General features: G+C 43.5%; 2 protein-coding genes and 1 non-coding gene across 6 annotated transcripts; 1 reads left to right on the top strand and 2 right to left on the bottom strand.

Moving 5' to 3' along the window:
• Nucleotides 1–66,656: 66,656 nt before the first annotated feature.
• On the top strand, nt 66,657–79,630 carry KCNV2 (potassium voltage-gated channel modifier subfamily V member 2). Its single transcript, XM_019463686.2, has 2 exons — nt 66,657–68,224; nt 78,750–79,630. The coding sequence occupies exons 1-2, from the start codon at nt 66,824–66,826 to the stop codon at nt 79,029–79,031; spliced, it is 1,683 nt and encodes a 560-aa protein (XP_019319231.2). The 5' UTR covers nt 66,657–66,823; the 3' UTR covers nt 79,032–79,630.
• A 45,591-nt stretch (nt 79,631–125,221) lies between these two features.
• On the bottom strand, nt 125,222–460,875 carry PUM3 (pumilio RNA binding family member 3). 4 transcript variants are annotated; one of them, XM_053907767.1, is made up of 29 exons: nt 460,630–460,875; nt 366,057–366,182; nt 318,376–318,482; nt 317,727–317,831; nt 297,103–297,213; nt 260,177–260,354; nt 255,131–255,221; nt 240,415–240,496; nt 239,159–239,244; nt 235,798–235,887; nt 233,475–233,612; nt 224,577–224,666; nt 163,235–163,326; nt 161,703–161,921; nt 158,835–158,970; nt 158,157–158,232; nt 156,819–156,912; nt 156,489–156,555; nt 155,095–155,269; nt 154,099–154,202; nt 153,005–153,083; nt 150,990–151,088; nt 150,055–150,108; nt 146,006–146,086; nt 140,761–140,903; nt 133,581–133,803; nt 131,992–132,079; nt 129,131–129,221; nt 125,222–125,510 (listed from the first exon to the last, which is right to left on the bottom strand). In XM_053907767.1, exons 1-29 carry the CDS (start codon nt 460,787–460,789, stop codon nt 125,378–125,380), a joined length of 3,318 nt encoding a protein of 1,105 aa, XP_053763742.1. In that variant the 5' UTR covers nt 460,790–460,875; the 3' UTR covers nt 125,222–125,377. The 4 variants fall into 4 exon arrangements, with proteins under 4 accessions (XP_053763742.1, XP_053763743.1, XP_019319232.2 ...); XM_053907768.1 differs by lacking the exons at nt 366,057–366,182; nt 460,630–460,875 and adding an exon at nt 323,723–323,840; XM_019463687.2 differs by lacking the exons at nt 224,577–224,666; nt 233,475–233,612; nt 235,798–235,887; ... (7 more) ...; nt 366,057–366,182; nt 460,630–460,875 and adding an exon at nt 169,162–169,267.
• LOC128778771 (U6 spliceosomal RNA) lies at nt 364,635–364,741 on the bottom strand. The gene has a single exon (XR_008424483.1). It is a non-coding gene; the product is annotated as a U6 spliceosomal RNA (small nuclear RNA).
• Nucleotides 460,876–467,928: the final 7,053 nt, after the last annotated feature.

The following is a 467,928-nucleotide window of genomic DNA, read 5'->3' as shown; positions in this document are numbered from 1 at the left end:
CTAAGTATGTTCTGCTTTTATACGTGTACACAGTCTTCCATGAAGAGGGCTGGAGAGGTAACATTCAGTGCCATTCTTGAACTCTAAGGTAGTGGTTCTCAGTGGGGTTAACATCTCCATCCTCTGAGAACATGTTAAAAATGCAAGTTCTCAGGTCCCTTCCCAGACCTGCCGAATGAGAAACTCTGGGGGTGGGGTCCAGGAATATGTTTCCACAAGCCCTTCAGGTGATTGTGATGTAAGCTAACATTTGAAAAACCACTGTTCCAATGTGACTTCATGGTGACCTGCAGTACCTTCTAATTTTTGAGTCTGGCTGGCATGGATTCCTTCTATGGAAAATGTCTGACATTTTTAGTATGAAGGGCAAATAAGGAATTTGGGTAGAAGAAAAAGCACAGGGCTTTAATAAGTTTTCCATCAGGTTGGCCATTGCCTTGTTTCTCTCAAGTCTCAGGATGTGGGCAAGCAAGGGAAGATAGGAGGCGTGAATTCCTGGGAAGATGCTCTAATTCCAAAATGAGGTGCGGAGTCTGCTGCAGAAGGCAGGATTCCTTTTGGGATTAAATGACCAATGCGGGAGCAAGAGGATGAAGAGGTATTTTGAGATAAGTGGATGACAGATTGGTGGGTGACTCCCATTCCACTTGCACGTGGAATATAAGTGAGGCAGCTGACACCTTGGTTGTGGCTTAGGCAGAGATCAACAATCCAACATGAAGTTGCTTCTGCCATATTGTTTAACAGATACCTGTTGTGATTTTGGTCAGATAGATCAAGGTGAAAGGCATGGGCTTTTGTTGGGGGGTGTGCAATTCCGGAATATAGAAGGAAGAGGCTGTAGCCGTGAAGGCAGGATTCTTCAGCTGTCCACCTGTTACTTCCTCTTCAAATAGTCACTACACTAAACAGGATGTGGCCTGCCGACATAGGGTATCTGAAGTGCCCATGTGATAAGTAGGTTAGCATTCATCGTATCTGAACTCTGAAGGCCCTTTGGTTGCCTGGTACTTTGACCCTATGCTACAAAACCCACTGATTTATTTTTTTTAATTGGAGCAACACAAAGTTCCCTCCTGGGAAGCTTGAAGATACCAGTGTTTTCCCCCATTACGAGGGCTGTGTAGTGCTCATCAACTTTAAGGCCCAAAGCCATAGTTTTTAAGAATAAAATCAAGCATTATTCTCCATCATCTCCTCTTACATTCCAGTCCCACCTGTATTCTTTTAGGTTCAAGGTCCCAGTCTCCAACCTTCTAAGAGTCTCCAACCTCCATCTTTTACCTTGCCCTACCCCCTGTAAGTAGCCAAGGACAGAAACTCTAACTCAAGTGCTGAAGATATGAAGTAATTATGTATTAAGAATAGTTAATATGGCTTGTCAATTCAGCACGCAATGACACTTTATGAAGAACGAGAGCCTTGGGCTTCAGTATCCAAAAAGAGCTATAAAAGTCCTACATGAAACATATTGGCCTAAGTTTGCTATGTCCAGAGAGTTTACTAGACAAGGCAAGAATTAGTTAAGAGGTAAAATATGAAACTTATCAAACAATGATGGAAGATGCTTGGAATCAAGTGAGTCATACACAGTCACTGAAAGTGGGTCCTCCGGAGACTTTAGGACTTGCTGCAAAGACGGGTAAACAATGAGTAAATACATTTGTGGCCCCTGGTAAAGAAATCCAGCTGCGTCCCTGAGTCCAAATTTTTAAGTGGCCTTTGTAAGCTGTCTGTTTGGCAAGCAAGTACCCCCAGTTGTTCAAACAACCCCCTTAAGACATTCTTACAGCTATTTTAAAGCCATGGCATCATCTTCAAGCCTCCAGTGTTCTATTCTTGATGAACACAAGGCAAAAAAAAAAAAAAAAGAGAGAGAGAGACTTCGACTTTGGCACTTACTTCTGTTCCTTGTATCTTTGGAAGTCAGATAGCCCTTCTCAAAAAATGAGAAGACGGGCTTTAAATAGCAAAACTATAGGGCATTGAAAAGGACTAACTCTTCAGTTTAATGCTTAGAAATGGGAGACCTCACTGAAGTATACCTTTTAACTCTCTTCACCCCCCAAAGCAAAATATCCTGGTGGAGTGTTCCATCTCATTAGTCTAACTAGAGGAATTTTCTAAAATTCTTACCTAGTGAAGAGGTTTATTCTTTTGAACCCAAATGGAAGCTAGAATCCCTGATTTTAGTGGGAGGGAAACTTGCAAATGGCTTATTCACTTTTGCTGTGATAACTTACGTTCGAGAATTTAGAACACAACCTGCTCGTCCTGATCATGGAGTTTGAGCTCCACGGTTTCACAATTAAGCAACCAGCCTGACTCTTTGGAAAAACTGGGAATTATATGATCAATGTCTCAGCCACATCATGGGCCTAAACTGTGGAGGTTCAGGAATATGTAGAAGTAGAAACAGTCTCCAAAGATACCTTGTTTCCAAATATAGGAGACATGAATCTCAAGATTCTACAATGGCATTTTGGGGACTTATTTCTCTCAAGTCAAGCATGGAACTTTTCCAAGTCAAAACGGTTTCATGCGAGGGGGAGTAAAGCCTTCTATGTACATCATCCTTGTCTGCTTTCACAGATCAAAAGCTGAACACGAGTTAGCAGTGAGGTCCTATGCATGAATCCTGGGGGGTCTGCAGATAAGCTATTAAAGAACAGATGACAGGAGTGTCTCATCTCTACTGTGTCTCCCAAATCCATTGAGCATTTCTGAGCCTGGCTTATTCAAGAAACAGGAACCAAGGGGGACCACCGACTGACAGTCTCCCTGTAAACCTACTAGCGATGATCTCAGAAGGAAGCCCAAGATAGGGTGTAGGTGGGTCATGGGCTCTGCAGGGGAGCAGAGCGTCCAGAGTTTGCTCTTCACTTTGCTTAAGGAGAAAGTCACAGATTGGCAGCAAGGAGGTTCACAAGCACTGATGGTGGTGTCGGTCTTGATGTGGTCGTTTGGGCAAGCTGCTAAGCCCTTCTCGAGGTGGACATGGTGCGGACTGTGTTGCTGTGCCATGGTGAGGGTCAAGTGAGAGTCCACAGAAGGGCTCAGCACAGTGCCTGGCACGTAGCGGGTGTAAGGCGAGCGTTCCCGCTGGAGATCGCTCTCGATGCTATGCCTCCATTTATTCGTTGTGGCACCATCTAGAAAGTGCTAAGTGACTTTACCGGTGAGAGTGACAGTAACTTGACTCATTACTGAGCCTAACATGCATGAGACCTTGTCCCAACTGTTTCCCACGACACTTGTCTGATGAGACACAGGTGGTGGTATCACCTTTATACAGTTACAAAGTCTTCAAGGCTTACGTGATTTGAATCCTAGAAACGGAGCTGGCATATCTCTGCCTCGACCTTTTGGCTTTACTGCCTGGGACATGGAAACGAGTTTTTGGTGGCCTGCACAGTGTTTGGATGGCAGCTCACACACTTTGAATCTCCCTTCACTTCTTACCGTATGCTTAAGAATATGCTAGATCGATGCTGGCATGTATTTTATGTGATCTTTATGTATTTTATGTGATTTTATGGGACCTGGGTAGGTCAATGTCTGCATTTTATAGATGGGAAAACTGGGGCCACTGATAACAGCAGATTCCAAACTCTACATGCTTACTGCCATTCCCCTCTCAGAAAAGGAGGCAGAGCTGTGTCAAGGTTAAGATGGATGTCACTCCACACGGTTGCAGAGTCCCCTTAACTACCGATGTTAGGGGTCCTTGAGCAGTTTCCTAGGTGTCTCAGATGCCCTTTGTGGCTGGCGTCCAATATGGGGGCATGCCGGAAGTAGAAAACTAGCGGTCCCTCAGGTCAGTACAGAAGAATATTGTCAGTTACATGCTGTGAGCCAAGATGCCAGAAGTCCCAGCGTTATTTTCCTTGGCTGTCTATATCAAGTAGCAGCAGGTTACTGGATTGCAACGTGAAAGGTAAAGATTCTCTGAAGGAAACGCTGGGCATGCAACATCCCTCCTGTGTAGACAGATACTGGAGCCAACAAGCTGTACTACCCCCTGTCATACACTGTAAGGTTCTCCTAAGGAAAGACATGCCCAAGCAGAGAGGAAGGACAATAACTTGGGTCAACTCAACTGACTGATGGGTCTTAGGTATTCTGGAATCCACCCGACACCTGGGTTTTATCTCAGTTTATACACACGCACTGGGGGAAAGAATTCTTTGGGGGGAAAAATAAAATGACTGGCTTTGAAAAAACGGTCTTGCCCCTTCAAAAATGTCACTCGATACCAAAATGCGATTTAAGAGCATGTAATGCCTCAGGAGTCCAGAGCGTATGATGACGTTCTAACGCTCAGGATCCTCAACTCCTAGAGTCTCGTGTTGGGAACACATCCAGTCCTGCTGACCTGTAGATAAACATCTTTCTTTTATTAATAAACTGTACATGTAACTTAAATAAAAGTTTATTTTTTGAAATAACTGTCATAAGCCTTTCCTTTTTTCCTACAGAACTTAAAACAAACAAAAAAAAAGCTTTTCCTCGCGTCTTTCTCCTTTTTTGCAACTCAATCACTGAAGATGGCTTAGTCGCCCCTTTCTGGAAAACGTCCTCAAAGGATGGAAGATGTCACCTTCCTTGCCATACTTAGAAGTACAGTTAGTGTCTCACCACAAGAAGCAAAAGCCTCACCCTCTCCAACTCCCCCTTCCCACTCCTCCCATGAAAGAAATGAAAATCAAAGCTACTCTTACCAGGGAATATTAGGCCTCCCTGTGCGTGACAGAACAGATGCTTTGTGGCCTAAAGGAGGAAGCCCCCTGGGGTGGCAGGACAAGACTGGTCTTGACAGACAAGTAAAAATCATTTTGATACCTTACCCCCATCATCTCCTAAGTGGTTTGTGTTGAAACTCACCTAGGATTCTCCTGTGGTTTCCTTATCTCTTTTCTTCCCCCTTCCTGTATGTTCATCTGTTTTGTTTCTTAAATTCCACCACAAGAGACTCTTAAAGATAGAGAACAGGGATGCCTGGGTGGCTCAGTTCATTGAGCATCCGACTTTAGCTCAGGTCATGATCTCATGGTTCCTGAGTTTGAGTCCCACATCAGGCCCTCTGCTGTGAGCACAGAGACCACTTTGGGTCCTCTGTCTCCCTTTCTCTCTGCCTCCCTCTCTCTCTGTGTCTCACTCTCTCTCTCAAAAATAAATTAACATTAAAAAAAAGAGAACCAACTGAGGGCTGATGGAGGGAAGTGGGTAGGAGATGGTATAGATGGGGGAAGGGTACTAAGGAGGGCACTGTTGGGATGAGCACTGGGTGTTGCATGCAATGACAGAATTCTCTTGAAACCAATATTGCACTGTGTGTTAACTAAAATTCGAATTAGAAAAGTAAAAGAAATTCACATATGACGAACCTAAATGCTTACAAGTCTTAGAGATATTCCATCTGAAATTTTTCCAAGCAGTAGCTCCTGTTGAAATCCTACTGTGTGCTAAACCTTGATATTGGCTCAAGGAATCAGAAACAGTAGTGGGGGGGGGGAGGAGAAAAGTAAGTTGAGGGAAAAAGAAATTGCTCCCCCCACCAAAAAAATCTTTAAAAGCTCCAGAATAAGTCCTTAATGAATAAAAGGATTCACTTCATCAGTGAAAGGTTGAGTGAATACCAGCTGTGCAGTGAGAAGGAAGCAGTGAGTTTGGACCTTTCTTCCACTACTTAATTTGCTACGCCCGCAGGTCAACTGCTTGCCATCCAAGCCCTGGCCTCCCATGGAAGTAACACCCACTCGCATTGGCTTCTCATAAGAGAAGCAACCAATATCAAGTGCTTCACTCAAATAACTAATGTTTTCCTCACTCATGCCAAAAAGCCAGGGTTCATTTTAAAAAGAAGGTAAGTCAGGGGCACCAGAGTGGCTCAGCTGGTTAAGCAGCGGACTCTCGATTTTGGCTCGGGTCATGATCTCGTGGTCATGAGTTGGAGCCCTGCATCAGGCTCTGTGCTTACAGCTCAGAGCCGGCTTCAGATCCCTTTTCTCCTTTTTTCTGCCCCTCCCCCACTCGCTCAGCCATGCTCTCTCTCGCCCTCTCTCTCAAAAATCAATACACATTAAAAAAAATAAAATAAAAAGAACAGAAGTTAAAATGTTTCACTTGTGCCCTCTTGGAGATCTGATTGTGGTCTGCGCGTTCACATTCAATCCCATTTGCAATGGTGTCCCCTTGAAATGCTAGCATTTGGCCGTTGGTTTTTACCCCCAAGAGAGAAAGATGAATCCTCCTGCCTCTGGAGGCTTTGCAGAAAGTCTTGTGTGCACGGCCCTCTGCTGATTAGAGGGCACAGGCTACTGGTTCAATTATACAGAGAGGTCTGTTTCATCAGTGGGAAGGGACAATGCGAAACTCTGCACTGCTCCAGAAGGTCAAGTTAGCATGCTCTTTCGATCCATCAGGCTCCATCATGTGATGGGCCCATAATCTAGGACATGTCGGAGAATGCTAAATTTGGGTTCTGAACATTTAACTAAAGCTGTAGTCTCTCCTTTGGAGACATTTTTGCCTACCTGTTGATTGAAGACAGACCAGATTTTTACACCCATGGTTGCTTATGTTTTCTTACATTCACCCATTTACATGTGAACTTTGCTGAGGATGAGGACTTTTGAAGCCAAAAGCCCATTTGCCTTTTGGGCCGACCCAAAAGAATAGCCCTGTGATTTCCCGAGGAGGGCTTATCAACACTGGACGATGGTTTTAGGTATAACTAAGTTACCAACTGGCCTCTGGGGGGCCTACGGTGACGGTTACTAAAGTATCATAGATGGTTTTATACTTCATATGTCCTAGTATGAATGTGCATTATGGGTTAATGCAAAACATTCTTGGATTTTTAATGAAACTGAGGAAGGATGTATGTGGACCAACCCTCCAGAAGGTGCATATGTATGTGCGCACACACACACACACACACACACACACTCCCCACATTCTCTGTCCTCGCTTCACTCATTTGGTCAACACCTCCCATGTACCAGGCTTTGTTCTGGATTCTGGGGAACTAGTGATAGGCCCAAGCCCCAAACTTCCCGGGACTCATTCTAGCAGGGAGTCAGGCACAGAACAGACATTTAATATGCCAGATAGTGATAAGAGCTACAAAGGAAAACCAAACAGAGGGACCGAGAATGACAGAATGTGCTGTTTTAGGTACAGTGGTCAAGGAAGCCCTCCAAGGAAGTGACCTGAGCAGAGATGCTGGACCAGGATGTATGGGAATGAGCCACTGAGGACACAGCAGAGGTGGGAGGTCCTGAGGCAGGAACCTGCTTGATCCTTGTATGACAAAGCAAGGCAGCCACGTAGCTGGAACTGGCCATGGTAGAGAGGGAGGAGAGAAAAGCAAAGACCTAGTGGTGTAGGTTTCAAGGGCTATGACTGGGATTTAAGACTTTTGGGGGGTGGGTAGGTGGCTCAGTCGGTTAAGTGTCCGGCTTCGGCTCAGGTCATGATCTCACAGTTCGTGAGTACAAGCCCCGTGTCAGGCTCTGTGCTGACAGCTTGGAGCCTGGAGCCTGCTTCAGATTCTGTGTCTCCCTCCCTGGTCTCCCTCTCTCTCTGCTCCTCTCCTGCTCATGGTCTGTCTCTCAAAAATAAATGTTAAGGGGCACCTGGGTGGCTCAGTTGGTTGAGCAGCCGACTTCGGCTCAGGTCATGATCTCACGGTGCGTGAGTTTGGGCCCCACGATGGGCTCTGTGCTGACAGCTCGGAGCCTGGAGCCTGTTTCGGATTCTGTGTCTCCCTCTCTCTGACCCTCTCCCATTCATGCTCTGTCTCTGTCTCAAAAATAAATAAACGTTAAAAAAATTTAAAAAAAAATTTAAAAAAATGTTAAAAAATTTTTAGAAGTCTTTTTTTTAGAGCAAGCAAAAGAGAGACAGAGAAAGTGAGCAAGCAAGCAGGGGAGAGGGGCAGCAGAGAGAGAGAGAGAGAGAGAGAGAGAGAGAGAGAGAATCCCAAGCAAGCTCCACACTCAGTGCAGAGCTCTTACATGGGGCTCAATCTCACAACCCTGGGATCATGACCTGAACCCAAATCAAGAGTCTGACACTTAGCCAATTGAGCCTCAGGCTCAGGCACCCCAGAATTTAGCATTTTAAGTGACAGGACATCGTTAGAGGGTTTGGGGGCAGGAGAGTGACTTCCCATCTTAAAGGGATCACGTTGACTGATCTGCTGACATAGATTGCAGGGACATAATGGCAAAAACAGGGAAATCAATTAGCAGGCTACAGCAGGAAGGCAGGTAGAAGGCCATGGCTTGGGCTGGACTGGTGTGGGTGCGAGAAACCTCTACTCCGCATCTGGCCTGCAGGGATGTGCACAGGCTTTCTCCCGGAGTGGCCAACCTGTCATGACAGGTGGTCCCTCCTTCAGGAGAACCTAGCTGGTTCCTAGCTCAGCTGTGCTATCTGCACGGTATCAGTTTGGCTGCCCCCCAAATGGGCAGGGGTGACAGGCACCATCCCTGCATCAGTGGACAAACTCAACAAGGCTGCATGGAAGCTGGGAAGCAAGCCTGAATCGAGAAGAAAAGAGCCTGGAGCGTAAATTCCCAATTCACCCAAGTACAAGGGTTTCACCTGTTCAAAGGGAGTTCTTTCCTACCTTCAAGGCAGAGCCCTCCCCGGGGTCACAGCTTGGCAGGGTCATTCTGGTACAGAGCTCTGTGCAGGCTCTTAAGTAATGTCCTCTAGAGGCAGGTTTTCTGCAGGCGGCACCATTGACATCTATGTAATGGCTTTAGACGGGATCGAGCAGTTTCCATCTATTCAACTGCTGTCTATTTTCCATATTAACTGCCTTATCCTTAGAGGCACTGGAGAATTCTCCAAACCACTTTCCCTAAGAAACTTCAGGGTCCTGGGTCAAAAGACACCCTAAGGTCACGGAGGCTGGTACTCGTCTGACACAGTTGGTACCAGGCCCCAGGCGGAGAAGAAGAAAAGGTCTATCTCAAGTGACCCAGCAAGGAGACCCCCATCCACCAGACAGCACCCTAAGTCACCCACAGCGTAATGTTCGCTCTCGTAAGAAGGCTAGAAACTCAGCAACAGCCTGTGAACCTTGAGCATAAAAAACAAAAGAGAACACTGTTTTGGAAAATCAAAAGCATCCTAGGATCCTGGTTTTTTCCTTTATGTAGGAAGAAGCAAGGTCAGGCTCTGAAGGGCACCCGTGCATGTCACAGACTAGAAGCCAAATATTAACAAACAGTTCTGAGACCGAAAAAGCAGCCTCTTCTCAGACGTCAGCCCCAGTACCTGCTTCCACTCAGAAAAGAAAACCAAGCTTCTTTATCTCAGGATCTGGGATCCTCCCACAAGGAGGCGGCTGAGCATAGAGGCTACGTGCTCTTCTCCTCGCTTCTCCCTCCCGGCAGCGGGCACTGTGTTCCAGGCCTCTGTGAACGCTCTCCATTAGGGGGCAGATAAGATTTCAAGGGGCCTAATTTATAGTGCCAATTTGCCTACAGTGGCACACCAGTGAGTTCTCTCAGAAACCCAGGGAAGTTGGGCTGGGAAAATGTTACTTTCAACCCAAACTGACTGTAGCTCCTTTTGTCCTGGGAGAGGGCTGGCAACATCCTTGGAAAGGGAAATTTCTATATTGTGAATAGAGGAGGAAAACCCTTGGATTCACCAAGAGAGTCCCCAGCTGAGGGTGGGGGACCTCCCTCCCCTCTCTAAAGATGGCTGAATGGCACTGTACCCTGAGAGGGCTTGGACCAGGGGTGGGGAAGGGATGGGAAGGACCAAGGCGGTACACCGTGGATGTTGGGGCTCAAGCTGGCGGCCCACAGGAACATGTCACCTACAACTGTGGACAGGTCACATTCTCTGTGCCCCCAACCCAACGCTCTCACATCTCCTGCCCTCTGGTCAAGTTTATGGCACCGTGATGGCTGGTGGGACTGGCTTTCGATGAAAGTCCTAGAAAGGAGCCCAGGCCTAGGTCTGGGCTGACACGGCAGAACAAGGAATGGACCTTCAGAACAATCCAGTAACTCAAATGAACTTAGGAGTTGTGAGAGCTCAGATCCACAGAGTGTAAAGCTTCCAGAAGTCTCTGGTGAAGAAAGTGGACTTTCCACGGGATGGAGAATGGAAGTTCCAGCCCACACTATCTGGTGCTTAGGGGGCAGAGTGACTCCATCTGATGTCATGAATTATTAACTTTATAAGGTGAGATCAGGTGGCTTTTTGGATGCTGTACTGCTTGCAACCCCCCGTTAAACACCACCCCTCCCCCAAACTCACACACAGGGTTGCTTCATACACAAAACTGTCCCTTTTCTCTGCTCTCAGTGTCTTCTTGTCTTTATCACTTGGCTCTTACTCTCCAAGATTTTGTTCAGGTATCACCTCCTCCAGGAAGGCTTCCCTGTTGCCCCAGTTTGAGTCACAGGTCTCGTGCCTAACCAGCATTCTATAATAACATGCACACCATTAGACTGAGATTGCCTATTTTTACGGGTGGCTTCCTGAGTGAAATACAACTGCTTTAAGAATGGAGCATTGGTGGGGCGCCTGGGTGGCTCAGTCGGTTGAGCGTCTGACTTCGGCTCAGGTTATGATCTCATGGTCTGTGAGTTCGAGCCCTGCTTCGGGCTCTGTGCTGACAGCTCAGAGCCTGGAGCCTGCTTTGGATTCTGTGTCTCCCCCTCTGCCCCATCCCCACTCACACTCTGTTTCTCTCTGTGTTAAAAATAAATAAAACATTTTTAAAAATTAAAAAAAAAAAGAACGGAGCATTGGTAAACTTTGTGGCCCCTCCCACAGCACATATACTGCAAAGTTAAGCACTTTTTAAGTGCCCCAATACTATTTGTTAAGCTACATTGATCCCACGAATACAAGCAATATTTTGTTAGCAAGCATACCAAAGTTTAGGCCTTCAATTGCACCTTTTCTCTCACAAGAAGTTCCCTTAAGAAATCATTTATCTATGGGAATGAAATCCCATACCCCACACAAATTGGAGGTCCTTCTGTGAACATACATTCAGGGAGCACAAAGCTCCTTGGCACACATATCATTGTAGCAAACCTTCCATCCTTGAGGGTAGACTTAATATTTTGGAACAGGAAAAATCACTGCGTGTTCCGTCAGGGAACACGGTAACTTAACACGCCAGTTAAGAGCATTTGGAGACCCTCCATGGCGGTCCCAACAAGAAAACCTTACAGAACACCCTTAGAGCCAAAGGCGCCATCTTTGAAACGAACGCACAAGCAGCCAAGGGGATTACGCCAAATGCAGTAACACTCACCTCAGTTTCTATATCCCTCGGAGACCATTGAAAACCTATCCTGATACTTGAAAATCACACCGGTTACTTCATTTTTGTCTTCAGACTTGATTTGCCAACTAAATACCTTATACAGCATGGCTACAAAAATTCTTGATCCCACAAGCCTCCGCGTGCTCTAGGACAGGAATTTAAAAGATCCACCCTCCCATCTTCATTTTGCCACTTACCCACCTTATAATCCCAGTAAATTCTCTTTCATCTCCAGGCCTTGATGTCTTCATCTGCAAAATGAGTTAATGATAAAATCTGCCTTAGTGATCAGAGTGCTGAAAGTTGACATTTTTCAATCTGTGATGGTTTTTCAATCTGTGTGTATTTGTTTGTTTTGGGGGGGGGGGCAAGTGTGAGCAGGGGAAGGGCAGAGAAAGAGGAACGAAGAGAATCTCAAGCAGGCTCCACACTGTCAGTGCAAAGCCTGAAGCAGGGCTCGAACTCACAGACTATGAAATCATGACCTGAGCTGAAATCAAGAGTCTGATGCTTAACTGACTGAGCCACCCAGGTGCCCCCTGCCCCTGTAAACAACTACTCCATACACAGCAGTGTTCCGGGTACTCTGAAAAAACACATAGATAATAGAGACACAGCCCCTCTTTCTTACACATGCAGTTAAGTAACAAGACAAAGAAAGCCATGTTTAATGGGCACCAGATCAATATGGCAGGCAGACAACATGCTCTCAGGGAGCTCAAGAAATGGAAAAATCTTTGGGGACTGCAGTGGTAGCAGAAAGAAGGAACTATGTCTACACCCATCAGAGTAATGGTTCTTCAAGAAACACACTCCTCTTTAAAAGTATAACCGAACAGGGGTGCCTGGGTGGCTCAGTCGGTTGGGCATCTGACTCTTGATTTCAGTTCAGGTCATGATCTCACAGTTTGCAAGTTCAAACCCCGCGTGGGGCTCCACACTGACAGTGCAGGGCCTGCTGGAGATTCTCTGTCTCCTTCTCTCTCTGCCCCTCCCCCACCGGTTCTCTCCCTCAAAATAAATAAACAAACTTTAAAAAAAATGTCTACCAAAACCAAAAACCACTCCCAGAAAGGAACATACGTACTCACAAATTTTTATTTTTCATTTCATTTAAAAATGCCCTCACCCCAAGTTAGGAATTTCTAATTTATACATTTAAGTAAACTCACATTTTCTATGACTATCTCCTTTTTCCCTAAGATTCTATTCATCAGGTCTCTGAAACATCATCCAAACAGTGTATTAAATGGACCGAAATAATATCTTACTTACCAGCAAAACACAATGGTTCTTTCTCAATGGAAACGTAACGTTTGGGAATTTCTTTCTAAAATGTTCAAATCCAGGGGAGTAATACTGGCTTGCCCTGTGTTATGATGTACCAGGTATGTGTGTTTTGAGTACCGCAAGCTGGTAAGCTCTTAATCACCATATCCGTATTTTCATTCCGGAGAAGCAAGGTGCCATAAAGGGAAAAGCACAGAAGCCAGACTTCAGAGGTTTGAATTCCAATCTTTGCTTTGCCACTTATCTCCTTTATAATCCTAGGAAATTCTCTTCATCTCCAAGCCTCCATTGCTGCAACTGTAAAATAAGTCAATGAAAAAATCTGACTTAGTCCCTTCCACATACATGTTCTAAGGACCAGATGGGATAACAGATGTGTACTACCCATATGTGAGTTTGTTCCCCACCCCCCACCCCCCCAGGGCTGTTTGGAAGAAAAGACATTTTCCTTGCACACAATTTGCAGGTTGACTTCCCAGAAAGAGAGTTTATGGAAGTTTGACATCACGGATGTGTAGTTTACAATGAAAATCACTGTGCAGGATTTTCTGTTTAAAGTAACACCACCCATGTTGACAATGCTAAGTCACTCACACGGATGCCAAGTGAAAGCCGTTCCCCAATCCACCGAATTTTCCATTGATGTCACCTGCGCCTCCCTCCCAATGGCACATTATATTAGAAAGGTGTGTGCCAGCTTTTCTAATATGTAGGCATCTTTTGAGTTGCAGGGCAGAAAAGTGCTTCAAGCTATTCACATACGACTGATAGGTGGGGAAAGATGTTCCCTCCTGCGCTGAAAAGAGCTGGTAGAATACAATAGCTTCAGTCTTCAATTCATTCACGTTGTTAGTTTTGCAGTTTTAGTTACTAAGCTCTTTGGCTGGCACTGGCCTGGCCTCACCTATCCTGAGCACTGATGCAATACAATGAAACTCTCCGAGTGTGGCTACTGCCATCAGATGATCAAATTGCAGTATTGTTCTTCACTACTCGTCAACAGGGCAGAAGGGGATTTGGAGGCTATCATGCCCAGAACAGGTGGCTGGGCTTGTTCAAAACAACAAACCTCCAGTGTTGGGGGAAAGTGGCAAAGTCCTTAAGATTTGTGTTTCTTTTCTGACTCTCTCAACCTGTAAGGGAAATCTGAAATAATCCCTTTCCTAAAACAAATAACAAACAAAAAAAAAACAGTCACTTAAAAACGCTGCCATCTGACTGTGGTCTTGGCAGTTCATGAAGCAAGTGTCCAACCGGGCTGGATTTATTTAGCTGAACGAGAAACCCTGGCCACCAAGGGTCATTTTTAAGTGACATGGCTGGAGCCCCCTCATTGCCCCTCCATCAAGACAAAGCATCTTCCAGCCGATTTTCGGTTTTCAGCAAATGGAGTCCCCTTTCTTTCTGTGTGGAGAATTTCCTACAGCCTGTGAAAGAGTGAGCTGAGCTTTATCATGCAGGAATTTGGGAAGTAATAATATAATGTTGCTCCTAGTACTTAGAGCTGCCAGCCTCTTTCCTGCCCAAGGCTGCCAGATTCAACTTCCCCAAACACACTTTGTGGACCTCATCTTTTTAACATTGGAGCCTGTGAAGGTTTCAGAGCAAAGGCCAAGCTCTTGAGTCTGTCATTCAAGGCCTTCCGAGTGGCTTTACTAGTGAATTCTACCCAACACTTATGAAAGAGAGAATACCATTCTACCCAATCTCTTCCAGAAAGCTGAAAAAGAGAGGATCTTTCCTAACTCATCCCAAGGGACTCTGATACCAAAATAAGACAAGGACATTACAAGAAAACAGATTAATATCCCTGATGAACATCAGTGTAAAAATTCTTGACAAAATGTTGGCCAATCAAACCCAACAACACATAAAAAGGATAATACATCATGGTTACATGGGGTTCACTGTAAAATGCAGGGCTGGTTTAACATTTAAAAATAAATCAATGTAATTTATAACATTGGTAGATTAAAAGAAGAAAAACTCTATGATTGTCCTAATAGATGCAGAAGTAGAACTTGACAAAATGTATCTACTCCTGATAAAAACTTTCAGCAAACTAGAAAAAGAACTTCCTCAACCTCACAAAGAGCATTTTCCAAATGCTTAGAGCTAATAACACACTTAATAATGACAGACTGAATGCTTTCCTCCTAAATCAGGAACAAGACATTTTCTCTCACCCTTTCTATTCACCATTGTATTGGAGAGTCTAGACAGTGCAATAAGGCATGAAAAAAAATGAATAAAATGCATCCATACTAGAAAGAAAAAAGTAAACTTTCTTTGTTGACAGACAACATGATGATCTGTATAGAAAATCCTATGAAATTTTCCCATAAAAAACCCACTAACATTAACAAGTGTATTTACCAAGTTGCAGGATACAATTGCAATATAAAAATATTGTCTTTCTATATTTAACAGCAACAATTGGAAATTGAAATTTAAAATAAAAGTACTTTTTAGATCATTAAAATATGAAATACTTATAGGGATAAATCTGAAATATATGAAGATCTAAACACAAGAATATAGGGGTGCCTGGGTGGATCAGTTGGTTAAGCGCCCAACTTCAGCTTGGGTCATGATCTCATGGTTTGTGAATTTGAGCCTCATGTCAGACTCTATGCTGACAGCGCAGAGCCTGGAGCCTGCTTCAGATTCTGTGTCTCCCTCTCTCTCTGCCCCTCCCCCACTCACTCTCTCTCTCAAAAAAAAAAAAAAACAACACTAAAAAACCCACAAAAATAAAATCTATCTTGATAAATGTCACATGTGCACTTAGACCGTATTCTGCTCTTATCAGGTGGAGTGTTCAATTTATGTCAAATCAAATTGGTTGATAGCGTTGTTCAAATTTTCCACATCCTTGCAGGCTTTCTGTCTTATCAATGATTGAGAGAAAAATGTATTGAAATCTCTAATTACAAGTGTATACTTCTCTTTTGCTTCTTGTATTTCTATCAGTTTTGGCTCATGTATTTGATGCTCTGCTTTTAAGTAAAATAATCCTGTTCTACAACTGACAATGATGATTTGTGTACCTGCATACACAATCACATACATGCCCCTGTAGATTGGTGTCACTTATGAAAGCAGATGAAAAAAATCCCAAACCAAATGCTACCACATCAACTTCAATGATATAAAGGACATAACTCACCATGACCAAATCCTAATTCTCAAACTATGTTAGGATAATTTAATATAACTAATCTAATGTGGCACATCAATGGATCAAATGAGACAAGTCTTACAATGGAAAAAAAAAAAATGTCCCGAAGGCACTTTGTAAAATTTATTAAGCATTTTTAAATAAAAATTATTTGAAAGTCAGGATTACAAGGACATTTCTTAAAAATGATAAAAATATATAGAAATGTTAAGCCAATAGCCATTTCATATTCAATCATGATATAAACTAGAAGCATTCCCTTTAAGGTCAGAAATAAAACAAAAAAAAAAAAGCTGGGTTTTTTTCCAAAGATGTTTCCAACTTGCTCACATTCACTCTTCATTTTATATGCCTCATGGCACCAGAGTCCTTCGGTTCCCTGAGTTCATGCCAGAGATACTTGCTACAGGCTATTAGATTACTATTAGATTAGATTATTATTGGTGTCATAGGGCTTGCACCATACACTTCCTAATTTGGCCAAATAATCGTGCAAAACCATCTGTGAGCCATACAGATGACAATATTAGAAGTAGAAAATAAAGAGCCAAAATGACTGGGAAAACTATTTCCTTATAGCTGTATCACATGGGAAAACATTTTTTTTTCAAAAAGATAACTTTTTAGTCTTTATTTCTGAAGAGCTCTGTCCCCTGGAGTAGCGTATCAACAAATCCCTTGTCTTACTCCTGAAATGTTTATGGAGACAGAAACTATACAGTGAGGAAGTTCTTGGTTGTTTTAAATAAAAAACACTATCCTAGGGGCGCCCGGGTGGCTCAGTCAGTTAAGCATCTGACTTTGGCTCAGGTCATGATCTCATGGGTTTGAGCCCTGCGTCAGGCTCTGTGCTGATAGCTCAGAGCCTGGAGCCTGCTTTGGATTCTGCGTCTCCTTCTCTCTCTGCCCCTCCCCCTTTCATGCTCCTCTCTCTCTCGAAAATAAAACATTTTTTTTTTTAAAAGAAAAGACACTATCCTATTACACATATCTTAGAGGCTACATATTTTGCCATATGTAATGACCATTTTCCTAGTAATGTATGCTGGTATACATTATGGCTTTTATAGGCTTCATAATATGTCATGATGTGGCTGCACCACAGGTTACTTAACCTTGTCCCTATTAGTGGGAATTCATTTGGCAGCCAATTTTTTAAAATTTAGCATTTTAAAGAATATTTCCACCTCCTCCCACCCATACAACAAGTAAGAGACCCCTTAGATTTTTCCTTTGAATCCAGATGATTTTTTCCCATAATCCTGATAGTTGTCCACACGTTTACACTCTGGAAGTAATCAATGAGAAAGACTGGATAAAAATATAGCAAACAAGTTGGGAACCCACTTCGTCCATTTCAAAGGCTCCAATCCTTCTTAGTTTCCAGAATGATTCAACCAGATTTATATTCCTATCTTCATACACACCAGACCAGAATTTGGAGATTTTGATTCGACCAAGAAAAAGGATCTGCAGTTACCAATGATTGGAATTCCCACTCAAAATGGCCAAACCCTGGACTCTGTCATGGGTAGGGAAAACCACCTGTCACCAAGCCCTGCTCACGCACAGTTTTACTCATCATTTCAGTCCATTATTAGGTAAGAAAAAGCCAAGGATCACTCAAAGCCAAGGATCACTCAAATTTTTAGAAAAACATTCCACAAAGAGACTAAATTAAACAAAGAGAAAACAAAAACTTAAGAAAGAATGTCAATGGAAAAAACAAGAACTTGTCCAAAAAACCCTTGTAAATCATAGCTTGGAGACAAACGATATTGCAATGTATAAAGTAAGTACAAGATGCTCTTAAAAGGAACACTCAGAGACTAAGAAAAGCTCTTAGAAGTTAAATACTGTAAGTAAAATATTGATCCGTATGTACCTATTGCCATCGTATTATTTTTTCTAGCTGTTTTTATGGTTATTCTCTGTTCCTTTCTTCTCTTGCTCTCTTCCTCTATGGTATGATGGCTTTCTTCAGTGGTATGTTTCTGTTACTTTCTCTTATTATACCCTTGTGTATTTACTGTAGGTTTTTCTTTTGTGGTTACCATGAGGTTTACATGTAACAGCTGGCATGTGTAAGTCTAGTTAACATTCTAAGCCTCAACATCTTTACTCTCCCCACCACGTTTTTGATGTCACATTCTTTTATCTTGTGTATCCCTTAATTATTATAATTATAGTTATCTTACTACTTTTATCTTTTAACCTCACACTAGCTTTCTAGGTGATTAATCCACTACCTTTACTGTATGTTTACTTTTCCACTAAGATTTAGTCTTTCATGTGTTTTCTTGTTACTAATCAATGCCCTTTCTTTTAGGCTTAAAGTCCTTTTAATATTTCTTGTAAGGTTGGTTTGGTGGTGATGAACTCCTATAAACTTTGCTGCTCTGGTTGGGTGTATTCCACCACTTTGTCTTTGACTTGACTGATCCTTTCTTCTGCTTCATCTAGTCTGCTGTTGTACCCCACCCTACCAGTGTATATTTCATTATTGAACTATTTCAATAATTTCAGTTATGGTATCATTCAGCTATGAGACTTCTTCTATTCAGTACTTTCTTGTATTTTCCTTCTCTTTGTTGAGGTTCTTGCTTTCTCCATCCGTTTTTCTCCCTAGTTCAGTGAGCATCTTTATGACCATTACTTCAGACGCATTGGGTAAATTACTTATCTACATTTCATTAATGTTTTATTTTCTGAGGTTTTATCTTCTTCTTTCATTTGGAACCTATTCCAAATATGTTTCCTCATTTTGCTTGACTCTTCTGTGTTGATTTGTATCCAAGGGAGGAAGCAACTATCTCTGCCAGTCTTGAAGGAGTGCTCCTGTGTAATATATGAATGTTGTCATTCAACCTTGCCTCAGCTCTTTGTTTTCTAACCTTTGTACTTGCCCAAGCACCCTGTTATATTTTAATAGCTCACAGGAATTGAGGATGTACCAAGAACTTTCAGTACCACAAAGGGGAGGATCTCAGCAGCTAGATTTAGGCTGAATGGAAGCCAAAACCCCAGCAGGAGCTTTTAAAAGTATGCAAATATAGACAGTCTTGTGGGCCCACAAACATAAATCCTCATGGTCACCAGAGCCAGGCAATATGGGAGCGTCCTCTGGGTAGGAGGCACAAAGACTGGGGCTTCAGGTAAGTATATAAGTTCTTTTCTGGGAAATACTAGTTAACTGGAGCAAGGCAAAAGGAGAGCACTAAGATGGTGCCCACAGTCTATGTTCCTTAAAAGCAGTACATACCTTCAATAATTATTGTAAATGTAAATGGGATAAATTCTCCAATCAAAAAACAGACAATGGCTGAAGGGATTTAAAAAAAAAGAAAAAGAAAACCCATCTTTAGGCTGCCTACAAGAGACTTATTTTAAACTCGAGGACATACACAGGCTGAAAGTGAAGATACGGTAAAAGATATGCTATGCAAATGAAAACCAAAAGCTATAGCAGCTATAATTATATCAGACAAAATAGACTTTAAAGCAGACTGTAGTAAGAGACAAAGATGGGTGTCACATAATGATAAAGGGTCAACCCAACAAGAGGATGTAACATTTATAAATATGTACACACCCAACAATATTAACAGATCTAAAGAGAAACAGAAGAATAGATTGCAATATAGTAAAAGTAGGAGACTTTAGTATGCCACTTACATCAGTGGATCATCCAGACAGAAAATCAATAAGGAAACATCAGCCATAAATTATATACTAGACCAGATGGACTTGACAGGTTGATACAGAATAGTCTATCCAGAAGCAACAGAATACTTTTTCTTCTCAAGGGCACATAAAACATTTTCTAGGCTATATCATATATTATGCAGAAAACAAATAAATTAAAAGAATATTAAATAACAAATAAATTAAAAGAATATTCTTTATTCTTAAAAGAATAAATTTAAGAGGATTGAAATTATATCAAGCATCTTTTTCTATTAAGTTTTTCATTTTAATTCCAGTATAGTTAACATACAGTGGTATATTAGTTTCAGGTGTACAATATAGTGATTTAACAATTCTATATGTTACTCATATAGTGCTCACCATGATATATGTACTCTTTAATCCCCATCACCTATTTCATTCTTCTCCCCATCTACGTCCCCCTCTGGTAACCATCAGTTTGCTCTCTATAGTTAAGAGTCTGTTTCTTGGTTCGTGATTTTTTTCCCTTGCTCATTTGTTTGGTCTCTTAAATTCTAGGTATGAGTGAAATCACACAGTATTTGTCTTTTTCTCACTTATTTTGTTTAGCTTTATACTCTCTAGATCCACCCATGTTGTTGCAAATGGCAAGATTTCATTATTTTTTATGGGTGAGTAATATTCCATTGAATATATATACCACTTCTTTGTCCATTCACCTATCAGTGGACATTTGAGCTGCTTCCATAATTTGGTTATTTTTGCTGCAATCAACATAGGGGTGCATATATTCCTTTGAATTAGTGTTTTTATATATGTGGGGTAAGTACCTAGTAGTGCAATTACTACATCATAAGATAGGTCTACTTTTAGCTTTTGAGGAACTTCTGTACTGTTTTCCACAGTGGCTGCATCAGTTTTCATTCTTACCAATAGCACACCAGGGTTCCTTTTCATCCACATCCTCACCAACATTTGTTTCTTGTGTCTTTGATTTTAGCCATTCTGACAGGGGTGAAACGGTATCTTACTGTGGATTTGATTTGCATATCCCTGATGATGAGCCAATGTTGAACATCTTTTCATGGGTCTGTTGGCTATCTGGATCTCTTCTTTGGAAAAATGTGTTCTCATGTCTTCTGCCCATTTTTTAATTGGATTATTTGATTTTTTGGTGTTGCGTTGTACCCATTCTTCTTAAACTTTGGATACTGATCCTTTTTCAGATATGTCATTTACAAGTATCTTCTTCCATTCAGTAGGTTGCCTTTTAGTTTTGACTGTTTCCTTTGTTGTGCAGACGTGTTTTATTTTGATGTGGTCCCAACAGTTTATTTTTTGCTTTTATTTCCCTTGCCTCAGGAGACATATCTAGAAAAATGTTGTTGTGGCCAATGTCAGAGAAATTACAGCCTGTGTTCTCTCCTAAGATTTTTATGGTTTTAGGGCTCACATTTAGGTCTTTAATTCATTTTGAGCTTATTTTTGTGTATGGTGTAAAAAAGTGGTCCTGTTTCATTCTTTTATATATTGCTGTCCAGTTTTCCCAAAACTTTTGGTGAAGAGGCTTTTTCCCCACTGTATATTAAATATGGGCTTATTTCTGGGTTTTATATTCTGTTCCTTTGACCTATCTACTTTTGTGCCATTACTATACTGTTTTTGTTTACCACAGCTTTGTAATGTAACTTGAGGTCTGTAAATCTGATACTGCCATATCACATGCATCTTTTCTGACCACAATAGTATGAAACTAGAAATTAATCACCTGGAGAATACTGGAAAATTCACAAATATGTGAGATTAAACAACATGTCACTGAACAATCAATAGGTCAAAGAAGAAATCTAAAGACAAGTAAAAACTACTTTTGGACAAATGAAAATGGAAATATACCAAAATTTGTGGGATGTGATGAAAGCAGTTCTAAGAGGGAAGGTCATAGTGATAAATTCCTTCTGCAACAAAGAAAAAAGGTCCCAAATAAACAACCTAATTTTATAACTCAAGGAACTAGAAAAAGAACAAATGAAGTCCAAAGTTAGTAGAAGGAAAAAAAAAATAACAAAGGTTAAAATAGAAATAGAGACTAAAAAAAACATAGAGATCAATAAAACAGTTGATTTTTTGAAAAATTAAACAAATCGGCAAGCCTTTAGCTAGACTCACCATGAAAAAAGGCCAGAGGACTCAAATAAATAAAATCAGGAATGTAAGAGATGTTACAACTCTTACCACAGAAATCCAAAGAATCATAAGAGACTGCTAGGAACATTTATACTCCAGCAAGTTGGACTACTTAGGAGAAATAGATAAATTCTTAGAAACATACGACCTACTAAGACTGAAACACAATGAAAGATAAAATCTAAACAGACCAATCACTAGTAGGGAAATTAAATCAATAGTCAAAAATCTCCCAACAAATGACAGTCTAGGACAAGATTGGATTCACTGGTGAATTCTACCAAACACACAAAGAAGAATTAATACCAGGCCTCAAACTCTTCCAAAAAAAATAAAAGGAGTGAACTCTCCTCAACTCATTTTATGAGGCCAGCATCATCCTGATACCAAAACCAGACAAGGACACCATAAGCAAAGAAAATCACAGGTCAATATCCCTGTTAAACACAGGTGCAAAAATCCTCAATAAAATATTAGCAAACCACATTCACAATACATTAAGAGAGTCATGAGATTGTAGGAAGATGGCGGTGTAGGAGGACGCTGGGCTCACTGCATCCTGATTGCTTAGATTTCACCCACATCTGCCTAATTTACCCAGAAAACCGCCAGAAGACTAGCAGATTGGACTCTCCAGAGCCAAGTGTAGACGAGAGGCCCAGCGAAGAGGGTAGGAAGGGCAGAGAGGCGGTGCGTGCTACACGGACTGGCGGGAGGGAGCCAGAGTGGTGGAGGGGCAGCCAGCCCACCCGGCAAGGCAGAGCCCCCTAGTCTGGCTTGCAAAAGTGGAGGGGCCAGATGGAGTGTGTTCTGACAGCCAGCGGGACTTAACATCTGGAATGCTACAAGTCAACAGCTCTGCTCAGAGAGCAAGAGGGAGAGTTGTTGACCCCAGAGGACAGAGCTCAGCTTGGCAGGGAACAACTGCTCTGGGAAGCGCCATCTCCCTCGCCCATCCCCCAGCCAAAATCCCAAAGGGAACCAGTTTCTGGCATGGAACTTGCTTGCACCGTGCAAACACCCAACACTGTGCTTCTCTGAATCCATCCTTCCGATGGGTCTGCCTCCCTCCTGGTGCCACAGGGCCCCTCCCAAAGTGGACCACCGAAGGCAAAGCGAGCAGAGCCTGCCCCCCCCCCACCCTGCCACCCGTGCACCTTGCGGATCCACTGCAGCTAATATGTGAGATCCCATCGAAGCAGCACAAGCCTGGCAGTGTGCAAGTAGCCCAGACAGAGGCCACACCACCCCACAGTGAGTCCTACCCCTGGGAGAGGGGAAGATAAGGTACACACCAGTCTGACTGTGGCCCCAGCGGTGGGCTGGGGGCAGACTTCAGGTCTGACTGCGGCCCCGCCCACCAATGCAAATTACTCCAGACAGGACAGGGGAAGTGCCCTGCAGTTCCACGCCACCCCAGGGACTATCCAAAATGACAAAACGTGAGAATTCTCCTCAAAAGAAACTCCAGGAATTAGCGACAGCTAACGAACTGATCAAAACAATTTAAGCAATATAGCAGAAAATGAATTTAAAATAATAGTCATAAGATTAATCGCTGGGCTTGAAAACAGTATAGAGGACAGCCAAGAATCTATTGCTACAGAGATCAAGGGTCTAAGAAACAGCAAGGAGGAGCTAAAAAACGCTATAAATGACCTGCAAAATAAAATGGAGGTGACCACAGGTCGGATTGAAGAGGCAGAGGAGAGAACAGGTGAATTAGAAGATATAATTATGGAAAAAGAAGAAGCTGAGAAAAAGAGAGATAAAAAAAATCCAGGAGTATGAGGAGAGACTTAGAGAACAAACTGACACAATTAAACGAAATAATATACGCATAATTGGGATTCCAGAGGAGGAAGAGAGAGGGAAAGGTGCTGAAGGTATACTTGAAGAAATCATAGCTGAGAACTTCCCTGATCTGGGGAAGGAAAAAGGCATTGAAATCCAAGAGGCACAGAGAACTCCCTTCAGACATAACTTGAATCGATCTTCTGCACAACATATCATAGTGAAACTGGCAAAATACAAGGATAAAGAGAGAATCTGAAAGCAGCTAGGGATAAACATGCTCTAACATATAAAGGGAGATCTATAAGACTCGTGACGGATCTGTCTACTGAAACTTGGCAGGCCAGAAAGGAATGGTAGGAAATCTTCAATGTGATGAACAGAAAAAAAAAAAAAATGCAGCCAAGAACCTTTTATCCAGCAAGTCTGTCATTTAGAATAGAAGGAGAAATTAAAGTCTTCCCAAACAAAAACTGAAGGAATTCATCACCACCAAACCAGCCCTACAAGAGATCCTAAGGGGGATCCTGTGAGACAAAGTACCAGAGACATCGCTACAAGCATTATATAATAATTACACGGTCTATCCATCAGGAAGAGCTAACAATTATAAATGTCTATGTGCCAAATATGGGAGCCCCCAAATATATAAAACAATCACAAGCATAAGCAACCTTATTGAAAAGAACATGGTAATTGCAGGGGACTTTAATACTCCACTTAAAACATTGGATAGATCATCTAGACACAGGATCAATAACCAAACAAGGGCCCTGACTGATACACTGGATCAGATGGACTTGACAGATATATTTAGAACTCTGCATCCCAAAGCAACAGAATATAATTTCTTCTCAAGTGCACATGGAACATTCTCCAAGATAGATCACTTACTGGGTCACAAAACAGCCCTTCATAAGTATAAAAGAACTGAGATCATATCATGCATACTTTCAGATCACAATGCAATGAAGCTTGAAATCAACCACAAGAAAAAGTCTGGAAAACCTCCAAAAGCATGGGGTTTAAAGAACACCCTACTAAAGAATGAATGGGTCAACCAGGCAATTAGAGAAGAAATTAAAAAATACAGGGAGACAAATGAAAATGAAAATACAACAATCCAAATGCTTTGGGATGCATCAAAGGCAGTCCTGAGAGGAAAATACATTGCAATCCAGGCCTATCTCAAGAAACAAGAAAAATCCCAAATACAAAATCTAACAGCACACCTAAAGGAAATAGAAGCAGAACAGCAAAGACACCCCAAACCCAGCAGAAGAAAAGAAATAATAAAGATCAGAGCAGAAACAAACAATATAGAATCTAAAAAAACTGTAGAGGGGTGCCTGGGTGGCTCAGTCAGTTGAGCGTCCGACTTCAGCTCAGGTCATGATCTCACGGTCTGTGGGTTTGAGCCCTGCATCGGGCTCTGTGCTGACAGCTCAGAGCCTGGAGCCTGCTTTGGATTCTGTGTCTCACTCTCTCTCTGCTCCTCCCCCACTCATGAGCGTGCTCTCGCTCTCTCTCTCTCTCTCCCTCTGTCAAAAATAAACATTACAAAATTAAAAAAAAAAAAACTGTAGAGCAGATCAATAAAACCAAGAGTCGGTTTTTTGAAAAAATAAACAAAATTGATAAATCTCTAGCCAGGCTTCTTAAAAAGAAAAGGGAGGTGCCCCAAATAGATAAAATCATGAATGAAAATGGAATTATTATAACCAATCTCTCAGAAATACAAGCAATTATCAGGGAATACTATGGAAAATTATATGCCAACAAACTGGACAGCCTGGAAGAAATGGACAAATTCCTAAACACCCACACATTTCCAAAACTCAAACAGGAAGAAATAGAAGGCTTGAACAGACCCATAACCAGCCAATAAATTCAATCAGTTATCAAAAATCTCCCAGCAAATAAGAGTCCAGGACCAGATGGCTTCCCAGAGGAATTCTACCAGACATTTAAAGCAGAGATAATACCTATCCTTCTCAAGCTATTCCAAAAAATAGAAATGGATGGAAAACTTCCAGACTCATTCTATGAAGCCAGCATTACTTTGATTCCTAAACCAGGCAGAGACCGAGTAAAAAAAGAGAACTACAGGCCAATATCCCTGATGAATATGGATGCAAAATTTCTCAATAAGATACTAGCAAATCGAATTCAACAGCTTATAAAAAGAATTATTCACCATGATCCAGTGGGATTCATTCCTGGAATGCAGGGCTGGTTCAACATTCGCAAATCAATCAATGTGATACATCACATTAATGAAAGAAAAGATAAGAACCATATGATCCTGTCAATCGATGCAGAAAAAGCATTGGACAAAATTCAGCATCCTTTCTTAATAAAAACCCTCAAGAAAGTCGGGATACAAGGAACATACTTAAACATCACAAAAGCCATTTATGAAAAGCCCACAGCTAATATCATCCTCAATGGGGAAAAACTGAGAGCTTTCTCCCTGAGATCAGGAACACGACAGGGATGTCCACTCTCACCGCTGTTGTTTAACATAGTGTTGGAAGTTCTAGCATCAGCAATCAGACAACAAAAGGAAATCAAAGTCATCAAAATTGGCAAAGATGAAGTTTTCACTTTTTGCAGATGACATGATATTATACATGGAAAATCCGATAGACTCCACCAAAAGTCTGCTAGAACTGATACATGAATTCAGCAAAGTTGCAGGATACAAAATCAATGTACAGAAATCAGTTGCATTCTTATACACTAATAAGGAAGCAAAAGAAAGACAAATAAAGAAACCGATCCCATTCACAACTGCACCAAGAAGCATAAAATACCTAGGAGTAAACCTAACCAAAGATGTAAAAGATCTGTATGCTCAAAACTATAGAAAGCTTATGAAGGAAATTGAAGAAGATATAAAGAAATGGAAAAACATTCCATGCTCATGGATTGGAAGAATAAATATTGTTAAAATGTCAACACTACCCAAAGCTCTCTATACATTCAATGCAATCCCAATCAAAATTGCACCAGCACTCTTCTCGAAGCTAGAACAAGCAATCCTAAAATTTGTATGGAACCACAAAAGGCTCCGAATAGCCAAAGTAATTTTGAAGAAGACCAAAGCAGGAGGCATCACAATCCCAGACTTTAGCCTCTACTACAAAGCTGTCATCATCAAGACAGCATGGTATTGGCACAAAAACAGACACATGGACCAGTGGAATAGAATAGAAACCCCAGAACTAGATCCACAAAAGTATGGCCAACTCATCTTTGACAAAGCAGGCAAGAATATCCAATGGAAAAAAGACAGTCTCTTTAACAAATGGTGCTGGGAGAACTGGACAGCAACATGCAGAAGGATGAAACTAGACCACTTTCTTACACCATTCACAAAAACAAACTCAAAATGGATAAAGGACCTAAATGTGAGACAGGAAACCATCAAAACCCTAGAGGAGAAAGCAGGGAAAAACCTCTCTGACCTCAGCCACAACAATTTCTTACTTGACACATCCCCAAAGGCAAGGGAATTAAAAGCAAAAATGAACTATTGGGACCTCATGAAGATAAAAAGCTTCTGCACAGCAAAGGAAACAATCAACAAAACTAAAAGGCAACCAACGGAATGAGAAAAGGTATTTGCAAATGACATATCGGACAAAGGCTAGTATCCAAAATCTATAAAGAGCTCACCAAACTCCACACCCAAAAAACAAATAATCCAGTGAAGAAATGGGCAGAAGACATGAATAGACACTTCTCTAAAGAAGACATAGGGATGGCCAACAGGCACATGAAAAGATGCTCAATGTCTCTCCTCATCAGGGAAATACAAATCAAAACCACAGTCAGATATTACCTCACGCCAGTCAGAGTGGCTAAAATGAACAAAACAGGAGACTATAGATGCTAGAGAGGATATGGAGAAACGGGAACCCTCTTGCACTATTGGTGGGAATGCAAACTGGTGCAGCCTCTCTGGAAAACAGCATGGAGGTTCCTCAAAAAATTAAAAATAGACCTACCCTATGACCCAGCAGTAGCACTGCTAGGAATTTACCCAAAGGATATAGGAGTACTGATGCATAGGGGCACTTGTACCCCAATGTTTATAGCAGCACTCTCAATAATAGCCAAATTATGGAAAGAGCCTAAATGTCTATCAACTGACGAATGGATAAAGAAATTGTGGTTTATATACACAATGGAATACTATGTGGCAATGAGAAAGAATGAAATATGGCCTTTTGTAGAAACATGAATGGAACTGGAGAGTGTTATGCTAAGTGAAATAAGTCATACAGAGAAGGACAGATTCCATATGTTTTCACTCCTATGTGGATCCTAGAAACTTAACAGAAACCCATGGGGGAGGGGAAGGAAAAAAAAAGTTAGAGAGGGAGGGAGCCAAAACATAAGAGACTCCTAAAAACTGAGAACAAACTGAGGGTTTATTGGGGGGGGGGGGAGGTTGGGGTGGGTGGGTGATGGGTATTGAGGAGGGCACCTATTGGGATGAGCACTGGGTGTTGTATGGAAACCAATTTGACAATAAATTTCATATTAAAAAAAAAAAAGTCATACACCATGATCAAGTGAGATTTAATCCAGGGATGCAAGAAGGATTCAACATCCACAAATCAATGTGATATACCACATTTAAGAAATGGGTGAAAATCATATAATCATCTCCATAGATGCAGAAAACACATTTGACAAAATTCAACATCCATTTATGATAAAAAACCCTCAACAAAGCAAGTACAGAAGAAACATACTTCAACATAATGAAGGCCATGTACGACCAGTCCACAGCTGACATTATACTGCCTGGTGAAAGACTGAAAGCTTTTCCTCTAAAATCACAAACAAGACAAGGATTCCCACTCTTGCCATTTATATTCAACATAATATGCTAAATCCTAGCCACAATTAGGCAAGAAAAAGAAATACAAGTTATCCACATAGCACGAAGAAGAAAAAAGGAAGAAGAGGAAGGGTCACTATTTGCAGATGACATTATTCTATTTTAAAAACCCTAAAGACTCCATCAAAAAACTATTAGAACTAATAAACAGATTAAGGATGCAAATTCAGGACACAAAAGTTGCAGGATGCAGAATCAAAAATCTGATGCATTTCTCTACACTAATAAAGAACTATGACAAAGAGAAATTAACAAAGCAAACTCATTTACAATTGCACCAAAAAGAATAAAATACCTAGAAATACATTTAACCAAGGAGGTGAAAGACTTATATGTTGATAACTAAAATATATTAATGAAAGAAATTGAAGATGACACAAACAAATGGAAAGACCTAACCCCAGTAAAAATGTTCACAGAAGAACTCGAAATTAAAGTTGAAAAAGAATTTCCAAAATATAGAACATAAAACAAAGAAGAAAATAGAGTACAAAATACATGACAACTATAATATCAGTATAGGAGATCCAGCATTCAAAAAGAGTTCCAGAAAGACAGTTCAGAGAAAATGAAGAATATCAAGTAAATAACAGGAGTATTTACTCGAAGAGAAAAACAAGAGATTCTAGGCTTGAAAAAGCTCAGAGAAGGTCCAACACAGTAAACGCACACACACGTGCGCGAAGGTCCAACACAGTAAACGCACACACACGTGTGCGCGCGCACACACACACACACACACACACACACACACACACACACACCACCACTTCAGAAACTTGACAAAGTACAGATCATAAATACTTTCAGGAAAAAAATAATCACCAATAAACTATCAGACATCAGAATGTCATCAGACTTCTCAACAACAATGCTAGACACTAAAAGAAAATGTAATAATGGCTTCAAAATTCTGGAGAAAGGTTAACCTAGAACTTTATACTCAAGCTACTCATCAAATGTGAAGGTGGAGTAAACCTGTTTTCAGATATACAAGATCTTAAAAAGATTAACCAAAAAAATACAAACTTAAGTGATTATTATTTCCAAGGAAACAAAAGGTAACCGTACAAGAGAAATACTACAAGTATCTGTATGAGAAAACAAAAATATTATAGTTGGGGATGAGATTTACATCATTCTAAAAAGTAAACACCAACTGTTAATATAATCCAAAAGTGTGTAATGGAAGCCTATAGGGAGGGAAAATGTGGAGGAACCAAGTAGGGAAAGACTGTTAAGGAAATTTTTCATCTTTTATCCTAAAAAGTCAGTCGGTAATATCTAACTCAAGAAAAAACAAGGTATAGCCATCAAGTCTTATCATGTAGAAAGTGGAGTGGAAGATTAGCACTAAGGACAGTAACAACAGTACCTGTCTCCAGGTGGCCAGGGTCAGGGACCAGCGGGGAGACTACTGTTTTACAGTAAAGTCACTGTAGAACTCTTTCACTTTTAAAACTATGCCTACATAATTGCTTAATAAAAATAACTACGAAATGGAGAGTGAAGCAAGTGCCTTAATGCCATCCACTCATAGGGTCAAGGAAGGTCCTTTACGCTTTGGTGTAAGGAATAGAAGATGTTGTTCCAATAAACAGGTTGGACTCTGAATTCCATGATGCAGTGCGCCATTTGTAGGCTGGGCTGGCAACGCAGAGGCACAATGAAAGGAATATGTGCTCCAGTTGAAGTGGTGGTTCACAAAGTTTTCAACACACACACACACACACACACACACACACACACACACACACACCTGGATTAGGAAGTGTTTCTCTCTGGGAATGCTTCCCTGAGCCCAGCCCAGGGAGAATACCATCTGATAGAAATCTAGGCCCCAGGTCAGGGAACCCGATTTTGCAAAATGGAAGAAATGAAAGTGATGGAGAATGATGCCGGGCAGGCTGGTAAGGATATAGGAATAGGGGAGAGAGTGGGAGAGAGATGAATTGACCATTTGTTGCCTGCCTACCTTGTGTCAGCTACTGTGCTAAAGCATTTTATACACGTGATGTTTATTCTCACATCATAATTCCGTATTTCTATGATCTCCATTTTACCAATGAGAAGGCTGGGATTCTGTGAGGTCAACTAGTTTGACCAAAGCCCCCCGTCCTTAAATGGTGGGGTTTAGATTTGAGCCGATTCTGTCTGATGTCAAAGTCCTTGGTACCAGAAAGAGGAACAGAGAAAAAAAAAAAAAGGAGTTTCCTTTGTTTCCTGGGTATATCAAAATACCAGTTTTTGTGACTGATTGATTTTTAAATGTTTATCTACTTTTGAGAAAGAGGGAGAGGGAGAGGGAGAGAGAGACAATCCCAAGCAGGCTCCACAATTTCAACCAGAGCCAACTGGCGACTCAAACCCATGAACCATGAGATTATGACCTGAGCCAAAATCAAGAGTCAGTCACTCAACGGACTGAGCCACCCAGGTGCCCCTGTGATTTATTTTTTTAATCAAGCCAAAATATACATAAAACTTACTTTGTTAACCATCTCTAAGTATACAACTTAGTGGCATTAAGCATCTTCACACTAATATCTATTTCCAGAACTTTTTCATCATCCCCAACACAAACTGTGTACTCATTCAACACCACTACCCTCTTTCCCCTTCCCTAGCAACCTCGAGTTTTGTTGTGTCTATGAATTTGTCTGCTTTACCTCATCAAAGTGAAATCATACAATACATTCCTTTGTTTATAGCTTATTTCACTCAGCATAATGCTTTCAAGGTTCATACATGTTTGGAATATATCAGAAATTCATTTTTTAAAGGCTTAATAATTGTTCACTGTATGCATAGGACATATTTTGTTTATCCATCACCTGTTGGTGAACATTTGAGTTGCATCCATCATTTGGCTATTGTAAAAATGCTATTATGAACACTGATGTACTAATTTCTGCTCACATCTGTGTTTTCAATTCTTTAGGGTATAACTCTTTGCTCATTTTTAAGCCTTTTCTTCTCCTTTGACTTTTTTCTCTAAAAGTTACAAATTTTCTTGAACTTCCCCTAAAATCATTCTCCACTCCTACCCCATGCTTCAAACCTCTTCAGCCCATGAAGAAAGAATAAAGGAACGTCGGCTTTTCTGATAGCTCCTAGTACTCTCTGGACCTGCTGAATTAATGACCGACATACCTGCACCCTTATTCATTCGTTCTTTTACTATTCAACAAATATTTTGAGCACTTATTCCATGCTTGACACTGTTCTAAGTGCTTGGGATATTTCAATTAACAAAACAAAGCTCTCTGCCCACTGTGAAACTTTCATTCTACTTGTTGGTTTTCTGACCCAAGTTTATCAGACCATTTCCAAATCACAGGAATGGATTTCATAGGACAGGAGAAGATAGGGAGTATTGGTCATTCAAGAACGCAACTCTCAAATATGAGTGAATTGATGCAAGACATGGTCCTTCTGAAAAGCTTCGGACCTGTTCAGGAGGAAAATGATTACTTCACCAACACCACCCCCCATCCCCCTTTCACCATCCTAAGGCATTGACAAAAGCAGAAAAGCAGGAGAAGGAAAAAGAAGATGATGAATCAAGAGTCTTTATTCTATATCTTACTTTGATAAGTCCCATTTCCAAGAGCAAGCTATGAGTGTGTTTGTATCCATTAACCATGACATTTGGAAGTTTAAAGTTTATTTGTTTATATACGTGTGTATGTATGTATGTAATCTCTACACCCAATGTGGAGCTGAAACTCCTGACACCGCGATCAAGAGTCACATCCTTTTCCAAATGAGCCAGCCAGGCACCCCAGCCCTTGAAAGTTTAGAGACCCCAGTGGTTTTACTGGATCATCTAGTAGATGACAGGCAGTATTTTTAATTCAGGACTCCTAGCCCATGAGGATTCTAAAAGAAGTTTCCAGTCTCCAACAAATTAGAAAAGATAACTTTTGCAACTCTGTTCCATATAAAGGCATAGCCTTGTACATTTATTTTAGATTTTTAAAAAATTTCTGGTGCCCTTGTCTGTAGTCCACTGCTGAATTCATAAACTATTTTAGAAAGAGCTGTGTCTCTTCCTAGCTCTCAACTAACTTCAAAATCATCAGCACCATTGCCAACTGGAGCATTAGGTTTTTCTCGAGAGGGCATGGGTTTAAGGTTCAGTAACTGTCATCAACCCAAAATCAAGTCTTGGATGAGTGCAGCCCTATTTGGTCTGTGGGCAATGCAGGGCAGTGGTTCCTTGATCGTTTTAGGGCACCAGCGAGAATTCAGTGTGCATTAGCATCTACAGGTTGAAATGAAGACGTACTGTCACTGAAAAAGGACATTGAAGAAATAAGCTTCTCTAGGTTGGGCAAGGGGAGCCGGACGAATAACGAACTGTTCAGTGACACATACTAACACTAATCCCTCTACTAAAAGCAAGCCAAGGTTATCAAAGTCTGAGCACTCTAATACCCAGACAACTTGACTGGAAATTAATCCTAGCACAGCACACAGAAACAGGTTTACCAGTATGACCTGCTTGAAAACATGCAACGGATTTGCTTTTGAGCCCAGGAAGGACCTGGAGTGGGGTTTTCACAGGTCATTCTATCTCCTTCCTTCTGCCATCTTTCTTGTCTCTAAATGCAAATTCTCTCTGGCCTGATTTTTCTGGGACAATGATGTTCCTTAAGATACCACAGTGGTACGATGTTCTCAGGGACATTTCAACAAATGAGTATTTAAATTGATTTTAAAGCCTGAGTTATCCTCAAGTGAATGTTTAGCAGGTAAATATTCAGTGGCACCCTCCCTGTGGAGGGCCTAAGGACATTATAACAAAAAACACATGCTAAGATACCAAGAGAAGGAGGTAGGAAGTACCCTCACTGGGGCATTAAAATTATATACTGTAAATGTGATCTCAGTTACAACGGATGGGCTCAATTACAACTCACTCTGTGCCAATTCTGTGCATTTCACAAGAGTGACTATCTCCTCCACACTCTCTGGAGCCAGAGGTTTAAAAAACCTAACATACAACAAAGGGCTGTGAGCCTCCCAGCTCAAAATGAAGAGAGAGTCCTGAACCCTCTTCCCTCCTTGCAATCTTTACCCCTATTTTCCTACTCTGTACCTATGTTCACCTGTTGCTTGACCCATGGGGATCATCCTCAATTCCCAGCACTTATTTTGGATGAGCTTCACACCTTCTATTGTTCTTGTCTGGCAACTAACCTTAGACTCCCTCTGCTTTAGAAGCCATAGACTACCTACCTTGTCCAAGCCTGCCATTGACCCTTCAGCCAACACCCTCAGTGGATCTGCCTATGCCTCACCAACCCAAGGAAGGACTTGGGCTATTATACCTTCCACCTTCTCAAATCCAGACTATTCCAATATGGATGACCCCTGCAGGCACTGAGGTTAAGGTCATGTGTTGAGGTCACACACTGAAGGAGAGAACAAGCCACAATGGAGAACATCCTAGCCCTGGGTTTAGGTAATCTGGCTTCCACCCTACATCTACCCAACACTCAAGGGTACGCGACCAAGTGACTTGAGTAAGCCCAAACTTTACATCTTAGCACACAAAGCCCTTTTCCACGGGATTCCTGACAAATTCCCTGGCTTCATCTCCTATGACTCCCACCATCACTCACTTCCATCCAGCCCCAGTGGTAATTCCTCACACCTTCTATCTGTGGAAAGCTGAGAGACTACTTTTGTGCTCTCGGAAGGTGAAATTTTCGCCCCATCAACACTACAAGAAAGAATAAGTGTGGGTAACTGAGTGGGGTTAGAAGACATGGTGAGGGGGCAGGGGGCAGAAAGCAAAACAAAGCAAGTAATAGTGGGTATAAGGTCATGAAAGTTAAGACAGCTCATGACTAAGAATCTCATGATCACGTAACTTAATGGAAAGGCTCCTTTGCTGGAACTGGTAAAACCTGTCAATCAAGGTTTCAAGGTTTCTTTTAGCACAATCATCCAGTTGCTGATTTTCTGTAACAACTTCATTTGTGTGGCTTTGGAAGTCTATGCTTAGAGCTCTATGGTACCTTCTGTAAGTAAAGTGATCTCCGGAATAAGAGCATAAGAACAGGGTTTTGGACACTTATCACCAGAATCTTAGAAAAATGCATTTTAACCAAAAGTTAAACAGTCTTTAAGGGCAGTGTACAATCAACTGTTGTGGTTCAAAGTATATGTGTGGGGGGTGGGGTGTATGCTCAAAAGAAGGAGAGATTCTGTGTTGAGGAAGAGAGGAGATGTATATATCATCCAGCAATTAACAAATATTGACAGGTCTAATAATAGTTTATCCTCAGCTAATCCTATGATTTGCTCCCATAATACTATAGCTAATCACGTAGAGGCTTGAACTTCTACCAAGCTTGCCTCAGCACCCAATTCCCTGCTAGGCTGGGACCCCAAGTAAACACTGAACTGACATTTCTCTATTTTAAAGATACTGACACAGCTGTGGGTGCTTTGCCTGTGTTTTATCAATTGGGTTATTAATGCCAGCATCTTGTTCTTGCCATGAATTTCACATAAAATATGGAACAGATTGCTTTTGCGTACAACCTTAAAAAAAAAAAAATCAAAGCCCTCCCCCCACAAAAAATCTGTGTAAATGTGAAACCATTTTAAATTGGAAATATTCTACTACATCTTTCCCAACAAATAATTGTGAAAACTGCTCATTTCTGTAATATATTTACAAGGTTTATAAAATTTGCAATGGGTATTTTTTTTAACAGGACTAGACTTTTCTCTATTTTAACAGTTTTTGCTTCCTACAATTTTCTATAGCAGAAGAAACAATGAGAAAAACCTACCTTTATGTTCTTCCTATTAAACTGTGATTTATGAGCAATGAAGACTCTAATTTTCACCCAAGTTATCTGCATAATAACTAGCAAAGTGACATGATTTGGGTGATGTTGGCCTCAAGTGATAAAAATACTTGACTGCCCAAATTACCAAGACTTCATCATTCCACTTAATAAAAAATCCAGAAACAGGGATCCTCCACAGTTGGTCTCTTCAAGGTTTCAACACCATCATCACAAACTCAAAATCTTTCCATATTCCTGCGCTGTCACTCTGGGCTTCTCACCCATCCTCAGCAGGCCCACCCTTGATTATAAGCTGACTGCAATAGTTCCAGGAGTCAAGTAGACATGGCAATAACTAGGAGGGTGTCTTATCCAAGGAATCTCTTCTCATCATTGAGGAAACTGTCCTAGAGTCCTACACTGATTTTCCCCTGACTTACCATTGGCCACAATACTTACTCACATGAACATGCTTAACCCAATCACAGGCAAAATAAATGAAATCACTATTTTCCTGAAACTTATGGCAATGTGGAGGAGGGTAGATATTTAAACCACAGCAGATGTCTAGAGGTACCTGGGTGGCTCAGTGGATTGGGCGTCTGACTTTGGCTCAGGCCATGATCTCATGCATTGGACTCTGTGAGTTGATGGTGTAGAGCTTGCTTGGGATTCTCTCTCCTTCTCTCTGCCCCTCCCCCACTCACTCCTACTCTCTCTCTCTCTCTCTCAAAATAAATAAACTTTAAAAAAAAGAAAGGAAGAAAAAGAATAGGGACACCTAGGTGGCTCAGTCAGTTAAGCATCTGACCTTGGCTCAGATCATCTCACGGTTTATAGGTTTGAGCCCCATGTTAGACTCTGTGCTGACAGTTCAGAGCATGAAGCCTGCTTCAGATTCTGTGTCTCCCTCTCTCTCTGCCCCGAGCATGAAGCCTGCTTCAGATTCTATGTCTCCCTCTCTCTCTCTGCCCCTCCCCTGCTCATACTTTCTTTCTCAAAATTAAACATTAAAAACAAATTTAAAAATAAAATTAAAAAAAGAATTAAAAAAAATAAACAACAAAAGATTTCTATCACAGAGCTGGAAAGAGGAATGGCAGTTAGGGAAGACAATAAGAATCATCTACAAATGCAAAAGCACAAGTTTCTGCAATATGGGCATTTAGTATATTCATTTTTCATTCATTTAACAAATGTTTCCAGGGGCTCGCTATACGCCATGCCCTATCCTAAGTAGCAGGAGGGCACCATAGTAAGAAAAAAAATACACACAAGTCCCTGCTTTCCTGGACCAAATGATCTACTGGGCATTTCTTGATTGTCCCCGATTTGTATAGTCATGAAGCTAGAAGGAACCACAGAGAACAAATATCCCAACCTTCTTGTTTTAGAGGTGAAAGAAGAGAAGTCATTTGCTGGACCAAGGATGCATCTGACTTTGGATTACAGGCTACTTGTATTTTCTAAGGTACCAATTATCTTGGGTGCAAAAGCTTTTTGTATGGGTAAATACCACTTGCCATGTTAATCCAAAATAGGATTTATGATAAATTAAATCACTTCAGAGGAAACAGTTTCCTTTGTGAAATGATTCCCACAGGATTCATTTAGAGGATGTCTATGTGCCATTAAAATAAAATTTAACTTATAAAATTAGTTCATAATCTTTTCTGGAGATGACCTCTTTGCAAAATTCAAATTTCTTCCTCTTGTATCCTACCCCAAACCCCATCATACCATCCTCTCCAGCTCTGGGAAATGCTAGTCAGCCCCTGTGGGTGGTAAAGGACCCTCTAACCTATACCCCTCAAAGGTCATTTGGAGCCTTCCAGGTACACTGAGGGGCGGGTCCTCTGTGTACCACTTCCTCCTCTATTCTGCACAGTGGCAGTTAAGACACACCTACAAACTCAGGCCACATTCTCTGGGACCCATATTAAAAAAGGTCTCCTGCAAAGATTCAGAACCACCCAGGGTCTTGGCCTGGTCTGGACATGACCTGTAATGAACTCTAATGAAAGTGGCCAAGACTCTGCTCAGAAACCGTGCTTCTGTTATTTATGTTGAATCGTTAGCTCTGATTCCCCCTTTGTGTATTTATTGAGACAGAATCCCACAGGGACACAAGTGTGCAAGGATATTCACTGCCACATTACTTGTCGAAGACAAAGATCAAAAAGAATCTTAATGCCCCTCAAACCACCATAGCATAGGCCTGAACATCCTTGACAGATAAAAGGAGGTTTTGACTGATAAAATGGAGGTATCTCTATGAATGGATATGGAATGGCCACCAGGAAACCTTAACAGGAAACGGTGAGTGCAGGAAATTCCGTATAGCATGGAGCCTGTTGTTAAGTAAATATTCAAAGAAACAGAAAGAGTATGTAATTGAATATGCATGGAATGCCTCTAGAACAAGGATGATTTTGGACTGTGGCCCAAAGGCCAAATCCAGCCCACCATCTGTTTCAGTATGTCGTGCATTGGTTTATATACCTTTTAGTAGTGAAAAAAACCAAAACAAGAGAATATAAGTTCATGAAAATGACATGAAATTCAAATTTCAGTGTCCACAAACAAGCCTTATTGGAACACAGACACACCCTCTGTATTGTCTGTGGCTGATCGTAGACTACAGCAATATGTTTGAATAGTTGTGGTAGAAAGCAATCGCCCACAAAGAGTACGGTATTCATGAATTAGCCCTTAACTCCTGCTTCGAAGAATAATTCTAGTTTCCTCTTGGGAAAGGTACTGGGATGTAAAGACAAGGACAGGAAGAAATGGTTTTACTCTCTGCAATTCCGTACATTTTTTAATTTTATGTAATGAACAAGCATGACCTAATTCAAGAAAATAAATGATTTTATTAATCATTTTCCTAAGCTATTTAACCAATAACCCAGTAAGTTTTTGAAATTGTCTGTTCTTGATCAACATCATCTCTTCAGTGAGGCATTCTGTCACTGGCCCAATGACTTCCCAGGATGGTCCATGTGAGTGTCAGGGAGACCAGGGAACTGGAGATAAACAGTTTTATTACTGGCTATGCGCGAGATGTGTCCTGTACTATTTTACCACTCTATTTAAAATAACCACTTCGGGGTGCCCGGGTGACTCAGTTGGTTAAGCATCTGACTTCAGCTCAGGTCATGATCTCACGGTGAGTTCAAGCCCCTTATCAGGCTCTGTGCTGACGGTTCGGAGCCTGGAGCCTGCTTCAGATTCTGTGTCTGCCTCTCTTTCTGCCCCTCCCCCACTCATGCTCTCTCTGCCTCTCTTTCTCTCTCAAAAATAAACATACATTAAAAGAATTTTTAAAAATCAAACTCTGCTATGAGGGGGAAAAAAAGGAAGAAATGTTCAATTTCCTTTTTTCTCATGGAGTATACGGAAAGCAGTTTTCTGATTCATGCAATGTCACAGTACATGATCCCTTTCTCTGGAGCTACATTGAAAAAAGTAAATTAAAATCTTGCTAGTGATTGGCCAGACCAGGCTACACAGGCACAGAGGTAACTCCCATCTCCACTGACACAGGAAGAGAAGGTATTCAAGAACCCAGAAATGACCCATCTGGGCATCTCTGAACTTTAAGTGGGTCTGGAAATTCAGAAGAAACCCCAGGAAGGTCCCCTGTAGAGTGTCGATAGAAGAAATAGTGAGGACTGTGAATATGCCCTATATTGTTTCTCAGGTGAGCTTTTGTTCTCTTGTTCAAGAATATTCCAGGGGTGCTGGGTGGCTTAGTCCGGTAAGCCACCAACTCTTGATCTCAGCTCAGGTCATGATGTCACTGTTCATGAGATTGAGCCCTGCATAGGGCTCTGCCCTGACAGCACAGAGCCTGCTTGGGATTCTCCCTCTCTGTCTCTGTCCCTTCCCACTCAAGCTGTCTCTGTTTCTCAAAATAAGTAAATTTTAAAAACAAGAATATTCTAAAATAAAGGTTTGAACTTGACTATGAATGCTGGGGATAGCGCTCCTCAAATGAGTCTAGGCTACATCCAGGGTTAGGAACTCTTACTGTGAAAGCGCATCTTGAAAATTAATATTAGTATAATTCCAAAAAAATTACAATGAGAAAATTATCATAATCAAGTATCTGAAAGCAACTTTCATGAGAAAAGTATGTGACTTCATACCGAGAAAATAATGAAGCTTAAGGAAGGCTTGAATGAGTATAGAGCCCTAGCTTCCATGACTCAGTATTTAAAAGATGCCAATTTGTTTCTTCAAACAAAAACCCACAGAATGTTTTCAACTTGACTAAGTGATTCTATATTAATAGGAAAGAATAACTGGGCTGAAATACCAAAAGTAATTGTGGAAGATATGACATCAGAAGATTCTGGAAAGACAGCCCATGAACGCATCCTGCCTTCCCTACATACACTACTGCACACCCAGCTTCACCTCACTTTTCCAGGGTCTTGCACCAGTCCAGGCAGCAGATAGGTAAACTGACTCTAGTGGTGTGCTTTAAACCTCTGAGCCAGATGGGAGCCTGGGGGGCAAGGAGCAGTGGAACGTAATCCTAGGGCAAGGATCCAAAGGAGTCAGCTTTTGGGGAAAGCTTGACCCACAGAGATCCCTGGACCCCATGGGGGAAACTGACACTGGCCAACCTGAGTGTTCCAGACACTGGCCAGTCTCCAAAGGCTACAGAGACCTGAGGAGGAGCTCAATAGGTAGGCCAACGGTTCCCTGCACCTGTCCCTGAGACAGCCAGCGGAAAGACTCTCCTCCACCCCTCCCCCCACCCTCCATGCCTTGATAGGGAGCTGATAGCTTCCTGCTGCAGCCTTGCCAGCTTTCGGGGTGAGATTGGCACACCCTCCATCGCCCCCACCACCCCGTCCATCTCCAGTCAGGCGTCCCAGCAGCTGAACCCCACTAAGCAGCACAGACAAAAATAACAACACTAAAAAAGCACAGCAGCCTGAAAGACAAAAAAATAAACAAGTCCCTGGTGGAATAAAGCTGATTGGAGACAGAGGGCAACCTTTTAAAAAAACTTCAAAGAGTAAGGACAACGCTAACCAGACGACTTAAAGAGATTCGTGTTCAGCACGTGATAGAAGACTTCCCAGGAACACAGGCTTTCATTTCTTAAAATATCAGCAGATGAGTTTAAGGAGATCATCAACTGTGGATACTCACCTCCAGGGGCCAGGAAGATCAAAAGGATAAAGTGAGTAGAACCAGAAGCAAAAATACGAAGATCTAGTAATCCTGTGGGAAAAGGAAAGAGGCTTGTACAAGAGATCCAGCAAACTCACATGTGGATAGTAGAGTTCTGGAAGAAAAAGAAGGAAAAAGAAACAGGAAGCAAAAAAGCTTCCCTGAAAACAAAAAGTTTCAGATTGAGAGAATCTAATGAATTGAGGCAAAATCACTGGAAGAAGAGAAGCATGTATCCATAGTCTGGGAAAACTCCCAAACTCCCAGGGCAACGAGAAAATCTTACAGACATCCAGGTAGAAAGGACAGTTTTTTTTCAAAGTACAGAAAATACCTACGTGCTTGAAAAATCTTTATCCCAGCACTGTTTAAAATGGAAAAAGCAAAGAAAAAGCAAAAAAGGAAGAAAAAAATTACACATTTCCAGGAAGAGAGGTAGAACTAAGAAAGTGATCATGTTATGTGAAATTTGATACAGCCATTAACAACAATCATTAAAGTGGCTGAAGGAGGTCACAGGCCTCCAATTATATACTAAGTAAGCCCCGGGGATGTAATAGACAGCATGCTGACTACAGTGAATGATACTGTATTATAGATTTCAAAGTTGCTCAGGGAATAGATCTTAAAATTTCTCATAAGAAAAAAACTTTGTGACTGTATGTGGTAATGGACAATAGACATACCACGACAATCTCACAATCGATACAAAGATCGAGTTAACAGTATTATGTTAATTCTCTCCCCGTTGGGAAAAAAAAATGTCAAACAGATTCTATAGTCACATGGCAAAGTACAGATAAAACGCAAGGTGGCCCATTATAAAATAGAGGATTCTGGTAGTCTGTGTGTCATGTGATTAAAAACTTCTTAAATGCACAGGAAGAGATAGAAGGAATTAAAAGAGGATGATTGGTGGGTTGAAGTAATTAATAGGAGGATGGGTTCTTTCTCTGTTTCATAAACTTTTTACAACAGCTTCTGAAGCAATAGTTCTGTGAAATTGTTTTTTTTTTTTTTCAAGGAGTTACATTTTTAGTAAGTAACATGAAAAAAATCATGGTCATCACCCATAGATGCTGAAGCAAATTTCACAAACAGCACAAGCCTGGCAGCCAGACCAGATGATTTAGGGCTCCAGGATCGATATGCCAGTATTAATCTTTAAGACTGTTAGTTCCAGGGGCAAGAGTTTTCCCTACAACTTGTGGGGGGTTAAAATAATTTTCGTGTTATATGGAATAGAAGAGGCCTTGATGCCCTGATTTGCCTTGATTGAAGCAGAAGTACACCCAAGTCTGAAGGAAACCTCCCGTCCCTCTTTGAAGGCATTCCCTCCGCCTGCTTGTCCCGCACCAATCCCGATCAGGCTCCTCCAACTATCTGGGGTGACAAAGACAAAGGCAGCCTGACAGCTGGGAGCTGGCCGGGAAGTAGCGCACTTTATCGTTGCCAGAAGGCAATGTCAGACAAAGTCATTCCATTACTGTGATAAAGCGAGACAAAAATAAACCCACTCTGTAACCATGTCTGAGCACAAAAACAAGGTGTGAACACCACCAAAATAACCAATTATCTCTCCCTCTCGGCTGGGAAGGGGGACTGTCCCTGCTTGCCAAGGCTGGTTTTAGCCATGTTCTGTTTCCCCTGCATTCCAGATAAAAACGAAGACACCCCTAGACTGGCTCCCAAACTCCCGATGAGCACACGACCCAGAGCGAAACCCCTGCTTCCTTGGCCACTCCCCAAAATCACCTCACATAAGCTCACATCCTGAAACGTCAACCTTCTGGTATCTTCCAGACGAGACGCTCAACAGTTGTCGTGAAGAAGACGATGGCCTCCCTCGATCAAACAAATCAAAAACCCCAACTCAGTTCCACTCCAGGTACGTTCCTGGTACTGTTTGGCTTTAGGGCACTGACAAATGGGGTAGCATCTTTTTTCCAGGGTTGGGTCAACTTTAGGGCAAGCGATCAAAATTGAGCGGGCAACCCAGAAGGTGCACAAAAAGTGAATTCCACGCTCATTGTTACCTGCCATTTGGCAAAGGTCACTTGAAAGAAACAATACCGTTGTAGTGCCTGAGGCATACCTAACTCCCCTCTTTCTCGAAAGCCTGGGACAGGACATCTTTCTCTCAGCTCCAGGAACCTGGCAAAGAGCTCTGTGCCTGAATCCCACTGCTCAGCATCCCTAGAACCGACTTAACTTCAGCTTTGATGGAACACCGTGGGGGCATTCGTGAAGCTTCCCTTGGCCACCGTCTGGATGTCGAAGACACCAGCCACCACATAAGACAGTTGGATAATTCTGTGGAGAAACGCACTGCTTTTGGGAAGAGCAGGAACAGGTTTACACGTCCCAAGCGATCTGTTTCCACATGGCATACAGTGTGAGTGGTAGAATTGCACCTTTCCATTTGCACGTTGGTTTCTCGAAAAGCGAGCCAAGCCTGTATCAAGTCTGCTTTCTGATGGTGGCCCCATTCCTGGCTCCTTCATTGGAGGCTAGAGGTCCAAGACCACAGTGTTGGCAAGATTGATTTCTTTCTTAGTAATATTCATTTATTTTTGAAAGAGAGTGGAGGGGCAGAGAGATAGAGAGAGAGAGAGAGAGAGAGAGAGAGAGAGAAAGAGAGAGAAAGAGAGAGAGAGAGAGAGAGAGAGAGAGAGAGAGAGAGGAACAGAATTGGAAGCAGGATCCAGGCTCTGAGCTGTCAGCACAGAGCCTGATGTGGGTCTTGAACCCATGAACCGTGAGATCATGACCTGAGCCAAAGTCAGATGCTTAACCGACTGAGCCACCCAGCCACCCTAAGACTGGCCATTTTCTGGTCCTGCTGACACTGTGTTCCACAGACACCACACTGTCTGCCTGAGTGGGCCAACTCTCTCTTCTCCGTTCTCATCTCTGAGCAGAGGAAGTTTGAGGTTGTGCTAACACACCCTCTCAAGGTCTGTTATTGAGAATGCATTGATTGAGTTCTGGGAGAGTAAGGCTTTGGTTAGTCTATTCCTGCAAGAAAACCAACAAGCTTTCTGCTTGATCCCAACAACCCCTGGCTGGCCTGTGTGACGCGGGGCCTCCCTGCTGCTCTAGTCTGAGCTGGAGGTTGTGTCTAGCACCTGAATAGACGTCACAGAAAACAGCAGGCTCTCTGTGGAAACACCATCATTTCTGGCAACATCGCCAAACCCCCGCCCGCTATGCGAATGGGGAGGAAATGTCGCATCCTTTTAAAAAGGTTGAATTACTTCCAGTGTGGTCTTGTTCAAACACCAAATCCTCCATTAGGAAAAAACAAACAAACAAACATAGAGCCCATGACATTTTCTCTGCTACCTACTGAATACCCTCTTTCCAATAACAACTCCTGACATTATAATTTAATCACTTCAATAACGGGTCTGTTAGATGAGCAAGAAAATTCTCTTCTTGCCTCGATTATAATCCCTTTGGGTTGGTTTCTACCTTCTGTGCAACCCCAGCGACACGAGGCTGCACAAACGAGCAGACGGCCATCCCTGAAGATTATACCCATTCTCTGCGTGGTTGACTGAGGTCGCCCTCAATTTTCATTCCGTAGATCTTTTTGAGATATAATCATTAAATGGGTGAAGATGGGCCTCAGATGCAACTTGAAAAGGCTTAAGCTGGAAACATGGAGACTAATTAGAAGTTTTTGAATAAGAGGTGGACAATAAGAAAATTCTGAAGGTTAGAATTCAAGGTTAGAATTCTGCAGCATTCAAGGCAGAAAAGCCTAGAGAAGGGCCAAGGAGGAGGAGTCCGGGCTATGTGGCACTTACAGCACCCCAAACCTGAGGTGAGACTTCAAGTTCTTGACCTCCCCAAAGCTGTGTGAAAACAGAGGACCACAGGAATGAGGAGGAATCTTCAGAAATACCCAGAGTTAAAGAAAAAAAAAAAAAAAGCCAGTCTATGAGGGTAGTATGACAAGGATGTTAGGACAAGGGATCAGATGAGCACCAGGGCTTTGAAGGTGGACTCTGTGTCCCAACATCGTGCCAGACCCTGTCCACATGTCCTGCTAGAAGGAACAGCAGCACACACGACAGGGGAATGTACAAACAACTCGTGGGCGAGAAGACGCCCCCAAGAGAAGCCCGGGGCCTCCCAGCCCCTCTGTCATCTACTCTCTGCCCGACTAGCCTGCCAGCCTGTCCTCGTTTGGATACTGATGGGGGTGAACAACTGTGATTGATGCTGGGGTGCAGACTACTCAGCATCACCACCTGGCTCCCTCCCCCGGTGGGGTGGTGCTGATTTAGTGAGATTATCCCTGTTGGTGGGAACAAACTGCCCAAGTCTGAAGAAATCAAAGTCAAAGGCCTCGCCCGTCCAGAGAAGAATGGATGAGGTCAGGACATACAAGTCCCTTGGCCTACGTTCTCCTCCACCCCTAACAAATCACTATCTTGCCTTTGGGAAGATGGTGCTTTTTTTAAGGTCCACAGCGTGAGGCCAGAACTGGCATCAGAGGAGGGAAAGGCAAAGGGAGGTGGGAGGGTGGGCACAGGAAGGGTGTGCTCAAATTCTAGTCCTGTCGTTTACCGGCTGCGACCGTGGCTGTCCCTGAACTTCTGAGATTCAGTTTCCTCCTCCGTGATAAATCAGGGTCATGATGCTTCCTTTGCACATTGTAGAGAAGAAAACGTCTGACAATTATCTCAACACGAGGAATGCTTAAAAAAGGAAGGGGGCACCTGGGTGGCTCAGTTGGTTAAACGTCAGACTCTTGATTCAGCTCAGGTCAAGATCTCACAGTTCGTGGGTTCAAGTCCCGCAACGGACTCTGCTGACAGTGTGGAGCCTGCTTGGGATTCTCTCTCCCTTTCTCTCTACCCCTCCCCTGCTCTCTTTCTTGCTCTCAAAAAAGAAACTAATTTTTTTTTTAATTGTAGCTTAAAAAACAAAAAAAGCTATTTCTGTCATTAAGAGAGTGACATTTCCTGACTGTATTCTTTGCACCAAGCAGTGGCCCTGTATTGTTGACATAAATTACCTCACTTAATCCACATATTTGCCTTATGCAGGAGTTACTGCTATCCTGGTTCTGAGAGGTATGATTATTAGCCCAAGGTCACTTGGCTGGTAAGGAGTGGCCCCAGCTGTCACCCCCAGATCAACTTCTCTCCGGGGGTGCTTCCAGTGGACCACAGGTTTAGCCAGGTTTCAATGGGCTGGGCCAGGACATTTGGTAGGAATATTGCTATTTCCCTGGACTCTCACAGCCTCCTGTTAACTAGCTGGTCCTGGAGCTGTCACTCTGGAGACGCCTGGGTCACCGTACCCCTTCAGTGGCACCTTGAAGAGGCTTGGACACACATGCGCATGAGGTTCTGTTCTCCTTACCTCCTGTCCACCAAAATTCTACTTTTAAGTCATTCCACGGACCAAAGCTCCTTCCCCTTGGACTGGTGCACGATCAGTCCTGATACCTCAAGCTTTGCCTTTGGCACAGACACACACACCCACACACACGTGTGCGCACACAGGGAAGGAGCAGATCGAGTTCTGTGTGCGTATGTGAATGTCCGCAGCTTAACTTGCTCCCTTTAGACACCAGATTCGTGACCTACATTTCGGGATCCTTTCCCAGAAAGGATATACATATATCCTTATATATATATGTATATATAATATGTATATTATATATAATATACATATATATATTATATATAATATTGCATATATATTGCATAATATATATTTATGTAGTTATATTTGTACTTATTTATATTTCTAAATATTTATGTTTGTGTGTATATATATATGTGCATGTATTTTAAAACTTAGATACTCAATTTACAAGGAGTATCCAACTCTTGATTTTAGCTCAGGTGGTGATCTCACAGTTCGTGAGACTGAGCCCCACACTGGGCTCTGTGCTGACGGTGTGGAGCCTACTTGGGATTCTCTCTCTGCCCCTCCACCACTCGCACACTCCCAATGCTCTCTCCCTCAAAATAAACTTAAAAAAAAAATAGTGCTTAAGACAGTCAGTTTTATGTCCTATGTATCTTTCCATAATGAAAAAAAAAAAAAAGTCAAACAAAACAAAACAAATGGTGAGGATGAGTTTTATCGCAACTCAACTATTCCAAGCCTCAGTTTCCCCCACAGTTTCATGGGGACAGTAACACCTTCCTCAGAATATTGCTGTGATAATGAAGCTCTGTCACCGAGAATGCACCCAGCCCCACGTGTGGCACATGGTGAAATTCAGCCCATGTCATTCCCTTCCCTTTGTCCACCACCGATATCTTTCTTCATTTACTCCTCAGGCCCAGCTCAAGGGGTCAGAGACTGTGGGCCCTAAATGCGAAGCGTGCCTGCTATTTAAAAGTGGTAGGACACTGCAAATCTCCGGCACTGCATAGGTGCCAATCAATATTTATCCAACTAAATTAGATTGAATAGGTAAACCACAAGGGAACGGTAGAAGACAGCTGGTGTCCTATTCTGAGGTGGTTCCATGGGTCATGGACTCAATCCACAGGAGACATGAACAATATTTGTTGTTGGTGAGGCAACTCTGTGGTTCCCTTGATTTCATTCCCGATTTAGACTATTTTTTTAAAAGCTGCCTTTTTATGTGCAGTTTTACTATCTCGAACAACTGGAACCCATGGAAATGAGCGTTTGGGGAACCATCTATAATAAAGGAAATGACAGTAATAGGTGCAAGAAGCAAATTCACAGGGCATCAGCTACTTAATCCCCAGTTGGGGATGTACACCGAAATCTGACAAACGAAAATAGGCATTAATTGCATCCACCTTTCATTTTTAAGGTTGCAAAGCGTCTATATGGGAATGATCATCATAATTAGGTCATTTTGGTTATACCGCTTTTAAATTCAGAGCAAGGAGCATAAAATGTTATGCCACAAGTTTACAACTTCTCACCGTATACAGGCATTGCATTTCCCACTCTGTTCGGTTAAGGGAAGATGAGAGTGAGTGGAAACAGGAGAGGAAGGAATAGAGCCGAGGAGGGGAGAGGAAGCACAGAGGATTCCCAGGCTTTGAGCTTAGGACTCGTGGCCCCATCCATCTCACCTAGTTCCCAGCTTGGGGATTTAAAGGAAAAGCCCGATCAACTGCCAGTAAATAAAAAGCTACTTTTTCTTGGTCATTGTTCTTTGTCGCAAGGGCCACGCACCTACCCCATCCGGAGGGTAGAAGTCAGTACTCTGGATCTCCTGGACTCCGTCCCATCACCATATTAGCCAAATCTAACCCCCATTCCTTACAGGGCACATCTCAGAGCCTGGTGGAAAAGCTGGGGCCCAGGGTCCAGTAGTCAAGGGTCTCCTCCTGGCCCAGTCTTCTAATGGCTCTGTGCCTTCTTTTTTCCATGGGGACTTCAAGCACGCCTCACCGGGTGCTTGAGAGGCTCAAGTGAGAAAAACTTTCCAAGTGTTTTGACAAGTATGAGACCTCAGTCACCTGTGCTTAGAGTCCCTTCTTTTCAAGAAGCACCGAGTCTAAGCGCTTACCACAAAGCACACAGTCCAGGGGCTCCTTCTGGGTCAAGCATCTATCCTGATCCTGACGTCCTTCTTCCAAGGGTAGAATGTCACATCTGGAACCCAGTGATTTCAGTCTGTGTTCAGATTATTTGGCTCACAGCAAAATATTAGCTGTTTGTTTTATCTTCAACCACAAACATAAAACAGGACTGGTCTGTGCCTGCTTAGTCCAAAATGTATGAACCAAGGATCCCTGCCTTCTGGACTCTTACGTGGCAAGGATTCACCCATGATGGTATCATGTTCCCAACTATGTAACGAGACCTCCGACAGCTGACTCGTCAGCATTAACTATACCCTGGGGTGGACCAGTAGTCATACCACTGAAACATTTTCTTAGATTCACAGCTATTTCAACAACCTATGTTGCCTCGTCTTTTCTGGTAATGCCTAAACTGCTACCTTCTGTGTTGTTGCACAGTACTTTATGGGGTTACATGCACAGACACACATCCTACTTTTCTACAAAGGGACATTGATACACATCGGTTCAGCTGAACATAGTTTCCTAACAGGATGGACCCAGCTTGCAGCAGCCTCCACAAAGAACTCCTGTACGAGGTGAAAAGGCGGAACAGTGGGCTCCGAATTGGACAGAAACTAGCTTTTGTTCTATACTGGACACTGACGGGCTGTGTCTTATCTCTATTTCCAAACCACCATCCAATTTGGGCAATGTTAGCTCTTTTTATCAGATGAGGAAATACAAGACATCGAGGTTAGGCAACTTCAAGCCAGTTGGTCACAGGGTCGGAAAGTGGAAGTCAAATAGAAAGATTTGATCGATCACAAAGCCATTTGTCAAGATAGGAGTACAGAGGCATCCTTTGTTGTGTGTTTAACCACAACAACAAAAACAGCCAACACACCTACCTGCATCTCTAAGTCACAGGTTTGCCTGTCCGCCCCATCTGCCAGCTTCCGCAGAAACAGTGAATTCTAAGACTTCACACCTTCCCTTATGTCCTACCACCTCCAAAGTTCTTGAAAATAGAACACATTGAACATCTCGTCATCTACTCTTTCTTTCTTGGAAACGGGCAGGGATTCCTCCTTGGGCGCAATGACCCAGCAGTATGTGCCATTCATAGCATTCAAAAAGTGGAGGAGTAGACAAGTGAGCATTGAGATTTTATCATGAAACAGTGTTACTGAACATCATTTAAGGAGCCGTGGCTGGGAGATGGAGGCAGGGAGTGGGGGGGGGTGGGGGGGTGGGCATGAGTTGAAAGGATAATGCATATAAGCTTTTAAAAATGATTCATCCATATTGTCATGAAATAGCTTTAAAACAGCGTGGACGGGGGATGGGGTAAATGCGTGATGGGCATTAAGGAGGACACTTGTGATGAGCACTGGGTGTTCTATGCAAGTGATGAATCACTAAACTCTATTCCTGAAACTAACACTACACTCCATGTGTTTTTTATAAGGGCATAAACAAAATAAATATTTATTTTGAGGGAGGGGAAGGACAGAAAGAGGGGAAAGAGAATCCCAAGCAGCCTCCATGCTGTGTGTGTGTGTTTTTTTTTTAATCAAGGCATAAACAAAATAAGTGTTTATTTATTTATTTTGAGAGAGAGTTGGGGAAGCGCACAGGGTGAGGGAAAGGGATAACCTCAAGCAGGCTCCACACTGTCAGCACAGAGCCCGATGTGGGGCTTGATCTCATCAACTGCAAAATCATGACCTGAGCCAAAATTAAGAGTTGGACGCTTAACAGACTGAGCCACCCAGGTGCCATGTTATACTATATGTTAACTTACTTGAATTTAGGTAAAATCTTGAAGAAATAATGTAAAATGACTTAAAACTGGGAGGCTGCCAGTGTCCAGAAAACTATTCGAAAAACGTGAAAAGAAAAAGGTCATGGATGATGGGAGTGAACAGAGCATTCCCAACACCAGCTTAGTCCCGGAAACTCCTCCGTCCCACTGCTGGGCACACCCTCATCTTCCAGCCATGCTTCCCCTATCTAGTTATGAATGAGCATCTACCCCAGAGCTCTTAAAAATGCAGATTCTCAGGTCTGGGTTCAGATCTAAAGAATCCTTGCAAAGCAAGGGTAGAAAGTGGTATTTATTGGACTTTCACACATGTATTATTAGTTGAGTGTAATTCAGATAGTCACTCCAGGAACCAGCTGTTTGGACAGACACTGGCAAACGAAACAACTTTCTGGATGAAGAAAGAAGTCCTCTGCAACTGACATCAGGCTTCCTTGCTGTTTGAAATGGTTCTGGGAGATGTGAAGACGTGTTCTGTGGTGACAGCATGAGCTCCTTGGTACAGTTCACCTCTGCTACCAAGTCCCATGAGCCACTTGAGTATTTTTTAACAGCTTTTCTGTGTAAGGAAATGCTAATGGTTTTGTAGCGTAATATTTCAATTTGTATTCTGGACCGCAAAGGATGCCACGCTCTGCTGACAAACCTATCACATTCCCATGGAGATACTTATATGAAGGCAAAGTGGGATCCCTGCGCCAGCTTTCCTCAAAGCTTCTCTCGTCACATACAGGTGCCACAGCTAAAGCTTAAGCCCTGGCTAAGATCAGCAATCAAAGGACAGTGAGCAATTTAATGCACTTCCTATTCCCAAAGCCAAGTTTTTGCTTAAGTAAGCAAAGGCTTCTGACTGGCTCCTCTTTGTGGGATAGTTCTATCAAATAATATTTGCATAGCGCTTTAGTTTCCAAATCACTTTCCCTTTCAACACGATCTTAGCTAATGAAAGGAATAACCCAGAGAAGTGGGTATTATTGCCTCCATTTAAGCTAAAGGGGCAGAGGCTCAGATGAGCCTACTCAAGGTCACAGAGCTCGGAAATCGACAAACAGGATGTGGAACTAGTCTTGTGCTTTCAAGGGTGATCGTGCATTTGTCCCGCCCTCCAGGCCTAAGAAATATTGTTGAATGAGGAAATGAAATGATGGGATGGGCCAGTGGATGGACGATCCTCTGTGAGGTAAACAAAATAGCAGAGATTCAACTTAACCTTAGCAAACGTTGTTAAGGTTGCACCAAAGCAACCTTAAATAATAACTGCACCAGAAATGGATTGCCAAGAAGAAACCTAAGGTGTGAATGTGTTAGTAGGTCTTCTCTCCCTAAGAGGTTTGTCAGGAATTTCTCTTCAGAGCTGTCACAGAGATAGAATGACATGGTGATTAAGACTGCAACCAGGAGCACCTGGGTGGCTCAGTTGGTTAAGCGTCCAACTCTGGATGTTCTTAATGTTGGCTCGGGTCACCATCTCACAGCTCATGGGTTCGAGCCCCACATTGGACTCCGTGCCGACAGTGCAGAGCCTTCTTAGGATTCTCTCCCCACCCCCCGGCTCCTTCCCCACCTGTGCTTTTTCTCACTTTCAAAATAAACTTCAAAAAAAAAAAAAAAAAAAAAAAAGACTGCAACCAGATAAGCCTGAGTGCGAATCCCAGCTCTGCTATTTGCTAGCTGTGTGACCAAGGGTAAGTGCCTTCTTCGTAACTCAGTTTCTTTATCCACAAAATGGGAATCATCATCATACATACCCTATGGGTTTTGTTGAGGATTTTAAAAATTAGATCTATATAATATATTGTGAATTATACCTGGCTCACAGGAAGTTTTCATGTACTTCTTCTACATTAGTAAAACTATCTGCTCACATGTTATCAAGTCTCAGCTGTCTGGGTGTGAATGGATTACTCCCTAAATTTCAGGTCTCGGTTTGGGGCTAGTTTTATACCCTCACACGTCGAGATGTGTGACCCTGACACACAGCTGCCCTCGGGGAGGAAGAAGGGACTTTGCACTTGTAGAGCGAGTACTGCATACCAGGTACCAACCACACACTCTACACACGTCATCTTACTTAATTCTCTTACCACCACCACAAAGCAACTACCCTTGTCCGTGTTTCACAGATGAGAAAATCCAAGGCTCTGAGATTTCAATAAACCCTACCTGGTAAGCGGAACAGAAAAGGAGACCCCAGTCCTTCTCATTCCCGAGCCCTTACTTTTTCAGACCGTCTCTTGCTCAATACAGATATGAATGCTCAAACCACAACCACATGCCTTCTCCCAAATCATGCAATAAATCTCAGTTTAGCTCTAGTCCCGGGGCAGCTCTCCATGGCCTGGAGGAGCCACCAGCTAGGAGATCAAATTGCATAGGGACATCAACCATCCAGTCAAGACACCATCGAATCAATACTTTCAGTCAACAGTGAAGGGGTGTCATGTGTTATGACAGGCAACCTACTGAGGATGATAAGAGTTCTTGCTGAGATGGTGACGACGGAGTTACCACAGCTCTGACCACAGGGCAAACACTCACTAACTGCCAGCTGTAAAAGGCCGTGTCGCATAACGTTTAAGAGCATGAACTCGAGGGCTGGTTGTTTGGGTTCAAATCTTGGCCGTGCCACTCACTAGCGGTGGGACTTTGGGCAAGTTATCGAAACTCTCTGTGCCACAGATGTTCACCTGTGAACTGGGGTTAATGAAAGCACCTTTTTAACAGTGAGCTAATATAAAGGAAGCCAGAGAACAGTGCCTAGAACACAGTAACTGCTCTACAACTGGACGTTTTCATTATTACTTGAAGAGAATGGGGAGGTTATCACTGGAGACGAAAACGGTTGAGGACACATGGAGAATGTGCACATACTATGTAATAGTAAATGTACATGCACATATACTATCAGTGGAGTTTTCTCATGATGCAACATGGTGGGAGGTGATTTGGCAATATCCAACAGCATTTTAAGTGTTTGTGTCTTTGTGTCTTCTCATTTATCATTTCCGCGCAAAGAATGTGAACTGCGTCTGTAACTACAGATATACTAGCACAAGTTCGCGTGTATTCGTGTGTTGAGGGCGTCAACTGAGAGTGAGCAAGAACTCTCTTACCCAATAAGGATATTCTAGCAGTGCAAAAATATCAGAAAACTCCCTTAAAAACAGGAACAGAACAAGGACACCCACTATCAATGTTTCTAGTCATCGTCACACTGAACACCAAGCCACCTGCATTAAGGGGGGAAAAAATAAGGAATGGAAGGAAAGAAAGCTGCCGGAAGTGCATATGAAATGTCTACACACATCTCACCATCTACAGACAACTTATTAATGAAATTAGTAAGAGAGCTTAGCAAGGTAGTCGGCTAAAAAAGAAGTAACGTAAAAAAACAATGTGGTTTCCATACAGCAGCCAACAAAAAGAGCGTTTTTAACAAGGCGTATTCGTTATATATTATTCTGTAATGAAGTATTCTAAAACCTAGTGGCTTAAAACAATAAACCTTTTTTTGCCTCTTACCTCTCATGGTATTGAGGGTTAGGCATGTAGGAGTGGCTCAGCTGGATGGTTCTGGCTCAAGGTCTCTAATGAGGTTGCCGTCACATGGTAGAAGGCATGTCGTCACCTGAATGGCCTGACTGCAGCTAGACGATTCGGTTCCAAGATGGCCACTCATGTGGTTGGAGGCGGCGGGGCTCCACCAGGTCTCAGTTCTCTGCGTTTGGACCTCTCTCTACGACTGCAGGAGTATTCTCATGACATTACAGCTGCATTCCTGCACAGAGAACGATCTGAAAAAGAGCAAGGAGGAAGCCTTTATGTTGTCGTTTCTGAATTTCTTCTGCTTTATTTTTTTTCTTAGTCCGAAGTCTCTCAATCTGTCTCGCACCTAACAGGAGGAGAATTAAGCTTCACCGTTTAAAGGGAGGCATTTCAAAGAAGGCGTGAACCTATTTTAAAATCACCAGAGGCGGCATACATAATTGCAGAAAAAATTCAAGTCAGGAGTAAATCCAGTGAACAATGTTCAAAACCTTAAGGAGAAAATTTTAAAACTCATTTTATGTTTTTATTTAAATTCCGGTTAGTTAACATAGAGCTCAATATTAGTTTTAGGTGTATAATATAGTGACTCAACACTTCCCTCCAATACCCGGTGCTCATCACCAGTGCCCTCCTTAATCCCCATCACCTGTTTCACCCCTACCCGCCCCCCCATCCACCTCCCCTCTGGTAACCATCAGTTTGTTCTCTATAGTTAAGAGTCAGTTTCTTGGTTTGCCTACTTCCCCTTTGCTCCTTTGTTTCCCAAATACCACATATGAGTGAAATCATATAGTATTTGTCTTTCTCTGATTTATTTTACTTAGCATTATACTCTAGCTCCATCCATGCTGTTGCAAATGGCAAATTCCATTCTTTCCTATAGTGGAGTAATATTCCATTGTATAGATCTATACCACGTCTTCTTTATCCATTCATCAGTCGATGGACACTTGGGCCATTTCCATAGTTTGGCCGCTATAATGCTGCTATAAACATCGGGGTGCACATATCCCTCTAAGCTTGTATTTTTGTATTCTTTGGGTAAGGAGCGCAATTGCTGAACAAGAGGGTGGTTCTATTTTTAATTTTTTGAGGATCCTTCATACTGTTTTCCAGAGTGGCTGCACCAGTTTGCATCCTCACCAACAGTACAAGAGGATTCCCTTTTTTCTTACCTCCTCACCAACACCTTTTGTTTCTTGGGTTAATTTTAGCCATTCTGACAGGTGTGAGGTGATAGGTCACTGTAGTTTTGATTTGCATCTCCCTGATAAGTGATGTTGAGGTGAAAGACATTTTTAAAAACCTGAATCAATGCAGAGATATAGATTAGCTATTCAAAATAGCAACTCTTTCACAATGACATATCAAATGAATTCATTTCTAATCCAAGCCCCCAACGTTTTTTTTGTTTGTTTGTTTGTTTTTTTGAACTTGAAAAGTAGATTCTGAAACTCATATGGAAATTCCAAGGCCCAAGAATAGCAAACATGCTCTAGAAAAAGAAAAGTTCAGATTGAGGAACATACCCCACATATATAACAACTATTTATAAAGCTTGATATCAATACCAATTAAAACAGGGGGTCTAGGTGGCTCAGTCAGTTAACTGGCCGACTTTAGCTCAGGTCATGATCTTACAGTTTGTGAGTTCAAGCCCCACATCGGGCTCTGTGCTGGCAGCTCAGAGCCTGGAGCCTGCTTCAGATTCTGTGTCTCCCGCTCTCTCTGCCCCTCCCAGCTTGCATGCTCTCTTTAAATAAACTTTACAATCGTCCTAAACAAAAACAACAACAAAGGATTTGCCCCACCAACAATAACTGTTATAGTTCTTTTTATTTTTTTGTCACTTTAATATGTAACAATGAAACTGAGTATTTTTTATTCATTATGGTATGTTTTAGCTTACTAGAGTGGGAGTTGGCATCCTTTTCATGTGCTTGGTTCAACCGAGGTATCTGCAGCATGTATTAATTGGGTATTTCTCATGCTACTTTGTAAATTTTCAATTCCTATTCTTTTCTGTAACTTTTCAATATTGCCTTGGAGCTATGAGCAAATTCAAAGAATATATTTTGGATACGTGTTAAAAAGCAGAGGGAACTCTCTTGATTTATTGATACAATTTTGTTTCTAGAAACACTAGTTTTTTTTTTTTACAAAATTGCTAGAATAAGATCATTTGGTAAGATGGCTCAATGTAACATAAATATACAAAGTTCAATAACTTTTTTTCTCTACTAGCAATGAGTACCTAGAAATGGCAACATAGACAATATCTCATTGACAACGGCTGGTCAAGTGAATAAAGCATTCAGGAAAAATTGAACAAGGTGGGCTTGGAATTTTTGTAAATAAATCTACAAAACCGTACCAAGAATCATAAAACAAGATATATCCAAATGGAAAGACAACCTACTGCAGACAATTCCTCTACATTCATGTTTGGCTAAAAGCAAGATGGCGAGGGGGTGGGGCGGGGAAACGGGTCCTGGTGTAATCGAATAATTCAGAATGCAGCTAAGACTGCACTTCCAGTCACTTGGCAAATTTTTACACAATCCCGTATATAGATAATTATTTCTAAAAATAGGAGTGGGAAATAACACAATATGTGTATACAATTACATATGTGTGGCTATATATGCATGTGTACACATACATATGTATATAGACATACAGAAATGTAACAATTTCTGGATGAAGGCTCATCATGATGTTAGTAGTTATTTGGGGCTATAAAATATGAGGTGGATTTTATTTTCTTCTTTGTACCTTTCTCTGATTTTTTTTGACATGATCTGGGATCTTTTTGAAGCAATACAATTCACAAGGTAGATTGTTCTGAGTAACTCCAGGTATCAGGATCATGACCAGAGGTTTGGAACACAAGTTCATGTTAGAACATGGACACTGGATAGAAAGATCACAGCAGAACCTACTCATCCAGAAAAAAAAAAAGAATGACAAAACCAGTGTGTATTTGGGACCAAATGATGCACCTTTCTACAGTTTACAAATAATCATGAGGACTCTTCATCCTTGGTGACACCCTTACCTTCCACCAACCCTGGACTGCCAATCTTGGTCACAGGGGCAAAGTAATGTCTACGTGTAAATTCTTAAGTTAGCTTTCTGTTCCATGAAACTGAATATAATCATAACCTATGCAAGAAACACAGCCCCTTAAAATGATTTCATTTAGTCATAGTTTGTGATGTTCTCACATAACAGAAGCTAAAATTGACTTTTGCCAAAATAATTTTAAATCAAGAGTGAAATTACTGGGCCAAGGAAAATCATTACCCTTCTTGAAAGAATAAGCTACTTATTAATCACCAGCCTTTTAGCAGCACCATGCACAGGGTTACATACAAATAGTTGCTCTGTCGATTCAAGTAATTTTTATCTCTTCTCTAACTCTTTTTCGCAATGCCTTGCTAATCAAGTTCCAAACTGACGTTCAGTCCAGAATACTGACTTTTCTCATGGAGTTCACTAAGGTCAGTTGCACTGCCTTAGAATTTCTTCTACGTCAATAGAAGAACAATACAGCTGCAAATATATTCACTTAAATCTATTGTTTATGCTTTTCAGTGAGTCTAACTCCCACACACTCATTCATGACCCAAGGTCTAACTCTTCTGTTCTGATTTTGTGAATAACCTTTGCAATGTGGAGACATGATATTCTAGAAAGCTGGGTGGAAAGTACTTACCTGCACTATGTAATTTGGCCTGACTGGTAACTTTGATCTGTACCCAAAAAACCAAACCAACAACAAAAACCAGAAACGAAAACAGTCTTTGGAGTGCAACTACGTAGGCAATTTTAACAATATAACAGAGTCATTATTAATCATATATAATCCCTTCCCCTGGCCACATTTATTCATCTTTAAGGGTTCCCCGAGAATTGTTCTAGTCCAGAATTCTTCACGTACCATCTGTTCAGGCACATTCTTTGTATTTTTACTAGGTTTTCACAGATGCCACGTTTCAAATGGGCAAATCACCTCAGGACCATCCACTGGCTCATCTTCACCCCGACTCCAGGCAGCCCCAATCATCACAGTAATACCAGCATGGAGCAGATGTTCCATGGTCTCTGGTGTATTTCCCTCCCTTGGCAGAATTCTCAAACACAAATTTCTCTCTAAATCAAATGCAGGGCTCAGTAGCCTCATTTCTGGTCTTCTGGAGACTTGGTCAGAGAGAGTTTCTCCTCTCAGAGTACGTGGAGGAGAAAGAGACACCCAGAGGCAGAGACCAGGGGACAACACTGGAAACCAGAAGAACGGAGATGCGAAGCTGTGTCAAATTATACAAGGCTCAACTTTTTAAAGATCAATGGACTCTACTCTACCACAGAAAATAGGCAAGGTTCTGGTCTGAGCCAAAGAGAGGATGTTGGTTTTGGAAGTTATGCGAAGTCCAACTGTGACTACACCTCGTCCAACACACAATGAAGGACTGAGACATTTGCTGTGGAATCAGACCAGCCAAAGCAATTCGTCTGCGGTCACGGACCTTAGCTCTCTATTAAATGTCAGGATCTGATATTTAAGTTACTCAAAAGCACGCTTTCCAGATGTCTAATTTTCTTGTTTCACATGGACACAAGTCCAAAGTGAAAAACGAGATGCAGTGATGCCAGAGCAATGTCAAGTTAGGGGGAATGAGAACAGGGTTCCAAGGTCAGGCAGGTACCAGCTCAACTGTCTACGGGACGCTGGGTAAGTCACCTGATTTATCGGACACTTCAGTTTCCTTATCTCTAAAGTGAATGGTGGGAGCAGACGACCACTGGGTCCCTCCCAGCTCAGAAGTGGCACAGGGTCTTAGACACAGCATGTTTACACTTTACATTGAATTGGATGGCATCCACTTCCAAAATGGCGTAATAAGTGGCAAGATCAGCCGTGGCAGTGGGGGCAAAGCGAACAAAAAAGAACCATGTTGGGGTGCCTGGGTGGCTCAGTCAGTTAAGAGGCTGACTTAGGCTCAGGTCATGACCTCACAGTTCATGAGTTTGAGCCCCGTGGGGGGCTCTGTGCTGGCAGCTCAGAGTCTGGAGCCTGCTTCGGATTCTGTGTCTCCTCCTCTTTCTCTGCTCCTCCCATGCTCATGTCTCTCAATAATAAACGTTAAAAATAAAATTAAAAACAAAAAAGAACCATGTTGGAAGACTGTCTATATATGTTTAGAGGAAATGAAAAATGAAGATCAGAAATCAAAGGGGAGGTTTTCTAAGGAAGGGACACACCATTAGAGGTCGCACAGAGGACCTGAAGGTGCCCAAGTGGCAGACAGAGTCGTCCCAGATTCAGGATCCGGTTCTACCAGCCACTTTCAGAGCAACATCAGGCAAGAAACCACACTTCTCAATCACAGGCTCTTCATCTTTAAAAGAGGTAATTAAGAAGGACAGATGAGGGATGCCTGGGTGGCTCAGTCACTTAAGTGGCCGAATTCAGCTCAGGTTATGATCTCATGGTTTGTGAGTTCGAGCCCCATATTGGTCTCCATGTGGACAGCTCAGAGCCTGGAGTCTGCTTCTGATTCTGTGTCTCCCTCTCTCTCTGCCCCTCCCATGCTTGCATGTGCAAGCACTTTCTCTCTCTCTCTCTCTCTCAAAAATGAACAAACATCAAAAAAAAAATTTAAAAGGATGGATGGGCTTACAGAAGGGGGAGCACCCCCCACCACCAGATGAAGCCTGATTACAGGACATTGGCAACAAAAGTGTTTTGTTACAAGCAGCCGCCCACATCCCTCACTCTTTTTTCCCAAACCCACAGACAATTTTCACTGGGTCAGTGACGATTCCAAACAACTGAGAAACTGCAATCTTTTGCTGTTTCCATTCATTGCACACTTTACCTAGGACGACACAGGCAAATTTCAGGAGAAGGAGGTGAGCAAATACTTAAATAATTCAGTTAGTGGAAGAAATTCACCAGGCTTAACAGATACTTTTCCTCTCAAAAAGCTACTCTTTTTCCTTTATTGAAAGTTGGGAAGATTGTTGGGTTTTGTTTTGTTTTTTGATAATTTCTTTGTTCTGGCCTGAGTTTTAATCATCCAGCTCTTCATCTGAATGTCCCAGTTTACAATTACAACCCTAATCATTTACTGATGGGGACGTCAAAGATCTTAAAGGAAATACAGTTTCTCTAGTGAATACTAAATCTCTCTCTCTGCCTTTCTCAGGACTAGGTCTGGGCAAAATTGCAAAGGTGTTTGCATTCAGCAACCGTGGTCTTCTTACAACTTGCCTTAGTTACTCCCTTTGCACTCTAGGCTCTTCCTGAGCCACCGCCACCCACCCCCATCCCGCCCAGGATCTGAATCTGTTCTGAAATGCCCCACCCCCAAGCCTACCCCCCCCCCATTCAGACTTCTCTGCCCCATCCCGCAGCTCTATTCATTGTCATATCCAAATTACTTTTCCTCTGTCTCACTCCCTTTTAGTCCTAGAAGTAGTAGGCCAGTTTATGCTGGCAACCTCATGTGACTGAGGGGTCAATGTCTTAAAAGGGCATTGCTCCTGGGGGCCAGTGCCTATTTTAAAAGGGACAATCCAGGCACAAGTCATCTTAATACTGTCCTGTACAACATGGTAGCCACTAGCCACACAGGACTATTAAATATAAATTAATTAAGATTAAATACAATTTTAAGTTCTGTTCCTCAGTGGCACTACTCACGTTTTAAGCCATAAAAATATGTCTACCAACATATGAAGTTCTATTAGTCAACACTGCATTAACATAAAGGAATTCATTTTAATGGTGCACTGCAAATGGGACGGTTATTTGTCTGCCGAGAAACACTCCAGGAGCTAAAAATGAAATCTATTTGTGTCGTAGGTATATAATCAGGAATTGGGATTGGACTTGGCCGGATGTAGAAGAGATGCCTATCTTTCCTATGTGCTAGGATTTGGCATAGGGAAGCCAACTGAAGATAAAGTAGAGGGGCGTTCTCTTTTTATATTAACAAGAAATCCCCCAGTGCCCCCTTTCACAGATGAGGAAACAGAGATGATAAAGGTCGAGGCAATTTTCCCAAAGCTTTGAACCAGAAAGCAGAAAGCAAAATCCCACGTGCTTTAGTTTCAATGTCCTTCGTATTGTACCACGCTGCCTATCAATCTGTGTCACCAAAGACGAGCAGGTAGGACCCCCACCACTTTCTTTCCTCAGAGCTCGCTAGTTTTCTTCCCCTCCCCAGTGGGGCTTCGGGCTACATCAGTGCAGAGCAGTCAATCCGTTGTTGTTGTTTCTAACATTTTTAAGGTGATTACAGATTTACATGCCGTTGTAAGAACTAATACAGAGAGGTCTTCAACCGCACTTGGTGTTGGGGCCAAAGAGACAAGACGGCCTTCATCCTTGAAGACGTGAGAGGCTAGTGGGGAACCTTGAAGTGAATCAACAGTATAGACTTGGGTAAAACAAAAGGGTCATGTCATTTTCACTTCTCATTGAGCAAATAACAAGGAGCAAAGCTGTTCTGACTAAGCCGCTGTGCAAGACACTCCCTCTCTTAGGGGCTAAGAGTGGACCGTGAGGCAAACTGCAAAACAAGCTGGCCATAGACATCAAATACTTCACTCTCTCAGCTAGCAGTTCTGACTGCCAGCTATCGGCCAAGCACTGGACTGGAACCTGGGGATCAAACGGTGAACAAAGCAGCCACTGTCCGGCCCTTCTGGAACTCGCAGTCCTGTCTTGTTTGCACGCAGATAGCATTTGTGCTGAGGGCTCTGCTAGGCCAAATGAAGCTGTTGGGGCAGAACAGGTAGGGGGAGGGGGCTGAATGCTGCCGGAGGCCGGGAGGCCGGGAGGCCATCCTGGAGGACAGGCTAGAAGGGTTAGCCTTCCGCCTACCCAAGGCAAACAGGAGTTGGCCGGAGGAAAAGAAAACAGGCTGGAGTGGAGAAAGGCTGTCCTCAGAAGAACAAATGTCAGGACCAGCAGCACATGGGAAGCCTCCATATTGAAAGAGAATGGTGTAAAAAAAAAATCTAGCCAAACGGTCTCAAAGAATTACTCAGAATACAAAAAACAAAAACAAAAACAAAACCCTTAAGAACAACAACAACAAAAAGCTCTCAAACCTATTTTTATCGTTACTTATAAATAGAATACTAAAACATATTTATTTCCATAAGAGAGATTTGGTTTAGTTACAGATGACACAGCCAAAATACAGAGCATTTTGTAGCCTTTAAAATAATGCTTACAAAGGCTTTTTTTTTTTTTTTCATCAAAAATGCTTCTGGGGCGCCTGGCTGGCTCAGCTGGTGAAGCATCCGACTTCGGCTCTGGTCATGATCTCAGCCCCGCGTCTGGGTCTGTGCTAACAGCTCAGAGCCTGGAGCCTGCTTCGGATTCTGTCTCCCTCGCTCCTGCCCCTCCCCCGCTCGTCTGCTGTCTGTCTCTCAAATATAAATAAAACATTTTAAAAATTGCTTAAAATTGCTCCTGTGAAAATGCTGAATACAGTAGGATATATAATTTTATGTTCAATATGACCACGACCAGGTTAAATATATATATCCGTGTGTGTGTGTGTGTGTGTGTGTGTGTGTGTGTAATTGAATGGAAAGACACAGGTTAAAATATTAACAGTAATTGTCTTTGGTTGATGACACTGTAGGTGGTGTTTATGTATATGCTATTTTGCAACCTGTTGGTTAGCCTGGTTAGTCCGGAACAAAACCCAGCTCTACCATTTACTTGCTGTGCACTCACAAGTTAGTCATTTAACTTCCCTGTTTCCTTACCTATAAAACAGGAATAGCACAACAGGTTGTTGTAAGCATTACTACAGTTCAGAATCTGGGCATGCTATTATTGTTGTACTGGTGATTAGCGCTCTACTCGATTTTTAAAATTTTTCTCTAATGCACTTCTAAAACTTCCTAATGGGAAAATGTTTAAGTCTCTCTTCATTAAAGTAAGTGCCTCACATTCTATGTTAGTGATGTGTGTTACCTTAAATGGAAACACCGAAAAGGAGCAGCTAACCTACCTTGAGGAAACAGAGAGCGGTGTCAGAGAAGGACTGCTCCAAGAGGAGGGTGATGTCTGAGCTCACTTCTGAAGGGCAAGGATTGTAGGAGAAGAAAGGCAGAAGGGAATTCAGAGCAAATGAATCCTCGAGGAAAGAGTTGGAATATGAGTCATTTCAAGGCAGAAGCCAGCCTGAAGATCATACAGGTTTTCCCTCTGCCCTGCAGCTTCTTGAACGCATTCAAGGAGGAGGAACTCATCACTTTAGGAACACACACGTTCTTTTTTTGGACAGTTCTCTTTGGTAGAAAGCATTTCCAGGTATGGTGACCGTCCCCCTTGCAAAGGTAAAATCCAAGGGTGAAGTCCAAGCGACACGCCCACACCGAGAGACGCATTTGGGGGGTAAGAGACCATTCCGGGGGGCCCAACAAGGGTATCCACCTCCGTCCACGACATGGTTATGTTGTGTTTAGCTTTGAGAGGTCCTACAAACATGACCACCTCTCTTGCTTTTCAGTACTAAAGCCATGACGATGTTGAGAGCTCAGGTAAGAAGCGGTCGATGACCACAATGGAAAGAGAGGAAATGAGAACTATGAAAACAGTGGTAATTTTTTCCAGTAGTACGATCGATTCGGAAGAGAAAAGGTACTTGTTGACAGAACGGAGCACAATATAAAGAAGAGATAAAACCGGAAAGCAGTTCATGGTGCAAATGGAGAGACAACACTAATACTCTATGTCAGAAAGGGGTGCCTGGGAGGCTCGGGCGGTTAAGTGTCTGACTTCGGCTCAGGTCATGAGCTCAGAGTTCCTGAGTTTGAGCCCCATGGTGGGCTTTGTGCTGACAGCTCAGAGCCTGGATCCTGCTTTGGATTCTGTGTCTCCCTCTCTCTCTGCCCCTCCCCCACAAGTGCTTTGTCTCTTAAAAATAAATACTAAAAAAAATTTACCTTAAAAAAATATATCGTATGCTAGTAAGAGAACACTAGAAGTGCATTTATGAACTTAAAGGCTAGGACTGCTTAGGTGTTATCTTAAGCTTGTAGATTTGAGGCCTATTGAAAGGTTAACAGTGACAGCAGGTGCAGACCCTGTAGAAACTGCTACCTGGCCCAACAACCATAAGGCATAATCAAAACTGAACTACATGATGAAGATAGCATTATACACCAGTGAGGAAAAGAGAAATCATTCAGTTAATGTGTTGGGACATGTGGATAAAATCTGGAAAACAGAGTTGGGTCCGTATCTCACTCTTTACATCAAAATTAATTCTTGACGGATCAAATCCTTAATTGTGAGAAGTAAAACCCTAAGAAGAAAATTCTTAGAAATTACAGAGTGGCAAAGACTTTCCTAATAGGACACAACACTGAGAAGTCTTCAAATAAACAATTTACATGGGGGAAAAAACCCACCGAAGGATAAAATTGCAAACCATAAAGCCCCCACCAAAGGGTCTATTCTCAGAATGTAGAAAGCTCTCCCACAAATCAGTAAGAAACACAGCAAAAAAATATGGCTAATGACATGAAGAGGTGCCAAACTGCATTCACAGTAAGAGAAATACAAATTAAAATTATCCCACGTGTCAGGGGTGCTTGGGTGGCTCAGTCGGTTAAGCGGCCGACTTTGACGCAAGTCACAATTAGGTTCGTGGGTTCCAGCCCCATGTTGGGCTCCTTGCTATCAGTGCAGAGGCTCCTTTGGATCCTCTCATCCCCTCTCTTTCTGCCCCTCCCCGGCTCTGTATCTCAAAAATAAACAAACATTTACAAATTAAAAAAAAATGATCCCACATGTCATTTTTCACCTATAAAATGGGCAGAGCTGAAGAAGTGTGATGATGAGTTTTAAATTAGTAATATTGTTAGCAGGGACATTGGCATCATTGATCAGAATTGCAAACATGGGGTCTTGGACCTGCCAATTCCACCTCTAACAATGTATCCTTTATGTGTCTTTTTAAAACCTGATTATGAAGAAATTCAAACACATACAAAAGGAGAGCAGTATAACAAAACTCTATATTCCCATCACTCAGCAGTTACTGACTCACAGCCAGTTTTTTGTTAAGTTTTGAGAGTGCGAGCAAGCACATACACATGTAGGGAAGGGGGAGAGAAGGGGAGGGGGAGAGAGAGAGGGGGAGAGAGAGGGGGGGGAGGGGGAGAGAGAGAGAGAGAGAGAGAGAATATGAATCCCAAGCAGGCTCTCTGCTGTCAGTGCAAAGCCCCATGTGGGGCTCGAACTCACTAACCCGTGAGATCATGACCAGAACTGAAATCAAGAGTTGGACACTTAACCAACTAAACCACCCAGGTGCCCCGACTCAACGCAATGCCCACCCACTTTCTCTCTCCTATATTATCTTGAAGCAAATCTCAGGTATCCAATCACTCCATCCATACATACCTCAGTATGTTTGTATAAAAGATACACAGCCTTTCGCTTCTACATGACAAGACCATTATCATAAAAGCATTCCTTATTCTTTTTTTTAATGTTTATTTATTTTTGAGACAGAGCACCACCAGGCGAGGGACAGACACAGAGGGAGATACAGAATCTGAAGCAGGCTCTAGGCTCTGAGCTCCCAGCAGGGAGCCTAATGCAAGGCTCGAACTTACCAGCAGTGAGATCATGCCCTCAGCCAAAGTCAGACACTCAAATGACTGAGCCACCCAGGTGCACCCGCATAAAGCATTCTAACAGTTCCTAAATATCATCAAATCAAATTTCCAGTGGTCTCAAAAATGTTTTAAGCTTTTTGTTTGAATCAGAATTCCAAATAAGGCCCACACATTCCTATTGGACAGAATATTATTTTAAATAACCCTGATCGTTCCATGTATGTATAAGATGATGTCATTTTCAATCTTTCCCCAAGGTATCTGTCCAATTTGTTCTGCCCCCATCTGATCAGATTTCTTTGTGATCCTTCCTACACATCGTAAACACATATAAAGTAACGCCCATGACAGGGTTATTTGCTGCGCCATTGTTCATAAGAGCAAATATATAAAACCATCTGAATGTTTATCACTGTCAGACTATTTTCAAAATTAGGCAGACATCTATGTTCACACATAAAAACACCTCTGAGACACATGGTTAATTGGAAAAAGCAATGTGTAGAGAGTACTACGATTTGTGTTGATAATATAGAGATTTTCAGATGGCAGATGGAGATAGGATTTAGCTTGCATTTGTTTAGAATAGTTCTGAAAGAACAACCAAAAAGTATTCTGGATGAGTAACAGTGGTGGCTTCTTCAGTGGCACATGTGGTAACTAGAAGTTTGGTTTGGGAAAGAGAAACTGTCCACTGTAATGCACCTTTGTATCTTTTGAATTTATTTTTGTAGGTACGCTTCATACCCAGTGTGGAGCCCCCCAGGGAGCTTGAACTCAGAACCCTGAGATCAACAACCAAGCTGAGATCAAGAGATGCTCAACTGACTGAGCCACCCAGGTACCCTGTGCCTTTTGATTTTTTTTTTTTAAACCATAACCATGAGCTAGTCAACATAAATTGAATTTAAAAACAAATTCCCTGCTCAAAACCAGTCTCTTCCTTTTCTCTGCCACCCACTCTTTAGCTGGGCTCGCCTGTTTCCATCACCTACAAAACCGTGAATAACTGTGTCTCCATCGAGTTTCCATCCCCAGCCTTTAGCACGTTACTTGATCCATGGAAAGAAACCTAAAAAAATTTTTTAACTGAGGTTTGGGAAAACGATCAAGACCTTTTCCTCGGAATAAAGTCTGGCCACCTTTACATATGGCCTAACACAGCAGCTAAGCAGGGCTGCAAGAACATGTACCCACCAGTCCTGGATTCTTTCTGGAAATATGTTCTTACCATTCAAGAGAAGGAAGGGAAAGAGGCAGAGAAACAGGCCAACGGAAATCCAGTAGGGCAAGGCTGCTAGGCGGAACCCATTGGGAAACACGACTGTGATCGTGTGACAGAAAGAGCCTGGGAAACATTCGAGGTCTTAGGTGATCTAAACAAGGGGCTACGCGGAGTAGAAGACAGACTTGTGACCAACTCGCTTTGAGCATTCTGCTGCCGTCTCTTTCCTTGATCACAGGGGCTCCAATTCCATCAGTTAGACCAAAACACAGCCATCCGTGCAACTACAGCTAATTCACGGATTCCCCCGGGGTCCAAACTCGCTGAGCACTTCCTGAGGGCGGGCCTGAGGATTGGCGACATTTTTATTGGCAATAACCTCTGCCGCCTTCTGATTATCTACAGATTTAAGACCACGTAGTCAACCCCTACGTCAGGCAGGGCAGGGAGAGGGGGGAGGAAAGTGGCTAAGAGGCTCTAAATCCCTCCTAACACTTGCTGCTTCCCTATCAGCAAGATTAGAGCAGCAGTCATCAGCCATCTGCCTGCGTCTGGTGAGTTCCCCCAGGGCTGGGCTGGGCACGTTGGTCGTCTGGTGCAGGCCCCTCTCAGACAGAGCAGGGGTTAGGATCCATCCTCCCGGTGGCAGTCCCCAGGCAGAGCAGGGGGTGCACCTGCCGCAGCCATGCTGAAGCAGAGCGAGAGGCGGCGGTCGTGGGGCTACAGGCCCTGGAATACTACAGAGAGCGGGGACGCGCCCCAGGCCGGGAGCAGCCAGCACCGCAGGAGCGTCTGCTCGGTGGGGGCCCGCTCCGGCTCCCTGGCCAGCATCCCACCGTGGACGGAGGGCAACTATAACTACTACATCGAGGAGGATGACGATGGGGGGGAGGAGGACGAGCTGAAGGACGACCCAGGCGAGGAGGACGCGCGGCCGGAGGCCGCCCCCGGCGCGCAGCCCGACGGCCGCGCCGCCCCTCCCGCCGCGTCGTCCACCCTGAACGTGAACGTGGGCGGCCAGAGCTACCGGCTGGACTGCTGCGAGCTGGCCTGCTACCCCAAGACGCGCCTGGGCCGCCTGGCCACGTCCACCAGCCGCAGCCGCCAGCTCGGCCTGTGCGACGACTACGAGGAGCAGACGGACGAGTACTTCTTCGACCGCGACCCGGCCGTCTTCCAGCTCGTCTACAACTTCTACGCGTCGGGCGTGCTGCTGGTGCGCGACGAGCTGTGCCCGCGCTGCTTCCTGGAGGAGCTGGGCTACTGGGGCGTGCGGCTCAAGTACACGCCGCGCTGCTGCCGCATCTGCTTCGAGGAGCGGCGCGACGAGCTCAGCGACCAGCTCAAGATCCAGCGCGAGCTGCGCGCGCAGGCGCAGGCCGAGGAGGCCGAGGAGCTCTTCCGCGACATGCGCTTCTACGGGCCGCAGCGCCGCCGCCTCTGGAACCTTCTGGAGAAGCCCTTCTCGTCCGTGGCCGCCAAGGCCATCGGGGTGGCCTCCAGCCTCTTCGTGCTCGTGTCCGTCGTGGCGCTGGCGCTCAACACCGTGGAGGAGATGCAGCACCGGGCGGCGCAGGGCGCGGGCGGCGGCGACCCGCGGCCCATCCTGGAGCACGTGGAGATGCTGTGCATCGCCTTCTTCACGCTCGAGTTCCTGCTGCGCCTCGCCTCCACGCCCGACCTGCGGCGCTTCGCGCGCAGCGCCCTCAACCTGGTAGACCTGGTGGCCATCCTGCCGCTCTACCTGCAGCTGCTGCTCGAGTGCCTCACGGGCGAGGACCAGGCGCGCAGCAAGGGCGCGCCGCGGGAGCACGAGCTGGAGACGGTGGGCCGCGTGGGCAAGGTGGGCCAGGTGCTGCGCGTCATGCGCCTGATGCGCGTCCTGCGCATCCTCAAGCTGGCCCGCCACTCCACGGGCCTGCGCGCCTTCGGCTTCACGCTGCGCCAGTGCTACCAGCAGGTGGGCTGCCTCATGCTTTTCATCACCATGGGCATCTTCACCTTCTCGGCGGCCGTCTACTCCGTGGAGCACGACGTGCCCAACACCAACTTCACCAGCATCCCGCACGCCTGGTGGTGGGCCGCGGTGAGTAGCGGGCCCCCGCCCCCCTCCCGGGTCATCAGCCGCCTGCCTGCCTTCAGCCTCGTGCCCTGACCTGTCCCCTGCCTTGCTTAAGCGCCGCTGCTCCCCTCCCCACCCCCATCCGTGCCTTCGCCGCCTCCAACTAACGAAAACCGGGGTGGCTGTGGCGGAGTTGGAAAGGCACAGTCTTTGAGTAAGTCACGGAATTTGACTTTCGTCCCGGGCACCTCCAAATCTAGGTTTCATCTTGAGTCCCTGGACAGGCTGATTTTACGAAGGTTTCCTTGTTGCCCCCCTAAGGGGGACCATTCGTCATCGTCATTCTTGTTACTCGCCACTTACAGAACACCTGTGGTCCTAAGCGGTTTGCAAAGTTTATCTTATTTCAGTATTGCAACCCTGTCAAGTGGCTACGATCGCTGGGTTTTTTGTTTGTTTAAGAGGACATGTTGGAAATGGCTTCAGATTTGAAGCAAAAAGCAAACTGTACGTTTATGCCAGGGAAAGGGGAGACCCAGCCGGCCAGCGTCCACCCTAACTAACTGAAATCCCCCTGGTTTTGGCCCAATCAGAATGTGGAAAGAAGCACCTACAACTGAAATTTGCTCCAGTAGCACTCAAGTTCCTTTAGGATCTAGCATTCTTGCCCCGCTCTACAGCTAGAGGAACTGAGAGGGTTTGGGTGTAGACGTACAGCTGAACTAGCAGAGTGAGGACTGAAACCCACGCCCCTCCCACAATAAACCCATTCCTTTCCTGCACCCAGCATTCTCCCTTTCAACCGTCACATCTGCCCCAGGCCTGGCCTAATTAGTAGTCTTTTATTTTTGCTGTTTCCTTTAGTATTTGCCTTTTGGTAGTCTCTTAGGCCATTTACTCAAGCATCTGTGTTTCTGGTGTGCTAGGCTAAATCCCCAGAAAATCCCTAAATCACTGGAAATGCTGATTGACAAGTTGACATTTGTACAGAGAGGGAAGAACTGGGTGTGTGATTTCCTTTTTTTTTTAAGAGTAGGTGGTTTGTAATGCCCTTAAAAACATTAGGCAAATGTCACCAGGTTTTTCCATGTGAGGAACTAGGTATTTTCAACACTAATATTGGGTATGGCAGAACCCACAGTCTGGGGCGGATTTCTGAGATGAACCAGCCCAGGGCTGCTAGTATTATAGTTCAGCAAGATGGGAGATTTGGATCCTAGTCCCCGATCTGCTAGTAATAAACTGTGTCCCTAAGTAATTATGAAACCTCACTCCCTTACTCTCCGTCCTCAGTTTTCTGGTCTCTAAAACGGGGTGGCTACCGAGCTCTACAACTCAGTGAGTCTTCTGTCACTGAAAAACAGAGCACTCACGTGTCCAACAGGATTTGGGGGGCTTCTTTTGTAACGGGGATGGCGTGAGGCTCTTCCCCATGAGCTAGCCCACTGCCACACCTGTGATGACATTCCAAGTGACAAAAGGTCGTCGCCATAAACCATGTGTACAGATAGAGCTGATGGAGGATGATTGGTCCCCAGTAAATGACATTTACTTTGGAGCTGAGAAAAGCAGGAAGAGGAAAGGGCAAATCCACATGCTGATGATATGCTACTAAGTCTGAGAGTCTAGGTCTCCATCCATCCAAGTATCTTAGAAGACTCCCGTATATACAGGCGAGGCCTGGGGGACGCTTTGATACTTTACCTTTAACCCACAAAACTTTTTAGGACTTTGTATATTAATCTAAAAACTCATAAAAATTCAATTGCTTATGATTTCTCTTTCTAAAAAATTCCCCGGAGTGCATGCCTATTGATTGCATCTAATTTCTTGATCTGTTTAATGTACAATGACACTCAAACCCTTCAAATTATCCCTTTTATGTTAACTCAAATTATGTTAGTCAAAATTAGTGTTTTCCCTTAATTTTACAGTAAAAATTGAATCATCATTTGGTTTTTATCTGTAACACATTTTACCAATTATTGCTTTGGCCAATGTGAGTTTTATTTGTGGCCATTATCTCCATCCGGCACTGTTTTCACAGGCCAGAATTTGCACATTTTCCCAATGGCCTTTGTGCATTTCTTCTCTGAGAATTTGGTAGACTAGTAAAAATCCTTATGACTAATGCATTTGTTTGCACACTAACCTATGAAAACATTAAGAACAATCCCCCTTGAACATTTAAAGACTGCTCTGTGCCCCCGGACAATACAGATCAAGCAGATGCTTCCCTATACTTGTGGTGACATTTCGTATCGTGTATCAAGGGCCCATATTCTCCGTAGAGCAAAGAGAAAAGAATGCTGTCAAAATTATGTAGACAAAACCTCTTGTTTCCTGATGTAAATGCCCAGTAGAGAGAGAGACAACATGTAGATGAATTCTTTGTGAGATTCACAAAATCCATCTTATTCATTCACTGAACCAACTAGTAATGAAAACACTGGAGATCTTGAGTGACAGAACAACATTAACACAATAGGAACTTCTTTCCCTCATGGAGTTTACATTCCAAAGGAGAAAGAGAATGTATCATTTCAGATACTGATGTGTCTTGCATAATAGGATAGAGAGAGACCTGGCGGGTGGGGGGGGGGGGGGGGCGGCGGCGTGCGCAGCAGAATCTACCTTTGATAGAGAAGCCCCCACTGGAGAAGAATGACATTCAGCTGAAATTTGAACAATGAGAAGAAACCCGTCTCTATAGACATGACTCAACAGAGAAGAGAGTAAGAAATGGAATCCTCAAAGTAGCTCTGATCCAGTTGTCTCCAAGCCTCTTACTGATCATACATCTCATGATTTAAAATTTTTTCAGCACATGCCCATGATAAATGTGTATTCCAGCTATGCCCAAATTAGGTTATTTATGCTATGCACAAATTAGGTTACTCATGGCTATAATAATGATGCATCACAAACTACCCAAAACTTAATGGTCTCAAATGTCAGACATCTATTTGGCTAGGAGTTTGCCTGTCAGCAATTTACGCTGGATTCAACTAGAAGGTTTTTCTCATTTGGGCTGGTGCCAGTCACTCATAGGTCTTATGATCAACTGGCTGACAGCTGAGATCAAAGAGGAGAGGAGACCATATCTCCTCGATCCTCCAGCAGGCATGGACTCATGGCCATGGCCCTGTGCAAGAGGGAGAATGTAGACTCAATCATGTGAGCACTGTCCTTTGCTCAACCCACTGGTCAAGGCCAGTCACAAAGCCAAACTCAGAGTCCAAGAGCAGACCAGGTTAGCCCACCCAGTGTAGGGAAGCATTGATAAGTTCTGTGGCCAAGAGCTTAGACACAGGAAGCTATGAAGAATTAGGCCCACTGAATGGACATTTTTCCAAAGGAGACATCCAGATGGCCAACAGACACATGAAAAAATACTCAATATCACTTATCATCAGGGAAATGCAAATGAAAACCACCATGTGATATCACCTCACACCTGTTCAGAATGGCTAGAATCGAAAAGACAAGAAATAACAAGAGTTGGCAAAGAGAAGAAAAAAGCCTCATGCACTGTTGGTAGGAATGTAAATTGGTACAGTCATTGTGGAAAACAGTATGGAGGTTACTAATGAAATGTAAGAATATTGTATAACCCAGGAAATTCACTATCCAAAAAAAATGAAAACACTGGGGTGCCTGGGTGCTCAGTTAGTTGAGCATCCAACTTTGACTCAGGTCATGATCTCATAGTTTGTGGGTTTGAACCCCTGTGTCAGGCTCTGTGCTGATAGCTCAGAGCCTGGAGCGTGCTTCAGATTCTGTGCCTCCCTCTCTCTTTCACCCTGTCCCCCACCCTTTCTCTCTCAAAAATAAACATTAAATTTTTTTTTTTTAATTTTAGAGAAAGATAGCATGCTTGCATGCAATCAGGGGAAGGAGAGAGAGAGAGAGAGAGAGAGAGAGAAAGAGAGAGAGAAAGAGAACGAACCTTAAGCAGCCTCCAAGCTCAGCATAGAGCCTGATGTGGGGCTCAATACCACAACCCTGGGATCATGACCTGAGCCGAAATCAAGAGTCAGACGCTCAACCAACTGAGGCTCCCAAGCGCCCCCAGGTTCTCCAAAAACACTAATTTGTGAAGATCTATGAACACCTTTGTTCATCACTGCATTATTTACAATAGCCAAATTACGGAAGCAGCACCAGTGTCCATCAATAGATGAATGGATAAAGAAGATGTGTGTGTCTACATACACATGCATACACACTCACACACAATGGGAATATTACTCATTCATAAAAAAAACCAATGAGATCTTGCCATTTGCAACAACACCAACGGACTTAGAGGGCAATATGCTAAGGGAAATAAATCAGACGCAGACCACAAATGCCACCTGATTTCACTTATATGTGGGATCCTAAAAACTGAAACGAATGAACAAACAGAAAAAGCAGCAACAGATCCTTCAATAGAACAAACTAATGGTTGCCAGAGGGCAGGGTGGTAGGGGAAGGGGTAAAATGGGTGAAAGGGAGTAGGAGACCCAGGTTTCCAGTTACGGAATCCTTAAATGACAAGGATGAAGGGCACAGCACAGGGAGGGACTGTCATCAGTAGTATTGTAATTGGGTTGTATGCTGACAGATGGTGAGCAGGGCATAACGTATAGACTTATCGAATTGCTGTGTTGTTTACCTGAAAGTAATGTAACATTATGCATCAGCTATACTGTAATTAAAAACAAATTAGGTCAGTAATACAATCATTCTCCTGTAGGAAGATTGTACTGCTCAGATATATTATTACACATTGGAAAATATGCACTCACACGTGGAAGATTTAAAGATGAAGAAAAACATAATTGAGATTTTCTTCCAGAATGCAGTGCTGTGTTCCACGTATATTCAACCACACTGGAGACAGATTCTCTAAGCCATTCATCCATGTGTTTTTAGTACTTTCAGACAGCCCCAGAATCTGACTTGCTGTTCATAATCTTCCCTCTCTCTATGCCAAGGATCCTACAACCTTCCTTTGTAATTCAACTCAAGGTTTTAAGAGGAATACAATAGTTTTCATGATTGTGAATACTTCTACAGCTGCAAAACAAATCCCTCATGGCCATTCATGTCTGCAAATGCTCGTGCATTAGGATACAAGATAGTCCCCTCCCACTCGTCTGTCAAATGAAGATTATTTGTAAGCACTCATGTAATAAGAAACATATGTAAAATGCTAACCCATAGCAAATCCACAAGAAATACAAGCTACCACATCTGTCTAGTTGATAGTCTTTATCATGTAGAAGCCATAACCTTTGCTTGCAGATCCTTTGGGGGGAAAATAGAAGTGATTCCCTCTCTACTGAAGAGAAGAGAAACCCCACGACATACGTAGGGGTCAACTGTTCTCTCCCAGGAGAGCTTCCACATCTCAAGATAAAGGGATGCCCACCTTGAGCAGTTCCAGCCATGTCGGGGGCTCTCTGGGCTGCCTGGGTGTGGGAGATGCATGGCACACTCAGCAAGAACAGTCAGCTCTCTGATGAAGCGGTCATCATTGGTCTCCGATGTGGCCATGTTTTAAAGCAGAAGAGGGCACTGGACTGTTCAACAGGCCATTTCCTTCTGGGCTTCAAGAGTGAGTTAAAGCTAGAGATACCCAACAGGAAACCATGTCATGAACTCACTCCTTCATAAGCTAACAAAAACTCTTCAAAAAGAAAACGTATGTCTAGCTGAGGGAACAGATAATGGTGCCACAGAGACCTTGCTCCTATCTTTGTTTTCCCAAAGTACACTATCATTTCCTTGCAAATAGGTGGCCCTTACAAGGTCACTGAGATTTCCTTTTTTTTTTTTTTTTTTTTTCTTACGGAGTGATGGCTGGCTTTTAAGAAGACCCCTTTGGAAGGTGCATCAGTCAAGTTACAATCAGGAAAACCAAGAAACCAAGAAAAGTAGATATTTTAAACAGAGGCAATTTGATACACGGCTATAGATACACAGGTGTTTAGAAGTCTGGAAGAGCAACACGGGCAAACAAAGATAACCCAAAAAGTGGTCACTCCATCAACTAGCTGTCAGCCCTAGGACTGGGGGGCCAAATAGAAGGAACTGGAAGTACAGAGAAGGAGCTACTGAGGAACTCCTAGGATGACACCATGAGGTTTGTGTCCCATGTGCTAAAAGATGCATGAGCTACATCTGTCTGCTGTATTGAAGGATGAGGACAAAAACCAGAAGCAGCAGCGGAGACCCTTACTTACCTCCTCATCCGCCTCCAGTGTGCCAACAGCCTCTCACTAGCAGAGCACAACCAGAAAACAGCGAGCAAGGGAGTCTGGGAAATGCAGTTTGTGGACTCCCAAGCAGCAAGACTACAGGAAAGAGTACAGAGGGGTGTCGCGCTTGGGACTGAGAGACGGTGGGTACACGTCTGGCACAGGCAGCAGTAAAAGGAGGCGGCATTGTTGTAGCTGCTTCAGAAATGGCACAGGAGGGGCCATAGTCACTGGGGCCAAGGCTGTGAGGCACTTTTAGGACTTCTGCTCCTGTAGACTCCTGACTCTGGGGTGACCCCCTCCTTAGAAGGTCTTTGACTTAGGATCCTCCTGAGGGCCAATAGGACTTGAGTGGGACACGATGGAGTTGTAGAGGGCAAAGTAGCAAGTAAACAGAAGATGTGGAGGACGCCAGCATCACTGTGTACCTTTCTATCGCGACATGCATAGATCCCACATTTGCCTTAGCTTTTTGCATACTTCCTCCTTACTGTGCAATTGACATACATGTCAGGACCTCAGTGGACAGATGAGGCTGGCTGTTCTCTCCAAGGTCCTCTCCTCACCCATGACCTCATTCTAACAATGCTTCCACCCATCAAAACATTCTTTGAATTCCACGGAGCCATTATCTCCGGAGACTGAGACATGTCCGTTTACTTCTTTGTAATGGTGCCAGCTCTTCACCTTTGGTATTTTAAAAGAGAGTTGAGACCCCTGAGTCTAAGATTGGCACCTAGCGTTAACCCTCCAGGTGGCTAAGACCACTTATTTCAAGGTCATGCCACTGAATCCTCTGTGCAGATTATAATCCAAAGAGGAATTCCTAAGGTATTTGTGGCAACAGCAGCATGGATAGGCTTCGTATGGCCTTTGAACTAAATCCTTTCAAGGACAACAAGCATTGAGGTATGTACCATTTTTAGCCAGGAACCATTAGTCCTTACTACCTCAGATTGCCTGGGAACGCTGAAAGGGGTGCTCATTATTTTGAAAAATCAGTTATGTTTCCTGGGATCATAATTCCTAGATGGATGGATTACCAGGTGCTGAGATTTCATCTATGCCTCCTTCGTTATGAAGGAAACAAACATTCCTTGTTGGAGGAGAAATTCCCATGTAGCTGTTCTAAAGTTTCAGAGAAAAACTGGATGCTTGTCTTCCTTGTCGTGTTTAGGAGGCCAGTATTTGCTGATTAATAGGGGGCATTTCTGGAGGAAGGTCACGTTCTGGCTTTTGGGACCCAAAGGCTAGGGAAAATATGTAAGCCTTCCACTGCTAAGTTTCCAGTTTACAGAGGGCTGAGCCAGCCAATGTTTTCAGGAATCTCAGATGGATTGCAGGAATGTCGGTCACATTTCCAAACCCAACTCATGCTAATGTGAGAACTCACTGTGAGGTGTTATGTATCAGTCTAGGGCCTTCAATTTTTAATATTCAGGGAGAAACGGGTTTGGTCTGAGGAACAGGGAGACAAGTCCCCCAAAGCCAAGGAATTCTGCATTCCTCTTGGAGCCAAGGAGCACGAACCAGGTCACTGGTTGAGTCAAAGTATCCACAAAACAGACAATATAAAGATACGCTATCCATTTTGAACAAATTCTTCGGGACCAGTCATACAGAGCCTCCTAGCAGAAGATATCTTTTCTCTAAACATAGAGATCCAAGATATACAAAAATATTTTTACCATATTCACATCAAATATTTAATCTTCCTTAAGCCAATTCTCTTTGCTTTTGACTCTTCACTCAAAGTTCAGCCAAAACAAAAAACTGAAGTTGAGGTTGGGAGTGCAAGAAAGCCAGGGTAGGGATTGATCAGAAGTTTAAAATAGGTGCCTGGGTGGCTCAGTCAGGCATCCAACTCTCGATCTCGGCTCAGGTCTTGATCTTAGGGTTCATGAGTTTGAGCCCTGCATTGGGCTCCATACTGACAGCACACAGCCTGCTTGGGATTCTCTCTCACCCTCTTTCTCTACCCCTCCCCTGCTCACACACGCTCTCAAACTTTAAAAATATATAAATGAAAAAAAAAAATAGGCACTTTGTCTCAATTATCTCCCTCGGTATGCTCCTAGCCCTTTGCCCCCTGTCTTGCACCCTTGAGGAACCAGTTCACCTCAAAGCCTGTGCTCTCACCTTTCAAGGATGCTTCCTGTCCTGAGCTACCCCTTAGTGTCACTCAGCCCTGCCCCCAGACTCCCTGTCAGCCTCCTCCAGGGCAAGTAGACTGAGTGACTCAACATTCTTACAGAGGTAGGAGCGCTGCGGTTAACGACATATGAAAGCCAGGGTTCAGTTCATGTATCTGGACAGAGACCTGACTCAGATTCTTTTCCTTAGGGTGTGGCCAGTGACCGGACACACACATGTAGACACACACACACACACGCACCCACACACACTTCGAGATTCACCCACGCTATCACTCTACCACTGCCTCTCATCACCCTTTGCTGCACAAAGCTGACAAAGGAGATTCTCTCCTGGAGCCAGAGTGCCCTCCACCCTTAGGCAGGTGTCAAGCAGGAGCCTGTTTCCACAGCCCATTGGTCTACACTCCGCTGGGAGGTGGATTCAGAGCCACATAGCCTCATGCCGTCTCTATTTCCTTAAGGTAACCCACACCAGCCTGCCTCTCTTAGATGCTTGCTTGCATTCCACCCCCATGGGAAGGGGGGGCCCACCCTCAGCAGGTCTCCCACTGGAGATAGAGCAGTGAGAGGTTGTCTATCACCTACCCCAGAGAGGAAGTCAAGCTTTCACTTTGTATGGTCTGGAGGATGCTGTAGCTATCATTAATGCCACCAGATTTTCCCAGCTGGCCCACTTCTTCATTCCCTTCTAACTAATCAGTCACACTTGTCCTAAGTTCAGGCCAACCCTTATATCATCAAAACAAAAATGCTTACATTTCTAAGCTAAACACTGTGCAAGCATGGGTCCATGGGCTGACTATGTCTTACTACCGTCTGCTAGAAAATCATGGCAACACCACAAATTGATGAAGCAAACAGTGCCCCCTGCAGTTGTGCAATGCACAGTTTTTTTTGCAAGGACTCAACAGCCCTGCCTAAAAGGCTTCTAGTAATTTAGCCATCAGTCTGGGGACCAGAAAGAGACTCAGTACATGAGGCTTAAAACACAGGCCCCCAAGAGATTTTCCCAGGTTTTCTCTGGCTACACTGAATGATAACTAGTCCCACGGGTATCTGCATTTTAAAACAGAAGCTTGTTAACCTAAATAAATCTCTAATTAGTGGAATTTAAAGCAGTGTGCAAGAGTGATGGGAAAGATTTCATGCAGGGTGAACATATTTTTGGTCTGTGATGTCTTACAAAAGCCCTTTTGCAAAATAATGAGAGTGTTTCTCCAGACATTTGCAATTAAAGCACCTTCATCTATAATATCTCATTTGAACGACATAATAACTCTGAGAAGTATTATAATTGTCTCCAGAGAAGGTTGGCAAATGCCTTTTGTGTGCCTGACACTGTGTTAAGTGCTCTGTATTCCTCTTCTTTAGTCTTCAGGAGAATCCTTAGTGTTAGGGATTATCCTATTTTATTTTTTTTTAGTATTAGTTTTTGAGAGAGCGCAAGCAGGGTAGAGGCAGAAAGAGACAAATACAGAGGATCCTATGCAGGCTCTACACTGGTAGCAGCGAGCCCGATGTGGGGCTCAAACTCAGGAACCACAAGATCATGACTTGAGCTGAAGTCCGACGCTCAACCAACCGAGCCATCCAGGTGTCTCTATCCTCCTGTTTTAGATGAAGAAACCAAGGCTTAGAGACTGAATGTTTTACCCACCGGTACTCAGTGGTAAAGGGTCAAAGTTAGGACTTGCACCCACGTCTGACAGGCTCTAAGCCTGAGCTCTTCCCGAACTGCCTATCACATAGGCAAACCCAGGGCCCCCAGTCCCCAAGTTGGCCCCTCTGAGGGGAGGCAGAGACCAACATTTATTGAGCCCATGCTACACCAGGAACTTTACACAAAGTATCCTACATGCTCTTTACAACCCTATAAAGCAGCTGTGATCTCCTCTATATTGTGTATAAGAATATTTATAGTAGCCAGAATTTAAGCCCAAGACTTCCAGCTCCACAGGTGGTCTTCTTTCCATGATTCAGGTCCTACAGGCAGACCTACTGGTACCTCCTAAAGCTGGCTCTGCAGGAGCTGTTACATGACCCACATGTACCTTCAGGGAGACAGAGGACATTTTCCTGCCCCGTTCTCGGTCTTCTCCTCCATCACAGTGCTAACCATTCTCTCCCACTTTCCTTCCTATACAGGTGAGCATCTCCACTGTGGGCTATGGAGACATGTACCCAGAGACCATCCTGGGCAGGTTTTTTGCCTTCCTCTGCATTGCATTTGGGATTATCCTCAATGGGATGCCAATTTCCATCCTCTACAACAAATTCTCTGATTACTACAGTAAGCTCAAAGCCTATGAGTACACTGCCATGAGAAGGGAAAGGGGAAAAGTAGAGTTCCTGCAGAGAGCCAAAAAGAAGATGGCAGAGTGTCTGGCTCGAACCCACCCACAGCCCACCCCAAGGCAAGAGAGTTGATGTTTCCTAGGATGCGTGGCTGGTAGGCCCTATGAACCTCAAGGCTTCAATTCTCCTTCTTTATATTGTCAGAGTTGGCAGTGCAAGGACACGTTTAACAGCCATACACGAAAGGCATCCAGTTCAGAGTTCTGGCTCTAGAAGTATTCATTTTGGCCCCAAGTGGGACCCTGTCATTTTTTTTCTTTCACTGTGGTGTAGGAACCATGACCACCCCCCTCCAGTGACATCGGTCCTCAACACTCCTAGACAGGAGCACCATCTTGGGTTTCTCTTGCAAATTCTCATGGTGTCTCAATAAATATTTTCGGATTTGAGTTGATGTGAGAAGAGTTTCCTTGAAGAAAAGAAATCCTTCATTTTCTAGTCAGAGAGAATGTCGCAGCCATGAACTAGGTAAGCTTTGGAGTTAGACCAACGTCAATCACAAGCCCTGAACTACTGGCTGTGGGGTTTAGGGCCATAGCTTTAAATATCTGAGCCTCAAAATGTCTGAGCCTCAGTTTCATCAACTGTAAAATGTAGGTAGTAAGACCTACCTTGTAATATCAGCATGGGGGTTGGAAATAATAAATGCTCAATAAATGGTAGCTGTTAAATTGTTTGCGTGAGTGTTCTTAAATATATTCTCTAGACTGGTGGTTCTCAGCCCAGGGACATCTATCACCCCAAGTCCCTTTTGCCCCTAGGACATTTGGCAAAGTCTGGACACACTTTTGACTGTCACCACTGTGAGGGAGTGTGAGAGTGGCTGCTGGCATCTCATAGGTAGAGGTTTGGGGATGCTTTTCCACATGCATAAGAGAGCCCCACAACAAAGCAATATCTGATGCAAAAAGTCAGTAGAGCCAAAGCAGAGAAACCCTGGTCTAGACTGATCATGGGAGGCCCCAGACTTGCCCTTTGAAACATACTCAAATGTGCTAAAGGTCCTTCCTCTGTAGCTCTCCCCATGTGTCATCCCCTCAGGACCTCCTCGCCCTTACCTTTCTACACAAAATTCAAAAAAATTTTTGTAAAAACCCTGCCTTTTGGACAACTGTCCTCGACCGAGCACTGAAAGGGGAATTAAGTGAATGTGACCCTCCACGCTGGGTCTGTCCGTGGGTCAGGAAACCAATCCCCACTGGATGCTGGTCCTCCTGCTCTGCTCCCTGCCTTTCCTCCTAACTCCTTCCTCCCTCCACAGGACTCATGGAAACTGAATTCCTGAAAATGAAAGCCTTGTTTGAACTGAGCAAACAGAGACCTTCCCTGTAATGAGGGCTTGCCATACTGACCACTGAACTTATCTCAGGGCACGACTGGACCTCCATTTGTAGGGTAAAACCAAGAGTAATCATTTCGTGCGTTCTTACAGTGACAGGCACCATGGGTCATCTTTCTTAATATATAATTTAATCCTTAATATATCCCTTAATAAGGTATTCTAGTTCTATTTTGTTTCAGAAGAAACAGAGGCTCAGAGAGGTTGAGTAATTATGCCAGGTTGACCCAGCCAATAAATGGTGGGACTGGATTTCAAGCCCAGGCCTGCCTGATTGCTAAGGCTCTTGCTCAGGGGCTACACTTGTGGATCTCAAGCTGTGTCAGCACCACCCGGAGGGCTTGTCAGACAACACTGCTGACCCCACCACTGAGCGTCTGATTCCGAGGTCTGGGGCAAGACATGCAATTTGCATTTGCATTTCTACCAAGTACCAGGTGATGCTGACAATGCTGGTCCAGGGACCATGTTTTGAGAACCTGGAGTCTAAATCACTTCACAGGGAGCTACGACTATGACTCCAGGGAGCAGCTGGCAAAACTCGACACAGGTCTTCTCCCCACCCCACCCCACCCCCGCCCCCTTATTCCCAAGTGTCCTTAACATCATCATAAGTGATCTAGCAGCCGAAGGGTAGACGGAAACCCAACTATTCTAAGGTTGCAAGATAACGCGCGGGATGTCCAGGTCGATTTGATTTCAGATAAACAGCAAAAATTTTTTACTGGAAATGTGTCCCCAATATTGTATCCTATATACCCATCCTGAACAATTATCTATTGCTTACCTGCAATTCAAATCTAACCAGGCACCTCCTATTTTCATTATCCAGCCAACACTATACTACTGCTTTTGAGACACAAAATTTCCTCCTATGGAGGGAAATTACTCCCAAGCCCTAAAGCCCCACCCAAAGAGCAGGGCACTCAGCCGGGGGGGCACTTCGCCCCCCTCTTGCCAAATAAAATCGGGAGGAGTTTTGCACCTGGCTTCTTGCCAGAAACAATCATGAGAACAGAGTTCCAGCAGGCAGGAGGTTAGGCAGAGCTTAGGTAACCACCTGACATACTCAGAGCAGCAGCAAGCCCTCGGGTCCACCTCCAGCCATCCAGTGACTTCTGAGGTCTCTAGGGGACGGGTCTGTTGATGAAGTGTATCTGCTAGGCTGCTAAGGGCATAGGGAACAGGAAGAGCCCATGTCCATCACCCTCCCCTGGGATCGAGGCAGGAGAGATCCCCTGATTCAGACACGTGGGAAGAGGCGGGCATGGGTGGGCTTGGTGAGGAAGAGAAGCGGTTCCAGGTCCCTGGGAAGAGATCTGGTAAATGGCAATGTGCCATCCCTTCCCCATCACACTGGTCACATCTGCTCAGACAGCTGCGTTCTACCTTCCTAGAGACTGAGACTAACAGAACGAAGTTAAAACCAAAAACAACAAACTTTCCATGAGCCCCACTGGGTATCAGGCACAGAACCAATATTATTTCACTGAATCCTTTAGAGCCTGATGACGTAGGTCTCAAGGTGGTCCCGTACAGAGGCTCAGCCACACCGAACTTGCATAGTCTTTGGATCTCGATTTGAACCCTGGCTCTGCCATTCACTAGGAGGTTGAATCAAAAATGGCTGAAGGTTGGCAATTTCGTATGATAGGCTAGTAGTTGTACGGTCAATTTCTCTGGACCTCAGTTTCTGCACCGTTAAAGTGAAGATAATAATAGTGTCTTTGTCAGGGCTGTGTGGCAATTAAATGACAATGTATTATGAACCCTTAGCACACTGTTTTACACATGTCAAGGACTAAATAAACACAGGCTATAATTATCACTCTCTTGCTGGCTGCACAAGAAAACTGTACAAGCCCAGACAGGGTCACCTGTTATCAAGGAGAGGATTCCACTGGTGAAGATAGCTTTTGAATCCTGTTGGCCATCCCTGCCCATCCAGGGCCATGACAAGCAATGTATCTAGTGTGCTTCAGAAGTTAAATTTTTAATTTTCTTAATGTTTATTTTTGAGAGGGAGAGACAGCACAAGCCAGGGAGGGGCAGAGAGAGAGAGAGAGAGAGAGAGAGAGAGAGAGAGAGAGAGAGAATCCGAAGCAGATTCCAGGCTCTGAGCTATCAGCACAGAGCCCAATGCAGGGCTTGAACTCACCAACTATGAAGATCATAACCTGAGCTGAAGTTGGACGCTTCCCCGACTGAGCCACCCAGGCACCCTAAGACCTCAATTTTTTAATTTAATTTCATTTAAAATTTAAACGACCACGTGTGGCTCTAGTCTGCCCTACTGGGCAATGCAGTTGTAAGGCTTCTCTTCTGCCCTCATGGGGGCATCTAATCTGAGGTTGGAGGGGGCGTTTGGCTTTTGGGAGGGGAGTGGGTTCTGAGCAAAGAAGAAAACCTGACTGTCCCCGGTTCTGGCCCAGAAGCTGGGATGGGTTTCCATGACAACAACAACAGCATTAGAAGCAGAGGCTATCTATCTGATTGGTGGCCTGGAAGAGTCTCCTTTGTTAAAGAGCAGAGAAGATAAATCTTCCAAGGCATGGACAACAGAAAGAACTCTCAGAGGATTATCGCTGTCATTTATGCGGGTCCCAGGCTTCCCCTTGAGGGATTTTGGGGAGACTTTTGGGCTCCCTCACTTGGGCCAGTCCGAGACCACGTATCATCTCTCCTTCAACTTCTAACCCAAACTGGATCAAAAACACTTCTCTTCTTTTGCCTCAGCCTCAAGGATAGAGGCAGACATGTTCACAAGAAACCTTTCCTAAAATAAGGCAAAGTATTGGGGCAGCCTGGGTGTCTCAGCTGGTTAAGCATCAGACCTCGGCTTGGGTAATGATCTCACGGTTCTTGGGTTCAAGCCCCATGTTGGTCTCTGTGCTGACAGCTCAGAGCTTGCGGCCTGCTTCAGATTCTCTGTCTCCCTATCTCTCTCTCTGCCCCTCCCTGGCTTGCACGGTCTCTCCCTCTCAAAAACAAACATTAAAAAAAAAAAAAAAAGTAAGGGAAAACATTAAGTTATCACCTAAAAACAAACAGCCATTTTCCCCAAGAGTTTAGGCCCAGGAAAATAGGTTTAAGTTTTGCTGCGCTTCAAAATTGCTTCTCTCGGGCTGGTGCCCTAGCCCTGCAAACGAAGATAGAGGTGGTTCCCTACATCTCAGGGCTCCCCATGCCTCCCTGGTCAACTCTGACATGACTCTCAGACTCTGGAGTATTCTAGCTCGTGTGTCTGTTCTTGTGTGCTGGGCCTTCTCCGTTGGTCCTTTTCAAGCCATAATTCACCCCTCTCTGCCCTGCTGCAGGGTCCAAGGGGTCTGTACCACCCTGGCTCCCTTGCCCTCTAACAGGATGTCAGCAGATGAGAGAACATTCTGGGCATTACCCCCACCCTCTCTCTGCCTGTGGGGCAGTCATCTGGGCAGCAGCCGAGTTACAAGAGCCACGGAGAGTTGAACCGCCCTTCTGTTTGGCCTCGGCACTCACAGACTCCAGGAACGCCTTCCCTTCTAGTTGTGGCTTCAGACCTGCCAGGGGCTGCTAATCACTGATGGTCTCCCTAGTCCCTGTTGGTCCCCTTAATCCTAAGGACGTCTCTGTAAATAGAATCTTCATTACAAGCTCTTTGAAAAAAACCCTTGGAGTGTGCTAGCAATTTCCCACTGGGACCCTCATTAGTATATCCTGTCTACCTTGAGAAAAATTATTGCTGTATTCTTCCCATCACTGCTGAAAAGATGAGGCATTTCTGTCTGAGGATTCAGGCCTCCCCAGCCTATCACTCCCAGACAGAGAAATACAGCCCTTGCAATTATAGACCAGGAGCATATATCCAGCTCACGGATGTTTGGTAGGGCAGTGATGATTGGCATCCTTAAGTGCCAATAAATGATTCATCCTTCCTACCAGAGGCCTCCAGCTCTGCTCTCCTTCGTTTTCAATGACAATCTGTTGCGTTCCCTTCCCCAACCCCGGCCCATACATACTAATGGATTTTCGTGACTACAGGAGGAAACACTATGCATAAAGCAAGTGGGAATATATGCACCAGCAAGAGAAGCTTTGGTGCCTTCTCAAGACATCAAGAAATTATCTTGGCCAGGCTCATATCTTTATTCCGATATGGTTTTATTAACCTTGTTTCATAAGTGAACGTAGCAGAAACCCAAAGACAAGAAAAATGCCCAGAGATGACAAACATCTGTTTGCCATGCTGCCACCCCCACTCCTGTGCCCAGAGAAGACATTCTTCATCAATCACATCACTCCTTCCCATTAGAGAGTCTTCTGATGACAGTTCTCTAGCAGCCAACTCGAATCTGTCAGAGCTGACCCTCAAACCCATTTGCCATTCTGGTACGTGCTCAGATTTCAAAAATTAAGAAACAGAGCTAGAAATCAGTTCCATAGTGTCCTAGTGCAGTCCTCTTTTTGAAAGCTTTCCCTACAAATCGAGTACTTAATACTATTAAGTCTTTGTAAGTCAAACTCCCTGAGCCCTAGTTTCTACATTATAATATGGAGATTATTAAGACCTTCTTGGGAGGATTAACAGATACATGAATGGAAAGTACCTGGCACGGTAACTATCACGTAATAGGCACTCAGCTCATGGTGGCTCTTATTATCCCTTTTGTGTAAAGAGAACGTTGATGATGTTCACCATCCAGAGCATGCCCTTCTGTGGTGATCATTAGGGTCCATGGCCATTGGGCTATCCACAAGTATTTTGGTTCTCCTTGAATATACGCATGGTAGATGGCATTCCTCCACCACATTCGACTTATATATGGCCAAATGGCTTGCTTTGGCCAAACAAATGTGAGCCAAAGAGATATGGGTTACTTCTGCATAGTATTTAGTTACTGCTTCTCTATACCAGCCCCCCTTTTTCCTATATTGGTAATTGTGGAAACAGAGGTCAAGATGGAACGTTCATCTGCCAAGGGCTGTGAGTGACAATGATGAACAGAACCCCAGGTAGACCCTGTTAGGCTTGTAGGGTAAATGAGAAATATAACTTTGTTGGGTAAAGCCACTGAGATTTTGGAGTTGTTTCTTTATGCAGCCATAAACTAAACCATTTGATGAATACTTCTTTTTCTATCGAGGTTCCAGGGAAGCTGAAACTTTTCCATTGCACAGTAGAGAAGGGACATGAAATATTCATATGTCTTCAAAGTTCATATCCCCTGTCATTTTCTTAGCCCTAGGCAGTGCTGGATAAAAATCAACTTAAAATGTATCAAATGCCCATTATGTGCCAAGCATCGTTCTGGGCACTTTTGTGAGCCAACGTGTACACTTAGCACAATGTCTGTCATCTAGTAAATACCCAAATTCATGCTAATCATCATGGTCATAATTACTATGCATCATCTCCAGTCCTTATGCAACCCAGTCAAGTAGGGACTGGGATCTCCATTTGACAGAAGAGGAAACTAAACCACAAAGCAGTCAAGCCCTATTTGCCAAGGTTTCCAAGATAGAAAGTAGTCCAGCAAGGATTTGAACTCAAGTACAGTACACCTGAAACCAAAGTTCCTTGTTCTTTCCACACTGTTCCATACATCTCCCACCAAAGACTGCCAGATTGTCTGCAGTGTCCTATCCTGACACGTCTGCTTCCCACTGGTGGGGTGGGGGGTACTCTACCATCAGACCTGTCCCCTGGTTCTACCATTTGCAACTATTCTAGGTTAATTCATTGAGGAGAGAGAGAGAAACCGGGCTCCCCCCTAAGCCAATGCACACATCGAAATTAAAACTTGGCGTTCAGAAGAGAAGTGTTTCTCTACCAGCTTCAGGATTCACTATCAAGAGGGGTTTCTTCCTCCCTCTTCCTTCAAATTTCTTCAGAATCTCTAGGCTGTCATTTATTTCTATTTCAGAAGTAGCACAGGACAAGGGACCAGTGAGAAGTTTGCCCTGCTCTGCCCATCCCCCTAGAACTGCTGAGGCCAAATCGGGAGGAAGAGAGGGAACCCAAGCACGGACAGCCCCACCAACCGACCTCTACTCACTACGTCTTCCTTCAGGCCATTTATTTCATTAAAGCACAGGATGCTCAAGGGAACCTCAGGAAAGGGGACAATTTCATTTTTCCCACACCTTGGAAATTAAAATTCTTTCCAAAAAATAATTTGCTTTGTTCTTTGAGAAAGCTAAGGAGAGGAGAAAAGGGGTCAAGGAGTAAGACGTAAGAAAATGAGAGGCAAGGCAGGATGGAGGGAGGGAAAGTGGGAAGGAAAATAGGTACATAGAACAAGGGAAGAGAAGGGGATTACAATCGGAAGGAAGAGAAAGGAAAGAATAGCAATGAGCAAGAGTTTTGTGGTTTCAGGAGATCAGCAACCCATCTGATTTTTCATCTGTTTTCAAATTTTTAATTGGTACTATATTGCCAGTTACTCATATCTGGGGTGTTTGGTCAGGTTCCTTTCCTGAGATCTCCCCCACACCCTCATAAAAGCCACTAACTCAACAGGTCTCACAACTGTGGTTTATCTTGAAAGGACACAGAATAATGGGAAGGAGGAACTTTCTAGTCTATCTGACCTGTGTCTAAAATGCAGCCCTAGCCTATTTTTTTTTTTTCAACCAACCAACGTTGATAACCATGCATGTGCCAAGCCCGGTTGGAGACAGTGGGTTTTAGTGAAGAAGATTCCCTGCCCACATACAGCTTCCATCCCAGAGGAATGAATAAAAAGGAAAATATGTACTATTTTAGTGATAAGTACCTTGAGACAAGTAATCCACAAGGAACAATGTCGGAGGAAGGGCACTTTTACATAATAGACCATGGCAAAGGATGATGCTAGGGCAAAGCTTTGAGGAAACAGAGGAGTGAACCCTGTAGGTATTGGGTGGGGGAGAGCAAACCCCAAGTACAAATAGCCTGTGGCAAGAGCATACTTAGTGTGGGCACAAGGATCAGTGGATTGTAGGTCCCGGGGCTGTGGAAAAGTTTTTGTTCAGATGCCACAGTGAACTGGAAAAATAGGAAGTCATGAATCAAAAATAGGACATTTGAAATAGACTTGAAGGACTTTAGTTCCCTTAGTGACATCTTCTACAGTAGTAATATGTAAGTGAGGGTCTTAAGTAGAAGACAAAGCTATTAAAGGAACCAGGAGACCAGGACATTGGAAGTGTTACCTGTGTAGGTGTTAACGTTACCAAGAACTGGAGGAGAGTAGTGTTGCAGACAGTGATGAGGAGCCGGGTCCTACTCTTCAGTCAATTAGAGGGAAGGCCTAGAGATCACTAGAGGATTGCAATAAGAAGGGAGAGGGGTCTGATGATTAGCAATTCAAATTTGGTTTAGAGCAGAATGATCTGGAAGCAGCCATAATGATCAAGGAGGACACCCATCTTATGCTAGCCTAGTAGGTAAGGGCTATTGGAATGGAAACCACCACCACTTGAGAGAAATGCCAAGAACAGGGTCCTCCAAAGAGAGTCAATTACCTAGAAGTATCATCATTTCACTGGAGAACACAACAGGAACTTACTGTGCTGGTAGACCAAGTTATGTGGTTCAGTTACACGTATCTGAGTTGAGATCTGCCTGTCACTAAGGGTATGACCTGGGGCTAGTTACTTAACCAAACAAGCAACATGGCATAGAAGAGTCCCATAGCTGATCGGCCCACCCAATGGTGCTGCCATTACAAAACATGTAATAGAGTTAGGGAGTACAATCAAAATGCAAAGGAGAGGCGAAGGGTATAAGGAGAATTATTGATGATTGATGCTAGTTCCAAAGCCCCCAGTAGAAGAGTTGTAGAAATTAGCAAAGGTAAGAGTTGGGGTTAGAATAGGGGGTGTCCAAATACAAATCCAGGTGCTGATCCTGGACATCCAGGCTTCATACAGTAACTCTCAAACACAGACGAAGAGGTGGTGAGAGAGTCCTGCTGGTCTCAGGGCAGGTGGTGGTGGTGGTGAAGCTGTGGGCATGGAAGGTGGGAGGGACACAGACTCCTGGATCCACCATGCATACGTTCTGATGGAAGCACAGAGTGGGGGCAAAACAGCATGTAATCTGGGGCACCCGGTGCTTAGAATTCCCTCTTGGCCCTGGAGACTGGGGGAAGGCAGGACTGACATTCCAAACTCATCTTGATTTCTGCCATGTCTAAACTCTGTGTCCCTGGGCAAGTTATTTAACCTTACTGAGCCAGTTTTATAATGCATCAAGTGGCCCAGTAATACCTATCTCACATGGTCGTTGCAGAGCTTAAAATTAGATAACATCCAGAAAGCATCTAGAAGATAGAGCCCAACATGTGATGGGTGCTTCCTGCTAGCAGGCCTATGGCCTGTGGCTCAGTTACACACATCTGAGTTGAGATCTGCCTGTCACTAAGGGTATGACCTGGGGCTAGTTATTTAACCTACCTGAACTTCAGTGTCTTACATGGGACATTGGGAGAACACTACCAAGTGCACTGGTCTCCTAGAAAGAATAAATGGAAGCATAATGTGATGAGCTGAGAAGTTTTGCCTTCTCTTGGCTGGAAGAGGGGCCAAAGCATAAGAAATCAAATTCCTCCTTCCTTCCCCTAACAACTTCTTAGGTCAATCAGAAGGCCTCTGTATTCTAGACTCCCCTGTACCAGGGAGAATTAAGAAAAAAATTTTTAATGTTTATCTTTGAGAGAGAGGGGAGGGGGAGGGGGAGGGGGAGGGGGAGGGGGAGGGGGAGAGGGAGAGGGAGAGGGAGAGGGAGAGGGAGAGGGAGAGGGAGAGGGAGAGGGAGAGGGAGAGGGAGAGGGAGAGGGAGAGGGAGAGGGAGAGGGAGAGGGAGAGGGAGAGGGAGAGGGAGAGGGAGAGGGAGAGGGAGAGGGAGAGGGAGAGGGAGAGGGAGAGGGAGAGGGAGAGGGAGAGGGAGAGGGAGAGGCAGGCAGAGTGTGAGTGGGGGAGGGACAGAGAGACAGAGTGAGACACAGCATGTGAAACAAGCTCTAGACTCTGAGCTGTCAGCACAGAGCCCGACATGGGACTCAAACCCACAAAGTGCAAGATCATGACCTGAGCTGAAGTCAGACGCTTCCCAGGTACCACCCAAGGTGCCTTAGGAAATCCTTAAGGTACGATCAGAGATGCTACTCAGGCCTTTGGGAGGCTAGAGCCCACAAATGGGTAAGGTGGCATCATGCTGAACTGGATGGCTACAGAGACTGGAGTTTGGTGTTGACATTGGGCTAGGAGTAGCCCCAACCCAGGAAAAGAGAGGTTGAATTCCCTGAGATGGGAGACAGAGGCGGCCCAGGGTCTGAAAGGAGAGGGCAGAGGCCCAGGTGGCTGCTAAGGCAGACCTAGGGACGTGAAAGAATGCCCCTGGGACAAAGCCTTCAGTCTTCATTTCTGTTTCCAGTCCTGCCAACTGGTGGCCCTTTCTGCAGCCTGCAAGTCCAGGATACCCTGTCATATGTAGCACAAGCAGGGTACATTTCCCCCCCATCTTGTTCTTGGCTCAGAGTTTAGCAACCCACCTGTTCCTGACGCTAGTAGATAGCTAGGACATCAAGGTCATTTTGCACACAGGTGTCCCTGGAGGTTGCTTCACCCTTTCCGCCTGGGGTGGTGCAGCTGCCTGGCCAAACACTGTGGGTGGCTGTAATGAAGTCACCCTGCACCTGAGGTGTCGTAATTCACTTTGCCTTCATCCCAGCCTCCAAACCTTCAACTCTTGCCTTCGACTCATTCCTTGGTGCCTTAGAATCAACCATTCAGCTAGAACTGAATTTGTTTTAGGATTAGTTTTTTTTCCCCTGTATAATGGGAATAGTTTCCATGGCATAGGATTGTTGTAACTCACAGGGATAACACAGAGCTTTGAAATGGTCATGGCAATTAGCGGATGCTAAATGAATGGCAGAGGTGGTTGTGGATAGAACTGGTAAAACTATTATTAATGGGAACACTACTACAACAGATAAAGCTGTGGCTGGCCCAGATTTAACCAGTCCTACAGTCCTAAAAATGGTATTATGCCCCCGGCTTTGTCACAGTGAGTTAATGCCACCACTCTCTTTGTTTCCCTGTCTCTCAAATGGGGAGAGTTCCACCCATTTCAGAAAATGCCCTTGCATCTCTAAAGGTCCTTAGAGAACATCTGGTCCACTCTTTTCTCCTCTGTACCCCACTTTACAGAGGCAAAATCTGAGGCCCAGAATGTAAAGCAGCCTACTAATTCATACAATGAATACTATTTCTAAATCCACATAGGCTTGGTTTAATCTTTGCTTTGTTTCCTGGTGTGGGTTGGGAGGACTGGGGTTGGGGAAAGGGCAAGTGATCTAGAAATGTAACACTCTCTTTACTGGAGAGGCTTTTGATTTACTAGGAAAACAAGATAAATTCATGTAAAAACACAACAAAAAACCAAAGTTTAAAAATGAGAGAATGTATAACAAGTTCTCTGAAAAATATAAGATACTTGTACAGACAAATTGTGGTAGCCTGCCTCCAAGATGGCCCCCAATGATCACACCTTTGCATAGCTTCCTCCCACGTGGTACCAGGACTCATCTGCATGATCGATAGACTACACTGGAAGTAATGGTAGGTTGCACCAGACCTTTAGGTAACAGAAGACTGCAGCTTCCATCCTGGGATCTTTCTGTACCACTTGCTCTCAAGAAAGCCAAATGCTGTGTCACGAGGACATTCATGAAGTGATAGAGAAGCCTATATGGTGAGGTACCCAGTCAATAGCCAGAGAAGAACTGAGTTCTAATAATAACCACATCCTAGGAGTGAGCAGGTACACCAGCTCTGGACACAGGCCCAGGTGACAGCTTGAGAGCAACCTCATGAGAGATCCTGAGCCAGAATGCTAATCTTGCCTGGATTCTTGTCCCAACAGAAACAGTGAGATATTATGTATGTGTTGTTGCAAGGGGCTCAATTTGGGGTAATTTGTTACGCAGCAATAGATTGCTAACACATAAACACAGATCATCATCATTCTCCATAGAGTACTTACTGTGTGCCAGCCCTGTGCTCCCCAAAGAATAGGTAGCAAAAACACAAGACAGAAGCTCCAGCTAGGAATTTTGACAGCACTGGGCTGAGATTGGTACCTTGGGGAAAGGTAAGCCATACTGATGGCAAAAACACAGAACCCTCAAGAGAGCTGACCAAAGTCAAGCCACGATTTCTTACCCAAAGTGAGATCACAAGGCTCATCTGTGTGCCTATATGGGTGTATGTGAGAGAAAACTCGCACGCTCACACGAATATCGTGAAGGGGGTAGGGTTCTAAGTCGTGGCTGCCTTCCACGTGGCCTTTCGAGGGAGGCAGATTCTTAAAGGTTGCCAACAACTGGTAGGAATGAAATGCCTTCTGTGGAGTAGGACCTTCAGCTACTCCTATTTGGAAAAGTCTGGCTGCTTCTGTGAACCAGGTTTGAGTCCTACATCCTACCTACATCAATACGGTGTGAAGTCAAGTCAGTCTCTTATCCATTTCCAAAATGGGCAAGGCAGCTTTTCTACATTCCCAAAAGGATGCAGTAAAGGTAAGACGAGAAAATGCTTTGCCAACTATAAAACAGTACGATAATGAGCAAAGTGAGATCTTGTATATGTGGGCCCAAGAGCCGGCCTGGCTCAGCACATCAAGTTAACAAATGGTAGTGTTCTTTTCCTATGGACAGGCTGACCTCTGGAAACAAGAGGAAGAAGTAAAATCATGGCGGCAGGTGTTTCCGGACTTTTGGCTTGTGCCCACTTGTCACTTTCCTCCCAGGGAGCCATCTGTGCCCTGAAGCATCCCCACGTCCCCCACTCCTCCTCCACCCAGGACTCACCAAGTGGATAGAGGAGACCTCTCTGCAGCTCTGCTTTGTTCAGAACAGGCAGGATATGGATCCCAAGGCAGGGGGCAACAGGGAGGGAAGGGTTTGACCTTGCTCTCACTAGGATCTGAGGAAGCTCAACTGCCTGAGGGCTGGGAATGGAGTGATAACAACCAGCAACACTGAAGGGGTAGGGAAAACACATGCCTAGTTTCCTTTTATCCATCTGCCTAGGGCCTGGGCATTGATTTCCATTTCCAACTCTAGGATTAATGGGACAAGGCAATACACATCTGCACACAGGCATGATTGTCCCCAAGAAAAGGAGAGGAGGTCTGTTCCAGGCTGAATTGTGTCCCCCGCAAAAGATGTTGAAGTCTTTACCTCCAGAATCTGTCAGTGTGGGAGAGAGAACAGAGTCTTCTGCTTGTATTTCAAGTCTTCCAAGAACGGACTCGATCGGGCGGAGGTCAAGTGTCCCTTTTAGCACCAGACATCCCTACAGGTCACACAATTTCAGTTTTGTACACTTGCTTATGGTGTCCCTGGGTGTGAGCCGAGGATGCAAGTTAGTAGGTTCATTTCTACAGGGGCCAAAATACTGTGTTCCAGACACACAGCTCTCTTTGGGTAAGCGTGTCTAGCTCCAAAGCCCAAGTCTAGACTATCTGTCTGCAAGAAAAATGAAAGGAATGCATTTCTGTGTGTGTGTAAATAGGCCCCTGTACGTATATGGGGAGGGGGGAATTTCCCCTCATTTGCTAATTGGACAGTGGGCAGCTGATGAGGACTGTATTCTCTGCCAAGGTCTTGGTGTACATAATTTTGCCTTGCAGGTTTTAAATCCATACAACTTAAATAGGTCAGGAAAAATAGTGAAAAAGTTTGTAATGGGCAAAAGGATGATTAAGTGTCCTTAGGAAAGAATGTTAGCTATTTAGATGAATTCTCCAGGGCTATCTGATTCTGAGGCCGTCCTACCTTTCATTGTTTCTGACTATTTTGCAATTCTGTAGAGCTAGAAGCTAACTCCTGCACGTCTAACAGGATGCAAATGACGCTTGCTTATAGAAATGCAAAGATTGGGGAATGAAGATACAATGGATACTCAACACTTGTAACTTTTAGCATATTCTGGTAACACTTCATTCTAGAAAGAAAAAAATAAGTCCCCCTTCCTTTTCTTTGAGAGAAAAGAAATTTAATTCCCTTCAAGGAATGGGAGGGGGTCCTTGAGATAGCCAGCTAAGCAAGAGTCATAGTCATTGAGGAAGGGTGGAGGGGAGTCATATTTCAGAGTGAGGTGAAGGTGGTCCTTTTGGTAGCCTTCTCCAGGAACACTGGGTTCATATAAATGTCAACACGGCCAATTTACAGCAGAATGAAACACTAAGGAAAACCTCTATCTCTTGTATTTAAATTACAATAAATCCAGACTTTGGACCTAACATAGCTGGAATAGCATCCACCATAATACAAACTTACCATTGTTGGAAGACAGGTAAAAGATTGAAAAATATCTACATCATGAATTTAGAGTCACTCATTGCTATTTTCCCATAAATTTGGAAGTCCTTTGATATAAAAGGTACCCAAAGTGTTAATTGACCAATAGCTTTAAAGCACATGACTTCTATAAAGCTTGGAATGTTTCAAATTTTGAATTGATTTTCCATGTTGATAGAAAAGCCTTGTGTTTTATGGGCAATTTTTGCTTAATTCAAGATCTTTTACCTTTTGTAAAATATTTTTCAGCTTCTCCTAATTTATTTAGAGAGAAAGAGAGACAGAAGCAGACAGAGAATCCCAGGAAGGCTCCACATTGTCAGCACAGAGCCCAATGTGGGGGTCCATCTCGGGAACGATGAGATCGTGACCTGAGCCCAGATCAAGAGTTGGATGTTTTAGCTGACTGAGCCCCCCAGGCAGACTTCATCCTCCCAATTTTTAAACAAAGTTTCCATAACTGAATTTTTTTTTTTTTTACCATTTCTCCATGTAAAAATATTTGTATAGAAAACCCTAAATACTCTACCAAAAAACTATTAGAATAAATGAATTTGGTGACGTTACAGGATACAAAATTAATATACAGAAATTTGTTGCATTCTTTACACTAGTAACAAACTAGCAGAAGGAGCAATTAAGAAAAAAAATCCTGGGGCGCAGGGGTGGCTCAGTTCATTAAACATCCAACTTGGCTCAGGGCATGATCTCCTTGTTTTGTAAATTCAGGCCCCTCATCGGGCTCTGCACTGCCATCACACCGCCTGCTTGGGATTCTCATATCTGCTCCTTCCCCATTTGTGCACTTAGGTGCAAGCCCTCTCTCTCAATAAATAAACTTAAAAAAAAAAAAAAGAGAGAGAGAACACCGTTTACAATTGCATCAAAAAGAACAAAATACTTATGAATAAATTTAACCAAGAAAGTAAAAGATCTACATTCTGGAAACTATAAAGCACCGATGAACAATAATTGAAGATGACACACACAAATGGAGAGATACTCTGTGCTCCTGGATTGGAAGGATTAATATTGTCAGAATAGGCATACTACCCACGGCAGTCTATGGATTCAATATAATCCCTATCAAAATACCAACAGTATTTTTCACAGAACTAGAGTGATACTAAAATGTGTATAAAACCACAAAAGATAAAGAAACTTAAATTTTAAAAAAGGGGTAGGCGCCTGGATGGCTTAAGTCAGTTAAGACTCTGACTCCTGGTTTCAGCTCAGGTCATGATCTCAGGGTTTGTGAGTTTGAGTTCTATGTCAGGCTCTGTGCTGACAGTGTTGAGCCTGGTTGGGATTCTTTCTTTCTCTCTCCCTCTCTCTGCCCCTCCCCTGCTAGGGCTCTCAAAATCAAAACATAAGCTTAAACACACACACACACACACACACACACACACACACACACACCACACACACAAATAGCCAAAGCCATCTTGTAAAAAAAAAAATAAAAAAAAAAAAAACAAGCTGAAGCATGTTCTCTGATTTCAAATTATACTATAAAGTTGTAGAAATCCAAACAGTATGGTCCTGGCAGAAAAATATATCCATGGAACAGAACAGAGAGCCCAGAAACAAACCGAGGCTACATGGGCAATTCATCTACAACAGAGGAGGCAAGAATAAAGAGTGCGGGAAAATGGTCTCTGCAATAAATGGTTGTGCTGGGAAAACTGAACAGCTACGTGCAAAAGAAGGAAACCTGGCCAGTTACCACAGAGTAACTGAGCTCAGCCTGGACAGGGGCACACACACAGTGCATTTGGGCCACAGTTTGAGGAAGTCACATGTTTTATCATGGGCTACAAGGAAACCTGCTTGACTCTTACCCTCAAAGTAGATACTATTTCTATTATGCTACGTGATTAAAACATTTTCCTTGGAATTAGAGATGCTCTATTTTATAAGGCTGTCTGCTCGGCAAACATTAAGTTTGTTTGAAAAGTGGTTGATGTCAGGATGCCTGGGTGGCTTAGTTGGTTAAGCATCTGACTTCAGGTCAGGTCAGATCTCATAGTTCCTGAGTTCAAGCCCTCTGTCAGGCTCTGTGCGGACAGCTCAGAGCCTGGAGCCTGCTTCGGATTCTTTGTCTCTCTCTCTCTCTCTGCCCCTCCCCTGCTTGTGTTCTGTCTCTCTCTCAAAAATAAACACAAAAAAATTTTAAAAAGAAAATAAAGGGACACCAGGGTGGCTCAGTTGGTTAAGCATCCCACTTTGGCTCAGGTCATGATCTCATGGTTTGTAGGTTCAGGCCCCACATCAGGCTCCATGCTGACAGCTCTGAGCCTGGAGCCTGCGTCAGACTCTGTATCTCCCTCTCTCTCTGCCCCTTGCCCACTCATGCTCTTTCTCTCTCAAAAATTAATAAACATTAAAAAAAAAAAAAAAGAAAAAAAAGAAAAGTGGTTGATGTCCCTGCTCATATGATGTGCAGAAATCCAAGAGACCCAAAGAATCGTCCCCGTAGACATGACCCCTTTAAATATTCTAGCACACGTACTCTCATGTACAGTTACCCTATCCTCCTCACAAGAAATTTGACACTGATTTCCTAATTTCTTAATTCCAACAATCCATTAATATCAAGTCCATGTTAAAATTTCTCCCATTACCCCAACCATCTATTTTGTGGATTAGAGAAAAAGCCAACCAGAATCATTTCAAGTTTAACAACTATATTTGGTTGTTTTGTCTCTTTAGTATCTCTGTCCAGTACAGCCCCTTCTCTTAAAAAAAAAAAAAAAAAAAGCCTCACATTCTGAATTTGTCTGATTGCCTCCCTCTAAGATCATTTAACCTGCCCCTCTCTCCTACATGTTTCTGGTAAGTTAGAAATTGAATCAATGGGCACCTGTCTGGCTCAGTAGGTAAAGCACATGACTCTTGATCTCAGGATTTTAAGTTTGAGCCCCACTTCGGGTGGAGATATTACTTAAAAAAAAATTAAATCTTAAAAAAAAAGAAATTGAGACTAAATAATATTCAGATTAATCCATCTTGGCAAAAGTACTTCCTCGGTGACATTTATTTTAAATGCAGTGAGAGTGCATCAGATCAATAGGTATATACTCTCAGGGGGTTTTGCTACTAGTAATATTAAGTTTGACTACTTGGGGGGCACCTGGGTGGCTCCAGTAGGTTAAGCGTCCAACTTCAGCTAAGGTCATGACCTCGTGGTCTGTGGGCTGGAGCCCTGCATTGGGCTCTGTGCTAACAGCATGGAGCCCACTTTGGATCTTCTGTCTCCCTCTTGGTCTTTGCCTCTCTTGTGTTCTTCTCTCAAAAATAACCATTAAAAAAAAAAAAAGTTTGCCTACTTGGATAAACATGACAACTGCATGACCTCTCCTTCCAAGAGACCATCTTCCCTAAGAAGCTTGTAAGAAATCTGGGATGTAATCCTTTTGGCATCAAGAAAATCGGGGGCACCTGCGTGGCTCACTCAGTCAAGTGTCTGACTTTGGCTCAGGTCATGGTCTCTTGGTCTGTGGGTTCGAACACTGTGTTGGGTCTGTGCTGACAGTTGAGAGCCTGAAGCCCGTTTCAGATTCCGCGTGTGTGCGTGTGTGTGTGTGTGTGTGTGTGTGTGTGTGCGCGCATGCACGCCCCTCCCCAGTTCACACTCATCTCTCTCAAACATTTCAAAAAATTAAAAAAACAAAACACCCATTCCTGTAATAGGTTGGACATCTATTAATGATTCTTCCCTGAATGAATTATTACACTGGGGCTAGGCTTCCCTACTAATCATCAAAGCCAAGCTTTTAAAATTAAAAAAAAAAGGGGGGGGGGAGGGGGGAGAATGAGAAGAAGGGATTTAAGAATCAACAACAAGTCTCTTCCTATAAAAATGCCAGCCTCTTAAAATTGATCATGGTGGCTCTCAAGATTGCCTTTAGGAACACCAATCAAGAATTTTATTCTGTAATTAAAGGTCTCCAGGATCCATCCTTGGACACTAATGGAAAGATGACAGAACAAAGAGGAAGAAAAGGAAGGAAAAGAAGGAAAAGCACATCAGGGAATGTTTCAAATTTGAACAAGCTATATACTTCAAGAGCTACCCTTTTGTATGGTGGAGGTAAAAAATAATCAGCAGATACTCCAACTACTAAGCAAATGTTTGAGGACAAAGTATTTATATAGTCTCAGCGTGCATTCCAAGTTACTTATCAATTTAATATGAAAAGTCTAACTTTGAAGTTGAGCACACAGACCATCCTTAACCAAGCCATCAAAGTTAACATGGCCAATAGGACAAAACAACAGCAGGTGTCTCCTGCTGTGACCTCACCTCCCTGATATTCCTACCCAAAATGCCAACTCTGGATTTAATTGGGCAAAGCCAAGTTCAGAGGCATGCTGGGCTAACTCTCCTGTGCTCTTAAACATTCAGGTTGGGGCACCTGGGGAGCTCAGCAGGTTAGACATCCAACTCTTAATTTTGGCTCCTGTCATGATCTCACGGTTCATGAGACTGAGCCCCACATAGGGCTCTGTGCTCACAGTGTGGAGCCTGCTTGGGATTCTCTCTTGCTCCCTCTCTCACTCTCTCTGCCCCTGCCCCATTCATTCTCCCTCTGTCTCAAAATAAACATTTCTTTAAAAAATGTTAAGGTCGAGAGGCACCTAGGTGACTCAGTCAGTTGAGCGTCCAACTTCGACTCAGGTCATGATCTTACAGTTCGGGAGTTCAAGCCCCATGTCAGGCAAGTCAGGCTGTGTGCTGACAGCTCAGAGCCTGGAGCCTGTTTTGTATTTTGTGTCTTCCTCTCTCTCTGCCCCTCCCCTGCTAGCTAGCACTCTCTCAAAAAAAATAAGAATTAAAAAAAAAAAAAGTTGAAAAAATTTTTTTTAAAGATAAGGTCAAGAATGGCAAAGAAATGGTGAAAAACTATTCTAGATAAAGGATACTAAAGAGGTAAAACAACAAAATGCAACAGGGGATTCTGGACTAGACCTTGAGCCAGAAAAAAGAGTCATCAAAAATGTTACAGGGACAATTGACAAAATTGGAGTATGAATGGTAGATTACAAAATATTATATCCATGCTTTATTTCCTGATGTTGAGAATTGTATTTTTTTAACATGAAATTTATTGTCAAATTGGATTCCATACAACACCCAGTGCTCATCCCAACAGGTGCCCTGAGAATTGTACTTTGATTGTGTGAGAAAATGTCCTTGTCTAAAAAAAGACGCATCTAAGTATTTAGGGACAAAAGGTCCTATGTCCAACTTGCCCTCAGATAGTTCTCCAATATATATACCATGCACATGCATTAATCTATTTAGACAAAAAAAAAAAAAAGAGAACATGGGGCAAATATAAATAACTGGTGAATCTGGATGAGGTGTATATATATAGTTTCTTGCAACTTTCCTGTGAGTTTTCAAATTTCATTCCCTCCATCAAAATAAAGCAACCCTTGTTTCTCTCATTTCCCCTGCTCTCTGCTCTAAAATTGACCGAAGATAGGAGACCTGGTTATATTCAGCACGTTCAACCAGACCTTGCTGGGATACACTGGCCTAGACCCTTTGTCTCCCTAGGTTTCTGATTGTGCATCGGCATAAAGGTGAAGTTGGCCTGTAAGGTTCAAGGATTCCAGGACAAATGGCATCTTTTGCCAAAATGGAAAACCTTGCATGTTTTGTTCACTTTGTGGGATTTTGCTATGCTTACTTCCAGATACAGCCTTTCTCTCCAATTCCCAACTGTTTTTCCAGCTACCTCTGAAGCTCCCAGAGTAGGTCGAGTTTGCTGTTATTCAGTTTCTCATCTCAAGTTGGATCAGGTAGAGGGAGGCTGTTTGTCTCAAGGGATGTTGACACCAAGATGACAATGTCGTGTCTTGACTGTCCAATATAGGTCAGAAAGCCCAGGACTTCTATTGCTCTTTGGTGCAGCGGGGTGGGGGGTTGGGGCAGGGGGCGGGGGAGTTGGTCAAGCAAAGGCAGGAGGTAGTGGTTATTTGCTCAGGGGAGAAATGTACTTCAAAGCATCCCTCAAACAGGGAAGGGGGAGGAACTAGTGTTCCCATCTCAGAGTATCCACGTAAATGCCACCCATACATCTTTCTTCAAAATGCCAGGCAGAGCGTGTCTGAATATAAATAAGTGACCAATTAAACTTCCCAAGTTTAACATCACTAACCATGGCTCTAATAATGTTGTGTTAGGGGAGAAAAAAAAAGTATTATCTCTAATTGTTCTCTCCCCTTTCCCATTCTGAGTTTTTTGTTTAAGAAAATAGTCAATGTATGGAGTCTGGAAATTTAGCATAGTTAGAAATTAAATACCAAGAGTTTAAAATGATAGTTAAAAATCTATTTGAGTAGGGGTGGAAACGGCCCAAACCAAATCACCAAGCCGTGAAAACTTCCAGCCCTGTGCATGTCACTTCTTGAGGACCCTCATGCTCAATTTCAAGTTGTTAAATCTTCACTTAATAGAAGGTCCACATTTTGATGACTCAAGATCAGAGAAAAAAAAAAGTCTCCTATATTTGGGAGAGTTAAAGATTTGGAGAAAAGAACCCCACAGTTGACTTCACAGACTAGAAAGTCAAGGGCTGTAGTCTAGACTCTGATATCAAGGTATGTGAATCCTGTTTGTGAGGGGAACTTGGGGTTCAGAGAACAGACCTGAACAGCATTGTAAATATTCCCTCCCCAAGGAAACTTAATAAGCAAAAGAGTGGGCTACCCAACCCCAAACAAATCATCAGCCATCTAAAAAGTAAAGCGTCTTAACATAATGTACTGAAAGTTGTACACCAGGAGCCGAGAATGTAAAAACAGTCCCGTGGAATTCAGAAGGGTTCAACCTACTCCATGCTACTCCAAAAGCTTTGCCAGTGAGTTCACAAAATCCAAAACACCATCGCAAACACCCCAAAATCTAGAAAGAAACACATGAGGGGCATATTAATTTTCTCAACACAGCTGATAAGTTACCACAAATTTAATGGCTTGGAACAACACAAATTTATCATCTGACACCGCTCAAGGTCACCAGTCCAAACAAGGTTTCATTGGGCCAAGAGTAAGGTGTTCACAGTGTTGTGTCTCTAGAGGAAAACCCATTTCCTCACCTTTATGTAGGAGAATAAATCTTCACAATGTTACTTATTTATTAAGCTATCCAAGAGTCCCAAGTGGGATTCTAAAAATTACATCAAGGAAATGAAAGGGGAGATTATAACAATTAGGAACAAGACAATAAACACATTAGGATTTATTTGTACAAACCAACTAGAGAACTAGGAATGAAACTCTCAAACTATTCTAGAGAACTAGAATGAAAAAAGGAGTACCAAGCTCTTGAATGGACCACACCACAATAAAATAAAGACTGGAGATAAGCATAATGAATACATAATACAAAGAGAAAGAAATTAAACCAATGAGCAGAAGCTATTGATCACAAGATACACGAAGGTGATCCACCATTAAGGTGACTGGTTCTCTGAAATGGAAAATCCAATACATGGGAAAGAAAACAGGTTAAAAAATAAGAAACAATAATCTTCAGATCCATGGGCATGCTGTAATTAAAGAAATTCTGGATACAGTCCCCTTAAGCCATTGAACATAAAAAAGAACACAAGCATAAAGCTAGAAAACAAACCACCTGCAAGGATTGAAATTCAACCTGTCTCCAGTTTCCTCTGCAGCTAAAGACAGCAAAGCAGCTTTTACAAAGTCTGGGGGAAAAGAAGGTGTGACACAATGATATTATATCCAGCCCGGATATTCCACAAATACAAAGGCAAAAGACAAAGTATCTGAATGAATGAAAGACATCAAGAAATGCAATACCAGTATCCAGCTAATTAAGAAAGAATCCAAGGCTGGGGCACCTGGATGGCTTAGTCTCTTAAGCAACCAACTTCAGTGCAGGTCACGATCTCATAGTTTGTGGCTTAGAGCCCCGTGTCAGGCTTTGTGCTGGCAGCTCAGAGCCTGGAGCCTGCTTCGATTTCTGTGTCTCCCTTGTTGTCTGCCCCTCCCCTGCTCATGCTTTGTATTTCTCTCAAAAATAAACCTTTAAGAAAGGGAAAAAAAAAAGAATCAATCCAAGGATATCTGGATGTCTCAGTCTCTCGATTTTGGCTCAGGTCATGATCTTACTGTTTGTGAGATTGAGCCCCACATAGGGCGTCTGCGCTGGTGGTGTGGAGCATGCTTGGGATTCTCTTTCTCCGTCCCTCCCCTCTGGTGTACTTTCTCAAAATAAATAAACGTTAAAAAAAAAAAATCAAGAACAATGAGGATGCAAAGACAAAAGGTCTAAACACTCAACCACATTAAATATGCAGCCAATACCAGATGGCATGGGAGAGGCAATGACAGATCATGTGAGCTATGAAGCCAGGCACAAAATGCATCCATACATTCAAACAGAAACCAACGAAGGTAACAGAAGTCAGAAGTTTAGAGAAGGGGCAGCAGAAGGAAGAATGGATGTTCTCATGTTAGGTTTCCAACAGGGACACCATCAACACTGTTCCCAATTGGCCCTTGAACTTAAAAAATACCTTGGAATTCTCAACGTTTCTCATAACTGCTTTTTAAAAAAAGTATATGATCTTTCAAGAAATACTATCTCTTGTAGTTAAAAAATAAACTTTGCTTATGTCTTTCTATTCTGTTAATTCAAGTAAACTTCCATTTAACCATTTTCATCCAAAGATAACATGTATAGCAGGACATTTTTAAATAAGTGTTCCTCTCAGTCTATCCATATATTCCTCAAACTGTGTGTATTCATAGGAAATTGTTCAAGTAATGTCAGCGATGGCTATTTCTGGGTGACATATTTAGGGTGGCTGTTCATTTAGTATCTATGCACTTGTCTGCATCATTGAGCATATTCAAAAAAATTGTTTTCTTTTAAAAAATTTTTAATATTTTTGAGAGAGACAGAGACAGAGCACAAGTGGGGAGGGGCAGAGAGACAGGGAGATACAGAATCCAAAGCAGGCTCCAGGCTTTAAGATGTCAGCACATAGCCTGACTCGGGGCTCAAACCCACGAGCCGTGAGATCATGACCTGAGCTGAAGTTGGACACTTAACCAACTGAGCCACCCAGGCATCCCTACAATGGTTTTCTTTTAAAGAAGATTGAATGTTGGGATGAGCACTGGGTATTGTATGGAAACCAATTTGACAATTATATAAAAAGAAAATAAAGGAAGATTGAAAATAAATGGTACAAGTGGTTAACCTCAGTATGGATGATTATCATTTTATCTTTTGACTTTTAAAATATATGTATATATTTTTAATGAGAAGTCTGGATAGAGTTAATAAAGCTTGGGGACCCCAAATTAGACATTGTTTCTATCATCTTCCAGAAGAATGGGTCTGGACCCATAGACCCACATTTGGACAGGTGTACTCTCAGACTATCAGCAGGAGTATCAACATACCACTGGCTGTTCAAGGTCAGGTGCTTCACCACCTTTAATTTCAGGCTCACAAAGCAGCTTTCTGATCACAAATTGGCCTTTGGTGTAGCTTTCCTACAGAGAGAGTACGAACGACCAACAGATTCTAACCAGGCAAGGCCAGAGACCCTGTTTGTCATGGTCACAGTTATATTCTAACACTTGGTGCACAGCAGACACTTGATGAATCTTCATTAATTGACCTTACACAAGCTTTGATCTGCCTGACAATTACATGTTTGTGATACAAATCAGTAGGTTGACATTCTGGCTTATGCACTGGGCTCTGTGTGCTGGTTGAACAGTCCGAGATCAACCGTCCGCTGGAGAAGGACAGAATTATGATGTAGAATTTACAAAGCTGACCACCTGTAAATGTTCATGACATCACCAAGACCAGGCCTCCCGAGGGCTCAGCGCTGGCCACAAGCTGGCTTCCCTCTACAGCTTTCTCACCTTGCCTCATTTCTCAAACCATTAGGCAGGACATCAAATGTTAGGTTCACATTTTTACATTTATGTGTCTATGACAGATTTATTTTGGTAATTTTTGCCACTAAAACTGATTTTTGCTAACATAGAAGCCTCTTAGAATGAAAAAGTCATCTGTACCACTCCTTCCTTCTTCCTAAGTACTATAACCAAATATTTGTTGATTTTTTGTTGTTGTTGTTGTTGCTGTTGTTTTGTTTTTGGTAGTTTTGATGCTCTGGACTCTGAGTTTTTTGTGACTTTGGTATTTCAGGATCAAAATCAAGAATGATCAGAAGTCTCCATTATATGGCTTTTTATTTGGAAGTTGAGGGAGTAAGATTATGCAAAAAAAACCAAAAAACAAAAACAAACAAACAAAAATACAAGAAGTAGCAGATAAAGGGGGTGCCTTGAGTGAACCAGCAGAATTGGGTAGGTCTTATTTACCCAAGGGATACAGGAGTACTGACGCATAGGGGCACTTGTACCCCAATGTTTAGAGCAGCACTCTCAACAATAGCCAAATTATGGAAAGAGCCTAAATGTCCAGCAACTGATGAATGGATAAAGAAACTGTGGTTTATATACACAATGGAATACTACGTGGCAATGAGAAAAAATGAAATATGGCCCTTTGTAGCAACGTGGATGGAACTGGAGAGTGTTATGCTAAGTGAAACAAGCCATACAGAGAAAGACAGATACCGTATGTTTTCACTCTTATGTGGATCCTGACAAATTTAACAGGAACCCATGGGGGAGGGGAAGGAAAAAAAAAAAAAAAAAAGAGGTTAGAGTGGGAGAGAGCCAAAGCATAAGAGACTCTTAAAAACAGAACAAACTGAGGGCTGATGGGGGGTGGGAGGGAGGGGAGGGTGGGTGATGGGTATTGAGGAGGGCACCTTTTGGGATGAGCACTGGGTGTTGTATGGAAACCAATTTGACAATAAATTTCATATATTGAAAAAAAAAATTGGGTAGGTCTTCACAATCATTTTTCGTTCTGAGTATTATTCACAAAATCATATTCACATGTAATCCATGACTTTTAAGTTACTTTGCTTTAACTTATAAGTCCCTTGCCTGATTCCAAGTCTTCATGTCAAATCGGTAAGGAATTCTGTACAGGCCAGACCCCAACCTGGCACCTCTCCCTTCCTTGAGACTTTAGGAGTCACCAGTGGATTTTAAACAAACCTTCTAGACAACCCACGGGAAGCGGCAGCAATACATTTTTATCGGTTATAAATTACCAACATTAAGTTACCACAAAGAACACAAGCCAGTATTTTTCTCTCTTCCCCTCCTTCTCTCCCCAGGGGCTGGGGAAGGCCAGAAGCTTTATTTAAAGTGATAAGCATTGCAGTTAACTGCTACCTATCAGTGGGCACCGTTTCATTGAGGCTTGTAAGTGACGACAATCCTGCTGGTCCCAAAACTGCCTTGCTCTGTTCAGCAGAGTGCTTTCCTAGTAGAGATGCCAACTAAAGGTCAAATGAAGATTCAGGAGTTGAGCTAATTGGTAAGTCTTACTTCTCCTTCCATTGTGATGTTCCATTAGGGACTTAAGACTTTCTGATCCCAAGTGGAGGAAATGTTGAAATTCCGCAAATCTGGTTCAAGTTTACAACTTGCATTTCCCAAGAAGCCTCAATAATGTTGCCTGTCCCCTGTGTATAATGCTCAACTCACAAACTCTTTCATCACTTCATGTGAAACTTAACCTTCTGAGATAAGGGCAGAGCAGACTTTACTTCCACCCCCACCCCCATCAGATGAGAAAAGTAAAGCCCATGCTTGTCCAAGATCACAGAGTCAGCAAGTAGCCAGGGTGCAACAAGAACCCCAAGATAACGAAGGATTCCCTTTGGAATGTTACAGCCATCGTGCCCTACTGCTTCCTGGTTTGGTGACCAAGGAACTTGGTTCCAGAGGCCTTCCTTTCATGCCCTTTTCCCCTGCCGAAGGATAACTAGAGTGAAGAGGCCTTAGCAAGTAAAGAGCCAGCCGTATGGATGATGTCCAGGAACAGTATTTTGACTATAAAGGCTGTAACAAAGCCATGAGAAAACTGCGGGCCGGGCCAGGCCAGGGGTGTGGGGATACCACCACCACCAGGGAATCAGGAAAAATGCGTTTGCCAGTTGGTGATTTCTAACATGAGAAAGAGTTCCCTAAACTGAAAGATGAAAATACAAAATTAAAAGGGCCAGATAAAATGGCAATAATGCTCACTAGGAAGCCTTAGAGCATGGGTTTAGCCACAGTGATGGTGGCCTCAGAAGTCTTTACATCAATGCACACACACACACAAAAATATGTAGGAATGATCACAGATTTTCAATCCAAGATGGAAACCAGTCTTCTAGGTATTAAGAACATTTGGTGGGTTTAGATTCTCATCTAATGATGAGAGCCAATGGAAACTTGAATCTTTCAAAAGAAATCTCTAGCAGAAGGGAAAAGGCAATCACATGAAATGCCTGGAGGGTATAGTCTTATTTGGAAATCATAACCTGAAATAGACCATCAAGAGGATACAGGTAAAGCACAAGGAGAGAGAAACCAAAATTCTACCAGTACGAGTATGCTTCTAATCAACCTGTCTATACGTTGTTGAGAGACACATGCATCTCAAGATTGGAGAACAGATTAGAAAAGACCTCCAGTCCCTTTCCATAACGCAGTCCTCTTGGCCCCTAAGAGTTAACCAATCAGTTAGAAGGAAAAGAGATGTTGGCAAAATTACAAAAATGAAAATGACCAACGTTAGAAAAATTCTGACCTTAATCATTTCTGATTTCTCCCATGGCGTATACCCAAAATAATCTGTAAAAGTGAGGGAAGACACAGGCAGTGTCCAAGTTTTCCAAGTGGGAAGAAGGACAGATTCCAAAAACAATAAACCACTGGCAAGCAATAAAAATCCTACCAGAGCATTTAGCAGGTGCTTTGCCATTTAGAAAGGAAAGCGGCAATCTTCAGGAGGCAGCATGGGTCATTAAGAGCAAGTCATGGCCTGGTGACTTTATTTCTCCTGGCAAATGAACGGACAGAGCTGAGAGATTTAAGGATGCAGAAGACTTGCCATTAGCAAAATGTCTGACATTTTCTCATGGTAACGGACAAAGTGGAAACATGGGCTGGATGTTGGGAAAAAGAGCTAAATTTGTAGCTTGTTGGACTTGCCCAAGGAAAGTTGATTGCTGTGTCCACATCCAGTTGGGCCACAGAGGAAAGTTCTCTAGTTGGCTTTGGAGCTTAATCCTTTGTTTAGTCTTGGCCAATGTTTCTATTAATAACTTGAGTACAGACATAGAAGCATAGTGTGAAGCTACCTTATGAGAACTGATAGCTAAGTTCTCAGAAAATTTATGATGTTGACATCATGCTGTTAGCTTGTAATTGTTCATGGTGGGTATTTCGACTACAGAAATTAGTAAGCACTATAAATCAGGGCCTTTCCTTTCTCCTCCCTGCAAGAATTGGCTGTTAAACATTTACCACCAAACCACTGAATAGAAAACAGGTGGATTACTTAGGACTCGCCTAAAAATAAGATTGTTGGGGATTTTTTTGCCCGTTTGCTTAAACAAATCTCAAGTCACTGTTAAGTCCAGGTTAGATCTGGTTTCAGGCAGAGTTGGAGGCTGGGCACCTGACATCCCAAGACTCAGTTTCTCTTCCTCTCTTGCTCTCCCCCTCCTCTGCTCCCTACCACGCTGGCTTCATCCAGTAGTAATTCAAGGGTCTTCTATCAGTATGGCAGCCCCAGTGGAAGGAGAAGTCCTCTTTCTCAATACTTTAAGCAAAAGATCCTTTCACTTTGGTAAGGGGAAGACAACACTGATTGTTTAGTCTGGGTTACGTTTTCATCTCTGGGTAGAGACACTGAGAATGGGGAAGTGAGTGGCCAAAGGAAAATGATGATGCAGTGACCAGGAGGAAGGGAGATGGATGCTGGACGTCCAAGGAGCACGTGGCAACCCAGTACATTTGCTTCCTCTGTGAGAAGGCAGAGAAATGATAATTCAGCTAAAAATGTATAATCATAGGATGATTGAATCAATGGGCCTAGAAGGGCAGAACAGGAAATGTAAGAGCTATGCTCCAAGTGTTCAGCCACTCTTAAGAGTATTGTATTCAGTTCTTGGCACTGTTTTTTACAAGGGACATTAGATATTTACAGGAATATCCATGAGTTTGTCCTACAGCGATGTATGTAGAAAAACAGACGAAAAATGGTTGAGGAAACTAGCGAATGTTTGCTTAGGGGAAAAGGACCCAATTTCTGGAAAGCTATAGAAGAAGTGGATATTGTATAGTAGAATGGCAATTTACTCGGAAGTTAGGTTCTCAAGTCAGTGGGTAAGGCAAAAATCACATCTAGCCAAAGTCTCCTTGAAAATTACCTATGAAGCATGGTAATACAGACAATGTGCTGGTACATGTGACATAGATGTATAAATGTATCATGTACTTAATAATGCACAATATAATACAGATGTCTGGGTGGCTCAATCGGTTAGGTATCTGACTCCTGATTTCGACTTGGGTCATCATCTCACGGTTCGTGAGCTCAAGCCTTGCATCAGGCTCTGTGCTACCAGTGAGGACCTCACTTGGGATTCTCGCTCTCCCTCTCTCTCTGCCCTCCTCTGCGCACTCTCTCACTGTCCAACAAACATTAATAACGTACAACCTAATGAAGAGTACAGTCATTTAAACACCAGTATCACAAAACCCTATAAAAATGTATGGTGAGCAAATAAAACCATTCTCCTATTTCACATCCACTTTGGGGCACATGGCAATGGAGTGGAATAGTGGGTGTGTTGTCGACAGCACCCCACTCACCCCTCCCTCTAAAGCACATTTAGCAGACTCGGTCAGTTGTATAAAAATTTTAACCAGCGTTTGTTCCTGGGAGAATTGAAATCTTGGCATTTCCCCAAGTAATACAAGCGTCTTTGTTATTTATAAACACCCGAGTTTATGCTAAGAGATGCCACAGCCTGGATGGTGCTGGTCACCAATAAGAGATGGGATTTGAGCGTTGGGACTTTGAGCCAGCCCAACCTCGAAGGAGGGAAGAGGGACGGAGATCAAGTTGCATCACGCAGCCAATGATCCAACCAGGTACGCCCATGTAACAAAACCCCAGTAAGAACTCTAGACATGGAAATGAGTGGAACTTCCTGATTGGTGAACATGAGAATGTATATGGACAGGGTGGAGCTGTCAGAAGCACAGTGGCCTGGGGACTCCTCACACATGGCTGTCATCTGAAGAAAGGGCAATCTTGTTGGGAACCATGCCCTTGAACCCATGGTGCCTGACACTAACACCACGTAATTGGCATCTAAGTTGTATACCAGTTGGTGTGCGAGCTATCAGAAGTTCGAGAAACATGGAATGTGAGGGCACAGTACTTCTGGGGTCATAACTCCAGAAACACTACCGTTTCAAAGTAGGGACCAGACAAAATTAATACCCTGACCTTTGCCCCTAGAAAAGCCATTAGGTAATGGTCTTCTGCTATCTCACTTTAGAAACTCTACATTTAAAAGATGCCACACAACTGTCATTTAGGAGTCTCGTGCTCATGCAATGTCATGTTACTGTAAACCAACGCCAGCCTAGTGACAGAACCGATCACCTACAGGAAGGTCTGGCCAATTAGAGAAAGGCGGCAGAACTCCTCTTTTTTGTATCAAAGAGCATTTTAATATTTTTGAGAGGGAGAGAGCACGAGCCAGGAGGGGCAGAGAAAGGGAGACACAGAATCTGAAGCAGGTTCCAGGCTCTGGGCTGTCAGCACAGAGCCCGATGCGGGGCTCAAACCCACCAACCAACCTGAGATCATGACCTGAGCCGAAGTCGAACGCTTAAATGACTGAGCATCCAGGTGCCCCCAGCCCCTCTTTCTAAATCACAACAGAACCTGAGAGACACTAATAACTGTAATAACGAGGTAGGTACATCGATGACCCAATGGCTTCAAGGTTGGCAAGGTTGTGCTTTTCCCTTATTGTTTCAGAGAAATGGGCATCACAAATACCCACAGTCAATTTCACAGACATTTAAGGTGAGGGGGAGCCCCCTCGCAGTCTCTCTCGGGGCCACAAGGACAAGGCAGGCTTTTCCCAGTCCCTCCAGTCAAAACCTAACAGCAGCAACACACATCCCAAACACGGTGTCTATTCCTATCCCTTAGGACACTCAGGGCTCCTGCCTGCACACCTGACACTCGAGGGCAGGGAACCCATTCCTAAGGAGAATTAGGGTCAAAGGCACGGTGACAGGGGTACGGTCTCATCTGACCTAAGGAAGGACTTTCCAAGGGGAAGAGCCTCCTCAGGAGATGGAGAATGAACTCCCTGTGACCAGCATGGTGTAAGCAGAGGGTCACAGCCACATCACGAGGACAGGCGGACAAGGATAGACACGTGATGGGGGAGGGGGCAGTAAGGACACCAATCCTTTGCAGCTCGGGCAGCTTCCGGGCTCACCGGACTGTTGGTACAAGGGAAAACCAGGGACAATCATCCCACGTAAGGAAACCCTCCAGCTGGGTCCCCACCACCCGTTTCTCTACAATCAATCCTTCCAGAATTCCTCCTGCAGGATGTTATTTAGGGCAGTTAAGGGAGATTTTGGAATTACTTCAATGCCATTTAAATTCATTATCTAATGCTAATTAAAATGATTTGTTTCGCTGTCACCAAGGAAAATCTTGTTAGGGAAACAGACGAACTGCAGTAAACTGTGTCACCGAGCTGGGAGCTGATACGTGCTTACAGCTCCCCACGTCCCAGGTCAGTGCCAATTACGGGTGGGGGTGGGGGGGGGTGGGGGGTGGGAATTAGCCTGGAGGCATACCCGGCCTCCAGCAGGTTCCACGGCCCAGCCAGGCATCTGAGGAGTGCTCCGAGGGATAGCAGGAGTCCTGCCTCTGACCCTCCGTCACTTTGGGGCAGTCACCACACCTTTCTGAAGGGGTTTCTATCAGCGGTTTGCAACTGAGAATCACCAAGGGCACTTTTCAACAATCCACATACCCAGGCCCCGCCAAACACCAATGCCAACAGAATTCAGGGAGACAGGGTCCAGGCGTCAAGATGTTTAAGCTCCTGAGGTGAGGCCAGTGTGCAGGTGAGGCTGTTTACCACTGCCTCTGACGGTCTTGAAGGACCCCCCCCCCCCAGCCCTGTGCCTGGGTCTCCCCCCCCATTTCCAGCCTAATTGAGTCACAGGCAATCACTGGCTTAGCTCACCACTCTACGGCAGACACTGGTTATGATGAATCGGACTCCACTGAATTCCACCGGAGTGATCAGTGAGGAGGGAGCTGTGGTTGAATCATGGCCCACGTCTTCACGTTGGGTTGGTACATGCCAAGCACATTAACTAGGTTCTCGGTCCCCATTTCACGAATGGTCCACAAGACAAAAATTCAATTGGCCATGCACCACCCGCCTCCTTCACTTTGAGTAGCATTTTCATCATTTTGCTGCTCTTTGTAACTTACCAGAGCAAGGAGAGTTTGTTACTAAAGTTAAATTAGACACCTCTTCAATAACAGAATACCCCCAAAATAGTAGTGCTTTCAACCGCGAAGAGTTTATTTCCCTAGCCTATAAATAAAACCCTGGCTTTCCAAACATGGTCCTGGGACTAGCACGATCCCAATCACCTGGAAACTTGTTGAAAACGCAGATGCTTAGGCTCCAAACCATACCTACTGAATCAGAAATTTGGTGAACAGAGCCCAGAAACTCACTTTAACAACCCTTACGGGTGATTTGGGAACCCTGCCTTCATCAAAGAATTTGAGATTTGGCAGACCAAGAATAGAATAGTGACCCCATGAAGTCGTCAGGGACTCAGGCTCTCTTCTGCTCACCATTTTCATCCCAAGGGTACCAACCTTGTCCACAGGCTTCAGACATGGCTGCTGGAGTCCCAGCCATCACATCTAAGTCGAAAGGAGTAGCACGGAGAAGAGACCAGAGACAGGCACTCACCTTAAGCAGGAATTCCTCTCCCTGGCAAAAATCTTTTCTGTGGCGGAGCTTAGAAATACCGTCTTTGAATTGGGCACAGACCATCCACCTAAGACTTGGGGTTCTGTTTCTGAGGTATTGAGTCAACTAGTCGTTCTGCCTTAATTAAGCACTCAACAAGGATACTAGGGAAAACCCAAACTTAGGGGTGCTCTCCCTGTGTCCAAGCGCTGCATTAGATGTATGCTAGGACAGTATCTTGTTTAACATCCTGATTCCATGAGGCATTGTTACTCTTTTTGTAGATGCGGTAACTGGGATTTGAAGGGGCGGGTTCCTGTGCCTGAGGTCACCGAACTAGGAAGTGGGTGGAGAATTTCAACCGAGGCAGTTCATCAGCAGCCGGTTCTTAGCCCCAAAGCTATGCTGCTGATACAAGTGTTGGTGGAGGAGAGGAGTTGTAACTTACCTCCTATCCATTCCTCATTGGCATCAACAACCTAGCTGTGGTGTTGCCATTCCTGAAGGAGGTTGAGCTTGTATAGCAACCCTCCCCTTATTCTATATGCTGGTTTCTTCTTTTTCAGACTCACTTTTCAATTGACTAGGACAGGTGAACAGGGTGCCTGCACATTAAGAAGCTCAAGCCTGGGGTGCCTGGGTGGCTCGGTCAGTTGAGTATCCAACTTTGGCTCAAGTCATGATCTCGTGGTTTGTGGGTTCGAGCCCCGCGTCGGGCCCTGTGCTGACAGCTCAGAGCCTGGAGCCTGCTTCGGATTCTGTCTCCCTCTCTCTCTGCCCCACCCCTGCTCACATGCTCTCTCAAAAATAAACCTAAAACTTTTTTTAATAAAAAGCAGCTCAGGCCTAATAGGAAGGAGAATCCAGGTTTTGTGGGGCCTGAAGCCTGACAAGTTAGCATCTCCCCTGAAGATTATGAATACAAATTTAGAAGCAGGCTTGAGAATGTCCAACGGTCAAGGGCTCTGATACATAAGCCCCACTGGCTTCACAAGAAATCGGCTTCCAGCCTAATGCTTCCCTTCTGGCACTGCTGGCTGACCCCGTGTGGCACTGGGGACACACAGCAGGGGGGGTGGCCAGCAGGCAATCGCCAACTGTTTCACTTCGAAGGGCCGTTGGAGAGGACATCGGCCAACGGTTTTCTAACTCAGTGTTTTGTTAACAGCTGAACCCAGTTCGAAGCGGCAATCTTGCTCCACATCTGAGCACATTACACAGATCTAAGTGCTGCTGCTCTGACTGGAGCCCAGGCGGGTGATCAGGACCCCCATGTGCTCTGTCCCTACCTCCCACTTCATCCCGGCTCCCAAGGCATCTCAGGGCTCCCCGGGATTTTTGTTTGTTCTTAATGTTTTATTTTTCAGGGAGAGAGAGAGAGAGAGAGAGAGAGAGAGAACACCCCGAGACACGTCTGCACACAGACACACACACACACACACACACACACACACACACACACACAGAGGGGGAAGGGCAGGGGAGGGAGACTTTCCAAGCCCCTCTTCTTACAGGAGACAGAGTTAAGATACAGAGCTCAGCCTGTCAGTCACACGACTTTGTGGTTGGCAAGCTGGGGACTTGAACTCCTCCCTGCTCACAGATCTTTTCCTTCTCCCATGACAATTCTTCAATTCCTAGGCCAACCCTTGAAAACCGTGTACCGAGTGCTCTCGCACCTTGTCCCCAGTGCAGGATTTGTTGTACCGTAGAATCAAAGCACAAGGTGTTGCCTTGGTGTTTCAATGGTGACTCAGGACACCCAGCTCCCCGCCCCGCAGTCCTGGACGGGGAAGGCCAGGTACTTCTGCTCAGGTCCCAGGAGGCCATTCCCCCCAGACTGCTGGGCCTTTCTCCCCCTGGCACACACGGGGGAAGGCAAGAGGCAGGGAATGGCCTTAGCTGGCATTTTTACCAGGCAGGGGAAAGAAGAGTAGGCACCCTGGGGTCACACAAATATCCAGGGTGCTTATAAACGAGCAGAGAGAGAAGCTATCTTAATACCGTGAAAAAAGAAAGGATTTAAGACATACTGCACATAGGCACCATAGAGATTTTCTCTTCTGTCTGGGATTTTTATTGCTGATGGACTCACATACAGACTGCACACGGATTACGCCCTACTCACTGGGATTTCAAGTCTTTGACTGCGCTTCGGGTCTGGGCAGAACTCCGAGAAACTTCTCTCGAAAGTTAACTTGAAGTAGCTCCTTCCCATTCAAGGATGGCTGTACGTTTTGCCCACTTCAGTCTCGGGGTACACACTTGCCCATCAAGTGGCCTGCTCTGTCCTTCACCACTTTTCTTGGTTCATCCACATCTCCAGGAGTTCTCTGTGGCTACGACTTACGTCTTCTCATCACAAAGGGGAAATTCTCTTATCGGGCCCTTTTCTCAGTGATTAAATCGCCCTGAAAATTCGCAAGCTGGTGGGAACCTGGGTGGCTCAGTCGGTTGAGCATCGGACTTCAGCGCAGGTCATGATTTCACGGTGTGGGAGTTCGAGGCCCACATTGGGCTCTGTCCAGACCCGCTTCAGATCCTCTGTCCCCCGCCCCGCCCCGCCCCTGCCACCGCCCCTCCCCAGCTCTTGGAACTGCAATCTCTCTCAAAAATACGTTTCAAAAAATGTTTAAAAAAATTAAAAAGTAAAATGCCATCTGAATATAACAGGGTCTTCTACAGAATGGCCGTATCCTAACTGCAGTGGACAAAATTCAAGCAGAAATGCAAGGATCTCTGCTATCCTCAACTTTCTCACGCTACGTTGCTCTCACAGAAGACCTGCGTTAGTACCTGTTTTTCGCTAACTGAAAGAAATACAAGAGGGATTTCGCTCTTAGGGAAGCGGAAAGCTACAGAAGGCTGCGGCGTTCAGGGTGTTTGTGCCGAGCCTCTGTGGAAGGGGGGCACCCCGGCAGCGGGCAGTGCCCCCACCAAGTTCCGGCCCAGGGCAGCAGCACCCAGCCTTTCCCACGGGCGGGCCGCCCTAGTATTTATTAAACTGTGTCCGCGAGCAGGTGTGCTTAGCCTCGATTTATTTCACTCACCCCTGAGCAGAAGTCCTAACCTAACAAAAAAGCCTCAGGCCGGTTATTTCCAGGGATCTGGAAACACTCAGAAAGCCTTCCGGATTGATTAATGGTAATTGCTTCCTCCACTTGATCCCATTTTTCTTCCACAAGGGCTCACGGGATCGCATTACTTTCAGAGAGTGGGAAATCCTGTACTCGTTTCTCCTCTTTGGAAATGGGCATCCCCTGACGGCTACCTTCTAGAAAGGGGGAATCCATCTCCCAGGGTTTTTTGTCCTGCAAGGTTGCAGACAAACGGATCATTACCTCAGAGGTGCAAGGCAGAAACGAGAAGCCAAGGGGTCAGGTCAGAAGTATTTTCAGAACAGGAAAAACATGGTTCTCCTACAAGTATGGAAGGAGGAAAAAAGCAGGACGGTCAAGCTCTGTATGTTGATGGGGCTCAGGCCACATGCACTGGAGGAGTCTGGCGAGCAGCAGGGGTAGGACGACTTTCTGACCTTCTCCAAGCAGGTCCTAAGACCCGCACGGGAGACGTTCCCTCCCTCCACCTGCTGGAAAACGATCACCCTGGTGTCCCAAATGGAGGGACGCCAAGAGAAATCCTAAGGAGCGGGACTTGTTTCCCCCAGTTGACTACGCTCCTACCCTTTTTGTTTTATTACATCTTCCCGTGACTTTCCTCTCAAAACGCCCAGGTTTACTACTTCTTTGGGTCTGAATTTTCTCACCAAGGCTCTTGTGTCATGGAGAGCTTACATCAATTTGTGCACTTTTCCCCTGCTCCTCTTTTGCTACCGGAGCTCCAGCTTAGAAAGGGTAGTTTGGAAGGACTCAGAAGAATACAGAAAAAGATTATTTTTCCCTCCTCTAACACAGACGCATTTGTGTTCAATGAAAGACTACTAGAATAAAATGACAAAGTTGCATCAACATTTACAGGGCAATAGAAGTCCTCTCTTGAGTTGTCTCCACTTTGGACAGAAAGTATTTGTGGCATATTGATCTCGACATTTTACGACCCACCTTTCCCGAATCTGAGCTCTAATGAACAGTGTGTCAAGCAACATTATATCCCCCTAGAAAAATCAAAGAACCTTGTGGTTTTGTAGATAACGCTCTAGCAGGCCTTTAAACGGGGCACATCTTTTTGGCCCTATTTCTAGACTTTTGATAATTTTACCTAACATAGTTTTGTATACTGCAGCCCTGTGACTTGGTAAGTAAACAAGGCAAGGTGTTATCCAGAGGAATCATAAACATACACTGTGACAGGCTCCACTCACATGCAAATCTCACGGGCTTCTGACCCCAACCCCCTCCTATCTTCAGATATCATCTTGAATCTGACACATAAGCAAACAAAGGTTCACAAAGATTGTGATTTACTTACATTCCTGGTCGGAGACGGGGCCCAGCCTCAAAGCCAGATCTTCCGCAAACACCAAGCCGTTTCTCCGTGATACGACCCTCCACATCCCCTCACATTTGTAGGGAATCTTGTTTGCAAAAGCCTTTGTAAATTGAGGGAATAGGAGGCAGGTGGCCTGTATAGTAGATGAGACACTGAAGAGTGAGATCACCTCCCCAGCAAAGGCAGAACTCAAGCAGGGCCCATGTGCCCTCCAGAAACCCCCCTGGAGTCAGCCGTGTTGTCTCTGGGCCAGACCCACACTCCACCCCTGGAGGCCAAGGCTACTGTACGAGCTGAAATCCCCCCACTTCTTTGCTCTTGCCTACCCTGAGCAAACAAACAGCCCTTCCCAACCTGTCTAGCTCTTTGCCTCCTACTGGAGCTGGCTGATAGACTCTGCAGGAAGGTGGGGGTCACAGGCCGCAGCTGAAGGTGCTGTTCCCATCCAGGTCATTTGCATCTTAACAGGAGCTGAGTTGAGCTCAAGTGTTTTCCCTCTCAGCCCACCCTGTGGGGAGAAGAGATGAACTAAGGGGCCTGCAAACCCGATCTTACTACCCTCCTACCCTGGGCACCAGCTACAAATAAAACCATGACTTACACCTGTGACTACTTGCCTAAGGAACCTCGCTGATGTTTTAAACTGTAAAATATGTACCTGAAAGTGGTAACGAGTTCATGGAAGTTTCTAGGTGATTTCTTAGCCAATATATACCCAAACGAACAAGTATATTTTGCCTTCTAGGGCAAGGATTGCTGAAATGTTTTGATTGTTGTTGTTTTTTTTAATGTTTATTTATTTTTGAGACACAGAGAGACAGTGCGTGAGCTGGGGAGGGGCAGAGAGGGAGAGAGGGAGACAGAATCTGACGCAGGCTCCAGGCTTTGAGCTGTCAGCACAGAGCCTGACACAGGGCTCAATCCCAGGAACTGCGAGATCATGACCTGAGCCAAAGTCGGAAGCTTAACTGACTGACCACCCCCCCCCCCGCCGGGGTCCCCTGAAATGTTTGATGTTGATGGAAGGTTCCAGAGCCGTCACAAAGGCCTTTCTGGCCATCCCCAAAGCCTGGCCCTGAGGGAGCCCCTCCTGGGCTGTGTCAGGCCCAGCTGAAGGTCCTTTACATATTTCATTTTCAGGACTTACCCACTGGTTTGGAGTTTGTATATTTAAACGACCTCTGACCTATTTTCCTCCTCCCCCAGCCTGGTAACCACCATGTTCGCTCGGTTTCTTTACAAGTTTGGCTTTTTTAGACTTTACATATAAGTGGTAGCATAACAGTATTTGTTCTTTGCTGTCGGACAGCTCTCATTTGGCATGAATGCCTTCAAGATCCATCCGTGTTGTTGCAAATGGTGGGATTTTCTTTCTCATGGCTGAATAATGCCACACCATGTGTATCTATATATAGATATCGATATATAGATATAGATTAGATATAGATAGATGTATGTATGCATACACACCTACCATATTTTCCTTATATATTCTTCCATTGACGGACACTTAGTTGGTTTCCATCTTGGCTATTGTAAATAAACCTGAAATGAACTAAAATACGGTATGGTGATTTCGGGCGGCAATCTCGTATTATAAACATCCAACTTGCAGAGACTAGATCTTGCTATTTCTCACCACAAAGAAAAGTAATTGTGTGACTGATGGAGGTGTTAGCTAATGCTACAATAGCACTCCCGTGGAAATATATAAATTTACCCATCAACCTGTTTATACAATGCCACACATCAGTTATCTCAATGTAACATCTAAAAAAAAATTTTTTAAGCCAAAAAAAAAACCAAAACCCAACCCCACATATATAAGCTCATGTAATTCTCACAGTGACAATGACCTGTGCATTATGTTTTTATAAATGAGGAAGCTGAAGCAGAGGTTATGTGACTTTTCCAAGGAAGCCCAGCTACGAGCCAGGCTTCAAATCACAATGGGGCTCTGGGCGGATGCTCCTAGCCACTATGCTACACTGCTTCTAACTTGACTGGATTTTCCTTTTCCAAAGGGGTGTGTTTTGTGTGCAAATATATAGAAGATACCTCACCCTAACCCTGTTCACCTCTAGGAGTCCAGCAATAAACAAAAGTTTTGAAGGCAGTGGAAAGCTATTATGGAAAACCAAAGCAGGCTAAGGTCCAGAGGAAAAGATGGGACGTTGTATTTTCCCATCTGTAATCAGCCTGGATTCTAAGACCCATGATTTTACGTGTCACTAACAAACACAGCTGCCTGTTAAAAGTGGCCAGGCCAAGATGCCATCAACTCTAAGATGCATCCTTTCAGATTTGTCCGACTAGGAAGAAAACAGATGTGCACTTTTTAATATTTACTTTTGAGAGAGACAGAGCATGAGTGGGGGACAGGCAGAGAGGGGGAGACACAGAATCTGAAGAGGCTCCGGGCTCCGAGCTGTCAGTGCAGAGCCCGACGCGGGGCTCCAACTCAGGGACCGTGAGATCATGACCTGAGCCGAAGTCAGACGCTTAACTGACGGAGCCTCCCAGGCGCCCCCAAAAGATGTGCGTTTTTAGCACTGATGAAATACAGTAAGATCCAGGCAGGCAGACCCAAGAGCTTGAGACCCAGGGGAAGGAGCTTCCGCAGCATCTCCTGCAAAGGCCCGCCACACTCCCACGTCCTGGTTTTAACGTTCTCCCACATTCTAACCAGATGCTAGTTCAGAAGAGTATCAACACCCGCTAGCTGGGGCCAAGGGAAAGAAAGGTGGTGTGATTTGCAACACCTGGGTCATCTGCGCCAGGTGGAGGCAGGTCACGATGGTTCACCTTCCCCAAAGAAAGTGACTGAAATGTGGGAGGGGAGCCCTGTATCTGCTGGGTTATTGACACAAGCAGACACAACAGTTCTCTATTCGGAACTAGACTTAGGTATTAAGCAATAAAGATAGAGCAGAGGAGTCCATTTGGCAACAGAAATGAGCCCGGACTTGTCCTTTTCCCCCATGTGGCTTTCTTGCTGTCTCTCTCTCTCTCTCACACACACACACACACACACACGTCTTTAAGAATCATGATCTTTCTTGGGGCGCCTGGGTGGCCCAGTCCGTTAAGCATCTGACTCCGGATTTTGGCTCCGGTCGTGATCTCACGGTTCACGAGTTGGAGCCCTGCATTGGGCTCTGCACTGACAGCGTGGAGCCTGCTTGGGATTCTCTGTCTCCCTCTCTCTGCCCCTCCCCTGCCAGTGTTCTCTCTCTCTCTCTCTCAAAAAAAAAACACGGTCTTTCTTGTGTCCACTGCAAACGGCTGAAGGTAACAGCAAGTCCAGCACATGTCTTTACTGGTAGGTTTAAGAATAAAAATATGAGTTCTAAATGCACGAGGGTTTTTAAAAGGAAAGTCTGTTTTCAAACATCTGGAAGTCATGTAAAATATCTGAATTATTCATTATGCTTAATTACAGCCATCAAGAGCACAGTCAGATGATTCTCATAACCTCACCGGGTTCCCATCAGCTCCATTCAAGCGGTCATCACACAACAGGCACAACTAAGCGCTAATCATTTTCCCTCAAGACATAATTAATTCCCCTCAGAACAACAAGAGAGCACGGACCAAAATTTCTCACTGCCACATTTCTGCAGCTTTGTCCACTTAGATTCAGCAGCGGGCACGAACCCATGTTTAAAAGTTGGATAAAACGTTTTGATCGAAGAGTCCAAACATCATTCCTTTATAGGGATGGGAGTGGGAACAGCAGCGTATCCTGCAAGGCACTCTCTGGGGTACAAACACGGACACGGCGGGCAGCGTGTGTGCACACTTGGGAATGCACACAGAGGAGCCCTTTAGTTACCGTGCAGGAAAGTCATGGGGTCCAAGGAGCATGCTGTGTCTCCTGCTTAAGAATGTTCATTTAAAAGACTTAAGAATTCGCAAGGGAGCAGGTTAGGGAATTCGGGTTAGGTCCCTTTAGTGGTGGTGTTTTAAAATTTAAGGAAAGACGTGAGGCGCCTGGGTGGCTCGACTGGTTAAACGTCCAACTTCGGCTCAGGTCATGATCTCACGGTCCGTGGGCTCGACCCCTCGTGGGGGGGTCTGCGCTGACAGCTCAGATTTTAGGTTGGGTGGCTCCCTCTCTCTCTGTCCCTCCCCTGTTCACACCCTGTCTCTCTCTCTCTCAAAAATAAATAAACATTAAAAAAAATTTTTTTAAACAGAAAAGATGAATTAGTTTGCTAGGGTGGCCATAACAAATACCACAGACTGGGTGCATTAAACAACAGAGATTTATCTCCTCCCAGGACTGGAGGCCAGAAGTTCAAGATCAAGGTGTCAGCAAGGTTGATTTCACGGAGTGGCTTCCCTCCTTGGCTGTCTTCACGTGGTCTTCTTCTCTTACGTGAGTGGGGTCTCATCTCCTTCTAAGGACGACAGCCGTATTGGATTGGGGTACACCCGTATGACTTCATTTCACCTATGTTACCTCTTTAAAGGCTCTGTCTCCAAATACAGTACATTCTGACTTCTGGGGGGGTTAGGATTTCACCTCACCAACTCAAAGGGGCTTAATTGAACATGTATCAGGTAGAGATTATTATAAATTTAGTTTCCTTAGGTTAAGCAAGATCAGAAGTGAGAAAAGAGCTCAAGCAGCAGATTTTTATGTTTGTTTAGTTCATCAGTTCTGGCGTAGAAAGTTTATGGTTAGTGGCTCAGTATTAACTGCTGTTTTTGAGACCTTGTGCTCTCTTAGTCTAAAAATACGCACACACCCTCATCTTTCTCAGACTTAAGAGTGATTAACCTGCTATAATTAAGATGTAATCTTTTCAAAATTTCTTTGAACGTAGTAACAGAAGCGCCATGTCCTAGAAGAGCCAATCCTCTGAGATCAAGCATGCAGGAAGTTTCCTGTAAGGGTCCTTATTCCATTACACAAAGGCATGGCACCCCAGGCTTAAAAGGAAAACAGGGTTCTTCCTTCTTTGTAGGCAGAGTCTGATCCCTGGGGAAAGCGTGGGGTTGGTGCAATCTGAAAACTGCAAAAAGCTGAATCTTGCAATGAAAGACATTCTCAAATCAAGCTCTTCCATGGAAAATAACCTCCCCCGCCACAGCCAGCCAGGTTCTTTTCAGTTTGGTTGAAACCATGTGTAGATTTCTGCTAAGAACAAAAACGGTACACGCTCACTGGAACAAAGTGCCTGGGAGAGAAGCCACCGGTGAGTGTGCACTTGCAACAAATATCTGGAGGGACAGAGAGCAGTGAAGGAGGAGGCAGGGCTGAGAAAGGTGAATGCAGAAGAGCAGGTGAATTCTCCGCGTGGTATAAACGACATGTCAGCAGTTCGAGGTTCTAGGTACTGGGGAGAGACGTGGGATGGAAAACGGGGGACTGCTTCAAACTGGTTTACTACCACTCCAAACTTTGGGAGAAGTCCTCGTCTGGACTTGCATTGGTTCCATTCCACTAGGCTAGGGCCCCGGGGAGAAGACAGCACGACGGAGAGGCACTGTCCTTACGGTAAGTATATGGATTAATTCAGATCTGCACAATGAGTGCTGAGCAACTAGAAAACTGGCAGGCAGGTGGATTTCTCTCCAGAGGCAGTTAAGGGCCCCAGACAAAAGGTCTAGACATCCTGAGGTCTGGAGGACTTCAGTGAAACAGCAGCCCCTACACCTGTGCTATAATAACAGGCTAGGCCTGCCCGCTTCTAATCAGGTTTCAGGGTCTTAAATATACAGAGAACCAAAGATCTCTCCAGCAAAGCCTCAAACGAAAGAGACCAAAGTAAACCAAAGAGCAGACAATAGAAAAGAGACAAAGCAAAGTAAAACAAAACAAAGCAAAATGAACATAAAATACAACATCCCGAGAAGTAAGAGAGAGTTCATCCAAGGCACAAAAAAAAATGGACACTTGAGTGGAAAGGCTGGCAGAAGACGGAGAGGAAATAGGTCTCTCATTTCTGGGCAAAACAAAAAGCCAAAGAAATGAAAATAGAAAACTAGAGGATCAAACCAGCATTCAAAATGGTAGTTAACAGCGGGGCGCCTGGGTGGCTCAGTCGGTTAAGTGGCCGACTTCGGCTCAGGTCACAATCTCACGGTCCGTGAGTTCGAGCCCCGCGTCGGGCTCTGTGCTGACAGCTCAGAGCCTGGAGCCTGTTTCAGATTCTGTGTCTCCCTCTCTCTGACCCTCCCCCGTTCATGCTCTGTCTCTCTCTGTCTCAAAAATAAATAAATGTTAAAAAAAAAAAAAAATTCAAAATGGTAGTTAACAGCAATTCCAAAGAATAAAGAAAACAGGAAAAAAAAAAAGAGAGAGAGACAGAGACGGAAATGATACAAATGCAACTCTCAGAAGGGAAGAACTGAAATTTTCTAAAACATCTCCAAATGCCCAGCATGAAGGATGGAAAACAGACACACTTCATACACCAATGCACAATGACCTGCAAGATAAGGCAGCTGGGGATTAAAAAGTGTCCTGTCACCTTCCGGAGAAGCACTGCCCCTGCAAAAGGGCACATATAAAAAAGGGTGGGAACGAGGGTGGTGTAAGGGTTCCATAGCAACCCTAAATCAAAGAAAATATTGACCCACATCCTTAAAATTTTGAGGCAAAATTAATTTCCAACCAAAATTCTATATCCAGCTCAACTAGTCACCCAGGTGTGAAAGGGTGTGTAATGAAGACGTTCACTCTCACCTGCGTTCTTTCATAGCAAGTTACTAGAGATTATGCCCCATTCAAGAGGGGCTTAAACAAGAAAAAAATGCATGGGATCCTGGAAATGGACTTTCCGTAGGAGAAACAAAGAGACGGCCAGGATGATGATGGTGGTTGTATAGCAGGTCCTCAGGACATCCAGAAAGCCAGCTGCCTCCAGGAGGGGTGTCTCTAAGGGAAAATGGGAATGCTAGTCGGCTCAATGTGTTATAGTGTGGAAACTAATATTGGGAGTCAGGTTAGCACACTCTTGGCAGCAGGTGTCTAAGGACCCAATTCAAAATGGCCTGATGAGTGGGCTTATTGCCTCACGGAACCAGGAGTCCAGTAGCAGGGCATCTCCCAAGGGTTGATCTCTCCCGAAGATCGACTTTCCATCTTTGGCTGAGCCATGGTCAGCATGCTGTCTTCTACGGCTGCGATAGCACGCCTGCTCTGAGCGTCCAGTGAGCACGCCCAAGGTTGGCTGGCAGGAGAGGGACCCTTCCTGGGGCGGGGGGCCTGTGATCTAAGAAACCTTCCCCAGGAACCCCACTTCCAAGGTTCACTGGCCAGCCGCCTTCAATCCACCGGTGACTCAAGGAATAGGCCCCTGGGATTAGTTCACACCAGAGTTCTTTTGGACAAGCCACACCACGAAGTGTTTGCGTGGCCCCGCGGAGTGACGGAGGAGGCTGCTAAAACCTCGGCACTTCTAGGACCCACGTGTGGCACAGTGGCACCAAAGCACACCAGTTAGGACACCGGAGCCACGGGGAAAAGTGGGGACACCTGAGTAACATGGGAGCCTTTCCAGGCTGAAGAAAGGAGGAAAATGGTACCTACTAGAAACGTTGAAGCAATTCTGATGAGAAGGTTGGGAAAAACTAGGAAGGATGTAGAAAAATAAGCAAATGAAAATGAAGGAAGCAAGTTGATTAACACCAGGAAAACTGAAATGGTATGGGCCACGTAAGGGCAGTTCACTGCTTAATTGTTTACCAACCTAGGGCAGCATCACCACGTAAGACCTGAACACGGACTTCTCCAAAATGATGCCGTTCTCCTGGGACGACAGAGAGAAGATGGGGACCAGGGCTGGGGAAAGGTCTCCATCTGTAATGCCCACAACCAACATTTGAAAGGGAACAAATAAAACCCGCAATAAAAACCAAAGCGTTTCAAAACGCAGTGGAGCTGTAAAGAAGGGGAAGTAGTTCCTTCCCAGCTGGGCAAAAGCAGGGGTGTGGAGGAGCGGGCAGAGGAACACAGGCTGCGTTGGCCCCACTCTACTCTAATTTTATGTTTGTTTAGTCTCGTAGACAGAACAGTAGGGATTTTTTCCTCCTCTTGGTGAACACGCGCCCTTTCCGTGGACAACACAAGCTCCCAGTGTGTTCGTCAAACAGAAGCAAGCTCTGCTGTTGGCTTTTCTGTATTTACCTCCTCACCTCAATCCCCCACCACCCTGGGACCCGGTGGGGGTTGGGGAGAGGACCCCCAAGTTACAGGCATGGGCTCTCGGGCTCCAGGGCCAGGTCTCCCTGTCCCTGGCAGGTGGGATGCTGGTATCCTGTGAGGGTGCGGTGGGGGGCAGTGCTGGACCGCCACAGTCCGGCCAGGTAAGGCACAGCAACTCCGCAGCAGGTGTCCTGCGGTGACAGACCCCAGGGCGTGTCCGGACAGGCTACTGAGAGGAAGCTTTGGGGCTCGGTGTCCATGGTGACGATGAGTCTACCAACCCTTCAACTTTGTTGCTAAACGCCAAGCACAGTTTTAAAATTCAAACAACCTACCCGCGCCTAAATTTAAATTTCTGCACTGTTCACAAATTCACATCGCCTTTCTTCTAACTCGAACCCTGTCAAGTCTTCAGCTGCTTAAGGCAAAGTCCTAAGGAAAAACGCCTGATCACAGGGAGATATTTACTGGGAAGGCGCGGCTCCCAAGATAGGGAGACTTTCCCGGTGACCTTGACCTTCACCCAGCCCCCACTGTGACCCCCTCATTCTTATAGCACATTTCCTCTCAGGAGCCTGAACTTACCTGAAGGCCTGGCCAACAAAATCTAACCCGAAACCCAATCCCCAAACCCAATCCCCAAAGCAGCAGGGAATGTGGCGGCTGCTGTCGCCTCAGGCCATCCTGTCTCTGGGTCATAAGGCTTCCTAAGTGCCTGCAAAACGCTTAATTTTCACCTCACTGCTCCCAACAGACTCCCCAGGGCTCCCTTTTTCTACACCCTGACTTCCTTCAAGGTCCCCAAGTGCCACCCCCTCCCTGAAGCCCTCTCAGACCACTGCTCAAGGAGACCTCTTCTCCCTTGAATCAACTCTTGCTTCTACTTGGGATGTATCTGGTTGGTCCCCCTGTATACGATGGTTAAGCCTTTTATGTTACAGCCTCGTGTGATTTGCTCAGCACTCCAAAGACAGAAGACTTGGCTAGGATTAAAAAAAAAAAAAAAAAAAAGACCATTTTTAGAAAACTGTTTTATAAATAGACTCTTATACAAACAAGTAGCACATATACAGAGCACCCAGACTCCCAGGAAGGCAGCCCCTGGCCCTTCTTTCCCACTCTGGGAAAAGAGAACAGGAAAGAAGATTCCATCTTGTTCTTAACTATCTCCACTATGCGGCCAGTTTTTCAAGCAGCGTTTCTATTCCTTTGCTGGCATTTTTGTTTTTCTCCAATGTGGGAATGAGGCCTTTGAGTCCAGCCTTGACTTTGTTTGCAACTTCTTGATCGGAGCTCTGGAGAAGGCTGAGGAGACAACAATCAACCAATAAAAAAATGACACTTCATAAAAACCCCTAACCATCTGCCAATACTATCTCCACCCAAGGTAGAAAAAGTTCACTGATTTGTGAGACAAGCCTGACAATCATAAATACCTCTTTTTAATTCACCAGATGAATGAGGGGGGCTGGGAGCCTATATTCTTAGAGCACGTAAATAGAAAACGTTTTATAATCTTGCTGGCAGATCACACGGAACTCCGTGCCGTACAGAATGGGTCCTACATTCGCTGGTTATCTTAGGACTAACACCCGGTCTTAAATGTGTTTACTGCATGGATTCTAGCCCCTCTTTCCTACCCAGATGAAACTCAAGAACAGAAACCTTGTGTTTTACTTCTCTATTTCACGGTACCATGGGGCACACAGACGACCGAGAAGACTTCCCTGAGCGACCGCGTAGCACCAGTGACCAGGGGCCACGCAGGAAAGGTGGAGGGCCCGAGAGGGAAGCAGCTAAGAGCCTTCCTTCTAAACTCCGTGGCTAAAACATCCAAAAGGGTGAGGAGCTTAAGGGCCTAGATTTGAAACCTCCCTCAGCCACTCGGTAACTGTACCCACCAGAGCGTGCTATTTAAAATGTCTGTTTCCTGACCTAGAGACGGGATCAACAACATGAGCCACCCCCTACTGGAGAGATTTCTTGAGGCTCAAATGACCACATATGGGAGGTTCCTCGCCAGGGCACGGCACTTAGCGAGTACTTCATGAACGGGAGCCACTAAAACAAACCAGTCAGCTCTGCTTTCTGGAAGCCCGCCGGAGCCCTATCCCCACAAGGGAACGGAGTCCCGGAGGCTGCTACCAAGAGCCCGCGAGACCCCTTTCTCTTTAAATAGGGGCTGGGGCACAGGCACCCGACTGTAGAAGACCAGGGCTCCCCGCTTCTGTACGACCACATTTAATGCTGACCTCAGAAACACATCCTAGAAACAAACCACTTGGCATTTCCCCAAGTCCCTGGTCCTGATAACTTGCGGCATGTCCACAAAGAGGACGGTTAGGTCAGCAGCACCGAGCAGCACTCTGCCGTTGGCGGGGGACAAGGCCCAGCTTGCCACTTGCAAAGGTACGAAATGAAGTGCCCTTTTAACAGAGTCGTGACTCACCGGGTAGTTTCTGGCTAAGCACGCACTCACATAACGCGTGGACGTAATAAAAGTATTTCCTGAACACACGCGCTGGACGTAAAGCTAAGAATTTTACATACGCCATCTCCTATAGTTTGCATAACAGCCTATGATTATTACTAATCTAATTTTACAACCAAGAAAATGAAGGTCCACAGAAGCTGAGTGATTTGCCCAAGACCGCACAGTGAGCTGGGATCGAAACCCAGGCAGGGTGTCTAGAACCCACGATGACCTAAATGCTAGAGGATTCTGCTGCCCCGAGTCGTTTTTCAGATAGCCGACCAGGCTGATACTCTTTCTCACCAAGGATGCCTTTTCACTTACTGTAAAAAAGATCTAGGGAATACTGCACAAGTTTGAAGTAAAATACACAAGCAGAGAATTTTGCCAAACAAGTCAAGCACATGACTGTTCTAAAACCATTAAAACTGATTATTGTATTAATTATTAGGTTATATGTAGTTCAGCATCCCTTCACAACCTCAAACATCTTACATGCTAGTGTTCCAGAATAAATCTGTAGTATCCTTCTAATGTTTGAGATCCACCCAAGAGCAGCTTCGATTGATGAGCAATCTTTACAAATTAATTTCACGGCACGGTTGAAATTTTTAGTTAATTGAGGGCTAATGAAAGAATATGTCAGTAGGTGTTAACACTCCAAACGCCTGGTAAAGAAACTCATATTAAAAAAGTTCATGTTTCGGCTAATGGATTCTGGCTGTTCAACTTCAACTGGAAAATGAACTAATTTTCATAAGAAATGAACAAAATGAACCGCACCACCCATATATTTGGAGATCCTTCCTGATCTACCTGAAGTAACGGATGTCTGTATGGACCGTGTTTATGGGTATATGTGCACCACAATCAAACTGTAGACCGAAGAAAGACTTCTAACTTTTACAAACAAAACAGATCAAATTACACAGCATGCTGCATGTGACATACTGTGGGAAATTCAAACGTATCCCCTTTTCCAAACCTCGGTAACACAGCAGGGGAAAAAAAAAATCAGCAGTGATTACTTCACAACAAACCAATCTATTTTAAATGAATGCTCTTAATAGAAGGGTTTCACATCCAGGAACAGAACGTACGTAAGTTTCAATGACCTGTTAATTATAAACTCCAAGTAACTCTGGAGAACAACAGACAAGTTGAGCACATGCCTCAATTCACAAATCATCAGTATTCTATCATTCTAATTAGAAATAAACAATTAGCATGCAGACTTCAGTAGCAAATGCTCCCAGAATCCTTTTAAGAATACTGGAAAGTAAGAAAAATTACACGTAAAGTCAGGCATGATTTAAAAAGCAAGTTTGTCAGTTTTCACAGGGACAAGACTAATTCATTAAAAAGAATGCAATTACAATTTTGGTCAAAACCATAAATGTGATGAAACAATCAAATGATACACTGTGTGATCTCTTATTTACACGTGGAGTCTAATTTAAAACAAAAACAGGGGCGCCTGGGTGGCGCAGTCGGTTAAGCGTCCGACTTCAGCCAGGTCACGATCTCGCGGTCCGTGAGTTCGAGCCCCGCATCAGGCTCTGGGCTGATGGCTCAGAGCCTGGAGCCTGTTTCTGATTCTGTGTCTCCCTCTCTCTCTGCCCCTCCCCAGTTCATGCTCTGTCTCTCTCTGTCCCAAAAATAAAATAAAAAACGTTGAAAAAAAAAAAAAAATTTAAAAAAAAATTTAAAAAAAAAATTTAAATTTAAAACAAAAACAAAAACAGAACAAAACAAAACCCAGCTCATAAATACAGAGAGCAGACAGGTTGCTGCCAGAGGCAGGAAGGGTGTGTGCGAGGGGGAGACCGTGCATATGCACGAGGAGGGTCAAAAGGCAAAATGTACAGGGGTTGCCAACACAGCCTTCCAGGAACAAGGACCAGGTGAGGAGATGTGACACTGGCTGGACTGATGGCTTATTACTTCGGGACGTACAGTTTAAGCCCAACCAACGCGAAATGCCAAAGGTGAACTAGTTGCTACAGATCCCTTTTTTTTTTTTGAGATCTATAATTCCCAATGGCCGTAATAATGTTCCAGAAAACGTATATACTTGGCAAATCCTATGAATTACATAATTTATAATAATCGGGTGTCGGAGGGCTCCATAATCTGGGGAGAAAAGGAGGTCGTGAAAGTGACCCCTACACATTAATCAGACGTAAAGCGCTTTCCTGAGTAGAGTGAGGGAGCAAGAGAGAGAATCCAATTCTATTTTGGTCAAAGCCATAAAATAAACTTTTAAGAACCGACTGAAAAAGTTACGTCTGGCCTCTGCTATTTGCTGTGCCCGTCTGCACTCTGAGGGACCGGGAGCGATGGCCAGCGATCAGACACCAAGAACAGACCCAAGGAAGAATGTGGAGGAAGGGGCTTCTGCGCCAACGGGCAGGAGGAGGGGCCTGTGCGGCCAAGGCACACACGTACGTACCTAGCGAGAATAATGGCACCTCGGTTTACACTGGCCCAGGACCTCAGGTTCTTCACACCAACATGCTCTACAAGCGTTTTTGCGAAACAACCTGAAAAATTGAAAAATACACTGAAGCTTAGTGAACATCACACCAAGATTTAAACTCCCAATCTACTTCTCTACTGCCCTTAAATCTACAAATATTCTAATAAAAAAGTGAATAGAGTTCTGACTCAATCTTCCTTAATACTAAAAATTCCAGCTCTGATTTATTTGATGTATGTTTTTAAATTTTTTTATTTCTCGGAGAGAGAGAGAGTGAGTCAGAGTGCGAGTTGGGGAGGGGCAGACAGAGAGGGAGACACAGAATCGGAAGCAGGCTCCAGGCTCTGAGCTGTCAGCACAGAGCGCGATGTGGGCGGGGCTCAAACCCACAAACTGTGAGATCATGACTTGAGCTGAAGTCTGGCGCTTAACCAACTGAGCCACCCAGGTGCCCCTCATTTTTATTTTAAAAAGCCACTAATGTCCTACAATTCTCTTCTTTTTTACAAAATGTTTTATTTATTTTTGAGAGAGACAGAGTGCAGGGGTGGTGGAGAGAGGGGGAGACACAGAATGGGAAGCAGGCTCCAGGCTCCGAGCTGTCCGCACAGAGCCTGACTCCGGGCTTGAACTCTCGAGCCGCGAGATCACGACCTGAGCCGAAGTCGGACGCTCAACCGACGGAGCCACCCAGGCGCCCCTGTTTAACGTGTTTCCAATACAGCCGTTTCCTTCTACTCCGATCCAGGTTTTAGACTGTGTTTAGAAATAATTACTCAGGACAAACAATGAATTCCTATAAAATGAGCACCTGGTCGTGCTTGCATCTCTTTGTACTATTTAATGATTTAACCCTGACCTGAAAGGCATTCAGGAAGTGAACGTTTGACAGCAACACCTCGTGCTTGGAGGAGAGCAAGTTCTCCCTCATGAAAAATGCTCACTCAGGAGGTGACTAGCGGTCACGTGACTATTGTGATTGACACCTGGTAATTTCTGTCTACAAAGCTAGCCATTCACCCGTCAAAAATGTTACTCATCTTGTGTTATTAGCTTGCTTGTCATTATCAGATTCCCAAGGGCTTGCTATCTTATCTTATTCACCGTGCGATGGAAGTGTATGTAACTAATTCTTGGACAAAGCAGAAATTCTGAAGGCTAGGGTTGGGTACAGATGGAAGTGAAGGCAAACCTATCTTGAAGGTAAGTATCTTGGGTGGCTGCATATATAATTCACTCAGAAGATACTCAAATGTGAGGACCCTTTAAAAGCCAAGAGGCCTAGGATTATTTAGCTCTTCACGGCACAGGCCGAAGGACAGCAATCGGCCAGTGAGGCAGATGGTGTTTTCCAAAGGTGACTGACCACGACAGTATCCCTGTCCTGTGTGCTCTTCTAGAATGTTGCACACGCCCACCCCCACCCGGAGCTGAAATCAATGTCTTCTTTTGAACTCTGGTGGGCCTGTGACGGGCTTAACCAAGAGAGAAGGGAAAGAGTGATGTTAAGTAACTTCTATGGCTAAATCATAAAAGCACCACGTACCTGCTTTCTTCTCTTAGAGCCCACCCACCATGTTGTGAGGAAGCCCAAGCAGCCTGGCGGGATGGCACGAGGCTGCTGGACTTGGCCACCGCCAGCCATCGTCCAAGTGCAGAGATACTCCGACCCTAAGCCGAGCTGCCCCAGGTGATAGTGAGGAGAACAAAACCAAACCCCGATCAGATGTTGTTTGCGAACTACCAAGTTTTGGGGTGGCTTGTTACACGGTGACAGAGGACCAAGACAGCCAGCCACGCCCATTCGGAGCTCCGTGGAACACGACAGGTCCACACAAGCATGTTATAAGGCTGCCAGTGTAACCTAATTAGGGACAAAAGTCACTTGAAAATTCTTTGGATTTTAAAAGTAAACCAGACAACTTTTCTGACATAAACTCAGCTCAACAGAGCACTGAATTCTTAATAATGAAAAAGATGATTCAATACATTATTTTCCCTTCAAACTGTGTTACAAGCTGTTTCCTTTATGGGAAGCGTGCAATGAAAAACAGCCCCAAGTCTGATCTTCAAGGGAGAGTGAGAAGTGACAACTGTACTACTGTACTGATCGCCCCACTAGCCATCAGGACTGCAACTTGCCTCAAGACAGAAATTCATGATCTGTCGCTTTGTCCACACACAATGAGGGGGGAAAGCCCTTCAGTGGCTACAATACTGGATGGAGCTCGAACTTAGTAACAGAAGGTCTGGTCAAAGACAGGACCGAGACAGGAATGGGATGCCACTGTTCAGGTGGATAAAAGATGCTGTCCTTCTCTTGAAAGCTGACTTTCTGCAGAGCAGCAAGTGGCCAAGCACTGGCTTGCTCTTTGGTCATATGTATTTTCAATGCCAAACAGGCATTAGCTCAAAATTCTGAGGAGGATGGTTTTCTTCTGCTTATCCTTTCCTCCAAAGTAGAGATAAATACACTTTTCAGCTGGGGGTAGTGATACTCACAAACCTTCCCCCCCTTCCCCCCACCCCCTCAAGGAACAGAATGGCATTTTAGGGCTCTGGCCAGCCAGATCCAAAGCCTGAAGTAGCGAGGGAGGTGAGACAGTGAGGGAGGGTGGACAGAGAAAGGAAATTAAAGGATTATGGGACATAAATTTCCAACATCTACTAGAGCATTATTTGCAACCCCTAAATTACTTCTCATTCACAGACATCATTTGTAAACACTCAGCAAGTTTCACTTGAACATAAACGACCGGCATACAGTTCAGGGACGTCAGGAATTACTGAAATTCCACATGAGATACAGGAAAAGGTCAAGTTTCACAGCCTACCTCCTCTTCCGCTTTCCTTCATCTTCTTATCTTGTTCTATTAACCACTTCAGAACGAGATGTCCCGCAGGATGCTCTGCGACATGAAGCTGTTAAGGGGGCAAGAAGGCAGGGACTTAAACAACAGTCTTCAGCCACGCCTTGGCCGATAATCCATTCTCTATCACCACACACAGGTGAGGACTCAGACAAGTTGGAAGTTCGACAACACTCAGGAGGGAGGTCATGATCAGGAGTGGCCCTGAACGCCTGGAGGGACCAGAGATGTAGCCCAATCCCCAGACTGAGAGGAAGAGGGACACCGCGGCCAGAGCCACGAAAAGGCACTTCAGGCGTGGCCTCATGACCTCCACGCTGAATAGCACCACACGGCGCTCGTCCCAACGTCCTGCCAACCACGGTTCAGGCTGCAATAGGCAGTTCTGAGTGCAAATGAACCTGTGGGACGAAGCGTGACAGCAGAAACACTGACACTTGGTCTCCACGGGTCCCACAGCACCTAGGATCTCTCCTTATCAAGCACGGGAGACAACGGGCTCCATCCCTTGCAGAGAAAACTCATCACGCCTGCATCCTCCTGGCTGGTTTCTATGCTCTGCCCTGCGAGGGGAGGGTCCAGACCCAGGGCCCGCAGCAGGAAATAGACTCCCCAACACACAGGCCCTGCCCGGTCTGACCTCTGCCTCTTCTTCCCTCTGCCGGCTGACCTCCCCTGAGCCCTCTGTCCCCAAATGAGCCGAGACCCTTCCCTCCTTCCAACTGCGGCCCATGTTCCTCCCTCTGCCTTTCTTCACTGAGCTACGATCCTCCGGCCTCAGTGTAACCTTCACTGCCTCGGGAAGCCTTCCTGGGGACAGGCTGGCTCCCATTCTTATACGGCTCCAGAGAACACGTACGTGTCCTTTACAGCAGGTATCTCCATCCTCTAGTGGGTAATTATCTGGGTACGTATTCGTCTCTATGTTGTGTTCAGCAAAACGGTAAGCTTTGGGGGATGGGGGAACAGGGCTGACCTCTGCCCAGCACAGATGAGGCGCGTGGATCAAGGAACTTAAGAGGTAAGGCAGAAGGAGTCCCGGGCCAAGGCAGGCAGGCAGGGGAGCTATCAGGAAGAGCGGACTTTTTTAATGGGAGGGAACTTGGGAAGACTTCAAGGAGAGGGACTCTGGGGAACTTCTAGGATGAGTGAGGCTTTCTACAGGGACAGCACGGCAAAATGGGGACACAGGTAGCATCCAGGGTGAGCAAAGAGGCGCGTGCGAATGCAGAGAGGTGCAAAAATCCACAGTGAATTCAAAACAGAGTGAAGAACACAGCAAAAGCTAGGAAGGCAGCCTGGTGCCAATCACGGGCCGCAGAGAGCCGCGTTAAGACGACGGTCTCGACTCTGTGGGTAAGAGGAAGTCACGGGAAGCTCTGAGAAGGACAGCCCTGCAGCGGCACCGTGTTCCAAATCCGCAGGATCAGACGTGCTGCGGGTTCGGGCTGAGGGGAGGCAGTCAGCATCGGAATTCTCTTCGAGCCCTGATCTCGGTGGCCGGCGTCTGTGCGACGCTGCAGCTTTCCGCCCGTCTCGCGACAGCACGTTACCTCTCCGTCCTGGCCGCCCGGGTGCAACTCTGCGGCCGCCAAGCCGGCGATGGCGCTCATGGCGGGCTGGAGGTCTCCCATGGCAGCTCCCAGAATGCCGGGCACCAACACGCACGCAGACTTATCCAGCACCACTTCGCGGGCGTGTCCTTGCAGGTGGCTTAACAAAGCCGGAGAGACGGCCTCCAGGAGCTCTCGCCGGCGGATGGCGGTGTCCTTCTTACTGTAGGAGCGTGGCGAACGAGGCACTCAGGTGAGATGAGTGGCGAAGGAAAGAGTGATCTTATCACCACAAAAACCTCTACGGGCTTTAAACAATCTGCGTCAGGGGCGCCTGGGTGGCTCAGTCGGTTAAGCATCCGACTTCGGCCCAGATCATGATCTCACGGTTCGTGGGCTCGACCCCCACGTCGGGCGGCCTGGACCCTGCCCTAGATTCTGCATGTCTCTCTCTGCCCCACCCCTGCTCATACACACACTCTCTCTCTCTCAAAAATACACACTAAACATTTTTAAGAAACAGTCTTGGTCCAACTTGGCGTAATCGTTGCTCTCTCTGTGGTGTGCAGGTAGTAAGCAACTTAAGGGTGGGATACCTCGCTTTCATCTTTGTGTCTCCAGGATCTGAACAGTGCCTGTCACAGAATTAGCACTTAATAAGTGAACCTTGCCCGATGTAATACCCAAACAACAACAGTTAGAAGACAGGATTAGACTACTTTATGGACTCTACTCTCTACAATATCGAATTATGTGATACCAATAGCTTTAAAAATAAAGCAAAACTGATCTCCGGGGAGGACGGCAGAAGAGGACCCTAAGCCCACCTCCTCCTCCCGTGGATACACTCGATAACACCCACATCAGGGTGAACAACCCAGAGAACGACCAGAGGACTGGCAGAACAGCGTCTAAACCGCTAAATCTAGAGATGAGGCCATACTGGTGAGGACAGGAAGGGAGGAGACGCGGGTCGGAAGCTGAAAGGATGCCCAGGACTGTCTGCAGTGGGGGTGGAGGAGGGAGAGAAACAGCCCCTCACGCGAGGCGGGCCCTACACGGGGTGTCTGCCTGGGGAAGACGAATCCCTGTAACATGTGGGATTGAAACATGTGGCTTTGACAATCAGCGGGGCATAATCTCATGGGTTCTTACAATCAGTGGGGCTTAACACCCGGAACTTTCAGCATGCTTGGCTCTGGGAGAGCAGGGAGGGTGACAGAAAACGGAGTCCCCACCTTAGAGACAGCACGACAAAAAGGCCTGTGGAGATACACAACATAGAAGCAGCAGTTCGAAAAGCACCCGGGATATGCGGGAGGGAAATCCGCTTACTAAGCTCACAGCCTGGGATGGAGGGGCAGGGATCTTCGGGAGACTTCTACAGGAAAGAAGAAGCTGGAGGGCGCCACTTCCCTCCCCCGTCCCCTGGCCGAGGCACACGGACCCCTGTGGGAACGGTGCCCACGCAACACCGTCTACCTGACTTGCTAACAGCGCCCCCCATCTCTGAGCACTTCTGCAGACACAGCCCTCCGCCGTGTCCTCTTGCAGACCTCCCTCCTCCAACACGCTCTTGGCCCAGAGACCATCTGAGGCAGGGCCACAAGCTGAGGCTGTGTGTGAGCAGCTCCGACAGGGGCCGGCACCACTCCGCAGCGACTCCCGCCCTGGGGAGAGGGGAAGTTAACCACACGGGGTCCAAGGCAGCGCCAGCAGGGTCTTGGTGAAGACCTCTGGTCTGACAGTGGGTCCCGCCCCAGGGAAAGCTTCTCAGGGGACAACACAGGGAAGGCACCGCTGCAGGTCGGGGCTACTACACCCTGGCAGACACCTGGTCTGACTCAAATCGAGCCCGAGGCGGCCCCACACTGGCCCACTAACACAGGGGCCAAACAACAAGAGAAATGAAAAGAGATTAAGGGAATCAGCAACATCACCAAGTGTAATAATATTTGCATTATAAAGATCCTGGAAAAAGAGACAGAAAAAGGGGCAGAAAACTTACTTACAGAGGTTAACAGCTCAAAACTTCCCAAATCTCCCAAAGGAAACAGATCCCCAGATCCAGGAGGCAGAGTGAACCTCAACAAAATCAGCCCAAGGAGGTCCACACCAAGACGCACAGTAATTAAAATGGCAAAACGTGCAGGAGACTTTTTTAAAGAAACAAGAGAAAAGAAAACATTTACATACAAGGGAAGCCCCCTCAGGCTATCAGTTGATTTTTCAGCAGAAACTCTGCATGCCAGAAGGGAGAGGCATGATATATTCAAAGTTCTGAAAGAAAAAAACATGCTACCAACAATACTCGAACCAGCAAGGATATCATTCAGAATAGAGAGATTAAGAGTTTCCCAGACAAACAAAAGTTAAAGGAATTCATCACCACTAAACCAGCCCTGCAAGAAATGCAAAAGGAGACACACCCTGAGTGAAAAGGAAAGACCGTAAGCAGGAGTAAGAAAAGTAGGAAACATAAAGGCAGCAAAATTAAGTATATTTATACCAATCAGTTGAGGGAGTCACAAAATAAAAGGATGTAAAGTATGACACCATGCCTAAAACGAGGAAGGGAAAGAGGAGAAAAGAAACAATTTGGTGCTTTTAGAATGGGTTTAACCTCAAGTGACCATCAACTTAACAGATTCCTAGATGCATAAGATGTCATATATAAACCTAATGATAACCCCGATTTAAAAACCGGTAATAGATATGACTAAAATAAAGAAAAAGGAATCCAAGTATATCACACTACAGAAAGCCAGCAAACTGTGAGAGAAAAGAGCAATGGGAAGGAACAGAACTACAAAACAATCATAAAGCAAGTAACAAAATGGCAATAAGTACGTGCCTATCAATATTTACTTTGGACGCAAATGGATGAAACACTCCAATCAAAAGACACAGGGTGACAGAACGGATAAAAAAAGATTCATCTATATGCTGCCTACAAGACTCATTTCAGACCTAAAGACACATGCACAATGAAAATAAAGGGATGGAACAGCATTTATCAACGAAATGGAAATAAAAAGAGAGCTGGGGTGGCAATACCTGTATTGGACAAAACAGACTTTAAAACTTACAAGACTGTAACAAGAGACACACAAGGATACTGCAAAATTATAAAGGGGACAATCCAACAAGAAGAGATAGCAATTGTAAATATCCATGCACCCAATGTGGAAGCACTCAAATACATAAAGCAGCTAATAACAGACATAAAGGAAATTGATAATACATTAACAATAGAGGACTTTGAGAATCCATTTACATTAACAGACAGATGATTTAAATAGCAAATCAACAAGGAAACAGTGGCTTTGAATAACAGTTTAGACCAGATGGATTTAACATATACTCAGAACATTCCATCCTAAAACAATACACATTCTTTTCAAATTTATATGGAATAGTCTCCCTAATACATCATATTAGGCCACAAAACAGGTCTCAACAAATTCAAAAAGACTGATGTCATAATACCACGTATCTTTTCTGACCACAATGCTATGAAACAGCAATCAACCACACGAAAAAATCAGGAAAGAACACAAACAGATGGACGCTGAATTAACATGCTACTAAAGAATGAATGAGTCAACTAAGAAATCAAAGAGGAAGTAAAAAAATTCATGGAGACAAATGAAAATGAAGACACAACAATCCAAAATCTTCGAGATGCAGCAAAGGTGGTTCTAACAATCCAAAATCTTCGAGATGCAGCAAAGGTGGTTCTAAGAGGGAAGTATACAGCAATACAGGCATACCTCAAAAAGCAAGAAAAATCTCAAAACAACAATTTAATTTTACACCTAAAAGAGCTAGATAAGAACAACAAACAAAACCCAAAACCAGTATAAAGAAGGAAATAATAAACAGAGCAGAAATAAACACAACAGAAACTAAAAAAACCCAATAAAACAGATGAAACCAGGAGCTTGTTCTTTGAAAAGATGAACAAAATTGATAAACCTTTAGGCAGCCTCAAATAAACAAAATCAGAAATGAAAAAGGAGAAATAACTGACACCACAGAAATACACAGGGTTACAATATAATAGTATAAAAACTTGTGTGCCCACAAATTGGACAAGTTAGAAGAAATGCATGAATTCCCAGAAACATAGAACCTTCCAAAACTAAATCTGGAAGAAACGGAAAATTTGAACAGGCTGATTACCAGCAATGAAACTGAAGCCGTGATCAAAAGACTTCCAGCAAACACAAGTTCAGGACCAGAGGACTTCACAGGTGAATTCTACCAAACATTTAATGAAGAGTTAATACTACCTATTCTTTTCAAACTACTCCAAAAAATAGAAGAAGGAACGCTTCTAAATTCATTGTATGAGGCCAGCATTACTCTGATACCAAACCAGATAAAGGCACTACAGAAAAATACAGAGAATCACAGGCCAATTATTTCTGATGAACACAGATGCAAAAACACTCCACAAAATAGCAAATCAAATCCAATAATACACTAAAAAAACATTCACCACAATCAAGTGGGATTTATTCTTGGGATGCAAGGGTGGTTCAATATTCACAAATCAATCAAAATAATGCATCAACAAGAGAAAAGATGTTTCAATAGATGCAGAAAAAAGATGTGACAAAATACAACATCCGTTCATGATAGAAACCCTCAACAAAGCAGGTTTAGAGGGAACATACCTCAAGATAATAAAGGCCATATATAACAAAAACCCACAGCTAACCTCATCATCAATGATGAAAAACAGCTTTTCCCTAAGATCAGGAATAAGACAAGGATGTCCACGCTCAGCACTTTTATTCAAGAGTACTGGAAGTCCTAGCCACAGCAATGAGACAACACTAAAGAAATAAAAGGAATCTAAATTGGTAAGGAAGACGTGTAACTGTCACTGTTCACAGAGGACATGATACGATACAGAGTAAACCCTAAAGACTCTAGCAAAGAACTACCAAAACGGATAAATGAGTTACGGTCACAGGATACAAAATTAACAATCAGAAATCCACTGCATTTCTATACACTAATAATGAAGTAGCAGAAAGAGAAATTAAGGAAAAAAACTCCACTTACAATTGTACCAAAAAGAATATGTAGGAATAAACTTGAGCAAGGTGGTGAAAGACCTATACTCTGAAAACTATAAAACACTGCTGAAAGAAACTGAAGACACAAACAAATGGAAAACCATTTCATGCTCATGGATTAGAAGAACAAAAATTGTTAAAATGGCCAGGCTACCCAAAGCAATCTACAGATTTAATGTAATCCCTACCAAAATACCAATAGCATTTTCCCCAAAACTTGAAGAAATAATCCTAAAATTTGTATGGAACTACAAAAGACCCTGAATAACCAAAGCAATCTTGAAACAGAACACAACTGGAGGTATCACAATCCCAGATTTCAAAATATACTATAAAGCTGTAGAATCAAAACAGTATGGCACAGGCACAGAAAACAGATACATAGAACAACGGAACAGAAGAGAGAGCCTAGAAATGAACCCACAATTATACGGTCAATTAATCTTCAACAAAGGATTGCAAGGCAAGAATATGCAATGGGACAATGACAGTCTCTTCAACAAAGATATTGCGAAACTGGACAGCTATACGCAAAAGAATGAAACTGGACCACTTTCTCATATCATACACAAAAATAAACTAAAAATAGGTTAAGAACCTAAACTGGACACCTGAAACCATAAAAATCCTAGAAGAGAGCACAGGCAGTAGTTTCTCTGACATCGGCCAGAGCAACATCTTTCTAGATATGTCTCTTGAGGCAAGGGAAATGCAAACAAAAATAAACTACCGGGGCTACATGAAAAGAAAAAGCTTCTGCACAGCAAAGGAAACAATCAACAAAACTAAAAGACAGTCTACGGAATGGAAGGAGTTATTTGCCAGTGACATATCTGATAAGGGGTTAGTATCCAAAACATATAAAGAACTTGCACAACTCAACACCAGAGAAACAAAGAATCAAATTAAAAAAGGGCAAAAGACATGAACAGACATTTCTCCAAAGAAGACCTACAGAAAGACAACAGGCACATGAAATGATGCTCAACATCACTAATCATTAGGGAAACGCAAATCTAAAACGACGATATCACCTCACACCTGTCAGAATGGCTAAAATCAGAAACACAAGAAACAGTAAGTGCTGGTGAGGATGTCGAGAAAAAGGAACCCTTTTGGTGGGAATGCAAACTGGTGCAGCCACTGTGGAAAAGAGTACAGAGGTTCCTCAAAAAATTACAAACAGAGTTATCGTATGATCCAGTGATTCCACTAATGGGTATATACCCAACGAGTACGAAAACACTAATTTGAAAAGATAAATACACCCCTATGTTTATTGCAGCGTTATTTATAATAGCCAAACTATGGAAGCAGCTCAAGTATCCATCAATAGATGAATGGACAAAGAAGATGTGGTGTATAGAGACAATGGAATGTTGCCCAGCCATAAAAAGAATAAAATCTTGCCATGTGCACCAACATGGAGTCACAGAGTATAATGCTAAGTGAAATAAGTCCGAGAAAGACAAATAAAATAACAAATGATGGCACTCATATGCAGAATTTAAGAAATAAATCAAATCAACTAAGAAAAAACAAGAGAGAGAGACAAACCAAAAAACAGACTCTCACCTATAGGAAACAAACTGATGGTTACCTACCCAGAGGGGAGGCGGGGACGGGAGTGGATGAAATAGGTGAAGAACACACTTACGATGATGAGCACTGAAGAATGTATAGAATTGCTGAATCACTGTATTGTACCCCTGAAACTAAAATAACACTGTATGATAGCCATACCAGAGCTAAAAAAAATAAGTAAAATTAAAAAAACAAAAACAAAAAAAACTGCTCCAGTTTAAAACAAATAAATGCAGCAAAACCAAAACGGACCACACAATGAATGCCTACTCTGTGCCAGGCACTCAGAGGCATTCTTTTGGCACAATACATTTATCTCCTTTTCTAGATAAAAACTTTAAAGACTCTGCCAAAATCACAGGCTTAAAAATGGGATTCACCTTCCAAGTTTTAGAGAAGCACAATAGAGGATATGCATGTGTGAGGAGATTTCTGGAAATGTAAGCTACTCAAAATAAGCAACCACACCAGAAAACAAAGGGCTCAAGCCACTGTACTATTCTTACCTGTGTGCGTTCCCATCTCCTCTCTGCAGAACCTCAATAATTTCCCGCACTGTGTGTGCAGGATCTCTGGGGCTCAGTAAATACAAGAGGACCTTCCTTCCGTATTTGTCATTTATTATGTTAGGCAAGGAACTAATAATTTCCTGTGAAATCAAAGACACAAAAAATGAATCTAGGTGCTTAAAATAATGTGCACTTGAAATCCAAGCGGTACAGAAGGGTACATTCTCCACTATTTTTCCCAATGGACGTAAAAGAAAATGTGGAGCTAAGTTTGAAATCATGTCATTAAAGCACAAGGATTTACACTCAGAACACAGACTGGAATCTGCACTGTGACTAGCATTACTGAACAAATCCATTTATATAAGTGACCGAGCTCAAGGACTTAAAAAAAATATTTAACGGACTTCTCTTCATTCACCATGACCAATAGTTCTTAGGCCACTATTACTAGGGACACCGCTTGCTGGGGTCACTGAGCAGATACAGTCAATTTGCAGCTGCTTTAAATGCAGCATCAGCATCGATGAAGAACATTCTTATTAGAATTTCCCCACTGAGATGTATGTGAAGACAGATAAAGGAACTCTGTTAAATCGCACAAGTGAATAAAGGCTTTTAAAGTTAGCTGCTTATTCATGGCAAACGAAGGCTGTTTAAGGATTGCATTGAAAACAAAAATGGGCGGGGAAGGAAATAAATGCAGAAGGACTCCACGGAGCAGTTACAAATAATTACACTCTATGACATTTCCAATCAACTAACCAAGAACAATAATCTCCTTTTCTAGTTGTCTGAATTTAAGTAACAAAGGCAATGTCATCCCCACCCCAACTAAGCTCCTGTATAAATGCCCTGATGTTTTCAGACAGGAAAGTCACTGTGAAAAAATTCCTGTATTCTTAAGAGAGAATCTGCAACAGAAAAAAATCGTTCCCCCCCTACCCCAACATTCCTATTTCTTGCAACAAGCCCTAATAGATATTCAAAGCCATACGTGTTTGAGCAGCAGGGATTTCTGCAGAAGTGGCTGGGGCCACAGAAAGAATTCAGTCCAACACTTGAGATTTTCAGATGAGGAACCCATAAACGGGACAGGTGACCTGCCCGAGGACAGTGGCAGGGCTCTGACTCCATGGAAAGGAATTCTCCGTGAGATAATTTATTCTTAGATGTTCTGATCTCTTAAGTAACTACTGATTACAGTGAGGTTAGTAATTTAATGCAAGGAACCGAGCCAAAGATGAAGTTGGTCATCGAGGAGATCACAACGCTACCAAATCTGTGACCCAGCCATTGGCAATGCCAGCTCCAGATTCCACGCAAGAGCCACGGTTCTCTTTTTAAGATCCCAAGCTTCCCTCATTATCTGCGCAAAAGTGTATGGTGCTTCCTGTGATCACCAACAGAAGCTAACACTTGCTTACCAGGAACCGGAGCCAGTGCTGTGAGCAGAACACCCTTCATCTTAAATACTCTTCACAGCACCTTGATAGAGGTACTAGGGCTCCTTCCATTTCACTAATAAGAAGCCCAAGGTTTACACGAGTGAAGTGACTTGCAGGAGAAGTATAAAGGTCACTCATCACCAGTTTGTTCTTTGTATTTGAGTATATTTCTGATGTTTATTTTGTGTTTTATAATGAGTAAGTCACAGGGCTGTAAAGTACAGCATAGGGTACAGAGTCAACAATATTGTCATGACCTTGTTGGGGACCAATGGGGACGCATCACCATGAGGAGCACTGAGGAATGTAAATAACTGTGGAATCATTATGCTATACACCTGAAACTAATATAATATTGTATGCCAACTTTACTTCAATAAAAAAAAAAAAACTATGCAAAAACACAGGGAAAGGTTAAGATGGTTAAGTTTGATATTATATGTATTGTACTGCAATTAAATAGAAAAAAAAGAAAGAAAAAGAACACGAAACCAGGAGCCTCTATCCCTATGGAGCTCAAGTTCCTAGAAGCTGGCAGCTACCTCCTCCTTTCCCCATAGCCCACCCCCCCACACCCGGCCGGGCTCCTCATGTGCCCTCCTGGTCTGTGAACGCGTCTGACTCTGTGAGCCCCGGGTCACATCATGATTAACCGCTGAATGAATGGATGGAGAGCAAGGACAAACTGCAAGGATGTGGAGAGCAGAGAGCGCTGTCTAGAGACTGAACTGGGGCTTGGTCATAAAAAAGGAGAGCGTAGGCTGTGACTTCCACCTGACATTTCAGGAAAGCCAGTTACTGTGAACAGAATGCTTAGTAACACTAAGCTGTCTTGGCTATTTTTAAAAGCACTGCATAATGCAACAGGTTTTGTGGTGTCTGGGTGGCAAATACCACACGTGACTCTTTGTAAACATCTGTGCAGGGTATCTGGCAACCCATCCATTCTGCTACGTAAACGCCTTAGAAAAACATGGAGACCTACACGAATGCTCATAAAATCACGTGGGATAGCAAAATCTAAAGAGAACTGAAGTATTTTTAAAATGATAAACAATCTAAGTCTCCAACAGAAAACTGGAAAAATTATTCTACTCATAGTACAATACTATTTGGCACTGAAAATCAGGGATTTAGAACAGGGCGGGCAAGCCATGGCCCGTGGGTCAAATCCAACCTGCAGCTTGCTTTCACATATCCAAGGAGATAAGAGTGGTTTTCATATTTTGAAGGGTCGTTAAAGACAAAGACAAAACAAAACACACAAAAAAACCAAGACTAGGGAAGAGAGATCATAAAGTGGGTCACAAATCCTAAAATAATTACAATCTGGCCCTTTATGAAAAACTTGCCGACCCCTCCTGAATCGCACAAAGGCAATGCCAAAAGAAAAAAGCAAGGTGCAGAAAAAAACAGACAAGGCATCGTTTATGGAGAATCTGTAAACATGCAAACCAGTACCATATAGATTTACATACAGTGAAAGGGCAAGGCTCCCAAACAACAGAGAATTCATCCCAGTGGGTATGGGGGAGGGTGGGATACACAGGACAGGTCCACAAAAGGCTCGAACTTCAGTGTGCCTGTCAGGCTTTACTTCTGGTCAGATGCTGGGAGGCTGGGTGTCTGCTGCGTCATCCTTTGTACCTTTGTGTACATTTAGAAGATAATATATTTTAAAGTACGCATCAATACTTCTTCACTTTCAAACAGCAACTGGCCGGTTTGCCCACGTCCTTTTCAGAGGAACGTGCCGTCAAAGCAGCCGCACCACACCCACGATTCCAGGGTAAAAACGGATCAATTTTAGAAGCGTGTTTATTTTGGAAAGTGAAGCAGGTGGAGAAAGAGGAAGGCTCAGATGACCGGGCTGTGGTTTCAACCTGACGTTTCAGGAAGTCTGGTTACCCCTGAACAGAAGAATGCTTAGTGGCCACGCTACGCTTTCTTGGGTATTTGTGAAAAGCACTGAACGCCACACCAGGTTTCGTGGTGGTATCGGCATTCCCGAGTTCCGTCGCCAGCTATAACAGAGCGTAAGGATACACAGTTTCGTCAGTTAGAAGCAAGAGTTCAGCACATGAGGCCACGCTCAGGGAAAGCTGCCCCAAGTATGAGCAAGTCATCAGGAATGTAGCTTAAGTAGTTGTGGGAATCAAACCGGTAAGCACAAGGAATCAACACTGTTTCACAAGCAACTTCTAAGTGGGATGAATGCTTGGGCAAAAATTAATCTAGCAGACAACGGAGGCAAATCCTGAAGGGAGTCTGGCCTCTCTTGAAATCCATTTGGAACACTTATGCAAATTGCAGTTGTTGTGAAAATATTAAAACAAAAGCGAACTTTCAATAGCCCAGCCTGTTTCCATTTTCGTGAAACAGCTTTATTCATTTTGCCAATTTATGGCCTCACATCTCTGTCACCGGAATGAAAAACAATCATTATTGATTGGAGTCAAAAGGGTAATAAAGTCACAAGGAACGTGCCAAAATACTCAGTTTGTGACATGAAAGTCTTGCCAACTTGTTTCTTCCCACAATCCTACCCCAAAGAAAGTCATCGCAATCTTAAAACAGTCAAGGGGAAAGTCGCGACGTGACAGCGAGGGCATGAGAAATTCACACACACTGGGACCGACAGCTGGCATCTACCCCCGGACCAGCTGGTCCCTTTTTTCTACTACACCAGCTCTACCGGTCCAGACCGGCTGCACAGAGAGGCCACAGCACCACCGCATGCCAACAGGTGAAGTCTCTTTCTGAACGTCCACAAGGGAGAAGCTGCTTTTGTCACTAAGATTGGCCGAAGGGCCCCACCTGTATTTATGAAACAAAGGTTCGTGTGATCCAAGTCTATACTGCTTATCCCTACCCCCGTGACCTCTGTCATGTACCCCACACCGTTTATGCACTAGAAAGAAAGGAAGGGAAGGGAAGAAAGGATCACATAGTCAGAAGTCAGAAAAAGAGGCAGGCATCGCGGAATGCCAAAAGGACGACTTCGTTTTCCTGAAGGCAAACTTAGGGTTAAATGAACTGCATTTCTTTATTACCACTTCGTGGCTGCTGGACCAGGCTACAAGGAACTGCTGAAACGAAAAGGAATTTTCGGAGAATTTTTAATAGGACTCCGACAAAGCTTTCACGGAAGCTCTGAGGAGTATCGCAATTGAGGGAGTTTTATCAGCTCCATCCGGGAAGGGGCACTGATAAGTTGGGTAATTGTGCACAGGTCATTCCTCCAAAGGAAGGAGAGAAAGGTCATGGGCATCCGCTCCCTGTGGGTTCCTGACTAACTGCACAATTACTATGGCAATGAATTTCTGAGCAAACCTGAGCACTGCGTTGCTCATTTTTCATTTAGCATGTCCTGTCGTCTGACAGCCATGTTATCCTAATTTAACCAGTCTTTTGCAAATTTAAAATAATATTATTGATATCAAGTTACAATATTGTTGTTTCATACAGGAAAGAAGCAAGTGTCCAAAACAGACTTAACTGAGTCAACTAAAAAAATAAATAAAAACTTGGTGGTAATCATTTTGCAATAAATGAGTATCTCAAATCAACACAATGTATTCCTTAAATTTACATAATGTTATGCGTCAACTATACCTTATTAAAATCAGAAAAACAAATGAAATACTAAACAAACAAACAAATTAATAAATAAAACGAACAAAATACTGGCAGAAAGCACACTTCTAGGTCTTTACACTTATAGGTATGAAGTGAAACTTTGACACAGCCACAAATTTAAGTTCTATCCAAGACCATCAGAATTAATTACTCACTGATATGATTATCTGCTTCACAAGCTTGGTATCATCAATACAATCAAATGCCGCCAATAAGACCAAATGGGAGTACTGGCCCTGTAAGAAAGGGAAGCCAGGAAAGGTTAGAAACATGTATGGCCTCTCCCCTTTAGTATACTTGGAGTCACTTTATAAAGATTATCAACCCAACGACTATCTAAAGTGATAGAAACAAGACAGATAAAAGTCATTCAAAGGAACTTCCTCTCTTATCAGGACCTAGTTAATGATATTCTAGGTTGATTACAAGAAACAAAGAAAAGCAAAAGCACATTCTTCAGTATCAAATAGGCAAGACTCACTTGTTTTTTAACCAGGATGTAACACCTCTCAAAAATAAGTATCCTGTTAATAAATTACTACTTGAAATTAAACTCAAAAAGTTCAAGTGGAAGTGGGAAAAAACCCCAAGAATGTAGAACTACGTATATATAATTTCAATCATGAAAAAGAAAGTATATAAACTCAGACATAATCACATATAAGATACAAAATACACATGTGTACACAGAAAATCCTGGAAGGAAGGACACTGTAATAGTTTCGTTTTCTTTTGTATATTGTCTAATTTCTTTCTTTTTTTTTAACGTTTATTTATTTTTGAGACAGAGAGACAGAGCATGAGGAGAGGGAGACACAGAATCCAAAGCAGGCTCCAGGCTCCGAGCTGTCAGCACAGAGCCCGACAGAGGGCTCGAACTCACAAACTGCGAGATCATGACCTGAGCCGAAGTCCGATGCTCAACCCACTGAGCCACGGCGGTGCCCCTATTGTCTAATTTCTTTAAAATAATCCTGTTTAATTAGAATAGAAACACTAAAAAAAATATTTATATAATGAATATGAGAATTAGGTAAAAATAACCCCTTTTAATATAGCAGCACAAGATCAAAACATGTCCGTGGTGACTTAAAGGTCACCTCTTGGAATAAGAGAATTACTTCCGCGATGCTGACACTGTTCCAAAGTTTAAGAACTTCTACTTTATGAAAAAAAGCGTTTTCACAGCTTGTGGCATATTCTTTTTGTGTCCTAGGTAATGATATCAATCATTTTTACTTGGAGAGGGTATGTGACTTCTGAAAATACTCATTCAGAGCCACATATAAAGAACATGGCAGGTAATAATGTTTCAGTTAGAAACTAACCAGAGAGGGACGCCTGGGTGACCCCATGGGTTAAGCTTCTGACTCTTAATTTTAGCTCAGGGTCACGATCTCACAGCCATGAGATCGAGCCCCATATAGGGCTCCATGCTGAGCGTGAAGCCTGATTAAGATTCTCTCTCCCTCTCTTTCTACCCCTCTCCCTTGCTCACACACACACTCTTTCTCAAAATAACTAAACATTAAAAAAGAAAAAAACTGGAGAAAACTGACAAAGTCTAACATCGTTACCATAAAGACCAACACTACTAAAAATGGGCAAAGAACATAGTTCACAGAAAACACGGGACAGCTGGCTTTAAGCATAGGAAATAATACTCATTAATTAAGGACAATAATTAAAACAACGAAATACCATTTTCCACCTATCACATATAGGCAAAAGTGAAAACTCTTGCTAATATACTAACTTGACAAAGGTTTGAGAAAAACAGGCGTGCTGGTCACTGATGAGAACGTGCAGTCATTCGACTTCTTTGAAAAGCCAAGTGACAACATTCATAAAAACTTTAAATGCACATACTTTCAGATCTAGCAATTCTATCTCCAGGCATTTATCTTCCGCAAAGGCACAAAGGGCATGTTCTTTAGCACTACTAGAAATAACAAAAAACTAGAAACTACCCAAGTATCCCACAGTAGGGCCTGGTTAACTGAGTTACGGAAGTCCTATAATGAAACACTAACCGGTCATTAAAAAGAACGAGGGAGGTAAAAAGTGTGTGTGTGTGTGTGTGTGTGTAGAAATAAAAGGACCGTGGGGCGCCTGGGTGACTCAGTCGGTTGAGCGTCCGACTTCAGCTCAGGTCACGATCTCACGGTTCGTGAGTTTGAGCCCTGCGTCAGGCTCTGGGCTGATGGCTCAGAGCCTGGAGCCTGCTTCCAATTCTGTGTGTGTGTCTCTCTCTCTCTCTCTCTCTCTCTCTCTCTGCCCCTCCCCCATTCATGCTCTGTCTCTGTCTCAAAAATAAATAAACATTAAAAAAAAAAAAAAAAAAAAGAAATAAAAGGACCCTGAGGTGAATTAAGAGAAGCAAACAAAGCATAACAATGTGTACACAGCACACAACCACCAGTCTCTGATTTTTTAAGTCCCACACACAGAAGCATGCCCACATACACAGTATCTCTGGGTGAATACAAAAGAAACTGGAACAGAACTTCAGTGACAAAAAGACACCTCTACAATTACAGCTGGAGATTTTTAATACACTTTTCTCAGCACCTGATGGAAGCAGCCAAGGAGAAACAGATCAGTAAAAACACTGATGATATGAACAACGCTATCAACCACCCTGATCTGACATTTATGGAATACCACACTCACCAATTCCACAAAACAAACTCTCCTCAAGATCCTGTGACAGACCACAGGCCAGGCCACAAGATGGTAAGTCTTTATACATGTAAAAGGACTGAAATAATCGAGTATGTCAAGAATCCCCCCATACGTGGAAAATTAAGCATGTCTAAATAACCATAAATTAAATCCATGGGTAGTTACTAGTTTATCTCCTCTCTTTAGAAGCAACTCCGTGAGATAAAAAAGGCACTGCACTGTCCATTTCTTGTTACCATCATAATGCCTTGCTGGGATCAGGTTCTCCAAAACAAAACAAAAACAAAAACCCCAAAGCTGTTTATGCAACTGTAAAATTAAAACAAATCTAATTTTATTATTTAAGAATGTGTTTTACTTTTGGGGCTACCTGGGTGGCTCAGTCGGGTAAGCATTAGACTCTAGATTTCAGCTCAGGTCATGAACTCATGGTCTGTGGGTTCGAGCCCTGCATCGGGTTCTACACTGACAGGACAGAGCCTGCTTAGGATTCTCTCTCTGTCCCTCCCTCCCCTCACTCTCTCTCTCAAAAAGAAAAGAAAAGAAAAGAAAAGAAAAGAAAAGAAAAGAAAAGAAAAAAGAAAAGAAAAGAAAAGAAATGTCTTTTACTATTAATACCTTTCAGAATTTTCTACTAACATTTGGTTTTTACTCATTTCTAATTTAAAATATTCAAATTAAAATGTTAGAAGATTTACTTCACGATGAAAAACAAATAGTAAAATCTCCTATGTTGGAAACAACTCACTAGAGAATCTTTTCTTTCATTTTGTTACAGAAAAGTTAGCTGCCTTACATGGCCTTATACTCCCTCCCCGGTCTCCAGCTGCGATCGTCCATAGGCACAGAGTGCCAATTTATCGGTGTCCAAAGTGGCCACCAGCTGCTAGGAGTTCTCTTTGCATTTTTCATAGGATACAGTTGTTGTGGCCAATTTTAGTTCCCCAGTAAATCAGAAGCTTTAACATATGTTTGCTACTATGTATATTCTAGAAATACTATGGAAAACTAGTAAGTATTTAAATACATGGAAATACTATCGTTCGAGGCGATTAATCTCTCTGGAAAAAACTTTTCATACCCTCTATGATTTCATGAGGAGAGCTTTTATAGCATCTCCAAAGGGTTCCAAAGAACTACAAAACTTAACAACTGGAATTTTCTCTGCTGACTTTACAAATTTATTCTAGACAGTAATTTCCACGTTTAATAACATAAATGGACAGATTCATTAAAGAAGTTAAATATCAGGTCTTCAAAAATATCTAATAAAAATGGAAAGTTGTCACAGTATGAAATTAAATGCAAAAAGGAGAAATCTCATTTAGTATAAACTTAATGCCATAAAAAGGCAGATGCACAGAAAGAGATTGTACTAAAATAATGAATAGTTTTCTTGTTGGCAATTTTCTGATGTTTTCAAATTTTCTACAATAGACGTGATTTCATTTCATTAAAAATAACAAAAAGATAAAAAGCAAAAAAAAAATAACAGAAATTGTACTTTTCTTATACTTACATTAGCCACCTTTTCAACGTAAGTCTTCATTGTTTTCACAATCACTTTCCTGTCCTTAAAAGAGAAAAGTTAATTTGTCTTACAACTTGTAGTTATGGATTAAAAACTACATGGCCAAAAATGTCTAGAATGCTAAATTTCCACCAGTCTGGTACACTTTTCTCATGAGTGAAAACAGGTATGTGGCCAGAACCAAAAAAATGGCAGTATACCTAAGTCCTTCCAGAGCTATTCCAATCCTATTAGACCTGTACGTGACAATCCATCGTGACCCAAGTACGGAACCCTAAAGTTATTAGCTGTGAGGCAAACCCAGTGGAAATACCTTCTTTTACAGGGAGAACGGAGAGATCTCTTTCAGCGTGTGAACTGACTGGAAATGCGTAAGGGTGCAGCATACAGACGGTATTCAACACTTATTGGTTCACCAGAAACTCAAGTGGTATTCATTTAAAAAGTGGGCAAAGCACAACACTTTTACAAGACAAAATTATACTGATCAAGGAAATGTGGATCATTTCGTGTTAAACTCCTGCAACTAACACGGATCTTTACCTCATCCCTCAAAGTACCGAACACCCACGAGAGCATCATCTCGCGTGTTCATCACCTCCTCCTGCCTCTCCCTCCCCCACTAAGATCACTGAATGAGGAATCAAAGAACCTGACAGGTACCAAAACTTCTACACGGGTAAGCCTGATATATATATTGTTTCTACTTGCTTGACAGGTCCCTTCCCAAATAAAGACAACTCAAGCTTTTTGTACTTTGATGAAAACTCCAACAGAGAAACACTAGGCCCTAAGAAAATCCAATTCCTGGGAGGCCCTGAGGCTCAACTTTGCAGAGATAATGTTGATACACATCAGGGCAAAGACCAAAGGAGCGGGAAAGTGGAGGGGAAGGCAGTTCAAACCACGAGCGACACACTCACCTTGGGCGTGCCGTGCCACAGGCAGTGCATGGCCACTCTGGCGCCATCGTGTGTGTGTGCCAGGTATATTACCGCCTCGCGGATGGCTTCGATCATTTCCTGGGGAACAAACGCCACCACGGCTTTATTTTGTCCTTTCCTCCTGCCTTTTTAAAATCTTCTACTGAGAACCAGTTATACACAGAGAATCACAGAGAGTAGAGGTGGAGAACAATTTCATTTTTAATTGTATAGAGATGCGTGCAGAAAACACAACCTTTTCAAACTACACCTCTTTTTCGCCATCGAGGGCAGTGAATACCGGTGGTACGCGATTTCTATTAAAATACCCGAGGAGTTTTACCAATATCTATTCAGATAAGTATGTATGTGTGTTGTATATTCTAAAAGATTTTTCAAGAGAAATAAAGCTACGAAGTGGCTGTAGAAGGAGGGAGTTTTTAATAGTAAAGCCAGATAAAAAAGATACAATATTCTTCCCTAAAACGGTCGTGTGTGTAATGAGCAGAAAACAAAACACTAATTTGGGCTGAAAAAGTTTCTCTTTTTCAGTCTGTCACTGGATTACTTCTAGAAATCATTTTCGTAATTCACCGTAAAGACACTCAACTGATATTTCCCTAAGGATAATGAGTCTGTTAGACTAGGTCCTCATTTATCAATGACCCCTTTAGTAAAATCCCAATTATTAATGTCTTACAAGGTAATTTAGTGTATTTTTAATCTTTCTGTATGGTCAATGTACCTAATTTCTTAATTGTATCTGGGAAGCCTAGCACATAGAGGTAAGTGAGTTCCGACAGTTCTGCTAGGCCCCACGTTAGTCTGTTCCCGACTTAAAAATTCATATTAAATAAATAAAACATATACAAAGTCTCCAACCAGGAAAGAGACTATTTTCTTCAATAAGAAATACGTGATTTCATCCGTAATGATTTTGTAATCTTATCCCAGGATGGGTCCCAGAAATACAGCGCTCAGCTTACATATCTAAACTTATGAATCTATTCAAAGCTATCCAGTTAGAGAGTTAATGCCCCCAGGGCCAGGGAAGATTTGTCCCATTACTGTACATTCACACCAAGTTCCTAATGATGTTCTGTGATTAATACATTCAACACTAAAAAATAAATAATAATGACAAAGATTTCCCACCACTGACTATATTCCAGTGCTCATATTCTCATATCTCAAAGTACTGTCCCGCCTTAAAATATCCAGGACTGTGAGATACTGTGCCCTGCAGAAAAGAGAGAAATCCCCAAAAGCGAAGCAGCACCTGCTACAGTCGTTGAACCACAAGCTGAGGTGAACAGCTTACTCTTGGAAAATTCTCTTCTCTATGCCAACTTGTGAGAGGGTCAAAATTCCTATGAATGTTTAATCTGGCGTATTTGTTAAAAAGCAGTCAGGGTTATTATTTTAGTTACCCCTTACTAATAAAATGAGGACGAGTGGGCAATGTGGTCACGGTTTGATGAGGCAAGCAAAGTTCAGGGAAGTAAATGATGAATTCTCATTTGTATTCCCATCGCTGACCTGAAGGGCAGTACAAATTACCTTCCCTCTCTGTTCCTTACCTTCTATCATATGAGGTCCAGTCTCTCATGGTCCATTTAGTTTTACATGAATGTCCTCCCCTAACCTTTTCACATCGACGTGAATTTTGTATCAGCACGGTGAATTTCAAACTACTTGAATGCCGAGTATCTATCCGTTAATTTTCAGTGTGGTTAGCTGGAGGACCGGCTTATAATTAAAGTAAGTATCTGGCTTATAATTAAAATATAAAAACCCAACAAAATTCATAAAACTACAGTCAATTCCACAGTCTTCTGGCAAATATCTAAAGGGAATTGGTAGACTCGTTCAAAGGGAGTTTAGTGCCTTATCTTCTCTAAATAAGGAAACAACTCTTTAAAATTTCCAAAAGACAATGTCCATTAAAGCAGTGTTTTACATTTTAATGTGGCTCTTCCTCTATGTTTGGTAAAAAACTAAAGGCAAGAACTTACTGATCTTAGCTTGGCAGGTGCGTAGGTAAAGAAGTCCAAGAATACTTTATGCACCAATGAGTGCTTAATCACAGCTTCCCTGAAAGACAGACAAGGAGAAGAGAATATGTCAGATCTGGCACTACAATAATAGGGACACAGATAACCTCAGTCGTCCTAAAATAATCAAAGCAAGTAAAATGGTTTTAGAAAATGTTGTCTGTCACAAGACAGAGTGCATCTTTTCAGTAATACACTAAGAATTAAAAACGACGACAACAACAACAACAAACAACAAACTTTTAGATGATAAAAATCTTTTAGTGTCGTCCACTAGAACCAAAACCAGAGCACAAATGTCTAGTATCTCTAGAGGAAATCATCATTCCAAATAACTTTCTCCCATCTTCAACAAGGACATCTACATTTTCTTACCCAACAATGGACTTGTGATTAGGAATCCCTATGTGCATCTATTTTTTTATAGCTATTTTCTTTCTGTCAAGCGCCCTTCACAACGCTTAGTTCCATAAAATAATCCTAGCACAATTAAAACGTGAATAGAAGGGAACAGTATCAGTGACCTCAACAACACCGCATCGATCTAAGCTTCTTAGCGAGACACGTCTGAATTCAGACGTACGGTGGAGGCTCACGGTCAAGGCACCAAAGACCTGGAGCTGATAAGAAGTATCTACGCAGCTGGCAAACACGTGCGGCCTTTATGGGCAAAGCACTGCTTCTGAGTGTTTTGGAAATATTAACCCATTTAATCTTCATAATCCTCCTCAGAACATGTACTACTATTATCCCAAATCTTGTAGATGTGGAAAGTGAGGCACACAGAGGTTAAGTTATTCAACGTCACAGCTAATAATTGAGAGGGGCACCAGGATTCACAACCAGGCAGTTTGGGTCGCAAAGGATACCCCTTAACCACTCCACTATGGTACAAACTCCAGGGAGGCCATATGCCCGCGCATTTAAGTTTTATGATCCAATTCAAATAATTGAATCTATTTGGGTAACTATCTACCTTTCCTCTGCAAGGGTTATAGAACAATTTCTTCCTTCGAATGCCATCTGTTAAGAAAAGACAAAAATAGCTTTCTTACTTTTGGGCCATTGGAGTTAGAATCTGCTTCATTTCATCCATGATAAGCTCTAGCTTTTCGGGCTGTACCTCTAATACTTTGTCCAGAGTTGGGTGATCCGTAGACTGCAATGAGAAAAAAAAAAAAAATCAAACTCCTTTAAATTTAATCGAGTTTCTTCAACATCACAGCAAAGACAAATCAATTATAGTTATTTTAAATAAACTCAATATAAATTTCCGATTTCCCATATTCACATAACGAACGCCCCGCTGTAGATACCCTCACAGAGTAACCTGATTTTCTGGTTCCCACTCTATACACCCATCAACGTATTTAAACAACCGTCCAACTCAGCCAGTCAACAGGCACCTTACCTAGCACGTACTTCATCGTAAGATCAGGTAGTCAGCTCACAAATTCTTGCCACCATGGATATTCCCAGAGTGACAGTTACAAAAGAAACGAGCTAGGAGCTGGACCTGACTGGGGGAAGCAATCTCTGGAGAGAGATGGGCGCATTTAGGTCCCAAGGTCTGAAATAGACCCTTTCATCGTCCTAGTCCCCTTATTGGCCTCTAATGGATTCAACCCTGTACCGTGCCCAAGGCTGGTTCTCTCTACTCCCTTTCCTCCCTGGATTCCACCTAGAGAAGGACAGTCCACACACAGGAAGAAACACAGAAGGCAGCTACAGGGAGCCCGATACACGTGAGCCCGAGCTGGTTAGGGGGTGGTTACAAAACTCTGCTAGCTATGAAAGAGACCTCTACCTCAGTCCAGCAGAAACGGATGTCCTGAAGCATTACGCAGGGAACTCGGGAGAGAGGAACAGTGCAGTCTAATTTAAAGGGGATTCAGACATCGTGCCCCGGAAGAAAGGGAAATGGAAGTCTGATCATTTGCTCATTGCACCAGAGACAAAATAATCCAAGAGAACGAAGGGTAGGAGAGTCTCTTAATGGACCAGACAAAGCAAAAATAGAACATTCTGAGACCAGGGCACTGGAAGGTCACCTTGTAGAGCTGAAACGTGTTCCCGTAGAGCTCCTCCGTCAGCATGTTCCTCTGCTCCAAGACGGCCCTGTCATTGTACGCGTACTCCACGATGGAGGATGCCTCCGTGTGCCGCAGCATCTTCCTCACGTGCCCTTTGAAACTTCTCATGATCTCTGCAATCTGCGGCTTACTCCTAAAGCCGGGGATGGCGGGAGAACATCGGCGACAGGAGGAGGAAGTGGGGCGGCCACAAAACCCAACTTCTCCTGAAACCGGCCCATTAGAACGCGGGGCGGCCCACCTGGGGCAGGAGAGCCACCCGCCTCGTCCAACCCCCCCCCCCCCCCCCCCCGCCATTATCCCTTATTGGCCTTGTCCTCTCCCCCCTCCCCCAGCTCCCAGCCTGCTCAGGAGCCAACTTGCTCCTGGCCACTGAGACCTGACTTTGCCAGGCAGCTGAAAGATCCTGAGCAAGTTACTTGAATTCTGTGACTCAGCTTCTTTGGTCACGTCACAGACAGAACATGGTCGAGGTGAGAGGTGAATGACTTAAATGCACAGAGAACTGTGGCCAGCACTCTGTTCCTAGCGCCAGGAGCCCGTATTAAACTGTTCGGCATGAAAAAGTAGGGGAGACGGACAGAAAGGGAAGGTGAAAGACCAAGAGGCCAGGAAACAGGATTGTCTAATTGAAACAGGACTTCAGGGCGCCTGGGTGGCTCAGTCAGTTAAGCGTCTGACTCTTAATTTTAGCTCAGGTCATGATCTCGAAGCTTCATGGGTTCAAGCCCCACACAGGGCTCCATGCCAATGCTATGGAGCCTGCTTGGGATTCTCTCTCTCCCTCTCTCTGCCCCTCCCCACTTGTGCTGTCTCTGTCTCTCTCAAAATAAACAAACTAAAAAAAAAAAAAAGGACATCATTATAAGTATTTACGTTACATTCTAACATGATCAAGCAGCTGATAATTATAGGCAGAAACACATTTTTTGAAAATTCTGTCAACTGAACTTTTCTATGGTTAGCACATCTGGGCACATGGTGCTCAAACAGAGAAGTCAGGGCAAGCTGCAATTCCAGCTACTTTAGGAAGTGTTCCCATCTGGACGTTCCCTAACCTACTGACCCCGCCGGGCCTCCTCCCCTTCCCCTCCCAGCCCTGCACCTTCTAAATGCGGGTAATGAATTCTAAGCTAATCATTCAATTTCTCTTCTTCCAGGACGTCAAAATAAGAGTGGAGAAGGCAGTATCATCATTCACATTACTTGGATAATTGTTTTTCACACCATGCTCCCCAGCAACACGACAAGCATCTGCCCCGGGCTGGTGATTATGATCCCAGACCAAGTGCCCAAGTGTTGTCCACGCCTTTAAAAGACTAACGACAATATATGTTATAAACAAAACTCACCCGTACATGAGAAATTTCTTAACAATATTTCTGGAATACTTAGCTTTACTCAATTGGACAAAATCATCTGAAAAACAAAATACATTATCATGAGCTGACAAGCTCACGTCAGCCCTCCAGTATCAGAGAACTGTGTAAACACACAATCCTGGGAACAAACAACTCTCTTACTCACCCCACGCAAAGAACCCATAGAAACAAAAAGAAGTCCTGCAGAGAACACATTGCTTCCCCTCAACAAGGATGATTTTCCAGGGCAGTCCCAGGTATCTCCAGAGAAAGTGACTTACTGTAAAGCATCACGATTAATCTCTAACAGAAGAAACCTACCTCGCAGCTCCTCAAAAGCCTGTTTTCGCTGTTCTTCGTTACCATACTGAATGTAACACTGGATCACACGAGTGGAGTCATGAGCAAATGCCATCTGCAGGGAAGACAGTTCGGGCTGTTAGAAGGATCTCTCCGAAGAGTTCTATCCAGCACTTCTGTTTTGCTACTTTCCTTCCCCGGAACGAGGGAGGGTCTTCATGGACAAAATCAAACCTAGGTTACTCGGGAGCAGAAATGCTCGTTTTAATTGTACAAAATGACATTCCTTGGTTCTGCCGCTTACCGTCCAACACTGGGACAGATTTAACCATCTTGCAAGATTCCTATCATTATAATTAAAAACAAAGCAAATCAAACCAAACCTCTTTAATGGTTATACATACTATTATTTCTCACGGCTCTGAAAGTTACTTTGCCTAAAGGAAATTTTCCAATTCAAAAATTTTATTATTCTGTGATTTTTCTGTTTACGTAAGTGATCTAAGAATGTCTGGCCTTGGCAACATAAGGTATAGATAGAAGACTGATCTAAAAGCCTTGCTACACGAGTAGCAAGTCATTTTTTGACTTGTTGGAACTAAAAAATTTTAAAGCCAGAATGAGCAACAAATAAAAAGCACTATTAAAGTAGACTGGTGGGGCGCCCAGGTGGCTCAGTTGGTTAAGCATCTGACTTCAGCTCAGATCATGATCTTGCGATTCCTGGGTTCGAGCCCCGCCAACGGGCTCTGCGCTGATAGCTCAGAGCCTAGAGCCTGCTTCAGATTCAGTGTCTCCCTCTCTCTCTGCCCCTCCCCTGCTCACACTGTCTCTCTTTCTCTCTCTCTCTCTAGAAAGTAAACATTAAAATAAGCAAATAACATGGCACAGGAAAGAATCATTTTGCATAACTGATTATTTATGCTTATTGATCCACGAGTCCTGCAGTGAGGATCTGATTTATCCAGTAGTTTTGAGGGGGGCGGAGGTGGTATATGAAATACAACAACTTTTCAGGGTGCCTGGATGGCTCAGTTAAGTGTCTGACTCTTGGTTTCGGCTCAGGTCATGAACTCATGGTTTGTGAGTTCGAGACCCATGCCAGGCTCGTTGATTTACTTTAAGTAAAATTTTTGAAAATGAATTTTTAAAAGATCATTGATATTTTACTAACTCCCCAGGAGTAAGGTCCCTCACTACGAAAGGTTTTATTTACTCGGTATCATAAAAGGTATTTGAAATTTGGGGCCAAATACATTTAAAACCATATCGCGCCTATCGTGAACGGTCACCCAGCCTTTACTGAGAGCGGGCTGGTTTCAGTTGTTACAAATGCCATTACCAGCCTGCCCTACTTACTGTTTTAATCTTCCCTTGAATCAGCTTCTGCAAATCACCCATCAACTTGACTCTCTTTTCTTTGTCACAGTCTTTTCTACAAACGAGAATAAAGGAGGAGGAATCACGGCTGAAGTAAAGACGTTATTTCCAACACAAGAAACTAAAAACCACACCAGGGTACATTCGCCCAGTTAGAGGGATTTTTCTCTCCGGAGGCAGCAGACCTCCGAGGTGAAAATTACTATTCCAGAGCAACCGGAGAAAGGTGATTTTCTCAAAGACAAGAACTCATGTCACAAGGTATAATTTTATGATCAGCTTACATCTTCACGGCCCAAACCTCAAATGTCAAGAAAACAATAAAACAAGTCCAAGAGACCAAAGACTTAAGTATCTCAAAACCTAGCTGGTAGGAAATTGTCCTTCATTTTCTCAGAACTCTCCCAGGAAGAAATTTCCAACCCATTCTAATTCTCATATGTTTTCATAAACATATGTGACATCATCCTATGGATCCCACATGTGTGTGCCGTTGGGCAGACATCTGATACCAAGGTCTCTCCTGGAGCGCTGGGTTCTCCGCGAATACCCCAAGCGCCACGCAGTTACCTTAGGACATCTCGCTATGAACAAGGGGTGCCCACACCCCTCCACCCTCTCAGAAGGACTAACGAAGAGGCCGTCAGGTGGCACTACCGTCGTAAGGTCTCCCAAATCTGCTTCGCACGAACAACGATGTCATAGTTGGTTTTATCACTGAGTTGTCTGCTCTGTTTCAGTTCCTTCTTCTTCTTTTTGAAGTCATCCCACTTCGGTTTCTTGGACGCTGATTCTGGTCAGTAAAGAAATTATTTTCAATTACATTAGTTCCAAGTGCCACAAACCACTACCAGTCAGGTAGACGGGGCAATCACTTATCGGGATCAACACTCCTTGTAAAAACTAAAAGGGGAAAAACGTCGTTCCCTGTAAACTTATACTTTCCTTCACTTTCGGACCAGTTTATACATTGTAAATTTAGTTGAAACCAATCAACCATTCGGTCACCAGCTTTGTACCGATTCTTAACAAGACACCTATTAAGAAAAAAACAAAACCAAAAGGACTATAAAAGGAACTGAAAAGGGTTAAGCTTCTTTTTCAATTATAAAATAAAAATTCTACTTTAAAACACTACAATCATTGGACTTCAGGTATAATCAATTCTTAATGTAAACAAAATTCAGTCCAAACTAAGGGGGGAAAAATTATTAACATTCTCAGTACTCTGAGGGTTGTTATGTACCTTTGAACTTTTACAACAATGCTGTGAGGAGAACACTATTAATATGCCCTTTTTCCCATCAGGGAAACAAAGGCACTAAATAGTTCCGTTCCTTGTCCAAGGTCAGGCACATCCTAAGTGGTAGAACCAGTGGGAACCCGAGAGACCGCTCTCAAACTTCCTGCCCTGCTCCCTCTTACTCAGACCTATGCATAATCAAAATTTCTAAGTCTTCTCCAGAGTAATGCTCTGTAAATCTTGTATCTTCCAATGAGTATTTCGTTTCCTTCAAAATCTAAGGAACTTATCAACTGAATCAAAAAACCCCATAAGGCCTAACAAAGAACAATTTAATAAAACGGGTATTATTTACGCGAGTGTCCTGCAAAGAACCCTTTGGAGAATTACTGACTTCTAAACCTCTCCCCTTCTCGGATTGGAAAATGCACTCATTTATAAAACACCTAGAAAATGCAACAACATCCTATCACCTCAAAACCTACACATTGGCCGGCAACTTCTATTTTCTTCTTGCCATTTCCCTATGCCTGTTTTATATTCATCTTTAAAAATTCCAGATCTTACTGCTTCATTTCAACATTATTATACTGTAAGCATTCTTCCATGAAACGAAATTATTTCTCAAGAACGTAATTTGTAGTAATTTTTAACGGCCCGTACAATTTACGACAATGTATTTAATTATTTCCTTTACTGTTTACTTATTTGTTCCCTGCCTGGTAATCAGAGATGACAGGAAAGAGCGGGCGCGTTTCCCATTCATACTAGGTGCACTGTTCGTGGTGCACTGTATAGAAGAAGGCAAGGGCTGCTCCGGAGCTCGTGTAATTCCACAAAGCTCTGGGCGCCCTTGACACCTGCCACACTAGGTTGCAACACACGTTCACAACTTCCGGGATCTCTGGCACCCAACCTCCCTCAGTTGCCGATATAAAAACATGAGAAAACCCAATCAGAGTCAGGAGCCGATCTCCCACAGCAGAAGGCACCAGGGACACAGGTCTTCACGTGAGCAGGCACGTGTTCAAAATGCGGTGGCGAGAACTCTAGCAGGGAAACAGACTTAGCACCTGCTAGAGAGGCTACGAGAAACAGCAGCTGGGGGGGGGGGGGGCAGGGTGGAGAGAAGGATGAAGAGACAGGGATGGAGAGAAAACATGCGTGCTGGAGCATAAAGGGATCCTGCCAGCCGAATGAGAAACAATGGGATTTCCCTTCCTTCTTCCGTCCCCACCTCCCCGTCCCCCTCGTGGGCGGTCCTCCACATCTGTCCCCACCTCCCGTCCCCCGGTGAGCAGTGCTCCACAGAGCAGAGCCAGGACCCGGGCTGGGACACCAGACTCAGAAGGCTCCCCGCAGTGGTCTCAGCTGGCAGCAAAGGAGCTGTATTAGGAGCTGCCATGGTGAAGAGAATGAGGACACTGGAGATCCTCGTGATGCTGCAGAGAAGGGTGCACATCTGTCAGCACATGACATCCGGGAACAGCTTGTCTGAGGCCAGGACCAAACCACGCACAAGTGGAGGAAGGTGGGGGGGGGGGGGGGTTCGCCCTGAACAACAGCCAGCAGAGCTCTGGGTGAGGAACCATCCCTCGAACATAACGACGAAGAGAACGATTTGTTTCAAGGGGCACAGGAGCCCTGCCAACGCTTTCAGCAGTCAGCAGCTGGTCCTGAGTCTCAACCTGCCATGTGTCCACTACGATGGCCGTGCCCCGTCTCCAGAACCGTGCACCAGATCCAAGCCACCAGGTGGGCGGACTCTGTTAGACGGGCCCAAGCTCCCAGAGGGCAGGCTCTACACGCCTCCTGTTGACCAAGGCATCCTTAGCCAAGGGAGATACTGAGCTGAAACACACTGGTTCTTTAAGCTTCTATGTTGCTTATTCGGGGCCTATACCCTTACTGATTGTTACACTTTTTCGTCCCCATCTCCTGGCAAGGTGAGTAGAAAACTCACATGTTTCTTGGTTGAACCATTCAATCAATCAGTAAAATCTGGCCTACAGAAAGGGACGTTTCACTGAGGTTCTACTGCAGAAAGCTGTCACAGCTCAGCTGAACTCCATGGCCAGGATAACTGAGCAAGGGCCTAGGAGATTAGGCACTCCAAGCACCAGAAGACAACTGTGCCCAGGGAAGGTGCTTTCTGGTGTTTATCTAACCCCACGTACTCCCCACCCCAAATGCTGCCTATCAAGGAAGAATGGAAGGTCTCTACCAATGGCACAATGGTGTCCACAGTCCACAAAGACGATGCTCAAGGAACCAGTGCTTACCATCACTTTTACCATCCGCCTGGAATTTTCTCTTCCTGTTGAATTTATTTGCCTGCTGGAATTTGTTCTTTGGTATTTTATCCCCTTGCTGCTTATTTTTGAACTGCTTTACACCTTTTTTCCCGGGTTTTGTGGCACATTTCTCGAAGTTCTTAGGTGTGATTTTAGGTCCACCTTCCTTGACAACTTTTCTTGGAAAGGTCTTTGACGAACCAGAATCTAGGGACAATAATAATTATGAGAGTTCAGGGATCTGGAGCCTAGATCTCTTTTATCCACTGGGCTGTGTTTGTTACACAAAAGAACACGCTCTTTAGAGAAATACACTTTGTCTTACTCTTAAATATGGAGAATAGAATTTTTTAAAAAATCAAAACACAATTTTAAAGCTTTTTCTGATTTATAAAATTAGAATACATGTTCACTAAAGAAAATCGACAAAGTAGGGAAATGCATAATAAAAATTATCTACAAACTCTACAGATAAACCACTGTTGTAAGTCACACGTATTTCTGCTTTAAGCATATAATTAAATAATATGACATTTTATTTCTATCTCCTGTATTCTACTTTAACGACACCTTGTCATTCAAATCCTCATACGTTATTTTCAGCGGTTCAATAACATAATAGGGGGTCTAATAAAATGAACACTTAAAATTTAGAAAGTATATATGTTACGGGTACTGGGTGGCTCAGTCCTCAGTTGGTGAAGGGTCCAACTCTTGATTTTGGCTCAGATCATGATTTCACAGTGGTGAGATAGAGTCCTATGTTGGGCTCTGCACTGGGCATAGAGCCTGCTTGGGATTCTCTCTCTTCACCCCCCTCACCCCTCTCTCTCTGCCTCTCCCCAAAGAAATAAATAAACTTCAAAAAAAGGAGAAAGTATGTATTAAATGATGTATCAAATTTAAAGGTTATTTTTTTTTAACTTAAGGACGTTATTATTTTATTAAATATCACATTGAATTAAAGACATTAATTTTTCCAAATTTCTAACTTTGAAAAAAGTTTTTCAAAGCCCATGATACAGGTATTTGATAAAAATCTTTGGCTAACTAAGCTTGCAAACTAAGTACCTCACAAACGAGATGAATCACTTAGGCATGGACAGAGTCCCTGACTATTCCCTTCTGCAACACTGACACCTGATGGCGTAATAGCGACTTCACATCCAGAGATCTGGAAGCCGGAGGTCAGCCGGGTTACCAGTAGCAGGCATTGCTCAGGCACAATTTCTCAAACACGAACATAAAATGTTGCGGTAAATTAATGACAACAATGAGGCAGCAGCATCCGCAGCTGAGATCAGGGGTCTTCCGTGAAGAGAGCACCCCGATTTTACTGGCAATGTCTTAAATGTCTTAGTTTCACGGGGAACTCGCAAACTCGGACACAAGAACTCGTACTTCCCCCTAATCCTAACCCGGGAATACAGACCCACATCTGCTCTAGGCCCCCTCATCCCACCACCCCCTCCCTCCGGTTACAAGGGACACGGCCACATGGTTTGGGAGGACTATCTTACCACTGTTTTTATGAAATATGTTTTTTTCTTGTGAGGTCTTCACATCTTTTCCTGTGATTTTTTTTTTCCCTTTAACTTCCATTGTAGCACTTCTGGAAGACAAAACAAAACCCAAAAGGGATCACTGGATTGCTCTCACCCAGTAAGGGTCATCAATCAAGCCACATTTAGTCCTTGGATTTCATGGATGCAGGACAAATCACCTGGACAGACCATGGGTCAACAAGTCCAGGGACTACGCAGTCACGGTTTCTAAGATTTTAAAAGTAGAAATGACAAGGTACCAACACAAAAATTAAGAACATGTACACCTAGCGTGTGATGTACGTGGAGGCAACACATTAGCAATAATTCTGGGTAAAAACAGACCATGACATTTAATATGACACAAGTGTCAGTGTTTGTGTTTCTTATAACTTAGGAAGACTGTGTGATGAGAAACTGACAGGGATGCCTAGGTGGCTCAGTCAGTCAAGCGTCTGACTTCGGCTCAGGTCATGATCTCACATTCATGAGTTCGAGCCCTGCGTCGGGCTCTGTGCTGACAGCTCGGAGCCTGGAGCCTGCTTTGGATTCTGTGTCTCCCTCTCTCTCTGCCCCTCTAAGCTCATGCACTCTCTAACATTAAACAGATTTTAAATAAATAAACATTAAAAAAAAAATAAACTGACAATATCGTCATGTGGATTTCTTGGTTTCCATCCTAAAAAGTCCAGAACAAAAAATAGATTGCACTCAACCATATATTCAAATTTAACGAAAGAAAATCAAAGTTACCTACAAGTTCCCTATGTATACCACTGTAGCTAAAACAAAGACTAACTTCAAATGCTTAATTTGCTATTCTTTTAGAAGCAACCAGTAATTTTCTCAGTGATCTCCAAAGTAAGTTTATGTTGGGATATTCAATATTTCATTTGGAAGAAATCTAACAGGTCACTTCCGGGTCCAGAGAGCTCACTATACACAGGGCATGCAACAGATAACCCCTTGATTACCCGAGGCTCCTGAAAGCTCAGAGAATATGTCAAGAGCAAATGTCACTTGCCTATTTCTCTACCTTCCAAAGTTGTACATTTATTTCTAAAGTTCTGACGTTGACGCTCTAGAGTAGACGTTAGAAATTCCTAGACAATACCAGATATTCCTAAAACAAGAATTTTCTACTCAAGAAGAACTAATTTTGCAAGATTATTAACGGGTATAAGAAAAAAGAAGCGTTCAGGGGCGCTTGGGTGGCTCATTTGGCTAAGCGTCCGACTTCAGGTCACGATCTCACTGTGGGTTTGAGCCCCCTGTTGGGCTCTGTGCTGACAGCTTGGAGACCAGAGCCTGCTTCAGATTCTGTGTCTCCCTCTCGCTCTCTGCCCCTCCCCTGCTCACTTTCCCTGTCTCTGAAAAATAAATAAACGTTAAAAAAAAAAAAAAAAGGGTTCAAAGATGGCATGTATTTGAGAAATAGTGAATTAAATGAAAATAATTAGGCTTTTTAAAGAAAGGCTTTTCAGATTCTTTTCATTTGCTAATTTAAGCCATCAATCACCAAACACAGGCTAAAGTAGGAAAGATTTTTCCAACCCTAATTGAGTCCCTTTTTCTTGAAACATCTCAAGGGACCAGTAAGGTTGCAAAGAACTCTCTGGAAAGTGCAGCTGACTTCAGTCTTTCCTATTATAATTCTGAAAAATGGAGGGCCCCTGAATTACTCTGTTTCCTTAGGTCATTCATTGGTTAACTGTGGGCTCATTTCAGCACTTGGCTGCTTTATCACGATGACGCTTGTATCCCTTATTCTGTGCTGCTGTTGGTCTAAAAATGCAGACATTTATATATTTTCTCTGTACATTTGTTTTCACCGTTCATTTTGAAATAGTTTTCGTTTTACACAAGAGTTTGGAAAGAGAAACCGAATGTTCTAGTCCACTCCTCCGACGTTAGCATCTTACCACAGCACTTTGTCAAAACTGAGAGAGGATCAGCACAATACTATTAACTTCGGATTCTGCCCGTCCTTCCGGACCAGGATCCACGGTAGTTAGTCATCAGGTCTCCTTAGTTTCCACCAACCTGTGACAGTGTCTCGCTCTTCTTTCTCATGACCGAGATGCTACTCAAGAGTACTGGTCACTGTGCACAATACTCTCCTTTGGGGTTTGCCTGAGATTTGCTGGTGATCGGACTGGTGTGGATCTTTCTGAAGAGTATCACAGAGCTAAGTGCCCTTCTCATCAGGTCACAGTGGTACTGACTGGCATTACGTCTACCAATGATATTTTTAATTCTTCTGCAGGGAGAAGTGTGTCCCTTCTTCATTTACTTATTTAATCACGTATTTACATCAAGATGGCCTCGCACGCATTTTACTCCTTGGGTTCGAACCCAATCCTATAGTTGCTTCGTTGCTCAAACTGCGCCAGCTGTGGCCAGCGGGAAATCTCAGAGGCTGCTTCGGTCTTTGCGACGTGACCCATCCGGTTGGTTTCCCACGCCCTTACCTCCTGGCACTTGTGCCAAGTTCATCCTGCAACTTCCCTGCACTGGCCCTGAAACCAGCCACTTCTCCAAGGAACCCTGGTTCCTTTTATTGAGAATGGCAGGATCTGAGCGCGAGGCGCACTTGACGTCACTGCTTCTAGGGCTTTGCACCAGACGGGGCTGGTGATACCCAGGTCCGTATACCAGCGTCTGTGGACGCGGGAGCCTGCATTTCTTTGTCTATCTGGTAAGTAAGTTCACACTAACGTCTCCAACTCTAATCAAGCGCCACAGGGTTCATTCTGGTCTTCCCCTCTTCCCTTGTCACTTTTTTCTCTTGACAGGGAGAAACTTGCCACCAGTGATCTGCGTAGCACATGTAGTTTCAGAATGCCACACCGTATGCCCATGGGAAACGAACTTCCCAACTCCACCACAGTTTATTGACAACTTTCTCCCCCCCCCCCCAACAGTATCCATTTACAGTACTGTTTTTCAAAATTACTTAGGTCAACTTCCCCCACCACTCCCTTCAGTGAGGTCATTTTATAGGTTTGTACAAGTTAGATTTAGTTTTCGCGGTCTGCATTCCATTTCCAGACACGACGGCTGACTTTCTTGCACCCGCAGTCAAGCTCACTCTTTGGTGGAGGGCGCTGATTCTGACAAATGCAGAGTCCTGTCTCCTCCACCAAAGTGCATTAGGGTACTGTTTTAACTCCAGAAAGTCCCCAGGGGAGCCCCTCTGCCATCGTCCCCTCCTGGCTCTCGTGGCAATCACTGATCTGTTTTCCGTCCCTCTGGTTGCACCTCTTTTCAAACAGGTCGTATAAACAAAGTCAAGCTGCATGTAGATAGCCTTTTGGGTCTTACTTCTTTCACTTGGCAGGATGCATTTGCTTGGGGAGCCTGTACCATCACAGCTAATCAGCACCTTTCTTTGGCTTTCGGAACTGTCTCCTCTTTTTCCCCTTCTGCTATTCCCCATTCAGGCTCTGTATCTCTTGCTCAGCTTGGTTTTTGCTGTTGGATCCCAGCTGCTGTGATCCACTCTCCGCTGCCTGATCTACAAAGTCACCAATTTCGTACCATCTCGCTGCTCCAACAGCTTCAAAAGTTTCCTAACTGACAACACGAAATACTTCAAACCGTCATCCAAAATTTAGTCCTAACATACCCTCATCACAAACAACACACCCAAGCCAAACGTCTTCAAACTTTAAAGCCATTCTATCAAATATTAACCCTACCCACCCTTCAAATCCAGCTTAAATGACAACTTTTTTTTTTTGGTTTATTCATTTTTGAGAGAGAGGGAGAGCAAGAGAGAGAGAGAGAGAGAGAGCACGCACTCGCACAAGAGAAAGAGCAAGCACGGGAGGGATAGAGAAAGGGGGAGAGAAAATCCCAAGCATGCTCAGGGCAGTCAGCGCAGGGCCCAACACAGGTCTCAAACTCACGAACAGGGGGGTTACGACCTCAGCCAAAACTCAAGAGTTGGACGCTTAACTGAATGAGCCACCCATATGTCCTTAAATGAATTTATTATTTCTTCTCCACACGCCTACCTTCTTTCCCAAATGATTCTCATTCTTAATCCTTTCTGGCACATTTTGATGGCCTTCTTACAATTTCACACCTTGGACTTGAAACATACTGCATACCTATACACTCTGTGCTAGAAAGCTACTGCGTTGAATAAAATAGATGAAAAAGAAATTCAAAGTGGTGGAGTAGAAGCAAACAAAATTAAAACACAACATAATCGGGGCGCCTGGGTGGCTCAGTTGGTTAAGCATCGACTTCAGCTCAGGTCATGATCTTGTGGGTTCGTGGGTTTGAGCCCCACGTCCGGCTCAGGGCTGGCAGCTCAGAGCCTGGAGCTTGCTTCGGATTCTGTGTCTCCCTCTCTCTCTGCCCCTCCCCTGCTCACACACTCTCTCTCTCAAAAATAAGTAAAACATTAAAAGGTTTTTTTTTAAAAAAAATAATAAAACACAACATAACTGTTACAACTGAATCACATATAAAGCGTTCAAAAAGCCACAGAGCTAAGAGGCCAATTTTGCCTTGTGGAATGAAACAGCAAAGATTTTCCAGGCACAGAAGGGCAAGTGACTGATCCCACCCTCTCAACAAGCTTAGCAATGAACTATGAAAGAGGTAAACCTTCAATATGCAACCTCCAAATAGGGGTATTTCTCAAGTGTCCCCCTCTCTCTCCACATTCCTCCCTAAGTGATCTCATCCAATCCCATGGCTTTCTATGCTGAGAACTCCCAAATTACTTCCCACTCAGAACTGCTCCTTGGGTTCCAGACTTGTGTATCTAACTGCCTCCCTGACACCTTGGTTTACGTGTCTTACAGGCACTTCAGCCTTAATAAGTCCAAAATAAATTCTTCAACTATAACTCCACTGCAAAACACCCCCAAAGAAAAACATCCTCATCTAATCCACCCCACCCTATTTTTGCCATCTCAGCCAGCCACACATCATCTCAGGAGAACCTAAGAGTTACCCTTGACATTTTGCTCTCCCTGGTTTGCTATGTTCAATCCTTCCATAAATTCTTTTGACACCGCCTTTAAAAATACTTCCAACTCGTCAACTTCCACCTCCACTACCACCCACCTAATGGAAAACACCAATACTTTTCAATGATATACTCAATAATAATCGAAATTGTAGACAATTCCTAAAGAGAACCTAGGTCAACCAGGTGTCTTCCTTACGAGCCTCCAATGTTTTCTGCAAATGAGAACAGAAACGGGTTTCCCCACTGTATAGAAATCGAATCTCAACCACTCATCACGGCCTTTAAAGCCTTACAGAACCGCGGCCACGCTACTCCTCTAACTTTATCTTGTATCGCTGCACTCCGAGTTCACATTGGTCCCCTTTCTCTAGCTGCCACCGCAAGGACTTAGCCCAAGTTACTGCCTCTGCTTAAAGTAGTTTTCCCTGGGCTTCCAGATTTCAGAGTTGCCTCTTACGCTTTAGGTATCAGCTTAGAGACCCCTCCAGACTCCCCTATCCTCCACCACGGCACCAAGCTCGTTTCCTTCCTAGCGCTGATAACGTGCAACTACGTTCAGCCTGTACCCTCGGCCCCCAGCGTGCACAGGGTCGAGTGGATGTTTGCCACACACGACAGAAAGGCTGACCGCCACGGGCACGGGCCGGGATCCTAGAAGGAAGGAAGCTCGGGCCAACCCAGCAGCCCTCTCAGGGCAAAGTAAGAGGAGGACAAGTCGTGAACCCGCCCCGGTCGCCAGTCTCCCGTCTCCCCCGACTCTCCCAGAACAGAAAAGGCCACAGAAGACTAGCCAGCGGGTGACAGGCGCGAGCACCTCTACCCTCTGGCGGCTCGGACAGACCCACCCCCTGCAGCTCGGGGAAGGGGGCGAACGAACCCCTCCAGGGGCGGCCGCCGAGGCCGCCGTACTCACCGCACACGTGGGGCCGAGGCGGGCGGGGGCCACGCTCCGCGGCGCCGCTTCCGCTTCCTCGACTTGCCCCGCCCCCAGGCCCGCCTTTTCCTTCCAGCGCAACGGAGCTGGGGTTAAAGGAGAGGCCTTAGCCAGGAAAACGGAAATTCGGCATTTCTATTGGTCCGCTTCCAGCACTTCCTCTGGAGGCGCCACGGCTGCGCCGTGCGCGGGTATTGGCCCTTGACAGGATCCGTAGGGCGATCGCGTATCGCCGGCGCCTGAAAGTGACGTCGTTAACCCTGTCGTTCCCAGGCCCGAGAAAGGAAGGCACCTTCTCGCCCACGCGTCTGTTGTTGAAACGGAGTCCTGGGGTGGCGACTGAGCTAATACCAAAATAATTGATTTTTTTTATTTTAAGAGTGCTTTCATTTGCACCCTCTCTGGTAGTCTAGCCTGAAGGATAAAAGGGTGTTCTCGGAAGTCGGTTTGAATTTTAATCCCGGGTTTTTTCGCTTTGTGGCTTTGGCAAATTACTGTATGTCTCTGAATGTTTGTTACCAGCTCGATAAAATAGAGATCAATAAATCATACATAGCGCTTAGCACAGTGAATGAACCTGGTAAGCGCTCATTAAATGTCATTTTTAACGCCTCCTCGTGTCTCCAGGCTGCATTATCCCATTTTCCACTCTAGGAAATGAGACTATAGTTAGGATATTATCCCCACTTTTCAGCTGGAGAAACTAACACCACATATTTGGTTATGATACTTGTCATTGGATTTAAGACCCTTTGAGATAATACAGGACGATCTCATCCGAAGGTCCTGACTTAAGTGATACGGCAAAGATCTTCTTTTCCCAAATAAAGTCCCTTTAACAGGTTCTGGGGTTTGGGACATAACACACCTTTTGACGACCCGGAAAGTTGAGGAATTAGGACATGATTCCAAGTGTGTGAAGCGTCAGATTTTACTGTCTTGCAAACGACACCATCTCTTGTCCCTTAAGGCATTAGGCTTAAGACGTAATTTTCTAGACTTCCCGAGGGCAGGACTGTCATTATTCACGCACACATCCCACTACTCAGCACATAGCTGTTTAGGAAGTACTTACTGTTTGCCCTAAGTATTATAAGTGTGTTTGCATTTCAGCTCACTTAAGTCTCATAAGAACAACTGCAGTAAGGCCTCTCCCTTCATTTTACGGAAACAAGGGGAAACACAGTAAAGTTGATCGGGTGAGCCTGACTCCAAACTCAACACGACTGCCCCTGGACGGCTTTCCCTAATCCATTGGTTCTCTAGTAAATGCTCAAAAGCAGAGATACACCCTACCACACAATACCTGGAACGGATACATTTTTCTTTGTAAGGCCACAGACAGTGGCACCGCATATCCTCTCAAACACGTCCATGTAAATACCTTAAACATAGACATCAAAACCCTACTTACTATTCATTTGTATTTTCACTAGGGAGGAAAAATAATGATCGCATACCAAAGTCCTAGATTATTACTAATAATGCTATTTATCAAGTCCTTTGTGCTACCAAAAAATGAATTGACTTGAGTCAATTTTGTTTGGAATGAGTCTAAAGCGTCTCCTGTCTTTGCAGAACAGCAACAACAACAACAAAAAAGCTTGTCTATAACCTTGCAATGAACCAAATTAAGCCCATTAATTCTTCAAATATCTAATAATCTAAATGTCAAGCATTAAGAATATGTGTATTCCTACAAGCATAAAATGCTCTTGTTAAATGATAGAGCATGTAACTTAATCAGAACCATCAGACTTGTACACATCTAAGAGGTTTTATAGCACTGTAATTAAGATGCTTGGTACTGGAATCAAATGAATCTGGCTTAGAATCCAAGGTCCATAGGGCCATGGACAAGACAGTTAATTTGTACGGGCCTCGGTTTCTGCTTACATAAAATGAGAAAAGTAGTATTTATCTTTTGAGGTTGCTTACATGACTCAAGAAATAACTGTAAAGTTATTAGCCAGTAGTAAATGTTGAGTGATTCATACCTTGATTTAGGAGAAAGACACAGAGAGAGAACCAAGCTGTATCCATTAGAAATGCTCTTGAGGGCAAGGAATGAAAATTTCCGCTAATAGTGGCTTAAGCGGTAATTTTCTTCACAACAAAAATTCTAAAGGTAGTTTTCTAGTTCAGTGATACAAGTGTCATCAAAGACCCAAGCTCTTTCAATTTCTGGGCTCCGCCACCCTTAGTGTGTTGACTTCTAATGTTCTCACTTGTTGCTTTTATTTATTTTCTCCCTCCATCCCCGTCCTTTGTTCACCCTCAGCCATTCTCCCCCTGAGTGCCCCCTCCCCCACTCTGGCAGCCACCAATCTGTTCTCTGTTTCTATGACCTTGGATTTTTTAGATTCCACACAAAAGTGAAAGCATACCATATTTGTTTTTCTCTGACTTATTTCACTGTTGCTTTCTGAAGCCAGATGTACTCAGTTTCAGGATATATATTAGAGTTTAGGACTAGGAGAATGGGGAAAGGGATGAAATCTACTTTTCCACCCAAATAGGACTCTGTCTTTCTATCCCAGAAGAAAAAAAAACGAGCAGCATTTACCTTCTATTTCAGAGCCCGGAACTGGGTTACATGGCCACCCTCAGGACTGGAAGACCATCAAACATAATGTTAATCATGGCATTTGGATGTAATTATTTTTCCAGTACTCTAGTAAAATTAAAGGTCACTTGGCAAATATGCTTCCATCCAGCAGTAGAGATTTAATCTACAATGTAAACTAATCTGGTTTAAAACTTAAAATAACTGTAGTAAGCTAAAAATTAAAATAATTGTAGTATTCAAGGTGGTGGATCTCAATCTTGGCCACACATCAGAATCACCTGTGGAGTCAAAAAAGCAAAACAAAACAAACCCGTAATGCTGATTTAATTAGTCCGAAGTAGGACCTAGGCATTGAGGATTTTGAAAATTCCCCAGATCGGGCTACCATGTAGCTAAATTAAGAGCCACTCGTTTAAAGAATGGATTTCTAGTTGTTGATTTGATTTCCTAGTTAACTGAGGATTAAACCCTTTAATCTTCTGGTCCTTCCTTTTGCATCACCAGAATTAAAGAATTAAATGTATAATACATTTGTTTCTGGAAGTAGAATGTCTTGGGCATAACTGTATCCTCCTTGCTGCTTGAGGTCGCCATTAGTTATTTAATATTATTATATGTTGAAAATGGCTTAAATTTGAAATATCTACTGTTAAATGTATTCTGAAAGATGTTTGCTTTTTTTTTTTTCAATTCCTCATGATTTTGTGCAATTTTTCTCTTTTTCATAAAAATAAAGTGTTAGGTGTTAGCTCCCACACATCTCCCCTTTCCTAAAATCAGTTCTTTAGAGTTCTAATTAATGGATTTTTAACTAATTGGTGTTGTTTCTCTGCTTCCCAAATGTGTAAGCAGGGATAAAGGGCATGTTATTGATATAAAGCATAAGTGAGATTTTGGCAAAGATCGAGTTTTATTTTCAGGGCCTATTAGAATCACAAATCCATGGAAACGGAACAGTTGCCAACACATTTTCCTTTAGTAAAAAAGCACTGCTTCTGAGTAGAGTGGATTATGTTTTTCAATACCATAGATTTGCTTAAAAGTACACTAATATAGTCCAAACATTAATCGTGCACTCCTAATGTCCTGGTTGCTATCTTAGAAGCACAAAACCGATTTTGTCCTAATTTACTTTCTTTGGTTACACGCTTAAGGGCAGCACGAAAATGACATGACCAAAATAAAAGTTTATCTGACTGTAGTATAAAGTATCACTTTTCATGAAAGATCCTGTCAGCAGGTGATGGAGACATAAAAACCAAAACTAATTAATATCACATAAAGCCCACGAGTTACCATTTATATGTAGAACACTTACAATGCACTATGGTTTTATAAACCAAAACTCCTCAAGCGATGGGGACCAGTTTCAGGTTTTAGCTAGAATGAGAACACTTCACACATTTTTAAGTTTTTGTTTAACTTTTGTTTAAATTTTCTTTATAGGCTCGATAAGAGGTGTTCCCTTTGGAAAGCAGTGACTGGTTTTAACGTCCGATTTCCTGGATTTGTGAGCAATAAAGACTTGATAACCAAGCATATTAGTAATTCTACATTTTCCCATTATTCTCATTTAACTTTTAATGGGGCACCTGGGTGGCTCAGTCGGTTAAGCGTCCGACTTCGGCTCAGGTCATGATCTCGTGGTCCATAAGTTTAAGTCCCGCGTCGGGCTCTTTGCTGACAGCTCAGAGCCTGGAGCCTGTTTCAGATTCTGTGTCTCCCTCTCTCTCTGACCCTCCCCCGTTCATGCTCTGTCTCTCTCTGTCTCAAAAATAAATAAACGTTAAAAAAAAAAATTTAAAAACAATAGGAAGTACACATCAGGCGTTACCGTGATGCCCTCCTTCTAGCCACCCCGATTTCCTCCTCCCTTGAAAAGAAAGGAAAAAAAAAAAAATGAACCAACTAGCCTCAACCCATTGCGTCTGCTTGAAATCTCCAGGAAGCAGATGCCAAGATAGAATTAGGAGGCCAAGAAACGTATTGGCAGACAAGCCGATGAGGGGCGAGAAGAGAGAGAAGAGCGAGCAATGAGTGGGAGGAGGCTGAGACCATGGTGCTGACCTGATACCTGTGAAGGGAGACACGGAAGGGAGAGGATGTGGTGGACGACGTTCAGACTGTAGTGGAGCTCTGAGGAAGTCCAGGCCAACACGGGGCTCCCGAGCCAAGCCTGCCCATTAAAGGAGACCGAAATGTGTAGGCATGTCCCAGCTCCACTACCCTCTCTGTGCTCAGTCGTTGTTTGGGCAACCCAGGGACAGAATGGCCTCAACATGAATGCTGTGCTGGAGCCTGATGCTGCGGCCTCTGGAGGCCGTCAGCTAGCCCCTCCACCTGATGATCAGAAGTAATAGCCCCTGCCGGGATGGTGACTCCTTTTCTCACCATTGGTCCTGGACACAAGGAATCCATTATATCCAGCTGGCATCCACAGCTCAGTGGAACTCTTGCTCTGTCCCCTGGCAAAAACGCATTCTCTCTGGGGACAAGGACCGCTAACCCTACAGAGCTCAAAGTCTTGGGGGGCAGGAAGCACAAATCGCCCCAAGTTTCATTGAGAAGGAGAAGTGGGGCCATCCTTGCGTCTACCCCTTAGTTCCTAGACCCCTGCATTCTTCTTACAACATCATATAGGGATCTTGGGTTTGGACTTATTCTACATTCTGGAAGAGAGCTCCCCATGTTTGTAGATGATGGCCTCTTAGGGGGTGTTCCAGCTGCCCTGTCAGCAGGCCATTGCAATACTCTATCAGGCTGACTGCCTCTGGATGGTACAGCGTGGAATATGACCTGTGGATCACATGACCTTTTTTGACTTAAATTGTATCCCCCGCTCACATACTGTTATGTAGGGTTCTGTGCCTATCGATCAAGCACTTCATAAGCTTTTAGACGGTGATGCTGACAGAGGCTCCGTGGGCAGGAAAGGCCAGCCCATACTTGGAATAGGACTCCGTTCCTAGGGAGAGAAACTGCTGGTCATTCCGGATTGAAAGGAGCCCAGTGTCATCAACTGTGGGTGGATGGTAGCTGTTGGTCTCTTTGGGAAATAAAGCCATGTCAGGGGCTCAGCACTGGTTCTGTGGCTGGCAGTTTCGACATTCAGAGGAAGTAATTAGGTTGGCGTTGGTAAGTGGAAGTTATGCCGTTGGGCCCATGTGTAGCCTCTATCTCTGACATTATGACCACGCCACTCATGTACCCATCATGCCAGTTCTAGAGTACCCAGGGCTGAGAACTGATGTCAACTGGTTGAGTCATCTTGTCAACCTAGTCGTCCAATGTTCAAGGCGGATGCCTTTTGACTGGTATTAACATGAAATGTTCACATCTTCTGTCCATTTCCGTATGTCTCATCCACACGCCTTTACCCTGTGGATGGTTTTTATTTCCCATCATCCTTTTCCCTCCAGGCTCTGACCAGTTGGTTGGGCCACTGTCCAATGATTAGGAATCTCTATATGTTCTCATTTTGGGCCACTTTCCTTCTCCATAAAGTGGATGACAAGGAGCACCGCCTGCCCTCTAAAAAGATTTTCCCTCTCCACTGTCTTTCGGCCCGTATGAGAATGTAATGCTGTTGTTGGGTTTCAGTTTCTCCCCCACAAACTGAGCCCAGTCATCTGTAATCCATGCTTGGGCTTTCTCCTGCTCCTCCAGCTGTCTGTATGACACATTATTATCAGATCATGGATGAGAGCTTGGGGAAGGGAGCTGGTACCATCATGTGGGTGATATGGAGGTCTGTGCTCCCTGATCACGCAGCTAACTTGTGTCCTCTGGTCTTACTCGGGCCCAGTTCCTGATGCATCATTTCTGTCTTACATGGCCGGGCCCATCTGGCCTTGTGAATTGACAGGCAAGACAGAACTCGGCTCTTAATGAATAGATCTGGACGGATGGTCAATGCTATGCTATAGTCAAGTATTCTATCTCTGTTAGGGCTCAGGAACATGCCAGGAGCTCTCCATTACACATGGCATGATCCCGGGCCAGAACACCAAGGTCCTGTGGTGGGATCTTCCTAATCGGGTTACTATGAATTCTACGCTGCATTTTTTTCTCACCACTGACACCTCCACACCACAGGGTCTGCCAGATGTTCTGGTCTAAGTGGGAAATCTGCCTTCACTACAGCCTGGACCTGCTGTGCAGTTCTTTCCCGATCCAGGCCCCACTTAGGGCTGGCATCCTTCCATGTCCTCTGGGGTACGCACTGGGACAGGATCCCTACATGTGCAAGAGGTGGCATTGTACTTTTTATTTCATAATAGGGAACGCAGGATGTAGCAAAATGCCTTTACTGTGGAGGGGACTGCCTGACATATCCCTGGCCTTAAAAATGTGTACCTCCTTCTTTTCAGCCCTACCTTTTAGGATTCCCGAAAGCTTTACTGAAGTGGTTTGTCCCTGAATCTTTACAGAGTTTGTCTTCCAGCTTCCGGCACACGTGTTTCTTACCAAGGTCTCCAGCCCACTAGCCGTGTCTTCATCTTATCGATGTGACGGATCAATGTGAAGTTCTTCAGGTTGTCCAGATGGTCCAGATCTCTCCGGACTATATTAAGACAGGAGGTGGGCGAGCTAACATGGCCCTGGTACAGAACTGTAAATGAATATTGTTGTTCATTCCAACGAATGCGAACTGCTTCTGATCCTATTTTCCATCTATTTTTTTCCATCCTATTTTGCCATCTGCCACGGCAACTCAGGCGTCTCACCTTTGCTCTCCAGGCTTTAGAAAGCCACATGGCAGTGTGTTCGCCCCCTTCCCCGGGGTCCTCGCCGGGGTGTTAAATCCCATGTCCCAAGAAAGTGACTCCAAGTCAACGTTTCCCTGCCTGTTCACTTTCACCTTCTAACCCCTTGGTCAAACACCCTCACAATCCCCCCCACCCCCGGCTCCTCCTTTGCCCCTGACGGTATATGCTGGCCAATCCTCGCAGGTCTTCGGGGGCATACTCTCTTTTCTCTGTAATCAGGCCCAGCCTGTCCCCGGCTCGGTCATGCTGGGAGGTAACTGCAGTTATTGGCCTGCCAGCCAGGAGGGGCAGCTGAGGGGGGAGCGGGTGTTGCCTTGCAGGGAGAGGCATCTGCAGTATCTTCCTGCACAAGGGAAGTCTAGCTCTTAATTAGAAAGGCGTGGGTCACCTCTGCAAGCTCTGCATGGTACCACCTTTGTAAGTTACCATGGAGGCCTCTGGCTCTCCCGGTGGTCCTTATTCACCTGCTTCCAGTTTCTCATTATCACTCGGCAGGGAACCCTCCAACTTCACTCTCCTTAAATACACCGGACCCCCTTTAACTTTCAAAATGCCTGGGCCACTGTGCTGGCAATTCCCCTCCGCCAGATGTCCCCCGGTCACCCGCGGTGATTTTTTTTATTTTTATTTTTATTTTTTTGTAACCGAGCAACCAACCATCTGATGCCAAGGACTAGCCGTGCCTCACATACCACTTGGATTGTGATCCTCCTCGCCAGCCATGGTGAATAAGCCAGTCTCAAAACCCCATCTGATTGCCAGCTTTCTGGAATCACTGCTGGTACCTTTTGTGTTATTTCAAGCTTTCTGGGAAGTGCAAAGCAAAGACAGAGTTAGAAATGTAAGAGATGTACGCAGGGAATGTAAAGGAAAGTGGAAACACGGTTAAGTGGGAGCGCCTCCAACTGCAACGCAGGAAGGCAGGATTGATGGGAAGAGACCCATTGAAAGGTCCAGAAGTTTTTCGGCCAGGCTGGAGTGTCTCCTCGGAAGAGACCCAGTTGGGACAGGAATGCGGATGGTGCGCCTTGGCCATTGCTCTGTGCCTGGCTTGCAGCCACCCTGGGAGACTGTGGCCTTGGCTTGAATACCGTGGTGGACCCAGAAGGGGTGAGGGCTGGAGGCTCTCAGCCCACCATACCTCTCACCTCTTGCAGCAGGTTCTGACTCGTGGGGGGATGGGAGCGTCTGCTCTTGGCCTGCCAAAGTCACATGACTAGTTCCGTGGCAAGACCAGGATGAAAACCGGAATCATCACTAGGGTTTTAGAAGACTTGGGGTGCCTGGGTGGCTCAGTCAGTTGAGCGTCCGACTTCAGCTCAGGTCACGATCTCGCGGTCCCTGAGTTCGAGCCCCGTGTCAGGCTCTGGGCTGATGGCTCAGAGCCTGGAGCCTGCTTCTGGTTCTGTGGCTCCCTCTCTCTCTGCCCCTCCCCCGTTCATGCTCTGTCTCTCTCTGTCTCAAAAATAAATAAATGTTAAAAAAACATTAAAAAAAAAAAGAAGACTAATCCTCTGCCCTTCTTATATTTGGGGGGGCAAGATTTAATTTCTGTTATATATTCTTCAACATATGATCTAGTATTGAACAACTCAAAGCAATAGGCCCTCAAAAAAGCCACCATCGACAATAAATTATACAAACTATTGAATCAAAATACATCCTAGTATTGAAAGTAGAAGTTCAGTCTTGGGGAGCTACACAATTCGGTGTTTGTTTTGATACATCTTTGTTAAGATTTGGTATATGTAAGGCGGGGTGCCCTTGGTACCTGTCTGTAAGACAGGGACACTAAAATAACAATCTAGAATTTTAAATTTGGTGGCCAAGAACTTTACATATTTTAATATGTTTTTTTTTACTTTTTTATTTTTATTTTTTAATGTTTTTATTTATTTTTGAGACAGAGAGACAGAGCATGAGCAGGGGAGGGGCAGACAGAGAGGGAGACACAGAATCCAAAGCAGGCTCCAGGCTCTGAGCTGTCAGCACAGAGCCTGAGGCAGGGCTCGAACTCATGGACTGTGAGATCATGACCTGAGCTGAAGTCGGACGCTTAACCGACTGAGCTGCCCAGGCACCCCTTGATATGTTTTTTTTTTTTAATTTTTAAAGTTTATTTATTTATTTTGAGAGAGAGAGAGTGAGCATGGAAAGGGCAAAGAGAAAGGAAGAGAGAGAGAATCCCAAGCAGGCTCCACGCTATTAGAGTGGAGCCCAATGCGGGGCTCGAACTCATGAACCAAGAGATCATGACCTGAGTGGAAACCAAAAGCTGGACGCTTAACCAACTGAGCTACCCAGGTGCTCCAATATCTGTTTTTTTTAAACATCATTGTACCATTTCTTTAAAAAAAGTTTTTTATCGTTTATATTTGAAAGAGAGAGAAAGTGAGAGAGAGAGAGACAGCAAGCATGAGCAGGGAAAGGGCAGAGAGAGAGGGAGACACAGAATCTGAAGCAGGCTCCAGGCTCTGAGCTGTCAGCACAGAGCCCGACATGGGGCTCGAAGTCACGAACCCACAAGATCATGACCTGAGCCAAAGTCAGACGCTTAACCCCATCATTGTACCATTTCAGATAAATTTGCCATACAAGAGCTGGGAAATTGTCTTGTTTGCTGTCATATTTCCAGGACTTGCTTCCAAGATTGCTTGGCATGTATTTGGTTGTCAATAGCATCTGTTAAATAAGTGCCACTGCTGAACTAGAAACCCCTAAGAGTAGGGATCATGGTCATTTTCTTCACTGGCACACAGTAAGAACTTACGTCAACAAATCCAGCAACCATCTTTATTCAGTGGCTGGTATGTCCTGGGCACTGTGTTAGGCGCTAGGGACATATTAACCAACAAAAGTAAGACTCCCTGCCAATAAACATCCAACAGTAACAAATGAGAGCTAAGTGCACTGGAGGAGATGTTACGGGTACCACAGTGAAAAGAATAAAGCCGGGTAATGGGAGAGCCAGGTTGGGCGGACAGATTACAATCGTAAATGGGGTGGTCAGAGTGACGTCATTGAGAAGGAGAGATTTCAGAGAAGACTTGGGAGTTGGCCCAACATCTCTGGGGGAGGAGCCTTCCAGGCAGAGGAAAGAGCTAGAACAGGGGATACAAGGCGGGAGTCATCCATCATCACACATGACTGGTGTCCTTGAGGAAGAGGGAGGAGGCCTGTGTCCCTGGTGTCGGCTAAGGGAAGAAACTAGCAGGACACAAGGTGCGTAGGAGTGCTTGGCAAAGCATAAATGGATTTTTAGGCCAGATTGAAGACTTCGGGTTTTACTTGGAGCGAAAAGAGGAACCATCTTAGTGTTCTGAGCAGTGGAGAAAAGGATCTGACCTCAAACAACAAACTTTGTTGGGGCACCTGGGTGGCTCCGTTCATTGAGTATCTGACTTTGGCTCAGGTCATGACCTCATGGTTCACGAGTTTGAGCCTCGCGTCAGGCTCTGTGCTGACAGCTCGGAGCCCGGAGCCTGCTTCGGAGTCTGGGTCTCCCTCTCTCTCTGCCCCTCCCCCACTTGTGCTCTGTCTCTGTCTGTCTCTCTCAAAAAGAAATAAGCATTCAAAAGAAACAGTAAACTTTGTAGAATTAATGCATATTGTGAAGTAGCTATGATCATCTGATTCTGTGGCCCAAGAACGGGTTCTGGCAAACTCCGTGTAAGGATGTGTATTTTCCTGATTTTTCCTGAGCGTCACATTCTTGCTCTCCAGGGAGCCCCTGGTCTTATGCCACCGTATCATTCCCACTTTACAGCTGTAGGGGGAGTTTTCTACCAGTCGTGTCGTCACGACTAACTTCTGGATACCACTTGTTAGTTTCTAGAGCAATTCTATGATTTATTATGCCACTCAAATTATCAGGACAACCACATGTGGTGGGGATTAGATCACACCCATGTCACAAATAGAAACACAGGAGTTGAGAGGTGATATCTATGTTGACCACAGTTACTCCATTAATAAATGGTAGAGTCTGGATTTTGCCTCCTTGTCTAGTGTTTATGGGGCTGCACTATAGGTCTAAAAGAGGTGAAGTTCATCTTCCCCAGGCAGGGCTCACCATCCAGGTGGGAGGCCAGGATAGGAGTCAACAAAGTGCCAAAGTCGTGGTGGGTTTAGCAGAAAAAAGGCCCACAAAGAGGATGCGGGTTGTAATGGGTGGTACCCTTAGATATACCGAAATGGGTGGGGGAGCGTTGAGGTGGTGGGAATTGTGCCCCCAGCAAATTCTCGGGGTCAAGACAAACACTGTGTCCCCTAGGAAAGGGTGAGTAGACACAAACGGTTGCAATCTCCATGTGGAGTGGGGGTTCCAGGAAATAAAATTACCGTAGGTAGAAAAAGGCTGTGTTATACACAGTCCCAGGTCATAGACTAAGAACCATTTGTTCCATTCACTGGAGGTTGACCATAATTTCTGAGGGGAGATAGTGATGTTTGCAAAGTTGGTTTGTTTTTGCTACTCTCTTCGAACTTTATTTTTTTAAGTTTATTTATTTAGTTTGAGACAGACAGAGACAGCACAATGGGGAAGGGGCAGAGAGACAGGGAAAGAGAGAATCCCAAGCAGGCTCCGAGCTGTCAGCACAGAGCCTGATGCAGGGCTTAAGCTCCCAAAACTGTGAGATCACGATGAGAGCTGAAACCAAGAGTGAAATGCTCCACCGACTGAGCCACCCAGATGCCCCAAATCTCTTTGACCTTTTTAAGAACGCTCAATGTAACAAGACTGTGCCAAAACGCTTTAGCGGCATGGCAGGCAGTGTCTTGGAACTGAATTCCTCCAGAAGTCAACCCTAAAACAAAAATCCAAGGGAAAAGGACTGATTTTGGAGGCAGTGCCAGGAAATACCAGTATGGAACTGGGGGAGAGAAGGAAAAGAAGGCTGCCGACAAAGTGTTCACTCTGAAGCTATCTACCATTGCGGGTAACTGGAGATTAACCTTGTTGGGGAACTCTGGGAGCCAGTGTAGAACACACACCCAAGGGGTACAGGAGCTGGGGTGTTGACACACGTAAGCTCCCACCAGTTACGGGTTGAGGGTTGCTTCTGGAGATGGCGGCTGTAGTGAGGTAGCATCGGCAGAAACCCTCAAAGATGCATCTGCTGGCGGGGGAGGGGGGTGGACGGTGCTCAGCGAAGAAGTGACGGTGGCAGATATGGACAGGCCACCGGCAGGAATAACTGAGGATCATTTCAGTCCCCTGAGCACAGAGTGACATGGGTCCAGACCGATGTGCCGAGGGCAGGGGGTGAAAAGAAGGAACAGATTTTAAGAGCTCTTATAAAGAAAGAGTTGCAAGCTTGGTCTTCCAGACTCTTGCCTTACAAGGGACAAGTGACTCTAGCCCTTTAATGACACTGCGGTTAAACTCTGAGAAATGTTGGCCTGGCCCCACATGGCATCTTTTGAATACATCTGAGAACATGAGTATTCGTAAGACTAATTTTAAAATACCTATAAATTACACATATTAGGCAAGGACCGGGGAAAAAGGGTGATAATACTTCTGAACACGCTCAAGGGAGAGTACTGGAACACACGACCCAATTCCAGACTCGCTCATTTAGTTACCCTGCCTTTTTCATGGGAACGAAAGAAAAAATAATGAAGAAATAATGCGAATCAGGAACATTACCTAAGAATAACTGACACCAACAAAACAAATAAATAAGGTTAGTACAACCTCACCGTTGGCTCAAATATTTCAAGCAGGAGCTTTTGAGAAAACTCAGCAAAGTCTGAAAATCAGAGAATAGAAGCATTGGAGAATAAGTTACTAGGGCATGAATGTGGCCTCATTCTCATAGCTAGGACTGAAAGATCGAGAGGCGTTTGTCCTGTCCTCACCCCATGTTCCTCGGCAGGACAGACAAAGGAAGGAAGGAAGGAAGGAAGGAAGGAAGGAAGGAAGGAAGGAAGGGAGGGAGGAAGGAAGGGAGGGAGGAAGGAAGGAAAGAAGAAGGAAAGAAGGAAGGAAAGAAGGAAAGAGAAAGAGAAAGAAAGGAAAGAAAAGGGAAGGGAAAGGAGAAAAGGAGAAGAGGAGAGGAGGGAAGGGGAGGGGAGGGTAAGGAAGAGAAGAAAAATAAAAAAATAAAAAAGAGGAGATCCTGGAAGAATGGAGCCTAAGTGGAGGGGAACTGCTGCAGGGGTTGGGAGGGCTGGGATCGGAAGGGGGTGGAGGTGGAGTCAGGGAAGGTGGGACTCTCGGAAAGTGGGGGGAGGCGGAGCCAAAGGGCCTGCCCTTCAAGGTCATGGGGCTTGGCGAATGGGCGTTTCCTTGGCAGCCATGATGAACTAAAACATTACAGGACCCCTTCCTCAATTTTACAGGCAGCTAAGAGCCTTGGAGGACTCCCTGATCCATGAACAAGGGAGGACTTTCTAAACCAGCTGAAAACATTCACTCCCTCTGGTGAATGGGAGTGTAGGAAAATCAATCTGATTTAAAAAGAAAAAATGCTGATTCTTGCAGCAAATTCGCACCTGCAGTGGAAGGAATAACTAAGACATAACCTTTACTTTTCGTTTTTTCTCCTGTTTGCTCTGTTGAAATTAGGCAGTGGGAGTCCCGTTTTGAGGTTCACATGGGTGGGGGGCCGTGGGTGATATTCTGCCGAATTTGTGGTTGGAACCGCATGACTTTTTGCAGACCCTGTGCGTCGGGAGAGGCTCCTCCCCACTGACATTCCATGGTGACTTCTCAGAATTGGCTTTCCACCCACTTCTGGATCTTTCTCTTCCCTCCATCAGAATTTGATCTGTGAACAAAAAGGGAGGATATATGCCCAAGGGGATGGAAATCTTTGAAAGGTATATGCCTGAGAGGAATAAGGACAGAGGAAGGAGAGCAAAGCAAAGAGAATAGACGAAGCCAGAGAGTGAAGCAGAACACGAGGCTGGGAAGAAAAAGCAAAGGAGAAGAGCAGAGGGGGAGGGGGGAGAAGAAGGAGGGGGATGTTCAATCTCTGGTCCTTCTGTCTTAGCAAGTGCTACCAACGCCTGAGTATTCAGTACTCACTGCGCCTTCCTTTGTCAGTGTTAGCGCCCCCGGAAGTGCCCCCCAAGCCAGCTTGTTAGTAAACGTTTATGGACACAGGGGCACTAGCCAGATGTCTCCTGGGACTATTTCATCTATTTAGTAACATGGACATATTTAGAGCCACACTTAAAATAATAAGCAGGGGCGCCTGGCTGGCTCCATGGGTTAAGCACCTGACTTCAGCTCAGGTCATGATCTCACCATTCCCAAGTTCAAGCTCCACGTCAGGCTCTGTGCTGACAGCTCAGAGCCTGGACCCTGCTTCAGATTCTGTGTCTCCCTCTCTGTCCCTCCCCCCTTCAGATTCTGTCTCTCTCTCTCTCAAAAACAAACATTAAACATTTTTTTAAAATAACATGCAAACGTGGAATATCGTTTGCTCTTACTCTCACATTTTATCAGTAAAGTCTCCCTATTCGTTTTTGGTGGGAGTGCCCTTGTCATCAAGAGAGGCACATTTGAAGTCACTCAATACTGTATTCAGAAAGGACTTACAACATTGAAGTTTTTGCCTTTTTGTAAAACAAATTCTTTCAGGTGCCTCTATTTAGCACCCACAGTACACATTAATGGAGCTAGCAAACAGCTCACCTTCTCCAAGCAATACTGCATTTTTTTAATATAAAGTAACGGAGAGAGAGAGCCCTATAAGTGAGAACATTTGTAAGGACTGGATTCAAAGGTGATTTCCTTTTATTTTTCTTTGAAGTAAAATTCGGGCAGGTAGAATATAGTCTTTCCAGAAGAGAGAATTCAAGGACTCAAGGCGAGGACTGATTAGTTTCAACTTAGGATATTCCAGAGATTACTGAGAACTCCAACCAAATTCTACACAAAGAACACATTCTTGAAGATAGTTCAGCTTCCACTAGGTTCTAGACTATTCTATCCAGGTCAGCCTCTCCAGAAACTAAGCTGTGAGAGAATGCCAGCCTCATCTGGCCCCCCACCCCCACCCCGGGGGTCACTTGGCAATGCCTGGAGACATTTTCAGTTGTTACTACTGGGGCTGTATTAGAGTTGTCCAGAGAAACAGAATCAGTAAGAGCTGTGTATGCATATGCAGAGAGACTGATTTTATTTTTATTTATTTTTTAGTTTTTGCTAAATCATATGGTAAGTTAAAAAAATTTTTGGCGCATGGACTTCAAGCTGTATTACAAAGCTGTAATCATCAAGACAGTATGGTACTGGCACAAGAACAGACACTCAGATCAATGGAACAGAATAGAGAACCCAGAAATGGACCCACAAACATATGGCCAACTAATTTTTGACAAAGCAGGAAAGAATATCCAATGGAATAAAGACAGACTCTTCAGCAAGTGGTGCTGGGAAAACTGGACAGCGACATGCAGAAAAATGAACCTGGACCACTTTCTTACACCATACACAAAAATAAACTCAAAATGGATGAAAGACCTCAATGTAAGACAGGAAGCCATCAAAATCTTTGAGGAGAAAGCAGGCAGAAACCTCTTTGACCTTGGCCACAGAAACTTCTTATTCAACATGTCTCTGGAGGCAAGGGAAACAAAAGCAAAGATGAACAACTGGGACCTCACCAAAATAAAAAGCTTCTGCACAGCGAAGGAAACAATCAGCAAAACTAAAAGGCAACTGACAGAATGGGAGAAGATATTTGCAAATGACATGTCAGATAAAGGGTTAGTATCCAAAGTCTATAAAGAACTTCTCAAACTCAACACCCAAAAAACAAAAAATCCAGTGAAGAAATGGGCAAAAGACGTGAATAGACACTTCTTCAAAGAAGACATCCAGATGGCCAACCGACACGTGAAAAAATGCTCAGCATCACTCAGCATCAGGGAAATACAAATCAAAACTACAATGAGATACCACCTCACCCCTGTCAGAATGGCAAACATTAACAACTCAGGCAACAACAGACGTTGGCGAGGATGCAGAGAAAGAGGATCTCTTTTGCATTGTTGGTGGGAATGCAAACTGGTGCAGCCGCTCTGGAAAACATTATGGAGGTTCCTCAAAAAATTAAAAATACAACTACCCTACAACCCAGCGATTGCACTAGTAGGTATTTATCCAAGGGATACAGATGTGCTGTTTTGAAGGGACACATGTGCCCCCATGTTTATAGCAGCACTATCAATAATAGCCAAAGTAGGGAAAGAACCCAAATGTCCATCGATGGATGAATGGATAAAGAAGATGTGGTATACATATACACAATGGAGTATTACTCGGCAATCAAAAAGAATGAAATCTTGCCATTTGGAACTAGAGGGTATTATGTTAAGCAAAATCAGTCAGTCAGAGAAAGACAAATATCATAAGACTTCACTCATATGAGGACTTTAAGATACAAAACAGATGAACATAAGGGAAGGGAAGCAAAAATAATATAAAAACAGGGAGGGGGACAAAACATTAGAGACTCTTAAATATGGAGAACAGAGGGTTACTGAAGGGGGTTGTGGGAGAGGGGATGGGCTAAATGGGTAAGGGGCACTAAGGAATCTACTCCTGGAATCATTGTTGCACTGTATGATAACTAACTTGAATGTAAATTAAAAAATAATAATAAATTAAAAAAAAAAAGAAAAAATTTTTTGGCGCACCTGGGTGGCTCAGTCGGTTAAGCGTCCGACTTCGGCTCAGGTCATGATCTCAAGGTTTATGGGTTCGAGCCCCGAGTCGGGCTCTGTGCTGGCATCTCGGAGCCTGGAGCCTGCTTTGGATTCTGTGTCTCTCTCTCTCTGTCCCTCCCCTGCTCGCGCTCTGTCTCTCAAAAACAAATAAAAATGTTAAAAAATTTTCTGAATATAATTTATTGTCAAGTTGGCTAACATGCAGCATATACAGTGTGCTCTTGGTTTTGGGGGTAGATTCCCATGATTCATCGCTTACATACAACACCCAGTGCTCATCCCAGCAAGTGTCCTCCTCAATGCCCATCACATATTTCTCCCCTTCCCCGCCCTGCCCCCATCCACCCTCAGTTTGTTCTCTGTATTTAAGAGTCCAGAGAGACTGATTTTAAAGAATTGGCTCACACAATTTCGGGAGCTGGTAAGTTCAAAATTGTTAGTTCAAGTCAAAGGGCCATCAGGCTGCTGACCTGGGGCGGGGTGGGGGTGGGGGGTGGGGGGGGGTGGATACTGCAGTTCAAGGGCAAAGGCTGTTTCCTGGCAGAAATCGTTCTTGCCTCGGGGGATGTCAGTCTTTCATTCTACTCAGGTTTTCGAGCTATCAGCACAGAGCCTGATGCATTAACCAATGATTGGATTGATTAACCAATTGATTGGATGAGGCCCGTCCACATTGTAGAGGGCAATCTGCTTTCCTCAAAATCTACTGATTTAAATGGCAATCTCACCTCCAACCACGCTCACAAAAACACCCAGAATAATGTTTGACAAGAGAGCTGGGCACCGTGCCCCAGCCAAGTTGACACAAAATTAGCCTCATGGGGAGAGTGTGTTCCTGGCATCTGGCAGCCAGGGATGCCTACCACAATCCTACAGTGCACAGGACAGCCCCCACAACAAAGAATTAATTATCCAGCCCCAAACGTCAATAGTGCTGAAGCCGGGAAACCCTGGGACCACAGGCTCCGGTCACGCGCTTGGTCACATGACTATAACATCATTGACTGGAGGTGATGGGTGTTTTTCAGTGTGTGGGGCACCATTAGGTTCATCTGGAAAGAAATTGGCGACAACATCTTAAGTGACAACATCTTAATGAGGATCCTTCTTCCCACTTTGACTTGCTGGGAAAGAGAATTATTCCACTGAGACCCACTTATGACAAGCCTGCTGGTTTGGGATTTCTGAGCAGACACAAATTCAATTCCTTCATGTCAGCTGCAGAAATGTTCTGGAGAAAAGGAAAGGAAAGAGAGGTCCCCTGACCAGGGTAGGATGTGAGCTCCGATGTTACTGGAGTAAAAGCAGCCTGGGTCTAACTTTACCCAGAAGCGTACCCACCAAATCAGGACAGGCACACTCAAACTGACGATGAATTTGCTGAGAACAATACAGCAAATGGGTCAAGGACACAATGGCTCCATTCATTCATTCATTTACTCATTCATTCATTTCTCCATTGATTCATTCATTCATGCATTAATTCATTCATCCATTTACTCATTCATTCATTTTCCCATTCATTTATTCGCTCACTCATCTTGTGGAGGGCCTAGAATGTGCTGGGTGCTGGGCACAAAAGGAGAAGACAAGGAAATGTAATTGGAAGTAGCCTACCGAGGAGAAGTAGAGGTCGTTATGTGTGGCTATTCAGTCTCCCGTAGAGGTGACTTTTGCTCTCCTCTCGTGGGAAAGAGTCCTGGACTCGGGGCCAGAACTGGATTCAGATCCTAGCTCTTACACTTCCTGGCCAGCCCTGCCCAGTCATTCTCTTGGATCTCCTGTAACATGGCAACCAAAACACCTGCGCGCCCCCCCTCCCCCACCGACATGGACCCGTGAGAAACAAGAACAGTAATGCATGGCTGTGCTTGGTCAGAAAGGACTGAACCAGTGTTTCTCAGCCCTGGCTGTACATTAGAGTCCCCTGGTAGCTTTTCAAAACTACCAAAGCCTGGCCATCCCCCCCTCCCACCCCCCAGCTCAGACTAATGGGATCAGAACCCCTTAGCGGAGGCGTCTAACCATTGGCATTTTTTAAAAAAATGTTTATTTTGGTGAGGGGGGCAGAGAGAGAGGGGGAGACACAGAATCCGAAGCAGGCTCCAGGCTCTGAGCTGTCAGCACAGAGCCTGATGCATTAACCAAAGTCGGAGGCTTAACCAACTACGCCACGCAGGTGCCCCTGGCATTGGCATTTTCAAAAAGCTCCCGAGGAGGAACTAAAACGCAACCTTCCTATATAAGCATTGTCAATTTGCATTCTCTTACTGTTCCCGGGTATTCACAGTCAAAACTTGTAATTGGGTGATCCTTGTATCCCAAGATTGGTTTTCATGATTGACATGAAAGGTAGATTTGGGCCACTCTGCTTTTCGGAGTTTTGCTTTGGGTGAGTCTGGGGCTGGCGGCGGGGGACAGATCTCGTGGCCGGCAGTGAAACAAGGTCCATCCACAATGGAGAGTGTGATTTCCTGCTGGCAGGAAATAGGAGCCTTTAATCCAACAGACGTCGGATTCTCTGCTCTGTGGCTGGCACTTGGTAGACAGAGGGGATGCTACAATCAACTGAAGAGATAATAGTCACTGCTCTCATGGAAATCATGTTCTAGCAGGAGGAGGAAGACAATGAAAGTGAGAAATACTATGCAGGAACATTAAATAAAGAAAGCGTATGGGTCTCTGATCCTGTGAGAGCAGTGAGAGAAGGAGCCTTGTTGGTACCTGGAGGTACCCAGTTTTAGGCAGCGGGAACAGCAGGTGCAAATGTCCTGAGGCAGAAGCATCATGCATTTGTTTGGGGAACTACCAGGAGGCCAGCGTTGTTGATGACAGTGAGTGTAATAGGAGATGAGATCAGAGAGTTGTCTGTCCGCCTGGACATTTCCAAAGAGGAGACATAAAAATGTGATTCTGCCGAACCTTGCTCGAGGATTCTCATGCACTGCGTCTGTTAGGCTGGGAACTGGCAAGACTGGACAGATGCAAGGCAAACAGGGTAGAGCTAAGCCCTGACGGTTGGAAATGCCCCTGCGGTTTGCGGGAACGTTCCTAACCTCAAGACGAACACACGTGCGTGGCCCAGGAAGGGCATTTGCCACCAGATGGCGCTCTTCCCCCTGAACCGCCCGCCAGAACCCAGACCCACAGGACGACTTCCTCCCCAGCACTCTCAGCAAGCTAGACAGAAGAGTGGTGATCATTATTACTCTCTCCTAAAGTCGACGGCCTGGCGCCCCAGAGCGAAGGGGTGAATGTAGTCCTGTGTGTTCTCAAGCAATTCTGCGGGCCCCTCTGGCGTGGACCGCCCTGAAGACTGGGATCTTCCCCATCTAGCTCTCAACAGAGTTGAATACAGGGGTTATTACCCCCTTTGGCAGGGCGCTGAGGCTTCTGAACTCCTTCTCAGCATCCTGCTTTTAAATGCATAAAACAGAAGGCAGAGGATTATGAAGGAAACCAATTATATTGAAATGCAGCTATCAGGATATTTGAGAAAATGTGCTTCTTGATGCACTGAAGAATAAGATCCCAGGGCAGGCGTCCTATTCAGTGTACTTCCGAAATTGTAATGAGCCAAAATGATACCTCAAGATATCCGCCACACCTGTAATGTGATGTTTGTAGCCTGCCATCGTGTCTGATGAAACTGCCTAATTTTAGTCAGAATTTAGTGAAAATAAAGATGGATTTTCTTTTTTCTTTTTTTCCTTCCTTTCCTTTTTTTTTTTTTTTTTTAAGCCAGTCCATGAACCTCTTCAATTCCATCCAGGGACCTCTTGGAGATTCCATGACCCTACATGAATAATCCTTGGTTCAACGTCCCTTTAATGGGTCTATCGCACTTTTGACAACTGAAGGGAGCAAAAGGTCACTCAGGCCAGCCAGCCTCAAGTTCAAGAAGGAATGGTTCAGTACAAGATCCCACACTCCTTTTGCCTCCTCACCCTCCCTGCTCTCACCCTGCCCTACGGTTCTTCCTCTCCTCATCCCTTCTTGTCACACTTCGGAAGCTCTAAGATTTCTTTACCATCTTCTCTCCCTGGGGTTTATTCTCTCCTTTAGCAGTTCCAGCCAGAGTCACTTCTGGGGACCTCCTTGCTAACCGCCCCCCCCCCCTTATTTCTTTAGCCAGAGAAAAGATGAGTCGCCCTCTGTCCCAGAAATGACACTCAGTCCTCTGCTTTTCCCTGCCTTTCTTCTCCCTCTCGAGGTGGAGGAGGAAGAGGGAGGACGTAGTAATTGATGAAAGCCAGCAAATCCCAATCATCAGAATAACAGAACATCTGGCAGCTGTACAATCTCTATAGCATTCTACCTCAAGTACCCCTCATTAGTCTCTATCCTCTACCCTGCTTTATTTTCCTCCTAGTTCTGCTCCTTCCCTGAAATTACTTCTTTTGTATTTACTCTGATTGTCCGTTTCCCATGCTAAAATGCAAGCTACATGAGGGAAGGGATGTCTTTGTCACAAGGATCTCTCTAGAGCCTACAGTAGGGCTGGGTGCACAGCACATGATCACTATTTGCAGATGCATGGTATTTGTTAAAGGAATGGACCAGTTTGGAATAGAAGGGGAATACAAAGAACTTTGGCATTTCCACCATTCAGTCCTTCCCCTACCATTCTGTTTTCTTGGCTCTGAAAGTCCAAAAACACCCTGAGGGGGTTCCGCAGGGTGATGTCAATGGAGTCGAGGGGTGCAGAAGGTGACTTCTTAAGAGTTAAAGGAATAAAAGAAAGGATGAGCTTTGGTAACTCTAAGTGATACAAACATAAATACCATATTCCTATTACATAAAATGAAGAGTTTATGTAATGCAAGTATATTTTTGCCTTGTTAAATAGGCTAGAAAATATTTAATGAAAGCACATGTTTTTCTCCTCTTTTTTTGAAATATGAAGAAAGAAATCCCATATTTCATACTCTCTGTCTGTAAAAGGCTTGTGATTTTCTACTGAGTGAATTTCTTTTACATACGAAATTGAAATTGAATATATATATATATATATATATATATATATATATACACACACACATATATATGGAGATACACATATATTGCAAATTATTAGAGGCTGGGATAATATATATGTACACACACACACACACACAAATGCAAGTTGTTACTTAATTATTGATAATTTAATTGCTTTGTAAATTGTCTTACTTTCTCATCAAGCCAAGATAGATGAGGATATTTAATCATTTTACCTTTGTATGTGTGTGTGTTGGCCCAGGTAAATACAGGAGGAGTTTCCTGAGATATTGAACTGCTCCTGGTGGTACTTTTGTAGCCTAATGGGGTAACATGAGTAACAGGAGACTCTGCGTGAAAAATCCACAGCGTTTTAATTTTCTAAGAAGAGAAAAAGTAAGTACTGCAAATCCCAGACTGGGAAGCTGAGTTTCAGTGACAGGAGAGCCGGCCGCCTGGACAAGCTGTAAGAGCCCCTGGGGCCAGTAGGTGGAGCCAGTGCGCAGTCCCCAAGCACAAATGGCCGCTGGGTAACTTCACTCTCTTTTTCCTAAGCACTACCCTGGACTTCCATACTAAAACCAAATGTGAATCCCCTGAAAGACGTTGGAAGACCACACTAATGGTGGTATATTTTCTGACAAGTGAAGAGATGTAGGCTAAGCACAAATTAGGTGAGTTCAAAGCATTTAAAAATAAATAACTGGCCATTCTCAAATCTTCCAAATTTTAAGATAGGTTACCCTAGGCTTCTTTTTATGATCAGCCAGTTTTTAGACCCACACTGGCATATCAACTCTTTTTCAACAAATGGGTTAACAAGAAACAGAAGGTCAATTGGGGCGATTTTAGGCTGCATTGAATAAGGCCTAACATCTAGAATAAGATGTGTTTACCCTGCTCTGGGTGAGGCAGACTCCTGGGAAACTTGCAATTGGTTTGGAACACCATGTTTTTAAAAATACAGACAAATTTGAAACACTATAAGCAGAATGACAAGTATACTGACGACTTGGGATATGCATAGGAACTATGTACAAAAGACCTGGGGATGTCTAAGGATAAGGGGGAGCAGGAGTCATAGGGGATAAAGTATGCTACTCAAATCTTGAGGCTGACAATAAGAGACTGTGCAGTCTGGTCGTATGTGCAGTTGCTGGTCTAGGATCAATAAAGGAAAGAGAAAGAGCTGGAATTCGGTTCAACAAACAGAAGAATATTCAAATAGTCACAGATGTTCAGAGATGAAGACATGTTATTAGGAAGGAGTGAGTTCTCATTCACCAAAGTCTTCAATCATGGATAGGCTGTAGCTACGCTTTCCAGGGATTGGGGGAAGAAGGTTTGAGTATTAGATGAGTGGTAGAGGAGGTCAAGGTTCACCATATGCTAATCTAGGTATGGGTGGCAATCCAGTATAAAATTTTTACCAAGTCCCTAGAAAGATATGGGCAACACGCATCATTAATCTTATTAACTTATTCCATTTAAAGGACTATTATTTATTCTTATACTCTTTGCTTCTTGCTTTGCTTGACTTCGTAAGGATACAATGCCACCTCTTATGAACTAATGTAATGATAAACAGCAGTAGGTTTTAAAATATTCTCTACCTGGTACAATAAAACATTTGGCAACCCTCTATTGAAATCTCTCACCAGTCTTGAAACATAATAAAAACTGAAATAAAAAAAATCAAAGGGCTATTTTGCTTTGTGATCTTTAAGGTTCCTTCCAACCTGGAGATGCTACCATTCTAGAAGGTAACGATGGAGCATTGTTAGGGAATGCGATTCCCTTAGATTTGATTTCTCTCCCAGGCGAGGCGAGAGCGGAGTTAGTGCACGTCAGGCCCTCCCCTCTGTGCTCATCCCTTCCTGGCTTGTCTTTACACTTTGCCCATGTAAGTGTGCACCTCTGAACACTTTTTGTGCTATTCTAAATAATGCTCCTCTAAACATTCTTAGTCATGTCTCCTCCTGCAGAGTAGAGAAGAATTGACGTAAATTGAATATTGTGTACAAAATACAAGTTATGTGCAAATCACATATCTATTCCACGCACAATGACTCAACCCAATCGTTGTTGCCCAGGAGGGATGTATGACAGACCCTGCAGTGTGGGCACCCTGACCTTGCACTGCCAGCTTCCAGACTGTGGGGAATGAATTCTTGTTGTTCATAAGCCACCCAGTCTGCAGTCTTTTGTTACAGCAGCCTGAATGGACTAAGACAACATTCATTTTGTGTCTACTTTCCTTTGCCCAACATTAAAAAAAAGGATTTATTCATACAGTTGTTTGTCACTGTAGCTTATTTTTTTTTAAGTTTTTGTTTCCCAGTCAGTTAACATACAGTTTTACATTAGTTTCAGGTGTACAATATAGGGATTCAACACTTGCACACAACACCCAGTGCTCAGCACAACAAGTGCACTGCTTAATCCCCACTGTGTATCTCATGCCCCAACACCCCCCCCCCCCCCCGCCACCTCACTTCTGGTAACCCATCAGTTTGTTCCATACAGTGAAGAGTCTGTTTCTTGGTTTGCCTCTCTCTTCTTCCTCTTTGACTCTTTGTTTCTTAAATTCCACATAGGAGTGAAACCATATGGTATTTCTTTTTCTCTGACTTATTTTTCTTGGCATAATACTCTCCAGCTCCATCCATGTTGTTGCAAATGGCAAGATTTCATTCTTTTTGAAGGCTGAGTAATATTCCATTGTATATGCATATATATACATATACATATCCATTCATCAGTCAAGGAACACTTGAGCTACCGCCAAAATTTGGCAATTGGAGATAATGCTGCAATAAACATTACGGTGCGTGTATCCCTTTGAGTTAGTATTTTTGTATTCTTTGGGTAAATACCTAATAGTGTGATTGCTGGATCATTGAGCAATTCTATTTTTAACCTTTTGAGGAACATCCAGACTGTTTTCCAGAGTAGCCACGCCAGTTTGCATTCCCACCAGCAGTGCCAGAGGGTTCCCTTTTCACCACATCCTTGCCAACACCTGTTGTTTGATTTTTGTTGCTATATGGAAAACCACTGCATAAAAATTTCACAACTTATCAATGTTACTTTGATGGTCATTTGTTTCTAGTTTTGCCATTATGAATAATGTTGTTCTGGATAGTCTTCTACATGTCTCCCAATGTGATTATGCAGACATCTTCTAGAATTTATATCTAGAAGTGAGATTGTTGGATCAAGAGGAGGCATATTTAAAGCTTTACTGAATACTGTCAAACTATTTTCCAATGTGGAAATGCATATTTATATTCCCATCAACAAAGCATGTGAAATCTCATTCATTGCTCTGTGCTCTTGCCACATTTGACAATGTTAGACTTTTATTTTTATTTTTTTTTAAGTTTGCTTAAAAGAGAGAGGATGTATGCACATGGGGGAAAGGCAGAGAGGGGGAGAGAGAGACTCCCAAGCAGGCTCCATGGGGGCAGCACAGAGCCCAACACGGAGCTCAGTCTTACAACCAAGAGATCATTACCTGAGCTGAAATCAAGAAATCCAGGTGCCCCTAGATTTTTAAAATTTAGTCAGTCTAGAGAATGTGTAGTGACAGCTCATGGTGGCTTTGATTTATGTGGCCCCTGTATTAGAACAGGTGAGTGCATTTTTATTTGGATCCCTCACTTGTTAAGTGCTTAAGTCTTTTGCTCATGTTTTCTACAGAGTTGTTTCATTGCCTGTAGGAATTCTTCATTTACTCTGAATAATGTGTTGCACATATCTTTTCCCATTCTATGGTTTGCATTTTCAGTCTTTAACTAACTGTGAACAATCAATTGAGATAACTCACTACCTTTGGACCAGCCAACATTTTCAGGCTTTAATGGTATCTTTTGATGAACCAAAGTTTTAATTTCAATACAGTCCAATGTATTAATATATTCCCACAATAGAGCTTTCTGTGTTCTGTTTAATATTTTCATACTGTCAGATTGTGAAGATATTCCACTACATTATCTCACAAAAGATTTGTTTTGCCTTTCACATTTAGAGATTTCATCCCCTAGAGCTGGTTCTTGTGTATGGTTTGAAGTAAAAATCAAGACCTCTCCTTCTCTCCTTCCTTCCTTCTCTCCCTCCTCCTTTTCTCACTTAAGGACATTGAATTGTTACCAGCACCATTTATTTAAAAAAGACATTCTTCTTCTATGACTTTTCAGTGGCTCCTTAGTTATAAATTAAGTGTTAATTTATGTATGAATCTATGTCTGGCTTTTCTACTTTGTGCCCGTCTGCTCATCTGTCCCACACGAGCACCTCACTATCTTGTATCTACGGAACCATAATTCCTCTTGATAGATGATAGAGCGCATTCCGCCATCTTGTTCTCCTTCCTCAGGAGCGTCCGGCCTGTTCTTTGTCCTTTGCTTTTGTGCTGAATCTTCAGTAATGAAAATGTACATCTGTTTAGTTCCATTTCTTTCTTCCCTCCCTCTTCCCACTAACTGCCCCTAGGAAGTCTTTTCATCCAAGTCCATCTCACTCATCATGGCCTACTCACTTATGCAATTCTCGTTGCCTTCTTTTAGACTCAGAAGATTGAGCTGTAGGAGAATTGCCCTCGCATACTTTTTCAGTAGAAAATAATTTTTCTACATACCCAACAGCATAGAAATGAGACCAGAGATGAACTCTTCTTAAGGCCTTAACATCTCACTTACAAATGACCTTGATGGATCATTGGGACCCATTTTATATTTCAAGTGAGTTGAGAAACAAGATGACATAAAACGGCCAAGTGCCAGAGTGCCACCATACCGTTACCCTTGTCACTCTTATGCCAGCCTCTCTGGTGGGCCCAGTCACCTCCTTCACTCCTCCCAGACTTTCCTCTCCTCCTTGGTAATTTTGGCTTCATCTTTCCAGGCACCGAGGCCACTCATGTTCTTCCAAGTTTCTATTGAGTCTGTTTCAGGAATTACACTGAGGTTTGTATCGCCAATAAAGCCCCTTTTGTCCCCAGTGATATTTATACCTAAATAATAACCAAAGACATCTAACAGAATTTCACAAGCTCTACGTGTATTTTTATGCTGCCTTCATATAAGAATATTGATAACTCAGCATTAGGAAAACTGGGGTAAAATTTGCAGAAGAGAGGGTCTGGGTCTGTGCTATATTCAGAATCAATCTGTAAGAATGCTACACTGTAATATACAACTTGACCATATGCAGGGAGATCTTGCTAGGTAAAAGGAATATGGAAAGAAAACATCTTATTTTCTCAGACAATGTCCCCAAAGACAAGAGAGGAATCTCTGAGGCCTAAGAGATCCTGCTAGGCCAAGTGGTAAGGAAGCTTTAAATACAAACTACATTAATGAACTTGATTCTGTAAACATTCCTAACAACTAAGAGGTGGGAGTGGGGAGGACCTACCAATGGAAAAGATCTGGTTAATGGTGTATTGATGATGTCAAGAGGCACACATTAGATTAGTAACCGTAAATTTCAGAGCTGCAGCTTTTTGATTAGAAGTACAGTCCTTTCCAAATTCCTCAGACCTCTGGAGTGTGTTCTAATAATGAACTTATTCCCCCTGGCTATTAGCAATTCGATCCTTTTCCTTCTAGTCTCTTCTCAACAAGGATCTAAGTAAAGTGACAAAAATCCATGGAAGGAAGTCTAGGCACCAGACTGAGATGTCTGAGAGGAAGCAAGAGTCTTCCTCGTATCACAGAAGGCACATCACACATGCCCCCCGTCCTCAGCACCACTTGCCTTACGTCTTCTGTTTAGGTAACCAACACATTTGGCCACTGGCGTTAGGCTCATCTTTTACCAGTTCCCTTCACATAAGTTTGGAGGCCACTAAGAGTCATTAGGGGGAGGTTGAGTTACACTTGGAAAACTAGAGGAAATGTATTTTACAGATGTTCTTTCCATTTTAACTGCCCACATCTGCTCACTCCTGTGTATTACTTGGATACGACCTCTCCACGCGTCATCACCCACCTGCTCCAGGGCTGCCACAGAACAACTGGATTTGAAACATTTAAACCAGAAAATAAATGACTTGATGATTAATGTAGGTTTCACAGTATTTCAGGAAATGGATGTCACCCAAATGCCTGCAACCTAACAGAAATTTATGGCACGTGTGCTAGTGAAAAGAGCTAACTAAGCTCAAAAACTTTACTAAATGTTTAATTGTATTTGACTGCTATTAATCAGAGACCTGACCTGAGTGACTTAAACTGAGGAGGGGTGTATCTTTTGATATTAAAAAAAGGTCCAGACCTGATAAATAAATTCAGTAAGGCTGTAGGATACAAAAACCAATATACAGAAATCTGTAGCATTTCTATATGCTAATAATAAAGTAGCAGAGACAGAAATTAAGAAAACAATCCCATTTACAAGTGCCCCCCAAATAATAAAACACCTAGGAATAAATTGAACCAAGAAGGTGAAAACATTGGTGAAAGAAACTGAAAAACACTGCACTGTGCTCTGAAAACATTGATGAAAGAAATGGAAGATGACACAAACAAATGAAAGACATTCCATGCTAATGGACTGGAAGAAAAAATATTGTTAAAATGTCCATACTACACAAAGCAGTCTACAGATTCAATGCGATCTCTATCAAAATACCAACAGTATTTTTTACAGAACCAGAAATTTTTTACAGAACCTAAAATTTGAAGAGAACCACAAAAGACCCTGAATAACCAAAGAAATCTTGAAAGACAACAAAATGGCAAGTATCACAATCCCAGATTTCAAGATACACTACAAAGCTATAGTAATCAAAATAGTATGGTTCTGGCACAAAGACAGATACATTGATTAATAGAACAGAATAGAGAGCCCAGAAATAAACCCATGATTATATGGTTCATTAATCTTTGAAAAAGGAGGCAAGACTATGCAATGGGAGGGGCACCTGGGTGGCTCAGTTGGTTAAGTGTCCAACTTCCTCTCAGGTCATGATCTCATAGTTTGTGGGTTTGAGCCCTGCATCTGGCTCTGTGCTGACACCTCAGAGCCTGGAGCCTGCTTCAGATTTTGTGTTTCCCTCTCTCTCTGCCCCTCTCCTACTCTCTCTCTCTCTCAAAAAATAAACATTAAACAGAAAAGAATATGCAGGGTGCCTGGGTGGCTCAGTTGGTCAAGTGTACGACTTTGGCTCAGGTCATGATCTCACAGTTCATGGGTTCAAGCCCCCCGTCAGGCTCTGTGCTGATAGCTCCGAGCCTGGAGCCTGCTTCAGATTCTGTGTCTCCCTCTCTCTCTGCCCTCCCCCACTCATGCTCTGTCTCTTAAAAATGAATAAATGTTAAAAAAATTTTATGGCAATGGGAAAAAGACAGTCTATACAACAATGGTGTCGGGTAAACTGGACAGCTATATGCAAAAGAATGAAACTGGACCACTTTCTTACATCATGTACAAAACTAAACTCAAAACAGATTAAGGAACTAAGTGTGATACCTGAAATCATAAAAATCCCAGAAGAGAGCATAGGCAGTAATCCCCCTGACATCAGCCATAGCAACATCTTTCTGGATATGTCTCCTGAGGCAAGGGAAACAAAAGCAAGCAAGTAAGCAAACAAAAAACAACTATTGAGGGTATATCAAAACAAAAAGGCTTCTTCACAGCAAAGGAAACAATCAAAAGACAACTTACTGAATGGGAGAAAGATATTTGCAAATGACATATCCAATAAAGGGTTAGTATTCTAAATGTATAAAGAACTGATACAACTCAACTAAGAACAGCTCAACAAAAAACAGCCAATTAAAAATGGGCAGAAGACACGAACAGACATTTCTCCAAAGAAGACATACAGAAGGCCAACAGACACATGAAAAGACACTCAACATCACTAATCATCAGGAATATGCAAATCAAAACCACAGAGAGCTCTTACCTCACATAGTCAGAATAGCTAAAATCAAAACACAAGAAACAACAAGTGTTGGTGAGGATGTGGAGAAAAAGGAGCCCTCATGCACTGTTGGTGGGAATGCAAACTGGTGCAGTCACTGTATGGAAAGCAGCATGGACATTCCTCAAAAAATTACACAAAGAGTTACCATATGATCCAGCAATTTCACAACTAGGTAGTTACTCAAAGAATATGAAAACACTAATTCTAAAAGATATATGAACCCCTATGTTTACTGCAGCATTATTTACCATAGCCAAATTATGAAAGCAACCCAAGTGTCCACTGAAAGATGAATGGATAAAGAAGATGTGGGACACACACACACACACACACACACTTACACAATGGAATATTACTCAGCCATACACAAGAATGAAATCTTGCCATTTGCAAGAGCATGGATAGATCTACAGAATATAATACTAAGTGAAATAAGTCAGGGAAAGACAAATACCATATGATTTAACTCCTATGTGGAATTTAAGAAACAAAACCAATGAACAAAGAAAAAAAAAAGACAGACAAAAAACTAGACTGTAAACTAAAATACAAAGAACAAACTAGTAGTTCCCAGAGGGGAAGTGGGTAGGGGGGATGGATGAAATAGGTGAAGGGGATGAAGAGTATACTAATCATGATGAACACTGAGTAGTGTATAGAATTGTTGAGTCACTATATTGCACACCTAAAACTAATATAACACTCTTCACCATCCTGGAATTACAAAAAAAAAAAAAAAAAAAACCAACAAAACAACCCCAAAAAACAAAAAACAACAAAAAAACAAAGACCCAGAGTAGGCAGACAAGGCAACTCTCTGGCACCAGGAATGCAGACATCTTCCTTCCTTTGCCTCACCACCCTGGGCCAGGGCTGACCCCCGCCTCAAGCTGGCTTCACCATGCAATATGGCGGCCAGAAGGCAACCACTCGTTGTGTAGTTGAGCAAAGCCTGAACGAAGTGAACAGGTCACAGGAAGCCCCAGAACAGGACTTTGCCTTGGAGGGTCAGAACAGACAACAGGGGGAGCAAATTTCCCCTGACAGAGCAGGGGTCAGAAGTCAAAGACCGTCCTAAGCCTTTGCTCGCATCTTCATATAGATCTCGGATTGTAAGTAGGCCAAAAGGATCTTGATTCCGGTTTTAAAATGTTCTCCAGAGAAGCTGTGAGCCGTCTAAGAGCAGAGCATGCCTACCTCACTACCCAACCTGCCCGCATGCCTGGCCTCACCTCCAGCACCCAGTGTGGTCATGCTCTTCTCCAACTTCCTCCCAAGCCCCAGCTTCAGGTAGGACTCGAAGATCTGTATCACCAATGAAGCCCATGATTCTGCCTGTAATTCTTCTATTTAAACACTCATTGGGGCACCTGGGTGGCTCAGTTGATTTAGCGTCCAACTTTTGATTTTGGCTCAGGTCATGATCTCACGGTTCATAGGTTCAAGGCTCGCATCGGGCCCCGCTATGACAACACAAAGCCTGCTTGGGATTCTTTCCCTCTCCCTCTCTCTGCCCCTCCCCCACTCATTCTCTCTCTTTCTCTTCTCTCAAAAAAAAAAAAAAAAAACTCTAAACACTCATCAAAGACAGTGAAAATTGATCATTGTAATTGCTTTACACTTTTTACAATTTGGGATTAAAACAGTATTTTACTGCTTTATCTTCTATGTATTTTATTTCTAGTAAGCTTGGATTTTTTTCATGTTGATTGGCCTTTTTTTTTTCCTTCTGTTTCTGTCAGGAATTTTTGCTCCTTTCCTTTGCATGCTTAAAAACTGGAGTGTTCTGGGGCGCCTGGGTGGCTCAGTCGGTTAAGCCGCTGACTTCGGCTCAGGTCATGATATCGCGGTCCGTGAGTTTGAGCCCTGTGTCGGGCTCTGTGCTGACAGCTCAGAGTCTGGAGCCTGTTTCAGATTCTGTGTCTCCCTCTCTCTGACCCTCCCCTGTTCATGCTCTGTCTCTCTCTGTCTCAAAAAAATAAATAAACGTTAAAAAAAAACCTTAAAAAAAAAACTGGAGTGTTCAGGGGTTCTGCTTTCAATTCGTACAGGTTGCTTGTACACTGAGGTTATCATCCCACGGTCTGTATTTGTTACAAACTGATCGAATCCACTGTTTCATTCTTTAGCTGTATCTGCCCTTTTATTCCATCTATTATATTCGTATTTTAAATATCATAGTTTCCACTTTTTTTTTTCATTTCTTGTTTTCTCGTGTATCTATCGCCCCTTACCACAGGCATTTTTTTGTGTTCATTTTTTTTAACGTTTTAAATATTTATTTTTGAGAGAGAGAGACAAAGTGTGAGCAGGGGAAGGGCAGAGAAAGGGAGACACAGGATCCGAAGCAGGCTCCAGGCTCCGAGCTGTCAGCACAGAGCCCGAGGTGGGGCTTGAACCCACGAACTGTGAGATCACGACCTGAGCCGAAGTTAGATGCTTAACTGACTGAGCCACCCAGGGGGCCCGTGTTCATTTTAAATTCTTGTTCCAGAAATGCTGCTTGGAATGGAATCCGAGGGGCTCGTGTGTGTGAGTTCACCTGAGTTAGAGGAGAGAGCACCATGGCGGAGCTCCGGGCACCACAGAACCACCGCTGGGGTTTGCCACTGGCCGCCATCTTACAGGGCAACTCCTCAGTCAGGAATGCCTCTTTGAAAACTTAGGGGAAGCAGCACGGGGGCAGGGAGTCCCCTCCCTGGGATTCAGGAGGAGGAGCAGAGTGGATGCTCCCAGCTGCTTATTCCCATGCCTCCTTTCATTCCCCATCCACCCCTGCCCGTGTCCCCGTCACATGTTGCCGGAGGAGATGGGATAGGTCAGTCAGTGCTTTCTCCAAGAACCTGGAGGAGAGGCGAGTGCAGAGGCTCACCTCCAGGTTGTCTTGTCGCCATCCTTTTGGCTGTCATACCCACCTGTCTTATCCCCATGCAAGACAACCTTTGGTCTCCTTCCTCAGGGGCAGCTCACATTTTTTATCACTAGTTTCTAGAATCCACGTTTCCTCTTGGTTCTTGAGTTTCTCCAGGGTTGTTGTGGAGGACAGAGCCCGCAGCCTGGGTCATAGTTGGTCATTAGTTTCTTGGGGCCTCCTGAAACAAACTGCCACAGACGTGGTGGCTTAAAGCAACAGAGAGGCATTCTTGTACAGTTCCGGAGGGCAGAAGTCCAAAAGTAAGCTGTTGGCAGGATTGGCTCCATTCAGCACCTCTCGCCTAGTTTCTGGTGACTTTCAGTGACCTTTGGGGCTCGTTGGCTTGCAATGCATCCCTCAATCTCTGCCTTCATCTTCACAGGGCCTTCCCCCCTTGGTGTCTTCTCCTCTTCTTATAAGGACACTTGTTAGTGGATTTAGGGCCCACTCAGCTAATCCAGGATGGTCTCAGCTAGAGATCCTTAACTTAATTACATCTGCAAAGACCCCTTTTCCAAATAAGATCACCTTCACAGTGTCCGGGACCACCACTCAACTCCCTATAGACATCTTGGCAGAAGCTAAGACCTCCAAGGGTAGCTGGTTCACTTCTATCTGTTTTCATGAACTCATTAAGCAGGACTTCTGTGTTCCTGACATCATCTGGCCCTCTTGTGAAACTCTCATTCTTGTGCTCAGAAGCCAAACTCCTCCGATATCCATTAAATGGTTCCTCTCTCTCAAATTTTCAGGAGTTCATTGGAATTTTCACGAAGGAGTTGTTTCTCGTCAGCCTTGGAAGAAAGCCATGCATGTGTCCTCCTAGGTCCTTTGACCTTCTCTCTCCTCTGTCAACCTTAATAGAGACTTCACAGACATGCCTAGTGGGGCCAGACTATATAAAAATCCATAAGCCATTAACCATAGGTATATTACACCAATAAGAATCAATTCCCACACTTGCCTTCAAAGCATGCGAGGCTTCCGAAGTGACCTGACAAGTAACAGTCGACGGCCGGGCTTGTGATCACAAGGGGCCGGCCAGGCACAGACAGCTCCTCAGAGTTTACAAACGGTCCGACCCTCAGGAGAATGTTCTCTGGCTTCATCTCAGGAGGATGATTCCTCAGGAGTTTCGAAGGCCATTCCTTCGTATGGCGAGGGAATGAAGGCCCAGGAAGGATTTAACAGGAAATTAGCAATGGCCAAGCTCCTGAAATAATTGGGCTTTGAAAATCCTGAGGTTTGCTTTTCTAAATGACTCCGGGTTGCATTCTGCTTATTGATCTTCTGAGCTTTTGCAGCCTGTAAATGATGAGCCTTTTACCGCACTCCATGACTGAGGGGCACACAACTGTGAGAAGAGCTCATTTCATTTTTTTCGATTTATACAAAAGTGCTGTGGCCCAAGCCCTCTAGGTACCCATCTCAATACATAAATATGCCAATTAAGCTAAATGGAAATCCTGCAGGTTAAAAGTGCCTCATAAAAGAAGGAGGCTTTTTCCAAAGCCAGGAAGTTTATCCACAGAGGAAATACCAAATCAACACAAGTAGGTTTGTGCCAAACTGGTAAGATGAAAAAAAAAAAAATCAAGAATTCTGGGTTCCAAAAAGGAAGAAAAGACATTTTCCTCCCAAAGCAAACAGAGAAAAGCTACCTCTAAGCGGTGAATATGGAATTGTAATCAACTGAATTTTTATTTATTGCACTTTTCTGGCAGGGGTTGTTGTTGGTGGTGGTGGTGGTGGTGGTGGTTGGGAAGGGGAGGAAGGCAGTTCTAGAGCTGAACTGCCACCGAGAGTGTGTTAGGGTCCCACAGAACGTCACAAAGGGGGGTGTATCAGGTACATTATAGTCCTGCTTCTCAAAATATGGTCCTTCATGCTGGTCCTCAGAACATAAGCACCAGTACTGCCTGGAAGCTTGTTAAAAATAGACTCTCAGCACCCCCGCCCCCACCCCCATCCCCATTAATTTAGGCGGAAACCTCATTTTGGCAAGATCCCCGGTGGGGGGGGGGGGGATTCTCATGCACATTAACGTGTAAAAAGCCCTGATCTGTAGTCATTGGCCAGTTGGATACTCACCACCCACCCCTGCAAAGCTTAGACTATTTCTGCCAGCCAACAGCATTCAAGGAGGGGGGCTCTGGTTCTAGGGAATGAGCTGAGGGGAACAAATAAATAGGTTTTCATCCAGCCTCGGTCGATGTGAGCAAAAGAGTCTCGGGAGACCCTCCTGAATGGATTTAAGTTTAGAGACCCACATTTACACATCTCTGAATGCTTGATGACCAGTTTCCACCCACCCACAAACTAATATTCCCCAGTCTTCTCTGACGGGCACCTTATTTCGGATCTCACGCAACTGGAGGGCACCTCAGAAAAAGCTGGTCAGTTTAGGGAGCCACGGATGGTAGCAGGTGAAAGAATTTTTACCTAATGTTCTGGGTTAAAAAGTGGGCGGGGCAGGGGGAGTGGCTGAAGATACTGTATTATCCTCCCCATTCTGCTCTCACCATTACCAAAAAGGCATAAAGGCGACAGACCTAACCATGTCAACAGTTTCAAAATTATTTAACGAGACCCCAGGCATCTTCACTCACTCATTCATTCATTCACTCACTGCCTCACTCCGAAACTCCCTCGGCCTTTGACTCAGGGGGACTCATCAATCACCTGCTTGATATAACCCACTGGCCTTGGACTGCTGCCCCCCTCCTCCTTCTCTTCCTGCCACCACACCTGATAGTCATCAGTAATTGCCTTTCTTAAGACCTTGCTCTGTTTCCCTGCCCTCTGTCTCCACTGCTCTACAGAAACAAGGCTTGGGAGTCCTGTGCATCTCCTTGTCATAGGAAAGATCGGAATAGGAAGTGAGGCTAACACTCTTTCTGTGGCTTCCATGAAATTGCATTCTATTTGCTTTCTCACACCCGTGACTTTGCTCTCCATATGCTGCCTTTCTTTCTTCTAATCGTTCATCCAGGTAGAAATGATAATTACACATTTTTCAATTTCCCCACCAGGCTCAGAACAGCGGCGACTTTGGAGTAGCTGTGATGTGGGGCACGCGCTGTATTAAATATTTAACTTACGTTCTCAATTACACTTACAACCTACCGTCAGATGCTTCTTCCCTTTTAACAATAAGAAACACGAGGCTCAGAGGAGTTAAGTAACTCACCTAAGGTTACAGAGTGGTTAGTGGGAAGCCAGTGAGGCCCAGTATATAGCCGGCAGGAGTCTGTCGACCCCTGGGGGAATCCGGACCAGAACGATGGGAGCTGTGGCCCCAGTGCACCTCCCAGCAGGGGCCCCATAAGGTTGGAGCACTTCCCGGAGAGGGCTGGAGAAAGGGCGGTGCTGCAGGTGGAGTCAGATCGAGGTCACTGTGGGAACGGCTAAGCAGAAGGAATTAAATCTGAAGGAGAAGCGCTTCCGGATGCTGGCGCTGGGATAAGGAAGAGGCAGTAGGGTCAACAGGGAAGAGATGTGGCTCCAGAGACTAAGTCTTACTTGTTTCAACTATAAGCCCCGTGACCCCCAAATTACCAATTTTCAAGTAGGTGTTATCACAATTCGGTCCAGCCCAGTGGACACCAATGCGTTTTTTTTTTTTTTTTTCCCTATGCCCCATGTTGTCTACGGACAAAACCAGTAGAATCACGTTGATTTAAGTGCCCAAGCTTTGATAATGGACAGATGCGGATTCCAAGCAGGGCTCATCCACACACTTGCCACGCGGCTTTGTGCAAGTTACAAATCTCCTTGAGCCTCCGTTTCGTCATCTGTAAATGGGGATAATGGTGAGGTCTAGCTCACTCGATCGACACCATGTCTAAAGAGATCATGCCCACGAAGCACTTACTTCCTAGAAAGCCTCCCTGAATCGTTTGATAGGCTGGAGGTTGAGAAGGAAGGGGAATAAGACACAGCTTTCAAGGGAGGATAGTGAGGAGTGGGAGGGAATAGACTTCAAATTCGGTAAATTACCCATTTAGCCAGCCTTCTCTCAGGGGATTCTCAGGGGGAAGCATCTGTTGGGTAAACTGTGAGGTGAGAGTCTGGATCACAGAGAATGATAAAAATGATGGAAACATGGGGGAACAGATTCCAGCTCACCGTAAGTGGTAGCTTTCTAACGATAAACATTGTGAAACAATTCTCGACAATGAGGGAGTGAGTTTCCCAACACTGAGATGATACAAGCCAGAGATGGATGGCCCTGCGTAGGAAGTGCCATAAACAACAACAACAACAACAAAAAGCCTTCAGAGGAATGAACAAGTGAATTTATGCAGTTTTGCTCCTACTCATCTGCCTGACCTTGATGTGTGAGAGGTTCAAGGTGAGGGTGTCTCTTTCTCCTCCTCTTGACTTTCATCCTCTCCTCCAGAACAATCTGCTGCTACTCTCATTGTCTGAGGCTTCTCTTCTGAGCTCCAGACATGCATTCTATTGCTGACTTCACTCGGATGGCTCAGTTCCCCAAGTCCCAAGCGGAACCTATGATCTTCCCCCTGGTCCCCTCCAATCTGTGAGCAAAGACTCAAAGGCACCTCGCTTTCAAAGGACGTCCCTGCTGGGTTGCGAGGGGGAAAGACAGAGACCGTACGGTCAGTAGAGGGAGATGTCAGATAAGAAAAGAATCTCATAGGCCCTGTCAATACGATTTTAAATCCTTTTTTTTTTCCCCTTAACTCAAAAAAAGACTTTAAAATTCGGTATTTTATGAGCTCCGAAAAAATTAATGTTGTTTTATAACTTCCAACAACGTATTTTCTTTAGTCAGGCGGGTTCTTTGTGTTAGCGTGCCTTCTGCAAATCAAGTGGTATTTGCATTTGGGGTTTAGCATCCACAACACTCCCAGTCACTCATAGGTAGCTCTGTTTTCTCCCTGCCACTCGTTCTGCAGGGTTCACCCCATGGAACCCAACTGGGTGTGCTGAGTCCAAGCCATACATGACCAGAGAGACAGATCTGAAGAGGAAGACACATGCCTCAGGCCAGAGCCCTGGGTTTAGCAAGATGCTCCCTCTGAGTCTGGGTGTCACTGCCTCTCTTTGTCACAGGCCATCCCTTAGAGAAGCACAGAGATCCAATCCAGCAAGCGTGTGGGGCCAGCCCGACTCTCGGCTCCATTTTGTCCCCATCCTAGTATTTCTGTTATTCTAGCCAATTATAGTTTATATTATATCATCATATACAACTTATCCTTGGAAATTAATGTAAATTCTTTCGGAAAAAGGCAGGGTGGATGGATGGAAGAGTGCATGGGTGGACGGATAGGTAGACAGAAATATAATTTTTTTAATGTTTATTTATTTTTGAGAGAGAGAGAGAGAGAGAGAGAGCAAGGAAAGGGCAGAGAGAAAAGGAGACACAGAATCGGAAGCAGGCTCCAGGCTCTGAACTGTCAGCACAGAGCCTGATGCAGGGCTTGAACTCAAGACCCACGAGACCATGACTTGAGCTGGAGTCGGATGCTTAACCGACTGAGCCACCCAGGTGCCACGGCAGACAGAAATACAAATGGATACACTTCCATCTAGGAAAAGGGCTATTGATAAAACCTTGCCATTTCCACTGATTCCACTTACAGTTCCCCTCTCTTTCTCCCTCTAATTTAACTTCCCTTTGCACTCATTCTCCTCTCCTGCCTCCTGTGTCCCATCCTTGCTCCTGTCCTCATTTCTGGACCAGGGTAGGACTTGGGATAATTACAGCCTACAAGCACTATTAGAACTGTCCATAAAAAAGAAAAGAGAAAAAAAAACAACAAACCCTCAACTGTATACCAGTAATGCTAGGCCAGTCCTGATCTCATTGACAGCTTTCCTACTCTTGTTTTGTGGTCTGCATTTTGGAGAGCTCACCTCCGCCTTGTCTCCTGCCCACGACGGCCTGAATCTAGTTTTCTCCAAGAATTAAGGTCAATTTTTACTGGAGGCATTTGGGTACAACTGCAATAAGATGGATGAGAATTCTGGAGGGAGGGGAGTCTTGAGGAGGGAAATGTCAGAGGAGAAAGAAGTTGTGTTAGCTTCTGGCAAGAAAAGTCTCATGTTGGAAAATTCCTGTAGACCAGGGATAAAGTACTAATGCCTACACACACACACACACACACTCACACACCCCAGACTTGTCACATTCTAGTCATGACACTAACCCTCACACGTGCCCTTATGTTTACCCCCAAGGTGGGGAGAATCAACCCTCAAGTCAGCTCCCACTTTTGCTCATCAGGACAGTGGCTTCATCCGGGAGGGATATACACAAAAACAAAGCCTACTGAGTCCGTTCAACAGTGGAGGCTCATCACACGGCAACTAAGAAGACTCTCATTCAGTAAAGATCTATCGATCACCTGCTGTATGCAAGGGACTCTGATAGGCAAAGGCAGTGAGGGTGGAGAGTAGAAACCCAAAGATGTGTTTGAGCCAGTTCCGTGAGACTCTTTGTGGAAAGTACCGTAAAGAAAATATTTATGCAGAATTGGCAGATCAAAATCACCAGATGTGGTGAATCATGGTTTTGCTTGGCATTCATTGCCATGACATGAATCAAGCAGAATTCTTCCGCCATTTGTATGGACATATTGTGCATTTCAGCCTCTGAAAAGAGAGATAACTATGGCTACCGGTTCTCCTGGAAGTGTAGTTATCATCAATGAAGTCCATTACTGAGTCATCAACAGCTAGGAAAATACTTATTCCCAAACCACTGGAAGAGGGACCAGGTTGGACCGGGAGCTGGTAAGTGCTTTTCCAGGAAATCGGGGAAGCAGCAGCAAAATGGGGGGGGGGGGGTGTCGATGGGAATGGGTATCAGGCATCTCTCTCCAGGAACGTGGCCATAAGACAGGCTAGACAGAGAAGCCTAAATGTCCTACTTATTTTCTGGTTTATCTGCCATCGTGATATTTTAATCAAAGCTATGTATTACCGATGTGATAAATGAAAGAACAAACAACCTTCTCTGGCCAGACAGGTGTCCAACAGCCCTCAGTCTTGAACACTTCGTTACAGGACTTCAGTCTGGCTTGACCCTCCTCCCATGGAGTGTCTCTCTTGAATTGGCAATGTCTTCATTCTTGCCTCCCTGGGTTCGGCACAGGTAATGCGTATTTTGTGCTTTAGCACCATGGTCTGCTTCTGCTATTTCCTTTTGTGAGAGCCTGTCTGTTTCCTTCCTGTTTCTAAGCTCAGGCAGTAAAATCATTCCATTTTGTTCTCTCCTTAAAGCCACCATCACCCCTAACATATTATGACAGTGTACATAAAAGTGCTTTATACACAGGAAAGCAACGTACCAATGTTAATTGATGTGATTATAAGTAGCTGTTCTAAGCATCTCAAGTTGATTTCCAATCACAATTCCTGTTATCAGGTCAAATATGAAATCAAATTGCCCTCCTTGCTTCTGCGATGACTGAGCCATCCAGGCACGAAGCTATTATGACAGCTGGGAATCATTTGAAAATGAGCTTCACTTTGCTTGGCATATCAGATAATAATTTTAAAAACTGGGCCCGATTTTTTTTTCAAGTATTAGAATTGGTTCGCATTCAAGAGGCACAGGCTCCCTGCTAGGAGAAGGGCTCAGACACAGCAGCTGCTGGTGGGACATCAGACCAGGAACATGGGACCTGGTTACACAATAAACCCTGATGGAGGCATCCAAGGATGGTCAGCCAGGAGGGAGACATTTGCAATTCAAGGCCAATTTTGACAGGGGACAGGTGGTGATCTTGGCAGCTGACGGACTTCAGAGAGAGCTGGCCAAGGCACCCCGTGGGTGTGCTGGCAGGAGGGCAGAGCCTTCCCAGAAGTGCTGGAAGGGATGGGATTATGGCGAGCAGGCACATCACATCAGTGATGACTAGGTTCCGTGACAGTCTCTGGGAACTGGCATCGGAATGCTTAGGCACAAATGTCACATTTCCTATTTTGGTTCTCCTGGGAACCTTCCCCCTCCTCACAGGTTCACCCCATTCAACAGATGCTCCCAGACATATGAGAACTCAATTTAGACTCCACGTATCATGCCTACTACCTAATAAAAAACTTTCCCAAAAAATATTTAGCATGAATTCAGTAGCTGTTAGGTGAAACTGTAAAAATCCACTTCCTTCCATGTTGTCAAATTTCTGGCTTTGTAGATGCAGAAGAGTACGCAGGGCATAATAGCACTTGCGTCAAAAGACGGAGAAAGGAAAGGATGCCTGTGTATTTGCAGGTGTGTGTGGAAAGAAGGATGAGATATTGAGGAGGGCACCTTTTGGGATGAGCACTGGGTGTTGTATGGAAACCAATTTGACAGTAAATTTCATATATTAAAAAATAAAAAAAAAAATAAAAAAAAAAAAGAAGGATGAGAAACTTACATTAGTGGACTTTGGAGACGTGAACGGAAGGCTGAGGGACAGGGGTCGGAAGGAGACATCACTGCACCTCCATTATACATTTTTTTTTTTTATTTTTATTTTTGAGACAGAGAGAGACAGAGCATGAACGGGGGAGGGGCAGAGAGAGAGGGAGACACAGAATCGGAAGCAGGCTCCAGGCTCTGAGCCATCAGCCCAGAGCCTGACGCGGGGCTCGAACTCACGGACCGCGAGATCGTGACCTGAGCTGAAGTCGGCCGCTTAACCGACTGAGCCACCCAGGTGCCCCTCCATTATACATTTTGAGTTTGGAACCATGAGGCTATATTGACAATTCAAAAATTAAAAGAATTCCCAGCATTGTGACCATCTGTCATCTTGCTTTTAATTGCTGCTCATGTGAGGTCTCCGACTTTCTTACCATCGCTACTCACCTTCTTGATGGTCAATGCCTTTTGGGGGACGTCATAGCATTGTCAATGACTGCTCTCATGTACGTGGAACTGTTCCGGTTTTGCAAAGAAAAGATGACACTTTTTTCTTTCTCCTTTCGTCCATATCTCTCCAGGGCACGTGGTTTAGTCTTACTTTAAGTGGAGATTTTGGTAGGCAGAAAGTTGTGCTCAGGGTAGTCTGGCAGACAGTTATGTGTTCCCAGACGTGAGGCGAAGATTCAGGAAAAGATTCCAGCCCACACGTAGTCTGTAAAGCTTAAGATGGGGCTCAAGTCTAACCAGAGTTGGAGGACATGAGATTACGCATGTTGTCAAGGCAGATCTGGATACAGGGACTCAGCTCTCACCCCATTTTTTTGCCATTCTGCACATCCAAACTCTGGGGGAGAGCTGTCTAGTTCTACTTTCTCTGCTTCGTCATTCTTCCCTCTTTACTCCCACAAAGCAAGTTGTTCCTTGTTACTTGTTCCAATTGCCAAATCTCCATTTCCATCATATTTGACCTGCCAGCCATATTGGACATAAAGTGCTCCTCTCTCCTCTTTGAAACAAGTTCTTTTGTTCCATGTCACTCCAGCCCTTTGACCTCACTGGGCCAACTGCTCAGTCTCTCCTGATGACCCTTCCTTTTCTAAGTTTTACATGTTAGAGTTCCCAGCTCTTGGTTCTCTTCTCCTATCCATGCTACCTTCCAAGGGACCACAGCCAAGCCAGTGCTTGAATTACCACCCCTAACGCTCCATGACTCTCCAGCCCCTATCTCCAGACTCTCTCCTCCCGAGTCCACATGCACACATCTAACCACCTGCTCGATAACTCCACTTCGCCATCAAGTGGCCACCTCCAACCCCACAAACTCACAACAGAACTCTTGATTTTCTCTCCCAGACCTGCTCCCCACCTTTTCCATCTTCGTAAATAGAAACCAGCGGCTCAGACCAAAAACCAAGGAGTTGATCTTGATTCTCTTTTTCCTCTCCTACTACAGCCAATCTACCAGCAAGTTCTTAAATTTTTTTTTTTAATATTTATTTTTGAGAGAGACAGAGACAGAGCACAAGCAGGGGAGGGGCAAAGAGAGAGGGAGACACAGAATCCGAAGCAGAATCCAGGTTCTGAGCCATCAGCACAGAGCCTGATGCGGGGCTCAAACCCACGAGCTGTGAGATCATGACCTGAGCTGAAGTCAGATCCTTAACCGACTGAACCACCCAGGCGCCTTGTCTACCAGCAAGTTCTATTACTACCATCTCCACACCAGATCCTGAACCTGGTCACGGTCAACCAACCCCAACACCCCCTCTCTCATTTGTTTTACTGCATCTGGATTTTCCTGTTTCCATTCTTACATACACTCTGCTTATCAAAAGCAACCAGAGTGAGCCAGTAGATGGGATAGATTCGGTCCTATCCCCCTCAGCTCCGAATTTCCGAATTGCTGTGAAATGTCTGAATTTGTTCCTCTAAATCTTGAGGTGGCTTCCTCTTCCCCAGCTCAGCACCCAGCACTTTGGTGAGGTTCCTCTGAGCACTGGTGCCCAAGTAGCAACCTCCACGGCCCTCCACATTCCCTTCCCTGCCATTATATTCTTCACGGCACTCTGCATATTGCAATGTTCTACGTATTTCTTTACTTGTGTGTCTGCTACACGTATCCCTCCTGCCACCATGTGCAAGGGAGACTTAGCCTATCTTGTTTATTTGTGTATCCTCTGAGCCCGGAATGATGCTGTATTGGATTGGATGGGCTAAATAACACCGTGATAAGAAATGCTCCCAACGCTCAGTGGTTTAAGACAACAAAGGTTTGTTTTTGCTCTAACTACATGTATAACATAGGTTGACAGGGGAGTTCTGAGGTAGTCAGGGACTCAGGCTGAAGGCAGCTTTATGTGCAGTGGCTTCCACAATTACTGAGGAAGGAGGAGGAACAGGCCTGGAGAATCTCACACCATCTCTTAAATGCTTCCACATGGAGGTGACGTGCATCACTTCTGCTCACATTGTAGAAGCCATAGGAAATCACAAGGCCGTCCTAACTTGAAGGGTCCTAGGAAATGTGATCCTCTTATATGTCTGGAAGCAGAGCACTGGAAATAGTGGTAGGTGGCACTTTAATCCACACACGAGCAAACCTAGTGTGCCTGATTCTGAAACTCGCAGTGGCTCCATGTTTGAGAGACTATGGCCCTAGAGTTTTTGTGTTCATGAACCTATTCTTTCACCCTGATTTCTAGGTATTTCTTAACACCTGGGAAACTGTGCCAGGAGCCTCTGGTGCTTGTGAGGTGTAAGTGCTTTTGTTGTGTCCCCCACATAACTTGGATCCTGGTCAGTTACAGGTAAGTGGGATGTCCATAAATTATTTTACTGATGACATTATTATAACAATGATGGAGTATGTTTTTAATGGGGACAATATACCTTACATATCTAAGTAATGTACTCTTCTTTCTTCCTTAAATCATCATCCTTTGTGATGTGGGGCAAGAGAGGGTGAATAAATGGAAGGATGGATACACGAATGAGGTGATTTCTTTAGCGAGATGATGTGTTTAAAATTAGGCTATTAACACAAGGTGGGTTTTTCTAAATTCCTTTCGTAAATGAGGGACCCTGCCACGAGTTCCTTCTGTAGAAAGGATGCTATGCCATATTGGAGAGCTAGACCTTGAGGCTGCTGCCCAAAGGTAGAGCAGAAGATTACGAAGTAGGAGAAGGAAAAGCAACTCCTTCTGCCCCAAGGAATTATGGGTTGCGGAGGGGAGAGAGTCTCGCTGATGGCGGTGGTCAGGCATGTGGGCGTTTCCTTCTTGTAAGTGACAGCACAGAGCTTTTAGAAAGTATATAAATGTGAGACTACGAGAAACTAGCAAGAATCCATTTCCTATGATAATATACTAAGAGCTACATGTAATGACCCAGGCACTGTCATGTCCCTCATATACAATCATTTCTTTCAACTCTCACAAAGAATCCTCCCGCTATTACTTCAACAGATACAGAAAGTGAAGCTGAGAAGGTGTGTGACTGGCCCATGTCTAGCTAGGAAGGACAACCAGGATTTAAACCCAGGTAGCTCTAACTAAAGAGCCCAGACCTTTAGCTCCTGTGCTAATAATGTCATTTTCATTAACAGTCCTTCTAGAGTTTAGTTGATTTGTATGCCCAGTGTCTCTTCTTCCCTGAATTCCTACTCCACACAGTCACCAGAGATCCATCGATTATGTTACTCCTCCAATCAAAAAAAGGAAAATAGGCTCCCCGTTGCCTATCTGCAGGATAAAGTCCCAAGTGTCCATGGCATACATTTAGGAAAGGAGCTACAGAAAGGGACATGTCGTACAGGGAGGAATTACCCTCTTCACTGCCCAACTTCTTCGCCCATTCCATTAGATAAGTTCATCCATTCAGGAAGGTTTTGTATAATAGCATGTCTTAAAATTGTGTCTACCTTCTCCACGCATGGATGTTCCATTGAAACAAGGTACCACACCTGACCTCTGTGGCCAGGGTGTGTGATCAATGCAGGCTCATGGGGTTCTGTGCTCAGAAGGGTGTGGGGCTTAATGCCCTGTGGCCATCATCTTGAAATCCACAAATACTTTTATCTTTGAATTGGTGTTTTGTAAGTGAAATATGCTGGAACCCTGGAGCCTGCACCCGGGGCTTGAAGCCTTATCTCACAGGTGGTCCCATCTCCCTACTGCCCCTCTGGGATGAGAGCTCATCCATCCACCAAACTTCAGGCTCTGCCTGGCCTCCCATGTCTCTGCTCCTGCCCCTGATTACTGCAGCAACCAGGTGGGGGTGGCCCAAGTTCTGCTACATTCTGCTCTGCCCAGGTACAGGTAGGGTCAACGTCAGGCACACATCCTGCTGCTTCTTGAGGTAGGGCAAGGCAATGCTAGTCTCTGCTGTGGGCTGATTTGATCACAGTAAGTTCAGTGGGCAACTCCATGTGACCTTCTCACCCACTCCCAATCCTGGGAAGTTACAATCTCTTGGGGGTCACCTATCGACTGAAGGTCAGAGCAAGAGGCCCACGAAATGGGAGATTAACTTATCTACCCGGACCGGTGTCTGCATCTTCTGTTTGCATAGGGCTGTGCAAATTATGTAGCCTGCTCTCTTACGATTCTCTGATGTGTTCCTTGAAATATAGTGGAAATGTCAAGTCATAATAAAAGTGTGACATTAATGTTACCTCCAAGGGTGCTGAGTGCAAGACACTAACAATTTAATAATTTGGGCTTTTGCACTGACCTGTGTTAATGTGTGATTTTATGCTATTTTGCATGGCAAGGGAAGCTTCTCAGAATTCATTTGATTGTTAGATCAATGTGAAAATGCATTATCTGCCTGCCTTGAGCATGGCCAACTGTTGACCTCTTCAATTAAGTAGACTTGAGAATGAAAATCCAATTACAATGAACAAACATTTCTTGAACACTTTCTATGTGCAAGGCCCTATGGCCAGGCCTTGTGGGGAATAGGCAGATTTGTAAGATGCGTTATTTTTAGAGTGCTTACAAGCAAGAGAGGAGGTCGAGATATACGTGTGGCTAACGACGGTAACCCACTCTTTTTGCTTTATCAAAGCAGAAGAAATGGAATTAGTCAAGCTGGGCTGTTTTTAGGCAGTACCTGAGAGCAGGAAATGCCAGTTCCTTGATTTATGTCCATCTCCTCTCTTTGGGACTAGCATTCTACTTTTTTTCAGGTTCTGTCCCTTGGGAAAGATGAGCCTATCTCTAGCTCAGTGATAAAGCTTCATTGGCTTCTCTCTCCTTGCAGTAATCTCATGACTCTCTTCGGTGATTGGTTTAGAGATGGCCATGTGACTCGGTTCTGGCCAATCAAGCATGAAAGCAAGGCTCTGGGTTGCTTTTGGAAAGGCTTTCTTAGTAGAGATAACTTTGGGGTTAAGGGCACGGTCCCTGAAGTGGACTGAAGTTACTAGCTGTACGTCACTAGGAAAGTTACTTCACCTTATTTACTGCCATTTCCTCATCTGTTAAATGGGGTTAAGGATAATACACACTTAATGGGGTTGTGATAAGGACAAAATTTAGTTAATATCTGTAAAGCACTTAGAAAAGTATCTGCTACGTACTAAGTGTTGTGTTAACTATCATAATCATTATTTTGAGAGGAGATGCCAGAAGCGATCGTCTCTTTCGTGACTCTGGATGTCCTTGTGTCTGGACGTGACTCCTGTAACTTGCTTCACGTCCTTGTGCCTTTGAGGGGGGCTGGCCTAGGAAGAAGGAAGAGCCTCAGTCTTTGATGAAATCACCGAGATACTGTCATCGGTTCTTGAATCCACTCTCCCTCTGGACTTCTTGTAAGGAGATATGATACATTTATTGTGCAGGGTGTTTTCAGTCAGAGCGCTGTGTTAATGGCATCAAAGTTGACTTCCTGGTATATGTCCTGGAGTTCCTCAAGTAGTGTGACTTCCAGGTCCCACAGGTGTGCTGGCTGTGGGCTATCTCAGAGCAGCTCCTGACACCAGTTCCTGCCAACAATGTGGTTCTGGCCTTATCTTATGATGGGATGGCGTCAGGAAAGACTGAGATTTCCAAGATTTCCCCAGATCCACAATCTACTCTTGATATTCACAGCGGACACACTTTGAGATCACTTTCAAAGCTGCAGACACTATGGCAATGTGATTTCCCCACAGGACACAATACATTGACACTTAAGCAATCTCCTTTGAATCTTAATAACCCTATAGATCGGAGGACAGGAATAAGTAGTAAAGTTACTAAATTTTCCCACTAAAATAAACTCTACCCTACATTACATCATTTTTTAAAAAGCAAAACTAAGAACTTATTTACATTTCCGGATATAAGGTAAAAAGAATGAACAAAATTTTTAATGTTTTAAAAAAAAATTTAATGTGTATTTTTGAGAGAGTGAGTGAGCATGAGTGGGGGAGGGGTGGTAGAGAGAGAGGGAGACACGGAATCTGAAGCAAACTCCAGGCTCTGAGCCATCAGTACAGAGCCTGATGCCAGGCTTGAACTCGCGAACCATGAGATCGTGACCTGAAGTTCGAAGCTTAACGGACCCAGGCACCCCAAGGATGAAAAAAAAATTTAAGGAATACATCAGGAGAGTTATTGATTATAGAAAGATGCATTCTCTAAATGACTAAAGGCACTCGCCCACACCCACAGTTATATATATACTGCATACTGTATATATTTTGTGTATCTGTATCAAATTTGTGCTTCAGCAAAATTACAAGTTCATACAGACTACATATCTTTGGGATCATTGAAAGATTGGGAAATACTATCCATTTTTCTGCATCCTTAAAAGTCATGGTTTTTAGCTCTTGTGCCCTCTTGCAGAGACTGATAATATCTTCCTAGAGTGTGGGCTGAGGAGGACTGTGAGGGCCTGTCTGGTTGGGCGGGCAAGAGTGCTGGGGTCAGTCAGGGATGCCTGCCCTGGGTGTGGGTGGGACAGGTGGCACCAGCAATTTAGTGCTTTCTGTGATGGAGGGTTTACCGGTTTCTGCCTATTCTGCTTGAAAGGCAATTACAAGGTCGTCGGGCCTGACTCCACAATTACAATGACTCTCAACTTCAGGATAAATTTATGTACCTAATCAATGTACATGTATTGAGCACCTTTGATGCATGGGTGTGCCCTTAGGCATCGCAGGAAATTAAAAAGTGAATCAGACTCACTCCAACCCACAAAGAAGTTGGTTAATAGAAGAGAAAGGTGTGTGTGTGTGTGTGTGTGTGTGTGTGTGTGTGTGTGTGTTTAGGGTCCAGGGTCACACAGAGCTGCAAGAAAGGGTTAGACCAAGGGAGGGACAGGAGAGGTGTTGGGGTGGGAAAGCATCCTTTTTGTGAGCGTGGAAGGTGGGCAGTGACACATGCTGGGGAAGGGGCAGTGGAAGGGAGCCCCACAGTGATGTGAGGAAGACTGTTGGGCTGGATAGAAGGGCAAGACTGTTAGAAACAGAGCGGCCAGAAGGAGCCAAAGCGGCCGGGTGGAAGGCTCGCAGCCGTGGGTGACTGGCTGGCTGGGGAGGATACGGGTACTTCCAGTTCATTCCAGCTCCCTGCCCCTCCACAGTGAGCGGGCTGCCGGGGGCTCCATTAGCTCGTGTGCTGACGTGACCTCCATTTTTATAAGAGCTGTCGGGGTCAGGGGAGAACCTGCTCTTCGCAAAGATCATCTTTTTATCACCATTTGACACGTGACATATAACAAAGTCTTCAAGTAAAGGAGAGGCCTCCATGGTATCTCACACTGTACGTTTTTATTGCAAACCTAAGAGAGCTGACAAAGATTCCATCTTTATTTTCTTAACTGCACACAGAGTCATCAGATATTGCCGATGAAGCGCATTCCTGACATCGTATTATTCCACTACATGAATAAGGCAGAAATTCTTTCACGCGTGGCTGAGCTGGAGATGAGCTGCTGATGTGCTGAAAATATTGGCGAGAACAGCTTAAAATGGTCAATCGAAGATCACTCCTCACATGCTCTTAGGTTATGTCATACATACGCATTCATATAAACATGAGGTAGGGGTTTGTTAAATTCCCATTTTTAAATACGTCAAAAACGAAAGCAATGCTGTTGGCTTTACCGAGATAATGATACAGAGAAATCACACATTGAAAACAAAAAAAATATTTGTTCAGCTCACATGCAGAAAGCTGTAAAGAGCCAGTCTAAGAAGCACCAAGAAACCGACTTGTCAATAAAACTAGGAGGCACATTTTAGAGTTAGGGGGCAAAAAAAAAAAAAAAAAAAAAAAAAAAAAAGAATTTAAATAAACCTAATCATCCTTGTAAAATGCAGAGTGCAAGTTTGGAACGTGAAATCTGAACCTGGATGGCGAGGGGCTTCTCAGGCCTTCATTTGACTTAGTGACTGGCTTGGGACTATCTTCTAAGCAAACCTAAAACAGAGAAGGTGATTTCTATGATACAGAGTAAGTCAGTCCCACCTCCATCCAAAGGCACAGGAAAGCTAGTTTTGTGTTCCTGTCCCCTCCCTCCCTCCTGGTCCCCCGCCCCTCCTCCTTTCCACTCCCATGCCCTTCCTGGAGTTTTTATTATGGGCAGCCTTAGATCTATATTTACCCACTATATTTAGTAAGTTTGATTATGCATAGCCTAAATTCAGATCTGAGATGATGATCCAGATTTTTGTTCACTGGAAGAACTTTTTCTTTTTTTATAGGTTGACAGCAAAGGCTAAGCACCGACTTATTTCTCTCTCTTCTTGCTGTTTCAACAGGCTTGTTTCGCCACAGGCCTTTGCCCTTTCCTGGGCTCTTGTCGATGGTGGCTCAGCTCGCACACCTGTCCACGCCACTCCCTTCCTGACCTTAAGTCACCACTCGTCGCCACCTCTTCCGAGAGGCCTCCCAGACTACTCGGTGTAAACACCACCCATCTCCCATCCCTGGCCTTCCCACTGTCTAGCAGAATGTTCTATTTGTTTTCTGCTATCCCTTTATGTAATGTTGGTGGGTTGTTTTTGTTTTTGGTTTTTTTTGGTAAGTTTTCATGTAATTGAGAAAAAAATTACATACAGTAAAATTCACCCCTTTTACTGTAGTTCTGCAAACTTTGACAAACGCATACATACATGTACTACCAGTGCTATAATCAAGATCTAGAAAGTTCCATCGCCCCCAAGTGTTGCCATATCTCTTTACAGCCAAACCTTCCCCAAGGCCAGCTCAGAGCTGTTCTCTGTATCTGGAGTGTTGCTTTTTCCAGAATGTCATAGAAATGGAATCATATATTATGTAGCCTTCGCAGTCTGATTGCTTTCACTTTCTGTAGCTCAATTTATTTGAGACTCATCTGTATTATTGTACATATCAGGAGGTCTTTCCTTGTCCTTACTGAAAATCACGGATCATAGTTTATTCATTCTCCACTTGCAAGGCATTCTTGTTTCCAGTTTTGGTGATTACAAATAAAATTGCCATAAACATTCAGATAGAGTTTTCATCTCTCTCATATAAATACCTTGCAGTGAGATGGCTGGGTCATGTGGTAAGCGGATTTTTTTTAACCATCTAAGGAAGTGTCAAACTATTCTCTAAATTGTCTGTACCATTTTGTATTCCTACCAACCATGAGGGAGAATTCTCAGTCCAGATCTTCACCGGCATTTGGTATTGTCAGAATTTTTATTTTAGCCGTTCAAATAGGTGTATGTATCTAATGGAACTGCCACGATGGTTCTGGTTGTCAGTTCTCTGCTGACTAATGATGCTGAACATCTTCTCATGTGCTTCTTGGCGATTGTATCTTTTTTTTTGATGGAGGGTCCGCGCACATCTTTGGCCCTTACCAAAAATGTTTTCCCATTACTAGGCTTTTTTGAGAGTATTTAGCATACATTCTTTTTATATTCGGCATATGATTTTTTCCCCCAGATAAGTGATTTCCAAATATCTTCACCTAGTTTATAACGCATCTCTTCATCGTCTTTCAAAGATAGGTTTTTCATTTTGATAAAGGACAATTTATCATTTTTCCCTTTTTAGGAACTGTGTCATATGTAAGACACGTCTGTCTAACCCAAGATCATGAAGGTTTCCTTCTATGTTTTATTCTCCAAGTTTCATATTTTTTAGATTTTATGGTTCAGTCCATGATCTCTTTTGAGGTAATTTTTTTAGACGGTGTGAGATATGGGTTGAAGGCCACTAATTTTATTGCATATTGATATCCAATCATTCCTGTGCCACTTCTGGAAGACCATCACCTCTCCGTGTAATTGCTTTTGCAACTACATCAAAAATCACATTGGCTGTATATGTGCGAGTCCGTTTCTGACCTCTATTCATTCCATTCACCTACATGGGTCATTTTTCAGCATACACCGCCTGGATTACCATAGGTTTATCCTGAGTGTTGAGATCAGGTAGCTATTACTCTATTTATCTTTTTTGGGGAAAACTACCGGTATTTGAGATTATCTCACTTGTTTACTTCCTGGATGTCTTTCAGGAGACCCACCAATCGTTGAGACTTTCAGGAACCATGAGACCAGGGAATTCATACCCCCATCATTCTCTGTTATACCCTAGCAATGAGAACATCTCCTGGTGCATGATAATTACTTAATAAATTCAATGGAGAAAAGCAAGAAGGAAAATGATAGTGCAGTTGGGGAAACTGAAGGAATCTGTGTTTGGGAGGAGGAGAGAAGGACCACGTGGTTTGGGAGAGGCTGTGAAGGGGACAGAGCCCTGGCTTATGGCGGCAGCACGAAATAAGACATGGTTTTGGCTCCAGAGCCCCATGGTTAGAAACTCTGGGGCCATTCAGGAGCGCCATGGGGCCATGTTCATCCACCCACCCATCAGACGTTCACCCAGCACCTGCTGTGTCAACACCATGTTACAAACAGCAGAAGGCAAGATGCTGTGCTCAAGGTAGGAGGGGTTGCGGACAAAAAACCCAGTAATTGAGACACATGCCCCCAAAGTGGTGTCTGCAGAGAGCTGAGCGCTCTGGGAGGGACATCTAAGCCAGCCTTGGCCTTGGAAGGCTTCTTGGAGGTGGGCACGTTTGGGGCACCTGAGTGGCACAGTCGGTTAAGTATCCGATTCCTGGGCTCTGCTCAGGTCATGATCTCGCAGTGTGTGAGTTCGAGCCTTACATAGGGCTCCATGCTGATGGGGCGGAACCTGCTTGGGATTCTGTCTCTCCCTCTCTCTGCCCTTCCTCAGCTTGTTCTCTCTCTCTCTCTCTCTCTGTCTCTCTTTCTCTCTCTCTCAAAATAAATAAACTTTGCCACCATGTACGAAGGGTTCTCCAGCTATTGCTGGGTGAGGGGTACCAGTGGTGGGTTTTATGGATTCATTCTGCTCTAGGTCTCCCCATCAATGCTCTCTTGGCACCCTCTACCCCTCCTACTCATCACGCATTGCAAGTATGATGACATAATTATGCAGTTAGCTGTTTAAGGCCCTGCCCTCCCTCCTACTACAACACAAGCTTCCTGGAGGCAGACACTGCCTGGTCGCCCCGCCAGCCAGATCTGGGGACAGACTGTGTGGGACCCGAGTGATGAAGGACTGGCCTCACAGTCCTTGGAGACTCTGCCGGGTTACTGGAGAGCTTTCCCTTGCCGATGAAGCAGTTCTGTCCCTTTGCTCACTTTTAGCAACATTTGTTAGCCCTTCTTTTATTTTCAAATTACTTTAAAATAATAGCTAAAATCAAAGTCTCCCTAGCCTGCCTAAGGAAAGACAGAAACCTGCACATCACATTTAATGGTGGCTATTCAAGGTTTCAGTAATTAACCTGTCGATCCTTAGATGTTTTTGGCATGCCCCATTAGATGTTTTTAGATGGTACCAGGTATCAGCCCAAGCCCAAAAATGAATTTTTTGTTCCTGTGTGTAAATCTATCGTGCCCTAAAAATGGGTAGAATAAAAAAATGGAAAGTTACTCATTTTGATAAAGAAATTACCAATAATTACCTCTAAGTCACCAATAATTTCTCTGGGTAATGCCACTTCCCCAACACACACACACACACACACACACACACACACACGCACACACATGCTCCTGTGCTGCTTCTCAGGTGCTGTGACTGTGGGGGACCCGAAGAAGGGTATCACCACAGCTGAACATTTAACTGTTCATGCACCCGATGCGAAGTGCCCTTCAAAGATTCGGTCGTTTAGCACCCATCGTCACGATTGTGCTAGACATTAGGAAAAGGTTGGTGAAGAAGTGTAAATAAGATGTGAAGTGTCCAGGGGAGTCACATTTTTAAGCAGCCTTATCTGCTTAATTAATTAATTAATTAAATACATCAGTCAGACTTGGTACTGAGAGAAGGGAAAAGGAAAGGCATCCGCTGCCCCCACACCCTCACCCCACAGTGTGTCTGTTTTGACAGTGCTGTGGCCATCTTGCGAGTCGCTCAACCTTGACCGGTCCTCCCTGTGACCTTATGGCCACTGTGTTTGTGTCTTCATACAAAGCAGGGGCTGGCCAAGGCCAAGGCCCAGGCCCTGTCTGTGTCCTGCTTAGAATCTTGTCCTAAGACAAAGTGGAAGCAGGACTCAAGTTACTGGTTTGCATGGTTCTTGCACTCAAAAGGGGGGTTTTCTAAAACCCTACAAAAATTCACTTTCTATCCCCAAATCCAAATGGTTCTCTTTGGAATGAAGTGCAAGACCATCATCTATTTACATACTGAGAGAGGAGGAGCACAGAGACCAGTAAGAAAAGGGAGAAAGACAGCAAACTGGCGATTACTGACCACCAGTAACAGGAACTGCTTAGTGCTTGGACATGTGATGGGCATCCCTGCAATCTCCCAGTGAGGCATGTGTTGTTAATCCCATTTCACAGAGGAGAAGACTGAGGCCTAGGCAGGTCAAATTGTGCTAGTGAATAGTCTGCATGCTCTGAGGCCACAATCTGTGCCCTCGACTTTAGTGACAGGATTTTGTACAGGGATGGGAGGGAGAACTCCCCTTTTCCCTCAAAGTTAAAGACGGCACCCATATCCCTAAATGGCTATCAGTTTAAGATTCATACGATGCGTGGCAACTCACACACAGCATAAACAAGAGAAGCCTTGCCTATGTTTGGCCTCCCGTGCTTCAAGGTCACGATTTCATTTTCTCATCTCTGCCGAAGAACTTTTGGTTTGGTTTCCCGTGTTTATTCTTCTCTTTATGCTTTTCAATACTACAGAGACATGATGCTTTGAATACAAAGCCTTGGGAGACTTTATAGTATGAAGGAAAAGTCTTTTTTTTTGTTTTTTTGGTAGGGAAGTCAAGAGTGACAGTGCCCAGTGGTTTTAATTCTGGGGTGGATTTCATGTGTGGATTAAAAAAATTTTTTAAATGCTTATTCATTTTGTGAGAGAGAGACAGAGCGTGAGCAGGGGAGGGGCAGAGAGAGAGGGAGACACCGAATCGGAAGCAGGCTCCAGGCTCTGAAGTGTCAGCACAGAGCCCGATGTGGGGCTTGAACTCACGAACCATGAGATCATGACCTGAGCTGAAGTCGGACGCTTCACCGACTGAGTCACCCAGGCGCCCCCCACGTGTGGATTTTTAACGGGCTCATATGGATGAGGTGTAAGAGACGAGGGGTTCTTCCAGAAACATCCGTCATATCCCTCTCACTGTGGCAAGTTTTTACATCAGACAAAACCTGCATGGCTTCTAAAGAGGGGTTTGTCCTGACTTACGTGATCTCAAAAATATCTCACAAACTTACTTTAAATGGACTTCATGTTTCAGGTGTAGTGGAATAAATGCGGCACAAAACCATCTGTTAGTGAATGAAGGTCAGAGGAGCCCATATTTAAACTCCACATCGTGCAGATGAGAAAACCAAATACCAGAAGGAAGCGACTTTGCCCAAGGTCACACAGCTCATTATAGCTCAGCTGGAACGAGAATTCACTTTGTAGGACTCTTTGTGGTTTCAAGATCAGGTTGTTACATATTGAATTCCATTTAATGGAACTAGAACACTCAACTCCATCATAGGATCTAAGTCTCCTTAAGGAGGAAGGGTAGATGCCTCTTCTCCTCTTAGGAAAGGTGGAATTATTCTGAACCTCTTTACGCGGTCATATGGTCCACTGAGATTTTATACACATGGCTGGGACACGGCTGAGAGCATTTCTTACCTAAAGAAAGGATTCTTTAGATCGAGGATGTTCCCAGATCTGAAGCCTGTCTGGTTTACCAGCGCCACGATATGAATGTCATAGCTCTGTCTGTATGGCAGAAAACAAAACAAAAAAACAAAACAACTCCATCATTTTACGAGACCGGTCACCTCTTCACACACACTGAAGGCACCTTGTACACATACCTACTTACTTCACGAGGGTTTTAAGAGTGTGGGGTTGGCATCTCGTCTACGGTCGTGTGTGTTTATGGGGATGCTACCAACATTAGCAGAGGCAACAGAAGGCCTTGTTTATTTGTTAGAAGAGTTTGGCAGTTGTAATCTCTTGAGCTAAAAATTACAAAGTTAATGGTATTTCTGGTTTCATCAACAGCCAAGGACAGAAATGGCTTTAATTAATAGAGGCACTTTATGGGTCACCCACCGAAGTAACCAAAATAATCTTACTCGTGCAGAGACTGGACACGTTAAAGTCTTAAACTGACATAAAACAGTCAATAAATGTGACTGATTTTCAGAGGCCCCAGATGAAGGCTTATATAATTCCAGTGGGAATTGGCTGATAAGAACAAGTCATATGACATATCTTTGATGGCTAATCTGAAGGACCTATGTTTGTGGGATTTTTATTAGTCGTATGTATTCAACAACACATGTATTTCTTTGGATTATAAAGTGCTACCTATTCACTGTAGAATAACTGAAAAATAAGGAAAAAGAGAAATTAAATAAAAGAATTCATGATGTCACTAGACAAAGAATCTTCCAGCTAACCCTATAGAGTATTTTCCTGTGTATTTTTTCCTTCTATGGTTTTCATAAATGTGAATTTTTAATACAACGATCTTAAATATTCCTTCATATCTCCTAGTTTGATTTAACATAAACAAGCATTTATCCTATAATTCTTGACAACATATTTTTCAGTGGCACTAACGGGCGTTACACAGAATAATTAATGATGCCCCATGATCAAATATTTACATTTTTATAACGTATTACAAACATGTTATAACATATTATTGCTTTTAGTAACAAAAGCCTAATTTGACGACAGATATTCTGCAGCAGAGGACATTCTTGTAGTACATCTTTATGTCCTATTGGCGATTATTTGCCTGGAATAATTCTCAGTGTTAGACTCGCCAGGCTAAAGCACATAAATATTTAAGGTTCCCAGCACCTATTGCTAAAACATCTTCCAGAAAGTGGACTAAACTACTTCCTCACCTACAAAGTATAAAAGTGCTAATTTCATTACATATCTTCCAATCCTTAATATTTTAAATGTCTGGGGTTAACATATCATTGATTACTTTAACTGGAATTTCCTTGATGGTCTGGCTTCTGTGTCAAATTCCAGAAATTGCTGAGTGTTACAAATGCCTCTCACCCTGTTGTCACCAATAGTGGCCTGGGCAGGCTGATGTATAATGTCACATCCTGTGAAGCCTGTACCTCAAGTTCCAGATTTTTATCAGGGCCAAACAAAGTAAGAGGGAAAGATGGGCATAGATTAAAAAACAAAAAATCAATGTCTTTTGATTGTATTTCAACTCATGTAACTGACTCCGAATTATTTCGTTATAAAATGTTCCCTTCATGATACATCGAGGAGGAGTTCACTGCGTTTGTGATACTTGAAGGGAGACACAAGGAAAGCGAGATACTGAGACAGTGAGCTCCTTAGGAATAAGGGCGGCCCTTGCTGGAATCATAAAAAGGCTGAGAAATCAGGGAGGGACACACTTACTTATTTTCCCAAATGAGAGACACCTTCTTAACAATATTTAAAGCAATGAACGTAAGACTTAACGCAGAAACAGAGTACCCCGAGGTCTGAGCAAATGTGTGTGTCCATGGATGCGCATATGACACAACAGAGAACTGAATGGTTCCAGCTGGGGTCTGGAAGAACAGACAGGAAGTTCCTGCTCTAGGGTGTTGTTCAGCAAGGCTCTTTCCAGAATGCTACATAGGAAGGCGCTTGGGTGGCTCAGTGGGTCAAGTGTCTGTCTCTTGATCTCCGCTCAGGTCATGATCTCACAGTTCGTGGGTTTGAGCCCCACATCGGGCTCTGCGGTGATGGCTCAGAGCCTGGCACCTGCTTCGGATGCTGTGTCTTCCTCTCTCTCTACCCCTCCCCTGCTGGCACTCTGTCTCCTTCTCTCTCTCAAAAAATGAATAAACAAAAAAATTTTTTTAAATCTACAGAGATGGAACAAATGACCTAAGAGGGGACATCCTTTAGTTCAAGAATTGAGTGCAAAACCATCTACCCCAAAAACCAAGAGCACACTTTACACACTGTGTGGTAGCCACTTTGACAATAAATTATATTTAAAAATAACACTAAATAAATTTAAAAAAAAAACAAAAAAACATAAAAAATATCATTGTTTCTCATACCAACATTCCTTTTGGAATAACAGATATTGGAAGCGTAAGAGATTTAACAATAGAGAACAAACTGAGGGTTGATGGAGGGAGGTGGGGGGGGGGCTGGGCTAGATGGGTGACGGGCATTAGGGAAGGTACTTGTGATGAGCACTGCGTGTTGTATGTAAGTGATGAATCACCGACGAATTGTACTCCGGAAACCAATATTGCACTGTATGTTAACTAAAGTTTAAATTAAAAAAAAAAAGTAAAAAAAAGAAAAAAAATGACTCAAGTCACTGAGGGTTTACCGATAGGCGAAGGAAGCAATGAGAACCTCAGTAGAATGGACCCTGGACCAGCGTTCTTCAGAGGGGTTTGAGTGTGCCCCAAGAGAGTACACGGGGGGGTGGAAGAAAATACTTAGCTCCGATTTTTAATTCTTTCTTTTTTGATAGAGAGAAAAGGGCAGAGGAAGAGGGAAAGAGAGACTCTTAAGCAGGCTCCATGACCAGTGCAGAGTCCACTGTGGGGCTCGATATCATGATTGCGAGATCGTGACCTGACCTGAAATCGAGAGTCTGATGCTCAACTGACTGAGCCACCCAGGTGCCCCGATTTTTAAAATTTTCAGCCCTGGGAAACGAATACACGTGTTCACCTAACACATACGGAACACTAGTGAAGTCACTAGGAAAGTGCCGGATTCGTTCTCTATTATGCTCACCTACTTTCTCGGGTTTTGCTAAGGCAGGACGGTTCAGTGAGAATCTGATTACACCGCAGACAATGTGGTACAACATCACTGAGTAAATACCAACTGGGCGGTGGAGACATTGGTCAGAGCCAGAAGAATCTGAGTAACAAAGGACAAAGAAACATCCCTTAAAGCTGAGCCCGCGCATGCTAATGCCTCACTGTTCCCGATCATCGACAAGAGTTTCGCCCCAGAGCTCCTGCCGATGCAGCTGTCCAGACCCGTAGATATTTGGTCTGAGGAAAGTTGAGCGCAAAACAGAGCAGTTTAGAGATGACCTTTGGGAGCGCCACTTGGAGCTGCCAAACCTTTAACTCTTTGGTCAGCATTCCTTCCAGTTTCATAACACAAGGAACGCTCTGAAAACCAAATTCCCTGGCAGACCTGAGTACTGCAGACCTTCATAGGGATCCCCAAATTTTAAAGTATATTCCAAAAAATCTTGGCCCAGGGTGAGTGGCTGAGCTAGACCCCAAGTCAGCCTACGTATATTTGTTTTTTTCCATTCATTCTTTTTATTTCTAATTTTGTGTCCTATGACGTACACACCATGTAAGTTTCTATGTGTGTATATACACAGAGACATGTCTATGCATGTGTGTGTATATATATAAATACTATATAAATAGTATATAGTATATATATCTCTATATTGAGCACTCCACTTTATACTTTCTATTATTACTGTAGTACATTCACAGAATTATAAGATAAATGCTAGTCTATAATCGGGGGACGCATATACAAAATGTCTTTACTCCGAGGTGCACACGATCAGAAAACTTCATGGACACCAGCTTCTGTGCACTTGAGGGGTATACATTTCATAAAGTTCATAAAAAACATAAGTTCTGTTTTACTGTCCACAGCAATAATATGAATGACAGCCGAAGAATGATGGAAGTATGTGGAAAATAAAACGCTAACAATACGATCCCAAGGGGTCCTGGCTGGGAAGAAAAGGGCAGCCATTGTCACGCCAGTGTGGCCTACCCCGGGGGGCGGGGGGGGGGGGCAGTTCTCCCGGGAGGCCAGAGTTTAAAAGAATATTTGACAATAAGGAAGGGGGAGATCCTATCCAAAGGCAGGACAAACCAGCAGCACCTGACTGAAAAGAACATCAAAGCACTGACATTAAGGAAGTGCTGAGTTTGGAGAAAATGCCAAAGAAAGTAATAATTTTAAAGCAAAAATGAGAGTAAGGAAGAGAAGAAGGCGGGAAAAAACGGAACTAAGATTTTCTGTGGACCTACTGTGTGCTGATGACTATACTATGTTCTCTCCTTTAACATTTGCCAAAGCCTGGTCATGTCTCAGGTCATGACCTCAGAGTTTCTGGGTTCAAGCCCTGCATCATGCTTGGCACTGATGATGTGAAGACTGCTTGGGATTCTCTCTCCCTCCTCTCTCTCTGTTCCACTCCCACTAATGCTTTCTCTCTCATAATAAATAAACTTTAAAAAATCACATTTAAAAAATATTAAAGGGGCACCTGGGTGGTTCAGTTGGTTAAGCCTCCGACTTCAGCTCAGGTCACGATCTTGCGGTTCATGAATTCAAGCCCTACGTCGGGCTCCGTGCTGACAACTCCGAGCCTGGAAACTGCTTTGGATTCTGTGTCTCCCTCTCTCTCTGCCCATCCCCTGCTCGTGCTCTGTCTCTCTCAGGAAATGAATACACGTTAAAAAAAATCTTTTTTAATATATTAAAAAAAAAATCTTCCTTCCGCCTTCCTCCCTTTCTTCCTGCTGCTAAGTATCATGTGTCCATAATCTCTTAGCGTCTTCTTTCAACTGAGCCAGACTAAATTCTTACTAAAAGGAGGATCCTGACATGACTTCTTCATTCAGGTGGTCCTTCCACATCACTGCCGAATCTCTGAAATGAATTAAGTCAGGAGGGATACACCATAGAATGAGACTCGGGCCTTCTTTTTGGGAAGTTCACACATAGGCAAATAACGGTGATACAACATTGGTGCTTTAAGAAAGGTATGGAAGGCTGGAGGAACCCGCGACTCATGACACAGGTGTATGAGGTAAATGGTTTGCTTCTTTCTTACCCATCAGGGGAATAAAGGAGAGGAGGGTCAAAAAATATGACTGAGAAGGATGAAACCCAAGATATGTTAGAAAAAAATAATGGAGGGGCGCCTGGGTGGCTCAGTCAGTTGAGTGTCCAACTTCAGCTCAGGTCATGATCTCATGGTTCACAAGTTCAAACCCCGCATCGGGCTCTGTGCTGACAGCTCAGAGCCTGAAGCCTGCTTCAGATTCTGTGTCTCCCCCTCTCTCTGCCCCTCCCCTGCTTCTGCTCTGTCTCTTTCCTCAAAAATAAATAAACATTAAAAAAAAAAGGTTTTGTTTAAAAGAAAGAAAAAAGTAATAGGAAAATAAGATGATTTAAATCCACCCACCTAATGATACCCTAAGATACCTTCAAATATAAATATCTGAAAGCAAAAGAATGTTAAGAAGAAAAGGCAAGTCCCAACTCCAAGCTGATGTTGGCTACTGCTCCTTAGTAATTTTTTTTCTTTAGAACTCGTCATTAAATAGATGGTTTATGAGGATTGAGGAAGAAAGTGGTGACTTCCAGGATGAACGCGGAATAAATCAGCATTTCCCAACTTTGCCTCCTGGAAACCATCCCCTAAACAAGCAGAAGAGAAAGACACTGCAGACCAGGGACCTCATTTTCTGTAAAACTGGGAGAAAGATAGAATCTGCAGTCTCTACCTCATGTATAAGGGCTACAGAAGCACTTGGCATTGGCTGTAAGGCACATGGGAAAAAGCACAGAAGTGCCAAGAGAAGCAAGAGAGCCCAGAGGGGGGCGCATCTCAGAGAGTGCTCCTCAAAACACCCAAGCTGAGAATGAGGAGCATTTTCTGAAATGCAAAAGCTTTATTCCTCATGTGTAATGTCTTGTGCAGGCACTGGGGTGGGCAAGACGTGCCTAAAACTGCAATATGGTAGAACCACAGAAACAAGCAGAAGAGGAGCCATGTTGGCAGGAAGCAGGATGACTCTGCAGCGGCACAGAAGGAGAGAGAATGGGAGTCGAGGAAAACAGACCGCCCGAAGATGGTCATGTCTCTCCCGCCACAGGAACTCCCTTCTTGTAAATTACTTTCCAGAAAAGTCCCACCAACTCTCCAGAGGGGCGGGCTTAGAACCTCCAACAATTTAAAAATCACTCTTACAGGATGTTAGCCTATAGCCAGCCAGGAAGACTGGCAGGATTTTGGTAGAGCTCTCCAAATATTTCAACAACTGCCATTTGGAGCCTGGAACAGACTCAGAAGTGAAAGTAAGGTCAATGAGTAGACTTACTAGGAAGTACTTGTAGGATCAACAGCAAGAATGATTTTTTAATGATCAGAGATGTTTGAAGTACAAGACATCAATAACCAAAGACCATATGAAAAGTTATTTACCCCTATTAGTAATTAAACAAATATAAACCAAAACAACCAGATGCAACTTTTAAAAATTATATTTGGAGGGGTGCCTGGGTGGTTCAGTCAGTTGAGCGACCGGCTTCGGCTCAGGTCATGATCTCACACTTCCTGAGTTCAGGCCCCGTGTCGGGCTCTGCGCTGACAGCTCGGAGCCTGGAGCCTGCTTCGGATTCTGTGTCTCCCTCTCTCTGCCCCTAACCCACCCACATTCTGTCTCTGTCTTTCTCAAAAATAAAAAACATTAAAATAAAATAAAATAAAATAAAATAAAATAAAATAAAATAAAATAAATAAAATAAAATAAAATAAAATAAAAATTGTATTTGTAGGGGCACCTGGGTAGTTGAGCGTCTGACTCTTGACTTTGGCTCAAGTCACGATCCTAGACCTGCGTGTGTGGTCAAGCCCTGCATCAGGCTCTGGGCTGGGTGAGAAGCCTGCTTAACGTTCTCTCTCTCCCTTCCCTCACATGTGCACACACATCACTACTGGCAAAAGCCACAGAGACCAATCACAGGCAGTGTAGGGAAAGAAGTGCAGAAATGAGCCTGGCCGTCCATGGCCGTCCATCACCGTGAGTGGACATTGGTGCAACCATTGAGGTTGCACATAAAGGTACAAATACATAAAATACACAAAAGGTAGTATTTATCAGAGTGTCACAGGTACATACCCTTTGATCTAACATCTCCATTTCTAGGGATCTCATGTAGAAATATTCTTGTCCCTGTGCAAGCTTTATGTTCAAGGGTATTTAGGGCAGAGTTTTTCACAGTGGCCAAAAAAAGGGGGAAACGTGGGAAGCAACCCAAGTATCAACCCATCAGCAGTTTTTTAAAAAAATGTTTTTTTAAGTTTATTTATTTATTTTGAGAGAGAGAGGCAGCATGAGCGAGCAGGGGAGGAGGAGAGAAAGAAAGAGGGAGAGAATCCGAAGCAGGCTCTGTGCTGTCAGCACAGAGCCCAGTGAGGGGCTCAAACCCACGAACGATGAGATCATGACCTGAGCTGAAACCAAGAGTCAGATGCTTACCCAACTGAGCCATGGAGATGCCCCTCTGTCAGTGATTTTTAAAAAGACATGCAATACACCTTTGCCCTCCACTATTATGCATCGATTAAAATAAAAAAGCAGATCTATGTGCACAGATTCAGGACTTAATGCTAAGTGAAAACTTAAGTGGGAGATGGCTAGTTGAATCTTCTTGTAAAACAACAATAAAAACCCCACAATGATGTTATTAGTACATGCACAGAAAAATCACCTGGAAGCATATGGACCAAGGGGTCCATCTGGGGAGTGGGTGAGGGGTGGCAGCGAGTGTGGACTCCAGACACTTTTGTAGTTTTGAATTTAGATGTGAGCGTGTTAGGTTTTTGTAATGAAAGAAATAGAGACTTTGAAAATGGAAGGGTTGGGGCACCTGGCGGCTCAGCTGGTTAAGTGTCCAACCTCGGCTCAGGTCCTGATCTCACGGTTCGTGAGTTCGAGCCTCACACGGGGCTCTGTGCTGACAGCTCGGAGTCTAGAGCCTGCTTGGGATTCTGCGTCTCCCTCTCTCTCTGCCCCTCCTCTGCTCATGCTCTGTCTCTCTCTCAAAAATAAATAAACACTAAAAAAAAATGGAAGGGTTGATTTGTAAGGGGATGAGCTCTCCAAAACAGGAGTGTTCAAGTGCAGGTCCGAGAAGAGGTGGGAGGTAGGGAGAGAAGGAAGTTGAGTGAGATGATCTCTGAGTACCCTTAATATCCTGAGAGTCCTTGAACTGCTCCGCTATTCCTTTCTCCCCTGATTCACTCTGGAGAAACTCCAACAAGGTGAAAGAAAATAGAGCATCTTAAAAATGAGATAAATCAAAGTCATCACTGCAGAGGAGAGGCCTCGTGAAATCCATTACCAGAGGGACACAGCCAGTCCTGCTGTGCCCACACCACACATCGCCCTGCTGTGCCTGTCCCCTGGGGAACAAATCGATGGTATTGTACTAAATTTGAGGGCATGTGGCTGGATGCAAGGAAGGTCAGGAGCTGATGTGGGATTTCAAGCACTTGATAATTCAAGCGTTTGGCAAGCACTCCGACCACCTCCGTGGTCAGGTGGAGAACCCCCGCTGCCCTTGAGTCACCCCAAGCTCCCCATCCCTGTGGCCCTCATCGCAAGGAAGATGTTTGCTGTCTTGGTAGCAGAGTGAGCTGGGCTTTTGTAAAGCCTGCTGCCCATTTCGAGGTGCTGAAAACGCTCCCACCTCTCGCACCCCCGTGCCCAGTAGTCAGTAGTCTACTTCCCAGCTTACCGTCTGTTGGCTACCAACAGCACTTTCCCTGAGAGGGTCTCTCCTTCTTTGGCAAAGAGGGGAGTGTGGAGAAGGCACCGCACCTGATACCAATGAGTCAGAGGCTCAGTTGGGGCTGTCGACAGCCAAACAGTTACCCTGTGGGACGGGAGAAGAGTTAAAAGTCAGTTACGTTCTGGGGCCATATTGCATGGATTGCACTGGGGACTTAGGTTGATAGTTGGTTTGCAGAGTTTTCAACTCATGGAATCCTTTTAAGGTAAGGGTAGCTCAGTTTAGGTCATTGCCATGGCAATGTCCCAAGAGCTTTATATATATTCCCTCACTAAGTCTATACAGTAACTTGATAAAGTCAGCACAGGGAGGTTAAAGGACATGCCCAGCATCACACAGAAGACAGTTGGAGAGCCAGGCTTCAAACCTGTGGATTTGGCCATTCTGTCAATCTGTCTTTTTTGTTAAGTTTATTTATTTTGAGAGAGAGAGACAGAGAGAGAGAGAGAGAGAGAGAGAGAGAGAGAGGAAGAGACAGAGAGAACAAACATGAGCAGGGGAGGGGCAGAGAGAGAGATAGGGAGAGAGAATCCCAAGCAGGGTCTGCGGTGATGGCAGATGTGGGGCTCGAACCCACAAACCGTGAGATCCTGACCTGAGCCGAGATCAAGAGTCGGCCCCTCAACAGACTGCACCATTCGGGTGCCCTTCAATCTGTCTTTCTGAATCAAAGTTCGTTAGAAGCCCAACAAGGAATAGAGTTAAGTTGGGAACTGAGTTGTCTGAAAAGTGTCTCTCAAGATAACAAGTCTGGAGTCTGGCCTCCTACCATCTCATGCCAACCTGTTCAGGGAACCTGAGAGGGCTTCTGGAAGCAAGAAAAGCCCTGGGGCAGATGGTCTCTGCTGTCCTTCCAGTTCAGACGTCCCACACATGTATGTGTGTGTGACAGTGTTTACATGGGCGTTCTTCATTTCATACGAAGATGCGAAAATACCTGGCTGTGCCTCCAAACACCAAGGTCACCTGTCCTGGTGACTCACCCAAACGTGTCGCTGTTTTGGATGGAATAAGGTGTGCGTGGAACACACAGCTGACCCCTACAGGGTCTATTTTGACTTGAAGATGTTGCAGCGAGGGGGGTGGGGGGTGCATTTTACAAAATTTCACCGCTAAGTAATATAAACCACTCTTCTATCAAAATATACTCAGGCACATGCGGGAGCAGGATGCAAGCTGTCTAAAGCTTTATAGGATAAAGCATTTCACTTCAAAGGAACTGTCCCCTTGGAGCAGGCCACTTCAAGCTTCTCTCCCTTAGCTCTGCAGGAACAGATTCACTGGGGGAAAGTCTGAGAAACCAATGTATGGATTCCTTGAACAAATATGCTTCTGCGGTGTAGGGACGACTTGTACAGCATTTTCTTTTTCTCTGATTGTCAGCCCAGATGAGGCTGCCGGGGGTCCCCTCCTCCCCGGAGCATCCCCACCCCCACAAGCTCCCTGAGCATCCCCACCCCACGGGCACTTCTGTTCTCCGCAGATGTCTTGATAAGCCTGGATGTTTTTACGAGGAGAAGAGAGGAGTGTAATGCAAAAGCTTTCCTTTCACCTGGTCATGTGACCCAGAGCTACTGGGTTCACCAGTCAGAGAGCACGAGAAAGCCTGGCAAGAGAGTAGGGGAGTCAGGAGGAGAGTAGACGTTTGGGGGTATGGTAATGGCACAGCCCTTACGAGGAAGACCAAACACGGACAGTCAACTTGTAGGTGGTCTTTCTCCTCTTTCCTCTGAAGCTTTCCAAGCTTTTCAGGAAGGGCAAGGAAGACACGATGAAACGACCTCATGTTGCAATTAGCATTAGTGGTATATGCCTGCCTGATCATTGAGGAAGGACTCTCTAGCATCTTCTGTGAGGCTGAGGGCGTGAACAGAGTCAGGGAAGGTAGGATTCCAGGTATCACTCAGGTACAGGAGGTTCTCTAACCAGGATAACATGCTGGAAGCCAAGGCAGGGGCTGGGGGTCCTTCCCACCCTCTATTCTGGAATAGACCAAGAGGGCTGATGAAGCACAGACCCTTTCCCATCCCTTTAAGTCTCAATCCAGTTGGCTCAAGAGGTTTTACACTACGTTAGCCAAAGCTGAGAGGACACCATGGAAAATTGTCTCATTTTGACTTCGCCCTAAAATCTAAAAGTGCCTTCCTTTCTCGGAACCTAGAGAAACAAGTATTACTGTTGAAATCAACTTCAAAACACTTTCAAGCCACGACTACACAACGCAGAGGATGGCGTAGGACAGAGTAGTCAAGGAAGGGGTGACACTTACACAGATCCAACAAAGGCCACGTCAAACCAGAACGCCAGGCCGTGGATGAGGCCAGACTGTGTCATCTGAAACACAAAGGGGATTTCTACTCTGCAAGGAAAGAAAAAGGAGAGAGCGTAGAAACATTTGGAATTATTTTGTTGTTGTTGACAGGCACACTAGACGCATTTGTGGGATCGGGGAAAATCACGGAATATTTTCCTTCCCTCTTAAGCACAGTTGCCTTGGCAGCAAGATTCTCTCAGTGTGTGATTAATGCCTGGGTGATGCCACACATGGGAGAATTCTGCGTCTTGACAAAACTCTGCACGAGTTTCCCTCCAGGCTATGGCAAGCATCACGCCGAGGCGGCCATGGTTTATACCAAATGCACGATGAGCAGGAACAGGAAGAACAGTGGGGAAGGTGCAACAAAATCTAGGTGCTTACTTGACAAGTCACTTAAATTCCCTGAGCCTCAGTTGCCTCATCCGTTGATGGGCGACGAAGGCTCTCTCCTACTTCCCTTTGCAAGGTCCTCGTGTGCTCAAACGGGGAAAAATGTGTACGGGAGGGCTTTGCAAACTATAAAAGTGTTACACAGCTACAAGATGGTATTATTCGTCCACCGCTAAGGGGAGACATGTTTTAGAGAGTGCTCTAAAGATTTTCAAGGGAGGTGGTACCTTATTTGCATTTATGGTGCCCCCCCAAAGCCCTAACTTCTTTCACCCTGTGGCAGAGCATTTCTAGAGTTTTCCATTGTACTGATCACACTGAATTTTTTGACATTGCATGGCCATTATTTCCTCCTGTTTTTTTGCATTCCCCTAAATAGACTATGAACTCTTCAAGGGTAGACTTTTTTAAAATTAAATTTAATTAAAAAAAATTTTTTTAACGTTTATTATTGAGAGACAGAGAGACACAGAGCATGAGCAGGGGAGGGGCTGAGAGATGGAGAGACACAGAATCCGAAGCAGGCTCCAGGCTCCGAGCTGTCAGCACAGAGCCTGATGTGGGGCCTGAACCCATGAACTGTGATATCATGACCTGAGCTGAAGTTGGACGTTTAACCAACTGAGCCACCCAGGCGCCCCTATTTTTTTAATTTTTTAAAAAATTTTTGTTAATTAATTTATGTATTTATTGTTTTTTCTTTTTTAGAGAGAGAGAGAGAGAGAGAGAATCCTAAACAGACTCCGTGCTCAGTGTGGAGCCTGATGTGGGGCTCGGTCCCACTACCCTAGGATCGTGACCCAAGCTGAAATCAAGAGTCGGATGCATAACTGACTGAGCCACACAGGCACCCCAAGGGTAGACTTTTAAAAATTACCTTTTGCACCTGTGCAAGCCCCAGCACTCTATCTGGCACAGGGTAGGATCTCCATAAACATTTGCTGAATCAACACACAAATAAACTGAATGACAGGTGACATCTCTGGGAAGCCAACACAGATGTAGTTTTCAAAAAATTCCCTGGGACTCAGGAGGGGGCCCGGAACAGCAGATAAAGTCAATAGAAGTCCATTTTGTCTGGGCCTGTGGTACTTACTGGAGTTGTTCCCAAATGCCAGTTCTCTTGAGCTGGGCATAGGGTAGTGTCGCAATTATCCTCTCACCCAGGCTCAGGCCCGGCCACGTGATTTACTTTGGCCAATTAAATGTGAACAGAAGTGATCTGTGTCATTTCCAGGCAGAAGCTCTTATTACCAGTACAGACTTTGCCACGATCGTTCTCTTTCCTCAGTGAGGAGGACTGTTCCAGACAGAGGCTAGTGCACCAGGGTGGGTGATGCTGTACAGAGTGAAAGCTGGGCACGATAGATAAACAGGGTCGGGGAGAGAGACTCCTGTGTTATAAGCCACCGAGGCTTCTTTTTTCTTTCTTTCCAAGATTTTATTTAAATTCAAGCTAGTTAACATACAGTGTAGTCTGGCTTCAGGAACAGAATTTAGTGATTTATCACCTACACAGAACACCCAGGGCTCATCACAAGGGCCCTCCTTAATGCCCATCCCCCATTTAGCCCATCCCCCCCATGCACCTCCCCTCCAGCAGCCGTCAGTGTGTTCTCTATAGTTAAGAGTCTCTTGGGGCACCTGGGGGGCACAGTCAGTTAAACCATCTGTTCCGTTTCAAGGTTTCTTTTTGTTAGTGCTGCAGGTTCTAGCCTGCGCTGATTAGACACAGCACCCTTCGTCCGTTGTGATCTCCAGACAGATGATGGTTTGCGTTGGCCAGCTGCACCTGCTCGAGTCTGGCCCTTGCTTCCTCAGGGGTCCAGGAAAGATGACAACTTGGCTGGGTCTTAAATTTCGTACCCAGAAAAAAATGTGCATAGAGATCTCCTTCCAGAGAGAAAAAGGCAAAATACCAGTGAAAAATCACCCAAAGGGGATTCAGAGCACCATCTGAGGAGTGAGTTCCCATTACAGAGTCCCTTCAAGTGGAGGGAGGAGGGAAAAGCTAACATTTACTGAGTGTCCTCTTTGAAAAGGAGCCAGGGCCTGTGAAACACTTAGCCCAGCACCTAATGTAAAGTAGGCTGTACTCTTCTTGACATTAATGTGGGCACTGGCCTGAGTGAGGGGTCAAACAGCCCAGACTCTGGAGCCTTCTGAATGGTTCAAATCCCAGGTCCAATATACTCATGGGGCACCTGGGTGACTCAGTCGGTTGAGCATCTGACTTCAGCTCAGGTCATGATTTCACGGTTTGTAAGTTCGCGCCCTGCGTCGGGCTCTGTGCTGATGGCTCGGAGCCTGGAGCCTGCTTCGGATTCTGTGTCGCTGTCTCTCTCTGCCCCTCCCCCACTTGTGTACATGCTCTCTCTCTCGGTCTCTCTCTCTCTCAAAAATAAATAAACATTAAGAAAGTTGGGAGCATTCACTTTTGAATGTCCCCTCTCTACTACTATTCTTTCTAATCTTATACATTAATAAACGTTTGCCTGCTGCTGAAAAAAAAAAATTTTTTTTAACATACTAATTCTGTGATCTTTTGAAACCCAGTGTTCCACTCTGCCTCACATCTGTCACCATTAAAATGGAGGTAACAGTAGTTCCATCTGTAGAGCACTGTCGTGAGGACGAAATGAGTCATTGGAGGTGAAGGGCTCAGAACACTGAGTGGTTGCAGAAGTTCAAGCCATTACTACTTAGTTTTTCTCATTCAGCTCTTAAAACAACACACGAAAGAAGCAGCATTATCCATGTTTTGCAATAAAATGGAACGAGTATTGATATACCATCCCTGTGTGTGACTCACACCCGAGATCTCGCCCCTGTGTGAGCGGCAAAACCCTGCACTGAGGTTCTGGGGCTGAGAAAGGCTGAGAAGAGGCTTTAAAGACCAGGAGTGATGCTGATATTTACAAACCTGTGCAGATCTGCTTCTTCTGCATCCATGAAGTTTACCGTGTATTTGACCGTCCGAGCCATCAAAATCCTAACGTCAAACGTGTCCTTGGGGGAAAGGAAGCAGAGGCATTATCTTTCGGTCAGGATAAACCGAACCCAAGCAAGCCTGTAAAGTGGCTTTCCTCTTGAAGTGTTAAGTCAACAAGAGTTAGGATTTAGAAGGCATGAGCTTAATGAGAATGACTGTCAGTCAGAGTAGCTAACAATTATTTCACGTTTTCTACACGCCAAGCACTAAGTGCTTCATGCTTTCCTGAGTGCTAAGGAGCAGCTGTTTGGTGTATCTGAAAATCATCCAGATTTTACCACTTCTGCACATTCCAGGAAGTTCCAGAAAAACTTAGTCTACCTCTGCTCCGGGTGTGGCCTGTGACCCTAGCTTGGCCAATCATTGATCACTTTTTCCCTGAATACAGTTTCAGATGCAGGAGCACGACCCAAGGGAGGGCGGTCAGGCTCTACCCAAACTAATCCTGGGGCTCTGGCTCAAGTTACTGGAAAAAGGCAGGTCCTCCTGTGGGACTTAAAAGAGTTGTAAGAGTCTGAGGCTGGAGTCCCTGAAGCCATCTTGCTACCACAAGGGGAGATCCTGACTGAGAATAGGGTGAAATCAGAGGCAATGGAGACAAATTACAAGGATGGAAAAATCAGACTCGGGTGACATTGTCTGAACCCCTGCAACAGGTCCCTTGCTTCAGGCTTTGCGGTTTTGGAAGCCCAGTAATTAAGCCAGTTTGGGTTAATGCAAACTTATTGTTGTCCAAGGTCGCACAGTTGGATGGGGCCACGACTGAAACCCCAACGTGTTCGACAGCAAAGCTCCTGATCTAAGCTATTTATTTTACAGAGCTTCCTCCTCTATGCCTGAGGCCACCAGAATCAATGGGAAGATATGAATTATTGAACAAGTACCAGGGCTGTGTGTGTACACGGGGTGAGTCAGGGCAGTGGGAGAATTAGAAGTGACTTATTGAAAGGCGGTCAGAAAATCTCCTTGCCTCCGACAGCATCATTCCCTGAGAGTTTTCGTCATTGATTGGAAATGAGAGCTGGAGCACTCGAAAACCCAGGGCTCCAAGGAGCTCTTTTTTCTCTTCTGTGCCGGCTTCACAGAGCCTGGCAACACGGGGCCTCCCAGGTGCGTGAGCGAGCGGGCGAGCGAGCGGATCGATAGACGAACACATGGGGGGAAAGCCTGGAATGAAGCACACTTACCACTATCGGCTGCCTGAAGTACTCGTCCACCGCAGCCCCCCGGAGACTGGACAGGTTGACCCCATAGAAACACTGCTGGTGCCTGAAAGAGGGAACACAGAGAATCGCCGTGCATCTTGCCCCTCCGCAGAGTCCCCGAGCCCCTTACAGCTGTGACGTCCTGGGAGGCCACCTCCCAGGTCCTCAGAGGCAGCCTGGGGCACGTGTGCGAACATGGGAAGGGAAACTGGTCTAGGGGGACAAACAGAGGAAGGAATCTTCTCCAGCGAACATGAAGACCTGTACGTGACCTGCGGCGGGAAAAGACAGAAGGGGGAGGTGGTTGAGGTGAAGGACATTATTTGTGGAAGATTACTGAGGATTTTTAGGAGGATGTTTAGAAGCTCTGGGCTCCCACCTCTGACCTCGGGCCCCAAAGTGGCTGCCTACTCTAGCACCTACTGTCCAAGTCCTGAAACACAGTTCCTTGGCCCCCTCATTATCCAACCCAGAGCATGACTTGAGCTCCCTAAAGCCCCTGTTTCAGGAAACAGATTTCTCTTTTCTATTCTGCTGTAGCCTCAGGCCTGCAACTTTCCAATGGCGCTTGCCAGGGTGGCCGACGGCGGGAGAGTCCCAAGTGAGCGAGGGCCGTGCCTGGTGGGGAGCCTGGAACCTGCTTGTCTCAGTGCACTGCACACAGTTCTTCTCAAATCTGTGGTTGGCGACAAGGACAAACTCGACACATTGTGCTTCCTTCCTTCTGAGAGCCAGAGGCAAAGCGTTTACCTGCACACCCCTGGCTGTCTTACCTTCACGTAAGAGAAGGACCATGCCTCAGACCACACCTGGGACCCAGCAGGCGCTATGGGTCAGCTTGGCTAGTGGTCTAAACTCTTGAGAGTAGAGATCTAGGGTGTCGATTAAGAGTAGCTTTATTTGGCCGGTGGCAGGGCGGGGGGAGGGGGGGCGCCTGGGTGGCTCAGTGAGTTATGCGTCTGACTCTTGACCTCAGCTCAAGTCATGATCTGATGGTTCGTGGGTTCCAGCCCTGAGCTGGGCTCTGGGCTGATGGTGCGGAGTCTGCTTGGGATGCTCTCTCAGCCAGTTCTCATCCGACAAGTGAAAAGCAACCCCACTGAATTGCAGGTGGCTCCTGAGGGGCACGAGCCATTTCTTAGCTCTCAGCCTCTGCTCGGTTTCGCCTCTGCCTCGAAATCCCCTTCCCCTCTTTTGCCCTGTTCATTCCTACTCAGTCTTTGAGACTCAGCTCAAATGGTCCCATTGAAAACATTTTAAGGGCCGCCTGGGTGGCTCAGCCGGTTAAGTGTCCATCGGCTCAGGTCATGATCTCACAGTTCGTGAGTTCGAGCCCCGTGTCAGGCTCTGAGCTGAGTTCAAGCCCCAGGTCGGGCTCTGTGCTGACAGCTTGGAGCTTGGAGCCTACTTCGGGTTCTGTGTCTCCCTCTCTCTGTCCCTCCCCTATTCATGCTCTGTATCTCTCTCTTTCTCTCAAAAATAAACATTTAAAACAATAAAAAATAAAAAAAAATTTAAATCTTGTGTTACAATATGATATTTAAGTTTAGCCCATTTAAAAGTAAAAGTATTTTCTTATTCATCAGTGTATATGTACTTAGCACAGGGCTGGTATATTATTAGGATTAACAGTTACGTAGCTAGCTTTCATCTATCTATCTTGAGGGAATGAACAGAAGACTGGGTGTCCGTAACAGGCCTATGCGTGGGCACAGGTGCCAATGAAGAAAACGGACAAATGGAAGATCATTACCCCAAGATTGTTCAGTTGCATTACGTGTTTCTTAATCTTCTTCCAACAAGGGGCACGGCCAGGCTGGCCCACAATGCAGCCAAAATACGAATGCGTATATTGAACACAAGGCTCCTGTAAGTCTAGAAAATTCTGGAAACACTGCAGTGTTTAGAAGGAGAGTGAAGGTGTTTTAGGGGGAAATAAATAAGTCACTGTCACAAAGTTTTCATTAGAGGGAAGGAAGGGGAGAAGGAAAGTGAGGGAGAGGGGGAAAGAAAGGAAAGGGACGGAGGCAGGACAGAGTTTCCCAGAAAGCCCAGAAGGACTCAAGTCCATCCTTTAGAATCCCTGGGAGGCTTTTAAAAAGCTGACGCCTGGACTGCATCCCTCCAACTGCGATTCATTTGATCCAGGGTGTAAACCTACTGCCTGTTTCCAAAGCTCAACAGGTGATTCTCATGTGCAACCGGGGTTGACTACTCCTAAGTTACCGGTTCTACAATCCTCACCAAGTAGGGGAAGGACAATCCCCAAGGACAAAGGCAGCTTTCCACCCGGCAGTGCCTGAGGCTGCAAACTGCTCTCTATCCCTTGTACCCAGCCTCAGAGGGACCAAGTCTATGCCTTTGCCTTGTGTGGTGCCAATGAAAGCCCAACAGCCACGATCATTGTGGTACACGGAGGTACCACTCCTGGGGTGTGCACTGCGGTGGGCCAACAGCCCACCGCCTGGGTTTTAAAAACTTTCCGGCCAGACCATCTTTCTGATTCTTAGAAATCTTAAATCTTCTTCTGAAATGCATCACAAAATAATTAAAGCAGATGGGAGCTGGCATCTCTCTGGGTCTCCTAAGTGACAATGTGGGGGGATGAATCAGGAAACGAGTCTGTTGACTTGGAAGCTGGGGATAATTTCCATTGTTTTCATCATCTGTGGGTTTTATTTTCCAAGTTAACTTATGGCCTCTTTATGAGCCCATAAGGCGGAGACCACGTGTGTTTTCTTCTCCTGACTTCCCAGTTCTAACTCCCTTCCCCTCCCTCTCCACCATAATACATGCAACGTCTGGAAAGTCCTGCCAAGAGAGCCCAGAAGGAAAATAACAGTCCTATTAGCTAGGCCTAAACAGACCCAGAGCACAGAGAAAGAGGCAACCCGTTTATGCGGACATGAACTTCTCCAGGTTCTACACACAGAGCTCAGCTTGGAGAGCCATGAGGGGGAAGCTACCTCTCTGGCCTCCTTTGTTCTTGGGTCTTCACCAGTTCATCTTGGTTTTTGTCCTTCCTCCTCGTCCACACATCTCTCCCCACCAGCCTCCTGGATCTGTCTTGGAAGGAAAGTGGTACCGCCTTTGTTCTCTTAGAGGAGTCAGCACCGGCCTCTTGCATTCACAGAGGGGAGCTTCTGTGACGTGAGCGCTCTCTTTGACGATATGAACATGCGCTCTCACAGCACAGCTCACACATTTTGCTTTAAAAAATATCTTTACATCTTCACCTCCACTGAGGAGCTTCCTTCCCTTGGAAAAAAAAACAAGAAAGAAAAGAAAGGGAAAAAAGGAAGGAAAGGAAGGAAAGACCCTATTCTGCTGTTGACAATTAAGCAACTCTTTTTAAAAAAATTTTTAATGTTTAATTTTTAGAGAGAGAAGGAGGAGGGGCGGAGAGAGAGGGAGACACAGAATCTGAAGCAGGCTCCAGGCTCCGAGCTGTCAGCACAGAGCCCGACGCGGGGCTCAAACTCAAGGACCGTGAGATCATGACCTGAGCCGAAGTCAGACACCCAGCCGACTGAGCCACCCAGGCACCCCGACAATTAAGCAACTTTTTTGTGTCTTAATGTACTATATACTTTACCAACAGTGACAACCAAGGTTATGCCAACCTGATGAGAGATATATAAACCCTACAAACCAAGGTTATGCCAATGTGAGGAGAGATGTATAAACCCTACGAACTAGAAAACAAACACAGGGATCGAAGAACGTCACCAAAGACACACATGGGGCTCGTGGTACTGTGGATGCAGAATGAGAGGGTGGCTGGGGTGGCCTTGTGGGGATGGCTCACAGGAAAAGGATGCATGTCTAGGAACAAATTATATCTTCTTAGTTTCTTATACATCTCTTATATATACCAACTGCGACAATTTTCCCCATCTGTAGAATGCAGACATACCACTGTGTAAAGTGGTATCTATAAAGATGCTTGGCCCATGATGTCTTTGGTCTTTGGGGTTTAAACTCCAGCAAAGTAATGTGGCTTATATTTGATATGCGATATATGTATATACTCTTTACATTTTTTAAAATATGGGTGTTTTTGTTTTTTTTTTTTGCTATAAAAAAAAAAAAGAGCGGGAAATAAATGCACAGTCCTTAAAAGAAACCAAGCTTCAGACTGTGCATCTTTCGTAAGAAGTCAGGGCAAGCCTGTGATTCCATAAAGGAATCCAAGGGGCATCCCTAGGTGTGCAGGTGTAAGTGTAGACATTACTGGTTTGCCTAACAATTGGACCTATGGAAGCCTGTATCAGAAGGAAGAGTGGGTCCATCAAGACAATTAGGTGGACATCTCTTGTTCGTTCTAAGCAGCAAACAGTTGCTCTTCTTCTGGTAACAGCACCAGATTTTCTTCTGGAAGGCATCCCTCTCTCACACTCAGTCCTTGGGACTTGGGTGGTGTCTTATCTCTGCCCTCGACTCATGTGGTTCAGTCCCAGTCAACCAGAGCATCTTACTGCCCTGGTCTTGGCAATGATCCCAGGATTGGGCATCTGACCCAGTGAGGGTCAAGTCTAAGAGTTTTCCTCCAACAGCTGCAAAGGAGACGTGGGTATGGAGCTATGAGTTCCTAAATGTGCATTTGTTGTCTATGGGCTCAACAGTAGAAATCCTGGAAGAGCTAGGTTACGAAAAAGATGAATATGGAAGTTCAAGCTTCTTCTCTGAACAAAAGCCCGTTTGTAAACACTGAAGAGTTTTTGTTGAGATGCAGCATGAAGGATTCACCGCCCTATTTGTAACAGACACTCCCAAGGCTTGTGCACCTGCCCTTCTAGCTGCAGTCCCGAACACTCTCCATGACTTTAAAAATGGCTTCCCCTCTAGTGCGAAGTGCGCAATGTCTAAAATGCTCCTATTCCCATCACAAATTTTAGTTTCTTCCAAGCCCATAACTTGCTTGCTGGAACTGTAGTGAATGCACAGAAAGAGGAATTCACCATTTTAAAGATCAGATTCCTTCACAAAGGCACTTTGCCCATAGGGAGAGTGTGTATTCAGCCTCATCCTCGACCACACTGGGGTCATCTATTCCATTACTCCAAACCTCCCTGTTAGTTTCCCGAGCCTGGCTTGGACCTTGGCATTGCACTTGAACTCCTTCCACTTGGGACACTTGTACTGTGTCTGCAACACTGAAAGAGACACTACATGGTTAAAGAAAGAAAATAAGGTCTCAATGTGGGTAGCCAAAGGGATGGATACTGTGGAAGAGCTAGGAGTTTGACGTAAGTTACATAAAAGATGAATGTAGAAACTGAGGCTTCTTCTGTGCACAAAAGCCAGGTGGGTGCCAGAACTGTAGCTATACACAGAGAAGCAGAGGGGATATCAAGAAGAAATACCAGTGGCTGAAAGGAGATTACAGTGAAGCAACCGTGAAGGCATAAATGGAACAAGGACACGGGCACATGGGAATTGAAACACGATTACACTGGTCATGGCAGTGTTCCTTCAAAAGTTCCCTCTCTGTGGTATGTGGTGCCATATACTTGGCTTCCCACAAAAATTCGGTTACATCATATTCCAATTTGAAATGTTCTCATTTGGTCCACATGGTGTTTCTGGGTACCGGTGACTATCAAGGCCAAATATATTTTTGGGAAAGACCAGAAGGCACGAAACTCTTGCTAAGCCAAAAGAACCTTCAGTAGAAATTTCTGTTTGGAGGCAGAATTAGCCTGGGAACAAACCATCCAATACCTTCTCAGTGGAAGTGAGCAGTTTGTCCATTCAGATGAATGGATTTCCTTAAAAATAATGTGTTTCTCAGCAGCACTGTGGTCAATAAGACATTTAGCAGTCTCAGCGCCATGGTCAATAAGGCATTTTGTAGACTCAGAGTAGACAGGTGCGAGAAGAGAGCACTCAGGGCCTGTGGAAGATTTCCCGCATTTGTCTTCCCTCATCCTTTGCAAGCACAGACTTCTGATTTTCATAAGTACAAACGACTACAGGACATCCACCACCGGCATCCTGCTATCACTCAACTGGCACTGCCCTTGTCCACCATGATGGATGCATACCACCTGCTCACAATACCCTGGAAAGGAAACTGAGACGTATCTTTTGGTTCCTTAAGTGGTGTACCACCATTTCAGTGCCACCTCAGATCCTCTCAGTCTTACCTGTTCTCTGAAATCCTCAGCCATGTATTCTGACCTGTCGTGCCAAGGTACGAGCTCATTTGACCCGTCAAAGGTGACAGCCCAACGGTGCGTAACCTCAGGCCGGCACTGTGCATCCTTCCACTTCCACCTGAGGGTATTCCTCTTGACTCTGGGGCATGGATGCCGTGAGACCCATCTGGTGTTCACACATTCACAACCCAAAGGTATAGGCTAGCTAATGTTGAGGGGTGAAGAGTTGACCAACGGGGAGATAACAGGCAGTGGACAAATCTCCCCAATCCTCTGTATACACGGTCTGGAGATGTAGTTCATTCAGCCTCTGGAGATGGCCCTGAGGGATCAAGCAGTCTCTTGGTGTTTGATACCATGTGGTGGTCAGATGAGTAATGTGCTTCTGCATTAGCTCTCCCTCCTTCTCCGAATCTCTCTTACTTCTCATTCTTGTTTTGCTGGGATTACATTCTTTAATGAAGTTGTAGCTTATCAACTCTACCTAACACTGAGTTCCTTGGGGAACCCAAGCTGACTTCAAGATAGTAAACCAGCAACAGCAGAAGAGCTGTAAAGGAGATTGGGAATGCAACCTTGATAGGTTTTATGTATCATAGCTAGCACCCTGGGTGGCAAAGAGTAGGACCCTGAGGCCTGGGACTGGGAGAGTTGAGTGAACAAGGGGCAGAATCCTGAAAACATCTTCCCAACTCTCCCTGAATGCTTCAGGTGAACAGAAGCAGAATTCTTATCCTTCTTGTCCAAGCAGTAGCTTCCTGAAGGCTGCACAACCCCATTTCCTGAAGCCTGTGCCTTGCAAGATAATTCTGTTCTCCTCAAGATCAGTTTCACTATTGCCAGCTGCCTTCAGGCTAATGGTCCCTCATGGCTGTCAGGTTGATAACTCAAGCACAGCCTGAGCAGTAAGTCAATTCCTATTCTGGAAGAGTCTAACTTACATACTGAAGACAATGTACAAGCTGACTAATATTTCCTGCCAAGAGCCAGGGAAGTATGTATAGAAGTGAATTTTAAGGATCTTGAACTAGAAAGGGTAGAATGCAAGTCAGGATAGGACACAATTTCATTGACGTGGGCACTCATAGGATTCAGTGTTCTAACAAAATACCAGACCTAACAGTCTGCTGGGATGTCACTTTGAAGCTTGGTCATCATGATGGCCTGCAGTCAATGAAGTGGTGATTCCAGAACTTCTGCAGCATAGTATTAAGGAAGGAGTCAGAAGGCTCAGAAAGGCTAGAAAGATCTACCAAGTAAGACCCAAGAACATTTCCCCCGACTACATTCTCAGGAAAGACCCAGGACACCCTCCTTTCACAAAGGTAATAGAGGATCAACAAGTAAGAGAGCAATGGCATCTTTGGGAAGCTTAGGGTGGCTGTCCTCGGCAGATAAAAAAAGCTGTTGCTGCCATTACACTGTGTTCCTAGTGAGCACAATTTGGAGGGAACTTCAGAGGTCAGAATCAAGGAAGCGGTAATTACCTGTCATAGTCAAGAAGGACATAATTACAGTGTTGGGAAGCAAGGCTACAGTGACAGTGAGGGTACCCTGACCTGTGGTGGTGGTGAACAGACCATCGTGTTCCCAGAGATGTCAGACAGATATAGAGTTAATTAGGATAGTGTTCAAATTATGTAACAACAATGACAACAACACATCTGCCAGCTGGTAAGCAGGATGATGTCGGCTGCCACAATGGAGAGATGAGGTCCCTCACCCAATTTCCAGGTCCAATTTCCAGATACAGCTTATGGGTCTAGAGACCACTGGTCCATGACTGCCGTAGAGGCCCAGCCTCTTAATGAATGACGCTGAAGGACCACCACCGCGCACATGGTAAATGTTCTCCAACCTTTGGGCCAAGTCCATCTCACAGAGACCCAGTGGGCTCCTACCCACCCTGTGGTTATTTTCTGAGTCCCCGAATATACAACTGGGAGACCTTCAGAATCTGGCAGAACCCTCACATCGGCCTGTGAAGAAAGGGCTATCAAAATAGCAAAGTACAAGTAGAGGGCCCATCTCTGAAAGGCCCCCATCCCCAGGTAGGGAGTATTACTACCTTTAATTTATGAATAACGATACTGTGTCTCAGATAGATTAAATTAACTTGGTAAGGTTTTACAGTTAGAAGTTGACAGGGGCACCTGGGTGGCTCAGTCAGTTAAGTGTCTGACTTGGGCTCAGGTCATGCTCTCACAGCTCGTGAGTTCGAGCCCTGCATCGAGCCCTGCGTCGGGCTCTGCACTGACAACTCAGAGCCTGGAGCCTGCTTTGGATTCTGTGTCTCTGTATCTCTCTGTGCCTCCCCTGTTTGTGCTCTCTCTTCTCTCTCAAGAAGAAATAAACATGAAAATAAAAAAAAATTAAGCCCCTGAACCAATTATTTTAAATAATATCAGTAGTAACATCACATAAAGAAGTTTTACAGCTGGGGATGATGATTCTTTATGACTGAGATTATTCTCAGGAGGTAGTTTCTAGAATCTTAATTAATAAGGGGCAAGAAGTCTTGATCAAATAAGGAAGTTGTTAATTTTGTAGGTGACTGCTACTAACATCAGAATGTAGTACGCTTGTCTACTGAGAGAGCCTCATAATTGGTTATTTAGAAAGGATAAAATTCTATGCTTACCACATACTTAAACTACAATGAATTTTAGAGTTAAACATAAAAATTAAAACATGTTAAATGGAAAAAGTGAAAACATGAAAGAAATAGAAGTTAATACTAATCTTACGGTGGGGAAGCCCTTTTCCAAATAAAGGAAGAGAAAGAAACTACCAAAGAATACACTGGTCGATCTAGCTACCCAAAAATATTTTAACTTCTTCTGTGGTGAAAACCATCACAAAGATGGTTACAAGGCAAATTAAAAATTCTGAAGAAAATACAACAAAGTCTTAATACCCTTAATATGTAAGGAATTCTTACGCCAATGCATTTATCTTCCAGTTAATAAATGAATACTGAACAACTACTAGCTAGATTAGATGATGCGGAACAGCGCGAAACAAATAGCCACTATTATGGAACCTGCAGACAATACATTAAATAAATAAGTAAAAACATATAATACAGCAGATGATAATAAGTGAAGTGGGGGAAAACGAAGTGAGAAGTGAGATACGGGCTTCCAGGAGGGAAGAGATTGTAATTTATAATTAAGAGCAGGTCTCCTGGGAAGATGGCGTGTGAGCTAAGACCTGAAGAAGATGAGAGCAAGCCATGGGGCCATCTGCATTTCTGGCAGAGGCCAGTGAGGTGGCGGCAAGCCTGGTATGTCCATGGAGAGGCAAGGGGAGCAGTCACTGAAGACCCAGAGGATAAGAAAGGAGTGGTAAGAAACCACATCACAAGGGGAGCAGGGTGGCACTAGATCCTGGAGGGTCTTATCAACCACAGGGAGAAGTTTGGCTTTTACAGTGCAGAAGGTGGGAAGCCACTGGAGGTTCTGAGCTGAGGAAGACTATGACCTGAATTATGTGTCATCAAGGAAGAAGAGGAAGCAAGTTGGAAGGCTATTGCAAGGCTATATCAGAAGCAGGGTGTTTTGTTTGGCTTGTTGTCTTTTTGTTTTGCAGTGGTGAGCAGGGGGGTGGTGACAAGGGTCAGCAGCTTGCCTTTGGACGTGTTAAATTTAAGATGCCCAAGAGACATCCACACAGACTTGTCACTAGCCAGCTGGACACTTAAAGTCTATGGTTCCAGGGAGAGGTGTGGGCTGGAGTTCCCACTACAGAAGTTTCTGGCATAAAGACCGTATTTACAGCCAGGAGATGGAATGAGATCGGTACGGAGGGGAATAGAGACCGAAAGGAGAAGACGGTAAGAGCCAACTTGGAATCAATCCAACCCTGAAGACTTGGGTCATAAGGAAGAATCAACAAGGAGACCAAGTTGGGGCCAATAATGAAGGAGGAAAACCAGACTTAGGCTCCAGAAGTGAAGACTCAATGGTGCCAAGTACTGATTGATGAGAAAGTCAGGTGAGGACCGATCACTGATTACACCTGATGATCTTATTTATTCGGCCTGCTATTCCTCAGTTTCTCAGCTCCCTTCCCCAGAATATATCTAAATCACTTTTTTTCATTGCTTTTCCTCCTCTCAGCCAGCACTTTCATGGTCATCCCTCTCGTTTTTTAATTTTTTAAAAAAATTTTAAAATGTTTTTATTTATTTTCGAGAGAGAGAGAGAAAGAGAGCGTGTGTGTGTGCACCAGTGAGTGGGGGAGGGACAGAGGGGGAGGGAGACACAGAATCCAAAGCAGGCTCCAGGCGCTGAGCTGTCAGCACTGAGCCCAACGTGGGGCTCAAACTCACGAACCACGAGATCATGACCTGAGCCTAAGTCGGGCGCTCAACCGACGGAGCCACCCCGGTGCCCCTCACTTTTATACCTCTTGTAATGGCAACTGCACACCCTTTCACCACCCATTTCCCTGCACAAGTGCAACCAGAGGGCCTCATCCAAGTCACCCTAATGCAGAAACCTCTTCATAGAGGGAGGGGAATTAGAAGGAGAGTGAAAGCTGGGAATTTTGTTAACTAGATATTTTTTTAAACATTTTTTTCGTGTTTGTTGACTAAAAATAAAACCGTTCAAATGCACTAGCTATCAAAGACATACAGATTAAAAATAAACTGGCCACCATTTTTTTTTTCAAATCAAATTGGCATTTAAAAAAACATAGCCCGTATGGGCAAGACTCAGCAGACATTCTCATATACCCCTGGTGGAAGTGTTAATTGGTAAAACTTTTTCTACAGGGCAATTTGGCAATATATAAGAATAATTTTTTTAAAGATCCTTCTTCACACCTTTTGGTCCAGTAATTCTGCTTCTAGCAATTTATTGTAAGGAAATAATCAGAATGCAAACCAAGATTTCTATAAAAGGATGTTCACTGTAGTATTGTTTCTTATAGAATTTAAGATACAGAATTCTATAAAATTCTATATTCTTGTAGAATATAGAAATAATACCTTAGTGTTGCTTTTTTGTTTTTGTTTGAGAGAGAGAGAGAGAGAGAGAGAGAATTTGTAAGTGGTGAGAGGGGCAGAGAGAGACAGAGAGAGAGAATTTCAAGAAAGCTCCAGGCTTAGCATGGAGCCTGACATGAGACTTGATCCCACCAACTGTGATATCAGGACCCAAGCTGAAATCAAGAGTTGGGACACTCAACCGACTGAGCCATGCAGACAGCCCCCTTAGTGTTGTTTCTTATAAAGTTTATAGGATTAAATTAGCAATTAAAATAGTTTAATATCCAGGGGCACCTGGGTGGCTCAGTTGCTTAAGCATCTGACTTCAGCTCAGGTCATGATCTCACGGTTCATGAGTTTGAAGCCCACATTGGGATCGCTGCTCTCCATGCAGAGCCTGCTTCGGATCCTCTGTCCCCTCTCTTCTTTCTGCCCCTCCCCTGCTCGCTCTCTCTCTCTCTCTCTCTCTCAAAAATAAAGATTAAAAAATAATAATAATTTAATAGCCAACATTGGATAGCTTGAGTTGATAAATTATGATATAGTAACAAAAGAAATACTCTGCAGCAAGAGAATATTGAGAAAATTTGAGAACAAGTCAACAAGGTCCTGAAATCAAAACTAAATAAAAATAAAAAATAAAATTTTAAACAGTAAAAAAGCTGTAAAATGATATTCATGGTATTATTTTTTTTAATAGAGAAATTGAAGAGAGAACTAAAATTTAATAGTAATTATTTGCACACTCACTTGAGATTACTGGAGTTTTTACTCATTCAAAAATATTTATTCAGGACCTACCATGTGACAGGCACTTGACATGTAGGGTGTTTGGGATACAAGAGTGAAAAATGACAGAATTTGGTCTTCTGCAGGGCTTACATTTTATCAGGAAGGATGGAGACAGTAAACAATAACAAATAAAGGAATTATAGTTCTTTTTGGAGGTGATAAGTGCTAGAGGAAAAACAGGAAAAACAAAGCAGGAAGAGTGGGATAGGGAGTGCTGTGGCCGCCATTTTATAGGATGCCCAGGATAGCTGACATTTTGACAGACTTTATGGAGGTGCAGGAATTAGCCACGTGAATAGTGGGGGAAAAGTATTCCACATAAGAGGATAAGCAAATGCAAGGGCTCCAAGGTGGTTGGATGTGTCTGAAAATCAGCAAGGAAGCCTGTGTGGTGGGAGCTGAATGAACGTGGTCCTGGGAAATGAGGAACCTGACTGCACAGAATTTACCAGAAGGCTTTGGAAATGCTGGGAATAGACAGGTTAAGAAGCTGTCACAGTAATGGAGATGAGAGAGGACAGTGTTGGGAACAAAGGGGAAGAGTGAATATAGTTGAGACTGGACAGGATCCTGGGTATAATTCAAAAGTAGAACCAACAGAATTTCTCAATGGTTTAGATATGGTGACAAAGAAAGAGAAGCCTTCAAGGTTTGGGGTCTGAATGATTGGGAGGACAACGTTATCATCGGCTGAGACGGAAAGACCATGACCGGTGCAGATTTTGAGGGGAAGTGGGGGAGACGAGTTGAGTTTGGATGGTACATCTCTGTAAGGGGAGATGCGCAGGGGGCAGCTGGCTATAACAATATGGAGTTTCAAGGACATGTCTGAGCTCAGGAGATACATTTGGGAATCAGGAGTGTACAGATGCTATCTGAAGCTACGGGAATGGGTGAGTTTGCCAAGACAGTAACTGTGGACGAAGAAGAGGTCCAAGACTGTGTCCTGGGGCACTCCAATGTCAGCAGGTGAAGGAGACAGGTAAGAACCAGAGGAGGACTGGTTGAGAAAGCGACCAGTGAGGCAGGAGAGAAATAAAAAGGTGGTTTTGGGCGTTTCAAACGCTGCTCAAATGCTGGCGTGGGTTAAATAAGCTGACAGGTGAGGTCTGATCACTGGATGTAGCCACGTGGAGGTCAGCAGACCGGCGACCTTGGTAAGAGAGGCCATGGAGGAACGTCTTAAGAGAGAAACTGAAGGAAAGAGTTGGAGACTGGAAGGAGAGACGCCGCTTTTTGAGGAATCTGGCTGCAGAGGGACTCAGAGAGATGGGTGGTGGCTAACTGGGGAAGTGAGACAGAAAAAAGTTTCTTTTTTTTCTTTTTAGATGGAATAAATAGCAGTATGTTTGTATGCTGCTGGTGAGCCTGGCCAATCCGCTGTGATCATTACCATTCATTCGCAGGGAGCTAAGCTGGCGGCAGGTGGTAATAGGTGGGAAGGCACACGAGGCTACCAGGACAACGCGCTACCCCGCGGCCCCACCGGGGGCAGGAGTCTGGTCTCTTCTGTTACCTGAAATTCCTGCCTCTCCAACCTCTTCACCCACCCAGGAGGCTTATATTTAAAATATAAACATTGAGGGTCGGCAGGAGCCCAAAGAACAATGATCATAATTAGGGTCTTCCCCGCCATGCTCCAAGAAGCCACTCACCCCCATTGGGAAGTATGTGGCTTGGAGCTTCAAAGGTACAGATTGAGCCAAAACCACGAAGTGCAAGTCTGTGCTAGGAAAGCCTATTTTGCAAGAAAAAAAAATCAGAGAGAAAGGAAGAATTTCAGCCCGTTGACCCTACTCCTCAAAGAGCTGGTAACCTGGGAAACCAAAGTGCCTCCTATCTGCTGCTTCTTCACCAAGAGAGAGGATTGCAAAGAGAAAAAAAAAAAAAACAAAAACCCGGAAATCAACTGTGGATATATCTCTGTGTTGGAAGGCTCTGCGTACATCAGCTGGAACTCAAAGCTTAAATTTTAGCATCCATCCGCTTCCATATGCCAGTACATGCCTGTCCTCCTACACACCCAGCATTCCCACTCGGAGGGTATCTGTTCTGTTTCTCCCTCCCGTGGGTCCGATATCATCATTCTCCTTGTAAAAACCAGTTCTCAAAAAAGAATGCCAGCAAGAACGGCGGTTTAGAACTGGCAGCGGCTTTGTCTTGGTTCTCGTTTTACAAGCAAAGAAACCAGGTCTCAAGAGAGAAAACGAACCGTCCAAAAGCCAATAGCCAACTAGTGCGAAAACTCCAGAAAAAAGTTTTGATCGACTCATGTACATCAAGAGGTACTGATTCCCACGCCCTCTGACCGCGAGGTGCGTTCCAACGGAAGCCACAGCTCTGAGCCCAAGGAGTGGATGGTGTTCAGTGGGGAGAAACGGCCAGCAGGCAGGGGGAGGATGCTGTCATTCCAGCAACAGGTGGTCTTCTGGATGGGTGACAGTGCGTAAGCAGCTCCCTGGTTTGTCTACTCCAGTGATTCTCAACAGGGGATGATTCTGTGCCCCGCTTCCCCTGCCAGGGACATCTGGCAATGTCTGGACAGACATTTTTGGCTTCACAACGGGGGGAAAGGCATTCCTGGCAACTAGTAGGTAGAGGCCAAGGGTGCTGTTAAACATCCTATGCATGCACAGCACCCCTCTCCTTGCCCCCCAATCCCCCCCCCCCCCGCCAACTGGGTAACCCAAAATGCCAAACTCTGGCTTACTCTAAGGGAAAAGGAATGGAAGAGAGAACAGAACATTACCAAAAGTTGGCTCTGGAGTAGTGTTCCATGTAGAGCTGTTCGTCAGAAAAGGGGGCCAAGTGGATGTCGCTGAAGGTCGGGAACATCATTCCTAAAGAGCAAAAGACAAAAGACCCAGACGTTGACTTCCACAGCCTTCTGAGAGAAGGGTACACCCACCTGCCACTTGACCAACATATTCTTTCATTCTATTTCAGTTATTACACAAGAGGCTGAAAACTAATCTTGCCTCGAAGCCAGGATAAAAAAAAAATTAGGCAGAAGACTGGAGGAAATATAAGAAGGGAATACTAATGCAAGTCACAAAGCTATGCTGCAATCAAAGCTTCTGGGGAATTAGGTGAGACATCGAACCTGGCCTACTGCCTTCTCTGCTTTTGGCTTTTTCCTCCCTATACGTCCTGTGCTGCGAATTCCGTGCCCTTCCTTCACTTTAAAAATCTTATTGTTGTAAAAACAGCTTTGAAAATAATTTACATTCCCATCTTTCCATCACATTATTATTTCCATTCTCAGCCTTCGTCCCTGTATAATCGTGCTGATTATCTTTTTAAGTGTTTCTAGAAGCTCGGCTTCTCTGGAGGTTCACCACCCTCCTTGCTGGGACACCCACTCACGTGTTTTGTTCCTGATACGTACAGCCACCTTGGGAAAGGCAGATTCTTTCATGGGCAAACACCTAGAATGCATGCCTGAAGTCGGGCCTTTCTGGACAGGCAGACACAGTGATCAGCATTATTATTCTTGTCATTTTTAGGGAGACCCCTTTTCACAGTCACTTAGGAAACTGCGCACCAAAGAAAGATGAGCGACTAACCCCATTTCAGAAGTGAGGATCGTCTTAGAAATTGGAGATACGGTCACAAAAATAATGCCTAAAATTGCTAGATTATGTCAACTCTGCCATGAATTTTTTTTAATGGGTTTTCCAAGTATTAGTTCATTTAATTCTCCTAACAATAGAAAGTCGGCTCTATTATTAGGCCCATTTTATAAATGAGAAAAGCAAGGAACAGGGAAATTTAAGCGACTCAGCCACAATCACAGAGCTAATAAGTAGAAGGGAAAAATCCCGATATGGAGTCTCATCTTCAGTCAATGGCCCATATTTTAACCACGCTCCCGTCAATGTCTGTGAAAATAGAACAGATTGTTTTATTTAGGGTATTTTCAGAGGTGGCCAGAGAAAAACCTCCATTGTTACATCATCCACATGTCTCCACCTGAATCTCATGCACTGGTGTCAAAACAATAATGACTTCTTAGTGGGTTTTCAATTTCAAGACAAAAGGAGGTTAAACAACCTTAGAAAAGCAATATGTATCCCTACTTGTATAAACCTGGGAAGCTTTAGAGATGCTCTGAGCCTTGAGCCTAACGGGAATTTCAAAGATATACAATGGAGGGGGAGAGATCATCAAAGGTAAAAATATAAGAACAATCCTTAGAGTTGAGGAAAATGAGTCTTCTGATCAAACATCTTCACTCCATGACCAATACGAGAACTGAAAAAGCTAGAAAGGCTAGAGAGAAAGCAAGATACTAAAAGCATCCAGGGGGGAAAACTATGTCCCTCTAAAGGATCAGGAGTCAGAAGGCTATGGGAGCTCTGAGTAGCAATATTGCAAACCAGAAACCAAAAAGAGATGTCTTCAAAATACTGAGTAAAGGGGCACCTGGGTGGCTAAGTCGGTCAAGAATCCGACTCACGGTTTGTGAGTTCAAGCCCCACGCGGGGCTCTGTGCTGACAGCTCGGAGCCTGGAGCCTGCTTCAGATTCTGTGTCTCCCTCTCTCTCTGCCTCTCTCCCACTTGTGCTCTGTCTCTGTCTCTCTCTGTCTCAAAAATAAATAAAATATAAAATACTGAGTAAAAATTGTGCCCAAGTTCACATTCCCTACCCTGCAAAATGATAATCCAAGGGGTTAATGAAAAGTAACTTCTCAAATACCTTTTCTCCAAAAGCTGTTAGAGGATACTCTTTGCTGAAATGACGGTGTACCCCAAGAAAGAAGACAGAAGAATAATGATGGAAAGCACGCAAGAGGACTGGGAACAAGCATGTCCCGTGCAGGAGAGAAAGACAGAGGAGCCACGGAAGGAAGGCCTCTACAGACCGCATATTGAGAGGATCTGTCTGACCTCTTGGAGCATGGAAACAATTAGCCATGAGCTTATAAAAAAAAAAAACCCAAGCTAATGAAAAAATAACTCCAAGAAAAACAGAAGATTTCATGAGAAAATAAAAATGCACCCACTATACCCCTTGACTCAGCGCGGAACGATATTTGCGTTGTCATCATAATATAAACGTCCATTACTGATCTCGCCAAATGATGATCTCGGTCTATATTTCTTTATATTAAATTGTGAAATCCAAAAAAAAGCTCTGTGAAGCAACTGAGCTTCGTACGTTTGCAGCAACATCATCTGACAGCAAACCCTGACTTGAGCCTACGTGAGTTTATTTACAGCCTTCATTTACCACACTTGGTAGCCACATTCCCATGTTTTGTGGCAGAAATGTAACATGTTTCATTATGGAGCCTTGCCTCAGGCCCCACTGGAGATTTAAGTAATCCATGGTAATATGACCGTATTACCAGTCCCGAGTCCTCCAGATTCTGAATTCTGAAACACATCTGGCCTCAAGGGTTTGGAAAAGGGATTCAGGACCTGTATAAATATATTGAGAAGATGGGGGTGGGGGGAGGGAAGCAAGGGGAGTGAACTTCTCAACCAGAGAGTGACAAAAATAGCAATATATACACTTTTACATCGAAATATACTTTTATGTCGAAATATATAGGTACATCATGGAAGAAATAGCGGATGTGGCTGAAAGGAATAGCCTTCGGTGGGGGAAATGTGAGGACAGGAAGAGGTGAGGCAGAGGGTTCCTATCTATTAGAAGTCTTTTTAACATTATTTGATGTTGTAAGTTATGCCTTATTTTCACGGAGAATAGAAATAATTAGGAAAAAACCAATCTTCCTTCAGGAACATATGGGTTAAAAGGAAGATCACGTCGGTATTCATGTTTACTTGTCTAGTTGAAGATATACAGCCTAGTCATATCCATTACAAATATCTGGGGGGAAAAAATACCCCGATATTAGGTCTAGATACTTGGCCTGGAGGGACTCAACAGATGCAGGTGAATTTACCATGTTCACAATCTCCCCAGTGGCAAGTACTCAGCCATGTGAAAAGAAATCCAGAAAAAAAAAATGTAAGAATTCTTTCTGAAGGGCACTGAGTAAGAAATCCAAGCATCCTGTTCCTTTACATGCATTTCCACAATTCAGTTTTGTCACGTAAACATCAGGCTTATGAGACCTTCCTGGGCTGTTTACACAACAAGCATGTTAATGAAGTTTGTGACATCAGGTATACTTTACCCTTTTACTCATTTATTTTTGCAGGAGTTTCTTTTTTAAGTGCCTATCTCAGAGTCCCTACATTTTGAACCACGCAGGAAATTATAGAGGAGCCTCAGGCTTTAACTTAACATAACAGTTGGGGGCACCTGGGTGGCTCAGTCGGTTAAGCGTCTGACCAGCTCAGGGCATGATCTCACGGTTTGTGAGTTCGAGCCCCGCGTCGGGCTCTGTGCTGACAGCTCGGAGCCTGGAGCTTGCTTTGGATTCTGTGTCTCCCTCTCTCTCTGGCCTTCCCCCACTCGTGCTCTGTCTCCCTCTCTCTCTCAAAAAATAAACATTACAAAAAAATTAAAAAAAAAAACATGCATACACTTGGAATGCATGTACTGCCTAACTGGGAGTAAGAACCGTGCTGGTGGCTGTCACTATTTTGTCTTCACTGGATGTCAAGGCAGGGAACCACGGCATCGGTAAGGTGCTCGAAGTGTAACGGGCCACTTTTAAAGTGTAACAGCCACTTTTAAAACTGGCTGGTCACTTCCCATGCTCTATTTGAAAAAAGACATTCTGTGGAAGCGTCTCTACTCTCTCCAGTAGAGAGGAAAGTTAGGGCACATGCAGGAGTCCTGAGTGTGGGCTTCAGGGTCAGACCGACCTGAGTTCGAACCCCGGCTCTGTCATTCAGTAGAGGGTGTCCTTGTCATGTTGTTTGCTCCCACGGAGCTTCCATTTTCTCTTCATAAATGGGGGCCGGTCTCAGTCTTGGTATTGCTGATGTTTGGGGCCGGAGAGCTCTTTATGGGGGGGTAGGCGGTCCTATACTCTGAAGGACATTGAGCAACCCACCTGGCCTGTCCTACCAGATGCCGGTAGCTCCCCTCCCCGAGTTGTTGACAAACCAAAAGGTCTCCAGACGTTGCCAAACACCCCATGGGGGAGGACCGTAAAATCACCAAGAACCTCAGCGCTGACCTTTCAAATAAATTAAAAACCTCCAACCTTCACACTTGGTAAGATCCTCATAAATGAATTTATGCACATTGCTTAGCACATGTAGATACCTGGTAAGCACAAAAAGAATGCGGGATTTTATATTATCATCTCAGTACTGATCACAGGGAAAGAGAGACAGAGTACAAGCCGGGGAGGGAAGAGAGAGTGGGAGTCACAGAATCCAAAGCAGGCTCCAGGCTCTGAGCTGTCAGCACAGAGCCCAACGCAGGGCTTGAATTTATGAACCTGTGAGATCATGACCTGAGCCGAAGACGGACGCCCAACTGACTGAGCCACCCAGGCGCCCATAGAAAGTTTTTTTTAGAGATTATTTTTAATATACAGATGACAAAACCAAAGTCAAAAGGTCAAGTGTCCGGCCAAGTTCCTTAATGAAGAAAGTGATAGAAACAGGACACAAATACATAGCTCGGAACTGGTCCTCTCTACCCCTATTTAATACTGTGTAGCACACTACCCTCTGTGGCTTTATGGCTGGGGACTAGCTGATTTCTTATGGAAGATTAAGATGAGAAAAATTTAAAAACTGCTATCATAGAAATGCCCTCCCCTCCTTTCTGCCCAAAATTAAATATGGGGCGGGGGAGAGGATGGTAAAGTTTTACGGAAGAGTTAGCTTATCTTCTGAATCGGGAATTGGCCAACTCACCATTTGCTTTTAGCCACTTTTTGGAATGAAGGTAACTCTCCAACATCCTTTCATTAAACAGCATGTACCCCATCGGTTCGGACACAATCACATCGATGGCTTCGGGAAGAGAGATGTCTTCGATTTTCCCTGGCAAAACAATGATCTTGTCTGAAAGGTGGTTATTTTTCACCAGCATCTGAAAAAGACAAGACAGGGTGCTAGGTGCCAGTACTGATGTTATACAGGGTCTTACAAAAAAAAAAAAAAAAAAAAAAAAAAAAAAAAGAAGGTCTACAGATTAAGGGTTGACACCGTGATAGGGATGAGAGGGAAGAGACATGTTTGTTTCTATAAACCCTTGAATAAAAACAAACTTGTTTTTCTTAATGTACAAATAGTTCGTGTTTACTGTGAGAAGACACAGATATGACACAAATAAAGACACCTGTAATTGTGCCACATGCAAATACTAACTATGGAGAGTTTGATGTATACCCCTCTCCGGACTCTTTACACACATGTACATGGTGTGTGTGTGCATGAAGGTGTGTGGGGGTGTTGTCTGTGTATGTGTATATTCATATGCGCCTGTACTTTTGAGGGAATTGTTTTTTTGTTCATGGTTTCAGCTTATTTTCCATCATTCTGCCTTCAGTAAAGATGCCAAAGAGCTCTTTACAAGAATCTTGCACAAATTAATGATCCTGACGCTCATTAAATTATCCTTTGGCCTTTGGATTCCAAAAATAAGTAAGAGCACATTCTTGCCCTTTCTGCAGAAGCACATTTTACAGTTATGTACTCATTTTTCTTTGATGTCTTCTGTATTCTGTTTAATAACTTTGAGTTCTCTTCAAAGTGGGATCTTGAAGAGATCTGTATTTATTATATTTCTAATGTATTTCTTCTTAATGCCAAATATGTCAAAGAACTTGCATTATTACATTTATGTCTTTCTACTGCCTGAAAAATACATTTCCTAATAAACGTCTTATATGCACGAGCATAAATGTAGACAGCACATTCTTTTTGGAGTTGTGGCTCTCCGAGACTCTTAGATCTTTGCTCGTTGTGTTTATGCACAACTTCCATTTTGTATTTTCACAACTTGATCCCTTTCTTTGTCATGAGTGTGGCACACCATGTGTTCGTCATGATTCCATTACATTTGTTCCATTTCTGATTACTTCGTCACATAGCTAGGGTAACCTTTACCTCGAGACAGTCCTTCTAGGGTGCTGCTTACCAACACATGCCCCGTGAACTTATTAAAAGTCTTTTCTACTTAAACTTTTTTTTTTAATGTTTATTTATTTTTCAAGGAGATAGAGACAGAGCATGAGCGGGTAAGGAGCAACGAGAGAGGGAGACACAGAATCCAAAGCAGGCTCCAGGCTCTGAGCTGTCAACACACAGCCCGACACGGGGCTCGAACTCACGAACCCGTGAGATCATGACCTGAGCTGAAGTTGGACATTCAACTGCCTGAGCCACCCAGGCACCCCTACTTAAACTTTTTTTTTTTTAAAGATGGAATAAATTAATCTCTGATCTGGAAAAACAATGAAGAAAACTATGAATGTGTCACCCACTGTCGACATTTGTCCATACAAGGACTCTTGGAATTCCATTTTATCATGGATGATACATGTGGAAGTCTAGGTCATGGGGCTCATGGGATTTTTCCCTGTAGAGACAAAGCCTAAAGGTTAAGGCTTTTGGTGCCCTGCTCTTCTCGGTTTCCTCTAGACTTTCTTAAAACTTCTATATAATCTTGTATTTCCTTGATTCTCTTTTGTTCACGAATACAATAATCTTCAACATCCTGGGGGCCTAGCTGCTTCCCACAGACAATTAGTAACTGTGTTCTCTTATGTCTACCTTTCAGAAATATCTCATTTCCACCTTTTCCTTTCTGCCTGCATCAACTTGTTCGGTTCTTAATAGCTTCAAATATGGAATTTAAAAATAGCATTTATATAGTAAAAAGAATAATAGTAGTGCCTATCTCACAGGCCGGCTTGAGGATAAAACAAGATAAAGTATATTAAAGGCTGTGTAAGTTTTAAAATTATTACTGTCACATTATTTTTGTTAAAGAGTACTATGCATTAAAAAAGAGAAACGCAGGTGAGCAAAAACATGAAAATAAAGACTGTTTGTATTGTCATATCCAGATGTAGGCAAAGTATATCCCTCAGCAGACATGTGAGTGTCTCTCTGTTTATGAAAATGTAAAATATTTTGTTTGGCACCTTGAGATATTTGAGCTGAGGGCTCAGGTTGCACTAAAACCTGACTAGCTCCCATGGGGACAAAGGGCATCACTATATCCGTCCTGGCCTACCTGTCAGGAAGTTCTGTTTTAAACACCATTCCATGAAGTTTTCTACAACACCATTTCTACTGGTTGTATAGTATTTCAAAAAATACTCTGATTCATTTAACCAACTCCAAGTTATCAGACATTGAGGTTACGGCACATTTTTCATCGTTATAACAGCGTTTGAACAAATAATAACAAATAATAACAAATACTTCCCACTGCTTCTGGCGCATTTAAAGAACATGGCAATTTCATATTATTATTATTATTATTATTATTATTATTATTATTATTATTTTAATATGAAATTTATTGTCAAATTGGTTTCCATACAACACCCAGTGCTCATCCCAACAGGTGCCCTCCTCAATACCCATCACCCACCCTCCTCCCCTCCCCCCCATCAACCCTCAGTTTGTTCTCAGTTTTTAAGAGTCTCTTATGTTTTGGATCTCTCCCTCTCTAACGTCTTTTTTTTTTTATTCCTTACCCTCCCCCATGGGTTTCTGTTAACTTTCTCAGGATCCACATAAGAGTGAAAACATATGGTATCTGTCTTTCTCTGTATGACTTATTTCACTTAGCCTCACACTCTCCAGTTCCATGCACGTTGCTACAAAAGGCCATATTTCATTCTTTCCCATTGCCACGTAGTATTCCATTGTGTATATAAACCACAGTTTCTTTATCCATTCATCAGTTGATGGACATTTAGGCTCTTTCCATAATTTGGCTATTGTTGAGAGTGCTGCTATAAACATTGGGGTACAAGTGCCCCTATGCATCAGCACTCCTGTATCCCTTGGGTAAATTCCTAGCAGTGCTATTGCTGGGTCATAGGGTAGGTCTATTTTTAATTTTCTGAGGAACCTTCACACTGTTTTCCAGAGAGGCTGCACCAGTGTTCATTCCCACCAGCAGTGCAAGAGGGTTCCCGTTTCTCCACATCCTCTCCAGCATCTATAGTCTCCTGACTTGTTCATTTTAGCCACTCTGACTGGGGTGAGGTGGTATCTCAGTGTGTTTTGATTTGTATTTTCCTGATGAGGAGTGACGTTGAGCATCTTTTCATGCGCCTGTTGGCCATCCGGATGTCTTCTTTAGAGAAGTGTCTATTCATGTTTTCTGCCCATTTCTTCACTGGATTATTTGTTTTTTTGGGTGTGGAGTTTGGTGAGAAGAACATGGCAATTTTAAAGGTTTCTGATACACACTGCCCCTCTGCCTGCCACAAAGGGATTCCACTTCTGGATTTTAAGCCCTTTCTAAATTCTGCCTATGGGGTATGAGACTTTGCACAAGGTAGTGTATAAAACTGCCTCGTCAACTTGGGTCAGAATGCTAGAAGGGGAGCTTTCTAAGTTTTGCTAGAGAGACCAATGTGATAGGATATCCAAGTGAGCATGATATTATTCTCTATGGAGAATTTACAGAGAATAATCCTGGACCATTGACCCCTTAGGAACATCTGAGATATAATAAGGCTTTGGAGGGAGGATTTTATGAGCTGTCAAAAGCGCAATTTGGGATTCATAGGAAATAAGTTTGAGTCTCATTATTCTCACTGGTAAAGAAGGGAATACCGCATTATGAAGTAGGAAAAAAGGCCTGCCGATAGGTCACTGTATCATGTGACTTCATTTAATTTCATTCAATTCAAAGAACACTAGATCAGGAATCTGAAGATATGAATTCTAGCCCTACCTTTACTACCAAAGAGCTGTGTGATCTCGGGCAAGTCACTAAAGCCCATAAATTCTGGTTTCCCTCCTTGCAAAATTAAAATTTAAAACGAGTTGATCTAAGGCTCCTTCTAGTTCTAACATTTTATGATTAGAAGAAAGCCCAATTTCCCCCCAAATATATTCCTGGAGTCCACGAACATAAGAGCTTCATGATCAAATAACTTTGGAGCTTCTTTATAATATATATCCCTCTTACAAAATCAGAGATATCCTTAGCAATATCAATTGCTTTGAAGAATTTTGCAGGAAAGAAAACTGTTTGGCTTGGTTAAATCAAAGACACCCAAACTTATTTGGATGCTTTGCAGTTCTTTTTTCACACTGGACATTTATTTATCTCCTGCAGATCAATAATGAGGAAACAATGAAAATAGTTTATTTGGTAATTCTAAATCTGAATACAATTTGTTGACAAAGGTATTTGAAAACAGGACACAAATCCAACCAATAATAGCTCTAAGACAAGAGAATAGCTAATTCTGGATATTAGTCTTTGAGTCAATGTTGCTGTTTTCCTTCACCTTTGGTTTACAACACTCTCAGTACAGAAAATCTTGTGTTAGCCTGTCTTCTCACACACCCTTCTTCCAAAGCCGAAACTTTGTAGCACTATCCTTTACAGGAAAAAGGAACTTTAATGCATCTCCCCAAGAGCTGGAGAAGGCTACTAATCCAGAGGAAGGCTCCATCATCCACCATGTTCACTGCTGCACAGATTTTCCCTATGGGACCTGGTCCTTCTCTGAGAGTTCAGAATAGAGGGAGGTTCCAATAAGGGCTCTACTCTCCGGACACCATCAAGGTACGAGCAAACCCACATTACATCTTTGTTTGGATCTTGTTTCCTTGCAATTACATTGGGTTTCAAAAACCCTTCAATAGTTCTGTCACTTGTATCGGCTGCTTAAATTGTGCCCACACATGCACACACACACACACATACACACGCACACACTTTAGGTAGTGGCAGCAGTAGAATTCACCCTTTTAGTATCACAGCGATTTCCAAGATAGATCATGGTAATAATTTCACTTGGTGAAGTTCTTATCTCGCTTGGGAGGTTTTTCATTGAGCTACAGGCATTAAAAGGTGTTGTTTATTTATGCCTGTGCAGTTCGGAAGCTTAGTTAGTCTTAGAAGCTATACCACACAATACCATACAGTATTGAATTGTATCCTGTCTCAAAGAGGTGGAAAAATCAAGCGTCTTGGAGGTGAAAGACTTGGGTGCTACTGTCAGATCCTCCACTTAGTAGCTCTAAGACTTTGGCCAAGACACATAGTTTCTTGGAAGTCCTTTCATTCACGTGTAAAATGAGAATAGGAACGCCTGGGTGGCTGAGTCGGTTGAGCAGCCGGCTTCGGCTCAGGTCATGATCTCACTGTTCGTGAGTTTGAGCCTCGCATCGGGCTCTGTGCTGATGGCTCAGAGCCTGGAGCCTGCTTCGGATTCTGTGTCTCCCTCTCTCTTTGCCCCTCCCCCACTCATGCTTTGTCTCACTGTCTCTGAAAAATGAATAAACTTAAAAAAATTTAAAAGAAAATGAGAATATAATAGCACTGATCCCTTCATGTCATCTTAAGGATCAAATCAAATGAGAAAGTAAGAGAAATGTATCAGTCAAAGAGAATAGGGATTAAATCGAACATGATTTTATTTTATTTTTTTTTTATTTTTTTTTTTTAACATTTTATTTATTTTTGAGACAGAGAGAGACAGAGCATGAATGGGGGAGGGGCAGAGAGAGAGGGAGACACAGAATCGGAAGCAGGCTCCAGGCTCTGAGCCATCAGCCCAGAGCCCGACGCGGGGCTTGAACTCACGGACCGCGAGATCGTGACCTGAGCCGAAGTCGGACGCTTAACCGACTGAGCCACCCAGGCGCCCCCGAACACGATTTTAAAGACAAGATGATAAGGCAAAAGAGCGGAGATTAAATGAGACATTTGGGGTCCAAAGAAACAACCAAGAAGCAAAGCAACATAATAAGGGAATAATACTTAACTAATATGCAGGAAGAAAATATATTACATTCCAATTACTTATAACCGTTTTGGAAAAACATTTGGCATCAAAAAAGCTGAAAGAGGTACTCACTGTCCAACTCAGAAATATCACCAGCTAAAAATACACACTCCAGAGGAATATTTGAATGTATATTCAAGATAAGCTGTACTAGAAGTGTCTGGGTGGCTGTGAGTAAAGGGTTCGACTTGGCTCAGGTCATGATCTCATGGGTTCGTGAGTTTGAGCCCCGCGTCAGGCTCTGTGCTGACGGCTCAGAGCCTGGAGCCTGCTTCAGATTCTGTGTGTGTCTCTCTCTCTCTCTCTGCCCCTCCCCACTCCCGCATGCTCTCTTTCTCAAAAATAAATTAATGTTAAAAAAAAAGATAAGCTGTACTAAGGATTTAATTATAATACTGGTAATTATAGGATGTAAATTATAATTTCATTATAATTTGTAAATTATAAATTGTAATTATAAATATGTAAATTATAAAAATTTACAATGAGCCAGAAGTAACTACTGATAGGGAAACAAATGAGTAAATAGCGGTATATCCATATGAGGAATACTCTTCCACAGTCAGAGAGAACCAGAGGTACACGTGTTAAACATAAATTAATTTCACAAACTGAATTTTAGGGGGGAAAATCAGGTTGCTGAAGAATGATTTCTTTTATTAAAAAAAGGTTGAATGTATTCAAAAGTAAACTATGTTGATTAGGATATACTAAATCATATTTTTAAGCTTTTTATGCTAAGCACAAGACTCAAGATGTTATTAACTTTTGAGACTGAAGGGAGGGGAGGGCATGGAATCAAGGCAAGGCAAATAGGAATTTTATTTTTTTTTTTATTTTTTATTTTTTTAACGTTTATTTTTGAGACAGAGAGAGACAGAGCATGAACGGGGGAGGGGCAGAGAGAGAGGGAGACACAGAATCGGAAGCAGGCTCCGAGCCATCAGCCCAGAGCCTGACACGGGGCTCAAACTCACAGACCGCGAGATCGTGACCTGAGCCGAAGTCGGATGCTTAACCGACTGAGCCACCCAGGCGCCCCAAGGAATTTTAATACATGGTTAAGATTCGTCTAGTTCTTACACTGGGTTGTGCGGATATATGGGCTCATTTGGTTAGTACTCTTCATACCTTATATTTATGCTCATCTCTCCTTTTGTATGCATAAAATATTTTATAATAATAAATTTAAAATCAGGCTATCAATAGAGAAGCTCGAGGTAATCATCCTGAATGCAGATTAAGTAAGACAAACTGATTTTGCCATCAGAAAGAAGCTAATAGACATGGAAGACAGATGAAAACAAAGCAGCAATAAAGGAAATTATGTCTCAGAAGTATAGGAAAATAGAATGCAAAAAAATCACTGAAAAATAGAAGAAAATCTCCCTGAAATAAAACCCAATTCTTTTAACAGGAAAAATATACACGGGCCATAGGAAAATTTCATACAGTAATAGTACCATGGAAATACATTCTGCTCAAGACTTTGGATTTAAAGAAAAAAGAATCAATTCCTTGGGCACTCAGGCAGAAAAATAAATCACTTAAAAGGGAAAGAAAATCAGGATGGCATTAGATTCCTCTCGAGTCACGTTCATTTTAAGAAATTTCTACAGGGGCACCTGGGTGGCTCAGTCAGTTAAGCATCTGACTTTGGCTCTGGTCATGATCTCGTGGTTTGTGAGTTTGAGGCCCATGTGGGGCTCTGTGCTGACAGCTCAGATCCTGGAGCCTGTTTCAGATTCCATGTCTCCCCCTCTCTCTGTCCCTCCCATGCTCATGCTGTCTGTCTGTCTCTGTCTCTCAACAATAAATGTTAAAAAAAAATTTCCACAAAATTTAGAAGAAAAAAAAATTATGACCAAAAGAATATTAAATCCAGAAAGTGCTATTCACATTTCCAACATGAAAGAACTCAGACTATGTAGCACACATAAGCCCTTCAAAAATGCTTTGTCAGAAAGAAAAAAAGGAATTCACATAATTGAGAGATGAATTAAATAAAGAATTTGGCCATACGAAGCTATAATAAGACTCATGGTTAGAAATGAGTCCATTTAATTATGGAACAAATAGTAAAAAATAGCAAGAATTTGGTTATATTTCAATGAGAAATATATTACACCTTCACAGTATATAATTAACAAAAGAGGAAGGAGGAATATGAGGGTGTTGATAACTTAATTTTTTTTTTGCAAATTTTCAGAAGCAACCTACAAACAAACATTAAAGACTTAGTGGAGCATTCTAAATCTTGACAATATAGAAATTAAAAAAAAAAAAAGAAGAAGAAGAAGAAAATTGGGAGTTGTACCAGAAGGAGGAAATTTCCTCTTCAATTATGCAGGGAGAGTCAACACTATCTTCAAAGCAGATGATTCAGGAGAGAGAAGTATGAGTATTATGACATAAGGTTATTATGGTAATCAACTCAAGCACAAATGGGGTGCTTGGGTGGCTCAGTCGGTTAAGTGTCCGACTTTGGCTCAGGCCATGATCTCACGATTTGTGAGATCGAGCCCCACATCGGGCTCTCTGCTGTCAGTACAGAGCCTGCTTTGGATCCTCTGTCCCCCTCTCTCTCTGTCCCTCCCCCACTCACACTCCTCTCAAAAATAAATAAACATTAAAATAATGAATGAACGAATGAACCCAGAACCACTCAAGAGTAGTTAACATTGTGAAAAATGAGCAGGCATTAGTAGGGTGGATGGGAGAAGTTTCCTTTTTTTCTTAAGGCCTTCCTATACAGCTTGATTCCTTGTGAACAGGTATTACTTTAATTTAAATTAAAACACACACACACACACACACACACACACACACACACACACACACACACAGAGTCAATGAGCAGTCCTGCAAACAGCAGGATCCCTAATTAGTCTTTCTCTTATTCTCTCCTTTCAGAACCCCGTCCTTCAAATGGGCAATTCTGAACATCTGCTCAAACATTTAAAAAAGCACTATTAACCTTCCTGTTAAAAATTCAACGACTTCAAGTTTACTTAAGTATTCTCTTGAATACTTAAGCTAAAGTTCTTTGCCAACTACCACTTCTGATTCCATCATTTTACCAATCAGAAAACAGAGTCCTATGGGGTTAGTGTTCAACCCAAGAACATGTCACAGGGGAGAGACTTGGAAGAGAGCAATTCTATTTACCCACGTGTTTAAACCAGTTCAGTTCGTAACGTTTACCAGAGACAGCAGCACTGTGGCCTGGCTGGTCTCTAAGAAGAGTCTAGGAGGGAGTACCCACGGTCGCTGTCTCTCTCCCTTGTCCCTTTCCCTCCCTTCTGCCTATAATCAAGGTATACACTGAGCACAGCATAAGACCCCCCCCTCCCCCCGCCTTGAGCCACTGGTGCCCAATTATCAGTGTGCAGAAAACAGGGCCCTCTGAAATCTGCCCCCAGGAAAGAGTAAATGGGCCCCTGGGAGGAACCAGCCAGGGATGTGAGTGCAAAAAACCTTTGCAAACAAGAACTGGTTGGCAGGCAAATGAGGCCAACACACAAAGTGAGAAAGACAGAGAATGACCAAGGAGGGAGACAGACACAGAAGGAAGGTGGCGGGGAGAGAGACAAAGACAGGAACTTGTTTTTGTCTTTGTTTCTCTTTCAGATGACATAAGGGCAGAGCCTGAGGAGTCCAGGAACATCTCTGTGCTGAGCGGGAACGTATCCACCCCCATACAACTGCAGAATCTCCGAAGGGCGCAGAAGTCACATAAAGCTTTTATGAAGGCAGTGTTGCCAACCTTGGAGTTTGGACGCCAATTAAAAAAAAAAAAAGGCACACTGGTGACTTTAAGACACTTAGTTGTTTCCCTCTGATGATGTTCCAGAAAGCTCAATAACTGCGGAAGAAGAGCATCAAGGAGGCAGACAAGCTGTCTAGGCTTGGAAAGGATACTTTGACCAAATTATAAAGTAAGCACTAAGAAATATATAACGTCTACAGAAGCAATTCAGAGTCATCTGTGGATGTGTTGGGGGGGTGGTGCACCACCATACATCCTGTTAGCCAGTTTGCTTACCCTCTACTGGAAAGTGTTTTCCCTTGTAGGCTATAAATATCTGACAGCAGGTACAGGTCTGTTTTGCTCATCTAGCAGAGGGTCTGTACATCAAAGGCATCTGGTAAGTAGTTGTTAATTACCTCACCAAGGGTGATATGGCAGCCTTGGATTCAATGTTTCATCTTGGCTTGGAAAGTTATTACCAACACACTGGGGCAGTTCAAACAGGAGACATCACTCTTTGCCTTTCCTAATCTCTGGCAGCGGGCAAATGGAGGGTACGTGGGTAAGAGAAATTTGGCCAATAGTCTCTAGTCCTCTCTAAATGCTGGCATCTCTGGTAACAGAAGAGGGTGATTTAGGTATGTCAGGACAAGTTTTTCAAATTAGGAGACTTTAACATTGACACAAAGGTTATGGAGTGCCCCGCCCGGCATAACCTTCCTTATAGGTTATGTTTGCCTTTCAGTGTCTCAGAGCTATTTTACAACTCTGTAAGTCAAACCGATGATAATGCAGGCAATTCTCTTATCGTCAAAAACAGAAAGGAGTTGTGTCTGGTGGAATGTAATTGATTATCGCCCTGTGGACAGACTGGTCTTGTGTCTATTTCTAAATCCTTTTCAGTATTCCTCATCCACCTATACACATGTGGTTCTCCGAATTCCCCTTTCAACAGGCTTAACATCTTACTAGCTTACCCATTCGTAAGCTAAGGGAAATATGTGACACATGTTCATTTTATATCTGTGTGAAAGTCATACAGATTTTTAAAAAAATGATCTTATTGGAACGTACCATTTTTCACATTAGTTCTGGGACTGCATTTATTCTGTCCCCTCTTCCTGACTTTCTTCCTGCTCCTTTTTCCTTCCTTTTGTGGGTGATGAAGTATACTGCAATAGTTAAGAGACCACAGGCTTGAGGTCAAGTCTCTGCCTATCTGCTTTCTAGCAAACTCAGTCACATTAACTGATCTCGAGTCTCACTTTCCCTACATGTAGAACTAGGGGTAACATTAGTGCTGACTTCATGGGTTGCTCTGAGACTTAATGAGTAATGCCTATAAAGTGATTATGCATCATTTGGCAAAGAGCAGGTGCACAATACATGCTAGCTATTATTCCCTCTTTTCCTGTGTTGGGTGAGCCAGGCTAGTTATTAGTGACCAGCTCCCAGGTGAAGTGGAGTAGGGATGTAGACAGTTAATCAGGCTGTCAGGAGAACTCCCCTTGACCGTAGGGTTTCACTGTCTACTCTTTCCCCAGAAAGGCCCAAGTAACTTACACTTTGTGTGGCAACTGCTCACTGCCTATCCAATATCCTTTTTTGCTTTTTGTCTAATTAATGAAATGCCTGTGTTACTAGAGGCAACAATGTACTAACTTAAAGGACTCTACTTTCCAGCCTCTCTAGCAGCCAAGCATGGCTAACTGACTAAGTTCCAGTCTAGGAGGTATAAACATGAAGTGTTGAGAGGGACCTCCAGCAGGTCTCCCTAAAAGGGGGAAAGAAACCAAAGGAAAGCCATTTTTGAGCCCTCCCTTTGTCATCTTATTACCTACACACAGATTTGTTGGCTGAAGTTCCAGCAGCCGACCTGGTGTTGACGTGACCTTCAGGTGATAAGCTCTATCAGGAATATGCAGCAGAGAGAGGCAAGGGGTCTAGGTCTCTACAAATCCTTTGGAGCTGCTACCTTGCCTTAGGCTACCTCATCAGACTTTTTTTTTTTTTTTTTTTGCATTTTAGTTAGTTAACATACAGGGTAGTGTTGGTTTCAGGAGTAGAACCCAGTGATTCATCCCTTACAAACTATACCCAAGGCTCATCACAACAGTGCCTTCCCCAAGGCCCAACCCATCTTTTGCATGGAAGAAAAAAAATCTCTTGGGTGTGTAAGCCAAGGTTCCTTGGGTTTTCTGTTACATGCAGGTGAACCAACAGATAAACAGTGGAGGTCTTGTTCAGCCCAAGGGACCTCTCAACCATGACGGTCATAACAGAACCATGAGGTTCAAGGACTTCAATCAATTTTTACTGTTTTGCTACCTAAACTTGGGTTCCATGTGGGCCCTGAGGGAGCGTGCAGGAGAGGGGGGCTGATGCAGAAGAGTGGAGACGCTCCTCCTCTATCTACACCTCCTCTTATATGCATGAGTACATTTCCCCACTAAGGAATTGTTTCCATCCATAAGCAGTCTTCAGGATGTAGAGGTCTGTGAGCCTCCAGCATAATTATGGGCCTTAGAGGAACGCTAAATATTAGTATATAAACACGAGCTAACTTTTCATTTCTTTCCTCTGGGCAGACACACCAACAGTACAAAGTTATGCGATTCTATGTACGTCCAGTTACATTATGTGATTATATATTCACATAGTTATATTTTGGTGGCTTTGCTTTTGGTAAAATCAACGATAATATGGGATCTTTACCCCCCACCTTTGCGTTTTATTTATTATGTCTATTCCACAATTCTGTGGGAGGGGCTTTATTATCTCCTCTCTATAGATAAGAAGACCAAAACTCAAATTGATTTAAGTCTATCAAGAGCACTCTGGTTTTTTGTAGCAACTGGTCATGAAATAACCTCTTGACTGGACTGAAGTTTTTTGTTTTTAATTTTTTTTAACGTTTATTTATTATTGAGAGACAGAGCATGAGTGGGGGAGGGGCAGAGAGAGAGGGGGAGACACAGAATCCCAAGCAGGCTCCAGGCTCTGATCTGTCAGCACAGAGACTGACGCGGGGCTTGAACTCACAAACCACGAGATCATGACCAGAGCCGAAGTCGGACGGTTATGACTGAGCCACCCAGGCACCCCTGGACTGAAGTTTTTAATAGAAAAAGGGATTTTAAAATTTGCACCAAAGGACTATTTGAAGTTAGGGCCTTCCATTTATATACATGACCAACAGATTACATGCTTGATGTAGCTGATGGGATAAAAATAATACAAACAAACTACTTACAGGCCAAAGAAAAGTGGGGAGCTTCGTTGAAAACAAATCTATCTGTCTATAGAATAATTGAGACCAAACAATATTTTGACAAATACGAAGGAATGAAGGTCATTTGGATTTTAATTTCCACCAAATGTTACGAGCCCATAAAAACTGTCTCAGGTTTTACCAGACCTCAAATGTTTCATCTTTGCAAATGGCTTCTCATCAAACGTGATATTCAGATAATTAGCCTATCCTTGGCTTTAAGAGCCACCGGTGACTTGGATATACGAACAGCCTGATGTGCAGCTCACTCCTCGGAGCCTGGAGGAGACAGCAGGTAAGTACAATCGCTCCTCTGTAGTGAGGGCTGATAAAATGCATGTCACAAAAAAATGCAGCAAAGGCATTCTGAATTTCCTTTTCTGTAGGTCCTTCTTCAATTTTTTTTTTTTTTTTATGTTTTAGTTTTTCATTTTGGAGAGAGAGACAGAGTGTGAGTGGGGCAGGGACAGAGAGAGAGACACACACAAAATCTGAAGCGGGCTCCAGGCTCTGACCTGTCAGCACAGAGCCCGACGCGGGGCTTGAACCCCTAAACTGGGAGATCACGACTTGAGCTGATGTCAGATGCTTAACCCACTGAGCCACCCAGGCGCCCCTCTAGGTCCTTCTTAAGAAAAAGAGTATTCAGTCTAAGAAAGCGGCTCATGAAAAAACAAAAGACAAAAAAACAAAACACATTTCTGAAAGGTCAAGCCAGGAGTATTATGAATCACCAGGGATATTTATGATCTAAAGAAAACTGTTACCTTATGCAAAACTCCGTTATGGAATGAAATGTAATTAAGGATTTATAGAAAAAAACACATTGGGGCCTCTACTAAGAAATCAGGGCTGAAAAAAAATATCTATTTTTCCTTTTCCAAATCACAGACTCTCAGAATCTGATCCTTGGTCCGTGTGTCCCTCCTTCTGTTTCCTTGTCACAGGAATTGTTCCATTTCGGAACACCTTCCACAGCCCGTCCCTTCTTGCTTCAGATAAATATCCAGTCACCATTTGAGCGCGGTGACCCAGATCGCTCTACGCTTACAAAACATCTTTCTTCTGAGACAGTCCCGAACCATCCATTGTCTCAGTTAAACTTTCCCCGGCCAGTGGATGCTTTAATTTGTCACCCCTCAAAGTGTTTCAGCAAGCTCCTTCAGCAAGTGACCTGCTGATATACTTCCAGAAGACCCTTCATCTGTTTCTGTCATTTATCGATGACCTCAGTCCGCCTGCTAAGAAGCCCTGAGTTAAAGGTGAGGTCCGGGGATGGTTTTCACTTTTTGTATTTCGTCCTCTCAATCTCAGTTTAATGCTGAGCCTTTACAAAGACAGTGTGATATAATAAGAAGGGTACATATTTGGTCCCTGCCCCACAGTTGCTGACACAGAGCTCCTAAATCCCTTGGAATTTCCTGGGTGAGAGCAGAAATTTTTGTTCTCACGAGAGGGGTCCTGGGGGGCTTCCTGGATAGCTTCCGGATGGGGGCTGCTTACCAGAAAGACAGAGCACTGATTGGAAGCTTGGGACTTTCAGTCTCCCCTCTATCCTCTGGGGAGGGGAGAGGAGCTGGAGATGGAGTTAATCAATGATCATGCCCACATGATGAAGTCTCCATGAAAATCCCTCAACGATGGGTTCGGAGAGCTTCCGTGTTAGTGAATGCATCCGTGTACTGGGAAGAAGCATCCCTACTTCACAGGGACGGGAGCTCCTAAGCTTGGGACCCTTCATTTGGCCGCCCATCTGCACTCTTCATAACATCCTTTACGACAAACGGATACAAATGTAAGTAGATGTTTCCCTAAGTTTTTGACCTGTTCTAGAAAACTATCAAAACGCGGGCAGCCTTGGGGGACTGAGTCCTTGAACCCATGGAATCTGACACTGACTCCAGGTAATTGGTGTCAGAATTGAATTAAATTACTTGACCCCAGATGCTGTCCAGAGAGTTGGGAAATCGGTTGGCGTAGGGAACAAACCCCCACACGTTAGGTGTGCAAAGTATCAGGAGTTAGGAAAACAGTTTTCCTTTTACGTTCACGCGTGATGGCCAAGGAGAGTCTCGACTTACAGGCAGAGCCACTCAGACAGCTTCTCAGTATTAAGAAACAGAGTTGACCTCGTGTGTCCCTTGTTTCATAGGATTCACTTACCAAACAGGCTCAGGATTTCACTCCAGGCTCGCGTTCAGTTTGAGACGAAGCAATTTAGACGCAGATTACTTTTGGGTTCTAGGACCCAATTCTGATGAGTGTGTGTGGAGGGGCTTCCCACAGAGCACCCAGCAATTCTCAGGTGCCAACAGGGTGATGATTCTGCCACCGCTTGGAGACAGCACCAGATTCCACAGGCTAAGGGTTGAAACCTACACAACTGCCCCACTCCCTCCACACGCCAGTGGCAAGCCCAGGCTGTGACCCGTACTTCTGACCCACAGGCTACAGGTAGGAGGTTCCCACGACCCCCTCCTCTAGTTCGTTTACTTTGCTAGCAGCTCACGGCACCCACGCACCCATTTTACTTACTAGGTCGCTGGTTTATTATAAAAGGAGGTAAGGCAGGAAGAGCCAGTTGGGAGAGATGCACGGGGCAAGGTCTGAGGAAAGGGTAACGAACTTCCGGGCTCTCTAGGCAAACTACTCTCTCCAGTGTCCACGTGTTCACCAATCTGAAAGCGCTCAGAACCCTGTTCTTTTGGGTTTTTACAGGGGCTTCATTACTCAGGAGTGGCTGATTGCATCATCGGTCATTGGCAAGCAAACTCAATCTCCAATCCCTGTTCCCTCCCCCAAGGTCAGGGGTGAGAATGAAATTTCTCCTCTTCTAACAACTTGGTTGGCTCCCCGGGCAACCAGCCCCTCTCCTTAGGTGCGGTCCTAAAAGCATCTCATTAACATAACAAAAGACAACTTTATAGCTCTCAACACCTAGAAATTCCAGGGCTTCCGAGGAGTTCTGTGCCAGAAACAAGATGATACATCATCACAGTATCACGCAATTATCACACGCTATTGACACTGAACTCCAAGAGAGCAGTTAAAGCGTGGGTTGTCAGAAACTATAGCGATTGCGACCATTTAGCCCGGACACAGAAGACCAGGGCTCTGTTGGTTTATGGACCACAAGGCAGAAAGGAAAAGCACATAAGGGAACCTCAAAGATCAGTCACGGTTCAACAACCTCATGGTACCTAAGAGGAAACAGAGACCCAGAAAAGTGACGCGACTTGTCGATTTCAAGAAACCAGGGTGCAACCCAATCAAGGCTACAAGCGGGACTCACTGTCCCCCATGCAGACATCTTTCATGCCCGCGTGGAGATGACCCCCACTTTGGCTGGAAGAAGAGGAAGATCCATTGGTCAGGATCCAGACTGTGCCTCATATATCTGCTGCACGACAACTGTGCCTTGTTTCCCTGTCCTTGCTTTGTGCAGAAAAATTGAGCCACCGTTGCCATCATTAGCTGCTCTTCAGACCAGCTGAGGAATTCTCGTGCTGATTTATTAGTCTCTGCTGGGCTGTGTTCCACATAATTCTCAAGCAAAGGAGAGAAAAGATTTCCATCAGCTAGGAAGCGGTGTGCAGCACAGAGGTTAAAACAACATCTCCCTTGAATAATACATTTAAAAAGTCACCCAAAGCATGTTATTCAATCTGGCACCTAGATTTAAAGATTGCCAGATGGCCCACCCAGGCCTCTGAGGAAGAAATATCACATTGTTCTTCCCTTCTTTCTCCTGCCTCGCAGTGATAATATCACAACTGAGTAGAGAACCCCAGAACTGCGGCATTCAATTACGCCAATAACCAAAGGTAAGCGGCTCAGGCAGCGTGAGCTCTCTCCACCTGGAGACAGAACAGCATTTGTATGTGTAAAACCAAATTCCCTAAGCCTCTCGAAGCAAGCAGGAAATCTCAAGAAGAAACCAAGAAAGAAGAGGGGTTTCAAAGTCTTCCCAGGCCAATCTTTTGGGACCCCACTACGCGAATGGCACGATAACGTGTAATCTGCCAAAGGGACTATCTGACAAATGTACGTGGACGTTGAATTCCAGCCCTGCGATCACCCGCATTGTCCCTGCCTTCCATTCGGTTTGGTCAGTTCAGCTCAGAGACTGTCTACCAGGCATACAGGGATCTGCTGTATGTTGCACAGTTTATGATGCGATACCATCGTCAGTGTATAAAAATGACCCAGCGAATCTGCCTCCACACAGCTGGTTCGTGAAGGAGGTAACCATACACACGGCCCAGAATCCTAGCTAATGCTGAGGCAGGGCTTCCTGGTGGCTTGCTCTGTCTGAAGTGCTTTACGTACGTTAATTCATTTAATCACGCGTCCCTAGAAGGTGGGCTATGTGATGATTCCATTTGACTAACACAGAGACTGAAACTAGGTAATCTGCCAGGAGTCGCTGTTACAGGTTGAATGTGCTTCCCCCACCCCATCGCTATGTTGAAGCGGCAATCTCTGGTACCTCAAAATGTGACCTTGTTTGGAAATGGAGTCATTGCAGATGTCGTCACTTCATCAGAGTGTTGAGTTCGACAGAGGCTGGAGTCCTACTGGAGTAGAGTGGGCCCTGAATCCGGTGTGACAGGCCTTCTTTTCTCCCCAAGAGGAGGAAGCTTGGGCATGCGTGCACGTGCACGCCCATGTGAAGATGAAGGTAGAGGTCGGGGCGATGTCGCAGAAGCCAAGGGATACCAGCAAAGCACCAGACACTTGCAGAGAGGACGCTATAGAATCTCCGCCACAGTTCCTGGAAGGGATGAACCCGGCCACACCTCGATCTCTAGCTTCTAAGCCTCCAGAACTAGGAGGCAATGAATTGTGTTCAAGTTCACCCAGTTTAGGGTACTTGGTTAAGGCTGGTTTAGCAAACTAGTACAGTCACCAAACAAAACAAAACAAAACAAAAAACCACTGGGGTCAGAGCTCAACCCAAGCAGTCTGGCAGCAAAGTCTACATTTTTAACCATTTGTGCCTACACTACTTAAGGCACTGAGCTAAACATATGCTTCCCTACATATAAGGAAGAATGAGAGACGCATGAAGGGACATATAAACCAAGTGAGTTCAAAGACAGATTTTGACCGGCCTAATTCAAAACATTTACTGGATAGGCATTTGCTGATATCTTACATCTGTGGGGACTCAAAAAGTGCACAGGTATGTCTCTATTCTCGTGAGACTTGATAACCTAGTTGGATCTCCGAAGAGCTAAAGATGTACTGAGTTGGGGGGGCTTTACATCAGAGGTGGCAGGTTAGGAAAAGGTCATGGGGGAGCTTCCAGGTCAACACTGGGGCAGAAGGGGATTTCGAGCAGAGAGAGCAATGTGTATAATGTCACAGAATCATGAACTAGAAACGGCAAAGCAAGGAAGAGAAAGCCTGGATTTTGAATAAATCATGTAAGGGTGGGTGAATGCCTAATCTATGTCAGATCCCTGTGCCAGAGACTTGTAGAAAGCAGACTTGGGCTAGGCTGTGTTAACTCTGGTGTTGACCCAGAGTGCCGTCTTGCCGCCATTTTGATTTACCATTCCTCCTTTGTGTCCTCGCTGGCTGCCTGACTCCTCAGATCTAAACCCCAGCTTCTGATGACCACCTCAAGCCTGCCGATCTTCTTACTCCTTTTCAAGGGCTTCTTGGTTTTGACTCTTGGCTTTTTTGGGGGAAACCATTTAGTTCTTCTCTCCGGCTCCACACATCTGGCCACTGGGGACTTGGGTCGGCCGAACCTGCCCTGGATTCATCAGTTAAGAGAGGAGAAGAGGCCAGGCCAGGAGTCAGAATAAGGGGAGGAAGATGAGTTGTTATGGGCTAATTGTGTCTGCCCCACATTCATATGTTGTAGTCCTTATCCCCAGTACCTCAGAATGTGCTATATTTGGAGATGCAGTCTTTAAAGAGGTAAAGTACAATGAAGTCATCAGAGTGAGCTTAGCCCAATATGACAAGTCCAGGATGTCCTTAAAGAAAAGATGAGGATGAAGACACACCCAGAAAAAAGACCATGTTAAGACAGAAAGAAAAGAAAGCCATCTACAAGCCAAGGAGACAGACCTTAGAAGAAGCCAACCTTGTGGCCACCTAAATCTTGGACACCTAGCTTCCAGCACTGTGAAAAAATAAATTCCTACTGTGTAAACCACCCAGTCTGTTCTGCTTGGTTACAACAGCCTTAGCCAACTTCTACACGGCGGGGGGGGGGGGGGGGGTCAAGGGAAAGGAAAGAAGGACATTAGTCTGTGAATCCTCACTACCTCCAAAGTGGCTCTGCTTCCTGGAATGGAGTCAAGATGGAGACTGGGCCTTTCCGGATGCCAGCTGGGATAAAGGCCCCAGCCAAGGAAGGATCTGGAAAGCAGGAGGCTCACAAAGCGATGGGCCCCCTAGTGAGTCCCCTACAGAGACTCCATCAGGTTAAGTGTGATTTCAGACACCCACACTCCTCTCCTCAGAAGCTGTCATCTACCCAAGTTACAGTTCAAGGCCCAACATGCAACGCAGCTCTAGAGGGTGAAATTCATTAGCCCGAGAGTAACCCGAGGGATCTGTCAACATGGGACAGTGACAATTATTTCTTCTTCCCTGTTTTGATTGGAAAAGCAGAGGGCCCTGGGTCCTGGAGGCAGGAACAGTGTTCACAACAGACATGGATGCAGTGTGTGTGTGTGTGTGTGTGTGTGTGTGCGCGCGGAGATGACTATAGGAATGGTGCCTGGGGCGGGGGACACAGCAGATTTTTTTTTTTAATTCTGCTTAGTATTGGCCTTCTTTACCTTCAACAGGGTTGTTGAGGAAGTATGCTGGTTGCACTCGCACATACGCGCTGCTGGGCTTCCAAGGATTTATGAAGATTTCTTTTGTGACTTCATTATAAAGGCGCCTCTTTCTCAAGGGACCCATTCATCAAGGTATCACGGCAGTGTGCTTCCTGCCTTTGGCCGTGCCGAGAAAGCCCTTTCAAACGAACTGTGCACCAGCTGCAACACAGAGCATGCTGCCTGGGGCACATGAATTAAATTAAGCATCATCCAGTAAGCATGAGAAACAGGCTGTCAAGGCATCAGGAGGAAAAGTGAAAAATTCAGTCAATTTGTCCTGATCCTTCCTCGACACAATCTGCATATTCGGAGCTATCGGGATGTGGCTGGGGTGAAATGTGACTCCAAGAGAGGGGTTGTGTCTTGTTCTTCCAGAATATTCCCGAGCACCACGCCAGGGACCAGGAGCACTCAGAAAATGCACACTGCAGAACTCTTCAACATTGTCACCGAACAGTTGTCTTGCAGGTACACCCTCATTCCCAAATAACAAGCGTCACTTCTGGGTTTAATACGAAACGGGTTGTCACCGATGTGCTCAATCCACTGGGAACCCCCTGCCTGTTTACGGCAACTCTACCTTCACCTAAGTAAGTGGGTGGAACGACGCTGGCCAGCCACGGGCATTAATTTACCCCAGTAAATAATGGGGCTTTTTTTTAAAACTCAACTCAAAAGGAATAATAATAGCAATTAGCATTTGGACAATGCTTTACAGTTTACAAAAGACTTGCACAAGCTTTATCTTCTTTAGAGAGAGCAAGGCGGTTATGTGTGCGGGCCCTCGGTTGATTTCACCTGCGCAGGACCAGGTCTGTCTGGGAAATTCTTACTCTCCTCTTCTGATGGTGTGATGCTGTAAGGTTGCCAGGTGCAGCCAGCCTCCTCCTCTGCCCCAGCCACAGAAGTTGGCATATGAACCGGGTCCAGGCGATCACAGAACTCCATCCCTCTGGGAATGAGGGTCAGAAGAACAGGTGGCTAGACTGATCAAAATACTTCACTAAGATGTTTTTTCAGTGTAGACCTGGAGAAGATTACTTGTTTCCTGAGTCATGGGTCTGAAAGGGTATTATTCAGGGGCCCCCTGCGTGCCAGTGGTCTTTCCCGTCCACATGAAGACGGACTGTCTACAGTAGGAGAATGAATCCCACATAGAAAGAAGCAGAGCTCTAGTGGGGAAGGAGTGGGTGGAGGAGAAAGAGAGAGGGAGAGAGAGAGAGAGGATGAAACTTATCTGGGTCACTAGCTACTCTCTGGAGGCCGGATGGTATTACTTAGAAGCCCTCTGGACTGCCTGATTATATGAGCCAATAAATAAATTCTCTTTTCTCTTAAGCCAATGTGAGTTATCCTTCTGTGACCCAAGCAATAGGTTTTCCAAAATCAGACTGATTTTTGAAGATGAAGAAACCAAGCTGTTTTCACATTGTCCATGAAAATTTTCTTCCCTTCTCCTTGGTAAAATCATACATTTTTGCCCCATTCACATTAGCCTTGGTCATGTCACTTGCTTCAGTCAATAAAAAAAGCCATAACCATGAACATGTACATGAGCAAAAAAATAAACCTTCTGTTGCTGTTACCCTGAGAAGTTAGTCTTCTGTTAGTTTAGCAGAGCCTCGTTCAAAACCCTTCACTAGCCTGACTGATCTATATCTCTCTCTATATCTATATATAGATATATATAGACAGACTTCTATTAACTAAGTGCTACAGCAGCCCAAATATCAATTTTGTTGGATGCCCATTTCTACAGTTCTTATGGATACCATGCCAGGTTGGTTCTAGCAAACCTAACCTCTCCCCATTTTCCAGAGCCTCTCTCTTTGTGTGTGTGTGTGTGTGTGTGTGTGTGTGTGTGTGTGTGTGTGTGTGTTTATGATTGTTTTTCTTTCTGGAGCATTTCTCAAAAATCAAAACCATATAATCAAATAACAAAACAAAACAAAACAAAACAAAACAAAACATGGTCTCAAACCGTAGGTAGTACCAGGATGACTGATGTAAACACTGATAATAATTAATAAGAACAGCAAATATTAATATCCACTAACAGGCATCACACATCAGCAAGTTCTTAGAGACAAATCTTTGTAGGAAGAAGTCCACATGGGGCTATGGGATTTCATATATATTTAGAAAAAGGCCTTTGTGAGATAACAGACTGTTTATAGTACTTTGTGAGAACATGGGGCTATCCCTGAAAATCTTTCCAGCAATAAGCCTACCCCGGTTATTTCACAGCAAAGTACAGAGAAGAGTCGCTCTACTTATAGACGAGGCATGGAGTTTTCTTGTTAAAGACAAGAGTTGTCATTTGCTGAAATTTTCCGTGATGACAAGTAGTGGTCAGAATTATTTTACTAGCAGACATTTTTGAAAAAATAAAACGTAAGTCGCCCTTCTGAAATAAAGATGACTTTGAGTAATAAATGGAGGAGGAGCTATTTTTGAAAAGAAACTCATGCTATGGAAAGAACATTTTGAAAATGGTTGTTTGGGAATATTTCATTGTTACACGATTTTGTTTCTGAAAATGATAAAAAGTCTCATGGCTGGAAAATTTTAAAGACTTGGGGGGGGGGGCACCTGGGTGGCTCAGTTAGTTAAGAGTCCAGCTTCACTCAGGTGATGATCTCACAGTTTGTGAGTTTGAGCCCCGCATCAGGCTCTCTGCTGTCTCTGATTGACATCAGAGAAAAGAGAAATGTATTAATTGAATTTCAAATACATTGCATAATGGTAGATGGGCTGAAAATGAATCATTGTGATTTACTTTGCTCAATTCATTTTGCCTTCCTTCCATTTGAATTTACACATTTTTGTATGTTTTCTACCCCATAGCCTTCACAAAAAGCATCAAGATAAGTTTAACAAAGAACCAGACCTTTAAATCACATTATTAGCAAATACTACATAGTTTTTTCCAAGTTTATTTTGAGAGAGGGAGAGAGTGCACACACGGGGCAGGGGCAGAGAGAGGGTGACAGAGAGAATCCCAAGCAGGCTCTGTGCCAGGAGGAGCTTCATAGCAGGAACCATGAGATCATGATCTAAGCCACAATCAAAAATCAGATACTTAACTGACGGAACTACCCAGCTGCCTCTATATCAATATTTTAAATCATATTAACTCTATAGGTTCTTGTGTGCCAATAGCGAAATATTATGCATTTAAAAGCCATGCGGATTTTTATCTTTCCTCCTTTTCAATAATTTTATTTCTGGTTCTTATACATATGATTGCATGGGCTAAGATTTCTAGTACTAAAGTGAATAGAAGTTTACCTTTGGTTTTAAACAGTATGTTTACTGAATATTTGTTGAATAATTCATATATAACGCACTTATCTTAAGTGTGCAGTTTAACGTGTTTTAATAAATATGTATACCCATGTAAATACCACCGCCATCAAGATACGGAAAATACCCATCACCGCCAAATTGCCTTCCCGCTTCCTTACAGTCAATCCTGACCCTGCTTCGCCCACTTACCACTGATCTGCTGTCACTGATTAGCTGTATCTTTTCTAGACTTTCACATAAATAGGTGAATATGCTTTCTTGTATCTGTCTTCTTGGCATAATATTTTTGAGATTTGTCCATACTGTTATATGGAAAAGTAGCTTATTCATTTACGTTGCTTAATAGTATTCCATTGTTTGAATATACCACCAATTGGTTTGTCTTTTCATCTACTGATGGACATTTGTGTACAAATATTTGTGCAAACATATATTTTCATTTCTCCTAGGTAAATGCCAAGGGATAAAACAGCTGGATGCTAGGGACAGTGCATGTTTAACCTAAACAGAATTCACCTGATGGTTTTTGAAAGTCCCTATCCCATGTTACATTCTCACACAAAGTGAATGTGGGTCCCACTGGTTTATTGTCAGTCTTTAAAAATTAAAAAAAAATTTTAAATGTTTATTTTTCAGAGAGAGAGAGAGGCAGGGTGTGAGTGGGGAAAGGGCAGAGAGAGAGAGAGAGAGAGAGAGAGAGAGAGAATCTGAAGCAGGCTCCAGGCTCTGAGCTGTCAGCACAGAGCCCTGCACGGTGCTCGAACTCACGGATCTCAAGATTATGACCTGAGCTCAAGTCGGATGCTTAACCGACGGAGCCACCCAGGCGCCCCAGTCTTGTAAAATTTTTAAGTTTATTTATGTGTTTTGATAGACACGGAGAGTGAGGGAGGGGCAGAGAGTCAGGGAGAGAGAGAATCCTAAGCAGGCTCTGCACTGTCAGCGTAGGCCCAAGGCGGGGCTCGAACTCACAAACTGAGATCATGACCTGAGCTGAAACCGAGAGTTGGGACACGCATCCGACTGAGCCACTCGGCTCCTTTATCGTCAGTCTTCTAAATTTTGGCCGTTGGTACGTGTTTAGTGGGTATCTCATCATTTTAACTTTGGAATCATTTATAACATACGTGGTATGTTAGCACAGTAGCACATCCATAGTTTTCAAAACAAATCAATCTGCATACATCACAGGAAAGCTGAAAAAGTATGCCAATCACGAGACACAAACAGGATGCTGCAGACACATTACACGCAGTAATGACCAGGTTCCTGCCTGGAGCGCTGGTCACTCCAAACCTAAGCAGTTAGTTGCTTTTTTAAAGACAACCTTACAGAGGTTTTGAGGTTTCCAATGTTATATCCCGAAAAGAGGTTAGGGAGGAGAGAAAACCATTTTCCTGCTTCCAGTTCTAAGTTTGGGACCTGCCAGCAAAGGCTACTTGTCCACTGGAGCCAGAGGACAGACCGTGGAGTGAGCTTTCTTTCCAGTATCGCACCCCGCTGTGGTGCCGACCTTGGTTTCACTCCTGATTCAAGTTCATGGGCACAGAAGGTAACCCTAAAGAAAAACACGTTTCCCCCTCCAGGGTGGCTCCAGGGGGCGGCTGGGCCCCAGCAGCTTCTTGGGCACTTGACTTACCATTCACACGCAAGTTTAGGGACACTCATCTGTCATTTCACGGCTGGCTGGCGGAAAAGCATCAGTGCAAATACCAAGAAACCTCAGCGGTAAGTCCGTCTCAAGCAAGTCGGATGTCCCGTAATACGCTCAGTGTGATAGTTTAATCAGAGAATCGTGAGGTACCATTGCCTCTGCCCAAGAGGAACAGACTTTTCTTCTTTTCAAGAAAGCTCTTTTCAGATAGCTATTAGGTTGTTGAATGAGGAACTGCACAAAAGAAATGCTGGCTCCTTGTGGTCTTTCAGATCATTAAAAAGTTACCCAGGTGGCAAAGCCAGTTATCATTTCCTAAGCTACGGCGGATGAAAAGAGCAAGGCTGGACACCAATCTGAGGCTGCATGACGGCCAAACCATCAGCCCGGAGCGAATGAGGATTCATCAATTCTGTGGAACAGAAGGAGTCACGGTGATTACTTAGCATTGTGCGGGAAAACCAACCTGTTGATTTGACTGAATATTCTGCTCTTCAGATGCTGGTCTGGCTTCCAAGAGTGTCACACAGCCAACATTGATCGTGTGTGTGTGTGTGTGTGTGTGTGTGTGTGTGTGTGTGTGTGTGTGTTTCTCTTGTGGCACCTGGCACAGGGTGAAACTCTCCAGCTACCGGGAGCTGGCTGGGAAAAGTACAGTTAGGGCGGGGTTGGGAGGAGGGAGGGGGGAGGCGTTGCCATGGGGAGGGTGTGAGTGTGAAACGGGTTCACTGTTAGGGCTGAAGGGAGCTCTAAGACATCAAAACCTTTTTAGCGATGATAAGTAATCAACCATCTGATGCTTTTCAGTTTCATTCCCCGGGAGAGCTCAAAGGGATGCCTTACTTATTTGGCCAAATTTAAATTACAGTCTGTCTTACCTTCCCTGCTCTGCCTGCCAAGAAAACATGTGCCCTAATCGCAACTCCCCCTAAAATGTGTGGGTGCCTTGCAGGAAAATGCTCTAGGTCCACAGGCGTTTTTTCTGCTGCTTCCCTCAAATTGGCCAACAACAGACAGCCGTGAACACTGGGGGCTGCTAGGGGGTAAAGGGAGGAACAATGAGCTGAGTGGCCATGAATTAAGACTGAGGCTTGAGGAAAGAATATTTCAGATGCTGCAAAGTGAGCCAAAGAGTTGTTTGATTTATTGAATTACGGTTTAAAGATCGAGATGACTGACAGTCCCGTGTTGAAATGAGGACACCTTTCCACCACAGAGGACAGACAGCTACGGATTTGGGCGAGCCTCTTACCTTCTCCAGCCCCTCCTCTGTAAATCTGTAAATTGAGGAACCTGGACATCAATTTCAAAGTGTTTTTTTTTTTTTTTTGCCTCCAGACCTCAATTATACCTCAAACAACAACAACAGAAAGAGAGGGGGTATAAAGGGAATGAAAACGCTAACTTGAAAAGATATCTGTATTCCCATGTTCATAGCAGCATTATTTCCAATAGCCAAGGCATGGAAATAATCTAAGTGTCCATCAATGGATGAATGGATAAAGGAGTTGTGGTATATGTATACAATGGATTATTATTCAACCCTAAAGAATGAGGGAATCCCTACCATTTACGACAAGATTAATGTTCCTTGAAGAGATTATGCTAAGTGAAATAAGTTAGAGAAAAACAAATACTGTATGTATGGTCTTACTTATATGTAGTCTTAAAAAAACAAACATGATACAACAAAACCCCCAAATTCCACCAAACTCATAGAAAAAGAGATCAGATTTGTGGTTACCAGAGGTGGGGGCGGGGAATGGAGGTAAATGGTTCAAGGGTACAATCTTTTACTTTTGAAGTAAGTATTGCAGATACAATATATAACGTACTGACTGTAGCTAACACCGTTGTATGATGTCTGAGAAAGTTGTTAAGAAAGTAGATCCTAAGAGTTTTCATGGTAAGGAAAAATTTCTTCTCTTCTTTGTATTTTATCTGTATGAGATGATAGATGTTAACTAAACCTATTGTGGTAATCATTTCACAAAATACCTAAGTCAAACTATCGTGCTGTATACCTGAAACTTAGTGACATCTGTTAATCATTTCTCAATACAACTGGGAAAGAAAGGAAATTGAGGTTAAAAATAAAAGCAAGTTTTCCAAAAGTCAAACAAAAAAATGACAAGTCAATTCTGTTGCTTTTAACCATGTCCCAGTGATGTGCACAATACATTCTGGCTTCCAGCCTTTCTGGCTATTTACTAAATTGGATGTGATAAAATCTATCCATCGCGAAAAGAAGGGGGTGTTCCTGTCACTGTAGGGAGCTTGGGGCAGGAAGGCTCCTCCCACTGTTCCCATCCAGCTCCCTTACTTGCCCAACTCAGACATTGTGGGAAACCCTTTCTGGGGGCTGTTTCGTCTCTGATGTCATACAATCCCAGTAATTCTCAAAGTGTGGTCCCCTGACCAAGCATGAGCAACAGCAGAACTTAGAAGAAATGTGAGTTCTTGGTCCACACCCCTGTATCTACCGAATGGGAACCTGTGGGGGTGGGGCCCAGCAATCTGTGTTAGAGAAGTCCTGCCGGACATGCTCATCTACCTTCATCTGAGAGCCACTGTGTTGTTTATTCCCTGATGCCCAAGTGGTTTGTTTCCTCTCAACAGTCACCAAACCCGAGGCCATCTGACAATTTAGGAGATTTGGGTCAGCAAGCACAGTGTCTACCCGGGAAAGGATTTAGAAACAGCTCTGAATTTCTCCCGAGACCCGGATGTTACAGAGCGGCTTGACACACGGCTCTGGCCAGTCTGCAGAATTGCTGAGAAGGGCAGGGCATAAGTACAGAGGCTCTGCCTCTTGCAACTGTTTGGGTTTTAGAAAGGGGTGCTAAAGGAAATTGCAAAATGCAATTTAAACACACACTGTTAGAAAACGTGCTCTGCCCCATGCCTCCCATTGTTGCCTGGGGATCACCCTTCCATGATCTCTGTTGGGTTGACTTGTACAGAGACAGGGGTGAAATGAGGCCCCATAACAGCATCGTTAATAGCCACAAGGAATAGTGACAAGGATAACAATAGCAAGAGAATGTCAGGCACTGCGCGAATTTCTATATCGATTTTCTCATGTGATTTTTGTATCTTCACAAGGGACTATTATTATTTAAAATTTTATAGGTGAAGAAAATGAGGTAGAGAAAGGCAAACTAACTTATTATAGTAGGCAGAATAACACCGCCCCACAAACAAAAGTATATATCCTGCTCCCCCCAAATTTTTGAGTGTGTTACCTTACATGGCTAAGGGACCTCGCAGATGTGATGAAATTACGGATCTTAAGATGGGGAGAGCATAGTGGATTGTCTTAGTGGGCCCATATAAACACAAAGATCTTTTCATGAGGGAGGTAAGAGGGAGAGAAGAAGATGATAGTGAAGAGCAAAGTTCAGAGAGAGCCTGGGGGGCTCAGCCAGATAAGCATCGGACTCTTGATTTCTGCTTAGGTCACCATCTCACAATTCGTTAGATCGAGCCCTGCCTCGGGCTGTGTGCTGACAGCATGGAGCCTGCTTGGGATTCTGTCTCTCCGTCTGTCCCTGTCCGTCCCCTGCTCACATGCATGCATGTGTACTCTCCCTCTCTCAAGATAAATAAACGTTTAAAACAAAATAAAAACTCCCAAAACAAACAAACAACAACAACAACAACAAAGTCAGAATGATGCAGCCTGTAGGCAAGGAATGTGGGCAGCCTCCAAAGGCTGGAAAAGGCAAAGGATGGACTCTCTGCTAGAGCCTCCAGAAAGAACACGGTTCTGTGACACCTTGATTTTAGCCCCACAAGATCCACTTTGTATTTCTGATGCTCAGAACTGCAAGGCAATGCATATGTGTTGTTTTAAGCCATCAAGCTTGTCTTAATTCATTTCAGCAGCAAGAAGAAACTAATACCTGCCGAGGTCACACGGCCATTAGGCTGTGGATCAAGGATACAACCCCACCCTGGGTGATTCCAGAATCATCAATTCTAATGCGGCAAAGGTGTTTAGAGCCTACGTTATAAGGAACTGAGTGCTGAATGAGACGAAGAGGCAAAGATACTTTCTCTCATGTAGCCTTGCCTCGATCACCAATCCAGCTGTAAGAAGGGTTCTTATTTCCTGAGTAGGGTTTTGTGGCAAATGAGGTGGTGTTCCCCATGGATTTCTTTATGCTGCTCTTGTCCCAAGTGTGTTCCTAGCTGATACGGCCAATGGAGGAAGGTTTCCCTCCTACATGGCAGACCTGTCTGCCCGTTTAAATGCTTCACAATCAGTTCCTTACAAGAAAAAGATGGGTTTTCTCCTGTATCTTGGAAGAACTATCTGAAGGGTAGGTGGTCCAGCTTCTAGCCAACCCATTAACCTCTTCATCTCCAAGGGAACCATGAGCCCCTGGATGTTCAGAGGCTGTGTCCCATCTTCAAGACCTACCACGGCCATCACTTCTCGGCCTTTTGGCTAATATCAAGTGAAGACCTACCATGTCCAAGGCACTGCATTATCTATGATAAGGGGATGATATTACCTGCCCCAAGCCCTTCACGGATTCTTCTGGAAGAACTACATGTTTGTAGATGTAGAAATGCATCCTAAATTCTAAAAGTTCAGCTACGCAAAAATGCTTATTATCGTTTCCTTAACAGATTCCTTGCTGCCACCTTTTAATTTCATTGTCAGTGCAAAAATAAAAAGTGTTGATGGGCTGGATGGAACTTCATGACTCAGGCATTTTGTCTGTGGAGAATGAGAAGGAAGTAGAAGTAAGCTGTAGGAGACACTAAAAATACTGGAGAAAAAAGCTAGCTCAAAGAGTTGAAATCAGGATACACTCAGAAAACTTCAAAGTATATGCTCTTTCAAGTGTTCAAGAATTGGCCTTCAAAGTATTTTGTGAAGAGATTACCAACACACGTAAGATAAGGACTCGAGTAAGAACCAAAAGGCCTTCAGAAATCTCCTTGTCGGCAGTAAGAGGCGAAGCTTGAAAAGACGGCATTTCGTGTCTTTCATCCTTTAGGATTCAATTCAAATCCCATCTCTCCTCCACCAGCCTCCCTGACCCACCCAGCCGACAGGAGCAGTTGCTGGCCCAGGAGCTTCTCATCCCTGCCGTTCACATGTTCTCGCTGTCTTGTGTCAAGAATTTCACTTGTTTGAAATCCACCTGGATTGTAAGCCACTTGAGGGGAGAGATCGTGTCCTAGATGTATGCTGTGTCTTCACAGGGCTTCCGACAGTAGAAGGCGCATCGCGTCAGGTGGTGTAATCCATTTCTAGACAATCTTTGCTCGCACCTAAAGCACATGTGACAAAGTACCCTGTGGCCTCATCTAAGCTTTTAGTATCATCGCGCTTGTTCCATCACCTCCTGGCTTTGCTATTACATCTTCATCTCCATCCTCCCCCAGCTTCCTCTCTATAGTCCCAAGTTAGGATCTGGAATCTTGATCTTGTAGTACCTGCTCTGGCATATGTTACAGATCTTTGCTTTGGGACCATGGGACTCATTCCCCCAGCTGCTGGAACACTGGCAACGATGGTTCTCAGCTGGGTCTTGTCTTACCAAATTCCCTCCACCCACACAGCCATCTGACCCAAAGCCACAGCCCTTCCCAAGGGAGTGCACACCAAAAAGGTGTGGGATGGAAAGCCCTTGCCTCAAGGTGATTCAACTCCCATAGGCAGCCCCAGCTCAGGAACTCCCGTGCAAGTGGACGTTCACTTTATTCCGACCGTAATGCAGCTTAACGCCTCCTTGCATAGTACCACCCTGCCTCCTTCATTTCTCCACACATCAGGTTCCTGAGAGCCCTCCGTGATAAACTTCCTCCATGCAGATCTCTGCACCAGAGTCTGTTTCCTAGGGAACCTGTTCTGTGACGGATCTCACACATAAATCAGAGAAAAATAAACAATGCCCACAGCATGAGGGACTGGGGAGGGCGCCTCACCTAACATCAAGCCAGTCCAATCCGGCCAAGGCTCCCAATGCCTGGCCATGAACACAGACACCAGCCTGGCCATCCGATGCCAGCCAAGTGAAGTCTGGTCACTTGTGTCCTCTCCATCGGTGCTTCCCACTAGAACTTTCTGCGATGATGGACATGTTCCCTGCCTGCCCTGTCCAATACAATAGCCATCAGCCACTTGTGACTGTCGAGCACTTGAAATGCAGCTAGTGTGACTAAGGTATTTCATTCTTAAAAATTAACCTATAGTTAAATACAAACAGTCACATGTGTCTCGTGGCTCCCATGAGGCACAGAACAGCCGTAGATTACGAATCGGGCAGGTCTAGAAAGGCAGTATCTCAATGGCTCCAATTCCACCCGCCTTTACTTCTGCCTCTCCATCATCTAGAAGTACCTGGTCTGACTCCTTCAAAGTCATCCTAATGAGGCAGACAGAGGAACTGTGTACCAGTAAAGTCTAATTATTAAGTGGCCCAACAATGATTATGAATATTGTTAAGTCTCAGTGCCAGAGAGCTCTGTTTCAAGACTAAATTGTTTATAACGCATCAATCTATTCACCATTGCTTACCCTCATAGTCTTGTATTCCCCTGGCCCCCCAAGGAATTAGATGGAGAGAAATGACCTGTGTTTGTGTGCAACTGAAATTAAGGAATACCCCCTTTCTTGACTGTGTATGTGTGTACGTTTGATTAATGCCTTTTTCTTTGCCATTTGGTCTATATGATCCTGGAGCTTCAGCTCTATGTTTTGTACATAAGAAAGCAAAAAGAGAGAAAGACACAGCTGCCATTTTGAGGTGGACAGGCTGGGAACCCAGGGGAGACCTTTAGTCCTGCCCTGTTTCTTGGACAAGGACGATCTCTTATTACTGACCCAGAAATGTCAGAAGGGGCCCAGGATGAGAGCACATGGCTGCACTTGGGTAAGTTCATGACTATCCCGCAAAAACTGACTCTGTGTACATGCCCTCCAAACAAGGAGTCATTCACACCATCCTGCCGTCTGAGGGTCAGCCCGGACACAATCCGTGTGAGCCACTGAAAGCAACTGAAATTGAATCCAGTGCAATTTGAAAATATTCTGTTTACTTAAAGCCCAGAAGCCTAGCATGAGAAGAAGAATCCAGGCCCAGGCGATGGTAGTTAAATTTGTTCATTTTTCTTTCTTGTTGCAATTTTATCTTTTCCGAGCAATTTAATGAAGACTCCAGAGGAAAGAATTAAATGTCTGCTGGTTCAATTACCAAATAATGAAAAGGTCGAAAGGAGCCCCATGCACTGTGTGCTGAGCCGCTATAAAAGCCTGTGCTTACAGTGAAAATCTTTTGTGTGCTGTTCACACTTGCAATCTGCCACCCACAAATTGTACAGATGATTGTCAGTGTAAGAAGCAGAAATCAAGAGCTGGTACAGGTCGCCCTCCACAAGGGTGAAAAGGCCTGGCCCACGGGGGCATCTCACGACACCCAAGGCAGCAGCCAGAGGCACGGTGGGGACCATAGCCTTCATCAGGAGGGACCAGACTGGCATTAAATCCACCCTTTGAGAAGGTTCTAATCACCTTTGGCCCTGAATGCATTGTGACTAGCCTGTCCTTGGGGCCACATGCAGGGTACGTCTCCGGGGCCAAAGAGACCTGGCAGCAAGGATTTCAAGGACTCTGCGCAGCCTCTCTGGCATCTGAAAAGCTACCCCCGCCCCCAACCTGCCCCAACTATATACAGAAAAGAAAGATTACAGAAACACAAAAATCCTCTACAGAAGCCAAAAACAAAGATAAAATAAAACTACGGTTTTTGGAATTCAAGCTTTAAAAATCAAGTCTCTTTGGAAATAATAGGCAAGCAAAAAGGCAGCTCGGTATAGACTCTCCTAGCCCCACGATGACCATCTCTCTGCTCATGCTGCGGCTTCTCTAAAACCTTTGGATCAGTGACATCGAAAGACTCAATGGACAAGTCGTTGTACAGCTTCTTTTTTCACCCTTAAATTAAGCTCTTCTTTGGTTATTTCAGAGAATAGCCTCATTCTTAGGAAACACACACTGAAATGTTTAAGGATAAAGGGTCATAATATATATCGCTGACCCATAGTAAAAAGTGTGTGTGCATGTGTGTGCGTGTGTGTGTGTGTGTGTGTGTGTGCGTGTGTGTGTGTCTTCCTCCTTTATCTCTATTGACATATATGTAAATATTTACATACACGTGTATATACATTTGGGGGAGGGATGAGACGGAAACCAGACTAAACGATAAAGCAAGGGGGGTAAAGTGTAAAGAGAATTTGGGCAGCCTTTGAACTATTTTTATTTTTACAACGTACCTGCAAGTTTGAAATTATTCCAAGTTTTAAATAGTGCAAAAAGTTTTAAATAGTGCAAAAAGTTTTAATTCTTTCTCTTTTCTTCTCCTGTGTATTAGCTCCTTGCTAGATACCCTCATAATTACACAACAGCCACACTCTGGGTAACAGTGTCCGTGAGGGGAGTGCCACTCCATGAGAAGGCAACAGTTCTGCTGATATGTGTAATCAGGATGAAGATTCTCTTGGAGAAACCAATCTCAAAGACAATTCTAGAACGGCCCCTCTTACGGTGCACTGGTGATTACTGAGGGTTTATGCTGGGGTTGGAAAGCGACTATGGATAGGGAATGCAAGAGTATCTCTAGATAATTCCTTCCTCTCTTCTCTTAAAATACTACAGCCAAGGGTATTAGGTTCTCAAGGTTTTAAAAATCATGACTATTCCTCAAATCAAGTTAAAATATACGTGAGGGGCACTGTTAAGCATCAGACTCCTGATCTCAGCTCAGGTCATGGTCTCACGGTTCATGAGTTTGAGCCCCGCTTCAGGCTCCATGCTGACACTGCGGAATCTGCTTAGGATTCTCTCTCTCTCCCTCTCTCTCTCCCCCTCCCCTGCTCATGCTCGCTTTCTCGAAAATGAAAAAAATAAACTTAAAAAAATAAAATATATGTAAACATATGTGAAAACAAACTGTATGAGAAAAAGAAAATCTCTGAATTATTTATGCCACTTTTTTTGGGGGGTGGGGGGAGTGGTGTCCGAAATGAGAGACCATAGGATCATTCTGTTATCAGAAGAGACCCTCTCTGGGGGCACCTGGGTGGCTTAGTCAGCTGAGCGCCCGACTTTGGCTTAGGTCATGATCTCGCAATTCGTGAGTTTGAGCCCCACATCAGGCTCGCTGCTGTCAGTCGGTCAGCGTAGAGCCCACTTAGTATCCTCTGTCCCCCTCTGTCTGCCCCTCCCCCACTTGCGCTCTCCCAAAAATAAATATTAAAAAAAAATAATACAAGAATAGAACCTCTCTGAAGACTGACCTTAATCGGTACTGCTACTCCTATATTCCCAAAAAACACAACTGTGGGATGCACTTGAATTAATATATGATTAAATGATTGAGCAACACCTGAGATAAAGTTCTAGGCTCACTTCCTTATCCTTAGGAATACCCTGTAAGATGTATGAAAATCTAAGCGGAGTCATCTTTAACTATAGGGTTCTCTCTTCATAAGCTTCTATTCTCCTCTTCTCCTTTATTTAGGATTCCATATTTAAATCTACTAGCATCGTAAAGAAAAAGGTGAGATCAACTGGACAAAGCTATTTTTCACACATATAATGGAATAGGATTAATACCGAGAGTACAGAAAGCATTCCTACAGATGAATTAGAATTAAAAAGATAATTCAAAGTAAAACTTGTCCAAAAGAGCCCTTGAACAGCTATTCCACAGAAGAGAAGGCACAAACGGCCAAAACGCTCTGCCCAGGTGCTCAAAGTCATTAATAAGTGGAAAATGCAAATGCAAATGCAAATGCAAACAGCATGTCATAAAAACCAGATGGGCAAAAATTCCAAAGCCTGACAATATCAACTGCTGACGAAGCTGTGGAACAACGGCACTGTCGTTTACTGCTGGAGGGAGGGAAAGGTGGAAGAACCACTGTGGGAAACACCTGGTCATTACAGAGCAGAGTTGAAGGCATGCGTGTCCTGTGACCCAAGAATTCTACTGCTGGGTCTATACCGAGAAGCTCTATCAAAGGCGCAGCGGCGGGCGGGTGTTGTGCAAGAATATTCCTAACAACACTTGTATAACGGAGGCCATCCAAAGTCTGCCAACAGAACAGTAAACTAGCAACTTGAGGCATTTCATACAATAGAACAGTATCCAGCACTGAAGATAAAGAAACAATAGTTGTGTACATCCACAGAATGGTCATCAGGAACATGATGTTGGACGAAAAAAACAAATGATACAAGAATGCATACATTATGATTCTATTTACGAAACAGGGTTTGTTTTTAGGGATAGAAAGAGGGGTAGGGGTGCCTGGGTAGTTCAGTCGGTTGAACACCTAACTTCAGTTCAGGTCATAATCTCACAGCTAGTGAGTTCGAGCCCCACGTCAGGCTCTGTGCTGACAGCTCAGAGCCTGGAGCCTGCTTCAGATTCTGTGTCTCCTTCTCTCTCTGCCCCTCCCCAGCTTGTGCTCTCTCTCTCTCTCTCAAAAATAAAACATTAAAAAAATTAAAAAAAAGAAATATATAAGATAAAACTATACATAACAAGGGAATGAGAAACAAAAAGTCAAGTCTGTGGTTACCTGTGTCTAGAGAAGAAAGGAAAAGCAATCAGGAGGAGCCAGATGGACCTTGAATGGAAACCCTAATGGCCTATTTCTTAAAAGAAGTAGAGGGCACATGTCCATTGCATCATTATCCTTTATACTTACACATCTTACAAATATTCTTTTGCGCGTATCCAATATTCAACAAAAACAACTTTTAAGAACTGGTGAAGAAGGAAATGACCAAAAATATTTTATCAAGACTTGTTGGAAAGGAAAACAACATTCCAGCCAGCAGGCTCTGGCAGTCTTTCCTTCCACACACGCCATACTGGCCTGTCTCTGATTCTTCTTTGTTCACTCGATCCAAAACCAACCACGGCTCTGCGTTACCAGTTGTCCCGGGTTGGGGAAACATTTCACGATATTCATTAGAAGGAACAGCCAAACTTCCTTCTCTGTCCTCCTAACCCTCATTAAAATTCAGGCCTCCTCTAGGTGTGAATGACAAGCACATTACCCCATTCACGCATGTGCACACACCCATCCAATCTCTGCAGCTCAGTCAGGTTATTATTATATCCAACCAACTATTACTGAAAGCCATTATGACCTGACTTCTGCCTTTGACTTATTCTCTAATATTTGTACATATTTAATCATGATAACAGAATACCATATTCAAAACAAAGAATCTATCCTCCAACCTATGCCTGAAATCTGAAAAAGCTCCTTGAAACACAGACATCTGTCTATGCTCCAAATACAACCATGTAGCAACAGCCCTTTAAAGCTAAACTAAAATTTAAAGTGAGTGGTGCAGGGGCGCCTGGGTGGCTCAGTTGGTTAAGCATCTGACTTCGGCTTAGGTCATGATCTCGCGGTTTGTGAGTTCGAGCCCCGCGTTGGGCTCTGTGCTGACAGCTTGGAGCCAGCTTGGGATTCCCTGTCTCCTCTCTCTCTGCCCCTCTCCCTCTCACGCTCTGTCTCTCTCTCTCCCAAAAACATTAAAAAAAATTAGGGATCTAGAATGTTAAAAAAAAAAAAATTAAAAAAATAAGGTGAGTGGTACAGTTGGTCAGTACAGCACTTAAGAACAAGATAAATCTCGCTCCAGAAAGTCTGACTCCTCACCTTGGTAGGTCATTAAAGATAAGAAGACATTCATTTCCCCCTCTGGCCCACCTGCCATCCAGTGGATGGGGAAGAAGAAAGTTTTGTTCTATTTTCAATGTCATGAAATTTTTTAAAAACTTGTTTTCATGTCAGTTACTCCAGTGACGTCTGGCTTCTCTCAGCAGTAAAATGCCAACAGGAACAAAATAATCAGACTGGCAAAAAAAAAAATGCTTCAAAATGACCAACCTGGAAGATTCCATCACTTAGTCCCCTGACGTTTACTGAAGACCTAGTTAGGAGACGCTGTAAAAATACAACCACTTACCTCCGCGTACTGTGCGACAGAACTGGCTTCGACAGCATACACTCTCCTAGCTCCAGCCTGCACGGCAAAAAATGATAGTATTCCTGATCCACAGCCAACATCTAGGACAATCTGGAAGAAAGAGCGAAGACAACAGAGGGGTGAGAAAATGCACAGGTATGTTGGCTCCACCATGGCTTTGAGCAATTGTCTTCAGGCTTAACGCCCCAGCTTTGCTGTTTACAAATGGTCTCACCTTAGTCAAGTTAGGGATCTCCGTGAGACTCCATTTTCTCAGATGTTTAATGGGATAATAATAGCCACTTTTTAAGGTTTGTTGGAGGGATTAAGTAACATGAAGTATCTACAGAGCACCTGGCAGGTAATTGGTGTTTTTCAAATCACTGCTCTTATTACTATGGTGTCTCTGTTTTTTGTTTTTAATTTATTTTTGAGACAGAGAGAGACAGAGCATGAGCAGGGGAGGGGCAGAGAGAGAGAGAGGGAGACACAGAATCTGAACCCGGCTCCAGGCTCTGAGCTGTCAGCAGAGTCCAACGCGGGGCTCGAACTCATGGACTGTGAGACCATGACCTGAGCTGAAGTCAGACGCTGAACTGACTGAGCCACCCAGGCTCCCCTACCATGGTGTCTTTGTAACACAGATCGCTGTTAGGACGTCCAGGGCCAAGAAAAGTAAAGCGTCATGAATAAGCTCGCCTATCAAATCTGTTAGCAGGAACAAAACGAAAAGTGTCACCGATCATTTTATATGTTTTTATACCTTCTGTGTTTTATTTTATATATGTAAAATTTTTATATATAAATTTATTACATATTCATATATGTATATATTCAGAAATAACTGAAGATAAAGTCTTCAAAAATCCAAAAGTGGGGTTTGTGCTTGCTTTTTTTTCTTTTTTGCAGGCCCCCCACCCCACAGTTGGGGAGGTTTACAAATGGAGGGTAGGAGGGTATTAAGGCAGTGGACAGAATTCTCAGAAGCTTTTTTTTTTCTATTCTCTGGGTTCAGACCTTGGACTTAAATCAAGACAATCACCTTTCGCTAGCACAAGGGCCCAACATTTGAGAGGCAGGAGGTACGTGATATGTATTGGGCCTCCTCCCCAAACATGTCTGCAGCCAAGGCCCAAATTTCAATCTGATCACTGGGATTTCAGGTGACTGCTCCTGCCACATCAGTGACTCTTAACTCAGCGTCTTTCAGCACTGGCTTTGAGCAAGACGTTTTGATTGGCTCTAAATCCTGATAATAAACGTCTGAGTAAACAGCATTACTAGGACTACTTTGGAGACGACCACACTGAAATTCGGACACGGACCAACAGGCCCCAGTTCATCTAGCAGCAGAGAGGGGAGTGAAGACTCGCATCTGGGTACATCCGCCTTCCAAGCGCGTGTTCCGTAAAACCTGCTTACTTACGTCCATCCTCATAAATCTGTCATTTTCACACGGCGACGCCGATAGGCAATGTTAGGCGAGGAAACCAAGTATTACTTTTCGTAGGAAATTTAGAAAAGATCTCTTTTTTTTTTTACTTTGATAGCAGGAAAATTTCCCCCCAAAACAGGAAATATCAAGAGGGTGTGTGTGTGCGTGTCTGTGTGTTTTAACCGCAGTATCACACTGTGCTGACACAGATACGGTGCCATTATTCTAAGAGAGCATGCCGTTAGTAACGGGTTCACAGTGCTCACTCATATTAATGCTAGAACTGTGGCTGTATTCCATATGGTTTCCTAGGGTTTGGGTAATTAGGAGCATTACCAATTTAAAATGTCACCCAGGCTCTGGAATTTGCTGTCAGGCTGTCTACACTTTTAGAAATACCAACATTCCCCTCCCCTCGTCCTCCCTAGGAAATACATCATCTTCACATGGCCCTGCTCCGTTGCAAGAACACCTGTGACCACTCTTTAGCGAATGCGGCCATTAGGGTGGGAAGTACAATTCACAGCACCCCCCCCCCCCCCAAATAGATACACCAGATCCAGAAGAATCTTTCCGGAGCCTTATTCAATAAAAATATAAAACTTCACAGTCTACACCCAGTCCAAAACATGGATGCAAAATGAAGACACAATGAGAATTGCACCTGTTTGCTCTGGTGACAGGTGCCCTGAAAACCTGTGAGTGGTGTTCTTTGTCTCTTTTATTAGGGAGCTGTGAAGCACATCTAGGAACAGCGTTTTTCAGCTCTCTTGACCCTGCAGATTAAAAACCAAAGAAATGTTTGCCGCAAAAGAGAGGAAGGAGATAGGTGATGGAAAGAAAAGAGAAAAAGGTCAGAGATGGGAGGGAGCCTGATGGATGTGGTTCAAACTTTGCCCAGATTAGTCCATTTGGTACGCTTTAATAGACCCAGACCCTATCTGATGAAAAATCCCAAATGAAGGCAATTTCCCAGGTACCTTATTTCAATACCTCTTTTCAGGCCCAAATAACCTTATTCATTTGGTTATTTCAAAAACAGTGCATAGGCCTTGGAAAAGAATCTGATCTTTTCTTAGCATTATCCAGATAATGCCATCTGCTTCCCACTTGTGTATATATGTAAAAACTTAATAAGGGAATTTTCAGTCTGGAGCTGATGGGAGAGGGTGGGGAGAGGAAGGAACATTTTGCCTTGTCTACGTAAGCCTTGCAATGTTGCAAACAAAGCTCTGGAGGGCTTAGAATAAATCCTCTGGTGAAAAAACGAAAGGTCAAAGCAAATATTTAGGCTCTAATGGAAATATACTACCCTTTCCAGCTGGGGTTTCCAAATCCGAGAGGAGAGAGGCCACTAACACAGATAACTCTGTTATACGCCTTCCTACATGGCACTTCAGGAAGCCTTGAAGCTACCTCCAATCATATTTTCTTGCCCTCACAGAAGATTACACTGGTCCCAGTTTTTATTCTAGCACTGGTAGGCCACCACAGGACTGGGCACGTGTGAGGACCTTGGCAGATATTAAGTTATCTTTTCTTGCCCTAGGGAAAAAAAATATCCCCCCACATTGGGCAGAGGCAATAAAATCCCCTTGTACCTCCAAAGCCATCCACAGTTTCCCAAGGATGTTCTCCTCACACTATTTGATTGCAATGTCTCCCTGGAAAGGGGAGTTCACAGTTTGTCCCCATTTTATCGATGAGGAAACGAGGCGTGGACAGACTACTTCCAGCTCAAGGTAACATGGCCGGTAAGCGGCAGAGTTGGGCAATGCTCAACCCTCCCCACCATCGTGGCCTTCTCTCTGTGTAGTAAAAGATGAGAAAAAAGGGGTGTGCTGTGAAGAGATGAAAATCTGGGCATATCAGACACCCCCAATGATGCCACGCAGCTAAGCGGAAAGTCCCCATCTCCTCGATGTGCTGTCCTTGGGCCTCAGCCATCCGGCAATGACTGGCTTTCCTGGTCTCTTTTTCTGTAATTCTCTTCTTTCTTCCTCCCCCCACCCCCACCCCCCCGGCTTGCCAACTGCAGGCCTTTTCCTGATTCTAGGCTCCCTCATGTGTGATCCCCTGTGGCAGAGAGAGCCGAGAGCCTGCCAGACGTTCATGCTCTCTCAGAGCCTGGACGACAATCTCTGCTCCCCTGTATCTCCATAGGGCCACGGGACCACTTAGCTCAATGGAGCATGAGGGGAAGTGACGAGTGTCCCTTCTGTGGGGAGGTGGCTGAAGGTGTACCTTGCCTTCCTTCCCCACACCCTCTGCTCCTTATGGAGTCACGCTGGAAACCAGCTGCTGGAGGTGAAAACAGCCTGACTCCCTGGGTCGCCACTTTGGGAAGAGCCACTCAGAACACCCTGGACGTGCCATAAGAAAGAAATTTCCTTACGTGAAACCACTGAGATTTAGGGACTGTTTGCTTTAGTGGTTGGCACACACTGAAACAATACTTTTCTGCTGGGTGAAATTCTTCTCATTTTTCCCCCTGGGGAAGTGACAACCAAGCACAGATACCACATCTCTGGGACACGTTCTCTGACGTCCCCAGTCTAGGCTGCCTGGTACATGGCTCTCCAGAAGAGCTTACCACAGGACACCGCATATACAGTAAAACCTTGGAGTGCGAGTAACTTGTTCTGCAAATGTTCCGCAAGACGAGCAGACATTTCTAATGAATTTTAACTTGATAAACGAGCCATGTCTTGCAATACGAGTCGTCCGTGATGCCAAACGTCACGTGATCACAACTGAGCCAATGGTTCTCTCTCTCTTTCTCTCTTTCACTGTGGGATTGTGGGTAATCATCCCCCATGCTTGGATGTTCAATCTCGGGCTGCAGTGTTTGGCAGAAATCGGTAATTTTTCAGAACATTGGAAGGTGCCCCCCACTGGCAGTAGTGTATTTTTTGTCACTTCAAAGCACCCATGGATGTTCCTCTGGTTTTCCGTACAAGAGTAAGGTTAGGAATGCTTTGCTTCATTCTAGGTCAGGCTGCCAGCAGATTATAGACCCTTTCCTCTGCTGCCTTATTGCCAGTTACATTGCATAGAGTATATGACAAGAGTTTTTTTTTTTAATATTTTAATGTTTTTATTTATTTTTGAGAGAGAGAGAGAACACAAGCAGGGGAGAGGCAGAGAGGGAGACATAGAATCTGAAGCAGGCTCTAGGCTCTGAGCTGTCAGCACAGAGCCCAATGTGGGGCTCGAACTCACAGACCGTGAGATCATGACCTGAGCTGAAGTCAGATGTTCAACGGACTGAGCCACCCAGGCGCCCCTGACAAGAGTTTTTAAGACTGCACTGTAGTCGACATTCGTTAGTGAAACTCGTCCTACTCAATAACTCTCCTCTCTCTTGTTTCCCTCACACCAGCCACAAAGGTTTTCAAAGGTAAATGTAGGTTAATTTGCTTTTTTCTTGTTATCTTGTATTTTCGTTATTATTTTGTATATTGCAATACTGTAATCATTTTTATATGAATATTTTTGGGTTGTGGAACAAATCATCTGAGTTCCCATTATTATGGAGAAATTCGCTTTGATACACAAGTACTTAGGATTACATGTACGTTTCTGGAACGAACTATGCTCGCAAACCAACGTTTTACTGTATTTTTTTTCTTTTAAGGTTTTAAGTAATCTCTATGTCCAATGCAGGGCTCGAACTTACAGCCCTGAGATCAAGAGTCACACGCTCTACCTACTGAGCCAGCCAGGTGCCCCGATGATACCGCAGATATTTCTTTACATGTTTGCCTTCCCTGCCAAGCCTATGAGTTCCCCAAAGATAAGAAGCACATCATTTATCTCTCAGCACCCAGCACAACATGAAAGCAAAAATCGTTAATAAATATTTGTTGGCTAAATGACCAAATGCGATGACTCGTTAGGGCAGTCTTCTAATTCCAACATCACCTTGAAATATTTCTGGAAAAGGCTTATGATGTTCCCCAGCCATTTCAACTCTGGGAGTGTCCTTGCATGCAAAGCTAGCAGCCAGAGGCTAAGCCCAGGATGCCCTTGCCTTATTCAGCACTTACATGCTGAATTTTTTCACTCAACCTAACCTTCTGCTTCTTGGTCTCCAAGCCATCTCACAGACCTGACTCTATACTGTTTCTTTTTGTGATCTCCATCCTTCCTCCTTGACTGTGATCCCAACATGTCTCTTGGGTCACCCTTGTGACTATCTGAGGCAGCCTTCTGCCCTGACCCAGGCCTCTTGGAAGGTTCCATGTTCCTTTCTGCCATAGGGCCTTAGTAAATGCTGCTCCCTTTGGGGTGCTCCCCACTGCATACTCTATGGTATCAGCCTATGGTAATGTTTTTGTTTTTACCTAGTCAATGCCCATTAAGCTAGATCTTTTCTATTTGTTACTCCAGGTCTGTGCTCCACATTCCTCCACCTGCTTTTTGTCACAAGTCTCACCTACGTGGACCGCATCAATGGCTTCCTTGCCCCTGGACCCCATTTGGGAGCAGTCAAGAGAAAATACAACAGAAAGTCAGAGGGGGTGGGGACAGCAAGGTCAGGTGAGTCATTCTCCTGGCTTCTTCCTTCCTGGCTCTCCGGAGACTGGTTGTCCCCTCCACCCAAAGCCACAATTCTCGGTGGGTTTCCATCTTTACGGCTATGACCGTCCCATCCACTTTCCAGGAAGCGCCCACTGCAGCCCACATGTGGTAACAAGTCTCTCTGGCTAGTGCCAGGTTGCTTCAGCATCCTGTGTTGGTTCTCTTAACTCCGCCCACATCTTGGTACACAGTCCTGTGATTTAACTCTCCCAAAACACCCTGTCGAGTGTGTAAACTCTCTCCTGCAGAACCTTTGGCTGACACAACAACTCACCCTTCAGATTCCAAATGGCTCTCCGTGAGAGAAGACATCCCTAATCTCTGTTCCCTTCCCAAGCTAAGTCCTCCTGTTGTATACCCTTCCTTTGTAACACTCCTCCTGGTTATAATTTCCCATTCAATGAGTGATTATTTGATTAACATCTGCTCCCCTGGACTATACACTTGGTTAAGGGAGAGACTTCCACCTGTTCCTCACCCACGACCGAATCCCTGATAAGAGCATACGGTCTGGCACATAGTGGAGACATTCACTACATCTCTGTTGAACAAACTGAATAAGGAAAATGTGTCTCTGGGGAGCCTGGGTGGCTCAGTCAGTTGAGCATGTGACTCTTGATTTTGGCTCAGGTCATGATCCCAGGGTTGTGGGATCGAGCCCCACATCAGGCTCCATGCTGGGAACGGAACCTGCTTGAGATTCTCTCCCTCCCTCTGTCCCTCTCTTCTACTCATACTTGCTATCTCTCTCTCTCTTTAAAAAGAGAAAGAAAATGTGTCTTACTGCCACAAAGAGGGAACCAGTTCATGATCCAGAAAATACTACCTCCTTAAAAAGCATCTTCTACCGGCATAACACAACCTCTCCAATCTAGTGATCGTAAGCAACTTTCAAAGAAGGACTTTATTTTATTTTTTTACATTGCCATATTATATCACACTATGATCCAGTTAGCTCTTGTGTACAATGCTTCTCTAGAGAGAGAATAAATCCTCAGCCGCCCCCGGCTACACAGGCAGTAAGTGAAGATGGTGAATTTGGGGCTCCTATCAGGGAACACAAGAAAATGGTGTGAACTCCCTGCCAGGACTCATGGGGAAAAGTCAACAATTGGTCCATGTAACAGTGGCCAAGAATTCTAAGAATGTATTTATAAATAAAGTAAATTCGAAAAATATTAAACAGATAGGGTCATCCTTCTGTTTATACAGATGATTTTAATTATATGCTCTGGTGGTTTTCCCGGGCAAAGAAATCCTACAAAATGTTTGGATGGGGCTAAAACAGCTCCAAGAAGGTTCAGAGACACTTATTTGGATTTTACTAGGTTAAAATTAATGAGGAACATCTAGGTCTTTATGAAAGTGTGAAACAAAATCACTCTTGAATAACAGAGTAAAAAGAAAGTAAATACGTACCCTTTGTTTTATACTTATTATGTTGTTATGCCTGTAAGAACTTTGTTGGCATTACGTCATTTACTTGTGGTGACAATTCTCTAATGAGAGTACGATTATTTTCTCCATGTTGTAAAGAGGCTGCGAATCTGATAAAGTTACAGCTACGGACTTAATAAATAGCAGAGATGAAATAAAAAAAGCAAACGCGTCTAACTCAAACCCTATGCTCTCAGCCGCTCCCTTCATCTTCCACTTATGTTATTATTATTATTTTTTTTTGAGTTTACTTATTGATTTTGAGTGGGGGAGGGGCAGAGAGAGAGAGAGAGAGAGAGAGAGAGAGAGAGAGAGTCTCAAGCAGGCTCCGCACTGTCAGCCTGGAGCCCAATGTGGGGCTCAAAGCCACAAACCGAGGTCACAACCTGAGCCAAAACCAAGAGTCAGATGCTTAACGGGCTGAGCCACCTGGGTGCTTCCCACTTAGGTCATTCTTTGCACTCTTCAGGCTATACTAATATTGGTCACACTTGGCCTTCTTATTTCACCCCAGCAATTCTATAATTATCTTCCAAGACTGGGGTCCTGATTACCCCACGATCAGCCCCTTGAGTTATGCCAGTTATTATTAATTCCTTCTTTCTTTCGTGGCTTGAGCATATCAATACCTGATCCTGAACTGAATATCCCAACTGTAATTTCTGTACGTCCTATACGCCGAGATCCTGTGTCCAACCCACCTGTCCACTGCCAAGGCCACCAATGTTTCTTCTCGCCATTGTCATCTCACACCTGGAGACACCTCCGCCAAACCACCCAAAGTGACGTGGGCCCCATGCTCTTGCGGTGCTGGGCCTGTTTCCATCACCACCTGCCATGGACTGCCTACCTCCAGAGATTTCACTCGACTCTTTCAGTATCCCAGCTCTTGACTGACAGATGGACTACACAGCGTCTAGACAGTAACAGAATGATGGACCTGCACAGCTTTCTTTGTGGTCAGAGAAGAAAATTCCAAATCATCCCAAGGCCTGCAGAAGACATCCTTTTACGGCCTTTGCAGCTAAGACTTCAATTTTGTTCAGATAATCAGCACTTCCATTATGGCATAAGAATCCTGCAGCGGGAGCTCCTCAGAAGATAGAATTCTATATCTGCTGTGCAGTGAAACTTTTGACCAAAGAGCTGCCTGTATTCGAACAATGCATGTTTAATGCTTAGGAACCTTTGTTTCATCTTGCCTGGTCTTCTGGCAGAAGGTAGATAAATCCATCACCCATCTTTTAAGAGAAGTACCTTTCACCAGCTCTCCCATGATTTTCCTGTTGTTGTGGAAAACACAGAGTATATGGATCACGCTTTGCTTATCTCCCGATGATCAGCCCCCTTCGTAGGCTGCCAGTGGTCTCAGTGGTCTCGGATTAAAGCTCACCTAGCTCTAAAGCTTTAGACACTCAATCATTCATCGGACATCTACTAAATGCCTCACATTACCCACTGCGCCAAGCACTGCTAGGCGCTGGGAATGCAGAGATGAATGAAGCACGATTGTCTGGGACAGAGAGAGAGACAGATGTCAGAAAGAAGTACAATTATGTGTTGCATTATTGTATGACATTAATTATTTGTATGCAATACTGTGTTTCACGATTGTAGGACAGAATTACATATAGGAGTCTGGAAAGACTTCCCTGAGGTACACTGAGCAGTGGACATTGAAAGTTGAGTCAAAGTTGTGCTCTCTGAATCGACAGAGTAGTGGGAGCACCTAGAGCCTGTCACATTTAGGAGGCAATAGATGTCCTCCGAGCGTCATCTGTGTGTTACGGGCAGAAGTAGGGACATGGCTGAGACATTAACATGACAGGAGCCAAAGCTGGAGCAACTGTCAGCCACCTGATCACAGACGGTCTTGTATACAAGACCAAGAGCTTGGACTTGATCTGCAAGTAAAGAAGGACCATAAGACATTTCAACAGGAGAATTATTCTCAATATTACTGAGTACTTATCCTCCTCCATTTAGTAAACCATCCCCACTCCCAGGGAGGGACCCTGGTGGCCTATGTCAATCCTAGCTGGTTCCGTTCCTTTTGCCAGTGATGGCTTTAGGCTCAGGTGTGTGATAAAATGCTATTAATGAGACCGGAGGGCAAGTCCACGAGGGGGTATTGGCAAGTATCTCTTCCTTCTGAGACACACAGGAAAGACACCTCTTCTTTCTTGGACACAGTTAAACTAAGGATGTGATGTTCAGAGTCATTGGGTTAAAACACCTTGGAGTTATACCACCTCTGACAGTTTTAGCCGACGTGAGTGGGGACTTTCTCCCACGTAAAGCCAAAGGTATTTTTCACTCTGGTGCCAGTAGGGAAACTAAGTGGGAAACTTGCAACATTCCAGAAGGACGATATGAATGAGAGCTACGAATGAGCAAGGGGACAGAGGGGAACAGGAGTTGCAAAAGCTAAAGTATTTGGAGCTAAAGTATTTGGAGACTGGACAGGAAAAGGGAAGGTCTAGACTGTCTCCCAGGTCTCTGGCTGGGGTGGTGTTTACGACACGCTCGGGTTTTGCGTGGTGCCGGAATGGGAACAGTTGCGTGGCTGTGTGGCCAGGGTGGCCCTAGAAATTGCTTGTGGTCATCTGCGAACGCTGGAGCTGAGTTTCATTGCTGCTGCCACTGCTACAGCCACTACTGCCCAAGGCTCTGCTGCGGGGGCGCCCCCGGTCCCTCATGGTGGTCATGGGCAGGACAAAACAGCACACGCTCCCCACTCACGCCACCTGTATTTTGTTCCACGCCTGTTCCCGCAATTTCCTTGCTGGTTTTGACGCGTGAGGCAAGCCCAAGAGCACCCGCTTAGCACCGGCACGTGTGTGCCCTTGAAACACAAGGGAGTTGACACCTTGTGGAGGCAAACCTTGGCCAGTCCGAGTGTGGCACCCAGGGGACAAGTCTTTCCCCTTTTCTCCCCTTCAATGAATGGCTTGGGGATAAAGGGGCCTCATGTGGCCTCTTTGAATATATCATGTGACACCAAGCAATCAGTTTTAATAAAGCTGTGGCAAGGTCAGTAATATGCTCTCTTACCCTCCCTGCCCTTGCCGGCCTCACTCTCCTCCTCCTTAAACGTGCTTTCCTAAGATCGGCCTCCCTAATAAAGTACAAGCTCATAAGCCTCTGCCTCAGGATCTGTGATTTAGGGAAGCTAGGTGAGGAAAATGACGGAAGTTACGCGAAATTCAACACGACCACTGAGTCCACAGCTCAGATTAAGCGAAAAGAGGAGTCCAAGTTCTAAGCTCATCAGAGCCCAATTCCCGGTTCAGTGCTAGACAAGATCAGGTTCTAGTAGAGTACTTACAGCTGCCTTTTTCATGGATCGTGTGGTCCTATGTAACTGCTTCTCATTGATTTTATCCTGTTTGCCTACTTACGTTCTTATACTGGAAAGCAGATACTAAAACAAAATCATGTACCTTAGAAATGATGGCTGCACAGAGGGTTCTGCCTAATCCTGGGCACTGCCTCAGAAGTACTGCCTTAGAGGGAACAGGGAGGTTTAGAAATTCAACCCTAGGAACTTTCTAAAATGCCTCGTATCCAGTGGGTAGGCAATCCATCAGGCAGAAGTTAATAGTAAGTTAACCAATAAAACCACAGCAGTGAGATATTAATCCTTCAAACCCTCCCGTTTTTTCCCCTAGTTCCCTCTCACGCACAGCTGATGCATTGACAATATCACCTTAGCAATCTGTCCCTTCTTGAACGATTTTGCAAAAGCAGCATCTGGTATGATGGTCATTAGTGCCATTTACCAACTATTTTTGGTACTCCTTATGTGCACGCGGTAGGATTGCATCTCCTTGCTCTTTCGAATTAGCAGTGACCCCATGACTCGCTATGGCCCACGTGATGTGGTCAGAAGTACCGTGGGTCACTTCCGGTTGGAAGATTGAAGAACTCGGGGCGGGGTCTGCCATTCTCTCCCTCTCCCTGCGTGTTTCACGTGGAGGCCGCTCCTGCAGTCTGGGGCCCGGGGTGAGCCTAAGACAAGGCGGGGCCCTCAGCCAGCCCCTAATGGATTGGCTGGGACGTAAGCTCTGGTGGCTTAAACCACGGAGGCCTGACGGTCGACTGCTATAGTGCCATCACCCTGTTGTGCTGCCGGGTCTGAGTCAGTCTCATCTCCCTGCTATAGTGCCATCACCCTGTTGTGCTGCCGGGTCTGAGTCAGTCTCATCTCCATTCACCATGAACCTCAGAAAGAGTAAGGGCGCTTGTCACCATCTTGAAAGATGCAGAGATGGGCTCTGAGCACAGATATCTTGGCTAGAAATCCATCTAGCGCATGGAAGCCCCCCGCTCCCTCATTCCCAAATGCCCTAAAAAAGAGTCTGAAACCACTGTGTATTCAGTCTCCTTGGCTCTCCCTGAAAGCTGCGCTTTGCTCTCATACCAAACGAAAGCAGTTTCCTCTGCCGGCTCTGGCATCTTTCTCCCTGTGGTCTTCCGGCAGCGGCTTCTATTCAAGCTCAGGAGAATCCTGGCACAGACACGCCATCTGCCTTCACACTCACATTCTACACAGAGAATCATTCTGCGTAGAATCATTCCCTTCACATTCTACGAAGGGAAATCTACGCAGAGGCTCCCTTAAGGCTCAAGGGGCCAAAGAGATCAGTTAAGACCAAAGTCCATTTTTCACGGCACCTGCGTAGCTCAGGCAGTTAAGCTCCTGACTCTTGGTTTTGGCTCAGGCCACGATCTCCTGGTTTGTGGGTTCAAGTCCCGCTATGGGCTCTGTGCTGACAGCAGAGAGCCTGCTTGGGATTCTCTCTCTCCCTTTCTCTCTGCCCCTCCCGTGCTTGCATGCTCAGTCTCTCTCTCTCTCTCAAAAGCAATAAACTTAAAAAAAGAAAAAGAAAAAAAAGGCCAAGTCCCATTTCTCTATCTTTCTGCTCACCCCTACCTCACAGAATCAATCCCTGGGACGAGTTCCTGTGGTATACAATCTAGCATGAATCTTGGCCTCCAGAGTGGGTTGAACAGTGTCTCCCAGAATTCACGTCCACCCAAAACCTATGAATGTGACTTTATTTGGAAATGAGGTTTTTATAGATAATTAAGTTCTGATAACAACATACTGGATTATAATAGGTATCATTAGAGGAAGAGACAGATTAACACACAGAGACACAAAGAGACATTGTCACAGACAATGGAGACAGAGATTGGAACGATGCATCTACAAGTCAAGGACCGCCAAAGATTGCCAACAACCACAAGGAACTACGAAGGGGCCAGGAAGCCCACCCCCTCCCCCAGGGCCTTTAGAAGGAACATGGCCCTGAGACACCTTGATTTTGAACTTCTGGCCTCCAGAACAGGGAGAGAATAAATTTCTGTTGTTCTAAGCTACCGAGCTTATAAGGCAGCCCTAGGAAATGAAAACAGCCTCCAAAGTCCAAGCCATAGGAAAACAAATGCATTACTCAGGTCTTTCGGAGAGGGGGAGAGAGAGAGAGACCTGAGTTTGCCTATAACTCTACCACTCAGTAGCTGTGCACCCTAAAGCAAGTTAGTCAAATGTATGTATCTGGTCCCTTTATCTATACTATTAGACAACAGGTATGATGGTTGTTCGCTGCATGGTACGGTGGGCACTTGCCATTCCTATGCCTCTCAGCATCTGAACCCCTTCCTGTGTTTGGACAACGCTCCACTTCTGAGGCAGCACCAGCCTCCCAGCAGGGAAGCTGAAGGCGTCTGATGGTCCTTTGTCGCACCCTCGAAGCTAAATCAGAGGCAGGCCCGAAGTTCCACCAATAAGATGCGTTTTGCAGGCGAAGCTCGGAATGTGAAGATTCGGGGCTGCCAGAGAATCCGCTCAGGGGAGGTCACAACTGCGTCCGGATTCCAGCTCACCAGAGGGGAGTTCTAAGGACAACACTCAAGGGCACCAGAGGGTGAAGGCTGGGCAGGCATGGTGCCCATGTCTGGCTGCACTGCTGTCTCTCTGAGACCAATTGTACAGTGTGACTTTGGAACTTATTCTTGGTCACGGAGCCTCCACGCCTACTGTCTGATGACCCCGTATCCTTTAAAGAAATTATTTTCTCTCTTTCCTTCCCTCAAGTCGGGACAGCTGGCTTTTGAACTTGCCAGCTAACAAGTTAACACACAAGTACTAAGGGAGATAAGGTATGCCAAGCACCTAGCAGGAATCAGGAGCGATCTCCTTTCTTCCTGCCTCCCTACACAGCACTGAGCAAGGGTTTTGCTGTCACCAGGTCAAAGATGATGCCCAGGGGCGAGAAGCGGAAGACGTAAAGAATGGATTTTTGAAAACGTGGTATATACATACGATGAATATTACTCTTCCTTAAAAGGGGGATTCCGCCATGAGCAACACCATGGATGAGTCTAGAGGGCATTCCGCTCAATCAAATAAGCCAGACACAGAAGGACAAAGGCTACACGATTTCCCTTGAATCAAAGCATCTCAAATAGTCAAATTCATTGAAGCCGAGAGCAAATGCTGGTCGCTAGGGGCTGGGGAGAAGGAGAAATAGGAAAGCATTAGTCAAAGGGTATGAAGTTTCAGCTGCGTGAGATGAGCAACTCAACTCTGAATTCCTGGATGTCCGCTGCACTCTGTTTGCTACTAATGATGCTGCGTCACATACTTAAACATTTGCTAAGGGGATGGATCTGCTGTTGAGTGTTCTTATCACGGAATATTAAGTAAACAGCAGGACGAAACTTTGGAAGTGATGTGATGGATACGTTTATGGCGGAGACTGTGGTGATGGTTTCCCGGATATACGCTGATGCCTCCAATATCAACAAGTTGCACATGTCAAATATGTATCATTTTTTGACCTGATCCATACCTCATTAAAGAGGTTTTGTTTTGTTGTTTTTTTTTAAATATTTTTTTAATGCGCATTTATTTTTGAGAGAGAGACAGAGCGTGAGTGGGCAAGGGGCAGAGAGGGAGACACAGAATTGGAAGTAGGCTCCAGGCTCTGAGTTGTCAGCACAGAGTCTGATGCGGGGCTCGAACCCACCAACCGCAAGATCATGACCTGAGCCAAAGTCGGTCACTTAAACTGGCTGAGCTATTCTGGCGCACCCCCTCCCTTTGTTTTGTTTTGTTTTTAAAATAAGGAGGCAAGAGCTGTTTCATCCCATACAGACAGGACTCCTGGGCGGGCCTGTGCTGCAGCTTTCTTCCTGTCGATGATGAAGGTCAGACCTCATTAGTGTGTGGGCTTAGCCAAGGCTCTGCAGCGTTTCAAAGCGGGAGGAGAACTTCTGAGGAGGATGAGAGGCAGACTCCAGGGCCTTTGACCAAGCTGATGATAAGCCCACAGTGAAGAAAAGTCACCGTGGAGGGGCCAGGAGCTCAGGCTCTGCAAATCAGAGTATCAGCTGACAATCGGGAGTGGGTTGCTTTTGCATGTATGTTGTTGTTATTTACGGTTTTTTTTTTTAAGCTTTCAAATCCCCGAATCCCTTCAGCCTAAGCCAACTGCACATTTGAATGCACCAAGCAGCTGTTGCGGCGGGGGATTCTCTCCTGTGTGAAAAAGCTGATTTAAAAAAAAAAAAAAACAAAAAACAAAGTAATAAGCTCCCGGCTCCCGCTTATTCTCCCAAGGTTCCAGCAACTGGTGCCCTGACAAATGAAGTGTCAAAACATTTCCAAATTAAAACCCTACGGCTCACACAGCCCCACACCCTCAGCAGGATGGACTTTCCCTGCTTGGACCCTGCACACCCTTGAAGAAACTAAAAATAGCCAGATGGCAATTAACAGAAACTCTGAGGAGGGGGAGGGGGTGAGTTCCAGCAGGGGTCAGTTTCCTGGATGGATTCCAAACGGAGTCTTCAGCCAGCAGTGCTCTGGCCAAGAAAGGCTTTTCATTAAAAGTGCACGGGGGAGGCAGCATGGGAAAAAAGAAATCAAGATTTGAAACTATAGCAGAGGCAGAACCCACACCACCATGCCCAACACCATCAGTGACAATAATAATACTTGCTACCAGGTACTGAATTGCTACCATGGGTCACTGAGCCTTCCATATGCAATGTACCATCTTAACCTAGCAAGGACTCCAAGAAGTAGTCGCCACTCTAACAGATAAAGGATATTAAAGCCCAGAGCCGGTAGCAGCCAACTAGCCAAAGACGTCAAAGCAAACAGGATAAAGGCCTACGGCAGGTGCGTGCTGAGTGACCAGGCTGCTGTTCGAACTTGGCTTTCCAGGTCTGGAACTCGACCATAACCATTGCACCATGCTGCCTCCTACATGCACGGGGATATCTAAGTGACCAAATGTTTCCACGCTGTCCTTAAGCTCAGAGAGACAAAATTCTCCCTTGGCAATTTTAGCAGTCCCTTTCCGGGGTTCATATCTGGGTAGGGGGGGTGCTCTAAAGTAAGACTAACTGGGTTCAAATCCTGGCCTTTTCATTTCCTAGTTGTATAAAATCAGGTAAGTTAATAGCATCCGCAGGCCTTAGCTCTTTTGTCTCTAAAGTGGCAGTGATGTAAGCTTTTATCTCACAAAATTATAATCAAGATCAAAGGAACCTGCTCTGTGGACTGAGTATCTGTGTCCCCCTAAAATTCAAATGTTGAAACTCTAATCCCCAGTGGGATGGTATTTGGAGATGGGGCCTTTGGGAAGGAATGCGGTCACAAGGGCAGAGGCATCGTGAAGGGGATTCGGACCCTTATACGGAGAGACATTAAATAACTCGCTTCCTGTTCTTCTGGGTCGTGTGAAGGTACAACAAGACGACCTATGTATGAGCCAGGGCATGACTCCTCCCCAGAAACCGGCTCTACCAACACTCTGACCTTGGACTTCCCAGCCTCCAGGACTATGACAAATAAATATTTGTTGTTTAAACCACCCTGTCTATGGTAGTTTTGGGATAGCAGGGTTTGTCTGGGGAGACTGGCTGTCCAGCATACAAATGGGTGGAAAAGTTCAGTCTGTGGGGGAAAGAAATAGGAAGGCCTTATTTGGCCACAGGTTCAAGCCTTGTTCTCCAAGCAGCACTACTAACCATAAAGCTGATATTATTTCTACCTGACATCTGGGTCTATTTCTAAATTGGTTCAGAACTCAGAAGGGAAAAGAGATATAATTAATTATCAACCATGTGATTAATTTTCACCTTCATAAACCCCAACAGATAGACGTCTATTTTATTTCACTGGCAGACAAACCCATTTCAGGCCGGCAGGAAAAGGATATTTTGCAAAATCAAATGAGGTTACAGCTGTGAGTGACCTTAAAGATGATCCGGGCCAGTATCTTCATTTTTGTGGATGAAAAGATACACAAATGAAAGGGTCAAGTGACATAATCCATGTGAAATTCTGTGGAAGATTAGAATGCAAATTATTCATATGATCAGTCGTTTGGGGAGTGGTCTTAAGAAGCCGTAAACCCCAGAACTAAAAACAGATTATAGATAACACAGAAAATAGATTGTAGATAATAGAAAATAGATCATAGATGAAAACTAAGCAACTCCAGAGGGAGAGAAGTTTTCCTAAGCAAAAGTATTACCTCCAGGAAACATCTTCAAACCACAAAGCAATCAATAGTTTAGAGGTGATTATTTTTTTTTCAATTAGCAAAAAATCCCTATCTTAGGTCAGTAAGATTGCTTGCCCACTCTCTTGAACACGAGATGGAGAGTCAAAAGAAATAAGCTTTCCCCCTCTACCCTAATCCTGTCCACCTGCCATAATCAGGTCCTCTTTGTTAGGGATGTTTACTTCCTATCTGTTAACCAGGCAGGACCCCACTGGCAAAGCAAGGGTGACGGGCACCTCAGGACATATGACAAGACATCTGAGACCCTGTGGCCAAACAGCCATCTCTGGTCTTATCACCCTCAATCATCAGAGTACCCAGTTTTGCCTTTTAGGAAGCAAGTGGTCCTGGGTAAGTTGGAGAGAATTCACTGCACCATGTCTCTTCCACTAAATACAGAATGCATGGGACAGGTACTTGGAAGACTCTGAAATGTGTACAGTAGCAGGCAGACTGGGGAAGACCAGAATTCAAATACTGCCAAACCATATCCTCCATGATCTGAACTCAACACACCAGAAATAGGCACCAGGGCACAGACAAAAGAGCTCCTGGGGACACCTAGTAGTTCTGGCTCCGACATCAAGAAAGGACGCTACAATCTCGAATATGAAAATGCTCCGGTTTTCCCTTCCTCTTCTTTTCTCTTTTCCTCTTCTCTCTCCTCTCCTTCCTTTCTTTCCCTCCCCTTTCCTCCCTTCTGTGTTCCAGCCCCCAGCGATCTAGTGGTAGTGACTGCATCAGGAGCCGAAACGATGAGGGCAGGCAACCTACCTCCGCATTCGATGCTGTCATTCCCAAAGGCTGAGACCACCAACGCCCCGCCAGCTGCCTTTCTTCTTTCTTTGTCTTCTCTCTGCTTGGCCAGCGTAGGCAAAGTCATGGAAGCGCACGAAAAAGCGAGATTTTCAGCCCGAGACTGAGAAGTGGTCTCAGGGAATCAGAAAGCACCGGGAAATCAGGGAGAGGAAGGAGTTTGGCAAAGCAACTCCATAAAGTTTTCTTTCCCTGAATAAATTCCTGGGCTGGGCGCTGGGGTGGCTCAGTCAGTTAAGCACCTGACTCATGATTTTGGCTCAGGTCATGAACTCATGGCTCGTGAGTTTGAGCCCCACGTCGGGCTCTGCATTGACAGTGTGGAGCCTGCTTGGGATTCTCTTCCCCGACCCACAGCCCCTACCCTGCTTGCTCTCTCTCTCTCTCAAAATAAATAAAATTAATTTATAAAAAATTTTTTAAAAAAATTCCTGGGCTCACCCTCAATCTGTACATGCAGGAATCTGATCTTAATTAGCATACCAATACTTTGAGAACTCTCCCCAGGTGTCAGACTGACCATCGGGTGACACACACACATGCAGACCCAAACAGCATTGCCAAAGTCTTTGAAAACCGAACTGATGTGAGAACCAGAGCCCTCGGAAGGCCAACTAGTGGTGTGGAACTCGCAGCCTGAAACTAACCAAGCTGAATGAACACAAAAACACAAACAACATTTTCCCTAGGCATTAAGCAAGAACCTAGAGTCTCTTAACATAATATTCAGAATGCATAGAATACTATCCACAATTCTGTGGCATATGAAGAATCAGGGAAGTTCCAATTCCCTTGGAAAACGCAACCAACTGAAGCCAACCCAGCAATAACACGGATGTTAGAATGATCTGACAGAAACGATGGTAAAGATGTGCCAACCAGCGATCGTGAACACTGCTGAAACCAATGGGTAAGACAGAAAGCCTCAGGCAAGAAACAGATGCCATGAAACAGGAGCCAAATGGAAATTCTGGAATAACCAATGTAACATAAAAAGTACCAAAAACTCTGATGGGCTCAGTAGCAGAATACGACAGAAGAATGAAGGCCAGTGGCAGATCAGCTTTGAGCTGGGTGCCCATTTATCGCTACTTCCTCATGAATTTTCTCTCTGTTTTAATCAACTGGTACTGCAGAAGAAGCCACATCAAAATTTAGTGGATTAAACTGGAGACAATTTATCATTTCTCTCAATTCCATGGGAGGGCCAGGCAGCTTCTCTGCTGATCTTGCCTGGATGCATTCACGTCTCTGCATTCAGCTGTAGGGGTGGCTAGACAGCAGGCCAAGGTGGCCCCACTCACAGGACTGGCAGTCGGTGCTGGCTGTTGACTGGAGGGTCTCAGTCCTCTTATGTGACCTTTCAACCCCCAGTAGGCTAGACCGGGCTTCTTCACTGAGTACGGAAATCTCAGGGTTCCAAGGGGGTAAGGCCAGGAGCCACAAGGCTCCTTAAGCCCTAGGCTCTGAAATCCACATGATGTGACCTCTGTCATCGTCTTTGGTGAAAGCAGATCATACGAACAGCACAGAGATAAAAGTAAAACATTAGACTATCTCTTGATGAAAGGGAAAGCTATAGGACTTTGCAAATAGGCATGGACACGAGGAGCCATGAGTCATTAGGATCATTATTTCAATGTTCTACCATACCCTTCCGGAGGAGCTAATACTGCAGATATCAAAGGCTGTGGTCTACAATTTACTGTGGCAGTAGAATAGATTGCGACGCTCAGAGAAGTTTACTGTTTTGTCTGAGATCACGCAGCTAGTTAGGGAGAAAACGTAAAACTAAATCCTGGGACTGCTGATTCCACTGACCGGTCTTCATGCCTCCGAGATGGGCCATATAGTATTTTGAACACTGGCTTTGTATTTAACAGGTAGGAGAATAATAATGGACAATACTTTCATAACGTGTTAGCAGTCATTCATCATTCAGATGCATTTTGTGAAGGAAATACGTGCAGGCACTTGTGGAGTCTATGAAAAAAAATCGAAGGACAGTGACTTAATAAGAGCTATTCATTAGGTAGTAATAGAGGTCCTAACCCATTCCATGCACCAAGAGATGGTCATTCAGTCTCTTGAGTTCCTGGCACTCGGAACTTAATTTCTTTATTGAGGTAAAACTCACATAACGTCAAACGAACCATTACTCATTTTAAATTGTAAAATTCAGTGCCATCCGGCACATTCCCTATGTTATGTAACTGTTACCTGTCTCAAGTTTCCAGCCATTTCTATCACCGTAAAAAAAACGTTGTACCCATTAAGCACCACTCCCCACTCCTCCCTTCCTCTGCCCCTGGCTCCCACCTGTCTGCCTCCTTTCTGATTTGCCTATTCTGGATGTTTCATGTAAACGGAATCATATTTATGAGCTTCTGTCACTCATTTCACTCGGCAGGTTTTGTGGTTCACCCATGTTGATGCATGTATCAGCACTGCATTATTTTTGTGGACAAGGTAAATATGAACGATGCCCGCAATATTCCATTGTATGGACGTACCACATTTTGTTTTTCCATTCATCAGCTGATAGGCATTTGGGTTCTTTCCACTCTGGCTATTGTGAATCGTGTTGCTATAAACATTCATGTCCAAACAGTTGTTTGAATGCCTGCTTTCAATTCTTTGGCATGTATAATTAGGGGGTGGAATTGCTGGGTCATACGGTGGTTCTACCAAAGCTTAATTTTGATTCTCGTTTTTGACAAGCCTTCTTAAAATGGTCTGAGATAATAACATGCTGCTGGCATTACCTTGTCTCTAAAGTCAATGTGGTTCTGGAGGATGGCTCTGTGGTAAGTGGCTGTCCTTACAAAATCTTGCATCATGTTCTGCTGCTGGGAAATGCAGCCATAAAACTGTGGGGGAAAAGACAAGGACAGGGACAGTCAACAACCCATAAGTCATGGACATATGACGTCCCCTTCATGCACATATGGTTCTGAGAGCCACCTTGGTCAAGGTAGGCTTAACCTAATACACAGGCAAGCTGAGGCTCTGAAGACACAGTGACCTGTCCTTCTTAGCTCTGCTTGTAAGGTCTAGAACTGTAAGTGGACCCCAGACTTTCAGCAGGTGCTTCACGAGATAGATTCAGGCCTCGATGTTGGTCAGACAAGTAAGTGCCCAGGGTCCCTCCTCAGAGCAGAGGCTATGAGGGTCAAGAGTAACAGCGATAAGAGAGAGAAAGGCCAGAGCCAAAAGGGATGTCCCTAATGAGTCTCATGAGCCAGGAGAGAAAAATAGGACTTGGACAGAGGTCTTGAGTGAGAGCGGGAGGAGAGCAGGAGGTAGTGACGATGATAATCCTGATCAGGCAAGCCAGCCCTCTAGCCCGCTCAGGTGTATCCGCAGGTGTGCATCACATGGAAACTCAGTTCCACCCGGAACAACTTTCCTGACCTGGAAATACTGCACAGCTGATGCCTCTTCTGTCCGCTGGCTGAACACCGAGGGCTCCTTTTTCTCATTCCGGCAGCTTTTCAAGGTATTTGAAAATGAGCTGAGATCTGCAGGGACAAAAAGCAGACCCGTTTCTACACGGAGGGAAGCACAGAATTCACCACTACGCTCTTTACAAAATTCTGGGAAAATAGTAGAGGATTCAAAGGGCAGACGGCACCTGGGTGGCTCAGTCAGTCAAGCATTCATCCAAGTCTTGATTTCGCCTCAGGTCGTGATCTCGCAGATCTTGGGTTTGTGCCCTGCATCAGGCTCCACGCTGCAGTGCAGAGCCTGCTTGGGATTCTCTCTCTTTCCCTCTCCACCCTCCCTGGCTCATGCCCTCTCTCTTTCTCTCTCTCTCTCTCTCTCTCTCAAAATAAATAAACTTAAAAAAATAAAAAGAAAGAAAGAAAGGGCGCCTGGGTGGCTCAGTCAATTGAGCACCCAACTTCAGCTCAGGTCATGATCTCACGGTTCATGGGTTCGAGCCCCATGTCGGGCTCTGTGCTGACAGCTCAGAGCCTGGAGCCTGCTTTGGATTCTCTGTTTCCCTCTCTCTCTCTCTCTCTGCCCCTCCCCTGCTCACGCTCTGCCTCTCCCTCTCAGAAAAATAAATAAACATTAAAAAATTAAAAAAAAAAGAAGATTCAAAGGGCATGTTCATCCCCAAACACACACATGATAAGGAACGGCAAGGTGGCTATGGGTGCCACTCTGAGATGTGACACCCTTACGTACACTTGTCACACATATTTGCATTCACCAATATCACATGAGAGAGCTTAATGGAACACATAGAGACTGGGCTCATGGGATCCTCCTGGTCCCACATTCACAAAGCTAAACAGGTTTATTCTAAGTAAGTCCTCTGGGGAAGGTGATTGTTGATGATAAGGAAAAAATATATATGTGAATACAAAATATGCATATAATGGATATATATACATATGTATATCTATATAATCTCATTCTATTGTAACAACAGGGTTCTTTTTCACACTTCTCTAGGTGTACAGAGAAAAAGGAAAATAACTGAAGATATGTGAATACAAGGCAAAGCTTTCTATTATTTGAGGAAAGGAATACATAAGTGAAGGCTCAAAAAAAATCCCCAAAGTGGTATCACTAATAGCTAACACAGCCTACAAGGCTGTCAAGTTTTGTGACTTTTGACTTAGAAATGTCTTTGAGGGGCGCCTGGGTGGCTAAGGTGGTAAAGCGTCTGACTTCAGCTCAGGTCAGGATCTCACGGTTTGTGAGTTCGAGTCCTGCCTCAGGCTCTCTGCTGTCAGCACGCGACCCACTTTGGATCCTCTGTCCCCCCCCACTCTTCCCCTCCCCCACTCTCAGTCTCTCTCAAAAATAAACACAAAATTTTTAAAATAACTTAAAATTTAAAAATTTTTCAAAAATAATGTTTAAAAATGCAAAAAAATTTTTCATAATTACAAAATCAGTATTTGAAAAGTGTAGAAAATTCACAAAATGCAACAAACCCAAATGAAGAAAATAAAAATAATCATCTCATTATGCAAGCTATTAATTACTATTCACGTTTTGGTGTATATTCTCTTGGGGTGTGTGTGTGTGTGTGTGTGTGTGTGTGTGTGTGTAAAAATTCCTCTTTGCACAATTTCATCCCATTATTTTATAAATACATCTTTTAATTTAAGATACTATCGGGGTACCTGGGTGGCTCAATTGGTTAAGTGTCTGACCTGATATTGTCTCAGGTCAGGATCTCACGGTTCGTGGGATCAAGACCCATGTCAGGCTCTGTGCTGACAGTGGAGCCTGCCTGGGATTTTCTCTTTCTCCCTCTCTCTCTGAAAATGAATAAATAAACATTAAAAAAAAAAGAAGAAGAAGAAAAAAGTACATGAATAACTTCCCGCATTTTTAAGTAGTCTCTTGACATGACTGTTAATGGATGTATGTTTCAGATGGACATGCCATTTCCCTATAGTTGGACCCCAAGTCCCTACCCTGGCGTACTATTTTGGGATGACAGAGCCCAGCACCTGTATCTTTAACTCTGTCCCTGGTGACTCTGATGACAAGACATTCTTGAGAACTCCAGTTAACAGAACCTCCGTAAAAAATAAGTATCCTAACTCTATATTACAGTAAAAGAGACTCTAATTCTTTACGATTTCCTCCTACGTGGGCAATCAACAGACGAATCGGTATTTCTGTTCCCCCGTGACATTTACCTTTTGACTGTTTTCTTTTACAATTAAAAAAAAAACTCTGTAAATAATGTGATCATATGAAATTTAACAATTCAGAAAAGAAAGCCCAGAATAAAAAAGGATTCTGAGGTATAACCACTAATAATATTTTGGGATAAAATTTCCCAGTAATTTTTTTTCATATATTTTTATCTCTCTCTGTATTATTTACAATAGTACTGAACTCTCCTGTTTTACAACCTGTTTTTTTCTTTTTTCCTTTTTTTTGAGAGGGTGTGCACGCATGCCTGTGAGTGGGGAAGATACGGGGTAAGGGAGACGGAGAATTTCAAGCAGGCTCCATGCCCAGTGTGAAGCCGGACGCGGGGCTCCATCTCATGGCCCTGAGATCATGACCTGAGCCAAAATCAAGAGTCGGATGCTTAACCAACTGAGCCACCCAGACCTCCCTACAGCCTGCTTTTTCATGAACAATAGTTAGCTTTTTCTGGTCAGTACTTTTCATATAGAATCTCTCGACTACACATAAAGCTATAGAGCCCATTAATTACGGTTTCCTTTTGGTCTTGTTTTTCCGATTTGTTCCCAGAGGCAACAGTTTCACAGACTTAGGAGATCTTAATTTCAACAAGATTTCTAACCATGTTCCTTCAAATTTTGGACCTAATTATTTCCTTGTCAACTTCTACAGGGGGTCAAAAGTACCAACTCTACTCAACTACAATTTTCTATATTTGCATTTTATTCCCTTCAAAAGACATTGGGTACTATTTTGAAACTTCAAAAATGTTTTAAAACTTTGTTAGATAAAAGCTTGCAACAAACTGGGTATAAAAAGGGAACACGCCTCAACACAGCAAAAGCCATACATGACAGTCCTTCAGCTGACAGTGTGCTCAACAGTAAAACATTGAAAGCTTTTCCTCTAAGACTGGGAACGAGACAAGGATGCCCACTGTCGCCATTCCTTTTTAACAAAGTGTTCGAAGTCCTAGCCAGAGCAATTAGGCAATACAAGGAAATAAAAGGCATCCAAATTGGAAAAGGAGAAGCAAAATTGTCTCTATCTGCAGACAAATAGAAAACTCTAAAGACTCCACCAAAAAAACTGTTATAACCAATGAATTCCGTAGAGTTGCAGGATACAATATCAATATACAAAAATCAGCTGTGTTTCTAAACACCAACAACGAACTACTAGAAAGCAATCCCATTTAAACCTGCATCAAAAAGAATAAAATATTTAGGAATAAACGGGATCAAGGAAGTGACGCCAGCATCTACATACTAAAATCTGTAAGACGTTGATGAAAAAAGTTGCAGATGACACAAATAAGGGGAAATATCTCCTGTGCTCATAGTTTGGAAGAATTAATATGATGAAAATGTCCCACACTACCCAAAGCAATCTACTGATTCAGTGCCATCCTATCAAAATTCTGAGGGCATTTTTCACAGAAAACCAATCCTAAAATTTGTATGGAACCACAAAACCCCCAACAGCCAAAGCACTCTTGAGAAAGAAGAACAAGGCTGGAGGCATCACACTTTCCGATTTCAAACTATATTACAAAGGTGTAGTAATTAAAACATTATGGCATTGTCATAAAAACACACAGATGAATGGAACAGAAGAAAGAGCCCAGAGATAAACTCTTGTTTATATACTCAACCAAATTACAACAAAGAAACAAAGAAGGTATAATGGAGAAAGGATAGTCTCTGCAATAAATGAGGCTGGGCAGAGTGGACATCCACACGCACCTCTGGATATCCACTGGACCCCTTACACCATGCCCAATAGTCAACTCAAGATGGATTAAATTGTGGAACGTAAGATCTGAAACCATAACGCTTCTAGAAGAAAATGGGGTAAACACTTCAACATTGGTCTTGGCAATGATGTTTTGAATTTGACACCAAAAGCAAAGGCAACAACAGGAAAAATAAAGAAGCGGGATGACATCAAACTAAAATGCTTCTGTGCCGCAAAGACAATACCAACAAAATGAAAAGGCAACCTACAGGATGGGAGAAAATATTGGCAAATCACACATCTGATAAGGAGTTAATATCTAAAAAATATATAAAGAACTCACAGAGCCCCACAGTAGGAAAAAAACCTAATCAATCTGATTAAAAACTAGGCAACGGAATTGAACAGGCACTCTTCCAAAGGCATGCAGATGGCCATCAGACACATGAAAAGACGCTTCATATCGCCCATCATCAGGTAACGCAAATCGAAACCACAGCGAGACATCACCTCCCACCTGTCAGAATGGCAATCATCAAAAAGCAAAAGATAACAAGTGTTGGTGAGGATGTGGAGAGAAGGGAGCCCTCGTGCACTGTTGGCGGGAATGTAAACCGGTGCAGCCGCCACGGAAAACAGTAAGGAAATTCCTCAAGAAGTTAAAATAGAACTACCATCTGATCCAGCAATCCCGCTCCTGGGTATATAATCCAAAAGGAAGTGAAATCATTATCTCAGCAATGTCTGCACTCCCATGTTCATTACAACGATATTCACAGTAGCTAAGACAGGGAACTAGCTTAAGTGTCTGTCAACAGATGAATGGATAAAGATGCGAGAAATACTTTATGTTAATATATACATGTATATTATATATTATATAATATCTGTTCCCCACAATGAAATATTATTCAGCCATGAGACAGAAGGAAATCCTGCCATTCGTGACCACATGGATAGAACTTGACAGCATTATGCTAAATGAAGTAAGACAGAGGAAGACAAATATAGCACGTTATCGCTTACACGTGGAATCTTCTTGTAAAAAGTCAAGCTCCTAGAAAGAAAGAGAGAGTAGAAAAGTGGTTGCCAGGAGCTGTGGGGCAGAATAGGATAGGGAGAGGCTGGTAAAGGGATATAAATGTTTAGCTACAAGATGCACAGGGTCTGAGGATCTAATGTATAACATGGTGACTACAGTCGCTAACAGTGGATTGTATAATTGAAATCTGCTGAGACTACTGAAATGTTCAAATGTACCAAAAAATGAAATGAAATGAAATGAAATGAAATGAAATGAAATGAAATTTCTCAGACATACTAAAAAAAATACCAGAAGATATTAGATAATATTTACCCAGCTCTGGTCTCTTGGCCCCTGTCCAATTCCCTCTGATCTCACAGGGACAGCCAGCAGTGGTTTGTGTCACCCATGTGTGAGTTCTTTGAATCCTGGGCATCTAAGCTGTTTGGGCTTTCAAAGCCTACAGTAAATTCCTTTGTTCAACGCACAGTCTTTTGAATATTCTCAACCGTCTCCATACTTTGGGGGAAATCCGAGCTCTTAATACAGCCAAAAATAAAGGGTGCCTAGTTTAGCAAACAGGATGCGTGACACGTGGGAAAGTATCATTTTTGGTTAACAAACAAGATTATGACTATCAAGTAACACGGTTAGTCTTGTGTCACTCACCAACTGACTCCAAAGGAGACAACCGTCTCCAAAGGAGACGACGGCAAAAGAGAAGTTCCAACAAAGTTTTAGGTTACAGCAGTATCCATGCGACACATAACCGGCCTTCCAAAATAAACAGTAATTGTATCTATCAGCTCTATTATGTTTGCTATTTGAAAAATCCAATATCGGGGCGCCTGGGTGGCTCAGTCAGTTAAGCGTCCAACTTCGGCTCAGGTCACGATCTCGCGGTCCGTGAGTTCGAGCCCCGCGTCGGGCTCTGGGCTGATGGCTCAGAGCCTGGAGCCTGCTTCCGATTCTGTGTCTCCCTCTCTCTCTGCCCTTCCCCCGTTCATGCTCTGTCTCTCTCTGTCTCAAAAATAAATAAACGTTAAAAAAAAAAATTAAAAAAAAAAAGAAAAATCCAATATTATTACACTACAGACACTACAGTCACAACTCTTTCAGAGTCTCTTGTGTAACAAGTTTACGATGTATTTATGGGATTCAGAAAGTAAGAAGCATCCAGGAAAGTGCAGGAAGCAGCATCAATTAACTCCTGCCTACGATGATTTCTGTCCCAATGGCTGCCAGGAAAATGTTTTCCTTACAAGCCACCCTTACCTTTACTTTAAGTGGTTAAATGAATATGTACAAATAAAGAAAATGTCTGTGTTTCCATGCGAGGTATGAGGATTTTTTAAAAATTTGTTGTAATTATTTTTTTTTAACATTTGTTCAGTTTTGAGAGACATAGAGAGACAGAGCACAAGCAGGGGAGGGGCAAAGAGGGAAGGAGACACAGAGACTGAGACAGAGACACAGACACCGAGCTTCCCAACGCAGGGCTCGAACCCACGAACCGCGAGATCATGACCTGAAGGATTTTTTTTAAACACACTTTTAAAAGGACAAGAAATTTAATTGTTGACTTCTCCCTCCCCTCAGTGTCCAGAAGAAAGGACTCTGGAGGACACTGTGTTAAACGATCCAGGCCCCTCTAACAAAGTGCCGTAGAGCGCGTGATTTATGAACAACAGAAATCCATCTCTCACAGGTCTGGAGGCTGGAATTCTGAGATCAGGGTGCCACGCATGGTCAGGCCCTAGTGTTGCAGACTGCTCGCTTCTGGCGGTGTCCTCACATGGTGAAAGTGGTAAGGGACCTCTCTGGGGTCTCTTTTATAACCACTTCCCAAAGACCCCACCTTCAAATACCACCACATTTGAGGATGAAGTTTCAAAATATGAACTTTGGGGAGACATAAACCTCCCGTCTGTGGCAATTCTCAGTGGAGGACCCAAAATGAGACGCAGCCAGACGCAACTTCTCTTCCTTGATTCTCCAAACTAGGGGGAGGGACTTTCGCCAAGAGGAGTGAAGGAATCTTTAAATCCAGCAGGTACTTTTGCCTTTGGAGAACATTTTGGCAAGAAGAGCCTTTTTTTTTTCTTTTTTTTTTTAATGAAAAAGCTTTTTGATCTGCAGGCATCATTTGTTTACAAGATGCCATTCATTCTGTAGGGCCAGGAAGGCTCCCAGAGGAGAGAAAAGAAACGCCCGCTGTTTAGAACATAATTAAGTCTAAATGGATGTTCACGTTTGCATATTGGCTCCTTCCGGCCGCTCAGGGTAGAAAAGGTGGGAGGAGAGGGGTCAGAGCCAGGGCTCTGGAATAAAGAGGTCCCAGTTGGGTAGATTCCAGAAGCGAAGCACAGGGCGGGGCATATAGGAAGGAGGAAATGCCCTCTATTCCTAACAAAAGCCAAGTCCCTCCGGCAAGGCATGAATCGTGAGTCAAAAGGGGACTTCTTTCAAAGGACACACTTATCCACACTGTTTGTGAAGAGGGCAGCCGCTCTGGCTTAAACCGCCATGTTCTGTCATTTTCACCACAAACAAAAAGATGCAATTTTCTCTACCACGTAGATATTAACCGTGCTACAGCCATGGCTCTCATCATTTTCCTTTGATTCTCGAGCTCGATTTCGGCTTCTTCGTACCAAGCCATTACTTTTCAATTTCAGCATGCAGTCATACTCGCGGATCAATAGACTACGGAGATTCACCGTTTCCTTATTGTTGTTCCTTCCAAAAGACCAGATTGAAGGGATCTGTTTTTGTTTGCTCGCTTCTCTTAAATAGCTGCTATTTACAAGAGATACTGTCTGTAGTGCTTTCCATGCAGAGTTTATTTACCAAGCATCTTTCTTTGCAGGAAAGGGTAATACCTGTCTGACTGCATCACCTGTTCTGGCCACATGTCCCAAAATTGTACCAGAAAATACACAACTGACAATATGATAATCGCAGTGTGGATTTCTTCTTCTTCTTCTTTTTTTTTTTTTTTTAAATAATATGTCAAACTCTAAACACTGTAGCAGACATGCTTTGGGGCTATCGTGACTCATTTACCGACAGCCTCTTTTATTTTTTTCTCTAGCTCATCAGCTCAAGTTTGCCAAATCAAGCTCAGCGTGCTGGGCACCTAAGGAAGCGATCTATTTTCCTGCAGTCAGTACACAAAGGAGACAACGAAGCAACGACTCGCCCCATTCAATTCTCCTTCCCCTAGCTTCACGGTCTGGGTGCCCCCCCTCTCGGGATGGAAATGGGCTAGGGAAGACTGCACTGTTCCTCCTATCTGGGCAGAGCTGGACAAACAGGTGTACCCATGGGGGCATCATTCAAGCAGTATGGGTAGGAGGCCAACAGCTGCAAGCTGGTCTTCTCTCTGAACATACCCCCCACATGTATACTTGCAGGGGACTCTGCTGCTGAGTGAAATTCAACTGAAGGACGGCCCTTCTTACTTCTCATACAAGCAGGTTTTCTTAGTAAAGTAGCAGAAGGATTTAGACATAAAGTAGATTCCTTGAGCGGTCGACAGAGCACTATTACAGGATACTGGCTATTTCTGGGGCGCTTGGGTGACTCAGTCGGTTAAGCGCCCGACTCTTGATTTCGACTCAGGTCATGATCTCACGGCTTGTGAGTTCGAACCCTGCGTCAGGCTGTGCGTTGACAGCGTGGAGCCTGTTGGGATTCTCTGCCTCTCTCTCTAGTCCTCCCCCGCTCGCCCTCTTTCTCTCTCTCTCTCTCAAACCAAATAAATAAACATTTAAAAAAAAGACACTGGATATTTCTATTGTACGCATGGGAAAACTATGGGAAAACTAGACAAACAGACGGCTTCACCAAACGTCCAGCTAATTTCTCTCTCATACCGTTTTTGTCTCCTTTTGGGGGAAAAAAAAAACAAAAAACAAAAACAAAACAAAACTTGTCAGCATTCCTTGAAAGCAACTGCCAAATCAGCCTCTCTCAAAACAAAAGTACTGAGGCACTCTCAGAAACTGAATGTTCGACTCGCTTTGCTTTTCTCTCCGAGCCTTGCAATTTGCAATCCAAACCTGTAATTCATGATCCAAATACCACTTACCTAACACTATTTTTGTCCAACCAAAACATTAGTACAAGGCACTGGGGAGAGCCATTCGGGAGTATTTTCTATACTTGTTACATCTATAAATCTTTAGAGACTTCTGCAAAAAAAAAAAAAAATGGGTCACACATTCTATCAAGTTTCTGAGGCGATTTTCATGCATATCTTAAAAACCAATTAAACACTTACTGAGATGATCGGCATTGACCTAAACATGTAAAATGGCCTCACCATTTGTGAAGGTAGGTTTGGAGGGAGGTTCATTCATTTGTTTGAAGGTTGAGCCAAGTCCCTCATCCCCGTGGGATCCTCATCCTCCCGCCCTGGTGTTCCACCGCCGACAGGAAAAGCCCAGAATCTAAGCACTGTGTGGTCTCCAGTAAGCAGAAGGAACAGGGGTCAGCCTTGGACAGAGGGATAATTGACTGACCCCGCACAGGACCAAGATTCTAAGCAAAGGACATCAGTGAAAACTCGTTGGTTGGCAAGTGGTGGAAATTCAGCTAAGTTGAACTGAAAGAGAAATGCTCCGGCTCACAAAACTGACAAATCAAGGATTAAAATTCCATTTTCAGGAATGGCTGTGTCCAGGATCTCAAAGGATAGTGCTGAGACACCCTCTCTCTACTTCTCCCTCTGTTTCCTAGCTCTGCCTCCCCATCTTTCTATCACTGTCTCTTTCTCTCTTTCTTAATCCCTATTTCTCGCTTCAGGCTTCACGCTCAGGAGGACGAGATGACCCATCACAGAACAAGATTACCACCAGCGTCTCCGGAACGACACCGCAACCACCCCAGCAGAGCCAATCTTTCTAAAACGTTCCAACAAAAGCCCCAGACCGAACCTCATTGAACCCTGTTCAATTAAAGACCCATTCCTGAGTCCGTTGTTCTGGCCAGGGGTCCGTGTCCATTGACCAGACTCGAGTCAGCCCTGTCTGAACCCAAAGGAAAACTGGGCGTCTGTCAGCAGAAGAAAGAAGAGTAAGGACTGACCAAAGCACAGCTGACCAGTGCTGAGAGAGAAGTGGAAACATGACAGAATAAGTGGGAATGGGAAGTACAAGTGAGAAGATCAGTGTGCCTCAAGGGGCCAACTGCGGAAAGGTGAGCCATGGAAAACACACATTCAGCTGTGTGGCTTCTGCAGTGTTTGAGCTGTGGCTAGCCCAAACCCAGGTTTTGCTCCCAGCAGCAGACTGAGTCAACACTTCCGGTCCTGGATCATGTTGCAGCCCTGATGTGGCACATTTTTACCAGCTCCATATTCCTGTCCACACCCGCTGAGAGTATCTGGCCCTGCTCACACCTCCTGGCATTCTGTTTCTACCACTGGATTCCCATATCCCACCCAGCAGAGCATCGGATCCTGTGTCCCACCTTAGTTAAGAATGAGTTGCTGGTGGGGCGCCTGGGTGGCTCAGTCGGTTAAGCGTCCGACTTCGGCTCAGGTCATGATCTCATGGTCCGTGAGTTCGAGCCCCGCGTCGGGCTCTGTGCTGACAGCTCAGAGCCTGGAGCCTGCCTCGGATTCTGTGTCTCCCTCTCTCTCTGACCCTCCTCTGTTCATGCTCTGTCTCTCTCTGTCTCAAAAATAAATAAACGTTAAAAAAATTAAAAAGGAAAAGAATGAGTGGCTGGACAGCAGGGTCACGCAGGCTGAAGGAAGAGACTCAGACGCCGTTATACAGTGGATGGGCTCTGGGGCTCTGAAGGGAGGTTATCCTGCAGAAACTACTGATTGCATTCCTTTTCACACCCAAAAAAGTTCTGGAAATAGATGGTTACCAGACAGGAGGTGGGTGGGGTGGGTGGGTGAAACAGGTGATGGGGACTAAAGAGTATGCTTATCATGACAAGAAGAAAAAGAAAAGGGGGCGCCTGGGTGGCTCAGTCGGTTGAGCATCCAACTTCGGCTCAGGTCATGATCTTGCGTTTGTGGGTTCGAGCCACACGTTGGGCTCTGTGCTGACAGCTCGGAGCCTGGAGACTGCTTTGGATTCTGTAACGCCCTCTCTCTCGGCCACTCCCCTGCTCATGCTCTCTCTGTCTCTGTCTCTCTCTCATAAATAAATAAAGCATTAAAAAAAATTTAATGACATTTAACAACTTTAATCAACGTTTAAAAAATTTTTAATGTTTTATTTATTTTTGAGAGAGAGATAGAGCACGAGCAGGGGAGGGGCCGAGAGAGAGGGAGGCACAGAATCGGAAACAGGCTCCAGGCTCTGAGCTGTCAGCACAGAGCCCGACGCGGGGCTTGAACCCACGAACCGCGAGATCATGACCTGAGCCGAAGTCCAACGCTCAAGCGACTGAGCCACGCAGGCACCCCAATACAACTTTTTTTAAAAGTTTATTTATTTATTTTGAGAGAGAGGTGTGGGGCAGAGAGAGAGAGGAAGACAGAGAATCCCAAACAGGCTCCACATGTCAGCACACAGCCCAACTTGGGGCTTGATCTCATGAATAATGGGCTCGTGACCTAAGTTGAAATCGAGAGTCGGACACTTAACCAACTGAGCCCCCCAGGCGTCCCACAATAGGGGACTTTTATTTTTTTTTTAATTTTTAACGTTTATTCATTTTTGAGAGACAGAGAGAGACAGAGCATGAGTGGGGAAGGGGCAGAGAACGAGGGAGACACAGAATTGGAAGCAGGCTCCAGGCTCCGAGCTGTCAGCACAGAGCCTGACGTGGGGCTTGAACTCACAGACCATGAGATCATGACCTGAGCCGAAGTCGGACGCTCAACCGACTGAGCCACCCAGGTGCCCCAATAGGGGACTTTTAGATCGAGCTTTTAAGATCTCAAAGCTAGCTCTTTTTAAGATCTAGCTCTTTTCCACTCAAACATGGATTTAACAATAATACTACACAGCTGTGCTACCTTACAATGAATTATTCTTGTCTTCCTTTTTTTTTTTTTTTTGAGAGAGAGATAGAAAAACTCACCTACGGTGGTTTTCTCAATGACACGAATCTGTAATTGGCTGGAAGCAGGGATATGCACGTGCCTTCGTAGCTCAATCTCTTTGCTATTCTGTTGTTTTCTCTTTCACATTTATACAGCTGGTTCATTGGGTGCAAAATGACTGAGCACAGGCTAAATCCAGCCCTCAGGCATTTTTAAATTTGGCCATCCTGTGTCTTAAAAACCAGAAAAATTTCACAGGAAATGTGAGTTTCTGGCTAAAAGTGTGCATCAGGATATCCCTGGGTCTGAATTTCTCCGTGGCAACAACCACCACAAGGGAAGGAGCTGCTGTCGTGTTTTGAATGCAAACGGATCTCCAGGTGGCCAAGGGGGAGGACTTCTCATATTTGCAACCGGCCCTCTTCTGGGCACTTCTGTCCCCGGCCTGGGCCCTGCTGGCATTTGAGTCTGTGCTCCCATATCCCCCAGGATCCACTACAAAATTAAGTGGACAGCAAGTCTGCAACTGAAAATATCAACAACCCCCCTTCTATTTCCAAGCATCATGAAGTCAGAAAAGCTACAGAAAATGATAGACGAAATTTTACCATGCTGCCTTTTCAATCACATGTTAGTTTCATTTCGAGCTTATAGAAGAAGCTGTTGATCTTCTTGGCAGTGACTTTACTTGGCTATTTTGTGCAGATGCTCAAGAGAGCACATTCAAACTCTAAGTCTACAGCGCTTAGATAAGCTCTAGGGATGGGTCCGGATCATTCCTGAACAACTCACCTTCCCAGCACTGTGGGGCTGCTGACTGTCCTGAGTGTCATTTCAGCGGTGAAGATGAGTTTCTATCAGGGCATCTACCTCCCCTAACCCTCCCCTACAGCTAGAGATGATCTAGGGACCTCAGGAGTGTGACATCCATAGATGAAGAGCAATCCTGCCCAGCAAGGATGCCCATAGCATGGCCTGCATTATCACCCTCTCCTCACAAACTGGCCCAACCATCTACTTCCATGAGAAACGGGCCCAAGCATCTACCTCTGTGATAAGCAGCCAATGGGTACAGTCGAGTTGAATGAATGCTCCTTGGTCGACATCCATCTGTACTCTCCTCATATGGAATGGTGTATACCATGGACCCAAAGTCAGGAGGATTACACTCAATGATATTGGTTACAGGCAGTGTTTTCATGGCCAAAGCCAGCAGGTGTTGTGTTTTTTTGCTTTGTTTTTGTTTGGTGTGTGTGTGTAGGGGGTGACTTAGCTGAAGCTTTAACTACACGCCAGCTCTCGAATGAGCACTGAGCTTAGAACTCTTGATATTCTCATTTGAAGGATGTTCCACATATGATTAGGGGCCCACGCTGAGAAACTTTCTTCAGATCTAATGCCAAAAGGAGCTTTGCTTGATATAGTCTGCCTGCTGGCCACTGCTCTGCCCCTGTGGGCATTGAGAATCTTGTAAATTGATCACGTTTGCCCTTCTGCTTGGGTGCCAGGATGCTGAGAGCCAAAATCATGGGTCTGCAGTAGTATTTGTGGGTCCTATGCTATGCAGATTGGTGTTTTAATGTCCTCTTGGCCTCAGTTCTCTGTGCTTTCTATATTCTCCCTGATCTTGAAATGTATGGATTTTAATTTTCTTACATAAATATGTGTGGAAACTCCACTTTCATGGTAGAAGAAATTGGGAGCTGGATTCACGGATGGAGGACGGACAAAAAGATCGATCTGTTGATTCCACCGTTACTATATGAAGATTTAACAGACCGGTTAAATCGGTCTGCAACTTTCTGCCTCACTTTCCACACAATAACCACCCTCCCCCTCCCCCGGCTCTGAACAGCAAATACAAGGACTTTGGAAGCAACAGTGTTGGTCCCATATGCTGAAAGCAGATGGGAGCTGCACTGTCTTCATAGTAGCATCTGCCCAGGAACCAAAGCGAAGAGGAGGAGGCTGGGGGAAAGAGCAGGAGGGGAGATAAACACAAAAGAGCAATCAGGAGTGGAGAAGAGAGATACTTCCTGCTACCAGTCTCAGCCACGGTTAAAAAGCAAGCACATATTTATGAACTGCTCCATTTGATATTTTCACATTCATGGTGTTGTTTAATTCAATCCCCACTGCCGGGAGGTGTTATGATCTCTGCTGTACAGATGAAGGTGAGATACAGACACAGTTTCCTCCGAGTCAAATTAGCGAGGCCAATGTTTATTGCCCCTACCAGCATCTGCATTCCAGAAAGTGGGGAATTCTAAAACATAGGACTTTGTCTTTCTTTTTCCTTTTTCTTTTATTTTTGTTTTGAGAGAGAGAGGGAGAGAGAAAACACCAGAGTGAAGGAGGGGCAGAGAGAGAGGGAGAGTAGGACATTCTTGAAGAGCATGTTCTACACTGGAGGGCAAAAGGAACAAAGACAGAATTCAGAGGTACTAGACTGAGGTGACATAACTAACAGAGAAATGGCTTAGCTGCAGCCAGAGAGACTGATTACACAGAGAAATGTTTTTTTTTTTATGCCCAGCACTACAAAATCATGACAGTCATGGCTTTTATGTGTGTAAATGCAGAATTCCCTTCTTTGGAAACTAGTTTTCCATTATTCTAGGTTGGGAAAATTATGCCCAAAACTTTTAAAAAATACTCCAGCTGATCAATAACTGTCCGTATAAACCAGGTAACTATCAATCACACAATGTATGACTTATCACAATAAAGCAACAAGAACACCAAGTTTACAGTGATGTCAGCATCAGACCTGAGTAAGACATCCCTTGTGTCTACCGCCCAACCCATTCCCCAGAAAAAGTTGGCATCCACGCATGGCCTAAAGCACCTTCATGGGAGCTGTGGGATCCAGCCCTGTACACAAAAAGACAGAGGCAGAGTCTCACCCCATCATGTGTCAGGTGCCAGGTACAAAGATCTTGGTTCCAGCAATGGACCCCGCAGGGACCTATGAACTAGCTCCAGCCCTTCTCAACTGTGGTCTGAGAGTCCCCAAGAAAACACTATCTTGGATAATCACCTATGGACGAGAGCACTTTTGTGGAAATCCAGGTTTTCAATGGGTAAGTGTCAACACACTGTCAAAGCAAAAAAATAAAATACGAATTTGGACACACCGGAGGGGGTAAGAGGAACAGTCTGACTTTACCCACATCACTCCTCTTCCAAGAAAGCAGATCTTAAGGCTAGGAGAGATCTTCTTGCCCATGATTTCTACCACGGGGGAAAGTGAGAGTGTGTAAGTTCCCAGCTTCTCCAGCTGTGCGGAATGCTGCCAAAGATGTTCACTTCTTTTTCACCCCATCCAGACTACCGAATCATGAGAAGCATGACTGGGAATGGGAAGAGACTAGGAGAGTGGCAGACAGGACTCACAGAGGGCATTAAAGGGACACGAATCCTACGAAGTTGGGTTATGGACTCCATCAAGAAGCTCACTAACAAGCTGCTGGAGACATCTTGCTCATGGATCTCTGCAGATGGCCCACAGGCATGTTCAATGCTCTGCATGCCTCACTCACACACACCTCCCCACTATGGCCAGCTCTCTGTGTGAGCTCCTGATGGTGGCAGTGAGAGCAATCTCCGGCAGGTGGCTGGTGAGCATGTAGAAAGCCAGCCCCCAATCGTGGGCCAAGAAGAGACCACATGCTTAAGCTTGAGCATCATCTTTTGGGAAACAAAGGAAAACCATCAGTACTTGACCTCGAGCATCGCAAGATTGAAAGAACAGATTAAGGGTTAAGAATTCTCGGGGCGCCTGGGTGGCTCAGTCGGTTGAGCGTCCGACTTCAGCTCAGGTCACGATCTCACGGTTCGTGAGTTCAAGCCCCGCGTCAGGCTCTGGGCTGATGGCTCAGAGCCTGGAGCCTGCTTCTGATTCTGTGTCTCCCTCTCTCTCTGCCCCTCACCCATTCATGCTCTGTCTCTCTCTGTCTCAAAAATAAATAAACATTAAAAAAAAAATTTAAAAAAAAAAGAATTCTGCCACATAAGGGAGCAAGAAATGTAGAGCAGGTATATCCACAGAAGGTCTGAGACAGCCTCAGAATCCCTAGCAGGACTGATGGAAGGTATTTCTCTCCCAGTTAGTAAAGACTGGAGTAGGTGATACTTCTTCAAATGTGAAGACAGCTATGCTGCAAATTTCAAGGAACATGAAAAATCAAGGCCATGTGATATCACTGAAGGGTCACAATAATCTTCTGGTAACCAATGACAAAGACTAGACTATGATTTACCCAGGAAATAATTCAAAATAGCTGTTTTAAAGAAACTTAATGAGCTATTGGAAAACACAGAAAGATAATTCAATGAAATCAGGAAAATAATACATGAACAAAATGAGAAGTTTAACAAAGAGGCAGAAATCATAAAAAAGAATCCAATAGAAATTCTGGGGCTAAAGAATACAATGAGTTGAAAAAAATGCAATGGAGAATATCAACAGCAGACTGGACAAAACAGAGGAAAGAATCTGTAAGTTACAAGACAGAACTTTGAAACTGTCTAGTCAGAGGAGAACAAAGAAAAAAGAATGAAAAAGAGTGAACAAAATAATATACATAAATGGAGGGTACCTACATAAATTTTTATGTTTTATTATTTAAAAAACAAAGAGTGAACACAGCATATGTGACCTATAGGATACCATAAAAAGAAAAAACGTGCAAATTACTGGAGGTCCAGAAGGAAAGAGAGGGAAAAGATGGCAGAAACCTTCTTTAAAGGAGTAAATCTCCTTTCCTCTGAAGAGAGACTTGGTATCCAAGTTGATGACATCCATAGTACCAAATAAACTCAAGGTGAAAGAATCCTCCCCAAATATATTATAATAAAACTGCAAACCAATCAACGAGAATTTTACTTTTTAATTTTATTTATTTTTAGAAAGGCAGAGACAGCATGAATAGGGTAGGGGGAGAGAGAGAGAGTGAGAGAGAGAATCCCAAGAAGGTTGTGCACTGGTAGCACAGAGCCCGATGTGGGGCTCAAATTCATGAAACCATGAGACCTGAGCTGAAACTAAGAGTCTGGTGCTTAACTGACTTAGCCCCCCAGGCACCCCAAAGACAGATTATTTTAAAAGCAGGAAAAGAATAAAAAGCTTGTAACTTGCAAGGGAACCCCAATTAGAATATCAGCAGATTTCTCAGCAGAAACCTTATGGGCCAGAATAGAGTAGGAGGATATATTTAAAGTGCTGAAAGAAAAAACTACCAAGAATACCCTATCCAGCAAAGTTATGCTTCAGAAATAAAGGACAGGAAAACTTTTCCAGACAGAGAAAAACTGAGGAAGTTCACTGCCACTAGACCTACCTTATAAGAAATGCTGGAAGGATTTCTTTATGATGAACTGAAAGAACACTAATTAGTAACATGGAAACATATGAAAATATACAATACACTAATTCAGAAATACCATCATTCTATAATATGGCAGTGTGTTAACCACTTACTACTAGTTTAAGTGTTAAAGGACAAGAATATCAAAAATACCTATAGCAGGGGCACTTGGGTGGCTCGGTCGGTTAATCATCCGACCCTGATTTCAGCTCAGATCATGATCTCATGGTTGGTGAGATTGAGCCCTGACTCGGGTTCTGTGCTGACAGAGCAGAAACTGCTTGGGATTCTCTCTCTCACCCTATCTCTGCCCCTACCCTACTCGCATTGTCTCTGTCTCCCTCTCTCTCTCAAAATAAATACAATTTTAAAAAACTATAAAAAAACTTGGCTAGGATATAATGACATCCAAACCATTTAAAAAATAACTATAGCGATAACAATTTGTTAATGAATACACAATATAAAAATAGGTAAATTGAGACATCAAAACCAAAACATGGGGAAAGGAGGCTATAGAACACAGTTTTTGCGCAATTGAATTGTTGGTGTAAAATTGCCTGTTATAAGATTTTTTTTAAGTTTATTTATTTATTTTGAGAGAGAGAGAGAGAGAGAGAGAGAATGCACATGATCATGGGGGGCAGAGAGAGCGAGCGAGAGGATGCCAAACAGGCTCTAAGATGTCAGTACAGAGCCCAATGTGGGACTCAATCCCATAAACCATGAGATCATGACCTGAGCAGAATTCAAGAGTTGGACGCTTAATCAACCGAGCCACCCAGGTGCCCCATAAGATGTTTTATGTAAGCTTCATGGTAATTATAAAGCCAAAATCTATAGTAGATTCACAAAAGATAAAGAGAAGGGAATCAAAGTATACCAGTACAAAAAAAAAATCATCAATTTACGAAGGAAGACATTAAGAGAAGGAACAAGGAAATACAAAACAGCCAGAAAACCATCAATAAGATGGCATTAGTAAGTCCTTACCTATCAACAATTACCCCGCCAATAATTACTCTAAATGTAAATGGATTGATTTCTTTTTTTTGTTTCTAGTTTTTATTTAAATTCTAGTTAGTTAACATATAGCATAATATTAGTTTCATAAATGGATTAATTTCTAGTTAATTTTCAATCAAAAGGCAGAGAGTGGCTGGTTGGATAAGCATATGCATGTACACACACACACACACACACACGACCCAACTATATGCTGCCTACAAGAGACTTATTTCAGCTTTAAGGAAACACACAGGCTCGGAGTGAAGGGGTATAAAAGGACCTCCCATGAAGGGGAAACCGAAAGAGCACGGTATCTATAGTTAGAGCAGAAAAAGTAGACTTTAAGCCCCAAACCATAAAAACAAAGGAAGTCATTATAAAATGATAAAGGAATCAATTCATCAAGATGATATAACAATCATAAATGTATATGCACCCAACATTGGAACGCCTAAATATATTAAGCAAATATTAGCAGATCTGAGGGGAGAAATAGATAAAGAAATAGATAAAAAAAAAACTAATAATAGGGGACTTCAATTTCCAATTCTCACTTCAATACCCACCCAGATAATCAATAGGGAAACACTGGATTTAAACTATACTTCAGATCAAATGAACATAATAGACATCTATAGAACATCCTATCCAATGGCAGAATATACATGCTCCCCAAATACCCACAGAACATTCTCCAGGATAGATCATACGATATGTTACAAAACAAGTCTTGGCAAATTTAAGAAGACTGAAATCATACCAGTATCTTTTCTGACCACAAAAGTAGGAAACTAATAAAAAATAAGCGGAAAGCTGGAAAAGTCACAAATACATGGAAATGAAACAACACTCTCCTAAACAACCAATAAGTCAAAGAAGAAATAAAATATATTGATACATACAAAAATGGAAATAAAACATACTAAAACCTATTGAATACAGCAGAAGCAATTCTAAGAAGGAAGCTTTAATGATAGCTACATAATGAAAACAAGATCTCAAATAAACAACCTGACTTTACACCTCAAGGAAGAACAAAATAAGTCCAATGTCAGAACAAAAAAAGCAAATATCAGAGTATGAATGAAATAGAGAACAGAAAAAAAAAATTACATCAATGAAACTAAGAGCTGGGTTTTTATTTTACTTATTTATTTATTTATTTGAATTGTAATTTATTTTATTTTATTCTATTGTTTTTATGAAATTTATTGCCAAATTGGTTTCCATACAACACCCAGTGCTCATCCCAAAAAATGCCCTCTTCAATACCCATCACCCACCCCCCATCAACCCTCAGTTTGTTCTCCGTTTTTTAGAGTCTAAGAGCTGGGTTTTTAAACAGACAAACAAAATTGGCAAAACTTTACCTAGATTAGCTGAAAAAAGATGACTCAAATAAGTATAATCAGAAATGAAGGAGGAGACATTGAAACTGATATCACAAGAATATAAAAGGTCATTAAGAGGCTACTATGGGCGATTTTATACATGAACAAGGTGGACAGCCTAGAAGAAATTCCTAGAAACAACCAAAGTACCAAAAGTGAATTATGAGGAATTCGAAATCTGAAAAGACCAATAATGAGTAAGGAGATTGAATCAGTACTAAAAAAAAAACCCTCCCAACTAAAAAAAGCCCGGGGCCAGATGGTTTTTCTAGTGAATTCTACCAAATATTTAAAGAAGAATTAACGCCATCCCTTTCAAACTCTTCTAAAAGTTAAAAAAGAGGAAACACCCCCAAACTCATTCTACAAGGCGAGCATTGCCCTGACACCAAGCCATATAAGAACACTACAAGAAAAGAAAACTACAGGCCATTATCTTCGATAAACATAAATGCAAAAAGTCTCAACACAATATTACCAGGCCAAATTTAACAACACACTATGATAATTTATCCCTGGGACACAAAGATAGCTCAACATATGCAAATCACTAAATGTGATACACCATGTGAACAGAATGAAAGATAACAGTCATTCAATCATCTCCGTAGATGGAGAAAAAGCACTTCATAAAATACAACATCCTTTCCTGATAAAAGCTCTCAACAAAGTAAGCACAGAAGGAACGTATCTCAACTTAATAAAGACTGTATATAACAAAACCAGAGATTACATCATGCTGAATGGTCATCATGCAATGGTCAGGTTGAAAGTTTTCCTCTAAGTTCTATAACAAGACAAGGGTGTCTACTCTCACCCCTCCTATTTAACAGGGTACTGGAAGTCCTAGCCAGAACAATCACAGGGTGGGGGGGGGGGGGGAAGACATTCAAATCAGAAAGGAAAAAGTAAAACTCCTTGTCTGCAGATGATATGATCTCATAGAGAGAAAATCCTCAAGACTTCACTGAAGCACTATTAGAACTAATGAACAAATTCAGGAAAGGTGCAGGATACAAAATTAATCTACAGAAATAAGTTGCATTTTTATATACTAACAATGAATCTAAAAAAGAAAGGGGAAAAATCATTACAATAACATCAGGAACAATAAAATACTTTGGAATAAATTTAACCGAGGAGGCGAAAGATCTGCCCACTGAAAATTGAAGAAGACTTTGATAAAAGAAACTCAAAAACACCAACAAATGGAAATATATCTATATCTATATATATCTATATACCTATATCTATATCTATATATCTATATCTATATATCTATATATATATATAGATATATATACCATGTTCATGGTTTGGAACTAATATTGTTAAAATGTCCATAGCACCCAAAGTCATCTATAGATTTCATGCAATCTCCATCAAAATTCCAATGGCAAAAAAAAAAAAATAATAATAATAACTAAAAATTCCACTGGCATTTTTCAGCAAAATAGAATAAACAATCCTAAAATTTGTACAGGACCATGAAAGACCCCAGAATAGCCAAAGCAATCTTGAGAAAGAACAACAAAAGCTGAAGGCATCACACTTCCTGATTTCAAAAAACACTACAAAGCTATAGTAAGCAAAACAGTATGGTACTGTCATAAAAACAGACACATACACCAATGGAATGGAACTTAGAGCCACAAACAAATCCTCACATATATGGAGAACTAACATTTGACAGGGGAGCCACGAATACTCAACGGGTAAGGGCTAATCTTGTCAACAAATGGTGATAGGACAAACGACGAACCACATGTAGAAATTTGCAATTGGGCCTCCTGAGAAGTAATGTGAAATAGACTATAGACTTCAATGTAAGAACTGAAACCATAAAACTCCTGAAAGAAAACAAGGAGAATCTCCTTGACGATGGTCTTTGCAATGACTTTTTGGATGTGACACCAAAAGCAAAGGCAATGAAAGTAAAAATAAATGAGTGGGATGATACCAAAAATCTGCACAGAAAAAGAAACAACCAACAAAATGAAGGAAGATGGAAGAAAAAATTTGCAAAACACATATCGGATAAGGGGTTGATAGACACACACACACACACACACACACACACACACACATCTCACAACTCAATAGCAAAAAAAAAAAAAAAAAAAAAAGCCAATAAAAAAATGAGCAGAGGGACCTAAATAGACATTTTTCCAAAGGAGGCATACAAATGGTCAACAGGTACATGAAAGGATGCTCAATATCACTAATCAGAAAAGCATAAATCAAAACCATAATGTTGGTGACAATGTGGAGAAAAGGAAGCAAGAGAGCTTGCATGGCCGGTGGGAATGCAAACTGGTGCAGCCACTCTGGAGAACTGTATAGAGGTTTCTCAAAAAAACTAAAAACAGAACGACCCCACAATCCAGCAATTGCACTATTAGGTAGTTGCTCAAAGGATATAAAAATACAGATTTGAATGGGTACATGCACCCCAATGTTTATAGCAGCATTATCAACAATAACCAACATACACATACAATGAAACATTAATTAGGCCTCAAAAAGAATGAAATCTTGCCATTTGCAATGACATGGATGGAGCCAGAAAGTATCATGCTAAGTGAGATAAGTCAGAGAAAGACAAACACCATAGAAATGCATGCATGTGGAATTTAAGAAATAGACAGATGAACATAGGAGAAAGGAGAGAAGGAAACAAACCACAGGACACTCTTAACAACAGACAACAAACTGGGGGTTGCTAGAGGGGAGGTGGGTTGGGGGGTGGGCTAGAGAGGTGATGGGGATTAAGGAGGGTGCTACTTGTGATGAGGACTGGGTGCTGTGTGTGATAAATCAGTGACTCCTACTCCCGAAACCAGTATCGCACCGTATGTTAACTAACTAGAACTTAAATAATAAATAAAGACGAGGGGGAGAAAACCATCATGAGATGTCACCTCACACCTGTTAGGATGGCTATTATCAAAAAGATCAGAGATGACAAGTGTTGGTAAGGATGTGAAGAAGGAACACTTGTGTATTCTTAGTCGGGATGTGAACTGGGGCAGCCACAATGGGAAACAGTATGGCAGTTCCTCAAAGAGTTATAAATAGATTAAAATGAAAAACAGGATCCAGCAGGAATGCCTGGGTGGCTCAGTCAGTTAAGCGTCCGACTTCGGCTCAGGTCATGATCTCACGGCTCATGGATTTGAGCCCCACGTCAGGCTCTGTGCTGCCAGCTCCGAGCCTGGAGCCTGCTTCGGATTCTGGGTCTCCCTCTCTCTCTGCCCTCCCTTGCTTGTGCTCTGCCTCTGTCTCTCTCTCAAAAATAACTACCATTAAAAAAGTAGCACGCAGCAAACCCATTTCTGGGTATATATCCAAATAAAGTCAAATCACTATCTTGAAGAGATATCTGCACCCCCCCAGGTCACTGCAGTATTATTCACAGTAGCCAAACCGACCTAAGTGTCTGTCTATGGATAAATGAATAAAGAAAATAGGGTTCATATATTCAATGGGACATTATTCAGCCACGAGAAAGAAGGAAATTCTGCCATTTGCAACAACATGGATAGAACTTGAGGGCATGAAACCAAGTGAGATAAGCCAGACAGAGAAAGGCAAGTAAGAGATAGTATCATTTACACGTGGAATCTAAAAAGACTGAACCCACAGAAACAGAGAGTAGAATGACGGTTGTCCAGGGCTGGGGGTGCAGGAAATGGGGAGATGTGGAAAAAAGATACAAAGTCCTGGCTATAAAGATGATCCAGGGCTGGCGGTCTGATGCACAGTGTGGTGATTACATTAACAATACAGTAGGGGCGCCTGGGTGGCTCAGTCGGTTAAGCGTCCAAATTCGGCTCAGGTCGCGATCTCGCGGTCCGTGAGTTTGAGCCCTGCGTCGGGCTCTGGGCTGATGGCTCAGAGCCTGGAGCCTGTTTCAGATTCTGTGTCTCCCTCTCTCTGTGCCCCTCCCCTGTTCATGCTCTGTCTCTCTCTGTCTCAAAAATAAATAAACTTAAAATAAAAACAATATAGTATTGCATCCTTAAAGCTGCTAAGACACTGAGACCTTAAATGTTCTCACCACCACAAACAAATGGTATTCGAGGTGATGGAGGTGTGAATGAACCCTACTGAGGTAATCATTTTGCAACCGATAAGGGTATCAAATCACCACACTGTACTCCTTAAACTTACACAGTGTTCTATGTCCATTACACCTTGATAAAGCTGAAGGGGGATATCCCGAAATAATACAAAGCAAAGGAAGCAAACAAAAAAGAATATCAAGTTTACGAAATACTGCGCTTGAAATTTGTTTCCAGCCTCTTGCACACTCAGGTACACACACGCAGGCACACACGTACACATGCCCGCACACAGGTACACACACACGTACACGCACCCAGAGAGGACTCAAATCCCAGGAAGTACAGTCTACAAGTCTACACTGTAGATACCAAGGGTGCAGGCTCACTCTAACCTGTCTGGCATCCAGTGGTGGTTCCTCTCAATCCTGCCTCTTCTGCTCACTAGTCATGTGATTGTGGACAGATTCCTTCAAGATGTGTCTCCATCCCACCCTTTGTATAATGAGAATGCAAAGAATACCCATCCCCCGGGGTTGTGGCTGAGTATGTTTATATTTACTCACACGTGTGCATATGCCGATTTATATTTTATACAATACAAAAGTATGTTCCTACTTGCTTACGTATGTAAGCAATTTACACTTGTAAATGTGTATATTTACATACACGCGTTATCAGGAAGCACTCAGTGTTAGCTCGGGTTGGAAATTATTTTATTCTACAGAAGGAAAATGGGTGGACATAGGTGTGAATTTTATCCAAGTGGCCCCAAGGGCTGTCTTCGCTGGGGAGCTCTTCGTTTCACAATGACTCAAGGGGAGGAGGGCCCTTTCTGAGTGTTTTCACCGAAGGTCCAGCGTGGAAATCACACCGGCACAAGGGAAGGGAGCCAAGAAAGCCAGCTTTGCTCGGTAGGCTGCAAGCCTCTGAACAACCTGAGCCGCGGTGGCCAGAGGGCTGGTGGTGAGGCACCTCCTTATCCAAATGCATTCGCTGATCACCTGTGGTATGCTAGGCACAGGATGAGGGGCTGTAGAGGGGCTATAAACAAAGTTAGAACTGAGGTTCTCACCCTGAGGAATACATGGCTACACACACACACACACACACACACACGCAAGAACGACTACAAAGCAATGCACTTTTACACACAAAGTGTTGCAGGATGATCTGTCTTCACAGATTCCAGAAGGCAGACTGTATTCCTTCCAGGAGGAAAGGCTGCTTAGAGGAGGTGACAGGCGAGCCAAGGTAGGAGGAGGAATGCGAGCAGGTGAAGAGGAAGAAGGAAATGGCTGGAAGCAAAGCTCACGGCAGGGAGGTCTCTGAGCGGGAGTGTAGGTGGGGAAGGTGGCCTGGTTTTCCAGGGTGCAGAGGCCAAGACAGAGAGTTATGGAGAAAACGACAGCTGAACAGAAGGGCCCCCTGGTGATGTAATGCTCAACGTGAGGCTGGACTCGTTAACAGGGGGAGGGTCAGATGCCAATTTTAATGATCTTTGCATTGAGCTTTGGGGCTGCCATGGGTATCACAGGTGACTTCTTGATCGGTTCCATCAAAATGCATTGGACTGCAACCCAGCTTGCGTGAAAGAAAGAACCGCTCTGTCCAGGACAGGGGCTGGCACACTGTGGGAGCCAGGCACGACTTCCGGAATAAAATTCACCTGTTTACGAATTAAATGAGTGAATATACGTCAAGTGCTTACAAGGGTGTCCAGCACAAAAGACGCCCTACAAAAGTACTGCTATTCTCCCCTCCCCCTCTTTCTCTTCGTCCCCCTCCTTCTTCACGAGTACGGCAGTACCATCCAAAGTGTGCATCACAGCCTCAAGGAGTCCGGTCTACTGGGCCAGGGTAGCCAAGTATCACCACACAGGTTGTGCACTGCACAAAACATCCACAGAGGCTATGAAGAGCGCTGTGTGGAATTGTTTTACACAGCAGCCCTGCACAGGCAAGCTTTCCATGTCATACTCAACTTGGAAGTTCCTCTCACACTTCAAAATTCCAGAGTAACCTCAAAAATCCTTCCCACTGTCAGAGCAGAAGGCAGATCAAAGAGTGGACAGAGCAGAAAGGAAGCGTAGCACTGCAGAAATGAGACAAGAAATCCCCAAGGTAACTGGAGCTGTGGCTGGCATTTTTTAAAGTATATCAGAAGAAAAGAGTTTGCAAAAAGGAAAGAATGAGAAGATCCCTGCTTGAAAAGCTTGAACTTAGGTAACTGCACTCAAAGCGTGAGAAAGTTCTGCGATTGGTATAAAATACGTGCATGGAACAGAACAGCACAGGATTCAGGACACAAAAGGACTCATGAGTGATGGAGACTCAGGAAAACTTTAGGAAACAAATGGAAAGGGGCAGGACTGTTGCTAAGTAAGGGGTTTACTCCTTTCTGGAGGGAAGATCGACAATTAGTGCGTTACCCCTACTTACCGTTATGGTCTCAGAAGGGTGCCTATGACACGGATGTTGTCTAAAAGAAAACAATTTAGAAAACTATGCGATCCCAACCATATGGAGGTTTTAATCATTCACGAGTCACTTTGTTATCTTTTGTCTTTACAGGCTGAGTCAAAGGAGTCGATACCTAGGGACAGACAGGTGGTCCCCAAGCCCATTAGGATTCTAGGCGGTGGCCGAGGGGACGGGGGAGCTGGGCCCTACTGCCACGGGGGTGCGGCGGGCTGCAGGGGTTCATAGAGGTGCACGCATGGGCCTTGTCGCAGCAGTCCCAGGTGGGTGGGTCTGTTCTTTCTTGGAGCCAACACCCAGAGCATTCCAAAATCTCCAGCAGCTGTACTGCCTCTGTGGAGATGACAGACGGTCCCCGCTGTGCCTCTGTCACAGCCATGATCACAATGTCACGTTGTGTGACAGGGACTGGGGCACGCAGACCCTTCTTTGCTGGACTCCCAGCTCCTGGAGAGGGCAGCCCTGTCTGCTTCACTCTCGGATCTCCCACAGAGACTAGCCCAGCCCACCATCTCGTGTACTGGGATTATCCCCTCTTCGCAATGAGGAAACCAAGCCTTGGGGGATAAAGTAACCACAATTAAATTACACAGCTGACTGGCGACAGCACCAGGCTTTGCACCAAAACAAATCACGCTCTTAAAAAAAATCTTTTAATATTTATTTATTTTTGAGAGACAGAGAGTGAGCAGGGGAGGGGCACAGAGAGAGGGAGACACAGAATCCGAAGCAGGCTCCAGTCTCTGAGCTGCCAGCACAGAGCCCGACGTGGGGCTCGAACCCACATAGTACGAGATCATGACCTGAGCTGAAGTCGAATGCTTAACCAAAGGAGCCACCCAGGCGCCCTACAAATCCTCCTTTTAGTTACCATGTTACCCTGCCGTTAGATCACTGGTAGGCAAACTATGACCCACAGGTCAAATCCAGCCTCTGGCATGTTTTTGTATAGACTGAAGGCCAAGAATAGTTTTTATATTTTCACATATTTTTTCACTTTTTAAAGTTTCCTTATTTATTTTGAGAGAGAGCGTGCATGAGCAGGAGAGGGGCACAAAGAGAGAGAGAGCAGACTCTGACCTGTCGACGTGGAGCTCGACACGGGGCTCGAACTCACCAACTGCGAGACCACGATCTGAGCCGAAACCGAGAGTCGGATGCTTAGCCAACCGAGCCACCCAGGCGCCAATTTTCACCTATCTTTTTAAAAAAGCAGAACAAGAATACTTCGTGACCAATGAAAATGATATGAAATTCAAACGTCAGCGTCCCTAAGTTAAATTTTATCGGAGTATAGCCACATGCATTCTTTCACGTATTGTCTATGGCTGCTTCTGTGCCTGCAACGCCAGAGTTGGGTACCTGTGACAAAGACCACATGGCCCGTGAAACCTAAAATATTTACTGGCCAGCCCCTCGTCATCCCATCTCTAGATACACAGGTAAGAAGCACACATGCTTCTGTGCCCAGCTGTGCAGGCAGATTGGCAGAAAAGGTCCGAGAAATCAGAGTGAGGCGTGTCGGGTCAGCCGGGAGGCGTCACCACCCAAGGCGAGGCTGACAACCTGGCCACACTGGAACCAGTGAGGCGGGCACAAGGTGCTCGGCAACGGGCACTGGGACCGGAGGGATTGCTAACGGGAGTTCTGGGGACCGGAGGTTTTGCTAACGGGAGTTCTGAAGGTCAGTGAGGATGCTCAATAAACCACTGATTGATTTGGCCACCCTGCAAGTCATAAGGATCTTACGGATGACTGAGCTCTGCGGATGATACGAAAATCACTTTTAGCCTTGAGTCAGCAACCCCCTCTCCCGCTGAGCTCTCTGCAGACATGCCAACAAGTTGCAGAACTGACAGATTTGAGCATCCCCACCCTCTGCTGGGGATGCTAATTGACTAGTGACATAGCCAGGAGGCAAACAGCAGGAAGGGAGAGGGGCAAGCCAGATGCCTGCACAATCTTGTACCGGCAGGACAAGAAGGGCCTGGTTGAGCCTCCTCTCTGCACAGCCAGGAGGACCCAGCAGAAGCGGCTGGGAAGCATTAAAGGCAAGAAATCAACTCTGTGGCAGGAGGCTCAAGAGGAGGGAGAGCCCTACGTTTTATGGGTCTCCTGCCAGATGGTCAAGACAGACGACACCCCTGCCCAAGTAGGAGCTGGAACACAGTGGTCACCGCACGAGTCACCAGTTCCTATGAGCTACCAATACAGGCTGTCACCAGCTGCGACCTGCTACTCTCTAGTCAATCCTCTGCAGGACGGCTACCCCAAAAACGCGCCGCGACAGGAGCCGGAGGGAACAGACAGCACGTCCTTGGACAACAAAGTCTTACAACAGATAAAGCAGAGGCTTTGGAGCCAGAACCCCCAGGCTTCAGTTTTACCTCTGACCCTATAGCTTCCTGCCTGATCCTTACCAGGTCACGGAAGTTTTCAGATCCTTGGCAAGCTCCTTTGCAAAATGAACTTAGAGAGTTAATTGATGGGCTGTGTGTCCTGTGGGACTCAGAGTTGGGTTCATCGGCATACAGCGAAAAACCCAAATAATAATGACTTCAACGAGACTGTGATTTTGATTTATTTTTCTGTCGCATAAAAGAAGTCCAGAATGAGGGAGCTCAGGGCTGGTGGAGTCATTCCACAGTCATACATAGGCAAGTATCATGACCCTTCTCCTGTGATGTGTTTCAAACATACTTTCCAGGGGGCCTGGGAGGCTCAGTCAGTTAAGCGTCTGACTCTTGGTTTCCGCCCAGGTCACGATCTCACGGTTCATGGGTTTGAGGCCCGCAGCAGGCTCTGTGCTGATGGTTTGGAGCCTGCTTGGGATTCTCTCTCTCCCTCTGTCTCTGCCCCTCCCTGCTGGCACACACTCTCTCTCTCACTCGCTCAAAATAAATAAATAAACTTTAAAATAAATAAATTTAAAAAACATACTTTCTATCCTCAGGGTGCCTCACAGCAATCATGTATACATCCCAGGCAGCAAGAAACTGAAAGGGGCAATGGATAAGGGGCAAACAGCCCCTGTTAAGGAGATTTCCCAGAAACCCAATCAAATAACTCCAGCTCCCCTCTTTATCTGCAAGGCTGGCTGGGAGGTGCACGTTAGCTATGCTCATTATCACCCCTAACAGTATATGACTTCTGACAACATGGAAGAAGGTGAGAAGAGAAGAAGGAGACAATTAGCAGTCTGTGGCAATCAGCCACAAATGCTTACTTCGTTCGAGGGCTGATGCCATTCCCAAATGACCTCATGTGTAGGAAAGGACACTGTAAGGCTGCACAGGGTCATGCAAACAAAATCCACTCTTTTGCTTCCATACAAAGCCCTTCCTGACTGTGCCCCATTCTGCCCTAGAAGCCAGTCGGCCTCATTCCCGCTGGCCTCGCACTGGCTTCTCACCAGTGTGGGCAGTTCCTTGCATGGCTTGTCTCTGTGTCGTGGATCTCGTGTCTTTTACTGTTCTTTGCCCATATGAGAAGCCTCCTTAGAGCTCCAGAGTGAGCTAGGTGTCTCTTTGCTGTGCTCCCACAGTGCCCCAGGGATGTTCTATCCCATCTTTTCCCTTATTACCTTGAAATGATCAATCTCTGCCTTTGTGCTTCCCACTGAGCGACACAACAGGTCTAGCCCCATGCAGCAACAGAGCCCTTCCCATGTGGCCAGTCCAAATTCAGATGTGCTGCTAAGGGTAAAACGCAATCTAGGAGATTCCAAAAAGCACGGCACAAGAGAAAAAGAACATGAAACATCGCATTAACAATTTTTCTGCACTGGTTTCGTGTTTAAGTTACGATGTTTTGGGTTTCCTGGGTTAAACCAGATTATTAAAAGTAATTTTACCTGTTTCTTTTGGCTTCAAAGATGTGTTTACTAGGAAGGACACTTACAATTCCAAAAGTGGAAAGAGTCCTGGAGACCGATGTTGGTGATGGTGGCATAGTATGAGTGTACTTAATACCACGGAATTGCACTTAAAAATGGTTAAGATTGTAAATTTTACATTATCATTATTTCTAACAAAATATGGAAAAATATTTTTTTTTTAATTTTTTTTAATGTTTATTTATTTTTGAGACAGAGAGAGACAGAGTATGAACGGGGGAGGGTCAGAGAGAGGGAGACACAGAATCTGAAATGGGCTCCAGGCTCTGAGCTGTCAGCACAGAGCCCGACGCGGGGCTCGAACTCACGGGCCGTGAGATCATGACCTGAGCTGAAGTCGGCCACTTAACCGACTGAGCCACCCAGGCGCCCCGGAAAAATATTTTTTAAAAACTACATGTGTGGCTCACTTTTCTGGCTCACGCCTTACTGCTCTCGGCGGGAGCTGCTCCAACGTATAAAGCCTCTGGAGGGAAGCAACAGCAGCTCATTGACTTTCGTGTCTCGAGCCTGCGCAGTGCCCGTTCGCTCAGCATGGGCTGGACAGACTTCTCATATGGGATAAAATCTTTGATCACATATATGGCAAAGGCGGGTGACAGGAAAAGGTGGGAGGACAAGGGTCTGGAAGAACCAAAATGTGTCCCATGTGGGGCTTTGAGAAAAGTATGGGAAGCAACAATGTGGCCCCTGTCACGTAGGGGCTGGCACACAGCCCCACGGACCTGGGTTCAAATCCTAGTACACCCGTGACTAACCCGTGAATGACCCTGACAAGTGACAATCATCCTGAGCCTCAGTTTCTTCATCTGTAAACCAGGGATGATGACAGCACTGACCTCATCGTGTTGCAAAGGGAAATAAAGGGGTTCTGTTGCCACGGTCCCTGAAGCATAATGAAACAATCAATAAATGTTACTTATTATTATTATTATTATTATTATTATTCACTTTTACGGGCCTGTCATGAAGGAAAAGCAATTTTTACAAAGTTGCCCGAAGCCAACCTGCATTAAGTCATTTCCCTGCTGAATATTAAAACAATTTTTAATCTGAGAGGACAAAAATAATTTGAGCTGGCAGATGGCATAATGTTGTCACCCACTTTGTTGCTCGGAATTGAGTAGATTATACATAAATACCAAACTCTTTCCCTATTTGGGAAAGCATCTGACTCCTGGAGCTGCTACGTGTTCTTTGGTCCCGCGGCAGCCGCACAATGTCGCGGCAGCACAGGCAGGTGGACCGGCTGTGGTGGCTGAATCACACAGAAGAGGCTTGTTTGCCTCTTCACACTCCAAATCGCAGAGGTGTGGGACAGCATCTGCTGCTAATTTAGGCTCTGTGTCCACGTCCGGTCAGCACGGGGTCTCTGTTTCACGTTATTCTCACTCAAGGACCCAGGCAAGAAAGTGCCTCAGGATGGTGGGTGCAAAACACCAGAAAATGACAGTGGCCACACGGGCTTGTAAAACCTTCAGACAGAAAGGACACAGCTATTGGCTAAGGCAAGTCTCACCTCCACGCCTAACTTGAAGGAAGCATAGCAGGGGAACCCTAGCTCGTGGCCGCGAGAGCGACAACAGAGCAAATATCCGTGCACGGCTCGTCTCACTGCCTGAGTAGAGGGTCTTCCAGAGGCAGAGATCTGATCGCACCCAGTGTCCCGAGTTCAAATTCTGGGATTCTAACAAAATCTCCCCCAATTTCGCATCAACAGAAAGCAGTGAAATGCAAATTCTACTGACGCACTATTTTTTAATTGTTTGGTTTTTTTTTAAGTAATCTCTATGCCCAATGTTGGGCTCGAACTCACAACCCTGAGCTCAAGAGTTGTGTGCTCTACTGACTGAACCACCGGGGCACCCCGGATGTATTATTTTTTAGGACAGTTCAATTAGTGGCGCCTGGGTGGCTCAGTTCGTTGAGCATCTGACTTTGGCTCAGGTCACGATCTCATGGTTTGTGAGTTCGAGCCCCGCGTCAGACTCTCTGATGTCAGCACAGAGCCCGCTTTGGATCCTCTGTCTCCCTCTCTCTCTGCCCCTCCCCCACTCATGCTCTGTCTCTCAAAAATAAACATTAAAAAAAAAAAGGACAGCTGAATTAATAAAACCCACAACATCCAATTATGTTAAGGTTTCAATGAAACAATACACAGAAACCCCACTAGAGTCATCATAAACCAGAACATGTGTTCTGGAAAGCAACCCAGCAGTATGTATAGGAGCAAGAAAGAAAACTTCATATCCTCTGGCACATTTGTTCAACGCCTGGGGATTGGGAAGAATGAAACCATCCCAAAGCTATGGACCCAAAAACATTTATTTATTTGTAATATGAAAAATGTCGCTATTACTAATTAGAATCGCAAGATTATTATTTATACTGAAAAATAGAAATAATTTCAATGTCCTACTGTAAAGGATCACATAAGTATTTTATAGGAACTCGTTTGTGGAATATCACTTAAGTATTTTCAATGATGCTTATAACGACTAACAAACATGGAAATATACTGACGACAGAATGTGACATGAAAACAGCAGGGTACGAAATAACACATAAACAACAATCACAACCATTTAGAGACGGATACAAAACGAAAATGCTGAAAATAATGAAGCCAAAATGCTAACAGCAGCTGTATTGATAACATCCTCGCCCCAGATACAATAATACTGAAAAATAAACTTTAAAGTGGAATCTGAACAAACTACAATTATCTTCGATTGAGAGGGGTTCTGTGAAGTGGCTGCTTGGGCTGAAGTCACTTTTGGAAAATGGTCTTTCCACGAGAGCAGGGATCTACGATAGTGCAAGCTCACAGAAGGTGCTCAAAAACATTTATTGTATAAATAAACACAGAGAGTGAATGAAGCAAAGAAAGAAAAATAGCAATAAATTGATGTCAAATTAAGAACATGAAGATGTAGGGATCGTCTCTCTTGAGAACCCTGGCTAGACAACCGTTAATCATTAATCAGAGAAATGGTGTGCAGGCCCAGAAAGAACAGTCTCTTAGGATCAGTTCTGCGTGAGCACAAAGTTCTAGCAGCCATGGAAAGTCTTTATTTCTTCCTGATGGCACCTTTGCTGTTACTTCCTTCTCAGTCACGCCCTCCTTGAGTGATATCCTCACACCCCCAAGATTGGTCCAGGATAGGGTGTCAGTCGGAACATCTGACTGGTATAAAGAGAAGCTATTTTCCTTTAGCCACAAAAAATATATATATAATAGTGATCTTACCTTCACTCCATGATCTGCCCTGTTGTCTCAAAGATCCTCTGTAAACCCTGATTATTTAATGAAATTCCCAGGAAAGCCTAATTCTAGGTTTCCCTATGGAATCCAGACCTTCCTTAACCTAATTATGCAAGACTGCCACGTATGGTTGCACAGGATGTGCACTGCACAACCCAGGAACTAGATTATTTATCAGAAATACTTAGATTGATTAATTTATTACAATTCTTTAGCCAATGACAGTCAATAGTATTTTTTTTCCCTAGCAAAATCATGATTACTTTCTGGCAGATGAAAGACTGTCTTAAGGAAGGAGGTTTTGGGGTTTTTTTTCTTCCCTAGTTTAGACAAAGTGTTATGTGCACCGCAGTGGCTCTGGAGTCTGCTCAATGAGCACATATATTAGTCCCTGCCTTTTCCACCATGGCCTCACCTTACAAAGGTGGCACATTCAAATGCTTCATGAGCCAGACAGGTTCCGTAAGTAGGTGAAGGGCCCCACATGTGTGCATCTCTAGAAAGTAGCTGCGGCTATAAAGAAACAGGGCTGGAGAGTAGAGACCTAGTGTAAGTGCCTTCAAGTTTAATTAAAACACAAAGTCACCCTGGAGGGTAAACGTAACTCATCTGGTAAACGCATCTGCCTGGTCCACAGTTCACAAACTCTGGCTCTTGGTCAGGTAAGTGACGAGAAGAAGGACAGAGAGCAGCTTATTTGTTGAAACTTAATCTTCCTTATTTCCCGCAGTCAAACCCACAGAAACCTCAAAAGGCTTCTGGGTTGGTGGTTCTGAACAAGGGGTGATTTTTCTCCCCCAAGGAACACTGGGCAATGTCTGGAGAGGGGACAATGTCACAACTGGGGACGGCGGTGCTGTTGATTATCTAGTGGGGAGAGGCCGGGGGTGCTGCTCGACTAACCCAACAGGGTGCAGCACAGCACCCCCCCGCCCCAGCCCAACAGAGACATCATCAGCCGGCCTCCAACGTCAATGGTGTCATGGTGGAGAGAAAAAAAGAAACAATTTTTAGCCTGATGTGAAGAGAATCCTTAAACCCTGGGCGGAATCTACAGGTGTGGACAACAGAAGAAAGGGTTAGCCCATTTCTCGACCGGGCACAGCGGAAAGGGGTGACTGAGATGTGGCCAAAGAGCTGTCGGTGTTTCTAGGCCAAGGGCTGTTCCAGCTCCTCCTTCTGGGAACCCCGGGAAGCACCCGTGTGCTTCTTGTTCACACGACAGGAACCATTACCATATGTGCGACTTGTGGGCAAGTGTTTCCTTACCCCCTGAACCATCGCAGAACAGATTTCGGCATCTTCAACTCTCTCCGCAGAGAAACCTTGACTCACGCTCTGTGTTCCTCCTGCTGGAGAGGGACGTTAGACTCTGCAACACTACTTGTTGGTAAAGACGTTGAGTACCGTGATTCAGGTCTCGGGGCCTGAACACTGCCTGCAGATAACTTCAGGAGAGAAATGACTGCTGAATTTCAAACTATCAGAAGCGGATTTTTAACTCCATTCTGATGTAAGAGATTGCCTCTGACTACACATCCCAGTAGATCTGATGTTCCTGAAAACAGGCAAACTGACACATGCTGTCTCAATACGTTCTTTTTTTTTTTTTTGAATGTTTATCTATTTTTGAGAGAGAGAGAGAGAAAGAGCATGAGTGGGGGAGGGGCAGAGAGAGAGGGAGAAACAGAATCCAAAACAGGCTCCAGGCTCTGAGCTGTCAGCACAGAGCCTGACAAGAGGCTCGAACCCACGAGCTGCGAGATCATGACCTGAGCCGAAGTCGGATGCTTAACCGACTGAGCCACCCAGACGCCCCTTCCAAATCATATTTTAACGGACTTTCCCATGTATCATTTTTTAAATTTTTTATCATGATTTTTAAATTCGCAGAGAGTAGTATAAAGATTTCTATCATCAAGATCCAAAGCTGACTGAGATTTCATCAATCTCCATTCATTTCTACTGCCATGTATCTTGTGTTTTCTTGGCTGGACATTTTAAAGCAAATCCAAGACTTAATGTCATTTCATCCACAAATATTTTAGGACTCTTCAGATATTTTGTGTGCATGTTCCACAGGAAATGGGGACCAGAGAGTACGTTCCTATAATAAATCCTGAGAGCAGAGAGGCACGGAAGGGGGCCAGGCGCCAGCTGGGTTCAAGCAAATATGAGTTTTCCCCAAAAGAGAACAAAATTGAAAATCAGCTGCTAAAAGCTTGGAGTCTTGACTTTTTGCTTTCTTGTGTCATTATGTGAAGCATCAGTGCACAAATGCTCAGTGGAATATCAACTTTCCTACAGCAAAGGTGCAGACACAACTATAGGGAAAATCCAGCCATCGTTGCTAATTACGACTCTCCTTTCTCAATAATCGATAGACCAAGAATCACTAAAGATCTTGAACTACCTGACATTTAGAGAAAAATCCAAGCTGACAGTAACATAACACATACTCTTTCCAGAAACACATGGAACATTCCCCAAGATGGACCATACTGTGGGCCCTGAAACAAACTCCAACAAACTTGAAACAAAACATGTTCTCAGACCATAAAAGAATTCAACCAGCACAGTGAAAGATATGTGGTAAGTCTCCCAATGTTTGGAAATTAAACAATTTACTTCCAGATAATCCATGGATCAAAAAGGAAAAACCACAGGCCAAAGAACAACACACATTATTTTGAACTGCATGGCAAGGAAAACACAACATTCCAAAATGTATGGGAGGTACAGAGAAGAGTGTGTAGAAAAAAATTTGTAGCATTCAATGTGTCTATTAGAAAAACAGAAAGCACAGGTTAATGTTTTAAGCATCTACCTTAAGAAGGTAGAGGGAGAAGAGTAATCAGAAAATCAAAGTAATCAGAAGGAAGGAAATCATAAAGACAAGAGAAAGAGTCAAGAAGATGGAAAACGAACAAAATAGAGAAAAATGAGCGACACGGAAAACTCTTTCACGGGAAGGCTGAATAAAGTTGGTAAGTCTCTAGCTAGACTGATCAAGGTGGGGAAATAGCTGTTATTGATATAAGGAGGGAGATCATACCAATACAAAGAATGATTACGCGGAACATAATGGCAGGTAATTTAACAACTTGAATGAAACGGAAAAATTGCACGGAAGACATAAATAAGTAAAATTCATTCAGTTAACAGTACATATATTTACTAGATCTCTATATATTAAATAAATTGCCTTTGTAGTTAAATATCTTCTTACAGAGAAAACTCAAGGTGCATTTGGCTTCCGTTGTTACTTCTGACAAACATCTGAGAAAAAAGCGATGTCAAATTCCACACAAAGAGCTCACAAAACTAGTTTGGGGAACGTGCCCCCATTTTACAAGACCAGCATTAACCTGATACCTACACGAGACAAAGGCATGTTATTTATTTTTTCCAAAATGTTTATTTACTTATTTTGAGAGAGAGCGAGCACGAACAGGGGAGGGGCAGGGAGAGTGGGGAGGGAGAGAATCCCAAGCAGGCTCCACGCTGTCAGCACAGGGCCCAACGCGGGGCCTGAACTCACGACCCGTGAGATCATGACCTGAGCTGAAATCAAGAGTCAGACGCTCAACTTCCTGAGCCACCCCCAAAACCCCCAAAGACATTTTTAAAAACTACAAAGAAACACCTGAAGAACACAGACGCAAAAACTATTTATGAAATTCTAGCACATCTAATTTATAAAAAGAAACACACATCATGACAATGAGCTTTCACTCAAAAATTCAGGGTTGTTTTAACATTCGAAAAATCAAATTCACCCTATTCACAGGCTAAAAATAAAAACGATACTCTCCTCTTCATCTATCGAGAAAGACATTTTGCAAAACACAATTCAAGATGGACATGACTAGCAAATTAGGAACAGAATGGACTTTCCTCAACCCAACGAAGGATGTCTATAAAGATACCTACAGCTAATGGTGAAAACTGAATGTCTTCCTTGAGGTCACGAACAAGGTCAGGATGTCTAGGCTCACTTCTATGCAACACTGGCCTCGAGGTCCTAGCTGGTGCAGTAAGCAAGAAAAAGAAATAAAAAGCGTACAGATTGGAGAGGAAGAAGTACAACTGTTTCTAATCACAGATGACATGATCACTTATATAGAAAACCCTAGGAATCTACAAAAGAAGTCTACAAGAACTAAGTGACTCGGTGGGACTGCAGGATATGAGACTAATGTATCCAAAAATCAACCATGTTCCCAAAGCAATGGATAATCAATGCACACTAAATTCAGGCTACTTGAGGAGGAGCAGACTATTTATGTAATTTCAAAGTACCTTTGCCCCAAATGCTTATTCGTCACGACGAACAGGGAAAGCACGGTAACGTTAACAGTAAAGAAACGGGAAAACAATTTGACCGGGTGCCCGAAATTCCTATTACCAACAAGAGGCAGGGACCTCAGTGCTCCCTAATGGGGTATCTACAGAAGGACACAGCATCAGGCTATACCTGGTAAAGCCCAAAGTACTCAAATAGATCAGAAATAAAGCGATAGCGTGTGTGGGTTTAAGAGATCAAATGTGAGAAAATATGTAAATTAATGAATCTACTTAAAGGGTACTCAGACGTTCTCTGTCACGTTCACGTACCTTCTCTGTAAACTGGAATTTTTTTCAAATAAAAAAAAAAAGGGGAAAGCTTTCCCATGATTCACAAACTCCTGGAAGAAGGTCCACCATTGTCTTTCTTCATTTCCTTTTCTCCGTGAGTGAAATGTTGACACAAGCTGGCTTTGCTGTGTCTGTCGTTAGCATCCCAACTCAAGGTACGAGTTTTCTAGGTTCAGCGTCAACCAGTGAAAAATGATTCCTTAGAAGCTGGGTCCACAGGCCTTGCATTTTCTTTTCGTCACTTGGGCGCCTTCCTTCCTGTCTGTGAGCCTCGGTGTCTTTGCTTAAAAATGGAAACCAAGAGTGATAACAAGCCGGCCTCACAGGAGGGCTGCTGTGAGAATCACAATGAACGGAAGTATGAATACACGCTTGGCAAGTGGACATAAAAATGGCATAATGCTCACAACAAAGCTGGGCCTCCGCTTCAAGGCCTCCGGACGCCCTCATTCTCCCTTGGGATGAAACCAGGATCCCCACCATGCCTCCAACATCTCACCTGATCTGGCCTCTGTTCTCTGACCTCGCCCCTCTGCTTCTCCCTCGTTTCATCTAGGCCCCCCGTTCTTAGTGCCTTTCTTCAGACACACCCTGCCTCACGGTCAATGTAATTCTGCTCCCCAGTCTGGACACCCCCCCCCCCCCGCCTTGTCCAGATCCACACAAGGCTCCCCGTCCTGCATGGCAGGCCTCTACTCAAATGTCACTTATCCATGAAGCTTCCCCCCCAAATTACCTACAAACGGTACACATGCTTAGTCCCCAGCCGTCCTCTGCCTCTTTCCCTGGTTTACTTTTCTTTTCAGCCTTTATCACACACAACTTCACTATAATTCTTCATTTATTTATTGTCTGTGCCCTTCTCTTCAAGTGTCAGCCACGGGGCGCCTGGGTGAGCGTCTGACTTCGTCTCGGGTCATGATCTCGCAGTTGGTGAGTTCGAGCCCCGCGTCGGGCTCTCCGCTGACAGATTCCGTGTCTCCCTCTCTCTCTGTCCCTCCCCCAACTCGTGCTCTGTCTCTCTCTCAAAAACAAATAAACATTGAGATAAATGTCAGCTATATCATTGTAAGGACTTCTATTTATTCGGCACTCTGTCTTCAGCACATAAATGTGTGCTTGGCATGGAAGAGACTCTCAATAAATATTTGCCAGATGCATAAATGACTGAACAGGATGTCAACCTTGCACACGCCTAGTGCAATTCCACTAGCAGTGACTACTGCTTCACAGAATTTACCCCAAGTCCATTTAATTAAACATTTTTTCTCCGTTGGCATCTGTCACTAACTATCTCCACTGCTTCTAAAACGCGGTGAATTTAAATGTACTGGATTTCACAGTGGTCTCTGAGATTCCCGGAGGTCATGGGACATGTGACAAAATCAGCCTTGGAGATCACGGAGTCACAGTTCTGAAGAAGGAGAAAAAGGGCAAAAACATTCCTCACGCAGACATATTTGAATATTTGATCCTTTCTTTCCCAGAGATGCCACCTAATTATCAATACAGGTCAACTCCCCAATAAAGTTGGATTTTTCTCTCTTACTCAAGTTACAGATAATTGGCAGCTGTTGACTCACTTCTAAATCTAAAATAGCAGCCTCACATTTCAAATGCCACATTCTCTCACTCCGGAGAAGCCGAGCGCATCTCAAAAATTCAGCAATTGTGTCTGATGGGCAGTGACACCAGCCGACAGCTCACTGTCAACACCTAGGCTGACAAATGACAATCAAGACCCCCCTGCCAGCAGGGACCCGGGCCATCTGGGACCCTCTGGGTGACAGCCAGCTTGGCCCTCCCTTGCCACCACTTCCTACAGCTGGGGACTCCGGTCTTTTGCTTCATAACGTGCACCGACAGACCCAGAGTGAGGAGACGGCCGTTCTTACTGTGAGTCTCCCAGGCCGGGAAAATCAGACAGGCAAGTAACTCCTCCGGGGGCTTTCACTGATTTTGAAAACTATTATCAGATTAAACCGAGGAAGCCCATCAATCCGTAAACACCTGCATTTGCAATCGGTTTGGTTCAGGGATTCACGGAGAGCAGTCAAGAGACACATAAACCACAGAATGCAAAGGGGTTAGGAGGCATCCGTGGGAAAATTCTCACGTCCAGTCTGAAACTCCTGGTAGCAATTATTTTTTCCTTCTTGGAGAACCAGGGAGACTGAGAGATTAGAGCCAGTGTTCTAAAGCAAGGCGGGGGCGGGGGGCGGTCAAGGCCATTATGCTCATTCCTGAAATGTAAGTGACGCACTGAACTGATGAAAAATTTGTATCAGAATTGGTCCCACTTATGGGCTCCTTACTTAGAAATGTTCCTCTTGCTTTTGTGATGGATGTAAACAGATTAAGGAGAACCTTGATCGTTTGTATTCTATATCAGGCAAAAGCAAATTGAACCTGGATTTCATTACTGAGCCCCAAATCCCTGTCTCAGAGAATGTAATGAAAAAGGTCAGGTGATTCTCCCCCCCCCACCCCCCACTTTGTCTGGTAAGTGACTAGAAATCATGTACAGAGGGCTTCGTGTAGGATCAGGGCAGCCGACTCCCATTATTGGCCTCATCACTATCTAGGCTCTTTAAGATACTTTCTTTCACGAAGAAGCCGGGAAGCAGTACAGGTGGTGGATAGAAGACATTTGGTCATTGGATATCCTAGGGAGTAAAATTCATCCCAATTTCTTAGGACCGTTTCTTCTTTAATTTTTAAAAATATTTTTAATTACTTTGGAGAGAGAGAGAAAGGGAGACAGTGCAAGTGAGGGAGGGGCAAGAGAGAGAGAGGGAGACACAGAATCTGAAGCAGGCTCCAGGCTCCGAGCTGTCAACACAGAGCCCATCGCTGGACTCAAACCCATGAACCGCGAGATCATGACCTGAGCCCAGGAGGGACGCTTAACCCACTGAGCCACCCAGGAACCCTGAGACCTTTTCTATTGGCGTCTCAAAATTTCTACCCCGCCACAACATAAAGACTTAAAGAAAACTTTTTGTCCAGAAAATGAAAGGCAGCCTCAATTTTGAGAGTCCCTGAAACATCAAATCCCCAGGACTGCTCAGACTTTTGTACCGACTCTGAGCAGTACCCTCACGAAACACGGATACCATAGAAACGCGCACTCCATGTGGGCTTTACGAGTATGTTTCCTCGAGGATTAAGTGTTCCAAGTGTGAAGACATTGGACGAAAGGCTTTCCTTGTGTTTTTCTTTTGGCACAAGCTCTTTTCATTGTTTCCCTGGCTTCTTTCTTAAAACTACCCAGGTGTCATCGGCGAGGCTGTGCAAGAACGTGGGAAGAGAGTGTGGGCTTTGGAGTCAGGAAGCTAGGGATTCCAATCCGTGGTAGGTTAATTATTAGTCATATTACCTTGAGAAAGTGACTGATCTTCTCTGAATCTCAGTTTCCTCATCAGTAAGATGATCTGTTTAATCTTCCCTCAAGTAGACGGTGTCTTATGTGACAGGTCAAACGTGTATGGTGTAAAAAGTAAAAATGACATTGTGCCCTTAGCCTCATTATGTCCCATTATATAGGACAGAACAATTTTCCATTGCTTAAAGCCTTGCCTTCCTGAAAGTCATGAACTATGACAAACATTCTAAAACATTTGCATCCTGAGATAAGCCACATCCTGATTCTCATTATCGAACGTAGGAATTACTTGTCTTTATTAAAACTGACAGCTTTTCACGGGACCTGGGTGGCTCAGTCAGTTCAGCATCTGAGCAGCTTAGCTCATGATCTCATGCTTCATGGGTTCGAGCCCCACATCGGGCTCCTTGCTGCTGTCAGCACAGAGCCTGCTTCAGATCCTCTGTCTCCCTCTTTCTCTGCCCTCCCTCCACTCTTTCTCCCTCCCTCTCTCTCTCTATCAAAAATAAACATTTTTTTAAAAGTAAAAAAACAAACAAAAAAAAACAACTGAGTGCAACGCCCATCTGGATGTCTGCTCAAGACGTGGGCGCTTGGCCTGCCACGGAGGACCGGACCACAGCGCCCACTGCTCAGGCTGCTGAGCGGCTGCAAGGACCACTGAGTGGTCTTAAGCTGCTCGGCCAGAAAATGGAAATAAGCTTGACAGAAAATAAAGAGTTTCTAAAAGCTGTGATCGAAAAAACCCAACAAAAACAAAAACAAAAAAACAAACAAAACACAAAAAATACCTTAAAACAAAAACAAAAAAACACCCAACTCAAGTGTAATCCAGCTAGAACTGCAGAATGTTCTATCTGACCCACAAACATAGCCTTCTCTCTTCATCTGGGAGCCAGCTGTTGGGAAAGCCAGACGCCCTCACATATGTTTTATTATTGCAGATATAACTCCGCTCGGTCCTCGAAAAATGTTTATCAAGTTTGGCTTCTTTGTTTGACTTTTAACACGGAGGTCTCACTGAGATGCTCACACAGACTTATCCACCAGACCTTCCAAGCTGCATTACTTGAACCGTGCACTTTATAAGCCGAGCAGGTCCAGCCCCATGTTCTCTGGCTTCTAGGGTGAGTCTAACTGTACTAACGTAGTGATTTCGTACTGACTTAGTCTGTTTCTAAATTATTTTTCATCTCTTGCTGTCTGGATATCTGCTTTTATTTCTGCCCAAAGCCTATCTGAATTATTTCTACCTAATGGATGTCTGGTCCCCTCTAACAAATGAGAAGTGCCAAGAGGTTCATGTTCATTTTCATTTGGTGCTGTTGGTCTACACTTTGGGGGCTACCTTGAATGACAGAAGCATCTGCTTCTCTACATCAGGTGTTTAGTTTACCAAGACCAGGGGCCTGTCTCAGTAGACTTGTGAAGAGAGGTGCCCTGTGGGATGTCCTTCACTATTGATATTTCCTTTTAGCTATAAGAGACATTCTAACCTGCCTTGTCTGTGCCTGTCTTTGCTGCAAAGGTTGTTCACATATGCATTTGTTCAACTCAATGTGACCTATGAATGAAATTTCCAAGACTGTCATTCTCTGAGTGTTTATAAATGAGAAAATCTCCCTCCTCCTCACAGAGAAAAAGTGTTGGGAGTAGTTCCTCTGCAGGCCTCTTTCTGGGACTCCTGTCTTACTTAGTACGCCAAGAGTTCAAGGCCTTGACTACTCTTTGCCTGGGCTGTTTCTCAGGGTTGTGTACGCAACAATCAACCTTCAGGTATGAAATAACATCTTCCTCTGGAGCAAAGAGCTTAGCTTGCTTACTGCTTGCTATAAAACAGCGGGTTCTCCAAGCTTGCTGTTCCTCTCCTGTAATGGCTACCATTCCATGTTCAGACACCCATTGGATCCTCTGCACCTGCCTCTGGGTATCGGGGCTCAGAAAACTAACAGTATGCTGACATTCTGTCTACTGCTCTTTCTCGGAGTCATTAACTCCTTACCTCTGAACCAGAAGTCTTGTGCCTTCTGTTAGCATTCACGAAACAGTGGCAAACTAACTTATTAGCTTGCAAGTCAGATAAAATTTTACCCTTCACCATTCGTGGCAGAAACAAATGGCTTTGTAATAGGGTCTGTAATTGTACCTCTTTGTGTCTATGGCCAACCTTTTGAAAGTACCCTTGAAGATCATAGGAAGATTCGGGAAGATCATAGAAATATGTCATTGGCATACGTCACAGATATATCAAAGTCAAAAAGGCAGATCTACCACTGAAGGGAAGGAAACGTTTGCAAATATTTTGTGAGTTGAAACTCATTTCTCTTGGCTTGCAGGACAGAAGGCTCTGATTTGTGGGTTGTACGGTAATTGTACAAATGAGCTAGAATGTATGCTAAAGTAATGAAAATGTTGATTGCTTCTGGCTTTTCATGAATACCCATTACTACTGCCCAGGAAATGTGAAGTGTTCTGAGTGTGTGAATTTCTTTCTTTTGAAAGAAACAGGGAACACTCCTCTCATAATCATGACAGATTAACTGGTACCATACTTTTCCTTCCACTGAAACAAGAAAACTACACGAAACAAGGAAAATATATGAAACAGTGCCGTCAGACAGCAGAGAACAGACAGGCAATGCAAAATTGTGATCCAGAAGGGAAACCAATGAGGACACTGCTACAATTAGCCTGGTTTTCTGTCTAGAGACATTATCCATACTGCAGCACATGGTCTGGAAAGCAAACCAGGACAGAGAGATCTTGCTGAGTTGAAGATACAGAGATTGGTATTCAGAAAGGCTGAAGCTGCTGGAATTTCTAAGGCCGATTACTCGAAAGCAAGCTCTTTCTATATGAAGAAAAAACTAAAAATATTTGCATAGGGCTCCCCTTGAGTTTCTAGCTGAATAAATCTTAAATAAAATATGTGTAGGGTTGATGCCCAGAAGATGGTCAAAACCACAGTGGGCCAAGAATAACTATGAGAGAGCTCTAAGCTGAACAATTCCCAGAGATAACACAGGGTGGGGAGAGCTTCTAGTTCCAGCCAGAGTGGAGAGACCTTGCTGAACAGTTAAGACGTAACAGCAGAAACCAAGGATCAGACACACCTTAGGAGCATGTCGAAACTAGACCTAGAATAAAGACTCCCCTAAGCCGGCCAAGGCAAAGCTAAAAAGCAAGTCTCAGAAGAATCAAGCTGACCTAAAATTAGCTAATCCATCTGAGCGAACAAACCTTAATACTCCGTAAAGGAAGTCAGCAGAATCCAGACACCCAATAGCACAACACTCAGAATGTCCAGCTTCCATGACGGAAAGAGATCTGCACAACTTCCAAGTACCTGAAAATTAAAATAATTCTCAATATCTCAGAGACCAAATAAGTAATCAGAAGAGAAATCAGAATGTATTTGAACAGGATGACAACGAAGATGCAACATAGGGAAGTCTGGTTATATATCAGGAAAGCCAGAATTAGTGGAAGGTTAACGACTTCAGGAAATTATATTAGGAAAGAATAAAAGGACAAAATACTGACTTAAAGCTTCACTGTAAGAAGTTAAAACACAAGGGCAGAGCAAAATCATGGAATTAAAAAAAAACAAAGAAAATTATAAAGAGAAATCGATGAAATAGAAAAGAGGTGAGCAAAAGAGAAAAAAAATGCAACCCATAGCTGATTTGTTGAAAAGACTTATAAAATTGATAAACCTCTAGCAATGCTGATCAAAAAAAGAAAGATCAGACATTAATAACCAATTATCAGGAAAAAAGAAATTATAATAAATATTATGAAGTAAGAGGATAACGTGGAGGGGCGCCTAGGTGGCTTCTTGGTTAAGTGTCTGACTCTTGGTTTCAGCTCAGGTCTTGACCTCATGTCTTCGTGGGTTCGAGCCCCACAGCCGGCTCTATAATGGCAACACAGAACCTGCTTGGGATTCTCTCTTTCTCCCTTTCTCTCTGCCCCTGTCCCACTCATGCTGTCTCTGTCTCTCTCAAAATACATAAATAAACTTTAAAAACAATGATAAAAAACGAGGATAACACGTAAACTATGAAGAAATTTTAATCTGACATCTCAGATGAAATGCAGTAATTCCATGGAAGAATATAAAACATCAAATCGACACGAGGAAAAAATCTGAAGTGTCCTATATCTACTAAATCAATCTATTGCTAAAACCTTAAGCCCCAGTCACTTCGCAGGTGAATCCTATCAAAAATTTAATGAAGAATTAATACCAGTTCTATGCAGACTATTTCATTCCAGGTAATTCACTACATTTATACAATATGATAGTCTCAACAGATCCAGAAAAATACTTAAAATCTAATGCCTAATTATAATAAAAATTTCCAACAAGCTAGGGAAAGAAGTAAACTTCCCCGATGTGATCACTGGCACCCACAAAAGATAGACCACACACATTATACTTAATGGTGACAAGTGGACTTTCCTTACAATCAGGAGACTGTCAAGGACAACTGCTTTCCCAGATCTATTCAACATTGTACTGGAAGTCACAAGAATTTCAAAAAGTCAAGAAAAAAACATAAAAGGCATAAAGATCAGAAAACAGGGAAAGTCGTCTCTATTTGCAGATGACAGTTTCGTTTTTGTTTTCGTTTTTTTAATTTTATTTTATTTTTAATTTTTTTAAATTTACATCCAACTTAGTTAGTGTATAGTGCAACAAGGATTTCAGGGGTAGATTCCTTAGTGCCCCTTAAAAATATGGAACGCTTCGCAAATTTGCGTGTCATCTTTGCACAGGGGCCACGCGAATCTTCTCTGTATCGTTCCAATTTTAGTATAAGCGCTGCCGAAGCGAGCACGACAGTTGTTTTTTTTAACATAGGAAATTCTAAGGAATCTAAAAGAGAACTACTAGAACTAGTAAGTGACTATAAAAGGTTGTGGTATCCAAGATTAATATTGAAAATTAATTAGAGACTTCCAGGGAGGCTGGCGGAGTAGGAGAATCCTGGGCTTAACTTGTCCCATGGATACAACTCGTTAACACCCACATCAGAGTGACTAACCCAGAAAATGACCCGAAGACTGGCAGAACAGAGTCTCCACAGCTAAATGTAGAGAAGAGGCCACACTGAAGAGGATAGGAAAGGTGGAGACGCGGTCGGGAACCAAACTGACCCACGGGACTGTCTGTAGGAGGGAGGGATAATGTGGGCACAGAGAGGGGAAAGAAACAGATTATCACACCAGGCACCCCAGACACAGGGACCTACACTGGGAAGATGAATCCCCGTAACATGTGGCCTTGAAAACCAGAGGGGCTTAGATGTGGTGGTTATTATCATGTCCTCTGAAATGCATCATAAAAATAAGATGGACAGATGGATGAACAGAGAATGGAGACGGACAGACACGTGATACGTTCCTCACTCTGGCTGACTCCTGCATGAGTGGAATTTCAAAACAAGAAACCAGGTTAACTTCTTTATCCCAAGTAGTTATGAAACAGCTTAGGATATTTTAGCTAACCAGAGGAGACTATTTACCAAACCTAATGGTTTACACTGTCTGGATTAACACCAAGGATCAATTTATATCCAAGTTAAAAAAATGACCATCGACCACCTAAGGTAGACCCGAGGCACTGATAGCCTTCATTTCCTTGATCAGATTCACAATCTTCCAGAGGGCCTTTCCCTCCCTTCTTAAAACGCTTCCGGTTATACTCTACCTCCCTGCCGCTGTTCATTTGTCGTCCGGAGTCTAAAAATGTTCAGCTGATGATTCAAAGACAAAAACAAGGTCGAATCATTCTGAACGGCACTCCACTTGAAACGCCACATTTCTGCAAACAACCTCCTCTTCAAGAACAGTAAGTGACAATAGTAAGTGACAACGACCGGGACAATCCTTCCTGGCCTCTCCCGCAGCTCTGGATGGAGGAGGACCAAAGGGGGGGCCAAGAATAACAGCATTCTCATGGTCTACGAAAAGGCTGGTTGTTCTCTAGCCACGGTGTCAGGTAAGCACTGGTTTCAAAGCCGGGTCTCGGTTGATGACAGCTCACATCAGGAAACACACCGCCAGAGCCAGCCAATCAGTAACAGCAAAGTCACCCAATCAGGAGACTCGGCCTCAGAAAAGCCAGGGAGCCAGGACAGGCGCAAAACTTACCCGCGTGAGATTCAAACTTCAAGAGAGCACTGCTGTATCCCAGAGTGATCAAGACGGATTCCTTCCCCACGCGGCAACATTCCGTGTCTCTGTTGAGTAAGCATTTAAAGACACAGACGCCATCAGCTACAAAGGGTGAAAAAAAAAGAAAGGATTAGGAAAACCCATTTTGAGCATTGTAAAAAGGTTCCGCAACGCCATTCCTCTATTTCTCTCATGTTCTCAAGGCTCTCTATTTCTTTCTACTTAATAGAATGCCTCTTGAGACGTAAGAGGATATGAGGGTCGGAGATAAAAGACGAATTTAACTATGGCCCCATACCAATTTTTTGCAGGTGGGTTAGCACAGAGCTCAAAACTCTTGACTTATGTCCCAGGCCCCATTCCCTATAAACCTTGTACTCCCCAAATCATTTTGTATCCCTTGATGGCATTCCAGGAAAGTCAGGGAATGTCCCTGTGGGTGATTCTTTTTTTTTTTTTTTTTTAAGTTTATTTATTTGAGAGATGGGAGGAGAAGGCAGAGAGAGAGAGGGAGAGGGGGAAGGAGACAGAGAGGGAGGGAGGGAGGGAGGGAGAGAGAGAGAGAGAGAGAGAGAGAGAGAGAGAGAAAGAATCTCAAGCAGGCTCCACGCCGCCAGCACAGAGCCTGATGTGGGCCTCGAACTCACGAACCATGAGATCATGAGCCCAACGGAAATCAAGAGTTGCTGCTTAAGGGACGGAGCCACCCCGGCGCCCCCTGTTGGTGACTCTTGAGGTGGGTAATTCACCTCGTATGTGCCACAGATCTCACATAATCTTCACTGTAAGCATTGTCACCGCCAGCGTCTTGGCACAAAGACAAGGCAGAGACTTTAGGTCCAAATATGCATAGCTAGAAAGTGGCAGAACCAGAATTAAGACCCAAGATCAAATTTGACTCCAAAGCCCACTGTTGCTCCTCCCACATTGTGCAAGGCAGGCTCAGTCAACAGGGAGCTTAGTTTGTGCAAGCGGGGCCATGGTGAGCAGCCAGGCTCTCGTTAGCTTCATACATAGGTAACTGGGAAGCGACCTGCTATTCCTTCTTTTACAAGTTAAACAGGTCTTGGCGTTGGGGCAGCTGTAGGGTGGGGACAATAGTAATCAACTTGGGTTCTGTTCTTATCTCTGAGATTTACTCACCTAGGGACTCCAAGCACCTAACTGCACTGAGTCACATTTTTTTTCACTATGTAAAATGAAAACACTGAGCTTATTTCACGAGCTTTGTGTGAAGACTGAATAATAAAGGTAAAATAATTTCCCAAATCCCATGAAAAGGAATTTTACGTGATGTGATTTAATGTCATTGCTCTCATTATAAAGATCTTCGTTCCCATCCTTAATGTCTTACATTTTCCCTTACAAGATCAAATGCAGTAAGTGCTTTGACTTAAAAACATAATTACATATAAAATTCTACTGTTACGTGAGTATGTGGCACATTCATGCACACCCATTCAACACACACACACACACACACACACACAGAGTTAAGATGACCCAATATTTTCAAGTATTTTCAGCCATTACCTCAACTGAACGATTACCTCCTGACGGAAGCATTCACATATATTTCGCACAAAACATCCCGGCTGGTTAAATAGCGCAGATGTTTTGAAAACATTTTCCTGGCATAAAGCATGATTGCAGGTTTAACTGTTACAGCCCAGTCAGTGTCTCAAAGGTGTCGATGTCTCCTCACAAGAATGCAGCCACTAGTAGATGCAGAAGAGGGAGTCTGGGGCTCTTGTATATATAATACGTTTTCTTTAAATCACAAGAAATGTGGCTTTTTCCCAAGAAGTTAAGATTTTCTGCATTTACCAATTGTTTTCTTATGGTTTTGAAGTAGGATGAGAGAAAATAAAGATGTTGGCCTTCTCCAGGACCTTGCACACACACAACTATTACAGTCTGGGAGCTGGGAGCTCTTTGCAGGCAGGAGTGACTTTAGTTTTTAGAATCACGATCTTTTCTTCCTCTGAATCAAAACCCGGCACAGTACCTCGTACTTAATACCTTTTGAAGCAGTGAAAGCATCTCTCCACATATTGATTACATGCCTCTCAGAATAGAATAAAAGCATCAAAATTTATCTGGTTCAATTCTCCTGAAATAGATATGGTCAGAATTTTTGTTTGTTTTGCTGTTGTTTGTGTGTTCAGTTACGATTTGATATTGCTGTTTTTTCCTACTTTCAGACGTTGCAAAATGCCTGACCATATATCCCCTTTTCTTCATCCTCTCCTATCCTCTGTTTAGATATGGGCGGAGCAGATCTTTTTTAAGTATGCCAAAAAATCCAGGAAGTACTCGTAACTGCTTAATTTTTGTAATCTACCTTTGCAAAAAAAGATTTATAAAGTTTTTTTTTAATGTCTCTTTTTGAGAGAGAGGGACAGAGTGTGAGTGGGGGAGGGGCAGAGAGAGAGAGAGAGAGAGACAGAGAGACAGAATGTGAAGCAGACTCCAGGCTCTGAGCTGTCAGGAGAGATCCCGACACAGGGCTCGAACTCATGAGCCACGAGATCATGACCTGAGCTGAAGTCAGAAGCTTAACCGACTGAGCCACCCAGGTGCCCCGCAAAAAAAACACAAAAATCAAACAAACAAAAAAACCAAAATCAATGCTTTAAACAAAATTGAAAAGTAATTATCAGCTCGGAAAATATTTTCAGCATACCCAGCAAAGATTTAATATCCTCATGATACAATTAACTCAAAAAAATAAGAAGGAACATCCTTATTCATTAGTAAGAGGGATCAGTAGGCAACTGACAACTAGAAAAATGCCAAAAGCAAAACGAATATGAGTAATGAATTTCAGGGAGACTCAAAGAAATGTGTAATAAAAGAATGAGATCTAAATTTTTATGCCTCAAAAAAAAAAAAAAAAAAAAAAGAACATTTTAGGGGCACCTGGGTGGCTCAGTCAGTTAAGCGTCCGACTTCGGCTCAGGTCATGATCTCGCGGTCTGTGAGTTCAAGCCCTGCGTCGGGCTCTGTGCTGACAGCTCAGAGCCTGGAGGCTGTTTCGGATTCTGTGTCTCCCTCTCTCTGACCCTCCCCTGTTCATGCTCTGTCTCTCCCTGTCTCAAAAATAAATAAAACGTTAAAAAAAATTTTTTTATGCCTCAATGTCAAAATTTTTAAAATACATATTAACAACACCAAATACTGGAAAGCGTATGCGAATACGGTGAACAGCAGTTACTGTATAAGTTTGCACGTAAACTTCCTATTTCTGGGGTGTATTCTGCCCACGGGGCTCAAAGTTTAAAGTCAGTGTATTCTTTGCTAAACATTCTGCTCATAATCATTTCTTCCAGGATGTACCTGGTCAAGTGCGGATGAATGTATATTCAAGGACGTTCATCTTGAACGTCTTTCTTATGTTTACTCATAAGAAAATGCAGAGAAGAGGAGTCCACCCTGTACATAGTTGGTTAAATCGAACATGATGCCTTCGTGGCAGGTTGCAAAACAGTACATATGATGTTATTACAGCAATTTAAAGTGTTTATCTTCACAGAAAGCTGTTCAAAAAGGTACACACCAAAATGTCATCAGGGGTTTCCTCTGCATGGAGAGATGTGGGGTCATTTTTATTTTTCCCTTTATAGGGTTCTGCCTTGTTTGAATTTTCCATGTGACTACTTATTTTTAACAATCAGAGAATACAAGCAATCAAATAGAAAACACACTACCCTTACTGGTGTATTTTACCACATTCTCATCTTGGTGGGTATTACCATTCTTTTCATTTTCTCATTTATTAGATATTAATTGGTAGTTTTAGATATATTCAAAAATATATTCGTTCAAAAATACTGACTTCGGGATTAGTGTATCTAATATAAGCATTATTTTAATTCTCATTTTTAAAATCATTCACAGAAGTGAGGAACACCCAGTCGGTTGAGTGTCCAACTCTTGATTTCAGATCAGGTCATGATCCCAGGGTTGTGATATCAAGCCCCATGTCGGGCTCTGCACTGACTGTGCAGAGCCTACTTGGGATCTTCTCTCTCTCTCTCTCTCTCTCTCTCTCTCTCTCTCTCTCTCTCTCTTCCTCTGCCCTTCTCCCCTGCTCATTCTCTAAGAAAATAAAATTTAAAAAAATAAATTAACTCATAGAAATAAATGTTTTCTCATGCTTTCTGTTTGCTAATCTTATAACTTCGACTAATTTCCTTTCCTATCCTTAGACGATGTTCGCACATAAACCAAACATTCTAGTTGCTTTCTGTTAACTAACGTGAGCAGTATAATAGTGCAGCTATCAAGTGTACAATCAAGTCTATTATCCACCAAGAAATGTGTCTTTTTAAGTTTAAAGAATCTGTATCAGAAAAATAAGGAATACAATAAACAACTGTTGGGGGCACATCAAAATCCAAGACCATGAAACACCATTACAACACTGATGAAAAGTGGGGGTGATGGGGAGATCATTTCCACCATACGTTGTACATCTATCTTCCTACCAAGTTATTACTAGTAATAATAATAAAAAGCACATTTCCAGAACATTCTGACTCTACAAACATTTCCTTCATCTTTTCAGTGGCACAGAAGGCTGGGTGCTTCTGTGTCCTTGGCTGTCATTCTGCTTTTGAACTTTGCCTTCATCTGGGACACCTTTGCTTACTTCTTCAAAGGGCAAGTCCTGGATCTGCCAGCCGAGTGACAAGCACCAGAAGTTCATGTGCACAAAACTTGGGCAGCTTTAGAAAAGCCCAGAGCTTTGTTGCTTCCTCCTTGAGGAAAAGTCATTTGTTCTCCCAGAAGATTCTTAAAGAAAACCTTGACAGTGGTAAACCTAGATGCCTGTTCTATCTTCCACCTAGCCTCATCTGACAAGACTCCCAGAGGCATACCAAGAAATCCAGGATCTACCTGTGTTACGAGTACATCCAGCTGTCAGCGCTGAGCCTGATGTGAGGCTCGAACTCACAAACCATGATATCATGACTTGAGCCAAAATTAAGAGTCGGATGCCTAACCAGCTAAGCCACCCTGGCGTCCCTATTAACTAAAATTTTCTACTTCTCCACCTATGTACCTCCTCTTTCAGCCGTTGCAAATGCCAAAGTCAAATCTCCACAAAAAAGCTACAATACTAGTTGACCAAGAACATTAGGTATCAGGCATGGTCTAGAACAGAGGTTCTAAAATAGATTTTTATATATAAAGTCGGGAAAGAAGAGCACTCATGACCTAATAATATGGCATTTATGCCAATTCTTTGCCCAGCGACCCTTTTACTATTTTTCTGTCTAGAAATACAAGTTAGTCTACCTAAGGAATGTGTTTTCTAGAAAGAGATCTAAACAATGATTGTATAAGCAGTGCCTCTATAGATAGAATAAAGTATATAGACAACTGTGCAGTTATTATTTTTGACAAATTTAACCAGAAAAAAGGTATATATTAAAAAAAAAAAGGACAGGGTTATGTCACTCCAGGAAATCTACTATTAGAATTAGCCATACTGATCGTATTAACACCACCATTTCCTATGAGATATGACCCAATACTAATAAATGATACATGACGGCCTCTCCCTTCTCCTCTGGAGAATTTTGTATTTGAAAAATTAGATCCTAGGCTTTCGCTTGCTGGAGTGAAAACGGAAAATGGATTGATTGATTCAGGTCAAAAGGGGCCAAGCGAGCGTTAACAGCAGAAAAGAGAACGGGAAGGTATGTGGGAAATGTAAGACAGGGCTTGGGAGGAGCTTTTGGAATTGAGAACTGGGATAGTATCTGTAGGTGAGAGAGAGAAAGAGAGAGAAAAACACGGAAGTGAGGCTCTTAAGGCATTAGTCTCAGAAGACCAACACTGTCGTCACCGATTATGATTACTCAGTTGTCTGGTTGTTTTGCTGTTGGTTTCGTTTGGGTTTGTTTTTGTTTTGGGGGGGTTTTGGCAAATGTATCATCCCCTTCCTCTACATTTTTTTATAGTTACACTAAACCTGCACTGTCAGATTAGCCATCCATCACGTAGCACAGTGGTTTCCTCCCAGCCACCATTTAGCAATTACTTGCTGCTCACAGCTAGTCCTCTGTAGATGCCTCTCCAGTCGCTGTGCTTGTCCAAAGTCATTGTCTAGCAGAGTCTGAAGAAGGGCTCAGGGAAACACAGTCTTCGGCAGATTCCTTAAGAAGGGTCACGGGAGCAATATTCCCTGAACTCTTGCAGGCCAACAGTCGTCACTGTCCTTTACGTTTTTGAAGGTCGGTTTTTCCAGATATGGAACCATTGGCTCACATTTTCTTTCTCTGCGGACATCTCCGATACAGTCTTCCAGTTTCTTCTAGCACACAGCATTACTGTCAAAAAGACTGATGATAATCCCCTTTTCTTTCACGTATAGGTAATATACGAATGTTACCCAGATATCCAAAGGGTTTCCTCTCTTTCTTTAAACATCAGTAATTTTTACTGGAATGTGGTTTATACTAGCCATTCTAGGTCAATATTTTCAGGTACAAAGGCTTTCTTTCAATAGATATTTTCCATTTTTTTTATGTTGACAAAATTTCTCAATTATAATTTTAGTATTTGTGTTATTTCTTTGCTACCTTCCTCTCATCTATGCATTGGATCTTCTTGGCAGATCATTGATATTTGAAATTTTCTTTTGACCCCTTTTGATCTCTTTTCACATTTAAATATTTTTCCATCTTTTCTCCTTTGATGTATTTCCTGTTCCTTATAGTTTAATCTTCATTTCTAAAATTATTTTCTTTTATTTATAAGTATAATCTTGAATTCTATCATTTCATTTCTGTGTTGGCTAATTCTTCCGTATGTTATTCTTGAATGTCTTGTACGATTTTCTTAATTTCTCTGATTTTTAAAAAAAAAATTTTTAATTTTTTAATTTTTTTAAAATTTACATCCAAGTTAGTTCACATATAGTGCAACGATTTCAGGAGTAGATTCCTTAGTGCCCCTTACCCATTTAGCCCATCCCCCCTCCCACAACCCCTCCAGTAACCCTCAGTTTGTTCTCCATATTTATGAGTCTCTTCTGTTTTGTCCCCCTCCCTGTTTTTATATTATTTTTGTTTCCCTTACCTTATGTTCATCTGTTTTGTATCTTAAAGTCCTCCTGTGAGTGAAGTCATACAATTTTTGTCTTTCTCTAATTTCACTTAGCATAATACCCTCCAGTTCCACCCATGTAGTTGCAAATGGCAAGATGTCATTCTTTTTGATTGCTGAGTAATACTCCATGGTGTATATATATACCACATCTTTTTTATCCGTTCATCCATCGATGGACATTTGGGCTCTTTCCACACTTTGGCTATAAACATGGGGGTGCATGTGTCCCTTCGAAACAGCACACCTGTATCCCGTGGATAAATGACTAGTAGTGCAATTGCTGGGTTGTAGGGTAGTTCTATTTTTAGTTTTTTGAGGAACCTCCATACTGTTTTCCAGAGTGGCTGCACCAGCTTGCGTTCCCACCAACCACGCAAAAGAGATCCTCTTTCTCTGCATCCTCACCAACATCTGTTGTTGCCTGAGTTGTTAACGTTAGCAATTCTGACAGGTGTAAGGTGGTATCTCATTGTGGTTTTGATTTGTATTTCCCTGATGATGAGTGATGTTGAGCATTTTTTCACGTGTTGGTTGGCCATCTGGATGTCTTCTTTGAAGAAGTGTCTATTCATGTCTTTTGCCCATGTCTTTTCTTCACTGGATTGTTTTTTGGGTGTTGAGTTTGAGAAGTTCTTTATAGATTTTGGATACTAACTCTTTATCTGACATGTCATTTGCAAATATCTTCTCCCATTCTGTCGGTTGCCTTTTAGTTTTGCTGATTGTTTCCTTCGCTGTGCAGAAGCTTTTTATTTTGATGAGGTCCCAGCTATTCATCTTTGTTTTTGTTTCCCTTGCCTCCGGAGACGCGGTGAGTAAAAGTTGCTGTGGCCAAGGTCAAAGAGGTTTCTGCCCGCTTTCTCCTCGAGGATTTTGATGGCTTCCTGTCTTACATTGAGGTCTTTCATCCATTTTGAGTTTATTTTTGTGTATGGTGTAAGAAAGTGGTCCAGGTTCATTTTTCTGCATGTCGCTGTCCAGTTTTCCCAGCACCACTTGCTGAAGAGACTGTCTTTATTCCATTGGATATTATTTCCTGCTTTGTCAAAGGTTAGTTGGCCATATGTTTGTGGGTCCATTTGTGGGTTCTCTATTCTGTTCCATTGATCTGAGTTTCTGTTCTTGTGCCAGTACCATACTGTCTTGATGATTACAGCTTTGTAGTATAGCTTGAAGTCTGGGGTTGTGATGCCTCCTGCTTTGGTTTTCTTTTTCAAGATTGCTTTGGCTATTTGGGATAATTTCTCTGAATTTTTAAAAAAAATCTAAACTTACAGACATATTTTGGAGCGTGTATCTTTCTAGCATGCTTTCATGGTTGGTGATGATGTTGTTTTGCCCCTTATTGCCTTTTTTCTCATAGTAACTCTGCATGGCATTTGACCTCAACACTTTTCTGTTGTTCATTTCTTGTGAATACCATTTTACTAAACTTTTAGAAGGATGATAATTGCACATATAGTTTTATAAGACACACCAAATTGCTTTCCAGAGTGATGGTGCCATTTCACATTCCCATCAGCAATGGACAAATAATCCAATTTCTCCACATCCTCAAAGCATCTGGTGTTGTCACTATTTTTTGCTGTAGACATGTTTATAGTCGTGTGGTGTTATCACATCGTGGGTTCAATGTGCACTTCCCTGATGACTAATGATGCTGAATATTTTTTATGTGTTTATTTACCATCTGTATATCCTCTTCTGTTCATGTGTTTTTACCCATTTTTTAAACTATTTTTTTAACTGTTGGGTTTTGAGAGTCCTTATATTCTAGATCCTGGTCCTTTGTTATATACATACATGTGGTGTGCAAATATTTTTCTCCCATTCTGTAGTTTGACTTTTCATCCTTTTAACAGGATATTCCACAAAGTAAAAGCTTCCAATTTTGATGAGATCCAACTGATCGTTTTTTCCTTTTGGTGTCAAGAGGAACCTGACCATCTTTTGGTGCCAAGCCTAAGAACTCTTTGACTCCTTGACTTTGCTCATTCTATGGTTTCATTACATCTTGACAACTGTGACCATCTCTCCACTGCAATCTGCTCTCGTAACTGAAGTGAGTTCACACTGCTTCCAGGTTACAATTAATGAAGCACATGCACAGTCATTGCACAGCTCTGTTCAAACCTTCAAGGATGTCTACCCCCACCCAGGCACCTTCCCAAACCACCCCCCAAACATATACCAGATAGCCAAACTAAGGACCAGCTGATCTCCAAAAAGGGTTTATAATTATGGGGAAGTAGGGATGTGAAATTCAAGAGCGGGACTTCTGAAGTGACACAGCTCCCCTTCCGCCACTCAAAATACGACGTAACTTATAATGTCCATTTCAAACGCCACCACCTCCATGGTACTTTTCCTGATGGCCCCCAACTGGTAGATGTTATCACCCCCACCACCCCAAGAGCACGTTGTGCCTCTCTTACAGCCTTTTGCTTCTTCTCTGATTTGCACCCCCATCTTACTCATTGTGCAAGACATCACACCCATCAGGCGCAAGAACTGTGACCTCTTTGTCTTTGATTCCCGCAGGAGACCTGGTACACAGCAGGGACCAATGCTGGTGACATGACCGCAACCACCAACGGCATCACTCGCGTTCAGACACACATCACTCAAGTTCAGACTCAAGTTCAAACTCAACTACATGGCCTATTTGCCTTACCCACCGTTAAAAACAAAACAAAGTAAACGGACAAACTTCGCTCATGTCTCTAGCCTCTGAATCAGCTTTAAAATGTTTTTAACCATTGCCTCTTTTCTTCCATATCCTTCTTTCCACACATGACCACGGCAGAAAGAATAAACACTGAAACTAACTCCGTAATGAAACTTTAAACACTTCTGTGACCAATATTTTCAAATCAGAAGGAAGTAACTTTTCATCCTGTCTTTAGCAAATTAGCACTCCACCTCCCGAATAGCTCCCCTAGACACCCAATGCTCCCTCAAATTTATTTGAGATGCTTGTCTGAGTAATCCTTCAGCTCCCCCCGCCCCCCGCCATTTCTCAAGGTGGGAAAGTGACCAGGTGCTCAGAGAGCCCTAGGAATTCTAGGAAAATAGGAGCGGATCTTGTTCTGTTTTTAATCCCAACTCTTTCTGATCATACACTCGTCTACTGCTTCTAGCACGGCACTCAGCACATAGGATGGGATTGATACACACTTACTGAATTAAACAAGTGAATCAATACAGTCACAGAGGTAGCTCCCTAAACCACAAAAGAAAGAAAGACTGTGAAACCTCAGAGCATTACAGATATCAAAGTGTCCACTGAACACTTGGTATTTTTAATTGACTTTTTTTTTTCTGCTCTGGCAAACGGTTGGGATCTTTGGGTTTATAAAAGGTTTTCCCAGTTATGGTAGGAGGTCAAAAGAAAAACCTGTCTTCCTCATTTCTCCACAGAGACAGGCAAAATCCTCCTACTCTTCCTCAGGAAGCTGCTTCTCTTAGATTTCAATTTCATTTCACTGTGAATGTATCTTTAGAGTGACTAAAACCTGTAGAGTCTACGTGCTATCTGGGCGGCATTTTCTCCGATCACCAGCTCTCTCCTGGTGGCTTCGAAAGACTATAAACTGTCTTCTTGTAGTTATTCAATTGGGGATAATTGCTCCAATGTGGACAACTGGGGATTCAACTGGGGAGAATTGCTCCAGGGAGCAGCTAGCCATCCTTGTGGCACACTTTCACGACCTTCACCTCGTCTGTTCCTCACCGCTTGTCATGAGGAAGGGCTCCTGATGCCTCTTCTCTCCACAGCGATCCTGACGCTCAGAGTTACCTGGATGTTTGCGTCACCTCACCTCTGTCCCGATCGCTACCCTCTATTTTCATCACGCCGCATCGCACAGCTCCCTACGACAAGTAAAAGCAAAGAGGAAGAAGACAGACAGAGGCATTTCAAAATTTCTCCACACGTGAGCTCTGAGATCCTGTTTTCAAAGCAGTAAGGTGTAAATATTCCCGACTTTTGCAGCTTAACCTTAGTTACTCTTACAAGCCTATTTCGGGGCACCTGGGTGGCTCGGTGGGTTAAGCGTGACTCCTGACTTCGGCTCAGGTCGTGAACTCACTGTTCGTGGGTTCGAACCCCGCGTTGGGCTCTGTGCTGACAGCACGGAGCCTGCTTAGGATTTTCTCTCCTCTCTCTGCCCATCCTCTGCTTTCTGTCTTTCAAAATAAATAAAAATAAACTTAAAAAAAAAGCCTACTTCAAACTCCAGCTGTCATGAATGAATTGACCATGCATGCAAGCGTTTATTTCTGGGCTTTCTATTCTGTTCCAGTGGTCCAGGTACCTGCTTTTATGCCAGAACCATACTGTTTTGATTACTGCAGCTTTATAACACAGCTGAAAGGTTAGGAAGTGTGAGGCATCCAGCTTTGTTCTTCTTTGTCAGGACTACGTCGGCTGTTTGGGGTCTTTTGTGATTCCATAGAAGTTTCAGAATTGTTTTTTCTACTTCTGTAAAAATGCCACTGGAATCTTGATAGGGATTACACTGAATCTATAGATGGTTTGGGGCAGCAGGGACATTTGAACAATATTAATTCTTCCAAGCCATGAACCCAGAATACCTTTCTATTTTTTGCGTGTCTTGTTCAATTTCTTTCATCAGTGTCTTGTGGATTTCAGTGTCGAGATCCTTCCCTTTCTTGGTTAAATTTATTCCTAAGTATTTTATTGTTTTTAATGTTATTGCAAACAGGATCATTTTCTTTATCTCTTTTTCAGATAATTTATTGTTAGTATAATACATGTCTTTAAAATGAAAGAGGTACTGGAATAGAACCAAATAGAAATTTTAGAAATTAAATTAAAAACTACAACCATAGATGAGTTTAAAACAGATTTGTGAGAAAATTTTCAATTGAAAAAAAAAAAAAAAACAGATTACAGAGATACCTGGGTGGCTCAGTCGGTTGAGCATCAGATTGCGGCTCAGGTCACGATCTCCCAGTTCAGGAGTTCGAACCCTGCATTGGGCTTGTTGCTATCAGCACAGAGCCTGCTTCCTGTCCCCCCCTCTCTCTCTGCCCCTCCCCCACTGATGCTCTCTCAAAAATAAAAAAAAAATTTAATAAAAATAAAAAAACAGATTAGATGCAGCTGAAGAAAGAATGAAACAGAAAACACATGCTGGGCAACCTTATAGATTGCCTCTGAGAAAGACGAAGACACAGAAAATGTGAAATCAGTTAAGAGACCGAGGCCATAATAAGATCTAATTTAGCCTTCATAAGAATTGTATGAGAAGGGAATAGAGCAAGAAGGAGAGAAATATAATGGATGACAACATCGGAACTGAAATTACGGAAAATATGCATCTTCATATACAAGAAGCAAGAGTTACCGTCAGGATAAAGGAAAATAAAATTCTGTATTTAGATACACTCTGGTAGAATTGCAATGCCAAAACAAGCCAAAACAAAGACAAATATGCCAAAACAAAGACAAAAAACATGAAAAAAGCCAGAAGAAAAAAACCAAGTCGACTACATGGGAATGAAAAGTACACTGACAATTTCCAAAAGAACGGAGCTTCCTTTTGTGTTCTTATCACAAACAATTGTCAGACTCGGAAATCAAGAAGTGTTTTTTTGTTTGCTGTTTTTTTTAAGCTGACACTCTGGCTCAAAACTAACCTGAGGTTTTAAACCAAACTCTTTTATGAAATTATGGACTTGAAAGACCCTTGAGGTCGTATCACCTAACTACTTACTCAAGGAGGACCTAAAGCCTGGGTTTTAAGTGATTTCTCTAAGACCTGAGAGTTAGTTCAAAGAGCAGGTCTGGCCCTAGACCTTTAGTGTCTTCCATCAATCTCCCCACAAGTGGAAATCTGCAAAATTGGGATTATCTTTAGTTTACTATATTTGCCTTATAACGCTTATTCCAAAAACCTTAAATTATCTGCCAATTCATACACACGCGCATTCATACCGACACGCCTCTTGCACATGCTGATAATATTACCACTGATTAGAAAACATACCAAAAAATGGTCACGGTTTCTGAAACTCTGGGCAAATCAGAAGCAGCTCTTATGGAGCCTGGACGGCTCCCTGCAGATACCGATCGTTTACCACCCGGGGTACGAGATTGCATGAGACTCTCCTGCGCGTAAGCTGTAACAGCGTTTTCCTTGCTCAGCACTACCCAAGTTCTGTTGGCTATTTCCAGCTGGAGAAATCTGAGCACATGCGATCACCTTCCTTATTACCTTCAGGTGGTAAGTAATTTATTTGCGGGTCAAGATTCTGGATGTGTGGATGATTCACACGTTGAAATAGAAATAGACTTGGAAAAATTACACCCAAAGTTATCTCTTTACCAAGTAAACAAAGAATCTCTTCCTGTTAGTTAAGCCAAGAATTGCAGAACTAAAAAGAACCCAAGTTTCTGCATATCATTGCGGCCCAAAGGGTGCTCCATGGACCAGCGCCTTAGCATCACCTGAAGCTTGTCGGAAACATAGACTCTCAGGCCTACGCCCAGAATCTGGATCCGAGTATGTATCTTTGCGAGATTCCAGGACGACTCATGAACAAGAAAGTTTGAGGACTGGTCTAACCATCCTAGCATGAGGGTTCCCTTCCTATTTTTATGTCACACCACATATTCCCTTTTCTCATTCCTTTCTGTTTGTTCATACATTCCTTTATAGCACATGTACCTTTATTCACAGCACTGCCACTATTTGAAAAAGAAAATTCCATAGAGCGCCTGGGCAGCTCAGTCAGTTAAGCATCCAACTTTGGCTCAGGTCATGATCTCACGGTTCATGGGTTCAAGCCCCACCTCTGGCTCTGGGCTGACAGCTCAGAGCCTGGGGCCTGCTTTGGATCCTGTGTCTTCCTCTCTCTCTCTGCCCCTCCCTGTGTCTGTCGCACTCTGTCTGTCTCTCTCAAAAATGAATAAACACTTAAAAGTTAAAAAAAAAAAAAAAGGCAATTCCTAGATGTGAGTAGTAGACCTCAAAATACCATTAAAACCATTAGGCATTTGACTACATCTCTTTCTCATTCAAAAGTAATTTCCAACACCACTTAAATATGCTTATTAATTCAATGAATGCTTCAATTCCCCTTGAGAAAGATATAATTTAATGTTTTTGCTCCTTTGTGTACATAAAGGTACAACAAGAAACACTCTAATCAGTTATTGAGTGAACCCAGCTCTATGTTCCACCAGTTTTCATAAAAATCAATGATTTAGGAAGGATCAGTTAATGTTTTATTTTCCAAAGTGGTAACTCGATAGATACACCATCTAGAATCTTTTTTAAATTTTTTAACATTTATTTATTTTTGAGAGATAGAGAGAGACAGAGCAGAAGCAGGGAAGGAGTAGAGAGAGAGGGAGATACAGAATTCGAAGCAGGCTCCAGGCTCTGAGCTGGCAGCACAGAGCCCGACATGGGGCTCGAACCCATGAACCTCACGATCATGACCTGAGCCAAAGTCTGAGGCTTAACCAGCTGAGCCACCCAGGTGCCCCTAGAATTTTTAAATGTAGAATACTTTCAATATTCTTTTGCCATTAGGGAACAACTAGGAAATGTTTTTCTAGTGCCATTTAATGCAGGTGACTTCGTCTTGGAATTTTCCAAGAAATTCTAGGTTTGAAGAAAGGACAAGATGATAGGAGCTTCACAGGCAAATGATAATTTTGCCACCACCCCTCTCATTTTATGAAGGAATCCAAAAGTCCTTTAAGAGACTTGATCTAGGGGCACCTGGGTGGCTCAGTTGGTTGAGCCACTGACTCTTGCTTTCTGCTCAGGTCATGGCACTTGGGAGTGCCAAGTCAGGTTCTGCACTGACAGCATGAAGCCTGCTTGGGATTCTCTCTCTCTCCCTCTCTCTCTGCCCCTCCCCCGCTCATGCACACTCCCTCTCTCTCTCTCTAGTAAATATACTTTAAAAAAATAAAAATATTTTTTTTAAAAAAAGAGACTCGATCTGATAAAGCACTTGCATTTTTACCGCAGTCACAAAAAGACTCTTTAATGTTTAGATGAGCATGTTTTTAAAGAGCACCATGCGATTTTTCAAATAATTTGAGTTACTCTGTAACTAGGAAAACACAAATAAGAGGGGACAAAATGGTTTGCTCAATAATTGTGTTGAGACAATTGGATAAACATTTAAAATCGTTACATATTTACCTCTCACTTCTCCCTCTAAAAATTATTAGTAGGTTAAAATTTCATTTGTAAAAGAAAAACGAAAGCATAAGAGGGATAACATAAAGGTAAATTGTTAGGTTAACTTGGGCCACAGAACATTTGGATACGTTTTCCAGGCAGGATACCAATGACAGGAACCACTGAAGAAAAAAACCAAATACATCTGGCAATCTATTCTTTGAAAGGACACAAACGTACGACATTACAAACTGGAAACACGCTACCATATTTAACAGAAGGATAATATCGCCAAAGACTCACAAAGAGATAACTAACCTTTCTGTCATTTAAATCTGTGCGGATACTTTTCTATGTTTTTAGTGAATGCTAACATCCAGAGAGATAATACTCTTATACGATGAGAGTGTAGATGATAGGACATTTTGGAAGGACAATTTGGTAATGGATATCACAAGTTGTTAAAGTAATCATGCCCTCTGACCCAGTAATTTCAGTTTGAGGAGTTTACCCTTAGAATATAATAATGTCTGTGTGGAAGGATTTAATTACAATTCTCTCCACTGTGGTGCTGCTTGTGCTTTGGAAAAATTGGAAAAAATTAAATGTCAAGCAATGGGGGATTAATTAAGTAGATGGTGGTAATCCACATGGGAACGCCACGGAATTGCCAAAACTGATGTTAACATGGGTAGTTGGTCCTTACGTGTTTTAAATGACATGTTTAAATAAAATATTTTGTATAACTCTAATTTTATAAGGAAACAAGTGTCTGGAAGCATCAGCACATAAACTTTAATAGTTTGTGTTTTTTTAAGTGGTAGGTAGAATCATGGTTTATCTCCTCCCTTGTCCTCATTTTTTAAAGGTTTCAGTGATTCATATGTATAAATTTTAATAAGAAAATAAAAGCTATTTTTACAAAAAAAAGAGAGAGACACATAGTATATGTCTTCTATGCCTTGAAGTGGTAACAACCACTTAGTATTATACTGAATTGAAAGGCACGGAAAATGAATCATGTGCATGTACATTTCAGCGCACTGAAATTGTCCTCTAGGGAATCACTGGAATGCATCTGACACTGAACTCAAGAAGTGCACCATAAAGAGCGAAAGCATCAAGGCTGAGTGTGTTCGTCTTCCCGCATTTCCCTAAAATGATCTCCAAAGAAGTGCAAGTTCATGAAGAGTAGTTTACGCACATCTTCCTAACTCACTATTATTTTAAAATACCATGCTGTAGGCTGAGTAGTATGCTGTCCTAACTGGACCATCTGCCTTTTTTTTCTCCTAACTCGATCTGTATCTGTTTAATTTTTCCGAGAAATCCAGAACTTGATACAGTGTCCAAAGGAGAGCCTCTGTCCAGAGTAAGGCCACCCTCTCAAAAACTACAAGCCAAAAATTTGGCTTGTAGTGTGTGTGTATATATATATAATATATATAATACATATATTATATATAGTATATATATATATACTTTATATATATATTTTTATATATATATAAATTTATATATATATACTTTATATATATATTATATATATACTTTATATAATATATATATAATATATATATTATATATAATATATATATTATATATACTATAGTATATATAGTATATATATAGTATATATATACATATATATGTATATATATAGTATATATATATATAGTGTATATATATATATATACACTAAATATATAGTATAATTTATATACTACATATATAAAGCTATATAGTATATAGTATATATTCAGGTATTTTAATTTACTTTCTCCGGCTGGTGTTCACTTCTTCTATAAAGTTACACACACAAAAAATCAGTAGGAATGCTAAAAGGCACAAGTTCAATTCAGAAAAGAAAGCATGGATGAACGCTAGAATCGTTCTAGGCTGCCGAGTTAGAGGGTAACAAAGAAAAGCAGGAAGAGGTTCTGCCCCTCGAGGTGCTCATAGTCTCCACTTACAAGCGGAGTGTTGCAAATATAACATGGTGTCATGGAGACAATGTGTAGGAAGAAAGAGCACCTGCCAGACTTGGAGGGGAAGAAGGGTACTTCAAGAGACTTCCCGGAGATGATTCCAGACTTCCAGAGGCTCAAAACATAGGTAGGCAGAGAAGTAAGATCGAGATGACCCAGGCTGGAGTAACGACAGGTGCAAAGACACAGAGGCACGCACAAGCAGGGTATGTGAGGGAAATGACCCTAGTCTGATGGAGCTGGGACATAAAGTGTGCGGCCAGGAAGGACAGGAGGAGGATGTGAGTGGGAGCTTCATATACCATGTTCATCCATCAGTCTAGAGCTGAAGGAGCAGAAATCATTCCATCTAAGGAAAAAAAGACATTTCCTTTGGAGAAACAAGAGCTTAGAAAAAACTGGAAGGGCTTTGTGAGCAGCTGCGAGGCTGATCTTTAAGGAGCGGCACCCACTCCAAAATGACCCTCCACTGAAGCCACCGTCTCAGTCATGATCAGGAATCGGGGAATCGGAGCTGGCGCTGTGGCTGCTGGTTCCAGGGCCACACGCGTTCAGCTACAGATGACGTCAGCAAAATGGATATTTCAGTCCTCGCTCTCAACACCCATGTAACTATGGACCAGTCCCTGGGAACTCTGCTGTCTCTGGCACCAAAAAGAAATAATAATGAATTTAAAAATCCAGGGGCATCTGGGTGGCTGAGTCGGGTTAAGTGTCCAACTCTTGATTTCAGTTCAGGTCATGATCTTGCGGTTCATGGGCTCGAGCCCCGCGTCGGGCTCTGTGCTCTCACCCTCTCTCTCTGCCCCTCCCCTGCTCATTTTCTCTCCCCCTCTATCTCAAAATAAATAAACATTTTCTAAAAATAAAAATAGATAAAAATCCCAAAGCATTTGTGACGGAATGATCAGAAGTGATACCTCTGGATCCTTTCTGGCTTTCAAAAAGCATTCCTGGTCCACCATCTCGATGGAAACTCTCCAGCATCTAGCACGCATTAAGGATTGCTACAAGACAGCTGAAATGCATTCAAGTCATAGAAAGTATGATCTCTGGCCCACCATGACAATGAGCCTGGTTTTCACCAAGGATTTTTTTTTTGAGATGTAATTCATACACCATAAAATTCACCATTTTAGAATGTGCAATTCAGTGATATTTTTAATTCACAGGGCTGTACAACCATCATCACTATCTAATTCCAGAACATTGTCATCATCCTGAAAAGAAACCCCATCCCCATCAACAGTCACTCCCCATTCCTCCCTCCCTCCAGCCCCTGCTAACCACTAATTTCCTTTGTCTCTATGTATTTGCCTGTTCTGGACTTTTCAAACATATGGACTCACATGAAGTGTGATCTTTGTGTCTGGCTGTTTCTACTTAGCATGATATGCTCAAGGTTCATCCGTGCCATGTTCTAATACCTCCCTCCTTTGTATGGCTGAATAATATTCAAATGTATGGATATGCCACAATTTGTTTATCTATTCATGAGATTATCCACTGACCAGTTGGGTTGCTTCCATTTTTTTTACTATCATGAATAATGCTGCTATGAACATTCCTACACAAGGTTTTGTTTGAACGTGTTTTCAGTTCTCTTGGGTACGTACCTAGGAGTAGAATTGTGAGATTATATGGTAACTCTATGCTTAAATTTTTGAGGAACTGTAAAACTGTTTTCAACCACAGCTACACCACGCTACATTCCCACCAGCAACATATGAGGTTTCCAGTTTCTCCACATCCTCTCCAACACTAGTCTTATTTGGTCTTTTTGCTGTTACTATTACTATCATTATTGGCCATTTGATATCTTCTTTGGAGAAATGTCCACTCATATCCTTAGCTCATATTTTAATTGTTATTTGTCTTTTCATTATTGAGTTGTAAGAGTTCTTTGTATATTCCAAATCCTAGACTCTTATCCGATAGTGATTTTCAAAAATATTTTGTCTCGGGGCGCCTGGGTGGCGCAGTCGGTTAAGCGTCCGACTTCAGCCAGGTCACGATCTCGCGGTCCGTGAGTTCGAGCCCCGCATCAGGCTCTGGGCTGATGGCTCGGAGCCTGGAGCCTGTTTCCGCTTCTGTGTCTCCCTCTCTCTGCTCCTCCCCGGTTCATGCTCTGTCTCTCTCTGTCCCAAAAATAAAATAAAAAAAAAACGTTGAAAAAAAAAATTAAAAAAAAAAAAATATTTTGTCTCTCTCTGTGAGTTGGCTTTTCATTGTCTTGGTTCTCTCTGTTGATTCATAAAAGTTTTTAATTTTGATAAAGTCTAATACATGTTTTTTTTTCCTTTAGGGGCTTTGCCTTAGGTATTATATTTAAGAAACCATTGCCTAATCCATGGTCACAAGATTTAAGCCAAAGTTTTCTTCTAAGAGTTTTATAGTTTTAAATCTTAGACTTTTATCCACTTTGAGTTAATTTTTGTATACAGTGAGGTGATCCAAATTCATTTTTTAATGTAGACATCCGGTTGTCCCAGTACTATTTGCTGAAAAGACTATTCTTTCCCCGCTTAACTAACTTGACACCCTTGTCAAAAAATCAACTGATCATAGATGTATGGGTTTATTTCTGAACTTCCAATTCTAGTCCATTGACCTACATGTCTAGTCTTATGCCAGTTCCACACGGTCTTGATTACTATAGCTTTGTAGTAAGTTTTGTAATTGAGGAGTGTGAGTCTTCCAATTTTCTTCTTCTTCTGCAAGATTATTTTGTCTATTCTGGGTTCCTTGCATTTCCATATAAATTTCAGGATCAACTTGTCCATTTCTGCAAAAGGGGCAGTTGGACTTTCGACAGAGATTGCACTGAATCCGCAGGTCAGTTTGATAAGTATGTCATCTTGACAACATTAAGTCTTCCCCCCCATTAACACAAGATGTCTCTCCATTTATTTAGGTCTTATCTAATTTCTTTCAAAAATGTTTTAGAGCTTTCATTGTTTCTTGCACTTCTTCTGTTAAATCAACTCTTAGTATTTTATAGTTATGTTCAAACAATTTGGAATTTTAAAATATTATCATCACATTGTTCAGTGTTTAGAAATGCAACTTAGTTTTGTGTGTTGATCCTGTATATTGCAAACTTGCTGAACTTTATTTATTTATTTATTCATTCATTCATTCATTCATTTATTTATTTTGAGAGAGAGAGAGAGAGAGAGAGAACCAATGGGGGCTGGGCAGAAGATCCAAAGCAGGCTCTGTGCTGACAGTGGACAGCCCGACACAGGGCTCGAACTCATGAACTGTGAGATCATGACCTGAGCCAAAGTTGGATGCTTAACTGACTGTGCCACCCAGGTGCCCCTGAACTTCTTTATTAGCTCTAACAGTTTATTATTTGTGGGGGGGGGGTGTTCCTTAGGATTCTTTATATACAAACATAAATGTTTTTACTTCTTCCTTTTCAATCTAGATGCCGTTTATTTCATATTTTCTTCATAAATCCTTTGGCAAGAACCTCCAATACTACGTTGAATAGAACTGGTGAGAGCAAACACCTCTGCGTCACTCTTGACCTCAGGGGGAAAGTTTTCAGTGTTTCCCCGGTAAGTATGATGTTAAGGATTTTAAGCAGTAGACTGAAGCATTACAAGATGGGAAGATATGGAAATGAAGGTCAATAACCGAGAGATCCACTCTCTCTGCGTTATAAACCGAGGTCAATTATATCATCATTATATTTAGTGTCTGTTACGTCTTTCAGTATGTTGTGTCTCTCCACACCTAACACTCTCTACAAGGAAGAGGCAGTTCCTAGGCTCCTGCTTCCAGTGAGATCACTTATCTCCCAGCCCCCTACACCACCTCCGCGGAAAGACAAAAGCAGTAGTTCCATCACCAAGAGAACAGTTTCCAAGAGAACTTTACTCCCCTCTTTGCTATCACACCACCAGGGACCACAGAAGAGAATAATGACCCAGTGGCCCCATACTTCCTGTCTAGCTGCCCAGTTCCCTAACATTCAGGATTTCCCCCATCATGCCTCACGCTCCTGTTAACCTCACGCACTACTAGCATGGCAAGCCCCCCAAGCCATTCGTTTATCTGACCCAGCATCCCATAATTCCTTGACCTCCAACACCCCTGTACTATACACCTGTTCTTTCCCTCCATCACCTTGATCTTGTATCAAGTGTCCCTCATCCTCTTTTATATCAGAAACCTGGGGGCACCTGGGTGGCTTGGTCAGTTATGCGTCCAACTTTGGCTCAGGTCATGATCTCGTGGTTCATGAGCTCGAGCCCTGCGTTGGGCTCTGATAGCTCAGAGGCTAGAGCTGCTTCAGATTCTGTGTCTCCCTCGCTCTCTGCCCTCTCCTGCTTGTGCTCATCTCTCTCTCTTTCTCAAAAATAAGTAAATATTAATTTTTTTTAAAACATAGAGAAATCTGGCTATACCTAATGAGCCCATTTCTCCTGCAGGCCTCTCAACTCAATGCTATTTTTTTTTCTGACAACAAATTACCACCACCTTAGCAGTTTAATCAACACAAATCTATTGGCTCACGGTTCCGTCAGTGAGAAGTACTTTTCTTCGTGACTGGATCCTTTGGGGGCATTCAAATATCAGTTTAAACATCACTTCCTAAATAAAGCTGTCCCCAACCTTCCATCTTTAGCCTCTCAGTGACTTCCTCTCATATAACCCTATTTTAATTCTCCACATAGTTTTTTCGTTGCCTAATGTTTTTATTTATTACTTATGTCTTAGTATATTATAAGTTCTCCATTAAAATATTTACTTGGAACTTTTTCTCCCCTTTATCTGGTAATTTTACCATACTCCACTATTGCACCTAACAGTATTTGCAGTTGGTTCTAGGTAGATAACCTAACATTTGAAAACAATGACGATTTTGTAATTTCCTCTCTGGTACCCTTTTTAAAAGCTTATTTTCTCGTCTAAAAGTTCCATGACACCATGGAATAAACAGCAGTGGGAGAAAGCATCTATGTCATATTTTTTAATATTAGATTAATATTGGGGCACCTGGCTGGCTCAGTCGGTGAAGCACATGATTCTTGATCTCAGCAACATGAGTTCAAGCCCCACGTTTGGCATAGAGTTTACTTTAAAAAAATTAGAAGAAAAATATTAGGTTAATGTCTCTATTGTGTGACCAGTTAGTATGATGTTTGCTATAGATTTACGATAGAAATTCCTTACCATATTAAGAGCACTTTTTAACATTGTTTACTAATATTTTTACCACAAATGAAGCTTGAATATATTAATTTTCAGCATCTATTTATGTTTTCTTTTTTAGTCTATTAATGTGCTAAGTGCAAAATTTTACTCATGGGTATTCTGTTAAATGATTCCTTCGTTTCTTTGTTAAACTGACTTGGATATTGGTAAGTGTCGTTCTTATAAGCGAGTGTATTTAAATTGGTGAGAGTTTTGTATATTGTCACTTCTTCACTCCTATGGGAGACTAATCTATGGTTGTTTTGTTTTTCACCATATTCGGCCATCAGTGCCATGCCAACCTCATGGAAATGAACACAGTGCCTTAGAAGTTCGACCTAAATACTCTAACTCTGGATCCGTTTTAACAGCATTGGAATGATCTGTTTCTTAAAAGACTGATAAAAGTCTCCCAATTAACTATCCTGAATGCTGTAAAATACGGCATTTAAAAAAAAAAAAAACTTCTCCAGAATTCTCCTCTTTCTTATCTTTTGGAAATGCTTTCAAAACCATATGCTGATTCCAAAAAATAAAAAAATAAAAAAAAATGCAGGTTTCTTGCTTTACAAAACTGCTGACCAGGGTTTCTCAGGTCAATCTACCCAAAAAACAAGGGAGACGATGGAAGCAAGGTGAGAAAGTGTGTGCTTGGGTCAACCCACTTCAGGCTATCCTAGTGTGTGTAACAGCTCCAGAGACATCCAAAAGGATGGATGCCAGATCATCTGTGACTTTTGCTATCTCCTATCTCCTTGTCCTCGTCCGGTAAGTCCAAAGGCAGGAACTGATTATGGCTTAAAAGCCACTCACTCTCAGTGTAGACGCCCTGGTTTCTGATGCTCCTCAAGTTCCCATTATTCAGCGACTGGAAGAGTCAGCATTCTACAGCATGAACTCCGCTAATACTTTCCCATAAATCAAAATGTTTCTTTTGACCTATTTCTTTCAAGACAAATGTATACCATGACCTTTTACGCTTGTTCCCTGATAATCAGATACCACTTTTGAAGGAGATAGACTTATTGCTTTATGGTTTCTAATGATGAGCAAGGTGGGCCTGAAGAAGAAATTGATCCTGTTGTCTCAATAGTTGCCAGCAGGAAGAATTTCAGAGGACCCACTATTTTTACAGCAAATAATTCCTCATAGCACATTGCACCAGTCACTTTGGGTTGCATTTCACAAACGATTAATCTTGGAAGACACACCAGGGGGCTGTCCTGCTCAAACCCAGCCTTCTGGATGTTTTACTGAGTTACGACTCTGGTGGGCATTCGCTTGCACCTGCTTCAGTGGTTTTTCCGGACTGAAATTTACGTGGTCATGCTATATGGCGTAGAACTTTTGGTCTTGCCTGCACATGCTGGCTCTGTGTTAGCACAGATGGACATGTTTTTCTTATGATAATATTGATCCTGCCTTTGGGTCTCTACTCTCAGCCCTGTCCCGCGGTTCACGGCCCAGCAGAATATGTGTTGAGGAGTGCAGGCGTAAGCAGTGGAATGGGGTAGGGCACAGAAAGTGCTCATTCAGAGCTTATTCAGACACAGAATTGTGAACTCTCTGCTACCCAGGATCTACCCAAACACGGGCTAACGGTAATAATGTTTATAAAATACTGTCTTCCAGGCTTGACCACTATATTAAGCCAAGTCAGCAGAAAGATGTGTAGCATGTGGGCGCCTGGGTGGTTCAGCCAGTTGAGCGTCTGACTCTTGATTTTGGCTCGAGTCAGGATCTCACAGTCAGGAGATCCAGCCCTGCACCGGGCTCCATGCTGAGCGTAAAACCTGCTTGGGATTCTCTCACTCCCTTTCTCTCTTCCCCTCCCCCTACTCTTCCTCCCTCTCACCCTCCCTCCTTCTAAATAAATAAATTCTTCATCCTGGTGGCTTAGAACTAAGCTTGCAGTCGATCCCTAACCAACATACAGCACAGTACCACACGTTTGCGGCCTCTGTCTTAACGCTGGTACCATTTCCTATCCGTATCCTTTTTTCTCTTTATCTCCCTACTTGTAATCTAGTTTTCTTACTGTGTCTCGTATAACCTTTGTAAGTCTCCTTCATTTAATTTTGCAATAAAACAGGGATCAGATAAATAGTTGATCTCCCTGCCTCTAAAATTGCTCTCCCTAATTTTTATCCTCCCCAGGGATGCTGAGTGAATTTTCTGATGTACATTTTATCATGCCACTGCCATCCTTAAAACTCTCCAAGGGGTTTCCATAATATAAAGAACTGATTCCAAATGGACTAAGATAGGCCCTCCAAGATCTTTCTCCAAACTCATATTTCCTATTTAGGAAGCAATGTGGCAGAGAACTTGAGAGTTCAAATCCTGGCGTCACCAATTACCATATACTGTTAACTGGACAAATTATTTAAGCCTTTTGGACTCAATTTCCTCATCTATGAAAAAATGAGAAGAGTAACTACCATACAGGTTGTTGAGAAGGTGAAAACAGTTGCTATATATAAAATACTAAGAACGTATGGAACCACAAAAGACCCCGAACAGCCAAAGTAATATTGAAGAAGAAGACCAAAGCGGGAGGTATCACAATCCCAGACTTTAGCCTCTACTACAAAGCTGTGATCATCAAGACAGCATGGTATTGGCACAAAAACAGACACATAGCCAATGGAATAGAATAGAAACCCCAGAATTAGACCCACAAAAGTATGGCCAACTCATCTTTGACAAAGCAGGAAAGAATATCCACTGGAAAAAAGACAGTCCCTTTAACAAATGGTGCTGGGAGAACTGGACAGCAACATGCAGAAGGTTGAAATAGACCACTTTCTCACACCATTCACAAAAATAAACTCGAAATGGATAAAGGACCTGAATGTGAGACAGGAAACCATCAAAACCCTAGAGGAGGAAGCAGGAAAAAACCTCTCTGACCTCAGCCGCAGCAATTCCTTACTTGACACATCTCCAAAGGCAAGGGAATTAAAAACCAATTTGACAATAAATTTCATATTTAAAAAAGACTATTTTAAAATAAAAATAAAATAAATAAAATACTACGAACAGTTTCTGAGACTTGATGTTAAAGCATATTAGCCATTGTTTTGTGTCTTTAGTCCTTTTGGCATTAACTGTGATCTGCTCATAACAAATTACTTGGAGTTACGTATTGTTCCCTCTACGTGAAGTACGTCCTACAACATTCTTTTGCCAGACTCAACCCAAGTATCTAACCTCTGCAAATGGTAGATAGATAGACCATTCTTTCTAATTCTTCCATCCAACCCAACCTCCCTGGACTCGGAAGCTGAACTAAGCAACCCTTTCTCTTACCACGATACCTTGTAGAGCACTGAGCTCGCTGCATTTCAAAGACGTATTTATCTACTAGCCTCTCTTATAGGATGGGGAGGTCATGGAGGCCCGAAACTGTGACCTAATTACAATTCCATCTCCAGGAACTTGCACTGTGACTGGCACAGAGTAAGCTCTCAATAAATATTTGATAAATTATGAATAAATGAATGAGCAGCTGAATGAATGAATGATGGTACCCTGATAGGTACAAATAATATAAGCAAAAGAAATAATTCAAGGAAAGAATAAAGGCAATTAATGATTAATGGGCAGGGAGGGAGGACACAAAGAAGACTGTGTTTTAGCAAGCACTACAAAAGTATGCTGTATTTATGAAGGTCAAATAGATAGCCATGCACATTTCTTTTTTTTTTTTTTCAATATATGAAATTTGCACATTTCATTTTAAAGACAATGCAGCTCTAAATGGAGATGTGCCCCTTACTGGATAACTGTCTGCTCCTAAGCAAATTAAATTTGTATCTCTATGGATTGTACACATTATTATAAGAGTTCTGCATACATTAATAATGTTAGTCCCTTGAAAGCTACTCTACTCAAAACTGCATGTCTAAGGGACATCTGGGTGGCTCCGTTGGTTAAGTGTCCAACTTTTGCTCGGGTCATAATCTCACAGTTCATGAGTTCGAGCCCCACATCCGGCCCTGTGCTGACAGCTCAGGGCCTGGAGCCTGCTTTGGATTCTGTGTCTTCCTCTCTCTCTGTCCCTCCCCCACTCACACTGTCTATTTCTCTCTCTCTCTCTCTCCATTCTCTCTCTCAAAAATAAATAAACATTAAAAAAAATTTTAAACTGCATGTTCAAAAAGATGAGGAAACTGGGGCGACTGGTGACTCAGTTGGTTCAGTGTCCAACTCTTGATTTCGGCTCAGGTCGTGATATCACAGTCACGGGATGGAGCCTCGTGTTGGGCTCTGCACTGACAGCACAGAGCCTGCTTGGGATTCTGTCTTCCCTTCTCCCCTGCTTGCTCTCTCTCTCTCTCTCTCTCTCTCTCAAAAAATAAAAACAAATTTAAAAAATTTTAAAAAAAGATGAGTACATGTTCCCATGGGAAAATATTATGGTTAATTATATAAAAAGAAGTCTTCTTCACAGAAGACTTACACTATTGCAGCCCTCAGTGTGATATGGCCACCTTGGATTTATCCTGAGGCACATATATATCCTTTCCCCTGGTCTGTGTCAAGGCCTCTTCAAGGGGGTTACTGGAAGCTACGAATATTACCTATGGCCTAAGACCCATCAAGATCATTGTTCCATCCAGGAATATAGGATCATGAGCTCTTTAGACCCACAATCTAACCCATGTATTTTCCTAGTTTCACCTTCAACAGGTCTAGTGCAACATGTCAATAAAACAAAGCTTTACCTATTCAATTAAAAAAACAAGAAGTCCCTCAAAAGCACATATAAGACAGACAGACAAGGAAGGAAGGAAGGAAGGAAGGAAGGAAGGAAGGAAGGAAGGAAAAGAATGAACAAAAGGAAAGAAAGAAAGAAAAAGAAAGAAAGAAAGAAAGAAAGAAAGAAAGAAAGGAAGGAAGGAAGGAAAGGAAAGAAAAACCAGACAGACACACAGAAAGAGACAGAAATTGAATCAGAAGCCATATTCACTTTCTTGGCTGGATCAGACCAAGTCAAACACCTGTCCAAGTTATTAGATTTTAAAGAAATTAGTTAGCACAAGAAAGTCCAGATCATTTAAGAGATTACTGATTATCACAATGTGAGATAATTTTAATCTGAGTTTCACTAGACACTTATTTATTGATTTGGTGTTTCTGGATGAAGGCACGTACGTTTGCTGAGGAAGAGGAAAAGATTTAGTTCCGTCTTACTGCTGTAGAATATTCCATTTTAGGAGAAGTCCACCATTAAGCTACCTCTTCTGCTGTTGATGGGCATGGGTTGTTTCCAGTGTGGGCTATTCCGCACAGTGCTGCTACAAACACGTGTACCTGTCTGGGGTACACACCTATCTGCATTTCTGTAATCTACCTGCTGGAACTGCTGGGTGTATGTTCAAGTTTAGGAGCTACTGAGAAGCAGGTTTCCAAGGTGGTCGTAACAATTCCGTGTATGAGAGGTTCCGTCGTTTCAAACTCTTACCGACACTTGGTAGGGTCAGGCTTTAAAATCTTACCCCTTCTGGTGTGTGCGTAATGATATATTATTGTGGTTTTATTTTCTATTCCCCTAAAAACCAGTGAGATTCAGGGCTTTTCCTCGTGTTTATTAACCATTTGGATAGCCTCCTTTGTGAAAACCCTACTTAAGCTTTTATACATTCATCTTGCGATATGTCTGCCTTTTCCATATTGGTTTGCAGAAGTTCTTTACAAAGGATGCCTTTACTGGATATATATATATCAAACACTTTGCACACTACATGTTGTCAGTTTCCCGTGATCACCTGCTGCTTGGTGGATGCTTTCCATTCATGCCAAGGGCTTTTCACCATGAACTTCTCTCTTTACCTGAAAGCTTCTGGTTCAGAAACAGAGTTAGCCCGTGTTCAGAGGAGGCTAGGAGTGTCACAGAGTTCATGCTCTTAGGAGCATTCTCTCCAAAACTGGAGACCCATCAACACTTCAGAGCAAAAACCCAACCCTTGCAAACAGAAATGTAGGTTGGGGGGCACCTGGGTGGCTCAGTCGGTTAAGCTTCCGACTTCAGCTCAGGTCAGGATCTCACGGTCTGTGAGTTCGAGCCCCGCATCGGGCTCTGTGCTTCAGAGCCTGAAGCCTGCTTCGGATTCTGTGTCTCCCTCTCTCTCTGCCCCTCCCCCACTCACATTCTCTCAAAATATGAATAAATGTTAAAAAAAATTAAAAAAAAAGAAATGTAGGTTGGCCTACTTGGAATACATGGGTCTTAAATGTGTGTGCCAAGCAAACACAGCTAGAGACTGCAGCCTGCTCACTAGCAGGGTCTTTCATTCTCCCTTCTGTAAAACTCCATCACAGGCTACAAGCAGAGATTATTAGTCCCTCGATGTGCATGTGCACATAAAAACCGGCTGGCCAGAGTGTTGTTTCCCGCCAGAGTTCATTCTATTAATAGCAACTGGCTGTCGTCTAAAGACTCATCGTGGCTGAGTGAGCAGTCCTGATGTCTGAACATTACATCAAAAGCGTTGGTGTGTGTTTCCTGTTGCTCAGTATAGGTGCTGATGGGCACTGTGAGTGGATTCACCCGAATTCATTCAGGACAGTGCTCGAAGACGGAGCACTGTGGTTTGGTAACGACTTTTATAAATGACTTCAAAGAATAGAATAACAGGGGGTTTTTTTGATTTGATTTTTACAGGATAATAGCTTAAGGCAAAAAAAGATAACTGGCTTCAAGAGGAAAGACAAAATCACAGACACGGTCCATAGGGAATGTTGGGAGTCAGGAGGCATCGTTATTAGTTTGGGAATTTGCTTGTTCATATTTGTGTCCATAGAGTCTGGCACAGACCTGGACTCAAAAACATTTTTGAATGAGTGAATAAATTTTTTTAAGTTTATTTATTTTGAGAGAGAGGGAGAGAGCACCAGTTGGAGAGAGGCAGAAAGAGAGAATCCCAAGCAGGCTCTGCACGGCCAGCGCAGAGACCAATATGGGGTTGGAACCCATGAACCGTGGGATCAGGACCTGAGCCAAAGTCAAGAGTCAGAAGCTTAACCGACTGAGCCACCCAGGTGTCCCATATGAGTGAATGACTTAATGAGCAAATGAATAGTGCAACCTGTTAAATGTGTTAATTGTCTGATACCCAAAAACATGTCCCATGTAAATCAATGTTTTATGAAAGTGAAGAGGATCCTTCTAAGAATCTTTGGGGGGGGGGATTTAATCACTTCTAATAAAATCTTTCTGAAAAGGTAGAAACATTTACACCAGTGGACAAGGTTTAAAATCTAACATAAATAAACAAATAAATGGCTTTTTCATGCAGAGCAGCAAGCACAATTTAACATCATATCAGGACGTACTCTTGCCTTATTGTATGCTATAATAACCTGCTCCACAATCTTTCGTTGAATATATATTTATTGATTGTGCCTTGCGTTGGCATTGCATTGGCATCCATCAAGAGCAGGCCAAAACCAGAGAGGAGCTGACCCAGGGAAGACAGGAATAGCACTGTGTTGATTCTCTATTTTCCAAAGCATCTAGCCTGAGAATAAGACCCCGGTGTCCCACGAAGGTTGGGCAACACTTTGAATGCAAAAAACAAAAAGTAGTCTTTCTGGCCTGAAGAAGAAGACATCATTATGGGTGCCCACAGCTGCCAGACAGCAAGGGGATAATCCTAGAAAGAAGACAGCCAGAGAGGGGGAGGTGACTCTGCAGATGTGCTCCACAAATACCTGCTGACAACTAAAACACGCACACGTGGACGAGCGCTGAACAGTTCAGCTGAAGTAAATGAACTCAACTGAGATGTAGGCTCTTATAAAAGAGAAAATCAACTCTGGAGGAATATTACAAAAACCAGAGGCTCCACAATATAACATTCACCATGTTCAGGATACAATCCAAAAATTAGGTGACTTATATATAAACAGGAAAAAAGTAACCAGTTTCTCAAAAGACAATTGGCAGGAAATGCCCCCAAGATGATCCAGATAAAGAATTAGCAGACGAGAATTTTATTTTATTTTTTTATTTGAGAGAGAGGGAGAGGGGGAGAGAAAGAGAGTAGGAGCAGGGGAGAAGGGCAGAGAGAGAGAGAGAATCTTGAGCAGGTTCCATGCTGAGCATGATGCAGGGCTCAGTTCCCATGACCCTGGGATCATGACCTCAGTTGAAATCAAGAATCAGATGCTCGACTGACTGAGCCACCCAGGAGCCCCCAGACAAGAATTGTAAAGCAGCTACTTACATATGCTCAAGGACATAAAGCAAAAATAATTGCAATGGATTAAAAGATAGGAGAAATTCAAAGAAAGAGAAACTAGCAAGCGAATCAAAAGAGATTCTAAAAATACGAAAAAAAAAAAGATCTGAAATTACAAATGTACAGAATGGGAAAAATTGAATGAGATGAGAGGAAAAAACAGCCAGTGAATCTGTACATACATAAAAACTATCCAAGAGGAAAAAAAATATTTTATAAATTACAACAAAAGACTCAAATGAACTATGGGAAAACATGAAAAGTTCGAGCATACAGGTCATCCAAATCTCAGAAGGAGAAGAGAGAGAACGCAGCAGAGAATATATTTAAAGATATAAGGGCTGCACAATTCCCAAACTTGGAAATACCAGAAGCTCAGCAGATCCTAAGCAAGATAAATACAACGAAAATCGTGCCCCGCTAACCTTCTAAAAAGCAAATATAAAAACCTTAAAATAGAGAAAAATGACACATAATATACGGGGAACAGTAATCTGAGCTGTCAGTGACTTCCACCTGTAACCACAGAGTTCAAAGAGAGGAGAACATTGTCAAAGTACTAGAAGGAAAAAAAAAAGTAGCCAATAACCCCAAATCTTATATTCAAAGAAAACACCCTTCAAAAATGAAAGCAAAATTAAGATATTGTCAGATAATGGAAACTGAAAAGAATTTGTTGCTAGGAGGCCTGCAACATACAAAATGCCAGAGGAAATTACAAAGACTGAGGGAAACTATACCAGATGGAAACTTAGATCTTCAGGAAGGAATGAAAGACATCACAAATGGTTAAGTACAGGTTTTAATGAAAACAATATTTCTCCCAATTGCTTTAAAATATTAATGACAGTTTAAAGTAAAATTTTAACCATTTTGTTCTGAGGTTTATAGCACATGGATATGTAACACGTATGATAAATATAAACAGTAAGAAAGTAAAGGGAACCGAATGGATTGAAATTTCCTACATTTTACATAAGCGGTACAAGAATAACTCTAAGTAGACTGTGAAAAGGTAAAGTATACGTTATAATTCCTGAAGCAACCCTTAACACAGCAAAGTGTTTTTAAAAGCGCTGAAAAGTCAAAAAATAAATTTAAATGGATTTCTCAGAAATACTCAAATAATCCACAAGAAGTCAACAAAGAAGGAACAGGGAAGCCACCCACAGAGGAGACAAACAAATAAAATGACAGGCCTAAATCCAACCATATCAACAATTACATTAAATGTTCATGGACTCGGGCACCTGTGTGGCTCAGTGAGTTAAGCGTCCAACTGTGGATTTCAGCTCAGGTCATGATCTCACGGTTTCAAGAGTTTAAGCCCCACATCAGGCTCTGAGCACTGACTGTGTGGACCCTGCTTGAGATTCTCTCTCTTCCCTCTCTCTCTGCCCCTCCCCTGCTTGTGCTCTGTCTCTCTCAAAATAAATAAATAAACATTTTTTAAAAAATGAACGTTAGTAGACCAAATGCTAATTAAAACATAGAGATGATCAGAATTGATCGAAAAATCAAAACCAACTACATGATGTTTACAACAGTTTAAACATAAAGATACAGATATGTTGGGATAAATTTATATACATGTACATAAATGTATTTATATATACATGCAATCAGTAAGCTTAAAGCTGGAGTAGGTGTACTGATATCAGATAAAGTATATTTCAAGAAAAAAGGTATTACCAGAGATCAAGAGAGTCGTTTGATAATGTAGTGGGGTCCTTTCATCAGGAAGACACTCATAGAAGTAGATGTACCTAGTAACAGAATTTCAAAATATACAAAGAAAAATTTGACAGAAATAGACAAAAAAAAGTAAAAGCATGCATGATTTGAACACACCATAGACCACCCTGATATAACTGATATTTATAGAACACTCGCCCCCAAACTGCTGAATACATATTCTTTTCAAGAATACAAGTGAGCCTGGGTGACTCAGTTGGTTAAGCATCTGACTTCAGCTCAGGTCATGATCTCATGGTTCATGAGTTCGAGCCCCACATCAGGCTCTGTGCTGACAGCTCAGAGCCTGGAGCCTGCTTTGGATTCTGTGTCTCCCTCTCTCTCTCTGACCCTCCCCTGACTGTGTTCTGTCTGTCTCAGAAATAAATAAGCATTAAAAAAAAATACAAAGTATACTCTCCAAAATACATCATATCATAGACCATAAATGAAGTTTTGAATATTCTAAAAAGTATGAAATCATATTGAGTGTGTCCTCCGCCCACATAGAATTAAGTAGAAATCAATAATAATAAATCTATTTTTTAATCCCCAAATTTGCCATTTAGATAAAGTGGATAAATATCTTGAAAAGTACAACTTAACAAAATGACACAAAAGGAAATAAAACGTCTGAAAGTCCTATATAAATAACAAACTTTTATTTCTTATCAAAAACTTGACCAAAAAGAACTTTTTACATGCTCAAATAGTTTTCTTGGTGAATTTGATGCTAAACGCTTAAAGAAAAAGGATACTAATCCCATAAAAATGCTCAAGAATATAGAAAAGAGAACACTTCCTAAGTCATTTTTGAGGCCAATAAAACTGCAATACTTATTCAGGATAACTTGTGACAAAGAAGCAACAAAAGTAGAAAATTATATGCCATTTTTCTTCGTGAAACAGATACAAAATTTCTTTCCCAAATAAAAGCAAACTGCATCAGTAGTATATACAAAAGACAATATATCATGATCAAGTAGGGTTTCTCCCGAATGCAAGGCTGGTGTAACATTCAAAACTCGATCACTATAATTCACACATTAACACTGTAAAGTTTTAAGTAACAAAGAAAACACGTTTGACATAATTTAATAATCGCTGACTACAACAATTCAAATGACCCCCCAAGTAGGCAAAAGACTTAAAATACTTCAGAAGAGAAAATAGGCACAGAACATAAGCCCCTGAAAAAGTGCTCAACATCAGTAGTCATCCGAAGAATTAAATCAAAACTCCCAGGAAATACTACTAAAACCAGGCAGAATAGCTAAAGTCAAGAAGGCTGATAACCCTAGTGGTGGGTCTGTCAAACCCTGGAACTCTCACGTGTCACTGCTTGGAATGCAAAATGGTACCATCACTATAGAAAAGGTCTGTCAGTTTCTTATAAAACTCAACATGCATCCTGGCACAAAAATGGATACACAGATCAATGGAACAGAGCAGAGAATCCGGAAATAAACCTGCGGTCAATTAATCTATGACAAAGGAGACAAGAATATCCAATGGGGGAAAAGACCGTCTCTTCAACAGATGGTGCTGGAAAAACTGGACAGCTACAAGCAAGAGAATGAAACCTGACCCCGTTCTTACAGCATACACAAAAATAAGTTTAAAATGTATTCAAGACCTAAATGTGAAACCTGAAACCTAATAGAAACTCCTAAAAGAAAACACAAGCAGTAATCTCTTTGACACTGGCCTGAGCAACATTTTTCTAGATACGTGTCCTTTGGCAAAGTGAAACAAAAGCAAAAATGAACTATTGGGACTGCACAGAAATAAAATGCTTTTGCACCGAAGGAAACCATCAACAAAACAAAAAGGCAAACTACTGAATGGGAGGAGATATTTTCAAAATATTTTCAAACGATATTATCTGAAAAGGGGTTAATATCCAAAATATATCAAGAACTTACACGACTCAACACCAAAAAACTCACAAGTAATCCAATTAAAAAAATGTGCAGAAGGCCTGAATAGACATTTTTTCCAAAGAATACATACAGACGGCCAACAGATACGCGAAAAGATGCTCAACATCACTCATCATCGGGGACATGCAAATCAAAACCACAGTGAGATACCACCTCACACCTGGCGGCACGCCAAGAAACAAAAAGACAAGAAAGTACAGGTATTGGCGGGGATGATGAGAAAAAGGAATCCTCATGCACTGTTGGTAGGAATGCAAACTGGTGCAGCCACTGTGGAAAGCAGTGTAGAGGTTCTTAAAAAAACAATTAAAAACAGAATTACCAAACGATTCAGTAATTCCACTACTGAGCATTTACCCAACGAATACAAAAACATGAATACAAAAAGATACATGCACCCCCATACTTATGGCAGCATTATTTACAATAGCCCAAATATGGAAGCAGCCTTGATTGTCCATGGGTAGATGAATGAAAAAGATGTGGAAATTGCTCAGCCAGAAAAAGAATGCGATCTTGACGTTTGCCACAACGTGAATGGACCTAGAGATATAATGCTAAGTGAAACAAATCCGATAAAGACAAATATCATATAATTTCACTCATGTATGAAATTTTTTAAAAAAGAAAAAAACAAAACAAAAACCAAAACCCCAGACTCTTAAACACGGAGAACAAACTAGCAGCGGGCCGGAGGTAAGGTGGGAGGGAGGGTGGGTAAAATAGGACATGAAGAACACACTTATTGTACTGAGTAATGTAGAGAATTGTTAAGGCATTAGATTGTACACCTGAAACTAATATAACACTGCATGTTGATACATACACTTCATATACCTTTACATATACTTCAAACATTTTAACAACAGGTTAAAAACATCATACCATGAAAACCATGCCCATGAAAACACCAGCATTCTTGGATAAGGCATGACTGGATGCTTCAAGATTTTCTTGCTAATGTGCATCTCTGGAAATTTCTTTTGTCACCTCTTAACACCATAGAGAAAGAGTTGCAAACATAGAAATTTTAAGAAAATTATATTCATTTATTTTCTGCTGATTGAAAAAAAGGCACAATGACTCCATTTCAGAATGACATAACTTCATTAAGCTCAGAGAAGAGTAGAGTCTTATTTGGGCCTTCATTAAGAGCCACTGGAATTAATGTGTTAATTTATGATATCAGCAAAATGCATGGGCATATCTTGAAATTAATGACAGGAGACTGATTAGATGTCTGTTGTGAAATACAGAGCAAGAAATATTTGTTTTACTTGAGTTAGTTGATTTATCAAACCCAAGAATATTGTCCAATTTTTCAGAATCATGGAGATAAACAGAAAAAAAATTTTTAAAACCCATATACCCACTCTGTGACCCAGAACTTCCAATCCCAGGTATTTCTGCAGGAGAACTGAAAACATACATCCATCAAAAAACATTTTATGTACAAGAATATTTACGGCAGCTTTATTTATAATAGCCAGAAACTGGAAAGAGCCCATATGTCCGTCAATAAAAATGTATCAACAAACTGAGGTATATTAATATAATGGACTAGAACCCAGCTAAGAAAGGACAAAGTACTAATACTCAAAACAGCATGGGTGAATCTCAAAACCATTATGTTGAGCGATAGACACTTGACACAGAAGCATACACACTGTGCGATTCTACATAGAAGACAGGCAAGACTGAAACTCAAGGGGGAAAATGTCAAAACAGTTGGTTGTGCCTGCGGGGGTGGAGAGGTGCAAGACTGAGAAACTTCCAGGGGTAATGGTATGTTCTCTATCTTGATAGGGTTTAAGTTGCATGGATGGAAGCATTTATCACAATTCATCAAACGGTATACATAAGATTTACACATTTCATTTCACGTAAATTTTACAAAAAAAGAAAAAACAGTAAACAAATATCAAACTTTATGATATGCATCCTGAAGAACTTAGGGTGAAATGTACTGATGTCTACAGCTGATCTTAAAATGTATCAAAAACAAAATGGTGAGAGCACCTGAGTGGTTAGGTTGATTAAACATCTGACTCCTGATATCGGCTCAGGTCACGATCTCAGGGTTGGTGAGATCGATTCCTGACTCGGGCTCATGCTGACAGCATGCAGACTGCATGGGATTCTTTCTCTCCCTTTCTGCCCCTCCACGACTCATGCCAACACACGTGCACTCTCATGCTCTCTCTCAAAATAAAGAAATAAGCATTTAAAAAAAAACCCAACAGGTGGATTTATTAATGGAGAGAGGAATGGATTAATAAATAGGCAAGATAGAGCAAGAATAAGAAAACATTAAATAACAGAATCTAGATTTTAGGTATATGGATGTTCACTCACAACATAAAATTTTCATATTCAAATATTTGGGGAAAAAGGAAGTTTGATTCTACTTACAGATATTTAGGTGAAAATATTTCTAAGTGGTATTATCTTTGAAAATTGAGGATTTGTGGTCCTATTTTTATAAAGTCAAAGTGTATTCATGTGGAATATAACCTAAAATATAAATTTTGAAATAGCCACATTTATGTTATCTGGTATTTTTATTAAAACTACATCAGAGGGGCGCCCAGGTGGCTCAGTCGGTTAAGAGTCCGACGTCAGCTCACGTCGTGAACTCACGGCTCGTGGGTTTGAGCCACGCATCGGGCTCTGTGCTGACAGTTCAGAGCCTGGAGCCTGCTTCAGATTCTGTGTCTCCCTTTCTCTCTGTCCTCCTCCACTCACGCCCTGTCTCTCTCTCTCTCAAAAATAAAGCTTAAAAATTTCAATAAAAAACTACATCAGAACACTCAATCTGTATTCTGTGGCTAGAGTGTAACTTTGAAAGCAGTATTTTGAAAGTCAGTGATGAATTGGTTTTTAATAATTGTCTTCAAAAGAGATAATTATTTACCTCTACCCAAGCTTCTTTTTAATATCTCTACGTGTCAAGTTCTAACCAGCTGGGAAACTTAATGACTTTCCATTTTGAGTTGTTTAGGATAAAGCAATCACTTTTTTTCTTCAACTGTTTGCTACATAGGGAAGTAAAGAAAACACATTTTAATAGTAACAGATGGGTTAAAGTAGAATTTCTCAGTGGCAATTCTAATTCCTAATAATTCTATCAAGAAGATTGCAGCATTTCTAACTCTTTAAATTTTTACGTGTGACAGACTATGAACATCTTGGAATTACCTTATGTAGGGATATGTGAACCCCATGTGGCTCCTTAGGATATAATCTGTAGCTCTTTAGAACTGACGGCATAAAACAAGGATGACAGATACATGATAATTCACTGATTCAGTGTAGATCATACTAATCCCCCAGGGCACTCTTTCCTACCTGGCCCAATAGAGCCACAGAATCCTTCTCAACACAGGGACAGACAGGCCTTACTAACTGATCAGACCTGACACGGGATAAAGGTAGTAATCTCGGCCCTTGCCTACATGTCTTTAGGTCACGGATGTAGAAGTCAGATTTCTGTTAACTACAAACATGACTTGACAGTTACATAATTGAACTCTGTTGACTGTGGAGTATTCTCTTTGGCAACACAAGCTGGGTTGTTAAAGAATTTTCAAACCACGAGGCTGAAAAACTCTGTGATGGCAGAGGCAAAATAACGCTTCCCATTTTAGCAAAACAAATTTGTTTGCTATGAAAAGTAGTGTTCATTAAAAGAGTACAAATTTGAAGATCCTGGTATCATCTTTTATTTAGTAACTTTTAAACTATCTCATTCCAAAAGGTTCTGAATGTCCTGAAGAAATCTTTAGTAGAAATGGATTTTATTAGTTTGTTCATTTTCTTTTGGGTGGTTTTTAATGACGAACTTCTGGTTACAGATGGTGGATTAAAGCTATTTCAATTCAATTTGCCTTCATATAAATCCATCAGATGGAATAACTGGGCTAAAAGGGCAAGCAGCGATCTCTGACTCCATTTAAAATAAACCAGGATTAATCGAATGTGAGAAACAATGATATCACTTGAGCTCCTGGATCTTGCTATGCCTGAAGCAGATGCATTCTTGAAATTTTGTGAGTCTTTTTAACTTACTGCAGTTTAAGATGTGATTCTCACACCTCCAACAAAGAGTCCCCAGAAGGAGCGCTATTCTAATAATTATGTGTGTGTGTGTGTGTGCGTTTATAATGTCATAAAATAAAATAAAAACAAAAAAAGAACTGAGAACAATGGTGGGAGAGCAAAAATGATATGAAACTTATGTATGGAAAATTACAGGCACCACAGAGTGCTCTAATTGCTTTACGTATAACACTCATTTAATTCTCACGACAAAACAATGCGAAAGATATTACTATTATCTCCCTTCTACAGATAAGGAAATTGAAACACACAAAGACTGAGAAATTAACTTACCCAAGGTCACAAAGTCAGGAAATACACGCACTGGGAATTGAACCAAAGCTGTTCAGTTTCAGAGGCTACCCTCTTCATCGATAGGCTCCTCCACTGCTCCACATAAAGGAAGAATGACTACATAGACATACAACCCACAGTCTTATACATTCTCTAGAAATGGGCTAGCCATTTGTCTGAGACCTTCCTATCTGGTTAATAAGCTGTTACACAGAGAGATGACCACACTCAGACAGTGGCCCACTGTATCCAGAATATAAACATGTATCAATTACTCATGGAAATCAGAGATACCTAAATAAATGCCACCTCTGAATTTTCATAAACACATACAGTGATGTGGTAGACAGCGCTCTCAACATGCCCATAAAATATACCAGGTTAAGTTTCATACAGAAGTTGTAATTAAATCAAAAGCCATTCTACTAGAGATCAAAATAATGCTCTTCAGTCATAAATAGCCTAGTTTTATCCACAGTAAATCTTAGTCCATCTAGAGTAAGGGATTAACTTAATTGTTTTGGACATCTACCTCCATGAATATTAATTTACATTGGTGATTTTCACAAACTCCTGGCAGATGGTCTCTCTCTTAAGAGACTAGTCTTTTGAGAGCGAGACTAGAATGCCCATGTTCTCTGTTTCCGAAAAAACAAACGAACAAAAAAAGCTATGTGTCTTGATATTAAAAAAAAAAAAAATTGGGGAGTCTAACCAAGATCCTTGTCCAAAGAATAAGACACCCCACCTTCACAAGAGATGAGCCCAAGGAGCTGTGATGGACGATGAGCTAACAAATGTGGAGAAAACAGCTCTGGGTCTGTTCTCATCCAAAATGGGGAAATGGGGGAAAAGAACGACTGCTCACGCTTTTTCCAAAAAGAGCATGGCTATGATAGTTTCTCTCTGGAAATTTTTCAAAATCGGCATTATCAATTTTAAGCAATGTAACCTCCTGATGAACCCTCTAAGATGAATCAGTTGCAAAATTAACCCCTAGGCAACACCTTGAGCTGACCTTTTGCATAGTAACTAGATATAAGCCAATTAAATATCATTAAAACATCTGGTAAAAATAATTATTTTGGTTGAGAAGCAGTTGATTGCGGGCCATCGTGTGTTCTGACCATAATTAGTTAATCTCGCTGAACCAGGTGTCAATTGAGTTCGATCCTAGTTTGTGGTAATAAAATATCTTATATTTTCCTTCTCTAGATAAAGAAATGTGATCCAAAAATTGTCTGACATCTATAAGATCAAGTTAAGCATAAGAGGAAAATCTGTCCAAACTTTCCCAGTTTTACAGCATGAGGAATTATTATTCCCTGTGTCAGGAGATCTGTGCCTGCTCATTCTGATTTTTGGGGGGGTATTGAGTTTTAAGCTCTACACAAACATCTGTAGACAAAGTTTTTATTGAAGTTAGGCAAGTTAGCTAGATCTTGTACAGAGGGTCAAAGATAGAAGAGAGAGCAATAAAAAAATCTGGAAATAAATATATAGTTCTTGACAGGTTTCTCAATGAGGTTATAAATAATATAGTAGTGTTCTATTTTATACCAGCTCTACCTAAATCCACTTGCTTTCTAAGGTATAATAATAACAGCCAACACACATTGATTCTGGCAATTTGAGAGGCAATATTCTATCTAGATTTTAATGTTGTTGTCTCATTGAATCCTCACAGCAATCCTATAAATTAGGTACTGTTATAACTCAAATTTACAGATGATTTAAGCGAGGCACATAAATATGAATGAATTTGTCCCAAATCACACATCTAGAGGGTGGCTGAACAGATTTCGAACCCAGACAATCTTACTTCAGAGTAATGTTCTACTCATGATGCTCTGTATGCTGTACTCTTTTGGCTCATAAGGCACATGGTTTTTCAGGGAGGCTTAGAACACATTTTGGATGAGATGTCCAAAAAGCTAATGGAGCTACAATCTGGGGAGAGGATGGTTATGTAAGATCATCCTTTAAATAAAAAAGAACAAATGACAGCAAATGCAAAGGCAACAGCAACAACAAAACAGATACATTTGACTTCATCAAGATGTGAAACTTTGGGGGCATCAAAGGACAACATCAAGAGAGTGAAACGACAATCCAAAGAATGGAAGAAAATAGTTTCAAAGCATATATGTGATTTAAGGGTTAATATCCAGAATATATAAAGAACGTCTATAACTCATCAACAACAGTGAAACAGCTCAATTCAAAAATGGGCAAAGGACTTGAACAGACATTTCTCCAAAGAAGATATACAAATTGTCAAGAAGCCCATGAAAAGATACTCAACATCACTAGCCATTAAAGAAATGCAAATCAAAACCACAATGAGATACCATCTCGGACCCATCAGGACGTCTACTATAAAAACAAACAAACAAAACAAGTGTTGGTGAGAGTGGGGAGAAAATGGAAGGGACCCTGTGCATTACTGATGGGAATGTAACATGGTACAATGACAGTGGAAAAGTTGCATGCTTCCTCTGAAAGTTAAACATTGAATTACAATACGACCCAGCAGTTCCCTTCTAGATATATACCACAAAGAATCCAAAGCAGGGAATTAAAAGAAAGAAAATTCTGATCCAGGCAGAGAGGCGGGACCAGGGCAGGTAAAAAAAAAAAAAAAATCTGACACATGCTGCAACATGAATGAAACCTGAAAACACTAAGCCAAGTGAAATAAGCCAGACACACGCAGACAGATATTATATAACTTTACTTATAAAGGAATTTAGAAGAGGCAAATTCATTGAGACAAAAAGTAGTCAGAAAGTAGAATAGAGGTTGCCAGGGGTAGAGGGAGGGAAGAAAGGAGAGTTATTATTTAATGGGCCCCCAGTTTCTGTTTGGGATGATGAAAAACTTCGGGACATAGATAACAGTGATGACTGCACACAGTGACTGTACTTCGTACTACCAAACTGTGTACTTAAAAATGTTTTAAATGGTAAATTTCATCTTATTTCTATTTTAACACAGGGAAAAAAAATTTTTTTTTAAATGAACAGAATCTACAATGGTTTTTTATCACATCCAGGAACTGGTTTACCTGTAGAATTAAACACATGAATTACAAGGGATCAGAGTAGAATGTGAAGAGTTTCAGAGGTGGGCCATCTTCACTGGCTGATTCAGCTATCTACAGAGAAGACACCAGCTGTGCCCAACTGAAAGGAGCCTCCTTGGGAACTCGAGCTGGCCAGTGACCCTTGGTTTATAAAGCTGATCGAAGTGTGTCTCTTGGGTCAGGTGGAATACAGGCACCCAGAACTCTCACACCTGAGCTCTATCCCAAGGGAAAATGAACCAACATTACACGTATGGTTCCACTTGGACGACAACAAGTTTGGAGTGAGATCTAAATGGAATGCCCGTGAGGTGGCTGTGCTGAATTCCATCAAACTCACTGCCCTAGTGGCTAGGCTGCTACCCACAATTAACCTGGAGGAGAAAAGGCAAGGTTGCTTTCCCAGTCATCTAAGAAATTATCTGACAAACACATAGCCAAGCAGCAGCCATTCCTCTGTGCAAAGAGGATAGAATTAAAAAAAAAAAAAAAAAAAAAAGTCTTGATTTAAAATTTCAAAATGGCTTCCAAGATGCCAACCAACTGAGTATGAAACTTTAGCATGTTGCTTAGGGTCTCTGAGCGTTGGTTTCTCCATTTCTAAAGACAGGATAAGAATTTCACTTCATAGGGTTTTTGTGTAGCTTGAGTAAGATCTAGCATAATGTCCAGTATGTAACACATACTCCACTGAAATGTATTTTGCTATCACGAGGAAAATTCTTGGGTGCTGTAACGGTCAGTGTTCCCCCAGAGAAACAGAACCAATAGAGGGTGAGATGTTAAGGAATTGGTTCACACTATTCTGGGGGGCTAGCAAGTCCTAAATCGGTAGGACTGGCTGTTGAGCTGGAAACCCAGGAAAAATCTGAGGTGGCAGTCTCAAGTCCAGACACTGTGTGGAGGCCGAATTCCTTCTTCCATTGGGAGACCTCAGTCTTTGCTCTTAAGGGCTTCAACTGATTGGATGGGGCCCACCTGTGCCATAAAGGGTAATCTCTTTTACTTAAAGTCAACTAATTTTAAATTCACATCTAAAAAATGCCTTTACAGCAACATCTGGACTAGCATTCGACCAAACAACTGGTGCCTATGATCGAACCAAGTTGGCACACAGAATTAACCATCACAGGGAACAGGGGACTCAGGCATGTACCATTTCCAGTTAATCATTTTACATGACTAGTTACGATGACTATGTGTCTCAAGATAAGGGCTGGGGGGAGATCAGCCCATAACGGAAACATAAACAATTAATAAAGACACTGAAAGAGAGGGAGAAGGTGGTTTTCTGGAAAGGGTTCCATGTAGGAGCCCAGCATAGCTACTGGACTTGCTCTCGGAATCCCAGGTTCTCTACCCAACTGGGCTCAGTTTCAAACGCACAATGCTCTGTGTCCCATTCCCTGCCTCACTTTGCTTTGAGTTCATAAAAAATCTGTGATTCAAAATTTTCTGAGGTTATATTTGGAGTGTGATTGGTGGCTCTATATCAGGGATGAATCACCAGCTACAACTGGCATGGGGATGGTAATATTTGACACAATATGGGACACTTGTACCATATGCTATTTATAAGATCTTACGTATAGGCCAAAAGAGCTCAGAATACCCAAACGGTGAGTCCTGGATTCCTGGACTGGAGTAAGTCCTGGAGTAAGTCATGTCAACCACGTAAGACTGATCGCTAATACAAGAGCTAACTCTTTGGGGTAGAAATTAGTGACAGAGAAAAAAAACCTAGCATGACTTGTGTAAACAGATTCTACCTCTTAGCTGTGCCACTGGGCTACGTAACTCTGTTTGTGGCAATTCTCTATAAAACTGGTTTTCTCTCTGTAGAACAAGGATACAGCTTGTTTCCTCCCCTGTGGGATTTGCACGAATCTGGGGGAAACCACCCAGATGTTCAAATAATATTGTTTCATGAGAATCAAAGGCTTCAGGAAAGTTTGGCCAGTGGCAGTCTTTCAAATATAAATTTATGAGGCATCTCAGATATTGACATGCTGGCTGTAATTAGGGAGCCACACTGAAAAATTCCTTCTCATTTCAAGAGAATGTTCACTAAAATTATTCTGCTCCCATCCATCCCACCTCGGAATTGGAAATATGAAACACGGAAACTCACACATTCTTGCAGATTAACAAACCAATAGCCACCTTAATTAATTCTTCTTTGTTAGACATTACATTATAAAAAATTTCCTTGACCTAGTTTCCATCTTAGAATATATGAATAGGCTGCTATAGGTTTTCCAAGCTAAATAAATCCCTACCATTATGGAACTCTGAAATCAGACCTTTGGTAACAAATAGATTGAAATTACTATCTTAAAAAAAACTGTCAGCTGTGCACGTTGGTGATACAAGGCTATGATGCATTTTATTTTCTTAAAAAAGAAACTTCATTCAAAACCTAGTATTGTTCAAATAAATGCACCAAATCCATTAAGTCAAACACAATCACCAATTTTTCTCAACAGTTAATAAGAAAAACCTTGAAGGTTGGTATAACTTTCCTCGCCCATGGTATAATGCTGAACATTTCTGTAATATGACCATTCTTATAAGATGTTGGAAATACAGACAGAAGATTAGCACATCAATACAGATTATTAGAAGAGTGTGTGAAGAAGGGAAAAAACACTCCTGCCTCCAAAGCACATTCTCACACAGCTTAAAAACAGACGGAGGCATTTTCTTTTTTCTTTAATTTTTTTTAACGTGTATTCATTTTTGATAGAGAGAGACAGACAGTGAACGGGAGAGGGGCACAGAGAGAGGGAGACACAGAATTCGAAGCAGGCTCCAGGCTCTGAGCTGTCAGCACAGAGTCCAACACGGGGCTTGAACCCATGAACCGTGAGATCATGACCTGAGCAGAAGTCAGACGGTTAACTGACTGAGCCACCCAGGTGCCCCAGATGAAGGCATTTTCATTAGCAACTGAACTGTCTTAGCAACTGCAAGGAAAAGGGGAAGCAAGCTATAACTTCAGGACAAGTGTTATTGCCCAAAAAGGGGGGAACACAAAATAAAAGTGTCCACACCATTGGAAAAACTTGAAATTTCAGTGTCTTGACTTCGTTATCTGTTTATTATCTGATGACTCCTTCATTATTTTTAATGCTAATTGCATCAATGTCCTTTATCATTCTCCAGGAAGCCACCTGACATTTGTATCTATAATAAGTTGCAATTACGTTTACCTTGAGAATTCTTTCTGGAATTTTCTAAAACTGCACAATCACTGAATATACTCACGTATCACAAACCAAACATGGGAATTGGTACAGATCAACAAATGGTGAGGTTCAGGACAGCACTACTCTATCACGGCAAGTTACACGGTCCAAAGTGAAGAGAGCATTCTGGACGGGGCCATTCTTCAGCCACGGAGTTCTGGGATGATCTTGGTATAATCCCTCCACCTTCAACAATTAAAATGCTGCATGCATTTCCAATTGTTATTTGATGACAAAATAATATGAGTTACAGAAATCAAAGTCCTGATTTGGGGAGTCACAGAAATCGAAACAAGTAGGATCCTCTCCATATTAAAATGAATCATGAAGGGGAACTTTGTACCACATATAAAGTCAGATTTAGGAAACAAAATAAGTCAGATATAAGTCACACTGGGTACTTCGATGTGTGCCCAAAAAAAGACCTTCTGCATTCTCCTTATAAGATCCTAAAAGCTGCCCACAAAGCATGAAAACTCACTCTGTAACCACAAAATAATTACTATTCTCTGTAAGGATGAGATTGTCCTGACCTTATGAAATTATTCTCAAACCCAAAAATATCATGGCAAATAATGGTAATGCTCTCAAATAAAAGTAATTTTTATAAAACAGATTTACTGCAAGAAAAAAATTGTATAATTCAAGTTCTCGATAACATAAATTACATTTTTAAAAAAATGTTTATTTATTTTGATGGAGAGGAGGGGCAGAGACAGAGACAGAGACAGAGAGAGAGAGAGAGAGAGAGAGAGAGAGAGAGAATCCCAAGCAGGATCCACACTGTCATCACAGAGCCCAACATGGGGCTCGATCTCATGAACCATGAGATCATGACCTGAGCCAAAATCAAGAATTGAAAATCAAAGAAATCAAGAAACTGCCTTTTTAAAATAAAGCAGAATAGGGGGCACCTGGGTGGCTCAGTCGGTTGAGCGTCCGACTTTGGCTCAGGTCATGATCTCACAGCTTGTGAGTTCGAGCCCTGCATCGGGCTCTGTGCTGACAGCTCAGAGCCTGGAGCCTGCTTTGGATTCTGTGTCTCCCTCTCTCTCTGCCCCTAACCCACTCGCATGCTGTCTCTGTCTCTCTCAAAAATAAATAAACATTAGAGAAAGTTAAAAATAAAACAGAGCAGACTATTATCAGAAAGGCATAGGCTAAGTTAAAGAAAGCCTGCATTAAAATCATAAACGTGGTAGCAACTGACTTAAAAACTGTAATGTTTAACCTTAGATTAGTTTGAAATTCATTTTGTTTTATGATAGGAGGTGAGGATCTAATTTATGATTCCAGAAAAATTTGCTGTGTAATGTTTCCTCCCGCTGATAATGATGCCAATTCTTATCATATACTAAATTCTTTTAAACACCAAATTCTGTTTCTGGGGTATCTACACAATGTGACATCAGTACAACACAATTTTAATTTGGGGAGTTTTGCAATAGCTTCAAATCTGATAGGGGAGAGTCTCCCCTAAATATTTTTTAAACGGTTTTTTTCAAATTGGTCTAATTATTAAGTCTTCCATACAAATTCTGGAATCATTTTGTTAAGCTCCATTGAACTTCTAGAACATTCAGTTGAGGTTCTTATTGAAATTAGATTAAATGTCTTTATTAATTCTGAAACCCAAATGCACACCTAAGTGGGAAAGAAAACACAGAAGGGAAGACATAAGAAAATTAATAATGATTATCTTCAAGTGATGGAATGATGAGTCATTCTAAATTTCTTCTTCATTTATTTTTGTGTTTTTCAAGCTTTCTACAACAATCATTACTTTAGCCAAGGACCACTGACATATAACAGTGCCTATAAATGAATCCCGGAAATCCATGACTCATTTCTAAGATGCTCTCGGAACACAGGAAGTATTCATGACAATCAGTAAAGGGATGAACTGTGGGGACAGAGAAAATACTATATTAATTATATTCCCTAGGAGTCAAATTTTATTATATTTTATCTTTAATAATTATCCAGGGCCACCTGGGTGGCTCAGTCAGTTGTAGGTCCGACTCTTGATTTTGGCTCAGGTCATGATCTCGTGGTTCGTGAGACTGAGCCCCATGACAGGCTCTGCAGTGAGGAGCAGCGTGGAGCCTACTTGGGACTCTCTCTCTTTCTCTCTCTCTCTCTCTCTCTCTCTCTCTCTCTCAAAAATAAATATTTAAATAAACAAATACTTTACAAATATAGAGTTAGGAATACACTTCAAAGACTTAAGGATAATATGTTAGGAAAAGAATCAGGATGCCTATTTTTCCCAAAACTTGGACGACGAAACAGTATGAACTTACCATTACTGTCTGCAAGTTATATGCCACTTAATTCCCCAGGTAATAGGAGGTACTGTCCTCACATTGCGGCCATGGCAGAAACAACAGTGAACCACAAAAACGAGCAGATGTGGGATTTCAGTCTGTGCCTGTCAGATTCCATGGGGTATTATTATCTTAACAACCTCCACATATGCTCCCTTCCACAATCACATCCCCTAATATCCATGTTGGTGAAATTGGATATTTGGGCCGGCTTCTGGAATATCATCTCTCTTCCAATGATCAATATGTTGATTATAACTTGGAGTGAATTCTAATAAAAGCATTAATAATGATGAATTTTTCCAGTGTGAAACACGGCATGTTTCTTCATTTATCCAAGTTTTCCAAGGTTCTCAGTCAACATTTCAAGCCTCTTTCTGTAGATACCTAGACATTGCTTAAGGTTATTTTTGGAGATGTTACACTTCGGGCAACTCTCTAAACAGAATCTATTCCATTACAGGCTCAATAATGCTTCTGCTCATCTGTGGTAGGGCTGATGATTTTTGTATACTTCTTTTGAATTGGGTCACTTAACTCTTGATAATCATAATGTTTCCATTGATTCTCCTTTTTCTAGACAGACAATTAAACCATTTATATATTTCTTCTCCATTTTTCCCTATTTTTGACACTTGTCTTCAAATAGGTTAGGATTTCCCAGAATTGTAATTGTTAGAGCAGACGCCCCTGTCCTGGTCCGGACTCTGTAAGGAAAGCCAGAACTCATTTTCAGCCGGTCTACTGGTGTGGATTTATGGGCTGGGAAAGAGCTGCTGTCTGGACACTCACAGAAAAAGCCCAGTTCTCTTCCCAGAAGAGTTCATGTCTCACACAGCAGAGGCCTCCAGAGAATGCCGGTCCAGCTCAAAGGTTCCCGGCCACCCTGTCCAGCGGTCCATGTGCTATTCTCCCCAGTGTCTGTACTTTCTCCCATATCATCATTATGAACCAGGCTGGTGGGTATATAGATCTGTAGCCTTAAAAATATTAAGAATCCTTCTCTTCCTTAGTTTAATAGCATAAAATTATGGTGGAATTTCCTTTTTTTAAGTTTTATTTATTTTGCAGGGGCGGGGCGGGGGGCGGGAGAATTCCAAGTAGGCTCCATGCTGTCAGCACAGAGCCCAACGTGGGGCTTGATCTCACGAACTGATCTCACCAACCATGAGATCATGACCTGAGCAGAAATCAAGAGTCAGATGCTTAACAGACTGAGCTACCCAGGCGCCTCTATCGTCGAATTTCTTAATGCTAATACCATAGATTCACTTACATGACATTTAAAAGGCACCAATTTTATACACATTGTAAACATAGACACATTAAAAAAAATACTTTGAACAAAGAGACGTCGCAACACAAAGTATTATGGATGATCGTCTCACGGGACAGTTTTGGTTTTTCTGTTTTCCACCTTTACAGTTTCCTTTTTTCTTTACACAATGAGATTGTAGTATTTCTACCCTGGGGGTGGGGGGCAGCCTTTTATGTTGAAAAATGAATATAATTCGGTGCTCTCAAAAGCTTCAAGAGATAATTTGCACATCCATGAAACTGAAATAATGACCAAACAACATGCAAAAAAAAAAAAAAAAAGGGGGACGGGGGCAAGAAATTAGCGTAAGTTGAAGCATAGACATGCACAGAGGAGGTGCTGGCCAGAGAGCACAGTGGAAATTATCCATTTATGACTTACATCCTTACCTACTTCCGATAAGACTCTCAGGCTGTTCATAAGATGTGGTGAGGTCAACATTGGGAAAACTTGCAAAAAAAGCTCCTTGGAGAGTGCGGGTGAACTTGGCTTGCGTCAGCCGCAGCACAGAGAGTTCTGGGTCACGGCACTGTTAAATACTCAGAGCGTTCGGAAAGGAGTCGTTGTGCTGGACAATCAAAACAAACTGGCACTGAGACCTGACATCACTTGAACCCACCTATCCATCTTCCTTTCTTGCGAGAAAGGCTGAGAAACAATGTCTAGCGAATCCTTTTCTCTCGCTATTGGTCTGCTAAGCATGCGCCGAAGGAAACAAAGACTTCAGGCTTCCCAGCTGCTTTCAGGCACGACAAGGGAAGGAACGGGATGGAGTGTTCTCAACTGCAGAATTACAAAATGTAACTGAGAGACACCCGTGGCCACGTGCTCGGTGGCTAGGGGCCCGTGGGCCAGGCTGCGCCCCGCCTGGACACACCACGAGGACGGACGCTTCGGTGAGACGCCAGGAAAACGCCAGCCCCCAACCCAAGGCTCTTACTAACTACCAGGCAGACTTCACCTGGAGTCCATGACATTTCATCAGACCCGAGTGTGAATTAACTTAATAAAGGCCATGCAGTCCCACTGCAATTTAAATTAGTACAAAAATCTGGGATATTAGACTACGAGAGCATATGCGTGAAGGACTACACGGCCATGTGTCTTTATATCATTTCCACGTACAGCCACCAAGGGGAAGTGAGCTTAAGGAAGTCCGCAAAGCAATCAACACTGGCTTGTGCATATTATTCAACTTCTCTAAGCCTCAGTCTCCTCATCTATAATTAGGAGGGGGGGTGGTGGTGATGACGACCACAGTAATAATAATACCTTCCCCGTAGGGGTGTTGTGAGGCCATTCACACACTGTGCACAGTACTCACGTGCGGATTTGTAATCACCGTGTGAAGACGTGCTAGGCCCTACTCTTCTTCTCTGATTTGATTTCCTGGCTCTCTTTCCCACGGAGATCATCCTCTACAAACGACTACAATGCCAGCCACTGTATTTCAAAACAAGCAGAGAGCCAGGCTACCTTCAACACTCCTGCAAAACCATTGTAAATGGCTGGCAAATGGCCAAGGGACTCACGCAGGCAAACAGAGGAGACAAGCAGCTGGAACCTTCGGCCGCGGAAGATGCTTCAAATGAATGCAGGTCAAATAAGTCACACAAGTTGTTTTTTTTGTTTTGTTTTGTTTTTTTAATCTTTGCTTATTTTTGAAAGAGAGAGAGAGAGAGAGACAAGAGTACGAGTGGGGGAAGGACAGAGAGAGGGAGACCCAGAATCCGAAGCAGGCTCCAGGCTCTGAGCTGTCTGCACAGAGCCCGACACGGGGCTCGAACTCGCGAGCTGTGAGATCGTGACCAGGGCCAAAGTCAGACGCTCCATCGACTGAGCCACTCAGGTGCCCCAGTAACACAAGTCTTTAAATGCTAACAGGAAAATGGGAAGCAAAGTCAGAATTGTCAGAAGAACCGACAGGCTGGACAGTGACTTCAGATCCTTGCATTACACTGGAAGCCCAGCCACACAGACAGTTTTGTTTAATCAAAGGACTCCTAGACAAATAAATGTATACCCCGTGCACCTGTATCTGACTAAAAACATTTATCGCCCGCTGAAAGGCCTCTTTTTGGACAATCCCACCGTACAAATGTTACTCCGTAAAAACCTAACATCCAGCTGGTGGAAGGCTGGCCCACTAGTCGTTCCGGTGAAAAGACTAAACTACAACACGGAATAAATCGGTGAGTTAGGGCTCTTGTACTTTGTCAAGACGTTCTGCCTTGATGAAAACACTAGCAACTGTGAGAGGAGGAAACTGTGAATTTCCAGAAATAATCTCATTTTCATTTCACACCTCTTATGACTTTCAGATCAAAAACCTAGATTCTCCTAGGTCTTCTGTGCAGTTCATGAAAGCAATCCACTCTCAGGGCACCAAATCCTTCTCCTTCACAACAGGGCAGTAAATTGGTTAACACATTTAAAAATTCACAGAAGGTTAAAGCTAAAGAATCCTTAGAAATTCTAGTCACAGGGTGCCTGGGTGGCTCAGTCGGTTAAGCATCTGACTTCAGCTCAGGTCATGATCTCACAGTTTCTGAGTTTGAGCCCCACAGCAGGCTCTGTGCTGACAGCTCAGAGCCTGGAGCCTGCTTCGGATTCTGTGTCTCCCTTCTCTCTCTGCCCCTCCCCTGCTCACGCCCTGTCTCCCTCTCTCAAAAATGAATAAATTTAAAAAAAATGTTTAATAAAAAAAAGAAATTATAGTCTGAATCGTTTATCACTCAGACGAGGGAATAAACAAGGGCACAGAGAGGCCCAGGCACTTCACCAAAGTTGCACAGCAGATTAATTTCTAAATGAATAGCCAACACAGGAATGAGCACTTCCATGTTTTTTTTTTTTTTTAAACCAGTGGTTTTTCAAATCGTTTTTAAGGGAAAATGCTTTTTACTATTTTCAAATGTAATCTTACACATTACTCCAATATACATAAGGGTCAGAGATGCCTACTAAAAGTCAAGGGAGGGACTATCTAACCCAGTGTCTCCTTACCCCTCTTCCCATCTGTCTTACTTCCTCCCCCCATCCCCAGCCCTGGCCTACAGATGCCTCTGCAAAAGTCTGGAATTAATGGAGTGGAGTCTGAACCTTTGCATATATCATCATGAGACTCTGGTTTCTGCTGAAATGCTGGGGCCCCCTGTCTGTGCCTTCCCTATTGGGCTACATCCTCTGCGATCGGCAGGTGCACTATTGGGGCCTGAGGCTCCCAGACTCGTATCTCCTGTTCGTCTTCCTTTCCTTCTGCTCGTGTACGTACACAACTTAATTATTTCTCCTGGTGTCTTCTCTTCTTTTAGGCCACCATCAGGGACAAGTCTATTAACTGCACTGGATGTCTGAGCAAATCTATTTTATTTTAAAATGCATCAAAGCAAAGGAAAACAGATTTTCTGGTTCAGAATGTCACTAGTGTTTTATAGCTGGCCCCTTCTTAACTTGGCAGTCTGTTGGAAAGAAAAAAAATGGAAAAAAATTTTTTTTTCCTGGGGTTTCATCATTCTGAGAGTGATCTGGGCGGACTCGTTCTCCAGGTGCTTGAGAAGAGGCCCCGGACCCTCGATGGGCATGTTCAAGCAAACACGCATCATCACATTAAGCTTTGGGAAAGTCACGGGATTGAAAAACCAGTTCAAGACACCCCGACAAAAGGCAGTAGATGGGAAAAGAAGATTCCCGCTTTTTAATTGCCTTTATTTTCACAAATGCTGCGAGCCCAAAGCAAATCTTTTCCCCAAGCCTATAGTACACACAGCATATAAATATGACTCCTTTGGTTTCCCCTCTTTGCTCAATGTTTGCCACCCACAACACCGCTGATGTTTGTCAGACAACTGTTTTTGCTGCGTGACATTATCCTGTACACGGAAGGCCTTCACTCACTGAGGGCCAATAAGGCCACACCCCCAATCACTATGACAACCAGAAATGCACCTATACATTCTCAACACCTCCAAGGAGTGTAGAACTGGCCTCTGACTTAGAACCAATCCCCATCCATCACCTACTCCGTTTTTCCCTTCCTTCCTTGCCTTCTCAGGTCCCCTTAACATCACTCTAGTTCTTTACCACTGTCCCCATAAGGTGTATGACAGTTACCCACTTGTGCACCTGTCCCCACTGCTTCCTGCCCCCATCCTTGAATATCTTGATAGCAAGGATCACATCCCAAACTCTGTGCCCTATAAATGCTCAATAAATGTTCTTTGGGGGAAAAACTGGCTGACACAAACACGAAATGGGAAGAGGTTTTGAAATATGCAACATTTTGGAACTTCTACCTCCTCAACTCCCTGAAACTGATTTTGTAATTTTGGAGAAACTACGTGGAGACATTTTTATTCTCCGGAGGAACGTGTATTATTAGTTTTTGCCTGCTTTTGAGCCTCCTTGCTACCACGGTTACCAGGAAAAAAAATCTGATTCCACCACCAATCACAGATCCACTCAAACTAATTAAACTATGTTTGCAAAATTTGCAGAGTCAAAGTGGTTGTGAAATGGGGAAATAAAAACCTAGGTTTTACCTTAAGGGAATTTCAAATACCAACATCAGACATAAGGGGGTAGATGAGTGAAGTGAAAGGCCTCGCAGGAGTGTGCGAATTCTAAAAGACACAAAGATCTATATATAGATACATCATATGTAAATACATGTCATATAAAATATATATGTAAAAGATATAATGAAGGGCTCCTGGGTGGCTCAGTTGTTTAAGCATCTGATTTCAGCTCAGGTCATGATCTCATGGTTCATGAGTTCGAGCCCCACCTCAGGCTCTCTGCTGTCAGCATAGAGCCTGCTTCAGATCCTCTGTCCCCCTCTCTCTCCGCCCCTCCCTGGCTCATTCCCTCTCTCTCTCTCTCTCTCAAAAATAAACATTTAAAAAAAGATAATGATAAGAGACCTAAAATACCACAACACAGAAAAACATCCATGGGTCCGCTATGGCATGAGGTTTCCATATGCTTTTCCATTTAACCTTTCCTATTTAATCCCTTAGCCAATGATACTAAGACTATCCCCATCTAGACAATAAGGCTGCCAGAGATTAAGTAATCTCCACAGAGCCACAGAACTCATATGGAGCAGACCCAGGATTCAAGTTCACCCAAGCTTGCATTTGTTCACCTCCAAGCTCTGAATCACCCCACCCAACCATCTCCCCCCGCACTCAGGGTTGGACCCTCCCCACAGAACTAAAGGCACTTAAACATAAATAAAATAAATTGTGCCACAGCTTCAGAATCACACATCACACTACGTCTTTGTGTGTGTCACTGTTCCCATGTCACGGTCGCTTGCCCAGAAGGAAAGGGCAGAAAAGAAAGGAAAACATTTTTTGATACGTTTGATGCATCCGGTCGTGTGCTTTATAATGAAATCTCATTTAATCCCCATAAGAAGCATCTGTGTTTTCTGATGGGGACATTGAGATACTGAGGGTAAGTCACCTGCCAAATTTCATCTTTCTCTGTGGTCCTACACCTAGGGAGGACTCTACCTGGGATTCAGTGTAAGTCCCATCATGCCATAATGCCACCTGTATGATTCTTTTACATAAAAATACTGAAAGAGACCAGGTTTTCTACAGTATACAGAAATACTGCCTCAGGCAGGGAATACAAGATACCAAAACTTCAAGTAAAATCGCCAGCTCTGCTGGGGTGATCACTTAAGCTCCCGATGGAAACGAAATGATGCAAACTTTTCCCCAGGAGAAGATAGAGTCAAAGTTCCACTACATTTATTTCTGCGTGTTTTTTGCAGAACGAAGAAACAAATCTGGCAGGGGATTTATTGGCTGATCCTCTCCATCTTCAAACAAATTCTGCCCCGTCAGCCTGTGTGTTCAAGGCTCAATTTCCTGATTGATAATTATATTAAATGTTGCAGATAGAGCTGTAGTTCTCATCTGATTCTGTGCCTTATAAAAGTCTTTTCTAATCAGTAAAGATTCGTTACAATATGCTTTGTATTAGTAATTATAAAACGGCCATGGTATTTAGTTCGCTTCATTATATTTTCAAGCATCAGGTTCTCAGGTTATTAAATTAGACATGTTACCACTGGGAAGTGTGGCAATTTTTCCTAATTAACAAAGACAAAGGGAGACAAAGGGAAATATTGTTTCATGGTCTAAAGGTATTCAGAAGCTAACAACTTCTAAGAGTCACTACACTTGGTGATACTTGTGAAACACACACACACACACACACACACACACACACACACACACACATACACAGGACTCCACTTTTGCCAAATAGCACAAAGCAGGCACTCAATAAAACAGGAGTTCTAAATGAAATCTCCCTTTCCCCTCTATTTGTGCTCTGGATGCTATTTTAACACAAGTGCAATCAAAATGATCATTGAGGGAAATGTTGCAAGTTATATGTGGTCACCGATGAAAATCAATAAGGCCTCTCAAATAACAGGTCCGAGGAAACAAATTATGCGTAATTCTTACCTTCACAACTCAATGATGCTTGAAATGAAATCCCTTTATACCCTTTATGCAAGAATGTCTTAGTAGTAGTTAGTGGCTTGAAAAAGGGGGTTTTTATCAGCAAGACTTCTGCGGCTGCACGTCTCGCCTCAACTTCAGGGGTGACGGGTGCCGGATCAATGTATTCAGGTGTTGGAAGCATGCTGTCGCTTAGCTTAGAGAGAAATGCTACCTACGGGCTCTTTCTGCTCTTAAATAGGGACAAGAAATAGAAAGGAAAAAACAATCCTTCACATGCAGAGGTTTTTAACTGCCTGAAAGTCCTCGTAAGTCTCAAAATTACAGTTCTGAAAGGGAAAATTAGAGAAACAATCCCTTAATTTCTTTGTCTCTCTACTTTCCAAAACAAAATGTCTTTCTCAGGCAAATTTTACCAAAATAAATACGAGCAAGATTAGACACAAGGAAGTATTTACACTAAGTCATGGAAATATGTATGTATGTGTGTGTATATATGTGTATATATATGTGTGTATATATGTATGTATATATATGTGTATATATACACATATATATGTATATATGTGTATATATGTGTGTGTGTATATATATAGATATATATACACACACACACATACATACATACACATGCCTATAATGATATAGATATATATGCACAAATAAAACATATACCAATGGTATAAATGTATGTATATGTATGTATACCTATACAATCTTTGGTGTATACTTTATGTATACATATAGATCTATACATGTATCTATACCTACACATGTATACATGTATCACTATAGGTATATTTATAATATATACATATGATTTTCATAAGGTAGGTACTAATATGATTTTCACATTACAGCTGAGCAAACCGTGGCATAGAGACTTCCCCAAGGTACACAGGAAGTAAGTGCTACAGTCAGGATACGAACCCAGGGAGCCGGGTCCCTGGATCGCGGCACATTAAAGGCAAAAGCCACTTAGCAGCGCCCAGAGGACACTGCATGTACTAACGCCTACTGCTCTCCGACTTCTTATTGTCTGTGCCAGCCACAGGGTCTTTGCACGTACTGTTCACACTTGCTGGACCCCCTTCCCTCTCATCCTTTTCAACGTCAGCTCATCTGTCACTTTCCCGGAAGCAGCCTTTCATGACCTCCTGAATTATCTTCTGCCCCATCTGAGGTTCTCCCAGGACTACATATTTCCCCTTTACAAGATTACACTTATCTGAGTAATCATGGGATTAAGGTCAGCTTCTCTCACTGAACAGTCAGCCCTAAGAAGGTGAGGACTGACTCTGCTTGTGATCATCTCCAGCTTCTGCCAGTGCCCAGTACAGTATGGAAGGGTATGTGAAGGAATAAATGAACTGCTATTGCAGCCTCTGAGGAGATGAGTCTTTTAGACAAGGTTTTTCTCAGTTTGAAGAATGGAAGTCGTTAACGTCGAGGGCCAAAATGAGAAGGTGTGCCAGAGAATGAAGGGTTGGAGATGGCTGGGGTGGGGACCTCATCCATCCATGTAGCCCACAATCACTAAGCACCTACCTCTCTGTTAAAGATCAGGTTACTATCAACGTCATAATGAAGACAGCTCCACACGGAAATCGTTTTTGCTCTGTGTAACTAAATAAATGCAGCACGGTTCAAGGGCCATGGACCCAGGGAGGGGGTTGGAGGAACAAAACAGCTCAGCACTGACTACAGTTAGGAACGATTTAAGTGGCAAAGAGATCTCTCAGCGAAGTCTAGGAGGAGGCGAATGTGTTTTTCACGTCGATGAAAAAGAATCAGATAAAATCTTCCGTTCGAAGTTACAGGCACCTGAGAGAACACAGCTTTCAAGGTGCCACAGAGGGCTTAAAAATGCAGGAGGGCACGGTGCCGGGTTGTGGAGGAAACTGTATACGTGCACAACACTTCTGACTTCTTCCCATGGCTGATGAGGAAACTCTGAATAGACATACATGTAGGACAAATATGATGTCAAATGGCACAGACCATTCTCTTAACTTCCCAAATTCCTCTTGTCTCTCCCGCCCTTGGTGCGCCGGGCAAGACCCCTGACCTCTCCTCATTCAGATGCTCACGGCTTCTCTCCTTCTCACGGCGTCAGGGCTCACCCCCACGGAGGTGACTCTCCAGATACCCGTGTCCCTTCCCAAGTGTCTCCCTCACACCTCTTCCCTCCATCTGGGCATTTTATGTTTGTTCTAGACTCCAGCAGCTGTCCACCGTGACTTCCCTGAATCTGTTAGTACAATTTCACTCCGCAAGCTCACATCTCCCTCTCTTGCTGGACAAGTGGGAAAGTCGTGCTTAGGAATATTAGGAAGATCTGGCTGGTAGCAAAGAGGAAATTACATTGAGGTGGGAATTGGGGTGGGCACTCAAAAAGCAATGGCACCTTTCCATCTACCACTCTTCACCCCCCAGAGCTCTTTAAAGTGACCTACACTCTGGGGCAAACCCTTAGGTCCTGGATGTAGGTAAGGCCATCACACACAGGTGTGCAGTTTGCACAGTGCACAAAGGTTTCCGGCCAGGGGTGACACGGGGGCCATCTTCTTGTTAACCACAACTTCTGTATCCGTGCAGAGAGGGGTGCCTTCTTCTAATTCAACAGTGGACCTGTGTGTAGAAGTCTAACAGACAAGCACAGTTGACTACAACTCTTAAGCCACACAATAGGTCACGTAGGAGGAAAACGAAGAAAGATCGCTCTGTCCGGCAACAAATACACTGAAGTCCTGAAGTCACACGCACCTTGGCAATTAGGGCAGAAGTCCCCATGCTGTCTCCTCCGTACCCACAGCGTAAAGTGAAGCCTGATGACCGACACACCTGCCTTCTTACACACAGCCTACCGTCAGCCTTCTCACTGAAGAGAAAGATGTAATGCCAGTAGAAACTCATGCCAACCTACAGAATAATCAATACACAATTGCTTAAGAAACTCCTACCAATCCTATACACTAATCAATCTAGTCTTTTAAGAAATATATATAAGAAACTAATAAAAACAACTAATATAAAATATAAATAGCTAGGGGTGCCTGGGTGGCTCAGTCAGTTAAGTGTCTGACTCTTGATTTCGGCTTAAGTGGTGATCTCACGGTCATGACATCGAGCCCCGCATCGGGCTCTGTGCTGACAGCTCAAAGCCCAGAGCCTGCTTTGGATTCTGTGTCTCCCTCTCTCTGCCTCTCCCCTGCTTGCACTCTGTCTCTCTCTCTCTCAAAAATAAACATTAAGAGGATATTTGAGGAGGTCTGCTATCTAGACTCCAAAGAACATTCCGTCAACGATTAGCAATGGTTGAATCTAGTTGGAGGGTATTAGGTATTGATAGCACCCACTTCTCAGTATTTCTTTGCGTTCAGATTTTTTTTTTAGATGTTAATAGGCAAAATGATATTGCATCAATAAAAGGAAAAAGGCTACTATAATTTAAGAATGAAAAATAAGAATTCTGAAATGAACCGGATTATTTTAAGTTCTTATCTGAGTTCCAGTTAGGTAACATACAGTGTTGTGTTTGTTTCAGGTGTACAATATAGTGATTGGATGCTTCCATACAAACCTGGTGCTCATTACAACAAGTGCATTTTTTTAATGTTTATTTTTACTTTTTTTTTTTTTTTTTTTGAGAAAGAGAGAGAATATGAAGTGGGAAGGGGGAGAGAGAGAAGGAGACACAGAATCCAAAGCAGGCTCCAGGCTCTGTGCTGCTGGCACAGAGCCCGACGCGGGGCTTGAGCCCACGAACTGCAAGCTCATGACCTGAGCTGAAGTCTGATGCTTAACTGACTGAGCCACTCAGGCACCCCCAAGCGCACTCCTTAATCCCTATCACCTATTTAACCCCACCCCCCACCTCCCTGTTGATAACCATCAGTTTGTTCTCCGTAGTTAAGAGTCTATGTCTCGGTTTGTCTCTCTCTCTCTCTCTGTTTTCTCCCTTTGCTTGTCTGTTTTGTTTCTTAAATTCTAAATTCTTAAATTCTTTTGTTTCCCTTGCCTCGGGAGACATATCTAGAAGAAAGTTGCTACAGCCGATGTCAAGGAGGTTACTGCATGTGTTCTCCACTAGGATTTTTATGCTTCCCGGTCTTAAATTTAGGTCTTACATCCATTTTTAATTTATTTTTGCGTAAGGTGTAGAGAAGTGGTCCAGTATCATTTGTTTGCATATTGCTGTCCAGTTTTCCTAACACCATTTGTTGAAGAGACTATCTTTTCCCCATTGGTTGTTCTTTCCTCCTTTATCAAAGACTAATTGGCCACATAGTTGTGCGTTCACTTCTGGGCTTTCTATTCTGTTCCATTGACCTATGTGTTTATTTTTGTGCCAGTACCATACTGTCTTGATGACTACAGCTTTGTACAATAACTTGAAATCTGGACTTGTGATGCCTCCAGCTTTGCTTTGCTTTTTCAAGGTTGTTTTGACTAATTCAGGGTCCTTTATGGTTCTATGCAAATTTTAGGATTGTTTGTTCTAGCTCTGTGAAAAATGCTGTTGGTATTTTGATAGGGATTGCATTCAATGTGTAGATTGTTTTGTGTAGTATGAACATTTGAACGGTGTTTGTTCGTCCAATCCATGAGCATGGAATGTTTTCCCATTTCTTTGTGTCCCTCGTCAATGTCTCTCATCAGTGTTTCCAGAGTACAGGTCCTTTACCTCCTTGGTTAGGTTTATTCCTAGATATCTTATTGTTTTTGGTGCAATTATAAATGGGATAGATACCTTAATTTCTCCTTCTGCTATGTCATCATTGGTGTATAGAAATGCAGATTTCTACATGCTTATTTTGTGTGCTACAACTTTACTCAATTTGTTTATCAGTTCTAGCAGTTTTGGGGTGGAATCTCAGGTTCCCGATATAGAGTATCATGTTATCTGCAAACAGTGAAGGTTTTACCTCTTCCTTGCCAAGTTGGATGCCTTTTATTTCTTTTACTGTCTGATTGCTGTGGCTTGGTTAATGGTTAGCAGTGGTTGAATCTAGTTGGGGGGTATTACTTATTCATAGTGCCCAAGTCTCAGTATTTCTCCGTGCTCAGAATTTTTTGAGAAGTTAACAGGCAAAATGATACTGCATCTATAAAAGGACAAAGACAGGCTACTGTAATTTAAGAATGAAAAACAAGAAGGAATTCTGAAATGAAATGAATTAACTATTAAAATGAATGGGTCTAAAAACTAAAAAGGTACAAGACCACCACATGCTGAGGCAGATAAATTTTAAAAGAAAGGCTTAAAAACTTCTGACTCATGGGGCCCCTGGGTGGCTCAGTCGGTTAAGTATCCAACTCTTGGTTTCAGGTGAAGTCATGGTTTTGTGGGTTCAGGCTCCACATCGGGCTCTACGCTGGGAGCTGGGAGCCTGCTTGGGATTCTCTCTCTCCCTCTCTCTCTGCCTTTCCCCCCACTTGCGCTGTCTCTCTCCCTCAAAAGAAATACTCTTTAACAACAACTTACAAGCATTCAAATTCATTATTTTGAAGTTTCAGAGCCCCAAGTATAAAGAGAAAGATAAAACTAGATTTACCTTTAAAACACGAGATCAAACGGACAACAGACTTCTCAATACAACGGCGAATACCGCAGGACTATGTGGAAATGCATGCAAATATCTGAGGGAAAAGAAGTCTTGAAGCTAGAATCGTATAGGTAATAGACAGAAAGCAATCTGAGGGCAAAATACAGATAGCACGAATCCATACAAGACTCAGAGAATTTACCTCCCCTGGACCCAAAACAGTGTTCAGGGATGACTTAAAAGTAGCAAGAAAGCTCAAAGAAATTAAAAAGAAGCAAAGGGTCCTTGACATTAGGACACGCTTCATTGATTAGCAAAGGTTTGAAGATATGGCAATTACTTTTTTTCCGAGAAGCCCTATCAGTACTGGATGCTGTTGGAAGGCTTAGATAATCATAATCATAATACTGAGCTATCTTATTGAACATATAGAAAAGCAAAGCAGACTTGGAGACATGGAACCAGGTATAAATGGTCAAAACATCAATAAGTAAAAAAAAAAAAAAAAAAAAAAAACTGGGTGCATAACAAAATCAATAATGCTAGAGTAAAAATGCCCTGTATTTCCCATCTTCCCCAGCGAGAGCCCACAGTTTGAACACCAAATGGAACACAGAGAAAAGCGTATCATTTGAAATCATAAACTCTTAAATGTGGTCACATAGCAGGGACCAGAGAAGGTTTATGTGAAGGTAATGTTTTGTTTGTTTGTTTTCATCTTTATTTTTGAGAGAGAGACAGAGCACGAGCAGGGGAGGGGCAGAGAGAGAAGGAGACACAGAATCCAAAGTGGGCTCCAGGCTCCGAGCTGTCAGCACAGAGCCCAACGTGGGGCTTGAACCCACGAACAGTGAGATCATGACCTGAGCTGAAGTCAGACGCTCAACCGCCTAAGCCACCCAGGCGCCCCAAAGTAAAGCTTTTAAGATGACAGGGCCTTGAACACAGCCCACTTTTAAAATTCCTATTTGAAGAGGACATATTGTAACATGAGCTCGCATAAGGTGGCAGTAAGTGTTCCTTTTAAAATATTTTCTCTTTTCATATTTTTCATTCCAGGAAGCCTCAATACAGTGGCAGGTGTATTTTATATAAATGACCAAAATGCAACAATATAAGGATGCCTCACAACTTGATCTCCATCTGTCTCCCTGCTAGAAAATTAAACAGCCTTGCCACAGCTAATCCTTTCACAAATTATTCTTTCAGATGGCCTCCGTGGGGGGGTATTCGTTTGAGCTTTACCTCTCTTAAAGTTAGAGTGACCTCTTTCGGCTCCGCTCTTGGGACATCAGTGTTTTTCCAACACAGACTCTGTCTTCAGATTCTCCCAGCTGACTATGAAATTCACTTGACTACAGTGAAATGTGGCTTTCATAAGGAGTTCACGAGTTAACTGTTACTGGGGGAAAAAAAAATACATGTAGGAGGAAAAGTCTGTCATGGTTAATGATATGATTTATTGCAATTACAGAAAACTACCCTGATTGTTCAAACTGCGGTCTGTGGGCCTCAGCCAGATTAAATGCCAGGCTGTGACTAGCACAGGGGAGGTAATCAAATAATTGCCTTTGCTAAATAACATTGTTCTTAATTCACACGGCAAACTTTTTCAAGTACAAATTGGTACGACATGACTGAGAGAAACAAAACACCAGGATTTTAAAAATTAAATTATACAGCGAAATGGTCAGTTGCTAGCTACCCAAAACCAATTCTTGAGGCAATTTTTCTTCAAAGACATTCGGAGTGTAGCATGTTATACAGAGGCGAAGATTTCACCTACCCCTAATCTAGCTGCTACAAAATGTAACATTGCCATGTGTGAATGTTACTGTCCCTCCAAAATCCACATATCGAAATCCACCATGATGGTGTTGGTGGTGGAGCCTTTGGGGGGTGCTGAGGTCATGAGGGTGCGGCTCTCATCGATAGGATTAGTGGCTCATTAAAGGGCCCCCCAAAGTGCTCTCTCCCTCTTTCCACCATGTGAGGATGTAGTAAGTCAAGCCGTCTGCAACCTGGAAAAGGGTTCTCACCAGAACCTGACCATGCTGGCCACGCCGATGCTGACTTCCAACCTCTAACACCGGGAAAAATAAATTTCTGTTATTTATAAGCCACCCAGTCTATGATATTTTGTTACAGCAGCCTGAACTAAGATAAGATACTCAACACTCAGGAAATTTGAAGGAAAGAGAAAACTTGAAAAAAATCAAGGGGGTAGGGAGACTTAGCTTGGAAAGAGAAGGAGGAAGAACATGGAGACATTATATATGTTCAATCAGATATTATCCTCTCAAAGGGGAGTCAGCCTGAACCAGCTGATTTGAAAACAAAGGATGGGGAAGCATTTTCTAAAGTCTGTCAACTGTCACAATTAACTGGTTCTAATTAAAATAAAAAAAAAAAAAGAATTGGTCACCCATATTGTCAGCGGTAAATGTGGATAATCAAAGAGTTCTCAGTGGTTACATAATTACGGATATGCTTTTTTTAGTCCCCAATGAAAAAGGGTACAAAATGTAGTAAGAATAAGAAGAGTGAATATGGATGCTTACTGGGTGCATTACCTTCTATAAACTCCGTAAGATCGGTTTTTATCTAAGTTTTTTTATAAATATTTTATAAGTTTTTACATAAGCGATTTCCATCCCTAGCACGTCCATACTTGCGCGTTTCCAAACAACTACTAAAGGGTAGATGTTAATTACAGCTTACAGTGAGGGCGCCAGAATCATAAAAGGCTTTACTGCATCCTCCCAAGAAGCATAAGACTGAGATGTGTTCTAAAGTTTAGGGATGGGCTAAGTTTCAATCTTGCCTATGCCGAATTTACAAGCTACTAAGGAAGCAGGACAGGTACCGAGAGATACCACAAATATCCCACCAATGGCTCACCAGAGACCTACACAGATTCAATTGGCACAAGGAAACTATGAAAAATATGCATATAATTTACATATATTAATACACAAATTGGTTTGAGCGAATGGTTTGAGCACCATGTGGTGCAGACCATTCTGGATTAAGGTAAACTAACGAAAAACACGTTGCTGGGAAGACATTACGCAAAACGTGAAAGAGATGTGGACTGTCGGAGGAAAGGGTAGAAATGTAGACATCCTAATCTAATTTGGAACACTGGCCAGAGCCTGGGGCGTGATCATACCAGGGGTGTGCACCTGCAGAAACACCCATCAGATCCACTCCAAGATGCAAGAACCGAGGCTGTGAAACTGATGCCAAAATCTGGCATGAGAAGGATGGCTTGCAGGAGTCAAATCCAGAATCAGAGTTGTTTTTGTTTTCAACAGTAAGATAGATTAGATAGGTGACAAAAACTGGAAACCAAGAGAAAACAAATCATAGAAGAGACTAAGAAAGATGAGACTGAAGGAAATTCCCAATGAGTTTCAACAGTCTTGCCGGCTGTGCACAGATATAACACACCGGACTTCTCATTCTTCCAGCTGCCCTTTTAATTGTGCATCTATTTGGTCCGTGTCCGTGTTCTTCTTCCTAAACTCAACATTCTTTAGAGGCGGGAACTCTGACAACACAAAAGAAGGCCCAGTTGCCCTTACGAAGTCTTTGGGATGACAATCAAGGGGGTTGGTACCATTTTTCAGAAATGTAGCAATCGAAGAAAAGGGTTGGTGATCTATTGTTTCTTTACCTTTCTTTAATGTTGTAATGTTTATTTGTCTCCAGAAAAACTTGTTTCTGTCCCTCTGGGTCCTGGCTTGTAAGTTACAGCTTCTCCTTCATTCCTGAAATACCGTCAGATATTTTACTAATAAACATTGTCAGTTGTTTGAAACTACCACTAGGAAGTAACCAAGAGCGAATATGAAGATTCTTTAGGCACAGAAGGAAAAAAAATAGAGAATCTTTCAATTAATGTAACTAGGCATGTCTACTTTATGTCAATCATAAGGTTATGGAACAGGTATGGAATAAAGTATGTGGAACAAGAGAGGAATATGTGTTTCGTTACAGGGACATTTTTTTAAACATTTTTTAAGTTTATTTATTTTGAGAGAGGGAGGGCGTGAGCAGGATACGGACAGGGAGAGAGGGGAGAAAGAATCCCAGGCAGGCTCCACACCTTGTCAGCGCAGAGGCCGATGTGGTGCTCAAACTCATGAACCGCGAGATCACGACCTGAGCCAAAATCAAGAGTTGGACGCTTAGCTGACTGAGCCACCCAGGTGCCCCTAGTTATAGGGATATATTGACGAATAAGGCATGATTCCTGAGTTTAAGATATAGAAAGCCACAAAAGAACATTACCCTGGCCCTAATTTTATATATATGATGTTTAATTTGTCAACTTGACTGGTTCGTGGGTGCCCAGGTATTTGTCCAAACATTATTTCTGGATGTGTCTGGATGAAATTAGCATTTGAATTAGTGGGGTCAGAGGAGCATCTTGCCCTCCTCAGTGTGGGTGGGTAAGCATCATCCAATTTGCTGAGGGCAATCCAATAAAACAGAAAAGGTACAGTAAGGAAGAATTCAATTCCTCCTGTCTGACCGCTTGAGCAAAGACATTGATCTTGCCTGCCCTCGGTGCTCCTGGCTTTTAGGCATTCAGACTCAGACTGGATTACACCACTGGCTTTCATCTGTCTCCAGCTTGCAGAGACCAGATCAGGGCACTTCGCCTCCATGATTGCACACGCCAATTCCTTAGAATAAATTCTTCATTTCCCTATTGGTAAATGTCGGTTCTATTTCTCCGGAGAACTCTAACTACAGCTGAGGTTACAAAGCAAACAAGCAAACGAAATTCAGTGGGGTGCCAGATCCCTCTAAGGAGAAATGGGAAACACAATTTGCTCTGCATCTTGGAAGGCTTGGGGAGAAAGCGGTGGCAAACTTAAAAGCAGGAAACAACAATCAATTAGGAAGATTAAAGATTGAAGAATTTTTAAAGATTGAAGGCAGACGAGCATGAGAGTTTAGAATCCCTGGGAGCCCCAGATGCAAGTGGAGTCCTAACCCATCACCAACCCCTTCCTATGCGCTTCCCCTCAGGGTGATGAGAAAGACTAAGGGCAAGACAGTTAACCTGAGGATCACGCCTGCTCGCCCGGGATGCAGAGCCCGAGAGGAGCGTCTCCCTGGTCCTATTAAAATAATAAATTAATGGATTTTCTAATATTCTTAGAATGACATTTCCTTGGTTATTTAAAGGATACTCTCTGGGGGTCTGTTTACTTTTACTTCAGATGTTTGCATCAATAGTCCTAACCAAGATTAGTTATTCATTTTGATAACTAATAAATTTTTTATGCAATCTTTCTCAGTTTTGAGATCAATGATACATGTTTGATAAAACACATCGGAAAGATGTTCCTTATTCTGCTCCGGAATAGCTTAGGTATTTCTTCGTATAATTGACCTTTAAAAAGTCTGACAGCCTTCCCCTGTGACACCATCGGGGCCTGGTGCTTGTACTGGGAGTGCTCTTTAAATATTTCCTCAATTTCCTTTTATGCTAATTGATCTTTTCAGAGTTTCTGCTTCTATCAGGGTCAATTCTGTAAGCTACATTTAGAAAAATATACTCATGGTATTTACTCTTTCCATGTTTTTGATAAAAGTAGTACAAAGTAGTCCCATGATCTTTTACAATTTCCTCCCTTTTAATAGCTACTTGCCCTTATCGATCCTAGTTTTGTGTATCTGTGCCTTCTCCTTTTTTCTCAGATTAGGTTAGCTAGTGGTTTCCCTTTTGTTGATTTTCTCAAAGAACAAGATTTTTAAGGTTTATTCAGTATTTTCATTTCCTAACTCATGAAGTCCTGCTTTTAATGCTAATTTCTTTTATTTTCTTTTGGTTTGTTTAAATAAATATTATTTTGGTGACTTAATGAGTTGGGTATTGCATTTTTTTTATTGATATAACTCAATGCCATAAATTCCCTGTAACCCCTGTTTTAGTGATTTCCTGCAGGCGGTGAAATGTTAAGAGATGTTCAAAAGCTTGTTAATTTATTTTGCTTATTTTTTAATTTCCAGGAAAAGGAGTCTGCTTAAAAATTTTTTGTTCCCAATTTCTCCTTTACACTAATGACCTTAAGGTCATTTGAGAGTGCTGATAAAATGTTTTCAGAGTAAGGAGCCTTTGGATCCCACAAGATAGAAAAGCAGTAAAGCAATGAGTAGATTTATAAAATGGGAAGAAAAAGGACCAAAAGGCCTAAGCTCTTGAATAGATAAAGAACCATCATGAAAATGTGGCAGCCCTATCCCACTCTACCCACATAGGATTTCCGGACCAATGTTGTAAACCCTCCAATTTATGGAAGAAGCTGAAAAATCCAGATATTCATGCTAAATTTCTCCATTTTTAACTGATGGCTATTAATTATCATTTTTAAACATTTGTTTCATGGACAGGTGAGCCTGTTGCAATTAGACCATAAGATACTGAAGTTTAAGATTTCAGAGATGGAACATTTCTGGTCGAGAACAAATTCTGGAGTGTGGTCGACGTAGTGCACGGTCAAATTGAAATTTCAGCTTGAGGTCACAGAGGTTACCCAAAGACCACAAAACTACGAAGGATCATGAGAGGATGAGAAACTGAAGAGGAAATCTGTGAACGGGTGCCATCGTCCTTAAGGAAGAGGTTGGATGACCATAGAGGCTTCACTAGGGTTGGACGCTGAAGGCAGGCATAGTAAGTGCTGGTAGATTTTTAACTGACCTCAGAATGAAATATGGGGTCATGGTGTGAAGCTGAGTTCTGGACCACAGAGATTGGTGGGGAGCTTGGATAGAGGCTGAAAAAAGATCACAGGAATAATACGTACAGCTCTATGAGAACCACTATTCCCTATCTTCCTAATCGATCCTTTTAATGCCCTAATATAGGAGTCTCTGAATATTAGGGCCAACATAACTGATCTAGATTAAATTATGACATTTACCCATTTCTAATCATTAGTTACCTCTGTGATTCTCCAATTTCCCTAAAGACAACCAAGTACAGTTCAGAATTCTCCCCATTCACCAAGTACGTGGGATATCCAAGCTGCAAGCCAACTCAGGGGTTCGTACAATTTTCATTCTATAACCCCCTTTGGCAGTCTGATGAAGTCTACGGGTCCCTTCTCAGAATAATACCCTTAAATGCATAAAAAATGTATGACATTATTAAGAAAACTAATTTCAAAACGCAGTTTTCAAAATATAATATATGCTTTCTTTATTGAGAAATTAAGTAACATGATCTAGTTGTAGTTCTAATAACTATTGTAATTTTAAAGCAGTGATGTGCATAAATGATATTTTGAGGCTGCTACAACTATTGTAATATGATACAAAAATATTATTAGTGACAAAGTTTAATGCTGATTTTACTGTGGCTTGTTGCCTACATTCAAAATTGAAGGAAACATTAAATTGAAGCCAGAGGTCAGTGAGAATAAAGATGTATTTTTCACCCATTCAAGTTTTGAACTATCTGAATTCTCTCCATGGTTTGCTTGGGAGTCTATGGATCCCAGGTTAAGAACTTCTGAGCGTTTAACTTTTTCCATCCTTCCACATACATTGGAATTCTGGTCCACCTTATTAAAGAACAGAGAGGCAATTGGGGTGCCTGGGTGACTCAGTTGGTTAAGCGTCCGACTTTGGCTCAGATCATTATCTCACAGTTCATGAGTTCAAGCCCCACGTCGGGCTCTGTGCTGACAGCTCAGAGCCTGGAGCCTGCTTCGGGTTCTGTGTCTCCTTCTCTCTCTGCCCTTTCCTCACTCACACTCTGTGTCTCTCTCCCTCTCAAAATATAAACATTAAGTAAGTAAGTAAGTAAGTAAGTAAGTAAGTAAAGAAAGAAAGAAAGAAAGAAAGAACAGAGAGGCAAAACAGAGTCTGCTTTTTGTTACCAACTAACATTGTATCATCCAGCCCAAAGTGGTGGTGCAAATCATCAAAGCATTTAAAAATCCTTTGAGTTTTACTTTACTTTCAACCAGTTTCAAACCATGCTAAATTGTAGGTTTTCTGGTTAATTTATTATTATTTTAATTTAAATCCAAGTTAGTTAACATACAGTGTTATTACACTATGGTTTCAGGAGTAGAATTTAGTGATTCATCACACATGTAACACCCAGTGCTCATCCCAACAAGTGTCCTCCTTAATGCCCATCACCCATTTAGCCCATCCCCCCACCCAACAACCTTCCAGCAATCGTCAGTTTGTTCTCTGTATTTAAGAGTCTCTTACGGTTTACTTCCCTCTCTGTTTTATCTTATTTTCCCTTCCCTTCCTCTATGTTCAACTGTTTTCTTTCTTAAATTCCACATATGAGTGAAATCATATGATATTTGTCTTTCTCTGAGTTATTTCACTTAGCATAATACAGACACATGTAAGGATGCTCAATATCACTCATTATCAGGGAAATACAAATTAAAACCACACTGAGATACAACCTCACACCTGCCAGAATGCCTAAAATTAACCATTCAGGAAACAGATGTTGGTGACGATGTGGAGAAAGAGGAACTCCTTTATACTGTTGGTGGGAATGCAAACTGGTGCAGCCAGTCTGGAGAACAGTACGGAGGTTCCTCAAAAAAATAAAAAAAAAATAGAGGTACCCTACCACCCAGCAATTGCACTACTAGGTATTTATCCAAGGGATACAAAAATGTTGGGGCGCCTGGGTGGCTCAGTCGGTTAAGCGTCCGACTTCAGCTCGGGTCACGATCTCACAGTCCATGGGTTCGTGCCCCGCGTCGGGCTCTGGGCTGATGGCTCAGAGCCTGGAGCCTGCTTCTGATTCTGTGTCTCCCTCTCTCTCTGCCCCTCCCCTGTTCATGCTCTGTCTCTCTCTGTCTCAAAAATAAATAAATGTTAAAAAAAATTAAAAAAAAAAACAAAGGATACAAAAATGCTGATTGAAGGGGCACATGCACCCCAGTGTTTACAGTAGACCTATTGACAATAGCCAAATTATGAAAAGAGCCCAAATGTCCATCAACTGATGAATGAATAAAGAAGATGTGGGGGGTGTGTGTGTGTGTGTGTGTGTGTGTGTGTGTGTGTGTGTAATGGAATATTACCCAGTGATCAAAAAGAATTAAATCTTGCCATTTGCAACAATGTGGATGGAACTAGAATGTTCTGGTTAATTTCTTACTGTTCTGTGTGTCATGCAATTATTTATCCCTAGTTATATATCTTTACTTCATATGTTTTATTTATGGGCAATTAAAACCCATTTTCAAGTTCTTCACATAATCATCAAGTCTTCTAAGGGGTCACCCCTTTGTTCTTTGTTGGAATTATACGCCATTATTTTTATGAGAATTTCAATGTTAATAACATTTCAATCATGATGAACAATCTTCACATTTTGAGTCCTGAACAAAGTGACATATACATCCTAACATCCAGAGTATGTATCTCCAAATGCCCAGAGTTCTCCCTTCTAGAATAGGGCCACTTTTATCCAAAGTTCCCATCATGTTTGCATCTCTAACTCATTTTTCCCTGGTGTGTAGGATGGATCAATTCTTTTGCTTCCTAAAGGAAGGAATTGTCAACCAAAAAAAAAAAAAAATCAAACATTTATTCAATACAGTGTCTATACCACACAGGAGATGACTCAAATTCCTCACCCGTGGATACCCAGATAACTGAAACTTCTCACCCTTCCTGTACCTTTCCTTAGGTGATTGCTGCCAGGCATGTAACATCCATCCACGTCTTCTTTTAGGTCAGGAATTCTACTACACATTCCCATCTTGACATCATTCTAGCTCCCAAATTTCTATCTCAGTCAAGAGCTTCCATGGGCACATAGCTTGCTGATACAACACCTCTATCTCCTTTTGAAGAGCCTGCTTCCCTTGCAACAAGAGATACCCTTCCAACCCGCTGTAATCCTTCAATGCAACAATTTATACTTTACGGATTTCTTGCAGAGAACTTAGAAAAATGTAACGCAACTGAATAAGCTCTCAACCTGCAATCTTCCCTATATGTCATGTGCTCTTATCTAAAAGTGAAGGGTGGCTTCAGCTCCTACAGTCTCAAACTATTCAGTTGACCCTTTTGTACTATAAAATATTCAGGGTTTTTTTTTCCCTCATACTCAGAATGTTTTCTAAGTATCTGAATCAAGAAAAAGTATCATCGTTACGAGGATCTATCCTCTCTGTGCAAATGTTTCTTAGATTTCAAATTCTGTACATGGTTAGCCATGCTCATTAGGTGATTTATATTTAACTCCAAGGTCCAGAGAAATGTTGAGCTATATTTTTACTCAGTCTCAAAATAATACAGTTGGACTGAGATTATGTGGCACAAAGTCCCCCACTACAAGGCAGCCACATGACCTCAGTCTCCGGGCCAGGAGTCACAATGCGTCCTCTTCTCTCTGTGGAATCTCCTTCTGTCTCTCTCTTATAAGGACATTGCTTATTAGATTGAGAACCCATGCAGAAAACCCAGGATAAGCGCCTCCTCCCAAGACTCTTAACTTAATCTCATCTTTTGTCATACAAGGTAATACTCACTTTCACCATATAAGGTAATATTCACAGGGTCTGGGAATTAGGACAGGGACCTATCTTTTTGGACACACTTACTTAGCCCACTACATTTTGACCTATATAATCCATGAATAGGGTAGATTTTGTTCTTAATAAGAGAACAACTAACATGATCTTTAAAAAATTGGGTTATTACTTAATGGAAAATTATTGTTGTCTACAATATCTTAAAGTCTTTATTCAGGATGATTATTATAAGTGGACGGTGAATGAAAGTAAGTGTTCATATTCTAATACTAAATAATAAAGATACTCAACTTCTGCACATGCCTGCTTGATCATTGCTCCTATAGACTGTGTTATTTACCTCGAAGTTCCAGCAAGTCTAATAAAAAAAAAGATTTTAGTATTTTTTCAGATTCCACTGATGATTTTTTAAAATTTAATATTAATTTATTTTTGAGGGAGATAGAAACCGAGTATGAGCAGGGGAGGGGCAGAGAGAGAGGAAGACACAGAATCTGAAGCAGGCTCCAGGCTCTGAGCCATCAGCACAGAGCCTGACACGGGGCTCGAACCCACGAACCACGAGATTGTGACCTGAGCCAAAGTAGGACGCTTAACCGACTGAGCCACCCAGGCACCCCTATGATTTTTTTTTAACTTCTGAAAATCATACTATACCAACATAAAACAAAGTACATTAAATTTAATCTATTTTCACACTCTCTGAGTTAATTTTTATTTGAAAATATTCTGATTTCATCTAAAGAAATGATATATGAAGCTATTTCCCTAAGCCGGATCTCAGAATGGAACTTTAAACGTCTTAAATGCTATAGGTTTGCTCAATGTTGTTATGGTTATTATTGTAGTTATTAATGCTGTCTTTAAACCAGAATTGAAAGCAGAAATAACAAAAGTGCGATAATCTAAGATACTGTATCGATCAGCTACACCACAGGATCAGAATGTCTGCATCAGCCAAATTTGCCTGGGCCTACATCAATTTTAGGGTGCCATTTTCATCCCTCCCCTATTATTTTATCATGGACTCCCACATTTTTGGTACACAGGCCTTTTTCTCTCCCACAACCACTGCATCTTTCTCCTCTAACACAAATTACTTTCTAACAAGAAGGTGATCAAAACAAGGGTCGACTGGATTAAGTACTTTTAAGGCTTCTAATGCTCAAACATCATAGAATTTCAATTTATCTCTCACAGAGACTTTAGTGTGGTTACATCATTTGTTCACAATACTGTTCAGTTTATGTCTCTGTATTCCAGCTGAAAGTCCCCCCCCCCAATATATGCTATTTTTATTTACTTTATTTATACTGAGTAAATAAAACATCAGCATAGTTCGATAAGTAAGAGCTATCTAAACACATGTAGTTTTAAAAATGTCAACCCTCTCCCCTCTAATTACTTCTACCCTTTGTACCTGATTCCCATCTACCCGCTTTGGGTAACCAATCTAGTTTTTCATTCATCCTTCCTTTCCTTCTTGTTGGTATGAATTTCAGGTGCACATATTTTCTTATTTCTCCTTCTTTCTTATACAAAACATAGCAGATTATAGTACTCTTTTCCACTTTGCCTTTTTCATTTATCCTGGAAATCACTTTACAACAGCTCAGAGAGACTGTCCTCGTTCATTTGTGTTACACATGCACGGTTCTCCGTGGCACGTGGGTAACTATGTATTTTAATCCATCTTCAACGTTTCAGCATTTAGACTGCAATACTGCGCAATTACAAATTGTACGGCAATGAAAAAACTTCACATATGTGTTTACACACTGTTCAAGGGGGTACCTTCAGGGTAAATTCCTAAAAGTAGAATTGTTGGATCAAATGGCAAATACATATATAGTTTTGTTTTGTTTACGTAGTGCCAAACTTTCCTCTATGAAGACTGTACCAATTTGCATTGGCACCACCAATGTGTAACAGTGCCTACGTTCTCACAGCCCCAAACACAGAATGTGTTCATGTACTTTTTGATTTTTACCAATCTGATACATAGGAAGTGATGTCTCAGAGTACTTTTATTTTTCATGTTTCTTATTAAAGTGAGGTTGAATAGTTTTTCATAGGTTAGAGGGTCATTTTATATCTTTTACTTTGAGTTGCCTGTTCGTGTGTTTTGCACATTTTTCATTACCTCTAATTTTTAAAGATTTACTTATATATTGAGGATATTAAATCTTTGGGCTATTTGTTGCAAAAAACGTTTGCATAAGTTTGTCACTTATGTTTTAAATTGCAAGCCTTTGTGTTTTTCTATAATAAATTTGATTAATCATTTATTTTATTACATCAGTATTTTGAATCCGGTTAAAAAGTCTTTTCCTTCACACAAATAAGAGAAGAATCGTGTATGTTTTCTGCTGGTACTTACATGATTATATTTTTTATATTGGGATTTTTGATCCATCTGGAGTTTATTCTTGTGTATGATATGAGTGAGCTATGGATCTCACTTTATCTTTTGCTGATGGGCTAACAAGTTGCCTCAGAATAACATACTAAAAAGTCCATCTTTGAGATTATTTTGATGACTTTTTAATATTTCCATATATTCCTGGGTCTATTTCTGGAATTTTTATTCTATTCCATCAACCTATTTTTCTCATCATGTTTTAATTATAGAGGCTTTGAGGGACGCCAAGGTGGCTCAGTTGGTTGAGCGTCCAACTTTGGCTTGCAGTTCACGAGTTAGAGCCCTGCGTAGGGCTGTCAGCACAGAGCCTGGAGCCTGCCTCAGATTCTGTGTCTCCCTCTCTCTCTTTCCCTCCCCCACTCCTACTCTGTCTCTGTCTCTCTCTCAAAAATAAATAAAATATTTTTTTAGAAATTATATAGGCTTTGTGGTGTGTTTTAATGCATGGTAGGGCTAGTTTTCCCACATAGCTTTTCTTTTTCACTGTCTTCCTGGCTATTTGTTGTTCCACATAAACCCTAGTATCAATGCACTCAATTCCATTTAAACAAAAAGCTTGCTGATATTTTATTAAGATTGTGTTAAATCATATACTTTAGTGTCTTTCAGGAGTGCTTTTGCAAATTTAGTGTTGAATTATTTCAAGTATTTAATCTCCTTTGTTACTATTCTTTTTTTTTCAATATATGAAATTTATTGTCTAATTGGTTTCCATACAACACCCAGTGCTCATCCCAAAAGGTGCCCTCCTCAATACCCATCACCCACCCACCCCTCCCTCCCACCCCCCATCAACCCTCAGTTTGTTCTCAGTTTTTAAGAGTCTCTTATGCTTTGGCTCTCTCCCACTCTAACCTCTTTTTTTTTTCCTTCCCCTCCCCCATGGGTTTCTGTTAAGTTTCTCAGGATCCACATAAGAGTGAAACCATATGGTATCTGTCTTTCTCTGTATGGCTTATTTCACTCAGCATCACACTCTCCAGTTCCATCCATGTTGCTACAAAAGGCCATATTTCATTCTTTCTCATTGCCATGTAGTACTCCATTGTGTATATAAACAACAATTTCTTTATCCATTCATCAGTTGATGGACACTTAGGCTCTTTCCATAATTTGGCTATTGTTGAGAGTGCTGCTATAAACATTGGGGTACAAGTGCCCCTATGCACCAGTACTCCTGTATCCCTTGGGTAAATTCTTAGCAGTGCTATTGCTGGGTCATAGGGTAGGTCTATTTTTAATTTTCTGAGGAACCTCCACACTGTTTTCCAGAGTGGCTGCACCAGTTTGCATTCCCACCAACAGTGCAAGAGGGTTCCCGTTTCTCCACATCCTCTCCAGCATCTATAGTCTCCTGATTGTTCATTTTGGCCACTCTGACTGGCGTGAGGTGATATCTGAGTGTGGTTTTGATTTGTATTTCCCTGATGAGGAGCGACGTTGAGCATCTTTTCATGTGCCTGTTTCCTTTGTTACTATTCTTAAATCACTTAAGTTTTTTATTTTAAGGCTAATATAGTTAACAAAGCTACCGGAGGGGAAGTGGGTGAGGAGATGGGTAAAATAGGTGGTGGGGATTAAAGAGTACACTTATCCTTTGTTGCTGTTTAAATGGGGCTTTTCTACCATTATATCCATCAACTGGGTATTGATTCTGTATCAGAATGCTAGCAATTTCAATTTATATTAAGTTTCACTTTTGCTATTTTCCTGAATTCTTTTTATTTTGAGGGAAAGTTTCACCATTGTTTCTCTAGGGTTTTCCAAGTACGTCATCACATTATCTGCAAACCCAAATCATTTTACTTCTTTTCCAGTATTTATCCTCCAACTGCACTGGCTATTACTTCCAGGACAAGGTTAATTGTAGTTGAGATCTATTTTCTTTGTCCTTAATGTTAGTGGAAGTGCCTCTAATGTTTTCCCATTAAGATGTTGGCTTTAAGAATGAATTATATGTTTTTAATTAAATTGGATTTTGCCCAAAGATTTTTTTAGCATCTCTGGAGATATTCATATTATTTTTTTCTTCCTCCTTCGATCTGTTAACATAGTGTATTACTCTACTGGATTTACTAAGAGTGAACCAAGCTTGCATTCCTGCAATAAATGTCACTTCATTGTAATTTATTAGTTTTTTTATTGGGATGTTGGATTCTGTTTGCTAAGGTTTTATCAAGTACTTTTACATCAATATTCAAAAGTGATATCAGCAATAATTTTCTAATTATATTGTCACTAGCTTACTTCTTTAAAATAATTTCATAATTCTAGAATAAGTCATTAAGCACTGGGTCTATCTGATCTCTGAAGGTTTGGTAAATTCCCCTGTGAAACCATCAGGGGTTAATGCTTCCTTATGGAACAACTACCTTATGACTTTCTCTATTTCCTTGATGAAAATAGGCATACGTAACCTTCTATTTCCAACAGAGTCAATTTCTTTAGGAAATTGTGCATTCTGTACAGATTTTCAAATTTATTTGTATGGATATTGGCAAAAGAATCCCTAATATATTTTTAATTATTCTGTTTTAATGATTATTTCCACTTTGCCAATTCTTGTTTTGAATATTTATGCTTTCTCATTATGTTACTGGTTTGTATATTTTGCAAATTTTTTCAAAAACCATATTTTTAATTATATTAAAATCTGTTTTAATGATTATTTCCTGTTTGCCAATTCTTGTTTTGAATATCTATGCTTTCTCATTATGTTACTGGTTTGTATATTTTGCAAATTTTTTCAAAAACCATGATTTTGACTTGTTAATTATATCTACATTTGTTCATTAACTCCCTCCTTTTCTTTTTTTTTTTTTTAACATTTTCTAAGTTCTTAAGTGTGGAATTTAATTTGTTAATTTTCATCCTTTCCCTTTCATTGATGAAAGTGTTTAAGGCTGTGCATCTTCCTTTAATCACCAATTAACATATATTTTTTCTATCCTCATCCCTATGTTTTATTTAATGTTAGATGTACCCTTAAATACATCAAATTCTCCTCATCAGTCCTTACACTGAAGCTTATCCACTCATGTTTTAGTGGCGTTCCAGTAGATTCTCAAGAAGCCTCCTGGATACACATTCCTGAGTTCCTGCATTTATAAAAAAAAAAAAAAAAAAAAAGACAACAATGCTACTCTATTGGTGATGCACTTTGTATGTTGCTTTTGAACAACAAACATGTTTTTGAACATCTAAAGCCAGCCTAGCACTCTTGCCTTTGTAAGATATTTTATCGTTTTTGCCACTAACTCTGAAGACTTTAAAAGATATCTTCATAATGTTTAATAGAGCTACTCAGCTAGGTCTCGGAATTAGTTGTTACAGACCAGTAGTCCCTGGTACCCAGGAAGCCCTTTCAATATTTATAGTCTAACTTTTTATTTATAAGAAATAAAAGGTGTTTTTAAGTTACAGTTTTAAATATTAATTTTGTTCCATTGTTTTTTGTATCTTTTTTCAGGGACTCCAATTATAACTAATTGGATCATCTTTGCTTACATTTCATTTCAAACACTTTCTCTTTTCTTTTTTTACCTTGTTTTTATTCTTGTGATATATTCCTAATTTTCTCCAATGCTCTTATTAAGTTTTCATTTGAGTGTCTTATTCCTTAGGGAATTTTTAAATTAGTATTCATTTCTTATGTAATTTAAACTACTCAATGCTTTTCCTGAATTTAATCAATCCTTATTTCAGTCTTTTTTATGTTGTGTCCATTTACGTTCTTGGATTTTAAATTTCTATCTTGAAGTGGTTTGTTTTTCGAATCCCCAAATGCTTATTTGAGAATATTTTATTCTATTTTATTTAGTGGGTGGAATTTTCATCAGCTGCATTAATTTCTCGTTCACTACTGTATTTTCATGGTAGTTATATATAGATGAAGACTGTTTATGCCTCTGCATTTCTGTGTGATGTACAGGTGGTTTCGAGTGGTTTAAGAGACACCTCGTTCTATCAGGGTGTGCAATGTGGTACATTTACTGGATGGCTTTGGGGGGGCGGTGTTTGTTCTTCGCTTTTTTCTTTTATGTCAAAGGATCACAAATGTGCTTTCCCTTACCCCTTCTTTACCTATGGCTTTCAAAAGATGCCTCTCCATTTTAAACTCATTCTCTTCTCCTGAAGTGTCACTTTCCCAAAACTGCCTCCTTTGTTTGCCATTTTAAGTTTCTCCTGTTATCAGTTTCCTGATCTACACGATCACTTTTTTGTTCCCTGTCTTTTCACTCTTATGGTGGACTTTTTCTTTCTGGTGATGACTTTAGATCAATACCAGGCCTGCTGCTAGTTTTTCCTTCTCTATTCTATGAAAATGTTAAGGGGCTGCCCTTGTAATGCACAAGAGTTTATAGCAGGAAAACGAGAGACAACTCACTGGGATTCCATGTTCACTTTTGTAGTGGCAGGTATTTTGACAATGTTTGGACAGTATCTGTCTTCTTGTTATGCTGAGAGCATGAGTTTTAGTCCTCTGTTGCTGTTTTTGTTTTGGGGGAAGGATATATTGGGAGATTAGGATTTACACCATCACCATCGGCTCAACTATGCCGCAAATGAATGTTTAATAACATTGTCGTACCATATAAAATATTTCTAATGACAGCTAGGAGGGCTTAGTTTTCTACCTCTGTCAGAATACACACTGCAAAACAGGTTTATTAATTCGCCAGTAAACTGTTGGCATGTACTGTTATGACTGCAGTGACATTAGTAGGCTGCACATCTCAAGAGTCACAAAAGACTTATGTGTATTTGAGAGTCTATCCAAAAAGACAGACAGCTAATTGGCCGGAAGTGAAAAATATGAGACAAAAAGGAAAGCAGAGTGCTGGGGAGCAGTTATGTGGTGCGTAAGTATCCAGTAAAAGACGTTTGCTGCATAGGAAATGTGACACTTGGCAATTACTTTCTGAGGCTACTATAAAAAGACGGACATGGGCTTATGGTTCTTTCTAACCTTGTTTGCCTCTCATGCCTCAGTTCCCCTGGGTTACATGTCTCTGTTCTCTCATTCTGTTAATACTGTGGTTTTGGGTGTCTACAATAGAAATTTCATTCTATGAATTTAAGAGCTGGTGGGATCCACAGGCACACTCAGGAGGAGTGTATAAGTATACACTCATCAAGAAGTATAAGGGCCAGTGTGCACCTTTTTCTTAAGTCCTGGGACTGAGTCCACCAACTGCTGACAACAGTCTATGTGTCTACTAGGTAAAATTATCAAGAGTAAGAATTATACAGAAAAATTGATTATTTTTTGTTGTTGTTTTTGTTTTGTTCTGTTTTGTTTTTAAGGAGGCTTCATGCCCAGCACAGAGCCTAACATGGGGCCCAAACCCATGACTGTGAGATCAAGACCTGAGCTGAGATCCAGAGTTGGGCACTCAACCGACTGAACCACCCAGGCACCCTGTAAACTGGTTATTTTTTTATTACTAGGAAGGTCTTATAATGGTGCAAAGAAATGTGCTTAATAACAATTACAAATGAATGAACAACTATCAGAAATAATGAAAATGACCATGACATTTCATAATCTTGCTATCTGTCAATGACAGAACATCCTGCTTTGGAAAAAGTTTGTGTCAAGGAAGCCATTGGGCCTCAAACGATGTGACGTCCCTGTCTCTGAGGTCTAAGCTCCATGGAGAAAAGCGTCTTCTCCAGCTTTCTGGGGAGCTTGATTTTTTTTTAGCAATTCCAGGACCTTTTAGAAGATGGCTATTATCTACTCACCACAAGTCTATTTGGCCCCATGTGAACTGAGCTAATTAACAGCGTAACAACACATTTAAGAAAGAAGCAGGGAAAAAGGAGTGTAGAAGCCTGGAGTTGATTCCCAAAACACTAAATGATGCTTTGTTGAGGTGAACATCACAAATTAGCTCAACTGCTTCCCCTCATGTGTTGGACTATTGTTTTAAAGTTCAAAAAATAAATTCAAAATGGATGAAAGACATAAATGTCAGACAGGAAACCATCAAAATCCTAGAGGAGAACACAGGCAGCAACCTCTTTGACCTCGGCCGGAGCAACTTCTTACTAGACATATTGCCAGAGGCAAGGGAAACAAAAGCAAACATGAACTATTGGGACTTCATCAAGATAAAAAACTTCTGCACAGAGAAAGAAACAGTCAACAAAACTAAAAGGCAACTGATGGAATGGGAGAAGATATTTGTAAACAACATATCTAATAAAGGGTTAGTATCTAAAATCCATAAAGAGCTTATCAAACTCAACACCCAAAAAAACAAATAACCCAGTTAAGAAATGGGCAGAAGACATGAACAGACACTTTTCCAAAGAAGACATCCACGTGGCTAACAGACACATGAAAAGATGCTCAACATCACTCATCAACAGGGAAATACAAATCAAAACTACAATGAGATACCACCTCACACCTCTCAGAATGGCTAAAATTAATAAGAAACAACAGGTGTTGGTGAGGATGTGGAGAAAGGGAAACCCTCTTGTACTGTTGGTGGGAATGCAAACTGGTGCAGCCGTCATGGAGAACAGAATGGAGGTTCCTGAAAAAAACTAAAAACAGAACTACTCTATGATCTATCAATTGCACTACTAGGTAGTGCATCAAAGGATACAAAAATATTAGGTAGTGTATCAAAGGATACAAAAATACAGATTCAAAAGGTCACTTGCACCCCAAAGTATATAGCATTATCAACGATAGCCAAACTATGGAGAGAACCCAAATAGCCATCAACTGATGAATGAGAAAGAAGATGTGATGTATATATACATATATGTATATATGTACACATGTATATATACACACACATATATACGTATATATACACACATATACATATATATATACATATATATACACAATGGAATATTACCCAGACATCAAAAAGAATGAAATCTTGCCATTTGCAATGACATGGATGGAGCTAGAGTGTATTATGCTAAGCAAAATAAGTCAAACAGAGAAAAACAAATACCATATGATTTCACTCATATGTGGAATTTAAGAAACAAAACAGGTAAACATATGGGAAGGGGGGGAGAAAAAAGAGGAGAGGGAAACAAACCATAAGAGACTGTTAGATACAGAGAACAAACTGAGGGTTGATGGAGGGAGGTGGATGGGGGATGGACTAGACAGGTGACGCGTACTAAGGAGGGCACTTGCTGTGATGAGCACTGGGTGTTTTAAGTGAGGAATCGCTGAAATCTACTCCTGAAACCAATATGGCACTGCATGTTAACTAAAATTTAAAATAAACACATAAAAATAATAAACGGCAGCACATGTTCTGAGTAGGAAGGATTTGCTCCAAGAAGAACAAAATCAAGCAATAAAAGAAGAGAAACTTGGTTAATTTATAAGAAGGGTTACAGAAAACTTAGCTCACTGTAATAATGGCTGAATAAAGCTGATCTGGAATCTAGGCCCATATTTTCCAAGGAAAAATTACACTTTCCACCCCAGAAGCTACATAACTACGCCCACTAGAACCAGGGGCTACTGTATATCTCCCTAGAAATAGAGAAATGGTTAAGACATAAGCCCTGACCCCAAGACCCTGACAGTAAAGGGCCACGTCAGAATATGGGGGAATGCAGGGCACCTGCTTACGCATCCAACTCCTGATCTCAGCTCAGGTCACGATCTCACAGTTCGTGGGATTCAGCCCCACATTGGGCACAGTGCAACAACAGGGAGCCTGCTTAGGATTCTCTCTCTCCCTCTCCCTCTGCCCCTCTGCCACCTGTGCTCACTCTCTCTCTGTCAAAATAGATAAATATTTTTAAAAAGTAATATGGGGAAATGCAAAGACACAGGTAATGCTGAAATGCGTTATCGCCAGATAATGTACTCCCAGTCTAAGTGGAATATCAAAGAATCAAATGCTATATGGAAAGAAAGAACGAGACAGAAAAATCACAACTATTTCTGTGAGGCAGGAGAAAAAAATCATACAAGTTGGCTAAGAAAGCACATTCTAAATATTCTGCCAGGAGACCAGGAGAGAGAGCTGAGGTGGACAGTGGGGGGCTGAGCTCCAGGCTGGCTCTTTTATATGCAGGAGCTGGCTGAGCCTATACGTTGATTCCACATCTCTGAACCACAGGCTCTTCTAAAGCTGTTATTATTCTATGGATTAGGAAATTAATATTCATTGCCTATAGCCGACATGTTCTGTGCTCTTCTGATCTGATATTCTAAAAACCTAAGGAAACAGCATTCATACCCTGAGGGGTTTGTCATCTGTAGAATCTGTAGATTAAAAGAAACAATTCTCGGAGGAAGAAAAAATACGAAATCGGGAAAGAGCGTCCCTGGAAGGAAAAAAGAAGCTTCATCCAACGGAAATGCATGAAGCAATGACAGAGCATTTGTTCTCCAAGCACAGTGAAGCGCTATGAGGGCTGAGACTCCAGCCCAGTGCCTGGGCTTATATCTCAGGTCTGTCCTTTCCTCTGAACGTCAGAGGCTTTCCCGAACATGCTCTTATTCTGCACGTAGCATCTCACATTAACCTGCAATACTCACCTTGGGATGTGGGCAGCCGTTAGCCGCACGCGGGTGAGTGAAGAGCAGTGAACACCATTCAGACCCACCTTCCTCTTCCCTGTTCCGATTTATGGATTTTCATTCATCTCGGATTTTCTGATACCTGCGATCCAAGGCAGAGCTGCTCTCTCAAGCCTGTCCAGAGTCTATCTCCAAGTCTTTTAAAATACAAATTCTAGGGCCACCTGTGTGGCTCAGCCGTCTAAGCGCCTGACTTGGGCTCAGGTCATGATTTCATGATTCGCGGGTTCAAGCCCTGCATTAGGCTCTGTGCTGACAGCTCAGAGCCTGGAGCCTGCTTCGGATTCTGTGTCTCCCTCTCTCTCTCTGCCCCTCCCCTGCTCACGTTCTTCTTTCTCGCTCTCAAAACTAAAATAAACATTAAAAAAATAAAATAAAATAAAATAAAATAAAATAAAATAAAATAAAATAAAATAAAATAAAATAAAATAAAATAAAATATGAATTCTAAACCCATGACTGGGTAAATGTCAAGGTTTGTGAAACAGGTTTTAGATTATGACTTTAAGTCATACAACGTGACTGCCACAGAAAACAGCGAGATCCGTAGAGTGTAGCCCTCATTTATCACCTCAGATGCAATAAATACACAGTGAGGGCTTAGCTTCCTTCCTTCCTTCCTTCCTTCCTTCCTTCCTTCCTTCCTCCCTCTTCCTCCCTTTGTCCTTCCCTCCCTTCTGCCCTCCTCCCCTCCTCCCGCCCTTTCTCCCTACCTCCCTTCCTTCTATCCTTCCTCCCTTTCTCCCTCCCTCCCTTCTGCCCTCTTCCCTTCCTCCCTCCTTCCCTTCTTCCTTTCTCCCTACCTCTTCCTCCTTTCTTCTCTTCCCTCCTTCCTCCCTTCCTTATCCATTTCTCCTTTCCCATACTGCACCGGCCTCCTGGTTCACTCCATACAACGGCCACTGTAATTTCTCGCGTTTGAAACAACGTCGCACTGTGTCCCGTGAGCAACCTGAAAATGCTTCAGGGTCTGAACCTAAGCACAAACTTACCTTCAATGCATCTCTTCCCCACAAAGAAGAATAGCTAGCTAAGCCCTCCACAAAAAGCAATGAGGTCATGATGAAGTAACCCTGACTAAAAACTAAACACGAGTTACCACCACGGGATTTGTCTTGGTCCTAGACAGGGGCCTCTTCCATCCAGCTCTCCAAAGCAGAGCAAAGGACCTAGAAGCCAGAGGCACAGTGGAGCTGATTTTTGGTTCTATCGATCAGTGCAACTCTGCTAGGAGATGTTGTATACTTTTAGATACGTTCTTTTGTTCTGCGATTTAGCTGCAGACTCCCTGGGAGATTCAGGGCAGGACTGTACTTGATAACTAATTTAAAGAAGAAGGATTCTTTACGTGATGTTTACCAATTCATGTTAGAACTCCAACTATGTTTTTCTCAGCCAAGACTGCAAGAAGTCCAGCGCAACGTCCCTGATCCTTTCCAAATGGTACTAGAATGCATGCTCTGTGAAAGTGGTGACCTCTTTTTGTTCATTCCACATGGCCGGCAGACTCCAAGATGGCCCTCAATGATCCCTGCCTCCCGGGAGGGCATGATCGTGCCATCATGTAATCCCCTCTCGTCAAGTGTGGACTGGCCTAGGGACTAACCAACAGACGATGGCGAAGGTCACGGGTGTGGCTTCCATGATTAAGTTACATTTGACCGATACTTCCATCTTGTTATCAGACCCCTTCCTCCCTTGCTGGCGTTGAGGACATAGGGCCACATTGTGTAGGCCCAGGTACCACTGAACTGGAGGTAACCTCCAGCAAACGGGCAGTAAGAAGCCAAGGCCTACAGTGGAAAGCGCTTAAAAAACCGGACTCAGCCAACAACCACACAAGAGGATCCCTTCCCGGTCAGATTTTTATATTGAAATCTCAGCACTGGCCGGAGCACTGACTGCAGGTTCTGAGACCCTAACGCAGAGGATTCCGAAGCCTTGCCCAGACTCCTGACCACAGAAATGAGGAGGCAATCAATGCGTGTCGTGTTAAGCCACTAAGTCTCTGGTTATTTGTTACCCGGCAACAGGTAACTGATACACTGCTATTTGCCCTGAACGGTGTCTGGCTCACGGTGGGTATGCAATAAATATGAACTGCACGAATCAATAAATGAAACGAATTCCTCTCACAGGTACAGCTAGAGTTACTGAAGGAAGTTAGTAAGCTATTCATCATGGTGCTGCCACGTACAACACAACAAGGCGAATAAACTCAATTTTCCACAACAAACATGCTAAAGAATGCAATTTTCTAACATAAACATATAGCAAGTAAATACAATTTCCCACAACAAACATGTTAAACAAGCTTTTCAGCAGTCTTAATCGCCTCAAGGTTGACTTCTATTTCCCAGCAGATAACCATGGCCTTTCTACGGTTAAAAACGAAATATGACTGGAGACCTTTTTGCCCTTCTTAGTAAAGACACTGACCAGGAACTCAGTTTCATGATGACAAGATTCAGAACGTGCATAACTCTGACCGAGACAGAGCCTTCTCCTGACCCGGCTAGTACTCACTCACCGTTCTCCATGCCTTCATGGCTCCTAATTGGAAAACACACTTCAACCTTGTCGCTCATGCTCGCAGAAGCATTTGGGTCAACCTCTTCCTTGCCTCTCAAGGTTTCTCATTAAATCCTCTTGCAACCTGCGGCCTGCGTTTCCAGCTTCGATTTTAACCAACAGTAGGTCGTAAAATTCTTTCACTTCTCATTCCAAGTTGTGATCGTCGCCACGAAAGCAGAGGGCTTAGACAAATGGCGGTGGGCACGGAGGGCCATGAGAGGTCCTTTCTCCGAAAAGGATTTCCAAGCTTTGAAGTAAAGAACGAGAAGGACCCAAATATACAAAAAGGCTGGAGTGGAGATGTGGAGTAGGAAAAGCATTGTAGGCAAATGGAACGGTACCTAAAAAGGCCCCGAGAAATGATCCCTCAGTAGAGAGACAGACTGGTGTGACAGAGAGCCACAGGGTGAAAGTGGCTAGAATCACAAAATATATTTTTCCCAAAGAGTCCTGTGCGAAGTCCACCATGGACAGAATCCCACAGAAACCGCTTTGCAAATGGTTCTAGAACGTTAAGTACGCCCCAGAGAGGTGGTAACTTTGCTTTACGACTGCTTGCTGAGTATCTCTGCGTTATTTTTATTGGATCGTTTTGACCCTACTTCCTTCAAAAATAAATGGAAGTCACTGTATTGTCTTTCACATTTCATTATTCTGTTTCTCCCCACCCCACCCCCCCAACATAACCTTATGAGGTAAAAATGATCTCAGCTTCTACAAGAGAAAACAAAGTGAGCTTCTGGCAGGTTCACTAAACCCAAGGTCATGAAGCTAAAACATGGGGAAATCTGATCTGGTTAATCCAACCACCTCGCCACCCTCCTTGTAACACAGGGGTTAAAATGGTGAGAAGCAATTAACAAAGGAAGGTCACACAATTCTATTTAGATGACTGGTCCAGAGTTTAGAAAACCTTAATTCTGCCTGAAATATGCCAAGAGGCGTATCATCAGCCACGCGACTCTCTTACTCGGGTTTCTAAACTCACTGATAAATCTAGTTGCTGCAAACCATGAGCAAACAGTGTTTTCTAATTCCGGGGCCTAATCTGACTTTGGGTTTGTGGCTAGAAGTCCCACCTCGCCCCAGGCTAAAGACTGGGTGATTAAACACAAGACAGTATCACGGAAAGGGGGACAGAGTCAGGTTTTGAGGACGATACACCTGGGACACAATGAACCAATAAAATCAGGTCAATATTATTTTTCCCTCCAGCTCATAGTGAGTCTAGACATAACATGTCTAGCACCTACCACGAAGGAGTAGCTTAGCTGAATGGAGGTAAATACAATTGGAGAGTGATTAAGGATACCCAGCAATCTCTCAGACCCGGAAAAAAAAAGACCTTGCTCAAGAATGCAAAGTCATTCCTCTGAGTGAAACATTCAAGGACTAAATGCTGGGAAAATCTAACCCCTCAGCTTTTATCTGCAAATCTTCACTGTGAAAACCCAGCTGCAGGGGAGAGAGAATTGAGGGTTGTGGGGAGGTCTCCCAAGCACTAGGGGCTTATTTGGGGGGGATGATCCTGGGAGGAGAACTTCTTGCCTAGATAAACCTCTTCGTTTCAAGTGCTAACTCGTCAAACTAAGGGACGGCTGTGCTGTCCGTTGACTCACAAGATGCCCATGTCTGTTTTCTCTTCCACGTGGCACGAACTCTAAGTCTTAATCCGTGGAGTGCCTGTCTTTAAACTGGTTTATTCATGGGTACTCAATACAGACCACTACTCAGTACAATTATTCAAAGTGGAGGAAGAAAGGAATCATAAAGAGTCCGTATTCCGCCAGGAAAAGGAGTCTTTTCATTTATTTTCCCTTCAGTGACGTTAGACTCAAACACACAAGGGCTTTGGATGGTTTTATATTTTGCATCCATTCGAGATACCCCTACTGCCTCACAGAGGAAAGCAATGCTTTCTCTTCACTGACGAACAGCCCACAGGGCTGGAGCCCCAAACCAGGTCTAGCTGGGCATCCCCGTTTAGTTGTATTAAATATCTTCCTGGGAAAAACTAAAACGAAATCATGCAAGTGTTGCTCTTGGTAAAAACAGCAAGAAAAGAAAGAAGTTACTCGGCAGGATTCCTATTCCTTTAACAACCCTTTGGTCCAACCATAATGTCTGAATAGTTGCTGTGATTAAATGGTACCACGGTCGGACCGGACTGTGAACAGGAGGGGTCTACTGTTGGGGAGAGGGACTACCATGCCAAAGGTACACGCTGCGTTTCTCTGGTGGTCTAGATGGAGAAGTTCAGAGTATTTGAGTTTGTGATTATCGGGGCGTGAGCAGGGGCCAGAGTTGTGCACTTTTCCTTCCTCCTGCGCCCACGTGAAGGGCATTCGGCTGGCACACATGAACTTCTTCTTCACTGTCACAGAAACAGGTACAACGGAGGGGGGGGGGGTGGCTGGCACCTACCACCAAGGGGCCAGGGACGCTAACCTCTCTGTGATGTCTCTCACAACGAAGAACTACCCCAGCACACGCGCTACCCATGCCTCACTCAGAAATGCTGCTCCCCAGGGGCGATTCTAGCCTCACTGCACCCCCTGTCCCCTCAGGGTTCTCCAATGCCTTCGGGAGAAGGACAGGAGCCCACCCATCCCAGCCCCCTCCCGCCCGCTTCATGACCAGCTGAGATGGTGTTTTCTGGGCTGCTCACCAAGTGGTAGGCTTACAGGGGTTTTGTGTGCTGTTTGTTTGTTTGTTTTTGCAGGGGGAGGTGAGGAGGAGCAAATTCAATTCAAGAGAGAAGAGTTAGGGAGTCCGCTGTGGCACCTATCAAAATCCATGCTCTCTAACCAGCTTTTTCAGTAATTGCGATGGAGAGGGAGGTTTTCATGCCCCAAACCCCATGAGTGAGTGAGTGAGTGAGTGAGTGAGCGAGCGAGTGAGAGAGTGTCTGTGTGTTACATCCCATATGACCTGGTTGGTCTAACTGGCAATTTTAAAGTTGTATTTTTATTTCTGAGAGAGAGAGAGAGAATGAGCATGAGCGGGGGGGGGGGGGGGGGGGGGGGAGGGGAGGACAGAGAGAGAGACAGAGAGAGAGAGAGAGAGAGAGAGAGAGAGAGAGAGAATCCCAAGCAGGCTCTGCACTGTCAGCCCCAATGTGGGGCTCGATCTCATGAACCATGAGATCGCGACCTGAGCAGAAATCAAGATCCACTCAGGCTTGCCCTAACGCAGTTTATACACATGATCCCGTGCCACTCTGGCCATAAAGAAGTGGGGTCTACACGCTCTCTCCTCGAACCTGGGCAGCCTTATCCCTGCAGTGATCAATATGGTACGACACAGGTGATGTCGTACTGATTTCCAGGTGCGTGTCACCAAGAGTAATGCGGCTGCTGCTTAGTCTGTGGGAAAACTCTCTCTTGGAGCCATGCGTCTCCATGGAAGAAGCCCGTGGTGGGAGGAGCTCATGTGGGAGGGAGCCAAGCCACACGCAGGCTCCCCACTGACTGTCCTAATCTCCGAATCCTCTCCATTTTATGAGGGTTCTCTGGAGAAACAGTATCCATAGGGTGTGTGGGTACATCGGGCAAATCTAAAATCCACAGGGTAGGCTGGCAGAGTGAGTACCCGGGGAAGAGCCAGTGTTGCTGTTCAAGTCCAAAGGCCATCTGCTGGCAGAATTCCTTCTTGCTCGGGGAAGATCAGGCTTTGTCCTGTTAAGGCCTTCAACTGATTGGACGAGGCCCACCCACATTCGGGGGGCAGGGGAGGGGAGTGCAATCTGCTTTACTCAAAGTCGCCAATTTAAATGTTAGTCTCATCCAAAAACACCCTCACCTAAACATCCAGGTAACATCTGACCAAATATCTGGGCCCGCAGCCCACCCAAACCGGCACAAAAGCTTAACTGTCACACCAGCCCAGATATCAGCCCAGGTAAAGGAAGCTTTCTTGCATCCCCCCAGACCAGGCTGGCCACCAGCTGAGTCCCAGAGGGCAGCCTCGGTCGATGCCACAAGGAGCAAAAGCCTCACCCAGCCCAACCCTGCCTGGTCCCTTAACGCACAGAATCTGGAAACGTGATCAAATAGTTATTTTTTTTTTCAACGTTTTTTATTTATTTTTGGGACAGAGAGAGACAGAGCATGAACGGGGGAGGGGCAGAGAGAGAGGGAGACACAGAATCGGAAACAGGCTCCAGGCTCCGAGCCATCAGCCCAGAGCCCGACGCGGGGCTCGAACTCACGGACCGCGAGATCGTGACCTGGCTGAAGTCGGACGCTTAACCGACTGCGCCACCCAGGCGCCCCTCAAATAGTTATTTTAAGTCACTGGGTCCGAGATGGCTCGTTATACTCTAAGAATAATTGCAGCACTAACTTTCACTCATACCGCTCCCCGTCCCTCTCCACCCGGTCACAAGCACAGCTCCTTCCAGCCTCGGGGCCTTGCCACCTGCCATTTCTTCTGCCCGGGGTGCTCGTCCTCCGGTTCTTGGCTTAGCTGGCTGCTTTCATCCTTGCTGCCTGACATCAAATGTTCCTTCCTCAGAGAGACCTTCCCTGACCACTCTTTGAACTGGCCTCCCTCCCTTCCTTTGTCTCTTTCTTTTCTCTTTCCCATTGGGTTCAAAACATTTATCTCGCTCTGCAACTGCCTCGCTCTGTCATTGGCTATTGTCTTCCCCCAATGAAAATATTAGCTCCATACAAATGGGTCTTTCTCCAGCTCATTTACTGTTCAGCCAGTGATTCGCGCAGAACACGTGTTCGATGAGTGTTTGTTGAATGAAAAATAATGAATGCCTCTATCGTTTGTAGGTGACTGATTTCAGGATCCTGGTCATAGGCTCCAACTTACTCACTTGCTACCACAGAATTTAATGAAGGGAGATTAATACTCCCATGTGATACAAAGGATGTTTTTCTCTGACTTTTCCTCTGTTCTTTTTTTCCCCCTCTAATGAGATGAGCAACCGCCAGGGAACAAGATACGTAGCGTCCTTTTAAAATACCTCGGAGACAAGAAAATCACTGCTTTTTTATACTTGATTACCTATGAGGCTTATTCATGTATCTTCCTAACTCTTCCAGATTAATTAAAAGACAGCTTTAAACCGAACAAGGAAGAAAGCGTCTGTCTCCTCTCCTGGAGACCTGGTCTACCATTAACCTTTGTGTGACACAGTCCCACATCTTAAATTCCTTTGTCCTCCGCCCCCCCCCCCCCCCACCAACCAGGAAACGTACCTTGGGGAAGGGGTAGAGAGGAGGCAGGCCCATCCCCCACCCACTGTGTGGTTCCTCTCCATTTTCCAGTTCCTTAACATATTTGAGGGATGAAAATAATATTCTTCCCCCAACACCCCAACTCAAAACCTTATCCACAGGCCCTTCCTCTGTGCGGCCACCCCCACCCTATATACTAACCGATTCCGGTATGCTCTGATTCTCCCTTGTATTAACTCTTTCTTTTTTTTTTTTTTTTTTAATTTATTTTAGACAGAGAAAGAGTATCCGCAAGCAGGGGAGGGCAGAGGGGGAGACAGAGGATTCAAAGCAGGCTCCGCGCTGGGAGCAGAGAGCCAGATGTGGGGCTTGAACTCATGACCTGCGAGATAATGACCCAAGTCGAAGTCGGATGCCCAACGGACTGAGCCACCCAGGTGCCCCAACTCTGTCTTTTATTCCTGTATACTGATGCTTTGACATTTGGGACCTTGGGGACCCCAGGGAGACCGCCCCTCCTAGATGAGCGAATTCCTGGAGACAGTCAACAACTCACTACAAACACACTTTTCAAACACAAGCCGGTCAATCCAGAGCCCACACCCCCAACATTCCCTATAGCGGGCTCTCACACTCCAACTCCAGGCCACCATCAACGATAATCAACCCAGGGCCAGGTGCCCGGCAACTCGGGAGAGACCCTACACCCCCAGCCTGCTGAAATTATTCAAAGCAGCCACCCTCAGCCTGCTTACCCCGCCTCCCCCATTCTTCCCCCACAGAAACCACAGTGAAGGCTCTTACCCACAACTCCCCTTACTCCCCCTGCCCCCTGACCCGCCTACTGCTTCTCCACGTGCTCACCACCATGGTGTGTCATGTTTCCTTCTCTTGGGAACCCTGAGGAACTAACCTTCCAGTGGCAACCATCTCCAGATTCGTTGACCTCACTACGCTTCAAATTTCCTATCAATACACTGAATTTTGTTTTAAAAAAAATTTTAGTGTTTATTTATTTTTGGGAGAGAAAAGAGAGTGAGCAGGGGGAGGGACAGAGAGAGAGAGAGGGAGACACAGAATCCGAAGCAGGCCCCAGGCTCCAAGCTGTCAGCACAGGGCCCGACGCGGGGCTCAAACTCACGAATCGCGAGATCATGACCTGAGCCAAAGTCGGTCGCTTAACCAACGGAGCCACCCAGGCGCCCCACAAAATTTAAAAATTCTTGATTTAAGGGGCACCTGGGTGGCTCTGTCAGTTGGGTGTCCACCTCTGGCTCAGGTCATGATCTCACAGCTCGTGAGTTCAAGCCCACTGTGGGGTCTGTTACTGCCAGCTCCAGGCCTGGAGCCTGCTTCGGATTCTGTGTCTCCCTCTCTCTCTGCCCCTCCCCCGCTCGCATTATCTCTCTCTGCCTCAAAAATAAATAAACACTAAAATAAATTCTTGATTTAGATCCCCAATTCACTCAACAAACACTTACTGATGGCTTGTGGGTACCAGGTACTGTGGAAGGCTCTGGGGAGAAAAGGATGAACCAGGCATGCTCTTGGGAAGGCTCGCGGTAGAAAGAGGGTCTCAAAAAAATATGTTTGAGAAAAAAAGGAATAAATGATTGTCTTCTCAGATTTCATAAGCTGGAGTGCTGGATCCCCTGGTGTGTTCCCTTCATAAAATCATTTGTCAGTTTTGGAGGGCCTGAAATTAGAATAAACTGGTTTGTCTTGTTCTGTTCCTTTTTTTTTTTACATGACAAGCTATTGAGACTGGGACTCTAAAAGATTGTTCAGTTTTTCCTAGTTATTATCGACTAGACTTAATGGAGTTTCCTTTGGAACATCTTCACAAAAATACAGCCTGGCTATCTTCAGAACAGCCAAGGAAACTATTATTTGGGGGGGGGGCAGAATATAAATATTAATAATAATGGTGAACACTTACTGAGCTCTTAATACATGCCATGCATTATACGTGGTATATATGTTATTTTATTTAATGATGTAACACGCGTGTGACCATTCTTACTTTACAGATGAAGAAACTGACGCTTACACAGGGTGAATCATCTCCTAAGTGCAGCACAGCTAGTAAGACATCACCGGGATTTGAATCCAGGCACAGTTACTCCAGAGCCTACTTGTTTAATAACTAATTCCATACGTGAGCTAAGAAACTGTATCATTTTCTAAGGATACATTGCTTAGACCCATTCTTCAAATCCATTAAAGACTTCGCACCCATCCCAAAAACTTCACCCGGGGAGAAAGCCTCGCCATTCGGCCATTCGGACTTCTGCTACTCAAGGTCCGCTATTTGAATACAACACCATTTCTTCAAAGAGTACACTAGAATCTGTTTCTCAACCTGCTCTGCCTGGCCATCACCCACAGTGGTCTAGTTGGCCATACAGTAAGACAAGCTACTAAAAACACAACTCCAGAATAGTTTCTCTCCAGAAACTCTCCATAAAAAGAGTAGCTAGCTTTAACAACTGCATTTTAGGACTCAAGCTGTTAAGAGCATGAGTTCTCTGCTTCCTTGTTAGTGAATCTTTCCCAAGGAATTTTCAAAAATTCACACAATGACTGCCTGCCTGCCTCAGCTTTAATTATTCCTTCTATTTCCATGAGTCTGGTCTAATCCCTACCACAGAGGTCACCTCTAGACTCTATTTACTGCTTTAAGGGAAAACATATTCTTCTGTGTAAAGGAACTTCGTCCTTACAGGTCAGGCACTGGGTTACTTGTTGGGGAGTCTACGAGTTCAATGACCTCGAACCTCCAATATTTCTTCTCTGAACACGTATCTGTGGGAAAGGAATTCATAGGACACTGAGTAATGTGTGAATCTCAAACCTGGTCCTTTGTTTCTCCATGTGTATGCCTACAGATTAAATAAAATTACCATCACTGGGGTGCCTGGGTGGCTCGGTCAGTTAAGCGTCCAACTCTTGATTTCTGCTCAGGTCATGATCTCAAGGTTGGTGAGCTGGAGCCCCACATTGGGGCTCCATGGTGACCATGGAACCTGCTTAGGATTCTCTCTCTCTCTCTCTCTCTCTCTCTCTCTCTGCCCCTCCCCTGGGCTCTCTCATGCTCTCTCTCAAAAGGAAAAAACACCAACATTTAAAAAAAATACCATCATTGACAAACTGAACACTTTTCTGGCACCTTGCATTTTAAAATTCCCAGGGGAAACACTGAAAGCTACTTTCTTTTCCCTCCTGCAATCTAGGAGTTGCTGAGTAAGGCTTCTGATCCCGGGCCAAGACTCAAACTAAGACACCAGTCAAACAGTATTTAATACTTATTTTTTAAAGACCCAGACTTCTCCATTCCAGCCCAGAGTAAAGGGAGAAAACACATCGGATGGTTTTCTTTTCTACCACAACAAGCATTTATCGAATGCCTACTGTGTGCCTGAGTCTGTTCTAAGGCCTTGGAGGTGTAGCAGTGAACTTGGATTCGCTTTGTCCCAGACGAGCACGTCTAGACCTGAGAGTTATTTGAACTTGTGGGAATTCTTATCAACGGAACCACATCACAACAGCAGAGCATTTTCAACTGTACTCAGAATCTTAGAAGTTAGGGTCGGAAGAAAGAAGCCCCAGGAGTCTTTGGAGGCTTGCAGCTGTCTGGGGCTCTGCTCCCCACCCTTCCTAGGATGGGGTGTTTAATACGAGCCGCGCCGTGGAGATGTTTGTTACCCCGTCATATCTCTGTGCAAAGTTTGGTGCTCCCTATACACATTTTGTGGGGCCAGGCTCTATAGGTTTCCTCGGATGCTCAAAAAGGTCCAGGACCCTAGAAAGTTCAGAAGCATTCGCCAGCCCACAGCTCCAGGAACCTAAGGACTGGAAAACGTGCACGTCGTGGGAGAGGTCGCGTTTTGAACCTAAAAGGAGACACCTAGTAGAGAGCCCACACCGGCCGCGACAGCCGCTCCGGACCGGTGCACCCCCGGCACAGCCCTCCTGGCGCGTCAGAACCCGGGCAGCACCAGGCTGCAGGTGCGGCTGGAGGGCGGCCCGCCGCCGGGGAGGGAAGGAGAGCCCAGCAGGCCTGGAAGAAAGGAGACAGGGTTTCCCGTCCCGCTCTGCTCCTGGGTGGGTGCGTCGCGCGCCTCTCTTCTCGGGACCTCGCTCTGGACACCTCTAAGTTACGGCCAAGTTCTCAGGGCCCGGCTGCCCACGGCTTCCAAGTTCTCTGAGCGCACTAGAGACGCAACGCGGGCCGGTCGGGTGGGCGGAAGCCTCCCGGCACGTCCCACCCCCCGCCCCCACGGGGAGCCGCGGAGCGCACCCCGCACTCGCCCGCGCCGCGCAACCCCCGCGGACGCGCGGCCGCCCCCGCCGCCCGCACGGCCGCGCTCGCGCGCGCCCGGCCCCAACTTCCGAGCGGGACTGGGTACTTCACCGTCGGTCACCGTCGCGTCCGCCTCCTCCCCCGCCGGGTGCACCTCCAGCCGCAGGCACTTCGGGCTGGGGGGCGACAGCGGCCCCGCCCCGAAGAGCTGCTCCTCGGTCACGAAGCGCAGCTGCACGCGGAACTGCAGGCGCGCCGGGCCCCGGGCCATGCTGCGAGCGCCGCCGCCCCGAGCCCGGGCGGCGCCCCGGGAAACGGCCGCGGGAAGGGGAGGGACTTGCAAGCGCCGGCCGCCCTCCTCACCTCCGCGCGCCGCCGAGCGTCGACCTCCGGCAGCCCGCGGGCTCCTGCCCGCACCTGCCGCCCGGGGCCCCGCCCGCCCCGCCCCTCGCCCCGGCCGGGGGCGCGCGGGGACGCGGCGACCCCCGCCCCGCGGGCGCCGCGCAGGTGCGCGCGGCCACGGCTCCCAGCCGCAAGTTGGCGGAGGGCGCGAGGCACCTGGAGGCGCCGGGGCTTTGCAAGCAGAAGGGTGACACCTGCTGTTCGCTGGGTCCGCTCTGCGGGCGTGGGCGCGGGTTTGGGAACGGCCGGGGCCCGGGCCCTCTGCCGGCCGCGCCTTCGCCCGGGTTCCTGGCCACTCACACCCGCGGGGGAGCGGCCGTCCCGGGTGCGGACGGCGGCGGGGGAGACGCTCGCGCGGGCACCTGACTGGCCTCCACCGACCGCAGTCCCCTCCGGTCACCTGGCGTCGCAGGCTCGCTCTGCCGGATGGACCGTTGCCCTCGCTGTGGGTCGAGAGGGCCTGGGACGCTCGTCCCCAAGTTGACGCCTGGCCCCAGCAGCTACCCAACCTGGCCGGTTGGCTCCGGCGTCCAAGGATGGGGGGATGGGGGGATGGGGGGTGGGGGTGGGGGGGCTCCAAACCCCCGGGAGCCACATCACACGTTAGTCTTGTGCGAAGAGAAATTGGTCCGCGGCAGGAAATTAAGAAAAGAAAGACGTCTTTTTTTTTTTTCTTTCTTTCTTTTTGACCAGAGGCCCCCACGGCCATAGACCCATGTGCCATCAGGGGAAGTTTTCTTCACATTCGGAACCAACTTCTGTGTGTCCTTGGTCGGTGACCCCCCCTCTGGCGGAATGGATTGCAGGAAGGAAGCAAGGATTGTAAATCCGTTGGGATTCCACGAAGGCGATGTCCTTAACTAAGCAGGCTGACTTCAGAGGAATGAGCTTCCCTAGAGGCCCGCAGGGGTCTCTGTCCCGACCCTCAAACCCTGCCAGGTCTAAGAAATCCCTGGTCTCAGGGTCTCCCTGCCCCCTCCACCCCCCATTGTGGTCCTGCTTCCTGATGTGGCGTCTCTGACTCCTCACCTTGTTCCCTGAAGAGGCCTTCTCTATGGTCTTTTGTAGCAACGTGGATGGAACTGGAGAGTGTGAGGCTAAGTGAAGTTAAGTCATACAGAGAAGGACAGATACCATGTTTTCACTCTTATGTGGATCCTGAAAAACTTAACAGAAGACCATGGGGGAGGGGAAGGGAAAAAAGAGGTTAGAGAGAGAGGGAGGCAAACCATAAGAGACTCTTAAAAACTGAGAATAAACTGAGGGTTGATGGGGGGGAGGGAGGAGGGCACCTGTTGGGATGAGCACTGGGTGTTGTATGGAAACCAATTTGACAATAAATGTCATCTTAAAACAATAAATAAATAAAGAGGCCTTCTCTGGCCTCCTTCGCTGTCTTGTCTCTTATCATCTAAGCACCATGCTCTTTTTACCTCATTCTCACTTCCTTACCTCTTATTCTCACTTCTCACAAATCATGGCTTTGATTTGTGTCCTCGGAGCTTCCAGGGATCAGATATCCAGAGAGTTGGAGCTGTGGAGAGGGTTTCTGGGGTGGGGACCACAGAGCACCTGCAGGCTGCCCCACCCCCCACCCCTCACCAACCAGGCCACCTGCCATGCTCCCAGCCTCCTCAGAGCACTCTCCTGCCCTTCCCTCATCCTTTCCCCTTACTACCCACTGCCTAGACGGCGCTAAGTACTTTCATGCTGCTGAAGACCCCTAAAGTAGCTCTTGAACCTCTTTATCCTCTGTCAAAAAAGCCTGTTCAGGGGCGCCTGGGTGGCTCAGTCGGTCGAGCTTCCGACTTCGGCTCACGTCATGATCTCACAGTCTGTGAGTTCGAGCCCTGCCTCGAGCTCTGTGCTGACAGCTCAGAGCCTAGAGCCTGCTTCGGATTCTGTGTCTCCCTCTCTCTGACCCTCCCCCGTTCATGCTCTGTCTCTGTCTCAAAAATAAATAAACATTTAAAAAAAAAAAAAAAAGCCTGTTCAGCCTTCATATGTTGTCTGAGGCTAAGTGGAAAGTAGGCCTGGGGAAGGAGGGGATGTCTGATTTCTCCTCAAAGTGAAAGGTGGGGGCACCTGGGTGGCTCAGTCTGTTGAGCCACTGATTTGGAGCTCAGGTTCGTGGGTTCAAGCCCCGTGTCAGGTTTGCGGCTGTCAAGCACAGAGCCCGTTTTGGATCCTCTGTCCCTCTCTCTCTCTCTCTGCCCCTCCCCCATCTCTCTCTCTCTCTCTCTCTCAAAAGTAAACATAAAAAGAAGTGAATGGTGGATGAAAATGACTCCTAAAGCATCTCTAGGGGCAGCTGGCTGGTTCAGCCAGTACAGCGTGCACTCCTGATCTCTAGGTTGTGAGTTAGAGCCCCGCACTTGGTGTAGAAATTGCAAAAAAAAAAAAAAAAGAAAGAAAGAAAGAAGAAAGAAAGAAAGAAAGAAAGAAAGAAAGAAAGAAAGAAAGAAAAAGAAAAAAGCACCTCTAAAAGGGCACTATCTTGACCTTAGTAGAACTCCCACCATACCCTCAAGAAACCAGGAGTTTTGTGACTTAAACAAAAAACCGTAATGGCAGTCTTTCCTCCACATTAATACAGGGGGCAGGGACTCAACTTCAGCTAACTGGAGCAAAATATCAAAATATTGTGATTCACTACGAAACTGGGAAATCTAAGCTTTGGTCATGACTAGATTTAGGGACTCAATTAAGGTTACCATATGGTCTCGCCTCGCCTCTTACAGGAAGGTCTTAGTCATATGCTGGAAGCAGTCGCCAATTTCCTCCATTTCAGCAAAGGCAAGGCCCCTTCTACTCGCTCCAAATCAGCTTGGGTCAGTGGACCATAACCGGCTTGCTGTGCCGGGTCTACCCAACCTCGGCCTGGGCCAGGGAGACTGGGAGCCTCCCCGAATTTGCATCATCAGAATGAGGGATGAGCAGACACCCACCAGAGGAAGGTAGCTGGGATGCGAGCGATGGCATCTCATCGTGCTTACCCCATGCCCGGCGCGGGCCCAAGCATAGCATGTGCATTAATGCACTTACTCCTCCCCGCCACCCTGAGAGAGAGATACTGTGATTACCCTCATCTTTACTGATGAGGAAACTGAGGCACCAAAGAGCAACGCACTGGCCCGGGCTCCCAGCTGAGAAGTCGCAGAAGCCCTCTCCAATGGTTCAGACACAAAAGTAAGTTTGGAATAGCCCTTACTACCATTTTCCAACGTCAGAAGCTAGGAGCCTAATTTCTTAGTATTCCAAATGGATACAGCTCGAGCCCCCACAAGTGTAGGTACAGAAATTCCTACTCTTCTTTCCTTCTTGTCTTCCCAGGCTCGCGAAGATGTCTAAGAATTCCTTAGGCTTCCCCTTCCTGGAATGTTTCACCTTCCAGCCGTTGTTTTTACGGTATCTGCCCGGGGCCAAGCACTGGGAGAAAGGGAGTCATTTCTTCTTACCTTTGTGTTGAACATAAGATCCACTCCATCTATTGAACCATCTAATTGAACCACCATGGCTTTCGACTCTCTAGCGTATCCCAAGCTTCTGTTTTCTGTCCGACAGCCGTCACTCTCTTCCTCCTCCTCGTTCCGGTCATCAGCATTTTCTTCTCCGGGCCATCCAGCTTTGTTTTACTCAGTTCGGGAGGGTGGCTGAGACGACACAGGGGCCCCACCGTGCAATGGAGCGCTCGCGGAGACCAGCTGGGCACACGCGCCTGCTGAGGTCCCGTCTCTGGTGGGCCGGCCTCCGACCGTGCTGGGGGTGGGGGTGGGGGGCTGTCTCCCAGCTATCTGTAGGGACTGAATGGAGGTCAGAAGATCAAATGGGGAAACCACAGCCGGGATCCAGAGTTTTCCTCTTGTTTATCCCCTAGATGGAGCAACTCCTGTCAGAAGTGAGAGGAGGACCCCTGAAATACGATTTCCCTGAAACCACCCCGCCTCCATTTCCGCCTCCCGATGGACTCTGTTGTCAGTGCAGCATCCAAAGCCCTGACTTTTCGCATGAGGATAATCTGTCCAAAGCTTTGAGAGATGATTTCTACCCTCTTCCTTCTCCCAATGACACTTGGAAAGCGACCTCTGGCCAACCTCTTCTGCCCAGGGCCTATGACAGCAAGCTTGGCATCCAGAGGGACATCGCCAGACAGCTGCTGAGCTGAGAGCAAAGAGACCCAGAACTGGGTGCATTCCCGGAGGTCAGATGGTCTCTGGGTGAGCATCTGCCCCTTTGTCTATCTCTTGCCTCCCACAGGGAGCAGCCCAATCCGGTAATGGGCTGCGATTCCATAGGTTGAAGTCTAGACCAAGGTCTTCAACTCCCCCCATGGGCTCTCCCTCATACCTCTTAGCAGATCCCACCTCCTGGTCCACAGTTGCTTCAAAGGAACTCGGACCATAGTGCCTCCTGCCCCCTTCTCCTCACTCTGAAGTATATTATCCTCAGCAATATGGTAGCCATACCACTTGACATGGTGTTCCACAAAACTATCTGCTTCTCAGCCAAACAATTTAGAAACAAACGTCTACGTATCATGGTCATGCATATGGTCATGCATCATGGTCTGATGTCATGCATAAGGAATTAAAACAGAATATGGTAATCTGCACATGGTCTAGACCATTCAACAGTGGGATTCAAACTCTTATTTGAGGGACCCCTGGGTGGTTCAGCCGGTTAAGTGTCCGACTCTTGATTTCAGCTCAGGTCACGATCTCAGTTTCTGGGTTCAAGCCCCACATCGGGCTCTGTGCTGGCCTCATGGAGGAGCCTGCTTCGGATTCTCTGTCTCCCTCTCTCTCTGGCCCTCCCCCACTTGCCCTCTCTCAAAAATAAACATTAAAAAAAAAACCCTCTTACTTGGGTTTCCCATATTTGTGAATTCACCTACTCACTGAGGTTTATTTGTAACCCTCAAATCACTATTAGCAACGTTTGATGATCATCTGCAGACACGTGCAGGGCGATGAAAACTTTGTGTCACCCGATGAGCACAGGCCCAGCTGGGATTGAATGAAGCCACGCTCTGTCTTGTTGTTTCTGTTCTTCTACTTTAAAGAGTGGTCTTTTGCAGTCTACGTAGTATCACATTGTTCACATTTTACGCTCTATTTATTGGTGATTTTGCTGTGTAAAATAGCCCCCGAGGGGCACCTGGGTGGCCGAGTCGATTAGGCTTCAGCTCAGGTCACGATCTCGTGATTTGTGTGCTCGAGCCCCTCATCAGACTCTGTGCTGATGGCTCGGAGCCTGGAACCTGCTTTGGATTCTGTGTCTCCCTCTCTCTCTGCCTCTCCCCCACTTGCACGCATGCTCTCCCTCTCTCTCTCTCTCTCTCTCTCTCAAAAAATAAACATTAAAAAATTTTTCTTAAACAATCCCCAAGCACAGTGTTATCTACTGCTTGTGACCGCAAGATGGCTGTGATGTATCTTATAGAGAAAATAAGTGGTTTATATCATCTTTGTTTAGGCATGGCTTATGGTGCTGTTGTTTGTGAGCTCGATGTCAGTGAATAAATAGTACATATGCAACAATGTGCCTTTAAACAGAAATACACCTAGAACAGGTCATATATTGATTGTTGGACGAAAACGTAACCAGAGGCTTATAGGAACGTAACACTGTATTTCCCCTAGGAGCAATGGTTCCGTACTTGCTAACTCAGTGTTAGCAGCAGCCTTAGAGAATATAACTACTGTGAATGACAGGAATTGACTATATTTTACAACAATAATTCATCTTAATGGTGCTTGGCAAAGAGGCCTCTGTGACGACCAGACAATGCAAGATACCATTTCAAAGCTCTGGCCCAGCTTTTGCGTTTATGACTTGGCGATGGGCACGCCTTCTATTCCTGCAGGTGTAGAATGAGGCAGTTTGAGAGAGGGGATGGGGTGCTGATTCCATTATGAAAGACGGGGAACATTGTGGAGAAAGATCGTAAGGATGTTTATCTTCTTCCTTGGAAAACAAACTCTATTGAGAGAGACGGGAGGGAAAGAGAGAACGATCCTCACTTCCTCTCTACACCAATGGGCTGCATGCCGTAGTACATGAAGACCCAGCACGGAGGATTTTAAGGGAATGAATCTCCAGATCTACTTCCATAAGTACTTTTCCTAAAAGTGATCGTCCTAAGAAATATGCATAACAAAACATGTTCATTTTATTAAGAACAGGAGCCTCTCTCCCTTAGCCTAATTTTACTAGAACTAATTGCCACGGAGTATAAACACATCCAGGACACCAAATAAAGAGACAATTCAAAATATTGGTCTAAGTATACAGAAAGTAAAGGAATACAGTATTTTTTAAAAGTCAGGTAGGGGCACCTCGGTGGCTCAGTCAGTTAAGCGTCTGACTTCAGCTCAGGTCGTGATCTCACAGTTCATGGGTTCGAGCCCCGCGTTGGGCTGTGTGCTGACAGCTCACGGCCCAGAGTCTGCTTGGGATTCTGTGTCTCCCTCTCTCTCTGCCCCTCCACCCCTCCCCCCTCAAAAATAAAGTAAACATTAAAAACATTTTTTTTAAAGTCAGGTAATATCCAATTCTTTGTTTTTAATGAAATTGGAGACCTAATGGAGTTGTCAACTGAGAGATCATTAAACATAATTTGTTAATTTTTTAAATATTTACTTTAGAGAGAGAGAAACAGAGCACGAGTGGGGGATGGGCCCAGAGAGAGACCGCGACACAGAATCTGAAGCAGGCCCCAGGCTCTGAGCTGTCAGCAAAGAGCCCCACGCGGGGCTCGAACCCAAGAACTGCCAGATCATGACGGAACCAAAGTCGGACGCTTAACTGACTCAGACACTCAGGCGCCCCTAAATATAATTTTTGACGACAGATTACCATATAACTTTTGGCAACTCCCAGCAATCACGAGGGCCATGAAATAAGAGCCCCGACGCCTAAATTTTCTTAGCTTCCTGGCACAGTTGTACTTCTGCTGGCCCCACTGGGAGGAAGCAGCACTTTCCCTGGAAGACTGTGTCCAGGGGC

Source organism: Panthera pardus, unplaced genomic scaffold (assembly GCF_024362965.1).
Source record: "Panthera pardus isolate Hobbes unplaced genomic scaffold, ASM2436296v1 HiC_scaffold_20, whole genome shotgun sequence".
Lineage (NCBI taxonomy): Eukaryota > Metazoa > Chordata > Mammalia > Carnivora > Felidae > Panthera > Panthera pardus.
Note: the sequence above shows the minus strand (reverse complement) of the source record. Positions and strands in the feature narration are given on the sequence as shown.

Bases quoted from the DNA above. Each gene is read 5' to 3' on its own strand.
- KCNV2 (XM_019463686.2), top strand. From the start codon at position 66,824: ATGCTGAAGCAGAGCGAGAGGCGGCGGTCGTGGGGCTACAGGCCCTGG. The intron at 68,225-78,749 runs GTGAGTAGCGGG...CTTCCTATACAG, and splicing joins ACGCCTGGTGGTGGGCCGCG to GTGAGCATCTCCACTGTGGG.
- PUM3 (XM_053907767.1), bottom strand. From the start codon at position 460,789: ATGGCCCGGGGCCCGGCGCGCCTGCAGTTCCGCGTGCAGCTGCGCTTC. The intron at 235,888-239,158 runs GTTTGTAAATAT...CTTTCCTTGCAG, and splicing joins GAAGAAGCAGATCTGCACAG to AGTAGAAATCCCCTTTGTGT. The intron at 151,089-153,004 runs GTAAGTTCTTGC...TTTGTTCCCCAG, and splicing joins CACCTGCCAAGCTAAGATCA to GAAATGATCGAAGCCATCCG.